General features: G+C 36.1%; 1 long non-coding RNA gene across 1 annotated transcript; it reads right to left on the minus strand.

The window, feature by feature from the left end:
- Window positions 1–220185: 220185 nt before the first annotated feature.
- LOC113620804 (uncharacterized) lies at window positions 220186–467467 on the minus strand. The gene is made up of 3 exons (XR_003432923.1): window positions 467405–467467; window positions 401158–401242; window positions 220186–220493 (listed from the first exon to the last, which is right to left on the minus strand). It is a non-coding gene; the product is annotated as an uncharacterized LOC113620804 (long non-coding RNA).
- Between the last annotated feature and the right edge of the window lie 2809 nt (window positions 467468–470276).

Here is a 470276-nt window from a genome sequence, read left to right on the forward strand (position 1 = left end):
TATTTTAAACTGGTGACCTTTGCTTGGTATTAAGCAGACCTCTGAGATAGAAGCTGGGAAAGCTGAAAAGTTAAAGACAGGAAGACACCAAGAAGATTGCCAGTGACAAAGTGGGCTGAGAAGAATTAATTCCAAGGGAGGAGAAAAAGAAAGAAATTCAAAGTAACTGATAAATGGGAGTTTGTTAGTTTCTGCGTTTGCAACCATTTAGCACAGAAATGCATTCTTTAAAAAGTAATCTTTCTGCAATTTTCCTTGTAACCTAAAGTAAACAGTATCATTTTCCTTAGTACTCACACGGTGCCTCAACTTCAAGAATTTTTTAGAGGGCAACTGGTGGAGTTAGTAAATTTTATTAGGATTTGATAGAAATATAATTGTGAACTATTATTTTGATCTGCATAATCACAGTAATCAAAAGTTTCAACCAGTTAATACAAGTATTTTCTATTTATAAAAGGTGAATTGAGTAATATCGTATGATTCAATTTTCACTTGAAATGTCTCCATCATCCACGTCCTGCCCCATGCAATCCATCTTCAACTCCAGTTGATATTGAAGTTCCCATACAAAGGTCCACATCTCTCTAACTTGATGCTCATTGCTCTTTGAATGGTATCCTATCACTTCCTGGGCTCAGTTTGGCAGATTGGTGTACTAATAAACTGAAAATCAGTATAATACAATCTATAAAATTCAGGAAAAATGAAAGATTTGCTTTTTTTCAATCAATTTCCATAGAAACCAAGTTGTTTAGTGCCTACAGCAGGCATGAAAAATTGTTGGGTAAACAAGTAGGCCATGCCTTATAAGGCAAGAAATTTACCAATGTCCACCTGTGCCAAGGAGGGCAGAGAGCCTTATGACATTTTTACCCTATGCTGAACATGCTGACACTAAATGAGTGAGATGTAAGTTCTTTCACTTGTTGATTTATGAATAAGTTTGAACATATAACTGAAGCATGGAATTTTTAATGCCTACTGAATGAAGACACAGCTCAAGGCCTGATTAACAATTTTAATATATACCTATGAAGTTTCACTAGGTAGACAGTTAGTACACATCTTAGGGGTACAAGTGATTTTTGATAGTAAAAATGATGGAGGCAAGTGTCTTAGTCAAAATTAACTTCCTACAACATTCCATGCCTACCACATGAAACTAAGTTATAGTTGGGGGTCGTACTATGTAATAATTGTCTTTCTCAGAAGGAAAAAGAAAGAAACAGATATACTCTCAAGAAGTCCTCCATGATTGAAGTGAGGTGGTGGTCAACATCTGTCTAATCCTGAAATATTGATATAATCAAAGGTTCTCTCTCTGGTCCTTATGTCTAATGAACAAGAGATTGTTGGCCTGCTGGGAAAGATCCCTGGTTCTGATTGAAGCATTAGTTATCAGGGAGTGAGAACTATCCTGGCCTGCATGGATGTGTTAAAATTTTAAAATGGGCAAATATCTGTCTATATTTCTCTTAATACTGAAAGTATTTAAGTTCTTCCTGTTTAACATTTTTTGATAGTTTAAGAAAATTATTTTAAAATTAATGATTACTAGTATCAAAAACATTTTTAATATATGATGCTTGTTTGCATGTAAAAGTTGTTTGGGTTGGCTTTATTTCAACTTTGTTAAAATTGTAAGCAAAATGTAAGCTCTGGGAGGTTTTTGGTTTGTTTGTTTGTTTTTCTATTTTCTTGTATGCAGTATCTATCTTATATCATACAAATTTAGAAACAAATTAGTTCATTGTGGGTGTTAAAGTTGGCAGACACTAGGGAAAACCTAACCAACAAGCATTCTGATGCAATCCCACTCCTTTCCCAAGAGGATTAAAACAAATTGCTCATCAATCTGTTTTTGCACTCAGAAAGAATAGGTGTTAATAAGTCCAACTTGAAATCACAACCCATGGACCCTTTAATCTTTGGGATTGATTTGGGCAAAGAAGATAAAAAATTTTCAGAGACACAGAGGGATACTGCAGCCTAGTCCTAAGTATTACCTTTAGATACAACCCAATTACTCATCAGCAGAAAAAGATGCAATCCTAGGGCTGGGCTACTATTTCAGATCCAATTTCTAGTTATCTCTTGAATATCTTTGCTGTCACAGAAAAATATGTTGGCAAATTCACAACACTGATCCAATGCTAGAAGAGGTTTTTCAGAATCTCCACTAACAAAAAGAATATAAAAACTCTGTGAATCTGCATAACACTATTCCCTACCTGATATAGTTTTAGATGTTGTAAACGTTATTGTTCACAGACAAGTTTCATTGTGATTTAATGCTACAATGCACAACTGCCTCTCTTTCATAAAAACATGTTTAAACTTTTGATAGCAATACAAAAATCTATCTTTTAAAATGCTTATGGTTAGGGAAGAAAGTTCTCAAACTCAACCTCTTTTTTTCTAACCTCCTGTTTGATTTTTCTGCCACTCATTTCTCACCATCACCATGCAAATTCACTCTTCAATACAACCAAGAGCTTTTTTGTTTAAAAACAGATCTCTTCCTAAACAACACAGGGTGTGTTCCATCACCAAAGGTATTTATTGAATGCGTGCCATGTATCAAGCACTGTGATAGGCACATGTAGATAAATATCAGTAAAGTATTAAAGCCTACAGTTTTGAGAGTTTTCTGTTGCTTTTTTGTTCTTTAGTTTGACGTATGTAACTCCAATATCAAACCCACACCTGCACCTTGATTTCTCTTGATTCACGCACTCAATCTTTCATTCACACTGAACTTCTTCCCTTACCTGAATATTCAAATGCCTTTTATTCCTGTGTAGTTTTGTCTATGATATACTCCTCTCTCATAACCTGAAATACCCCATTCTCAACCTGTCAAACACCCACCTACTTTAAGACCATGGTCAACTTATCTCCTAGTAATATTTCCTAAATCCCCTAGCAAGAGCCATTCACTTCCTCCTCTGAATTCAGAATAGCATTAAAATTATACCATGAAGTATACTTTCACAGAAAATGAGGGAATGAAAATTAAAAAGAGCATTTAAAAATTTAATGTTATAAAAGAATAATGTGAAAGAAATCTATTGCTGTTCATTAAATAAACAATATGTTAGCAGAAAGATATGACTGTTTTCTCAACAAAGAAGACTGGGAAGGTGGGGAAGGATAACAGTTTACTTTGTGATAATATTGAAAAATGTATGTACTAAATGTAAAAGTGAGAAATAAAACTGCTTTGTACATCCAAAATATATAAATATGTATTATTTTCAAATAGTTATTTTTCCAGGACATTGAAATTCCTAGTACTCAGAGAACTAATATTAGCATATCAAAGGGGGATACAGACTTGTTTTTTCAAATTACACTAGAGCATTTAGAAAATGAAGTCACTCTCACAAGAAAGGAATCCATTAAAATGAATAAGGAAAAAGTTAGAAAGCAGGTAAATTCAAAGACACACATGTTGAAACAAATACCTAGTGAGGGTTAATGCAAATGGACCATGAATGTATTTGATTATATTAAAACCTTTTCCTAATGTGCATAAAAGAAAACTAAAACTTATTAAAATTAAAGAATTCATAAAAGTTGCAGTATAAGAGAGAGTTGGGTGTGATACTCAGTTTGTGTGTCAGCTTGACTAAGCTCCAGCCTCTAGTTATTCAATCAAATACTAATCTAAGTATACCTGTGAAAGCCTTTTGTAGATGTGACTGAAGTCCAGGAACAGGTGATTTTAAGTAAAGGGATTATTTTAGTTAATCTGGGTAGGCCTGATTCAGTCAGTTGAAAGACTCTAAGAGCAGAACTGAGGCTTCCCCAAAGAGAAAAATTTCTGCCTGAGGATAAGAGCTTTGACTCATTCCCCAGAATTCCAGCCTACCCTTCCTGAAGGTCTGCCTTAGGGATTTCAGATTTTCATCCCTGCCTCCTAAAATCATGTAAGTCAATTCCTTCCAGTAAATCTCTTAATATACGTCTCCTCCAGGTATGTTTCTCTGGTTGAACCTTGACTGACACGTGGAGTTTAACGTCTTCATATGTCATATTTGCAATTCCTTTCAGTCAGTAGTCATTTAGCAAGCAGTTATTTCAAAGTTATAGGCAAGTAATTGAATTCAGCTAGTCTCTACTTAATATTTGACTGATTAGTCTATTCAGCCAAAATAGTTTTGCCTCCTGGATGAGTCACTGACCATGATCAAATTTAAACTTTTGATCTTGCCTCCAAGCATGTTTCTCTTCTAGTATTCCTAATCTCTGATATGGCACATCTAGGTTCATCCCAGAAATCTGAGAGTCATCTCTAACACAAGTTCTCTTTCTCAGTCTTCCACATCAAGAATACTCCTGTCTATCATAGCAGTTCCAGAAACCCAAATATAAAGGACTTAGGGGAGGGTGTGAGCACAATCAGCTGGAAGGTGAGAAACTAGGGTGAATAGCATTTAACACAGCATTGAGAGTTTCCAAATTCAGCATGTTAACCCCCTTCTCTCTTTCTGCACTGCACTATCTTAATCAATGGATAGTAGCTTTCTAAGTGTATCTCCTGCTTCTCTCTCCCTCTGTCACTTGACAAGTATTTTTGAGCACCTACTATGAGACAGACATCTCCAGGTACTACAGTTTAATAAAAGAAAGGAAAAAAAAAAAATCCTGCCATCATAGAACTTGCACTCTCCTGGCAGGAAAGAGAGAAACAATAAAAATAATTTAGGTAATTTACATGTTAGCAAGTGAGGAGTGCTATGAAAAAATAAGTCATGTAAGAGGAATAAGAGTGCCGGGAACAGGTAAAAAAAACTATTTTTAGAAGTGTGGTCAAGGTAGTCTTTAAAGATCAAAAGCTTTAACGTAGAGCAAAGGCTCTGGGTCATGTGTCAACAAAAATTTGTTGTTGTAGGTGTGACTGAGGAAGAGCAAGACTCCAGGTAGCTGCGAGGGTGTAAATGAAGGTAAGAGAGAAGGAGATCAGAGAGCTCAGGACACTAAGAAGCAGATTGTGCAAGCGCTTGAAGGCCACTGAATTGTACTCTGTATGAGAAGGAAGGGCATTAAAGAGTTTTGAACAAAGGTGACATCATCTGACTTACATTTTAAAGGATTCTTATTACTGCTGTGTTGAAAATGAACAGTAGAGGAGTAAATGTGGATGCAGGAAGTCAGTTAAGAAGCTACTAAAATAATCTGAGAGACAATGGCTGGATCAAGATGAAAGCAGTGGGAATGAGAAATGGTCAGATTCTAGATATATTTTCAAAGCAGACCCAACAGGATTTTCTAACTGAATAGATCCACTGTCCATATAGTAATCAATGAAATCTTTTTTCTTTAAATTCATTTAGCAATAAATATTTTGTTCGGTCCCATTATCTGCCAGGCACTGCTCTAGGATCTGGTGCTCACAGTGAACAATATGATCCCTAAAGTCTGATCATTTCAAGTCTTTATTTTAAATCATTCAGAGTCTTCCCATCTATTTAGAACAGAACTCCAGTTCTTTGAAGATGGGCAATCAGAACTGTTACGATCTTGTCCTTGCTTATTTTTCTCCAATGTGTCCCTTCTACCCTGTCTCCTCTCTCCAGCCTTACTCTATTTTCTATCCACACTCAACTGTTCGTTTTGCTTCTGAGGTTTGTCCATGTTCCTCCAATACTACTAAACAGGTTTTAAAAAGTGATTGTTGGAATTTGCACTCTCACTAAAGAGTTTCAGTTGCTCCAAATACTTAAGATTTCCTTGCAAACAGTGGAGATTTTCAGTCATTTTCATTGTACCTATTTTGGTGGGTATGCAGTAGTTGCCTTAATTTGAATTTCCTGATAATTAACATGTTTAAAGACCTTTTTATATGTTTATAGCCATTTACATACTCTTTTAAATAAATACTGATTTGCATGTTTTACATATTTTCATCTGGGTTATATGTCCTTTTTTAATTGATTGTAGAAATTCTTGTCATCTATACATATTGTGACTATTTTCTTCAGCCTTGTGGGATCCCTTTGTACTCTGTTAATGGAGTTTTTTGCTGTCCACTTGTTCTCAATCTTAATATAGTTCAATATGTCTCTCTATGTATATAGTGAGTGTTTATGAGTGTGTATGTCTTTTCTAAGAAACCTTTGTCTACTCTGAGGTCACAAAGATGTTCTTCTACTTTTTCTTGAAAAAGCTTTATTCATTTGTCTTCAATATGTAGACCGAAATCCATTTGGAATTGATTTTCATGTATTTTTTAAGATAGGCATTGCCTTTTTAAATCACAGGTATATTCTCAGCACCCAGCAACAGAACTGAATAAATAGTTCTTGAATGTCTGACAAAATAAATGAATGAGTGAAAACATAGATTTGGGTAAGCTCTAAAAGAGTAAGGTATGTAGGATAATGTGTATAAGCAGGTATTTTAGGTTAGCTGTTCAAAATTCCATTTCCAACTTCATTATCCCTTCTCTGATATAAATGTTAAATCTTGACATCTCAGCTTCTATTGCAGCCAGAGATAGCCATGTGGCCCTTTTCAGGCCAATAACATATAAGCAGAGGTCACTATTGATGTTAATTTCTTTTTCTCCTGCTGATGGCCTGTAATAGGCTTATAGTATGATGCCTGAAGGTAGAGTACCTATACTGTGGCCCTGAGGTTAAGAATGAGCACAAGAAACAAACAACATTTTTAAGAAAAATACTTTTAAGAAAAAACATATAACAAGAGCCCTGGTCCCCAATAGTATTATTGAATATCTATACCAGTCATATTCCTGAACTTTGTAGTATGCATTACAAATGGCCTCCACTTGTGTTCTTTGGTGATACAATATGTGGCATTGATTTTCTATTATTTGCAACCAAATGCATTCCTAAATGGAGAAATCTAAGGGATCAGTCTACATTTCCTGTTTGAGAATGCCATATGTTTTAAAGGATAACTTTCTCACACACCATAAATGAAAAACTAAGAAATGTCCTTCCTTTCAGCTTGTGCTGTGCTCATGGAAGTCAGAAAGTACTAGCCTGAACCCCTGAATACTGGCTCTGCAGTTTACTAGGTATTTCTCTCCTGAGAAATTTACTTAATAACAATTACAGGTCTTTAGTTTGCTCTCTATTAAAAAATAAAATAGGAATAAAAAATCTTATTTGGGGAGTTATTTTGGAGAAAGGCTTATAGCAATGTGTGAAAGGTACCTGGCACAAGGTAGGTATTTAATATATGTATAACCCTTCACTTTTAATTATAATACATTTATAGAACATACCTGAGAAAAGCATCAAGTAAACAATAAACCAGCAAACTAAAGACAATTTGTTTTCAATAAAGATATGCACTAGAAATGCCATTGTCCAAATGGAGCTCTCTTGGAAGCCATACTTGGCACACATATGTCACATGTGAAGTTCAGTTAAAACATCATTTACCTTGTAGAAAAAAGGGCAGGGATATTTTCAGACATTTACAATATTAAGTGTTATTTGTGATCAAAAATTTGAATTATAATTCTGTAACGGCAATTTAATAAATTATCATGGCCTAAGGAACTTTATGATGCTTCCAAAATATGCAAATTATTATCAGACAGTTCCATGAGTGCCAGGAAAACAATGCTAATTATCTGATATGAAGAAAATTTATTTGCCCAAATATTTAGAATTTTATGACAATTTTTTTAGAATACTTTTATATTGTTTCTCAAGAGGGTAACAAGCATAATTTTGAGATTTATAATCTCATATCTGTAATTTGTGCATGTGCTAATGCATTAATAACAGCAAATTTATCTTTCTTTAAAATAGCAAATTAAACCATAGCTTAAATTGGTTTCATCCAAATAGGATAGTACATTGATTCAAACATTTGATTTGTTTCGCAGGCGAGACAGACAAGTAACAAGGAAAAATAAGAGTGATTTTTTTTTAAAAGACTGAAATGCACTTGAAATTGATAAAGCACCAATTTTAGATGGCATACACAACATTAAGAAGATTAAGGGAAAAGAGCAAAGAAATCAGTAAACCATTAACTGACCTTTTAAAAATTGCTTAGGCTTAGAAAGGTTCCTAAGGAGAGAAAAATAACAGGTATTTTTGCTGTATGTTGTTGTTGTTTAGAAATAAATCAAGAAATTATATCCTAATCAACTGAAGACGTGCATTTCAGAAAATCATTCAGCTGTATGGGAGCAAATACTGGCAAAGCTTATTACTACACAATCCAGTTACTTCAACACTGAGAACAGAAAGCCATACCAAATTTTAGTAGCTCTTAGAAAATATTACAGCAATCATACACCAGGGATTTCAGAAGCTGTTAAAAACTGTCATTAATTTATACATAAAATTCTGTCACAAACTTTGAAAACTGAAAATAAAATATAATCAAAACCTCGGAATAGTCTAACAAATGGCACAATAAATTTATTTATTCTGTTTCAAAAAAGCAATCTGGGATATCTATAGGAAGAAGAAGGAAATTATAATAATACCTTATATTTAGTACTCACTACTGTTAAGGCACATTCACATTAGTCATCTCATTTGAATCATTCAATAACTTTGTGATGTATAGCTTTTATTATGTTGAGGTAAGTTCCCTCTATGCCCACTTTCTGGAGGGTTTTTATCGTAAATGGGTGTTGACTTTTCTCGAAAGCTTTTTCTGCATCTATTGCGATGATCACCTGGTTTCTCTACTTCAATTTGTTAATATGGTTTATCACATTGATTTGCATATACTGAAGAATCCTTGCATTCCTAGGATAAACCCCACTTGATCATGGTGTATGATTCTTTTAATGTGTTGTTGGATTCTGTTTGCTAGTATCTTGTTGAGGATTTTGCATCTGTGTTCATCAGTGATACTGGCCTGTAGTTTTCATTATTTGTGACATCTTTGTCTGGTTTTGGTATCAGGGTGATGGTAGCTGCATAGAATGAGTTTGGGAGTGTTCTCCCTTTGCTACATTTTGGAGGAGTTTGAGAAGGATAAGTGTTAGATCTTCTCTAAATATTTGATAGAATTCGCCTGTGAAGCCATCTGGTCCTGGGCTTGTGTTTGTAAGGTTTTTAATCACAGTCTCCAATTTCAGTGCTTGTGATTGGTCTGTTTATATTTTCTATTTCTTCCTCGTTCAGTCTAGGAAGGTTGTGCTTTTCTAAGAATTTATCCATTTCTTCCAGGTTGTCCATTTTATTGCCATATAGTTGCTTGTAGTAATCTCTCACGACCCTCTGTATTTCTACAGTGTCAGTAGAAATACAGTGTCTCCTTTTTCATTTCTAATTCTATTGATTTGAGTCTTTTCCCTTTTTTTCTTGATGAGTCTGACTAGTGTTTATCAATTTTGTTTATCTTCTCAAAGACCAAGCTTTTTTTTTTTTTTTGCAGTACGTGGGCTTCTCACTGTTGTGGCCTCTCCCGTTGCGGAGCACAGGCTCCAGACACGCAGGCTCAGCAGCCATGGCTCACAGGCCCAGCCGCTCCACGGTATGTGGGATGTTCCTGGACTGGGGCACGAACCCGTGTCCCCTGCATCGGCAGGCAGACTCTCAACCACTGCGTCACCAGGGAAGCCCAAGAACAAGCTTTTAATTTCATTGATCTTTGCTATTGTTTCCTTCATTTATTTTCATTTATTTCTGATCTGATCCTTATGATTTCTTTCCTTCTGCTAACTTTGGGTATTTTTGTTCTTCTTTCTCTAATTTCTTTAGGTGTAAGGTTAGGTTGTTTATTTGAGATGTCTCTTGTTACGTAAGGTAGGATTATATTGCTATAAACTTCCCTCTTAACGGTAAAAACCTGAAACCATTTCCACTAAGATCAGGAACAAGACAACGTTGCCCACTCTCACGACTATTATCCAACATACTTTTGGAAGTCTTAGCCACAGCAATCAGAGAAGAAAAAGAAATAAAAGGAATCCAAATCAGAAAAGAAGAAGTAAAACTGTCACTGTTTGCAGATGACATGATACTATACATAGGGAATCCTACAGATGCTACCAGAAAAATACTGGAGCTAATCAATGTATTTGGTAAAGTTGCAGGATACAAAATTAATGCACAGAAATCTCTTGCATTCCTATACACTAATGATTAAAAATCAGAAAAAGAAATTAAGGAAACACTCCCATTCACCACTGCAAAAAAAGAATAAAATACCTAAGAATAAACTTAACTAAGGATGTAAAAGACCTCAACTCAGAAAACTATAGGATACTGATGAAAGAAATCAAATATGACACAAACAGACAGAGAGATATACAATGTTTTGGATTGGAAGAATCAATATTTCTATCAAATCCTAATTAAAAAATTTACTAACTCCACCAGTTGCCCTCTAAAAAATTCTTCTTGAAGTTGAGGCACCATGTGAGTACTAAGGAAAATGATACTGTTTACTTTATGTTACAAGGAAAATTGCAGAAAGATTACTTTTTAAAGAATGCATTTCTGTGCTAAATGGTTGCAAACACAGAAACTAACAAACTCCCATTTATCAGTTACTTTGTATTTCTTTCTTTTTCTCCTTCCTTGGAATTAATTCTTCCCAGCCCACTTTGTCACTGGCAATCTTTTTGGTGTCTTCCTGTCTTTAACTTTTCAGCTTTCCCAGCTTCTGTCTCAGAGGTCTGCTTAATACCAAGCAAAGGTCACCAGTTTAAAATATCTGTTTAAACATATAAATAAAACTTTCATTGAAAATTAAGGAATTAGCTTGCAGACTGAGGATCCTGTCTGGTTTAATTTTGTATTTCTAAATTATAGGATAGCTTCTAGAAAATAGTAATTGCTCAACAAATGTATGTTTCATTAAAAAGAAAAAACAATTTTCCAGAGCTTCATTGCTGTTACATTAATTAACATTAATTAATAAACATTAATTATAATTGTGCTAAGAGAGTTTCAGTGCTTTAAGATGATAATAGACTACCCTGACGGAGCATGCTTCCTCCTTGCCAGATATTGTATATATTTATGAATGAATTAATTGCTCACTCATGAGCTTAGTTCCTTTCATTAGGCTATTTTATATCTGAGGAGATTAAGGAATAGACTAAGTAAGTAAACTGTCCAATGTCCCAGTGCCATTCCTGGGGTAGTAATATGAACACAATCTGACTACAAAGCACACTTTCTTCACCACTCTGCTATAAAGTAAAACTGAACATCCATCTTAGCCAAGATTAGTATTTCCCAAATATTTGGATTTCATGATAGGGTTGACAAATTTAATTTTGTCAGGAATGGTATGAACAAAATTACTATTGCCCAACCTTTGTACAATGAAATATATAAAATATATTTTAGCACAAAAACACAGAAATTATAATAATCATAATAAAGGACAGTTCTTTAATATTGACATTAAAAAAATTATGAACCAGTCAGTGTGCTCTCCTCATTTCACTGCCTCTTGATTACAATGCCATCGTAGAGGGCAATGGCAAATACACTGACATTGGGGAAACTCTTCAGTATATTATGCACTTTTGCCATGAACCTTTCTATTTCCATTTGTCTCTTTCTACCCAGGATAGATTTTTACATGCCTGGGAAGTCCATACACAGCAAAAGGGCATCATTTGCTCTTTGTGGAAATGAGAACATGACCATTTCACCAACTGACCTGCATTTCGGGGTATCTGGGCATGAAGCTAGCTGCTTTAGAGAATTAGACTAGGATGAAATCCTCCTGAGATCATATGCAAGAAGGTATTTTTCAGTGCCCTCAGGGATCAAAGGTGAGGATAAAGCTGATTCTTTGTAACTGGATAACACAAATTGACAGCATGAATAAATAGCAGTGTTTGAGGCTAAGTTAAAACATCAGTAGCTCTTCAAAGGTACACGTTCAATTTTAGCTTGCTCTTTGCCTGCACATTCAGTACTGATTCAGTTTCAGTACTTAATTATTTCTGATGGCAGATCAAAGCATACATCTTCCTTGTATTTCCTCACATGCTAAAAATGTTTACAAGGTGGAACATAGAAGATGGCACCCATGAGTAGTATACAGATCTTTGTCGACTTAAGATGGTGTTATGTCCCAATAAACCCGTCATAGGTTGAAAATATTGTATGTTGAAAATGCATTTAATATGATATACCTAGTCTACCAAACATCGTAGCTTAGCCTAGCCTATGTTAAATGTTCAGAACACTTACATTAGCCTACAGTTGGGCAAACTCATCTAACACAAAGCATATTTTATAATAAAGCAGTTTATTGAATAAAGTAGTTTATTGAGAGTGAAAAACAGAATGGTTGTAAGGGTACAGAATGCTTGTAAGCGTATCAGTTATTTCCCCTCGTGATTGCATGGCTGACTGGGAATTGCAGATGCTGCCACTGCCCAGCATCACGAGAGTGTCCTACTGAATATCACTAGCCTGGAAAACGATGAACATTCAAAGTCTGAGGCATGGTTTCTACTGAATGCTTATTGCTTTTGCACCATTGTAAAGTCAAAAAATCAAAAGTCAGGGACCATCTGTATTTGTATTCTCCCCAAGTAAAACAGACAGGTTCACAATATTTCCTATTTCATTAGAAGTAGGTTTAATTATGTCTATATAGTTCATCAGTTATATTTTATTACATTCAAGTCATTTCATATTGGTAATATACAGATTCATGAATACCCTTTTATGATCATCAGTAAAATTGCCAGCATACCTAAATATTCACCCCTCTTTCTCACCTTCTGTGAAGTGAGGGCTAAAGTATTGCCCCTCCAGTCAAAGATGGATTCCTCCTTCTAGGCTCCTCTGGATGCCATCCCAGCTTGCTTTCTTAAGAATTTCTCTTCTGCTTGTCCCTCTTCCACCTTCATTGTTATCTATTTCACCCTCTTCCTGGATTATTCACTTAAGCCTAGGATCTCCTCTCTCAAAGCAAAACAAACAAAAACTAAACAAGGCCTCCCTTATTCCCACTGCTCCACTTTCTGTTCACTTTCATACCAAAATTTCTTTAAAAGTTTTAAACAGAGGTTTACATGAAAAATCAAGGTTATGATGATGTCAATGAGATAAAGGAAATATGGAGCACGGGCAACGAGTTTATTTTTAGTTGAATGTACTTTTAGGTAAGAATAGCTTATGAGCATATGTACCACATTCTCTCTCTCTTCTTTTTTTAAATGAATTAGCTTTTGCTGCATATTATATTGTCAAAAAGCTAGGCTTAAAAGAGCATATAATTGTTATCTCACAGTTTGTACTGAATGGGAATGTGGGCCTGCAGCTTCAGAGACTCTCACAGACTGTAATCAAGGAATCCTCTGTCTTTAGTCATCTCGAAACCTGCCTGGGAAAGGATCCACTTCCAAGCTCCTGTGGTGTTTGGTAGTATTCATTTCTTCTTGGGTTGTTGGACTGAAAGCCTCAGTTCTCTGACACGTAGCCCTCTCCACGTGGAAGTTCTCTCCGTCGAAACCTATAAGCTGAAGAACTAGCACAGAGCATCTGCTAATAGGATGGAAATCACAATCTTTAGTAATTTAATCACAGAAGTGACATCTCTTTACCTTTGCAATATTTTACCAGTTAGAAGCAAGCCAGTAAACCCATAACAAGGTGAAAGATTACACAGAAGTATGAATATCAGGAGGTAAGGATCACTGGGGGCTATTTTAGAAGTCTACATTCATTTCCCAACTCCTAACCAGATAAATATTGAAATTTATTCTCCAGGAAGAAAAGTGTATAATGTAATAGCATTAATAATAATAATCTAAATGTGATATTGAAAAGTATATAAACACAAATGAAATTATTATTAAGTGCAGAAAAACCACTTATAAATGACCAAGTGCAATGTGATTCAAATTTTATTGAAACAAGCAACTGGAAAACATCAGAACTATTTAATGAGTAAGGTAATGGCACAATTTCAGTTTACAAGGAAAAACATGTGTATAGTCTCCCACACCTTTTTCTTTTTTTTTTTCCCAGTGTGCACAGTAGAAGAGACAAGGGTCAAGATATCATGAGCCAAAAATGTAATAGTATTGTGTCACGGAAAGTTCTAAGTATTTTATGCATGTTATTTTATATGTAATTTAAGTATTTTATGTATGTGATCTTATGAGGAAGCAACTGTTATTATAAACCACATTTTAAAGATGAGGAAACTAAGAGCCAAAGTATCGTGGCTAGTAAGTGATCGGGTTAGAATTTGAGCTTAGACTTTCTGACTCCAGAGTCCATGCTCTTAAATTCCAGACAAAACTGCCTGTCCAATTGTTACCTGCAATGAGTTGTAGTAGGTCTTTCTGGGATAATTAGGAGGCCAAGAACTATGGCTAGTTCAAAAGTAGTAGACTACCACTGATAAAGGGTTATATTTTTTAACTTCTTGTCCTGAACTAAGACACTTTTGAGAGTGAGAGGAATTTATTCTTAATAACCATGCAGGAGCAACAAGCATAAGCAAGTCAGTGTTCCAGGCAAATTGGGAAATTTGGTTACCTTATTTTTCTGGAGTGTACCAGGGTTGGCTTGTTGAGAAGGCTATCCAAGGGAATTTTCAGAGAGGAGATAACTTCCTGTCTATCTTTGATTCTTTATGAGTGTAAACTTTATTTATGGGCCAAATACCATTGCTTCATTCTCATTGGACATAAACCTCTTCTCACACACCTACCAAAAACCTCCTTATTTTAGTTGAGTAAGAACACTTGAGGAACTCATGGTACCAAGATGAAGTTACCAATATCTAAGGGCGTGAACAAGGCTAAGGCTATAATAAAACATGTCACTTGGTTAACTATTATATGCCATCCTTAGTTCTGCCAGTTAGCATAACCTATTATATAAGGCAAATTCTGATTATAATTATATCAGAGGTATTTAACTGTGGGTGATTTTGCCTTCGGGGAAATTTTGGCAATGGCAAGAAATATTTTTGGTTGTCATGAATGGAGAGGTTGCTGGCATTTAGTGGATAGAGGCCAGGGATACTGCTAAACATCCTGCAGTGTACAGGATACCCCTCTCCTTACCACTGTCCAACCTGTCCCTCTCCCGACCCACTGCCTTAACAACAAATAATTATGTAGAACAGTTGTCATTGGTGCTGAGCTTGGGAAACCACACTTCATATAAAGGAAAAAATGGAGAATTCTTCGGTTCTTTCACTTTTCTCCTCTTTACTGTGAAAAGAACTGGCTACTTATATGTTTCAATAAAACAAGTTTAAATAAATGATGAGGACAGTCACTAGGACTGTGGGTTAGTGAATCAATTTTCATATGGAGTAAAAGAAGCCTTCACTTCAGCTTTCTGAACCCAGACCAGTTTTTCATTTAGAAGCTCACAAGCATATCTTCAACAAATTCCAAAATATATGTCTTGGTCTCTTGACCCTCTATATCAGAAATAAGACATTAAATCATCTTCCCCTTCAAACAACTTGACATCATAATTGGTTATCAAAGACTGCTCAATGGAGGCTAAAAAATACACTTCTAAATAACTAACCTAGCACTGAAGAAATCAAAGAGGAAATTAAAAAATACCTAGAAAAATGACAATGACATAACAATGACCCAAAACCTATAGGATGCAGCAATAGCAGTTCTAAAAGAAAGTTTATAGCAATACAATCCTACCTCAAGAAAGAAGAAACATCTCAAATAAAAAACCTAACTTTACACCTAAAGCAATTAGAGATAGAAGAAAAAAAAAAAAAAAAACCCCAAAGTAAGCAGAAGGAAAGAAATAATAAAGATCAGATCAGAAATAAATGAAAAAGCAATGAAGGAAACAATAGCAAAGATCAATAAAAGTAAACGCTGGAACTATGAGAAGATAAACAAAATTGATAAACCATTAGCCAGAATCATCAAGAAAAAATGGGAGAAGACTCAAATCAAGAGAATTAGAAATGAAAAAGGAGAAGTAAAAACTAACACTGCAGAAATACCAAAGGATCATGAGAGATGACTAGAAGCAACTATATGCCAATAAAATGGACAACCTGGAAGAAATGGACAAATTCTTAGAAAAGTACAACATTCCTAGACTGAACCAGGAAGAAATAGAAAATATAAACAGACCAATCACGAGCACTTAAATTGAAACTGTGATTAAAAAATCTTCCAACAGGGGCTTCCATGGTGGCACAGAGGTAGAGTCCGCCTGCCGATGCAGGGGACATGGGTTCATGCCCCGGGTCTGGGAAGATTCCACATGCTGTGGAGCAGCTGGGCCTGTGAGCCATGGCCGCTGAGCCTGTGCATCCAGAGCCTGTGCTCTTGTGCAACGGGAGAGGCCACAAAAGTGAGAGGCTTGCGTACCGCAAAAAAAAAAAAAAAATCTTCCAACAAACAAAAGCCCCGGACCAGATGTCTTCACAGGGGAATTCTATCAAACATTTTGAGGAAAGCTAACAGCTATCATTCTCAAACTCTTCCAAAATACAGCAGAGGGAGGAACACTCCCAAACTCATTCTATGAGGTCACCATCACCCTGATACCAAAACCAGACAAAGATGTCACAAAGAAAGAAAACTACAGGCCAATATCACTGATGAACACAGATGCAAAAATCCACAACAAAATACTAGCAAACAGAATCCCACAGCACATTAAAAGGATCCTACACCATGATCAAGTGGGGTTTATCCCGGGAATGCAAGGATTCTTCAATATATGCAAATCAATCAATGTGAAAAACCATATTAACAAATTCAAGGAGAAAAACCATATGATCATCTCAATAAATGCAGAAAAAGCTTTTGTCAAAATTCAACACCCATTTATGACAAAACACTCCAGAAAGTAAAGATAGAGCGAACTTTCCTCAACATAATAAAGGCCATATATGACAAAGCCACAGCCAATGTCATTCTCAATGGTGAAAAACTAAAACCATTTCCACTAAGATCAGGAAGAAGACAAGGTTGCCCACTCGCACTACTATTATTCAACATAGTTTTGGAAGTTTTAGCCACAGGAAACAGAGAAGAAAATAAATAAAAGGAATCCAAATTGGAAAAGAATAAGTAAAACTGTCACTGTTTGGAGATGACATGATACTATACATAGGGAATCCTAAAGATGCTACCAGAAAACTACTAGAGCTAATCAATGAATTTGGTAAAGCAGCAGGATAAAAAATTAATACACAGATATCTCTTGCATTCTTATACACCAATGATGAAAAACCTGAAAGAGGAATTAAGGAAACATTCCCATTTACCATTCCAACAAAAAGAATAAAATACCTAGGAATAAACCTACCTAAGGAGACAAAAGACCTGTATGCAGAAAACTATAAGACACTGATGAAAAAAAATAAGATGATAGAAACGGAGAGATATATCATGTTCTTGGATTGGGAGAATCAACATTGTTAAAATAACTATACTACCCAAACAATCTACAGATTCAATGCAATCCCTATCAAACTACCACTGGGATTTTTCACAGAAGTAGAACAAAGAATTTCACTATTTGTATGGAAACAGAAAAGACCCTGAAGAGCCAAAGCAATCTTGAGAAAGAAAAATGGACCTGGAAGAATCAGGCTCTCAGACTTCAGACTATACTACAAAGCTACAGTAATCAAGACAGTATGGTACTGGCACAAAAACAGAAATATAGATCAGTGGAACAGGATAGAAAGCCCCGAGATAAACCCACGCACATATGGTCACCTTATCTTTTTTTTTGCGGTACGCGGGCCTCTCACTTTTGTGGCCTCTCCCGTTGCGGAGCACAGGCTCCAGACGCGCAGGCTCATTGGCCATGGCTCATGGGCCTAGCCGCTCCGCGGCATATGGGATCTTCCCGGACCGGGGCACGAACCCGTGTCCCCTGTATCAGCAGGCGGACTCTCAACCACTGCACCATCAGGGAAGCCCTGGTAACCTTATTTTTGACAACGTAGGCAAGAATATACAATGGAGAAAAGACAGCCTCTTCAATAAGTGGTGCTTGGAAAACTGGACAGCTACGTGTAAAAGAATGAAATTAGAACACTCCCTAACACCATATACGACAATAAACTCAAAATGGATTAAAGACCTAAATGGAAGGCCAGACACTATAAAACTCTTAGAGGAAAACATAGGCAGAACTTTCTATGTCATTAATCACAGCAAGATCCTTTTTGACCCACCTCCTACAGAAATGGAAATAAACACAAAAATAAACAAATGGGACCTAATGAAACTCAAAAGCTTTTGCACAGCAATGGAAAACATAAAGAAGATGAAAAGAAAACCCTCAGAATGGGAGAAAATATTTGCAAATGAAGCCACTGACAAAGGACTAATCCCCAAAATTTAGACGCAGCTCATGCAGCTCAATATCAAAAAAACAAACAACCCAATCCAAAAATGGGCAGAAGACCTAAATAGACCTTTCTCCAAAGAAGATATACAGATTGCCAACAAACACATGAATGGATGCTCAACATCACTAATCATTAGAGAAATGCAAATCAAAACTACAATGAGGTATCACCTCACACCAGTCAAAATGGCCATCATCAAAATATCTACTAACAATAAACGCTGGAGAGGGTGTGGAGAAAAGGGAACACTCTTGCACTGTTGGTGGTAATGTAAATTGATACAGCCACTATGGAGAACAGTATGTTATTTCCTTAAAAAACTAAAAATAGAACTACCATACAACCCAGCAATCCCACTACTGGGCATATACCCTGAGAAAACCATAATTTAAAAAGAGTCATGTACCACAGTGTTCACTGCAGCTCTATTTACAATAGCCAGGACATGGAAGCAACATAAGTGTCCATCGACAGATGAATGCATGGATAAAGAAGTGTGGTACATATATACAATGGAATATTAGTCTGCCATAAAAAGAAACGAAATTGAGTTATTTGTAGTGAGGTGGATGGACCTAGAGTCTGTCATTCAGACTGAAGTAAGTCAGAAAGAGAAAAACAAATACTGTATGCTAACACATATGTATGGAATCTACAAAAAAAAAAAAAAAAAGAATGGTTCTGAAGAACCTAGGGTGAGGACAGGAATAAAGACACAGATGTAGAGAATGGATTTGAGGACACAGGTATGGGAAAGGATAAGCTGGGACGAAATGAGAGAGTGGCATAGACATATATACACTACCAAATGTAAAACAGTTAGCTACTAGGAAGCAGCCACATAGCACAGGGAGATCAGCTTGGTGCTTTGTGACAACCTAGAGGGGTGGGATAGGGAGGATGGGAGGGAGACACAAGAGGGAAGAGATATGGGAATATATGTATATGTATAACCGATTCACTTTGTTATAAAGTAGAAATGAACACACCATTGTAAAGCAATTATACTTCAATAAAGATATTTAAAAATAAATAAATAAATAACTTTGTGAAATAAATAGGGGATTACCATGCCTCGCTTTACAAATGAAAAGACCTACTATATATCCAGGGAATTATGATTTTGAACTAGAATTCATTTCTCCTCACTATTTGTACAAAATCACCAGTGCTGTCTTAAATTATGGAAATGAATTACAATAGACTAGTCAGTTTTAAAAATCTGTTTAGTGTATTTCAGGTAAGCAGAAAATTTCAGAGATAATAGATGGAGAGAAAGGAAACAATTCATGGCCTGAAGCTATAATGATTGCTGTAAACTGCTCTTTGCCAATGCACTGTATACTTCTGAATTTTACAGCTGTGTCGCCAAATTCTAATCAATTTGTAAATAAAATTTACATATATTCTAACAGTTGTACTGCTTTAACTAGTCAATGGAAGGTTAAGGTAGGTAACTACTGTAAAACATGGAGCATAATACAATCTCTATAAAAATCTGGATATGAGGTCAGCATACACAATTATCCCATATGTATATGTCTTGGGACATATAAGATCTTTGCTTCCGGAAGATGTAAGAGCACATGAACAAGACAATAAACAGTTCTCTTCAAGGAGGATCACCGTACTAAGGAGTGAGCATGTGAAAACAACTGCAGGTATGAATGAGATGTGCAGAAATAAATAACATTTGTCATATTACATAAATTATTTAAAATCCAAATCTATCTAGCCTTTTCACTTTCCCAACACTCTTCCCCAGCTTCTCTGGCTAATGATAAAAGAAATATCAGTTATATGGGGTCTTCCAATCCTAGGTTCTCATGCATAAAAATCCAAGACACTTCTTTATGCCACTGCATCCCATTTGTGTTTAGGAATCCTCAACAAGTCTGTAAATCTCATTGCAAAGGAAACACGATTGTTAGGTGAACCTTTTGGCCCCTGAGATGCTTCCAAGGGATAGAGGTGCAATCTCCTGAGGAAGTTAACTACGCTGGTTTTCAGCTTAGTCTGGGGACACACTGCTCTCACTAGTTGCCTCAGGAGCACTGATTTCTTTATCTTTTCCTGCAAGAACAGTGAGCAGAGACTTTAAGAAGGTATAACTTTCAAAAAGTCAGAGGGAGAAGAAAGGCAGCCTTCAATCTGTTTCTGATTTTGACCTAGAAAACTCTCTGAGAATAGAAACGCAAATGTCCCAGTCATATCCTTAGATTGGTAGATGAAAGATAAGAGACAATAAAAATCCAAGAGTTAAGCTTGTAGTGTTTGCCTGGTAGCTTCAGGCTATGCATGCTGACCTAGAGATTGTAGATTAATTGGTCTTGTGCAGGAGACAGAGGACAAAGCCAAATAACTCAAGTGAAAGGGGAAAACAATGAAAACCCTGTGTAAATTAGAACCCCTGGAAGCCATTACCCTCAGTGGGTGAATTAGAAAAATATATCCCCGCCTGTAGAGGGAGATGAAGGGGATACCTCAGCTGTCTTATTTTGGCTAACCATGGAGAGAAACAGTGAGAGAAGAAAGGGAAAGAAAGAGGAAAGAAATGTCTCCTCTAAGAATATCTAACTACAAACTATACTCCCAGCATGGGCCCAAGGAATCCACACACAAAATTTAGTTTTAAATAGTTTTAGTTTGAAAGTATATGATGGCACTTGAGCAGAAATAAGGAATATCCCTTTGGAGAAAAAAGTATATTAAACCCAGAATTTAAATTATTCCTATATATACAGTTCAAAGGAACATAAAATTACAATGACAAACTACAAACATTTTTAAGTTAACAAATGATACAGAATAATAATAAATAGATTCCTTTGCTGCGAAAAGCTTTGAAGTTTCATTAGGTCCCATTGGTTTATTTTTGTTTTTATTTCCATTACTCTAGGAGATGGGTCAAAAAGTTCTTGCAGGGCTTCACTGGTGGCGCAGTGGTTGAGAGTCCGCCTGCCAATGCAGGGGACACGGGTTCGTGCCCCGGTCCGGGAGTATCCCACATGCCACGGAGCGGCTAGGCCCGTGAACCATGGCCGCTGAGCCTGCGCGTTCGGAGCCTGTGCTCCACAACAGGAGAGGCCCACGTACCGCAAAAAAAAAAAAAAAAAAAAAAAAGATCTTGCTGTGATTTATGTCAAAGAGTGTTCTTCCTATGTTTTCCTCTAAGAGTTGAGTTTTATAGTGTCTGGTCTTAGATTTAGGTCTTTAATCAATTTTTAGTTTATTTTTGTTTATGGTGTTAGGAAGTGTTCTAATTTCATTCTTTTACATGTAGCTGTCCAGTTTTCCCAGCACAACCTAGGAAAGAGACTGTCTTTTCTCCATTGCATATCCTTGCTTCCTTTGTCATAGATTAGTTGACCATAGGTATGTGGGTTTATCTCTGCACTTTCTGTACTGTTCCATTGATCTATATTTCTGTTTTATGGTATGTCAGTACCATATTGCCTTGATTACTGTAGCTATGTAGTATGGTCTGAAGTCAGGGATTCTGATTCCTCAAGCTCCGTTTTTTTCCCTCAAGATTGCTTTGGCTATTCGGAGTGTTTTGTGTCTCCATACAAATTTTAAGATTATTTGTTCTAGTTCTGTAAAAAATGCCATTGGTAAATGGATAGGGATTGCATTGAATCTGTAGATTACTTTGGGCACCATCGTCATTTTCATATTATTGATTCTTCCAATCCAAGAACATGGTATATCTCTTCATCTGTTTGTATCACCTTTGATTTCTTTCATCAGTGTCTTACAGTTTTCTGAGTACAGGTCTTTTACCTCCTTAGGTAGGTTTATTCCTAGGTATTTTATTCTTTTTGTTGCAATGGTGAATGGGATTGTTTCCTTCATTTCTCTTTCTGATCTTTCACTGTTAGTGTACAGGAATGCAAGAGATTTCTGTGCATTAATTTTGTATCCTGTAACTTTACCAAATACATTGATTAGCTATAGTAGTTTTCTGGTGGCATCTTTAAGATTATCTATGTATAGTATCATTTTATACTAATGAAACAAAAGCTTTTGCACAGCAAAGGAAACTATAAAAAATACAAACAGACAACATTAAGAATGGGAGAAAATATCTGCAAATGAATCAATGGACAAAGGAGTAATCTCCAAAATATATAAACAGCTCATGCAGCTCAATATTAAGAAAACAAACAACCTAATCAAAAACTGGGGAGAAGACCTAAATAGACATTTCTATCAAATCAACAAATCAAAACTACAATGAAGTATCACCTCACACCGGTCAGAATGGCCATCATCAAAAAATCTACAAACAACAAATGCTGGAGAGGGTGTGGAGAAAAGGGAAACCTCTTGCACTGTTGGTGGGAATGTAAATTGATACAGCCGCTATGGAGAACAGTATGCAGGTTCCTTAAAAACTAAAAAAAGAACTACCATATGACCCAGCAATCCCACTACTGGGTATATACCCTGAGAAAACCATAATTCAAAGAGAGTCATGTACCACAAAGTTCACTGCAGCTCTATTACAATAGCTAGGACATGGAAGCAACCTAAGTGTCCATCAACAGATGAATGGATAAAGAAGTGTGGCACATATATAAAATGGAATATTACTCAGCCTAAAAAAGAAATGAAACTGAGTTATTTGTAGTGAGGTGGATGGACCTAGAGTCTGTCATACAGAGTGAAGTAAGTCATAAAGAGAAAATAAAATGCCATACACTAACACATATATATATATAATCTAAAAAGAAAAACGGTTCTGAAGAACCTAGGGGCAGGACAGGAATAAAGACGCAGACATAGAGAATGGACTTGAGGACATGGGAAGGGGGAAGGGTAAGCTGGGATGAAGTGAGAGAGTGGCATGGACATATATACACTACCAAATGTAAAATAGATAGCTAGTGGGAAGCAGCTGCAAAGCACAGGGAGATCAGCTCGGTGCTTTGTGACCACTTGGATGGGTGCGGGATAGGGAGGGTGGAAGGGAGATGCAAGAGGGAGGTGATATGGGGATATATATATCCATATAGGTGATTCACTTTGTTATATAGCAGAAACTAACACACCACTGTAAAGCAATTTTACTCCAATAAAGATGTTAAAAAAATATAGTGATGAACGTTAACTAAAAAAAAAAAAAGATAATTAATAAGAACCTGCTGTATAAAATAAATAAATAAATAAATAACAAAATAGTAAATAGAAAACAAGTTTGGAATCAGACTCAAAGGTAATACAGATAGTAACATCTGTATATTTACATCATGATATAAATGATATAAAAATAAGAATGCTAAAAGTGTTTAAAATATAAAAAAGAGTATAGAATATATGATGTATAGGCAACATACTTGTCAAAATTGATTAGGAAGCTTGAGAAAGAGCTAAATAATTTTTACATAATTTAAAAAAATACATAGCAGTTTAAATTAGAACCCGAAATGATTTGAATAGACACAGATGGAGAGAGAAAATTAGAAACTCTTATAGGTCTGTGTGAAAATTATCTATAATGAAGCACAGAAAGAAAAAGACATGGAAAAGTACAAAAAAGAGTTAGAACACATAAAGGAAAGCAAAATGATCTTATGTATGTCAAAACTGAGTCGATATGAGATAATAGGGAGAAAAGGGGTATGGTAAAGAAGATAATGCTTGAGCATGTCCCAAATTCAGAAAATTTTCTCCACGTTATGCAAATACAAACATAATACACATATCCTTCTGTACTAATGCATTTATATCTTTCTCATATGTATCAAAATAATTTAAAGGTAATGTTCATTTTTTCTCTTGGCATAGGTATTGTCAGATTATCTTTCAGGTGTACTGTAGTAATTCACATCTTTGCTAGCACTGGGTTTTAACATGTTTGTGTTTGGGCCAACATGATAAACAAAAATTGATATGTCACTGTTGCTTTAATTTTTATTTTCCTGATGTTGTATGGTTGTTTATTTAAATTTTGCTCTTTTATAAATTTCCTCTTTTTATCTTTTGACCATTTTCATGTTGGAGCGGTTTTTTCCCCATCAATTTGCAAAAGCTCTCTGTATATTTTGGTCATTAATTCTTAGATGATCACATGTATTGCAAATATTTCCCTCTGTTTATTACTTTCTTATGATGTCTTTTGCCATAAATATATGTTTAATCTTTGTTCAGTTATATTTGTATCTTCTCTTTTATAGATACACATGTCATTTAAAAATGTTACTGTGTTAGCTGTTATAAGAATAATTATTGTAAAATACATACAACTACAGAGAAATATCACGACAAAATAATAATTACAAATAATCATGCCATCCCGCCCAAATTTTAATCTATCATGTCCCATATAAATATATGAAGATAAATATATGCATTTTACATGTATATCTATATTTTTCAATAAAAGTGGAATTAGCTTAATGTTTTGTAAGTGTACATTTTAGTCTTTTAATGTGTTATGAACTTTTATCTATGCCACTATTTACCAAAGCAATCCATCAACATGCTTTTTGACCTTATGAGTATTACATAATCAATTTAAAAGCACAAAACTAATGTGAAAGAAGAAGGTTTCTAATATTGTATCATTTTTAAAATGTGCAAATATTGTTCCTTTAGCAAAAAGTTTTGTTATGTTTATCTTTCAGGATTAAACCCTTTAAGATAACAGTTGTATTGAAGGTCAGGAGAGGTTTTTTTTTTTAATATATATACTATATTTTTAGAGAAGTTTTAGGTTTAGAACAAATATGAGAGGGATGTACAGAGATTTCCCATAAACCTCATACCTCCACACATGCATTGCCTTCCCTGTTACTAACATCACTCACCAGAATGGTGAGTTTTTATTTTTTCAGCAAGGATGAATCCACTTTAGTAAATCATAATCATGTAATGTCCATCCTTTACCTTAGAGTTCACGCTTAGTGTTGTACATTCTATGTGTTTAGGCAAATTCATAATAACATATATCCATCATTATAACATCATACAGAGTATTTTCACCAGCCTAAAAACAATCTGTGCTCTGCCTAGGTCAAGAAACATTTTAAGAGTTTGATGCTTAAATTTTAAGCTGATTAAAAATATTTTAATTCTTGAGGAAGGAGGGGTGAAGAGAAAAGGAAGGTGAAGGAAGGGAAGGCGGAGCCGGAAAGAGGAGAAAAGTGCATTCCATCTGCTCCTTCCCCCGCAAAAGAAAGAAATAGGGCAATAGACTTCCAGCTGCCCAGTGCCTGAGATTTAAAGGCAATGCACATAAAGTGGAGAGGCGATGAAGTGGTTTCCTAATGTATTTGATGACCGGATGACTGCTCAATTTTTTTTTTTCCTGAAAAGCACATGTGAGAGACCCATATCTCTCTGGGTCTCTTCCTAACACTCTTTTGGGTTGGTACAACTTCCTTCAAAGTCTGAGTTCCAAGAGACCTTGGTAAATCATGTTTTATAGGTCTGTAATTTCTTAACACTCATTCTCATTTTTTTTTTTTTTTATCTTTCTTAGGAGGCGGGGGAAAAGGATGGATGTAACAAATTGTGCCTATTACCTATTTTTCTCAAGAAAGCTATGCCAAGATATGTGTATACTTTTCTCACAAAGATAAATTTCATATAATTACCATAAATTAAGCATGCAGTGCTTGCAAAGTTCCAGTGGGAAACCTTGCTTCAAAAATCCTATCAGCTTGCTTTTACTGCTCAAACCGAAGCACAGGTAAGAACCTGACCATTAAACCTGTTTTAATTAGGTAGTGGAGTTATAATTGGATGCTCCCTGGGATAGGTTATAACACATCTAAAATATTTCTTCCCTTTGAGAAAGTAATCCACTTGTAGGCAAAACCCTCTGTCTGCTACCCCATAAAATGTGGAGGGCCCAGTTAGCAAACTGGACTTTTTTGAAAGAGTCCACTGCATAAGAAGAGCACTAAAACCAATGTTGTAAAATATGAAAATCATGGAATAGTGTTTTTAGAAGGAAATAAAGTGATAAGAATAAAATATTTTGTCTTACTTTTAGGTATATTTTATCCTAAAATTTCTGCCTCTGAAATTAGACCTGACCTAGAAAAAGAATCTACTTCTGACTTTGACATGTAACTAAAACATCAGATGAGGATATGGAATAAGGAGTTTTATAGATTGCGGACCTCATCAGACTTTATGGACTTGAGTTGCTCAGCTCATGTTCCTAAGATATGTGAAAGCTACATGGCAATACATTCAAAATGAAGAGAGAAAAAATTGAAGTGAAGAGACTCTAGGGCTTCCCTGGTGGCACAGTGGTTGAGAGTCTGCCTGCCGATGCAGGGGACACGGGTTCGTGCCCCGGTCCGGGAAGATCCCACACGCCGCGGAGCGGCTGGTCCCGTGAGCCATGGCCGCTGAGCCTGCGCGTCCGGAGCCTGTGCTCCGCAACGGGAGAGGCCACAACAGTGAGAGGCCCGTGTACCGAAAAAAAAAAAAAAAAAAAAAAGACTCTAGCAACTTCTTCCTCTATCACTTCCTTTATTAGCCCATTCTCCTCTTGTCTTGGGAAACAAAGGGATTGCCCATGGAGGGCTAATGGGACCCTAGATATATTTACATGACTGTCTGGGCAATTAAAGATCCCTGGTATTTTGTTATCTCTCCATTCTTTTGGCCTCACATCTCCTTTGATGCAAGAGATAGCACAATGGTGGGAAGATTAGCTTAGAATTTGTACCCTTTCCCCTCAGTTTTGTTACACAGACTTCACAAGAAATGAAAAGCCTCTAGAGCTTGCTTCTAGCATTTAGGGATCATCTAGGTGGCATGCAGAAGCAAATGAAAAAAGTCTGAGAGTAAGAGACAGCTTTTCTGCATTTGTAATAGAAAACAGAACTGGCATTGGGAAGGTAATGAGACATATACAATTAATAATTGTCAGTTGACTTGGTCATGAAGCATCAGTTAACAAGAGACACATCTACATATCCACTTTAAAATGATACAGAGTCCTGATTCAGGGGAAAAAAAGGATAAATTCCAATATTTTAGATGTAGGTTACATGGGAGGTGGGAGTACAAAAAGCTTAAAAAAAAAGAAGAGAGAAGAAGAAAAAAAAGTCCTGGCTATCCAGAATCCTCCTCTCCCTAAAGGAACAGCTAAAGTCTAAACATGATAAAAATTAAAATTCTAGGCTCATGCACATCTTATGTTATCACTTTCAACCATGAGTAACTCTGCTTAATATGTGTGAGTTAATCTTTCTCTTTTTACAGATAAGGATGTGTAATTTCTGAAATAGGGCAAGGGCCTTGAAACCGTGAGCTGAACAAATGTATAAACTAATTAAGTTACAATTAGTGCTCTGAGGTTCAGAGTCTCAAAAATTATTGTCTATGTGGAAAAGTCACCTTCTATATAGTCAATTAAAAATAATTAGTTCCAACATGAAACTTTCATTGATAAATGAGTGGGAGAAGTCTTTTTGAAACTTTATGTTGAAGGTTGAATGTGTGACTTGCCAGGAATAATTATGTCTGTAAAAGAAAAAGATTTTTATATTAACTGATTCCAAGATGGGTCCCAACCTAGTAAAACTGTAAAAATGCTGTTGAGAATTAGACTGAACGTTAATACAAAATTTGGTTTTGTTTTGTTTACCAAAAGAAACCTTAAAGTTTTTGAGCCTCCATCCAGAAATTGGTAGCATGCCAAAATTAGATGTTATAATTTCTGTCCAAAGCTCCCATTCTATGAATTGGAAAAAATATAACCTCCTCAACTGAGAATAAATTTAGTCAGTTCGGATTTGTCCCATACTTTCCTCTTATCCTCAAATTCCTAAGTCTCAATTTCTAGAAGTCTTGGAGTTAAATGACATAATATTAATAATTGGGGTGGAAAGCAAGATGAGATTGGTTCTTGTTCTGTATCTTTGTCTACACTGGTTATTATTATTCCATCCTGCCATCTGCTGTGAAACTGTCATTACCCCTCATGTCTAGTCTGAGGTCCAAGACTCCTCATAATTGTCTGCTCAGCCTGTCCAACCCCATGGCTCTAGTGCCATATATTTAGCCCTCTTGGTTATAACAATTATTATAGATTGCTTCACTTACCTATAAAAGATGTGCTATTAGAGTAACTTAAAAATCCTAATTTTATGTATATAGACCAAGGAATCACTGAGTGATAAGAATTTGTAAATTCTTTGTAAAATAACTTCTAAATTTAAACTGTCTGATATAATTTCCCAGATAACATTTTTTTTGCAATTTTTAAAAATATATTCAAAAACTTTCTTGGATAATTAGAAGGCTGTAATAGATACGTGAAATAGTAAATTTACAGTAATGAGAGGTACAATGACTCAGAAAATGAAACTACTAATTAAATCAGTGTGTTATTGATAGAAAAATTGATAGAGATCAATGAAGAAATTGCCAACCATGAATAAAAATAGTATATAGTTAATATTCTAACATAAAATAAAGTATTAAAATTAGTGAGGAAAGTAAAAATATTTAATAATATGTTAAAATACTTCATTGGCTTTTGAAAAAGAAATCTCATTTTACCTAAATCCCATATCAAGCACAACATACATTGCAAAATGAGTAAATTATTTAGATACAAAATGTCAAAATATGCATAAAATATCTGAATGAGTATATTCTAATGCTAAAAATACAACAACATATACCATAAAACATTAATGGGCTTAGCTTATACATTCAATTTATTGGGGAGGGTTGCATGTGAGGATGAGACTTGTGATGTAGGAATGCAACGGCTTCCAGCATACAAGCAGGTGTTAATGTAAGAGATGCACCAATTTGGCTCAAAAGATAAGGATTCTGGATGAGTGACAATTTAGTGAGGCATCTTGCTTTCTTACTGAGCTCCCCAAAACTCTGTTAGTCTGCAGTTAATTAGTCCTGAGTTAGATTAGTAAGGGACGTACAGGCTGAACATGTAGACAATTTCATGCCTCTTTCAAGAATAGATATATGGGTGCGAGGGAGACGTAAGAGGGAGGCGATATGGGGATATATGTATATGTATAGCTGATTCACTTTGTTGTACAGCAGAAACTAACACACCACTGTAAAGCAATTATACTCCAATAAAGACGTTAAAAAAAAAAAGAATAGATATGTGAAAGGTTAGAATGCTGAAAGCACTTACTAAGCTCTCATAACTAGTCATGGCAGAACCGTTGAAGTTTTTAAACCAGGTGCTGTAATTTGACAGCACTTTTTTTTCCCCATTTGTGAGATGCTACATACAAACAATGATGAAGACATTTCAGCACAACTAGAGACCTGGGAACTAATTAAAAAATATATATATTTTTTAACATCTTTATTGGAGTATAATTGCTTTACAATGGTGTGTTAGTTTCTGCTTTATAACAAAGTGAATCAGTTATACATATACATATGTTCCCATATCTCTTCCCTCTTGCATCTCGCTCCCTCCCACTCTCCCTATCCCGCCCCTCTAGGTGGTCACAAAGCACCGAGCTGATCTCCCTGTGCTATGCGGCTGCTTCCCACTAGCTATCTATTTCACATTTGGTAGTGTATATATGCCCCCATGCCATTCTCTCACTTTGTCACAGCTCACCCTTCCCCCTCCCCATATCCTCAAGTCCATGCTCTAGTAGGTCTGTGTCTTTATTCCCATCTTGCCCCTAAGTTCTTCATGACTTTTTTTTTTTCCTTAGATTCCATATATATGTGTTAGCATACGGTATTTGTTTTTCTCTTTCTGACTTACTTCACTCTGTATGACAGACTCTAGGTCCATCCACCTCACTACAAATAACTCCTTTATTCTCTACTCAAAGCAATTCTATACCACATTTAGATATCATACATTGCTGTTTGTTTGTTTGGGTTTTTTTAACCACATTGTTTTTAACTCTTTGTGTGAGTTCTCTCTCTTCTTTTGGGGGGAAACTGTTGAAAATTTTGGTCTGCCTAAACATATTTTTGTGGAGAGATGCACACAAAGGATTTTGTTACAATGAACTAAGTGGTCTTAATATTATACTAACTTCTGCAACACTTTAAAAAAGGATGTTTGGTAAGCATCTTTGAACAAGCTTTGAGATATAGATTTTTAAATTCATTGCATGTTTAAGCTAGGGAGAAAAATATCACCAAATGAAAGGACATGAGACAGGAGAATAATACGATTTACGTGGTATTTATCCAAATGTGGTTCGTGAAACGTCCACATTAAAATAATCTTGGTGCTTGTAAAAATGCTGCTCCTAGTGTGGGGGGCAATCTACTAAATCAGAATCTGTTAGGTCCAGGACACTACATTTTTAAACATTCTTCATTTGTTCTTCGTACACTAAAATATGAGAAGCACTCAGGTATAGGACTGATAAAGGAGGAAGAAAGAGCCTGAGATGAGGGACTTAAAAGAAGTGGTCAGAAGACTGGGAGAAAGACTAGAAGTAATTTAGAAGAGAATCACTTCGTTTGTTGAATCAAGAAATCAAAGATACTAGAAATAAAGAAAATAATACAATAATGGTCTTGTTTTGATATACTGAAATTTATAAAAAGTTAAACACTGTTGAAAGAATAGGAAATTGGGTTGAAAGCATATAATATCTATTCAGAGATAGAATGTCCAACTTCCAGTCATGTCCTAATGTGGAAAATTATGCATATATAGTGGGAATAAAAGGAAAATACTTTAAGCAATTCAGGGAAACTTAGTTAATAGTGGTGTTAAAACTGATTAAAGAAGACAATTTAAGTGCTAGTAACAAACTTTAACCCTTCATAATGGAAACAGTCTCCATTCAGAGAAGTGTAAAAGGAGGGCAGGAGGCTTTTATAGGACAAAGAATAAAGAACAAGGAAGAGAAAAATAGAAAATATATGATTGGCTGGGGCCATATAGTCAACCTGGACTGGAGTAAGAAAGCCCAGAGTTGGCCTGGCATTTGAGGATTAGCTGACTGGATATACCAAGTTTCTGGTCAAGTGGAACATTTACAAGAAAGTTATCCAAGTCTCAGTTTGTTGACATGACACCCCAGGCAAAAGTGGCTCCATCTTGGGCCTAGACAGTTATTTCAATAGTGCTCAACCTGTCTTGAATAATCATAGCACATTCTAGTAAACTATGAAACAACTGACCACAAACAAAGAGGTATAGATAAATTCAGTGGTGAACTGGAACCTTCTTCCATAGCCTCTCAAAAGCCAAATGTGTATCTCTTAGCTTGAAATAACCTTAGTATGGCTATATACACCATAGAAATAGGAAAATGCTAAAAGTCAGCTATCCCCTACCATCATCACACCTGAGATGTCAAACATCAGTACCAAAAGATGAAGAGAAATGAAAAGAAATTCAGAGGACAATCCTTGGAGCTCTGAACAAGCCAGAGAGATTTTCCTTGGGAGAAGAAACAAATATTAAAGAAATAAATATATATAAGTTTAGCCAAGTGAAGCTTAAGGGGAAATATAATAATCATCTGGAAGTATATGGAAAAGTTAAACATCATTGAATAAGAAGATCATAGCATGGTTCCAGGAGTAAAAAAAGGACTAAAGTAATTAATTATAGTGTAATTCCCCAAAACTTACTAAAAGGGTAATATTTTTGTAATGTAAAAAATTATTAAAAGCCTATGGTTGCAATAATTTCTATGGGTATTTAAAAATTTCAGAAATGTTTGCATGTTAAAAAATAATTTTTTTTAATCCAACAAAGAAACTAGAATTGACAAAACGTGTGTAGAAAAACTATTTTTTGATTCTTTTAGTATTGTGGCCATCATTATTGTTACTAATTGACAAAATCTAAGTTATTTTTCTGTAAGAAGATAGATATTTACACTCATGTTAATTAATACATATTTGAGATGATAATAAATTGAAACCTAAAATAACCTGAAATAAATCGATAATAAAGGGATGTAGACACTGTATATTCTGTTTAAATGTAGAATTTTCAACTATTTTTAACGCATGAGCTTTTCAGTATGAAAGTTGTAGTAAGATATTCAAAAATTACAAAGGAAAAAGAAAAAAGAAAGTACATTTCCACAGCTATAATTACAAAAGAAAGACTAATTACTGGAATACTTTCACCTTAAAGTTTCATGTGTCTAGTAGCTTTAATTGAATGATCCCCAAACATTCTCACTTCTTAGAAGGGGCATATAATTTTAAAACACAGAAAAAATCCCATTTCAGGTTTAGTAAGGCCTATTTTGTATTCATTCTCATGCTTGAATTGCTATGACTATGTCAAAGGAATAGATATATTCACAGCTGAACGAAATTTCTTTATAATGTTTTCCATGGACTGAGCTATTTCTTAGAACAATTGGGAGTCATTATGCAGCTATACACAGAGGTTTTATAGGTCTTTTGTTGAAACTTTTAAAATGTAATGTTATATAGGGGAGTATAATATGCCAATTTTTTTCTGATAAAATTTCTTTGCATTTTAATATTGTATAAGTATTATGCCTAACTTGGCTACCTCACACTCAAGGCCGTCATTTCTAAATAACTCAGACTTTAAATAAAAGGTCACAGAACCATGAATTTAAGAGTTTCTAATCAGTTCAGTCTGAGGAGTATATCTATTTTAGCACAAGTTCTAGTATTATTATATTTCATAAGATGGCCTTTATTTAAGACTTTGTTGTCCTTTCATTCTTTTCAGTAATAACTGGTTTCAGTGAAGAATGTATTATGGTGTATTATTAACCCATTTACTCTTGGACTTCCCTCCCACCTCTCTTTCATTCTGCCTTTTTAAGCTGTCAGTCCATTGTATTCAATGGAGCATCAGAAAATACCAGGTTCTTTCAGCAGCACAGCAGGTGTGTATTTATAAAGCATATCTGATATATTCAGCAATGGTCAACAGATTAATGTCACTGCTCAAAATCCTTGTTAGGAGAATAGGGGAAACAGTGATATAAAAATAAAAGTACTACTTCTTTCATGCATTTAAAGAAAATTTTAGACAACATGATGAAATAGTCTCTCCAGACTCCTTAATGACAGCAGATACTGGCTTTTTCATCCTAATTCCTAGATCCCTTTTGACTTTAAACAAATTAATCACTTGTTCATTTTCCTTAAATCAACTGGACTATGGATAATGGCAAAAATGAAGGGAAATAAAAGATTCAAAAGTTCATTGTGCCAGTCTATTTATATGACCTTTAGTTATTCTGAAATAAATTACAAAATTGACTATTTCCTTTTCCTTGCTTAATTCATTAAAATAATAATAATAATGTTCTGGAGAAGTAATATCCAGGTAATGTGTAGGATAAACTCTTAGCTTTTTTCCAATTTTTCTTCCCTTATTTTCTCATCTTTCATAGTAATAATTTTTTGTTTTAAATTTTTTGTTTTTCTGGTGTTTTTGGATTTTGGTTTTTTAAGCTTGGCATTCTGCTTCCCAGGATAAAGATTACATTTCCAAAACTCCCTTTCAGCTTTGTGTGGCCTTGTGACTAATTTTTTTCTAATGGAATTTCAGCAGAAGTTGCAGATTAGCTTCTAGAAACCCTTTCTCAAAGGAAGTTTCATATGTGCTCTTTACCTATAATTTTCTGTCTCTACCTCCAATAAACTACCTGCAATGTGCAGGCTCTTACCTTATACAATAAGATCAAAAAGGCATAGTGTGTACAGGTAAATAAATGGGTAGAAGATAGTGGAAGCCAATTTCTTACTCTCATAGAGGGAAGTTACAGAAAAGCAAGAAAGGAAGGTTAGAATAAACCATGTGGTACTGGATTGGAGTCAGAGACATGAGAATAAACTCATGTTTAGCTAATATATAAATGTGTGTGTGTGTGTACACACACAGATAGAACAGATAAAGAAATAATTATAAATATCTGTGTATATACATGGGCTAGTATATATTCAAATTACCTAGTTCTATCTATTGAGAGAGCCTAGAAACAGAAACACCTCAGAAGCAACAAGCACACCTAGCATTCAGATTTTGGTTTCTAATTATCATTTCCATTAAAGGAACTAGGGCTTATTGGAAAAATGACTTACTCTAGAATGGGGACAGGGAAAATATAAGGTGATTCTGGAGTGCCTTTAAGTACCATAATGTAAGGGTGTGCTCAGAAAAAACAGAAGGATGGTGACATGTCATAGAAAAATTGAAGTCAAACTTAAATAGCTCCCAGAGGTCAAAACTGGAATAATTTGAGCCACAAAATTAATAATATAGTATTGGATTATAATCCAAAGTATAAAATAAGTATCAGTAAGAGCCATAGTAATATAAATAAGCAATTAAATAAGTGATTAAATGGAAGAGATAAATCTTCCTTGCTTCTTACAAACTTCCATTTAATATATGTAGTGTCTCCCCATTCCAGGAGGTGGAGTTTAATCCCTTCCCTCTTAAAGGTACACTGGATCTAGTAATGTGATAACAAGGAATAGAGTATAGAAAGAAAAGCAAAGTAAATTTAGAGTAGAGAAACCTGGCAAACACTACTTTGACAAAGTGATGGTTAATATCACCAATAATGTCATCTGCCCACTCATATGATGTGATGAGAAAAGCACTCTGCCTCTAATATTCTTGCCAAAAAAACAACCCCAGTCTAACCATGAAAAAAATCAAATAAACACAGACTGGGAGACAGTCTACAGGATACCTGGCCAGTATGCCTCAAGACTATCAAGGTCATGGAAAAGTAGGAAAGATTGATAAAGTGTCACAGACCAGAGGAGACTTCACAGGTATGAGACATAAATGCCATTTGGTACCCTGAATTGGATCCTGGAACAGAAAAATATATCAATAGAAAAACAAGTAAATTCAAATGAAGTCAGAGTTTTAGTTAATAGTAATGCACCACTGTTGGTTTCTTACATTGTATTGTAATATGTTAACAGGGGGGGAAGTTGATGAGGGATATACATTAGCTTTTTGTATTATGTTTGTAACTTTTACCTAACATCTAAACTTATTCCAAAATTGAGTTTATTTTAAAAGTATGGTGGAACAAAAAGAAGCCTAGTTATAACACCATGGAATGCCTTATAGCTGTGACCCCTGACATTGAATTCTACATAAGAGAAATGAACTTATAATTTGTATAAACAGCTGCTACTGTGGGTTTTCTATTATTCAAGGCCAAACTCAAATGCATATGCATATAGTAAACAAGCATGAAAATTACAAAAGTAATTAAATGATTTATGCAAATATAATGTGTTCCAGTTTTTAACCACTTATTTTTAGTGTCCCATTGAACCCTACTTTCATTCTCTAACAGTCAAGAACTTTCTGTAATTAACTTTGTTAATTCTCATTCACATGTTAAAATAACAAATAAGCTATGACTACATATCAAATGCCTCTATATTTATAAAGGAAACTTGAAACATGAGAGCTTGGAAAGCTGAAGCTCTTATTCTCTTAGAATAATATTTACAAAATTAAATCTTAAATGATGCAGAATATTGTAGTAGATTGATTTAATTTATGGTCCCAGGTACTGGCCTTCCTGTCTCCATACCCTGTGCTCTGTGACTTCATAAGCTCCTCTTTTCAAGAGGTGGAGTTTTGGTTATTTTTTTTCCTACCACCCCTTGAATCTGAGCTGGGTTTACTACTTACTTCGGCTAACAGAAATCAGCAGAAGTGAAGGTGTGCCACTTCTGAGCACAGGCTTCAAAGACTTTGTGTCTCCACTGGATTTCTGTCTCATCCATGAAACTAAGTCTGTACTAGCCCACAGGAGGATGAGAGAATATAGGGAGGAAAGCTGAAGTCCCAACAGACAAACCCCAGAAGGAGAGCTTATACTAGCTGATAGAGAAGTGAGCCCAGCCAAGATCAGCAGAGCCTGGTCTACATCAGGAGAACTGCCTAGTCAACTAATAGGGTAGTGAGAAAAAATAAATTGTTTTAAGTCATTATGTTATGCAGTGGTTTATATAACCCAATGATAACTTACTGATGTAAGGGTCTATTTTTGAATGTTTCCTCCATGTAAATTTCTTCTCCAAATGGTCTACCCCCAAAGCAGCCTAAGTCTAAAAACCACATACAGAAATTAAAAGCAGCAATAATATCAAAGTAACTATAGTAATGTGAAGAGATCTATAGATCAGAACATTTAAAAAGTTCTACCTTGGGCTTTCCTGGTGGCGCAGTGGTTGAGAGTCCACCTGCTGATGCAGGGGACACGGGTTCGTGCCCCGGTCCGGGAAGATCCCACATGCTGCGGAGCGGCTGGGCCCGTGAGCCATGGCTGCTGAGCCTACGCATCCGGAGCCTGTGCTCCGCGACGAGAGAGGCCACAGCAGTGAGAGGCCCACATGTTGAAAAAAAAAAAAAAAATAGTTCTACCTTTGCCCCCTCTCCACCACACTCATGTACCACAAGGGACCACTCACTTCAAACTCCAACCCAGCTCCAGTCTACAAACTTATCCTCATCTTTTACTCCTACAAATTTTGCTTTACAAATTCCATAAAAAGTCTGTCAAACTAGGACTCTCCTCTGAGTTCAGGAAGGGGAAATTAAAAGAAAGAAAATAATTCTAAAAGTTCTTTTGCAAACAAAGAAAACAGAAAAGTTAGGGGCATTTATGTATTAAAAGTTTTCTTATTACAACCTAAATGCAGTTGAATGCAAAAATTATATTCCTTATTAAATGGCAAAATGAATTTCTACTGTAAAAGACAAATGTTTGCCTATCCATATCTCCAATACAGACACTTTGCCTTCTTGGGTCAATTTTGACTAAACTAAGCAACTAACTCATGTTTATTCCCCAAATTAACTAAGTATCATTTAGAATTAACAATCTATAAATTTGCCTTAATTAAGGTGACTATTTTAGGTACTAAAAAAAGGGAACATAATAGTACATTCAGGAAAAATAAAAATGCTAGGTTCTCTTCTTGGTAGATCTTATATTCTGTTTCTCTATTCTTTCCTTACAAAGACTTTCTGCTTAGTGTAGTAAAATCTTGTAGGTATATTTGTTATTACCCCAACACTCCAATACTCCCAAGTTTATTTTTTTCTTTTTTTTTTTAGACATGCTATCCACAGTATTCTCATATTTAATTGTAGTTTGGAATGTTTAAAAATTATTATTATTATTATTAAAATCTCAGGGAACTTTCTTTTAGAGCTGGTGTAACAATGACACGCTGTTTCTGTTTTTGACCATCCTTTTTAAAACTTCTTACTTCATTACTGTACAGTGAAAAGAAAATAATTTTTTTTTTAAAAATTTGTAAAACAGTGATACAGAAAAACACAAAACAGGGGCTTCCCTGGTGGTGCAGTGGTTGGGAGTCCGCCTGCTGATGCAGGGGACACGGGTTCGTGCCCCGGTCCGGGAGGATCCCACATGCCGCAGAGCGGCTGGGCCTGTGAGCCATGGCCGCTGGGCCTGCGATCCGGAGCCTGTGCTCCGCAACGGGAGAGGCCACAGCGGTGAGAGGCCCGCGTACCACACACACACAAAAAAACCCCCACAAAACAAATGTATAGTTTAATGAGATATTATGAGGCAAATGCACTTGTAATCATCACCCAAGTTAAGATATACAACTTGGCCATCTACCCCAGGAACTCTTCTACGTGCCTTGTTTCCATCTCAACTCTACTTCTCCACAAAGTAAACACTACTCTTGACTTCTGTAGGAATCAGTTTCTTGTGCTTCTTATGTTTTACAATACATGTGTGCATCCCTAGACACTGTGATTTAGTCTGGTCCACTTTTTAAAAATGTCTTTTAAGTAGCTTTTAGTTTATAAATTTCCCCTTTATCCCATTTTATTACTTATAAGTTAGCCTTTAAAGATCTTGTAGATTTTCCCACATTATAGGTTTTGCTGATCTCATAGTTGTGATACAATTCAACATGTATCTTTGTCCTCTATATTTTCTGCAAATTGGCTGCTGGACTCAGAATTTTGGTAAGAATCACATTCTGTCCAATAGGCTAGTCTACAGGTGGTGGTGTGTTTTTATATTAGGAAGCACAAAATGTCTGGTTGTTTTGTGTGTGTGTGTGTGTGTGTGTGTGTGTGTGTGTGTGTGTGTATGTGATGTTAATAACTGTTGATGTTAAGACCCAGAGCCATTAATTAATTACATACGGAAAATGGTGATAATTCTAATTCTATACAGAATACTGAATATATAATCATTCTACACAGAAGCTCCCATATTTCCAACTAAAGTCCAGGACTATATAATTTCTGTGTAATGTTTTCTACATTATATCTTTATTTCTTTTGTTCCACACCAAGAATCTTAGTTATCAAGGACCCAGAGGATAAGCATATTAGATTTTATCATAATTGACCATTTACTTTATCTCAAATTATACATAGAATAACAATAATAATACTACTACCACCAAAATATTTACTGAGAACAGTTAAAATTTTTCTTTTGCTTTTGTTGTTCCTAAACTCCCTCTACTTTATACTTGTACTGTGTCTACATTGTTTGAATATACAGCAATTGTACACTATGTATCTTTTTCTGTCTTTTTAGTCCCCATTTAATGTTAGTTGTACAAGTAATAATATGTTTTATGCTCACACAATCCCTTATGCTGTCTCTAGTCATTTGGTTGTTTAAAACTCATTCAGTAATGGAGTCTTAGAAAGGTCTCATGGTAACAATATTTCCTAAATTAAGATAAGAGTTTGTCTGTGACCTTTATACTTGAAAGTAATTTCTATTATATATTAACTCTTTGGTGAACATTTTTTTTCACTGAATATCTTAAATAAGGTACTCCATTTTGATCTGTAATGAAGCACTGCTGTCAGTCTAATGATAACCTAATTTTCTTTTGTTTATAATTCACTTGCTACTCTTGCCTAAATAACCAAAGACATTTTTTTTATTCTGTAAAGGCCAGGAATTTTATTAAAATAGGTATTGAAATAGATTTTTCTAGGTCAATATTCTTATATTAAGCATGTGGTATGCCCTTTTATTATGTAGCATGAAAAGTTTTTTTTTTTTTGTAACGTTTATTTCAGGAATGTTTCCTCCAGTTATATTTTAGTATTTGTTCTGTTTCCTTACTCTGGTTTTCTTCTTCAGGGAGTTTTTAGATCTGTAAAGTGGATCTTCTTTGTTTATTCAATATTTATTATTTCATTTCTGGTAGTTTTATAAATGTTCCTCCTTTTACAGTACTTCTTTTAAAGCAGTATTTGTTTTCTTAATTTGTTATTGTATTTTTTCTAGTTTATTCTTAACTTCTGAAAATGAATTTTTTCATTTATATCATTCTTTAATAAGTTTTATCATCTCAATTTTGGGTTTTTCTAATTCTGATGTGTATTGTTCTTTCACATCTTGTATCATTTTCTTTATAGATTTAAGTTCATTTTAAAATAGAAGTTCTGCTCCATGAGCATCTTATTCTAAGGCATCTAAGGCATCTGCTCCTCGAGCATCTTATTCCATTCATTGTCTGTAGGAAACGTATTCTACTCATTCCCCTTTTTCTTATACTAACTTTGAATGGGTTTTAAACTTGATAATTTTCTGGTGATAATGTTTAATATAAATTGGTTTTCCTGAACTTTTAGAAAAAGGCAAGGATCAGTGGCCTTGTCTGATTTCACAGAACTCCTTCTTTGTGTAGGGTACCTAAATAAGGCAAATGACTCTCTGAAATTTTTTTTTTTTTTGCTCAGAACACCTCCCCCACTCTTATGTGGATCTTCTCTTTTCTTTTCTCAGTTATCCCAATACTGCTCTATTTTTAATCCATTCAAGATACAAATAATTGTTAAAAGAAATTAAAGACCTAAATAACTGGAGAAACATTTTGTGTTCACATATCAGAAGACTTAACATTCTTAATATGGTGATGCTCCCCAACGTGTTCTACAGACTCAATGCAATCCCTATCAGAAGCTCAGCTGACTTTGTAGAAATTGACATGTTGATTCTAAAATTCATAGGGAATTGCAAGGGGCTGAGAATAGCAGAAACAATCTTGAAAAAGAAGAACAAAGTAGGAGGACTCACATATCCTGATTTCAAAAGCTAAGACAAAGCAACAAAATCAAGACAGTGGTGGTGCTGGCACAAGGATAGACATATAGATCAATGGAATAGAACTGATAGTCAAAAAATAAACTCATACATAAATGGTCAATTGATTTTTAACAAGGGTAGCAAGTGTTCAGACAACATGCAAAAGAATGAAGTTGGACTCTGAACTCACACCATATACAAAAATTAACTCAAAATGGTCATGACCTAAACATAAGAACTAAAACTATAAAACTGTTAGAAGAAAACATAGAGGTAAACCATCATGATCTGGGATTTGGAAAAGGATTCTTAGATAATGACACTAAAGGCATGAGTGATAAAGGAAAAAAAAAAAATGGACTTCACTAAAGTAAAAACCTTTTTGCTCTAAAGGACACCATTAAAAAAAGTGAAAATATGACCCACAGAATTAGAGAAAATATTTGCAATTTATACATCTGATAAGGGGCATGTATTCACAATATATATAGGACTCATATAACTCAATAATAAAAAGACAAGTGAACTAATTTAAAATGGGCAAACAATTCAAATACACATTTCTCCAAAAATATACAAATAACCAGTAAGCACATGAAAAGATGTTCAACATAATTAGTTATAAAAGAAATGTCAATCAAAACCACAATGAAATACACTTCACAGACATTAGATTGACTGGTATCAAAGTCAGATAATAACAAGCATTGGCTAGTAGAAATGTCAGCAATGCAGCCATCTTGGAAAATAGCCTGGCAATTCCTCACACAACTAAACACAGAGATACCTTATGACCCAGCCATCCCACTCCTCAGTATATACCCAAAAGAAATGAAAATATATGTCTACACAAAAATGTGTGCACAAATATATATAGCAGCATGATTTATAATACCCTAAAAATGAAAACAACCCAAATGGCAATCAACTGATGAATGGATAAACAAAATGTGGAATATCCATACAACAGAATATAATCTGAGCATAAAAATGGAATGAAGTAGTGATACATACCACAACATGAATGGAAACATTACACTAAGTAAAAAAAGACCAGTCACAAAAGACTGCATATTATAAAATATGAAATGTCCAGAATAGGGAAATCTATAGATAGAAATAAAATCAGTGTTTTCCTTGGGCTTGGTAGAAACTGATAGCTATAGGGTATGTGTTTGCATTTTTAGATGGTGAAAATGTTCTAAAACTGACTGTGGTAATGATTGCACATATCTTGAATATACTAAAATCCATTTAACTGTACACTTTAAATGGTCAAATAATAGTATATATGAACTATATCTCAACAGAACTACTAAAAAGTAAGTATTGATAAGTTTTTTTAAGTACATGCCTAAGAGAAGTGTTTGAAAGTTTTAGTTGATTCTACTTGGTATTTTTTGTACTTTTTTCTTTCTCATACATGCCTGGTGACTGTGCAGTATTATTATATTGTGGTCTTAATTTGCTTTTCTCTGATGGCAAATAAAATGAGCAGCTTTTATATGTTAAATGTAATTTTGATATCCTCCTTTGTGAAGTGCCTGTTTAAAATATTTTACCCATTATTTTATTATTTTTCTCTGCTTTTTTCTTATAGATTCATATAACTTCTTTATATATTCTGGAATCAAGTCCTTTGTTTTAAATATGTACTACCAATATCTGTTCCCATTCTGTTGCTTCTTTTTATATTGCTTTAGTAATATATTTTAATAAACAAAAATTATTAATTTTAATACAGTCCACTTTAACACTTAGTCTTTTATGGTTAACGCGGTTAGTATCTTATTTAAGAAAACTTTGCCAAGGGCCAAAATTGTGAAAATATTCTCTTATGTTTTCTCATTGAAACATTAATATTTTTGTCTTTCATATTTACATGCCAAGTATGTATGGTTTAAAATAATTTTCAACATTTTTTCTTTTTCCATATGGACAGCCAGTTAATCCAGCATTATTTATGGAAAAAAGTCTATTTTTCCTCATTACATTGCTTTGTCACCTTTATCACAAATCATATACGCACAAATCAATCTTCTGGCTTATGTATTTTGGACTTGCAAGAAATGTGTGTTTTCCAGTTGTTGGATGTAATACCATGCTACAAATATTAATTAGGACAAGGTTGATAGTATTGTTCAGATTATCTATGTCTATGGATTTTTAAAAAACTCTATGTTCTACCAATTTCTGAGAAAATAATATTAAAACCTTTAGCTGTGAACTTTGGAATTGTGTATTTTTTCCATTTATTTTTGACAATTTTTGCTTTGTGTAATTTGATGCTATTTATTTCTCAAATGTATGTGTAAAACAATGAATGAATTAATTGAGCCTGTTATTTTCTTCATAGGAAAGTAATTTCAATATAATTTTTTAAATGAATATAAGATTATTTCCATTTTCTATTTATTTCTTTTCTTCCTGAGTCATTTTTTGTAAGTTGTGTATTTGAAGATGATTGTCTGCTTTATATAAATAGGCAAATTAATTGGCATGAATTATTTTTAATTTCCTCTTATGGTTTTTTTATTATCTTTAAGATGTGTAGTGATATTCCTTTTTCCTTTATGACATTGGAAATTTCTTATTGATTGTCATCCTGTTTCCTTTACTTAAATATATATTAAAGCCTCAAAATTCTCTAGAGAATCCTTTGGCTTTGGCTGAATCTTACAAGTTTTAACAGTACACATTTAATTGTAGTTCATATTTTAACTACTTCCCAATTTTTATTTTGTTTTTTCTTTGATTTTTAGTTGTTTAGGAGTATACTGCATAACTTGGTAGCTCTGGGGACTATCTAGCTTATTTTGATGTGATAATATGCTTTGAATTACTTCAATCCATTGAAATTGGTTGAGGCTTATTTTATGAATCACCATGGTCAATCTTGATGACTTTCCAAGTGCATTCTCAGAAAGAATGAATTTTCTGTCATTGTTTTGTTCAGTGTTCTATATACTCCAATCAGAACGAGTTCATTGAATTACATCATCCCTTTGTCCTTTTGTATCCTTACTGATGTTTGTTTTAGTTGTTGTTCTGTTTCTTCTATCAGCTACTGAGAGGTACATTAAAATCTCAGACTGTGAATGCTGGTAACTAATCCATTTAGTTCTATAAAATTTTGATTTATGTATGTTGAAGCTCTGCTATAGGGTACATGCAGAATCAATTTATTAAATCAATTTATCTTCCTCATGGTTTGATCCCTTCATCTTTCTGAAATGTTCCTCCCTAGGTCTAGTGATGCTTTTTGTCTAAAAGTTTGGAGGTGAGCAATAACATTTGGGTTGGATTTTTAATGATGTAAAGGCAATTAAAAGGGTGCTCTCAAGAAGGGAGTGGGTTGCAAAACTAGGATCACTGTATGAAGCCAGGGACTGGTTTAAGATTCTACCATTTTGGAAGGAGGCCTGAAGCTATGGCCTATAAACAAATGTGAGCTTGGACAAGTAAGAAGTAACAGAGTCTCAGGACCAAGAAATGTGCCAAGCCATCTCCCATGCTCTGATTTGATTTGCTTAAAAACTGTGACTCTTGAACTAACAACTGTCACTATAACCTGGTTCTTGAATAGGAAGCTAGTCCAGTTATGTCAACTGCAAAACTGTTTAATAGAAAAACTGCACAGAAGTAGAAAGAGAAAGAGAGAGGAGAGAGAGAGAGAGGCAGAGAGTGAGAAACAGAGAAAGAGAATGAGAGAGAGAGAAAGAGAAGAATCACTTAAAAGAAGTATGAAATATAAAATTCAATAGCACATGAAGAGATACAATACCTCAAAAAACAGCTAACAACAGGGACTTCCCTGGTGGTCCAGTGGCTAAGACTCCACCCTCCCAATGCAGGGGGCCCACGTTCAATCCCTGGTCAGGGAGTTAGATCCCACATGCCACAACTAAAGACCCCACATGCTGCAACTAAAGATCCTGCATGCCACAACTAAAGATCCCACATGCTGCAAGGAAGATCCCGTGTGCCATAACTAAAATAAATAAATAAATACTAAAAAAATATAGCTAACAAAATCACAAACAAATTCTCTCCAGATCCACTTAATTTATAAAGCAGTTGAACAAATATTAATTTTAAATTAGTATGTTTTTTCTATATTCAAAAATTTAAATGAAGGTATAACTTACATTTAACAATATGAACTAAAAATAGAAGTAAAATGGGCTTCCCTGGTGGCACAGTGGTTGAGAGTCCGCCTGCTGATGCAGGGGACACGGGTTCGTGCCCCGGTCCAGGAAGATCCCACATGCCGCGGAGTGGCTGGGCCCGTGAGCCATGGCCACTGAGCCTGCGCGTCCGGAGCCTGTGCTCCGCAACGTGAGAGGCCACAACAGCGAGAGACCCGTGTACCGCAAAAAAAAAAAAAGTAAAACAAGCAAAACTTTGAGTGTGGTAAAGCCAATTAAAATGTTAAATATAGAGACTAATTATTTTTTAAGATGCAATATATTATATACACCCATAAGCAGACCTAGGCAGGGAGAGAATTAATGAATTGGAAGTTAATATTGAGATAGCATGTAAAATGTTGCAGAGAGGTACAAAAACAACAAATAAACAATACTAAACATGAAAGGCAGTTAAGGCATGTGGAGGTTGAGGGGATATTTTATGATAAAATTACTTTTTATATGTTTTTCCCAATTCTCTATTTTTGTGTGTGTTTCTTGTCACTTAGCTACCTTAGCTTCTAGGAAACTAAGATATCACGTGGATGAAAAGTCATCTTTCTGTGTTTCTGTAAGAATCAAATATCACCCAAATTCATGTTATTTGTGCTACAGAAACATCTCTGAAAAAAACTACAAATGTGGCCAAAATTGTTGAAAAGTAAGTAAAGCTTACTTACGTGCCTTTGACCACACCATTTCAGACTCTATCTTTCCACTACTAAACTATCTCAATCCTTAGGAATTTTAGTCAGACCTGTGTTCCACCAACGTGGAACCACAACAAAGCCATCATTTTCTTTGCAAAACTGTGAACATTTCCAAGCTGTATTCCTTCCCCATATGAAATGTACTCCATAACCTCAGTAGTGTGATTTGTATTAGATCATGATTAGTTTGACAACCTAGACTATTTTAAGGAGTTAGCAAAGAATAGTTGATAAGGTTTTACCTTTCCCTGTAGTTATTAGGTATCACTAATAAGCTCCTAAGTGGCTACATTTTTGTTTGTCTACATGCCATATAAGTAAGTCCTTTGAAAGTATGGTTCCTTCTTTATCTAGCATACTGCTTTTTTCTTTTAAATTATATATACACACACACACACATAAAATCAAGTACTTACCTTGCTCTGCTTCTTCCAAGGTTTTAATAAGTAAAGAATCTTGTCATACATTTCAAAATTTACTTCTTTAATCACTTAGTAGCATTAAGGGTCTCAGTTTAAAGCAATATTCCTGAGATAAGAGACTTAGTGAAATCTTACTACTTATTGAGAGAGTAAAGAAGGCAATTTCAGGCAAAGTCAAATATCTGATAGTAAATCTCATTAGTCCCATATCAACTCATCTCTGAAAACCGAAGTGCCATGCTGTTAGCAATAAACTGAGATTCTAATGCTTTTACAGACTCCAAATTGCGATATGTAAATCTAAGTATAGATAATTAAATGTACATATATTTAACACGAATTACTCCACAGACATGCTGTTCTACCTCCTGCCTCCCACCAAACCTTGTCAGTTGTTGGTGAAATACTAACATGGCCCTAGAGAAGAAGGAGAAACAAAGGCAGTTAGAACATTACAGCCCCTGCAGTGCTTAATCCATAAAGCAGGAAACACAAACTGGTGAATTGAATCGATGACATGGTTACACTAAACTACAGAAAAAGGCCCCTCAGGGGACCAGCAGGAAGTACACTGGGTTCTGTTTTGAGATGATGGTTCATTTACTTTATTGTAATTATTTAAATAATTAATTTCACAATGAAAGAAGCTTATAGAAGCCAAAGCCCCACTGAGCTGCAAATCCAAAATTCTCTCATGGTAAATCAAAGCTGTTTATTCCCCCCACCAGTATATCAGTAAATCTATTTAAGAAAAAAAGAAAAAATTAGGGGACAAGACTTAAATCACATATGACTTAGTTGGTACTTTATTATTAAAATGTTTTAGTCTTACAGTATTGTAGGGGCTGCGTTTGTAGAATTTTCTTCTAACCCAAAGCAAGTATATGAATTTCTTTTAGCCAGAAAAACATGGAATGTTCTTTCACATCATGCTTAGGCAACCAAGGGCCCTATGGGAAATGTCAGGAAGATATGCAAGGTCAGGACGCAGGAGACTAAAGAAGCAGGAGGTTGCTGGAATGCAGTGAATTGGGTCAGTAAGGCAGCTGATAGTCTACAATGACAGGGTAAAGATTAGGCTTGAGTCAGAGCATATTAAATAAAGCCTGTGGGTTAAACACCTCAAGGTCAGTTTAGACAGATAACTCTAGAGTCTCATAAGGTTCTCAAAAGCAGAAGGTCAACAAAGGCTGAGAATGTTGGAGAAGAATACTATATAATCAAACGCACAGAAGGAGGATCAATGTGACTTCTTTGGCAGTGCTCCATTTATTTTTTCTTGCACTGTCAGAATTAAAAAATCAGTAATACTGGGCTTGAGCAGTTAAATGAGAGTTATAAGGGAAAAGTCTGAAAATTAAATTAACACATCACATAATTATTTTCCTCATCTCTGTTATACCTACACTTCACGGATACATCCTTCCCTCCAATTCTTTGAAGACGTTAACACTGATATCAATATCTCTCTCCAAAAAACTCACCATCTGCCCTGCCCTCAGTTCTGTGCATGTGGTCTTTGTAACATAGACTCACAGTTCTTTTTCATTCTCTAGTCTATGGATCTTCATGTCTATTCCACTTCAGCCACTCACCCCCAATACCACACCCTGAATTTTCTTATTTCCTTAACAGCTCTATCTCTTAAGTCTTAAACATAAGGTATTATGCTTTCAAGCTGGAACTGCCTACCCTTCACCTAACTTCAAAGCCCCACCACTGTTCTTTAATCTCTTTAAGATTTGCAGATACTTATTTCTGTTTGCTCTAAATCTTTGCAGGTCCTGCTCTTCCTCACTCCCATCTGTGGTTATTCTTTGGAAGCAGGATACCTAGTGGTTAACAAGACAGCACATAGGTCAAGAATTCTTGAATTTAAACTCCAACTTCTTTACTTTTTAGATATGTGAAATTTGGGGAAGAGTCTTAATATTATTAAGACTCTACTTCCTTTCTAATAGATGGTTATAAAACATTACTGCATAAAGCTGAAATAATATTAAGGAGGTTTTACATATTAAGGACTCAGCATATGTCCTTAACACTGTAAACACATAGTATATTTCACCTGGTATTAGTATTTGTCTTTACCCATGTTTTTTCACTTCAGTTATTCTAATATATTATACAAGTTGGATGTTTAATTTTTATTAACATTTTGCCTTTTCATCTCTATTCACTAACCACGGACAAGTTTATTCAAATATATAATTTCATTATCACATGCTAATGACACCCTTGTCTATCTTTAGTCCAAATTGTCCTCTTTGGGATCCACAACATGTATCACACATTGTACTGGTATGATATGCATGTTACACCAAATTCCAGCCTCAACATATCTAAATATGAATGCATCATCACCTCCTCTTCATCCTGGTGTTCTCCAGTGGTTTCCCCAACCACGGTGAATGTGAAAAACAATGATCCAACCACCAAGAAAAAAATTGGGACCAAGTTTGAATATCCATTCTTCTTAAATATCTACCTGTAATTACTTATTTAGTTCTATGTATCTTCATTGTATATAACCTTTAAAATATTTCTTCTCTCAGTCATCATTGTCTTAGTGTAATCTCTTCTTTTTCTCATGTGGATTGCTGCAATAGCCTTTTAATGGTTCTTCTTGACTTCAGAATTTCTTCCCTCAAAACAAAACTAAATAAAACAAAAGCCATCTTTACTGCTTCCAGAATACTCTTCATAAAAGTGAAATCTGGAAACAGTACTCCTCTTCTAAAATTCTTTCAGTGGTTCACTGTAGTCTTCAAGAAAAGAAAATGTTCCCTAGCATATATATGCAGGTTTTCTTCTCTGTTTAGCATTGTCGAGTCAAACTGCCAGCACTTAAATTCATGCTCAAATCCACTTCTTAACTCTGTGGTCTCAGATGAGCTACTTTACCTATCTAATATGTAATAATCTAGTAATGTAACTCTCACTTTTCTATGTAACTCTATCTTTAATTGGGCTTTAAATTCTTGAATTCTAACACATATTTTCATATACATTTAATGCAATATCTAGTACTTTGGCGGCACACAAATGTTGAATGGGATGACTAATATGTGCTAATTGCTTTACAATTATCACTCATTAGATTCTCTCCCCAAGTCTTTTTGGTAGACACTGCAACTTCCTCTTAAACATGAGGGATACTCAAGATAGAAAGGTTAACATCTTTCTCAATGTCACATGTCCAGTTAGTAGAATAATCATGATTCAAATTCAGATCTATCAGTCTCCGTTTTTCTACCGTTTTTTCTACTTCTACTTTGGTATCTATTAGAGGAAAAGCAGCTGGCACCGTTATGGATGCCTCCATTCCTATTATTAATTAAAATCCTTACCTGTCATGTTGGATAAAAGAGTACAGCTGAATTTAATTTTCAACTGGGTAAGCACATGAGAATTTCATGCCACTAGATCAGTGTTCCTCTAAGTACCACTTATGAACAACTTTGATTAGACCCCCCCCCAAAGGGTGATTTAAAATACAAATCCCCAAACCACAACCTAGATCTCTACATTAAGGATTAGTAGGAATATTACTCAAGAGGATGCTAATGAACACAAAGAGAGCCACTGGCCAAAAATGATGACTAACTATGCAAGATGCAATCACTAATTGTCCAGTTACTAAATGTGATGGTCATAAGAGTAGAGAATATGGTCTTGCCATATACTTTTACTCAAACTTATGCCTAGAAAAAAGATCAAGAAAATAACTTCAATAGTCACTCTGTGGAATCCACCTAAACTGGGAAAGAGAAAGAAAGGAATCACATTTCTATTTATTATTGCTGGGACTATGTAACATATATGGCCAAAACTCACTGGTATCACATTTCTACTTCCAGGCAAATGACAGAATTGTACCTTCCCACCTGTGAAGAAAGACATGGCTACATGACTTGCTCTGAGCAATTAAATATGAGTAGAATTTATGTTTGACATGTTTGTGTGGAATAATTTGTTCAATTTCCATTTCCTCTTCCCTGATTCCATGTGTAGATGTATATATATACAATGAGCCATCACATGGATAACCACCCTTCTGCAGAGATGGTTAGGCTTATACTGAATATCAGAGAAGTAAGAATCAACCTCTGAGATTTGTTTTATGTTTTTGTTTTGTTGTTCCTATAATATAAACTGTGTCAGTATGCTACTGATATAGGATGTTTGTATTATGTTTATTAAGGGAATTTTCTAAAATAATAATAACTAACAATTAAAAATATTCAAATTAATTATAACTAAAGGAGACATAGTTTGTCAGCTGATTCACTTCAAGGAGGAGGTCCAGTTGCCTTGAGGGGAAAAATAAAGACATTTTTAACTTTATTTCAGATAGTAGAGTCCCCAAAGAGGCAAAGTGAAAACAATTAAGTGAAATAATCTTCAATACTGGAACTGGCATCAAATAATTAGATTAGCTTTAGGATGCATGCCACCATACTAGGTATCATGGGATTTTCGAAGCTTGAAGTTAATCTCCTGTGAATTTCATTTGACTCAAATCAACCTTAATTACAATAGCATTTCATAAGAATAAACCTCCTAATGCTATTCCAGACAGAGCTTAGTATGAAAAGATTTCTAAGATGTTTATTGATATGCATATCGGATGATCTTTAAAAATCGATTATGTTAAAGAATAAATGCAAAAAAGTAATATAATGCAAACTGCTAGGATGCATTCAATTGATTCTTCCTCTTCTTTTTGGGGGGTTAATGCTCTTGCTTTACGTTTGGAATATCTTTCATGTGCAGTACAGTATATGACTTCCATTTAAAATTTACAGTGCCCAGAAATACTGAGTGCCTGCCTTAAAATCACTTTTTGCATCATTTTGCTCTGGAATGAAATCTGGATTAATCTACGTGTTAATTATAAAAGTCAACAGAAAAGTCAATCTTCTAATACTTGCTCTAAGAATTGATGACATTAACTCTATGTGTGGGGGCAAGGGGGTGCATTTTATTTTTCTTTCTCAAGAAGCAATTAATGTCAGTTCGTTCTGGAAAAGAATGGACAGCAAAGTCTAAAGAAATACTCTTCCTTTTCTCACCTGTTTCATGTTTGTTTCAGCTTGATGAGGCAAGCTGACTTTTCATTCATATCACGACAATTGCTTATCTTGTATTTATTATGTGCCTTGCAGTGATGAGACACTAGGGGTATGTGATGTACAAAACAAGATAGAGTTACTACCTCAAAGATGTTTTCATAGTAGTGTGGGAGATGGACATTTAATCAATCACACAAAGCAACTGAAATGTAAAATTGTTAAATGATCCACAAAGGCAAGATACAGAGTACTATGAAAGTATATAATAGAAAAATGACTTAGAGACATCAGAAAAATCATTTTTGAGGATGTGACACACAGACTGATTAGAATTAAGCAAAAGTATGTGCATGTGTGTATGTGCTGTTGTGTGTTCACATATATGTGTGTTCACTTAGCATTCCAGGAAGAGGAGATTGTAAGTGGGAAGGCCTTATTTTAAGAGGGAATTCAGCAATTATGGGGTCCTGGAGTACAGCAATATGGCTTGCTGGAGTGGAGCACTGTAGAGAAGAATAAGTAGAGGCCAGACACCACAAAGTTTATTAAGATCTTGAGATGCTTTCACTCCTTCCTTGAGCTTTTCAAACTATACTCTCCATGCTTAAACTCAACTGCATCTATTCAGTTTCTCAAGAAAAAAAAAATCTCCTGTTAACACTATAAGTTTCAAATATTGTCCTAAACTTTATGTAATACTTTATGGAGGCATGCTCATCATATGACCAGGTAGATAGCACTATCGGTACCAATTTATCAATTTGCAAACTGAGGCACAGAGAGGGTACCTAAAGTCACAGAGTTAAATAATAAGAGCCAGGATTTAAATTCTGCTCTCTTAGAGTTCAAAATCCATGCGGACTCCCATTGTACAGAGTTAGCCTGTGTGTTGAAAGTGTCATTACTATGAGAGAGAATAAGAGCAAGGGGTCTCTGAAAGAAATATCAAGTGTTTTCATACGTACTTCCAATTTCTAAAATTTTACTCACATAAATATATCAAGAAGCTCCAAGACTAAATAGTAAAAAATAGCTTTCTACTTTACTGACTTCTTCCAAATAAGGAAGGCAAATTCCCCTCCAATTTCCAGAAGTGTTTATTCAACATCTTAATGATTATATATGCTAACAGTATGAATGAATACAATACAATTTCCTAAAATAGAGACAATATATTCCCCCAAAAGTGTTTATAATGGTAGCTGGATTACTTTGATATTATTTTATTTAGATCCATTTACAGCATTACCAGTGTTTGGAGTGGTATTAATAACATTAATGTGGGAAGCTTACTATTCAGTATAATGGTAAAAGCACAATTATGTATCACATACAATTCTTATCCCAGATTGAAAAGGGTTTTTCATTATTACTACACAAATTTGTCTGAACTACTGCTTATAATGAAATTATTTCAATAACAACTAAAATAGTTAAATGTCTTCCTAAAGTGACTTCCATTAGCAAAGTTCCCAAATTTCTGGAGCTGCAGCCTGCTTAGATGTTAAACACAATAGTGTCATTTATATCTTTTACAAAGATGAAGTAAGACATTATCCATCATAGGAAAACGTTTATAAGTAAGTTAGAAACCTTAAGTATTTGTATAAACTCTATCAGTACATTGAAATACAAATTAAGGATATTAAAATGGAAATTCTTAATATTATCCAACCTATCTTTATTAATATACTTTGTTTTTTAGAAAACTTTTAGATTTTCAGAAAAATTGACTATATGGTACAGAGAGCCCCCAAATTACACCCACAACCACACAAAGTTTCCCCTAGTAGTAGGATATACTTGTTAGAATTAATGAACTAATATTGATACCACTTTATTAACTAAAGTCATAGTTTATTCAAATGTCCTTATTTTTTAACTAAAGTCTTTCTTCTGTTCCAGGATCCCATGCAAGCTATTGTGATACATTTGATTGCCATGCGTTCTTAGGCTCCTCTTGGCTGTGACATTTGCTGAGACTTTCCTTATTTTTGTGACTTGATGGTTTCAAGGAGGCACTAGTCAGGTATACTGACTGTATGAGATGCCTCTCTATTGGAATTTGTTTGATTTTTTCATGATTAGAGGAAGGTTTTGAGAGGAAGATAACAGAGATAAAATGCCATTTTCATCACATCATATCAAAGGGGCATGCTATCAACATTATTTATGACTTTTAAGGTTGACCTTGATCACCTGACTAAAGTGGAGTTTGTCAGGTTCCTCCACTGTAAAGTTATGTATTTTCCTCCTTTGTCACACTCTATTCTTTGCAAGGAAATCACTATGCATAGCCTGCACCTAAGGAGTAGGAGTTATACCTTCTCTTTTTAGGATGGGGTATCTACAGCATTTATTTAAAATTCTTCTGTACAAAAGATTTTTCTCTTTTTCTACATGTATTTATTTATTTAGTAATTTATATCAGTATAAACACATGGATATTTATTTAATCTTCAGGTTTTAATACAATATTATTTATGTGTTTTTTTGCTCAAATTGCTTCATCTTTGACCACTGGAAGTTCTTTCATTTGGCTCCAGTTCTCCTTTAACATATTCCATCAATGGGTTTTTTGTTTTGTTTGCTTATATGGTTGGGTTTTTTAAACACTTTCGTACTTTCTGGCACTACAAGATGCTTTATGCTTATATGTTATATTCTGCCCTAGTCCTATGATTACAATTTCTATAAAAATACCTGATTTATTTTAATGGAGAATGGTACTAGAAAGCAAGTTCTGGGCACTAGGTGCACTCATTGATACTGGGGTGTCATTTCTTTTAGGCCATCTCAGCTGACAGACTAAAGTATATAGGTGTACCTACCGACATATATACACATATCTATAGATATTTCTATATGTAACCATCTTTATATTAAATGAAATATAAGTTCTTATTGATATCTCCAACTCTAATCCATTATCGCACTGACCACTCTAACCTCCTTCCCTGATTATCTATAAATTTCCACTATAAGAGTAAGAAACCTGGATCCCAGATGGGAGACAGGTGGGATGAGTCTGCCATCCATTTATGAAGTTTTTCAGTTCAAACATACATGTATAGCAGTATCAGAATAGTTAACCCATACCCTCATCAAAAACAACTTAATCAAAGAAAATACAGTGCTTACATACAATTTCTTGTTCCTTTAGTCAGTTCCAGAGTTACACAGATCAGCATTTTTCTCCCTTCCCCTTCAGGTTTTTTAATACATTTATAATCAGTAAGATTAGTTCGTCACAGTCTGCATTCTTTCCTGGGATCCTCCAACCTCCTAAAGAATTTCTTTTTAATTTATGTATATTAAGGTTCACTCTCTGTGTTGTAAAAAGATTTGTATTGTAAAAACGTTTTGAAAAATGCATAAAGTCATGAATACGCCCTACCGTTATAGAATCATACAGAACAGTTTCACCACAAAGTTATTTTTACTCAATGATAATATTCTTACCAGAAAAAGAAAAATTTTCTTAATGTTTGTCAGGGCCCTTGAAAATTACCATCATCTGACTGAATTTTTTATTCTTTATTTGATTATAATGGTTGGAAAACAATGCTATATTATTATTAATGTAATTTTTATTAAATTTATTATCATCATTATTAAGGCAAATTCTGTCTGAGTGAATTAAAGCACTAGGACTTTGCAGTGAACTTTTGGACAATGATATCACGAAACATACTGATTTTTGAATGTTCCAATAAAGTGTTGTAAATCAAATTTATCACAACACCAAGGAACAGCTTGTATGTGTCTTGTCCTGGAAATGTTCTCTCACATATTGCTTGAAATTACTGCACAATCAGTTTGTAGCTTGGGGATATTTTGAATACAATGTTTGTTTGAATAATATTTTTATTACTTTTGAGTAAGTCTTTGTGCCAACCATGAGTTCATAAGACTTGCGAACAGCATTATGCTTTGCGAGCAACTGAAAAAAAAAAACACTTCTTTTATTGGATCAATATAGTAAGTAATGAAATAACTGATTTGTAAACTAGTTTGGAGGAAAAGCAATCAAAAAGGTACCTCTAGGGCTTCCCTGGTGGCGCAGTGGTTGAGAGTCCGCCTGCCGATGCAGCAGACACGGGTTTGTGCCCCGGTCCGGGAAGAACCCACATGCCGCGGAGCGGCTACGCCCGTGAGCTATGGCCGCTGAGCCTGCGTGTCTGGAGCCTGTGCTCCGCAACGGGAGAGGCCACAACAGTGAGAGGCCCGCGTACTGCAAAAAAAAAAAAAAAAGGTACCTCTAAATTTTAACAGACTATTAAATAAGCACTATTAGTTCTATAACTCAAAATTCAGGGTGTCATAGTCTTGGGAATTCATGTTTGAAAAACAAACAAACAAACCAACCTATCTCCCTTTTAAAAATTTATTGTCACTCAGAGAAAGCCTATTCTACAACACCAAGATATTTCTGCATAAGTCAGTGTCTGCTTTCATTTTGTTGCACCCTAAACTTTTACCTTAAAAAGTATCTAAAGGCCTATGTCTCAAAGAAATGACATAACAATTTATTATTATTTATTAAATTATAAATAAAATGTAGGGGGCAGAGGGGAAGATGGTGGAAGAGTAAGACGCGGAGATCACCTTCCTCCGCACAGATACACCAGAAATACATCTACACGTGGAACAACGCCTACAGAACATGTACTGAATGCTGGCAGAAGACCTCAGACCTCCCAAAAGGCAAGAAACTCCCCACGTACCTGGGTAGGGCAAAAGAAAAAAGGAAAAACAGAGACAAAAGAATAGGGACGGGACCTGCACCAGTGGGAGGGAGCTGTGAAGGAGGAAAGGTTTCCACACACTAGGAAGCCCCTTTGCAGGTGGAGACTGCGGGAGGCAGAGGGGAGAGCTTCAGTGCCGTGGAGGAGAGCGCAGCCACAGGGGTGTGGAGGGCAAAGCGGAGAGATTCCCGCACAGAGGATCGGTGCCGACCGGCACTCACCAGCCCGAGAGGCTTGTCTGCTCACCCGCCGGGGCAGGCAGGGCTGCGAGCTGAGGCTCGGGCTTCAGAGGGAGCGCAGGGACAGGACTAGGGTTGGCTGCGTGAACACAGCCTGAAGGGGTTAGTGCACCACGGCTAGCCGGGAGCGAGTCCGGGAAAAGGTCTGGAGCTGCCAAAGAGGCAAGAGACTTTTTCTTCCCTCTTGGTTTCCTGGTGCACGAGGAGAGGGGTTTAAGAGTGCTGCTTAAAGGAACTCCAGGGATGGGCGCGAGTGGCGGCTAAAAGCGCGGACCCCAGAGACGGGCGGGAGACGCTAAGGCTGCTGCTGCCGCCACCAAGGGGCCTGTGTGCGAGCACAGGTCACTCACTATCCACACCCCTCTTCCGGGGAGCCTGTGTAGCCCACCACTGCCAGGTTCCTGGTATCCAGGGACAACTTCCCTGGAAGAACGCATGGCGGGCCTCAGGCTGGTGCAACATCACAGCGGCCTCTGCCGCCACAGGCTCACCCCGCACTCCGCACCCCTCCCTTCCCCCGCACTACGCGCCCCTCCCTCCCCCTGGCCTGAGTGAGCCAGAGCCCCTGAATCAGCTGCTCCTTTAACCTTGTCCTGTCTGAGCAAGAAACAGACGCCCTCCAGCGGCCTACATGCAGAGGCGGGGCCAAATCCAAAGCTGAGCCCTTGGGAGCTGTGAGAACAAAGAAGAGAAAGGGAAATCTCTCCCAGCAGCCTCAGAAGCAGCGGATTAAAGGTCCGCGATCAACTTGATGTATCCTGCATCTGCGGAATACCTGAATAGACAACGAATCATCCCAAATTGAGGAGGTGGACTTTGAGAGCAAGATTTATGATTTTTTCCCCTTTTCCTCTTTTTGTGAGTGTGTATGTGAGTGTGTATGCTTCTGCGTGAGATTTTGCCTGTATAGCTTTGCTTCCACCATTTGTCCTAGGGTTCTATCCATCCGTTTTTTTTTTTTTTTGGTTTTCTTTTTAAATTTTTTTCTTAATAATTAATTTTAATAACTTTATTTTACTTTACCTTCTCCCTTTCTTTCTTTCCTTCCTTCCTTCCTTCCCTCCCTCCCTCCCTCGTTCCTTTCTTTCTTCCTTCCTTCCTTACCTCCTTTAGACAACGAATCATCCCAAATTGAGGAGGTGGACTTTGAGAGCAAGATCTATGATTTTTTCCCCTTTTCCCCTTCTGCGTGAGATTTTTCGCTGTATAGCTTTGCTTCCACCATTTGTCCTAAGGCTCTATCAGTCCCTTTTTTTCTTTTTTTTTTCTAAATAATTATTTTTTAATTTAATAACTTTATTATATTTTACTTTATTTTATTTTACTGTATCTTCTTTCTTTCTCTTTTCCTTCCTTCCCTCCTTCCTTCCTTCCTCCCTCCCTCCTTTCTTTCCTTCTTTTCTTCTTTCTTTTTTCCTTCCTTCCCTCCCTCCTTCCTTCCTTCCTTCCTCCCTCCCTCTCTCCCTCCCTCCTTTCTTTCCTTCCTTCCTTCTTTTCTTTCTTCCTTCCTTCCTTTGCTCCTTTCTATCTCTCTCTCTCTTTCTTTCTTTCTTTCTTCCTACTTCTACTAATTCTTTCACTCTACCTTTTCTCCCTTTTATTCTGAGCCGTGTGGATGAAAGGCTCTTGGTGCTGCAGCCAGGAGTCAGTACTGTGCCTCTGAGGTGGGAGAGCCAACTTCAGGACACTGGTCAACAAGAGACCTCCCAGATCCACATAATATCAAATGGCAAAAATCTCCCAGAGATCTCCATCTCAACACCAGCACCCAGCTTCACTCAACGACCAGCAAGCTACAGTGCTGGACAACCTATGCCAAACAACTAGCAAAACAGGAACACAACCCCACCCATTAGCAGAAAGGCTGCCTAAAATCATAATAAGGCCACAGACACCCCAAAACACACCACCAGACGTGGACCTGCCCACTAGAGAGACAAGATCCAGGCTCATCCACCAGAACACAAGCACTAGTCCCCTCCACCAGGAAGCCTACACAACCCACTGAACCAACCTTAGCCACTGGGGACAGACATAAAAACAACGGGAACTATGAACATGGAGCCTGCAAAAAGGAGACCCCAAACACAGTAAGATAAGCAAAATGAGAAGACAGAAAAACACACAGCAGATGAAGGAGCAAGATAAAAACACACCAGACCTAACAAATGAAGAGGAAATAGGCAGTCTACCTGAAAAAGTATTCAGAATAATGATAGTAAAGATGATCCAAAATCTTGGAAATAGAATAGACAAAATGCAAGAAACATTTAACAAGGACCTAGAAGAACTAAAGATGAAACAAACAATGATGAACAACACAATAAATGAAATGAAAAAGACTCTAGATGGGATCAATAGCAGAATAACTGAGGCAGAAGAACGGATAAGTGACCTGGAAGATAAAATAGTGGAAATAACTACTGCAGAGCAGAATAAAGAAAGAAGAATGAAAAGAACTGAGGACAGTCTCAGAGACCGCTGGGACAACATTAAATGCACCAACATTCGAATTATAGGGGTTCCAGAAGAAGAAGAGAAAAACAAACGGACTGAGAAAATATTCGAAGAGATTATAGTTCAAAACTTCCCTAATATGGAAAAGGAAATAGTTAATCAAGTCCAGGAAGCACAGAGAGACCCATACAGGATAAATCCAAGGAGAAATATGCCAAGACACATATTAATAAAACTGTCAAAAATTAAATACAAAGAAAGCATATTAAAAGCAGCAAGGGAAAAACAACAAATAACACACAAGGGAATCCCCATAAGGTTAACAGCTGATCTCTCAGCAGAAACTCTGCAAGCCAGAAGGGAGTGGCAGTACATACTGAAAGTGATGAAGGAAAAAAACCTGCAACCAAGATTACTCTACCCAGCAAGGATTTCATTCAGATTTGATGGAGAAATTAAAACCTTTAAAGACAAGCAAAAGCTGAGAGAGTTCAGCACCACCAAACCAGCTTTACAACAAATGCTAAAGGAACTTCTCTAAGTGGGAAACATAAAAGGGGAAATCAACAGTAACACATTCACAGTAGGGGACTTTAACACCCCACTTTCACCAATGGACAGATCATCCAAAATGAAAATAAATAAGGAAACACAAGATTTAAATGATACATTAAACAAGATGGACTTAATTGATATTTATAGGACACTCCATCCAAAAACAACAGAATACACATTTTTCTCAAGTGCTCATGGAACATTCTCCAGGATAGATCATATCTTGGGTCACAAATCAAGCCTTGAAAAATATAAGAAAATTGAAATTGTATCAAGTATCTTTTTCAACCACAAAGCCATGATACTAGCTATCAATTAAGGGAAAAGATCTGTAAAAAATACAAACACATGGAGGCTAAACAACACACTACTTAATAACGAAGTGATCACTGAAGATATCAAACAGGAAATAAAAAAATACCTAGAAACAAATGACAATGGAGACACGATGACCCAAAACCTATGGGATGCAGCAAGAGCAGTCTAAGAGAGAAGTTTACAGCAATACAAGCCCACCTTAAGAAACAGGAAACATCTCGAATAAACAACCTAACCTTGCACCTAAAGCAATTAGAGAAAGAAGAACAAAAAAACCCCAAAGTTAGCAGAAGGAAAGAAATCATAAAAATCAGATCAGAAATAAATCAAAAAGAAATGAAGAAAACAATAGCAAAGATCAATAAAACTAAAAGCTGGTTCTTTGAGAAGATAAACAAAATAGATAAACCATTAGCCAGATTCATCAAGAAAAAAAGGCAGAAGACTCAAATCAACAGAATTAGAAATTAAAAAAGGAGAAGTAACAACTGACACTGCAGAAATTAAAAAGATCATGATAGATTACTACAAGCAACTCTATGGCAATAAAATAGACAACCTGGAAGAAATGGGCAAATTCTCAGAAATGCACAATCTGCCAAGACTGAATCAGGAAGAAATAGAAAATATGAACAGACCAATCACAAGCACTGAAATTGAAACTATGATTAAAAATCTTCCAACAAACAGAAGCCCAGGACCAGATGGCTTCACAGGGGAATTCTATCAAACATTTAGAGAAGAGCTAACACCTATCCTTCTCAAACTCTTCCAAAATATAGCAGAGGGAGGAACACTCCCAAATTCATTCTACGAGGCCACCATCACCTTGATACCAAAACCAGACAAGGATGTCACAAAGAAAGAAAACTACAGGCCAATATCACTGATGAACATAGATGCAAAAATCCTCAACAAAATACTAGCAAACAGAATCCAACAGCACACTGAAAGGATCATACACCATGATCAAGTGGGGTTTATTCCAGGAATGCAAGGATTCTTCAATATATGCAAATCTATCAATGTGATAAACCATATTAACAAATTGAAGGAGAAAAACCGTATGATCATCTCAATAGATGCAGAGAAAGCTTTCAACAAAATTCAACACCCATTTATGATAAAAACCCTGCAGAAAGTAGGCATAGAGGGAACTTCCCTCAACATAATAAAGGCCATATATGACAAATCCACAGCCAACATCATCCTCAATGGTGAAAAACTGAAAGCATTTCCACTAAGATCAGGAACAAGACAAGGTTGCCCACTCTCACCATTCTTATTCAATATAGTTTTGGAAGTTTCAGCCACAGCAATCAGAGAAGAAAAGGAAATAAAAGGAATCCAAATTGGAAAAGAAGAAATAAAGCTGTCACTGCTTGCAGATGACATGATACTATACATAGAGAATCCTAAAGATGCTACCAGAAAACTACTACAGCTAATCAATGAATTTGGTAAAGTTGCAGGATACAAAATTAATGCACAGAAATCTCTGGCATTCCTATACACTAAAGATGAAAAATCTGAAAGTGAAATCAAGAAAACACTCCCATTTACCATTGCAACAAAAAAAATAAAATATCTAGGAGACAAAATACGTAAGGAGACAAAAGACCTGTTTGCAGAAAATTATAAGACACTGATGAAAGAAATTAAAGATGATACAAATAGATGGAGAGATATACCGCGTTCTCAGACTGGAAGAATCAACATTGTGAAAATGGCTCTACTACCCAAAGCAATCTACAGATTCAATGCAATCCCTATGAAACTACCACTGGCATTTTTCACAGAAGTAGAACAAAAAATTTCACAATTTGTATGGAAACACAAAAGACCCCGAATAGCCAAAGCAATCTTGAGAATGAAAAACGGAGCTGGAGGAATCAGGCTCCCTGACTTCAGACTATACTACAAAGCTACACTAATCAAGACAGTATGGTACTGGCACAGAAACAGAAAGATAGATCAATGGAATAGGATAGAAAGCCCAGAGATAAACGCACACACATATGGTCACCTTATCTTTGATAAAGGAGACAGGAATGTACAGTGGAGAAATGACAGCCTCTTCAATAAGTGGTGCTGGGAAAACTGGACAGGTACATGTAAAAGTATGAGATTAGCTCACTCCCTAACACCATACACAAAAATAAGCTCAAAATGGATTAAAGACCTAAATGTAAGGCCAGAAACTATCAAACTCTCAGAGGAAAACATAGACAGAACACTGTATGACATAAATCACAGCAAGATCCTTTGTGACCCACCTCCTAGAGAAATGGAAATAAAAACAAAAATAAACAAATGGGACCTAATGAAACTTAAAAGCTTTTGCACAGCAAAGGAAACCATAAACAAGACCAAAAGACAACCCTCAGAATGGGAGAAAATATTTGCAAATGAAGCAACTGACAAAGGATTAATTTCCAAAATTTACAAACAGCTCATGTAGCTCAATAATAAAAAAACAAACAACCCAATCCAAAAATGGGCAGAAGACCTAAATAGACATTTCTCCAAAGAAGGTATACAGACTGCCAACAAACACATGTAAGAATGCTCTACATCATTAATCATTAGAGAAATGCAAATTAAAACTACAATGAGATATCATCTCACACCAGTCAGAATGGCCATCATCAAAAAATCTAGAAACAATAAATGCTGGAGAGGGTGTGGAGAAAAGGGAACACTTTTGCACTGCTGGTGGGAATGTGAATTGGTTCAGCCACTATGGAGAACAGTATGGAGCTTCCTTACAAAACTCCAAATAGAACTACCATATGACCCAGCAATCCCACTACTGGGCATATACCCTGAGAAAACCAAAATTCAAAAAAAGTCATGTACGAAAATGTTCATTGCAACTCTATTTACAATATCCTGGAGATGGAAACAATCTATGTGCCCATCATTGGATGAATGGATAAAGAAGATGTGGCACATATATACAATGGAATATTACTCAGCCACAAAAAGAAATGAAATTAAGCTATATGTAATGAAGTGGATAGACCTAGAGTCTGTCATACAGAGTGAAGTAAGTCAGAAAGAGAAAGACAAATAGTGTATGCTAACACATATATATGGAATTTAAGGGGAAAAAATGTCATGAAGAACCTATGGGTAAGACAGGAATAAAGACACAGACCTACTGGAGAACGGACTTGAGGATATGGGGAGGGGGAAGGGTGAGCTGTGACAAAGCGAGAGAGAGGCATGGACACATATACACTACCAAACGTAAGGTAGATAGCTAGTGGGAAGCAGCCGCATAGCACAGGGATATCAGCTCCGTGCTTTGTGACCGCCTGGAGGGGTGGGATAGGGAGGGTGGGAGGGAGGGAGACACAAGAGGGAAGAGATATGGGAACATATGTATATGTATAACTGATTCACTTTGTTATAAAGCAGAAACTAACACATCATTGTAAAGCAATTATACCCCAATAAAGATGTTAAAAAATAAAAAAAAAAATAAAGAACAACAACAACAAAATATGGTTCAGTGAGTTTTGTGCATTTCCACTATTCTCGTAAGAATAAAATATATATGATGTGCGTACAAAAAATAAATAAATAAAATTAAATGTAAATAAAGTAAAATAGGCACATTTTCTATCACCTTATCCTGCTTTGTTCCTCTCTGCAGCACATCTTACCACCATATACATGTTAATTATTTTCCTATTATCTATCTTCCCTGATTAGACTTAAAGCTACAGGAGATCAGTCATTGGTTCATTGCTATGTATGTACCTAGAATAGCACCTAAGAAGGAGTGGACATTCATTATATGCTTGTTGACTAAATGGACATAGTCCGTCCTACAATGAAAATAAAATGAAAGTAGAAAAATCTTCAGAGAACATTTTTATATAATTTATCATTGATAATTACATTCAGACTTGATAAAGAGGCAGGTAAAATATGTAGACTGAGAGATTAGATGTGAGTTGAGGAACCATATGTCCCAAAATAGATGAAGAAAGAAAAGAATAGTAGATCTAAGAATAGAAGATTGTGGTTAAAACAGAGAGAGATCTGAACATCTTAGCTCTTAGCAGTAGATAAGTGTTTTGTAAGGAAATGTTATTTAAAAGTCTATAGGTATGTAAAATATAGTCAAAGAAGAGACAATTCAAGTATATGAAGTAAAGGTACTAAGAAACCTAAATGTCATCAGTGTAGAGGTAGAAGATGAAAGACTGGGAAGCAGTTATTCATTTCATTGAAGGCTGGATAAATGTTTCTGCATCTTCACAAATAATGGAAAAGTGGATTGACACTGTTAGCAAATTTTTAAAAGGCAAGGTTTTTAATGATGGTGGCAGAAAAATGATAGACAAATGGCTATAGGAAATAAGATAAATTCTAATCCTCTTGTTTTAGAATGGAAGATGGAATACTTTCTCTTGCTGATTTCAAGGGAAGTTTTATGTTTAGAGTGAAGTAAAATTTCAGTAGGGATATAAGAAAATAAGAATGATTTTAAAAGAAATGATCAGACCCCGGAGATATTTCAACTATGTCTTAGTGATTGACTAGTTGGAAGTAGGATTGACATTAAACCAGAGGAAGGAGGCCATTAGTTTACTTAGGATTTAGCTTAGGTAGCTGCGCTGGTGGTGGAGACATTTACTAAGATCCAGAAAAGAGGAAACATTAGTAGATTAGGGGAAGTATGGGTGTTTGCGTCAGACTGCATTTCACGCTCTGTGCTTCACAGTGCATTTCAAGAAATAACAATAAGCAGTTGCATAAATAAGACAGGATCTTGGGAGAGAAAATCAGAGTAGAAATATATATTTGAATATCATTAATATAGAAGTGGTAACTGAAGCCACTGGAATTGGTATTCTCTGCCAAAGAAAATGGATAAAGAGAAAAGAGATCAGAAGACAATATTCATGAGAACACAGGCACCCAGGGGATGGGGAATGAATAAGAAGTCCACAAAAGAGACTGAGGAAAAAAGACTAGAAATCAAATAAGAGAGAATTTAAAGAACAAAAGAGTGGTCAGCAAATCAGCAGTGTCAAAAGATGCAGAAAGTGAAAGGAAGATAGGTATGAAAATGTTTTCATTCTTTTTAGTCACAAAGAGGCCACTGTGGTGAGTGAATAGTAGCAGAACACAGATTTCATGAAGTATAGCAATGTGAGGGGAAAAAGGTGAAAACCACATATTTAGGTAACTTAGTCATAAAGAGGAAGAGAAAGATAGGAAGTGATGTCAGGTGGAAGGAGGATATTTTGTGATGGGATATGTTCATGACTGTTAAAGACTGAAAGAAAACAACAGACAAGAAAATCTATCTAATATATGAAAGTAATGATATATTTAACAGACATTGGAACAGGGGTAACATCCAAGGCACCGGTGGAGCTGTTGGCCTTGCACTTGAGAAAAGAAATCTACTCATTGTGACAAAATGTTAGGAAGAAAGAATGGAGGGGCTGTAACCTGAGGAAATGTTTACTGAGGGCGCTCATTCCACTAAGTAGGTGAAATCTTCTGCTGAGTATGAGGGGAAAGATAAGTTGTTACCAGAATGGATAGAAAAAGTTTAAAACAGTTTCTGGTGAAAAAGAACTCACTAAAAAATTAAATAATATCACAGTAGACACTTAAGAAAACCACCGAGGGTAGAGAGAGGTAGAAACACGTAGAGACAGAGCATCAGTCTGGGTGAATACATAAATTCCTTCAAGATAACATGTAGATGTAGGAGCAGAGAAAATAGCTGACAGTTGTTAACCACCTTCACCACAAGTAGAAAACAAGGCAAAGAAATGGGGCCAAGAAAATGTAAGGTATCAGCAAGAGTGCAATTAAACATTGGGCTCTAAGCTGCAGAGCAAAGGACTTAAGTACAAGAAGGGGGTGATGAATGTGAAGAATGAAAGCTATCAAGGGAGTCAAAGTTTAAACAAGTTGACTGGACAGAACCTGAGAAATTATATAGTAAGACAGGAAATTTTTTTCAGCCTAAAATTTAATCAGCATTCTTGAACAAGATATAGTTGTGGGGTTGAGGATGGGGTAATAATTTGATGAGGTACTTGTCCCAGGCCCATAGACTTGACCCCTGTAGATAGTGGGACTTTTCTTTATCTCAACTTGATGTCAGAAGTATTGATTTTGTGGCAAACCTATTATATACCTGACACTAATAGCTGAAAATTACTGTAATTCTACTTAGCATTATACAGGCTCTCCTTATCAAGCTGCTTCCTGGGATTCAAAGTACTGATGACAACCTAAAATTCTTTAGGCACTGTCAAACTCATAGAAAAATATTTTATATTCTTACAGTATTTCCACGTTGGCAGTGTTCCCAATCCCTACATCTGCTTTTACTCTAGCAAACTCTATTTCCAACCGGGAGTGTCAGAGATCTGACACATGACGCTCTTGCTATGTCAGGAAAATAGAAAGGAATTGTCTTATTTAGTAAAGAAGTATGTTGCCATAGCTGTAGGTATAAGAAAAGCAAACTTCACTTATACTATGAATCACAGATTAGAATTAGTTGATGATCCTTAGTCCTCATACTGCACCCAGCCTAAATGAAACTTGGAAAGAAATGGGGAAAGAAGTAAAATATTTTATCTTAAAAAAAGATACATGAACTCTCTTTAGAAAGCTAGTGACTATTAGGAGGTGGCCAAGAAGGCAGAATAGGAAGACTCTGAGGTCGCCTCCTCCCACAGGGACAACAAAATCACAACTATTTACAGAGCAACTATTAATGAGAAAGACCTGAAGACTAGCAGAAAAGATCTTCTACAAACTAAAGATATAGAGAAGAAATCACAAGATGTTTAGGAAGGGTGGAGACACAATATAGTTAAGACTTGTAACCCCAGGTGGAAGTATGTGAGTGGGACCCACAAATGGGAAGATAATTACAATTGCAGAGGTTCTCCCCAAGGAGTGAGGGGTCCAAGCCCACATAAGTCTCCCCAGCCCAGGGGTCCTGCACTGGGAAGACGAGCCCCCAGAACATTTGGCTTTGAAGGTCAGTGGGGCTTACATTCGGGAGAGCCAAAAGGCTGTAGGAAATAGAGATTCCACTCTTAAAGGGTGCACACAAAATCTCACATGCTTTGAGACCCAGGACAGAAGGAGTAATTTGCAAGGAGCCTGGGTTAGAGCCACCTGCTGACTTTGGAGAGCCTCCAGAAGAGGTAACTGGAACTAACCCTGGGGATACAGATGCTGGTGGCAGCCATTTTTAGGAGCTTGTTCTACCACAGGACATCAGTGCTGGCAAGCACCATTTTGGAATCCTCCCTGCACCTTATTAGCACTGGGACTGGCCCTGATCACCAGTCTCTAGGCACCAGTACTGCGATGCCTCAGGCCAACCCACCTAGCTAGTTGGGGGGAAATAGCCCTACCCGCCAGTAGGCCAGCTGCCTTAGGACCCCTTGAGTCCCCAGCTGCCCAGGGACACAGTATCACTCACCAGAGAGCTCAAGGCCCGTCCCCACTAACTAGCAGACAAACACCAACTCCAGAATCCCCAGGGCCCTACAGCCAGAGACCCTCAGACCTGGCTCCACTAATCAGTGGGAAAGCACTGGTCCCAGGATGAGCCTCACTCACCAATGGGTGGGAACAAGCCCCTGGAACCCCTGGATACCGGCCCCACCCACCAGCAGGCTGACACCAACTCCAGGACTCCCAGGGCCAAGCAGTCAGAGAACCCAGGACCCAGCTCTACCCACCAGTTAGTCAGCACTAGCCCCAGAACCCCCTGGGCTCTGGCTTCATTCACTAGAGGACCATTTCCAGATCTGGGACACCCAAAATCCCACAGCTAGTCATGTTAGGAACCAGCCCTGCCCACCAACAGGCTAACACTAGATCTAGGAACACCAGCCCCAAAACGAGCCACTCTGGGACCCAGCTGCACCTACAGTAGCCAGCAGCCTCTACACAAGGCAGGGCCTGGCAACAAATCAGACTGGGGATGAGCCTAACAGACTGCCTAAAAACCACCCACAGTAATCAGCTGCCACGATAGAAGGGCTCACATAGCCCACATAGGGGGCACCCCAAGAGAATATAGCCTTGGTGACAAGAGGGGAGTGTACTCCTGGGATGGAAAGGATGTCTCCTACATAAAGCAACTTCTTCAAGATCAAGAAACATAACTAACCTATCAAATACATACAGATAAAAACAGTGAATTAGGCAAAATGAGGTTACAGAGGAATATGTTCCAAATGAAGGAACAACAAGAAAAAAAACCAGAAGAAAAACTAAGTGAAGTGGATATAAGCAATCTATCCAATAGATGGTTCATGGTAATGACCAGAAAGATGTTCAAAGAACTCAGGAGGAGAATGGAAAAAACACAGTGAGAAATTTAACAAAGAGTTAGAAAATATAAAGAAGAACTGAAGCTGAAGAATACAGTAACTGAAATAAAAACTACTCTAGAAGGAATCAATAGTAGATTAGATGACAGCTGAAGAAATACAGTACTGAAATAAAATGGAGCTGAAGAATACAGTAACTGAAATAAAAACTACACTAGAAGGAATCAACAGTAGATTAGATGACACAGAGGAAGGGATCAGAGAACTGAAAGACAGAGTAGCAGAAATCACTCAAGGTGAACAGAAAAAAGAATAAAAATAAATGAGTACAATTGAAGGGACCTCTGGGACAACATCATACATACTAATATTTGCATTACAGAGGTCCCAAAAAGAGAAGAGAGAGAAAGGGGCATATAACTTATCTGAAGACATAATAGCTAAAAACTTCTCTAATCTGGAAAAGGAAACAGATATCCACATCCAGGAAGCACAGAGAGTTTCAACAGGATCAACCCAAAGAGAATCATACAAAGACACACGCTATATATAAACTTCATGTTAACCACAAACTAAAAATCTACAATACATATAATAGATATGCAAAAAAGAAAGAGAAAGTAATCCAAACATAACACTAAAGATAGTCCTCAAATCACATGGAAAGAGAGCAAAAGAAGAAGAAAGGATCAAAAAAGAACTACAAAAACAACTCCCAAATTTTAAAAATGACAATAAGTACATACACATCATAATTACTTTAAATGTAAAGGGACTAAATATTCCAATCAAAGGACATAAAATGGCTCAATGGATTAAAAAAAACAAGATCCATATATATGCTGCCTATAAAAGTCTCATTTCACATCTAAAGACACACACAGACTGAAAGTAAGGGGATGGAAAAAGGTATTCCATGCAAATGGAATTTAAAAGAAAGCCATGGTAGCAGTATTTACATCGGCCAATATAGACTTTAAAACAAAGACTATAACAAGAAACAAAGAAGGACATAAAATAATGATCAATGGACCAAGAAGAAAATGTGATAACTGTAAATATATATGCACCTAATATAGGAGCACTTAAATACAAGCAAATAATAACAGGCATAAAGGGAGAAATTGACAGTAACACAATAATAGTAGAGGACTTTAACACCTCACTGACAATAGACAGGTCATCCAGACAGAAAATCAATAAGGAACCATTGGCCTTAAATTACTTAGATCAGATGAACTTAGTATATAGAGAATATTCCATCCCAAAGCAGCAGAATGCACACTTTCAAGTGCACAGGGAACATTGCCCAGGATAGATTACATGCTAGACTACAAAACAAATCTCAGTAAATTTAAGAGGACTGAAATGATATCAAGCATCCTTTCCTACCACAACACTACAATTAGAAATCAACTCTGAGGAAAAAATTGCAAAAAATACAAAAACATGGAGGCTAAACAACGTGCTATAAAACAACCAATGGATCACAGAAAAAATCAAAGAAAAAAAATTTTTTAAATACCTGGAGACATTAAAAACAAAGACACAATGATCTAAAATTTATGGGACACAGCAAAAGCACTTCTAAGAGGGAAGCTTATAGCAATACAAGCCTACCTCAGGAAATAACAAAAATCTCAAATAAACAACCTATTCTCACACCAAAATGAACTAGAAAAAGAGCAAATAAATCCAAGACTTACTAGAAGGAAGTAAAATCTAAAGATCAAAGAAGAAATAAATGAAATAGAGACTAAAAAAAATAGACAATATCAATGAAACTAAGACTGGGTTCTTTGAGAAGATAAATTAAGTTAATAAACATTTGGCCAGATCCAACAAGTAAAACAGGAGAGGGCCCAAATCAATAAAATCAGAAATGAAAAAGGAGAAGTTACAAATGACACCACAGAAATAAAAAGGATCATAAAATATTACTACAAATAATTATATGCCAATAAAACAGATAACTTAGAAGAAATGGACAAATTCCTAGAAATGTACAATCTCTCCTAAGATTGCAACAGGAAGAAATAGAAAATATAACAGACCAACTACCAGTAATGAAATTGTACCAGTAATAAAAAAAACAACAAAACAAAAAACCTCCCAACAAACACAAGTCCATGACCAGATGGCTTTACAAGTGAATCCTACCAACATTTAGAGAAAAGTTAACACCTATCCTTCTCAAACTATTCCAAAAAATTACAGAGGAGGAAATGTTTCCAGATTTATTCTACAAGGACAGAATCACCCTGATACTACAACCAGATAAAAGTATCACAAAAAAAAAGAAAATTGCAGGCCAATATCACTGATGAATATAGATGCAAAAATCTTCAATAAAATATTAGCAAACTGAATTCAACAATACATTAAAAGGATCATACACCATGATCAAGTGATATTTATCCCAGGGATGCAAGAATGTTTCAGTATTCTCAAATCACTAAATGTGATACAACAACTTGAAGAATAAAAATCACATGATCATCTCAATAGATGCAGAAAATCTTTTCATAAAATTCAACATCTATTTATGATAAAAGCTCTCAAAAAAGTAGGTATAGAGGAAACATATGTTCACATCATAATGGCCATATATGACAAGCCCACAGCTAACATCATATTCAGTGATGAAACGCTGAAAGCATTTCCTCTAAGATGAGGAACAATTCTGTAAGTCCAAAAATAATTCTACTTCTCTAAATGTTTTACAGATTTTAACTATCTGTGGTCCTAAAAATAGCCTAATAATAAAAAAGTAATAATTTTCTGTTACTCTCTATAGTCAAACTTCAATCATTTTCCATGAGATGGAAATGTAGAGTGGACTTTACTTATAGGCCTGACTTTGTTGCTTATACATCGTCCATCTTATATGTTTTATAAATTTATTTGCTTGAAAGTTTTTCTTACATGTAAATTGTAATTTATATATGCCTTCCAAGTTTTCCACAGAGGTATTACATGTATGAAATTAGAAAGTGTACATTAAGAAGTTTTCTAATAAAGTGTACTAATATTGTTTATATATTTGTATATATATTGCATATATATGCAAATATTTAGGCATAAGATGACATTTGACTTTATGCACATTTTTTCCCAGATCTCAATGAAATTGCTGGTGTAAAAGGCTATAATTCCAGTGTCAGAACTGTTGAGAAATTTTTGCTGGGTCTACTGCAGATAGGAAGGCCCTGAGGGGTTATCTGCAACCATACAACCTGAGAAAGTACAGAACCTATGATAGTACAATCCACTAATTCCTATAATTTTGGAGGAAAAAAAAAAGACTGCAGGCAAAGTGAAGGTGTTGGGCAGAGAGGGAACAACTAATTGACCAGTTTTATGGCTAAGGATTAGTAGAATTTGAAACAGTGGTAAAAGAGGGTTTAGGGATGATTTTGTGATTATATCCAGAACATCCATAGTGTAGAAGGGGCTTAATTCAGGAAGAGTGTAGGGCAGTGTCAGCTTACATCTCATGGTAAGACTGAGCAAAAAGGAAATGGTATCCAGAAAGCTGGCCCTTAATTAAAAGGCTTTATCAAACATATAGAAAACATGATGCAGAAATTAAGTTACTTGAGGGACTTCCTGGGCTGTCCAGTGGTTAAGACTTCGCCTTCCAATGCAGGGGTGCGGGTTCGATCCCTTGTTGGGGAGCTAAGATCCCACAGGCCTCACGGCCAAAAAAACAAACCAAAACATAAAACAGAAGCAATATTTTAACAAATTCAATAAAGACTTAAAAAAAAAGAAATTAAGTTACTTGATAAAGTATAACTCAACTTCATGGATCTAGTTCCAATCACTTTTTTCCCAAAGTTTTCTATTACTTAAATAATAAAGTGATTTTTTACACTAGCTTGCCATTTAATTAAAATCTGAGAAGAAGATAGTGAAGGAAATAATTTGAACAATAAATGAAACCACAGAAAGTCCGCCTTTCTTGTTTGTTTGCTAAAAGAGGTCACAGAGAAACTCTCTTCATTCAAGGCTGAATGAAATGTATTAAACTTGTTAGCTAAAATCCAAAACCAAGCAATAATGGTGACAATAACTACCATCACAACAAAAGCATGAGACATAAAATTAGGGCTAGTTTAGTTCTTAAGATTCAGTAATAGCATAATTTTGCAAAATATAAAAGATCTATAAATAAAAATTTAAATAATAGATATTAAATCAATAAGGATTTTTGTTTCTAGCCAAGACAAAATAATGTGTATTGGAATTACCTTCCCACTAGACAAAACTAAAATAATAGGAAAATATATATGAACACGTGATTTTCACATTGTTGGACATCAGGCAATAAAGGACAATAAAACCCGAGAAATGGGAAACAATAAGGTGAGTGCTATAATTGGCCTAGCTTACTGCCTTGAGTAAGTTTCCAGGCCCATATGGCTTCATTAATAAATTCCACCAAAATTTTAAGGAAGGAATAATACTAATTTTCATAAAGTCTTCCAGAAAACTGAAGAGGAATGAATACTCCCCAGTTAATTCTGAGACCACCATTCCTCTGATTCCAAAACCAAAGACAATGAAAGGGGGGAAATACGGAAAACTGTCCCTCAGGAACATGGATATAAAATTCTAAATAAAATTTTAGCAAATAGAACTCAACAGTATATAAAAAGGATAAAACATCATGATTAATTGGGGCATGTCCCATGAATGCAAGATTGTTTTCACATTTGAAAATTAATCTAATTCACCATATTAATAAGTCAAGAAAGGAAAACTATATTATCATACTAATGCAGAAGCATTTGGCAAAATCCAACATCCTCTACTGAAAAAAAAAACTATCTGGAAATTAAGAATAGAAGGAAATTTTCTCAACTTTATAAAAAGGTGTCAACAAAAAATCTACAGCTAGCATCACAGTTAATGGTGAAACACTGAATATTTTTTCTGTAATATCAGGGACAAGACAGGATACCTGCCTTAACCACTTCTGCTTAACAGTGTACTTGCAGTTCTACATAATTAAATAAGGCAAGAAAAAGAAATTAAAAGCATCCAGATTGAAAAGGAGAAAGTAAAACTATTTGTTTGTTTGTTTTGCAAATGTGATCAGGTCATCTATGTAGAAATTCAGAGGCAGTCTACAATAGAACTACCAGAACCAATCAGTGAGTTTAGTAAGGTCACAGGATACAAGTTAAATATACAAAATCAATTGTATTCAATAAATTACATAAACTGAAAACAATAAAAAAAATTATTATTTAATAGTATCAATAAATATGAAATGCTTAAGCATATATCTGACAGAAGGTTTAAAGATCTATATGCTAAAATTAGAAAAAGTGGTAATAGAAATTAAAGATGAGCTAAATAAGTGAGATGTTCTATGTTCATGTGTAGAAAGACTCAATATTGCTAAGATGTCAATCCTCTCCAAATTGATTTGTAAATTCAACACATTCTTTTTTTTTATTCAACACATTCTTGATTAAAATCCTAGCAGAATTATAGTAGAAACTGATGACTTTAAAATGTATATGCAATGCAAAGGATCTAGACTAGGCAAGCCAACTCTGAAAAAGAACTAAGTTGGTGATTTAACACTACCTGACTTCAACTTATTATAATGCTACTGTTATTAAGATGGTATAGGATTAGCATAAAGATAGAGAAATAGAACAATCGATCAAATTAGAGAATCCAGAAGCAGACCCACATATACATGAGCAACTGATTTTTTTATAGACGTACAGGGGTAATTCAGTGTTTTTTTGGCCAACAAATGATAAAAGAAAAATTGGATATATATATTCCTCCCCCAAAACGCAAATTTTAAAAAGGCTAACAGAAAATGGAACTTATACTTAAAAGTCAAAACTATAACTATGAAACTGTTAAAAGAAAACAAAAGAAAAAAATCTTTATAACTTGGGTTTGGCAAAAATTTCTTAGATAAGACAATACAAAGGAAAAAACTTGATATGTTGTAGTCTGTCAAAATTAAAAATGTCTGCTTAAAAGAATAGAGACTAACCACAAGCTGGGTGAAAAATATTTGTAAAATGTACTTGACAAAGCACTTGGACCCATATATAAAGAACTCTCAAAAATTAAAAAAGGAAAGACAAAAAACTTAATAAAAATGGACAAAAGAGGGCTTCCCTGGTGGCGCAGTGGTTGAGAGTCTGCCTGCTGATGCAGGGGACACGGGTTCATGCCCCGGTCTGGGAAGATCCCACATGCCGCAGAGAGGCTGGGCCTGTGAGCCATGGCCACTGAGCCTGTGCGTCCGGAGCCTGTGCTCCGCAAAGGGAGACGCCACAACAGTGAGAGGCCCGCATACCGCAAAAAAAAAAAAAAAAAAAAAAGGACAAAAGATTTCTTTTATAATTTTTTAAAAATTAATTTTCCTTATTTTTTTGGCTGCATCCGGTCTTAGTTGCAGCACATGGGATCTTCGTTGAGGCATGTGGGATCTTTAGTTATGGTGCACAGTCTCTTTGTTGTGGTGCTGGGGCTTCTCTCTAGTTGTGGCGTGTGGGTTTTCTCTAACTGTGGTGCGCAGGCTCCAGGGTACCTGGGGTCTGTAGTTGTGGTGCATGGGCTCCAGAGTGCACAGGCTCTGTAGTTTGCGGCATGTGGGCTCTCTCATTGAGGTGCATGAGCTCAATAGTTGTGGCACACGGGCTTAGTTGCCTGGTGGCATGTGGCATCTTTCTTAGTTCCCCAACCAGGTATTGAACCTGCATCCCCTGCATTGGAAGGTGGATTCTCTATCACTGGACGACCAGGGAAGTCCCTGGACAAAAGATTTGATAAGACACTTCATCAAAGAAGATAGATGGATGGCAAATTAGCATATGAAAATATACTTTACATCATTCATAGTCATTATTAATCTTACATCACTGTGTGAAATAACATGGTTAGATTATCCAGAACATCATTAAGTAGAACAAATTCAATGGAAAGAGAGGCTTAGAACCATAGGTGATTGGGAATTCCCAGAAATCATGAGGAGGATTCTGGATTTTCAGAAAGTAAAGAAAGATGGGATTTGAAACAATCTTATCCAATTTTTTCTACATCTTAAAGTCATGGAAATCCATCTTTGAACTAGATTACACATATATAGGCATAGGAAAAAAATGTGTAAGAATGATTAGTTGTAATAAAGTCTAGGAGATATGATTGATTTGTATTACCTTTTTGTTCTCCTCATATATTCTATATTTATCACCATAAACTCATACCATTTTTATAATTTAAAATGCTTTTAAAATATGCCTAAACATAGAAATATACTCCAAATGGAAAAACAAAAGGCATATCAAATTATCTGCTAATTATCATTAGCATTTTGGAGACTAAAGCTGGTGATTCTATACTCTTAAAATATGAATGAACACATATTAAAACGTGAGGGCAATTTTATTTTCTACCTTGTCAGGAGACATAAAGTAACATCATCCAAACAATTCCACAAATTACTTTTCATTTTATTAACAATAAGAGCCTTTGAGATTGGTAGAATGACAAAGCAAAGGTGAAGGGCACAGTCAGTCTCAGCAGACACTCATAAAGAGTACATTGCAAGCAGTTAACAGTACTGTTTAAATCAGTGTAGTTCATCTCCTTGGAATGAAAGGCCACATTGAGAATACAAGGGTAGGTGTTCTTAAAGCAAGTCAGTGGTAGTACACATGGAAGGAATGAACACTGAATGGGCAATCAGCTAGTAAGCAATAGTTGATGATGAAAGTCTGAGTAGAAAATAGTATTAGGTCTATTTTAAAAAATCAAATTTTGCATGAATTTTTTAAATGTGGTCTTTACAACACAAAGAACAAGTTCATTAAAAAACTTAATATGAGTTGTTCTTTGATTTGGTTACTCTGGTATCTTTAAAAGAGTTCACCAAGATAAATAATGTATAAATCTTGGTTATCAATCCACAATAAAGGTCATCAACACAAGCCTGCAGACTTCTTTTATACAGAGGATCATCCAAGACTTCTTTGATGAAACATTACAGCTCAGTCACAAAAGATGAGTAGGCAGGTCCAGCTTCATGGGTATGTGACCTGTGCACATTACACTGAATTCAGCAGGGCTCACACCTGCACACCTGGCTTCTCTGCTGTAGCTCTCTTGAAATTCTTGATATTTTTTTGCACAAGAAGGTATTTTTATAACTGAAAATTATCTAGTCCATCCTGAGAGTCACAGCAACTAAATAAAGCTGAGCAGGTAAAGAGGAATGGAATTCCAGGCAGAAAAGAAAATATGCAAAGATCACAAAGTGCTATATCATGTGGCTTCATAAAAAAAATGAAAATAACCTTGTATTCTTAGAGATCAAAAGGTAAAATTGTACTTGACAAGGCCAGTGTAATGAAGGAGAAGTCCAATTTATTAAGTGCCTTTTAGGTCAAGTTACAGATTTTGTTTCAGTTCAAGTCTTCTAAGAAGAAGATGCCAAGACAGAATTAGAGGTGCAAGAGATGTACTACAGAAAATGCCTGTAAAACTTTAGAGTAGTCAGGAAGAGCCTTCAGACCCTAATGCAGAACTGACTGTTGAAGAAAAGGAGTATTTTGTAGGAAGAGTGAAAGATTGCAGGGCAGCTCTAATAAAGTCTTAATCTAGGCTGAAGGAGCCCCAGGGCAGGGATTGCCCATTAGAGAAGTCCTGTATTGGGTAAGAATGGTCCAACTCTAGTACCCTCATTATGCGTAGTCATTAGTCAGCAGCAGCTTGGGGAGACAGTCACCTTGGTGGGATCCCTGGGGCAAATTCTGGCAGATGAATGCAGTCAGCTAATGCCAATCATCACAGCAGGTTCTCTTTTGAAAAGAGATCTGAATGCAGTTTCGGAGGTTTGCATTGGCCTTCCAGGTTTTGATAATTTCTACCCTATATGGGGGTTATTCTATAATAAAGTAAGTCTTTCTAGTTAAATACTCAGGTAATGGCAAATTGACCAATTGGTGGATAGAGTCTAAGCTGAATTTTAGCTAGAAATCCATTTATTTCCTGGCCACCATACGTTCTCAATCTAGCAGGAGGCTATGATGATGCTCTGTATCTCTATGTATCAACGTCAGCTAAGACCCTGGATCTAATTGTTTCTAAATGTTGGAATATTCCTCTTTCCCAGTGTTCAGTTAACTAAGTAAATTGCCATAGGTTCTAATGAGGGAATCTCTGTAGTATGTCCTTGCTTCTTATAAACCAAGACATCTCTTTTGTCAGTGGTATATGGACCTTAAAATTGGATCAGGTATGGAGACTGATGAGGGAATTGTGACTAGGTTGGGGCAATTGTCCTCAACCTATTGCTTCTACATTCTTGACTTTTTCTGACTGTAGATGTTAAACAGAACCCTGGGTGACTGCCCTTTTATTTGTCCCTAGAGATGCCATGTTCCATTGACCTTTCCATAATCACCTGTGGGTCAAGATCTCTTGGCAAGCCATTGCAAAAACTGTGTATCCCTACCTCCTGGTGGTTAAGCACTGCCACTTGACATCTACTGCTTTCAGGTCTCATTATCCCTGTTCTGCCATTTAATAAGTCAAGTTCTAGTTTTGAGACTGCTTCTCCTACTGACGTACTTAGCCTGCATATGAGAACAACCACTGAACTTAGTGATGCTAGTAACATATTTTTGGTGGCCTTGAGGTAAAGGCTGTGTCCTCTGGGTCTTCTTGTAGAACATAATCCCATGGTGTCTCTAGTAGCCTCATGTAATATAACTATTTCAACTTGCTCATATTCTTAAACCACTTTATGCTTTCCTCTATTGTACTGACCTTGAAATCCAGGCATCTTACCTTTACTCAGTGTTAGTCTCCACTTTCTCTATTCTTCTATGAGCTACCCTAGCCCCAAATTTTCTCTATCCTGTGGGGTACTTGCCAGGATATTATAGCCTACGTCCCAAATAAATGCCTCCCAAGTCAGTTAATTCTTGCTCATACAATCCTGTAATATTCCAGTTTACCTAAAAATTCAGTGAGATCTTTAATACCTTAGTTCTCTTTACTGATACCTGTTTTCTCCTTTGTTGGTTGTACTGGATAGAGTCTAAGTCTTTCTCTCTCCTTTCCTCTCTTTTCTCTCATCACTGTTTAGGAGGAAGAAATTTTCCTCTACCCATCTACCTTTTTCTGGATGGTCTAAGAATTAAATTGACATGAGACAGATTAACAGGAGAAAATCGAACAAAAGATTAACAACATACGTACACGAGAGAGACCCAGAAAAACTAAGTAACTTGCCAAAATGGCTGAAGCCCTCACCTTAAATTCCATCCTCAGCTAAAAACAGAAGAGGTTGTTGAGGGTGGGGAGTGACAGTTATGGAGATCACCAGGAAAATACAGGAAACAAGGTCATTATACAGATTTAAGTCATTACCTTCTCCATTGAAACAAATTTCTTGAGGTCTGATAATTCTCCTCTTCCTGGTACAGAAGGAAGACACACATACAAATGGAAATTTCCCTTACAAATGTAAATGTTTTTTACAAAAGGGTAATTCCTACTTGGTTTTCAGAGTTTTTTCCCCCATGTCTGCTGTTTCTTAAAAAAAAAAATCAGCCTTAAAAAAGAAGTATGCCAAAGAGACATATTTTGGGGTGGCAAATTCTGCTCCCCTACATTGCTCTTATTTACTCTGTCAGTGATTTATTAAAAACAATAAATCACAATCTTTAAGAGTACAGAAATTCTTGTGCTGATCTATCAGCTAAAAGCCATCCTCTGCCCCTTTAGATTTACTAGGTGGAAATCAGACCCATTCCAACCACTATGTGAAACCAAGCAGGAACCTTTGGGGCCCTCCCAGGTACAAACCCTTCTTGTGTTCCCATTTCTTGTTTTTAGAAAAAAGGCTTCAGCCTCCTAGACCTTCCCTGAGTACCAAAGGGCATATTCTAATAGTTGCTAATCAGGGAAGTAAGGGAATGCAGAAACAAAAGAGGAGCAATCAAGAAACAATAGTGCAGCTATTAAAGCAGGATCCTGGTTCCTCCTCAAGGGATATATATATATATATATATAACAATATCTTTGAGTTCTTCTGCAGGAACTAAGGAGGTACTAAGGCCCTACCAGGTGGGAGACAGTAACTTCAGGCTGAGCACAAGATTCCTGGAACAGGGCCCTGCTACCTCATCACCAACCAATCAGAAGAAAGTCACCCACCCTGCAGCCTTCACCCCAAATTTTGCCTATTAAAAACTTCTCCCTGAAAACCACTGGGGAGTTTGGGGGTTTTGAGCATGAGCCACCCATTCTCCTTGTTTGGCCCTGCAATAAAACTTTCTCTGCTCCAAACTCCAACATTTTAGTTTGTTTGGCCTCACTGTGCATTGGGCACAGGAACACATATTAGTAGCCTTTTTTGTTCTTATATATTGCTTTGAGATAAGGAAGCAAGGAATTTACCTTTCTCTTTTGGGTGGGGGCAGGGAGTAGAAATCACAGCAATGTGGCAACTCTCTTTAAATCTTCCTCTTCAAATCCTCTCTAATCTTCAACTCCAGACCCTTTCATAATATCTATGTGTTTGAGGGCTTTTAAGAGTCATCTAAGCTCTTCACTAACACTTGATTTTCAAATGTTACTACTTGGTTAGAACCTCACTTCAGGTTATCATATGGATTATATCTTTGTGTTTTGAGATACTTCAAATTTAACACCCAGTTACAATTACATAGAGTGATTTTAGCACTTTGAGTTAAGTGACAGACTACAGTGAACGTGAGGTGAAAAATGGAGAAAGTAAGAGTAACATATTCTGTCAAGAGTTCTATTTCTCAAAGGGGGTGGATAGAAGAGTATCTGGAGGTGTGGTGGAGTTATTCCAAGGAGATTGATTTATTTTGCTTTATTTTAAAAAGGTAAATAATTCAAGCATGTTAAAAGGTTTTGAAAAGGAGAAATTAAAAAAGGAAGAGATTGATGTTAAAAAGAGAGAAGATAATGGATAGTCCATAGTCTTTGCAAATGTAAAGGAACACTAATTGAGGGATGAGCTTTAGAAATAAAAATATAAGGAGAAAAAAAGGAAGAAGACAGATCTTGTATAGATAAAGCAAGTAGGCAGGATAGGTGATTGTTCCTCTTTGATTTCTTCACCCTTCTCTCTGTAAAGTAAAAGTTGAGAGCATCTCAAGTGAGTGAGAAATAATTTTGAGGAGAAGTTGAAATATGCCTACCCCCTAGAGTCTGGGAATACATATGAACTACTTGATGCATTCTTCTCTTGGGGAGGGCAATGAATACTGGAAGTTGCCTGGAGCCATCAGGTACTATAATGAGACAGGAAGGGGGGAAGGGCACAGCCTTTAAAAGAATGACATAGCCCAAGGACACGACATAAACTGATTAGAACCAACTAGGTCCAAGATGGCAGACCAGTCAACTTCCACTGGACCTTGAGCCTCAGTATATGCTCATTGTAACACATCAGCATGGTAAATGACACACCCACAGGCACCATGACAGTTCCAAGGCCAACCATAAAAGGTCAAAAAGTGGGTGGTGGCCCAATTCCTGGAAATCCCCACCCCTTCCCCAAAATAGTTGGAACAATCCTCCCACTCATTAGCCTATGAAATTAACCACCCCTATAAAAGATGACAACCCCATACCCTGGCACCTCTCTTGCCTTCCAAGATGGTCCACACTCTGTGGAGTGTTTCTCTCTAAATAAATCCACTTCGTACCTACCACTGTTTCTCTCACTGAATTCTTCCTGTGACAAGACATCAAGAACCTGAGCTTCATTAAGTCCTGAGACCAGGCGTGTGATCTCAATTAAAAGATTGTGGGTTCAAGTCCCAATCTGAGGTGCATGGTTTCAATACAAGCAAATATGAATCCCTGAAAATGTGTCAGGAGTCAAAGAAAGATTTTAGGGAAGGAAAGGAATACAGTGTATTGAATGAGCTTAGCAGAAATGACAGCCTATAATTTTCTGAACTGGGCAAATTCAGTGCCAAATTTAGGGCCTATGGGAGCCCAATCTGCTGTTTTCCGACCCTTACTGCATCAGCTGGGACATGGGCCAGCCCGAGAACCTGAAAAATTCCACAGCTGCATGACCCAACATCTACCAGAATCTTGCCCTGTTAATGAGCCAAGGAGGGAGAGGATAGGAGAACAATTTACCCCAGAGAGCATCTGCTGGATCAGAGGGAAAAACTGGTTTTGAAAATCCGGGATAAAAGATTAGCTGATATATTTGCACATAAATAGTTTTGAACATGTGCTGCCACCAGACCCTCACACCAAGGATTTTAAGGAGGTATTTATAATTATTAAACCAGAACCTAAAGAGAAGGTTCAAGTATGGATACATTTCCCATGAACACATTTAAACTCTTTGTACATGTTGTGGGTTAAATTGTGTCCCTTCAAAAAAATATGTTTAAGTCCTAACCCCTGGTACCTATGAATATAACCTTATTTGGAAATAGGGCCTTGTAGATGTGATCAAGTTAAAATGAGGTCATAATGAATTAGAGTGGGCTTCTAATACAATGACCGATGGGTATCCTTATGAGAATTAGGTTTCTACCCTCTCATAGGAACTGGGAGATAGAGGGCATGGTCTTCCTTGATCAGTACAGGGGTGGTCCTTGAGAAAGACACTCCTGGGTTGTAAAACTGACAAGAAGCTTTTACAAAGATTTGCATATCAAAGAAGCAGAAAAAGAAATTACAGTTACAAGTTCCCAAAAGTGAATGCTCTAAGAAAAAGGAAGTTATGAGCCTAAAGGTAGGTCAGCTTCCAGAAACAACTTCCCTTCCACACCTTGTTTTTAGACTTCTAGCCTCCCAAACTGCAAGCCAATACATTTCTGTTGTTTTAAGCCACCTATTTTGTGGTAACTTGTTACAGCAGCCCTAGTAATTTAATAGAGTAAATAATGCTCTGCAAATGAAGACACCTCTGGGATGGTGGTGATGGTGTATTGTCACTCTAAGTTCCAAGAAGAAACACAAAATCTGAGCAATAACAACATCCTCCCAAGAAAAAGCAGAGTTATGAAGGGGTAAAATGAGACATTATTTCAGGGATTAAAATCAGCTCTAAATTTAAATATGCTGAATAGTTACGTATGAATTCTGTTATAACTTTAAGCATCCCTCTTCCTTAGAATGCTCGTGTGTCAATTCTTCCCTACAAGGCATGAGGAAATTAAGTCTTACGTAGCTCTTTCCCAAGATATTACTTAACAAATATTTGCTGAATGAATGAAGCATTAAGACAGCCAATCACCAAAATCCAAGGCTACCCTTTCTTCATCTTCCAAAACTCAAAACATCTAATCAGTAGCTAAGGTTTGCTGCTTTTACTTTCTATGTATCAGTAAATTCCAATCTGCCTTCTCCATCTGCTTGTCCATAGTTTTAATTCAGAGACCATTCATCTTGCTTCCACACTATTTGTACAATGTTCTTGGCTCTAGTTTTTATTCCTCCAATTCATTCATTACAGTGCTTCCAGTTATTCATCCAAAATAAAAGTATAATTACTTTATTCTCTTGATTAATACATTTCATCCTTCTTCCCTATCAGCTATAGTGTGAATCCAGAAGCTCATCTCTTATACAGGAAAGTCTCAGCGCCTTTTCAATTCCATTCCCCTTACCTGGATTGCCCACCTTCACTTTCTCTACCCAATGAACACATATTTATTATCCAAAAGTCAAAGTTTAAACATCATTTTCTCTTTGAAGCTTGACTGACATAATCTCATTATGTCTTTTGCATGTAACTATCATATCCTTATCTTTCCATATTTTAATTATTTTGTCAAAAGACTGTCTCACCTACTTAGGTGATGTCTTACTTTTGTTTGTATAACTCCCACCTTCTCAGGCCCTAGCCTGAAGCAGCTGTTTAAATGGATGCTGGTATAATAATTAATTAACAAATTAACTTATTTAATTCATTAAAAATGCAAACAGATCTACTGAGATTAATAACAGATAATACAGTATTAAAAATGAAGAACTAGAGGTCTATGACAAAGTGATTCCAGATCATGGAGTTGTATGAAATATTTTAAGTAAATCTGATGTGCACTTACCAGGCTATAAAAGATCTTAGCGTTGTATTTATAGATAAAGATATAGCATAATTTTAAACAATAAATTATCTAGAGAGATATCATATAGTACTCAAAAACCAATTCTCATCAACTGTATTTTATTTTTATTTTTTGGCCACACCACACAGCATGTGGGATCTTCATCCCCCACCCAGGGATAGAGCCCACAACCCCTGCACTGGAAGCACAGAGTCCTACACACTGGGCTGATAGGGAAGTCCCTGCTCATTAACTTTAGACTCTAGCATCTCTCTCTCTCTGTTATTTTCAGCTACCTAGAAGTTAATGTATTCTTTGCATTCTTAAATACACAGCTACCTTTTATACTGTTTAAGAAGCCCCAAATGTTTCTAATGATAAATATGTTAATTTTCCATCAAAATTTTCCTGTTTAAGTTAAATATATAAAGAAAAAATAAAATAAAGATAAAATTTAATAAAATAAAGTTGGATATATTAAGAGTTTTTAACATGTTGACAATACAAAATCCCTGGAGAATAAAATTTAGCAAGAATTATTATTTTTTTAATCACTACGCAGGGATTTAAACACTGCCTAGAAGACGATGGCCACTTTGGGCTTCTCAAACAATGCAAGTATTTTTAGCCACACATGTAAAATACCACAAATTTCACTATGATATAAGGCTAAAGTTAAACCTCACTTGAAAAAACTCAAAGTGTAAAATAATTGCACTAGTATGATTTGACAGGTATAACATAAAATACTTAGGAAAATAATTTAAGTACCTGTGATAGTTATCATTCACTAACTACAACTAATTAGCTTGACAATTATAAACTATTTCCATTATTACATTAAAATTAGTCTTCTGAATAAGAATCACATGCATTCATCATTCTTTGGATTAGACTGAATTATCTTACCTTTCGTGTAGCATAATAGAGAGAGTGTTGACTACAGCATCAGACAAACCTGGATGACTCCTGCCTGCATCATGTAAAAGCAGTGTACCTTGAGGTCATGTTGCTTACATTTTTTGAGGTTCAGAGATTTTCTGATATGTATTATCAAAAGAAATTTTGTATCTGATTTTTAAAAATGCCATTATTTAACATGTAAACTCCATACCCTCCAAAATAATGCTAAATGTTGATTGTTTAAAGAACCACCATTGTGCACTAAAAGAACATATGTGGATAAATTACATAAAATTAAATATGTAATTCTAGTACACAAATATTGTGTACCATTATATATATATGGGATATGTGGGACCATGCTTGTGTGAATGTGGGTGTATATGAATATGCATGCATGTGTATATGTGTACCAAAATCCAGAGTGAGAAAATATACTTAGCATCAAAAATAATAACATTCCTCTAGTTGGGAAAAATATTTTAGTGTTGCTTAAATTTATTGTCACCTGAATGATGTTCTCCTAATGGATGATGTTTTTCTTTTATTTTTTATTCTTTAATTTACTTCAACTAAACCGCAAGTCTTATCCCATGGTAGCAGAACACTACTCTGATACATTTTCCTGTCCCTGTTCCACAGAGAAGGCCCTTCTTCCGGACTTTCTAAGATGTAGGGAGACAATACATAAAACAAAGGCCTTCATGGCTTCTCTTTGCATTTGACTAACTGAGATGCAATGGAAGGCAATTAAAATTATTGGTTGTGCAGAACGTTAACCTGTTTTTCACCACTGAGAACGATGTTGGCTGTGGGTTTCTTACATATGGCCTTTATCATGTTGAGGTAAGTTCCCTCTATGCCTACTTTCAGGAGGATTTTTATCATAAATAGCTGTTGTATTTTGTCAAAAGCTTTTTCTGCACCTACTGAGATGATCATATGGTTTTTATCCTTCAATTTGTTAATATGGTGTATCACATTGATTGATTTGCATATATTGAAGAATCCTTGCATTCCTGAGATAAACCACACTTGATCATGGTGTATGACCCTTTTAATGTGCTGTTGGATTCTGTTTGCTAGTATTTTGTTGAGGATTTTTGCACGTATATTCATCAGTGATATTGGCTTGTAGTTTTCTTTTTTTGTGACACCTTTGTCTGGTTTTGGTATCAGGGTGATGGTGGCCTCATAGAATGAGTTTGGGAGTGTTCCTCCCTCTGCTATATTTTGGAAGAGTTTGAGGAAGATAGGTGTCAGCTCTTCTCTAAATGTTTGATAGAATTCTCCTGTGAAGACATCTGGTCCCGGGCTTTTGTTTGTTGGAAGATTTTTCATCACACTCTCAATTTCAGTGCTTGTGATTCATCTGTTCATATTTTCTATTTCTTCCTGGTTCAGTTGCGGAAGGTTGTGCTTTTCTAAGAATTTGTCCATTTCTTCCAGGTTGTCCAATTTGTTGGCATATAGTTGCTTGCAGTAATCTTTCATAATCCTTTGCATTTCTGCAGGGTCAGTAGTTACTTCTCCTTTTTCATTTCTAATTCTGTTGATTTGAGTCGTCTCCCTTTTTTTCTTGATGAGTCTGGGTAATGGTTTATCAATTTTCTTTATCTTCTCAAAGTTCCAGCTTTTAGTTTTATTGATCTTTGCTATTGTTTCCTTCATGTCTTTTTCATTTATTGCTGATCTGATCTTTATGATTTCTTTCCTTCTGCTAACTTTGGGTTTTTGTTCTTCTTTCTCTAATTGCTTTAGGTGTAAGGTTAGGTTGTTTATTTGAGATTTTTCTTGTTTCTTGAGGTAGGATTGTATTGCTATAAACTTTCCTCTCAATGGTGAAAAGCTGAAACTATTTCCACTAAGGTCAGGAACAAGACAAGGTTTCCCACTCTCACCACTATTATTCAACATAGTTTTGGAAGTTTTAGCCACAGCAATCACAGAAGAAAAGAAATAAAAGGAATCCAAATCAGAAAAGAAGTAAAAATGTCACTGTTTGCAGATGACATGATACTATATGTAGAGAATCCTAAAGATGCTACCAGAAAACTACTAGAGCTAATCAGTGAATTTGGAAAAGTAGCAGGATTCAAAATTAATGCACAGAAATCTCTTGTATTCCTATACACTAGTGATGAAGAATCTGAAAGAGAAATTAAGGAAAGACTCCCATTTGCTATTGCAACAAAAAGAATAAAATCTCTTGGAATAAACCTACCTAAGGAGACAAAAGACCTTTATGCAGAAAACTATAAGACACTGATGAAAGAAATTAAAGATGATACAACAGATGGAGAGATATACCATGTTCTTGGATTGGAAGAATCAACATTGGGAAAATGAATATACTACCCAAAGCTATCTACAGATTCAATGCAATCCCTATCAAACTACCAATGGCCTTTTTCACAGAACTAAAACAATAAATTTCACAACTTGTATGGAAACATAAAAGACCCCGAATAGCCAAAGCAACCTTGAGAAAGAAAAACAGAGCTGGAGGAATCAGGCTCCCTGACTTCAAACTATACCACAAAACAACAGTAATCAAGAAAACATGGTACTGGCACAAAAACAGAAATATAGATCAATGGAACAGGACAGAGAGCCCAGAGATAAACCCATGCATATATGGTCACCTTATCTTTGATAAAGCAGGCAAGCATACACAATGGAGAAAAGACAGCCTCTTTCAATAAGTGGTGCTGGGAAAACTGGACAGCTACATGTAAAAGAATGAATTTAGAAAACTCCCTAACACCATAGGCAAAAATAAACTCAAAATAGATTAAAGACCTAAATATAAGGCCAGACACTATAAAACTCTTAGAGGAAAACATAGGCAGGACACTCTATGACATAAATCACAGCAAGATCCTTTGTGACCCATCTCCTAGAGTAATGGAAATAAAAACAAAAGTAAACAAATAGGACCTAATGAAACTTAAAAGCTTTTGTACAGTAAAGGAAACCATAAACAAGACAAAAAGACAACGCTCAGAATGGGAGAAAATATTTGCAAACGAAGCAACTGACAAAGGATTAATCTCCAAATTATGCAATCATCTCATGCAGCTCAATATCAAAAAAACAAACAACCCAATCCAAAAATGGGCAGAAGACTTAAATAGAAATTTCTCCAAGGAAGGTATACAGATTGCCAACAAACACATGAAAGGATGCTCAATATCAGTAATCATTAAAGAAATGCAAATTAAAACTATGATGAGGTATCACTTCACACTGGTCAGCATGGCCATCATCAAAAAATCTACAAACAACAAATGCTGGAGAGGGTGTGGAGAATAGGGAACCCTCTGGCACTGTTGGTGGAAATGTAAATTGATGCAGCCAGTATGGAGAACAGTATGCAGGTTCCTTAAAAAACTAAAAATAGAATTACCATATGACCAGCAATCCCACTACTGGGGATATACCCTGAGCAAACTATAATTCAAAAAGAGTCATACACAACAATGTTCACTGCAGCACTATTTACAATAGGCAGGACATGGAAGCAACCTAAGTGTCCATCAACAGATGAATGGAGAAAGAATATGTGGCACATATATACAATGGAATATTACTCTGCCATAAAAAGAAATGATATTGTTATTTATAGTGAGGTGGATGGACCTAGAGTCTGTCATACTGAGTGAAGTAAGTCAGAAAGAGAAAGTCAAAGACTGCATGCTAACAGATATATATGGAAATCTAAAATAAAAGAAAGGTTCTGAAGAACCTAGGGGGAGGACAGGAATAAAGACACAGACGTAGAGAATGGACTTAAGGACACGGGGATGAGGAAGGGTAGGCTGGGACGAAGTGAGAGAGTGGCACTGACATGTATACACTACCAAATGTAAAATAGATAGCTAGTGGGAAGCAGCCACATAGCACAGGGAGATCAGCTCAGCGCTTGTGACCACCTAGAGGGGTGGAATAGGTCGGGTGGGAGGGACACACAAGAGGGAGGGGATATGGGGATATATGTATACGTATAGCTGATTCATTTTGTTTTACAGCAGAAACACAATATTGTAAAGCAATTGTACTCCAATAAAGATGTTAAAAAATGATTAAAAAAAAAGAACGTTAACCTGCTTTCTCTATGAGTTTTGAAATTAAATTGGTTCTGAGTTATTTCTGAGGTTAAAGACGAAAAATATTGTCTTCACGATGTATAGGGTCCTTGTGAATAGATTTATGGATGACTGTGATATATTGAGGTCATATACTGTGTCTAATGTTGGCCATTATGCTTTGGGGAAATTTTTTGTTAAGTATAAACTAATTATCCTGTAATAGAGATACAGAGAAGTGAAAATAGGAGGATAATTGTTCAATAAACATGGTTGACATGAGCTAGCATTGCTGAATGCTTATTAAAATATATTCAACTTTAATAAAATCACAGCAGAGGAAAACTGCTTTACTCTTTCATGACTGCCACACTTTTTTTTTTTTTTTCGGTACGCGGGCCTCTCACTGTTGTGGCCTCTCCCGTTGCAGAGCACAGGCTTCGGACGCACAGGCTCAGTGGCCATGGCTCATGGGCCCAGCCGCTCCGCGGCATGTGGGATCTTCCTGGACTGGGGCACGAACCCGTGTTCCCTGCATCGGCAGGCGGACTCTCAACCACTGTGCCACCAGGGAAGCCCCTTGCCACACTTTTTTAAAAAAAGAGTTCAGATGTTAATTTCTCTTGGAGACTTTCTCTCAAGCCAAGTTAGTCTCTTTTTTCTTTCTGTGTTCCCATGCCATTTTGCATAGTACTTTCCTCCATTCTAGTCCCAACCTTCTCCTTGCATGCCTCCAAACTCCAGTCTTCAAAGTTAGGGATTCAATATAATTTTTCTTAGTATATTTAGCACCTCATAAAGGACCAGACATTTAATTCTCAGCTGGAGCTCAAAAATGTTGAATGAATAAATGAATGAAGCACTACATAAGCCCATAAAGTATGTGCGGTCCAAGAATGAGAAAGGGTCATAACTAAAAGTGACAGAAACTTATCTCACATTAGCCTAAGAAGAAAGAAATATATTGGTTCATATAACTGGGATGTTCAAGGACAAAGCAGAATTTACTTAAAGCACAGCAAGTAAATGAGAAATTACTTTCTTAAATCTCTGGATGAAAAATCCTGGTCAGAACTCCAATAATCAGCTTAGTTTTCCTCTGATTAACCTATTCTGGATTATTTACCTATTTCTATAGCCACCCAGGGTTGGGGTAGGCTAAACCTCATTTAAAATGTATGTAATGGGTTTCTCACAGGAGAAAAAGTGTCTCTAAAAAAAGAAGGAAGCAGTTGCTAAGCAGTCCAAAACATCAGATATCCACTTCGTGAAAATCATCTAGAAGAGTACATTATTGGGGGGCTTCCCTGGTGGCAAAATGGTTGAGAGTCTGCCTGCCGATGCAGGGGACACAGGTTCGTGCCCCGGTCTGGGAAGATCCCACATGCCGCAGAGCGGATGGGCCCGTGAGCCATGGCCACAGGGCCTGCACGTCTGGAGCCCGTGCTCTGCAATGGGAGAGGCCACAACAGTGAGAGGCCCACATACCGCAAAAAAAAAAACAAAAAACAAACAAAAAAAACAAACAAACAAACAAAAAAAAAAGAGTACATTATTGGAAGCACTTGGATAAGCAAAGAAATACCCAAACAAGAAATCACCTAAACCAGCTCTTCTTTGTCTCCAAAACATGAATCTCTCTAAGCTATCAAGGACAATTCTTTTATCCATTCATGCTTTCATTTGTTCATTCATTTAGCAACAATTTATTGAGACCGTATTATGTATCATACACTGTGCCTAAGTGCTAGTGTAGTTGGGGTGGGGGGTGGGGGAGAGGGAGACAAATAAATAATGATTTCCAGGAGATCATAAGTACCACTGACTTTTATGGACTATCCTATTAAACAATTAGCCTAAATTAATTGCATGACAAAGTAATGACTAATTCATTTAACTGATACATGATTATGTTAGGTCAATACTGATTTTTTTATGACTATACTTTAATGTCTAATCATACTAAGACACAGAGTAAACTGAGCACAAACCAATATGTTTGCTTGATTTACTCTATGAACATTCTAGAAAATATTTTATTAACATTTTGAGGATGTCTTTGTGATATTTCTGTTTCTTCTTTAGTTCATTATAATGGTAGAAGGCAACTTTTTAAATTATTTGGAGCTTTATCTAGCTTAAAATGGGTACCCAATGTAGATTTCTTATCGTCAGTTATTCTGTTCTTCCTTTATTCTCTAAATTAGAATTCAGTGTTAGATAACTGCATAGTGACTCATTATTGGTATTCAATTGAAATAGCATTGTGAATGATTTAAGAAAATGAAACTGAATAATCTACATATATTTAAAGAAGTAGAAAATTTCTACACTGTATAAGGCAATACAACAAACAAAATTGAAAAGAAAATTAGTTGCATACAAAAGAACCTAAATTTTCAAAGGGTACAAGAAATATAGCTTTACTTTTCTATACAAAGGATTTTTAAATAATTTAAGAGTATGTATTTACTTTATAAAATAATTAATTTTATAGCTTTTCCTCTCACTCTTATTATCTAGTCAAAGTTAATTGCTCTCACAAGACATGCCAGTGAAGCTGGTGATTGGTTCTATCTGTATTTTCATTTTCCTCTTTTTTATTGTCTCTGGACTAGCTCTGATATATGGTTCTAATTTGTTTCTCATAATTGAAGGACCACAGGGCCTTTGCATGCCTCAAATATATGTAGCTTTTCTCTTCTTCAACATTATGTTTACTTTCCTGTGTGTTATCATTAGAGCTATTATGAAAGCTTGTTTGTTTATATAAATTATTTTTTCCCATTTAAGAAAAAACATTTATGAAAAATACATAAACAAATTAAATTTGGAATGAGAAAGATAATGCTAAAATTTTATAAGAATGCATTTGTTCTTTAAAATTTGGCACTCCACAGATACTCAAAGAGCAATGACCAGAGCAGACCTACAGTGAAAATAATTACAGATAATCATAATTTAAAATTTCAGGGTTGTCCAAAGATCTAAGATTATCAGGATCACAAAAGCACTTTAAATTTGTTGAAGAAAAAATTGCTGACTCCCTGAATTGATTATTAAACCAATAAAAGCTGGTCATTGTCTGGAACATTGCTGTCCTATAGAAATATGATGTGAACCCATATTTAATTTCAAGTTTTCTAGTACCACATCAGAAAAGTAAAAGATATAGATAAAATTAAATGTAGTAACATATTTTATTTTATCCAAGATATCCCAAATAGTATTTGACCACTTAACCCATATTAAAAATATTTATAATATATTTTACTTTTTAAAAAACTGTCATTAAAATACTATATATATATTTACTCGTACAGCACATCTTAATTTAGAACAATCACATTTCAAGCGCTCAATAGCTATACGTGGCTAATACCTACAGTAATGGACAGCACAGTTGTAGAACATTATGTAACATGAGAAAAACTCAAGATCTCAAATGAAGATACAACTAAAGATGAAAAATCGAGAAATTACCATTCTCTAGCAAATAGATCTAGTTCAAATGCATTTTGCAAGCCATCAGGCATATGCTCACTGATTTACGTGTTTACAAAGTAAACGGTAAACTGTAGGAACACAATTAGTTGGCTGAATAAAAAAGTATATTTTAGACATATTCTATATGTGCTAATCAAGTTGTATTTGAGGATCACCTGCATCAGAATCACTAGGATATTTCCTTATAAATGCTGAATTCTTTTTTTTTTAATTTATTTTTTGGTCACATTATGTAGCTTATGGGATCTTAGTTCCCTGACTAGGGATCGAATCTGTGCCCCCTGCAGTGGAAGCATGGAGCCCTAACCACTGGACCACCAGGGAATTCCCATAAATGCTGAATTCTTGGCTAACACCTGAGAATTTTTTTTTATTTTCAGAATCTCTGGAGTTGGAGCCTAAAAACCTGCATACATAACTGTTTTTAATATAATCTTTATGTATGTTAATATTTGAAATATATGACTATATGTTATATGCGATAGAACTTAGTAATATCCTAAAAACCAATAAGCAAGATTGCTTCACCTATCCAAACAAATCATATATCATATGTGACACAATTATGTACATAAAGCATTGCCATGTTTCAAATATCCTATGAAATTCTAAGGGAGGAAGACCCAGATTCATTTATTTGGCAGACTTCAGTTAGTTATTCATTCTGGAACAAATCTAAGAAAAATTAATAAATTATTAATCTAAGAAATAAAAATAAGAATTAAAAAATAGAAAATAAGCATTACAGAATAAGAATAAATAAAAAGCAGAAATAAAGAATATTAATAAATTTAAGAAAGATTTAATATGCAAGTCCAATGAGTTATGATCTTCAGGTTTGGGGGATATATAGGCCTTTTTTTCTTCCTTTTTTTAGTAAAATAAAATAGATATTAAACAAGTAATTACATAAATATTTACTATAATGCAAAAATAATGCAGGCGAGAGAGAAAAATGAGGGAGGCAAAGTGCATTGTAGATAAGGTGATCAAAGAAGTTCTTCCTGAAAAGAAAGATCTGAATGAGATGAATGAGAAAAATCAAATAAAATCTGGAGTATGAGCATACCAGGCAGAGGAAATAGGATGTTCAAAGGCTTTGGGCTGGGAAAAGCTTGTCATATTCAAGGAAAGGAATAATGTCAGTGGGCCTCTAGTAGATGGAGTAAGTAGGAGAATGGTAGGAGCTAATATAGAAGAAATAGCCAAGAGCCAGATCACTTTGAGTGTCACAGTCATGTAAGAATTTGGGATTTTATTCTCTATGTGATAAAAAGCACATATAAAATTTAGCATAGGAATGAGACATAATATAATTTATGTTGTTAAAAACTACTCAGACTACTCTGAGGATAACAATAAGAGGGCCAAAGCAGAAGCAAAGAGGTTGGTTAGAAGAGTATTACAGGTGTTCAGGCAACATATTGTAAGACTTGGACTAGGTCATAGGGAGATCATAGGCAAGGGAGGTTATAAAAAGTGGCCTAATTTTGATTACATTTTGAGAACTCATAAGACTAGTTGATAAAATCATATGTAGACTGTGAGAGAAAAAAGAAGCAAGTTTGACTCCAAGCTGTCTGCCTAGGTTTTGGAGAATTGGATGTTTGATTTTTATACTAAGTAATTGTTATTAGCAGCTTAAAACAACACCCATTTATTATCTTACAGATTCTGTAGATAAGGAGTCTGAGTACTGCTTAGCCTGATCCTTTGCTCAGAGCCTCACGAGGCTGATATTAAGATGTCTTCCAGGGCAGCAGTACCATCTGAGGTTTGGAGTCCCATTCTAAGCTCATTAGTTCTTGGCTGAATTCAGTTTCTTGTGGTTGTGTGAGAATCTTGACAGTCATCTTAGAATTCTGCCTACTACAGTAGATAACTTTGGGCAAAGCATTTTTATAAGAATAAGTTTGAGTTCTTTTTAGGTTCATTGACTTTCATACACATATTAGATATCTAAGTGTAAAATAAGCAGTTGAATAAAGCATATGTATTTGGAGCGCAGGGAGAGATTGTAGCTAGAGATGCAGTATCAGTAATCCTATGGATATAAACAGACTGGGTGAGATCATCTAGAGAGTGCGTGTTGATAGTGAACAAAAGACTGAGGGCTGAGCCCTGAGTTAACCAAATGTTTAGAAGTTGGACTGAAAGGAGGGACCAATAAATAAGACTAAAAGATAATAGCCAATGGAAAAAAAAGGAAAACAAGGAGACTCCGGTGTCCGGAAGGAAATTTAAAAAAATAGTTCTAACAAATAGTTCATTATATGCAATGTAGCTAAGAAATTAAGATGTGGACCGATAATTGATTATTACATTTAGCAATGTAAATATCAGTGTTGCACCTGACCTGAAAAGATTCAGTGGTGTGATGAGGATGAAAGTACAAAAGATACAAGTTTGGGGAGAATGAGAATTGAGGAATACCAATGAAGATTGGGATTACAGTCAACTTTTTAAAAAGGGTTTTACCATAAGGGGTAAAAGGAAATGTGCTCATAGCTAGAGAGAAATATGGGGGTAAAAAGGGTTTTATTTTTAAGATGGGAATTGATTGATGCTAATAAAATGATACAGAAGAGAAGGGAAATTGCATGATGCTGTAGAGAGGAAAACAACTCTGGAAGCAAAGTTCTTGTGCTGACAAGGAAAACAACAACAATTACCACCACCACAACAAAACAAAATGATAGATTCCAGTGCATAAGTAAAAGGCTTGCCCTTAGAAGTCCACATAGCTTATCTGTAGTGAGGAAAAAATCAAAGGCTATGGATAGAGATGCAGGTAGGTTAGTAGATTTGATGATGGGAATAGGAATTAGCTCCCTTGATTGTTTCTATTTCTCAGGGAAATAAGAACATGAGGTTGGTTAGGAGAAGGCATATAAAAGGTTCAAGTAAAGAAAATGTAAACTATTTCTTTGTGAGTGGGAGAGTGAATTGATCAGCTAAACCACAAAGAACCCAATTGAGACTTGTGACACCGATAAGAATGTTTGTATTTTCCTTTTCCTAACCAAGTCCATCTATTCATGTAATATCTTATTAGACTCTTTGTGAAAAAATAAAATTCTGTTTTGTTAACACAAGGAAATGTTATAACAATTAGTGTTACTTTATCTAAGACAGAGTGGATACAGATAAGGGAAGATGTTAAAGTGAAGTATTTTGGGGGGGGGGTGCGCATACCAATATAAATTTCAGGATTTTCAGAGTGCAGGATATGCAAGTGAAATTCTTAATAATTTGAAATTTAAAAAAATTCTTTGAATTCTCATCCAAATAAGGAATAGAAAAAGGAGTCAGTATAGGGAAGGAAGAAAGATTTTAGAAATGAGATTTTTTTTCAGAAGAATGCCTTTGGATAAAGTTGTTGTCTCACCACTTCCATCATCTCCATGGTAAAAATATGGAGTACCTGCCTTTTCACCTCAGGCATAGTAGGATTGGGCTTCAAGTGGTCTATTCTGATCTTAATCTGTTCTCCTTTCAACTCAGGAAAAACAGTAGACTGGAATCTCAGCTCTGGCTAAAGACTCTGGAAGGCAGCAGAGATGGGATTGCAAGTTACTTTGGAAATACACTAAAGGTAAGTTACTGTTACTCTGGAGTCAGCATTCACTTCCAGAGATTCTTGGGGCAAGGAATGCATGACTATTCTCACGGACAAGATGGGAGATGGCAAGATGGTCATCTTAGACCACGCTCAATAGGACCAAACTAGCAAAAAAGGAATCTGGAGGTTTACCTCTGCTCTGGTAGTTCTTGTAGAGGGAAATGAAACTGATTGACAATGTTGAGGGTTTATGAGAAGCCAATAAAAGTGCTCCTAAAGAGATAGTGTCAATTTTAAACATCTGCCAGACCCAGGGAGGGTAAGCACAATTTATGAAAGTGCTAATTCAATTAAGAAAATTCTCAGATCTCTTACTCCTGTTCCTTCCTAAGGCCCAACCAAGGAGAGCACAAAAGAATGAATTAACCAGTTCGTTAAGTAAATAATAGGAAATGAGAGAAGGACCAAGCCCATATCCTCCTCTCTGAATTGACCTATCAGTACTGCAGAAGTGACATATTGTTCAACTGAGCTTGGAAATTTTATTATTATTGGGGGTGGTTTATTGTGATTCCTGAAGTGAGCTGATACTGTGAACTAAAGCAAACACAGTTCTGTATAGACATTCTAACTCCTTAAACTGAACTGAAAATTCATGGAGCCAGCCCACATCTGTATTCAAGATCTAAGAAGAATCTTGAAGGGACAGTGCAAGACAAAGCCAAAGTTGTCTTTTGATTATATCCCATAAATTGATCTAACACTTAAAAAGGAAGTAATTTTAATAAAAGCAATTTTGGTAAAATTAATCTACTTACGGGTAGAAGTAAAAATTGAAGGAGAATGAAGATGAGTGAGAAACTGATAGAGCCAGTATAGTTTAAAAAAAAGAAAGAGTAGCGATAGTAGCAGAAGTGAGATGAAAAGATAGGAAGTGAAGTAATGATCATAGAGTGGGCTAACTTGAAATCAAGATTTTGGAGATGGTACATTACTGGCAGTGATAAAGTCTAGGACATGACACTGGTGGGACAGCTAAGATGGAGCAGAAGAAATGATCATGGGAGTGAGCATGCTGAGAAACCAGGAGACCAGGCTGCTGAATCGATCATCTATATAAGTTAACAAAGACTGATGATGTGAGTAGTGTTGCAGAGAGAGAACTTGATCCAGGTGTCAAAATCCTCAATGAATGAGGGACAGTGAGCAGAGTTAGAAGGATGACAGTAACAAAGAAAGGTAGATGGTAATATCATATGATCATTTGTTTTTGAAAAGTTAATTCTAAATTGAATTCTTTAATTCTAATTTTATTTTAGAATCAATCCAATAAATCCTATATTCATTTCATAGGACTGCCATAACAAAATACCAGAAACTGGGTTACTTAAAACAACAGAAATTTATTTTCCCACAGTTCTGGAGGCTAGAAATCTAAAATCAAGATGTTCTGGCAAGATCATCCTCCTTCTGAAGCCTCCAGGGGAGGATCCTTCCTTACTTCTCCCACCTTTTGGTAGATCTAGGAATTCCTTCTCTTTTGGCAGCATAACGTCAGTCTATGCCTCCATCTTCACATGGCCATCTTTTCTGTGTGGCTCTGCTCAAATTTCCATCTTTTTGTAAGAACATCAGTCATATTGGATTAAGGGCCCATCCACTGACCTCATCTTAACTTGATTACCTCTGCAAAGACCCTATTTCCAAATAAGGTCACATTCACAGGTACAGAGATTAGGGCTTATAAATATCTTTGGATGGAACACGATCCAACCCATAACAAACACCAAACCCTCATATATATATATATTTTTAAAAATCAGCACCCAAGGTAAACCATATGCATGGTGGGTTATACCTTCAAGTATGCTGAATGTAATGGCAGAGACTGTGTCTGTTTTGTTTCCCAGATCATTTCATTAGAAAAGAGTAATAGGAGTTTATTTGTTCAGTTTTGTTTTCTTTGCTTTGAGTTGTGAGAAATCTCTACATCCTCAAGTCAGAATACTATGAAAGCCCATTGTTCTTTATGAGAAAATATGAATTACTTTCCAATATATAGGAGATAGTGTTTCATAAAAAATGCCTAGTTTCATTTTTCCTCCTCTTTTTGTATAAATATATTAAATTTAATACAATAGTATTTAAAAAAAAGAAAAAATACAATAAAAGGAAGAAGCCAGTGTTTGTCACTTCGAAAGAAAATTACAAACACAACACCTTGGTAATGTTTTAGAAAATATTTGGATGTTACAATTTAATAAAAGAGCTATAAATATGTCAAACTATAAGTATCCCATATGATAATATTTCATAAGAAAATGAAACCAAACCTGTCTTCGTTTCATCATACTAAATATGCAATTAAATTCTGCTTAAGTAGTAGGTGTAACACCTGCTTAGTTTCTTGTATGTGGCATATTATACCTTTGCAGTAGCAATAATTGGATTTTAAATGGAGAATCAAAGTTATTAGCATATAAATAGAGATAAGTATGCTGTCATAAAGTCTAAACTCATACCAGTAGTAGATAAGCAGGGCTAAAACTATGCATTCTATTTACAAATATAATTTGAACTTAGAAACCTGAAAATCACCCTATCTTCTGGCTTTTGGTGATATGTTCCAAGATTTGATACTCTGTCATTTTGTACTGACATTTAGACCACTGGATTCCAATACTTGCAATGACAAAGCTATTTTGCCTTGTTCTTTCAATTTGAGATATGATCATTCTGCTGAACTTTACATTTGTGATTCAAGTTAAAACCTTTCATCTACTCTTATTATATAAAAAAAGCTTGATGGCTTAATGGATAGAAGTTCTGACCTTTTCAAGTCCACATTCTAAGCACTAATCTCTAGTGAAGAATAATCCACACCTCAAATACAAATACACAGTTCTGTTCAGTCAGCTTGGTAGTTAGAGAAACTCCAGGGAATAGACTGGACCTAAGTTTTCCAGATCTCCTCCTGTGCACTTTTATTCCTCAGACTGAAAGGGGATCAACTAAAATATTAAAACCATACAAACTTTCGTTAAGTAGAAAAACTCCACTGTTGGAAAAGAACTGTTCCTCATAGCAATGCACTCTTTATTTACAACTATTCAAAATAATAACTCCCACTGCAATTTTAATAATAAGATAAAATAAATTTTAAGTAACTTACTACATAAACTAGCATTTTTAGTTGTAATGATATATCAATATTACAGTTAAGAGTTAAACCATTTAAACCAACACTATTAAGAATTCCCTTTTCCTCACCCACTTTGGCCTCTTCCTACGGCCAATTCTGCTATATTAAAATATCCAAAACTCTAAAATCAAAACCTATATATTTGAGACAATCTTAAACCAAAGCTACTCAAATATCTCACTTCTTAGTTGTAGAAATAGCACCTGGATAGCACACAGACTGCTGAACTCATTACATCTAAACAAAACCCACTATTTCTCTGACTCTCCTATTCCCTCTATTTCATATGCCAATTTTTTCAGAAATACAAGCCAGGAATTTGATATTTATTTTCATCTCATCCCTTTATATGTTCATCTGACAGGGGAGCAAACCCTTTCAATTTTTCTTTAATTAAAACAATTTTATAGAGCAGTTTTAGGCTCATGGCAAAATTGAGGGGAAGATAAAGATTCCCCATGTATTCTCTGCCCCTAAACTATGTTATCTTGTAGGAGTTTTATAGTTTTGCATTTTACATTTAGATCTCTGATCCATTTTGAATTATATTTTGTGCACGGTGTTTAAGGTCTGTATCTAGATTTTTTGTTTTTGTAGATGTGTATTTGTTCTAGCACTATTTATTAAGAAGACTACCTTTGCATCATTGTATTGTTTTTGCTCCTTTATCAAAGATCAGTTGACTACATTTATGGGGATCTGTTTCTGCCCTCTCTATTCTGTTCCATCGATCTGTTTGTCTCTTATTTTACCAATACCATACTGTCTTGATATATGGTAGTTTATAGTAAGTCTTGAAGTTGGGTACTGTCAGCCTTGCAACTTTGTCTCCTTCAACATTTTGTTGGCTATTCTGGGTCTTTTGCTTCTTTATATAAACTTTAGAATCAGCTTGTCGATATCTACAAGCTAACTCACCGGGAATTTGATGGCTCTTCTCTGTGTGTCACTAGTTCATCTTCTGGCTGGGAAGGGAGGATATCAGCGTCACTCTCAGGACACTGCCACATCTCACACCACCCTTACTGCCTTCTTCTTTGGACAAATGACCCTCGTATCTACTGTAGTGCAAGAACGAGGATGAGAATAGGATAAGACCTAGTCACCACTTCCAGTGCAATTTCTCAACCAATCACCCACATGCTGGCACCTACCTGCTTCTAGTTTCCATTCCTCTGATTCTGGGTCACCACAAAATCACTCTAGTCTTTGGTGGCAATTCCTCTTCTATGATCTTCTCTTCCTTATGTTAATCTTTCTTTCATGGAAGGGTTCCCCCAGATATTTTGCTCCTGATGTCACTTTTTGGAAGCAAAGTTTCAGTGTATTATTCTTTTCTCCTTGTTTTCTTCCTTCTTTCTCCTTCTTTATTTTTATTGTCTTTTCTATCATTTCTAGTTATTTAGGAAATTAAGAGAAATCCATTCATGTGCATAGTTTGCCAAATTGAGTCAAACTTTCCAACACTCTCTTTTGTTATTAAACAAAAACAAAATTTTCTTGTGGCTAAATTCCAGATGCACAAATTTGTGTTGAAAGAAAAATTAGACTACAAATTGTGTAACAAACTGTTACCAGGACCTTCAAGTTTCACTCTCTAATAACCTAACGTAGTAACTCATGCACAGAGTTGGAAATACAATTTTTCGTTCCCAAACTATCGATATTCTCACTATTCATTTTTTCATCTAACATTCTACTGCTGGCAATTCTCAGTCTCATTCAAACCTCCTTTCCTTTCTGTTGCTGGTCTTGTTTCTGTGCCTCTTATTACCCAGTTAAGGAAAACAGCTTCCTTTCACTCCCCTTCATTATTTCCCAAACAATACAATCACAAGGCAATTTTGTGTAAAAGATCATTACTGAAAATATGGAAATAATAGAGGGTATTATGCCATATCTAGCAGAGCTAAAAACCAAATACTAAATGTTATAACTCTGTTTTTACAAATCATCTCTCTCTGCATAGAGCACTGCTTACCGGTTCGATTACTTCTGTGTGCCTTTCTCACTCCATGACCCCACCCTCCCAACTTGCCTGACAGCCTACTACTAAGGTCCCTTTCTTAAATTAACTACTCACTTTTAACATTTAAAAGCAAATCCCTACTGTAAGTCATTTGTGGACAAAGGTAGTGAGCTTTCATTACTGGAGATAATTTAAATATTTCAGTGGCTAATAATTTCTGGTTTTTCATGGTGCTGGCTCAGCTGCATTTTTTACCTTGTTCCTTAAGATTTATTAAGTATAACAGGGCACCTCTATGAAAAAACTGCTGTTTCTTCTTGACTTCTGGCTCTGACCCTGTTTTTTGTTTTTATTTTTTTTTAAGACTTGATGCATTTGTTACAATATTGCTTCTGTTTTTATGTTTTGATTTTTAGGCCCCAGACATGTGGGATCTTTGTTCCCTGACCAGGGATTGAACCTTCACTCCCTGCATTGGAAGAGGAAGTCTTAACCACTGGACCACCAGTGAAGTCCCTGACCCTGCTTTTTTGGAAGAGTGTTGTTGACTTGATATAAGGCATAGAGGTCAGTCATGGGGAAAAGAGCTGTGAATGAGTAATCTTGAGGTAAAAGCAAAATCTAAGAGAGAAACTGAGCCTCCTAAAAGTAAACACCTTACTCTGAAAGAGGATACAAAAACAGAATCTCAAGAAATAGCAAGAGGTATCACAGAGGGGCAAAAATACACCAACAAGGTTGAAAGTTATCTCTGTAAGAAAGAAAAGTTTGAAAACAAAAGGTCAAAGATGCACAGAAGCCTGAGTCAGGTCTATTTTCAGATGTTTGTTTCATGTCAAAGGCTAAAGGAAAAAACTAAATTCTCATACCCATGAATACATTTATATTTGTATGTCCATATACAACCATATACAAAATGTATATTCAAGAAGTCAGGGGAGATCCTCAAAAGATGGTGGAGAAGTGAGACATGGAGATGGTCTCCCTCCCCACAAATACATCAGAAATACATCTACATGTGGAACAACTCCTACAGAACATATGCTGAACGCTGGCAGAAGACCTCAGACCTCCCCAAAGGCAAGAAAGTCCCCACATACCTGGGTAGGGCAAAAGAAAAAAGAAAAAACAGAGACAAAAGAATAGGGACGGGACCTGCACCAGTGGGAGGGAGCTGTGAAGGAGGAAAGGTTTCCACACACGAGGAAGCCCCTTCACTGGAGGAGATGGGGGTGTGGGGTAGGGGGAGCTTTGGAGCCACGGAGGAGAGCGCAGCAACAGAAGTGCAGACGGCAAAGTGAAGAGACTCCTGCACAAGGGATCGGTGCGACCAGCACTCACCAGCCCGAGAGGCTTGTCTGCTCACCCGCCGGGGCGGGCGGGGGCTGGGCGCTGTGGCTCGGGCTTCGGTCGGATCTCAGCGAGAGGACTGGGGTTGGCTGCGTGAACACAGCCCGCAGGGGGTTAGTGCACCATGGCTAGCCAGGAGGGAGTCCGGGAAAAAGTCTGCAACTGCCTAAGAGGCCAGAGACCATTGTTTCGGGGTGCGCAAGGAGAGGAGATTCAGAGCACCGCCTAAATGAGCTCCAGAGAAGGTGTGAGCCATGGCTATCAGCATGGACACCAAAGATGGGCATGAGATGCTAAGGCTGCTATTGCAGCCAACAAGAAGCCTGTGTGCAAGCACAGGTCACTCTCCACACCTCCCCTCCCGGGAGCCTGTGCAGCCCGCCACTGCCAGGGCCCCATGATCCAGGGACAACTACCGTGGGAGAACGCACGGTGCGCCTCAGGCTGGTGCAACGTCACACCAGCGTCTGCCGCTGCAGGCTCGCCCCGTACTCCACGCCCCTCCCTCCCCCCGGCCTGAGTGAGCCAGAGCCCCTGAATCAGCTGCTCCTTTAACCCCACCCTGTCTGAGCGAAGACAGACGACCTCAGGTGACCTACACGCGGGATGGGGGTGGGGAGCAAATCCAAAGCTGAACCCCAGGAGTTGTGAGAAAAAAGAAGGGAAAGGAAAATTTCTCCCAGCAGCCTCAGGAGCAGTGGATTAAATCTCCACAATCAACTTGATGTACCCTGCACCTGTGGAATACCTGAATATACAATGAATCATCCGAAAATTGAGGCGGTGGACTTTGGGAGCAACGATATATATATATTTTTCCTTTTTCTCTTTTTGTGAGTGTGTACGGGTATGTTTCTTTGTGTGATTTTATCTGTATAGCTTTGCTTTTAGCATTTCTTCTAGGATTCTGTCTGTCCGTATTTTTCTTTCTTTTACTATAGTTTTTAGTGCTTGTTATCATTCATGGATTTGTTTTTTGTTTGGTTGCTCTCTTCTTTCTTTATTTTTATTTTTAATAATTATTTTTTATTTAATAACTTTATTTTATTTTATTTTTCTCTTTCTTTGTCACTTTTCTTCTGAGTTGTGTGGCTGACAGGATCTTGGTGCTTGGGCCAGATGTCAGGCCTGTACCTCTGAGGTGGGAGAGCCAAGATCAGGACATTGGTCCACCAGAGACCTCCCAGATCCATGTAATATTAAATGGCAAAAGCTCTCCCAGAGATCTCCATCTCAATGCTAAGACCCAGCTCCACTCAACAACCAGAAAGCCACAGTCATGGACACCCCATGCCAAACAACTGGCAAGACATGAACACAACCACACCCATTAGCAGAAAGCCTGCCTAAAATCATAATAAGGTCACAGACACCCCCAAACACACCACCGAACGCAGTCCTGCCCACCAGAAAGACAAGATCCAGCCTCATCCTCCAGAACACAGGCACCAGTCCCCTCCACCAGGAAGACTACACAATTCAAGGAACCAACATTAGCCACTGGGGGCAGACACCAAAAACACTGGGAACTAAACCTGCAGCCTGTGAAAAGGAGACAACACAGTAAGTTAAGCAAAATGAGAAGACAGAGAACCACACAGCAGATGAAGGAGCAAGGCAAAAACCCGCCAGACCTAACAAATGAAGAGTAAATAGGCAGTCTACCTGAAAAAGAACTCAGAGTAATGATAGTAAAGATGATACAAAATCATGGAAACAGAATGGACAAAACAGAAGAAACGCTTAACAAGGACCTAGAAGAACTAAACAGCAAACAAACAATGATGAACAACACAATAAGTGAAATTAAAAATTCTCTATAAGGATCAATAGCAGAATAACTGAGGCAGAAAAACGGGTAAGTGAGCTGGAAGATGAAATAGTGGAAATAACTAGCACAGAGCAGAATAAAGAAAAAGAATGAAAAGAATTGAGGACAGTCTCAGGGATCTCTGGGACAACATTAAATGCACCAACATTTGAATTATACGGGTCCCAGAAGAAGAAGAGAAAAAGAAAGGGACTTAGAATATATTTGAAGAGATTATAGTTGAAAACATTCCTAATATGTGAAACGAAACAGTTAAGCAAGTCCAGGAAGCACACAGAGTCCGATACAGGATAAATACAAAGAGAAACAAGCCAAGACACATATTAATCAAACTATCAAAAATTAAATACAAAGAAAACATATTAAAAGCAGCAAGGAAAAAACAACAAATAACATACAAAGGAATCCACATAAGGCTAAGAGCTGATCTTTCAGAAGAAACTCTGCAAGCAAGAAGGGAGTGGCAGGACATATATAAAGGAATGAAAGGGAAAAACCAACAAGCAAGATTACTCTACCCAGCAAGGATCTCATTCAGATTTGATGGAGAAATTAAAACCTTTATAGATAGGCAAAAGCTAAGAGAATTGAGCACCACCAAACCAGCTTTACATCAAATGCTAAAGGAACTTCTCTAGGCAGGAAACACAAGAGAAGGAAATGACCTACAATAACAAACCCAAAACAATTAAAAAACTGGTAATAGGAACATACATATTGATAACTACCTTAAATGTAAATGGATTAAATGCTCCAACCAAAAGACATAGACTGGCTGAAAGCATACAAAAACAAGACACGTATATATGCTGTCTACAAGAAACCCACTTCAGACCTACGGACACATACAGGCTGAAAGTGAGGGGACGGAAAAAGTTATTCCATGCAAATGGAAATCAAAAGAAAGCTGCAGTAGCAATTCTCATATCAGACAAAATGGACTTTAAAGACTGTTACAAGAAACAAAGAAGGACACTACATAGTGATAAAGGGATCAATCCAAGGAGAAAATAAAACAACTGTAAATATTTATGCACACAACATAGGAGCACCTTAATACATAAGGCAAATGCTAACAGCCATAAAAGGGGAAATCGACAGTAACAAAATAATAGTAGGGGAATTTAACACTCAACTTCCACCAAAGGACAGATCATCCAAAATGAAAATAAATAAGGAAACACAAGCTTTAAATGACACATTCAACAGACATATTCAACAAGATGAACTTAATTAATATTTAAAGCACATTCCATCGAAAACCAACAGAATAAACTTTCTTCTCTAGAGCTCAAGGAACATTCTCCAGGATAGATCATATCTTGGGTCACAAATCAAGCCTTGGTAAATTTAAGAAAACTGAAATGGTATCAAGTATCTTTTCCAACTACAACGCTACGAGATGAGATATCAATTACAGGAAAAAATCTGAACGAAATAAAAATACATGGAGGCTAAACAATACACTACTTAGTAACCAAGATCACTGAAGAAATCAAAGAGGAAATCAAAAAATACCTAGAAACAAATGACAATGAAAACACGATAAACAAAACCAATGGGATGCAGCAAAAGCAGTTCTAAGAGGGAAATTTATAGCAATACAATCCTACCTCCAGAAACAAGAAACATCTCAAATACAACCTAACCTTACACCTAAAGTGATTAGAGAGAGAAGAACAGAAAAACCCCAAAGTTAGCAGAAGGAAAGAAATCAGAAAGATCAGATCAGAAATAAATCAAAAAGACATGAAGGAAACAATAGCAGAGATCAATAAAACTTAAAGCTGTTTCTTTGAGAAAATAAACAAAATCGATAAACCATTAGCCAGATTCATCAAGAAAAAAAGGGAGAAGACTCAAATCAATAGAATTAGAAATGAAAAAGGAGAAATAACAACTGACAGTGCAGAAATGCAAAGGATCATGAGAGATTACTACAAGCAACTATATGCCAATAAAATGGACAACCTGGAAGAAATGGACAAAGTCTTCGAAAAGCACAACCTTCCAAGACTGGACAAGGAAGAAATAGAAAATATAAACAGATCAATCACAAGCATGGAAACTGAGACCTTGATTAAAAATCTTCCAACAAACAAAAGCCCAGGACCAGATGGCTACACAGGCGGATTCTAACAAACATTTAGAGAAGAGTTAAAACGTATCCTTCTCAAACTCTTCCAAAATATAGCAGAGGCAAAAACACTCCCAAACTCACTCTATGAGGCCACTATCACCCTGATACCAAATCCAGACAAAGATGTCACAACAAAAGAAGACTACAGAGCAATATCACTGATGAACATAAATGCAAAAATTCTCAACAAAATACTAGCAAACAGAATCCAACAGCACATTAAAAGGATCATACACCATGATCAAGTGGGGTTTATCCCAGGAATGCAAGGATTCTTCAATATATGCAAATCAATCAATGAGATAAACCTTTTTTACCAAATTGAAGGATAAAAACCATATTATAATCTCAATAGATGCAGAAAAAGCTTTTGACAAAATTCAATACCCATTTATGACAAAACCCCACAGATAGTAGGCATAGAGGGAATTTACCTCAACATAATAAAGGTCATATGTGACAAACCTACAGCCAACATCATTCTCAATGGTGAAAAACTGAAAGCATTTCCACTAAGATCAGGAACAAGACAAGTATGCCCACTCACACTGCTATTATTCAACATAGTTTGGGAGTTTCAGCCACAGCAATCGGAGAAGAAAAAGAAATAAAAGGAATCCAAATCAGAAAAGAAAAAGTAAAGCTGTCACTGTTTGCAGATGACATGATACTATACATAGAGAATCCTAAAGAGGCTACCAGAGAATTACTAGAACTAATCAATGAATTTGGTAAAGTAGCAGGATACAAAATTAATGCACAGAAATCTCTGGCATTCTTATACACTAATGATGAAAAATCTGAAAGAGAAATTAAGGAAACACTCCCATTTACCATTGCAACAAAAAGAAGAAATATCTAGGAATAAACCTACCTTAGGAGACAAAACCCCTGCATGCAGAAACTATAAGACTCTGATGAAAGAAATTAAAGATGATACAAACAGATGGAGAGATATACCATTTTCTTGGATTGGAAGAATCAACAATGTGAAAATGACCATACTACCCAAAGCAATCTACAAATTCAATGCAATCCCTATCTAACTACCAATCGCATTTTTCATGGAAGTAGAAGAAAAAATTTCACAATTTGTCTGGAAATACAAAAGACCCCAAATAGCCAAAGCAATCTTGAGAAAGAAAACTGAGCTGGAAGAATCAGGCTCACTGACTTCAGACTATACTATAAAGCTACAGTAATCAAGACAGTATGGTAATGGCACAAAGAAAGAAATATAAATCAACGGAACAGGATAGAAATCCCAGAGATATACCCACACACATATGGTCACCTTATTTTTGATAAAGGAGGCAAGAATATATAATAGAGAAAAGACAGCCTCTTCAATAAGTGGTGCTGGGAAAACTGGACAGCAGCATGTAAAAGAATGAAATTAGAACACTTCCTAACACAACGCACAAAGATAGACCTAGGAATAAACCTACCTAAGGAGACAAAAGACCTGTATGCAGAAAACTATAAGACACTGATGAAAGAAATTAAAGATGATACAAACACATGGAGAGATATACCATCTGTTCTTGGATTGGAAGAATCAACATTGTGAAAATGACTATACAACCCAAAGCAATCTAAAGATTCAATGCAATCTCTATCAAATTACCAATGGCATTTTTCACAGAACTAGAGAAAAGAATTTCACAATTTGTAATGGAAACACAAAAGACCCCGAATAACCAAAGCAATCTTGAGAAAGAAAAACGGAGCTGGGGGAAACAGGTTACCTGACTTCAGACTATATTACAAAACTATAGTAAACAAGACAGTATGGTACTGGCACAAAAACAGAAATATAGATCAATGGAACAGGATAGAAAGCCGAGAGATAAATCCACATACATGTGGTCACCTTATTTTTGATAAAGAAGGCAAGAATATACAATGGAGAAAAGACAGTCTCTTCAATAAGTGGTGCTGGGAAAACTGGACAGCTACATGTAAAAGAATGAAATTAGAACACTCCCTAACACCATACACAAAAATAATCTCAAAATCAATTATAGACCTAAATGTGAGGCCAGAAACTATCAAACTCTTAGAGGAAAACATAGGAAGAATGCTCTATGACATAAATCACAGCTCTATGACCCACCTCCTAGAGAAATGGAAATAAAAGCAAAAATAAACAAATGGGACCTAATGAAACTTAAAAGCTTTTGCATAGCAAAGGAAACCATAAACAAAACCAAAAGACAATCCTCAGAATGGGAGAAAATATTTGCAATTGAAACAACTGACAAAGGATTAATCTCCAAAATTTACAAGCAGCTCATGCAGCTCCATAACAAAAAAACAAACAACCCAATCCAAAAATGGGCAGAAGATCTAAATAGATATTTCTCCAAAGAAGATATACAGATTGCCAACAAACACATGAAAGAATGCTAAACATCAATAATCATTAGAGAAATGCAAATCAAAACTACAATGAGATATCATCTCACACCGGTCAGAATGGCCATTATCAGAAATTCTACAAATAATAAATGCTGGAGAGGGTGTAGAGAAAAGGGAACCCTCTTGCACTGTTGGTGGGAATGTAAACTGATACAGCCACTATGGAGGTTCCTTAAAAAAGTAAAAATAGAGCTACCATACTACCCAGCAACCCCACTACTGGGCATATACCATGAGAAAACCATAATTCAAAAAGAGTCCTGTACCACAATGTTCATTGTATCTCTATTTACACTAGCCAAGACATGGAAGCCACCTAAGTGTCCATCGACTGATAAATGTATAAAGATTTGGCACATATATACAATTGAGTATTACTCTGCCATAAAAAGAAATGAAATGGAGTTATTTATAGTGAGGTGATGGACCTAGAGTCTGTCTACAGAGCAAAGTAAGTCAGAAAGAGAAAAACAAATACCGTATGCTAACACATATATATGGAATCTAAAAAATGGTTATGAAGAACGTAAGGGCAGGATATGAATAATGACGCAGATGTAGAGAATGGACTTGAGGTCACAGGGTGGGGGAAGGGTAGGCTGGGACAAAGTGAGAGTGGCATGGACTAATATATATTACCAAACAGAAAATAGCTAGTGGGAAGCAGCCACATAGCACAGGGAGATCAGCTCGGTGCTTTTTGACCAACTAGAGGGCTGGGATAGGGAGGACGGGAGGGAGATGCAAGAGGGAGGAGATACGGGGATATATGTATATGTATAGCTGATTCACTTTGTTATAAAGCAAAAACTAACACATCATTGTAAAGCAGTTATACACCAATAAAGATGTTTAAAAAAAACCCCAGAAATAACATAATTTTTAATATAGGGAATATATGTATGGAATTGCCAGCTTCCCCTTAGAAAGGTCATTAAGAGTAAATCATAACAAGGAAATAAATAAGTAGAATGCATGTACAAAAACAAACAAACAAAAAAAAGGATGTCAGAAATGGGTAAAAATGACAAACTATAATCTTCCAGTTTCGTAGATTTCTTTGTGCTGAGAGATTCTCTTCAGGTATCTGTGTATTAATAATGCGCTCATTTCTCATATTTGTCTAGTATTAAAAACTTATAATTAATGATACTAATGCTTATAAAATCTAATGTTTTTGAAACTATGTTAATATTAATGTATAACTGCTATTTTCAAAAAGGCACAGAATAAATTCATGTCTTTAGGTTATATACTGCACTCTGTTCTGAGAGGAAGTGGTTATTTTCACTTTTAATACATAGTTTTCTAAGATGTTATTGGTCACTCCTTTCCCTAGCCATAAAAAATTCACTAAATTTTCATCTCATGTTACTACTTTAAAATTAATATTTCCACTTAAGTTAGAGTGTATTTACCAAGAAATTTGTGTCCAAACACTTCACAACTCTACTGTTTAGAGCTTTAACATGTTTTTAAAATTGTATGTATTTAAGGTGTACAACATGATGATTTGATATACATATACATAGTGAAATGATTCCTATATTTAAGCTAATTACCATATCTCTTCACACAGTTACCATTTTTTTGTGATGAAACCACCTGAAATCTACTCTTTTAGGAAAGTTCCAGTACTGAATACATAGTAATTAACTATTGTCATCATGCTGTACATTAGCTCTCTAGACTTATTCCTCCAACATAATGGCAACTTTCTACCTTTTGATCAAAATCTCCCCATACATTGTTTAGAACTTTTAAGAAAAGTTTTACATTCAGAGGGTCAATTCTGTGCTTTGGTTTCCCACTTAGATTTGTATATTAATGCCAAAGAGCTTATATGTTTGAAGATTTAGAAAGGCAGAACAAAATCAGAAATGAGTTCTTATTCTATTTTACCCCAGGAATGAAGAGGAAGTAGGGAATTAGTTGAGATATGTTTCTCAAGAAAGCAGTAGGAATGGCTTATTTCAGGGGAGAGGGAATTTTTGCTCTGCCTCTCTGAAACATACAACTGTTCTGAGGAATCACTGGCGGATAGAAACTAGTATCTAGTCAAATCTCCTAAAAGTAAGATATCAGCAACCTAAAAATAATTTTGAAGTACAGCTCTGTGACAGAAACCATGCCATTAAATTATACAGAATTATTTCTAAAGATGAATTGCAGAAAGTGAGACTTTCCATTAGGTTACCATTTCAACATAAGACCCAGTGCCTCCCATTTGGGAGAGGCAGATTAGAAAGCCCAGTACTGTGCATAGCTCGTGGTCTATGGAATACAGGGTTGGGGGCCGGGGGCTTGGCAGGGTCTCTATTTTCCAGACAATCAGTGGCCAAACAGCCTCTGCCTGTTGAGAATTCTGACTTATTCACACCGTAGTCCTGGATCTGTTTCTATTCATCAACTTGGTCGTTGAGATAGAAAGCTCTTTTGTCATCACACTTGGATGGCTCTGGCCAGTCCCTCCATTTCCACATCTATTGTTCAAATCAGTCTTCTTCCTCTTACCTTTGTTGTTTCTGTTGTTATTGTCATTTGGATATCAGTGGGATATTGGGATTTTTATGAACCATTGACTAAATGTAGATACTTTAAACTCATTCAAATATATAGGTAAATAAAAACTAACACAAGGTGTTTTCCAAATTTACAGAAATCATTAAAAATTGAAAAAATATAAGGTTGCACAACTTGAGCAATTCTTCAGTTTTACTTTTCTACTCTAAGATTATTGGTTCTGAGTAGACCGACTATGGAAGTATCCATTTCATCACTGCATATGTGATATATCTGTGTAATTCCTCATTCACCTCTATTCTCTCTGCTTTTGAGTAACAAACCAAGTCTAAAATAAAACCCCTGGTTCCACTACAGGCAGCCATTTCAGTTATAACAGACAAGGTATAAGGTTTTACAACTCAGAATGAGCTCCGTACACATTTGAAATGGGCTTTGCGTCTCTCTCTTATATCTGCAGCCATAGTATTTTTCCTCTCACTCTCTCTGGTGTACTATGACTCAGTCTATAGTGCTCAAAGTGGGTCTTATATTAATTTTGGATGGGGAAGAATAGTGGGGAAGAATTTAGTTCTTGTTTAGTTTCACTGAAATTGGCACTGGATTTCTGTTTCTCCCTTCCCTGTGGATTATTTATAATCATCAAGCGAGGAGTCTGATTTCATTATTTTAAAAATACCCCTTTTATATAAGTTTGAAGTGAAAGTGACTTCACTCGGGATGAAGAACTTTATTTCACTTTATGGGACAACTGTATTTTCTACTTTTCTGAATGTCTATTATTGAGATATGGAAGAAACTGTAATTCTTTCTTGTTTTGTGTGAGCCCCAAAGCCCATCCAGGATCCCTACTAAGCTATTATTCACCCTTTTAAAAAAGATCTTATGACTATGGACAAAATATTACTTTCGATGACACTTGATATAAGCAGAGGAATGGGAGGTTTCAACTAACCCCAAACTCCTAAAGTATTCATTCTTCATTCATAAAAAGAACTTATTGGTTTGGGTCAGGTTCTATATCAGAGGATCAGGATATAGCAGTAAATATAAAAATAAATTAAGTGTAACAATCTCTGCCTTCAGAAATTGTAAATTCTAGTGAGAAGACACAGAACTAAACAAGACAAATAAAATAAATACCTAGTATGTCTAATGGTGGTAAATATTAAGGAAATAAACAGGGCAAGGGGACAGGGAGAGTTGGGGGAGAGTGCTGAAGTTACAAAGTAGTTAAGAAAGGCCTTACAGAGAAGGAAACCTTTAAGGAAATAATTGAAGGAAGTGAGGAAAGAAACCATGTGGCTTCCTGAGGGGAAAGCATCCCAGACAGGGAAAGAAATTTCATGGCACAGGCTTAAACGGGGAGCGTTATGGGGTGTTTCAGGTAACAGTAAGGAGGCTGTGTGGATGCAATGGAGTGACGCAGGGGGAAAGAAGTAGGAAATATGGTTAGAGGGGGAGTGGAAGGTAAGATCAATACGGCCTGGTTGGCCACCGGGAGGATGTTGGTTTCACTCTGAGTCAGATACAAAGTGACTGGGAGACTTCAAGCAGACAAGGGACACAGTGTACAGATGTATCTCATTCTATTGCACATTGCAGATATTGCATTTTTTACAAGTTGAAGGTTTGTGGCAACCCTGCATCAAGCAAGTCTATCAGCGCCATTTTTCCAACAGCATTTGCATACTTGGTGTCTCTGTGTTGCATTTTTGGTAATTCTCACAATACTGCAAACTTTTTCACTATTATTATCTTTGTTACGGTGATCTGTGGTCAGTGCTCTTTGATGTTACTACTATGAGTCTCTGAAGGCTCAGATAATGGCTAGCATTTTTTAGCAATGAATTATTTTTAAATTAATGTTTGTACATTATTTAGACATAATGCTCTTCCATACTAATAGATTACAGTATAGTGTAAACATAACTTTTATATGCACTGGGAAATCAAAAAACTGTGTGATTCGATTTATTACAATATTGGTTTTATTGTGGTGGTCTGGAACCAAACCTGCAATATCTGTGAGGTATGTCTGAGTACTAACTGATTGTAACTTGGACATAATTGGCAGCTAGAGCTACAGGTTCCACTGAGAGATCAGATACGTAGTAAGTGATGACTCCAGATTATCAAGGTTCTAATAGCCCCGAAGATTGCACAATGGTCCCTTCCTGTAGTTGATGATTCTGAGTTCAGAGTTCCTTTAGGACCTCACTGAGGAAAGCCACTACCACCTCTGCAATAGCTTTCTCCTGAATGTTTGGGGGTTGCCATTTCACTTGTCCAATTTCGCAGTCAGTTATATTTATTCTACTTGCTTTCTTCCTGAAATTCCATACAAATGTCTGCTGCACTCATAACTCTCTTTCTTGTTTCCAGTATATGTGTGTGTGTGTATATATATATATATATTTTTTTTTTTTTCCTTAATTTTAACTTAATTTTCTGTAATTTCAATAAGAATTAAGGGGAGAGGAGATAAACAGATGTGCTCAGTAAGTCATGTTTCCTTTTTCCCTTTATTAAAAAAAAAAGATCAATGTTGAAAACGAAGGGTAAAAAGTCATCTATGTGTAGTATCTGTATCAGGACTTGGATTCATCTGCCAGTAGCAGAGCCTGACAATAGCAATAGTTTAAATAAGAAGGTGGTTTATTTTTCTCTCATGTAAACAAAGTGTAGGGTTTTTTGGGTTTTTTTTTTTGCGGAACATGGGCCTCTCACTGTTGTGGCCTCTCCCGTTGCGGAGCACAGGCTCCGGACGCGCAGGCTCAGCGGCCATGGCTCATGGGCCCAGCCGCTCTGCGGCATGTGGGATCCTCCCGTACCGAAGCACAAACCCGTGTCTGCTGCATCGGCAGGTGGACTCTCAACCACTGCGCCACCAGGGAAGCCCAGTGTAGGGGTTTTAATCCAGGGCTGGTATAGCTAACCCATGATCAGCAGGGTCTAGGCTTTTTTTTGAACTTTGTCATTTTTAGTAAGTGATGTTCATTGTAATTGTTACCTCATTGTCCAGATAGAAAGCTGACATTCCAGGCAGAAGATAGGAGCAAGGGGTACAGGCACTAAGGCTTATGCTAGCTGACTGCCCCTCTTTTAAGAGCCACTGACATTAAATTCATATTCTTTTGTTAAATAATAATGGGATGGTAGATATTAGTTAGGCAGCTATCTCTGCAAGCATCAGTCCATAGGCTCTAGTCTTCATTGATAGGGAATTCCTACCACATACTTTACAAGAAGCACTGAGATCTCCTGAAGTGTCACATTAAAAAAAAAGGGATAATTCCTTATGGTCCAGTGGTTAGGACTCAGCTGCACTAGGCCAGGTTCAATCCCTGGTCAGGGAACTAAGATCTTGCAAGACATGGGGCATGGCCAAAAAATAAAAAATTGCCCATAAATCAGACAAAATTTGGCACAGAAAATATATCATGGTGATTAGGAATAAGAGCTCTGGGACCAGATACCTGAATTTGAATTCAAGTTCTAACTTCTACCATAGTTCAGTGAGACTGCGGTGGAGTTATTTAACTTCAATGTGCCTCTGTTTTCTAATATATCCAATAGGTATAATACTAATGTCATCTATTTCATATATGAGAATTACAAAATAAATCATATAAAGCTCTCAGAATGGTTCCTGGAACTCACAATCACTTAATAAGTGCTACATAATAATAATTATTATTATTTAAATGTATATGTTTGCTTCTGATTTTTATAGTTTTGAGGAAAATTTAAGAGCTCTTTTGAAATGCATGCAATCAGAGCTGATGTGAAACTGAACTTGAAAACATGTTTACTTCTCTTCAAAGAACTAAAATAAATTATTCAAAACCTAGATACAAACACCACACAAAAATGAAAAATAGAATCTTCTTATCTCTGAACAGCAAAGAACCTTGATGGTTAAGGCATGACAATATTTCCTATATAAATTAGAGTTCAGAAGAACACACCACACCTCTGTGAAAATCCTCTCTACAAGGCAAAGTCTGACATGAAAGGTATGGTTTTAGAGTTTCACTATTCCTCCAGTAAAATCATTTAATAACATTTTTGCTCACAGCTATCCAGTGAAGAAAGCACTATTTATCTAGATAAAATATTCTTCATCCTCTATCAGAAAAATGAGTTTACGTGGAAATGGGTGAAGACATTTATTTTCCCCAGGGAATTAATCATATACATATATAAAACTGTGTAGCATCTTGTTTGTTATGCATTTTCCACTTTTTCTATTTCTGACATTTATATTTGCATCTCCATGTTGTTTCACTCTGCTTTCCTTAGTTTTTATTCCCACTCTCTCTCTCTTCCTCATTCTCACTCTCTCTCTTTGTGTGTAATTATTAAGATTTTAAATTTAGTGTTTCTTGGCTAATGTACTATTGGCCTTCTGTTGCTGATAACTATTTGGTATGCAGGTTGTCTTGTGCATTTTAGGGTATTTAGGAACATCCCAAACATCTACTCACTAGATTCCAGTAACATCCCTACTCCTCAAATTGTGACAATCAAGAAATGGCCTCCAGGAATCACCAACTATCCCCTGGGGGCAAAATCATCCCCAGTTAAGAACAATTGACTTACCATAGTTTTCATTTGTCTTCTTATGTGTTTCCTGATTTATTTGGCTTTTGTCCTATTTCACTTTGTGCTGTTTTCTGAACTTCAGCTCTCCAACTTTCCACACAATGCAGGGCTGTGGGTGTGGTGCACGGGGGAGAACAGGGAACTGGCCTTCAGGACATCTAGATTTGGGTTTCCATACCTGACTCAGGCAATCTGCCTTTGGACAACACATGCACCCAGTTTATTCTTGCATTATGTTATGTAGTGATTTGATATGATTTCAAATCCACTTGTTTATGACAGAAATGAAGTTGTTTTTATAGGTAAAGTTGTTTTGATATAAGTGAAATTGTTGTGCCAGCATGTCGACGACATTGACATCTATGGTTGCTGATAAGCATTCAGTAACTCAGTGGCTGAGGGGTGCCACTGGGGGCTTAACAATAAGAACACATGGAGAAGCAACTATGGGGAGGGGACATTTAGACTATAAATACCAAGTTTGTGAGGACTGCCTGGGAGTGTTCAGTCTGAGCAAGGTGACTCTTTGCTGATGTAACTATCTCTACAAAGACCTTGGGGCAATAGCTCCTGCCATGCAGTGAAGAAAACCATGCAGTGGCCCCAAGAAGATTATCTTGCTGGTCAACACCAGTGTCTTTGTTTCCTAGCAACGGATCTAGCAACAAGGGACTTTCTCCGGTGCTCCAGCAACTGGACTGTCAGCTCTTAGTTGGCTAAGCTGACTCTCCCGAGAACCAACTGGTAAAAAGGTACACCTCAACTAAATTTGGACTTTATTCCTTTTATCTGCCCTTTCCTGGAACAACAGTGTAATTGATCTATCAATGATTTGGAGTATGTTTTTTCTTTATTGGCTTATTAAGAGACATTATCCTGTATGCTATTGTGAAATTATTATAATTCCTGCAATGAACCTATGTTAAATAAAATATTGGCAAAGACAATCTCAATCTCTGAGCATAATTTTTCCCCAAAGAAAGCAAGTTTCCTCAACCATAAAATAGAAAAGTTGGATTAGATGATGACTCAGGCTTTAAAAAACTTAAATGGACACAAATGATTTCTAAGGGAAGAATGTAATGCTATTGTATAATAATCGTATCTTTTTCTTTTCCTCTTGTCTCTTTAGTTTAACTACAGCTCGGTTTTGTTCCGTTTCCTTTCATTCTATTTTGACATTTTATTTATTGGTCTGTCACACTTTTTTTCTAAAATTAACATGGCTTATACTATACTCTTTTGTAGATTTCTCCACTCTAATTCTTCTAGTTTATTATCAGAATGCACTTTTCAAAATAAACTTACAAACCATAAAAGGTAGTACCAATCAGAGAATTATTTTCTGTAGTTTAGGGAAGAATTAATTGGTCAAGTTGAAATCAATTTTGTTATGTAAATATAGGATTATTCTTTTGCTACATTTTATTCCTTTTAAATAAGAAGATATAGTCGCTGTTTTGGAAACTTTGCAAACTTAAAAATGAAATAAAGAAATTATTAAAAAACTATTCTGCAAGGTTTGAAAATGACAAAATATTCAAAATTATCTATGACTATTTGAAATACTGATTATGTCAACTATGCTTAACATTAACTTCACTCAAAGAATATATTGTGAGCAAAATTCTTAACTAATGATAGCAGTACATATGCACAATTAATAAATAGAAATGTACTCATATTGGAGAGAGAAGGGCTATTTTTTTCTTTTGCTAAGAGTGCCTAATAAGCATTTTAAAGACTAATAGTCTAAAATATTTGTTAAATGATGTAAATCAATCAAGTTAGAACACACTCTCACACCACACACAAAAATAAACTCAAAATGGCTTACAGACTTAAATATAAGACATGACACCATAAAACTCTTAGAAGAAACCATAGGCCAAACGTTCTCTGACATAAATTGTACCAATGTCTCATTAGGTCAGGCAATAGAAATAAAAACAAAAAGAGGGACTTCCCTGGGGGCGCAGTGGTTAAGAATCTGCCTGCCAATGCAGGGGAAACAGGTTTGAGCCCTGATCCAGGAAGATCCCACATGCCGTAGAGCAACAAAGCCCGTGCACCACAACAACTGAGCCTGGACTCTAGAGCTTGCGAGCCACAACTACTGAGGCCATAAGCCACAACTTCTGAAGCCTGCATGCCTAGAGCCCATGCTCTGCAACGAGAAGCCACTGCAGTGAGAAGCCTGTGCACCGCAACAAAGAGCAGCCCCCGCTCGCTGCAACTAGAGAAAGCCTACACAGCAACGAAGACCCAACACAGCCAAAAAAATTAATAAATAAATAAACTTAAAAAAAAAAAGGAAAAAGAAACAAATGGGACCTAATCAAACTTACAAGCTTTTGTACAGCAAAGGAAACCATAAACAAAATGACCAACAAGGGCTTAATTTCCAGAATATACAAACAGCTCATACAACTCAATAACAAGAAAACAAACAATCCAACTGAAAAATGATCCAATGTCTATTTAGGGCAGAAGACCTAAGTAGACATTTCTCCAAAAAGGGAACCCTCCTACTCTGTTGGAATATAACTTGGTACAGCCACTATGGAAAACAGTATGGAGGTTCCTCAAAAAACTAAAAATAGAGTTAACATATGATCCTGCAATCCCACTCCTGGGAATATATTTGGAGAAAACTCTAATTCAAAAACATATGCGCACCCCAATGTTCATAGCAACATTATTTACAATAGCCAAGACACTGAAACAACCTAAATGTCCATCAACAGATGAATGGATAAAGAAGATGTGTGTGTGTGTGTATACACACACACACACACACACACACACACACACACACACATATATACATATGACGGAATATTACTCAGCCATGAAAAAGAATGAAATAATGCCATTTGCAGCAACATGGATGGACCTAGAGATTATCATATTAAGTGAAGTGATAAAGAGAAAAACAAATACCATATGATATCACTTATATGTGAAATCTAAAATATGACACAAATGAACTTACCTACGAAACAGAAACAGACTCACAGACATAGAGAAGAGACTTGTGGTTGCCAAGGTGGGGAGGAATGGATTAGGAGTTTGGGTTGAATAGATGCAAACTGTCTTACATAGAATGGATAAACAACAAGGTCCTACTGTACAGCACAGGGGAACTATACTCAATGTCCTGTGATAAACCATAATGGGAAAGAATATGAAAAAGTATGTATATACATGTATAACTGAGTCACTTTGCTGTACAGTAGAAAATAGCACAATATTGTAAATCAACTATGCTTCAATGAAATAAATTTAAATAAATAATTTATAAAGTATTTTTTAAACAGATGAGTGAAGCAGAAAAAAATAAGTAGAGTTCAAGCATAGAACAGTAAGAAATATTGAGCCAGTAAAGCTTTTTTGGAGCAGGAACATGACACACTTAGAAAAAGAATTTGGGAGTCATATTCAGTATGAATTTGTCCAGGAAAAGGCTGAGTGGTGAGCAGTACATTTATCTTGGCTGAATTTTTATACCTAGTTTATGGTGCCAAATACCTTTGCTTTGTATTATGGTGTTGTGTCTGCTTGTCATTATTACATTAAATGTATCCTTGAAGTCTTCCTCTCTGTACTCTCCTCAATACTTGAGGAAATGAAAGATGTGAAGTATTTGCTGCATGAGCGAAGGGTCAAATGATGGCAATGATCTAGGGATTCTAATGGTAATCAACTTGATACTGTGATGTGCCAGGATTTAGTCTAGCAAAATTTGTTTCAACCCCTTTTAACATTGGACTTTTTCTTCCTCATCTAAAACAATTAGGATAACAAAAACAATAATAATTGCTTAATCATACAGATGTCATTTATCCAATGCTATCATATATATAACACAAATAGAAGAGCTATTAGAAATAATGGGGATAACAGAAAATAATTGCTTAATCATAGAGGCATCTTATTGATTCAATGCTATCACATATAGAAAACAACTAAAATAGCTATCTATCATAATGCATCCTCCATTTATGCTATTTCCCTCTCTGAACACAGACCTCTAGAAACCATCTCTTGGTCTAATTACTTAACCTAACGTGTAAACATCTTTGTGAACTTTCCTTATGTACACAGGTATGGGAGAAACATAGAAGCAGGTAAAGTGTAATTTATTTGCCAAAAATGTTCAGTGTGATTAGGAAGAATATTATACCTGATTTGTGTACCAGTCAAATTCAGGAATAGTGATCAAAGCTCCAGAGAAATATTCTAAACTGTAATCTCTGTTTTGGGGTGAAGAGAAACTATCCATAGGAAAAGCAGGTTTCACTGCTTCTCAAGATATCAAACTCCTTTAGGGCACCCAAAACCTGAGAGCTTGTAATGGTGGCTCCAAACCACAGGCCACAAAATCACTTAGTTACTACTGCATATAAAATTGAAGAGAAAAAAAGTCAACATATAATATATAAATAGTAAAAGAGCTTTACAGTTTGAATAGAGAAATGTTTAATCTTTTGGATAAGCTGCTACTTAATCTACTTGAGTTTAAAATTAAGGAGAAACTAAAGTGAGACATAATGTATCTATATTAAGATAGAGTGTTTTGGCAAATATACACAGCTCCTAAATTATTTTCTTCTGAAACGTTTGTACATCCAATCCATTTTGTCTTTCCTAGGCATAATAGGTAAGGTAGATTCTAAGTTAAAAGAAGAAAGTGGAGGAAGGGGAGGAAGAAGGGAAGCATGAGGAAGAGGGTAAGGAAGAAAAGAGGAAAATCCAGATTATAAGATTTTCATAATTTAGTTTCCTTAGTTTCTTTCCTCAGGCAAGATGACTCTGTATATAATGGCATGTATAAATGTCACTTTTTTTCTTTTTTCTGTCACTTTTTTCCTTAAGTACCATTATTTTATTTTGCTTAGTCTCTGATTTACAGAGAAATCAGTCGACTCTGGCCTGCTATATTACATAAAGAATTTGGGAGAGTTTTATACTGCATTATTTGAAAAAGATATGCTAGAATTTCTCCACAAGTGATTAGGCTTTTTGATTCTCAAAGTCTTCCAAAACACTGCAGAGGCAGGAACACTCCCAAATTCATTCTACAAGGCCACCATCAACCTGATACCAAAAACAGACAAAGATATCACACAAAAAGAAAATTACAGACCAATATCACTGATGAATATAGATGCAAAAATCCTCAACAAAGTACTAGCAAACAGAATCCAACAGCACATTAAAAGGATCATACACCGTGATCAAGTCAGGTTTAATCCAGGAATGCAAGGATACTTCAATATACACAAATCAATCAATGTGATACACCATATTCACAAACTGAAGGAGAAAAACCATACGATCACCTCAATAGGTGAAGAAAAAGCTTTCAAAAAACTTCAACACCCTTTTACGATAAAAACTCTCCAGAAAGTAGACATGGAGGGAATTTACCTCAACATAATAGAGGCCATATATGACAAACGCACAGCCAACATCATTCTCAATGGTGAAAAACTGAAGCCATTTCCAATAAAATCAGGAAAAAGACAAGGATGCCCAATCTCACCACTATTATTCAACATAGTTTTGGAAGTTTCAGCCACAGCAATCAGAGAAGAAAAAGAAATAAAAGGAATCCAAATCAGAAAAGAAGAAGTAAAACTGTCACTGTTTGCAGATGACATGATACTATACATAGACAATCCTAAAGATGCTACCAGAAAACTACTAGAGCTAATCAATGAATTTAGTAAAGAAGCAGGATACAAAATTAATGCATAGAAATCTCTTGCATTCCTATACACTAATGATGAAAAATCTGAAATAGAAATTAAGGAAACACTCCCATTTACCATTGCAACAAAAAGAAGAAATACCTAGGAATAAACCTACCTAAGGAAAAAACCCTGCATGCAGAAAACTATAAGACACCGATGAAAGAAATTAAAGATGATACAAACAGAGGAAGAGATATACCATGTTGTTGGATTGGAAGAATCAACATTGTGAAAATGACCACACTACCCAAAGCAATCTACATATTCAATGCAATCCCTATCTAACTACCAATGGCATTTATCACAGAACTAGAACAAAAAAATTCACAATTTGTATGCAAACACAAAAGACCCCGAATAGCCAAAAAAATCTTGAGAAAGAAAAACAGAGCTGGAGTAATCAGGTGCCCTGATTTCAGACTATATTACAAAGCTACAGTAATCAACACAGTATGGTACTGGCACAAAAACAGAAATATTGATCAATGGAACAGGATAGAAAGGCCAGAGATAAACCCATGCACATATGGTCACCTTATTTTTGATAAAGGAGGCAAGAATATACAATGGAGAAAAGACAGCCTCTTCAATAAGTGGTGCTGGGAAAACTGGACAGCTACATGTAAAAGAATGAAATTAGAACACTCCCTAACACCATACACAAAAATAAACTCAAAATGGATTAAAGACCTAAATATAAGGCCAGACACTAAAAAACTCTTAGAGGAAAACATAGGAAGAACACTATAAGACATAAATCACAGCAAGATTCCTTTTGACCCCCCTCTAGAGAAATGGAAATAAAAACAAAAATAAACAAATGGGAGCTAATGAAACTTAAAAGCTTTTGCACAGCAAAGGAAACCATAAACAAGATGAAAAGACAGAGAAGATATTTGCACACAAAGCAACTGACAAAGAATTAATCTCCAGAATTTACAAGCAGCTCATGCAGCCCAATATCAAAACAACAAACAACCCAATCCAAAAAATGGGCAGAAGACCTAAATAGACATTTCTCCAAAGAAGATATACAGTTTGCCAATAAACACATGAAAGGATGCTCAACATCACTAATCATTAGAGAAGTGCAAACCAAAACTACAATGAGGTATCACCTTACACAAGTCAGAATGGCCATCATCAAAAAATCTAGAAACAATAAATGCTGGAGAGGGTGTGGAAAAAAGGGAACCCTCTTGCACTGTTGGTGAGAATGTAAATTGATACAGCCACTATGGAGAACAGTATGGAGGTTCCTTAAAAATCTAAAAATAGAACTACCATATGTCCCAGTAATCCCACTACTGGGCATATACCCTGAGAAAACCATAATTCAAAAAGAGTCATGTACCAAAATGTTCACTGCAGTTCTATTTACAACAGCCAGGACATGGAAGCAACCTAAGTGCCCATCGACAGATGAATGGATAAAGAAGATGTGGCATATATATACAATGGAATATTACTCAACCACAAAAAGAAACGAAATTGAGTTATTTGTAGTTAAGTGGATGGACAAAGAGTCTGTCATACAGAGTGAAGTAAGTCAGAAAGACAAAAACAAATACCATACCCTAACAAATATATATATGGAATCTAGGAAAAAAAAAAAAAGCTTTCTCCATAAACATCTAAAAAAAAACAACATAGGGGCAGGACAGGAATAAAGACTCAGATGTAGAGAATGGACTTGAGGACACAGGGAGGGGGAATGGTAAGCTGGGACAAAGTGAGAGAGTGGCATGGACATATATACACTACCAAATGTAAAATAGATAGCTAGTGGGAAGCAGCTGCATTGCCCGGGGAGATCAGCTTGGTGCTCTGTGACCACCTAGAGGGGTGGGATAGGGAGGGTGGGAGTGAGATGCAAGAGGGAGGGGATATGGGGATATATGTATACATATAGCTGAATCACTTTGTTAGCAGAAACTAACACAACATTGTAAAGCAATTATACTCCAATAAAGACGTTAAAATAAAAAAACTGTAAAGATCAGAGGTTCTCACGAAGTAGATTTAAATTCACTGTGAGAAAGATGTGGAAATAATTGCTTGTAACTTTTAATATCTATTTCCATGAAATATGAAAAAGAAATAGTTCACATTTAATTATTCTTAGATCTAAAGAGACACAAAAGAATTTAGTCTGATTGCCACAAAAGGTGAGTATTGCATTTGGATAGTAAGGCTGTAGATTTCATACAATAATACTAGAGGTTTACAAATCTCAAAGAGGACATGTAATTAATTCAACTTTATATCAGTCACAAAAGTCACAAGAGTTCTCCATGATGCCTATAAGGTTATTTTTTCAATCATTCAATGTTTTTGGTAGAGCAAATTATAACAATGTCTCTGAGGGACAGCTACTTTTCCTCAAACATACACACAGGTTAAATTCTTATCCTAAACTTTTCTTCTGAATAAAATGGGGCAATGAGAATATTAATATACTCTAAATGACAATATTTTAGGATAGATTTTCATATATATTTATTTTAAATGATGGGATATAATCATAGGATTTAGATGTAATTTATAAAATATAGGCATATATGCTGTGGTGCAGTGAGACAAACTGTAGTTTCAGATTGACACTACTTGCATGATTTTTATTAAGTCCTATACTGAAAAATGAGAAGGCAGGTAGTTAAATTAATTGATTTGGTAGATCCCTACTGGTTCTAAAATTGTATTATTTTAAGTAATTTTGTTTTATATGAACCTTAAAGAGTACTGAAGGTCAATAAATCATTCACTTCTGAGGACTGATAAATGTATATTTTCTGAATAACTTCCTTCATTTATTTTCCTAAAATTAGTCTAAACCTCAGTGAATGATTCATTAATTCCACGCAGCATAGTTTTTCAGAAATTTCCGTCAAAATGAAAACAGATACATTCTCTCTTGATTCCAGCAGAAAATTACAGCTCTCTTCTTCCATGAACATCTACCAATCCCAGTAGGTCTGAGACAACCCATTTTGTAAAGTAAAAATAGAAAATAAGTGACCTGCAAGGATGAATATTTTTAGAGCAAACATAATATTTTCCTAGGCCATTATTATACTTTATAATATTGTGAAAACTATCATTACTACATGTAAATTACCATGAATTGAGCTTCATCATGTGCAGTGGCCAAAAGTACATCATTACATTTAATATTATCAAGTGCCCTATGTGAGTAGGTACCATTATTACCCAAATATTAGAGATGAAAAACACACAGTAGTTAGGTTGCAAAGGTGGGATTTAAGTTTACTTCTGTCTGATTCCAAAGCCAGAACTCTAAGCCATTACATCTTTTTTTTAAACTATTTATTTTTAAATAATTTTAGATTCTTACAAGAGTTTCATGGGGTACCGAGTATTCCTGTACACCCTTCACCCAGATTCATAATCATAATTGTATCATAATCATGATACAATTTTTAAGATAAGAAATTAACATTGATATAGTACTATTAACTAAACCAGAGGTAAGTAAACATTTTCTGTAAATAGATACTTAGTCATTATTTTAGGCTTGTGGACCGTATGGTCTTTTCCCCAAGTCATCAACTCTGCCCTTATACTGTGAAAGCAGCCTTTATGGAAACATTACATAAAGAAATGGGTATGGTTGTACTCCACTAAAACTTGAAAAACAAGCAACTCGACTGATCAGGCCCATGGGCTGTAGATATCAGAGTCCTAAACTAAACTACAGATTTTACTCAGGTTTTACCAGCTTTGCTACCAATGTCCTTTTTCTGTTCCAGGATCCAATCCAGGATGGCACATTGCATTTAGAGGTCATATATCTTTAGTTTTTTTTCCATTTGTAACATTTTTGCACTCCCCTTTTCTTTCATAACCTTGACACTTCTGAAAATTAATGGCCAGGATTTTGAAAATGTCCCTCAATTTTGTTGTCTGGTGTTTTCTCATGATTAGATTGGGGCTGTGGATTTGGGGAAAGAATATCACAAGTGTGATTTTGCCCTTCTCCTTGCATCATATTATATCTTTTTTAAAGAAATTTAAGCCATTAGTTTTTAGAATTCCCTAAATCCTGGCATTTCTGATTTCCAATTACGCTAATTCAACTTCTAGCATTATGGAGATCATGAAAAACCTTGGGGATTGTGATGCAAATATTACTATTTATGCTTTATTGTCAACTGTAAAATAATATTCAAGAGCTACCAATATTATTAGCACTTAGACTGGGAACATAGTGAATTATTAGAGCTGTAGTATACTATTAATATAATTTAATATACTATTGATACATCTGTCAAAATTTAACAATAGCCACCAAAAATATACTCATGGAAAAATAACAGTTCTCAGTCATTTGTTAATTATAAGTCAATTAGTTTAAATATGTAAGAAAAAAAACCAAGATATCTAAACTTATAGATAGAACAAGATATCTAAACCATATGATTTACCAAAATTTTTTTCTCATTAGTCTAAAGAGTTTGATATCTCCAGTGAGTCAATCCAAAATTTTTGTTCATCTAGCAAGATCATCTCCATCTTAATTAGACATGTGAAAGTAGAAATGTATGTTCTAAGTGAATCCCAAAATTAACTTTAAAAATACATTTCTTCAATAATATTTTATGTAATGATGTTAGCTTATTTTTTCATTCTGGGTACCTACTGAGTGACAAGACATTCAAAACTTTTATAATTTACATCTAAAACCTTCTCATCTGAAAATTACAAATATTTAATGTTTTTTATGAGCGTCTTCTCATACTTTATAATCAGATATGGTAGTTTTTGCATTAGTGTCATCAAAAATATAAGTAAAATTTTATGGCCTAAATTTTTCACTCATTATTTCAGATACACGTTAACATCTGTTAACTTGCTGATCATATTTTTGTTGACCCATATGTTTTTATTCTTTCTGGACAAAGTTATCTGAAGTCCAACAAGTCTAAAACTAATCACATTACATTGAACCTTATATGAGTGTGGTCTTTTGTGTTCCATAAGTAAATGGGGTCCATTTGCCCATCCTCATAAACTAAAAATTTTCTGAATAAACTTGACTATTTCATTTAACATAATATCCATTTTCCTTCCAAGTCCAGTCAATTCTGCAACAGAAATTTCTCATAAATATGACTTCAACTCTTAGTCCTCATAGCAATATCTGAGTCCTATACTTTATTATTTTCTTTTTGACCTTAACCCATTATCCTGACAACACCTTCTTCTACTTAGAGTCTGTTCTCCACAGTGTTAGCATACTTCTCTTTCTGAGAGATATATCTGATCATGTCACTCTGCAGATTAAAAAACTCTTGTACTCTTTACCTAAGATGAAGGATAAATCCCAAACTTCTAGGCATGGCATATAAACCCAACATGCTTGCAATCTTACCCCTTATATTCAGAACCCATCATGAACCACCCTCACCTCCTGAACTTGCTCCAGAGTAAATCTGAATTTCATATGATATTCTCGTTGTTGCTCTTCTCTCTTCTATGTCTAGTTCATTCTTTAGATATATTGTCCTAGTATACATTTCCTAATATTAAGATGTTTTCTAATATTTCAATGCAATTTTTCTATATTTTAAATAGTAGTGTATGTTATTTAAACTTTTAGTTCATATGGAAAATATATACATGTATGATAGTATCTTTAATAATGGAAATATATAATATGTGTGATTGATTTTAAGAGAGTTTATTGCCTCTTTCATATATGCCTCAGGAAATGGATCGAGAAGAATACCATTTTTCTTTATAGATGGTCAATATACCAAAGATGGAAAGTTTTTACAAGCTTTAAAACTTAATCTAAAATCAGTTCATTCTATACTTGGTAAGAATAACACTTTGGCAACATGTTCAATTTCTTCTACAGTTACTGGTCTAGTCTGTTCATGTTTTCCATATGATATTGTTTTACATATTTTTGAAGAAAATCTTTCAACTTCATTAAAATTCCAAATTATTATTATTTAACAGCATAGCATTTTCTAATATTGTGAATTTTTTTTTTTTTTTTTTTGCGGTATGGGAGCCTCTCACTGTTGTGGCCTCTCCCGTTGTGGAGCACAGGCTCTGGACGCGCTCCGGACGCGCAGGCTTAGCGGCCATGGTTCACGGGCCCAGCCGCTCCGCGGCATGTGGGATCTTCCCAGACCGGGGCACGAACCCGTGTGCCCTGCATCGGCAGGTGGACTCTCAACCACTGGGCCACCAGGGAAGCCCTGAAAGTTTTGTTTTATATATTTTCTTTTATCATTTTTGTATTAACTTGTATATGTACTGTAGTCATTTTGTATTTATTTTCTATTGCTATGCATCAAAATGCCACAAATTTTGCAGCATAAAGCCATATTGATTTGTTAACTCAGTTTCTGTAGGTCAGAAGTTTAGCATGGTATAACTAGGTTCTCTGCTAAGAATATCACAAGGCTGTTTTCAAGATGTTGGATAGGCTGAGTTCTCGGAAGTCTCTGGGGAAAAATTCGTTTCCAAGATCATTTCTTGTTGTTAGGAAATTTCAGTTCCTTGCACCTATAGTGACTGAATTCCCCTTTCTCTTGCTGGTTATAACCCAGGGGTCACTCTCAGCTTCTAAAGGCTGCCTAGACCCTTGTCACGTGGCCTCTCCATCTTCAAGCCAACAGTGGCTCATTGAATCCTTCTCACACATTGAATCTCTGACTTCCTCCATTGTGACCAGCCAGAAAAAGCTCTCTGCTTTTAAAGGACTCATGTAATTAGGTCAAACCGACCTGGATAATTTCCCTATGTCGACGTCAACTGTGACATATATTATAACCTAGTTACAGGAATAAACTTTGTCGTATTCACTGTGCCTTGGACTATGCCTGGTGTGTGCAACAGGGGTGGGAAATCTTGGAAGCCATCTTAGAATTCTGCCTACCACAGTATCCATAATTCCTTCTAAAATAAACATATTCTTATGTATTCCAGGTAAATGAAGTTCCAATTCATCCATATATCCACACTGGATACTTTAGATTTGCCCAATACATACACCACACCTATCCTTACATACAAGAAGAATATTTTAGCAAATAACTGAAATGAAATTCTTTCTCACAAGCATCTCTGGAGAATAATCTTTACTGTTTATCCCCACTGACAGAGTGCTAGTTCAGACCTTATCAACTCTGGTCAGACTGCACCTGCCTCTCCCTATTTATACCACCAGCCACTTCTTATTTTAAACCATTTTCAGTCTGTAAATAAATTCAGCTTATTAAAAACCAAATCTGATACCTTTATTTCTGTAATTTAGAATATATTTCGATTCTCTTCCTGCTTTATGATAAATTTCAAACTCCTTGACATATCAGTATAAATCTGTGAGGGCAAAAGGCAGTGTGAAAGAACTGTCTGGTTTATAACATGTATTTGATAAATATTTGTTTACTGAATTATAGGAAAAATGTTAAGCTCAAAAATCATCTTATTTCATTTCCTCAGCTTCAACTTCTGCCACTTTACCTCACTCTGTGTTCCAGTGACATTAAATATCTCACCTTTCACAGAACAAACAGCCATTTCACACATTTTTTTTTTTTGGCTTGACACATGCTCTTAGCTATCACAGTAAAACCTTTTCTCACATTCTCTGCCTCCTCATTTTGCAAGATCCATCCCAAATGTTTCCTCCAGTATGAACTCTTTTATAATACCCCCAATATTGAAATTGCAGCCCAGTATATGCATAGAGGAGTACTACTGCAGAAGAGTAGGATCAGCACCAACAGTGGTCTACACGGGGGAGGAGTGGGGACTGGAAGTGAGAAAGGGCCGGTAAGAGTAAGTGGGCTCTGCAGTAGCTGGTGTGTTTTAACTTCCAAATCAAGGTCAGTTAGCAGTAACAGCAGAATCAACTTCCCTGCAAGAATAGTGAAGTTGGGATATACGAGGAATTGCTGACATCTGGGAATATCAAGGGGCACAAATTCAAGAAAAAAAGAACAAAAAACACTTAATCAAATTCCAACAAACAGAATTCATTTCTTAGGAGTGTCAGATTAATCAGTATGAATTGTTATTCACAGTCCCAGATTTTCTCATGTAAATGAAATAACACTTCGAAAATCCACTCATCTTTCAAAATTTTCTTTCATTTATTTGAGATATTAAAATTATAGAAAAATATTTTAAATGAACAAAAACAAACAAAATACAGGTATGGGACAAAAAATAGATACATATATATTGACATACTAGACACAGTCTGGTAAGCTAAACAAAATGACCTCCCAAAGATATCCATATCTTAATGGCTGGAACCTGTGGATATTACCTTATATGTCAAAAAAAAAAAAAAAAAAAAAAAAGGACCTTGAAGATGTAATTAAAGATTTTTGAGAAGAGGAGATTACTCTAGACTTTCTGGTTGGGCCCTAAATGGACTTACATATATACTTATGAGACACAGAGGAATATTTAATACATGCACAGAAGAAGGTTATATGAAGAAGCAGAGAGAGACTTGAAGATGCTGTCTTTGATGATTGGAGTAATGTGGCCAGAATTCAAGGAAAACTGGCAGCCACTAGAATTTGGAAGAGGTGAGGCTGGATTCTTCCCTAGAGCCTTTGGAGAGAATGTGTCCCTGCTGACTTATTGGTCCCAGCCCAGCGATAAAAATTTTGGACGTCTGGCCTCCAGAACTTTGAGTGAATTAATCAAATACACTTTGAGTGTATCTTGTTTTAAGATAGCAAGTCTGTAATTAGTTACAGCAGCTACAGGACACTGATACACACAGAATGATGAAATAGACAAATTCGGTAAATCAGGAAAAAAAATAGCTTTATATCTTTTAAAATACCTAAATGAGATTGGTAGTGGTGCTGAAGAAATTTCAGTTTTCTAACAATCTAGTCTAAACACAATTAAGGCTTTCCAATTATGATTACTTCATTTTTCACTTTAGCTAATTCTCAAATAACCAGAATAACTGAGTCAGGGGGAATAAAGAGATGCACAGGCGAAGGCAGAGAGTTTTGAAAGATAAAAACAAGCAATTCAAAAATTAGAATGAAAAACAAAATTGTATGAAGTAAATATTGAAGTGTAATATAAAATTGCATCCAGTATTTACGAATATATTTCCATTCTAAAGGCATCATCCAAAAGTATTAATATGTATGAAATAATAATTTTATTACTCAAAAATTACTTAAATAAATCTGGCTAAAATATGACAATCCCCACATAGTAGCTCAGGAAACCATTTTTAAAAACACATCATGCCACTCACTTGTTTAAAATCTTCAAATGGACCTTAACATAAAGCAAACCTTCTTCCTATGACCAGCAAGGAAGCAAGGCCTTAGATAGGCCACATCTAGCTTATCTATTCAATCTCCTCTCCGTTACTCTCTTCTCACTTTTACTCCTCCAGTATCCCGTGATCCAACTCTGTCAGTCTGCACTTTGTTCTTGTACACACCAAGGTCTTTCTGCTCTCAATGCCTTTGCATATCTTGTTCCCTCTGCCTGGCAATCATTCCCCCAGATCTTTTCATTGTTGTTTATTTCTAGCATTCAGGAATCTATCCAATCTATCCCATCAAAGTCTAGTTACTAACTTTTATTTTCTTCATATCACCATCTAAAATGATTTTTTTCATTTATTAAATAGTTTATTTTTCTGTTTCAACTAGAACTTTGAGCAAGAATTTTGGCTTATTCAAAACTGCATAACACTTAGAGTTGTGCCTGACAGGAGACAAGCTTTGAAATATTATTTGAGTGAATAAACATCTCTAGAGAGGATAGTATGCTTTCCCCTTTGACTTTTTAATTAAACCTGTTTATTGTCTTTAGGTCTTCTTGATCGTGCACTGGAGCCAGTCCTTTCTTCACAAAACAATATTCTTAATTCTTTTTTCTTTCAATATACCATGAAATACAATCACTGTTCATTTTCCAAACCCAGGTTATTACTAATCTAGGCTAAATTATTGTCAGTTAAGAATTTAAAGACACAAATTCTTGACATCAATTTACTCAAATTCATTTCTCTTTCTACTGAGAGTAACTTGCCTGGCTCAGCAAGGTAAGGTATTGAAAAAAAAAAATTCAAAATTGAAAGATTTTAGGGAAACGTCTTTGAATATAGATCCTTAGATCTTAGTCACAGAGTTCAAGATTTTGATATCCAGTACCTCTTCTGGAGAGGAGACTTTCCATCATTCAAACTAGTCATTTATTCAGTTATTTATTGGTGTCAACTACATGCTTGGATCTTAGAACATAGAAGTGGATAAAAACAAAGTGCTTGCCTTCTAGAGCTTACATTCTATGGGTGAAGACAGCCAACTACCAAATAAATGAGTAAATATGTATTGATTAGATGGCGATGAGTATAGTAGAGGGAAAAAAATCTAAGTGGCAAGGGGAGTAATAAATTCAGTGGTTGTGAGTATGCTATTCAGTATCAGATATTGAGAGAAATACCCGCCCTCATGGTGAGCAGAGTCCTGGAAGAACTAAGGATGTAATCCATCCTTATATGTGAAGAAAGAACATTCTAGACAGAAGGAATAGACAGTGAAAAATCCCTGACTGAAGTGAGAGGGTGTCTGGTATGTTCAAGAAATAGCAAGGTCAACGTGGAAGAGCAATGTGAGTAAAAGAGAGAGTGGTAGCAGATGAAGTCTGAAAGGCCAAAGAGTGCAGGGGGTAGGTCATGAAGGGCCTTCTAGACCATTTAAAAAATTTAAACTTTAAATCTGAATCAAATGGCCAGCTAAGGGAGGGTTTGAACAGAGCAGTAATACGATCTGAAATAGTTCAAATGAGTCATCCTGGCTGTCACGTTGAGAATGTATTTCTCCCACATTTCAACTAAGAAAAATTCTAAAGATTAAGAATTTTCTAATTGCAGCCAAAAAACCATAAGTGGCTAGATAAATATTTGATTGCTAAAGAGGAGAACATCTCCTGATAAAATAAACTGGGGTACCTAATTCTTAACTTGAACCACTGGAAATGTCCAATATTCAAGAGTTTTTGATTTGCAAAAAGAAGAAATTTCATATGTTTAATCTAGTAATTATTCCATAATACTGAAAAAGAAGATGTTTTTAGGTATGTATTTTTTGGTAATTTTATGCTTTTTCCAAATATTCTGCCAATTATTCTTCTTCACCATGGTTAACCTCCAAACCCAGGTATCTGTGCCTATATAAGTATGTTGAGTTACACAGTTAACTCTGTTAATAACTTTTCTGAATTTAAGTGATTGTTCTTATTTTGCTTACTCTTTGGGAGTATGATGGTTACATTACTAAATTTTGGTGAGAAATATAAGAATTTAAGTGTAGAATGCAACTTACAATTGGGTAGTTGCCTTCTAGAGCTTACATTCTATGGGTGAATTTTGTGGGGTAATATTCTCCCCACAAAAAAAGATGAAATGAACAGAAATAATTTCATGAAAACTTCTATTTCTAGGATCTGCTTAGTTTACCCTGAACTTTTAGATGTATGCCTTCATTAGCACTTGTAAAATGTGGTAAATACATCTTTCTCTCATATTTCAATGGTTAGTCAGAAAAAAAAATAAATAATTGGGTAAAAATTAACTAAAATAACTTGGGGGATATCAAAATCATGGTCATGCAACTTGACCCTTTCAGAAGAAAATGGCATGTGAGGAAATTTTTCATAAATTCAAAAGTGTATTCATATGTCTTTTCTCTAATTTTTATTTTCCCATGATTAAAATCTATTGTGAAATAAATTATGAGGAACAGTGACACATTAGCACAAAATAAGTAATATGGACAGAATTACAGAAAAGAATTATAACCTAGCTTCAACTTAGTAGGAGAAATACACTCCAAAATTATATGTTCCCTCAAGAGAGCTTGGTTAAAGTGTAGTTTATGCTCTTAAATTATCAACTGTACTTGAAAGAACTATTTCCAAAGGAGAATTTTACTCTCCTTTGTGTTAAAATTGCATAGCATGTAGTAAGATAGCTGCACACAAGAAAGACAAAGAGATCCTGCAATATTAACTATGGGTTAGCAATATATAATCCTAAAATATAATATTCTAGGTCACACATATCAACAAAATGACTATTAATGGCAAAATGCCACTGGGATTTTTCTTGCCTCTGATCTAAGCTTTATTTATTTATTTATTTTTAATCAAGTTAATTTAGTTCCCTGACAAGTTGTTTCACAGGTTGTGCACACAAACTAATTAAGCCTGTTTTCTTAGGGACTTATGACTTACGGTTGATTGACTTTGTAACTGAATTACATACTAATGCTCTTGCTTTATAACCCCTGATATTTTTGTCCTTACAATATTCCTTTTACCAGATAATATCTTTAGGAATATGTTCACAGAAACTATTGTTACTCTAGAATACAGATTTAAAATAGCCTCAGTGTTGCAATGGTGCTCATATTATAGCAATGGAAATGCTTCACATGTAAGAGAAGTCCTATCAGAGCAATGGTACAATACATACCAGCCACAGCCATCATTAGATGTTCAGTTATACAAAAGCAGGTAACATAGGTGCATATAACCGAATCACAGAGTAATAAGTACAGTGAAATGAATGTGTAAGTGGTAATACAAACTTTTCTGGACCCGAAACTGTGGTTTGAAAGTAGTTGTAATAATTGAGAAGGGCAAAATACCTAGTGTTTCCAGCTATAGAAAATACTGTAAATGTTTTATGCAATATCATTTTGAACCTCCATATGCAAAAGCTATCGAAAGCTGTTATCCTATGCCAAGAATTTAATAATGAAAATGACCTGATTTTAAAAACATATGATTAGGCTTTTCCTTTCCATTTACACTGTAAAAGGGAAGTAAATCTAAGATCTTCTGAAATATTACATTTTAAATTATATCATGCATATTAGTTCACTCTAGAAGCCCTTTGCTTATTAAAATTTGTTTGTGTCCTCTCCTGTGGAATCTCAACACTTTCTTATTTGCACCACCAATTATAAGCTCTATAGAGCAGCAGTCCCCAACCTTTCTGGCACCAGGGACTGGTTTCATGGAAGACAGTTTTTCCACGGATCAGGGAGGGGGATGCTTCAGGCAGTAATGTGAGCGATGGTTCAGGCAGTAATATGAGCAATGGGGAGCTATGCGGGGTGGCAGATGAAGCTTCACTTGCTCGCCCGCCACTCAGCTCCTGCTGTGCGGCCCGGTTCCTAACAGTCCAGTCTGTGGCCCAGGGGTTGGGGGCCCCAGCTATGGAGAGTAGGTAGGTTGTAGTTATGTAGTTCTTCTATGTACACTATTTATTTGATCTAGCTAATTGAATTAAGTTTTTGTTTCAAGCCTAGCTCTCTATTGTCTAGGCCCTCTCTCTCCTTTATTTTCAGCACTGAAGAATTCTTATTTCCACATTTCACCATCACTCCTGTTCCCAGTATCCATCTAAAATATTACTATCATTCTCACCTAAGTGAAAGAAAAATAAGGTCTGTTATCTATCTACACACATTAGTCCAAGGAAAAGTTCCCTGCTCTCAGTTACAAAAACCCTAACCTGGTAATCAAGTTTCCGAGTTCAGCTCAAAGATGTGTAGCCTAACATGTGTTTTCAAATCTTTAAACTCTGTGGGACAGAGAAAAAGAATAATTTAGCCGTCTGGAAAGTATATGCCCAAGGTCTTTCAGACAAGCAGGAGACAAACTCTTGACTGAAAAAAAATTTTGCAAAATGCAAAATTGCTTTCATTTTTTTAATTGCAATTTAAAGATTTGATAGATATTTGTGTACCTGTTAAGAAACAGAATAGGAGAGTGTGTAAGCTTACTTCCAGTGAAGGGTAAACAGATTGAAGGCTCTTGTCTGTTTAGCTTCTAGATAAAAAACAAGACAGTATCCATCAGGAAGCCTAGCCTTACCGCCATCAACAGTCCTGTAGTATGAACACACATCCATTCAGTAAGAGGCCACATGAGTGCACACACAACACACTCAGCTAATCAGAACTATCAGCTATTCCACTAACTATTTGCTTTTTTTTTAAATTGTGGTAAAATATTCGTAACATAAAATTTACCATTTTAACCAGTTTTAAGTGTAACCATTTACTTTTATAGGCTTTTTTCCTATATGAACCAGATCATTGGGGGCTTATAATTTTCAAACTTTATGTCTCACAAATAGCAAAGTAATCATATAAGTTCTCTGAACTGAATGACAGGCTTGTTCTCCTCTCTGACTTATGCCACGAAGTTGCATGCAGAAATGCACTGAATGGTCAAAGCAAACTCACACAATCATGATCTTAACCAGCACAAAAATTAATTAATGATTAGAAGAGGATATAAGAAAACAGCAGGCACAGATGAAGCATCAAAGCATTGGTTTCCTGAAGGGATCTAAACCATCAAACACAGCTTAAAACACAAAAGTTCCCTTTTCTGCCTTGAGACATGTCTGTCATCTCAAAGTAACAGATGAGATCTAATGATGTGTCCAGTATGACTTAAGAGACAAGAAAGCTTCTCAGATTTGGGTTTCTTGTTTATACTTCATTATTCATTCAGATTGAGAGCCTACAGGACTAACTTTTGTTCTTCAACCAACTGTATTCCACAGGTCCATAACTCCACGTGTGTTTATAATAAGCAGTCAAGACAGACCAGCTATATCCTGTTAAAAACATTCTCAGATAATGGCTTCCTTGGTTAACCCTATGTCAGAAAATGGCAACACAGTGTTGATGAGGTCTATCAAAAAGTTGCCTCTCACATCCCTGAGGAGTAGAGAGCAGGTCACAGTGATAAAAGGTATTTTCATATGTTTAAGAATTGATCTGATACCACTCACCCCCTAAATTGGAGATTACTGTAAAATATAAAAGTGCTAGCCTAACTAAGAAAGCTACAAAGCATTTCTTAAAACTATCATTTAGCTATTTGCTTCACATAGCTCTATGTAGATAAGACAAAAAATCCTATTGATTGAAAATGTCACAATTATTCAAAAGTTGAAATGAGAAATGACAAAGAGACCCAAGTAATTATGATTCACATGAAAAACTGAAATAAACTCATCCCAATTTCAGTGAATCCTAAGTGTGAAAATCACCTCGGCTGCTGGTAAAAATTTCAGTCTCTGATACATACTGGAAATTATATTTTACCAGCCATCTTAGATAACTCCAGTGCAGGTGGTATCCAAGCACATTTTGAGAAACACATTAAATGATACAGATGCATCAGTTCATGGATATTGATGGCCACATAAGAGCATGGCTCTTCACTACAGAAATTACGAAGTGTAGTTTCCTAGTACTTAAATTACTACATTAAAAGTACTTGGGAAAATCTTAATGATGAACATGATGGTTGCAGCAAATATTACATTTATGTTTAATGTATTCTGTATGAATTATACAAAGGCTCAGTTTTTTTAAATTGGCAATCCAGCTGTAGATGCTCTTTTTAACCATCATACTCAATTAAGCCTAACACTTCAATGCTCAAACACTTTGAAACAATAGAAGATAATTACTGTGAAAAAAATATGACTGTGAGGAAAATCAGGCAGATGTTTTAACTACCTGAAGAGTGTTTGTGTGTGTGTGTTTGCAGTAATTATCTTTGCTTTATTAAAACTGTTCAAATTATGTCAGTTGCTACTATTAAGCAGCACATTTGTATACTTATGCTTGCAATGTGTAGAGATCAAACATGGGAATCACTCTTAAGTCCTAAGGAAGAAAGAATGATGCTATATCATGATCCAGCTTTTTCTCCTCATTTTGAAGACATGGCATCCATGTCAGGCAACTAAATAATAATTCTACTCTAGGCTATTGTTTTCTGTGTGGACCAGAATCATGTATCATACCATTAACATGTATCATACCTTATATATATATATACATATATATATATAAATGTAATTATATATCATAATATATCATATATATAAAAATATATATGTATACACACACACACACACACACACACACACACACACACACACACAGAGGTCCCTGACTTATTATGGTTTAAGATTTTCTGACTTTCAGATGGTGCAAAAGCAGTATGCATTTAGTAGGAACAATACTTTGAATTTTGATCTTGTGAGACAATTACCAATACGCAGAACAATACTCTCTCCTGATTCTGGGCAGCAGCAGCAAGCTACATCTCCCAGTCAGCCATGTGATCATGAGGGTAAATAACCAATATACTTATTATCATCCTGTACCCATATAAACATTCTGTTTTTCACTTTCAGTAAGATAGTCAATGAATTAAATGAGATATTTAACACTTTATTATAAAATAGGCTTTCTGTTAGATGACTTTGTCCAACTATAGGCTAAGTGTTCTGAGCATCTTTAGGGTGAGCTGCTGTTCAGTTAGATTAGGTGTATTAAATGCATTTTCGACTTACAATATTTTCAATTTATGATGGGCTTATTGGGATATAAACCTATAAGTTGATGAAGATCTATCTATCTATCTATTGAGAGAGAATATAGATCCCAATAGGCAGCAGTGTCATAGGAGATGGGAGGTGATTTATTTCTTATCTTTTGATTTGCAGTTACCTTCCTTTAATCACTTTATTAGAGGATGGAGGACATAAGAATCCTGGGAACAATCTGTTTGCAGGAGTGTATTTTTTTCTTGAGCAGCTCTTGGTCAAAGATGTTTTACACACTGTGCTATATTATTGACACATAAAATTATCTACAGAGAAACTATGTAGCACAGGAGAAGATCCATTTAATTCCTTCAGAGCTATGCTATACTAGCTGAAGACTTGCTGGATATAAGAAAAAAAAGGAGCCAGTTCTCAGTTATCTCCTCTCCAGTTTTAAATTGAGAGCACGACTCTACATCCACCAAGGGAATGGGGAAGAGGGAAATGTTTTCCAGATATCCCATATGCTGGTCATATAAAGAGGAATAAAATAACTTTCCATTTAAAATCATGTCTAACTAATGGTCTATAAATCAACCTCTTTTAAAAAATATAGATGAAGATTTCAAAAGAAAACACACACACACACACACATATAAGACAGACACCCAGACAACTGTCACATCCCAGGAGTAAATTCCACTAATTGCAACATCCATGAAACTGAAATCAGAATATCAGTTACCTCACACTCCTTGTAACATAAAAGAGAAACTGAGAGCTCCTAGTAGATGTCTTTCCCCTTTACAATATTTTGTTCCTGGATAGAGTTCTAGGGTCTGTGCCAAAGAAAAAACTGGGCAGCTAACCTTCTGTGGTACAGATACAGCTTTTCAGGTGGCCAAAATATGCATATAAGAGTACAAGTCATTCTGTCTTTTATTCTGAGAATTTAATCCATGAAAAACAGCATATTAGAAGGCAAATAGAATTGGTGGTATCACATTGCAATATTAGTTGAACTGTTTCAACAAGTAAATGCATTTATTGTAAAAAACCACACTATCTTCACTCTCATCTCCTCCTTCCCAGAAAAACGTGTTCATGTGAAGACAGAGAGGAGGAATATGAGGCCTGGAAAAGAAAATGATGTAGTATCCCCCAAAGCAGAAAATATGAAGTAAATATTGATAAAATTGACTAAATAAAAATAAAAACACCAGTATATCAAAATTCTACCACGTAAGAAGGTTTGAAGACAAACAGCAAACTTGGGAAAGCATATGCTACATTAATGGAAGGCAAATGTCAGTGTCCTCATTGCCTACAGAGTCATTACAGTGGAAACAAACAAAGGATGAACATTGCATAAGTTAAACAAAGAACCTGAACCTAAAATTTACAACAGAAATAAATGTGGCTGATAGACCTAGAGAATATCATACTAAGTGAAGTCAGACAGAGAAAGACAAATATTATATCATATCACTTGTATGTGGAACCTACAAAATAATACAAATGAATTTGTTGACAAACCAGAAACAGACTTACAGACATAGAAAACAAACTTATGGTTACCAAAGGGGAAAGGGGGAGGGGTAGAAAAATTAGGAGTATGGGCTAACAGATACATAGCACTATATATAAAATAGGTAAACAACAAGGATTTGTGTATAGCACAAGGAACTATATTCAATATCTTGTAATAACCTATAATGGAAAAGAAGCTGAAGAAAGTATACATACATATATATATATATATATATATATATATAAAACTGAATCATTTTGCTGTACACCTGAAACTAACACAATACTGTAAATCAAGTATACTTTAATTTAAAAAAAGAAGAAATAAAGGTAGTTAAAAGCTAACAATAATGCAATTTCATCAAACAAATTAAATACCTTCAAGTAAAAACAAGATTCCATAGTTCATCTAATAAATCAGTTTTTAAAAAAGGAAGGAAGAGGAAGAGAGATAGAGAGAGAGAAATATTTTGTAAGTGTAATGCTAAATGTCATCAAGAATTCTGTATAATCTATTCTTTATATGCTGCATATAAAGGTATAAATTTATATGACCTAGCTGGTTAACAATTTAGAAATCAAGAGTTCTATAAATATTTATAGTTTTTGACTAAGTAATCCTACTTATTAGAATCTGTACTAGAAAGTAGTATCAAATAAGGAAAAAAACAGGCATACACTAACTTATTGAAACATTATTTATAAAAAGATAACTTAAAAACTACTTTAATATTGAAGGATGGGAGAGTCATTCAGTAAATTATAATACATTAATATAATGCATTATTATGCATCTGATTTTTAAATAAAATAATAAAACACTTAGGTTATAGGACAATGTATAACAATATGTTACTAACTATGCAGAAAGAAATCCCAGAGGAAACAAAATGAGAATGAAATAAGAATGAAATACACAAAAAGGTCAACAGTGGTCATCTCTGCATCTCCATAACTACCACAGAAGTTCTGAACTATAGTTCTGTGGTGAATACTAGACATTTGCTTCCCAAGGGATTCTGATGCAGGCAGTCCATATTTTGGAACCCTGGCCTAAAGAATAAAATCCATATCCCAATAAAATCCAAACTTGTGTTATATAAAAGGCACTTCATGACTTAGTTTCTTCCCACTTCCAGTTTCATCCACCCCTTTCTACCTACTCCCAAATCATGGGAAGTGTCATTCTTTAGATAATTATTTATTTAAGGGTGGACAAAGGTGAATACGGGAACTGAATCTCTGGGGGAGGGACCTAAAACTACATTTTTTAACATGCCTCATGATTTTGATGCATCAAGATGGACTTAATATTCCCCTTGACTACACATTAGACAGATTTATTCTTTACTATAGGTCAATGACCTCCCTTTACTTAGAAAATTTACTTTAGAAAGCTTGCAATTAAAAATTCTTTCTCTGCCCCTTTGAAATGTATGTAAATCTTCCAGCCTCTTGCCAGTATTACAACCCAGGACATAGCTTTCTCAAAAATTCAGAAACCACCTCTGAAATGGAAACATCAAAAGGGAAAGCAACCCTACCTCCCAGTCTCTGAGGGAAGGAAGGAAGCTTCACTGGGTGACAATTAGCAAACCCAGATGGCCGTATCACAGAGACAAATATTTGTAAACTCAGGAATAACTCCATGTGCTAGACACATGTCATTTATCAACCTTACCCTTAATGTTTTCCAGTACTTTTTCACTAGCTCACTTCAGCACTTACGTATCCTTCCGCTTTTTGTTTCAGTGCAGTTGGAGTTCAATCTCTCCCCTATTGCAATAATCTGAATAAAGACTTTCTTGCCTGCTTAACTTTGCCCAGTGCAATTTCTACTTTAACAGTACTAAAACTGGAGGCTTCCATGATGGTCCTCATACTCTTCCCTCTGTCTAGAGGGTTTTCTTCTCCAGCATACTGCTCACCTTGATAAGCTGGCCAATACCTAAAGACTTAGCTTAACTCCCAACTCCACAGAAAGTTTTCTTTAACCATCCCTAATCCTTTCCATTCTTCTCTCTCCAATCCCTGACAAATGATATTGCCTATAATTTATTGTGTTATAACAAAAAAAACATGAGTTTTGGAATCCTAAGTGATCATACCAATTGTACTGCATGCCAGCTTTGTGATCTTAAGCACTGAACTTAACATTGCAGAACATGGGTTTTCTCAGGCTTAACACAGAAATGACAATATCTTTTTCTCAGGGTATATTCATTGGATTAAAAATATATATTTTTAAGTGCCTGTAGCATAAACCCATGTTTTGTTTTGTTTTTGAGTTGTTGTGTTTTTATTAAGACTTTATGGTTTTAAAGCTCTTCTTGGTCCACAATAAAATTAAGGGGAAGGTGCAGAAATTTCCCATATACTCCTGCCCCTACACATGCAGAGTTTCCTCACCATCAATAGCCAGAACCAGAGTGGTACATTTGTTACAACTGATGAACCTACATGGACACATCATAATTACCCAAAGTTCATAGTTTACCTTGGGTTTTACTCTTGGTGTTGTACATTCTACGGGTGTGCACAAACATATAACGACATGTATCTACTATCATATTATCATACTGGTATTTTCACCACCCTAAAAATCCTCTGTGCTCTACATATTCATCGGCCCCCACCCCACCCACTCCCCACCCAGCCCATGGCAACCAGTGATTTTTTTTTACCGTAGCTTTGCCTTTTCCAGAATGTTCTATAATTGAAATCATATGGTATTTAGCCTTTTCAGATTGGCTTCTTTTACTTAGTAATAAACATTTCAGTTTCCTCCACCTCTTTTCATGGCTATTTGACAGCATTTTTGTTTGTTGGATATATGCATAGTTTATTTGAGAGGTGGTGTCTGTTCTGAATAGCTTTCCTCTTCTTCTGATGCAGTATCTCCCTTTCCTTTTTGGAGCTGCTTTTTCTCCCCCAATTAGGGCTGTCAATCACTAGATCCTGCCTATCTTAATTAATAGTAGGCATGTGACATACACAAAGAGACAAGAGCTTGCTCCAGAATGTAAATCAACAGCTTAAAGAAATTCTTTCTTTGAAAAAGAAAATGACAGCTGATCTAAAGAATATGCTCAGTGACATAGGTGATGTCCTTCCTGGCAGAAGCCGTGTAACTGCTTGTAGGCTAGTAACAACAGTTGATGGACCTCAGCTGGTTCATGGACAGACTGCGTAACACTAACTTTCCCCAGTTTAGGGACTGGCGGGTACATGACCCAAGTTGTTCCAAAAGTACTCATTTCACAGCAGATATCACCACATAAAATATGAGAGAGAGTTTACAGAGGATTTCTTTCTCCGTTTGAGATTGTGTAGAGTATAAATAATGAGTCAGAAGCTGCAAAGGTAACATTAAAATGAGGAAAGGTCCCTGACTCTAAGAGAAAGTCAGGAATATAGGTTTCTTAAAAATGGTGTATTAGGCAGTGTTCTCTTCAGAAACAGAATCAATAGGATGTGTGTATATAGATTTATAAGAAGAGATTTATTATAATTGGCTCATGTGATTATGGAGGCTGAGAAGTCCCAAGACCTGTATTTGGCAAGCTGGCGACCTGGGGGAGTTGGAGACAGTTCCAGTCAGAGGCTGAAGGCCTGAGAACCAGGAGAGCCAGAGGTGTAAGTTCTAGTCTAAAAATCAACAAGCTTGAGAACCGAGAAGAGATGATGTTTCAGGTAGAGTTGGAAGTCAGGAAGAGATATTCAGGTAGGAGTGAGTCCCCCCTCACTCAGTCCTTTTGCTCCTGTCAGGCCTTCTACTGATTGGATGAGGACCACTTTATTAGGGAGGGTGATCTGCTTTACTCAGTCTACTGATTCAAATGTTAATCTCATCCAGAAATACCCTCATGGACACACCCTGAATAATGTTTGACCAAATATCTGAACACCCTGTGGTCCATTTCAAGTTGACACATACAATTACTATTACGAACAGTAAGAAAAATAAGTAAAAAGATTTGAAATAAATATTGCTGAAGTTGATATCAGATAGTCTCATTTTTCATACCTTTCAAATTGGAATGATATACAACCTAAAACATCTTTTTAGTAAGAGTAATTTCCTTTTTTTTTTTTTTTTTTTTGACGGTAAGCGGGCCTCTCACTGTTGTGGCCTCTCCCATTGCAGAGCACAGACTCCGGACGCGCAGGCTCAGCGGCCATGGCTCACGGGCCCAGCCGCTCCGCGGCATGTGGGATCTTCCCAGACCGGGGCACGAACCCGTGTCCCCTGCATCGGCAGGCGGACTCTCAACCACTGCACCACCAGGGAAGCCCAAGAGTAATTTTTTTTTAAACAATATTCCTATGACAGATCACTTAGAAAACCAAATTTAAAAAAGAAACAGATATAAGGATAACAGACAAGTTATCCTGACCAATGTGGCGGAGGTAGTTACAGAGCCACAATTACTGTGCTCCTCCTGGTCACCCTCACCCACACATATATCCCTACAATGGCTGCCATCCTGGAATAACTTTAATATCATTGGAGAAGATAATTTAAAAGTTGGTTCTAGCTTCAAAAATCCATAATTCATACTGGTAAGGATAGTTAACTTCACTAATTTGTCAGAAAAATTTCACAAAGCCAAAGAACTAAAATAGACAAATAAAATTTATTAGGAAAACATATCCCGAAATTCATGTTTTCTTTCACTTAAGAATAAATTGGGGGGACCTTCAAGATGGTGGAGGAGTAAGACATGGAGATCACCTTTCTCCCCACAAATACATCAAAAACACATCTACATGTGGAACAACTCCTACAGAACACCTACTGAACCCTGGCAGAAGACCTCAGACTTCCCAAAGGGCAAGAAAATCCCCATAACACCTGGGTGGGGCAAAAGAAAAACAGAGACAAAACAATAGGGATGGGACCTGCACCTCTGGGAGGGAGCTGTGAAGGAGGAAAAGTTTCCACACACTAGGAAGCCCCTTCACTGACGGAGACGGGGGGACGGCGGGGGGATGCTTCAGAGCCATGGAGGAAAGCGCAGAAACAGGGGTGCAGAGGGCAAAGCAGAGAGATTCTTGCACAGAGGATCAGTGCCGACCAGTACTCACCAGCCTGAGAGACTTGTCTGCTCACCTGCCAGGGGGGTGGGGTCTGGGAACTGAGGTTTGGGCTTTGGAGGTCAGATCCCCGGGAGAGGACTGGGGTTGGCTGTGTGAAGACAGCCTGAGGGGGCTAGTGTGCCACAGCTAGCTGGGAGGGAGTCCGGAAAACAGTCTGGACTTCTCTAAGAGGCAAGAGACAATTGTCTTGGGGTGCACGAGGGATGGGGAATCCTTTCTGATCTGTCCACAGAAGGCAGAGCACCGCCTAAATAAGCTCCAGAGATGCGCGTTAGCCGCGGCTATCAGCTCGGACCCCAGAGACGGGCACGTAACGCTAACGCTGCTGCTGCAGCCACCAAGAATTCTGTGCGCAAACACAGGTCACTATCCACACCACCCCGGGAGCATGTGAGGCCTGCCACTGCCAGGGTCCCGTTATCCAGTGACAAGTTCCCCGGGAGAACATACAGCACACCTCAGGCTGTTGCAATGTCACGCCAGCCTCTGCTGCCACAGGCTTGCCCCGCATTCCAATTATAACTACCGTACCCCTCACTCCTCCCAGCATGAGTGAGCCAGAGGCCCCAAATCAGCCACTGCTTTAACCTCCTCCTATCTGGGCAGGGAATAGATGCCTGAGGGCAACCTAAACCCACAGGTGGGGCCCAAACCAAAGCTGAACCTCAGGGGCTGTGCAAAAAAAGAAGAGAAAAGGAAATTTCTCTCTGTAGCCTCAGCAGCAGGAGAATAAATTCCCACAATCAACTTGACGTACCCTGCATCTGTGGAATACCTGAATAGACAACGAATCATCCTAAAACTGAGGTAGCTGACTCTGGGAGCACGAGTACACTTGGGGTTTGCTGTCTGCGACTGATTGTTTCTGATTTTCACATTTATCTTAGTATAGTTTTACCTCTTGTTATCATTGCTGGATTTGTTTATTGGTTTGGTTGCTCTCTTCTTTTTTTATTATTATTACATTTTTAATTTTTTTTTTTAATAATTGAAATTTCTTTTTATTTTAATATTTTTAATTATTATTTTTTTATTTCTTTTTTTCTCCCTTTTCTTCTGAGCCATGTGGCTGACAGAGTCTTGGTGCTCCAGCCTGGTGTCAGGCCTGAGCCTCTGAGATGGGAAAGCTGAGTTCAGGACATTGGATGACAAGAGATTTCCCAGCCCCACATAATACCAGTTGGTGACAGCTCTCCCAGACATCTCCACCTCAGTGCTAAGACCCAGTTCCACTCAACAGCCAGCAAGCTTCAGTGCTGGACGCCCCATGCCAAACAACTAGCATGACAGGATCAAAACCCCACCTATTAGCAGAGAGGCTGCCTAAAATCATACTAACTTCACAGACACCACAAAACACACCACCTGCCATGGACCTGACCACAAGAAAGACAAGATCCACCCCACCCACGAGAACACAGGCAACAGTCCCTTACAACAGGAAGCCTACACAACCCACCGAACCAACCTGACCCACTGGGGGCAGACACCAAAAACAACGGGAATGATGAGCTTACAGCCTGTGAAAAGGAGACCCCAAACAAAATGAGAAGACAGAGAAATACGCAGCAGATGAAGGAGCAAGGTAAAAACCCACCAGACCAAAAAATGAAGAGGAAATAGGCAGTCTACCTGAAAAACAATTCAGAGTAATGACAGTAAAGATGATCCAAAATCTTGGAAATAGAATGGAGAAAATACAAGAAACGTTTAACAAGGACCTAGAACTAAAGAGCAAACAAACAATGATGAACAACACAATAAATGAAATTAAAAATATTCTAGAATAAATCAATAGCAGAATAACTGAGGCAGAAGAACAGATAGGTGACCTGGAAAATAAAATAGTGGAAATAACTACCACAGAGCAGAAAAAAGAAAAAAGAACATAAAGAATTGAGGACAGTCTCAGACTTCTGGGACAACATTAAACACACCAACATTGGAATTATAGGGGACCCAAAAGAAGAAGAGAAAAAGAAAGGGACTGAGAAAATATTTCAAGAGATTATAGTTGAAAACTGCCCTAATTTAGGAAAGGAAAAGAGTCAATCAAGTCCAGGAAGTGCAGAGTCCCATACAGGATAAATCCAAAGAGAAACACACCAAGACACATATTAATCAAACTATCAAAATTAAATACAAAGAAAAAATATTAAAAGCAACAATGGAAAAACAACAAATAACATACAAGGGATTCCCCATAAGGTTAACACCTGACCTTTCAGAAGAAACTATGCAAGCCAGAAGGGAGTGGCAGGACATATTTAAAGTGACGAAAGGGAAAAACCAACAACCAAGATACTCTACAAAGCAAGAATCTCATTCAGATTCGATGGAGAAATTAAAACGTTTACAGACAAGCAAAAGTTAAGAGAACTCAGCACCACCAAACCAGCTTTACAACATATGCTAAAGGAACTTCTCTCGGCAGAAACACAAGAGAAGGAAAACACCTACAAAAACAAACCCAAAACAATTAAGAAAATGGTAATAGGAGCATACATATTGATAACTACCTTAAATGTAAATGGATTAAATACTCCAACCAAAAAACACAGAATGGCTGAATGGATATAACAACAATACCCATATATATGCTGTGTACAAGAGACCCATTTCAGACCTAGGGACACATACAGACTGAAAGTGAGGGGATGGAAAAAGATATTCCATGCAAATGGAAATCAAAAGAAAGCTGGAATAGCAATTCTCATATCAGACAAAACAGACTTTGAAATAAAGACTATTACAAGAGACAAAGAAGGATACTACATAATGATCAAGGGATCAATCCAAGAAGAAGATATAAAAATTGTAAATATTTATGCACCCAACATAGGAGTACCTCAATGCATAAGGCAAATGCTAACAGCCATAGAAGGGTAAATCAACAGTAACACAATAATAGTAGGGATCCTTAACACCCCACGTCCACCAATGGACAGATCACCCAAAATGAAAATAAATAAGGAAACACAAGCTTCAAATGACACATGAAACAACAAGGACTTAACTGCTATTCACAGGACGATCCATCCAAAAACAACAGAATACACTTTCTTCTCAAGTGCTCATGGAACATTCTCCAGGATAGATCACGTATCAAGCATGGTAAATTTCACAAAATTGAAATCATATCAAGTATCTTTTCTGACCATAATGCCATGAGACTAGATATCAATTAAAGGAAAAATCTGTAAAAAACTACAAACACATGGACGCTAAACAATACACTATTAAATAATCAAGAGATCACTGAAGACGTCAAAGAGGAAATCAAAAAATACCTAGAAACAAATGACAATGAAAACACAATGACCCAAAACCTATGGGATGCAGCAAAAGCAGTTCTAAGCGGCAAGTTTATAGCAATACAATCCTACTTCAAGAAACAAGAAACACCTCAAATAAACGACCTAATCTTACACCTAAAGCAATTAGAGAAAGAAGAACAAAAAAACCACCAAAGTTAGCACAAGGAAAGAATTCATAAAAATCAGATCAGAAATAAATGAAAAAGACATGAAGAAAACAATAGCAAAGCTCAATAAACTTAAAAGCTGGCTCTTTGAGAAGACAAACAAAACGATAAACCATTAGCCAGACTCATCAGGAAAAAAAGGGTTAGGCTCAAATCAATAGAATTAGAAATGAAAAAGGAGAAGTAACTACTGACCCTGCAGAAATTAAAGGATCATGAGAGATTACTACAAGCAACTATATGCCAATAAAATGGACAACCTGGAAGTAATTGACAAGTTCTTAGAGATTACTACAAGCAACTATATGCCAATAAAATGGACAACCTGGAAGTAATTGACAAGTTCTTAGAAAGTACAAACTTTCAAGAGTGAACCAGGAAGAAATAGAAAATATAAACAGAACAATCACAAGCACTGAAATGGAAAGTCGGATTAAAAATCTTCCAAAAAACAAAAGCCCAGGACAAGATGGCTTCACAAGCAAATTCTATGAAACATTTAGAGAAGAGCTAACACCTATCCTTCTCAAACTCTTCCAAAATATAGCAGAGGGAGGAACACTCCCAAACTCATTCTACATGACCACTATCACCCTGATACCAAAATGAGACAAAGCTGCCACAAAAAAAGAAAACTACAGGACAATATCACTGATGAACATAGATGCAAAAATCCTCAACAAAATCCTAGCAAACAATCCCACAGCACATTAAAAGAATCATACACCATAATAAAGTGTGATTTACCCCAGAAATGCAGGATTCTTCAATATATGCAAATCAATCAATGTGATACACCGTATTAACAAATTCAAGGATAAAAACCATATGATAATCTCAATAGATGCAGAAAAACTTTCAACAAAATTCAACACCTATTCATGATAAAAACTCTCCAGAAAGTAGGCATAGAGGGAACATACCTCAACATAATAAAGGCCATATATGACAAACCAATAGCCAACATCATTCTCAATGGTGAACAACTGAAACCATTTCCTCGAAGATCAGGAACAAGACAAGGCTGCCCACTCTCACACTATTATTCAACATAGTTTTGGAAGTTTTAGCCACAGCAATCAGAGAAGAAAAAGATAAAAGGAATCCAAATTGGAAAAGAAGAAGTAAACTGTCACTGTTTGCAGATGACATGATACTATACATGGAGAATCCTGAAGATGCTACCGGAAAACTACTAGAGCTAATCAATGAATTTGGTAAAGCAACTGGGTACAAAATAAATGCAGAGAAATCTCTTGCATTCCTATACACTAATTATGAAAATTCGGAAAGAGAAATTAAGGAAACACTCCATTTATCATTGCAACAAAAAGAATAAAATACCTAGGAATAAACCTACCTAAGGAGACAAAAAACCTGTATGCAGAAAACTGTAAGACACTGATGAAAGAAGTTAAAGATGATACAAGTAGATGGAGAGATATACCATGGTCTGGGATTGAAAGAATCAATATTGTGAAAATGACTATACTACCCAAAGCAACCTACAGATTCACTGCAATCCTTATGGCATTTTTCACAGGACTATAACAAAAAATTTCACAATTTGTATGGAAACACAAAACACCCCAAATAGCCAAAGCAATCTTGAGAAAGAAAATAGAGCTGGAAGAATCAGGCTCCCTGACTTCAGACTATATCACAAAGCTTCAGTAATCAAGACAGCATGTTACTGACACAAAAAAAGAAATACAGATCAATGTAACATGATAGAAAGCCCTGAGATAAACCCACGCACATATGGTCACCTTATCTTTGAACAACGAGGCAAGAATATACAATGGAGAAAAGACAGCCTCTTCAATAAGTGGTGCTGGGAAAACTGGACAGCTACATGTAAAAGAATGAAGTTAGAAGACTTTACACAAATAAACTCAAAATCGATTAAAGACCTAAATGTAAGGCCAGACACTATCAAACTCTTAGAGGAAAATATAGGCAGAAAACTCTATAACATAAATCAAAGCAAGATCCTTTTTGACCTACCTCCTAGAGAAATGGAAATAAAAAAAAAATAAACAAATGGGACCTAATGAAACTTCAAAGCTTTTGCACAGCAAAGGAAACCATAAACAAGACCAAAAGACAACCCTCAGAATGGGAGAAAATATTTGCAAATGAAGCAACTGACTCATATCCAAATTATACAAGCAGCTCATGCAGCTCAATATCAAAAAAACAAACCCATTCCAAAAATGGGCACAAGACCTAAATAGACATTTCTCCAAGGAAGATATACAGATTGTCAAAAAACACATGAAAGGATGCTCAACATCACTAATCATTAGAGAAATGCAAATCAAAACTACAACATGGTATCACCTCACACCAGTCAGAATGGCCATCATCAAAAAGTCTACAAAGAATAAATGTTGGAGAGGGTGTGGAGAAAAGGGAACCCTCTTGTACTGTTGGTGGGAAAGTAAATTGATACAGCCACTATGGAGAACAGTATGGAGGTTCCTTAAAAAACTAAAAACAGAACTACCATATGACCCAGTAATCCCACCACTGGGCACATACCCTGAGTAATCCATAATTCTAAGAGTCATGCAGCACTATTTACAATAGGCAGGTCATGGAAGCAATGTAAGTGTCCATCGACAGATGAATGGATAAAAAAGATGTGGCACATATATACAATGGAATATTACTCAGCCATAAAAAGAAACGAAATTGGCTCTTTGTAGTTAAGTGGATGGATCTGTCATACAGAGTGAAGTAAGTCAGATGGAGAAAAACAAATACCGTATGCTAACACATATATATGGAATCTGAAAAAAAAAATGATTCTGATGAACCTAGGGGCAGGACAAGAATAAAGATGCAGACGTAGAGAATAGACTTGACGACATGGGGAGGGGGAAGAGTAAGCTGGGATGAAGTGACAGAGTAGCACTGACATATACACACTACCAAATGTAAAATAGATCGCTAGTGGGAAGCAGCTGTATAGCACAGGGAAATCAGCTTGCTGGTTTGTGGCTACCTGGATGGGTGGGATAGGGAGGGTGGAGGGAGACGCAAGAGGGAGGGGATATGGGTATATATGTATACATACAGCTGATTGACTCTGTTATACAGCAGAAACTAACACAATATTGTAAAGCAATTATACAAATATGGCAAAAAACAAAAGAATGAATAGGAAATACAAAATACAGAAAATGTGTTTATTCCCACTGGAATAAAAACCAGATAAAAGAAAGTAATAAAACTCATCCAGGTAAGCATGGAATAAAAAATATTTTCCCCTTATCTCATCTGCTTAATTCCAATGGAATGGCAATAAATCCATCTCATTAAGTCCCAACATGAAATTGGCCTGATGAGAGAATATTTAGTCAGTTCATTACCCTGACTTTGTACATTTTCTCTATAAAAGCAGATTTCAAGATTCCAAATGACTTTCAGATTACTGATTCTACCACCAGCTGTTGCAATACAACACAAGTTTTTGGCTATGAAACATATTTTTGTGTGCTCCGATATTTATACTTTTGCACATCTTTTTAACAGGTGCTAGGCTGCAAAGATAGGCTAAGCATTAGGAGCCTAGAGAAAAGATTTCTGAGATAAACTAACTTCTTTCTTGGAAATATACTTGCCTCTTGGCTCCTATGACTTTTTAGCTATAGCTTGATAAATCTACACTTGAATCTTTGGTTGCTATAGCAGTTGGTCTTGAGAGGCTGCCTGGTTTCAGTTTTCCTACAATGGAATGGAGCATGAAGACTATCCTCAAGTTATTTATGCAAAACAGCATTGGTTCTACCAATTCTAATCCTAAAGCTAACTGAAAGCTTTATTTAAAAAATCACATAAAATAATTTATGGGCTATTTGTTCTAAATAAAATAGTTTCAAAAGAATTTATGATAGAATGTTGAAAATAATAATTTGGGTGAATTAACTATTTTTTGTGAAATGAGAAAAATTTTGCAAGAATGTGTTGAGGCAGAAACTTACTGCATAGATTTTTCTACTGCCTCTCATGCAAATGTTGGCTTTGTAGACTTTTTTTTGAAGTTTTGAGTTTTCATAGCTCAAGGTCACTCTCCATTTAAAAACTCCAGAAAGAGCTAAAGGAAGCCTCACAAAGACACCTGGCTTATTCAGAGACCTGAGTTATTTCAAAGTGTATTTCTAAATGGAATCACTGTATTCATATATAAGGGTCAGTCATATTTGGCCATAAAAGCTAGATTTTATACTATAAAAATTTTTCTTCTTAAAATAATATTTATAACATGTTTTGAAGCACAGTTGAATCAAGAACAATATATATTTCATTTATAGTTTTCTTTTAAAAATGATTCATTAAATGCTAATAAAGGTAAATATTTTATTGAGAAAAAAATGACTACTGAATCATTACCTTGCTTCAAGATTATCAATACTTTTTTATTAACTTTACTATAAATAAAATTTCTGCAAATAGAAAACACAATTTTCATGACAGCCCCTTACCTAGCCCTTCACCCCCTTCTCTGGCCAAGCCTTCCCTTATATCCTACACTCAAGCATTTTCTCCACAAATTTGTTCATTCTGCTTTCTATGCCTGAAATCATCTAAACGCCATTCCTCCACCTTAATGATTTCAGCTCATTCTTTATGTATCACCTAGATATACTTTTTTTCTGGGTAGTCTCCTTGAAGATACGCTCTGCCCACTCTACCCTCACCTCACCATGTTAGTTATAATTACCTCTTTACTCTTTGTTTTCTCATAATAATTCCTGAATTCCTTGGAGACAGAAGCTATATCTAGCTCTACTTTGAATTCCTAGCACCTGTCTTTGTGACTGAACAAGGATCAATTTATGAACTGTTTGCTGAATAAATGTATAAATGAAGTGTATACACTGCTCCCGACCCCTGTTGTATCAGGGTTGACTGTGTGAGAGGCAATAAATCCTTATATTGTCTATGTTCTGCTCATACAAACTGCTCTCTAAGGTGCTCTTGAAAAAATATAATTTGGAAGCTTCTGACATAATAATAAGGTTATCAATAAATGCATGGATGGCTTCTGCATTTAGGTCTATGTTTAAAGAAGAAGTGAATCGATCTGAATAAAGTGCTTTTTTTTTTTTTTTTTTTTTTTTTTTTGCGGTACGCGGGCCTCTCACTGTTGTGGCCTCTCCTACTGCGGAGCACAGGCTCCGGACGCGCAGGCTCATGGGCCCAGCTGCTCTGCGGCATGTGGGATCTTCCCGGACCGGGGCACAAACCCATGTCCCTTGCATTGGCAGGCAGACTCTCAACCACTGCGCCACCTGGGAAGCCCCAAAGTGCATATTTTTTATGGCATGAAAAATAATTAAGAACTTAGGAGTTGGGGGCAAGTGGGGAATACAGATAAAAGAGAAGATGGGAGGGATGAGAGAAGAGAAAGACCAGGCCAGCTTGCATCAGGTTAGAGCTTATGGGTAAAAGTGTCTCAAAATTCATGTTGATGGATTAACCAAATGTTGTTTAAGGATGGCAATGTCTGCTTTTAATTCTAACATGTTAGCATTACTGTGAAGTAAACCCCTTCCTTAATCTGAAATCTTAGGTTAAGACCATCATGAAATACAAATGTCTTCTGAAGGTTTTTGTTTTATGTTGCTTTTGTGTACACAAGGGAAACAGGGCTGAGTTTCAAGTTAAGGCAGAGAAAAGAGACAGAAACAGCCTCAAGAGATGAGACACAAGGGATTTTCAGCAGCATCAGAAACTTGGAAGCCAAATGTGCCATGAAATTTTAAGCCCCAGAGAATTCACTTAAACCTGGGGAAGGTCATTGGACAGGGATGTGGTTTAGGATGCTACAATTTAATTGTGTGCATGTGCATGTGCGTGTGCGTGTGCATGTGTGTGTGTGTCTGTGTCTGTGTGCCTGTGTGTCTGCATCTGTGTGAAAGAAAAAGGCAACTTTAGCTGACTTTCAAGATTCACATAACTTAGCTTCATGCAACTATATTAAATCATTAAATTAACGTCAAGAACTGTATATAATTTACTCTGTCATATTATATCCTCAAAGATATCAAAATATTAGTAATATTAGTACCAAAGATACTTACCTATAAAATAGTAATTAGAAAAATACCCCAAACTTTTGTTAAATATTATAAATATGAAGTTTTGGCTTAAGAAATAATTGGAAAATCTAAGAGCAGACTGATTTTTTTTCTTTTTTTTTTTTAAGAGAAAAAAAATTTATCCTAGTACAAGTTTAAAAGAGTAATAAAGAATATTAATTCTTACTTGTACCATCATTTTTATAGTAAATTGCATATTATTCCTTCTCCAACATTATCTAACAACCTTTAAAATGTGTTAATGGGGCTTCCCTGGTGGCTCAGTGGTTGAGAGTCCGCCTGCCGATGCAGGGGACATGGGTTCGTGCCCCGGTCCGGGAAAATCCCAGATGCCGCGGAGCGGCTGGTCCTGTGAGCCATGGCCGCTGAGCCTGCGCGTCCAGAGCCTGTGCTCCGCAACAGGAGAAGCCACAACAGTGAGAGGCCCTCTTACCGCAAAAACCACAACAGTGAGAGGCCCTCTTACCTCAAAAAAAAAGTGTTAATGGAGTTTTAATATATGATATACTATATTTTATTTATAAATACTTTAAAATAAACAGCTATGCCTTGTGGCAGATGAAGTTTATTAAAACACATTATACCTTAAGTTAATCTATGAAATGAGTGTGGTGTACTTTTCATATGGTTTTATAACAGATCAGTAAACTCATATAAAAAGAACAATATTTTGAAATCAATTTAATAAAGTAGATAATTCACAGGTAAAAGAACCACAGTGGTTCTTACATAGTACAAAAGATCCTCTTCATATTAAATGATGGGATAAATGCCCACTACAATATGGACTATGTTGTACATTGCTTTTCTTGTAACTGTTTCTGTTTGGTACTTTTAATTTGACCAGTTCATGATGTGTCAAGATAAATTATGTTATAGTATTACTCTTGTGAGAATGCATAAATTCTAGGGTGTTTATGTCATTTAATGTCAGTTCAAAACTTAAGAATTTTCATATTATATTTTATGGGACCTGGACCTTCTCCAGATCTCTTGAATGCCCTCATCGTAATGAGATCCCATTTTGCCAAGTAACCTTGATTCATATAAAACCATAGGCCATTAGCAAGCTGGCATATATATGTATACATACACACATGTATCTACATATGTATATATATATGTAAAACACCAAGTGCTACCTTCAAACAATTTATACACCCGCTTCTTCAGTAGTAGCCTATCCCATTTCTTCCCTTTAATCAATGGCACAGCAGTGCAGTTAGCAGTTCATTGACATTCTAATCACTGTGAGGTCTTGCAGCTATTGTTGATATACATAATTATGTAATTAGTTTTAAGAATCTTTGTATCACTCTCAACAAGAATTGAATTTTAACTTATGTTCAGAGAAAACAGACTTACAGTAATCTCTATCTCTGATATCATGACAATTCCCATTAAATACACATATACTAAGATAGTTCAATTAAGCATTTAATTAATAAGGAATTTAATGATTTTCCTTATCTCCCCCCCCAACATCTTCTAGTCCAGTTGTTAGGGCTATATAACAACCACATTAAACCTAGAGTCATAAAACAACCCTTTTATAGACAGATTATCTAGGCTGATTGTATACCACCTGATTAACATATTCAAGATTGTTAGAGTGAGACTGGGCAGAGAATTTGGCAGAAAATTGTGTACATCAGATAATGTGCTACTACACACAGTGCCCAAGGTGGGCTGGACTCTGTGCTAAGAACTGCTGGAGGCTCTAGGTAGGAATCAACACGGATGCTGGTTTGGGAGCTGGCTGGTGATTGCGAGATGAGATGATCCGTAATGCCAACTGTTACAAGACACATCTGAGAGCAGGCTGGGAAGAACCAGTGCAGTTCAGAGAAGATAGGAGACAGCATCAACCTGGCAGGACCTGATAAGGAGAGCATGAATAACTCCAGTCTATCAAATGTTGTCTCACATGGAAGGGTTTTAAAGTTTCAAAGATGAAAATCATTACCATTTCCTTCTTATAATTATACTCATTTAGGTAGTTGCAAGTTTTAAGGTGTACTAACAAAGGTCGGACTTTGCTATAATACATATATATTATTTTTATCATTTATGTATTTTGTTTTAAAAATCCTATTTGCTTGATGTTTTTTAAAAATTCAGAGCTAAAAACACTTTTTAAAGTTTCTGAAAAACATGATTTTATAAAACTTCATGACTATTTGGGCATTTTCATCATTTTGACATGCTCTGGTATACCAGGAAATGTGCCAGTTTGTGCTGTCCCTGGTTTTGTACTTTGTACATCATTTTGGTAAGTAAACTGCTATCATTTCTGCCAAACACCTGTGAGCAGTTCACCAAGCTGCATATTTTAATTCTGATATGCTTATAAAGGTAAAAATATTATAGCCACCTGGACCTTCTTTTTTATAAAAAACAAGTTAAGCCAGAATATAATTTTTTCTTATTGTGCAAATTGGTAAAACTGTTTCAGCATCGCTAAACTACTTGAACATAAAGTACTAAAAATTTGAAACAATAGCCCAGTAATTAGATACAAGGAAATTGTGTCAAATGTAAAAGGAAGTTTTTGTAAACTGTGTTTTGTTTTAGGTTTGGATTGTAATCATACAAATTGAGTCTCTAGATAACATCTAACATATCTACAGGGCCCTAGATTGCAACATTTTTTTAACTAGAATGTAATATTATGTCTTAAAAATTTTTGTTTTGTGATCTTGTTTTGAAGAAATCAGTCTTACTCCAAAAAGCACAAGTAATGGGGAGGGTTATTGTAAAGATTTAAGTAAGATAATAAGGAGATAGCACTGTCATGGAAATGCAATAACAGAACTGGAGGTCATAGAGAGTTGAGCTGGAGGTTAATTTTGGTTTCAAAATGTCTTAGCTTGGGCTGCCAAAACAAAATACATATGGTACACTGAGAGGCTTAAACAACAAAAATTTATTTCTCACAGTTCTGGTGCCTGTAAGTCCAAGATAAAGGTGCTAGTAGATAAGGTTCAGGGTGAGAAACCTCTGCCTGGCCTGCAAACTACCAACTTCTCACTGTGCTCTCCTATGGAGGAAAGAGAATGGGCTCTGGTGTCTCCCTCTTCTTGTAGGGACACTAATGCCATCATTAGAGCCTGACCCTCATGACTTTATCCAAATCTAATTATCTCCCAAAGCCCTTACCTCTAAATACCACCACATTAGAGGTTAGAACTTCAACACATCAATTCTGGAGGAATACAAACATTCAGTCCCTAACACAAGGCATATCCTGGGACATGAGGAACAGGGCCTTGAAAACACTGATTACAGAACTTGGCCATTACTGTGACTAAACAACATTTCCCATTAGCCTCTTTTTAGCCCAATACCAAATGCCTAATATCCAATAATCAATGCATTGGTTTTCTCTAGTTTTTCAGAAACTACTCAAGAATGGATCTGATAATCCTTTGTTAGCGTTATTTGGAGCAAATATACAGTTAGTTTTATTTTCTCTGCATGACTGTATCTTGCCTCTCTGAAAGTTTTTAAATCTGTATTAGGAAATCTTATTCATATCCCAGAAATTTTTTTAAAAAGACTAAGTGAAAAACTTGAAAATAACATATACAGATGATTGCAAATGAAGGTGGAAATATGGCATAGGGAAAGCATGTTCATCTCTAATTTCATGAAGAAAAAATAAAATTGAAATAGTCTGCATTTATTATGAATCTATAACCTTTAGGCCTACTTGTTTAAGGCTAAAGTTGCATGTTGAAAGGTATTTTAAAAGTTTTTCATCAAAATCAGAAGTAAACACCTACCACCATATCCCAGAAATCTATATTCTCCTGAATTACATATTGCATCTTTGAAAGAAAATGTTGATCACATTACATGTTTGAAAGCAAAATTTATGTGTGGGTGAAGGAATGTATATATAAAATCACTTGTGTTTCTTTCACTGTTAATCTTCTTCTAAAGGGCCTCAACGATGTTTCCAAACTCAAGTACAGAAATTCCATACGAATATACAGTACTTTTTAATATATTATATAAACAAACTTTCCCTTTGTAATATTTAGGACACATGCTCCATCAATAAAAGCTCAAGAGGGGACCTCCTTGGTGGTCCAGTGGTTAAGATTTCGCCTTCCAATGCAGGGGGTGCAGGTTCGATCCCTGGTTGGGGAGCTAAGATCCCACATACCTCACGGCCAATAAAAACACCAAAACAAAAAACAAGCAATATTGTAACAAATTCAATAAAGACTTTAAAAATGGTCCACATCAAAAAAATCTTTAATAAAAAAGGTTCAGGGAAGTCTTCTTAAAACATTTATTATTTCTTATTTTATAATGAAAAAAATGCACACCCATTATAAAAACTTGGAAAACAAAGAAAAGCATAAAGAAGAAACAGAAATAACTCACAATTTCACTACCACCAAATATACAGTTACTGAAGCTAAACAGTCCTTAACTAGTTTATAGTTTTTCTTTGAAAACTTGGGACATTTTCTCACTATAGTACTTCTTTGAATGTCACATATTAGATTCCAAGATAACTCTACGTACGCACTCTCAGAGATTCTTTATTAGAGGAAACTAAACTTAAGTTCCTTCCTATATCAGCTTCCTCTCCAGATTTCCATTTTTCATTAATGTCCCACTGATTCCATTTCCTTAGGCTCAGTGTCAGAATCATGTTTGGTTCATTTCTATCTTCAAATGTCTTGTTGATTTTTCTCTATATCTGTCCTGAGACAGACAGATGTTCTTTAACATCATGTGTTATGTTCTTTAACATCATGTGTTATGTTCTTTAACATGGGACTGTAGCCAACCTGGGAGTTAAAATTAACTATCTCTCAAGAACACAAAATAAAGCATATAAAATCTTCCTCTGAGAGTTAAAAGCAACAAGTCAAATGTTAAAGAAAGTATATCTATTCAACTACAAGTGACCAAATCACCTGCTTAACTCCAAGGCAATTAAGAGTTAACCATGACCATTGCTTGAAAGTATTAACATACCCTATAAAGGAATGAGTCCATCAGAAGGGAAGATAGCAAGACTGGAATGCCATGGAAAAGGAAAGTTACAGAACAAACATGTTGGGATGAAAAGTATTCATACATTTTTGAATTAATACATTTTGATAGTGTGAATTTTTAATAATGTCATGCTGGATCACTGACTAACAAGCCTGCTTCAGAATGATCTGATACCAGATAACAGCACTTTGATTTACTGGTTATACCTCCAATCCTTTGCCATGATTAGGAAAATGGATAAGATTAAATGACTTTTATCTGCCCATAGAAGATAACCCCAAAGATTATGGCTTTACTGTCTTATGTTAATTATTTTCTAATTCAGGATTTAAAAAAAATAACTACATTAAATACCAGTTATTATATCTTCCTTTAAACTAGACTTTTAATCTTGCAAATTCTATCACTAGTGAGTTAAATAAACTTTGGCAATAATATCTAAAGTATGGAAATGGATACATCAGATTATCAGTAATTGACATCAGTAAACATATAAATCATCCAATTTCTCTTACTCTGATTCTAGTTGTTCCAATTATCATTTGACTTCCCAGTGGCAGGCTTTCTGGAACAGAATGTGCTGGCCAGATACATCAAGCATCTGGCCTCCTGATTTAGTGTAAGTCCATCTTTAAGAGACAGACGTATTTTTTGGTGTGTATACAAAATCTGGTCTCTAAGAGAAATGAAGGACAGGTTCTAGATCATGACCAAGTTGTTAAATTTATGCTAGGCAACCAGTTAGCCTTCCTCTGTCTAAACATGTCTTAGTGAGCACCTGGCTGTCCTTTACTTCTGTCAAGGAAAAGTTGCCCCTGACCTGATCTGGGAAAGAGTCGTTGTGTGTCATAGGATTCATAACCTCCTTCTGGGAAGAAATCTGTTTTCCTAACAAAATGTGTTAGTAAGGTTTTGATAAATGCATATGAGATTACAAATTTCTGGGGAGTTTGCCCACAACTGAATTTCAGTTTAGAGTATTAATCTTTAACTAAATATTCTTTCCTTTTAATCTCTGCTCTACTCTCATAATGGTTATTTAACCTCTTTTTCCAGAACATGTCTCTACAAAGAGAGCAATCTTAGAATTGGTTTGCTTGAGGCCTTTCTCTTGCAGCAAGATTATAATGCAGTTTTGATTGTCTGTTTACTTCTTTCAGTTTCTTTAAGGCCAACAGTCTTTCCTGTCCATTAGTCCTCTAGTTTTATCCCATTCTACTTACAGCAACCAGATTATTTTTTATAACGTCCCTTATATGTCACTACTTTGACTAAAATATCAATGGTTCATTACTGACTACCAACCAGTACAAACCAGTAGCACATAATTCATACCTCAAGTCATTTTCTTAATCTGAGGCTTCACTGAAGGCTTTCTATGCCAGACAAAAAGAATCATTTACTCAACAAAACTCTGTTCTTTTTTCCCTGTTGGTCTTTCTTTATGCTTTTATCTAAACTCTCCTCTCTTACTCCACTTTCATCTGTTAATATTTATATGTAAATGAGAACTGAAATACCACCTATAATGTATACCTTATCTGTTCAACCAGAATTAATCTCTTCTGCTTCTAAAAATGCATTAATTCACCAAGATATTTTTTCTTCCAGTTTTAGTGAGATATAATTGACATACAGCACTGTACAAGTTTAAGGTTTACAGCATAATGATTTGACTTACATACATCATGAAATTATCATACTAAGTCTTGTAAACATTCATCATCTCATATAGATACAAAATAAGAACACTTACGATGTACCCTCTTAGCTTTCACATACAACATACAGCAGTGTTAATTATATTTTTTATGTTGTACTTTATATCCTTATTTATTTTATAGCTGGAAGTTTGTACCTTTTGACTGCCTTCATCTTCTTCCTCCTCCCCCCAGTCCCTGCCTCTGGTAACCACAAATCTGATCCCTTTTTCTATGAGTTTGTTTGTTTGTTTGTTTTTGAAGTATAATTGACCTACAACACTATGTTAGTTCCTGTTAAACAACATAGTGATTTAATATTTCTATACATTCAAAATGGTCATTATGATAAGTCTAGTTACTACCTGTCACCATACAAAGATATTATATAATTATTGATTACATTCCCTACCCTGCACATTCATACCTGTGACTCATTTCTTGTGCAACTAGAAGGTTGTACCTCTTAATCTCCCTCACCTATTTCTTTCCTCGAACCACCTCTCTCCCCTCTGGCAACCACCTATTTGTTCTCTGTATCTATAACTCTTTCCGTTTTGTTATGTTTATTTGTTTTGTTTTTATAGATTCCCCATATAAGTGAAATCATACAGTATGCATCTTTCTCTGTCTGACTTACTTCACCTAGCATGATAGGACTTCTGGTGGAAATGAGCTTGGCAGGTTCCAGGTAATTCAGCTTTCCCTACTTACTATACACTACCCTTGATAAAGAAACCAGCCACTATAACAACAAAAGGTCACAAATCCTTCAGTAGAAAAAATATATTTATATCTTCAAGAAACTAAAAAATACTTAATGCTTTACTGGACAGATACTGTGACAGCTTTGAAATATATGTAAATAGTACTCTTTAGGGAAAACATTTTGAAGCTTACATTTTTATCTTATGTCTGGAATATCAGCCTTTTCTGAATCTAACCAGTCTTCCCCCCAGCCATCCCCAAATATCACAAGACAATTTTTAAACAGAGTCCTGAGGTGCGTATTTTTACAAGTTTTCTATTTTTATATTTTTAAACTTGTAATTAAAACATAATTAAGAGATAGGTGTGTGAGTGCTCCCTTCATTTCCTTCTTAAATGCAGATTTTAATAAATTTTAAAATATATACTATTTAAAATTTTAAGTCTATAACCTTATGTTCCATACCACCTTGTATCATAGTAATGGGAATAGATCTCTCTCAAGGTCATAAACTTCCTGAGAGCAGGAAACATGCTTCATTTACCTTAGTACCTGCTTACTGATTACACATTTTCTTGCATGATAGTTATTCTTAATACCTATTTGTTGAATAAAGAAAATACATATATATGTAATTTCCATAAGGAAAGGCTTTGCAACATTACAGATTCTAAATTTATCTCATTTTTTTAAAATAAGATAATAATAGTAAGTAGTGTTATGACAACTGTATTGTTTATTACCATTGACTCAGAATCTAGCAGTCTTGGTCTGTAGTAGGGTAGCAAGTACATTTTGAATATTGAACTAAAACTTCTCTGACTGTATTCAACCAAATGAATATTGGTCTTCAAAGCAATCAACTCAGGAGTCCACCTGCTCTCTCCAAAGATTCAACCCTTGCTCAAATGTTACTGAAAAAGAAAAAAGCTAATTGACTTCTGAATAAGATTTCAGGCTTCACAACAAAGTCAGATTGGCTTCCTTACACATCTGGTCATTGACCAGTCACAGCCACTAACTCACTCTAAATTGCAAAAAATATTTTCTGTTTCAGCAGACTTTCTATAATAAAGTAATAGTTGAGGAAGTACTCAGACTTAAATAAAAAATGTGTTCATTTGATGTAAAAATTCAGGTTTTAGAAAAAAATTACCAATACGTTAATGAGGAAATCAGCTCCTCTGTAATACATGGATGCTGTCAGTAGAAAGAAAAAGTCCCAACATAATAATTGAGCTTAAACATTTGATTAAACAATGTAACTGTTTTCAAGTGTGTATTATTAGCTTAAGTTCCTAACTCAAGACTCATTTCCCTTTATCTGAGGAGTATCACAAGCTGTCTCCTCTCCCTGAGAATCACAAAGCCTTGTGTGGTGATTACCGGGTAGTGCTTGGGAAAGCCCTCAGACTGTACTCACGTATAAGTTTTAAAAGCTTATAATCTTGATGAATCACATAACTAGGATGTGGTGGTGGCTACTGCATATGTATCTCCTTCCTGAAATGCAGTTATTAATCATGGCAAAGTGTTGGGAGTCTTTGCATTCTGCACCTATGGCCTTTATTTCCACCATAAAAACCTAAGCTCTAATAGTCATGGTATCAACATGTAGTATATTCTAAAGTATACGTGAGATCCCACTGTCTATAGTATCTTAAGGGTCGTTATCAATTCTCAATCATCAAATTTATGTGCAACAACCAAGCATGCCCAAAAATGTTGCCTTTTCCCTCTACCAGACATTTTTTAATCAGATAACAAATCAGGGTGAGTTTAGTCAAGGGACTCATTTTCCTCTGGCAGTGATTGCATTAGCTGTCACAACTGGAGCTAAAGTCATGTACTTGGGGTCACATTTTCCTTGATCCAGTTCTGTTCCTACCTTTGGCAATATCAACAGCTGTGATTATTATAACTACCCACAGGTGACAGAACTCAGCATTTCATTGTTGGGGGGAAAAAGGCAGTGAAAACGGATGGAAGGTGTAGCATCTATATAATGTTTATGACATTCTCAGGTACCATACAGCTAAAAGAACAAACACCATTTAATCATGCCTGCCTGGGCTAGAGCAGAGGGCACCATATATGGGCAATCGCTCAGGCCATAATGCATTAACAATTTCTGCCCCAGTAATTTGAGTCACATTGAAAAAAAATGTTGCAGTTATTTCAAATCTCTTTCTAACCTCAGTCCTACTGGATGCTACATTGGTGTTCTTTCCTGATTCTCTTTGTTCCTTATTTCTTTCCAGATCAAGGAGAAATCAATGTTTAAAAACAATCTTTCTAAAGATTGATATTTGTTCTGTAATCCAAAATAAAATTATTTTAAAAATCTGATAAATCAGATTTATCAGAAGATAAATGCTAATTTCTCTGAAAACTAAATTGGTTAGTGGGCAACCCAACGTAAGTTCATATACATGCACCACAACAGTTTCCAAATAATATAAATGAAGAGTTTCCCAGTTTAAAGTCAAGCAAGTGGTCTCACATGTGAAATATGCTGCATCTTCAGCATACAGACATTTCTGCCATTACATTTTGTGCTGAGTTTTAACAGTAAAAAGAAACTCTACTGGGGACCAGGGCTCAATTGTGAAAGTTTGCTTTTCATTTTCTTGTTATTTTAGCTGCATCCTTCCCTCCTTACGCAAAATCCACCAAGGTCTTTTCCTGGCTGGTATTTTTGGAAGCAGTTGACCTCCTTTAAAAGCTTTAAATGATTGAAGTATTCTATTAGATGTGTCAGGAAGAAGAGTTTTTGTGAAGCAGGTAAATAAACACCTATACAGAGGTGTGCCCCAGCCCTTAAGTCCTAAAGACACATGAAAAACTCTAACTTAGTTCATAATTCTAAACCAGTTTAATGTGGAAGCTCTTGATTTGCAATGACAGAAATGATTTTAGAAAATGTTTTTATTTGTTTGAAATTCACCCATCCATCTCACAAGCCCTGCAGATGCTATATCCCTTTCCATTTACATGTGTGTGCATGCATTCTCAATTTGACTCTCTGAAAATAAGCTATTAAGTGTCCCCGAGCTCTGACTGATACACTGGAGATGGCTTAGTGAAAATAAGAACTTGATATCTTAATCACAGTTCATCTTGAGAGCAAGAGCCAAGGGGTGAAAGCGTTAAGTCCTACTTTCATCTTTTGATACTTCTTTCTGGTTCTATGCTGAGTACCCTTGAGGTCAAAGGTAAGCTAGGATGCAGCAGCCCTGTCACCACCATGGTGGCATTTAGGGATGGTGGGGAAAATTCCTCTTGCCACTAAACCATTCAGGGGCTTTACACAAATCAAGAATCCAAAAATATGCCCCATTTCCTCAGCATCCTTTAATTCTGCAGTACATTCCACTCTTTGCAGCCAGAGTTATAGTTGTTATAAACACATTAATGGCTTCTTACATGAAAGCTGTGTCTTTTTAAAGCCTAGATCATATTCACAAGCTGAGTTGTCTTTACCTTGTGAGTATAAGCAACATTGGTGTCTAGCATAAACTAATGAGTTAAAGTGTCTTAGATACTCAACTGTTCCATCTTGTAAGAGAATTAAATTGGAAATATTTGGAAGCTAAAAGACTTTTAATTCCTGAAAAAAAATGCTGGTTTGCTCTTTGACTACAGTATGTGTATATAACCAGGTTACAGAATAGGTTGAATTATGGAAAGGAGGGAGTGAGGGGTACAAACACAAAACATTTTATATGTTTCCCAATCACAGCTTTCAACCATGCTATGATAATGTCATTATTCTGCTCAAAACCCTATAATAGATTAAATGCCAATACTCCCCTCCTTGCCCTGGTTCCTTGTCTGCTCTCTTCTCCCACTGCTGTCTTCCTGACCTCCTTGTTCTCTGATAAGCATGACAGTCATGCTCCTTTCATAGCTATTTCCTCTTCCTGGAATGTTGCTTGACTAACTCCCTTCAAGTCTTCATTTAAACTCCATCCTCTCATTGAGATCCACCTTGATTAGTCTATTTAAAAATGAAACTGTTCTCCCTATCAAATACCTGATTTCCCTCACTTTGCAATATTTTTTTTTTGCCATAGCACTTTTCACCTTCTAACATAGAATGCAACTTACTTACTTTTCTGTTTATTATTTATTATCTGCCTTCTCCCATCACTATGTAATATCCATGATTACAAGGACCTTTGTTTTGTTCTGTGATCCACCTAAATCACTGAGAAGAGTTCATCCTATAGTGTGTGCTCAATAAATCTTTAAATGATGTAGCTTGTCATTTAAGGCTGTTTGGCGGATGCCTTAATATCCAAATCACTTTTAGGTAAAAGAAAAGATCAAGCCAATTTAATACAGTTTAACATTTTAATGTTATATTCTCCTTTATGTCCAACACTTACTATGCGTCAGTCTGAGGGACTTTGAGAGCATAATAATTTACTTTTCACTCCTCCTGTGAAGGCCCGTTTCTTGTTTGTTTGTTGTTGTTTTATTCCTAGGTATTTTATTCTTCTTGATGCAATTATGACCAGTTTTATGTGTCAACTTTGTTGCGCTAGAGTCATCAGTTATTTAATTAAACACTAATCTGTGTGTTGTTAAGGTATTTTACAGATGTGATTGAAGTCCATAATCAGTTTAAGTAAGCAAAATTAACCTTGATAATATGGATGGGTCTGATTCAATCAATTTAAAGGCCTTATAAGAAGAACTGGGGCTTCTTTTAAGAAGAAATTTAACTTGTGGATAGCACCTTCAACTTGTGCCGAAGAGTTTCAGTCTACCCTTCCCAAAAGTCTGACCTCCAGATTTCAGAACTGCCCAGCCATACCTCACAATTACGTAGGTTAATTCCTTTTTTTTTTTTTTGCGGTACGTGGGCCTCTCACTGTTGTGGCCTCTCCCGTTGCGGAGCACAGGCTCCGGACGCGCAGGCTCAGAGACCATGGCTCACGGGCCCAGCCGCTCCGCGGCATGTGGGATCCTCCCGGACCGGGGCACGAACCCGTGTCCCCTGCATCGGCAGGCAGACTCTCAACCACTGCACCACCAGGGAAGCCCCCATTACATTTCTTAATGCATACCTCCTACTGGTTCTGTTTCTCTTGTATAACCCAGACAGATACACCTCCTATATAGCCAACCCCCTTAAATGTGTGTTGAGGCCACTGCTGAATCAGGGAAAAGAAAAACTTTTTTTTTTTTAATCGACTAGGTGTTGTGGTTTTATTTTACTCACACTCACAGGTTACTGATGTCTTTTGTGAGATAGACTGGATAGTCAGGTGCTGCATGGAGCACACAAGAGAGCTTTTAGGTATGTGGCAGAGATCTCCCTTCTGCATATTCCCCAGGAAGGAATATGTGATCTGATCTGTCATTTCTGGACCACTTCAACTACCCTCAACAAAAATCTGCCCCATAGCCTCTTGATTCTGTTTTCCTCACCTGGAAGCCTTCCCTCTTAGGTCAGGTCTTGCAAGACGTTTCAAACCTTGGTATTTTTGTGACACACACCTTAAGTTTATACATCCTTGACTCATCATATAATGGGAGTGACAATGCTCCATACTGTATCCTCTCTCACCCTTGCATCTTTCTGCAGTCCTCTTCTGCTCCAATATACACAGAGCAAATCACAAGCTTGCTATCAAAATCCAACTTGAGAATACGTTGTTCTATCCATCTCACAGCCATTATTGATATTCTCAAGGGATTTTCTTGGCAACCTACTTACTTGTCATCAAGTGGGGCTGCAGAGGGCAAGCACACAGAAGAGAGAGAAAAGCCACAACAATTCCCTTATAAAGCAATGATTCCTAACTCTCACTATTACTAAACATATAGAACTCTGAATATGCAAATACAGATCAGGATGGAAAGTCATGGTAAGGATGAGATAATAATATCAGGGCCAATTTTATAGTCTCTTAGTAAATCCTAAAGGGATGTGTCAGCTGGTGTGATTTTGGTGCTCTTTTTAGCATATGAGCTATTTTGTGCCATTTGTGTTCAGGTATGAGCCTTTAGCCAAATTTCCAGGAAACAGAGAAAGTCTCATTCAGCATCTTGTTACAAGATTCATCAATAATTAAAGAGGAAGGAAATTCTGATAAACGCTATAACACAGATAAACCTTGAAAACATTATGCTATGTGAAGAAAACCAGACACAAAAGGACAAATATTGTATAATTCCATTTATATAAAGTACTAGAATCATTAAATTCATGGAGATAGGAAGTAAAATGGTGATTTCCAGGGGCTGGAGGAAGAGGAAAATAGGGAGTTATTGTTTAATAGATACAGAGTTTCAGTTTGAGATGATGAAAAAGTTCTGAAAATGGACAACAGGGATGATTACACAACAATATGAAAGCACTTAGTGTCACAAAACTGTAAACTTAAAATGGTTAAAATTTTATGTAATGTATATCTTACCATGAGAGAGACAGATTCATTACAAGGACTTAACTCCTCTGAAGTTTAAGACCTTATTTGGTGTGTTAAGAACCATAACATAATCTAAACAAATTTCATAGGAATTTGGCTATTTTCTGTGCATTCAACAGAAATAATCATTACTAATTGGGGACATTTGAAGTGTTAAAGACATTATGTACTACATATATAAATATACAGCATTTCTTAGAATTAAAAAAATATTTACTCATTACGAACTGAATTTCAGATGCTCTATTACTTTTCTGTGGCTGCCATAATAAATTACCAAAAATTGGGTAGCTTGAAACAATAGAAGTTTATTCTTTTACAGTCCTTAATTCCAGAAGTATGAAATCAAAGCACTGGCAGAGGCACCATTCCTACAGAGGCTCTAGGGGAGAATCTGTTTCCTGCCTCTTCCAGCTTCCACTAGTGACGGTCAGTATTCCTAGGCTTGTGGCTCCATCACCTTCTACTATATGTATTAATCCTCTCTGTGCATCTCTCTTGTAAGGATACTTGCCATTGAACTTGGGGCCTGCCTGGATAATACAAGATTATCTTCTCATCCTCAATTTATTTAACTCTATAAAGACCCTCTTTCCAAAGAAAGCAACAAGCACAAGTTCCAGGGAGTAGGATGTGGATGTATCTTTTGGGGGCTACAACGCAGATAATGTAGCCCACTACAGATAATTATGTATGGATCATAATTGTTTTTCTTAATCCCAAATAATTTATTTATAAGTAACATGTGGGAAAATGTTTTCATTGAAATTGTCTTTGAACTGGACTCTTGGCTTCCTCCATAGCCCTCTTATCTCTTGTCAATACAGCAGAGAACATGATTCTTCTAAAACATAAGTGAAAACACATCACTTATTTGCTGAAAACCCTCCAGTGATGTCTATACTATCCAACTCTGATCTCACACAGCATAAAAGCTTAGGTGTTGGTGTGCCCACTAGGCCTACAACATCTTCTGTTTCCTGCACTTTATCTTTTCTGGCCTCAGTTTGTAATACTCTCACCCTCATGTCATCTGCTACAGTCACAGCATTCAGTATTTCATTAGCTGTTCTCTGAGCTTGTCAGGAAGGTTCCCACCTTTGTATCTGCTCTCCTTTCTGCCTAAAATGCTTTTTCCTAAGGTATTTATGAGGCTTGCCAATTTCCTTCCTAAATCCTGGCCCAAACATCAAGTTTTTAGTGAGGCTTGTGGTTGCCAGCTGTCCCTATCCACTAACTTTATTTTTCTCCAAAATGTTAATCATCTTTTAATATAGTATATAGTTTGCTTATTAAATTTTTCTATATTATATGTTTCATCCCATAAATTTGGAAGTCCAGGAAGATAGAGATTTTTAACAGTTTTGTTCACTAGTATATCTCTGGAGACAAAACAACGCTCAACATATATGAGGTTCTCAATAAATATCAGTTGAATGAATGAAACTGTAAAGAACTCATCCATGTGTGGTTCTTAATTCTCTACAAATGTTGAAGAAAAACATATAAACTAACCCAAATATCTCCATGTAATTGTACTTTTGACTAAGTTTAATATAAGCCAGCATTCTGATTAACATTAAAATATGATCCATAGATTTCTAAATATGGCAATAATAAGTATTGCTTAATATAATAAAGTATGCAATATTTGGAAGTAGAGGAGAACCTCTTAAAGAAAATTCAGGTAGAAGGCATAAAATAGGAATTAGAATCATGAAGATAATTTTGTTTTAATGCTTTGACATTAACTTATAGAAAGAAGTCATTTTCCATATGTGTGTGTGTGTGTGTGTGTGTATAATTTCCTTAATTCTGAGCCAGAAGGGGCAGATGCACTTGGCAATAATGATAATCAGTGCCTTTCGTACCCTGCCCAGCAGTGTCCTGGAACATCATGTTCAAACTACATATGGGATTAAAAGCTCTTCTCCATGTGGAAATGAGACTTAGTCTATAGCAACTGCTTCTTTCTGGGATTGTGTGATTGTGTTTAGATAGCACAAATACCTTTGAGATTCAAAACTGAACTCATGCCACCAACATACAAAGAAATTAACTGGAACATTTATTTTTCTGTGGGCAAATAGCAATGGCATAAAAACTAGCTTTCTCTGCTTTTCAAAAGCTCCTTATCAGTGATACAGATCTTCAGTATCTGATTTAGGTAGGCAGTAACAGTGCACAGTGAGAAAGGATGCTGCGTTATACCTATCGTTGAAATTCAAATAAGGATGTGATGAAGGTGTCTTTCAAAGCCCCTTAACCACATAGTAATTGTTTTTTTTGTATGTGTGATTTTCCACTTAGTATAAAGAGTTCTGATATCTGTCACTTACTGTTTCTTTGTGGCCCTGTAAGTTCTGAAGTCTTGTAGACCTCTGAAAAACCTGAAGGGGTTAGCAGAGGGTGAAGGTAAAAATTGGGAAATCAGCCTATTATTTTAAAAAAAATACTTTTTCTGTGGGAGAAATAACAAAACCATCAGAAAACCAAATATGTCCCAATCTCTAAGCTGCCTCTTCAAGCACTGCAAGTTGATTTGAGGTCAATGAAATAGTTCTGAAATACTTTTGTTGGCAACAGAAAAAAATATACTGAGGAAAGAGACATCCATTCAAACTTCTTCTGATACCTTTCCAAAAGAAAAACTAAATAATTTCCCAAAGCAAAAAATAAATCATTCATCCAGTTAATTCCCCAATCCTTCTAAATTCAACTACAAATAACATCAATTTCAATATTAAATTACCAAAGCTCAGAATGAGTATTTACTATTTTAAAGTCAAAATCATAATGTAGTCAAAATGAAACTGTTACACCTGATTTCTGTCTATTAGGCTATCACTAGCATAACACTCCTTCTTCATCTGTTAATCCCCTCTGAAGGTAGAACAAGTTATCTGCTCCAAGTGTTTGAGATTATGATCTTGGCACGCTATGGCTCAATGCTTCCTCTTCCTTAATTTTGGGACCCAAAAAACAGTCCACAGGAAATGTACATTGTCTTTTGCTCCTCCCTGCTGTAAACATTCCAGGGGCAGAGAACAAAACATAGAGAAGTGTACAATGTGTAAATCTTTATAAATTTGAGATTAAGTATTAGGTATCTCATTACTCTCACATGCCTACATTCCCCTGTATCAACATCTTCCGTAATAAAAAGAGATATTTTATCTGGCTTCTTTATCTTATATTTCAAATGGTTCAGAACATGGGAGGGGAAGGAAAAGAAGATCATTGTTTTTTGGTCTCTCTTCAAACTTCAGTGATCAAACTGCATTTTTATTTGCTAAAAGTTTAATTTATAAAGCATTGGAATTTCACATATAAACAATACGTGCAATGATCTCTTTTTAATAGCTTTTATTATTTCTAACATTTAAATAAATATTGAAGGTCTTAATGGCCATATATTTCCTCCTATGAAGTATTTAACTATACTAATTTGTATATTTATTTAATTTATATTTATTAAATACCAAACAGGGCATCAAGAAACTTATGTTAAATTAATAACCTACCATAGGCAGGTATTTTGAAACACTTCAAAATCTCTTTTAGACTTATGAATAAATGAGTTAAGGTATTCCATCCTCAAAACAAACCCTATTTGAATTTTCTTCCCACAGTTGCTGAGACTATTTGTACACACATTTTTAAAAATAACCAACTCTAAATGTAGTCAGTACCTCTAACTTTTTCCAAAGGAGGGAAATAAAGAACTTAGCGCTTCAACTCTCCACTGTACAGGTCTCATCAATAAAAACCTTATTATTGTTTTCTAGAATTTCAGGTCTACCTCTTATTATAGCACCAAACAATTGCTATGATTTTTTCTGCTATCTACTTAAAGCACTTCTTTCTTCCAAATCCACAGTATTATCTTGTTTTTTCAAATTGTAATTGTATCAGAGTTCATTCAAATACACAGAAGGTTTTAATACAGGTAATTAGAGGCCTGCACAAACCCTGCAAGGGCCCAGTGAGGGAAAGTCAAGGAATCCTCTATAAATAAATCAACCTGAAGCACCAAAGCAGGCACTTCTTAGGAGCTTACTGAGTAGCTACTGAGATCTCAAGAATCTGGGTGGGGGGGAGGGAGCGGCAATTGGTGGTAGTGGCTGCTTAATGCTTGAATATCTCCAAATCCCCACATTAAACCAGGCAGATAAACAGCAAAGCCAAAAACTCATGGGCAATAATTATAACAAAACTAAGTAGCAGGATATAACCAGAAACACCAAATTACACGTAGGTGAAAACAAACTGCTGTTACCCATAAGACCTGTAGAGTATTAGAGCAAGAGGAGGCAGAGGAAAGCAGCAGAGCCTCTGAAACACCTGCAAACAGGAGAACATGAAAACAGTCAATGTGAATTCATAGTGGCTTGAGCTGGGAGAGGGCCTGCCCAATTCAATAGGTCACAAAGTCCCTCAGCAAAGTCTGAAGATGCTAAAGCAGATTACAACCTCTGAAATCTCAAAAATGACCAAACAGGGATCCCTTTCATGAAAGCCTCCTCACTAAGAGAAATCTCCTGGGATTAGAATCAAAATTGAATAGAAAAGGGATAATAGAGATGGAGGAGAGAGAAGGCACCCATAAAAGTGGGAAAAATAATAAGACTGGTGAATTTCATAATATAATTTGCCATATTTCTGAAGACATGTGTAAACAATAGAAAAGGAGACTCTCTGAAATTAATAAAGATTATTGTGTATCTAATTCCTTCTAAAATTTAGAGAATTTAATTTAGCATTGAAAATGAGCATAAGAAAATATTGTAGTAACAACCTAGACAAAGAAAAAAGAGAATATGAAGCAAAATAGCAAAATGGCAGTGCTCTGAATAATAACATTATAAGAAGAAGATATAACCACAAAGTAAGTTAAAATAAAACTATAACTGATGCAACATTTTCCATCTTAAAAAATAACTCTGGAAAAGAAACAGAAATTAAATAAAACAATCTTTTCAGAAATGAAGACTAAAATAGAAGAAATGCAAGAGCAAATAAAAACAACAATCAGGCAACTAGAGGATGAAAATAAGTCTTTATTTTCTTAAAAGTGAAAAGAAGAAAAAGATAAGAATGATTTGTCAGAAAATAATGTTTACATTAGGCAAAGAAATCCAACATATTTATAAATGCAGTCCATGAAGAAGAAAACCAAATATGAGAACAAATACTAAATATTATTCAAGAAACTTTCCTGAAATTAAAAAAAAATTATATATTGAGACAGCACCCTACATAACTGAGAATATCAACTTGGAATAACCAAAAGCAAGTCATATTCTTATAAAATCATTCAACATTAACAATAAAAATTCCTTTGGAGATCTAGGGAAAGGAGCAAGTGACTTATAAAGGAAAGGGTAGTTTATTATCATCAGACTTCATAAAAGCAATGCAATATGCCATAAAATAAATGGAGTAACATATTTAAGATACCTAAGGGAAAAAAATATGAGCCACAGACATATAGCCAGAAAAACTGGCTTTTAAGTACAAAGAGTAGGGCTAAACATTTATCACCAAAAATTTATGGATTCTTATTTTCAAAGGCCTTTCCTGAAGAATTTACTAGAAAATAAGGTGCAGACAGCCAACATAACTGAATAGATATTAAGACCAGCAATGAGCATTAAATATGTATAGTTACTCATTGAACTAAGAACAAATGAAAGTTAAAAGGGAGAAATAGTGAGTAATGGCTTTATGTTGTGATAAGATATAGTCAACTGTGAACCATGGGTGGAAAATGGGGAGAGCTTACACAAAAATTGTTAACTGATTTCCAAGTCATACAAGTAGTGGTACTATTAGTATTGTTAATTTGAGATGTTTGTAATTGTCTTAGCTAGGGCTGCCATAACAAAATACCACAGATTTGGTAGCTTAAAGGACAGAAATTTATTTTCTCACAGTCTGGAGGCTACAAGTTCAAGATCAAGATGCCATCAGGAATGGTTTCTGGTGACTCTCTTTCTGGCTTTAAAATGAGCATCTTCTTGCTGTATCCCCCCATGACTTCTTTGTGTGTGCGACAGAAAGAGAACTCTCTGGTGTGTCTCCCTCTTCTTGTTTAGGACAACAGTCCTATCAAACTAAGACCCCATGCTTATAACCTCATTTAACACTTATAACCTCCTTATATGCCCTATCTCCAAATATAGGGAGGTAAGGGCTTCAACATGTGAATTTTGAGAGGATACAGTTCAGTCCATAACAGTGACTGTGATGTGGTAAAAGTAAATGAATAATCACGAAACTTTCTAATTGCATCCTCTCCTGTGCACAAGTGAATGAGTATTCTCTGGGTGCAACAAAAGAGATACAGATATAATACAAAGGAGGTTAAGTGTAAACCCTGTAACCCTGAATTTAATTGGGTAGGGTCATTGTTTACTTATGTAGTATTTTATTACCATACATACACATACACACACTAGCTTTGTCTATTCAAAAGGCCTAGATGAAATTAGCGACTCAATAGCAAAGAGTATCTCTAACATCCACATTGTAAACGACATTCCCTTTGGAACGAAATCAGGGTCCTTTAGAGAAATGGCTGCTTCCAGGAATTGAGCAGTAAATGTATAGAATTATCATGAAATACCTTGTCATATTTCTTTTTTTTTTTTTTTATGTGGTACGCGGGCCTCTCACTGTTGTGGCCTTTCCCGTTGCGGAGCACAGGCTCCGGACGCGCAGGCTCAGCGGCCATGGCTCACTGGGCCCAGCCGCTCCGCGGCATGTGGGATCCTCCCAGACCGGGGCACGAACCCGCGTCCCCTGCATTGGCAGGCGGACTCTCAACCACTGTGCCACCAGGGAAGCCCCTGTCATATTTCTTGATAGCAAGAAAGCAACTAAAGATTGTTAGAGTCATATCAAAAAAATTTCAGGGGTAACATTAAAAGATACATGCCGGTCAAAGAAGAGAAAATTTGAGCATCAATAAGGAAAATCATTGCAATGGATTGAAACTCATCAAAAACTTTTAAATTAATGAGTTTTTACTTTGGAGAATAATAAGGGAGCTCATTCATTATCTTGACAATTGGAAATAAAAGAGAGATAAACAAGCATGAATGTCCTACCTTTTTAAAAATTAATTAGTTTATTTATTTTTTGGCCACATGACACAGCATGTGGGATCTTAGTTCCCAAATAAGGAATCGAACCTGTGCCTGGCATTGGAAGTGTGGAGTCTTAACCACTGGACTGCCAGGAAAGTCCCTGTCCTAAATTTTTTATATAAGCTGTACCACTGGAAAACCAAATAATACTTTAAAGAAAGTGCCACTTTACAGAAGTATTTCTAGTTGATAATTTTTTAATTACTAAAGTACAATACCATCACTTTGAAGTCCCAATGAATGAACGGATCTAAGCATTGACCATCTACAGTTGTAGTTGCTACAAGAATAGAGAGAAGCAGACATTGCATCCCTCCTGAAGAAAGAACACACCACTAACTTAAGTTTTGTCAAAGGAATGGAATCTGAGTCTGAACAAGCCTCTGAACCCACCTGCCAATATACAGAAAAAGAACAATGGACAGAAGTACTTCTTTAACTGCACAATGAGTTTAAAATCAGCAACATTTAGACTGTGGGGAAGTCTACAGGTTAAACAGTTCAGGTTCTTTAACATCTTGAACTGCACCGTTAGTATGAAATCAGCAACATGCAAACAGTAGATCAAAGAACAAGATGAAGGGTGAGCCTGTAGACTATTACATACTAAAAAGATAACACATTTTTTAAGGGGAGGGGGCAAGATAATATTATAGTGTCTACTGTAAAGTAATCAAAATTAGCTCCTTAGAGAGCAGTAGTATACCCTTGTCAGTTTATACCTCCAAGGATTAACATCATGCTCGGCATATGATGAGTTTGAAATGGGTTTTGTTTGTTTATTTTTTGTGGGGAAATGTGTGTATATTATTTTATTATTGGTAATGATCAGTGGCTGTTTTTCCCTGAATAAATGTTGATCATATTTGCAAAAATACAATGCAGAGGAAAATATGTATCTTGTTTTAGTATGAAGAAGAATTCACTGTTGCTAGATGTAAATTTCTCCCTAGATATTTCCCATGTATATTACAACACTAAGGCACTCGGACCCTGAAGAGAAATTAGGTTCCTATTGGTTATCTGAAGACGTAGAGTTATGCCACAGTGCAGGTGCAAGGCTATGGCATGATAAGAAACATTGTATTAATATAATAAGAATGCAGTGCTCCTAACTCAGAGTGAATTATCAATAGGAAAATCCCCAAAGAGGCTTTCAGTTATATTGCCCTATTCATCCTCTGCTTGAGACTCTAGGAAGGGGGAAATTTATTGAGATCTTAGAAAATGGCTAATTTATTTCTTGGAAGATAGGAAAACAGTTCTACACGGAACTAGTTACACTGAAATTTCTGGTTCTCTTCAATTTACTTGCATCATTTTCTACCAAATAAACCACATTTCACAGAGATCTTAGAAAAAATTTTAATGACTTTGGGATTACTCCCGGGCCCTAACTCATTAAATAGTCCTGTCAACTTCCACCAAATAACTATCTCTAGTCCCTGCCCAATGAATGTTGGAAAGTTCTAGAATTACTATCCTTTTGTGAGAATACAAATGAAATACGCCTGTCTTCATCCCTAGAGCCTCACCAACTGGGAATTTCCAACATTATGCCAAACCCAGTGGCATACAGACAAAAACCAAACCAAAACAAAAAAAAAACCTCAAGCAAATTTTCCTAAACAACACTGGTCAACCATTACCTATCATATTTTGAAATGTCCTAAAAGCATCCATGTGAGCATAGATGCAGATTGTAATGTTAGCCATGATAATATTTTTAAAAGATATAATTCACATTTATAAAACACAGTTTTACTTTAACAAATATATATTTTATTTCTTCTATATATTTATTTTTATGCTGTTAAATATTAATATTTCTGCATTAAATATCACAAAGAAGTGTTTTAGTTCTTTGATAGTCTATAAAGCTTAAGGACCTATCTCAAATCAGAAAAATCGTGTAAATAAATAAAATATATAAAATTATAAAAAGTAATTATATTCAAATAGCTATTAAAATATTTTAATTGTAATATAGTAAAATAACGTCTGCACTTCTTGATTAATGCATTAAATATTAATATCTTGCAGTGAGTCTAATAACTACCATAATTTTAAAGTAGTGATATTTCAAGATTACCTGTAACGACTGCAATGAGATATGAAGATATCTGATTGATACTGCTAATACTACTATGGGGTAATCAAAATTTATGATTGAAGAAAAGCTAAATTTCAGTGAGAGGTTCATGAAAATAAAGATGTAATTTTTTTTTTCCATCCAGCTGTCAGATTATCTAAATTCTGCCCGATTCTAGGGATATTCAGCATTTAAATTAAAGACCTCTGAATTAAGCCAATATAATGAGGACTCTATTTCAAGAGGAAAGAAGTTGCCTTAAGTTGATTCTTAATCAGTTTATGTATCACACTGCATATATATTTCATATAACATTAGAAGTATTATATTTAAATATTTTAGGTATGCTCAATGGCTTAGATAGCAAGTGCAATTAAGAATATTAATAATTAACATGTATATATTATAATCTTAATATTTCTTCTACATATGACAGGAAAAACTTTACCTTTATGGTATAATTCTAATATCCGTAACAAAAGAAAAACTCAACTGACTTCACATTATATTGAAGAACTTATAAAAGCTATTTTCCAATTTAGGCTTTATTACATTTCAAAGTATATATATTTTTTCCAAAGCTGAAATTAGCCCTTTGGGTCTAACAAGTCATGGAGGCTCAAAGGACTTTCCACAATCACATGACCAATCAATTTACAACCCTTTGCTGCTCCTCTCCTCTAACAGCCTAAAGAAGAACAGAACACGATTTTCAGGGACAAGCAAAGGGCCAGAGGATAAAGTTAGAAACCTACTACATTCACATTCACAAGAAAATTATTCTTCCCTTAAATCTAAAAAAATTAGTACTAATTTGGTATATATCAGAAGAATACCAGAACAATATATTTAACTCAATTCAATTCAAGATCATTTTCTGTGAAAGTGATACTGTCAGACACTATGCTGTTAGGCACACTTAGATGAATCACAAATATTAAGAGCAAGAAAATAATATAATGAACTATTATATTATGAATTTAAAAACTTAAGCAATGAATATATGAAGGTATGAGATAAAGAAAAGTAGTATAAATGCCTACGTGATTCAAGAATGACAAAAAGTAAAGGTAAATTTTAACAAAGACTTTAAAAGCACATTAAATTATAAAAATAATATTACAGATATCAATATTCCCAAGACCTAGCATTAGTAATGATTAATATTTTTCTATATTTGTTATATATTTATGTTTAATTTGGACCTCAGGTACTATTCATTACACACTATCTCGATCACTCTGTGCAAAGCCTCTCCCTTATATTACTTAAATTAAAAATATTTAAAATATATTTTGCTATAAATACAATTTCTTACTTTTAATGTAAAAGTGTATTTTAAGAACTATCCTGTTTGCAGTTTAAAAACCTAAATCATTATGAATTCTTGTTATATTGTATTCAAACCTAGGTATATCCCACAATTTATTCATTGTATTAAGTCAGGTTATTCTGCAATAATGCTGCAGAATAAATTCTCAATTTAAATCTCAGGAACATTTGGCTCATTAAAATATGCTTTTTAATACTTGTTCCAGTTTTAACTGTTTATATATTTCTAGAATTCATCCACTTCATTGAAATTTTCAAATCTATTGGCTTACAAGTTTGGAAAATATATTTTATCAATCAAAATTATATTTTATCTATATAGTTGGTTCTCATCTTTATTCCATATTTTAATCATTTTTGGTATAACATGTACTACAAAATGCACACATTTAAAGTATGTAGTACATTCCTACATTGATATAATTTAACTTGTTTCTAATTTATAAACATTATTCTATGATTATCTTTGTTGATGTCTCTTTTCTAAAGCCCATGAGTGAGAGATTCTTTGTTGTAGTGTTTTTAAATCTGTGAGTTGTGAGTCAGTAGTAGGTTCTAAAATTAATTTAGTTCACACCCATCATTAAAAAATTAGAAGAAAATAAAATGAAGGATATAAGACTATAACACATAACAGGTGTAAATCATGTTTCATGAATCATAAGTCAATTTAAGGTTTAGGTGTTTTTGCTACTGGATCCTAATGTAAAATGTAATGTTTACTGTGGGTTGTAGTCAAAGAAATTGAAAAAGAGCACTCTAAAATATATTTCCTGAAACAGAGTCCTGTATTCTTAAGATGAAGACTTTATAGTTTAACTTTTCTTTCTTTTAACAAATGTCCCTCTTATAGCACAGTTTGGCTGCATTTCCTCAAGTTGCTATAGTTCCCAGGAGAGTCTACCTTCTCCTTTTTCTCCTCTGTTGCTAGACTATAGCCTTTGAGGATCTAAAAGAGAAAGTACATATCTCTGAAATTTGTTTTGGAACCTGGACTCTGAATTTTGTCCTTCTAGCCTAAGAAGTTGCTAAATGTACCCTTCAGTTTCTTAGCTTTTGGTTGCTTATTCCTGGAATCAGCAAATGCCTCCACAAAAGAAATATAGGACTCAACACTCTGGATTTCTGTCTTCCTTTTCCAGTGATTCTTTACTATACTGCTAATTTTCTCATGCTGTCAAAGAGTCTTTTAATTTTTTGTTGTTGCTTTAACCTTTTTTTTTTTTTTTTTTTAGTTATACTCATTGCTAGGATAATGAGTTATTTGCCATTACTGGAAAAGTTTATTAAATTTTTTAACAGCAATATTTAATTCAAACTTGAAAAGTCTAAAAATGTCTATTTTCCCTCTCAATAAAACAAGGAAAATAGTACACTTTAATTTCTCTTCAGTCTCCTTCAACTTATAACTTTCTCATGATTATCTATTACCTACGTTTAGCATTTTAAAATACACATATCCACAGTGACAGACATGTTTTTTCATTATTCTGTTTCTGGGACTATTATTTTTGATCCATTACTTATTTTGTATCACCATTATCTACCAATATTTTGGTTCACTATTGCTTTATTAGTGCAGCTTCTTTTCTCTAGGTTAATACTGAGGATATAGAAGATCTTTTTGTAATTCTTCAAGGAAAATTTTGAGTAGGAAATATTTAGGTCTTTGTATGCCTGAAAAAATATTTATTTTGGCCTTATTTTTAAAGAATGGCTCGGCTAGTTTGGAATTTTAGGTTTATGATTATTTTCCTTTTGCACTTTGTCTTCTGGCATCTATTTTTATCTGTGAGTGATATCCTGCCTAGCTGATTGCCATTTCTTTGAAATTTGTTTTTTTACCCAGCATGTTTCAGGAATTTCTGAATAATATTTGATGTTCTACAATTTGAATTAACTGTAGAACTCAATTTTTTTATGAATTTGAAATAATTATCTAACTCATCACTCAGCAGGACCAACCTAGGATTTTATATCTTCTTTTTTCAGTAGTATCATTGAGGTATAATTCACATACCATACAACTCATCCATTTAAAATTGGTTTTAGTATATTCAGAGTTGTGTAACCATCACGACAATCTAATTGTAGGACATTTTCATCAATCCTAAAAGAAACTCCATATCCATTAGCAGCCACTTTCCCCTACCCCACCCAAATCACCCATTTTAAGGCAACCACTAATTTAATTCTGGTCTCTATAGGCTAGCCTAATATGGACATTTCATACAAATGGAATCATACAATATATGAATATTTGTGACTGGGTTTCTTCATCTAATATTTTAAGGTCCATCCATCTTGTATCAGTAGTTTATTACTTTTATTGCTTAATAATATTCCATTTATGGGCATATTATATTTTGTTTATGCATTCATTAGTAGGTGAATATTTGGGTGGTTTCTACTTCTTAGGACACTATAAATAAAATGCTATATCTACTAATATAGTCACGTGATCTTTCTTTTTCAGCCAGTTGATATGATGGGTCACAGTAATTGATTCCATATGCCAAAATGGCCTTGCATACCTGGAATAAATCCTACTTATTCATGGTATATAAATCTTTTTATACACTGCTGAATTTGATTTGCTAAAATTTTGTTGCAGACTTTTACATCTATATTCATTAGAGATCTTGGTCTGTGGAATTCTCTTCTTGAAATGTCTTTGGTTTTCGTATTAGGGTAATACTGGCCTCAAAGAATGAGTTAGGACATATTCCCTCTATTTCTATACTCTGAAAGAGATTGTAGAGAATTGATATAATTTCTTCCTTAAATGTTTGATAGAATTCACCAGGGAACCCATCTGGGCCTTGTACTTTCTGTCTTGGAAGGTTATTAATTATGGATTCAATTTATTTTCCAGACATAGGCCTATTTGGATTGTCTATTTCTTCTTGTGTGAGTTTTGACAAACTATATCTTTCAAGGAGTTGATCCATTTCATTCAGGTTATCAAATTTGTGGGAGTAAAAGTGTTCATACTATTCATTTACTATCCTTTTAATGTCCATGGGATCTATAGTGATGTCCCCTCTTTCATTTCTGATATTAGCAATTTGTCTCCTCTTTTTTTTTTTTTTTTAGTTAGCATTGATCTTTTCAAAGAGATCCCTTTTGGTTTCAGTGATTTTTTTTTTTAACATCTTCATTGGAGTATAATTGCTTTACAATGGTGTGTTAGTTTCTGCTTTATAACAAAGTGAATCAGTTATACATACACATATGTTCCCATATCTCTTCCCTCTTGCGTCTCCCTCCCTCCCATCCTCCCTATCCCACCCCTCTAGGTGGTCACAAACCACCCAGTGATTTTTTATACTGATTTCCTGTTTTCATTTTCATTGACTTATGTTCTAATTCTTATTATTTATTTCTTCTGTTTATTTTATATTAAATTTATCTTTCTTATTCTAGTTTTGTAAGGAGAAAACTTAGATTGACTTTGTATCTTTCTCCTTTTTTGATATATGCATTCAATGCTATAAATTTCCTTTTAAGCACTGATTTCACTGCATCCCACATATTTTGATAAAGTGTGCTTTCATTTTCATTTAGCTCATAATATTTTGATATTTCTCTTGAGATTTCTTCTTTGGTCCATGTGTTATTTAGAAGTTTATTGTTTAATCTCGATGTAGAGGCATATTTATTTTATTGCACTTCACTTTATTTTGCTTCACAGATATTGTACTTTTATCAAACTAAAGGTTTTTGGCAACCTTGAGTCCCCAAGTCTATTGGCACCATTTTCCTAACAGCATCTGCTCACTTCCTGTCTCTGTGTCACATTTTGGTAATTCTTGCAATATTTCAAACTCTTTTTCATTATTATTATTATATTTTTGGTGATCTGTGATCAGTGATTTTTGATGTTATTACTGTCATTGTTTTGAAGTGCCACGATCCATACTCATATAAGACAGCAAACAATCTATAAATGTGTGTGTTCTCACTGTTCCACTGACCAGTCATTTCCCCATTTCTCTCCATTGTCCTAAGCCTCTCTATTTCTTAAAACACAAAAATATTGAAATTATGCCAACTAATACCCTACAATGACCTCGAAGTGTTCAACTGAAAGGAAGAGTCACATGTCTCTCACTTTAAATCAAAAGCTAGAAATTATTAAGCTTAGTGAGGAAGGTATGGCAGAAGCTAAGATAGGCTGAAAACTAGGCCTCTTGTGCCAAAGAGCCAAGTTGTGAATGCAAAGGAAAAGTTCTTGAAAGAAATTAAAAGTGCTACTCCAGTAAACACATGAATTATAAGAAAGTAAAACAATCTTATAGTATACAAAGAGAAAGCTTAAGTGCTCTGGATAGAAGACAAAACCAGCCTCAACATTTCCTAAGCGAAAACCTAATCCAGAGCAAAGCTCTAGCGCTCTTCAGCTCTGTGAAGGCTAAGCACAATGAGGAAGGTTCAGAAGAAAAGTCTGAAACTAGCAGAGGTTGGTTCATGAAGTTTAAGGAAAGAAGTCCTCTTCATAACATAAAAGTTCAAGGTGAAGCAGTAAGTGCTGATATAGAAGCTGCAGCAAATTATCCAGAAGATCTAGCTAAGATAAGTAATGAAGGTGGCTACCCTGAATAACAGGTTTTCAGTGTAGATGAAACAGCCTTATATTGGAAGAAGATGCCATCTAGGACTTTCATAGCTAGAAAGGAAAAGTCAATGCCTGCTTCAAAGCTTCAAAGGACAGGTTGACCCTCTTTTTTAGGGCCAATATAGATGATAACTTTAAGTGGAAACCAATGCTCATTTACCATTCTAAAAATCCTAGGGCCTTTCAGAATTATGCTAAATTGACTCTGCCTTGCTCTATAAATGGAACAGCAAAGTCTGGATAACAGTATACATGTTTAAAAAATGGTTTACTGTATATTTTAGGCCCTCTGTTGAGAACTACTGCTAAGAAGAAAAGGTTTCTTTCAAAATATTAGTTCTCATCTACAATGCACCCGGTCACTCAAGAGCTCTGATGGACATGTACAATAAGATTCATGTTGTTTTCACACCTGCTAACACCACATCCATTCTACAGCCATGGATCAAGGAATAATTTTGACTTTCAAGTCTCATCACTTAAGAAATACATTTTTTAAGGCTATAATTGTCATAGAAGTGATTCATCTGATGAATCTGGGCAAAGTAAATTGAAAACCTTCCGGAAATGATTCACTATTCTAAATGTCATTAAGAACATTTGTAATTCATGGGAAGAAGTCCAAATATCAACATTAACAGGAGTTTGGAAGAAGTTGATTTCAACCCCCATGAATGACTTTGAGGGGCTCAAGACTTCAGTGTGGAAGTAACTGCAGAGGTGGTGGAAATAGCAAGAAAACTAGAATTAGAAGTACAACCTGAAGATTGAATTGCTACAATGTGGTGATAAAAGTTGAATGGATCAGGAGTTGCTTCTTACGGATGAGCAAAGAAAATGGTGTCTTGAAGTAGAATCTACTCCTGGTGAAGATGCTGTGAATATTGTTAAAATGACAACAAGGGATTTAGAATATTACACAAACTTAGGTGATAAAGCAGCAGCAGGGTTTAAGAAGAGTGGCACTGATTCTGTAAGAAGCTCTACTGTGTATATAATGCTATCAAACAGCATTGCATGCTACTACAGAGAAATCGTTCATTAAAAGAGGAGTCAATAGAGCAAACTTCACTGTTGTCTTATTTTAAAATCGCCACAGCCACCTTCAGCACCCACCACCCTGATCAGTCAGCAGCCATCAACATCAAGGCAAGAACCTCTGCCCACAAGAACATTACAACTTGCAGAAGACTCAGATAATGGTTAGCATTTTTTAGCAAGAGTACTTTTTAATTAAGGTACTTTTTAGACATAATGCTGTTGCACACTTACTAGACTATAGCATAGTGTAAACATAACTTTTCTATGCACTGGGAAACAAAAAGTTTTGTGTGACTCACTTAATTGCAGTATTTTGCTTAATTACAGGTATCTGGAACTGAACCCAAAATATCTCCGAGTTATGCCTGTATTGGGGGATTTTCTATTTGTATTTACGTTATAGATTTCTAATTCAATTCCATTGTGGTCTGAGAGCAGATATTATATGATTTCTATTTTTTTTTAATTTGTTAAGATTTGTTTTATGGTTCATAATGTAGCCTAGCTTGGTGAATGTCCCATGTGAGCTTGAGAAGAATGTGTATTCTGCTATTGTTGGATGATGTAATTTATAGATGTCAGATATATCCAGTTGATTGATGATGTTCTTGCGTTCAACTATTTCCACTCAGATTCTCTGCCTGCTGGATATGTCCATTTCTGATAGAGGGGTGTTAAATTCTCCAACTATCATATGGATTAATATATTATGGATTACATAATATATTACATCATGGATTAATATATTTCCCCTTGCAATTCTATCAGTTTTTGCCTCACATTGTTTGATGCTCTTTTTTGGGGGCACATGTCTGCTTGGAGAATTGACTCCTTTACCATTATGTTATACCATTCTTAATCCCTAATAAATTTTGTTTTGAAGTTTGCTCTGTCTCAAATTAAGACAGTTATTTCTACTTTTTTTCATTAGCATTAGTATAGTATATTTTTCTCTTTCCATTTATTTTTAATCTGTGTGTGTCTTTATACTTAAAGTGGGTTTTTAATAGAGAACATATAGCTGCTTCTTGTGGGGGCCTCTTGATGACTAGGTTCCCTAAGAGTTTTTAACTCTCTGAGCTGTCCACACTGAGCCTCCAGCAATTTTCCAATTACAGTTCAGATTTTTCTACCCAGACGTTGCCTCCCATTCTGCTTGCAATTCTCTGCTCCAGTAAGCTATGCCTCCCTGTATTAACTTGTTTGAATGTCCAAATTGGGGGGTAGTAGTTTGCCCTGTGTCCTTTCCTTTCTTATGAATCCAAGAAAAGTTACTGATTCTTCAGTCTGTTGAGCTTTTTACTTGTTGTTAGGACAGAGTGGCGACTTCCAAACTCCTTATTTGCAGAACCAGAAGCCAGGACTTAGCAATATTACTATTATACAATATACAATTAGTAATTTAATAAGTCCATTTATGCTACTATTCTTTATTCTGTAGTATTTAATAGGTTGGGTCTAATGTTATTGTGATTAATATAACAGTATCTTTCCTCAGAGTTTACTACAATCTAGGAATTATGACATGTATAAGGTTACCATGAGCTCTCTAGTGTTTCACTTTTCTACAGTTCAAATTAATATCAATTTACTATTTGCTAATTAATTTTATCACCTGCTAGTATTCATTAGTAGAGAAGAGGTTTCTGGTTCTAAAGGATTAAGAAAAATTTTATGAGAGAAAGTTTTACATTAAGAAAAATATCCCAATTTAACTTTTACCACTCACTTCCTGTAAAATGGAAAAAGATTTCTACCATTTGATTTTAGGAACAGAAAATTTGTTTATGTCACAGGCCAACAGTTCCATATAGGAGTAGAGTGTGAATATCAGTGTACTAATTCTTTTTAACCTCCGACTTCCATCCCACACTTTATGGACAAGGAAGCAAGAAAAAGCAAGGCCAAGACAGGAAAATGAGTTAAGAGCAAAGTATGTGTTAAGAATGCAGATCTCTTAAATCTGATCCTTATTTTAATTGTCTAGCCAGAATGGACAATAAGAAATAAAATTTTTCTCTCTGTGAAACTCATCAATATTGACTATCCTTTGACATGAGTTTTAAGCAACTACACTAATACATGAAGTATTTAATTGTTATTATTCTTTTTATAGGAAAAAATTCATGAAGCTATCTCGATTATAGGTAAGGAACAATAGTGCACATAGCTCTGCATAAATAACACTTTGACAAAGGAATAATACAATTATTCATATTCAATATTCGGTATTCAAATTGACTTATCACTAAGTTTGCAATCTATATAGCCTGCAGTCATCTGCCGTTTTCCCAAAGACGTGCATCAGATATCAGCAGATGGAAACAACATGTATCTTTTTGTAGTGACATTCTAAGACCTCAAAAAATCTTGACAAAATTAATTTGCTCAAGTTTCAAGAAATGACTAAACTGTAAAATGTTATACTCTTAAAAATTGGCTGAGTTTTTAAGACTCAATAATAGAAATATATATGCATATTGTGATCAAATTATATCTTATCTGTGCAATGAGTATTTGGTTCAATTATTCTCAAATACCAAGGAAGAATCTTCTCTGGGAAGATAAAAATATAAATGGAGTTGTTTACTGTGTAGACTTGAACAAGTTATTTAAGTTCTCTGGACACAGATATCATCATATCTGCCTTGCAGTAAGGTAAGGAAAGGGAATAATCATAACCAGTGTCCTCAAGTGAAATAATTTAAGTAGAGAGTAAGTCAACAATGAAAAATGGAAGCTTATTAGATGGTGACTATCAAGGGCAATTGTATTTGTTGACATTTAACTAAGGCTCTAAAGTAGAGTCTGTAAGATCTTATTTACATTTGTTAGAGTGACCGACATTTACATAAACATAGAATAGTCAGTTCTGTTCCTTTCATTTTCAATTCCTCCTTGGTCAGTAGGGCATTTCAAGACAGAGACAATGGAAGTGAAACAATTGTATCTGTCACACAGAATCAATGAGGCAGAAGTTAGGTTTAAAATAAGATCAGGCTGGGAGTCCCTTATGCATCCTCTTCCAACTTCCACAAATATACACATAAAAGGCAGAAATTTTTGAAAATTCCCAATGCAGAAAACTATGACTGACAGTCAGCCAATTGCCAGATATCGGAAGGATTTCCTCCAGGTAAAGCCTGAGAGAACTGCATTGAAATATAGCAGAAAGCCTTCCTGTGCTAGGCTACAGTCTGATTTCTGGAAAGTAGGTAAGGAGAGATTTATTTTCTTCTCCATTGTTTGCCATTTTCATTAAAAACAAAACAAAACAAACGGAAGACTGCAGAGTATTGGGAATCTACCTCTTTTTAGTATGTGTGCTGTTTTTTAGATATCCATAAGGCTGATTGATCCTTAATTCTCCTTCCACTGGAACCCTTTCTCCATCCAAAGGAACAGGGCAACTCCCAGAAAGTTTGGCAGAGCCGGAGCATTGGTGATTAAAGGTAAACTATTTCAATCTGGGAGACAGACTCCTATCAGTTCCCAGCAAAATTACCTGGGAAACCTGATTCCTCAGCAGGATTATCTCTGGAAACCCTGGAAATACAGATTCCTTTTTTCCATTTGCAGAGATTCTGATTTCAGTCAATCTGAAGAGGAGCCTGAGGACCTATCTTTCAACATATCTTCCAAGTGATTAGAGAAACAGTCTTGCATGGGAGTCAGTGATTTAAGGCTCATGACTGATATGTGCAGTACACTTTTCTTTGGTTATGGACTCTGAAATCACAGTATCACTTTCTATCATGTTTTTCCATCTATCACAAATCAGTTTTCTCTTGATGATGAAAAGTAGGTCCAGTGTAGCAATTCCCCTGAGTGCTTTGTTCACCTTATCATGAAACATTCAGCAGGGCAAATGAGAAATTATCAATAATGTTTAAACCAGGATGGGATTTCTGATTTTTCTGGGTTGTAAAAAGTTCACCACCATAGCCTCATTTAATACCTTAACTTTGTGATGTCTCTTTGCCGTTGCATTTACATCCTCTGTATAATGTTAGCCCAACTTTCACCTTCAAATTTGTTATTTTCTATAGCATAGTATACTCTGTAGACATCTATTGTTACTTCCCTTTATTCTATTAAATATATTTTTAATAGTAAGAACTAAAATATGGCTTGCCATGACAGTAAATAAAGGATGTTGCATCACACTGCTGCAGCCCGGATGGTGAGCATTTAGGGAACTCAGGATGGAGACAAATGGGCTACCCACTGCCAAGCTCATCTAGTAATCAGCTGCTGCTGCCACGTGCCCCAACCAGTGAGCCCTGAGGGAACTCAGGAAGGAAAAAAAAGAATGTCAGTCATCTAGCAGTCATCATACTGCAGCTACTCCTGAAGGTGCAGCATGAGGAAACTCAGGATGAGAAAACACAGGATAGTGGCCCAAGATAGCGGAGGTGCATATCAAAGGAAGGATTTCAGTGAGCCCAGACTATTGTATCTTTGCATACATAGGAAAGCACTAAATTCCTTAACTAGAGGTGTCTGGTCTCTTTAATTAACAATAATCTTTTGATGTCCCAACTACCTGCCCTTTGTTGCAAAGCTCCTATATATCCTAGCTCCCCCCTCGTCTCCTCAGAGCAGTCTATCAGGGTTATTTGAGATGCTGCCTCCCGGGCTTGAAGTCCTAAGAATGTCTGCCAAATAAAACATAACTCTCAACTTTTAGGTTGTGCATTTTTTTCAGTCAGTAATAAGATAGGTCCTTTCGTTGTATATTCCAATTATGTGTCACACTTTAGCAAATATTAATGACACGTATGAGATTTTCTTTACATTCTTGTGATAAAATTTCCTCTTGACTTTGTTTATTATCATACTCTCCATCTGATTAGACATATCTATGGCTTTTCTAAGAGTCTTTTGATATGCTTGCTTTGAGAGAAGAATATCAAAGATGTATATTCTTTTCAATAACAGAAGTGAGTGAATTCTGAAACTTAATATTTATTTACCAAGAAACAATTGAAATGATCATAAGTCAACCTGTCATAGGAAGACTGTATCTTTTGGCTTTTATCAATGGAAATGATCTTCACGATACAATCAAATTAAACTCATAGTAGAACTGTAAGTTATTTGATTTTTTATATTGCATCAGAACTGTAATTCTATCATTGTAGCAATGTGAAGAAACTGACATTATAACAACTGACTTGCCAAGCATAACTTAATTACTGAAAATAATTATCACTAATATGGAAGCTACTATCATGGTCCCAGAGAGATTAAATAGTTTGACTGAATACCACTCAGTAATATGCTGATTGTCAGCTGTAAGGACTTCAAAATCTAGAATGAATAGGTCTCTTATACTCTTAAATTTAATATTTTATTAACTAGTAAGTATTATAAAAATCAAGCGAAAATTTTAACACATTATGACTTAGCTTTTTATAGTAAAGCAACCTCATAACAGATATTTATTTTCAATTTAGGCAAAATGTTTGAAAGAAATGTTACTGAATAGAAATGTCTCCTGATTACATACAGAGTATGACTCCAAAGAAATGTGATTTATTTTAATAAGCATGTCAGTACTTGGACATTATGTGAGTAATGTTTTTGAAGTATTAATTTAAGGAGGCTACTTATTTATTGTGACATAGATGTTATTACTCAAAATATATAGGTAACTTCTTGGGAATTGCTATCTGTGCCGATAGAACATGTATTTAAACATCCATAATGGTGAAAAACATCTGTCCCTTCAGAACTGATTTAATTACGAAAACATCTCAGAATCATCTTGAAGCAAGCGTTAGGAATAAATTTGATGATCAGGCTGAATATTAGAGTGTGGGTCAGGTATAAATCTAAAGTAATGAAAACTAATTTGTTTGCACAGCATATAACCTACTTTTATGGTAATTATCTCTCCCCAAAAAAACCAAAATACATTTGGAAATGGCAACATTTTTTAGTACGTATATAGATTACCAAAGATAAACCTCACTAGATAGAAAGTTTGAATATAATAATTAAAATCAATCTCTGCAGAGGGCAAAGTGGAGAGGTTCCCGCACAGAGGATCAGTGCCAACCAGCAGTCACCAGCCCAAGAGGCTTGTCTGCTCACCGCCCCCGGGGTGGGTGGGGGCTGGGAGCTGAGGCTCTGGCTTTGGAGGTCAGATCCCAGGGAGAGGACTGGGGTTGGCTGCGTGAACACAGCCTGAAGGGGGCTACCTACCAGGGAGGAATCCGGGAAAAAGTCTGGAACTGCCTAAGAGGCAAGAGACCATTGTTTCGGGATGTGCGAGGAGAGGGGATTCAGAGCACTACCTAAACAAGCTCCAGAGACACCGTGAGCCACAGCTTTCAATGCGGACCCCAGGGACGGGCATGAAACACTGAGGCTGCTGCTGCAGTCACCAAGAAGCCTGTGTGCGAGCACAGGTCACTCTCCACACCTCCCCTCCCGGGAGCCTGTGCAGCCCACCACTGCCAGGGTCCTGTGATCCAGGGACAACTTCCCCAGAAGAACACACAGCGCGCCTCAGGCTGTTGCAACGTCACTCCGGCCTCTGCCAACACAGGCTAACCCCGCATTCTGTATCCCGCCCTACCCCCGGCCTGAGTGAGCCAGAGCCCCCTAACCAGATGCTACTTGAACCTCATCCTGTCTGAGCAAAGAAAAGACGCCCTCGGGTGACCTAAACACAGAGGTGAGGCCAAATCCAAACCTGAAACCCAGGAGCTGTGCAAACAAAGAAGAGAAAGGGAAATCTCTCCCAGCAGCCTCAGGAGCAGCGGATTGAATCTCCACAATCAACTGGATGTACCCTGCGTATGTGGAATACCTGAATAGACAACAAATCATACCAGAATTGAGGTGGTGGACTTTGGGAGCAACTGTAGAATTAGGGTTTGCTTTCTGCATCTAATTTGTTTCTGGTATTATGTTTATCTTAGTTCAGCATTTAGAGTTTCTTATTATTGGTAGATTTCTTTATTTATTTGGTTGCTATCTTCCATTTTTTTTAAAATATAGATACATAATTACTTTTCCTTTTTCTCTTTTTGTGAGTGTGTATATCTATGCTTCTTTGTGTGATTTTGTCTGTATAGCTTTGCTTTTACATTTGTCCTATGGTTTTGTCTGTACATTTTTTTTTCTTTAGTATAGTTTTTAGCACTTGTTATCATTGGTGGACTTGTTTATTGGTTTGGTTGCTCACTTCTTCATTTCTTTTTTTATGACTTTTTAACATATTTATTTTTAATTATATATATATTTTTTATTTTAATAACTTTATTTTATTTTTTCCTTCTCTTTTTACTTCCTTTTCCTCTGAGCCGTGTGGCTGACAGGGTCTTGGTGCTCCGGCCAGGGGTCAGGCCTGTGCCTCTGAAGTGGGAGAGCCGAGTTCAGGACATTGGTACACCAGAGACCTCCCAGTTCCTAATAATATCAAACGGCGAAAGCTCTCTCAGAGATCTCCATTCCTACGCTAAGACCCAGCTCCACTCAATGACCAGAGAGCTACAGTGCTGGACACCTTATGCCAAACAACTAGCAAGACAGGAACACAACCCCACCCATTAGCAGAGAGGCTGCATAAAATCATAATAACGTCACCGACACCCCAAAACACAACACCGGATGCAGTCCTGCCCACCAGAAAGGCAAGATATAGACTCATCCACCAGAACACAGGCGCAAGTCCCTTCAACCAGGAAGCCTACACAACCCATCAACCTTAGCTACTGGGGGCAGACACAAAAAAATAATGGGAACTAAGAATCTGCAGGCTGCAAAAAGGAGACCCCAAACACAGTAAGTTAAGAAAAATGAGAAGACAGAGAAACACATAGCACATGAAGGAGCAAGGTAACACCCACAAGACCAAACAAATGAAGAGGAAAGAGGCAGTCTACCTGAAAAAGAATTCAGAATAATGATAGTAAAGATGATCCAAATACATGGAAATAGAATGGAGAAAATACACGAAACGTTTAACAAGGACCTGGAAGAACGAAAGAGCAAACAAACAATGATGAACAACACAATAGATGAAATTAAAAATTCTCTAGAAGGAATCAACAGCAGAATAACTGAGGCAGAAGAACGGATAAGTGACCTGGAAAATAAAATAGTGGAAATAACGACCAAAGGGCAGGATAAGGGAAAAAGAATGAAAAGAATTGAGGACAGTCTCAGAGACCTCTGGGACAACATTAAATGCAACAACATTCGAATTATAAGGGTCCCAGAAGAAGAAGAGAAAAAGAAAGGGACTCAGAAAATATTTGAAGAGATTTTGGACGAAAACTTCCCTAATATGGAAAAGGAAATACTCAATCAAGTCCAAGAAGCACAGAGAGTCCCATACAGGATAAAACCAAGGAGAAACAAACCAAGACAAACATTAATCAAACTATCAAAAATTAACTGCAAATAAAAAATATTAACAACAGCAATGGAAAAACAACAAATAACATACAAGCAAATCCCCATAAGGTTAACAGCTGATCTTTCAGCAGAAACACTGCAAACCAGAGGGAGTGGCAGGACATATTTAAAGTGGTGAAAGGGAATAACCTACAACCAAGATTATTCTACCCAGCAAGGATCCCATTCATATTCAATGGAGAAATTAACACCTTTACAGATAAGCCAAACCTAAGAGAATTCAAACAACAAACCAGCTTCACAACAAATGCTAAAGGAACTTCTCTAGGCAGGAAACACAAGAGAAGGAGAAGACCTACCATAACAAACCCAAAACAATTAAGAAAATGGTAATAGGAACATACATATCGATAACTACCTTAAATGTAAATGGATTAAATGCTCCAACCAAAAGATATAGACTGGCAGAATGGATACAAAAACAAGACCCATATATATGCTATCCAGGAGACACCCACTTCACACCTAGGGACACATACAGACTGAAAGTGAGGGGATGGAAAAAGATATTCCATGAAAATGGAAATCAAAAGAAAGCTGGGGTAGCAATTCTCATATCAGACAAAATAGACTTTAAAATAAAGACTATTACAAGAGACAAAGAAGGACACTACATAATGATCAAGGGATCGATCGAAGAAGAAGATATAACAATTGTAAATATTTATGCACCCAATGTAGAAGTACCTCAATACATAAGGCAAGTGCTAACAGCCATAAAAGGGGAAACTGAAAGTAACAGAGTCATAGTAAGGGACTTTTAACACACCACTTTCAGCAATGGACAGATCATCCAAAATGAAAATAAAAAACAAAAAACAAGCTTTAAATGTCACATTAAATGAGATGGACTTAACTGATAATTATAGTACATTCAATCCAAAAACCACAGAATACACTTTCTCATCAAGTGCTTATGGACCATCGCCAGGATTGACCATATCTTGGGTAACAAATCAAGCCTTGTTAAATTTAAGAAAACTGAAATCATATCAAATATCTTTTCTGACCAAAAAACTATGAGACTAGATATCAATTACAGGAAAAAAATCTGTAGAAAATACAAACACATGGAAGCTAAACAATACACTACTAAATAACGAAGAGATCACTGAAGAAATCAAAGAGGAAATCAAAAAATACCTAGAAACAAATGACAATGAAAACATGACGACCCAAAACCTATGGAATGCAGCAAAAGCAGTTTTAAGAGGGAAGTTTATAGCAATACAATCCTACCTCAAGAAACAAGAACTACCTCAAATAAACAACCTAACATTACACCTAAAGCAATTAGAGAAAGGAGAACCAAAAACCCTAAATTAGCCAAAGGAAAGAAATCATAAGGATCAGATCAGAAATCAATGAAAAACACATGAAGCAAACAACAGCAAAGGTCAATGAAACTAAAAGCTGGTTCTTTGAGAAGACAAACAAAATTGATAAACCATTAGCCAGACCCATCACAAAAAAAAGGGAGAAGACTCAAATCAACAGAATTTGAAATGAAAAAGGAGAAGTAACAAGTGACACTGCAGAAATACATAAAATCATGAGGGATTACTACAAGCAAATACATACCAATAAAATGGAAAAACTGGAAGAAATGGACAAATTCTTAGAAAAGTACAATCTGCTGAGACTGAACCATGAAGAAATAGAAAATATAAACAGACCAATCACAAGCACTGAAATTGAAACTGTGATTAAAAATCCTCCAACAGGCCTTCCCTGGTGGCGCAGTGGTTGGGAGTCCGCCTGCTGATGCAGGGGACGCGGGTTCGTGCCCCGGTCTGGGAGGATCCCGCATGCCGCAGAGCAGCTGGGCCCATGGGCCGTGGCCGCTGAGCCTGCGCGTCCGGAGCCTGTGCTCTGCAACGGGAGAGGCCACAACAGTGAGAGGCCCACGTAAAAAAAAAAAAAAAATCCTCCAACAAACAAAAGCCCAGGACCAGATGGCTTCACAGGAGACTTCTATCAAACATTTAGAGAAGAGCTAACACCTATCCTTCTCACACTCTTCCAAAATATAGCAGAGGGAGGAACATTCCCAAACTCATTCTATGAGGCCACCATCACCCGGATACCCAAACCAGACAAAGATGTCACAAAGAAAGAAAACTACAGGCCAATACCACTGATGAAAATAGATGTAAAAATCCTCAACAAACTACAAGCAAACAGAATCCAACAGCACATTAAAAGGATCATATACCAAGATCAAATGGAGTTTATCCCAGGAATGCAAGGATTTTTCAATATACGCAAATCAATCAATGTGATAAACCATATTAACAAATTCAAGGAGAAAAACCATCCATATGATCATCTCAATAGATGCAGAAAAGCTTTTGACAAAATTCAACACCCATTTATGATAAAAACTCTCCAGAAATAGGCATAGAGGGAAACTACCTCAACATAATAAAGGTCATAAATGACAAACCCACAGCAAACATCACTCTCAATGGTGAAAAACTGCAACCATTTCCTCTAAGATCAGGAACAAGACAAGGTTGCCCACTCTCTCCACTATTATTCAATATAGTTTTGGAAGTTTTAGCCACAGCAATCAGAGAAGAAAAAGAAATAACAGGAATCCAAATCAGAAAAGAAGTAAAACTGTCACTGTTTGCAGATGAGAAAATACTATACATAGAGAATTCTACATATGCTACCAGAAAACTACTACAGCTAATCAATGAACTTGCAAAAGTAGCAGGATACAAAATTAATGCACAGAAATCTCTTGCATTCCTATACACTAACGACAAAAAATCTGAAACAGAAATTAAGGAAACACCCCATTTACCATTGAAACAAAAAGAATAAAATACCTACGGTTAAACCTACCTAAGGAGACAAAAGACCTGTATGCAGAAACCTATAAGACGCTGATGAAAGAAATTAAAGATGATACAAACAGAAGGAGAGAAATACCATGTTCTTGGATTAGAAGCATCAACATTGTGAAAATAACTATACTACCCAAAACAATCTACATATTCAGTGCAAGCCCTATCAAACCACTAATGCAATTTTTCAGAGAACTCAAACAAAATATTTCACAATTTGTATGGAAACACAAAAGACCCCGAATAGCCCAAGCAATCTTGAGAAAGAAATCAAAGCTGGAAGAATCAGGCTCCCAGACTTCAGACAATATTACAAAGCTACAGTAATCAATACAGTATGGTACTGGCACAATAACAGAAATATATTCAATGGAAGAGTATAGAAGGCCCAGAGATAAACCCACACATAGATGGTCACCTTACCTTTGATAAATGAGGCAAGAATATACAATGGAGAAGAGACAGACTCTTCAATATGTGGTGCAGGGAAAACTGGACAGCTACATGTAAAAGAATGAAATTAGAACACTCCCTAACACCATATACAGAAATAAACCCAGGGGCTTCCCTGGTGTTGCAGTGGTTGAGATTCCACCTGCCAATGCAGGGGACACGGGTTCATGCCCTGGTCCAGGAAGATCCCACAGGCCGCGGAGCAGCTGGGCCCATAAGCCATGGCCGCTGAGTCTGCGTGTCCGGAGCCTGTGCTCCACAACGGGAGAGGCTACAACAGTGAGAGGCCTGTGTACCACAAAAAAAAAACCAAAACACAAAAAACTCAAAATGGATTAAAGATGTAAGGTCAAATGTAGACATCAGACACTATAAAACTCTTAGAAGAAAAGATAGGCAGAACACTCTATGACATAAATCACACCAAGATCCTTTTTGACCCAACTCCTAAAGAAACAGAAGTAAAAACAAAAATAAACCAATGGGACCTAATGAAACTTAAATGCTTTTGCACAGCAATGGAAACCATAAACAAGACGAAAAGACAACCCTCAGAATTGGAGAAAATATTTGGCAACGAAGCAACTGACAAAGGATTAATCTCCAAAATTTACCAGGAGCTCATGCAGCTCAAAATCCAAAAAACAACCCATTCCAATAATGGGCAGAAGACCTAAATAGATATTTCTCCAAACAAGATATACAGATTGCCAACAAACACATGAAAGGATGCTCAACATCACTAATCATTAGAGAAATACAAACCAAAACTACAATGAGGTATCACCTCCCAGTTGTCAGAATGGCCATCATCAAAAAATCTACAAACAATAAATGCTGGAGAGGGTGTGGAGAAAAGGGATCCCTCCTGCACTGTTGGTGGGAATGTAAATTGATACCACCACTGTAGAGAACAGTATGGAGGTTCCTTAAAAAACTAAAAATAGAGCTACCATATGACCCAGCAATCCCTTTTCTGGGTATATACCCTGAGAAAACCATAATTTGAAAAGGGTCATGTACCACAATGTTCACTGCAGCTCTATTTACAATAGCCAGAACATGGAAGTAACCTAAGTGTCCATCAACAGATGAATGGATAAAGAAGATGTGGCACATGTATTCAATGGAATATTACTCAGCCATAAAAAGAAATGAAATTGAGTTTTTTGTAGTGAGGAGGATGGACCTAAGAGTCTGTCATACAGAGTGAAGTAAGTCAGAAAGGGAAAAACAAATACCATATGGTAACACATATATATGGAATCTAAAAAAAAAAGGTTCTGATGAACCTAGGAGCCGGACAGGAATAAAGACACAGAAGTAGAGAATGGATTTGAGGACACAGGAAAGGGGAAGGGTATGCTGGGACTAAGTGAGAGAGTAGCACTGGCATATACACACTACCAAATGTATTATAGATAGCTAGTGGGAAGCAACCATATAGCACAGGGAGATCAGCTCAGTGCTTTGTGACCACCTAGAGGGGTGGGATAGGGAGGGTGGGAGGAAGACACAGAGGGAGGAGATATGGGGATATATGTATATGTATACTGATTCACTTTGTTATAAAGCAGAAACACACCACTGTAAAGCAATTATATTGCAATAAAGATGTTAATAATAAATAAATAATAAAATAAAATCAATCTTATTACTGCAGAGTGAATTCATATCTTCTGATATGCCTGGAGTGTAGTGAAAAAAAATGCTAGTAGAATTAAGAAAAGTACACATACATTAATCAAAGAATATCTATTGTAAGAAAAACACTTAGAAAAACCCACAGTGCTTTTAAGGGTATTTTCTAAAATAATCCATACTACATATACTTCATTTATAAAACTGATGTGTATAGTACCTATACTTACTTTTACTTTTATTCATAGTACCTATACTTATATTTTGATAATATATATATTTTTCTACTTAAGACAGAATGTTGAAGAAGACAGAGGTAATTTTACAAACTGTTATAGATCATGTGAATACCTGCTCTTTAACAAATATACATCCGTGCCTAACTTATTAGATTCTCTAGCTACATAAGGGAAACCACCTTAAAATTATTTAATCACAATCTTTAGTATTTAAATATTTTCTGTAATTCATGGCCCCCACCCACCTCTGCAATTTCACATCTCTCATTCAAGACATGGCCATTTTGAACTACTTGCCTTTTCTTGTCCTTTGAGTGTGATTTCACCTTGCCACTGGACAACTTCTACCTATCTTTCAAGCCTTGAACTCAATATTACTTCCTCTGTGCAATTATAACAAAATCAATCAAATAGACTCAGTATCGCCTTCTCTAAAACTATATAACTTCATGTGCATACTTCTATTATTGCACTTATCACTACAAACTGTTTACATGTGTGCCTGCTCTCTTCACCTGTGGTTCTTGCAAACTGAGTCCTTATCTTTCCAACATTGTATCCCAACTATCAACATAGTGTCTGGCACTAGTAGGCATTTCATAAATATCTGTAGAATAAATAACTGAAACACACTTTCTCTAACAACTCTCAATAATATTCTCAAACCTGAAATTCTTAAGAACCTTTCATTTTTATCCTTCTACTTAGCATCATTATATGCTGTAAAAATCAATTTGAATAATCTATCTGCAGTGAAATCTTTCTAAATATATATATATTTTAGACCATAATCTAGCTTATTATTATTATATACACGATTCTTAAAATAATTCACAATTTTTAAAGTATATCACTGAACAACTTGTTCCTTAATAAATGAGGACAATTTCATTATTCACTGACTCATTAAATAAGTACTGATTCAGAACATGAATACACAGAAACTCATTTAGCCTGTGAAATGTTTTTTTTTTAAATCTCTTGTATCTCAAAGTAATTCACTTTCTTTGTCCATTTTATACTCTATTATACTCTAAACTTAAAAACATAAGGGAAAAAAGTGAATCTGTGCCATGTTTAATTTTAAGTAGGGACTTTCCTAAAGCAATTTGATCAGGAATATGAAAATGATCCTCCCAACTTTCAGTTGTATAAAAATATGATTTTTAATGCAGTCCCTAGGTTAGTGTTCCTTTAATTTCTATGTTTTCTTTTAGAATTTAGGGCTACCTTAGTTTTCTAAAATAGAAGTCAAAACATTCTCTGCTTTACTGAAACAGGTCTTTTTCAGTTTCTATTTGATGGTTTTGTCTGAGAAAACTTGCTATCCATCATCTACTTTGGTTGACAGCAATATTTTCAAAATCATTTCTTTCAAAATTGCCTCTTTGGACTTACATTCTATATCCAAAATTTCAGAGACACTAAATATTACATCTTTTTCCATATTGACTAATTGCCATTATACATATATATCCTTATTATATTATGTATATATGTAGTGGCAAATAGCATATATACATATGCTTTATTTTAAGAAGCTAAATATATCATCATCTAAATTTATAGAACAGATACCTGAGGGAAACGATGTTTCACTTGAAAACATTTCTTAAGGAGAAATTTTCTTTGAATAGTACTGTGTAATATGATTTATTTTTCCATATTTGACTATAAATACCTAGTAAATTGAATCATCCAGATGAATACTAACATCTTTGCCATAGCTCAGTCTTCATGTATTTCGAATAGTCATCCCAGGAAAAGGAAGGCAATAAAAGGAAAGAAAAAAGTCAACATTGTCATACAGGAGAAAAGAAAGAAGAGATAATGCTACAGTAGTAAAGCAGAAAGAATAAACAGAAAGTTCCAGGAGGTGATAGGGAAAAGCAAACAGCAGATATTCCATGAAATGGAAAGAAACAGAATGGTCTAGATGAGATCAACAATGGAATTGTTCTGTACTCTATTTCAGTAACTTAAAATTTTTGAAACAGGACTGCGCTATTGTGCATGTGGTAGGGAAGAGAAAAGGAAGAGTAGTCAATGGAGATTAATTTCAGTATTTTATGAGGCTTTAAAAGTGAGCTTGGGACACTGAAATTATTGAATACATATTAAGTGCCAGAAATTTCATAAAATGCTTCTTATAGTTAGCCCTTCACAAAATTCACCTCTGAATTACTTTTAAAATGAGAAAACGGTGAAATTTGCTCCAAGAGAGGAATTGAAACACAATTAAAATAGCTTTCTAGAGTATAAAATGTCCAGTACTTTAAAAAAAAGGTCAATTTTCATTTTTATTTTATAGTATATATATGACTACTTTAAGATAAAAAATGATGCTTAGGAGAGGAACCAAGGTGGTGGAGTAGAAGGACGTACTTTCACTCCCTCTTGCGAGAACACCAGAATCACAACTAGCTGCTGGAAAATCATCAAAAGGAAGACACTGGAACTCACCAAAAAGGATACCCCACATCCAAAGACAAAGAAGAAGCCACAATGAGACGGTAGAAGGGGCATGATCACAGTAAAATCAAATCCCATAACTGGTGGGTGGGTGACTCACAGACTGAAAAACACTTATACCACAGAAGTCCACCCACTGGAGTGAAGGATCTGAGCCCCACGTCAGGCTTCCCAACCTGGGGGCCCGGCAATGGGAGGAGGAATTCCTAGAGAATCAGACTTTGAAGCCTAGTTGGAATTGATTGCAGAACTTCGACAGGACAGGGGGAAACAGAGACTCCACTCTTAGAGGGCACACACAAAGTAGTGTGCCCATCAGGACCCAGGGGAAGGAGCAGTGATGCCAGGGAAGACTGAACCAGACCTGCCTGCTAATGTTGAAGGGTCCCCTGCAGAGGTGGGGGGTGGCTGTGGCTTGTGGGGAAAAGGACACTGGCAGCAGAAGCTCTGGGAAGTATTCCTCGTCCTGAGCGCTCCCAGAGCCTGTAATTAGCCCCACCAAAGAGCCCAGGTAGGCTCCAGTGTTGGGTTGCCTCAGGCCAAACAACCAACAGGGAGGGAACCCAGCCCCACCCATCAACAGTCAAGTGGATTAAAGCTTTACTGAGCTCTGCCCACCAGATCAACAGTCAGCTCTATCCACCACGTGTCCCTCCCATCAAGCCTCTCAGATAGCCTCATCCACCAGAGGGCAGACAGCAGAAGCAAGAACTACAATCCCACAGCCTGTGGAACAAAAACCACATTCACAGAAAGACAGACAAGATGAAAAGGCAGAGGGCTATGTACCAGATGAAGAAACAAGATAAAACCCCAGAAAAACAACTAAATGAAATGGACATAGGCAACCTTCCAGAAAAAGAATTCAGAATAATGATAGTGAAGATGATCCAGGACCTCGGAAAAAGAATGGAGGCAAAGAACGAGAAGATGCAAGAAATGTTTAACAAAGATCTGGAAGAATTAAAGAACAAACAAACAGAGATGAACAATACAATGACTGAAATGAAAACTACACTAGAAGGAATCAACAGGCGAATAACTGAGGCAGAAAAACGGATAAGTGACCAGGAAGACAGAATGGTGGAATTCACTGCTGCAGAACAGAATAAAGAAAAAAGAATGAAAAGAAATGAAGACAGCCTAAGAGACCTCTGGGACAACATTAAATGCAACAACATTCACATTATACGGGTCCCAGAGGGAGAAGAGAGAAAGAGCCAGAGAAAATATTTGAAGACATTATAGTCAAAAACGTCCCTAACATGGGAAAGGAAATAGCCACCCAGCCGAGGAAGCACAGCGAGTTCCATACAGGATAAACCCAAGCAGAAACACGCCAAGACACATAGTAATCAAATTGGAAAATATTAAAGACAAAGAAAAATTATTGAAAGCAGCAAGGGAAAACAGACAAATACCATACAAGGGAACTCCCATAATGTTAACAGCTGATTTCTCAGCAGAAACTTTACAAGCAAGAAGGGATTGGAATGATATACTTAAAGTGATGAAAGGGAAGAACCTACAACCAGGATTACTCTACCCACCAAGGATCTCATTCAGATTTGATGGAGAAATCAGAAGCTTTACAGAAAAGCAAAAGCTAAGAGAATTCAGCACCACCAAACCCACTACTGGGCATATACCCTGAGAAAACCATAATTCAAAAAGAGTCATGTACCAAAATGTTCATTGCAGCTCTATTTACAATAGCCCAGAGATGGAAACAACCTAAGTGTCCATCATCGGATGAATGGATAAAGAAGATGTGGCACATATATACAATGGAATATTACTCAGCCATAAAAAGAGACGAAATTGAGCTATTTGTAATGAGGTGGATAGACCTAGAGTCTGTCATACAGAGTGAAGTAAGTCAGAAAGAGAGAGACAAATACCGTATGCTAACACATATATATGGAATTTAAAAAAAAAAATGTCATGAAAAACCTAGGGGTGAAACAGGAATAAAGACACAGACTTACTAGAGAATGGACTTGAGGCTATGGGGAGGGGGAAGTGTAAACGGTGACAAAGCGATAAAGAGGCATGGACATATATACACTACCAAACGTAAGGTAGATAGCTAGTGGGAAGCAGCCGCATAGCACAGGGAGATCAGCTCGGTGCTTTGTGACCGCCTGGAGGGGTGGGATAGGGAGGGTGGGAGGGAGGGAGACGCAAGCAGGAAGAGATATGGGAATATATGTATATATATAACTGATTCATTTTGTTGTGAAGCTGAAACTAACATACCATTGTAAAGCAATTATACTCCAATAAAGATGTTAAAAAAAAAAAAAAAAAAAGAACCTGCAGTATAAAAAAACAAACAAACAAAGAAAACAACTAATACTAAACTTTCTTTGGGCTATTTGTATAGAAATATGTTAATATAAATGTTTCAGACATTACATGAAATTTCTAAAAATCTTATATGTTCTGGTATAATGTTATAAGTCATAATTCTAGTTATTACTTTAAAATGTATATCTCAGAAATAACTAAATTTCCTTGTCAATTTCATTATTATGAACTTTCATCAAATCTTTAACCATGGTCATTTTTAAGTCTTTTGTCCTTTGCAGACAGTTCTGGGTGTACTCTGATGCTTTTGCAAAAATGTTCCTGTTAAAGGTTTTCATCTTCAAAGAATTCATGGAAAAGACTCTGACAAGTATAGGTTTCTGGTAACTGACTATACTGCTGATCTGAATGAATAAGAATTTTCTGAACTCTAATGGAAAACTGATGAATTCATAAAAGTGCTAACAAAAATCAAGATAAAAAACTGAATTACATGGGACTGAGTGAACTGATGAGGATGATTATAATTTTTGTGACTTTCTTTTCGAATAAAATAAAATAAAATAAAAGCATCATAATTAAAGAAAATTTTCCTGTTTATGAATTATAGGTTTATGAATTATCTAGGTATTTCTAAGTTTTTTTTCAAAGAATAAATTGTGCTGCTATGTAGTTCCAAAAAAAAAGATGCTTAAAATTCTTCAGCACTGAGTGAAAACAATGATCAAAACTATGGACATATTTCCCACACTCTCAAGTGCAGGAAATTTGAGTTTAGCAGAATGGCATACACAATCTTACTTAATTCTTAATCTTGTTAGCAGTGCTAGAAGGTTTGCAATATTATCCCTGATTTACAGTTGAGAAAACTGGAATTAATAAGTGAAAAATTGACATTTTTATTGATGCCAAATCCGTGTAATTTCCACCACATCATACTCCCCTTTTAACAAGAAACGGTCTTTGTCTTCAGTCTACGTTTTCATACTAAACATAAAATGAAAATTGTGACAGTTATAAACTCCAGTATGTTGAACTTGAATGTAGGGGCTAGAGGGAAAGGGAGGGAACTAACATTGCAGTAATGTCTACATAGATCATAGAGTTGAATCCTTAAAGCCACTTAATCAATAGCTATCATTGTTCATGTTTTATAAATATTAACAGCTTCCCTTTTGAACATCTACTCTATTTCAAGTATGTTTTAAATCATTTACATTATTAAATAACTTAATCTTCAAAATAGTTATTCTGAAGTTGAAACAGCTTCCCACAGTAAAAGTTTCTCTTATTCCATCCTAAAAGTATTATATTATATAAAATATTGTATCTATTATATCCATATTATATCTGTTTTAGATTTTGTACCATATATAATGATTAATTTTCTATTAAAATTGTTTACAAGATAAAATAATAAATTTAAATATATATGTATGTATATGTACATATGTATATATATACATCGACATACACACATATATACACGGAAAGAGAGAGTTTAGGTGCACAGGCTCAGAAGTCAGTATACTGCCTGTGTTCAAATACAGCTCCACTTATACAGTGAAATACTGGGAAAATTCATTTATTAATTCAATTGTTAACTTAACAATTCATTATTGATCATAGCTATGTGTCAGGGTGTCTGGCACTGTTCTATGTACTTGACATTCATCAATGAACAAAAAGCTCTGCCCTCATGGAGCTGATCTTATAGCTGATGGCAGGTAAGCAATAAAACACTAAACATAATAAGTGAATTATATAGCATGATAGAAAAGTTAAATACTATGAGAGGAAAAAGAAAAAGAAAAGACAGTGGTTTAAGGAAGATGAGGAGTATGGGGTGGTAGAGAAGGCAAGTTGCAATATTAAATACACTAGTCAGGATAAGCCTCATGATAAGGTTGAGATTTGAGGAAAAAACAGGAGTGAATGTTAACCCAGGGGGTGCTATGAAGAAGTACAGGGAACAGGAAGACAAAAGGCCTAAGAGTGTGTGAGCGTTTGAGAAACAGGAAGGAATTCTCTGTGGCTAGAACAGAGCCACCCAGAGGGAAAAGAGTGGAACAAGTCCAAGTGGTAAGGGTGGGAGAGAGGTAAATATCAATAACATGGATCCTTGTAGACCATTGCAGGGACTTTGGCTTTCACTGCAGGGTTTTGAGCAGAGAAGGGACATGAGAAAAGACTGGTATAAAGAGGTGAGGGGGTTAAAACAGCAAGACCTATTGGAAAGTTAACTGCAGTATAATCCAATGAGAAATAATGGCAGCTCATACCAGGGCAGAAGCAGTGGAAGTGCTGAAAAGTGGTCAGATTCTGGATGTATGAACAATGACTTCTTAATGTGACTAACCCACCTCTGAAAGTCAGACTTTCTACCTCCAAATACTCTTTCTCTTTATTTTAAATTATTTAAACCGTAATGTATTATCAAAGCACAGTAACAAAAACATAATAAAAAGACTATACACAAGTAATAAATTACTATGTTAGAGAGCAAAATGCTTGTGATCACCAAACAGTAAATATGAATATTGACAATGATTTGTTTTGTCAGTAATTTCACTGGTTAGTACTAGAAAAATCCAAGGGGTCATTTGTTTTGTTGAAACTTTTTTTAAATTGAAGTATAGCTGATTTATAATATTGTGTTAGTTTCAGGTGTATAGCATAGTGATTCAGTATTTTTGCAGATTATATTCCATCATAGGTTATTACAAGATAATTGATATAAATCCCTGTGTTATACAGTAAATCCTTGTTGTTTATCTATTTTGTATTTAGAAGTTTGTATCTGTTAATCCTGTACCCCTAATTTGTCTCTTCTCCCTTATCTCTCCCCTATGGTAACTAAAAGTTTGTTTTCTGTCTATGAATCTGTTTTTGTTTTGTATATACATTCATTTGTATTATTTCTTAGATTTCACATATAAGTGATATCATATAGTATTTGTCCTTATCTGACTTATTTTACGAAGCATGATATTCTCTAGGTCCAACCACATTGGTGCAGTCAGTATTTAAATCTTTTTGATGGTTGAGTAATAACACACACATCTTCTTAATCCAAATGCCTATTGATGGGCACTTGGGTTGCTTCCATGTCTTGGCTATTGTAAGCAGTGCTTCTATGAACACTGAGATGCATGTACCTTTTTGAATTAGTGTTTTCATATTGAAAATCCTTTTTTAAACGTCTCCACATGATTCTGACATTTTGTAAATTGTATTTGGAATGTATTCAAGATTTTTCCCACACATCAATTTGTTAAAATCTTAATTTTAAATATTGTGTTAAAGTATTTGTTGATATATCTTGTTAAAATGTAAAACATTTTATTGAATTGAGTTTTGGGAATGTGGGTATAATTTTTTCCTATGTAAAATTCATCTGAAAAGTGTTTTTTTGAGAGAGATATACATCCTCCCAAGTTTGACTTAAAAATCAAGAGGTGCTTGTTTTACTGAAAATGTCGAGTCTATTTTGAAGACATAAACAACAGGATTTTAATGGACAATGGACTAGAGATAGTGTGTAAGAGAAAGACGAGAGTCAGGGATAATTCTAGGATAACTGACTTAAGCAAACAGGAAAAATGGAATTACCATCACATGAAATGAGGAAGGTTATGGGGTGAAGTGAATCTGGGGGAGGTATGGTAAGGTGTACATCAAGATTTCCATTTAGAATACACTGAGTTAGAAATATCTACTAATATCTAATACAGATGTCAAGTACATGAATATTCTAGTCTTGAGGGTTAAAAAAAACTGGGGCTAGAGATGTAAATTTGAGACTCCAATGTATAATTGACATTTCAGGTTTTTAAAGATGAGAGTACCAAAAGCATGAAAGAAGATAGGAGAGAGAAGACAACTAAGCCTTGAGCACAACTATATTAAGATGCCTGGAGAAGAGAAAAACCATCAGAGACAGTGCCAGGCAGAATAACGTCTCCACAAAAATGTCTACATCCTAACGCCAAGAATCTATGAATGTATTATGTCACAATAAAGGGGGGAATTAAGGTTGCTAACCAGCTGACTTTAAAACAAGAAGATTCTAATGGACTAGCTGAGGAATTCTTGAAAGTGAGAGTGAGAGGCATTAAGAGTCAGCGTCAAAGTGATGCAATGTGGGAAAAATTTGACCAATCACTCCTGGATTTGAAGATGGAAGGGGGCCACAAGCCAAGGAATGTGCTCAGCCTCTAAAAATGGGATATAACAGTATTTACTTCTATTTTCATGTTTCTCAACTTGAGCTGCATGTTAGAATAATCTTGGAAACAAAAAGTATCTCATGCCACCACCCCGCAGCCCCATCCTGAGAATCTTGTTTTTCTTATTTCATGAGAATCACCTCATGATTCTGATGTGTATCTAGGATTGAGACCCCTGCTCTGTAGGGTTTGTCCTGAGAATTATCTTAGATAATCAATGTAAAGTGCTTAGAACACACTTCCCAAGTGCTCGATTAATTCTGATCTATTTTAATGATCATTATTTTACAGTTTAAAAAATTAAACTTAAAGAGATAAGGAAACTTGCCTAAGATCACAGCTGATAGGAGGTAATGTCAGGTTTAACTTCAAACACGGGGTCATTCTAGTAAATGAATCTGACCACAGAAACAAAAGAAAGATAGCAAATGAAAGTCCTTCTGATTTCAAATACATTTTTTTTTATCAATAGTTGTCTATCCTGGGATTATTAAACAGCTAAAATGTTACATACTGATGTTATTCCAAAACATTTGTTTACTTATTTTTAATATTTTACAAGTAATGTGTTAAAATAATGTAAAATATGTTGAAGATAGCTGCTCCACAGTCCATCTTATTGTGTCCTTCTGAAAGTTTTGCATCATCAGATAGTACATTTCAAAAAAATTGTAGTTTCCACCGAAAGGAAGTTATGGTGGAAATGAACCCACTCAAACACCAATACTACCATTTACTATCTGGTTAACCTATGTCCTTAATAATGAACATAAAGATACAACAATAGCTAAGATTTATTGAGTTCTTGTAGAGTACTTTATATGTATTAAGTAATCAAATTTTCTCAACAGTTCCATGAGTTAGATAATTTATTGCTCCATTTTTTTTCCGATGAGAACCTCACTGAACCAGTTACCTTATCTGTAAAATAAAGAGAATAATATTATAATGCCACAGAAAAACTGAAAATAGAAAGATAATGTGGGTTTTCTAATAAGACATACTAGAAGAAACAGAATCTGGATTTTTGGAGGAACAAAAGTTGCAAGAAAGATGCTTGAAATGATTCTTGCTAGTAGTGAAGCTGGAAAGCTAACTTGTGTGGGAAAGAAACAAGTGCCAGTAAAAGGAAATACTTTCCAAAAAATGAACTAATTTCCACAATCTCTACTCACTGTTTTGTGTCTGAACATTCAGAGAGGCTTTGTGCTTAAAGTGGAAGCATGCTAAGGTAACAACTATTGATACTAAAAGTTGTGGCCTATAGTTTCCAGGAAAGCAGGATCAAGGGCAGAAGAGCCTGAGCTACTGGGAAAGGGGTGAAGGATGGTAGCAATGCAGAAAAGGAAAGATCGCAGTTGAGTCAGATAAAAGTCTGAAGGGAAATTCATGGTTACCTTCAAAAAATTAAGCACCATTTTTTTTCTAGTCTTGAACTTTGATGAGGCAAAAAGAACTCCTTCTTCCCTAGACCACAAAGCCCATTCTATTTCTGAATATAAACTACACTCCTTTCCCTAGTGATGGGTCCAGCATAGTTTGGGAGAGTACTGAAATACTGTACTGAATCCCTAGAAGATCTGTCAACGTTTCAGCCTGAACACAGAAGCGAGTACCTCTCAAGGACTCATAGGCTTACATGCAAATGGAGAAAAGGGCAATGATATCTGCTGACACGAAAAAGATTTTACAGTCTGAGTTATCTGAGAGTTCTCATCACATTGTTTAGTCTATATATTTACTAGTTGTTATAGGCATTGTTTATTATTTTTGCTAAGTTCAACTCCTAAATACAATTTTCTTCATAAGAGTACTTGTACATTATTTCAAATAAGAAAACAGGAATGTGCCACCTGACATTATGTCATAGACCAATTACATGAGAAATAGTCATGTAAAATAGTACCGAGATGGGTGTTAAATAATATCCATATTAAAGAGTTTTTTATTAGGATTAGAGATAATGCAGATAAAGCATCACACAGTTGTTTACATGTTTATAGCACCTGACACAGATATTAGTATTATTAGAGGGAGAGTATCATTTCAAGTAGAACAGAATTTGTAATTGCAAAGGTTTGCCTTGTAACTATAATAAAATCATAGAATCCAATTCCCCAGGTAAAATAAATAAGCATTAAATAACAAAAAACCCTTCCTCAGGAAGAATCATATCTGGAAATAAACTGAACAAGAAATTCTATGCCAAAATATTATGGGAGTACCTGTCTATCTGCTAGGCACCTCCTACCTGGTAGACATATTTCTAACGGGTCCTTCAACCACAGTCTCATATTTTTCTCATTATCTTTTTCTTGGAGGTCTTGACTGAAAATACTAACCAGATGCAAGTCTGTTTGTGCTCCATCAGAGTAAATCCAATATTCAAAGTACCAAATTCCTTACCTGATATAAACTCTTCCTTGTTTCCAAGTGTAAAATTATTGAAATATACTCTCTAGCATGCATGTAAACATTCCTCCAAAATTTGTATAAAAGCAGCTGACAATTTAAAATTTTCATGTCCCTTCTTTACTTTAGACACCAAATTCACAGTGTCATTTCAGTTCACATGTAAATTGTGAATAAAGTACAGTAAGTCCCCTACATATGAACAAGTTCCATTCTGAGAGCAAGTTTGTAAGTCCAATTTGTTCGTAAATCCACCAAACTTAGGCTAGGTACCCAACTAACACAATAGGCTATATAGTACTGTACTGTAATAGGTTTATAATACTTTTCACGCAAATAATACATAAAAAATAAACACAAAAAATAAAACATTTTTAATCTTATATAGTACAGTACCTTGAAAAGTACAATACAGTACCATACCTTGAAAAGTACAATACAGTACCAGCTACATCACCACTGCTTTTACGCTTGCTTCTGGACATCCTGGGCTGGAAATAAAGATACTGTACTACTGTACTCTATACAGTATTGTACAATAAAGTACACAAAAGCACAACCACTTTTAGAAGATGCATGCATGTGACAGTGTACGCCAAACACGTGAACTAACTTACATGATTGGACATGGGAAGGCGTGTTTGCATCTTTGAAAGTTCGCAACTTGAAGTTTCACGTGTAGGAGACTTACTGTACAAAGATTCACTCTCTACACATTTATAAAACCATATCACCTCTTCCCTTTTCCTAAATGCATAGTGTTTCCATTCACAGCAGTGTCACTGCTCATGCAAAAATCTGCACCTGTGACCATTTACAAAAATCGTAAGTTAGTATGTACTAGAAATCAGAATATTCATGAGTTGTGCATGATATTTTTTCGAAACTAATGCAAACTAAGAGACTGTAGAAAAAGCCCATTATTTGAATATAATATTCTGTAAAAAAAAAAAACAAAAAACATACACACACACAGTTTGGCCTTTTCTTATCAATTGTAGGTACCATTTTCAGGATGTGATGTTTTTGTCAAAGTTAAGATAGGAAAATAAAAGCCATGCCTCCCAAGTCTATTTTCATACTATCTTCTCTCATCAGTATTCTGAAGGGTTTTTTTTTTCTCCCTGAAGAATCGCTGTCACTTTTCACATTTTAACACCCAGCCATCAACTCTTCCACAAATGCAATCACACCAGGAATTTCTTTATCTGCATGTGTCAAAAGGAAAATGTAAAAGATGTGTACTTCATGACATAATAACTTTCTACAAATTCATAATGGAATTCTGCAACCTTTGGAGATATTTCTTTTCTCAGACTGAGCCAATAGTTGAGTCGTTCATATATGCAAGTTTGCAACGTTGTGTTTCATTTTGAGCTTTCCTTTATTTTTCAGATCATCTCTATTTCTATGATGTCTATCCAGAAGCTACCTTAGGAGATGTCTTTATTCTCTATTTGTGCTACAGAAAAATGCAATTTGTTCAGAACTTTAATTTCTTAGGCTGAACATTAGAATATAAAGGTGACTTCAAAGTGGTTTAACATATCACCTATCTAGCCTAAAATAAAATTCCAGTTTGAATAAACAAGTGCTTTATTTTTAGATGAAGAATATGGCCTCTAAAAATCTGCTGCTGGACCTAGAATCCAATCATCAGGACTACTGTGTACAACTGTGTAGAGTGTGCACTTCATAAACACTAAGGGCTGGGTACACCTGGTATACAAACTGGATGCCCTTCTTCTAAGCCAGGATATCACAGGATTGTTGTGAGTGTTGAGATTATGCATGCCAAGTCCAAAGCTTGGCACATAGAAAATGGTTTTATACATTTCCTACTAGTACTGTATTGAATTACCACAAAATTGGTGTCTTAAAACAACATAGATTGGGCTTCCCTGGTGGTGCAGTGGTTGAGAGTCCGCCTGCCAATGCAGGGGACACGGGTTTGTGCCCCGGTCCGGGAAGATCCCACATGCCGCGGAGCGGCTGGGCCCGTGAGCCATGGCCGCTGAGGCTGCGTGTCCAGAGCCTGTGCTCCGCAACGGGAGAGGCCACGACAGTGAGAGGCCCGCATACCGCAAAAAAAACCCCCAAAACAACATAGATTTATTCTCATACAGTTCTAAAGGTCAGAAATCCAAAATCAGTTTGACTGGGCTAGACTCAAGGTGTCAGCAGGGCTGGTTCCTTCTGGAAGCTCTGAGAGGAAAATCCTTTTCCTTGCCTTCTCTGGCTCCTAGAGCTACATGCCTTCCTTTCATTGACTCCTGGTGCCTTGCTCCATCTGCAAAGCCAGTAATGTAGGATCTTTCCCCCATATCCTCTGCTTTAATTCCTCTCTGAAGTACCTAGATAACTGTATTTGATGCACATTTCCTGAGTTGTTTTATAGATGCGAAAACTCCCTACCAAATGGAAGATGTTAACTACTTGATGACCATGAGCACATAGCCCCAAGCCTCCTGGAGCCTAAGGATAGATAATGTTAACCCCTATGACACCATCCTGTGACCTCACCATCAGCCAATCAGAGAACTGTGTACAAGCTGATCACTTACCCTGTGGCCTACACCCCCCACCCCCCCACCCACCCCCCACCCCCACCCTTACCTGGCTTTTAAAAATGCTTTGCCAAAATCCTTCCGGGAGCTCAGGGCTTTTTAGGGCATGAGGCACCCATCTCCTTGCATGGCCCTGCAATGAAACTCTCTGCTCCAAACGTCAATGTTTCAGTTTGTTTGGCCTCGCTGTGCATTCGGCACACGAACTTGCACTAACAATATCACTTTCTGTTGCTCTGGTCTTCTGCCTCTCTCTTTATATAAGGCCCCCTGTGATCACATTAGACCCAGCTGGATAATCCAGGATAATATCCCCGATTCAAGATTCTTAATCACATCTGCAAATCCTTTTGCCACGTGAGGTAACATATGCATAGCACATTCCAGGAGTAGGACAAGGACATAATAAATTACAGCATTTATTATTTTTTTCAGTAGCAGAATACAAATGGAATGGTGGGGTGGTGGTGGTGGCATTAGTAATAGTAATAGTAGCACAGTAGCAGCAGTAGTAGTAAACAAGTTATGGTTAACAACCATGTATAAGATAACATATTAAAAGATACTGCCTCTCTATATCTTTCTGACCAGCCTACAATTGGACCAAAAGTATCTAAGTTTAATTTCAACCCTTTAATTTTAGCACTTCTTAGACAGCTAGCATGTTAATCCATCAAGTTCCTACATGACTTAATAAAGAGGTAATAAGAGGAGTGATACACGCTTTCTCTTTAAATCACTGGAGTCCAGTAAATCCTTGAAGTGATACACAAAATGAGTGAATTTTAATGGGAAAGAGGAAGAGATTAGAAGAAAAAAAAAAGGAAAGGTAAAGATTATAATGTGTTACCATAAGAGGTAGGATAAAAGGATACATAGAAGGAAAAAGAGCAGACAGATAAGGAGGATATTCACTGAGTTCTTAAAAATCTCCAGATACTGTTTTTAGCACTCAACTTACATTTATTCTGTTAATAATCACAGCATTATTAGGTAGTTACTATTATTATCCCATTTTACAGATGAAGAAACTGAAACATTGAGCTAAACAGTGGTGGGCCTTGTGTTCCAGGTACAGCTCTTGGCTCCAGAGCCCACATTCTTAACGATTAAATCAAATAGAGATCTGTGGCTTGTCAAGGGGCAGCATGCTCCTCTAGACTCCAGGCTGTAGGCTACATCCAAAGAGAAGTTATTACTGCCTGAGGTAGAAGGTGAGGAAAGATACAGACCATCAATTTGCCAGTGTTGTCACCTCATTTAAGTTTGAGAATTTCATAAAATCCCATTCATGTGAGATGGGAAGGGATAGAGCAGAGGAAGGTGTATAAAAATTGAAATATACTAGTGAATATTGGATTGTGTATTTAGTTAAAATAATGTCTATTTCTTTTTTTTTTTAAATGAAGCCTTCTGGAAGTCTAGGCTTTATTCTTTTTTTTTTTTTTTTTTTTTTTTTTTGCGGTATGCGGGCCTCTCACTGTTGTGGCCTCTCCCGTTGCGGAGCACAGGCTCCGGACGCGCAGGCTCAGCGGCCATGGCTCACGGGCCCAGCCCCTCCGCGGCATGTGGGATCTTCCCGGACCGGGGCACGAACCCGTGTCCCCTGCATCGGCAGGCGGACTCTCAACCACTGCGCCACCAGGGAAGCCCTAAGGTTTACTTTTGATTACTTTGACAATTTGTTTAAAATGTGGTGTTTTCTTATTTTACTGTGATTGATTCTCATTGCAGAATATAAGAAAAAATGTAGAAAAGTGCAAAGAAGGAAAAAATTATAATATTCCACAAATTAATAATAAACTTTATGGTAGATTATTTTGATTTCTTTTTTTATACATAAATAATTGAGATTATATTGTATAAGAAAAGATAATAGAGAATGCTTATGTGAAAGACACCATTCTGAACATTTTACATGTAACTCATTTTATTCTCCTGACATATCAGTCAGCTTCATTGCACAGAATAAGAAGCAGAGATTTTAAGTAACTTCCTTAGGGTCATACAGCTAGTAATGTGGACTAAGATTTGAAGGCTATTTAGTTCAAGAATCTGCTCTCTCAAACCACTAAGTCATGTTGCTTTTTAAAAGCAGGAGAAGGTGGAGGAGAGCGCAATGCCATAGAAATCACAGCAGACCTTTCAGAAAGTAGTGGATAGCAAATTAACTCATAAGGCAGACAAGTCGAGAGGCAAAAAGATTGAAACAATACCCTATAAGGTTGGGAATCTCTGAAAAAATTTCATTTCAGTGTTTGATGCAGATGCTAAAGAAGGGATGAAAAGTGAGAGTTTTGTGAGTTAGCACCCATGTGGAAATGGCTTTGAATGTAGAAAACTCTTTCAAGATGTTATGCACAAAAAATGGAGGAAAATACAATGGTAGCTTTAGATATAGCAGAAATAGCACAGAGAAGAGAATTCTGAAAGCAATTTAAATACATGTGTTAAATGAATGAATAAAATAATTTAATGGGTACTTAGTTTATTTAATACAACAAATCCTTAAGATCAGTGTTATTTTTATCTACATTTTTATCACATGTGGATTAAAAGAAGTTACTAGATTTACTCTATTCTCTCATATAGTTAGAGGTCGAGCAAGGATTCAAATCCAGCTGCTAACCAAAGTCCAAGCCTCTAAGTACTAAAATTTTACTTAATAAGAAGCTTAAAACTATTTACATCAAATTATTAAGAAATAAATTCAGCAGACTCATTAATAAAATTAGAAATTTGACTGTAATCATATCCCTCACAATGACTCCTAGTTCTCACCTATGAATCTAGGAATAAAAACCAAACTTGGGGGCTTCCCTGGTGGTGCAGTGGTTGAGAGTCCGCCTGCCGAAGCAGGGGACACGGTTTCGTGCCCCGGTCCAGGAAGATCCCACATGCCGCGGAGCGGCTGGTCCCGTGAGCCATGGCCTCTGAGCCTGCGCGTCCGGAGCCTTTGCTCCGCAACCGGAGAGGCCACAACAGTGAGAGGCCCGGATACCGCAAAAACAAACAAAAAAAAACCCAAACTTGGTTCTTGGTCACTAAAATTCAATGTTTCCACAAGGAAAGACATTTAAATATTTTACAGTTTGGTTAATATGATCTTTTAAAATAAATTTATTGAAATAATGGAATCAAGAAAACAGTAGAATATTGGCTGTCACTGCTGGATATTCTTACCAGGAACCTAACATCACTGGATTTAGCTTAAGGAGTTTAATGAAGGTCATTCTTGACTGTGGAACAATTTAATAAATTATAAGATCCTGAGGTTCCTTACAAATACAGAGAGCCTTTAGATTATTTTAGTCACTAACTCTAAGCCGTCATTTACTTTTGGCATTGACTATAAAGACTATTTTTATTTATTTTTTTAGGATGTGTATAATATTTGGAATCACATATATTTGTAAGCAATAATGAGTTTTTATTTTTTTGCTGAGTTTTTTAATTATAAGAAAAAGATATTTAAATATGGGCTACTGCTGCTGTAATTTGTCACTTCAAATGAAGACATATATTGTTCTACCTATTATTATATCCTATTATTTTTTTATAGTTTAGTTTATGTAGTAAACTTTATACTGTATTTTCATTCAATATTCTTCATCAAAAGCTATTCTAATATTCAGTAAAGCTTGAAGGCAATGTTTATTTGTATTAACTCTTTGTCTATTTATGTAGAGAAATGCAATGTAATTAATAAATTATAAATGAAACTACTAATTTCATTATGGGGGAAATGCTTCTGCCTTCAAAACCCAACTTAAGCTTTCTGAGGGATTTGAAATTTTATTTGTTCACTATATCAGCCATTTGGATTTGGAAAGGATTTTCAGTTTCTAATAGGGTCAAATGCAAACATTTGTACTCATTTTATTTATCCAATTAATCACTGATAATGGTAAGGACTTCTGGCATAAAAAGATACTGGGGACATTAAACATTAAAGTGTTAGTGTATATTTTCATTTCTGTATTAACTTCAACTTCTAGCAATTATTCCTTAGGCAGATTCCCCCAAGTCTTTCGTATAGGTCTTATTTTTTTAGTTTGTTGTTTGTTTTAGAAAATAAGAATAGTTCATTTCTACTCAGTTACTTGAGCAAAAATAACCAGGAAGCTCTTCAGAGCTAGACACTGACTTGTTGCCAGGACACCTGATAACTGGTCCTGATGCTATCATGTCAGCCATTTGCTCCCGAGTCTCTGTTTCCTCATCTAGAAAATGAGGAAGGTATCTGCATGGCCTACCACTAGAAAATCATGTCTGCGAAGACCACAATGCAAAGTATAAAGCCCCTGGAAGTATAAGTGAGTGATAGCATTTCCACTGACCTTGAGTCCTAAATCACAGGACCTTCCTAAAATAAAAAATTTCTCCACATATTTCTAAGAAATACCATATTCAGGTGCAGAGTGATTCACCATGCATAAGAAACCATAAGACGGGTTTGCCAAGCTAAAAGGGGCTGGGGGGGGCGGTTTGAAGACATATATTATTTGATAAGTTTGTCCAGAAGGGCAATGAATGATAATGTATATGTGCAAGATCATGTTCTCAGCCTATACAGTGCTATCACCTAATAAATGTACCCTTTTCTTAAACAGAGTACACAAAGGTACATGTCTAAGACAATATTTTTACAAAGTACACACAGACTAGTAATTCATACAACTTACATTTTCACTTTTTGTCCACTTGACAAGCCTCTAAAAGAATAAGATTTGATTTCAGTATTTTCAACTTGTGTGCAAATGCAAGCATGTATGTGTGTATTCACACACACACACACACACACACACACACACACACACACACACTCACACAATGTACTGAGCAACAGTCAATTAGCAAACCTTCCAAGTTCCTAAGGTGTGCACAGGAACAAACGAGCTGCAATGGCAGCAGCAGAAATGAGAGACCGATCTCAAACATCCAGCCTCCCTCACACAGTAGCTAACACAACTAAAACACAACTACCTTGATTAAAGTAAATAAAGATCACAACTCTAAGTCCTGAAAAAGAAAATGTTTTGGCTTTTTACTGACTCACTGATTTAAATAAAATCTTAAAAAAAAAAAATTTCTGCTAGAGCCATTATTTGACTCTTCAAAAACAAGAAAGGAGATATACTTCCCTTTGCAGGTTAGAGACTGCAAAGCTCACAGAAAGATGAGGTTAGAATGAGGTCAGTGTCAGAGATCAATAAATACTACTCCATGCCTTTCACTTTGAAGGCCTCCAAAGTACACAGGGCTCATTCAGGTGCCTCAAACCCCTCGCCCAGATCAGTCCTGAAATACCCCTAATGCCATTTCTGAACAGCATATCGCATAACCTTTTTTTCTTTCTGCTCAGACATTCATTCTCTGTGGTAATGCTCACTACAGGATAGCTACACTTTTATACACATATTCTTTTTCCAATTAGAGTCAAGTCACAGCTATGATAACTAAAATCTTAAAAACAGTGGAATAAAAAGAAACATTAACTCTTTAAAATGAGTTTGAAGAAGAAAATACTCAAAAAGAGTCTTCTGTGGCTGTTTTTAAAGAAAGGACAAAAGAAAAGCTGTAAAATGCAAAATATCAGAAATTTGTTCAATAGGCCAAAAGTATTTATTCAGGGATACATTACTGTAAAAAAAAGTTGAAGGTGACATTCCACCAAATCATTTAGCCAGCATCTTTCATGTGTCTGTTCCAAAATTTCCAGGACCAAATTTACGAAAGAGCACAACAGAGTTCCAGATAAGAACCTCCAGTGTGCTATGATTCACACTGCAAAGCATTTCAAACGAGTCCTGTGAAATAACTGAGCTCTTCCCTCAGCAAAGAATAGATGATCAGAAAAACCTTAATTACATCATTCTCTCCATCCTGTTTTTAGATATATTTCCTATTTCAGTTCACACTGGAGAAGGCAACACCTACAAGGAAGAAGGGTATGCAAACCTTTGGGCAACTTGACAGCTTGTCAGAAATCTAGCTTGTGTTGCAAGACAGAACGAGAACAACAAGGTTTGTCTGACATTCTCCATCTCAGCAACTAAAGGACGATGTAACTTTTTCTACTGGGGTTGTTATTTCCCAGGGGACAGAAAACCTTTTCTAATGTACTACATCTAAAATGCTTCCTAGAGATCACGCACAGAACATCACTACAAAATGAAAAATCTGTTTTTAAAGGAAATTTTTCATTGATTTCAGTTTTGCTCTACTGAGTAAACTAGACCTTCCCTAGCTCTGGGAACTTTCTTTTGTTCAGCCTGCCTTTAACTGATAGAAATCCAAAGTCCAAGGTTTTATAAATCATTTTCTTATTCCTTCCCTCCCCTCTCTTCACAACCCTGATACCTTAAATACCTTCACAGCAAACATAATTAATCAATTGCAAGGCAAAGAGAAAGGATCATTTATAGGTAAAGTGTCAGGTATTTACTGGACAACCATTGAAAAATACCTTCCTATAGTAAAATCAGTTGTTTATAATGGGGTAAATAGGAAGGTAGAGAGAGACCATAACCTACCCATATTTGGAGTAATCAATTTGAAACAGGACTCACATTCTACACACTGCTGCTATTTATACAAGCCATGAAAAGTAGTCTAAAACTGCAGAGCTGGAAAGAAATTATGTTTGGCTAAGGAACAAATAAAATGAAAGTATATAAAAATTATGACTAGAAATGTAAAATGAGCTTGATATTGTATCATGTTTTATTTTTATACATACTACTAGCAGATGTGCTATCACTAATACATTGGTCTAATACACTGGTCACAATGTGAACAGCTGATTTAAAGTCTTGTCGTTTATTCTATCTATAAGATTGATTTTATTCTTTTATTTAAACTGGACACTAACTTGATAGGTATAAAATCAAGATTCAATATCTAATCGATAAAAATCTTCCATGAAAATAGAAACAGTTACCATTTCATTTCTTTTCTGCCCAATTGTAATCCTCCCTTCTCCTAAATAAGTGGGTTACCATAAATTTTTTGTTTTTTTTTCCTAAAGATAGGAAAACTTGTCCTAATGTTTCTAATTCCTACGAATATGGATGAGAAATCCAGGCTTAACCTGTGGGTATAAACTCAAAGAATATATTTTGACAACTTTCCTGTTTTAGTGAATATTTATACATGGGAATCTCTTTCCAGAGGAGATCTTAAGCTGCACAGATGCCCACCCACATGGTATTCTCTGATCATCTATGGAAATGACAAATGCATTTTACTAAATGAAAGTCAATTGCCTCACCCATAAAGGTGAAAAGGAGACAATTAATAGGAGAGGCTTAGTGACTATGACTTAGTTAATGATTGGGAAGCTCTCTCAAACACATAAAAGAGAAGGAAAAGACTTCTTCAGAATGTCTGTGGTGTGTTTTGCTAGTCATCTTAATTGATTTCTCACATCAAAAAGCAAATGTGCAAAGAAGACAAAAGCAGAGGGCTACACCTCCAACATTATGCACCATTAGCTGAGCACTTCTCCATTTTAATGTTCCTATAATTGATTGGGCGGCCCCAGACAAGTACAAAGAGCAAATGATTCCAAGTACAGGGTAGCTCTGACTCCTTGAAAAACTGCATGCACCTTATGAATACTTTCTTTAGAAAAAAGCTTCCCCTGGGCACTTCATTTCAGCTGTTAGTGCAAGTAAACCCCTCGCTGATGTCAATGGGCACTTTGCTTCTCTGGGTATCAGAGCTAAATGAATGGTTAAGAAGTCAGAGTATATAAATATCCTCAAAGACTTTGGAAACTGCAGAAAAGGGCAGAGCAACATCATAATTGACAGCTAGATCGCTCTCTCAATGTTGAAGCTATTTTTACAAGACATAACACTACATAAAAATCTCCATCTCTCACAATTATTTCCCTAAAGTTTACATGGATTTATGTATGTTTACATGTGTTGGTATAACCCGTTTTACAGAGAAAAACAAAAAACACAACAAAAACCCTTGCTGTTTGAGATTAGTCCTGAGATATATGATGTAAGAAACGCTAGTATAATCATAGCATTTAGTAGTTAAAGCTCTTATGGCTGTTTCTCAAATAAAATTTGTATTCGGGTTGCCAACATAAAAATGTCCTATTTTTGCTCACGGGATTGACGATGGAAGAAAGTAGAGCTTGCCACTTTCAAAGAAAGTTCAATATACCAGTTTAAATCAGAACTTAATACCAACTTTAGTATTCCAGGTCTGCTGTTTAAAGGAATATGGGGCATGCACTTTTGTATTCCATCATTGTATTTCTCACATGGATTTTTCCCCATCTTTGTTTTTGACAACTTGCCTTTTCTTTTCGTGTTTGCCTAGTCAGACTAACAGTTTTTGTAAACTGATGATTTCAGCTCCCTTATTATTCCACATTACACTGCTGCACACTGCCAGTCAAACATTATCATTTTTTTCACTCCAGCTGTGCTGAACCACAAATAGATATGAAGCAATTGACCTTGTTAATCACTGACTTGTATGATGCTTTACTACCCACTGTTTTGTGCCACTAACTTCACTTCACGCATCTTCTAAAGTCATGACCTTTGTAGGAGGTATTACTGTCCAAGCAAGTTTTAGAACAGTATAACATTAAATACAATATGGCCAGTGTTATGAAAATATCAAAGATAAACAGATTTTTCTTGTCTAAGAGCAAAGGAACTAAGACTGCTTGCTTTCTAAAAGAAAAACATAGAAATAACTTTGGGCCATTTCGAAAAGACTATTGTGCATAGTTATTTCTAACATTTTTAAAGTACTGATTTAACTTGCTTGTTTGTTTGCTTATGTGTTTATTGCAAACACAGCTAATGCTTTCTGTTTTAGTGACTCTTCCAGTGAATAGTCAGATGGTGATGGTACAATGGATTTCAAACATTCGAAATAATTAGGAACGGAGGTCATAAATAAATAAAATCTATCATTGAATTCTGTCATAATCTATAATTTTGGAAGCAGGCATTTTACCTTCAAACTGACATACCCTTTACATAATTATGAAAAATATGTGAAACCATAGTATTTGTAAGAGTAGTAAAAGGCTTATTAGTGGAGTTACAAATATCAATCAAATATTAATGACGTAGTCAATATTTGCAAGATGTCACTGAGAAAATCATAGTCAAGCTATACAAATGTAGATATAATATGTGTTAATAATATATTTCCTCTTTTAGTTAGTGACCACTTTTAGGGCAGAGTTTTATTATCCACTGCATTTCATGAGTATGTGATAATGATGGTCCATAGAGAGACTACTTCATTGCATAGCAGTATAAATAAGAAATCTGGTATCATTAAATATTATTAAAATACTAATTGTATCAATCAGTCAATGTTAAGCCAGGAAAAGAGAGAGTTAAAACTATAGTGGGGAAAATAGAAATTACTGCTGGAAAAATTGAGGTGTGGAAGACAGGAGTTGGAGAAATAAAGAAAGTTACTCACCATCACAGCCTCTACACTGACTTGATTGGGCAACTCGGAGCTTGCAGGAAAATTCCTCCAGCCATACTCTTCTGGCTGCTGAAGTGGACCCACAAGAGGAGAGCTCATGGAGAGGTCTTTGGAAGCTGTCATTTCTATTGAAAGTGTACTCTAGTGCTTGAGGCCACTGTTGTTTAACTAGACTAGTAGTGGGGAGGATGATCTGGAAGCTGGAGACTGCCAGGCATCTATACATCAACCTTCTGAGAGCAATGGCTTCTGCTATACTTCCATCTTCCAATCTCATGCAAATTCCTCCCTCAGTCAGTGCCAACCTGAAACCAATAAGGAAAAGGAATTGTGGTAAATATTTTTCTAGCTTTAGACTGGGACAGTAACTACAAGTTGACAAAACACAATCCAGCACAGTCCAACCTCCTGTCAACTTGATATCCACACATACATATTTTAATCATATCTAATTCTAAGTAAAACAGTAGCAAAATTATGATTCCACTAAAAGAGTACAACTATATTCATAAAACCAAAAATACAGTGGCTATCTTTTTAAAGGAAGATGCAAAACATCCTGTATGTCTTTTTTCCACCTGTATGTCTGTTTTTCCACTCCAAGTAGGACTCATCCTTCTTACCAGGATTTTCCCCATTCTTTCCTTTTTAAAATTTTTTTTTATTTTATTGGAGTGTAGTTGATTTACAGTGTTGTGTTACTTTCAGGTGTACAGCATAGTGATTCAGTTATACATATATTCATTCTTTTTTCAGATTCTTTTCCATATATGTTATTACAGAATATTGAGTAGAGTTCTCTGTGCTATACAGTAGGTCCTTATTGGTTATCTCTCCATTCTTTCCTTTTGATAATCAACTTGAGTAATAGTTCTTCACTAAGTTGGCTCATACCTCTCCTTCAGTATCCTGTACTTACATATTGAGATTTAAGGTTAATCATTATCAATTAATATTTTATTAGGTGAGAGGGTGATACAAGAAAGAAAAAGATTTTCAAGTGACTCTCAACTTCTTTACAAGTTCAAGTTTGGGTATTGGTTAAAGATCCTTAACTCTATTTTGTGCTAATTCAAGTTAACTTTTTTTTACCAGACTTAGAATTTGTCTATTTATACTAATCAAATAAAAGGCTATATGGTAGTGTACCCATCTATTTCAGTAGTAGAGACACCTGAATCAATTAGTCAAAGGTTCCTGAAGGTCAAACCATTCTGACTAACTGTATCAACCCTGCTATCCATGCAGTAATCATGCCTACCATTTCACTGCAGGTTAATTGTTGCCACTTGGTCCCTGCCACTATGGGATCCCATTATGCCACTGAATTCAGAGTGCCCATTTTAGTGGCAACTTCTCCCACTGTCATTGCTGATCTTCAGGAAACAGTCACCTCAGAGCTCTTCAAGGATGCTTATGCTCCTCTTAATAATATATTTGTCAAAGATTCTGTGTCCACCTGGAGGACATAGGAGAGGATTGAAGAGCAGAGCAGGCCATACGTAGTAAATACATCCTAGCATCCAATCTCTCTAAACCTTAGTGTGTCTTTCTCTACCATATATCCAGGAAATTCTGACACGTCAACTTAATTTACCTTTGTGTCCAGAGTCCAGTGAACCAATCCAAGAAACTGCTAGATCCACTCCAAGTTTCTCAAGTTAATTAATTACCTCCACAATTTCTAGTTAAGTGTGGTTATATTAATGAATTCAATCCACTCCAACATCACATCCTTCTATCCTCTCCTTCTACTTTTAGGATATGTTCTCATACATATGCCTCTTCAACTGTAAAAGTCTTGCAATTAGTTTGGTGCATAAGATAACTCTTACTAATGACATTGTGTACCCAACATCCTAAAGCCTAGGAAAATCTGAGTCTGCTTATAGATCTAGAAGCCACAGAGGTGCTGGAGTATATCTTGAGGCACTGCAGAATTTTCTATTCTATTAGTTTCCTAAGGCTGCTATTAAAAAAAAAAAAAAAAAGGACTGCAAACTTGGTAGATTAAAACAACAGAAATGTACTTCTCAACAGTTCTGGAGGCCAGAGGTCCAAAATCAGTTTCCATCACCAAAATTAAGGTGTCTTCTCCTTCTGGAGGTTCTCAAAAAGAATCCATTTCTTGCTTCTCCTAGTTTCTAGTGAATGACAGCATTCCTTGCCTTGTGGCTGCACCACTTCAATCTCTGCCTCTATCTTCACATCACCATCCCCTCTTCTTTCTATGTGGTGGGGTATCTCACTGTACCTCTCTCTTATAAGGCCATTTGTCATGTTATACCATTTAGGGTCCACCCAGATTATCCTGGATTATCTCCTCATTTAACATTCTTAACTTAATCATATCTGCAAAGACCTTTCCTCCAAATAAGTAACATTTAAAGGTACCAGGGATTAAGACCTGATATCACTGGAGGACATTTCTCAGCCTATTATACCTACCAAATATTTATTTATTTACTTATAAGTGGTCATTACAGTTTATTTAGGCAGGAGTTGGCTACCCTCTTCCTGCTAGGGTATACTAACAGAAAAGATTTTTCAGAATTTAGAGTGTTAAATTTTACTGTGATCTTATGTCTGCAATCCCATATTCCGCATGTTACTATTCCCCGATCAATATTCTAAGTTTAACATGAGACCCTGCAAGGCTGTAATTTTAATTTACAGAAGAATTTAACCACAAAAGGAACAAATGTAGGTTTGGTTTCATAAATATTAAACCTGTGATTAACAGGGGATAAGGGTATATTTCAGAACAAACAGAAATTTGCTAGTACTCTGGTCTTTAGATGGAAATGTAAAGCTGTGAGTTCATCATTTTTCCTCCTTCAAATTTTCCAGTGCTCTTATAGGAAACCAACCCCAAGCACCTTATGCTCTTTATTTCCACTATAATTTTGAATGGCAGCAGCTATGTGGTCATATAAAGCCTAGACATCTACAAACCTTTGACTCCAGATAATTAAAAGTAATGATTTCAGTAACTATTTTGTCACTAACTGTCATGGACTCCCAGTGTTTCACTTACCACTGGCAAAGGGGCTATTAATGTCTTTAAATCCATCAGATCAAAAAACAAATTCCAAAATCACAGCCTTAAGGTTCTACCCCCAAGGAACTGATACATAAAATCTCTGTTAGGGCTCATTCAGGAAACCACAGCCACAGAAGATACTGTGCAAACAGGTAGTTTGCTATAGGAATTACAATGTACACATATATAAGAGGACACGAGGAAGTTAGAATTCTGGAAAAGGGGATGTCAAAGGACCAGAGAGTCACTATCCATGATACTTGCAGCAGCAGTCTGTGTGAATAAGTCACAGCTTACAGGAAAATCCCAGAAACAGTGCACATCTGGCTATCAAAGTGGTAGCACTAAGAAGATGGAGGAGAAAAGACATGCAAAGATCCTGGAAGTTTTCTCTCTACAGAGTACAATCAAGCCCTTGGTAATTAGCTTAAGACCTCTGTTCATTATCAAGGCCAACAGTCGGGAAGACAAGCTAGAAGCTAGAGCCTGCTGACACCATCTCTGATAAATATAACTTGCTGAGAGTAGTGGTTTCCACTTCAGTTTCACTTTTCAAATCATGCACAAGTTATATTCTTGGCTAACTGCAACCTAGAAACATAAGGGAAGAGGATTCTGAGAAATATAACTCCTAGCCATACACAAAAGCGGTAATATTAAGTTCACAAAACAGACTCCAGAACACTAACCATATTGTAAATACAGTTTCAATTATAAAAACAAAAAGAGGGGAGACCTTCAAGATGGCGGAAAAGTTAAGATGTGGAGAACAGCTTCCTCCCCACAAATACATCAGAAATACATCTTCATGTGGAACAACTAGTACAGAACACCTACTGAACGCTGGCAGAAGACCTCAGACCTGCCAAAAGGCAAGAAACTCCCCACGTACCTGGGTAGGACAAAAGAAAAAAGAAAAAACAAAAACAAAAGAATAGGGACAGTAACTGCACCTCTGGGAGGGAGCTGTGAAGGAGGAAAAGTTTCCACGAGGAAGCTCCTTCACTGGTGGAGACGGCGGGGCGGCAGGGCGGGGAGCTTCGGATCCATGGAGGAGAACACAGCAACAGGGATGCAGAAGGCAAAAGCAGAGAGATTCCCGCACAGAGGATCGGTGCCGACCAGCACTCACCAGCCCGGGAGGCTTGTCTGCTCACCCGCCGGGGCAGGCGGGGGCTGGGAGCTGAGGTTCAGGCTTCAGGATCTGAGGTCAGATCCCAGGGAGAGGACTGGTGTTGGCTGCGTGAACATAGCCTGAAGGGGGCTAGTGCACCACAGCTGGCCCGGAGGGAGTCCAGGAAAAAGTCTGGAGCTGCCAAGGCGGCAAGAGACTCTTTCTTGCCTCTTCGTTTCGCGGTGCATGAGGAGAGGGGATTCAGAGCACCGTCTAAACAAGCTCCAGACACGGGCGGGAGTCGTGGCTATCAGCGCAGACCCCACAGACTGGCATGAGACGCTAAGGCTGCTGCTGCGGCCACCAAGAAGCCTGTGTACAAGCACAGTTCACTACGCACACCTCCCCTCCTGGGAGCCTGTGCAGCCAGCCACTGCCAGGGTCCTGTGATCCAGGGACAACTTCCCTGGGAGAAGTCATGGAGTGCCTCAGGCTAGTGCAACGTCACGCTGGCCTCTGCTGCCACAGGCTCGCCCCACATCCGTACCCCTCCCCCCCACCCCCAGCCTGAGTGAGCCAGAGTCCTCTAGTCAGCTGCTCCTTTAACCCCATCCAGTCTGAGCAGAAAAAACAGACACCCTCAGGCGACCTACACTCAGGGGCGGGGCCAAATCCAAAGCTGAACCAAAGGAGCTGTGCAAACAAAGAAGAGAAAGGGAAATTTCTCCCAGCAGCCTCAGGAGCAGCGGATTATATCTCCACAATGAACTTGATGTACCCTGCACCTGTGGAATACCTGAATAGACAACGAATCATCCCAAATTGAGGCAGTGAAGTTTGGGAGTAACAATATATATATATATTTTTCCTGTTTCTCTTTTTGTGAGTGTGTATGTGTATATTTCTGTGTAATTTTGTGTGTATAGCTTTGCTTTTACCATTTGTCCTAGGTTTCTGACTGCCCATTTTGTTTTTTTCTTTAGTACAGTTTTTAGCGCTTCTAATCATTGGTGGATTTGTTTTTTGGATTGGTTGCTCTCTTCTTTCTTTTTCTCTTTTTTTAAAATTACTTTATAATTGTTTTATTTTTAATAATTATATTTTACTTTTATTTTAATAAATTTATTTTATGTTATTATTTTTCATTTATTTCTTTCTTTTTTTCTCCCTTCTATTCTGAGCCGTGCAGATGACAGGATCTTGTAGCTCTGGCCAGGAGTCAGGCCTGTGCCTCTGAGGTGGGAGAGCCGAGTTCAAGACATTGGTCCACAAGAGACCTCAATCTCCACACCAAGACCCAGATCCACTCAATGACCAGCAAGCTACAGTGCTGGACACCCTATGCCAAACAACTAGCAAGACAGGAACAAAACCCCACCCATTAGCATGGAGGCTGCCTAAAATCATAATAAGGCCACAGACACCCCAAAACACACCACTGGATGGAGACCTGCCCACCAGAAAGACAAGATCCAGCCTCATCCACCAGAACACAGGCACTAGTCCCCTCAACCAGGAAGCATACACAACCCACTGAACCAACCTTAGACACTGAGGGCAGACACCAAAAACAATGGGAACTAAGAACCTGCAGCCTGTGAAAAGGAGACCCCAAACACAGTAAGTTAAGGAACATGAGAAGGCAGAGAAACACACAGCAGATGAAGGAGCAGGTAAAAACCCATCAGACCAAACAAATGAAGAGTAAAAAGGCAGTCTACCTGAAAAATAATTCAGAGCAATGACACTATACATGATCCAAAATCTTGGAAATAGAATGGAGAAAATACAAGAAATGATTGACAAGGACCTAGAAGAACTAAAGAGTAAACTTTAGAACAATGATGAACAACACAATAAATGAAATTAAAAATTCTCTAGAAGGACTCAATAGCAGAATAACTGAGGTAGAAGAATGGATAAGTGATCTGGAAGATAAAATAGTGGAAATAATTACCGCAGAGCAGAATAAAGAAAAAAGAATGAAAAGAATTGAGGACAGTCTCAGAGACCGGTGAGACAACATTGAACGCAGCAACATTCGAATTATAGGGGTCCCAGAAAAGAAGAGAAAAAGAAAGGAACTGAGAAAATATTTAAAGATACTATACTTGAAATTTCCCTAGTATGGGAAAGGAAATACTTAAGTCCAGGAAGCGCAGAGTCCCATACAGGATAAATCCAAGGAGAAACACGCAAAGACATGTATTAATCAAACTATCAAAAGTTAATTTAAATACAAAGAAAAAATAGTAAAAGCAGCAAGGGAAAAACAACAAATGATATACAAGGGAATCCCCATAAGGTTAACAGCTGATCTTTCAGCAGAAACTCTGCAAGCCAGAAGGGAGAGGCAGGACATATTTAAAGTGATGAAAGGGAAAAACCCACAACCAAGATTACTCTATCCAGCAAGGATCTCTTTCAGATTCGACAGAAAAATTAAAACCTTTACAGACAAGCAAAAGGTAAGGGAATTCAGCACCACCAACCAGCTTTACAACAAATGCTAAAGGAACTTTTCTAGGCAGGAAACACAAGAGAAGGAAAAGACCTACAATAACAAACCGCAGACGACTAAGAAAATGGTATTAGGAACATACATATCGATAATTACCTTAAATGTAAATGGATTAAATGCTCCAACAAAAAGACATAGACTGGCTAAATGGATACAAAAATAAGACCCGTACATATACTGTCTACAGGAGACCCACTTCAGACCTAGGGACACATACAGACTGAAAGTGAGGGGATGGAAAAAGATATTCTATGCAAATGGGAATCAAAAGATAGTTGGAGTACCAATCCTCATATCAGACAAAACAGACTTTAAAATAAAGACTATTAGAAGAGACAAAGAAGGAGACTACATAATGATAAAAGGATCAATCCAAGAAGAAGATATAACAATTGTAAATATTTCTGCATCCAACAGAAGAGCACCTCAATACATAAGGCAAATGGTAACAGCTATAAAAGGGAAATCAACAGAAACAGAATAATAGTAGGGGACTTTAACACTCCACTTTCACGAATGGGCAGATCATCCAAAACGAAATAAATAAGGAACCACAAGCTCTAAATGATACATTAAACAAAATGATTTACTTGATATTTATCAGACATTCCATCCAAACACAACAGAATACAATTTCTTCTCAAGTGCTCATGGAACATTCTCCTGGATTGCTCATATCTTGGGTAACAAATCAAGCCTTGTTAAATTTAAGATAATTGAAATTGTATCAAGTATCTTTTCTGACCACAACACTATGACACTAGAAATCAATTACAGGAAAAAAGCTGTAAAAAATACAAATACATGGAGGCTAAACAGTACACTACTTAATAACCAAGAGATCACTGAAGAAATCAAAGAGGAAATCAAAAAATACCTACAAACAAATGACAATGACAACACGACGACCCAAAACCTATGGCATGCAGCAAGAGCAATTCTAGAAGGGAAGTTTATACCCAAAGCAATCGACAGATTCAATGCAATCCCCATCAAAGTACCACTGGTATTTTGCACAGAAATAGAACAAAAAATTTCACAACATGTATGGAAACACAAAAGACCCCGAATAGCAAAAGCAATCTTCAGAAAGAAATATGGAGCTGGAGGAATCAGGCGCCTGGACTTCAGACTATACTACAAAGCTACACTAATCAAGACACTATAGTACTGGCACAAAAACAGAAATATAGATCAATGGAACAGGATAGAAAGCCTAGAGGTAAACCCATGAACATGTGGTCACTATATCTTTGATAAAGGAGTCAAGAATATACAATAGAGAAAAGACAGCTTCTTCAATAAGTGGTGCAGGGAAAACTGGACAGATACATGTAAAAGAATGAATGTAGAACACTCCTTAACACCATACACAAAAATAAACTCAAAATGGATTAAAACCTAAATGTAAGGCCAGACACTATCAAACTCTTAGAGGAAAGCATAGGCAGAACACTCTATGACATACAACAAAGCAAGATCCTTTTTGACCCACCTCCTAGAGAAATGGAAATAAAAACAAAAATAAACAAATGGGACCTAATGAAACTTAAAAGCTTTTGCACATCAAAGGAAACCATAAACAAGACAAAAAAGATAACCCTCAAAGCGGGAGAAAATATTTGCAAATGAAGGAACTGACAAAGGATTAATCTCTAAAATTTACAAGCAGCTCATGCAGCTCAATATCAAAAAAACAAACCCAATCCAAACATGGGCAGAAGACCTATATAGACATTTCTCCAAAGAAGACATAGATTGCCAACAAACACATGAAAGAATGCTAAACATCATTAATCATTAGAGAAATGCAAATAAAAACTACAATGAGATATCATCTCACACCAGTCAGAATGGCCATAATCAAAAAATCTACAAACAATAAATGCTGGAGAGGGTTTGGAGAAAAGGGAACCCTCTTGAACTGTTGGTGGGAATGTAAATTGATACAGCCACTATGGAGACCAGTATAGAGGTTCCTTCAAAAACTAAAAATAAAACTACCATGCGACCCAGCAACCCCACTACTGGGCATATACCCTGAGAAAACCTAAAAATAGAACTACCATATGATGCAGCAACCCCACTACTGGGCATATACCCTGAGAAACCACAAAAATAGAACTAGCACATGACCCAGCAATCCCACTACTGGGCATATACCTTGAGAAAACCATAATTCAAAGAGAGACATATACCACAATGTTAACTGCAGCTCTATTTACAATAGCCAGCACATGGAAGCAACGTAAGTGTCCATCGACAGATGAATGGATAAAGAAGATGTGGCACATATATACAATGGAATATTACTCAGCTATAAAAGGAAACGAAATTGAGTTATTTGTAGTGAGGTGGATGGACCCAGAGTCTGTCATACAGACTGAACGAAGTCAGAAAGAGAAAAACAAATACTGTAAGCTAACACATATATATGGATTCTACAAAAAAAAAAAAAAAAAAAAAGGTCATGTAGAACCTAGGGGCAAGACAGGAATAAAGAGGCAGACCTACTAGAGAATGGACTTGAGGACACAGGGAGCTTACTTAATGTAAGCTGGGACAAAGTGAGAGACTGGCATAGACATATATACACTACCAAACATAAAACAAATAGCTAGTGGGAAACAGCCACATAGCATAGAGAGATCACCTCGGTGCTTTGTGACTACCTAGATGGGTGGGAAAGGGAGGGTGGGAGGGAGGGAGATGCAAGAGTGAAGAGATATGTGAACATATGTATATGTATAACTGATTCACTTTGTCATAAAGCAGAAACTAACACACCATTGTAAAGCAATTATACTCCAACAAAGATGTTAAAAAAGAAAATGAACAAACGTAAAAAAAAAAAGTCAAGTTTATAGCAATATAATCTTACCTCAAGAAACAATAAACTTCTCAAATAAACAATGTAACCTTACACCTAAAGCAATTAGAGAAAGAAGAACAAAACAACCCCAAGCTTAGCAGAAGGAAAGAAATGAAAAAGATCTCATCAGAAATAAATGAAAAAGAAAGGAAGGAAACAATAGCAAAGATCAATAAAACTAAAAGCTGGTTCTTTGAGAAGATAAACAAAATTGATAAACCATTAGCCAGAATCATCAACAAAAAAAGGGAGTAGACTCAAATCAATAGAATTAGAAATGAAAAAGGAGAAGAAACAACTGACACTGCAGAAATACAAGGGAACATGCGAGATTACTACAAGCAACTCTATGCCAATAACATGGACAACCTGAAAGAAACGGACACATGCTTAGAAAAGCATAACCTTCTGAGACTGAACCAGGAAGAAATAGAAAATATAAACAGACAATCACAAGCACTGAAATTGAAACTGTGATTAAAAATCTTCCAACAAACAAAAGCCCAGGATCAGATGGCTTCACAGGTGAATTCTATCAAACATTTAGAGAAGAGCTAATGACTATATTTCTCAAAATCTTCCAAAATATAGCAGAGGGAAGAACACTCCCAAATTCATTCTACGAGACCACCCTCACCCTGATACCAAGACCAGACAAAGATGTCAAAACAGAAAGAAAACTACAGGCCAATATCACTGATGAACATAGATGCAAAAATCCTCAACAAAATACTAGGGAACAGAATCCAACAGCAAATTAAAGGCATCATACATCATGATCAACTGGGGTTTATACCAGGAACGCAAGAATTCTTCAATATACAAAAATCAATCACTGTGATACACCATTATTACAAAATGAGGGATAAAAACCATATGATCATCTCAATAGATGCAGAAAAAGCTTTTGATAAAATTCAACACCTATTTATAATAAAAACCCTCCAGAAAGTAGGCATAGAGGGAACTTATCTCAACATAATAAAGGCCATGCATGACCAACCCACAGCAAACATCATCCTCAATGGTGAAAACACCAAAACCATTTCCACTTACATCAGGAACAATACAAGGTTGCCTACTCTTCCTACTATTATTGAACATTGTTTTGGAAGCTTTAGCCACAGCAATCAGAGAAGAAAAAGAAATAAAAGGAATCCAAATTGGAAAAGAAGAACTAAAACTGTCACTGTTTGCAGATGACATGATACTGTACATAGAGAATCCTAAAGATGCTAACAGAAAACGACTAGAGGTAATCAATGAATTTCGGAAAGTAGCAGGATACAAAATTAATGCACAGAAATCTCTTCAATTCCTATACACTAATGATGAAAAATATGAAAGAGAAATTAAGGAAACACTCCCATTAACCACTGTAACAAAAAGAATAAAATACCTAGGAATAAACCTAACTAAGGAGAAAAAAGACCTGTATGCAGAAAACTATAAGACACTGATGAAAGAAATTAAGGATGATACAAAAGATGGAGAGATAAACCATGTTCTTGGATTGGAAGAATCAACATTGTGATAAGAAGTATACTACCCAAAGCAATCTACAGATTCAGTGCAATCCCTATCAATTTACCAATGGCATTTTTTTTAGAACTTGAACCGAAAATTTCACAATCTGTATAGAAACACAAAGACCCCGAACAGCCAAAGCAATCTTGAGAAAGAAAAACAGAATTGCAGGAATCAGACTCCCTGACTTCAGACTATACTAGAAAGCTACAGTAATCAAGACAATATGGTACTGGCACAAAAACAGAAACATAGATCAACGGAACAGATTAGAAAGCACAGACAAAAACCCATGCTCATCTGGTCACCTTACTTTTGATAAAGGAGGCAAGAATATACAATTGAGAAAATAAAGCCTCGTCAATAAGTGGTGCTGCCATTAAAAGGATCATACACCATGACGAAGTTGGATTTATCCCAGGGATGCAAGGATTCTTCAATATACGTAAATCAATCAATGTGATAAACCACATTAACAAATTGAAGAAAAAAAACCATATGACCATCTCAATAGATACAGAAAAACCTTTTGACAAAATTCAACACCCATTTATGATAAAAACTCTCCAGATAGCAGGCACAGAGGGAACCTACCTCAACGTAATAAAGGCCATATATGACAAACCCACAGCAAACATCATTCTCAATGGTGAAAAACTGAAACCATTTCCTCTAAGAGCAGGAACGAGACAAGGTTGTCCACTCTCACCACTATTATTCAACATAGTTGTGGAAGTCCTAGCCATGGCAATCAAAGGAGAAAAAGAAATAACAGGAATACCAATTGGAAAAGAAGAAGTAAAACTGTCACTGTTTGCAGCTGACATGATACTATACATAGAGAATCCTAAAGATGCCACCGGAAAACTACTAGAGCTAATCAATGAATTTGGTAAAGTTGCATGATACAAAATCAATGCACAGAAATCTCTTGCGTTCCTATACATGAATGATGAAAAATCTGAAAGAGAAATTAGGGAAACACTCCCATTTACCACTGCAACAAGAAGAATAAAATACCTAGGAATAAACCTACCTAGGGAGACAAAAGACCTGAATGCAGAAAACTATTAGACACTGATGAAAAATTAAAGATGATACCAACAGATGGAGAGATATATACCATGTTCTTGGATTGGAAGAATCAATATTGTGAAAATGACTATACTACCCAAAGCAATCTACAGATTCAGTACAATCCCTATCAAATTACCAATGGCATTTTTTTTTACAGAACAAGAACAAAAAAATCTTAAAATTTGTATGGAGACACAAAAGACCCCAAATAGCCAAAGCAGTCTTGAGGGAAAAAAAACAGAGCTGGAGGAATCAGACTCCCTGACTTCAGACTATACTACAAAGATACAGTAATCAAGACAATATGGTACTGGCACAAAAACAGAAACATAGATCAATGGAACAAGATAGAAAGCCCAGAGATAAACCCACGCACCTATGGTCAACTAATCTATGACAAAGGAGGCAAGGATATATAATGGAGAAAAGACAGCCTCTTCAATAAGTGGTGCTGGGAAAACTGGACAGCTACATGTAAAAGAATGAAATTAAAACACTCCCTAACACCATACAGGAAAATAAACTCAAAATGGACTGGAGACCTAAATGTAAGAATGGACAATATACAACTCTTAGAGGAAAACATAGGAGGAAGAGTCTTTGACATAAATCACAGAAACATCTTTTTTGATCCACCTCTTAGAGTAATGGAAATAAAAACAAAAATAAACAAATGGGACCTATGAAACTTCAAAGCTTTTACACAGCAAAGGAAACCATAAACAAGACACAAAGACAACCCTCAGAATGGGAAAAATATTTGCAAACGAATCAATGGACAAAGGATTAATCTCCAAAATATATAAACAGCTCATGCAGGTCAATATTAAGAAAACAAACAACCCAATCCAAAAATGGGCAAAAGAGACCTAAATAGACCTTTCTCCAAAGAAGACATACAGATGGCCAAGAAGCACATGAAAAGCTGCTCAACATCACAGTTATTAGAGAAATGCAAATCAAAACTACAATGAGTTATCACCTCACATCAGCTAGAATGGGCATCATCAGAAAATGAACAAACAACAAATGCTGGAGAGGGTGTGGAGAAAAGGGAACCTTCTTGCACTATTGGTGGGAATGTAAATTGATACAGCCACTACGGAGAACAGCATGGAGGTTCCTTAAATAGCTAAAAATAGAATAACCATATGATCCAGCAATCCCACTACTGGGCATATACTCAGAGAAAACCATAATTCAAAAAGACACATGTGCCCCCAATGTTCACTGCAGCACCATTTAGAACAGCCATGTCATGGAAGCAACCTAAATGCCCATCAACAGATGTATGGATAAAGAAGATGTGGTACATATATACAACGGGACATTACTCAGCTATAAAAAGTAACGAAATTTGGTCATTTGTAGAAACGTCGATGGATCTAAAGACTGTCATACAGAGTGAAGTAAGTCAGAAAGAGAAAAACAAATATCGTATATTAACGCAGATATGGGGAACCTAGAAAAACAGTACAGGTGAACCGGTCTGCAGGGCAGAAACTGAGACACAGATGTAGAGAACAAACATATGGACACCAAGGGGGGAAAGCAGCGGGGGTTCGGGGTGGTGGTGTAATGAATTGGGAGATTGGGATTGACATGTATACACCGATGTGTATAAAATTGATGACTAGTGAGGACCTGCTGTATAAAAAAAAATAATTAAATAAAACTCAAAAATTAAAATTTAAAAGAAAAGTGGTGCTGGGAAAACTGGTCAGCTACATGTAAAAGAATGAATTTAGAACATTCCCTGAAATCATACACAAAAATAAACTCAAAATGGACTGCAGACCTAAATGTAAGGCCAGACACTATAAAACTTTTAGAGGAAAACATAGGCAGAACACTCTATGACATAAATCACAGAAAGATCCTTTTTGACCCACCTCTTAGAAAAATGGAAATGAAAACAAAAATAAACAAATGGGACCTAATGAAACTTAAAAGCCTTTGCACAGCAAAGGAAACCATAAACAAGATGTAAAGACAGCTCTCAGAATGGGAGAAAATATTTGCAAATGAAGCAACTGACAAAGGATTAATGGCCAAAATTTACAAGCAGCTCATGCAGATCAATATCAAAAAAACAAACAACCCAATCCAAAAATGGGCAGAAGACCTAAACAGACATTTCTCCAAAGAAGATATACAGATTGCCAACAAACACATGAAAGATGCTCAACATCACTAATCATTAGAGAAATGCAAATGAGAAGTACAATGAGGTATCACCTCACAGTAGTCAGAATGGCTATCATCAAAAAATCTACAAACAATAAATGCTGGAGAGGGTGTGGAGAAAAGCGAACCCTCTTGCACTTTTGCTGGGAATGTAAATTGATACAGTCCCTATGGAGAACAGTATGGACGTTTCCTAAAATACCAAAAACAGAACTACCGTACGACCCAGCAATCCCACTACTGGGCATATACCCTGAGAAAACCATAATTCAAAAAGAGTCACGTGCCACAATGTTCATTGCAGCTCTATTTACACTAGCTAGGATATGGAAGCAACCTAAATGTCCATCGACAAATGAATGGATAAAGAAGATGTGGCACATATATACAATGGAATATTACTCAACCATAAAAGAAATGAAATTGAGTTATTTGTAGTGAAGTGGATGGACCTAGAGTCTGTCATACAGAGTGAAGTAAGTCAGAAAGAGAAACACAAATACTGTATGCTAACACATATATATGGAATCTAAAAAAAAAAAAAAGTTATGAAGAACCTAGGGGCAGGACGGCAATAAAGATGCAGACCTACTAGAGAATGGACTTGAGGATACAGGGAGGGGGCAGGGTAAGCTGAGACAAAGTGAGAGAGTGGCATGGGCATATATACACTACCAAATGTAAAACAGATTAGCTAGTGGGAAGCAGCCCCATAGCACAGGGAGATCAGCTTGTTGCTTTGTGACCACCTAGAGGGATGGGATAGGGAGGATGGGAGGGAGGGAGATGCAAGAGGGAGGAGAGATGGGGATATATGTATATGTGTAGCTGATTCACTTTGTCATAAAGCAGAAACTTACACACCATTGTAAAGCAATTATACTTCAATAAAGATGTTAAAAATAAATTTAAAAAAAAAACAATGAAAACCCTAACAATGAAATCTTTTCCACTACAAAGAGAAGGATATATATTATTAAGTATACGATCAAGTAGTTGTTAATTAAATGGTGCTTTTGTTTACTATCCATTCACCTAACGCTCAGTAGAATGCACAGGAAAACAAAGCAATCTCCCAATTTGGAGACAAAAGGGTTAGCACAACAGCTATGAGAATATATAAGCTACAGAAAGCTACAGAAGTGAGAGTGGGGTGATCTGAAGTGAATGTCCAACCTATTTAAATTGGGATCCTAAACCTCCTAAGCATCTTGCTACTTCCCACGATGGTAATGTTTTCTGAACAATCTCAGATAAAAGATACCCTAGTTGGGGCTTCCCTGGTGGCGCAGTGGTTGAGAGTCCACCTGCCGATGCAGGGGACACGGGTTCGTGCCCCAGTCCGGGAAGATCCCATATGCCGCGGAGTGGCTGGGCCCGTGAGCCGTGGCCGCTGAGCCTGCGCATCCGGAGCCTGTGCTCCGCAATGGGAGAGGCTACAACAGAGAGAGGCCTGCGTACCACAAACAAAACAAAACAAACAAACAAAAAAAGCCCTAGTTGACCCACATTGTAGTGGGAGGCAGAACTATCTGGTCTTCTATCTGCTGAACTGGGCCAGCATACTACAATAATATAAATATGCCAAGCATTCCCTTAATTATTTTCTTAAATTATTTCACATGTTTCCTGTATGATCCTCAAAGGTAGTAACTCTGAGAAAAAGATAACTCAGTCCTCATAATTCTCCATGAAACCTTGCAAAAGAGAGCTATCTTAACCAGTTCTATTTAAAATCAACACTATTCCTTAATGCTCAGTTTTTTTTTCTACTTACAAGCCTGAGGCAGGGATTGCAGAGAGATTTACCTTGTAGTGGCCTAACTGTAGCATTTTGCCTAACAGTTATTCTTGATTTATGCCACAAGTTATCTTATTAGCAAGGAGGGTGAACGAATGTGAACAGGTGGAAAAATTCAAATGGCAAAGACTGGCTATCTTGGGATGTAGTAGTAGCCAGAAATGACACTAATTTTATGCTTTCCCCTCCAATATTAGCTGAATATTATCATTTTGATGATATAAACTGGGTGAGTCTCTTTCCTAGTCTTCACTTTCTAAGGCTGAGACATATTATGAACTCTGCACATGCAAGGGACACTTGCCTAGGAGTAATCTTTTCACCCCACCATCTTTCTTCTTTGCTACTATATACCTTCACTCTTGTCCTGGGATTTTTCTTATCCACCAGAGGAGCTTAGCAAATGGAAAGTGTCAAGTATTGGAAAGTGATGCGGAAGTCATGGTTTTCTCTAAATTTTTTTCAATTTCTTAAGTGCTAAGAAAATTATAGCAGCTATACTGTTTGTGATCTTAGCGCCCTCCATGATCCTGAAAATGCAGGGCTGTTAGCAGTAAAATCAAAGGATGGAAGGCAGGGTTTTATAAGCAACAAAAATTTTGAGATTCTTTGAATGTCAATCCTTTCTTCTTTCTCTCTTGTAGACCATGATGAAAGAAACACTTTTGAAATCTTGAGGCATTAGTCCCTAAGCCCTCTGTAATTTTTTTCCCCTTTCTTCAGCATGTCTGAGGCCTTGATCTCTGCCATCTGCTTATTCTCATACTGTGGTGCTCCACCTTTCATTTGTACTGGGTCATCTTCTTTTCAGGTGTGCTGCCTCTCCATCTTACCTCTGAACTAAACTTCTTTTGAAAAGCCATAAATCTACCAAGTGCTACAGGGAGGAAAAGTGAAGGGAAGTTCACTTAAAATAAACTATAGTATTTTTCAGATAAAGTTTAAGAGAAGTCTTTTGGATATTTTTTAGCCTATCTTTTAGAATACTTTATACAAACTGTATAGTTTTCACTTTCCTCCTTTCTTTTTTTTTTTTTTTTTTTAAGATGCTGGGGTAGGAGTTTATTTTTGCTGTGTTGGGTCTTCATTTCTGTGCAAGGGCTCTCTCTAGTTGTGGCAAGCGGGGGCCACTCTTCATCGCGGTGCATGAGCCTCTCACCATTGTGGCCTCTCCTGTTGTGGAGCACAGGCTCCAGACTCGCAGGCTCAGTAGTTGTGGCTCACAGGCCCAGTTGCTTCACGGCATGTGGGATCCTCCCAGACCAGGGCTCGAACCCGTGTCCCCTGCATTAGCAGGCAGACTCTCAACCACTGCACCACCAGGGAAGCCCAACTTTCCTCCTTTCTAGTTTGGTGATTGGCATGGTCAAATACTAATTGTTGTGATTAAACAGAATACAGGGAATTACAGCCAAATAGCTAAGATAATGATTTTAAATGATTTAAGAATAATAGTTAGTAGCATTGAAATGTCTTAGATTTTCTTTTTTTAAAGTCTTTTTCATATCTGACTAAAGTAGATGTTTTATGTAGCAAACACAAGTATACTCTATAATATCATTATTTCCATTCTAAAGATGAGAAAACAGTCTATGTAAAGACCTCACAGATAGCAAGTTACATAGCACTTTTATAACCAGTTTAGATCTCTACACGTTGTCAAGAAATGTATATTTAACTGAGATCTACTAAATTTAGGCATATTTCCCAAACTATCACTTATTTCTTACAGAATGAAGACATATATGCTCTCAATTGAGCAGTTGTATATTCATTCATTTTTTGCAAAAATATTAACTGAGAAACTAGTGCTAATAGTTATTTTGCTTGGTGATGGGAATACAAGGTTGAATAAGACAATAAATAAGAGAGTGAAGATCATAAGTATTTTAGATGAAATAGTTAAGATACCAAGATAATGCATGGGAAGGTAGTAGCTCCTTCCACATGGTGACTGATCAGTGAAGACTTAGAAGATATTTAAATTAAGTCCTGGCAGATTAGAAAAAGTGAGTTATAAAAAAAAAGGGGCATGTATTTTAGGTAAAGGAAACCGTAATCAAGAAGGCCATTAGGCAAGCAACAGCTTGTTATGTTCTATTGACTTTTAGAGGATCAGTGTGGCTCTAAAACAGTGGGTGAGAAGGAAAATCATTCAGTGAATTGGGAAAGGTGGTCAGGAATCCTGCAGGCATCTATGCTCCATCTCAGTGAATAACACAGGGTGTCATTGGTGACTTTTTTTCAACAGGAATTTTACTGATGTGGTAGGGCAGATAAGCCAGAAAGATGTACTTCAATGTAAATTAGAAGTGAGAAAGTGGAGACAGCATCTGTGTGTAGACAACCCTTCCTTTCAGGACGTTTTGCTATAAAGAGCCCCAGATGGGGAAAAATTTAGCATATATATATGCATTGATGATCAGAGTTTTGTAGAAACATATAGATGAACAATAAAATGTAAAATATATTAAGTTAATTTATGTGTTGTAGAGTAGAATACACCTAAAGAAAATTATTTTCTATATTCAACTTTCAAGCATTAATATGTAGTTCATGAGTTTAAAACAAATTCAGCAAATAATCTATTGGCTTGGTATTAAAATTTAAAATATATAAAACTGAAGTATCTGATACCCATATTTTCTTAGAATTTCATGTCAAATTAATTGCCTACGAATATAAATGCTAAACAAGAAATAAATATGGTCTCAATTCTGACATAAAATCTATTGCATTGAACAGGTTGCTGTAGGACTCAATTCTATAGTTGTTATGTACCCATAAAGTGTTAGAATAAAGTTAAATTTTCTTTGTATACCCTGAAATCTATGATTTTATCAGATCATATAATAAATTTTTTTTTCATTTGCTTTTTTTGATTGCAGTAAGAGAGACACAACAAGTTGACTCAAGCTGTATATCATCCTTGATATTTGAACAAATGGAACGCTAGGCTAAGTGCTTGAATAGGAAAGTTCACCATCATAAAGTTATTAATTATTTCTAAGACAAGTTACAAACTTACAGTCTAATAAACATAGGGACAATTTTTGACTTGTTTTGCTTCTTTGTAACTAAACTGATTACAGATTTCATATACATAAGCATACAATTATGTTATGAACTGGGTAGGAATTTGCAGGAAAATAAATTCACACTTCACTCTTGACATCAAGAAAACTTCCAAAGGTATCAGAGAAGGGGGAAATTGTGGCATTGCATGGAGCATGAATCTTGCCATGAATCCTTGTCCACTCCCACTCCATGAGATTCTGCCCTGCTTACCGCTTACTCTCTGCCATCTCTGAAGTTTCTATCTCCGGAATCTCTCTGACCTTCTGCTCTGCCAGTTGCATCCCTCTCCACTTCTGAATTCATTATTCAGCAACCCTCTCAATCTACTTCCTGTCATTCAGAAATAAAATGAAATAACATAGTTTCACATGCACATGCACACATATATGAAGGCTTTATTGCTATTTGTTTTTACCTTTTTCTTCCTTTACTATACTTTAAAAGGAACCAGGGAATAAAATGCATAAAGCTTATGTGTTTAGTCCGTACTTAATTAAATACAGTTTCATTTGGCAAAATGACAGCTCAACCTAACAGTAAGTCTGGTCTAAAACTAAAAAACACTTAAATCAGAGCAATGTCTAAGTGATACTATCTCTTGTCTTTATAAGGGACATAGAGTCTCAAGTATTCCATTAAGATCATTTATATATTGTGTTTTAGCTTATGTCATGTGTTTTCACTTATGTCATCTTATAACTCTCAACTTTTAGAAACATGTTCCCCTCTATACTTTGCTGTTCTTATTAATAATAGTTTAAGTTCCTTTGCTACTTAGATTTATATTTAGTATCTTGTAAAGTCATCCTATATGCCTATCTCACATTTCAGGTGATAACAAACATTTAAAAAGTCTGAGTTTTAAATAACCTTTGCTTTCATCTCTTTCCATTTCCCTAACCACACCTTTTTCTAGCATGGGCCCAGACTCTTCTTCTGGGTTAATGATGTAGGTATGAGCTTCTCAAGCAGAAATAGTTACCTCTTCAGTTATATAATCATGTTCCAGGAAAAGGATTCTAAAAATCTGTGTCCCATACAGGTGTACAGTGGCTAACTGGAGGGGGTGAACAATTCAGGGACTTTGATTTTGAAACTGAGTTGCTATTCTTTTGTTTGAATGAAGAAAAATTCTGACAAAAGTTATACCAAGGTAAGTTAATTCAGTACATTGCTTACCTAAGTGATAAATGGCTCTTCATGGAGTCAGTTTATTTAGCAGAAATTGTTTTTTAAGGCACAGTACTCTCAATCAGCACCTGCATGGAAAACTGTAACATTTTTTTTCCCAATGTGATGTTTTTATTTTGAATGCAAGAGAACCAAGTCCATAACTCAAAACAAGAGGGAGAATTTGTACAGATAGTAAATAATTTAAATCAGATTTTATTAAAACAAGGATATGTTACAGAATTTTTTAATTTTAAAATATTTAAGGACAAGACATGAGACTCTAAAAAAAAAACCTTTAAAAATAGTTCAGTTATGTTAGACTAATGCTCTTCAAACTTTCCCAACTAGTAAGAAAGAGGAGAATATTAATATCCATGGATATTTGAGAGTAGATCCCCAAGAAGCTAACCATAAGTGTGAAATATCTTTAGAGTCTAGTCTAACATAACTGAACTATTTTTAAAGGTTTTTTTTTTAAATTAAATATTCAGAGAATTTAGATTCATAGAGCTTTAAGCATGTGAACAATTTAAAAAGTTTGACTAGATTGCCCAGAGGATATAAGGACATAGTAGCACATATATTTAGAAGTAAAATTGTTCAGTCATGGGCTTCCCTGGTGGCGCAGTGGTTGAGAGTCCGCCTGCTGATGCAGGGGACACGGGTTCGTGCCCCGGTCTGGGAAGATCCCACATGCCACGGAGCGGCTGTGCCCAGGAGCCATGGCCGCTGAGCCTGCGCGTCCGGAGCCTGTGCTCCGCAATGGGAGAGGCCACAGCAGTGAGAGGCCCGTGTACTGCAAAAAAAAAAAAAAAAAAAAAAAAAAAAAAAATGCATCTAAGAAGTTTTTGTTTTGTTTTGTTTTTGTTTGGCTTCTCACCAGCAAGAGAAGAAGGTATGCCAAGCTCCACAGACTACTTAGATTGCATGCCCTTGAATGCTCTATGATGCTCCTCAGCGCTCCATGAAAATATGGTGCGTCTTTCACCTGAATTATAATACAGGCAAAACAAATAAACAAAAACACCTAAGTATTTTAAAAATTATTTTACTACCTTCTGGTATTGCTTATATTCAATTGATCTCCCAATTTAATATCCCCGGGTTTTGATTCCATGAGTTTGCTCTGCCTGAATACACTTTTGCCTTCCTACACTCTGTCATTTACACCGCTAACCTTAGGTTCCATCCAGAATTACACCATTTTCTTAGGGAGTGAAAAGGGCTAAAGAAGAAAGAACAAACACATGGTAGGGAAATGAATGCATGTACAATGCTGGGCTTAAGTGATAAGCTGTGGGTATGGTGATGCAAATGCTGTACATGTGTACCCTACTTAAAAGATAAGCAGTGCCTTGTTGTAGTATTCAGAGTTTAAAAGATAAGTCATGCAAGGGTTTGAACTAGAAGTAGGAAATCTGTACACAGACTAGCTAAACTTTGGTTAAATGGAACATTTAAATGTAAACAACTAAAATCAATACTGATTTCTTATTTTGGCTAGTCAATGGAGGTAACACCTACTGTCATATCATGAGTTAAAGATATGGGACTACGTTGACATTGTAAGGTTTTCTAATAAACATATTCATTGACTTGAATTTGGATTTTTCCTGTATATTTTTAATGTTACTTGGAGACTTAGACCACTTATCGAAGGGACATCAGATGTGACACTTCCTAAAATGGAAATCTTAGGACACTATTTAACTGATTGCAATCTTTCAATCTCTACACAAACCTTTCACAACAAATTCAGACTTCTTGAGATGACATATCATGCCCTTCAGGACCTCTGCAAACCCCTCTATTTCACACACCTACACACACACACACACACACACACACACACTCTACCAGTAACATCAATATACATGCAGTTCTTGCAAAAGGATAACTTTTTAGACCTATAACCTTCACAGCTTTACACAGGCACTTTCTTGTGCTCTTACCCACTTTTTCAATATTTAGACTCAGCTCAAATATTTTTCTGGCCCCTACAATTTGGGGAGAGTGAAACTGCTTAGCACTACAACACCAATCTATGCATACCTCTACCCACTGCATCCAAGTCATTCTACTGTAAATTGTAGGTACATGTTTCTACCTCGCCCTTAAAGATAAGAACTGTGGTTTGTTTATAATATTTGGTATATGGAATATAAAATATTCAAATACAATTTATAAAATGAATTATGGGTTAATTAATGGAATTTTTATTGATATACATAGAAATTGATATTTCTCTTGTGATTTGGGGGTGCAACTATTTTTAAAACATTTAAAAAATGTATTAAACACAAACACAAGTTAAAATCATCTGCTATCCTACTATCCAGAAAACAAATAATTGTTTATATTTTGCTTTATTTCCTAAACTCTTTCACAGTTCTAGAATGTTGTTATTTTAAATTGTAAATACATGTGGATGTGTGAATGAGTTTTTAACATGTATCTTTCAAAGGAAAACAATGGCTATTTTTAACAGGCTGGCTACAGCCACTAAAATTCCAGTATAGTAGCAGGCTATTTTCAAAAAGAAGAGCAACTTTTTTGTTTGGAAGAAATTTTAATGAGCCTTTTAGTTATTCTAAGAAGAGGCTAGAGTAGATTGGAAAGACTGAGACAAATTGGAGTTAACTTGCTCAGTGAAACAATGTAAAAGAGACTCCCTTTCTCACATTATAATAGAATTTCTGGTTTTTAGCTGGACACATGGCGGCCTAAAATGAAAACATTTCCCAGTGTTTTACGCAAAGTGACTAAGAGCTGCACAGTTAGATGTCACATAAAGCCTCCTGCAACTGTCCATAACAGAGAGCGGTTGCATATTTCTTGCCCTTCCTCTTCATTCATTCCTTCATTCTGCTGCTTAGAATGTGGTGTGATGGCTGGAACTCTGCTCACCTATAAATATTCTATAACGACCTTTTTTGAACATGAATCTCTTAAATGTCTCTGATTGGTTTGTGTGGGAATCTTCCTAGAAATGGAATGCGTGCTTAATGCATTTGACTGACATTGTCAAATTGCACTCTAGAATAACTGCAGCAAAATAGTCACACAATGAATGAATGTTCCAATTCAAAATATTCTAAATATCACTGGACACTCTTGTGTTTGAATCTTCATTAATTTTTAAACAAAAGCATCTCATTGATGCTTTAACATGTATTTTTTGTATTTACTGATTAGGTTAAATTTTATTCATAATTACGCCTTTTACAATTTTTTGTTCCTAGTCTTTGTCAACTTTTTCCTCTATTAGTTCACATTTTCATCATAACTGAAGGAGTTGTGTATCTAAATTTTATTAATTTTTTAATTGAGGTAACATTCGTTTATAACCTTATATAAGTTTCATGTATACAACATTATATTTCTACCTCTGCATACCCTACAGCATGCTCACCACCAAATATTTAGTTTTCATCCATTACCACACAGTTAATCCCCTTTAACCATTTCTCCCTCCTGTCCTCTGTTCCTTCCCTTCTGATAACCACTACTCTGTTCTCTGTATCTATATGTTTTTATTGTTGTTGTTGTTGTTTGGTTTGCTCATTTATTTTGTTTGTTTGTTATATGCTAAACACAAGTGAATCATACAGTATTTGTCTTTCTCCATATGACTTATTTCACTTAGTATAATACCCTCAAGGTCCATTCATGTCCAAAGGGCAAGATTTCTCCTTTTCTTATGGTTCCATAGTATATATACACCACATCTTCTTTATCCATTTAACTGTTGATGGGCACTTAGGTTGTTTCCATAACTTGGCTATTGTAAATAATGCTGTGATGAACATAGGGGTGCAATTCTCCTTGCCATTAAAGATGAAAATTTTTTTTTCTAATTTGAAATATGTCTTTAATTCTCATTATGGTATGATTCAAGATACAAAATTTTAAATTATATATTAAAATATAATTCTATGAGAAACATTATTAGAAGGAAGAACTTGGATTATTTATTGTTTTATAAAAAAACCTTATATCTCTACACATCCACACATTCAGAGAGAATAGAGAAGAATGTCCAACACTGGCCTTTAGATTTGTGTAGATCTTCTAATTTACTTTGAAAAAACCTTGCTGCATCCACACAGATTAATAGAATCAAGAACTATTTCAGCAGTTGGCATTAAAAAGGCCTCACTACTAAAAACAATCCCAGACCAAACAGATAAATTTGTAACTATACTGTTTATTTCAGGAACTTTCTAAAAAAACACTTCTCAGAACAACATACTGCTCAAATAGCCCTCTGTCAGGACAATCAATTTCCCCTTAAGGTAAACAGCCCCCTTTTTAGGGTAATAAGTCACTCAACTGGGCAAACTTTTTACTTATCAAAATACTTTTCTCATCAAGTCCTTGCCTCACTGTGTCCACCAACCCTAAACAATTCTGTCATAAACTTAACCCAGTACTAATAAAATATCTACATCAGCGAGCTTAGACCTTCCTAATACCAGATCCTAAAACCTTATGAATATATGGCCTTGATAACCGCACCCCACACACACACTTCAGAAGTACTACCAAAAAACATACCAAGGTAGCAAGATGAAGTCTCCCTTACTGCAACAAGTGATAGTTTGACTTACACTGAATGATAGGTCATTGACAGTTTATTTGGTGGAATTTTTGAAGAGTTGGAGGTAGATAATATGGACTCTCCAGGAAACTGAGAATTTTTTGTGGCTCCTCTTGCCTAATGTAACTCCCCTTCCCTCATGCCTTTCTTTATCCTGTCTTTTGGTATCAGCTAAAGGACATTTTCAATTCTAGTCTCTAGGAAATCCACACATTCCTTAAGGATAGTCTCTATTTTTGTTGTTTGGTTTTCACTTCTTTTGCCTCCTTTTCATCTTTGATTCTAGCACAGGTTCTCAGTCATTCAGCTCCTTTAAGACCTGTTTTTGTGCGGAGGTGGAATGGTGGAGGAGTCGTAAGAAGAGTGGAAGACCCAAAGCTGGACAAAATAAGCTTTTAATAAAATTATATTTCCAGTTAGTTATTGTGTAAAACTGGATGCTTTTCTTCCTCTGTCTTGGTTCACTTTATCAAATTCCCCCATTTTAATCCTAGTGGATGAATTTGAAGAAAGTATGAAAGCTACATCCCATTATACGTGGCACTGTCCAGGAGATATTGTAGATTCTGCATCTCTAAGTAATTGGGTGTGCACTGAGGGAGGCACAAATCACTTCCTTTAAATTCCACAAACTGCAATGTTTCTTTCTTTCATGCAGTAAAGTATGTGTCAGAGTCAACCTTCAACTTTGACTACTTTTTAGTGTTACAGCAAAGAAAATCATCTGGATTTTATCAACAGGTACATTGCAAACTTGGCTTGTCAGAAGCATTGAGTTCCGAAATAAATGTTTGCCATAAGTGTATACAAACCTTTCTGAAATGTTCTTCAATTTTACTTTACATGTAAATACAACGTTTTGGAAGTTTCATTTATACAAAATCAATTGACTGCTTTCAGCATTTTCAAAAGGAATATAATTCTTATTTTATCTTGTCTCATCATTGAGGTATTAAACTACAATGTTCGTATTGTATACATATAATTTTTTTTATATATAGATGTATTTTCAGAGTATTCACTGCATTTCCCAGAGGGAAACTTACTTATCCTTTATTATGTTATAACTAAAATTTTTCAAATATTTTGCCAATTAACTATAAATTCTAAATAAAATATGTAAGTGATTCATAATATTTACATAGGTATAAATACTTTGTTTTTTCAATTAAGTGTTTATAAATATATTCAGGTATTCTCTTCTTGTCCTTAATCAGAAAACACCCTAAATTTTACATTAAGCCATTATATTGCAGCTGCCATATTTAATATTATGGCTGCTGTTTTATTAAAAAAATTTTTTTAACATCTTTATTGGAGTATAAATACTTTACAATATTGTGTTACATTTTGCTGTATAACAACGTCAATCAGCTTTAGGTATACATATATCCACATATTCCCTCCCTTATGCGTGTTCCTCCCACCCTCCCTATCCCACTCCTCTAGGTGCTCACAAAGCACCGAGCTGATCTCGCTATGCTATGCGGCTGCTTCCCACTAGCTGTCTATTTTACATTTGATAGTGCATATATGTCACTTCATCCCAGCTTATCCTTCCATCTCCCTGTGGCCTCAAGTCCACTCGCTATGTCTGTGTCTTTATTCCTGTCCTGACTCTAGGTTCATGAGAACCTTTTTTTTTTTTCAGATTCCATATATATGTGTTAGCATACAGTATTTGTTTTTCTCTTTCTAACTTACTTCACTCTGTATGACAGACTCTAGGTCCACCCCACTCACTACCAACAGCTCAGTTTTCTTTCTTTTTCTGGCTGAGTAATATTCAATTGTATATATGTGCCACATCTTCTTTATCCATTCATCTGTAAATGGACACATGGTGTGCTTCTATGTCCTGGCTATTGTAAATAGTGCCGCAGTGAACATTGTGGTACTTGACAATTTTTGAATTATGGGTTTCTCAGGGTATATGCCCAGGAGCGGGATTGCCGGGTCATATGGTAGTTCTATTTGTAGCTTTTTAAGGAACCTCCATACTGTTCTCAACAGTGGCTGTATCAATTTACATTCCCACCAACAGTGCAAGAGGGTTCCATTTTCCCACACCCTCTCCAGCATTTATTATTTGTAGATTTTTTTGATGACGGCCATTCTGACTGGTGTGAGTAATACCTCATTGTAGTTTTGATTTGCATTTCTCCAATGATTAGTGATGTTGAGCATCCTTTCATCTGTTTGTCGGCAATCTGTATTTCTGCTTTGGAGAACTGTCTCCTTAGTCTCTTTAGGTCTTCTGCCCATTTTTGGATTGGGTTGTTTGTTTTTTTGATATTGAGCTTCTTGAGATGCTTGTATATTTTGCAGATTAATCCTGTGTCAGTTGCTTTGTTTGCAAATATCTTCTCCCATTCTGAGGGCTGTCTTTTCGTGTTGGTTATGGTTTCCATTGCTGTGCAAAAGTTTTAAGTTTCATTAGGTCCCATTTCTTTATTTTTGTTTTTATTTCTGTTTCTCTAGGAGGTGGGTCAAAAAGGATCTTGCTGTGATTTAACTCAGAGAGTGTTCTGCCTATGTTTTCCTCTAAGAGTTTTATAGTATCTGACCTTATATTTAGGTCTTTAACCCGTTTTGAGTTTATTTTGGTGTATGGTGTTCGGGAGTGTTCTAATTTCATTGTTTTACATGTAGCTGTCCAGTTTTCCCAGCACCACTTACTGAAGAGGCTGCCTTTTCTCCACTGTATATTCTTGCCTCCTTTATCAAAGATAAGGTGACCATATATGAGTGGGTTTATCTCTGGGCTTTCTATCCTGTTCCATTGATTTATATTTCTGTTTTTGTGCCAGTATCATACTGTCTTAATTACTGTAGCTTTGTAATATAGTCTGAAGTCAGGGAGCCTGATTCCTCCAGCTCTGTTTTTCTTTCTCAAGATTGCTTTTGCTATCTGGGGTCTTTTGTGTTTCCACACAAATTGTAAAATTTTGTTCTACTTCTGTGAAGAATGCCATTGGTAGTTTGATAGGGATTGTTCTGAATCTGTAGATTGCTTTGGGTAGTATAGTCAATTTCACAATGTTGATTCTTCCAATCCAAGAACACAGTATATCTCTCCACCTGTTTGTATCATCTTTAATTTCTTTCATCAGTGTCTTATAGTTTTCTGCACACAGGTCTTTTGTCTCTTTAGGTAGGTTTCTTCCCAGGTATTTTATTCTTTTTGTTGCAGTGGTAAATGGGAGTGTTTCCTTAATTTCTTGCTCAGATATTTCATCATTAGTATATAGGAATGCAAGAGATTTCTGTGCATTAATCTTCTATCCTGCTATGCTACCAAATTCGTTACTTAGCTCTAGTAGTTTTCTGGTAGCAACTTTAGGATTCTCTATGTATAGTAAGTATGTCATATGCAAACAGTGACAACTTTACTTCTTCTTTTCTGATTTAGATTCCTTTTATTTGTTTTTCTTCCTAAACTTCCAAAAGTATGTTGAATAATAGTGGTGAAAATGGGCAACCTTGTCTTGTTCTTGATCTTACAGGGAATGGTTTCAGTGCTTCAACCTTGAGAATGATGTTTCACCCTTGAGAACAATGTGGGTGTGTCATATATGGCCTTTATTATGTTGAGGTCAGTCCCCTCTCTGCCTCCTTTCTGGAGAGTTTTTATCCAGAATAGGTTTTGAATTTTTTCAAAAGCTTTTTCTGAATCTACTGAGATTATTGTATGGTTTTTATCCTTCAATTTGTTAATATGGTGTATCTCATTGATTGATTTGCATATATTGAAGAATCCTTGCTTCCTGGGATAAACCCCACTGGATCATGGTGTATGATCCTTTTAATGCGCTGTGGGATTCTGTTTGCTAGAATTTTGTTGAGGATTTTTGCATCTATATTCATCAGTGATATTGGCCTGTAGCTTTGTTTTCTTTGTGACAACATTCTCTGGTTTTGGTATCAGGGTGATGGTGGCCTCATAGAATGAGTTTTGGAATGTATCTCCCTCTGCTATATTGTGGAAGAGCTTGTAAAGGATAGATGTTAGCTCTTCTCTAAATGTTTGATAGAATTTGCCTGTGAAGCCATCTGGTCCTGGGCTTTTGTTTGTTGGAAGATTTTTCATCACAGTTTCCATTTCAGTGCTTGTGATTGGTCTGTTTATATTTTCTATTTCTTCCTGGTTCAGTCTGGGAAGGTTGTGCTTTTCTCAGAATTTGTCCATTTCTTCCAGGTTGTCCATTTTATTGGCATATAGTTGCTTCTAGTCATCTCTCATGATCCTTTGTATTTCTGCAGTGTCAGTTGTTACTTCTCCTTTTTCATTTGTAATTCTGTTGATTTGAGTCTTCTCCCTTTTTTCTTGATGAGTCTGGCTAATGGTTCATCAATTTTGTTTATCTTCTCAAAGAAGCAGCTTTTAGTTTTAAAGATCTGTGTTATTAGTTGCTTCATTTCTTTTCCATTTATTTCTGATCTGATCTTTATGATTTCTTTCCTTCTGGTAACTTTGGGTTTTTTTAGGTCTTCTTTCTCTAATTGCTTTAGGTGTAAGGTTAGGTTGTTTGAGATTTTTCTTACTTCTTGAGGTATGATTGTACTTCTATAAACTTCCCTCTTAGAACTGCTTTTGCTGCATCCCATAGGTTTTGGGTCATCATGTTTTCATTGTCATTTGTTTCTAGGTATTTGTTGATTTTCTCGTTGACTTCTTCAGTGATCTCTTGGTTACTTAGTAGCATATTGCTTAGCCTCGACATGGTTTTATTTTTTACAGTTTTTTTCCCCTGTAATTGATATCTAGTCTCATAGAGTTGTGGTCGGAAGACATACTTGATACAATTTCAAACTTCTTAAATTTACCCAAGGTTGGTTTTGTAATGATCTATCCTGGAAATTGTTCCATGAGCACTTGAGTAGAAAGAGTATTCTATTGTTTTTGGACAGAATGTCCTATAAATATCAATTAAGTCCATCTTGTTTCATGTGTCATTTAAAGCTTGTGTTTCCTTATTTATTTTCATTTTGGTTGATCTGTCCATTGGTGAAAGTGGAATGTTAAAGTCCAATAATATTATTGTGTTACTGTTGATTTCCCATTTTATGGCTGCTAGCATTTGCCTTATGTATTAAGATTCTCCTATGTTGGGTGCATAAATATTTACAATTGTTATATCTTCTTCTTGGATTGATCCTGTGATCATCAGGTAGAGTTCTTCTTTTCTCTTGTAATCATCTTTATTTTAAAGTCTATTTTGTCCGATAAGAGGATTGCCACTCCTGCTTCTGATTTCCATTTGGATGGGATAGCTTTTTCCATCCCCTCACTTTCAGTCTGTATGTGTCCCTAGGTCTGAAGTGGGTCTCTTGTCGAGAACATATACATGGGTCTTGTTTTTGTATCCATTCAGCAGTCTATGTCTTTTGGTTGGAGCATTTAATCCATTTACATTTAAGGTAATTATCAATATGTATGTTCCTATTACCATTTTCTTAATTGTTCTGAGGTTTTCTTTGTAAGTCTTTACCTTGTCTTGTGTTTCCTGCCTAGAGAAGTTCCTTTAGCATTTGTTGTAAAGCTGGTTTGGTGGTGCTGAACTCTCTCAGCTTTGGCTTGTCTGTAAAGATTTTAATTTCTCCATCGAATCTGAATGAGATCCTTGCTGGGTAGAGTAATCTTGGTTGTAGGTTTTTCCCTTTCATCACTTTAAATATGTTCTGCCAGTCCCTTCTGGCTTGCAGAGTTTCTGCTGAAAGTTCAGCTGTTAACCTTATGGGGATTCCCCTGTATGTTATTTGTTGCTTTTCCCTTGCTGCTGTTAATATTTTTTCTTTGTATTTAACTTTTGAGAGTTTGATTTATTATGTGTCTTGGCATGTTTCTCCTTTGATCTATCCTGTATGGGACTGTCTGTGCTTCCTGGACTTGACTATTTCCTTTCTCATGTTAGGGAAGTTTTCAACTATAATCTCTTCAAATATTTTCTCAGTCCCTTTCTTTTTCTCTTCGTCTTCTGTGACCACTATAAATCGAATGTTGTTGTGTTTAATGTTGTCCCAGAGGTGTCTGAGACTGTCCTCAATTCTTTTCATTCTTTTTTCTTTATTCTTCTCTGCAGTAGTTATTTCCACTATTTTATCTTCCAGGTCACTTATCCATTCTTCTGCCTCAGTTATTCTGCTACTGATTCCTTCTAGAGAATTTTTAATTTCATTTATTGTCCTGTTCATAGTTTGTTTGCTCTTTAGTTCTTCTAGATCCTTGTTAAACGTTTCTTGTATTTTCTCCATTCTATTTCCAAGATTTTGGATCATCTTTACTATCATTACTCTGAATTGTTTTTCAGGTAGACTGTCTATTTCATCTTCATTTGTTTTGTCTTGTGGGTTTTTACTTTGCTCCTTCATCTGCGGCATATTTCTCTGTCTTCTCATTTTGTTTAACTTACTGTGTTTGGGTCTCCTTTTCACAGCCTGCAGGTTCATAGTTCCCATTGATTTCAGTGTCTGCCCGCAGTGGGTCAGGTTGGTTCAGTGGGTTGTGTAGGAGTCCTGGTGGAAGGCACTGGTGCCTGAGTTCTGGTGGATGGAGCTGGATCTTGTCTTTCTGGTGGGCAGGGCCACATCTGGTGGTGTGTTTTGCAGTGTCTGTGTAGTTAGTATGATATTAGGCAACTTCTCTGCTAATGGGTGGGGCTGTGTACTTTTCTTGCTAGTTGATTGGCATGGTGTATCCAGCACTGGAGCTTGCTGTCCATTGGGTGGATTTGGGTCTTAGCATTGAGATGGAGATCTCTGGGAGCTCTGTTGGTGACTGATATTATGTGGGATCAGGAGTTCAGGTGGTCCAATGTCCTGAACTCGACTCTCCTACCTCAGAGGCTCAGGCCTGATCCCAGGCCAGAGCACCAAGACCCTGTCAGCCACACAGTTCAGAAGAAAAGGGAGAAAAAAGGAAAGAAAAAAAAAATAATAATAAATAAATATTTTTAAATGAAAAATAATAAAAGAAAAGAAGATAGCAATCAAACCAATAAATAAATCCACCAATGATAACAAGCACTATAAACTATACTAAGATAAACATAAAAGTCAGATACTAATCAGTCACAGACAGGAAATCCCATGTCTACAGTTGCTCCCAAAGTCCACCACCTCAATTTTGGGATGATTCTTTGTCTATTCAGGTATTCCACAGATGCAGGGTATATCAAGTTGACTGTGGGGATTTAATCCACTGCTCCTGAGGCTGCTGGGAGAAATTTCCCTTTCTCTTCTTTGTTCGCACAGCTCCAGGTGTTCAGCTTTGGTTTTCTCCCTGCTTCTGCGTGTAGGTCACCCTCAGGCATCTGTTCCCACCCAGAAAGGACGGGGTTAAAGGGGCCGCTGATTAGGGGGCTCTGGCTCACTCATGCCAGTGGGAGGGAGGGGTATGGTAGTTATAATTGGAATGCAGGGTGAGCCTGCAGTGGCAGAGGCCAGTGTGACACTGCAACAGTCCGAGGCGCACCATGTTTTCTCCCGGGGAACTTGTCCCTGGATCATGGGATCCTGGCAGTGGCTGGCTGCACAGGCTCCCGGGAGCGGAGGTGTGGATAGTGACCTGTGCTTGCACACAGGCTTCTTGGTGGCTGCAGCAACAGCATTAACGATTCTGGGGTCCAAGCTGATAGTCACAGCTCACAGCCGTCTCTGGAGCTTGTTTAGGTGGTGCTCTGCCTTCTGTGTACAGACAGGAAGGAATCCCCTCTCCTCACACACCCCGAAACAATGGTCTCTTGCCTCTTAGGCAGTTCCAGACTTTGTCCTGGACTCCCTCCCGGCTAGCTGTGGCGCACTAGCCCCCTTCAGGCTGTGTTCATGCAGCCAACCCCAGTCCTCTCCCTGGGATTTGACCTCTGAAGCCTGAACCTCGGCTCCCAGCCCCCACCCGCCCCAGCGGGTGAGCAGACAAGCCTCTCAGGCTGATGAGTACTGGTCGGCACTGATACTCTGTGCGGGAATCTCTCCGCTTTGCCCTCTGCAACCCTGTTGCTGCATTCTCCTCCGTGGCTCCGAAGCTTCTCCCCTGCCCACCTCCCCGTCTCCACCAGTGAAGGGGCTTCTTAGTGTGTGGAAACTTTTCCTCCTCACAGCTCCCTCCCAGAGGTGCAGGTCCTGTCCCTATTCTTTTGTTTCTGTTTTTTCCTTTGCCCTACCCAGGTGTTGTGTGGATTTTTTTGCATTTTGGGAAGTCTGAGGTCTTCTGCTAGCATTCAGTAGCTGTTCTGTAGGAGGTGTTCCACATGTAGATGTATTTTTGATGTATTTGTGGGGAGGAAGGTGATCTCTATGTCTTACTCCTCTGCCATCTTTAAGGTCCTCTATCTTTTTTAAAAAAGTGAAAAAGTTGTTTTACAGCAGCATATTCATAAATCCTAATCCAAATGATATATATCTGGAGGTTTATCCTTTAATATTTTACTTTATAAAAGTCTTAGTAAGAAAATACCCATTTTGTTTTCCTTTTATCTTAATAAAATATAATTTACTAGATATAGTTATAAACCGGTATTAACATTCAACTCAATAAATATTTATTGAAAATCTACTATGTGCAAGATGCCCTACAATAAATATAAATTAGAATCAAATTAGCTCTTGATTTAAGGAGCTATATTGTCATGTATGAAATAGGGCTGCTAGCCCAGAAAGCATTTATAGATAAAATGTTGCATAAGATGATAAGGTCATTTAGAAATCTCAAATTCATGGTGAAGATTGAGAAATTAGATTTCAACCTTACCTTATAGATTATACTGGACCTAGATGAGTGGGGTTAAAAGGATACAGGTTATAGTTGATGGGCTGTGAAATGAGAATATTAAGTGCCACAGTACCTTCTGAGAATGGACAACGTTAGTCCCATCTCGTCTTCCAAAAAACACTGTTTTTGTTAACTTGAAATACATTTTATAAACTGGTATCTGATAGCGAGATTGTCCTTTCCATCTTAAATGGTCTATAAAGCACTCAGGGAACATTGCATAGGCAAAGAGAGAGAAGTCAAGGCACATAACTGAGCAAGGCTGGAATGCAGTGCATGTGTAAAGAAATTAAGGACAATAAATGTAAAAAATGATTAGGTTATATTATGGAAAATCTTATATGAGTCTTAGGGTTGTATCAGATTAGATATCTCAGTTCTCAAGATAATTGTTGGGATAATAATGCATTGCAATTGGCTTTATTATCAGATATATTTCTTTTCAAAAGGTTAGAGAGTTGTCATTACAAGTTGCCTTTCCCTTCATCTGGTCATATACCCGAAGTTCTAAGGAGCTCACCTGGGATGAGTGAGGTTATTTGACAGAAAAAAATTTTGATATCACTCTTACTAAGAGGATGTTTGTTTTAGCTGTTAGCTAATTCAAGAATTCTTTATTTACTCCTTATCTATTTTGTGATTATTCTCAGGGTAATATCACATGTTCTGCCCAAGCATCCCAGCCATCTACATGACAGCTTCACTTCAGAGTTGTAGGCAATCAGTCATTGCTACTCTGATTTGTTTATTTAGTGTTAGCCAATTGTAGCCTTATTATCTACAGAGCATAGATCTATGCAAACATTATCCAGACATAACTTTGAATAACGAGAAAACAAGGTAACTTGTGGTACATAGGCATTCCCTCTCTGAAACGTCTACAAAAGACTATTTCTGAGGAAAGCAGAAACAGTTCTAAGGGTTTGTGCCTGACCTGGTCCCCTTAGGAGGCAATGAGAAGGAATTAACATTTTTCAAGCAGGAGAATGATATGATCAGAACTGAACATTGCTGAACACAATTTGTCAGTAATGTCAAATTTGAATCAGAAGGAATATATAAATTATTTAAAGAGACCAAGTATAAAGTAAAAAAAGCCAGCAAGAAGCATCAAAAGGCATTTAAGAGGCAGGGTTACAATGCACAGAACACTGCAATTAATTGGAGGGAGAGGTGGTAAGAAAGGGAGAAATAACTAAGTTTTCAGGTCTTGGTGGTTGGGAAATTTTGAGTTTACATACAGAGAATTCAGGAAAAAGAAGTCATTTTGAGGTGGAAACAGTCAAAATTGGGTTGTGCCCAACAGGGAATACAGATAAATATGTCCCAAAGACAAATGAAAATTAGATCTGATTTATGAAGGCAAGATGAGAATCAGAGACTTAGAGGTACAGATCTGGCTCACATGCACAAGATGATGACACCCTGCTACAAAATATATGGTGACTCCACTATTAAATAAAAAGTTTATATTTGGAAAACAGACAGCAGATGGTTGTTGCTGATCTTTAAAATGCCACATTAACCTTCAAATAACTTTTTTTTCCTTATTAAAAGTAAAAAGATAATGCTAAATTCTTCGTAGTAATATTAGAATAAAAAAAAAAGAAAAAATATAAATGGGACTAACAAGCAAGTTTAATGTGAGGAAGTTCTCTTTGGTTACTCATAGTTTAGAACAACTTCGAAAGCAAAGTCAGAATATATTACCCCCGAGTTTCAAGTACTGATGCCCATCAATGCTTACTTATGTCAGCAAATCACTTCAAAGCTCTGAACCAGAGTTGGCTGAATCAAAGTGGGCAGATTAATGAGGAAAACCTCTATAGAATTTTATTTTATTTTAAATCAAGCACACATAAAAAATTGCATAATATGTATTCTAGCATTTTGAACCAAAAGTTCAATGTTTATAGGCCTCAGGCAAATGCTGTGCCTTCCAAAGTATTAGGCACACAGTCAAGAAGAATATTCACTCTCCATTGGAGCCTACTAAATCAACACCTGTCATATTAACTCCCTCATCTATTTCTACTGCTTAGAAAATTCAGGGACTAATCTTAAAGTGAAAGTTCAATATAAAAACTACATATTATGTATGAAGCTGGAATTGTGGTTAACACAGCAAGTCAAAGAATAGTTATCAGCCATGGTTTGTTTATTTTTGAAATCTAGGCTTTTTTAAACATGAAAATTTAGAGTCAATGTATTGCAAAGGAGGGTCCTAAGAGATTATTTACACCAAAAGATATGTCACAGAACTCTTGAGAACCATGGAAGGAGCTTGAATCATTACACAAAGTTTTATTCAAACTTACTTTGAAAACCTATGGTAACATACTATATGCACACTGAAATATCACACACTAAATATTAACACACGATTTATCATTCGTTTTGACTTCATGATTTGGGGATTATTCAACTTGGAGAGGAACTTGAGATAAAACATCTGCTGTGCTTGTTTAGTTGAAGAGTATGAAGAGATTACGAATTAAGTTTAAAAATGTAGTACCACATTGCAGAAGTAGCAGGCTGAATATGGGATTCCCTACAAATTTCAGACATGAATAAATGTAAGTTGTTTAACACTTTGAAGGAAACACAGAAGAATAAATACTACAAAGGGTAAGTAAACAAAGTAGAAGTAACAAAAATGATAAAGCTAACATAAAGTGATAGCTTATCTTTAACTCCCATTTTTAAATATGGTCAGTATAATTGAACTATTATTCTCATTGACTGTAGAAGTATTAAATGCTATAAACTGTATATATAAAATTTAAAACTGGAAATCATGGTTTCAATTTTGAATATGGGGTCACCTTGCCTCCTATTTGTATTTATCTTATTCACTTCTGCTGTAGAAAAATGCCATAGACTGGGTGACTTATAAACAGCAAAATTTATTTCTCACAGTTCTGGAGGCTAGAATTCTAAGATCAGGTGACAGCATGGTTGGGTATTAGCAAGGACCTTCTTCTGAACTGCAGACTGCTAACCTCTCGTATTCTTATAATGGCAGTAATCCCATTCATGAGAGCTTCACCCTCTTAGTTATCTCCCAAAGGCTCCAACTCCAAATGACCTAATTACCTCCTAAAGTCCCTACCAACAAATACCATCACATTAAGAATTAGGTTTTAATATATGAACTTTAGGGAGATTCAATCCACAACAGTATTTGATTAGTAGTATCCAATGATGATATTTCACTTATCTCTATTACCATATCATACTATAGATTACGAGTGCCATCTTTAACACTGGGAATAGAGTTATTAGTGCCTTTAATATACTCATATTAGAAAACCAATTTTTTAAAACCTAGAACCAATTTAGAAAACTCAGAACCAATTCAAAGAACTCCTCTAGAAACACTCTTGGAAACAAAATCTGTACCGGTTAGTGTTCTACCAAAGAAACATAATTATATATATATATATTTTGTAATGTATGTACTATACGTATATATATATATGGTACGTATGCATGAATGTGTGTATATGTATATGTGCACGTGTTTATACACGTGTGTGTAAACATACATATAGAGAGAAGGAAATTCATTTCAAGGAATTGGTTTATGCAATTGTAGAGTATGGGTAGGTAAGTCTAAATTCTGTAGGGCAGGATGGTATGCTGGAAATTCTCAAGTAGGAGCAGACACTGTAGTCCACAGGAAAAGTTTATTTTTCTTCAGGGAAACCTCAGTTTTCTTCTTAAGGTCTTTCAACCGATTGTATGAGGCCTACCCAGATTATCAAGGATAATAAACCTTACCTAAATTCAACTGATTGTAGATGTTAATCACATCTACAAAATATCCACACAGTAACACCTAGAATAGTGTTTGATAGAATAACTGAGAAGTACAGTCTCACGAAGGTGATATATAAAACCAACCATCACAGGCACTAAAGAAGGAAAAAGTAATTAAGAATAGACTGGACAAATAGAAAATAAATAAGAAGGGATACTGAAATCTCACCTAGTAGTAACTGCATCCAAAAATGCCTAAACACACTAATTAAGAGGTAGATATTTTCACACTGGATATAAATAAGACTAAATTGTAAGTTTTCTATAAGGGACAGCTGTTAATGAAAAGTCAGATATAAGTTAAATGTGAAAAGAGAGAAAATGTTTACAATGCAAACACAAATAACAAGAAAGCTATATCAATTTAAGAGAGACTGTATTAGTTTAAATGAAACAGGCTGCAGGAGAAAAAATATTACCAGAAATATAAAGGAAATTTCATACTAATAATAGTGTAAATTTATCAAGAAAACGTATCAGAGGAGACCGTCAAGGTGGCAGAGGAGTAAGAGGTGGAGATCACCTTCCACCCCACAGATACATCAGAAATACATCTACATGTGGAACAACTCCTACAGAACACCTACTGAACGCTGCAGAAGACCTCAGACTTCCCAAAAGGCAAGAAAATTCCCATGTACCTGGGTAGGGCAAAAGAAAAAAGAAAAAGCAGAGACAAAAGAATCGGGACAGGACCTGCACCTCTGGGAGGGAGCAGTGAAGAAGGAAAAGTTTCCACACACTAGGAAGCCCCTTCACTGGCGGAGAAGGGGGATGGGCGGGGTGGGGGGGAGCTTCGGAGCCACGAAGGAGAGCACAGCAATAGTGGTGTAGAGGGCAAAGCGGAGATTCCCGCACAGAGGACCAGTGCCGACCAGTACTCACCAGCCCGAGAGGCTTGTCTGCTCACCGGCCAGGGCGGGTGGGGATGGAAGCTGAGGCTCAGGCTTCAGAAGCCAGATCCCAGGGAGAGGACTGGGGTTGGCTGCATGAACACAACCTGAAGGGGGTTAGTGCAACACAGCTAGCTGGGAGGGAGTCTGGGAAAAAGTCTGGAACTGCCAAAGAGGCAAGAGACCATTGTTTCGGGGTGCATGAGGGAAGGGGATACAGAGCACCGCCTAAATGAGCTCCACAGACAGGCATGAGACGCTAACGCTGCTGCTACAGCCACCAAGAAGCCTGTGTGCAAGGACAGGTCACTATCCACACCACCCCTCCCGGGGACCTATGCAGCCCACCACTGCCAGGGTCCTGTGACCCAGAGACAACCTCAGTAGGAGAACACATGGCCCGCCTCAGTCTGTTACAATGTCATGCCAGCCTCTGCCACCACAGGCTCGCCTACATTCCGTACCCCTCTCTCCCGCAGGCCTGAGTGAGCCAGAGCCCCTAATCAGCTGCTCCTTTAACCCTGTCTTCTCTGGGCAGGGAACAGACGCCCTCAGGCGACCTACATGCAGAGGCAGGGCCAAATCCAAAGCTGAACCCCAGGAGTGGTGCAAAGAAGAGAAAGGGAAATCTCTCCCAGCAGCCTCAGGAGCAGCGGATTAAATCTCCACAATCAACTTGATGTACCCTGCATATCTGGAATACCTGAATATACAATGAATCATCCCCAAATTGAGGCAGTGGACTTTGGGAGCAACTGTAGACTTGGGGTTTGCTTTCTGCATCTAATTGGTTTCTGGTTTTATGTTTATATTAGTTTAATATTTAGAGTATATAATCTTTAGTAGATTTCTTTATTAATTTGGTTGCTCTCTTCCTTTTTTTTTTAAAATATATATATATTTTTTTTCTTTTTCTCTTTTTGTGAGCGTGTATGTGTATGCTTCTTTGTGTGATTTTGTCTGTATAGCTTTGCTTTTACCATCTGTCCTAGGGTTCTGTCTGCCCATTTTATTATTTTTTTCTTTAGTATAGTTTTTAGCGCTTGTTATCATTAGTGGATTTGTTTTATGTTTGGTTGCTCTCTTCTTTCTTTTTTTTTTCCTTTTTTTAATACTTAATTTTTTATTTTTAATAATTTTTTATTTTAATAAATTTTATTTTATTTTTCATTTCTTCTTTCTTTCTTATTTTCTCCCTTTAATTCTGAGCAATGTGGCTCACAGGGTCTTGGTGCTCCAGGCGGGTGTCAGAACTGTGCCTGAGGTGGGAGAGCGGAGTGAAGGACACTGGTACACCAGAGACTTCCCAGCTCCACGTAATATCAAATGGTGAAAGTTCTCCCACAGATCTCCATCTCAATGGTAAGACCCAGCACTACTGAACGACCAGCAAGCTACAGTGTTGGACAGCCCATGCCAAACAACTAACAAGACAGGAACACAACCATTAGCAAAGAGGCTGCCGACATCATAATAAGGTCACAGACACCAAAAAACCACACCACCAGACGCAGTCGTACCAACCAGAAAGACAAGATACAGCCTCATCCACCAGAACACAGGCACTAGTCCCCTCCACCAGGAAGCCAACAGAACCCACAAAACCAACCACAGCCACTGGGGGCAGACACAAGAAACAACAGGAACTACGAACCTTCAGCCTGAAAAAAGGAGACCGCAAACACAGTAGGTTAAGCAAAATGAGAAGACAGAGAAACACACAGCAGATGCAGGAGCAAGTTAAAACACACCAGACCAAACAAGTTAAGAGGAAACAGGCAGTATACCTGAAAACGAATTCAGAGTAATGACAGTAAAGATGATCCAAAATCTTGGAAATAGAATGGAGAAAATGCAAGAAACATTTAACAAGGACCTAGAAGAACTAAAGAGCAAAAGCAAACAATGATGAACACCACATTAAATGAAAATAAAAAGTCTCTAGAAGGAATCAGTAGCAGAATAACTGAGGTAGAAGAACGGATAAGTGACCTGGAAGATAAAATAGTGGAAATTACTAAAGCAGAGCAGAATAAAAAGAATGAAAAGAATTGAGGACAGACTCAGAGACCTCTGGGACAACATTAAATGCACCAACATTCAAAATACGGGGGTCCCAGAAGAAGAGAAAAAGAAAGGGACCGAGAAAACATTTCAACAGATTATAGTTGAAAACTTCCCTAATTTGGGCAAAGAAAAGAGTTAATCAAGTCCAGGAAGTACAGAGAGTCCCATGCAGGATAAATCCAAAGAGAAACATGCCAAGACACATATTAATCAAACTATCAAAAATTAAATACAAAGAAAAAATATTAAAAGCAGCAAGGGAAAACCAACAAATAACACACAAAGGAAACCCCATAAGGTTAAGAGCTAATCTTTGATCAGAAACTCTAGAAGCCAGAAGGGAGTGGCAGGACATATTTAAAGTGATGAAAGGAAAAAACCTACAACCAAGATTATTCTACCCAGCAAGGATCTCATTCATATTTGATGGAGAAATAAAAAACTTTACAGACAAGCAAAAGCTAAGAGAATTCAGCACCACCAAACCAGCTTTACAACAAATGCTAAAGGAATTTCTCTAGGCAGGAAACACAAGAGAAGTAAAAGACCTACAATAACAAACCCAAAACAATTAAGAAAATGGGAATAGGAACATACATATCGATAACTACTTTAAATGTAAATGGATTAAATGCTCCAACCCAAAGACATAGACTGGCTGAATGGATACAAAAACAAGACCCATATATAAGCTGTCTACAACAGACCCACTTCAGACCTAGGGACCCATACAGACAGAAAGTGAAGGATAGAAAAAAATATTCCATGCAAGTGGAAATCAAAAGAAAGCTGGAGTAGCAATTCTCATATCAGACAAAATAGACTTCAAAATAAAGACGTTTATGAGAGAAAAAAAGGACACTACATAATGATCAAGGGATCAATCCAAGAAAATATAACAATTGTAAATATTTATACAACCAACATAGGAGCACCTCAATACATAAGGCAAATGCTAAGAGCCATAAAAGCGGAAATTGACAGTAACACAATCATAGTAGGGGACTTTAACACCCCACTTTCACCAATGGATAGATCAACCAAAATGAAAAAAAATAAGGAAAGAGAAGCTCTAAATGATATATTAAACAAGATGACTTAATTGTTATTTATAGGACATTCCATCCAATAAAACCAGAATACACTTTCCTCTCAAGTGCTCATGGAACATTCTCCAGGATAGATCATATCTTGGGTAACAAAGAAATCGTTGCTAAACTTAAGAAAACTGAAATTGTATCAAGTATCTCTTCTGACCACAACGCTGTGAGATGAGCTATCAATTACAGGAAAAACTCTGTAAAATATACAAACACATGGAGGCTAAACAATACACTACAAAATAACCAAGAGATCACTGAAGAAATCAGAGAGGAAACCAAAAAATACCTAGAAACAAATGACAATAAAAAGAGGACGACTCAAAACTTATGGAATGCAGCAAAAGCAGTTCTAAGATGGAAGTTTAGTAATACAATCCTACCTCAAGAAACAAGAAATATCTCAAATAAACAACCTAACCTTACACCTAAAGCAATTTGAGAAAGAAGAACAAAAAAAACCCAAGTTAGCAGAAGGAAAAAAATCATAAAGATCAGATCAGAAATAAATGAAAAAGTAATAAAGGAAACAATACCAAAGATCAATAAAACTAAAAGCTGGTTCTTTGAGAATATAAATAAAATTGCTAAACCATTAGCCAGACTCATCAAGAAAAAAAGGGAGAAAACTCAAAGCAATAGAATTAGAAATAAAAAAGGAGAAGTAACAACTGACACTGAAGAAATACAAAGGATCATGAGAGACTACTACAAGCAACTATATGCCAATAAAATGGACAACATGGAAGAAATGGACAAATTCTTAGAAAAGCAAAACCTTGCAAGACTGAACCAGGAAGAAATAGAAAATATGAACAGACCAATCACAAGCACTGAAATTGAAACTATGATTAAAAATCTTCCAAAAAACAAAAGCCCAGGACCAGATGGCTTCACAGGAGAATTCTATCAAACATTTAGACAAGAGCTAACACCTAACCTTCTCAAACTGTTGCAAAGTATAGCAGAGGAAGGAACACTCCCAACTCATTCTACGAGGCCAGCATCACCCTGATACCAAAACGAGACAATGATGTCACAAAAAAAGAAAACTACAGGCCAATATCACTGATGAACATAGGTGCAGAAATCCTCAACAAAATACTAGCAAACAGAATCCAACAGCACATTAAAAGGATCATACACCATGATCAAGTGGTGTTTGTCCCAGGAAGGCAAGGATTCTTCAATATATGCAAATAAATCAATGTGATAAACCATATTAACAGATTCAAGGACAAAAAGCATATGATCATCTCAATAGATGCAGAAAAAGCATTTGACAAAATTCAACACACATTTATGATAAAAACCTTCCAGAAGGAGGCATATAGCAAAATTACCTCAACATAATAAAGGCCATATATGACAAAGCCACAGGCAACATTGTTCTCAGGGGTGAAACACTGAAACCATTTCCTCTAAGATCAGGAGCAAGACAAGGTTGTCCACTCTCTCCACTATTATTCAACATAGTTTTGGAAGTTTTAGCCACAACAATCAGAAAAGAAAACGAAATAAAAAATCTAAATTGGAAAATAAGTAAAGCTGTCACTGTTTGCAGATGACATGATACTATATAGAGAGAAACCTAACGATGATAGCAGAAAATTACCAGAACTGATCCATGAATTTGATAAAGTAGCAGGATACAAAATTAATGCACAGAAATCTCTTGCATTCCTATACACTAAGGATGAAAAATCTGAAAGAGAAATTAAGGAAACACTCCCATTTACCACTGTAACACAAAGTGTAAGATACCTAGGAATAAACCTACCTAAGGAGACAAAAGACCTGTATGCAGGAAACTATGACACTGATGAAAGAATTTAAATATGATACAAACAGATGGAGAGATGTACCACCTGTTCTTGGATTGCAAGAATCAACATTGTAAAAATGACTATACAACCCAAAGCAATCTACACATTCAATGCAATCCCTATCAAACTACCAATGACATTTTTTACAGCATTAGAACAAAAAGCTTCACAATTTGTATGGAAACACAAAAGACTCTGAATAGCCAAATCAATCTTGAGAAAGGAAAATGGAGCTGGAGGAATCAGTCTCCTGGACTTTAGACTATATTACAAAGCTACAGTAATCAAGACAGTATGGTACTGGCACAAAAACAGAAATAAAGATCAATGGAACAGGATAGAAAGCCCAGAGATAAACCCATGCACATATGGTCACCTTATTTTTGATAAAGGAGGCAAGAATATACAATGGAGAAAAGACACCCTCTTCAATAATTGATGCTAGGAAAACTGGACAGCCACATGTAAAAGAATGAAATTAGAACACTCCCTAACACCATACATAGAAATAAACTCAAAATGCATTAAAGACCTAAATGTAAGGCCAGACACTATAAAACTATTAGAGGAAAACTTAGGCAGAAAACTCTATGACATAAATCACAGTAAGTTCCTTTTTTACCCAACTCCTAGAGAAATGGAAGTAAAAACAAAAATAAAGAAATGGGACCTAATGAAACTTCAAAGCTTTTGCACAGCAAAGGAAACCAAAAGCAAGATGAAGAGACAACTCTCAGAATCGGAGAAAATATTTGCAAATGAAGAAACCAACAAAGGATTAGTCTGCAAAATATACAAGCAGCTCTTGCAGCTCAATATCTAAAAAACAAACATCCCAATCCAAAAATGGGCAGAAGACCTAAACAGACATTTCTCCAAAGAAGATATACAGATTGCCATAAACACATGAAAGGATGCTCAACATCACTAATCACTGGAGAAATATTAATCAAAACTACAATGAGGTATCATCTCACACCAGTCAGCATGGCCACCAGCAAAAAATCTACAAACAATAAACACTGGAGAGGGTGTGGGGAAAAGGGAACCCTCTTGCACTGTTGGTGGGAATGTAACTTGATACAGCCACTGTGGAGAACAGTATGGAGGTTCCTTAAAAAACTAAAAATAGAACTACCATACGACCCAGCAATCCCACTACTGGGCATATACTCTGAGAAAACCATAATTCAAAAAGAGTCATGTACCACAATGTTCATTGCATCACTATTTACAATAGCTAGGACATGGAAGCAACTTAAGTGTCCATCAACAGAGGAATGGATAAAAAAGATGTGGTACCTATATACAATGGAATATTACTCAGCCATAAAAAGAAACGAAATTGAGTTATTTGTAGTGAGGTGGATGGACCTAGAGTCTGTCATACAGAGTGAAGTAAGTTAGAAAGAGAAAAACAAATACGTATGCTAACACATATATATGGAATCTAAAAAAGGAAAAAAAGAAAAAAAACTGATTCTGAAGAACCTAGGGGCAGGTCAGGAATAAAGACGCAGACGTGGGGAATGGACCTGAGGACACAGGGAGGGGGAAGGGTAAGCTGGGACAAAGTGAGAGAGTGGCAAGGACGTATGTACACTACCAAATGTAAAATAGCTAGTGGGGAGCAGCCACATAACACAGGGAGATTAGCTCGGTGCTTTATGACCACCTAGAGGGGTGTGACAGGGAGGGTGGGAGCAAGACACAAGAGGGAGGGGATACGGGTATATATGTATACATATAGCTGATTCACTTTGTTATACAGTAGAAACTAACACAACGTTGTAAAGCAATTATACTCCAATAAAGATGTTAAAAAATATCAATTATAATATGTATGCAAATCATAATATAACTTAAAAATAAAGAAAAATAAAACTGAAGAGAAAAATATATATCCAAAATTACAGTTAATTACTCCAAACTCCTCTTGTAAAACTAATAAAACAGACAGACAGCTAATAAGTAAGACTATAGAATACTTAAAGAACACTAACAACAAATATAATCTGTTTGACAGCTATAGGATACTACACCAAAAACTGCACAAATGCATATTTTTACATAGACAAAACACTCCATAATAAATTTCCAAGAAAAGAATGGTCCAAGGATATATTCTCAGACTAAGACACAATTAAATTAAAAATCAGTAACTGTAAACTACTAGGTAGGTCCCTAAGACAGTATATTAAACATCATAGTTCTATCTCATGTATCAAAGAAGAATTCACTCAGGAAACTAGAAAACAATTTTGCTAAATCAAAATGAAAAGGCAAAAAATAATATCTGTGGAATGCAGCAAAAGCAGTGATAAGAAGAAAATTTATAGCTTCATGAATCGAGTAAAAACAAAGGTTCAAAGTCAATAAACTCAGCTCTCAGTTTATGAAACTAAAAAAAAAAATAGGTAGTGAAAATAAAAAGAATATTTGTAAATAATCACAGAAATCAGTGAAAGAGTAAATAACAGAAAAAAGACAGCAAAGTCAAGAGTTTATTCCTGAAAATTTTTAATAAAAATGGATAAACTTATAATACAACTCATGAATATCTAGAATCAAAGAATTTCTATAGATCCTATAGATCTTCAGAAGAATATAAAATAATATTATGAACAATCTTATGCCAATATTCAATGAACAACATGAAATGTAAAAATATCCTAAAAAAATAAATTACTAAGACCATCACAAGAATAAATTAAAAATCTTAAAGTATTATATTAATTAAAGAAATAAAATTTGCAATTGAAAACATCCCCAGAAAAACCTCCATGACCAGATGTTTTCTACTGGAGACAGAGATCAAATATTTAAGGAAGAATAGTACAAAGCCTACAGCAACTCATCCAGAAAATATAGAAAGAAAGGATAATCCCCAGTTCATTTTATAAGGCCAGAAATACACTGATAGCAAAATCAAAAACATTACAAAGGAAAAAAGAAAAAGAAATGCTATAGACCAAAATTCCCTATAAATATAAATGCAGAAAATCTTTTAAATATATATGCAAATTGAATACAGCAAATATAGAAAGGAAAAAACAAATGTCCAAGACTGTTTTGAGGATCTGAGGTTGATTTACTATAAATAAATCAATGTTTTATCACAATATTAACAGAATAAAGAGAAAAGTCATGTGATCATCTCAACAGTTAAAGAAATCGTATTTGAAATAATTCAAAACACATTCAGGATAAAAGATTCCAGCATGCAAAGAACATAAGGGAAAGTCTTCACCTATAAAAAAGCATCTATGCCCACAGTTAACATCATACTCAATAGTGAAAAACTGAAAACTTTTCCTCTAAAATCAGGAAAAAGCCATGGATGCCCACTCTCACCACTTTTATTCAATATAGAACTGTAAGGTCTAACCAGAGTTATTAGGCAAGAAAAATAAATAAAATGCATCTAAATAGGAAAGGAAGAAGCAAAATTGTTACTATTTGCAGATGATATGATGTCATATGCAGAAAACGCTAAAGAGTCCACCAAAAATCTGTTAAAACTAGTCAATTAATTCAGCAAATTTGCAGGATACAAAAGCAATATACAAAAATCAGTTATATTTCTGTACACTAACAACAAACTATCAGAAAGAGAAACTAAGAAAACAATCACATTTACAATAGCATTAAAAAAGAGAAAAACTAGGAATAAATTTAACAAGGAGGTGAAAGACCTGTACACTGAAATCTATAAGACACTGATGAGAAAAACTGAAGAAGACAGAAATAAATGGAAAGATATTATCTGCTCATACATTGGAAAGAACCAATACTGTTAAAATATCCATAGTACCCAAAGCCATCTATGGATTCAATGCAATCTCTACACAGGGAAAGGACAGTCTCATCAATAAATGGTGATGAGGAAAAATTGGAAGGCCACGTGCAAATGAAAGTGGATCCCTATCTTACACCATACACAAAAATCAATTCAAATTGGATAAAGACCTGAATGTAAGCCCTGAACCATAAAACTCCTAGAATAAAACATAGGGGGGTAAGCTCCCTGACATTGGTTTTGGCAATGATTTTTTTAGGTTTGACATCAAAAGCAAAGGCAATAAAAGCAAAAACAGACAACTGGAACTACCTGAAACTAAAATGCTTCAGCACAGCAACGGAAACCAACAACAAAATCAAAAGGCAACCTATGGAATGGGAGAAAATGTTTGCATATCACCTAACTGATAAGAAGTTAATATCCCAAACATGTAAAGAAGTCATAGTAATCAAAAAAAAAAATCTGATTGAAAATTGGGCAGAGGTAATCAACAGACATTTTTCCAAATATTTTCAAATGGTCAACAGGTACCTGAAAATGTTCCCAACATCACTTAATTAACAGGGAAATGCAAGTCAAAGCCACAATGATGTATCACCTCATGTCTGTTAAATGGTATCATGAGGAAGACAAGAGACAACAGGCACTGGCAAGGATGTGGTAAAAAAAAGGAACACTGATACACTGTTGGTGGGAATGTAAATTGGTCTAACCACAGTGGAAAACAAAATGGAGATTCCTCAAATAATTAAAAATAGATCTGCCATACGATCCAGCAATTCCACTTCTGAGTATATACCCCCAAAAATGAAAACAGAATTTCTATACTGTTTGAATTTTTTAATCATGTAAATGTACTGTGTTTTAAAAAATGGTGTTATCTGGTTGGGGTATCATGAGTTGCTTTTGCTTTTATGCTATATTTTCCTGTCTTTCAAAGCTAATAAACATTATCAAAATATAAATCATAGGTGAATCACAGAATCATTTCAGCAAAACAAGTGTTCATTTCTAAATCAAAAATGTATATAGCAGAAATTTTCAAACTAATTTAAAAAATTCCACTGCCAATTGCTAATCAGTCAAATATAAGACATTTGAAAAGAATTGAAATCACTGGAAAATATCATTAAATTGGAAAAAAATCAATTAGTTTTCAAGATCTCAAACTACATAACGTCAAGTACAACTGCCTATCTGGCTGTCAGATATAGTTACCTTGTTGCCTATTCTGTTTCACTGTAATCTTTCTTCTAACTGCAAATTCCCTTTACGGTTTTGTATGACTTTATTATAAAGATGGTTTTGGTGTTTTGCTATCAGTTAGCTTCTTCAAAGATTCATTTCATGGAGTTAATTTTTATGTCTTCTAAAAGGAAGGAGCATCTGACCACTAAGCAGGAGCTCTAGGACTGTTGCAACTAATTGTGGGACCCAGACCACATCATTTAGTATTCCTGAGCATTGCTCTGCAAATCTGAATACCTACTCTGTGTCAAGCACTGTGATCACCTCACAAATAAATAAATTACTTCCTAATTCTAAAATTGTACAATTTCATAAATTTTCATACATTTTCCAATTCAAGATAGAATTAAGCCATAGATAATTCCAATTTTTTAATCAGAAGGACCCAATAAGAGTGGGATTAATTTTTAGTTCTTTTCCCAGCACAGAAACACACTTAGTTCTATCCATGCAACAAATATAACTTATTTTTATAACTTTCCAATTTAATGCATGTTTCCTTCACATTAACAATTAGAAATAACACGAACAGTATATTAGACCTGGATTCAATTTTTTGGCGTTTTTTTCTGTCATTTTTTTGTGTTCCAGGTATTTGCAATAGAAGTACAGAGAACTTGCTCCTTTCCTCATTGAGATTCTGGGAGGATTCTGAAGATCCTGTGCACAAACCATTTTGCCTCATTCAGAAGAAGGGGGCTTTATATAAAGGGACTGTTGTTATTAATTACCATATAGTGCAAACATGTTTCATGATAAAGTCTGCTTCCCAAAGGAATCAGTCATTCCCACTTTCTATTCAAAGGGTGAATGAATTATGGTTGAACAGGGCACAAAAAAGTTCTATCAGTAAATACTGCTTTGAAATACTGCTCTTAGTGATTATATAATTTTGCTGCTTTTTCTCATTTAAAGCTAACACTACAAAATTTCATACAAACTGACAATCACTCTTTTGCCAGTAGGCAAATTCAAGTAATACAATACAGTGAAATTATAGTTGGAAAATAGTTTTGCTGCATAACTAATTTACTTTACTTTCAGTGTGGCTGGTAGACACACAATGTTTTCTGTTTTCCTCTGCAAGGTTAAGAAATGTAGCTTTTAACATTAGGTCTGACAAGAGTGTGAGAGATTAGAAATAACAACACTGGACTCTTTCCCTCCCCTCTCTCTTACTGCACACTGAACTAATTTCCTCAGCATAAACAAAACACACATCAAAGCAAGGGACTTTAGACATAAAAATATAAAGAGAGATTTTTGCGCAGAATATGTAATTTCTACATGATACCCAAAAGCTCAAAGTATTAACTAACGAAAAGTAATGACATCTCAACGTAAGTAGGAATCAACTTGAAGGACAACACTCAAGCCCCTCATAGCAACAGTCACAAATGTCCAGCATATTAATATATAACATGTGAAATTAATGCATCACTAAGCTTTCCCTAATTTTGTTCATATGCCTTTTGGTTTAAAAGATCATAGTACTAACACTATAATATTTTGAGAAAGGAGATTCTACTTTTATGATTCTCAGCTTATATTTTATATTTGGATTAGAAAAGTAAGTGGCATTTTTGTTGTCAAGTGGTGAATGGTATTCCTCCATAAACAGGAGATGTTGAAGAGGAAGGGATAAGGAGGGGAAAGAAAAGTAAAAACACCAAGGACTTTAGTTAAACATGTTTCTGAGAGAGTAAAGAAATCTGCTCTTGGGACATTTTATTTCAACCACATAACATAAAATCACATGTATCTTGATATTTACCTGTCCTCTTGCAAAATCCAGGAACAGAGAAGAGTTATTTAACTAAACTTGCATTGGCTTTCTATTAGAAATCTAATAGATTTTGAGGTTTCTGCATAGCAGACCACTTGGGTAAAAATCTAGTAGACATTGGTAACTACCACGTCTGAGAGGCTCTAAGGCAGTGTTTCTTATGTTGGCATGCCTAAGAATCACCAGGAGAGCTTGTTATAACAGACTTCTGGGGACCAGGTTTGGGATTGGACATGAGAATTTGCATTTCTGTAAAGCTCCTGGGTGATGGTGATGCTGCTAGTTTGTAGGTGACACTGAGTAGCACTGCTCTTGTCATCATTTGGCAATATTTATGTCCATATACATTAAATGAATACCTGCGTTAAGTACTATTTAAAAAAAAATCCAAATAGATTCAGTCCATAAATTTTTAGCAAAACTATCTTTCCTTATACAGATATTAAAGACAACTAGGAAAGCTGAAATCTATTTATTTTCCAGGTTCATGATTCTAAACAAGGGTCTCAGCTTTATAACATGCTTAGATGGTAGATAAATGAGCTTCATCATAAACATGACCTTTATAAAAAGTGAGAAAAATAAGTCAGTATTACATAAAATGTTAATCCCAGAATCATAAAATAACATCTCGTATCCTACATTTTAGCATGTCAATGTCTAAACCTTTTAAACTAAATGACATATAAACAAAATCAGCAAAAGCTTAGTGATGTATAAATTTCACATGCATATAATTAATAGATATTTGTGACTATCAATTTGAGGAGGCTTGAGTGTTGCCATTCAAGTTGATTGCTCCTTATTACATTGATTTTCTCCATCTTCCATAGTTTTCTATGTCTTTTATTCCTACTCTTACCTTTATTGCTTCTTTCCTTCCATCTTTTTGGTTTAAATTTAGTTTTTTGAGTTTTAAAGTTGCAAGCTTAGAAGCCTAGATCACTGGTCTCAAACTTTTCTTCTGATATAAGTATCTAAAGCACAAATTTTCCTTGACGTACTGCTTTTGCTGCAACCCACAAATTTTAATAGGTTTTGTTTTTATTTTCATTTATTTTCTAATTTCCCTTGTAATTTCTTCTTTGAACCATGAGTTGTTTTCCAGATATATTTTTGTTTATTTCTAAATTAGCTTTATAGTTTCAGAAAATATACTTTGAGTGATTTCAATTCTTTTAAATTTATTGACTTTTATGGCCAAGCATATGTTCTATGGTTAATGTTCCATGTGCAATAGAAAGTACTGTGTATTCTGCAGTTGCCTGGTGTAGTGTTCTATAAATGTTAATTAGGTTTAATTGGTTGAGAGTGTTGTTCAAGTATTCTACCTACTTCCTGACCTTCTTTCTGCTTGATCTATTACTGACAGAGGAATACTCAAATTACCAATTTTAATTGTGGATTTATCTATTTCTCCTTTCAGGTTTGTCAGTGTTTGCCTCATGTGTTTTAAAGCTTTTATTTTTGGGGCATACACATTTAGGCTTGTTATAGTTCTTGATTAATTTACTTTTTTTTTTTTACATCTTTATTGAAGTATAATTGCTTTACAATGGTGTGCTAGTTTCTGCTTTATAACAAAGTGAATCAGTTATACATATACACATGTTCTCATTTCTCTTCCCTCCTGCGACTCCTTCCCTCCCACCCTCCCTATCCCACCCCTTTAGGTGGTCACAAACCACCCAGCTCATCTCCCTGTGCTACGCGGCTGCTTCCTACTAGCTATCCACTTTACGCTTGGTAGTGTATATATGTCCATGCCACTCTCTCACCTCGTCACAGCCTACCCCTCCCCCTCCCCATATCCTCAAATCCATGCTCTAGTAGGTCTGTGTCTTTATTCCCGTCTTACCCCTAGGTTCTTCATGACCTTTTTTTTTCTCTTAGATTTCATATATATGTGTTAGCATACGGTAAATTTACTCTTTTATCATTGGGAAATGTTACCTTTATCATTGATATTTCTTATACTAAAGTCAACTTTGTCTGATATTAACATAGGTACTTCAGCTTTTTTATTATTATAGTTTGAACATAAATATAACATATTCCTTGAAGAAAATACACAGAAAGAATACGCACAAAGAAAATACAAAGTCTGAAGAATTTGATAGGCAAATTTGACCAATTTTTAATAAACTCATGAATCCAACATTTGAAGTCTCTTCCAGAGAAGAGAGAAAAAAGATAGTATGCCCCAAATCATTCCATGAGGCCAGAATGACACAAAACTTGGCAAAGACATTATAAAAAATAAAAATTATAGATTCACCTCACTTGTGTATATATATGCAAAAATGCTAAACAAAATCCTACTGCACAGGCACTGATAAACAAAATAACACCATGACCATACGGGGTTTACCTCAATATCCAATGTTGGATTAATATTATAAAATTCTCAAATGTTATCTACCATATTAACAGATTTATGTAGAACAATAAGTTTTTTCATCTCACTGGATACAGAGATAGCATTTGATAAAAATCCCTTTTATTTTCCACTCAATATAAAATATGTAAAGTCAGATATTACATCATTTCTTTAGCCTTCTGCCAGTGAGGCCCTTGTCCTTGAAATATTTCCTACTTTTTAAGCAGCAGAGATTCTCCCTGTATTAGAGGAGGAAAGAGCAAATTTATCCATGTTCAAATTTTGACATGACTTGGTTTCTCCCATTAGTGAACTTCTCCTTTTTTATGACTATTTTTTCCAGTTTTATTAAGATATAATTGACATATAATTTTCTATTAGTTTAAGGTGTACAACATAATGATTTGATACATGTATGTATTACCAAATGATTACCACAAGTTTAGTTAACATCCATCAATCACCTCATATAGTTACAAATTTTCTTCCTTGTGATGAGAATTGTTAATATCTACTCTCAGCAAATTTAAAATATACAATACAGTATTGTTAATATAGTCACTATGCTGTATATTATAGCCTCAGAACTTATTTATCTTTCTTTTTAACTCAAAATGATGAACTATGAGGACCTCCAATTACAACTTTTTCTTAATGGGATTCCTGGAAAGCAGGCTTTCTCCAATCTCTTACAGAAATAATTCAAAGTAACAAGCACTTATGAGAAGTAAAAAATTTCACGACAAAAGTGAAAAAAAAATGCTTTCGTTGAATCCTTTTGTTGTAAATGATACAAATCATCTTCTGGAAGAGGAATGTTCAGACACTGCTATACCATGCTTCTCTAGTGAGAACTAATCAATTCTATCTGTTACCACATGAGGCGAAATTTGTCCCATAGCAACAGCAAAGGAAGCTACTAAGTGAGATAACATTGACCAATGATCTCTGGCCTAGTAATTTTAGCAGTAGAGATAAGATAGAACACGTCTCTTATTATTTCATTGGAATACCTTTATAACTAATTTTAAGCTGTGTTCATACTAATCATAAACATACTTACAAATACTCAGCCCCAACTGCAGAAATCCTATGTTTGTTTAGTTGATGAGCCTAGTTCAATATACTGTTTTCTTTTTGGTTCATCCCTCCCATATTTTTCTAAAATCAATTTACTGTTTTTCATCTGATGCCACCATGCTGTAGGACTAACCAGGGTTTGATTTAGAACATACCATTTATTAAGTTCTCATCTTATTGTTTATAAAGCAAATTCAGTTCATAGAATTTCTGAATTTGTTTTTATAATACATAATAAATTACTGAAGAGATTTTTTTATTGGTAAATTCATGTATTCAAGAGGCTTGTTGAACAAAATGAACTTATCAGAGATCAACAAATAGTTATGTAAAGGACAGCATAGTAAATATTCTAAGCTTTGTGGGCTATATGCTCTGTGTCACAACTACACAACTCTGTCATTGTAGTGCTAAAGGAGCCATAGACAATACAAAAATAAAAGTGCATGGCTGTGTTCCAATAAAACTTTATTTATAAAAAACAGGCAGTAGACAGATTTGGCCTAGGGGTCATAGCTTGTCCTATTTCTATTCCAGACAGAGGCTCTTAATTAACTGCTTTATTTTGGCTCCAGTCTCCTATTCCTACATACAATAAAGTTAAAAGCAAGTAAGGGAGATGGGAAAGAAATGAAGGACAGTATGCATTTGTCTCTCTCATGTAGTGTAATCATAGCTGTTCACATATCGACACTTTCTAACTAATAGAGATGCCATTAGTATAGACAAATATTGAAAAATAAACCAAACCTACATACTAATATGTAGCTCTATGGCAGTAGCTTTGGTGTTCTAGTTTCAGAAAATGGCAGTTATTAACTGGCAGTTAGATGAATATGTAAAGAAATGCACTGAGGGAAAACTGTGCCCAGGTGGTAAGTGGATGAGGTCTGGATATCACAGCAAGCCTCATGCTGCTCAAGTGAATACACTGAACCCAGCAAGGATCAGACGACAGTGTAGCTGAGCAAATCCTCCTCTTTTACTACTGGAAGAACAATTCATATCATAGGACTTACAACTCTGTCTCATTAACATTCTCTTACAATTCGACATGTATTGGATTTCACAGATTTGTCGGGAATGTGTTATAAGAATCTAGAGGTGAGTAAGGCATATAATATTGCCCTGCAATATTACAAAACTCCATCCAGAGATGGGAAATACACTTCATCTTAAGTGCCACATTTAAATTGATAACTTGCAGGTTTGGCCTATAAATCACAAATTCCTCTGCTTTAGGAGTTGGCAGACTTCTTCTATAAACAGCTAGACGGTAAACATTTTAGGCTTTGAGAACCATATGGTCTCTGTCATACCTACTCAACTCTGTCATTATAACACAAATGTAACCATACTCATTGTGTAAACAAATGGGTATGGCCATGTTCCAATAAAATTTTATATAAAAACAAGGAAGTGGGGGGGCACAGATTAAGCCCCTGGCCTTAGTTTGCCAAATTCACCTCTACTCTTTCTACTTTTCCATCTGCAACTTAGATGCAAAAGACATAATCAAGGAATTAAAGGTCTTAATGAGTGGAAAAGATTCTGGACCTTCAGTCACTACCCAGAAGACTGCCTATTGAACAGTGTATCGAAATTGTAAATGAGACAGAAATAAACAAACCTTGGTTTTAAGTTGCAGAATTTAGCTTACTCAATATAGAAGGTTTTTTACAAAAGGTGGAACATATATTTCAGTAAGAACATAAGTTTTCATTGCACTTGGCTAAATACCTAACAGTAGGATTACTGTATGGTGTGTAAATGATTAAATTTTTATAAGAAACTGCCAAACTGTTTTCCGAAGCGGCTATATCATTTGCATTTTCATCACCAGTTCATCTGCATCCATGCCAGGACTTGGTATATGTATATATATGCCAGGATGTGCCAATCTGTGATTTGGGCACTTAAGCCCTTTTCAGAGAAGCCATGAAACTAAACCGATTTGTACCACAGTTACAAAAACGTTGTTCATACGAAATTGCACAAACAACCATAATTCCTTATTCCTTTCTGCATCCACTCCCCTATACATAGTAACTTTGCCACTATTTCTCCACCCCTTAAATCTGAGCTGGCTTTATGACTTGCTTTGATCAATAAAATGTAGCAGAAGTAACAGGCCAGTTTTGAGCCTGGTCCTCAAAAGATTTTGCATGCTTCCACTCTTGTTCTTGGAATCCTGTGACTACTATATGAACAAGCCTAGGAGGATATGCAAATACATGAAGCACATTCAGGTTATCCTAGCTGAGGCCATTTTAGACCAGCCAGCCTCCATCCAGTTTGGCAGCTGATCACAGATGTGTGAATGACCCCAGTCAAAACCAAAAGAACTACCTAGCCTAGGCTGGACAAAAATGCCAAACCATAGAATCATGATTAAATAAGTGGGTGTTGTTTGAAGTCACTGAGTTTTGAGATGGTTCATTATGTAGCAATAGCTAATTGATATGCTGTTTCATCCCTAATCAATTTATATAATCCAAAATAAATTGTTTGCTGCTATGATTAAACAAAATTAATGTTATTACTGGCTCTTATTTCTGTAACTATTCAAATTTGTAACATAACAGGGTTTTCATTAAAAATAAAATGGTACTCATAAAAGCATGCAGATTGGCTTCTGTAAATAAGTTACACTCTTACTTCTGCCAGTAATAAGCTTTGTGATTTTAGAATCATTTACCTTTCATTTGCCTCAGAATCTTCATATATAAAATGAGAATACTGGAGAAATCACAATTTAGGGAATGAAATGTATAATATTCATATATATGAATACACATTATATTTATGATATATATTATACACACATACATATGCACTTGTATATGTTTTCATGTGTGTTTTTATTTCTACATATATGTATTTTTAAAGACCTTAAAAGAACAAACTCTAAATGGAGATGAGTCAGAAAAGCCGTTAGTTCCCCCCAAATACGTAAAGTAGGTGCTTCATATTTCTAAACCATCTAGGAAAGCCCAAATATATGTGAGTCTATAATTAGTAGAGAAAGATAAAGAAATGAGGGTGGTAAAAATTTATACCAAATGTTCCTATATAACCAACTCTCTGAGTGATAAGGAAAGTCAACTGACCAGTCAGTGGTTAATACACAAGTGAAAGATGCAAGTAGAACTTTGCAGATAGTACAGTGAAAGCAAACCACAAGTATTGCTTGAATGAATCATAGAACTTTAGAGGTAGTAGGAACTGTAAAACTCAAATCCAATTTTCAAAGTTTCTTGATTTGACTCAGTTCATTTCAACAAAAATTACTGAAAATCTCTACTGTGAAGCATACTATGCATAGATTATGAAAATTCTATTCTGGAAAGATCAAATGACTTACACAAAGTCAACGAATTAGTAGTTGAGAATAGAAAACAAGTTTCCTGATTTCCATTTCAATACTGTTTCTATCATATGAGATAACTACACCAAATGGTGACAAAATATCTAATTATCTGTGACAGGTTATAACTATATATTAGTTATATATTAAAAAATGAATTTTAGCATATTGCAAGAGAACCAGCTATGCAATGTAATCTTATTTTGAAAAGATATTTTTTAGAGGAAATAAGGTGAAGAAAGTCTCCCAATTTAACCAGAAGACTAATGTAATCAAACTCCTACATCTAGGCTGGATTTCTGCGATCCTATCTATGTAGAATCTAAATTGTCCTGCCAATCACAGTTAGGAACTGGGTTATAAGCTGCTGAAATCAATTCATGCCTCATCCACTTTGCTCCCTATCTTAAAAAGGATGCCTTCATCACTACAACAGGAGGAAGTTTTTCTCTTCTCTGATATCTGCTCTCTTCGTGTTACAAAACTCTCTATCATCCTGTGCCACAAATGTCTCTTAAAATTAACTATTCTGAGTCGTAATGGTCTCCCCTTTCCTCTTCTCTTTCTCAAGTATACTATACCATGTTATCCAGACCTCCTTTAAGAGATTATATTCCTATCTGGGGGAGGAGGAAGATGTTCAAGATGTCTTGGTTTTAGAAAATAATGGTGATAAAGAGATGGCAGTTGCTTTTTAATGTTTCTACTTGGGGAAAAAAAAAACTTGTAAGTCTAAGGGTATATGCCCTTAAACTATTTTCCTCACTGGTTCAGGAAATTCACAAGTGCAGGAATCAAACAATAGAGTTTCAGATTGACAAATATTCCAGATTGATAAAGCAGATATACAGTTATCCCTGGGTATGGGGGGAGTGGGAAGGGATTGGTTCCAGGACCCCTGTGGATACCAAAATCTATGAATGCTCAAGTCCCTTACATAAAATTGACATAGTATTTTCATCTTCACATAAACTTTAAATCATCTCTAGATTACTTATGATACCTAATACAATGTAAATGCTATGTAAATGGTTGCTGGCAAGTGGCAAAGTCAAGTTTTGCTTTACAGAACTTTCTAGAATCTTTTTCCTAATATTTTCGATCTGCAGTTGGCAGAACCTGCAAATACAGAGGGCCAATGATATTTACAAATTCTCAGCAGAGTTAGAAAGCTTTATTATTTATTGATTTTTATTCCAACAATTAAGCTGTATATATAATACCAGAGGAATGTTTTATTTAATCAACTCAGGAAAAGGTGAAATAAAAAAATTTAGGGAAATTAACTGCTGACAATGAATTATTGATAAATAATATTTCTAAAATGTTTTACAGTTTCTTAAAACCTTTCACAAATATTATCTCCTTTGATAAGGCCAGGTTGTGTTTCTGATCTCATTTTACATGAAGAAACCGGGGTTATCATAGATTTACTAAGGATTTAATAATTGGAGGATCCAATAAGGATCTAATAAGAAATTTAGACATAAATATTTTGACTTTAATTCTAGGGTTGTTTCCATTGCCTCAGACTGCCTCATGTCAAGAAGCTCAAATGGCATATTTCAATTGGCCCCAAATCACATAAGACTAGGCAAAGAACAGCATTCACATATGTAATTACATAGTAAAACTAGATTTCATGAATGTGGCAAAATTGGGCGTTTGCTCGCCTAAAATGTATGGAGGGTAGCAGAATCTCTTTGCAAGAGATGGTCAAATTCAGCTCAATGACAGACATACTTTAAGTTGTAGTATATATATATAGTAAATTGAAAATCAATTTGCAGCTTATTAGCCACTCTAAATCTAGCTATCCTAGGGTAGATTGTGCTTTAACTCAAAGCATTTTTTTTTTCAATTAGTTACCTCTTTCCTTTTCATTCATAGAAAAGTGCTCCTTGAAATCAGAGATGTATCTCTACCAAGTCTCTTTACCAATTACTACACCCTTTCCCTAAGGAACCCCTTTGAATTGTGAACATTCTTGGGTGGAATTTATGTCCACAAGTATTACATACTGCATATTTTCAAATTATATTACATTGACTTAAAAAAAACACTCTTTCTAAAATGTGTAAGTCAATTTTTCATCTGAAAGTATTCTAGAAACACACTGTCTAGATGTAGCTTCAAAATGATATAGCTTTTAAAGAGATGTTCCTTGGAACACAAAATCTAGAGCCTTTTTTTGCTTCCATTTCTTAAATTTCTTTAAATATTTTGATAAGAATTATACCTGGACTTAAAAAATTAGGGTGCAGTTCTTTGGGGGGAAAACTCTTCTACACACTGTATAGGCATATAGATTTTACTTCTTCCTCCAAGGGGAGGAAAACTATTATATCAGAAAGATTTCAAAAATAAATCAATAATTAAGATTTATACAGAAAGTTAGTTACAAAAGGCTACTGTATGGGTGTGTGTGTGTGTTTCTGAAAAGACATATTAATGAGCATTGTGCTACTCATTTGAAATATTTTATTCCTAAATGAGATTTCCACAGGTCCAGAAAGAAATTTACAAGGAATAATTGGATTTTGTCCTAGCTTACCAAATAAGGAAGGAAACTGAGATTTGAATCAGTACAAATCAAAAGACACTTTGAAGCTTGCTATATGCCTATACTCACCCAATCATTATTTATTCATTCAACAAATATTTATTGGAAACCGATTACATGTTCAGCAATAAGATAGGTCTTGAGGATAGATTGATGAATGAAGAAAGAAAATCACAAGATTTTTTCTTCAAAGAGCTTACATGTCTAATGTAATGGTGGATTCAGGAAGCTATATAACAAGATAAGAGGTTTATGGAAACCACATTAGAAGAGTTAAAGAAACCTGCTGAATGAGGAGAATTACTAAGGAGTAAGTAGGATTTCGGCATGCAAAAGAGTGAAAACAGCCAACAATAATAAAAACATGGAGGTTGAAATATGACATTTAGGACAGGGCAGGTCATTGGACAGAAGTTACTACGTAGCTCTAGTTAGAGGAGACAGAATTTGAGGGTATTGTCAGGAGTGTTGGGTGATGGAAATTAATATAAAGGGGAAGTGAGAGAAGGTAAGAAATTAAAGAGCTTCCCCTTACTAAGGAAGAATAAAACATAGGAGGAACTGAGCTTAAAAAGTGGGATATTTTAACTGAAAATTTCAGCATATAGTTTCAGAGTTAGAAAAAAAAGAAAGAACTTCATTCTCTATTTGTAAGCATTTTACAAAGAAAAATAATTAGAACTATGAAAAAAATGACATTCAAAATAGTGGGTTATTCTTTAAAATCAAAGAAAGAGCCTCACCTATAAAAAATATTTCTGGAAATGAATAAAATGTTAGAAGATTTTTAGTTAGTATGTTCAATTGGATTAAAGAAGATATTTTATCTAAAAATATGGAGAAGATAATCATCAATAGAAAATCAACTGAAATCCCCCCAAAATTGTTTAAATTTTAAAAAGTTAATTGCCAAATTATAAATCATGATGAAAGTGGCAGGGTAAATATTGAGAAAATCATATCAGTAAAATTAGAAGAGAAAAATAAAGAAGTGCTCCTAGAAATCAGAGTAAATTAAAATTTTTTAAAACCCTTTTAAATTGAAGAACTCCACACTAAAAGTTAATCTGAAGAAGATGTACAAAACCAATACACAGTGTAAGCTTTCAAATCAATAAGAAAATGAGGACAAAATAAAAGAAATGGCAATTTATAGAAGAGCAAGCAAACAGCTAACGAGGACATATAGAGATGATAAACTTTTGCACAGAAATGCAAAATAAAATGTAAATGATAACTTGCTTTACATACATCTCAGTAGTAAATATTTGAAAAGTAGATAATGTCAGTTTTTAGCAAACGTGAAAATGAAACTTTCATGAAATACTGGTAGATGTGTCAAATGGGACAATCATAATGATGAGAATTCTGGCAATGTTTTAGTAAAATGTAACACATGTAAACCAAGAACATTCTTGAGTATGTACAGCCAAGTAATTCTTCCACTCGTTTATAAAAGACACATAAGAATATGTCTTAGCAAGGTGTTCATGGTAGTGAGTAGGTGGTGTCCATCATTAAGGGAATGGATATATAATAGATATTGTGTAATATTATGCAGCAGGTATAAGAAATTAACAATATGAACTCCAGAAATTAAATATTTAAATAAAGAGTGTTAAGCAAAAATTTAAGAAATTATGAATTAAAAGATGACAGAAATCCAGAAGAAGGAATCTAAGTATACTAGAAATCAAAAACATAATTTTATTCCCTACCTAGATTGTAAAACAAAATAGATAAAACAAAAATAATTATCAAAGAAAGAACATCAAGGAAAATATTTCTAAGCTGAAGAAAGACCTAAGTTGGTTAATCAGAAGAGCTTTATGAAAATAGATTAGACAAGATTGACTAGGTTATATTGCAAACAACTTCCAAAATTCAATATCTTAACCCAACTAAAGTGACACTCTGGGGTGAAACTTCAGGGCAACTGGCCTGAGTAAAGTGGCTGAGTGATGCAGGCTGTTTCTATATTTAAGCTCTCTATCGCAACATGTATATCTACTATTTCTGTGCTAGGGAAATAAAGCCCAGAAAAAAATCACAGACTAGCTCTTAAATGCACACATCTCTTCTGCTCTTGGCCCATTACCTAGACCTAGCCACATGGCCAATTATCAAGAATGCTCGGAAATAAAAGTTTCCATATGCTCAGGAAATGAGGAGAAACAGATAAATGGGTGAACACACAGACAAAATATTTTATATGGTATGTAAATCTCTTTCATGTATATGCTATGCTATATTCAGGAGCATAGTTCAGACAAATCTGTAGTTTGAAAATTAGTGAATAAATGTTTGTACTAATTTATCCAAAATGCAGGTAATTATGTAGAAGAAAGAATACTTAAATTAGAAGTCTAGAGATTCTGAGCCTACTCTAGGTGAATATACTTATTCATTATATGATCTTTAGTAAATTTATTTATTTGGGTCACAATTTCATCATTCTGAATATGACAGCTGACAATAGTTAAAATGTTCTTAGTTTTTCCCTGTGTCATTCTTCTGAATATTTTGCATATATAGCTCACTTAATAATTACAACAACTTCTTGGGTTCTAGTAAATATCTTCATTTTACAGTTGAAGACAGAGAAGTTAAGTAATTTGTCTGAAGTTACAGAGCTAGAAGAACAAGGATTAGAACCCTGTCAATCCAACACCAAATCTCATGTTTTTAATCCTAGCTAGCATGAACCCTCTTTCTATCTGTGTCCTTCCTGTCCTATTTCATGTGCTCAATTGGAATATCAAATGAGTTTATAAAAATTCTTCATAAATTGCAAAGCCCTGTGCAAAAATACATGGCTCAAAATAATCAGCAAATAGTGTTTTCCAAATTCCTTAGCAGTCATTTCTCTGAGTCATAAAGAACAGTGAAGGCATGTTATCTTCTGCCACAACCTTCACATTTCATAGTTTTCCCATTATAGGTATAGATTACTCTCACCACAATCCTTTTAAACAATATAAGTTGATAAATCAAAGCATGAAAGGAACTGAGAGAATTATAAAAATATAATTTTATATGAGTTCCATATTTTTAAAATCTGTTCTACAATGTATAAAATGTTTATTTTTTAAAACCTGCAATATTAAGCTTGCAATTTAATGATATGAAAATATAAATGTTCCACACATAATTATATAATTTTTCTGTGTTTGAAAATGAACCAATTCTTTCCTGAGCTCATATATTTCTTATAATAGTTTGCTAAAGACAACCAATAATAGCCAACACAGGTTATGACATTCTGGATCTTCACAACAATTTCTCCTCAGTCTTTAGGTTCATTAAGTCACATGGCTGCTTCAAAGTTATTGCAGGCAACATTTTCCCCACAGCATGTCTAGGCTCTCCTGACTTCCACCATGCTTTCTCTCTTTTTTTTAATTGACAGCCACCCAACCGCTAAGCCATGGCTACAAATTTTATATTTGTTATGCAACACTCTAATATTAAAATTTTTCTATGTCAGAATAATGTTATTTACTGTAATAAATGCATATGAAATGTCACTGGCTTGATACAATATAACTACACTTGTGCCCTTAACAATCTAGTGCAAGTGTTCCAAGTTGGTGGGTGGTCTGTTATAGTGTCAACTTGACTCAGACAATGCCACATTTAATACGTGAGCTAAGGTTACTCTGCACATTGATCTCTGGCCAAGAAAGGAAAGAAGAAAGTGTTTGGAGAAGATGCATCCTTCTTCTTGGCTACCCTGGCCTAAGAGTGGCACACATCAGTTTTGGTAGCATTCCCTTATCGAGAACAAAGCAGGCCCTAAATGCAAAGACTGTTGGGAAATATAATCATTTTCTAGGTAGACAATACCAAGTAATAACAGTCTATGATAGAAGGAAAAAAATATTATCATTGGACAACCAGCCATTTCTGCTACACAGAGACTATCACACGTTTAGCTCTCAATGACTGTCAACTATTTTTGATTGGTTATTATTATGTTGCTTTTATTTAGTCTAACATTCACTTACACTTGCATCCCTGTTTCCCGGGGTCAACTTCCTTAACTCAGTAATGATTCCTTTACTTGTCATCGTGTTTGAATCACTTGGGAAACCTTAATGAATACCAATCTCTGGATCTAATCAGAGTCTCTGGGTTAAGAACCTAGAAACAGCATTTAGTAAAATCTTCCTTGATGGTTCTACTTGGCTCCCAGAGTTAACGACAGCTGCCTAACATGTTGTGGGAAATCAGAACTTTTGCATTTATATATCTCCTGTGTGGATCTTTCAATCAATACTGTTGCCTCTAGTTCCTTCCTAGGCTGACATTCACTTTGCCAAGTTTGTTGAAGCTTGCTTTGCTTCTTTGTTGGCACCAGCAGAAAAGTGGATGTGTGGTCCGCTAAAAAGAATTACAACGCTGGTAGTGTTATTATAAGGGTGCAGGTTTAATATGACACATGTTGGAATTGGTTCGGAACCCTGTAAGTTGTTTTGTACGATGTAAAGATTTTTTGATGGCAGGACACAACACAGTGACACTCAGATAGACAAAAGGCCAAACTCTGTTCCTTACAGATCCAAATAAGAGAAGGCTGCTAGGTAGGGACAAACAGGAGGTTGTACTGAGGGACGAGGTAACAGAAAGCTAGAGCTGTATAAATGGCAGTTTATATACAGCCATCAAGGTAGGGTTAGCTAGGTTTTTCAGGTTCCCTGTAGATTGGCTAATTTGAATAATTCTGCAGGCTCCAAGGCTCAGAGGCTGTCCCCAGTTGTCTGGTACCCCATCGTAGGGGCAATTAGGACAGGGGCATAGTGTGCCCAGAGTGTGAGAGTCCCATAAAGGAAGTGGTTGGGGTGTGGATTTACAGCTGCTCAGGAAGAAGAACTGACTGGCCTCTAGCCAGAACCTCAAAACTAGGTCAAGACAGCTTTTCAAAAAAAAAAAATCTGTATTAAAAATTGACCCCTTGATGTCTTAATATAAGTACTGAGCTCAATCATTTCAAGTATTTGAGTGGCCTGAAAAATAGAGGAGGCTTCCAGAGAGTATAAGATGTCCTCAGTTTAGGAAACATTTTCTTATGAGAGAAAAAAGAGAAAAACCAATGGAAGGACAAGGAGTCGCTTATACACCAGCCCATAAGCAAGTTCACCATTTATATGGCATTAACCAAGAACACAAATCTGAAATTTCTAGAGTCTCTAACAGTGTCTTTAACTGGCAACATTTTTATGAAAATAATAACTTGTATTCCTTGATCAAGTTGGAGTTACAATGTTGGAGGGTATGAACTGATAGTTCAGTAAGGGGTAGTTAGAGGTTAGTGGTATTTTTTTTTTCTGTAACCAAGGGGAAGGGGTAGCTGTAACAGTCATGGTCAGAGACACAGTGGGAGGTCACGGTAGAGGGCTGAGGGGCAGAATATGAGAGGATTCTGGAGAGTGAGAGTTACTTTTCCCAGAAGGTTAAGGGGTGAACCTGTGTGAGGCAGTTGCTCCTGGGGAAAGCAATAATCTCCAGTATTTTTTAGAGTGGCATAGACAACGGTACTCACTACAAGATCTTTCTTTAGGTATCGAAATGTAGGGGTGAACGTTTTGGAAGAGAACAAGATACATATGACATCATGGGCTAAGCAAACAATGAGCTCAAGAAATGTAATAGAATCGCTTATATTGAAGCAAGAAAAGTAATAAATGTCCCATGTATAATTTGTGAGCTCTTAGGAGAGGCAGCCCATGGGTATTGCTGGGGAAGTGGTACAAGTGTCTAGGATGAAGTCATCTCCAGTGCAAGGGGTAAAAGTCATCTCTGATGGTGATGCCTGGGCTAGGGCAATGCCATCTGAGACAATGTTATCTCTAGTGGTAAGTTCCAGGGTCAGGGTGATATGGGACATGGGTACTCGTCCCAAGTGGATACCCACTCAGATTGATATGGGTCATGTTTTTGTGGCTATACGGTATTATAACAAGGCTGAGCTACATTGGAATTTGAAGGCAACATTGGGCCTGGGAGCTTGATTTACAAATATCTTCTAATTCAAGGGGTTTTGTGATTGCTTAGCCAGCAAAGGTGATGTATCACTGCCATAATCTCTGACTCTGCCATCTGTGTCACTGCCATAACTGAACTAAACTACTGGAACCTGAGCAGCCCAATTAAAACTCTCGTTAAGTGTGGCTGAACCTAAAAACTGTCAACAACCCAGCATTTTGCCCAGAAAAGAGATGATGACGATTTTGCTGAAAATAGGTTTTGAGTCATATGGACTGATTTGAGTATATGTTGTTCATAGGGTATCAGGTTGTTTATTAAGTAAAATATCTGTGGCTAAGATTGGACCTCTAGCGTTAGCTTGTAGTCAGGCCCTCTAATTTAGCTAATTATTACAGGGCCTTTGTCTCTGTTGTCAGTTCAATTGGTGACAGGCAAGTTAGCAAGGTCTTTGGGCTGCAGAGGTTGCGTCAGCCACAATCGATGACATGTGGGCCTCAGCATTTACCATGCTTAGTTGAAACAAGAGTTTATTTGGAAGGTTTGGGCCTCCAGATCACAAACAAATGAAAGCGCCCAGACCAAGAGTAACAAGTCCAACCAGCTCACAGAATATTGGGCAGCTGCATTTGACAGTCTTTTGTTGTCTGATGTTGATTTTCCTTACCAGGGAGGAGTTGCCTGATTTCATCATTATGGGATATGGTATTGATTCCATTATGACTTCCAAATGTGATTTTAATTTACTAGGTAGAGTTTCCTATTTTTCTTCTTGGTAGTGCCTACTGTCTTTTGGAAAGGCCCTGGGCCACTAATTTTAGTTTCTTATAGGGTATCAGAGGGAGAGTCTGAATTATCTACCTCTTATAACCTGAATATTGAAGAAGTTTTTTGGGGGGTGTTGGAGGTTCAGGATTCCCAGTTAAAACACTTAATGTAAGTTAAACTTGACCTTCAAGGATTCAAACTGGCTATATTATAAGGCCTAATTAATGAGTAGCTCTCCCACTGCTTTTCCATTTGACAGCAATTTTGCCTGGTCTTAAACCTGGAAAGAATGAAGGTGCCTCACACTGGGTTACTACAACTTTAATTCTGTGATTTCCATTAAGACCTCCATACCCAAGATAATATTAATGAATTTATGATCTCCATCAAATCAGCAATGGATCTTGCTATTACACATTTGGCTAATATGTTCTATTCAGTTTCTATTTCCACAGGCCATAGACCCCTTTGGGGATCTATGGTTATATAGATGAATGATTATAAACTTCTGGCAATGTACCATGGTCCTTCCTCAAGGGGATAAAGCCTTCCATTCATTCAGAGTCCTGGGTCTGTAAGGTGGCTCAAGTCTGGGAATTAATTAAGGGGCCACTATTCTTTGCTTTTATGATTCAGGTTAGACTTTTGTTCACTTGACCTAGAACTTTTCTGCTTATACAGATTAAGTAAAAATTTAGTAAGATTCCTATCTCCCTTCAAAGAACATCATGATTAACTAGCCAACACTACAGGTCTGCACAGGTCAGACTGTTCTGATTGCTGCTTAGACACTGCTCTTCATTATGGTAAATATTCCCATCTTGCCTTTGGTGGTTAAGTGTACCACTGGGCCCCTGCCACCCTGGGGTCCAATTATTACTACTGAATTTAGGTTTCCCAATTCAGTAATTGCAGTTCCCACTGTAAGGTTGGGCCCACAGAGAAGAACAATCACAGAGCTCTTCACAGATGCTGGGGCTACTCTCACAGATTTATTTGTCACAGTATTGGTGAAAGGTATGTCTTCTGGACATTCCCAGTGTGGGTAAGTGGATCTTAAATAATAAATTCACTCTAACATTTCAATCTCCCTAAGCTTTTGAATTCCTTCATCTACATTAAACCAAAGCAGCTCTAGCATTTCCAGCACTCACTCTGAGCCACCTTTTGGTCTGTGTCTCAGTTAACCAACCAAACAAACTCCTAGAGCTCTTTCTAACTCCATGAGCCATAACATTAAATGCAGAACCTCTGCTTTGTGAACCCATATCAATAAATTTAGCCTGATCTAACTTTATGGCTCTTCCACCATTATCCTTCATTTTTAGTATTCACTCCTACATACGTGTGATACTATGGACTAAGTATTTGTATATTCTTCCCTAAGTCGTATGCTGAAGTTCTAACTCCCAAAGTGATAGTATTCGAAGATGGGGCCTTTGAGAAGTAATCAGTGTTAGATTAGGTCATGAGGGTAGGTCTTTCATGACGGAATTAGTGGTCTTCTAAGAAGACAAAGCTTTCTCTCTCTCCCTCTCTCTCTCTCTCAATGCCCACCACCCCCTTCCATGTGACCACACTGAGTAAAGACCATCTGAAGACATAGCCAGAAGGGGGGCCATCTGCAAGCTAGGAAGAGAGGCTTTACCAGAACGTAAGCTAGCACCTTGATCCCCACTTTCTAGCCTCCAGAAATATGAGAACATAAATTTCAGTTATTAAGCCATCCTGTCTGTGGTATTTTGTTATGGCAGCCCAAGCTAAGATATGCATAAACATGGTTAGTATAAATACATATATATTTTCCTCTCTCAGATGAGAAACAATTCAGCAGCAATGAGTACACCTAGTCTCTAGATTTCAGTTTCTAATATTATTCTCCAATAAAAGTAACCAGGGATCCTTGGAGATATGGCCGATTCTAAGACTAGGGAAGAATATAATAAAAAATGAGTCTGGAGCAACTTGTATTGCCAGAAAGTATTAATAAGCACTTATTGATAAGCACTCAAAAAACAAAGACACACACACAAAAAAACAAAATAAGGAAGTATTCAAAAACAAACAAACAAATAACTGTTGTATCCTGGAACCAAAAAAAAGACATTAGGTGAAAACTAAGAAAATCTAAATAAACTATGGATGTTAATTAATAATAATGTGTCAGTATTGGTTTATTGATTGTAATCATATATAATGTTAATAAAAAATGTTAATAAACCTTGGTATGTGGTATATGGCATCTGTGTACTATATTCTTAATAGTTCTGTAAACCTAAAATGGTTCTAAAAAACAAAGTGTATTAAAATATATATATATTAAGTCAAGTGCTTTTTATTTGCATGTGGGTTTTTTCACTTATTTCAAAAGTAAAGTTCTTTTCTTCATATTATACATTCTTTGATATTTCCATCAATAACAAAAGTTTGCAAAGTATTATCCTTAATCCAGGAGCAGCAGAATCATTGAGAATTTATTAGAAATGTAAATTCCTGAATCCCATTTCAGATATACTGGATCACAAACTCTGAAGTTGAAACAATTTGTATTTTAACAGGCTATTCAAATACATACTAAAATTTGAGAACCATTAACCTTTAATGCTAGATATATACTCTTAAGGATAAAAATAACCTGAAAAAGTACCATAATTAAAAAGGGATTCAAACATTTTAGAAATAAACATTCAAAGATAAAACAAATACTCATTAGGAGACCAATATGTTAATCATCGACAAACATTAAATTAATTAATCTGGGACAACATTAAACACACCAACTTGCGAATTATAGGGGTCCCAGAAGAAGAAGAGAAAAAGAAAGGGTCAGAGAAAATATTTAAAGAGATCATAGTTGAAAACTTCCCTAACATGGGAAAGGAAATAGTCAACCAAGTCCAGGAGGCACAGAGAGTACCATACAGGATAAACCCAAAGAGAAACATGCTGAGACACATATTAATCAAACCATCAAAAATTAAATGCAAAGTAAAAATATTAAAAGCAGCAAGGGAAAAGCAACAAATAACATACACGGGAATCCCCATAAGGTTAACAGCTGATCGTTAAGCAGAAACTCTGCAGGCCAGAAGAGAGTGGCAGAACATATTTAAAGTGATGAAAAGGAAAAACGTACAACCAAGATTACTCTACCCAGCAAGGATCTCATTCAGATCCAACTGAGAAATTAAAATCTTTACAGACAAGCAAAAGCTAAGAGAATTCAGCACCACCATACCAGCTTTACGACAAATTCTAAAGGAACTCCTCTAGGCAGGAAACACAAGAGAAGGAAAAGACCTACAAAAACAAACCCAAAACAATTAAGAAAATGGTCAAAGTAACATACATATAATCACCTTAAATGTAAATGGATTAAATGCTCCAACCAAAAGACATAGACTGGATGAATGGATACAAAAACAAGACCCATATATATGCGGTCTACAAGAGACCTACTTCAGAACCAGGGACACATACAGACTGAAACTGAGGGGATGGAAAGAGATATTCCATGCAAATGGAAATCAAAGAAAGCTGGAGTAGCAATTATCATATCAGACAAAACAGACTTTAAAATAAAAACTATTACAAGAGACAAAGAAGGATGCTACAAAATGATCAAGGGATCAATCCAAGAAGAAGATACAACAAGTGTAAAGATTTACACACCCTTGGACTTCCCTGGTGGCGCGGTGGTTGAGAGTCCGCCTGCCAATGTAGGGGACACGGGTTCGTGCCCCAATCTGGGATGATCCCAACGGCTGGGCCCGTGAGCCATCGCCGCTAAGCCTGCGTGTCCACAACGGGAGAGGCCACAGCAGTGAGAGGCCCGCGTACAGCAAAAAAAAAAAAAAAAAAACAGACTTACACACCCAACATAGGAGCACCTCAATACATAGGGCAAATGCTAACAGCCATAAAAAGGGAAATCGACAGTAACACAATCACAGTAGGGGACTTTAACACCCTACTTTCACCAATGGATAGATCAACCGAAATGAAAATAAATAAGGAAATACAAGCTTTAAAAGATACATGAAACAACATGGACTTAATTGATATCTATAGGACATTCCATACAAAAACAAAAGAATACACTTTCTTCTCAAGTTCTCAAGGAACATTCCCCATGATAGAACACAAATCAAGCCTTGGTAAATTTAAGAAAATTGAAATCATATCAAGTATCTTTTCCAACCACAATGCTATGAGTCTAGATATCAATTACAGGAAAAAACCCTGCAAAAAATACAAACACATGGATGCTAAACAATACACTACAATATAACTAAGAAATCACTGAAGAAATCAAAGAAAAAATCAAAAAATACGTAGAAACAAATGACAATGAAAACATCATGACCCAAAACCTATGGGATTCAGCAAAAGCAGTTCTAAGAGGGAATTTTACAGCAATACAATCCTACCTCAAGAAAAGAGAAAAATCTCACATAAACCACCTAACCTTACACCTAAAGCAATTAGAGAAATAAGAACAAAAAACCACAAAGTTAGCAGAAGGAAAGAAATCATAAAGATCAGACCAGAAATAAATGAAAAAGAAATGAAGGAAACAATAGCAAAGATCAATAAAACTAAAAGCTGGTTCTTTGAGAAGATAAACAAAATTGATAAACCATTAGCCAGACTCATCAAGAAAAAAAGGGAGATGACTCATATCAACAGAATTAGAAATTAAAAAGGAGAAGTAATAACTGACACTGCAGAAATCAAAGGATCATGACAGATGACTACAAGCAACTATATGCCAATAAAATGGACAACCTGGAAGAAATGAACAAATTCTGAAAAAAGCACAACCTTCCAAGACTGAACCAGGAAGAAAGAGAAAATATAAACAGACCAATCACAAGCACCAAAATGGAAACTGTTATTAAAATCTTCCAACAAACAAAAGCCCAGGACCAGGTGGCTTCACAGCTGAATTCTATCAAACACTAAGAGAAGAGCTAACACATATCCTTTTCAAACTCTTCCAAAATTAAGCACAGAGAGGGACACTCCCAAACTCTGTCTACCAGGCCACCATCACGCTGATACCAAAACAAAGATGTCACAAAAAAAGAAAACTACAGGCCAATGTCACTGATGAACATACATGCAAAAATACTCAACAAAATACTAGCAAACAGGAACCAACAGCACATTAAAAGGATCATACACCATGACCAGTGGGGTTTATCCCAGGAATGCAAGGATTCTTCAGTACATGCAAATCAATCAATGGGATATACCATATTAACAAACTGAAGGATAAAAAGCCATATGATAATCTCAATAGATGCAGAAAAAGCTTTCAACAAAATTCAACACCCATTTATGATAAAAACTCTCCAGAAAGTAGGCATAGAGGGAACCTACCTCAACATAATAAAGGCCATACATGACAAACTCACTGCCAACATCATTCTCAGTGGTGAAAAACTGATACCATTTCCTCTAAGATCAGGAACAAAACAAGGTTGCCCACTCTCACCACTATTATTCAACATAGTTTTGGAAGTTTTAGCCACAGCAATCAGAGAAGAAAAAGAAATAAAAGGAATCCAAATCAGAAAAGAAGAAGTAAAGCTGTCACTGTTTGCAGATGACATGATACTATACATAGAGAATCCTAAAGATGCTACCAGAAAATTACTACAGCTAATCGATGCATTTGGTAAAGTAGCAGGATACAAAAGTAATGCACAGAAATCTTTTGCATTCCTATACACTAATGCTGAAAAATCTGAAAGAGAAATTAAGGAAACACTCCCATTTACAATTGCAGCAAAATGAATAAAATACCTAGAATAAACCTACCTAAGGAGACAAAAGACCTGTCTATAAACTATAGGACACTGATGAAAGAAATTAAAGATGATACAAACAGATGGAGAGATATACTATGTGCTTGGATTGGTAGAATCAACATTATGAAAATGACTATACTACTCAAGGCAATCTACAGATTCAATGCAATCCCTGTCAAACTACCACTGGCATTTTTCACAGAACTAGAACAAAAAATTTCACAATTTGTATGGAAACACAAAAGACCCTGAATAGCCAAAGCAATCTTGAGAAAGAAAAATGAAGCTGGAGGAATCAGGCTCCCTGACTTCAGACTATACTACAAAGCTACAGTAATCAAGACAGTATGGTACTGGCACAAAAACAGAAACATAGATCAATGGAACAGGACAGAAAGCCCAGAGATAAACCCACACACATATGGTCACCTTAGCTTTTATAAAGGAGGCAAGCATATACAATGGAGAAAAGACAGCCTCTTCAATAAATGGTGCTGGGAAAACTGGACAGCTACATGTAAAACAATGAAGTAAGAACACTTCATAACACCATACACAAAAATAAACCCAATATGGGTTAAAGACCTAAATGTAAGGTCAGACACTATAAAACTCTTAGAGGAAAACATAGGCAAACACTCTATGACATAAATCACAGCAAGATCCTTTTGGACCCACCTCCAAGAGAAATGGAAATGAAAACAAAAATAAACAAATGGGACCTAATGAAATTTAAAAGCTTTTGCACAGCAAAGGAAACCATAAACAAGACCAAAAGACAACCCCCAGAATGGGAGAAAATATTTGCAAATGAAGCAACTGACAACGGATTAATCAAAATACACAAGCAGCTTATGCAGCTCAATATCAAAAAGTAAGTCAGAAAGAGAAAAACAAATACTGTATGCTAACACATATATATGGAATCCAAAAAAAGAAAAAAAAATGGTTCTGATGAACCTAGGAGTGGGACAGGAATAAAGATACAGACGTAGAGAATGGACTTGAGGACACGGGGAGCAAGAAGTGTTAGCTGGGACGAAGTAAGAGAGTAGCATTGGCATATATACACTACCAAATGTAAAGCAGCTAGTGGGAAGCAGTGGCACAGCACAGGGAGATCAGCTCAGTGCTTTGCAACCACGTAGAGGGGTCGGATAGGGAGGGTGGGAGGGAATGCAAGAGGGAGGTGATATGGGGATATACGTATCCATATAGCTGATTCACTTCATTATACAGCAGAAATTAACACAACACTGTAAAGCAATTATACTCCAATAAAGGTGTTTAAAAAAAAAATGACGAACCAGATTTCAAATCTTGGCTCAGTCACATTTTTGCTCTGTGATTTTGTTATTTAAATCACTGAGTCTCAATTTCCTCACCTTTGAAATAAGGCTGATAATATTTGCTTATTCCACACTTTTCTTATGAGTATTAAGTTTATGCATGGAGAAGCATTTTAAACATTAAAGAGGACCCAAAAAGGATGTTATGTTTTGACTCCCTTAGCAGTTCGTATTATTATCAGGTTAATGGGTCTCTGCTGTCAAGGATACATGTCTCAGTTTCTTTACAAATATGAAGACTCATGAAATGTAAACAAAGGGTAAAAAAAAATAGGGGAAAGATGAGCACATATTAGATTCATTTCAGTTCTATTTCTTATTTCTTTTTAGGTAGTAGGAGAATGCAATTAGATACACAGCTTGACATTACAGAGGTCCAGGTACATGGATAATCCAAAAATTTGAAATGAGACAACAAATTAAGCTGCTTCTGTGGAATCTAGAAAAAGAAGACATATTGATCTGTCACATAGGTTTTAAATATTTTAAAGTCAATTTAGATATAGATTTAATTCATTTCTCACAGTATTAAAGCCAGGGTAATTGTTAGTAATGCAGAAACCGAGGAGGGGTGTAAGTAAATCGAGTAATCACAAGCCAATCACCTTAATTAACACAAAACACTCAACAGCAGAGATTAGAATTGATCCTATGCAAATTAATTTGGATGACTTACAGGAGATTCATGGTCAAGGGCCAGTGCATAATACAAGCTAGTATTCTTGCCTCATGAATGTAAATTTAAGCATGTAAATCCTACTGTGACTCTAATATGTTTGATGCAGTTGTTCAATAAAATGAGCTTTAGAGCTATTATCTTAGTTTTTGAAATCATTCATTTTTAAGAAAAAAATGACTTTAACTTGTAATTTAACAGAGATAGGTCATAGTTTACTTCAAAGATAAACTGTCAGAATGTTGTAGAAATAATCTGTCTACCATGACCACTACAAAACATACATGATAGGTGCAGCAGACAGGGTTCTGTCAGGGAGGTAGGACCAGTAGATGTGATGTAGAGTAAGTAATTTATTATAAAGATTAAACCTCACCCAGTTTGTGGGAGCTGGTGGAGAACTCTACAGTCATGGGGCACATGAATTTTATCCAGAACTTTAGCTTCACCTTTAAGCTATGCAAAACTTGGCACTCACCGAAAGAGGTAATTGAGCTATAAAAAACAAAGTAATCTTTATAATACTATATAATCAATGAAGAATTGACAACATGCTCCTCTCTATTAAAGAGAAAGCTATCAGAGGAATAAACTGCTATTTACTTTACAGCTAAAATTAAGGACATAAAGGGGTTAAATATTCCCTAAGAAAAATAACTTTTTATAAAATCATCATCTTTAATCATGCCTAAGAATTACAATTAGAAAAAAGATTATCATTTTCTGGCATGTCTGATGATGGTTTAGTCATTAATTATCCCCAACTTCCTTTGTGTAAAGCATAATGGGATAAAATATTTCAAGATTTCTATTTATACCATTATCATTAACCTTTGTCTTCAGGGTATACTCTTCCTAACTTTGAATACAACAGTGAAAACATTAATGAATATTCATATGAGCCCTTGTCTTTTACAATTGTTATTTTAACACTTGTCTTTTCCTTATGGACTTACACTTGTTTCTGTGTTTCAAAACTTCTGTTGTACTTTTCAATCATTCCAGAGAGAAAAGTTACAATATTTTTTGATCACTATTAGGTACTACAACTGTGCTAGGAATTTTATTCAATTTCATTTAATCCTACAAGAAAAATGAAATACAAAAATATATTCACACTCATGACTCCCTAGTTCATTATGCTGTCTATGATCAAGAAGTCTACAGTTTTGCCCATAATCTGTAATTGCATCAGCAATTCCACAGCATAAAAACCAAAGAAAGAACAAAATTATGCAATCAGGAACTCTGTAATAGAACTGGGAAGATTATAGAAATCAAAGTGCTGGACCATGTCTGCTGAATGTTCTTTATATAGTGCAGCATAGTACTTTGCATATTTTGTATTTAATGAGAACAATTTTATGACAATAATGACAAACAAGAAAGAGTACTTGCAAAAAAAAAAAAAAAAAATCCTACCACACAAATAGAAAGAGGCAGCTTTCCACAGATCCTAATACCTGAGAGGGAAGGGAGCCTACTATATATTCTGGGAAATCTAACATCATCTCAAGTTACTTTGAACTGGATAAGATATAAAAAAAGCCCAGAAATTGTGTGTTGGCTGACTATTCATCTAGCTTTGTTAATAATATAATTGACTGATTTTGCCAATACAAGAATCCCATGTCTTTGTAAACAGTGTTAAGTTCCTTTGAATTTTTATGTCCTCTTTCAATCTGCCTTTCCAGAACCATAAAATCAATAACCTAGTATTGCATAATGTAATATTAAAACATTGTGCAAAAAGTTTTTTTGAATAATAACACTCTGATGTTAAATCACATTAATCCATACATTCACACAACAATTGCCTTCTCCAATATCACATTCCACAAAGTTATGGAGGGCTATGGAGTTAAACAACTTTTGCTGAATAGAAATTTATTCAAAGATGAGAATATTACCTTTCTGTAACTCATTTACACAGAGGATATACTGTCACTGGACCATTGGGCAAGATATTTCTTTAAATTTTTCTTTATTTTGAGGTAACTTTTGAATATTTTTGGGTTATCAGCCCAAATTAAAGTGCCAACCCATATCTCATTGTGAAAAAAAATTTTTTTTATTTCCTATTTTAAAAGTAGGGGCTTACAGATAAATTTTTTCTTGTGGTTTCAGTTATGGCATATTTTTTATTTATATGTTAGCAAGATACAAAAATCAATTGTAAACTATTGTTTATGCTAAACTTTAAGGAGGACAATTTGTATAGAGGATGGTACATTTTTGATGTTGAAAAACTGTACAAAATGGTCCGTGTATTCTTGAAATATTCAAAACTGCTTGCAGTTCATGCGAATGTTTAAATAGGGGTTTAAGAAGATTTGTCCAATGGGTTTTTATTAAAGTTGAGCACCTCTAAAAATGGTGTCATCATTTGTGAGGTATTCAATAACATTTTATGTATCAGAGTAAGAATGTGAGTTTTACATGGGCAGGAACTAAAACATAAAAATACATAATCAATAAACTTTTGAAACCCTTACTTTAACTCGAGAAATGTGAAAGAGCTAAACTTTAAGGTTGTTGCTAATTTTAAACTTGCATGATTCTATGAAAAACTTGATGATTTTGTAAATACTAATTTATTGAAAAATTCTGTAATGAGCACTTATACAATGTTGGAAACTATGGTTATATACATGAAAGTTAAATAATATCTATGACTCTGTGGTAGGCAGAAAATAGCCTCCCAAAGAGATCCAAGTCCAATCTTCAGAATTTATGAATATATTATGTGATATTACAAAGGGAAATTAAGGTGACAGATGTAATTAAAGTTGCTAATGAGCTTATTTTAAAATAGGGAGACCTTCCTGGATTATCCAGGTGGGTTAAGTATAGCCACAAGAGTCCTTAAATCTGGAAGACAGAGGCAGAAAAATCAGTGTCAGAGTGATATGATGTGAGAAAAACTAACCAGCCCTTGATGGCTTTGAAGATGAATGACGCCCATGAATCAAAGATATGGGCAGCCTCTAGAAGCTGCAAAAAGCCAGGAAACAGATTCTCCCCTAGAGCCTCAAGAAAGGAATACAGCCTCACCAACACCTTAATTTTAGCCCATTGTGACCCATTTCAAACTTCTGACCTCTAAACTCTAAGAATAAATTCATATTATTTTAAGCCACTAAATTTATGGTAATTTGTTACAGCAGCAATAGAAAACAAATACAGACTCTATGACATAAATATGCATTAATAAGGGTAATCAGAGCCTACAATGGGATTACAAAGCAGAAAGCTGAATTCAATACATGGTAGTGACGGGAGAGGTCAAGAAAACGTTTCCCTAAAGAGTGATAGATACTATAGCTGAGTTTTAAGGAATGAGTAGAATTTGGTGAAAAGTAAACATGGGAGAAATTTATTCTAAGCAGAGAGACCACCATATGCAAAAGTTCACAGAAACAAGAAAACATGGGCTGTTTGTACGTCACTAAAGCAGATGGGGAAATACAGAAATGAATGCATGGTTTGCCTTGTGTGTTAAACTGCGATGGTTGCATTTTATCCTGCAGGCAGAGTAGAACCAGGAAGAATGGAGAGAAGAGGATGAGTTCAGAAAGTTTGTAAGAGGTATGATGAATAATTGATTCTAATTTCAAGGTTCTAATTAAGTTTAAGTTTCCATAACTTTTGCAGTAGTGTTCTGGTAATCCAGCTCTAAAAAACAAACAAAAAAGGGCTTCCCTGGTGGTGCAGTGGTTGAGAGTCCACCTGCTGATGCAGTGGACACGGGTTCGTGCCCCGGTCCGGGAAGATCCCACATGCCGCGGAGTGGCTAGGCCCGTGAGCCATGGCCGCTAAGCCTGTGCGTCCAGAGCCTGTGCTCCGCAACAGGAGAGGCCACAACAGTGAGAGGCCCACATACCAAAAAAAAAACAAAAAAAAACAAAAAACTCTGAGGATGTGTAGCATCTGTAATTTTTGCTTCTTTCTTCTATTGCAGATTTTTTTTCTTGTATACTATAATTGTCCCCAACATAGATATCTCATCTAAATAATTTAAGCTAACTCTTTTCACTGATATCACCTTAGGTGGTTTTCATTCTTTACAATTTTCCAATCGTTGAATATTTCCCCACACAGTGGGGCTTCCAATGATTAGGCTTTTTTTTTCCTCTGTAAATACCCTCTCTATCACAACCAGCATACAAATGTATTTGTTTTAAAGAGAAATAATGTTTAAAATCTCATATAACCATAATATCCTGGCATTAGTGTAGCCTGGGCACAATAAAAAATATTATCCTTAATTTATTCTAGAGGAGAAATTTTTAAAATATAACAAGCAATAAAATAGTTCATGTTTTTTAGAAAACAAAGCTTGGAGTGAAGAGGTCAATAAGGAAATATCAAAATAATTACTTCACTCAGTGAACATTAGACATTTACTATTTATCAGGAATTGTATAAATGCTGGGAATTCAGAGATGGAAAAGACACAATAATCCCTATTCTCAAGAGACTCACAACCAAGAAAAGGAAAAACATATTTTAAACATATAATTGCCCAAGGATTTATTTCAGCCCATAAATTCTTCAATTTATACTTTGCAGAAGAAATTAAAATTGTAGAAAGCCTAAAGACAACTTCAGTTAAATGTGGAATATTCAAAATTTGCGATGTTTACACAGTTTAAAAAAAAATCCTATTTTGTATTCATATTACCCTTTTCTTCCATCTCCTTTGTAATGTTGTTAGTTGTTTGTATCGCACTGACAACATATATTTCTTCTGTGGGAAACAGAATATTCCTGCAATGTCAACAGTGTATTTGTGAGCTCTGAAAAGTGCATCAGTGCTTCATCCAAATGAGCCACTGGCCACAAAAATGATAGCTAATTAGATGCATTTTAATTCCTTTTTCAATATTCCTAAGCATTACCAGCAACTTTTGTCATGGCACTTTAGGATATCTTTGAAAGGAATAAACAAATATATTCTGCTTCTGTCTCATAACTATTAATTATTAGACTAGTTCTCTGTAATTCAGTTAAGAATTTTATCCCATATAAACAAATTTCTCATTTATTTAGAAATAAGATACATATCAAAATGATATTTTCAAAATGTGTTTTCTCCTTTACTGAAGTGTAATTGATTTACAATATTATATTAGTTTCAGGTGTATCACATAGTGAGTCAATATTTTCATAATGAAATGATCACCGTAAGTCTAGTTACCATCTGTCACCATACAAAGTTATAACAATATTACTGACTATATTCCTTATGCTGTGCATACTATCCTCATGACACTTATTTTATAACTAGAAGTTTGTACCTGTTAACCTCCTTCACCTTAATCACTTATCCCCCTACCCCATTCCCCTCTGGCAATCACCAAATTGTTCCCTGTATCTATAAGTCTGTTTCTGTTTTGTCACATTTGTTTGTTTTGTTTTTTAGATTCCACATATAAGTGGAATCATACAGTGCTTGTCTTTATCTGTCTGACTTATTTCACTTACTATAATATCCACTGGGTCCATCCATGTTGTTGCAAATGGCAAAATTTCATCCTTTTTTATGGTTGAGTAATGTTACATATATATTCATTCTTCTTTATCCACTCCTGTACTGATGAATACTTAGGTTGCTTCCATGTCTTAGATGTCATAAATAATTCTGAAATGGAACACTGGGGTGTATGTATCCTTTCAAATTAGTGTTTTTGTTTTCTTTAGATAAATATCCAGAAGTGAATTTCTGGGTCATATGGTAGCCCTATTTTAAATTTTTTGAGGAACCTCCAAACTGTTTCCATAGTGGTTGTACCAATTTACATTTCCACCAACAGTACAATGTGTTTTTTTTTTAATTAGGGAAAATACACAAAAACAAAAGACACCTACTGTGTCAATTTTCCATTCTGACCATTAAGGACATATTGAGGGAAGCTATGCCAAGGAGGTTGAGAAAATAAAAATATTCTCTTTTGCTAGCTTTTTGCCAACATTTATTGAGCACCTACTGTATGTGTGTTCTGTATTACGTTAAGTGCTAGGAGAAGGAGAATAAGAACATAGGAGGTAATATTTGCTGAGTAAACAAACGAAATTATAGATCCTACTCTCAAGAACAGGACCACAGGACATAGGATATGCACAAAAAACAATAATATGGAACCTCATAAAAATTGAGTCAAAAAAGGTACAAAAAGTAATATGGACCATCAAAAGAATAAAATGACTTTTCCCTGAGAGGGGCCAACATTTCAGCATACTCTTGTGTAGAACCAGTCACACTAGAATCCTCAAATTTGAGAATGAACTCAAATAGCAATATAAAGAAATCCTTAAGTTTCACTAACTAGAATTTTTTTTTAAATTCCTAAAATTTCGCTTGATGGCAGGAGTATTATAATAATATCAGTTACAACCCCCAACTACATGCTGAAAGCAAACTTAAAATGAATCCTAGAACCAGACTTTCTAAGCAAAGATAAGAAGAAGATAGGGGAAGTTAAGAAGCATCAAACAGAAAAAAGGACAAAATGTGTGAGCAGAAACCCAAGTATTTGTAGATTTAATGTGTCATGACAGCAACTCAGCTGATGAAGAATTAGAAAATATAAATGGAATTGTGATGCCAGAGTAAAAGGTAGGTCCTTAATCAGAAGACAATGATAGATGGAACAGGATCCTGGTTACAGGCAGCTCAGCTATTATGGCCAGAGACGGATTAACCACAAATTTGGTGTGATGCTTTGTTATCCAAAGATTTGATTGGTGTCAGATCCATACATGAAGCTTAACCCATGGGCAGAGATTCCACAACAGGGCAAGAATCCAGGAAGATTAAGAAGCTAATATATCTTCTAATGTTTATACTCTGATTTAGAAGTCAAAATTCTCTACCTATTTTCAACAGCTGCATCAACATATTCCAAGTATAAATTTTCCTATATATTAGGTTTAATAAGTGCTATTAAAACGCATATTCTAAATCATATTCTTTCATTAAAATAGGCTCTTATTAGATTTAGAATTATTATTTAGGTCATGACATTAGTTTCTATACTTCCTTGTTCTAGGAGTACTATAAATGCAATTTTCTGGGATATATCAAGCTGTGTAACTCAGGCAGAATGTTTCACTATAGCCCAGGATAGAAATGTGAGTTCTTTCATAGCAGTCACCTAATTATCTTTTTTTTTTTTCTTCCCATCAAGAGGGCACATTCATACCTTTAAAAAGAGCTTATTAAACTAGACTTCTTACATTTACATATTTCAGTAATACTGTACATACGGTGAAAAAACCAACAATATTACTGTAGCTCCTGTTACAATTATTAACTTTTTTACAAGCAAAACTGTCAAAAAATACTTCATTTAGGGTGAACAGCTTTGACCCTGTTGTTTCTTAGTAGGCAACTTTATTTTGTGGCAGCTAACATTTGTGCTGCAGTCAGTCAACAAGTACTTACTGTCCACTCTTGGGTCAAATTCACCTGTATAATGGGGCAGCAAAGAGAGCATAAATAAATGGAATTGAAGAGAACCTTCAAACCTCACTAAATCATGAGCATCAGAATATTTTCCCAATCAAATATTGGACAGATTTGATTATTTGAGTATCTCTATTTTCCCACAAGATTCTAAAAATAGGTGGCCCAATACAGACAATGGCATATGGAGTAGGGTACAAATATATTATCATCTTGGAAATTGGTCTATTTTCAGTATTTAGAATAAGATAATATATTGGCAAATAAAGCAATAAAATTATGTACTTACTTTTCTAACATAATAGCGCACATAATAAATCAGATCAGAGACAAGGAAATGTTCTCCTCACAAAATCAGCTCCCAGCATTTGTCATCAATCTGACTATCTAAATTTAACTAAGGAAAGAATATGTCAATCAGAGGAACAGGGCAGTAGGCATCTGGTCAGCACTGGAAGTTTAGAAAAAAAAGTCACTGTGGAAATACCATCTTTGCCCTTTCAAATAGCATCTAGAGAAATTAGACAACAGACTAAATATTCTGATCCCAGTAGCCAGCCAACAATTCTGTGAAACTAGCTAAATTGAATGTTATTAAATACGAACATCATTTCTGACTCCCTTTTTTGCTGATGTGTGATATTTGTGGTAGCTCTGCATGTTTTGAATACTCATCCTGTGTTTGTTTATTCCTGTAATTTCCCACATTTTTATATTCTTATAATGTTGGAATCCAGTGTTCTGAGTCATGGTTCCTTATTGTAAAAGTCAAAATTCAGATTCCCAGACTCCTGGATTCAACTCTGATTTGTAAAGAATTCAGAAGTCATTATTTCATTCCTTACAACAAGACAAAGCTGAACAAACTGAAAATCAATGACTCTTTTTAGACTACTAGAGTATATGTGCTGCAGGGTAAACCGTCACACCAAAATCTGGAGTGGAGACAGGTGAAATCGGTGAGACAGGACCAAGATCAGTTAAACTGGAACAAAATCCACTGGAGCCATAAACTGGTAGGAATATTTAACAGTAATTTTGATGAATTGTCGGAAACTGGATATAGGCTAGAGTAACAATGAAAATCTCCTGGAGATTAGACTTAGTGGAGGTATCCCATTCATAGGACTTACCTCCAGAAAGTCCACTTCTCAATGTGAAGATCTAAGTAAGATCCCGTTACAGATCTCTGTGAAATATGCCTGGAGTTTTCTACATAACAAAGGCCAACTATCCAGGGAAAAGACTTTACTTGACTCTTCGCAGCTCAGGGAAGCGCATTTCTCCTACTCCAGCCACCTATTTTTAATAGGGGGAAAAAATCTAAAAAAACACTTGTGAAAGCCACAGTCTAGGGACAGAGACAACTAAAAGACTGAGATTAAGCTATAAAATTAGAGAATGCTACTCTTCTTCCATATCTTACTATCACACAAAGAGCACTCCAGTATAATAGCTAGTTTTACATATAACTATATAAACTATATATGTATATAGTTTCCTCATTCTTTTTTTTAAACTTAATATTCTCCTTTTATTCCTTATTTTAGAATGGTAAGGTGAGAACTCACCACAAAGTGACCTTATTCATTACATATTGAGCAGTGTGGATGGGAGGAAGAAAAAACAAAACAAAATGAATCAAAACATAAACCAGGAAATTTTTGGTTTACTTATTCAATTTTCTTTTAAAATATATACTTTTAGATTTTTCTTATTGAATGAAGGATTCTTTAAATTCTATAGTGCTTTACAATTTTCAAGTTTCACACACATGATTTCATATAATCCCATAATAACCCTTTTTGCTCCTACCCCTATAGTCCCTTTCCCCCCTCCCCCACTCCCCACTGGTAACCACTAGTTTGTTCTCTGTATCTGTGAGTCTGCTTCCTTTTTAGTTTATTGTATTTTTTAGATTTCACATATAAGTGATTTATCATACAGTATTTGTCTTTCTCTGTTTTGACTTATTTGACTTAGCATAATGCTCTCCAAGTCCATCCAAGTTGTTGCAAGTGGCAAAATTTTGTTCTTTTTCATGGTTGAGAAGTATTCCATTGTATACATTTATATATACCACATCTTCTTTATCCATTCATCTGTTGATGGACACTTAGGTTGCTTTCATAGCTTAGCAATTATAAATAATGCTGCCATGAATATTGGGGTACATGTGTCTTTTTGATTTAGTGTTTTTGTTTCTTTCAGATATATATCCAGGAGTGAAACTGCTGGGTCATATGGTATTTCTATTTTTACTATTTTGAGAAACCTCTGTACTGTTTTCCACAGTGGCTGCACCAATTTACATTCCCATCAACGGTGTACAAAGGTTCCCTTTTCTCCACGTCCTTGCCAACATTTGTTATTTGTGTTCTTTTTGACAATAGTCATTCTGACAGGTATGAGGTGGTATCTCACTGTGGTTTTGATTTGCATTTCCCTGGTGATTAGCAACGTTGAGCATATTTTCATGTCCCTGTTGGCCATCTGCATTTCCTCTTTGGAAAAAATGTCTATTCAGTTCTTCTGCCCATTTTATAATCAGGTTGTTTGTTTTTTTGATGTTGAGTTATATGAGCTGTTTATATATGTTGGATATTAACCTCTTATCAGTCATATCATTTGCAAATGTCTTCTCCCATTCAGTAGGTTATCTTTTCCTTTTGTCGATAGTTTCCTTTGCTGTGAAAAAGCTTTTACATTTAATTAGGTCTCACTTGCTTACTTTTGTTTTTGTTTTCTTTGCTTTAGGAGACAGATCCAAAAAATATTGCTGCAATTTATGTCAAAGAGTGTTCTGCCTATGTTTTCCTCCAGACATTTTATGGTATCCGGTCTTACATTTTGGTCTTTAATATGTTTTGAGTTTATATTGTATATGGTGTTAGAGAATGTTCTAATTTCATTCTTTTACATGTAGCTGTGCAGTTTTCCCAGCACCACTTATTGAAGACCTTTCTTCCTTTGTCATAGATTAATTGACCATAAGTATGTGAGTTTATTTCTGGGCTCTCTATTCCATTCCATTGATTAATGCATCTGTTTTTGTGTCCATACCATACTGTTTTGATTACTATAGTTTTGTAGTATACTCTGAATTCAGAGAATGTGATTCCTCCAGCTCTGTTCTTCTTTCTCAGGATTGTTTTGGCTATTCAGGGTCTTTTGTGTATCCATACAAATTTTTAAATTATTTGTCCTAGTTCTGTGAAAAATGCCATTGATATTTTGATAGAGATTTCATTGAATCTACAGATTACCCAAGGCAATCTATAGTTTGCTCATTCTTAGTCTAAAAGATAACAGTTTGTTTAAAGTAATTATCATGACAAATTATTGGGTGATTATAGCATTTGGATAAATGAAATGAATGACATAAATGAATTGAGGATTCTTTAATACAGGGTAGCTGTAATGTATGTAAGGTATATAATGTTATTTGAATACAAACTTAGATTAGTTATAAAAGTATATGACAGGGCTTCCCTGGTGGCGCAGTGGTTGAGAGTCCGCCTGCCGATGCAGGGGACACGGGTTCGTGCCCCAGTCTGGGAAGATCCCACATGCCGCGGAGCGGCTGAGCCCATGAGCCATGGCCGCTGAGCCTGCACGTCCGGAGCCTGTGCTCCGCAACGGGAGAGGCCACAGCAGTGAGAGGCCTGTGTACTGCAAAAAAAAAAAAAAAAAAAAAAAAAGTATATGACAAACTCTAAGGCAACCACTAAAAAATATGTTAATGAAGTATAGTCAATATGCTAAAAGAAGAGGAAATAGGAATATATAAAGTACTCAATTAATATCAGACAAAGCTGAAGAAGAGGAAAGGGGAGGAAAAAGAACAAAAAGAACAAATAATTACAAAATTACAAAAGTTATAATGATAATTACAAGTTATTTTTTAAATGTAGATATTAATCCAACTATGTCAATAATCCTTTAAATATGAATGGTCTGAATATATTTACTAAAGGATAAAGATATACCGTGCTAGTATTAACAAAAGAAAGGTGGATTTTTAATTTCAGAAAAGCAAATATCAGAACCAGGAAAGTTATCAAGGGTAAGTGGGACATTACAGAATGACTAACATTTATCCACCTAACAAAGTGTCAAAATATATGAGGCAAAACTGAAAGAAGAAACAGACAAATCTACTACTATACTTGGAAACTTCAAAACCCCTCTTTCTTTATTTGATATATAAATCAGGCTAAAAATCACTCAGGGTACAGTTGACCTGAACAGCACCACTAATCAAATCTATCTAATTGACATTTACAGAAAGCTCCATCCAATAAAAATCAAGTACACATTCTTCTCAAGCTCTCAAGGAACATTCTCCAGAACAGATCGCATTCTGGGATATAAAGCATGCTTAACAAATTTAACAGCATGGAAACTAGGCAAAGTGTGTTTCATTAATTAAACTAGAAATCAGTAACAGATAGTTGAAAAATCCGCAATTATTTGGAAACTACACAAATTAAAGAACAAAGAGTCAGAAAATAAGTCTCAAGGGAAACAAAAAGATTTTGAACTAAATGAAAATATAACATCAAAATTTGTGAGATGTAGTGAAAATAATGCATAGGGGGGACTTTCTATCATAAAATACCTATTTTAGAAAAGAACAAAGAACTAAAATCAATAATAACCTTAGCATCCACTGTAGGAGACCAGAGAAAGGAGAGCAATTTAAGTCTAAAATAGAAGAAAAAAAAAATAATAAATTTGGAGGAGAAATGAATGAAACTGAAGAGAAGAATATAGTTTAAAAAAAAAAAACAGAAGTTCGTTTTTTGAAAAAAATCAACAAATCTGATAAACATCTAGCTAGGCTAACCAAGAGAAAAAGAGAGAAGATGCAAATTACCAATATTAGAAACAAAAGAGGGGTCATCACTACTAATTACATGAATATTACAGGCATGTGTCCTTGCCTCTGCAAAGAAGACACACCTTTAGGAGGATATAAACAGACAAAATAAAGTTGAGAAAGCCACATCCCGTGACAGCTGTCAAAGAGAGCAGTGGTAAATATCCTTGTGGAGACGTCCAGCAATCACCTATTTCTTAAACTCAGGGACAAAAGGATTATGCCTGCCAGCAGGCTATTGGAATAACCTCAATAATGTTCCTGACTGTGTAGCCTCCAGGGATTCTGTGATCTATCATATTTTTTAAATTAAATTCTTTTTTAAAAAATTTCATTTATTTTTGGCTGCGTTGGGTCTTCGTTGCTGCACGCGGGCTTTCTCTAGTTGCGGCTAGCAGTGGCTATCTTTGTTGCGGTGCGCAGGCTTCTCATTGCGGTGGCTTCTCTTGTTGCAGAGCACGGGCTCTAGGTGTGCAGGCTTCAGTAGTTGTGGCACGCAGGCTCAGTAGCTGCGGCTTGTGGGCTCTAGAGTGCAGGCTCAGTAGTTGTGGTGCACAGCTTAGTTGCTCTGCAGCATGTGGGATCTTCCTGGACCAAGGATCGAACCCGTGTCCACTGCATTGGCAGACGGATTCTTAATGACTGCACCACCAGGGAAGTCCCCTATTAAATTCTATTTCTGATTAAACCAGCTAAAGCAAGTTCTGTGGTTTGTAACTAGACCACTGTGAGAGATTCTGCTTACCCACAAATCTCCAGCCAATATTTGGCTTTATACATGAACTCTGTTTAAAGAGAGAAGATGTGCTTGTCTTGTCAGAAGGCATTAAACAGTTCACGTAACAGTTTTAAGTTAATAGCATTTCCCGTCTGGACAAAGGTGTCCCTACCACAATCCCCACAGCAATGTGTCATAGTTATGGAAGGGCCAGTCTGGTTTAGCAAAAATGAAGCATGATTTTGTAACCAGACAGACCTGGGGGTTCAATCCTTTCTCTGCCCTTTCTAGCTGTATTATGTTAGGAGAGTTGCAAACCTCTATTCATCTATTAATACATATAATAAAGTCTACTGTCTCTGAAAGACACCATCACTTGCATACTCACAGGCCATTTCTCCTTATTCTTGATTAACATAACTAATTTTATTCAGATATCAGGTATCAGTGTCCTTTTCCAGATGACATCTCTCGATTGACAGAATACTATTCCCACTCACCAGTTAGTAACTGGTTTACTGTGGGAGATGTGATATGACTATTTTGTTCAAAGGAACCTCATGGGGCACATGTTAGACATTTCTGGAAAAGATTTCACTCCCTGATAAAGACAGAGTAAGAGGGTGAGAAGGAGAGGAAGTTCAAAAGCGAGAAGCTTTTCTTTCTTGCTGCCTTATGTGACAATGCGACTCTTAAGAGTTACAACCACCACCTAAACACCATGTATGGTGTGAAGACCAGGAGAATAACAAGTACACAATGATACTCACAGAATTAAGCATGATTAATTCACTAAACCATCACTAAACCACACCTTCCTCCAGGCCCACTGTTCCAGGAAAAAGCCAAACCCTTACTGTGAAATCCAATTTCAGCTGGTTTCCTTGCATCTAAAATAATTCTTACTGAAACACTGCTTTATAGAAATTTTATAAGGACTGAATAAGATAATCCTTTTTAAACAAATGACAAACTACTCCTCTACTGTAACCCCTACCATGGCTTTCCATCGCACTCAGAGTGAAAGCCAAATATATGATGTTCATGATTTGTTCTCCATTCCTTATATCCCACCACTAAATCTGACCTAATCTCTTGCTGCTTTTCTCCTTGCTCCCTCTGCTCCAGCCTTTCTGGTTTCCTTGCTGTGCCTTCCAAACCCCAGGAAAGCTCCCTTCTAGGGATCTTTGCTTTAACTGTTTCCACTGCATAGATTTATCTTCCTCCAAACATATACTTAACTAATTCCAATCCATCCCTCTTTATTCAGACCGCACCTTCTAAATGATGCCTTCCTGGTCACTCTATTAATACACTTGATCCCCCTTATCCTGTTCTACAATTTTATTTTTCCCCATAGTATTTTTCACCTTCCCCCTTAGTATATAACTTCTTTATATGATTATTATATACTATTTAAATATATGCTAAATGGAGCTATATGAGGGCAAAAGTCTTTCTCTTTTTTATTTAGTGATGGATTTCCAGGACCCAAAGCAGTGGCTGGTATACAGTTGGTGCCTAATAAATATGTATTAAATTAATGACGAATTTTCAAAATGTCCAGCACATTCTAGCTACTCAATAAATCTTTCCTTAATTGCTGTACACTGTCTTGCTTATTCTTGCCTTCTTTATGGTCCAAGCATGTCGTGGGAGCCCCCACCCCCTACTGTTTTCTATGGTTCTACTCTTATTGCTCCCTTTAATTTCTTTTCCCTCATGTTTTTTTTTTTTCTATATGTAGTACTATTGCACGTCCTGTGGTGGCTTTCCTGATTTTTCTCTTTGCATGCACAATAAGCATTATTCTTATTCATTAAGCAAATATTTGTTGTGTGCCTACCATGTGCCAGATAATTTGCTAGGTTTTAGACTTTCAAAGAACAATAAAACAGAGTCTAATCTAACAGGTACTCTCCTATGTATTCTCTCACATGTTGATGTGGTTCAAATAGTGCATTTGTGCTCTAATGTGACAAATGAATAAAGGTGTTTGCACAACATGCCCAGGTCTAGGGGGAAATGTGTGTGATGGTCATTGGTCAAGAAAACAAGAGATTAAGCATGCTGAACGAACTGCAGAAGGAAAGGTCAGGAGAACTGTACCATGAATTACTGCACAAATATAAGTTCAAGATTATGCCACTAAGAAGACAGAAGGACAGGGGTCTTTTCAGAGCGTAAAGGAAGTTGATCTAGGAGTAAAAAAGAGTACAGACACTACAAATTAATAGAAAATAATATTTTGGTCAAGGATATGATAACTTTTTAATGGACCCACTCTCCCAGAGAAGATATAAAATGTGGTATATATTTTATATACTTGATCAAAAACACTTAAAAACTACTCTTAAAAAAGTTATTCTATTTGATTCTCTCCTTTGGTAAAGATATTTTCAGACAGTATCTTTTTAACGCAGAAATTACCAATTCTCAAAAGCTGTCATAATGCCAAGTGAAGAAGTTATTCATCCATGAAAGCTTCCTTTGTTAAAATACAGATCGCATTATTTATACAATCTGAATGTTTAATGAATGCCTACAAATTCAAATGTCAATGTAGATAAACTAAAATTACATTTCTATCAAGGAAGAGAGGCATTTCAACAAAGAACAAGACTTGTTTTAAGGTGAAAAAGTTAAAGAATGAATATTAAATTGTTTTTTTCTTTTAAAAAGTAAATGACAGAGAAGTATATGAGTGTTTCCTTAAAGTTTATCTTAAATACAAATGTGAAACCATACCTTTAAACAATGAATGGTGTAGTTATTTCATATTATAGCTTAGAGAATAAATAAATATAACACATTTTTGTCCCATATCATGAAAAGAAACATGGTAAAATCATTATTATAAGGATAATAAATGCAATTTAAGAATTTTTCTGTGCATCCAAACTGAAGTGTCATGAGCTTTAATAACCTAGGCTCTTATCAATAAAATACTTCAGCAAAATTGCCATTCACAGAAGAATTTGACCATAACAAAAGATTCTGTTTCAACTATGCATAAGACTTTTCTCAAACAAAATACCCAGGTTATTTATTTTACCCAGGTTTGTTATTCCAACATATTCACTTTTTTACAGGTCACACAGGAGCTACGGTAAAAGGAAATGATCAGATTCTATCAATTCTTTCCTATATTAGCTGTAAAAAGAAGGCCTTTTGGAGGAACCCTTTTTATAAGATTTCCCAGATAACATAGTAGTCACACGGAAGAAGAAAATTTAGTTTCACTGTGTTCATAGATGCTTCTCAGCAAGTTTACTCTTTTTGTATAAAAAGCAAATTGATAAAATGTGTGATTTCTGCCTTACTGAGAATCTAACTGATGAAACTTCTTCCTTTTCCCCTTCAGGCCTACTGTAGCTGTTCCTCTCTAACTAAAATGTCCACCAGTAAGGTATTTTCAGTGGAACAGTCAATGAAGATTTCAGCAATATCTGCAAACTGAGCTTTATTGGTATAAAGGGGTGGTAAGAGAAGAAGGGTTTGAGAGAAAAGGAGTCAGAAACTCTCCCCTACCATTTTTCTTATATACAAATGATATGCCCATTGTTGTATGGAAAAATTGCTAATCAACACTGAGTAAATAAATGCCATCTTAGGGGAAGAAACTACTTCGCTGTCCATGTGAGAAGCTACACAAGTACAAATCAACACATACAGTTTAGAATATCTGCACTTGTGAATGATTCAGATGCAAGAAATAGCAACCTAAATTAAAATGGACATAAAAAATAAAAGGTAATTTATTGCCTCCTATAAACAAAAACTGTAACGACAGTCTGGGTTTTGGGACTTAAACAATGTTACAAGATGCAGTAGATGTCCAGCACTTCATGATTTTTTGACTTATATTGGTTTCATTCAGAACAGTGGTCTGACATGTCACCACAACAAGGTCACGACCTCTCATTCAGTTCCAAGACCTGCTTTAGTTTACAAACTCAGAATCTCAATAAGAAAAAGGTAGGATCTCCTTAAGAAAATTATATACTGTAAAACTTTCTCCTATTTTTCTCCAAAAGAACCTGCAGCTACTTACCAGAAAAGTCTAACTGGAGGAAGGAATATAGGGCATTACTCGATACTGGCTCAAAATGATGAAATCCCTGAAGGACCAAAATTCCACTTTGGTCCTTCAGGAATGTTCCCTGTTAAATAGCCAATAAGGAATAATATCACATTCTTTGAGGAACCGAAGATATCAGAGCCACATTAAAGATGTAGAGATGACAGTATGGTGTCTCCTATCACATCATTATTCAATTCTCTGATTTCAGATGTGCAGAAGGGTTATGGAACATGGACTATGACAATGGATTTGTATAAACCTTTAAATTCTAATTTATATTTATAGAATACTCCATCCAACAATGGTAAAATACATTTTATTTAAGATCATACGGAACAAAGACAGAAGACAACATGAGCCATGAAAAAAATAAAAGTATCAAATTTAAAAGAAGGGCTTCCCTGGTGGCGCAGTGGTTGAGAGTCTGCCTGCCAATGCAGGGGACACAGGTTTGAGCCCTGGTCTGGGAGGATCCCTCATGCCGCGGAGCGGCTGGGCCCGTGAGCCACAACTACTGAGCCTGCGTGTCTGGAGCCTGTGCTCCGCAACGAGAGACCGCGATAGTGAGAGTCCCACACACTGCAATGAAGAGTGGCCCCCGCTCGTCGCAACTAGAGAAAGCCCTAGCACAGAAATGAAGACCCAACACAGCTGTAAATAAATAAATTTATAAAAAAAAAAATTTAAAGAATATAAATGATACAAAATATGTTCTAAGACCACAGTGGGATTAAACTAAATATCAATAACAGAAAATAGCTGGAAAAATCCCACATATTTTGACATTTAAAAACACACTACAAAATAACACATTGCTTAAAGAAAAAGTCTCATATATATTGGAAATTTTTTTGAAGTAAATGAAAATACAACTTACCAAAATCCATGGGCTGCAATGAAAGCACTGCTTAGAAAGATATATATACATATATATATATATATATATAAATAAAAAAAATATTAAATGTATGTATTAAAAGACAGGAATATCTAAACTCCATATTCTGTTTCCATCTTAAAGAAAAAGGAGCAATTCAAGCCTTAAACAAGCAGAAGAAATGAAAATAAAACAGAAATTAATGAAATAAAAAACAAGAATTCCATATAAAAAATCAACAATATTAAAAGTTTATTTTTTAAAAGACCAGTAAAGTTGATAAATGTCTAGCCAGACTAATCTTGGAAAAAAAAGAAAGACAGACACAGATTACCAATATCAGAAATGAAAAAGGGGTCATCCTTACTGATCACATGAACATAAAAAGGGTAAAAAAAAAAAAATACTGCATAAAACTCTATAGCCACAGACTTGACCATGTAGGAGAAATGGATCAATTTCTTAAAACACACAAACTACCAGAACTCATACAAGGAGAAATAAGATAATCTGAATAGGAATATATCTATTAAAGAAATTCCATCAATAATTAATCATCTTCCAAAAGAGAAAGCATGAACCCAGAGGATTTCACTCATGAATTCTATCAAACATTTAAGGAAGAAATGATACCAATTCTCTAGAAACTTTTTCAGAAAATAAAAGTAGAGGGAATACATCTTAACTCACTCATTAAGGACATCATTGCAGTAATACCAAAACTAGAGAAGACTTTACAAGAGAGGAAAACTACACCTTCAAGATGGCAGAGGAGTAAGACGTGGAGATCACCTTCCTCCCCACAAATACATCAAAAAAACATCTACATATAGAACAACTCCTACAGAACACCTACTGAACACTGGCAGAAAACCTCAGACTTCCCAAAAGGCAAGAAACTCCCCACGTACCTGGGTATGGCAAAAGAAAAAAGAAAAAACAGAGACAAAAGAATAAGGACTGGACCTGCACCTCTGGGAGGGAGCTGTGATGGAGGAAAAGATTCCACACACTAGGAGCCCCTCCACTGGAGGAGATGCGGGTGGGCAGGGGGTTAAGCTTTGGAACCATGGAAGAGAGCGCAGCAACTGGGGTGCAGAGGGCAAAGTGGAGAGATTTGCGCACAGAGGATCGGTGCCAACCAGCACTCACCAGCCTGAGAGGCTTGTGTGCTCACCCACTGGGGCAGGTGGGGACTGGAAACTGAGGCTCAGGTGTTGGAGGTCAGATCCCAAGGAGAGGACTGGGGCTGGCTGCGTGAACACAGCCTGAAGGGAGCTAATGTGCCACGGCTAACCAGAAGGGAATCGGGAAAAAAGTCTGGAAATGCCTAAAAGTCAAGAGACCGCTGTTTCAGGGTGCAAGAAGAGAGGGGGGCTTCCCTGGTGGCGCAGTGGTTGAGAGTCCACCTGCCGATGCAGGGGACATGGGTTCGTGTCCCGGTCTGGGAAGATCTCACATGCCGCGGAGCGGCTGGGCCCGTGAGCCATGGCCACTGAGCCTGCGTGTCCAGAGCCTGTGCCCTGCAGCAGGAGAGGCCACAACAGTGAGAGGCCCATGTCCCGCTAAAAAAAAAGAAAAAAAAAAAAGGAGAGGGGATTCAGAGCACCCCCTAAACAAGCTTCAGCAACAAGCATAAGCCATTGCTATTGGCATGGATAGCAGAGACAGGCATGAAATGCTAACGCTGCTGCTGCAGCCGCCAAGAATCCTGTGTACAAGCACAGATCACTATCCAAACCTCCCCTGCCAGAAGCCTGTACAGCCCAGAACCACCAGGGTCCCATGATGCAGGGACAACTTCCTGGGAAGAACAAATGGCTCGCCTCAGGCTGTTGCAACACCATGCTGCCGCAGACACGCCCCGCATTCCATACCCCTCCCTACCCCCGCCTGAGTGAGCCAGAGCCCCCTAATCAGCTGCTCCTTTAATCCCCTCCTGTCTGGGGGAAGAACACATGCAAAGGGTGACCTACAAGCAGAGGCAGGGCCAAATCCAAAGCTTAACCACAGCAGTTGTGCAAACAAAGAAGAGAAAGGGAAATTTCTCCATGAAGCCTCAGAAGTAGCAGATGAAATCTCCACAATATCAACTTGATGTACCCCGTATCTGTGGAATACCTGAATAGACAACAAATCATCTCAAAATTGAGGCAGTGGACTTTGGGAGCAACTGTAGACTTGGGGTTTGCTGTATGCGACTAACTAGTTTCTGATTTATACAGTTACCTTAGTTTAGTTTTTAGTGCTTGTTATCACTGGAGGATTTGTTTATTGGTTTCGTTGCTCTCTTCTTTTTTTTATTACTTTTAAATTTTAATAATATATTTTTTAGGTTTTTATTTTATTAACTTTACTTATTTTATGTACCTTTTTCTTTCTTTCTTTTTTTCTCCCTTTTCTTCTGAGCTGTGTGGCTGACAGTGTCTTGGTGCTCCAGCCAGGTGTGAGGCCTGAGCCTCTGAGGTGGGAGAGCCAAGTTCAGGACACTGGACCACCAGAGATGTACGGGCCCCACGTAATATCAATTGGCGAGAGCTCTCCCAGAGACCTCCGTCTCAATGCTAAGACCCAGTTCCACTCAATGACCAGAAAACTCCAAAGATGGACACCCCATGACAAACAACTAGCAAGACAGAAACACATCCCCACCCACTAGGAGGGAGGGTGCTTAAAATCACAGTAAGTTCACAGACACCTCAAAACACACCACTGGATGCGATCCTCCCACCAGAAAGACAAGACACAGCCTCATCCACTAGAACACAGGCACCAGTCCCCTAAACCAGGAATCCTACACAACCCAATGAACCAACCTTACCCACTGCAGGCAGACACCAAAAACAACGGGTACTATGAACTTAAACCCTGTGAAAAGGAGACCCCAAACACAGTAAGTTAAGAAAAATGAGAAGACAGAGAAATACACTGCAGATTAAAGAGAAAAGTAAAAACCAACCAGACCAAACAAATGAATGGGAAACAGGCAATCTACCTGAAAAAGAATTCAGAGTAATGATAATAAAGATAATCCAAAATATTGGAAACAGAATGGAGAAAATACAAGAAATGGTTACCAAGGATACAGAAGAACTAAAGAGCAAACAAACAATGAGGAACAACACAATAAATGAACTTAAAAATTTTCTAGAAGGAATCAATAGCAGAATAACTGTGGCAGAAGAACAGATAACTGACCTGGAAGATAAAAGAGTGAAAATAACTACCACAGGGCAAAATAAAGAAAAAAGAAGGAAAAGAATTGAGGACAGTCTTAGAGACCTCTGGGACAACATTAAATGTACCAACATTCAAATTATAGGGGTCCCAGAGGAAGAAGAGAAAAGGAAAGGGACTGAGAAATTATTTGAAGAGATTGTAGTTGACAGTTCCCTAACATGGGACAGGAAATAGTCAATCAAATCTAGGAAGTGCAGAGAGTCCCATACAGGATAAATCCAAGGAGAAACATGCCAAGACATATTAATCAAACTATCAAAAAATAAATACAAAGAAAAAATATTAAAAGCAGCAAGGAAAAAACAACAAATAATATACAAGGGAATCCCCATAAGGTTAACAACTGATCTTTCAGCAGAAACTCTGCAAGCCAGAAGGGAGTGGCAAGACATATTTAAAGTGATGAAAAGGAAAAACCTACAACCAAGATTACTCTACCCAGCAAGGATCTCATTCAGATTCGACAGAGAAATTAAAACTTTTACAGACAAGCAAAAGCTAAGAGAATTCAGCACCACCAAACCAGCTTTACAACAAATGTTAAAGGAACTTCTCTAGTCAGGAAACACAAGAGAAGGAAAATACCTAAAAAAAAACCACGAAAGAATTAAGAAAATGGTAATAGGAACATACATATTGATAATTACCTTAAATGTAAATGGATTAAATGCTCCAACCAAAAGACATAAACTGGCTGAATGGATAGAAAAACAAGACCTGTATATATGCTGTCTACAAGAGACCCACTTCAGACGTAGGACACATACAGACTGAAAGTGAGGGGATGGAAAAAGATATTCCATGCAAATGGATATCAAAAGAAAGCTGGAGTAGCAATTCTCATTATCAGACAAAACAGTCTTTATAATAAACACTATTACAAGAGATAAAAAAGGATACTACATAATGATCAAGGTACCAATACAAGAAGAAGACATAACAATTGTGAATATTTATGCACCCAACATAGGAGCACCTCAACACATAAGGCAAATGTTAACAGCCATAAAAGGGGAAACCAACAGTAACAAAATAATAGTAGGAGACCTTAACACCAGAGTAGGGGACCTTAAAACCCCACTTTCACCAACAGACACATCATGCAAAATGAAAATAAATAATGAAACAGAAGCTTTAAATGACAATTAGACAAGATGGACTTCATTGATATTTATAGGACGTTCCATCCAGAAACAACAGAATACACTTTCTTCTCAAGTGCTCACAGAACATTCTCCAGGATAAATCATACCTTGGGTCACAAATCAAGCCTCAGTAAATGTAATAAAATTGAAACTGTACCAAGTATCTTTTCTGACAACAATATGAGACTAGATATCAATTACAGGAAAAAATCTGTAAAAAATAAAAACAGATGGAGACTAAACAATACACTACTAAATAACCAAGAGATCACTGAAGAAATCAAAGAGGAAACCAACGAATACCTAGAAACAAATGACAATGAAAACAGGACGATTCAAAACCTATGGGATGCAGCAAAAGCAGTTCTAAGACGGAAGTTTATAGCAATACAATCCTACCTCAAGAAACAAGAAATATCTCAAATAAACAACCTAAACTTACACCTAAAGCAACTAGAGAAAGAAGAAGAACAACAACAAAAAATACGTTAGTAGAAAGACAGAAATCATAAAGATCAGATCAGAAATAAATGAAAAAGAAATGAAGGAAACAACAGCAAAGATCAATAAAACTAAAAGCTGGTTCTTTGAGAAGATAAAGAAAATTGATAAACCATTAGCCAGACTCATCAAGAAAAAAACAGACAAGACTCACATCAACAGAATTAGAAATGAAAAACGAGAAGTAACAATTGACACTGCAGAAATACAAAGGATAATAAGAGATAACTACAAGCAACTATATGCCAATAAAACGGACAACCTGGAGGAAACAAAGTTAGAGAAAAGCACAACCTTCCAAGACTGAACCAGGAAGAAACAGAAAATATAAACAGACAAATCACAAGCACTGAAATGGAAACTGATTAAAAATCTTCCAACAAACAAAACCCCAGGACCAGATGGCTTTACAGGTGAATTCTATCAAAGATTTAGAAAAGAGCTAATGTCTATCCTTTGCAAACTCTTCCAAAATACAGCAGAAGGAGGAACACTCCCAAACTCATTCTACAAGGCCACCATCACACTTATACCAAAACCAGACAAAGATGTCACAAAAAAAACTACAGGCCAATTTCACTGATGAACATAGATGCAAAAATCCTCAACAAAATACTAGCAAACAGAATCCAATAGCACACTAAAAGGATCATACACCATGATCAAGTGGGGTTTATTCCAGGAATGCAAGGATTCATCAATATATGCAAATCAATCAATGTGATACACCATATTAACAAACTGAAGTACAAAAACCATATGATCATCTCAATAGATGCACAAAAAGCTTTTGACAAAATTCCACACCGATTTATGATAAAAACTCTCCAGAAAGTAGGCATAGAGGGAACTTACCTCAACATAACAAAGGCCATATATGACAAACCCAGAGCCAACATCATTCTCAATGGTGAAAAACTGAAACCATTTCCACAAAGATCAGGGACAAGACAAGGCTGCCCACTCTAACCACTATTATTCAACATAGTTTTGGAAGTTTTAGCCACAGCATTCAGAGAAGAAAAAGAAATAAAAGGAATACAAATCAGAAAAGAAAAAGTAAAACTGTCACTGTTTGCAGATGACATGACACCATACACAAAGAACCCTAAAGATGATACCAGAACACTACTAGACCTAATCAATGAATTTGGTAAAGTAGCAGGATACAAAATTAATGCACAGACATCTCTTGCATTCCTATACACTAACAATGAAAGATCAGAAAGAAAAACTAAGGAAACAATCCCATGCACCACTGCAATGCAATGAATAAAATACCTAGGAATAAACCTACCTAAGGAGGTAAAAGGCCTGTACTCACAAAACTATAAGACACTGATGAAAGACATCAAACATGACACAAACAGATGGAGAGGTATACCATGTTCTTGGATTGGAAGAATCAACATTGTGAAAATGACTATACTAACCAAAGCAATCTACAGATTCAATGCAATCCCTATCAAACTATCAATGACATTTTTCACAGAAACAGAACAAAAAATTTCACAATTTGTATGGAAACACAAAAGACCCCAAACAGCCAAAGCAATCTTGAGAAAGAGAAACGGAGCTGGAGCAATCAGGCTCCCTGACTTTAGACTATACTACAAAGCTACAGTAATCAAGACAGTATGGTACTGGCACAAAAACAAACATATAGATCAATGGAACAGGACAGAAAGCCCAGAGATAAACCCACACATATATGGTCACCTTATCTTTGATAAAGGAGGCAAGCATATACAATGGAGAAAAGACAGCCTCTTCAATAAGTGGTGCTGGGAAAACTGGACAGCTACATATAAAGGAATGAAAGTAGAACACTTCGTAACATCATACACAAAAGTAAACTCAAAATGGATGACAGACCTAAATGTAAAGCCAGACACTATCAAACTCTTTGAAGAAAACATAGGCAGAACACTGTATGAAATAAATCACAGCAAGATTCTTTTTGACACACGTCCTAGAGAAATGGAAATAAAAAGATAAATAAAGAAATGGGACCTAATGAAACTTAAAAGCTTTTGCACAGCACAGGAAACCATAAAGAAGACGAAAAGACAACTCTCAGAATGGGAGAAAATATTTGCAAATGAAGCAACTGACACAGGATTAATTTCCAAAATTCACAAGCAGCTCATGCAGCTCAATATCAAAAAAACAAGCACCCAATCCAAAAATGGGCAGAAGAGCTAAACAGATATTTCTCCAAAGAAGATATGCAGTTTGCCAACAAACATATGAAAGGATGCTCAAGTCACTAATCATTAGAGAAATGCAAATCAAAACTACAATGAGGTATCACCTCACACTGGTCAGAATGACCATCATCAAAAAATCTACAAACAATGAATGCTGGAGAGGGTGTGGAGAAAGGGAAACCCTCTTGCACTGTTGGTGGGAATGTAAATTGATACAACCACTATGGAGAACAGTATGGAGGTTCCTTAAAAAGCTAAAAATAGAACTACATTACGACCCAGCAATCCCAATATTGGGCATATACCCTGAGAAAACCATAATTCAAAAAGAGTCACGTACCACAATGTTCACTGCACCAATATTTACAATAGCCAGGATATGGAAGCAACCTAAGTGTCTATTGACAAATGAATGGATAAAGAAGATGTGGCACATATATACATTGGAATGCTACTGAGTCATAAGAAGAAATGAAACTGAGTTATTTGCAGTCAGGTGGATGGACGTAGAGTCTGTCATACAGAGTAAAGTAAGTCAGAAAGAGAAAAACAAATACCATGCTAACACATATATATGGAATCAAAAAAAAATTTTTTTTCTGAAGAACTTAGGGGCAGGACAGGAATAAAGATGCAGACGTAGAAAATGGACTTGAGGACACGGGGAGGGGGAAGGGTAAGCTGGGACGAAGTGAGAAAGTTGCAGTGATATACATACACTACCGTATGTAAAACAGATAGTTAGCGGGAAGCAGCTACATAGCACAGGGAGATCAGCTCAGTGCTTTGTGACCACATAGAGGGGTGGGATAAGTAGGGTGGGAGGGACACACAAAAGGGAGGGAATACGAGGATATATGTATACATATAGCTGATTCACTTTGTTATACAGCAGCAACTAACAAAACAACGTAAAGCATTTATACTACAATAAAGATGTTACCAAAAAACAAGGAAAAGTAGACACCAATATTTCTCATGAACAGAGATGCAAAGTCCTCAACAAAATATTAATAAATTTCTTTTTTGTACAAAAGAAATATGTTTAAATGGTCACAACAGCTAAACCCACTATTATGTTTAGTAACATACCCTAGTGAATTTAGATATTTGACTCATTTAGGATCCTGTATTGTATAAATTTTATTTTATTTTTTCACATCTTTATTGGAGTATAATTGCTTTACAATGGTGTGTTAGTTTCTGCTTTATAACAGAGTGAGTCAGTTATACATATACATATGTTCCCATATCTCTTCCCTCTTGCGTCTCCCTCCCTCCCACCCTCCCTATCCCACCACTCCAGGGGGTCACAAAGCAACAAGCTGATACCCCTGTGCTATGCGGCTGCTTCCCACTAGCTATCTACCTTACGTTTGGTAGTGTATATATGTCCGTGCCTCTCTCTCACTTTGTCACAGCTCACCCTTCCCCCTCCCCATATCCTCAAGTCCATTCTCCAGTAGGTCTGTGCCTTTATTCCTGTCTTAACCCTAGGTTCTTCATGACATTTTTTGTCTTAAATTCCATATATATGTGTTAGCATATGGTATTTGTCTTTCTCTTTCTGACTTACTTCACTCTGTATGACAGACTCTAGGTCTATCCACCTCATTACAAATAACTCAATTTCATTTCTTTTTATGGCTGAGTAATATTCCATTGTATATATGTGCCACATCTTCTTTATCCATTCATCCGATGATGGGCACTTAGGTTGTTTCCATCTCCGGGCTATTGTAAATAGAGCTGCAATGAACATTTTGGTACATGACTCTTTCTGAATTATGGTTTTCTCAGGGTATATGCCCAGTAGTGGGATTGCTGGGTCATATGGCAGTTCTATTTGTAGTTTTTTAAGGAAATTCCATACTGTTCTCCATAGTGGCTGTACAAATTCACATTCCCACCAGCAGTGCAGGAGTGTTCCCTTTTCTCCACACCCTCTCCCCAGCATTTATTGTTTCTAGATTTTTTGATGATGGCTATTCTGACTGGTGTGAGATGATATCTCATTGCAGTTTTGATTTGCATTTCTCTAATGATTAATGATGTTGAGCATTCTTTCATGTGTTTGTTGGCAGTCTGTATATCTTCTTTGGAGAAATGTCTATTTAGGTCTTTTCCCATGTTTGGATTGGGTTGTTTGTTTTTTTGTTATTGAGCTGCATGAGCTGCTTTTAAATTTTGGAAATTAATCCTTTGTCAGTTGCTTCATTTGCAAATATTTTCTCCCATTGTGAGTTGTCTTTTGGTCTTGTTTATGGTTTCCTTTGCTGTGCAAAAGCTTTAAAGTTTCATTAGGTCCCATTTGTTTATTTTTGTTTTTATTTCCATTTCTCTAGGAGGTGGGTCAAAAAGGATCTTGCTGTGATTTACGTCATAGAGTGTTCTGCCTATGTTTTCTTCTAAGAGTTTGATAGTGTCTGGCCTTACATTTAGGTCTTTAATCCATTTTGAGTTTATTTTTGTGTATGGTGTCAGGGAGTGCTCTAATTTCATACTTTTACATGTACCTCTCCAGTTCACCAATATTTCTCATGAACAGAGATGCAAATGTCCTCAACGAAATGTTAATAAATTGATTCTAACAATGTATAAAGAATTATATACCACAACTTAATGGGATTTATTACAAGTATGAAAGGCTGGTTTGACTTTGAACAGTAATTAATGTAATCTATCATATCAACAGATTAAGAAAAAATATATCATTTGAGATTAAAAAAATATTTTCATGAATACCCTTTCATGAAAAACTATCTGCAAACTAGGAAGAGAAACAAAATTCCTCAACTTGATAAAGAACATCTGCAAAGAATGGAGTTTCTCATCTGGAGAGAAACTGGACACTTTTCCCCTAAAATCAGAAACAAGGCAAATATGTCCTCTCTCAACACTCCTACTCAACATTACCTAGCTATTTCAATAAGGGAAAAAATGGAAATAAAAGTTATATAGACTGGGAGGGAAGAAATAATACTGTCTTTTTTGGCAGGTAACATAATTGTCTAAATAGAATATTCCAAAGAATCTGCAATTACTGGTACCGATAAGCAATTACAGAAAGGTTGTGCGATGCAAGGTTAACATACCAAAATCAGTTATTTTCACATATACTATTAATGAACAATTGGATCTTGAAATTTAAAAACATATATAATTTAAATAGCGCCAAAAAATAATTAGGTATAATACTAACAAAATACAGAGTTTCTGTAATATGTACACAGAAAACTACAGAACTCTGATAGAATGGATCAAAGATCTAAATAAATGAAGAGATATACTGTGTTCCTGGATTAAGATTCAATATTGTTAATATCAATATGAATTCTTCTCATCATGATCTATAGATTGATTGCAACCCAAATCAAAATCCCAGTGAGCTATTTTATAGGTAACAAACTGATTCTAAAGTTTACATGGAAAGATTAAAGACCTAGATTAGCCAACAAAATCAGTAAATGAACAAAGTTGGTAATAAGAACAATATAGTATTTGCAAAAGAATGGACACATAGATCAATGCAACAGAATGGAGACCCCAGCAAGAGACCCTCACACAAATACAGTAAACTGATCTTTGAAAAAGAAGCAAACGTGATTCAAAGGAAGAATAGTGTGTGCAACAATTGGTTCTCAACTATTATACAGTATATGCACAAAAATGAACCTAGAGACAAATATCACACCCTATACAAAAATTAACTCAAAAAGGATCAAAGACCTAAATGTAAAATGTAAATCTATAAAATATCTAGGAGAAAATCTATATGATCTTTCATTCAATAGTGAGTTTTTATATGAAACATTAAAATTAAGACCTATGAAACAAAAAACTGATAAGTTGGATTTTATTAAAATTAAAAAATTCTGTTCTGTGAAAGACATTGTTAAGAGAATGAAAAGACAAGCCACAGATTGGGAGAAAATATTTGCAAAATATATATCTGATAAAGTACTTATCTCCAAATTATACAAGAACTCTTAAAACTCAACAATGTGGATACAAACAATCCAATTTTTAAATGCACAAAATATCTGAAAAGAAAAATAACCAATGATAAAGAGATGGTAAATGTATAAAACGATATTTAAGATCATTTGTAATTACAGAATTGCAAATACTAAAACCACAATGATATACCAATACACAGCTATTAGAATGGTTAAAATACAAAAAACTAACAATACCAAATGCTAGCAAGGATGTGGAGCAATAAGAACTCTCATTCATTTCTGGTGGAAATGAAAAATGATATAGCCACTTTGCAAGATAGTTTTCAGTTTCTTACAAACCTAAACATAATCTTATCATGAAATCCAGTTAATTGCAATTGCTCTCCTAGTCACTGACCCAACTGACTTCAAAACAGGCTTACACAGAAACTTCCATGTAAATGTTTATAACAGATTTATTCAGTTTCCAAACACTGGAAGCAGTGAAAGTGTTAATAGGTGAATAGATAAACAAACTGTGATCATCCATACAATGAAATATTTAGCAATAAAAAGAAATGAGCTATCAAGCCACTCAACAATTTGAATGGATTTAAATTGATAAATTTTAAAAGGTTACTTACTTTATGATTCTGAATAAGTGATATTCTGAAAAAGATAAAACTATAGCAACAATAAAAAGTACTAGGAGTTTCCCAGGAGGTTATAGGGAAGTAGGGAGGTCTGAAACAGTGCAGCCCAGGAAAATTTTTAGCGTAGTGAAACTATTCTGTATAATACTGAATATAGATACATGATAATATGTATTTATCAAAACAGATGGAACATATAAAAATTTTAAAAACATAATTTAAGAGGTTAGAGGAGCCAAAGATGAAATGCAGAATGTAACAAAACAATCTGTTATTACAAACGTATGAAACCATGAAGGGAGTGGGAGAAAAGGGTGTTGAAATAGTGATGTACGTATGATTAAAGACAAAAGAAACAGTATATAAGTACTAAACTATATTAAATAAAGTCATTCCCCAAGGTGACAGAGTTTAACAATTCTGACACTGCTCTACATGTATACTGGAATTGACTAATTAAGCAAATGGATTGCAAATGGTAGGAACCACATTTCTCACTGTTAGATTAAGAGTCTACAGATAAGCAAGGGAAAGAGGCTAGAATGATCTATGTGGTAATAGATTATTGTTGGAGACATCAGTATGAACTCATGTTTATCTTAATATAGATACGAATGGTTACATACAGAAATATTCAGAGATACATATAAACAAGTATTAGTACACACACCTGTATTTACAAGCTCTTTCAGTGGAAAGGCATAGAAGCAACTACAACCAGTAGCAATGAGCACACCTAGCACCTAGATCTTGTTCTCTAAAATTATTCTTCAATTAAAGGAACCAGGCCTCCTTGGACAGCTGGCTGAATATATGCCTAAAGCAGGGAATACACAAGGTGGGTCTGGAGCAACTAATAAGGCCAGAAAGAAAGTGTTCAATAACACACACACACACACACACACACACACACACACAATGACTGGTTTATGTAAAAGATACACAGGAGCCAACTCAAAAAGCATTCAATGGCCAAAGCTGTAATCATCTGAGGCAACAAATTAAATAAAATGGTATTAAATTATAACCAAAATATATAAAATAATATGCATGATTCCATACTGATAGAAATAATTGATTAAATCAACAAATAAATGGGGGGAAATCTCCAGTGTAGAATTCCAAATAATGTACATACCTATTCTGCTCTCAAGGAGGTGGAGTATAAATTCCCACTCCTTAAGCGTGTGCTGCACAGAGTGACTTCTTCCCAGAGAGCATTAATATGGAAAGGTGAAGTAGGTGGGATGGTAACCTTAGAGTAGAGAAACTTGGCACACACTGCTTCAGCCAGTGAACAAGGTTAAGATCAACAGTGATAAGTCATGTGGATAATATGTACCCTTGATATACTGTGATGATAATGTAACTTTAGCTCTAGGGTCTTCCTCCCAAGAACACCTAAACCCCAGTATAATCATGAGAAAAACAGATAAACTCAAATTGAAGGACATTCTACAGAGTACCCAGCCACTACTCATCTAAACTCTCAAGGTCATTAAATAAAGGGAAAAAAGGGGAGAATCAAAGAAAGTATAAGAAACTGTAACAGTCAAGAAGAGGCTAAAGAGACATGATAACTAAATGCAATGTAGTATCTTGGATAAGACACTGGAAAAGCAAGAGGACATTAGGTAAAAAGGAAGGAAATCTGAATAAGACATGAATTAAATAATGATGTATTGCTATTTTTTCATTAATTGTAACATGTGTACCATATGAAAGTAATGTTAACAATAGGAAAGCTGGGTGCGTAATATAATGCAACTCTCTTTACTATCCTCACAATTTTTCTGTAAATATAAGTATTTTCTAAAAATTAAAATTCATTAAGAAATCAAATTAAAAAAAATAAGCAGTACACTGAAAATCTCTTCCACGAGGAGCTGCAACTTAAACAATATAAAATTGTCAACCCAAGTGTCCATCAACAACAGATGAATAGGTAAAGTAGATGTGGTTGTGGGTGTTCACACACACACACACACACACACACACACACACACACACAATGGAACAGTACTCAGCAATAAAAAAGTAAAATTTGGGCTTCTCTGGTGGCGCAGTGGTTGAGAGTCCACCTGCCGATGCAGGGGACACAAGTTCGTGCCCCAGTCCAGGAAGATCCCACATGCCGCGGAGCGGCTGGGCCCGTGAGCCATGGCCGCTTAGCCTGCGCATCCGGAGCCTGTGCTCCGCAACGGGAGAGGCCACAACAGTAAGCGGCCTGTGTACCGCAAAAAAAAAAAAACAAAAAACAAAAAAAACCTAAAATTTAACCATTTGCAACAACATGGATGGACCTGGAGGATAGTATGCTTAGTGAAATAAGTCACAGAAAACCAAATACTGTATGTTATCACTTATATGTGGAACCTAAAAAATAATACAAATGAATAATACAAAATAACTCAAAAAAATATAGCAAAACAGACTCACAGATACAGAGAATACACTAGTGGTTACCAGTGGGGAGAGGGAAAGGGGGGAGGGGCAAGACAGCGGTAGGAGATTAAGAGGTACAAACTGCTCTGTATATTGATAAAATAAACAAGGTACAAACTGCTCTGTATATTGATAAAATAAACAAGGATATATTGTACAGCAAAGGGAATATAGCCAATATTTTATAATAACTTTAAATGGTATATAATCTACAAAAATACTGAATTGCTGTGTTGTACACCTGAAACTAAAATAATATTGTAAATCAACTATACTTCAATAAAAAAAAAACTAAGAAAATTGTCAGTAACTTTTATGAATTGGTCACAGAAGAGGGAATTCTTTGACTGTGGTCATATCAAAGGCTTCTTGACAAGAAAATAAAATTTAATAACATATTAAAAAAACCTCATACCCTTTCTACAGAGAGTGCCTTCATGGAGGTATTAATGAAACAAAGAAACAAGAGTTGAGCCTTAATTTCTTCATGTTTCTGTATTAAACTTTCAATATCTTTTCTCTTGTCATTATTATTTATGATTGTCCTCATCAGGTACTCTTTAAAATTACATAACATTTTAAGTTAATGACTTGTTATCATTAACTTTCGGCAGTAGTCAAAAAAGATTTGTCTCAGATTCTCCAGGAATGTTAGGTCCAGATTTGCTTACAATCTTTTAAAGTAAAAACACTGGAAAAATACTGTCGGTTTGCAAACTCAGGAGCTTCTCTGGGTGAAATCTGAAACTGGCCCTCATACACAGAGGGCAAGGAGGGACTGGAGAAAGAGGCAGACCCTTCCAGATTGCAGGTGGCAGCTTTAATAAGCAAGGGAACTTACATGTGCTTGTCTTGGGCAGCCACAAGATGAATAGATCTCCACATCCACCCACCAGAATCTTAAAAGTTTATATAAAGGCCTTAACAGGGTTCAGTCATGTATAGAGTCCAGATAGTCTCAAAGTTGCATCTTTGAAATGGCTCTAGCTATGGGAATGGTGGGCAGAATGGGGGTAAGCAGTCTCCAATTACCCGGGTCCTGCTCCGGTGTTAACCAGCAGTCATGTCCTCTCAAGGACCTCCTCCAACAAATACTGTCTCAACAGCGTACCAGCCATCCCAGACTTACAGAGGAGCATACAAAGAGAAGGAAGTTCAGTAAAAAGAAAGCTCATGGTCCTACTGCACAGAGAAATGTATCCAAATAGCATACTGACCCCTGAGGTCACTAAACTTTGCTGAAGCAGTGGCAGCCAAAAAAAGGAATATGATGAGACCTGGAAGAAGTATCAACGTTTTCTGAAGAAACAAATGAAGTTATGTAATATAAGTGTAGTGTTGTGTGTACATAGCATATAAGTTTTGTTCATTAAAAAACAGAAGCCTATGCCATACCCTGAAGAGAAACTTTGAAACCAATCTAACTACATTCTACCAAATTAGTATTATCCATATCTTACTACTAACAAGAGATAAATTAAAATTAATTAGGAAATTTTATATATTAAAAATGTTTGTTTAATTTAGGTTCAGAAATTCATTTAGCCTACAGAAAATACCCTTAGGCATTTTGATTTTAGTGACTCATCAACTAATTTCTCCTAGAATGTTTGAGAAAGGCCCATAAGTGAATTGATACAAGCTAAATCATTAGAATAAAATTCAGGGTTTTTTTTTTTCTTTTCTTTCTTTTTTTTTTTAAATCAGACAACTACCTTTTCTTATAATATAAAGAATCCAAAGGAATTATGTTAAATCCAAGTGACTTTTATGAAGAAATAAAAGCTTTACTACACCAATGTTACATAAAATTTCAGTGTTTCAAATGAAAGAAACCCAGAGATGAGTTTGATGAGTCTTTTTGTTCAAATTCAGGACTAATCATGTGTTTCATAAAGGAAGACTTATCAGCAAGATGTTCAAAGGAAAGTATTGACTTGCTGACATAAAGCTTTAAATCTCCTACCCAGAAATCTGAAAAGACTAAATAAGGATTCTGTCTTTTGGTGAGATGAGGGAATAAAAACAACTTAGGAAACTGAATACTTTCATTATGGATTACTGAAAAGACTTGTAAGTAAAGATCCTTGTTCATCTTGTTCATGTGAAGCATATCTAAAACTACACTTATTTTATCTGGAGGCCACAAGTAAAAATAATATTACCAAAAATATGTGAGATATAACTGTGTATTTAAAGAAAACTAAACTTCCTGCCCATACACATTTTCTGAGCATCACAATGAGTTATTTCCAAGAGCTGTTGAATTTCCATTCTCTTTCTCTCCTTTCTCTCTTTTTACCGTTGTTTCACTTCTCCTTCCAAACCTCACATTTATTAGGAAACTGATGTTATATTCTTCATGATTTAGCCTGCTTGTAAAGAAATGTTGTCACAATTTATTTAACTTTGAGGAAAAATATTTCTACTGGTTTAAATTCTAAGTTATTGACAGAATAAAGCAATGGCAGATAATTTGAGGGCCACCAGCCCAGAGTTCTCTTTCACAGTCTAAAATCCCTACTCTTAGTAGTTTGCTTATGGAACCAGTTTCTAGAAGGCTGCTGTTAAGTTATGAATATGCCACCTTACTATCAGTTTTTTCTATAACTATTTATTGAGTGATTCCTTTGGAAACTTTACTGGGATCACTGAAGTGTGTTCTCTGCTAAGAAGTAAAACATTCAGATTATGGGTCTCTTTCTGAAATTTAGGCTTGGATATAGCAACACCATGAGGAATCCCAGCAGTTCAGAAGATACAAAAGGGAACCAAAGAGCAAGGAAATTCTTTTGAGTTCCTGGTCCTAATTCCAACATGAGTGAGGTGAGGGGGTTCCCACCACACGAACAAATAATTATCAGAAGCCCTGGTTTCAGGTAATTCAACCCAGTTCTGGCACTATCTACCTGGAGATAGCATCAGATCCCACAGATTAAGGGTTCATTCCTACAAAACTAGTCCTCCTTCCCCCACTTCAGATGCCAGTCCCAAGCCCAGGTTGTTATCTGTACTTCTCAACAACTGGCTATATATAAACAGAAGTTCCCAAGACCTTCTCCTTGGGTTTGGTTAATTTGCTAGAGCAACTCACAGAACCCAGGAAACCTATTTACTCACTAGATTACCAGTTTATGGTAAAAGGCAATAATTTAGAAACAGTCAGATGAAAGAGATGCATGAGGCAAGGTATGGGGAAAGGGCTCAAAGCTTCTGTGTTCTCTTCCCAAATCTCCATGTGCTCACCTACCTGGAAGTTCTCCAAACCCTGTGCTTTTGGGTTTTTAGGAGGTTTCAATACTCTGCTAGATTGATTAAATCCCTGGCCACTGTCAACTGAATTCAATCTCTAGCCCCACTCCCACAGGAGGTGGGGGAGGTGGGGTGAGAAACTGAATATCTAACCCTCTAATCACAAGGCTGGTTCTCCTAGCAACCAGCCCCCTGAACCTTTTGATTACCTAAGGGCTTTTCAAAAATCACCTTATTAACATAACAAAAGATACCTTTATTGCTCTTATCACAGGAAATTCCAAGAGTTTAGGAGCCAAGAGCCAGGAACAAAAAACAAATATATATGAGAAACATATTTTGGTCATTTGAATGACCAGATACAGATTTCTTATAAATCACAATATCACAGAGGTACTGGATAAATGAAAAGCAGCTAAATTTTAAGAAACTTCAGTGGGCACAGGAAACTTCAGAATTTCAGGAGTTCCAAAGCTTCTAGTTAAATTGTTTATTAAGGAAAACACACACACACACACACACACACACACACACGAAACTATTTTGTTAGGGATGACCAAGTTTGGAGCTAAAACTAATGCCAAACGAAGTCATATATACAATAAATAAAATGCTCTTGTCTATCTGTCCTGACATCACAGAATAAAGAATAAACGAATTTTCACTAAATTTGAAGGGTAGGTGGAAAATATGAAATTTACCTGTTGGATCTAAAAAAATTAATAAACAGAAACCTCAATTAAATAGAGTTGAGAGACCAGAAGGGGGAGCTCTCATGCCCTGCAATGATAGCAGAGCCCAACAGGAAGAAAGACTCCTCTTCTTACCTGACAAGGACTCAGCCAATGAAAAGCCATGGACTCCTTATTTACTATAGGCCAGCCAACTTCATCTTCCCCTCTATGAAAATGTTCTCCTTCCCTTGCTGTGCCAGAATGTGCACATGGCTTGCCGTGGTTGCAGACCCCAAATTGCAATTCTCTGCTGATCCTGAATAAACCCATCTTTGCTGTAGAAATATCTGGCAGCCTATTTTTTTCAGGTCAACAGATCCCTACAGGACATCTCAAAGAATTAGACAGTTACCATTCGAAGAGCCCAAAACTGAGCTATATCAGATGCCCATGTGTCCACCAATTGTGAAGGTGTTGTAAATGTGTACTCAGGTGCTATGGTTGAAGAATGCATTGAGATCAACAAAATAGTCTATATCGAAGCTGAATTTATTAACCTGTCAGTCAAGAAAGAGCTCACCATGCCAGAACAAATTCTGGTGAATAGTGATACATGCTCTAAGCACAGACTGTTTTCAACAAAGTCTGAAAAAAGGTACATATTTTTTTTTCTCTGTCTTCTATGAATACAGAAAAAGCAAATACACCATACTAAAATGGCAAAAGAAGAATCTTCAAAATATGGGTGTGGATTGTAGTTTAGCTCCTTATCTTATTGGACTACTATACAGAGTCTGTTCTGTAGTTAATTTTTAACATAAATATGGTAGAGCTAATGATTAAAAAATAAGTGATAGGTTCTCCAATTTTAACCAGATTTACAATTCACAGTAGCCTTATGGTATCTGAGATATTATGTAATTTTACCAGTAAAGAGACCAAGTCTCATAGAACTTAAGATATTCCTATCATCATCTCCCTAAAAATGTCCTTCCTGGGTCCCTGGAAATTGGGAGAATGCAGGTTTGTGTAACAATAAAACTCATCCTCTTTCCTCCACAGCATACTAATAAAGTAATTATTCTTACCTCATGCTTTCTGTTAGACCTTAGAAGTGTTTCTCTTTCCTTGGTGAGAGACACTTGAGGTGAAAAAAGACATATCATTAAAAAATTGTTTATTTTGTTGTCAAAAGTGGTTTAAAGTGTTGTTTTTGCTTTCTTTACTCAACTACTAGCTCCAATCTGAATATTTCACCACCATTTTCACAGCTGCCTTCTGACAAACTTGCCAGGCTATGAATTCTTTTCCTCACCTAAGGATTGCAGAACTGCAATTGCTCATAAGTTCAGAAAGATTCTTTTTAGTATTTATATCTTACTTTTACCTTGTCTTAATATGATGCATTTTTAGTTATCATAGACTTGCTTTCCCTCCTTACTAAAACTTCTTTACTCTACATTTGGCTCAGGCAAGAGCCGCTCATTTTTAAAGTATTACACGTTGTTTAGGAGAGTTGTGAAAAATGGAACTCAACCCCTCACTTCTAGTTACTCTGAAACCTGAGTATACATATTTTGTTATTGTTTTTACCAAGCATTATTCCAAGCCTCAAGTAGTATCCAGCCAATAACTCACCAATATTATATACCATCATCTCTTTTTCCTATAATAGGCTCCTCTCAAGTTTCCAAAACAAGCACACTGTAAGAACCCTGCAGAAATCTCTCCAGTCAACATTTCCTTAGCAAAACATCTCTTGGTTTTTTTATACTCAAGTTTTAAAAATATGTATGTTGGATATGGCATGATAAAGTCGGTGCAGCCACAGCAAGAGATGAGAATGAGACTTGGTAAAGTTTACGTTACTCACAGGGCTAGAAAAGGGGTTTCTGCATGCCACACAAGGTCACAGGGAAGTCACTAGGGTGGTCAGAGGCAGAAGAATGGAGCAAGAGGGGAGCTTAGGCCACAGTCTTTATTGAGGTGTCCACAGGAAAGGCAAAACAAGGCACAATAAACAGTTTCAGACTGGGTAGTTTAAATAACTCCAGCAGGCTTTGGGGTATAGGAGTGGTCTCTAGTTGCTGGGTACTTGGCCCAAGGATAATTTAGGGCTAAGGAAATACTGGCTTGGTGTATGAGAACCAAATAAGGAGGTACTTGGGGGTACAAGCAGGATTGGTTGGTGTGTACAGTTGACCCTTGAACAACATGGGTTTGAATCACCTTGTCAAACTTATTGTCAGTGTTTGACAACTAATTGTCCACTTATATGTGGGTTTTTTTCCAATAAATATAGTACATGTATTTTCATTTTACAGATCTTTAAATTAACTAAGCTTGGGGAAAAGTTTGTGTTTGATTAGAGATCACAATATGTGGAATAAAAAGAAACCTAGGGTTTGAGTCCTGATTCTATCCAAACCTTTTCAGCTTCTTGCCCTGGGGTGAGTCATTAATCAGTCTCTTTGGTTTTGAGGCAGAGATAGCAGTACACACATTTTTGATTGTGAGGGAGGTCAGTGCCCCTAACCCCTCTGTTGTTCAAGGGTCAACTTTATATGAAAGGAATTTTTAGAGGCAAGTTGCTATTGTCATTGGGAATTAGCTAATCCTGGAAGGGGCAATCTCTCTCCAGCCAGAAATGTATTTTTTAAATATCAAAACGTCATAATATACAGAAAATTATACACACACACACACACATATATACACACAAAATACAAGCCAAATTTCATAGACAGTATATACCTCTGAAAACATTTTTAACCAGTGTTTATAATGGGAAAATAATGTAAATTTTTATTCCCCAAACTCAATATAATATTTTTAATTTAAAAAAATGTGGGAAAATCTTGAACTGCATTCCATATCGAATTATTAGACTGTCATAATCAGGTGAATAGATTTTGCAAAATTACCAGTGAAGGGGATAAGCATCATATATGTCATGTACAAAGTACCTTTAATTATAAACTATTGTTTGGTGGTCAGAAAATCATATTTTCAGCTTCTTACATTCTAATATGATAATGTGTTACAGACATTTCTGACTTTAGTTACATTTTAGAATATTGTTGAGGCCTGGGTTTTTGTGAAATGCACTATTTTTTTTCCCACTTAAGAATAATGAGAACTAGGCTCTTGGTTAGTGTTTCCATGTAGAACAACTGATTTTCAGGAAGAGATTACTGGCATTCAGTGGAGATAACTATATTTGTTGAAAACTATTTTAGGTCCCAAGAGTATCAGTGTCATGAGTTAAACTTCAATGGGGACAGTTACCGTCACACTCTCTTTATAACTACGAGTTCTAAACTTGCAAATCATACTACTGTCATTATTACTTAAACTTGAGTTCAAGCAAAAAAAGGTCTCTAATTTCTTCCTCTCAGTATCTATAGTTGTCATCTGCAGTTTCTGGCTGCTTATTATTCATTCGCCCTAATTCTGGAAGAACTTCTTGATTTCCCTCTGAAAAACTACCCTCTAACCTCTCAGTTTGGGGTATGTGGGGATATAGATTGATCTCATCTCTGATTCACATGATTCATACATATGCAGTCATACTACTTAATTGTCCTAATCACTGTGATCAGTTCACAGGTAGACAGGTGATCCAAGCAAGAATAAGAACTTTAGAAAGTACTTTTGCTTTACTCATTGGGAAAATTGCTGGATGTTCTTTCCTTTTGATTGTTAAGGTAACAGGCTATAAGCTCAACCCTTTTGAAGCCATCTTGCCACCACATGGAAGAGCTTTCATAAAAACACAAGAGAAAGAGTGGATTGAGCCCTAATGACATCATCACAGTCTGTGGATCCAGGCATGTCCAGGATCCAGGATCATGAAGCCCAGACATCCTTCTGGGTGGTAAATACGAGTTTAAGATTTTCCTTCATAGTTCAACACACTTGCAATAAAAGTACTGGCTCTTTCAGACTATCTTTTTGGTTAAATAAAAATGTCTTCCAATTCTTCCTTGCCCACTGGATAGTTTTAACAGAACATAGAATTTTTAAACATCAGACACTAAAATATAATTATCGAGAGTGCCATTTTATTGGATCTAATAAACGCAAAAAAAGACCCAACTTCAGAGAGGTCCTTCAGAGACCCAACTTCAGAGAGATCCTGTCTGGACCCAAGCCCCATTGCCTCGAGGACCCAAGAAAGAAACTGGAAAGCAAACCACGTGTTCCAAAGTCTTCCAAGGCATCATGCACCTCTTGTGTCAGCACACTCCTTTTATGTCATCACAGCACCTCTTTGTGTCTCTAGGAGACTTTGAGGGTCACCACAGTGTCACTCTGCATCATCTGGGCATATCTATCCATCACCATCATCACTGTGCCTCTCTGAGTTATCCTGCATCATCTTACATGCCTCTCACTTCAACACAGCAATTCTGAAAAGCAATGCTACATCTTTCTGGACTCCTCTGAGAATTTAATAAAAAGCCTTGGGCTTGCTTTCCCAGAAAAGCACTCCATGTGTTTTATCAAATTCTGGATGACTGTACAGGCTGAGACTGAGAACAGGTACACTGAATCAGCTGAAATGGGTCCCAAAGACCATCCAGGAGGTGGAAGTTTGAACACTGACTTGCGCCCCACATGCCCCACCCAAGACTGGAACGCAGGGCCACATGGTAACTTTTGTAGGACCTAATAAGCACTTTTCACTCTGTGGACTCTATCCTCCATATAAATTGGCATAAAGATAAATATATTATATATTAAAACATTGTCTTCAATGAAAAAAAAGCAAAAGGCATGGATAATGCATATTGGAAGGGCAAGAAACTGGGCAAAAAATTTGATCCACTAAAGGGCCCATTATCTAGGCTCCCATGTTAGTGCCTTCTAATGCAAGGCTACAAACGCAGCCTTTTAATTATACTGCCATTCATTAAAAATCCCTAAAATGTCTCCAATATTCACAGATACATTTTGAGGGATTAATTATGGAGCAATCACCATACAATGCGCTACACTGGTCCACCACCATGGACGTGGTTAATTGGACCAGTGGTGGATCTTATCCCAAAGGCACCATACAGAGGAAGTGCAGAGATCTTAGAGGCTGAGAGGCAGCCTCTAACTGCTGCATTCTATACTGGATAATGACTAATGAATCCAACCAAATTCATTCTCTGATGACAGTTTGAATTTGAGATGGAAAGAAGGCCTGGGTCATGATCAGAGCAGACTATCAGAATTGTCTTCAGACCCACTCTCAGCAAAAAGTAACTACTGTTGCAATCTGAGCTGCAGTGAATGATATTTCAGTTCTTCCTGTGGCCTGGCCATGTTGTTAACGAGAATCTTTCCTATCCATAGACACATTTCTTAACCTGCCTCCTTGTCTCCAGTACCACACATCTCCAATCTACTTTCTAATTTTTCAACAATTTATCTTCATTCAAATGTTTCATTACCCACAAAACAAAATATATGCTTAGTAAATAATTTCTAAATTTTTAAATATTAGTAACCTCAGATTATAATGAAAGTTTAAAAATTTCCTAAAATATATATGCAGAAAATAATGACTTTTAATTTATGAAATGTCTATGGTTTCTAAACTTTTGAAAATCAAGACAAAAATTCTATCAAGCTCAAGAATCGATTACAGACTTCAGTATCAAATAGAAACTTAAGCAGTGACAATCTTAAAGCTAATTAAATCTTCCAATTCTATTTGTATATGAATAGCAAACTATATGGAAGAATATCCCCCAAACCTAACAATGATTACACTTAGAGATGAGAGAGATTTAGGAAAGCATTTCATTTTCCCCATGTTTGTCAATTTCTCATGATTTTAAGACATCATTCATTACTTTTTATGGTAAAATTAATTAAAACCTCTCTCTACTCATCCACGTGTTCAGTATTCTGCCTGATACACAAGAAGTAACAGGGAAATATTGTCCCAAAGCTTGTCCTTACAGTGAACTTACCTTGGAAGTCAGAAAGCAGAGTAAAAGAAGACAACAAAGGAGAACGGTATTAATAAACCTGGGAAATATAAAGATATTAAGAAGAATCATTTCTCACTACTGTTTTTGAGATGTTTTCTCTAATGAAGGTGCAAGTTAACTTCCGCATTGAGTAGGATCACACACTTAAGTAATACATCATTTTAAGAGGTCATGAGTTAGTTCCACTTCAATCTGAGTTCACAATGTATTCATCTTTAACATATATTAAAAAACAAACTTTAAGAATTTGAAATTAAAATGTATTATAGAAGACTAATTTGTGCTGGAACAATCAAAACTAAAATATTATGCTACTGACAGAAGCATTAAAGAAAAGTAAATTGTTCTGTGATTATAAAGTTACCATACCTATAAAAAGTCAACCCTTTTCTACTATAATTAAATGATGTTCCTTTCTGAAGTATCTATAATATATTAAGCTGGCATGAAAAATCTTATGTAGCAATGTATCCGTGCAGAAACTTTAAAGATATACTAGCCCTTATAAGGTTAACATTCTCTTAAAGTTTCATAGGATTTCATGAATAATTCATTGGCTTTGTATTCATATGTTTTTCATCATGCATATAACCTGCTTATTTAATTATTTTATTTATTTTACCTATCACTTTGACAATCATAATAAAATAGGCCTGATTAGAGAAATATCCTTGTGAAAATTTGAAATGGTCAAGGGATTCTTACTTTTAATGGTGTCATTTAACTTCCATGACACGTTCCAATCTTTGCCATGAAAAAGACAGTAGCCCTGACTCTCATATTGCAAGTCAAAGCAGTTATCAGTTACACTGTCTTAACTCTATTTTACTTGTTAGTTGTGCTAAATGGAATGTTTTGCTAACTCAAGTATCCTTCACATCATTCCCTAATTTTTCTTCAAAAGTAATCCAAGCCTCCTTTGTTTAGACCAAACTTCTTATCAGGGCATTCCAGGCTTTTCATAATCGGGCAAAAGACTTTCTTTCCAGACACAATTCATATCACTCCCAACTATGAATCTTTTATTCTAGCTCTATCAAATTTCTTGCCACTATACAAAATGTGAAAATACCATGTGTCCAACTTTTTTCCTTCTTCCTGAGATTGTCTATCTCTTCAGTAGTTGTCAAAAACCACATCCTAACTCTCATGTTTAATATTCAAATATCCCATCGTGTGGGGTGTCTTCCCAAAATACTCTCTAGCATAACTGCCTGCCTAGGGTTTCCACTGTGAGAATCATTAACTGTGGAGCTATCATGTATAGTTGTGCAGTCTGTGCACTGCCCAAAAGTACCCAGAGGAGAGAATGACAACATAAATCCAACGAGTACTCCATTTGCTATGCCTGTGTCCTAGCATAAGGAGGTATCCTGCTGGGGAAAAATAAAAAAAAGTGTGGGGTGGGGGATGGGAGGGTGCCTTTTTTGTACTTCAAAATGTCATTAGTTTTCTGAACCGTCTGGTAATGGGACTATCTTTACCTAGAGGGGGAGCTTGTTCTAATTTAGAACAAGGCAGGGGTTTTTCTAATTCACACAAATTTGCTATATAGTCTAGCTGCCAACCCTGCGGGCCATAGTACCGCTTAGTTAGCTATAGGTACATTTTTCTCAGGTAAATATGACCTGAGAACAAACTAGGTACCTATTGAACTTTGAATAAGTAGTAACCCAGTAACTACAATAAATGCTATATATTCAATGAATTATTCCTTTGGAAGACAAAACTGGGGAGAGAATTGCATCAAATTTAAGATCCAGGAATAAAATCCTGCTACTAGCATTATTCCCAGCATATTTAATTTATCTGGTTGTGATTTGAAATAAGTCACCATTTTTTCCAAAGCATCATATCAACTCATAGTAGTGGTTAGGATTCCTTTGCATTCAGAAAATATCTACTCCAAAATAGAATTGATATGTTTTCATTCCATCTACATAATTCATTGGGATAAAACTTCCTTATTAGTTTCTTCACAGGGAGGACAAATGCCTCTTTAATTTTAAACATATCAACCTGAAAATGCTATATATATCAAATAGAATAATGACTGACATTATAAGGAACACAATATCAAATTGCCCATTATTCTCTCAGAACAAATATACACCTTCATTTGTACTTTATAAGTTTCATGAGGAGAAATCCAATTAGATATCTAAACCACAGTGGGGGCTGGAGGATATTATGTGATGGAGAGACTACCATTCTATCCTTAGCAATAATATCCTGTATAATGTGTACTGCATAAGTAAAGATCTGCCATGTGAAAATACTCCTTTATATTTAGAAATCACTTAACTAAGATGTAGCTTTCCATCTAACTCCCAGCTTGAGTCAACACCATCAATTATCATAGAGATAAAAAATGTTATTTAGTTCAGTTTCATATGCTGCTCTTTTACTCAGTTATTTAAAAAATATCATTAATGTATTAAATCAATAAAATTCACACTTGCATGTGTTTGTTAAATGAATTTAAAAGTTTGATAACTTTTTGAGTGCAGAAAGGAGCTATGGGAAAGGCTTCTCTGGAATGGTGGCAAAGGTCTATTTCTTAGCCTGTGTGGACCATTACAAACTTCTTTTAATGGTATATTCTACACAAATGCAAAAGTCATGGTTTACAATGTTGTTCTTTTTCTCAAAACCTTTCTATGACTTACCTGTCTCACATGGAATAAAACCTGAAGTTCTTACTACGATCTACAAGGCCCTCAACACATGGCCCCTTCTACCTTCTTGTTCACCAGCAACACAAGACACATGAAGCAGGCTCCTGCTGCAGGTCCCACCCTGCACACTGTGTCCTCAGCCTTGAGAGCTCTGCTCCCAGCTGTCATCATGACTCACTCCCACACTTCACTCAGGTGTCTGTGTAAAAGTCTGCCTTTCAGAGATGCCTGCCCATCACTGCTATCTGCTTACCCTTTTATTTTCCTTTAGCCCACTTATCACAATCTGACAAATGTTTTATTAATTTATCATATGATTCCATCCGCTAGAATATAACCCTAAGGGCAGAGACTTTATTTGTTCACGGCTGTATCACCATCATTATAACAATGTTACTAGTAGGAGCTCAACATTATTTTATTAAGTAAATGAAATAATACCACTGGACTATTAGTCACATAGATCTAGTCTACTTGAAGTTTTACAGAGAAATTTAGCATTATTAAAGATATTCTAGTATTGTTAAAGAGATGAGATAGAAAACTGACCAAAAACCCAGCATGTTTTGGCCCATCAAATCATGTATGAACCCAGTCTAATCTTTTAGCCATACTAATACAGGTACCATAATTGAAGGATTGTTTTCCTCTTTAGTATATTACTAATACTTTTGAAATGTAAATTTATGTAGAAGGCTTTACATACTTCCAATTGGACATTTTTGTAATACTTTTAAACTTTTGTCCTTGTTCTTCATTTTTGATGTATGTCAGCTAATGAAATAATTGTGTAACATAGCTGCTGTGAAAATGCTTTCTCCAGAGAAAATAAGTCATTTATATAAGAACACATACTGTTCCAAATTTGAACAGTACAACCTTTTTCAAAGATCTGTTTTAGTTGTCTGTGGTGTGCCATTGAATAGAAGAGCAAATGTAAAATGCAGTTTGTACACCAGAGATGGATTCTACCTTACCTGCAGCTTTGCAACTATTTTCCCACCACTGACTCCTGTGATTACGTATGTCTGTGTTAAGCGTATTTTAACCCTGAGTGCAATTACCTATTAGTTTCAATACTAAGGATTCTTGAGCACCAAGGGAAATGTTTAAGACATTAATAAACAGAATTCATGAGGAATTTTCACGTATAAGCAAATCCATATTGAATATATTTAAATCTGTGGGTTACAGATTTGTTTATGAGGGGAAAAATTAAAGAAACTAATGATGCTAATGTACATTTCACTTCTATACTTTTTCAAATAAAACCCATAGAAATCACTATGTTTATTATGGTTCAATCCATACTGAAATATAAATATAATATCCATTATAAAATAAATAAATTCCTCCAAAATTACTGTAAATTTTTGTATTTGAATAAGGGAATGTCTTTTTTGGTTTATGGCCATTTGCTATTAAGCAAAATTATTAGGCATCCATTATGTGCTGATACTGTGTTGGGTGCAAGAGCACAAAGATTATTAAGACACAATTTCTTTCCTTCAAGAGACACAAAGCTGAGTAAAAATCAGTCCCTGACTCTAAAGAGCGTACAGTCCAATGAGGAAGACAGGCATATGAAAACAAATATCACAAATATAACTGGAGCAACAATGGAACGCTATTACAGGATCCAAGAGCCTGGGAGCTTTAGGAAGATTTTTCTAAGGATGTTTGAGATGTTTCACAAAATGCGCAGGAGTTATACAAGTGAATGAGTGATGGGGGAGGTGGTGCTGGAGGCCATTTCAGAGTCATGGGGTGAGGAACCATGAGGCTAGAGAGAAGACAGGGCTCATATCAGGAAGGGCCCCGTAAGCCCACAAGGGCTCAGACAATTAGCAAGCGATTAGTGTGATCAGTGTGTGGGTGTGTGGAGCACAGATGTGAAAGAACACAGGACTGACAGCAAAGAGAGCATTAGGGAGTTGTGAGTAATTGTCCAAGAGAGACAGTAACAACCTGACCAGGTTGGAGCAGTAAATATAAAGAAGAGGACACACATATGAAGATATTTCAGAAGGTAAATCAGGAGGACTTTTGGGTTTATTGGAATGAGAAGACAGGAAAGGAATAGATGGTCATTGAAATATTGGTGGTACAAGAGAAAGTGTACAGTTTGCAACGAAGCAACCAACAAGGGATTAATCTCCAAAATATACAAACAGCTCATGAAGCTCAATATTAAAAAAACAAACAACCCAATCAAAAAATGGGTGGAAGATCTAAATAGACATTTCTCCAAAGACGACATGCAGATGGCCAAAAAGCACATGAAAATATGCTCAACATCACTAATTATTAGAGAAACGAAAATCAAAACTAAAATGAGGTATTATCACTTCACACTGGTCAGAATGGCCATCATCAATAAATCTACAAACAATAAATGCTGGAGAGGGTGTGGAGAAAAGGGAACCCTCCTACACTGTTGGTGGGACGGTAAATTGGTACAACCACTACGGAGAAAAGTATGGAGGTTCCTTAAAAAACTAAAACTATAACTACCATATGACCCAGCAATCCCACTCCTGGGCATATATCTGGAGAAAACCATAATTTGAAAAGATACATGCACCCCAGTGTTCACTGCAGCACAATTTACAATGGCCAAGACATGGAAGTAACCTAAATGTCCATCGACAGAGGAGTGGATAAAGAAGATGCAGTACATATATACAATGGAATGCTACTCAGCCATAAAAAAGAATGAAATAATGCCATTTGCAACAACATGGATGGACCTAGCAATTGTCATACTGAGTGAAGTAAGTCAGAAAGAGAAAGAGAAATATCATATGATATCACTTATATGTGGAATCTAAAAATTGGTACAAATGAACTTATTTACAAAACAGAAATAGAGTCACAGATGTAGAAAACAAACCTATGGTTATCAGGAAGGAGAGTGAGGGGGAGGGATAAATTGGGAGATTGTGAATGACATATACACACTACTACATATAAAATAGATAACTAATAAGGACCTACTGCATAGCACAGGGAACTCTACTCAATACTCTGTAATGACCTATATGGGAAAAGAATCTAAAAAAGAGTGGATAGATGTATATGTATAACTGATTCACTTTGCTATACACCTGAAACTAACACAACATGGTAAATCAACTATACTCCAATAAAATTTTTAAAAAATAAAATAAAGTGACATTCATGAGGAAAAAAAAGGGAAATTGAACAGAAATGGCTACAGTATTGTTAATATAGAATACAGGATTGAGTTATTCAAAATATTTGCTGCTTGCTCCCTCTGGGTGAATTATCCATTACCAGCTGTCGACACCAAGTTTTTTCCCGTGACTTGCGTAGGCTGTTGAAATGGGAACAGAAGTGATATGCTGAATTTCCAAGAAGAAATTTTAAGATCATTTGCAAGGTTCTATTACGTTCTATTTTTCCTCAAACATGAGGTCAACATCTCAGATCAAGGTTATTCCTTTAGTTCTGGTCCAGAATGGAAGACAACGCGTGGAGCACGGCCTTGGAGCAATGCTGCTGATCCAGAATGCACACTCAGCATGAGAGAGAAATAAACCTTGGTTGTTGTAAGCTACAGCCATTTCTGGGCTGTGTATTTCTGCGATATATCTGAGCCTCATTAATTCAATAGCTATCCTAATATTAGTCTAAGAATAAGTAATTGTCTAAACGACTTATTGAAGCGTAAATGGAGTGAGCTTGATAGAAGCTGAGAGTACATGAATGCTCATGTCAAGGGCAGAACTGTAAATTATCATGAGGCAGGTACAGAAAATAGTGGCTGAGGTTTAAATCAAGTAACTTCAAGGAAAAATGTTTGCCCTAAAGCCAAAGAGTGAGCTTAGCATCTAAAGAGTCCTTACTCTCTATGATAGCACTGGAGTTTACAAGGCAGCAGCAAACTGGTCTAGATTAAGGCAAAGGGCGTATAGTAGGTCTTTGTGGAAGTACTGATCTGTCTTAAAGGAAGTACTGACAAGTTAAATCCAAGTAGAACACAATGCCCAGAATGGATACCAATTAATGGCAAAATTATACTTAGCCTATTTCACCTCATGAGACTACAACTGGTATCAACTGAACATATAGTTTATATCCTTTTCTGCCCCACCAGTACAACAAAAGGCATTTTTTAAACTGCTAGATGGCATATGCTTTATTGTAGTAAATGGAAAGAAACATTGCTATAGAGAATGAATGGATGTAAAATACAAGAATATAGGCTTTTTAGGAAAGTCCCAGCTTCTTTCTACTACATTCTTCTGTGCAGTAGCTGCAAACAGTTATCCAAAATAGAATAGAGACATATTTTGATATTTGAAAATTCAGAAAAGGTGTGTTACATATACCTTTGCTTAGGAGGCTACCTGAAGATGGTGTTTTAGAAAGAAATAGGAACTGGGCAAGAAATGACGAAGAGGTGCCTGAGAGGATTAGGCTGAAGAAAGAACATGGAGTGAAAGAGTATCAGGTAAAATACTGTACTATATTCCTCTCTAACTAGCAGGCTCTGGCTGTATCAGTACACTTTGAATCAGCCACTGTCAGATGGTAGCACAAAATATTGACATGTTGAGGAAAAATCACTTATGAATTGCTGCAACATCTGCATTATTTTTTTAGTCACCAGTCATATATGTGTTAATTGGCATGACAAGAAACATATGAGTTGTAGCTGAACAGACTGCATAAAGAATTCTTGTCTGTGTGTGTGTTGGTTGCATAATGTCAGCACATTGTAAAATAACTACACTTGCTTCTTCCTCCCTCAACAATATGTTTTTGAGATCTATCGACAGTCAAAAGTAGAGATGTAATTCATTTCTTTCAACCACTGAACAGAATCTAATCATACGAGTTGCTTTGAAGGTCTCTCTAAGATGTGTTTGTAAGATGTGAGTTTTACATTCACTGTGATTATAAATAGGTATCAAATTATTTCTGATAATTTGTGCTAACTATTATACTTTTTCTTCTTTTTTCTCCTTTCTTAAATTTTCATGTTTATCTTCTAATAGTTTAAATAATGTACATATGTAATTTCTTTCATGTTAGCTCCTACTTTATAACATACTTCTCTTCATACTCTTTGTAAACAATACCTAAAATTAATCATTATCTCTGCTCCCTACCCAAACAAGACAAAGAACAAGTTAAAAGTTAACACAATTTAACTTTTCCCTGAACTCTCCTGCACACTTATTCCATTTTATTGTTAAGTAGAATTTTCTATTCTGATCTCAATTTGTTCATGCATTACTGCCTTTACTCTTACAGTAAATATTTAGGCTTGACATTTATTTTATTACTTTATTTGTACACTGTTGCTCCATGCATTTTACCCCCACCTTCATTTTTCTTGGTTCGTTTCCTTTATACTGCAGTAAATCTTTTAGCAGTTTTTCATTGATAGTCTATTAGAAATAAACTCTTAGTTTTTGCATATTTTTATTTTACTGTCACTCCTGAATGATGGCTTAATTGGGGATTGAATTTTAGGTTGACAGTCATTTTCCTTCAGCTTTTGTTTTCATGCATACATTTCTGTGGATGAGAAGACGTCTGTCAATGGAATCTTTCTTCCTTTACAAGTAATCTTAATATTCTTTCTTTTAAGATTTTCTCATTATCAGAGATGTTATACAGATCATTATTTTTTTCTCTCAATGTGCATCTTTTTAATTTATCCTGCTTAGCTTTCACTGAACATTTTTAATCTGAAGAGTTATGCTTCTTTGCTTCTGGAAATAATAAATTATCTATTTCTTATTTATTCTAAAAATTACCTTTTACATATATTATGTATTAATTATTAAATATATATTGGAGTTTATCAGTCTATATTCTATTTTTTACCTTCTCTTTCATATTTTGCATTTCTCTATGTTGTTTCTGTGTCATTTGCTTTGTTGTATCTTTTTTTTTTTTTTTTTTTTTGCTGTACGCGGGCCTCTCACTGTTGTGGCCTCTCCCATTGCGGAGCACAGATTCCGCAGGCTCAGCGGCCATGGCTTATGGGCCTAGCCGCTCCGCGGCATGTGGGATCTTCCTGGACCGGGGCACGAACCCGTGTCCCCTGCATCGGCAGGCAGACTCTCAACCACTGCGCCACCAGGGAAAGCCCTGTTGTATCTTTAAATATACCACATCAACTGAGGAGAGTTTACCATTAATTTTGCCTATTGACCTCACCTCACCAAAGAGTGCTTTTTTTTTTTTTTCATTTTTAAGAAATATAATTCATTCTTTCACACATCTGTCTGTCCTTGTTTTGTGACTTCTGTTATTTTTGCAGGACATTTTATCTCTTTAAGAGTTAAGGCCTTTTTCATATAGTGTCACTGTTTGTATTTCTGCAAGCTTTAATTATCCTTTTTAGTTTCTCTGTAGACCTTCACAAAATGGCTTGTTTTTTGGTATGTTTTTCATTTATGTCAAAATGCTCATCAGATGTAGGCTTTACCATGCAAATCTTTCCCGCCTTGTGGTTCACATTTGCCTGGGTCCATCTCTCCAGGTGGAACTGGTAATGATATATTGGGTGGTAATTCTTTGCAAGCATAGGCCAAGCTCCCAGTTCTTGATAGCCACCTCTATTTCCTCCCCAAATCCCAGAATGTAATGCAAACTGCCAGCTTTATCCTTATTTCTGACCAAGCTTTAAGGTTCTTTCAATTCTTGAGTCAAATCTTTATTTCCTATGGGCTGTATAACCACTATGTATTTGAAACTATGGATTTTCTCTCTTTTTCTGTCCTACAGACATGTTTCTCTTGTTTTTGAGCACATCTGTGTATTTTTAGCTGACATATACTTGTGTATGTATAAGTCTGGGTAAATATAAACCTTTCAATGCGTTCAGAACAGAGAGAGAGAAAAATAAGTTTTTATTCACTCTGCTATACCAAATGGAATTTATATTTATTGATTTTTAACATTTAGATTTAATTTGCCAACTTCATCTCACCTCCTGGCACTCCCTACCAACTTCGCTACTCTTTATCTTTCCCCCCAGCACTTATCACCATCTGACATGTAAGCCCTTCGAAATATTTACTTTTTACTATGTGCATATTTTATTTTGATAAAAAATAAAGCAATGTTGTTAGATATAAGCAACATGAAGAGTACTAAATAACAGAAAAAGAAAAAGTGAAATGGAAAATAAGAGAAAGAAAGAAATAGTTTGGAACATTTTGTTTTGGTTTTTTGTTCTGATTTTTTTTTGACATTTCATTTTAGAAATGTCAAAATTTTCAGATTTCATTTAAGAATCTGAAAATTTTTATTTGTAATATGCAAGGTTGGCCCAAATATGATGAGGAACTCATTATTCAAGCAATCAAAGAAGTAAGTATTGTTTGCTCTTACAAGAAGGAAAGAAAATTCATGGAAGTGGGAGTGATTAAACATTTACAAAGCCCTGAGAACACTGCTATATTTTGTACCTCAGTAGGCCAAAAACAAAACATTATTACTGATTCTTTCCCTAACAGAAACCAAGGAACAATTTCTTGCCCTAGAATAAATAGATTCATTCCTAACAGAAATCAAGGATCAATTTTTGTGTACATTTTCTTGAGGGGGCAACTGTTCTTCGTTTTCCTCAAGTGTCATGATCTTAGAGCAATGGCCATGAAATTGCTGAACAGAAAGGCAGAGGGAGTTAGCTAAGAGAACCTTTGGAGACACAGAGAGATAATGTGCTTGTGAAGTCTGCTCCTCTGATTCCTACAAATCATCTTAGAGATAGGAGTGATGTGGTGACAACAGACAGTTAGAAGATCAATACTAAAGTCATACTCAGCCATAAAAAGGAAGTCATTTGTAGAGACGTGGATGGACCTAGAAACTGTCATACAGAGTGAAGTCAGAAAGAGAAAAGCAAATATCGTATATTAATGCATATTTGTGGAATCTAGAAAAATGGTACAGATGAACCAGTTTGCAAGGCAGAAATAGAGACACAGATGCATAGAACAAACGTGGGGACACCAAGGGGGGAAAATGGAGGGTGGGATGAATTGGGAGATTGGGATTAACATATATACACTAATATGTATAAAATAGATATCTAATGAGAACCTGCTGTATAGCACAGAGAACTCCACTGTACAGTAGAAACTAACACAACACTGTAAAACAACAATACCCCAATAAAAAGAAAAAAATAAATAAAGTCTTGATCATCATGATCAATCCGTTGGAAAGGTCTGTTCTTGAACATTCTGAGTATACTTTCTCTGATTTATCTAAATACTGAGGTGGTAGGCATTCACTGTAATCATCATTATAATTTATTTCATTATTGAAAGTTTTAGTGGAATCATGAATATTTAATGACACTAGAGGAAAAAAAATAGGCTTTAAAATATACCTCAAAATTGCCAATGAAAATGCTTAGATGGCAAACAGTGCAGTTTCCAAGGTGAAAAGTTTTATTGAATACATGCAGACAGCTGTTTTCAGAAAATCACATTTTCCCCAGTCCAGAGTGAGACATGTTTTTACACATCACAACATTAATAGTCACAATGTGTTACTTGATTTAGTGCAACATACTGCAGTGTGACTAATATAACCGGATGGTACAGATTCATGTAACAGAAAAATCCATCACCTAGGAAATGTAAAACAAAGATGCACTTTTCTGAAAACAAAGGTTAAATAAATCAAAGTTTTCTGAAGAAAGAAAAATCGTGCAAAAGAGAGTTTTGTTCTGAAACACACTTCAATCCACCTTTGTGATGATCCCTGGGTACATTAGGGAGGGGAACAGGAATCAAACATGAAAAGCCCTTAAACTGTTTGAACTTAGCAGTACTTAGTAATTCTGCAATTTTTTTCCTCTGTAGTACCTATCTTCTGAAGCAATAGCCTATTCATCAATCTTCTCATGCACTGCCCAGATGACTATTACATGAGCCCAGCTGACGACCTAGTGTCCTTTCTCCTTCAGCATCTCTAAAAATGTACTTGGGATACTGAAGAGATAATATAAAATTACTTTTTTTAAGTCCATCTTTCATACACTATTAAGGAGGTAAAAATAATTGAGGAAAGACAAGTTACCACAGGCCTGTGGATGTTTTTTGGTTGTGCTTACACATCTGTATTCTTTTCTTGTCAGGAACATGTATGGACCTTCATCTATCTGACAATAAATATATCAGACAGATAACAGAAAACAAAGATTGGACTTCTCTGTCAGTATTTTGAAATAGGAAGAATTTTCATTCCATGTCTCAAAAAATTAAGAAATTTAAGGGAAGAAAAGTCCTACAAGGGTATTTGGACTATACTACCAATACCAAAGTCATTATATTCAAGTAAAATGAGATGATAGATGATTTTAATATTATTATTTCAGGTATTTCCCAATCAATGTCTATTCTCCCTCTTGACCCCACAACGTGGCAATTTAATTTAGAGAATATTTTAAAACCTAAATGTTAAAAAACTATTTGAAGCTCTTTTTATCTTCTTGATTAGACTGGATGCTCCTTGAGTCTTCTTCTCACAATTACTGAGCATCTACCTGTTTCTAGTTACTTTATATACATTATGCTGTTTGACATGGCAACACTGAAAGGTGTGTGTTGTTATTTCCACTTCCCAGAAAAAAAAAGTTAAGGCAAAGAGAGGTCAAGTGACTTGGCCTCTTAATATATCTAGTAAATGGTATGGTTTTTATTTTCATACAAGTTTGTCTGGCTTCAAACATATACTTTTGCCTCATCTATGGAATAGAGTGCTTGTAACATTAGAAGTGTTCAATAAACACTCAGAGTTATAAACTCTAAAAGCTGAAGATCAAAGTCCCCATTATCTTCAATGTCCAAACAAGCTACTCAGCATCTATGTAACATTTCAACAACTGGTTATCCAGTCACAGTGGAGAACTTCATTGCTAGGATCTCATTTATTTAACGTTCTCTGAATAGACATTGGACAAAGCCTATTGGTGGACATTGTTCTAACCACTAAAAAGTTATTAAAACTGACCAGAACTAAGCCTCCTCAGAAAAGCTCAATGACATTTTGTGTATTCAGTTCAATGCAGTCACTGAGAGTAAAATGATTTAAACAAGCACTTCCTGTAGTAGACTGTTATAGTGGTACCTTCTGATGAACATGCTTCCCAGTATTCATGTTCTTGTATAGTCTATTTCCACATAAAATCTGGGCTTGGTCAAGTGACACACTTTGGCCAAAGGGTTAGTGACAAGGATGATGTAAGCAAAGGCTTGGTTAAACCCATGCACACTGGGCCTTATTCTCTTGGAAACCAGTGTCCATGGTGTGAAGAAATTGGGCTCACTGCTGAATGATGAGAGGTCACACAGAAAGAGACTGAATGATAAGAGGCTGTCTTGGACACTACAGTCTTAGTCAAACTCCCAGCTGAATACAGTCACAAAAGTGATCAGTGCTGCACCACATAGAGCCACCCAGATGAGCTCCATTAACACATAAAATCATAAGAAATAACTTATTATTTTATGCTACTAAATTTGGAAAATGTTCTTTATACAACAGTGTAACTGATACATTACCCTTCAAGCCTTTCACATCTATTGAAGGAGAGACATCTACATGTAATTTAAAAACAACAACAACAAAAAAACCAAAATATATATACTATGACAATGAAATTGGCTTTGCTTCACCAAGGTATCCATGCAAAATTCCATTATATAAGAAGACTTTTACATCTTCGGACTTTCTCAAATGTCTCCCTTGGAGTATGTCATTAAATAGATTACAGGTACAAGTGGTTCTTTTAATAAAATGATCCTGTTAAAGAGAATGTTAATGATAATATCTCCCACTTACTGAATGCATATTGCTACTATATTCCAGGAACTGCAGAAATTTAATTTCTTTTATGACACCTTAAAATATGTCCTATTATTTTTCCTATTTTATAGCTATGAAAACTGCGACACAGAGGCATTTTGTGAATTTGCACAAGATTTGACAGTTACATTTGGTAATAACAAATTCAAACCTAGCTACATCTGGATCCAAAATTTGTATTCTTATTCATTATACCTCTACAGAACCTTCTCAAGGATAACCAGTGAAGGAACCTCAATAACATATACATAGGTAAAGAGAATTGTCCTTTGAGAGTTAAACTATAAGATTAGTACATAACAGCAATCCTATCACTGAGCATATACCCAGAGAAAACCAAAATTCAAAAAGACACATGCACCCTAGTGTTCACTGCAGCACTATTTACAATAGCCAGGACATGGAAACAACCTAAATGTCTATCAACAGAGGAATGGATAAAGAAGATGTGGTACATATATACAATGGAATATTACTCAGCCATAAGAAGGAATAAAATTGGGTCATTTGTAGACACCTGGATGGACCTGGAGTCTGTCATACAGAGTGAAGTCAGAAAGAGAAAAACAAATATCGTATATTAATGCATATATGTGGAATCAAGAAGAATGGTATAAATGTTGCAAAGCAGAAGTAGATACACAGACGTAGAGAACAAATGCATGGATACTAAGGGGGAAAAGGGGGGGTGGGAGGAATTGGGAGATTGGGATTGACATATATATACACTATTGATACTATGTATAAAATAGATAACTAGGGCTTCCCTGGTGGCGCAGTGGTTGAGAGTCCGCCTGCCGATGCAGGGGACACGGGTTCGTGCCAAGGTCTGGGAAGATCCCACATGCCGCAGAGCGGCTAGGCCCGTGAGCCACGTCCGCTGAGCCTGCGTGTCCAGAGCCTGTGCTCCGCAGCGGGAGAGGCCACAGCAGCGAGAGGCCCGCGTACCGCAAAAAAAAAAAAAAAGATAACTAATCAGAACCTACTGTATAGCACAGGGAACTCTACTCGATGCTCTGTGGTGACCTAAATGGGAAGGAAATCCAAAGAAGAAGGGATATGTGTATACATATAGCTGATTCACTCTGCTGCACAGTAGAAACTAACACAACATTGTAAAGCAACTATACTCCAATAAAAATTCATTTAAAAAAAGAAAAGAAATAAGCAAAGTCATCCTAAAGAGACAAAGTAAGTCTCAGGCTTGAGCAAACTGTGATTGTGAGATAATTTATGTCATTAAATACACCTAAGGACAGAGTGTGAGCAATCTGTAAAAGAAACAAACTACATTAGAACTTGAATAAAAAAAGTGTCAAAGAAAAACAGCAGCAGTGCTGATTTGGAAACTATTCTGGGGGAGGGCATCTGGACAACTATATATATGTTCAGTTGATGTGGCAGATATTTTTCCATGAAAAGACTGATTCATAAAGCTAAATAGACTGATCTAATACTTAGTTTATCTACACAGCTAATTCTCCTTGTTCTTCAGACACCCTTCTGAATATTATTTGACTCTCCATAACCCACTGTAAATCTGTAAGTTGGTGCTCCAGTTTCTATACTTCAGTCCAGTTGACTCTGAAGCACTCAGAAGGTCTAAGCCCTCGCTGACTCCATCAAGGAAATGCTATCCTGAGGTCTCTAGGTATTCAGCCAGTCTTGCTATAGAAACATGACCTATTTTAATACATTAAGAGATGCTAGTCTGGTCATTACTTGTCTCATTTGCACCACACTTGAGGAAATCCCTGGCCACTACCCAAAATGAGTGATCAGAGAATGACGTAACCCAGCCCTACCTTTTCTGAATAAACTAGGGATATACAACTGACCTACATAATAGTATGGTATGGTATAGAGGACACATCCATGGGCTCTGAAGTCTGCCTCTGGGATTCAGATTTGGGCTCTGCACAGAGTAGCTGTAAGCTTAACCAAGTTACTTCACTATGACTTAGTTTTTATGTCTACAAAACAGAAATGATATTGAATAGTATAATGCCTACCTCAAAGAAATATAAATATTAAATGAGATAATACATGTAAAACACATGTAATAGTACACAGCATATAGTAAGCACTCAATAAATGTTAGTAGTGATAATGATGAGGATGATAATGAACATGATGGTATTTGGTTCAAAAAAGGAGGAATTCAGCTGTTCAGAATATCTCTTATGTAACTTACAAAAAAGACATAGAAGAGAATCATCAACTTCAGTCTGAATTAGGTCATATCAAGTGTACTGGTTCATGAGTAGAATGAACCAGTAAAAAGCAGAAAAAAGTAGTCAAGAATAAGAGTAAAACAAAACATACAAATAGAGATAAGCAAAGATGAGAGAAGCCATGAAACTCCTGAGCTGTGGGGAAAGTATTCTTTGTTCCAGATTTTTCAGTTTTCTAGTTGGTTCTAATTCTCTTGAGGTAAGATTTTGTTCCTTGATATTGGACGAGTATGGGGTGGTCAGTTGTATCCTGACAATACACAATGCCCTTTCTCCCCACCCCCGCATCCATAAGCCACTTAGTTGGCTTTCTGACCTTTGCACCAATAAAACTGTACATTTTGTTCAAAATTTGTATAGCTTAATTCTTTTGAATGATTCTAGTCTTTTCCACCTTGTTCTGCCTCTTGTCATTCATTATTTGAATTTGCCATATCAATAATGTGAACAGGATCATAACTGAAAATAAATGATCTGAAATCACAAGACATTAGATTGAAGTGAATACAGGAGATACATTCACCTGCCTGACAGAGAACAGATTTTTATGAACTCTGTGCTAAGAAAGATATTAACACCTCCCCAAACACACACCCCACCAGGACCTTAACCAGCAGTATTCATTTACTTGGGGTCATCATTTCACTAACACAAATTCCTGACATTCACACCCACCATCCCACCATCTTTCCTCACCTTTCTGTTTATCTGTCTCTCTTTTACTTGGTTCCTCTCTGCTGTCTCTGTCTCGTTTTCTCTCTTTTGCTCTTTTCCCTTAGCTTGTATGTGAGCTATCTTTTCTAAAACCTTGAATTTTAAGCTCCCTCTTCAAATCTCTGAGGAGTTTGTGCATACTTTCTGAAAAAAATTAACCTGTATATCATAGAGCTTAGATTTTGGTTAAAAATTCACTAATGGGAGATTAATGGTATACTGCTACTTTAATTAAAGAAGTTTATGGATTGGCATTTTAAATAGCAATCATTTTCTAAATTGACATAGCTCCATTATAAGGAAAAATACTTAAATTGAATCAGCAGTTGAACAGTTTCTCTTCCAGTAATATAGGACATTTCAGTTTAAACATTTAATCTAACAAAATACTCACTACCAAAGAAAAGGATTTTTCCCATTTTCTCATTTTTGTCTGAAACCTAAAAAGGCTCCAAGATTATTTCCAGATATGTCAAAAAGCAAATCCTAGTGTTACATGACTAGAGGGAAGTGGGAATAAATTTCTGGACAAATCTAGTGAAATAGCTACAAACTAGATTTTTACAAAAATAGTTGTTTTTATTTCTTTTGACAGGTACATCATATCCTTCCTCTGATCTCTCTTGCATCTTAGAAAAAAAGCCTCAGGTCACCGGATCTAAGCACTACAGAGAATTGTTCGGAGAGTTATCTAGTGTCATACAGCTTGGTCTGGTAAAACCAGAGACACAATTCTAGCCTTTAGTAGCCTATCTAGGGCATTTTCCAACTATACTGTGCATTTTTTCAAAATCGATTCCTATATTTTATACCACTCTTACAAATTTTGGGGCTTAAGCTCTTAGTATACAGAAGTTTAATTATGATTTTGGCAAGGACATTATGCTATTTTTAAGGCACTGAAAAATCTCCTTTATCATTTTTAAGTTTGATGTTCTAGGACAAGAAATCAAGAACCTCTTTTTTTTTTTTTTTTTTTTTTTTGTGATACGCGGGCCTCTCACTGTTGTGGCCTCTCCCGTTGCCGGGCACAGGCTCCGGACGCGCAGGCTCAGCGGCCATGGTTCACGGGCCCAGCCGCTCCACGGAATGTGGGGTTTTCCCGGTCCGGGGCACGAACCCGTGTCTCCTGCCTCAGCAGGTGGACTCTCAACCACTGCGCCACCAGGGAAGGCCAAGAACCTCATTTTTTTAAAGAAATCTTTTGAGGTTGGGTTTTAAAGAGAGGATGAGTTTTGTTTTTAAATCATGAAACAATTCACATATGCATACAAATGTAGAGAATAACATAAGTATATATTTACTAAACACCAGGTTTTTATAAAATTTTACCATGTGCACTTCAGCTTATTTTTAAGATATAAAACATAAACAGTGGTGAACGGCATCTGTATTATTTTCTGATACCTTCTTTTCTCAGAAGTAGCCACTTGACAGTTGCTATTTCTGGCATTTATTATTCACACAAATATTTCCTTTGTTTACTTAATATTTATTCATAGGTAATATATGTATTTTATGGAAATACAGGTAATAACATAAATAACAGTATCTTGAACCTTTTTTGCCACTTTTTTTTCCCTCTGTTGATAAGTGTACCTCTAGGTCTTTTGTTTGAATGGCTGTAGAGTTTTCCATTTCAGAAATAAATTGCTGTGTATTTTTTCTACTATTGATGAATATTCTGGTTGTTTCCAAATTTTCTTACAAATAACTCTGCAATGAACATTCTTATCATACTTCCTTCTGCACCATGTGTAAGTTTCTCTGTGGTATATTCCTAGCAGAAAGATATCTAGGTCACTGGTATTTTCCCTCCAAACTGTCTATACCATTTTAGACTCTACCTTTACCCATCAGAATGTGCAAGAATTCTCATCTCTCTACATCCTCAAACATGATATTGTCAAATCTGTAAATAATTATTTGCCTAAGTGTAAAATAATATTTTGTTATTTTTAAATATGAATTTTCTTGATTACAAGAGAGGAAGAAGTGCTGTGTTCATTTCCTGTTGCTATTGTAACTAATCACCACAAACAGCATTTTGAAACAACACAAATTTGTTCTCTCATACTTCTGGAGGTCAGAAGTCTAAAATGAATTGGCAGGGCTGCACTCCTTCTGGAGACTTCAAGGGGGGAATTGTTTTCTTGCCTTTTTCATTCAGCTTCTAATGTCTGCCTACATTCCTTGCTGGTAACCCGTTCTACTAAATCCCTCCAACCACTTGCTTCTGTCATCATATCTCCTACTATTCTCCAACCCTCCGGCCTTTCTCTTATAAAAAGCCTTGAGATTACATTGGGTCCACCCAGATAATCAAAAAAATCTCCCCATCTCATGATCCTTAGTTTATTCGCATATACAAAGCCTCTTTTACTATGTAAGGTAACACAGTCACAGGTTTTAGGACGTGGCCATCTGTGTGTGGCACGGTAGGGGGGTGCATTATCTAGCCTACCACAAATAGACATTGACAATTTGGAATTCCTTCTAAGGAAACTACGTATTTATATCAATGTGTTTATCCTTTTACTTGGTTGTCTTTATTTCATTTGTTGAAGTTTCTTTTTTTTCTTCAAGAGAAGATTTTATGAGTATTAGGAGTTTGTTAATCACAGTCATCAAAAACTTCTTCTAGTCTGTGGTTTTTCTCTTCACTTTGTTTCACCTCTAAGTATGATGTTTGCTGTTGGTTTTGTCTGGTGTTATTCATCAGGATAAAGAAGTTCTCTTTTTCTAATTTCAAGTGCTAAAGGTTTTTTATCCTGAATGTTGAACTTCATCAAATGCTTTGTATGCATTTATTGAGATGTTCACTTGCTTTTCTTCTTTAATCTATTAGTATAACATCTTTGCAAACACTCATCCATAAATTTTTTGGATAAACTCTACTTGGTTAAATTATATTTTCTTTGAAATCTCCTGAATTCAATTTGTCAATATTTTATATAGAAATTGTAAGCGAATTTGATCTACCTAATTTGATCTAATTTACTCTAAGGTGGATGTACATATGAGTAAGTCCAAGATCCCTATAAAATGACTTTTTAAAATCTCCCAATCAAACCAGCGTTTCCTCCAAAATCATTCTGATTATATTAAACTATTTTAAGATGAATGCTCAACCTGTCAGCCACTAATACATGCAACTACTTTCCCATCCATGGAACTGGGGTCCTGGACCTAGATAGCACTGTTTAACTCCACTACCTTAGCCTCAGCTATTTGTACTTATGGTGAACATTTGACACAAGCAAGGCAAGTTACATTCTTTACCCCATAATCTGGATTAGGGTCCCAAACACTGGCCATTCACTGCTGTCACCTTGAATTATAAACTTAATACCTATGGCAGAGGTCACATTTCCCCTCTGTACAGAAAAACAGAGGGAACTTGGCCAATCAATGCACAAAGAATTAAAAGAGTTACTGGAGCCTGGTTACTCTTGGGTTTCCAGTTCCCTACCCCAGTCATCAGACCAACAAAACATCTTGCCTTTCAGTTTGTGATAGAGTTCTTTAAGATATTATGAAATATTCTTGTATCTCACTTAATCTAATTTAAGTGGGTTTCTGCTATTATCACTCTAAAAATTCATGGTGAAGTAAAATGCACTTATTTATCAAACATAATTTTTCATGGCCATACTACCCAAAGTGATCTACAGATTTAATGTAATCCCTATCAAATTACCCATGACATTTTTCACAGAACTACAACAAATAAGCCTAAAATTTATATGGAACATAAAAGACCCAGGATTGCCACAGCAATCTTGAAGAAAAAGAAATAAGCAAGAGGCATAATCCTCCCAGACGTCAGACAATACTACAAAGCTACAGTAATCAAAACAGCATCTTATTAGCACAAAAACAGATATATGAATCAATGGAACAGAATAGAGAGCCCAATGAGATCACAGGCCAGCAGATGAGCTGGGGGACTTAGGGAACAGGCTGGGGGCTGTGTCCTGCAGGGTTCCAGAGCCCTCACTAAGGCCGCCCACTGGCTGGGCCCAGGCCTTGAGGCGGTGGTGAACCTCTCCCCCATCCCCACCTCTGCAACTTAATGGCAGTGGCTGTCTGCATGTGATGCAGTCTGCGGGGCCTGGCCCCCACCATTTGGGCAGCTTGAGGAGCCTGAGGGCCAGTTGGGTCCTGGGTGCCTGGCTCCCTCAAGGATCTGACACCAAGAAATTTTCAACAACTAATCACATCCCTCCCTCATCTTTCCTACAAAAGGGCTTTGCTGAAAGCTTTCAGGGAGTTCAGGGTTTTTAAAGCATGAGCCACCCATCTCCCTGCATGGCCCTGCAATAAACCTTTCTCTGTTCCAAAAAAAAGAATAGAGAGTCCAGAAATAAACCCACACACCTACAGTCAGTTAATCTTCAACAAAGGAGGCAAGACTATACAATGGGGAAAACACAGTCTCTTCAGCAAGCGGTGTTGGGAAAGTTGGACAGCTGCATGTAAATCAATGCAGTTAGAACACACCCTCACAGCATTTACAAAAATAAAGTCAAAATGGCTTAAAAACTTAAACGTAAGACATGATACCACAAAACTCCTAGAGGAAAGCACAGGCAAAACATTCTCTGACATAAATCATACCAATGTTTTCTTAGGTCAGTCTCCCAAGGCAGTAGAAATAAAAACAAAAATAAACAAATGGACCTAGTTATTGCACAGCAAAGGAAACCATAAAAAAAAAAAAGACAACCTATGGAATGGGAGAAAATATTTGCAAATGATGCGACCAATAAAGGCTTAATCTCTTAAAATATACAAACAGCTCATACAACTCAAAAACAAAACAAAAGAAAAAAACAACCCAATCAAAAAATAGGCAGACCTTAATAGACATTTATCCAAAGAAGACATACAAACGGCTAGTAGGCACATGAAAAAATGCTCAACATCACTAATTATTAGAGAAATGTAAATCAAAACTACAACAAGTTACCACTTCACACCAGTCAGAATGGCCATCATTAAAAAGTCTACAAACAATAAATGCTGTTAAGGGTGTGGAGAAAAGGAACACTGTTGGTGGGAATGTAAACTGTGCAGCCAGTATGGAAAGCAGTATGGAGGTTCCTTAAAAAAACTAAAAATAGAGTTGCCATATGATCCAGCAATCCCACTCCTGGGTACATATCTGGAAAAAACTATAATTAAAAAAAAAAATCCCCGCCCCCACATTCATAGCAGCACTATTTACAATAGCCAAGATATGGAAACAATATAATGTCCATAAACACCTGAATGGATAAAGAAGATGTGGTATATATATATATATATATATATATATATATATATATATACACACAATAGAATATTACTCAGCCATAAAAAGAATGAAATAATGCCATTTGTAACAACATGATGGATCTAGACATTATCATACTAAGTAAAGCTATGTCAGAAAGAGAAAGACAAATACCATATAATATCACTTATATGTGGAATCTAAAATAAGATACAAGTGAACATATCTGTGAAACAACAACAGACTCACAGATATAGAGAACAGACCTGTGGTTGCCAAAGTGGAGGGAGGGATGGGGGAAAGATGGATTGGGAGTTTGGGATTAGCAGATGCAAACTATTATATATAGAATGGGTAAAAAACAAGGTCCTACTGTACAGCATGGGGACTATATTTAAAATCCTGTGATAAACCATATATATATATATATATATATAACTGAATCACTCTGCTGTACAACAGAAACTAACGCAACATTGTAAATCAACTATACTTTGATAAAATAAATTTTTTTTAAAAATTTTCATAACAAAATTTGTTCGTATTAGTGATTTCTTAATGGCACTACCATGCCTTGTGTTTGTGATATAGTTCTATTCAATGCTATAAAAATTCCCCCAAATGCTATATAAAGACAAATCACTTTAAGAAATATCTCTACTTTCAAGGAAATTGCAGTCTAATAAGGGATTAAGAAAATATACTTATGCAGGAAAATGAAATATTTTAAGAATGTTTCTCTTTAAGGAACAGCATTACTATTGTCCTTATTTTCCTAAAAAATTTCTTTGCCCAAATTTAAACAGAGAAATTAATCAAACTAATACATTTTCTGTGAGATTTTTTTTGACCAAGAAGACAAGAAAATGACAAAATTTTATTAATTCAAAATAATATCCCTTTTACTCTGAAATTTATATTTTCCTCAGGGTGTTTATTTATAAGAGCCCTCTTATTTAATTCTAAAAATAATCCCAAAAGTAAATTACTTCACAGATAAAGCCTTTGGGACCCAGTACAATTAAGTGAGTTGCTTGGGTTCATATGGCTTTGCAGTCATAGACTTAGGTTTAGTATCTATGTCTTCCACATCCAAGTGCAATTGTCTTAATTTTATGAACAATCAGTCTAACAATCAGTTTATGCAGAATTTGTAAGTGGTTTCACCTATAAAACCTTCCTGCTTCTTTACCTTTTAAGAATCATATTCTTCCAAAGGGGACAATTATTAAGAAAAAAAAAGAAGATATTAAAATGGCAATATATATCTAAGTTGGTTTTCAAGTTTATAATCTGATCTGATCATATTATTGATTCATAATATGATCACACTATTCATTGATTATTGAACCAATATTTATTTGAAAGTTTTTGAAATATTTACTTGTTTCAGATGAGTTTATTATAAATTAATCAAAAAGTAATATGTGAAGAAAAAATTAATCTTCCATGAAGGGATAAGTAGTAAAATTATCTTAATAACTGCCACATGGAAAAAATAAAGTTAAAGTTATATTCACCACTTTCTGAATATACAGAGTGAACAGAAAAGGAAACAAATTTAATTCCCTAGATTTGAACCACACTTTTAGAACAGCATCATCATACCTTTTCCTGGTTCTTAGGGGTGAGTTCAATTGTTCGGTGTATTTCCTCCGACTTACTTGAGGATATTTGGTATAAACTCAAAATCTAAAACAATAAAAGCTTAGTTTTATTTTTGGTGTCAGAATACTAAAGTATTTGGACTTATCAATAAAAGAAATTAATCAGCCTACTATAGTTTCAAAAAGAAACCCCTTTTGAAATAGATCTAGACTCCGTAAAGTTTTATGAAAAAAGAAAATTGCAGTGTGCTCTGGCTTGAATTTCAAGGTATGATTCTGCCAAAATATGAATTTTCCAGAAATAATGTAGGGTCAAAATACTTCTCTTGAAGGTGGAGATAATTTTTATGGGGCAATTTATTTAAAACATAAAATGACACCTGTTTCCAATGGTAAAACACTCTCCAAGTAACCAATTAAACAAAAATGATAGAGAAAAAAATCAATAAGGAAAATTACAACTGGCCTTTAGTTTAGTATGCAAAATTAGTAATTATTGGAGACTTGTCTACACAGGCACCTCTGTGGCAAACCCCCAGCAGTTCAATACCTGAGGGTTATCACTATTCTGATGACCAATTTCACCCATTAAAATTCTCATAACTATTTCTTCTAACAGATCTATTTTTTTTCCCAGAAAATCCCGTTTCCTTATAATTGTCAAGCATTTAGCTTGTAATCTGTCACTTGGTAATTGATCAAGAGCAAATATCTCTTTACTGCTCTTCTTTTCATTAGTAACATTTCTTTTCCGTGCATTCTCTATCTTTAACAATCATGTGATGGTAAATTTTAACTAAATAAGAAATGCTGACACAAATCAGATTATAAGTGTACCTTTGAGAATCTATCTGTTAATTCTCACTTTCTCTCTCTACCACAGCTGCCTGACCCTGAAACCCACATGTCCCCAAATCATTTTCAAACTCACTGGATGGCTACACTAACTGACACATCATGAATTACCACTGCCTAAGAATCTGAGGACAACTACTCTCAATTATTATCTTCTCTCTGGGTGGTGATACCATGCAATCTCTGCCACCCTTGGGCACCAGTTTTGGGGTTAGAGAGTGGCAGAGGTAGTCACAAATGTATACTTACAAAAAAATAAATGAATTGCTCTTGTTTGCATATTCCTTGTGTTATCATTGACATCTTCAAAGATTTAACTGGTTTAAGAAACTACGTTTAATTCTGGTGAACTTAAAACTGTCAGTATAATCCCACTACAGCCAAATATGTGCTGTTGTTGACTCTGTATAACTAAATAACCTCTGCAAATCCTCTATTTTTTCATTTTCCATAAACCTTTTTGTTTTGATTACCATTTGCTTCTTAGAGTCTTGTCCTTCTGTTTCATTCATTTTTGTAATACCTTTTCACTTTTGCTCTAGAGTCCATTTTCAACCCTTTTACAGAATTGTCAGAAATCATTTTAACTTCTGAACATCTCCAAAAATGTATAGAGGAAGCCCTAAAATATTCTGAAGAAGTCCTTGAGGAATTTTGTTTCCTCTATAGCTAAATAACAAAGTGAATTACAGTACAGAATATATAACTATATGTACATATATAAATTTTCTCATTTAAAAAATATGTATATATTACTAAAACGTCAGGATTTATGACTTTGTGTAGAATTATTATAAGTATTACACCTACTAAGGAGGTTTCTAGAATTTATGTAGAAGAGTTGCCAAAGCTTAACATTCATTTTCAGCTTTGCGTCATTTTAAATTTTAAACAATTTTGAAAACTGAAATTAAAAAGAAAACATAAATTATGGATGAATGGATAAAGAAAATGTGGAATATGCATACAACAAAATATTATTCAGCTATAAAAAGAATGAAATATTGCCATTTGCAAAAACATGGATGGACGAGGGCATTATGCTAAGTGAAATAAGTCAGACAGAGAAAGACAAGTACCATATGATCTCACTTATATGTGGAATCTAAAAAAAAAAGGAAGCTCATGGATTCAGAGAATAGGTCAGTGGTTGCCAGAGCTGGTGGGTAGGGGATGGGTAAAGGGGGTCAAAAGCACAAATTTTCAGTTATAAAATAAGTCAAAAGTCATTGGGATGTAATGTATAGCATAGTGACTATAGTTAATAATACTGTGCTTAAAAGTTGCTAAGAGAATAGATCTTAAAAGTTCTCATCACAAGAAAAAAAAATATGTGTAACTGCGTATGGTGCTGGATGTTAACTAGAATTATTGTGATGATCATTTCACAATATTTACAAATATTGAGTCATTATTTTGTACACCTGAAACTATGTTCTATGTCAATTATACTTCTATAAAAAAGAAAACAAACTTTTTTTTAAATCATAGATAGCATCCTTCAAATGATGGAATAATATCAAGCCACGGGCTGTAACTAGAGACAAAGAAAGGGATATGCCAAGAAATGAGTAAGGCAAACAGTTAAGGTCAAAACATTTTATGAATCAATATCCATAGTCTGCACTAATGAAGTAATACAGGTAAAGCAATACAGAAGATCCGGAAGCTTAGGAAAAATGGGATAGGAACAAGCAGGTCAGCCTATAGGGAGGTCATGAACACCAGAAAATGTTCCAGCGAAGAAAGAGAGTCAAACAAAACACAAGAGCCAGTGGAATGAAAATAAGGCAACAGCAGGAAAAAAAAGGGGTTTAGATATGAAGCAAACTCTGTTTACTCATCAAAATCTTTAGGAGAAAAGAGCCCAGGGTTTTCAAGTAAAGAAAAATAAGTCAGAAGACATTTCTTCTCTTCTTTTTAAGATATACTCTCACTCTTTCCTTTCAAGGTCTAGCATCTTTGCAATCTAAAGACTCAAACTATGAACTATGCAAAGATGTCCAGACAACAACCTTATTAAGGATGAAATTATTCCATGTCAGAAGAACTTCAATATGGATTCTGAAAATAATGTGAAGGCCAAGTGGGAAAACTGTATACCTAGTTGCTCTCCTTTTTGTCCCCTATACTTGCGTGGGGAAACTTTTCCCAAACCTACTTCCAGCTGTGTGCTAGCAGCTAATGTTTGGTTTATGATACAGTGGAAAATATCAATTTATAAATATTACTTTCTAACTACATGAAACATGATAGAATTTCTTCTGCTTAGAAATATCATTATGTCAGCTTTCTGAAGCTGTAAATTCCCTTGACTTCTGCAGAGATAATGGTGCTGTTTATTCTTCCTTAAAAGGGAGGGAAAGGGGCAAGAACACAAGATCGCCCCTGAGAGTCTCCAGCACTGTGTCTGCAAACAACAAGCCAGTTTGCTCAGTTGCCTTCCTCAGGTTCACTTCCATTAGGTCAGTTTTACCTGACTCCTAGCATTTTCTCTCCGTACCACATTTATCAAAGTCATGGGGTTAGAACGTAGAGATCTCATGAGAACTGCTTCCTCAAACTATGGATACTAATATTGACATTAAACAACATATTCAATCTTTTGAGAAGAGGGAAATTTTTATATTTCTATTACCATCTGAAGAACTATGCATACTCTTGTGCTTGCAAAATGTGTTCACAGTGCCAGATAGAGAATATGTGAAGGCAAACACTTGCCTTTGTGAATATATGACTGTCCTCAACTGGATTCCATGAGAAAATTAAGCCCTAAGGAAGATAATGATTGACTATTTTCTTAATTTTCCAATTTTACATACTACCATTCCACGTGAATAGGAGAAAAGACAGTTCATTGCATATAAAAGATTGAGGCATTAAGGTTTAATTCTCCCACAGAAACCCTTTGGAGAAGAACTGCACAAAGCCTCAAAACTCACATGCTTTTCAAGAACTGTGAAGAGTATGAGATTTTAACCTATTGCATGTTAACAAATAAGCCTGCCACAGTTACACAGAAGCTGGTAGAAGACATGAGACTTCTGGATCAGAAGCACAGAACTTCATTACTCACAGCAAAGCAGGCCGTGTTAGCTTTGTGTTTGTATTGTGTTCCTTTGCCCCCCAAATCCCATGGGGGTGATGAGAAGCAGTCCAGGTGGATGTTACACACACACTAGACTTGTGTAACAGCTAAGGAACCCTGAGTTTCAGAAGCTCTAAGCTTTGAAAGGGACGTCTAGCAAATCTGCCTAATCTTTGCCCCAGAGAAAGACATTATATATATTATCTTGGCTAGGAAAAGGAATTCAGCCCTTTACTCCAGAGAGAGACACAATCTCTGTCTTCCAAGGTTGTCTGTCATACAATAAAAACTCCATGAAAAAAAACAGTCCAGAACAAAAGTCATTAATGTCTCTTCCCAAGACATGCAGAAACTCAAGAGGGTCAAGAATTGTCACCTAACAATGGCCAAACTCATAATATCTGAGACATTTCATTCCTACAGGTATGCTTCCACCATTCTCTGATTGAAAAGCTACAGAAAGAGGCATAACAATGGGTGAATATCAGAGTCACGCCAAAGAGACACCGTGCAAGAACTGCCTCTTATTTGGACAGACTGAGAGATAAACTTAGCAAACTGCATAACAGACAAGCTCAAGCTCGAGTTGTACTTACAAAGCCTGCACTCTAAACCAGGTATATTTTTTTTAGTTTCCCACCATGAACAGTCACCATAGTATATGAATAAAACAAACAGTAGAGATAACCTATATTACAAGGCTACTGTATTTACTTGGTTTGGGGAGCTATAACACAGAATTGCAGCTAAGCCAGTCAGCCGCGTCTCTGAGGATGGTCAGTGGTAGCCTCTTAGATCAGCAGTGAAAGAAATCAAGTAAAATCTCTAATTACTAAAAGATCCTTCGCACAAATTTTGCCAATTACTCTGGGTGAAAATATTATTATAATTTCAGTCTCTGTAGTAAAATTATCTTTGTGTATCTTTCCTTTTTTTCAAATGATTGAGAAGGGTGATGAGTTCTGAAGCCTGGGTCACATGTTCCATTGTACCAACGGGAAACACAGGAATTGACCCTCATTTATAAAAAATAAACAAAACAAAACATAAAATTAACAAAAAAACTAATATAGGAACATAGTCCTTGTATTGTACCCAAGAGGAAAAATTTAAAAGACAAATTATATAAATCAAATATGATAAGAATTTTAATTGTATGATTATAATTTTGTTAAAATATCCATTTAAACAGCAAAAATCAAATCTCAGATACGTGCAGATTAAAAAAATATATTTGCTGCTAACAGCCTGAATTATCTCACATATTCTCTGTAAAAAATGACAGCATAGAGTTTCCCTGGTGGCACAGTGGTTAGTTAAGAATCCGCCTGCCAATGCAGGGGATACGTGTTCAAGCCCTGGTCTGGGAAGATCCCACATTCCGTGGAGCAACTAAGCCCATGTGCTACAACTACTGAGCCTGCACTCTAGACCCCGTGAGCCAAAACTACTGAGCCTGCATGCCACAATTACTGAAGCCCACGCGCCTAGAGCCCGTGGTCCTCAACAAGTGAAGCCACCGCAATGAGAAGCCCGTGCACCGCAACAAAGAGTAGCCTGTGCTCACCACAACTAGAGAAAGTCCGCATGCAGCAGTGAAGACCAAACGCAGCCATAAATAAATAAATAAATTTATTTTTTAAAAAAAAAGAAAATGACAGCATAGAGTCATTAGAAACATCCTTACTTAAAAAAAAGTACCTCCCCCCAGTTCCAGATATTGGTTATAATTAAATATAATATAGTAAAGCAGCAGCTCCTGCCCTCATGAATCCATTAGTTTGAATCATTTTTTTCATTCAATATGTAGTTTTGTTGTCAAAATCAAGTTCAAATAACCAAAAGGTAGTATTGAGTTGATTTAGCCAAGTCTTTTAAAAAAAGTAATTCTATTCCCCTAATGTTTAGAATCATCTTCATCAATATAAAATCACTTCCAGCTTATATGTATGTTTTTAATTAGAAAACTGCATATTTAAGTAGAGATAAGCTGTTTTATGTTTACATAAACAGACTGCCAATAAATTCAGCAAATCTATAATTAAGCCATACTAGTCAAATGACAACATGACATCTCAATATCCATAAATCTGTCTGGAAACAATTAAGAACTGGAAAGTAAGCAAAAACAGTATCTGGGAAGGTTATACATATTGGACAAAATCTATGCAATAAATCCATATAAACATACATATGAGCACACACTCATTTTGGTTTACATATACATCTAACAAATTTAAAAACATGGTTTCCAGGATTACAAAGAATAGAAGTATCAAAATAGTAATAGAGAAAAGCACATTGCTTTGCAGAAGAATTAGCATTGAAATAAAAATAGGTCAATATGCACATGAAAAGATGCTCAACGTCATTACCATCAGATAGATTTACCACGTGACCTAGGAATTCTACTCCTTGGTATATAACTAAATTTAAAAATAAGAAAGAAAACATGTCCATACAAAAACTTGTATATGAATGTTCATAGCAGCATATTCATAATAGCTAAAAATAGAAACAATTCAAATGTCCATCAACTCTTGAACAGATAAAATGTACATCCATACAATGGAATAGTATTTGTCAATGAAAAGGAACAAAGTACTGGTTCATGCTACAACATGGATGAACCATGAAAACAATGCATTAAGTGAAAGAATCGAGTCACAAAAGACCACGTTGCAAGATTCCATTTACATGGAATTCCCTGGCAATCCAGTGGTTAGGACTCTGCGCTTTCACTGCTAAGGGCACAGGTTCACTCCCTGGCTGAGAAACTAAGATCCCACAAGCCATGCAGAGCAGCCAAAAAAGAAAAGAAAGAAAAAAGATTTCATTTACATGAAGTGTCCAGAATAGGCAGCTATAGAGACAGAAAGTAGATCAGTGGTTGCAAAGGAAGGATGGGGGTGGCTGGTGTACCTAGAAGGTGACTGCTAAAGGGTTTGTAATAAATGGTTTCTGTGGAGAGGGATTAAAATGTTTCAAAACTGTTCATGGCTGCACAACTCCATGGATATATTAAAAATCATAAATATACACTTTAAATGGGTACATTGTATGGTATATATGAGCTGTATCTCAAGAAAGCTGTTGCAAAATAAATAAAGATTCCATGAAAACAAAAGAGGTTACAATTAAGCTTTCTTTATTCTTTATCTAATATAGTCTCCACAAAGCAGAGCACTATTTTTCGTAATTTTATACTTTTTGTTCAAGTGAGTTATATTTATTCTTTTTTGTGAAATATTTCTGACATATTTTGCACAGTCAATGATATTTTTTAAAAACAAATCCTTAATCTCTTTAAGTTGGTTGAAAAGGAAAATATCCACAAATTTCAAAGAGGATATTAATATAAATAACTCCTAAACATAAATATTTGGAGCACTTTTAGAGAAGAACTAATTCAAATTGAGATTTATTTTTAAAAGGTTACCCTGGCTACTGTGTGGAGAACAGATTTCAGGAAACAAGAGTGGGTAAATGAAGATCAGTTAGATGAAGATATGGGCAAAATACGAGGGTAACGTGGACTAGGATTTAGAGGGAGAATTGGCAAGAAAGGTCAGGCTTTGTGTGTATTTTGAAGGCTGACTCAGCATGACCTGCTGATGAACTGGAAGTGGGTAGGTTGGGTAAATCAAAAACAGTACCTTTTTTTTCCATGGACACTTGCATAAAGGGTGGTGTTATTTACTGAAATAGGAAAAGAAAGGAATAGAAGATTCAAAGAACAGGGTTCATCAATAGTTCTGACAACTGATGCTGAGAAGGCAATTGAATATATCCAAGTAACAATGTTGAGTAGGCAATTGAATATATATGCCTGGGGTTCAGGAAATGAACAAGGAGGAAATGGCAAGGCTGAAGATATAGTTTTAGAAGGCTTCCATTTAGAGTTGATACATTTGTTAGGGTACATTCTAAGGTGCTGAAACAAAAGGATCCAAAAACATAGTGACTTAAATAAGATAGAAATTTATTTCTCTTTCATATAAAAGTCTAGTGGCAAGAGGCTAATCAACTACTCTTGGAATTAGTGTATTTCTAACCAGGCTTCTTGGTTTGACTCACCAACCGTAGGCCAAGCTATTGCTAATTTAGAGAAGGTCTTTTCCTGATTTGACCCATAGAACATCTCTTTGTCTTCAAACCAAATGCACTTTTTACATAGCCAACCCCATAATCTAATTCGCTATCCTACTGTCACAGTCCTCAGGTATCCAGACTATGTGTCTGTGGAGTGTCAGGCACTGGACTAGACTCTGAATATACAACAATAAATAAAAGAGATTTGGTCACTCCTTTAGGGAGAATGAAATCTACAGAATAGACAGAATAAACAAGAAATTAACATATAAAGTGATGCAGGTCTACAGGGGAAGTACATTGTCCAAAAAAAGTACCTAGGAGGGACATACTCTTAGGCTCAACTCCCAGGTTTCAGTGTATAGACCCCTACCTGCTGAATTACAAAATCCTTTGTTCTCTAACTTAAAACCTTCCTATATATTCTGTATCTGGCATTTTCAACAAGCTCTACTTCCCATCATAGAATACCACCCCACTTGACCCAAGTGAGTTCCTTTCTTTTTCTTAGAATATGCCAAAAATTACCATTTGGTATTGCAGACTTGAGCGTTCGACAAGGCAAGGGATTATATTACAAGGGGTCTCCAAATCTACTTGTATACTAAGTAATGTCTGTAGACTGAAGAAATACTGTATCTTATCTACTTGTTGAGCTAAAATGCAGCTTCCATACTGATTGGTTGGAACCTCTGTAATACTGCTCCCTAAATATTTTGGATATCACCCCTGCTTACAAAATTTATATGAATGCAATTGTAATTATCACATGCAGATTCATGTAAAAGCATTCATGAAGTCACAATAGCTTCCTGAAAGCACGTGGTAGCTCAATAAAAGGATGTCAAAAGGGCAAGTATTCATTCTGCAGTTTACATCCTTGCTCTCCACAGTCTAGTCTCCTCCATGGCAGGTAAAGTGAATATTTTAGAACTAAATCCAGATCTTGCATTCTGTTCAGAAATCTCCCATATCTTCCCATCTCACTCAATGGCCTACAAGTTCCTACATGACCTGCTTTCACCCCTGTCTTTCTCATCACCTTCCATTCTTCCTTGTTCACACGATTCTTGTCATACTGGACATGGTGATATTTCCTCAAGCCAAGCAAGGTCCAGTCTCACGGTCTTTGGCAAAATTTCACCCTAGGGTCTCTGCAGTCACTGTTCTCTCTCGCTGGAATATTCTTCTCCAAGATAGGTAGCTACTTTTCTCCCTTATGTTCTCATCATCTTTTCAGATATGTGAGTGGACACTGTTAGAACCCCAGCAAGATCCCTTTTACAGGCTGGTGCATCCATCCCCCACTGCTTCTGTTTGTTTGATGAGACCTCACAGCTGTCTCTCCTTTATTTAGATAATTGACTTGAGCTAAACAGAGGTGCTTTTCCCCCAGGCCATGCCATACAACTTCAGCCAGCAATCAAGTGACACAGCTACAAACCCTACCTCAAGGTGAGACAAACTCTGCTGTGCAATGTGTGCTCCAGAGCCTCCTGTACCTGAAAGTCTCCAGCTGAGACCACTTTCTTGCTGAGCTTTTCACCCAGCTCTATCCTACTCACCAACTTTCCTACTCCTGAGAACACCTCTCTCTCCCTCAGGTAACTTTTCTGAGCAAGAATCCCCATCCCAGGCTGTTCTTCTAGGTAACCAACCTAAGAAAGATGACTTCCCTGACCACCATACATCCAGACACTCACTATCTCCCTTACCTTGCTTTACTTTTTTACATAGCACCTATAACCCTATTGAATAATATATTTTTAAATTTCCTTTTGTTTATTCACTTTTTCTCCCCGTGACGTAAAGTCTATGAGGGCGGGAATTGTTTTGTTCACTACTATATTCTGAAGCTTCCAAAACTACCAAGTTCGTTGTAGTTACTCAATAAAATGCATTGCTAAATGCATGAGTAAATGGAATAGGACAGTGAATTTTATTTATTTGTGTTATTATTTTTTAAATGCTGCCCTATTCTTAAAAACATTGGGAACCAACAACCTGGATTAATCATTAAGAATGATTCTACTGGGGACTATGTCTTCTATGTCCTTTCAAACTCTCAACACTGGAATACTGATCGTTGATATAATATTGGCTTATCAACTGAATGTTAGTTCATTAACACATCCTTCCCAAGCCTTGCAGTCTTTAAACTTGAAGTCCTTAATTTTATATTCTGGTAGCCATTTAAATTTCCCTCTAGATTTCTTAATTAGCCTTTTTTTCTTAAATAAGAATTTATTTTCCAATCATCAATATTTTTAACTCAGACCTTACAAGCCCCTACTGAAAACATCTAAATAAAAACACATATTTTAACAATGAAAATTATTAAATAAAGAAGAGTATATTGTAACTATAGAATGGTCAAAGTGAGCATCACTTATATTCAGTCAGAGACAATCCCTAAAATGATTCTAGAGGAGTTTCTTAAAAATTTATTGTAAAATAAGGTCATAGCTGTTTTAGTACACAGACCCTATTTGGCTGTAAAGTCAGCAAAGGAACTGAGTTTACATCTGAACTCCTTCATTAAGTAAACACTGCAGCCATATTTGACACATCAATAATATTCAAATATCCAACTACGGAGACTCTGGCTGACTTTCAGCCCCTTCAGTTCACTCAGCCTTGATGAGTGTTTGCAGAAAATTGTCTACACTGTCAACCACACTCCACAAAAATGACTTGGATATAATTTGACTTTTACAGATTTTTAAAGTCAGAAAGGATATGAGGTTGCATGCCAACTCCACAGAAGACTTTTCATTAACAATAAATAAGGTTTGATTTAATTTTTTCATAAAGAGACCTTTGTGGTCATGAAAGCCTGCTGTCTGCTCCACTAAAGAAATTTTCTAGGGAGAATCTCAAACATATTCACATAAAGGCCTTGCAAAGATGTGTCATTCTAATTTGGGAGTACATAATGAATGTACTTCTTTGCAACCAGCATTTAATGCCAGTGCTTTTATGGTTTATGATATAACGTTTGTTTCTTTTTATTCAACAGAAAAGGTCAATGTGACTAATAATTAGAACTATGACTCTGAGAAAAGAAGACTGTAATTAGATTATTTTTCAACAAATAATGAAGTGTCAGAAAAAAAGAAAGTGAATCCTTGGTGTCAGCAAAACTAGTTTACATATAGACCAGAAAAGTAAATCTTTCTTGCAGATGCACACTTGGGTGACCTTCTTCCAGTAATTAACTCAAATAATAAATATGCATAAAAAGCACTATCTTCATATTCAAAGTAAACAATGCTTTTCATCCAAGGGTAATTTTGCCTACAAGGTGATATTTGGCAATTTTTTGAAACATTTTTAGTTGCTACAACTGGAGGAGTGCCACCGACATCAGAGGGTAAAGGCCAGGGATGCTGCTACACATCTTACATACACAGGACAGTACTCCACAACAAACAATTATCCAGACCCAAATAACAGTTTTAAGAAACTTTGAACAACTGTCAAAAAACTTTCTAATTCTGAAATTAATGAGTAAGCTGTAAAGTAGCCCACAATAATTAGAGCCCTATAATGGCGTGGTTGTCTACTGACACTCCACAGTTAGAGACATTTTGTAGCCACTGTAGATTAAAAGAGTAAGGGGTATTAGACTTCGTAGAATTCAGAACTCTGAGAGATAATACTGGGATGCAGGACACTTAGATGTCATATCAATATCCATTAGGGCTGTATTAGGTTCTTAATTCTGCCATAACAAAGTGCCACAGACCAGGTGGTTTAAACAACAGAAATTTACTTTCTCACAGTTTTGGAGGCTTAAAGACCAAGATCAGGGTGTATGCCGGGTTACCTCTTCTGAGACCTTTCTCCTTTGCTTGTAGATGGCTGTCTTTTCCCTATGGCTTCACATGGTCTTCCCTCTGTGCCTGTGTCTATGTTCTATCTCCTGTTCTTGTAAGGATATGAGTCATACTGAATTAAGGTCCATGCCAATGACCTTCTTTAAATTCAATTGCCTATTTAAAGACCCTATCTCCAAATACAGTCCATTCTGAGGTACTGCAGGTTAGGACTTCAATATATGAATTTTGAGTGGGACACAATTCAGCCCATAACAGCCCATAACAATCTGTCCTGTCTTTGATTCAAAATTCTCTAGAGACAGAAAATACCTGGCAGCATGAAAACTTTCCAGCATTTCTACTGCCCTGGAGAGCAGGAAAGTGTATACAAGGGAAAAGTGAGTCTTCTTTATAATCAGTCCTTAATTTTCGTAAAATGACTGAATTTGTCCCAAATATTTGCAGGAAACAGTTAAGGAACTCCAAAGAAACAAAGGCAATAACTTTGAATCAGAGTTAATTTTTATATATAAAAAGTTTCCCTAAAGAAAACCAGAACTAAAAGAATGAGTTCTATGCAAGGATCATGTTGACTACGTCAGCCAAAACACGACAAGCAAGTGCCCAGCACAGAATAAGACATCAGTATATTTGCTCACTGACTATGTAACTGGGTCAGTGAAGACTATTCCTCTGAAACTCCGCTATCTATTGGATGGTAGTGTGCTTCTAACCTGCCTCCTACCCAATCTCCAACTTATCTCTTACCATTTGTTACAATGCATTTATGATACAGCAGCAACAAATTATCGGTGGTCACATGCTCAGTTTTTGCTGTTTTCCTTCTTGCTACAATGCTCTATTTTCTTGTTGGGGAGGAAGAAACTTTCCTCTACCTTCTAGGTGCTTCTGGCTGGTCTAAAAATTAAATTGGCCTGAGACACACTAACAGGAGAAAATCAAACAAAATTTAATAGCATGTATACACGGCAGTGACCATGGAAAACAGAGTAACCTGCCAAAATGGCCAAAGCTCACAACTTAAATACCATCTTCAGCTAAACACAAAAGAGGATGTTGGGGGTAGTGGTTTGGAAGGAAGGCTATTTACATGGAGACGGAAAAGCAGATCTTTGGTAAACAAATGCTTGCTAGACCATGCAGAGACAATATAAGAAATTAATAATTTGTCAATTATTAATTTGCCAGTATAAGAAATTAACAATTTCTAAAGTAAGTTATAAAAGTATATGGACTTTGCTAGATCATATGCTAAGATTGTAACAACTTCTGAAAATGTTCTATGACCAATGAAAGAGTTAAAGTTTCATATTGTTTTTGTCTACCAGGTAGATTGACATAACTGGATTAAAACATGGGAGAAATTTTCAGGTTTACTCTTTCTCTGTGTTTTTTTTGTTTAACTGTATTTCAAACTATATACTATTTATATAGAGTAGAAATAATTAGAAGAATAACAGCTGATAAGCTTTCCTCAGCATGGCTTGACCAACTCATTAAATAAACTTGTTAAATAAAGCGAATTCATAAAAGTAATAGGATAAACAAAGGGAAGACTGTAATAGTGGTAAAAACTAATGGTACTTGAATTATTAGAGAACAAGAATAAACAAGAGAGTATGTGAAGAAAGTAACTGAGGAAAATAGGTATACTTTAAAATTACCTTGCCCACAACTAATAGCAAACATTCTGGTCATTAGCTTTAAATATGCAGAAAATAAAAGATGTACCTGCATAATACTTTATATTTTAGTCATGAAATTAAAATGAGTGTCATATTTTGGACTTTGATTGTATCCAGGGGTGGGGAAACAATATGAAAAAAAAAAATCATTGGCCCAAAAAGCAAAACTATCTGGTGAAGTCATGAATGACTGAGTTAACAGCAGGGGAGCCTACTGTTAATCATTTTTGCAGTCAATTGAGAATTCTGCAGAGAAGATATTAAAGAGTAGTATAAAAAGTGCAGTGACCCAAATAAATTGTTAAAGAAAAATAGTCAAATTCAGTTAACAGATACCGTATTCCTATAAAATTTAACATTTTTAAGAATTAGCAGAAAAAAAGTGTTTGCTTATTGCTGCGATGGAGCTATTTCCTCCAAATTTTAGGAATTCTCCATTTGATCGTGTTTTTGATGATATTCCAAGAAGATGCAAAGATTTCCCATGTCCTACTTTTAGTAACTACCAAGAGATATTTGTTACTAATGCTTCAATTCTGCAACACAGGACAAAATCAATCCTCAGTAAGAGATAACAAATGTCTCTGAAATTGAGTACAATGAAATTTTCCTCATAAATTAATATTGTATGTTGCTAAATGTCTTCAATAATTCATTTTTTTTCCTTCTTTGCTTCTTTCTTCCTTTTTTAAGATAATAGAACCCTGTTAGTTTAGCTTACATGGAGTTGAGACACGTTACTACAGATCTGATTTCCCATCCTTCATAGCAGCTATGTATGGCCATGGGATTAAGTTTGGGTCAAATGGGATGTGAGTACAAGACATATGTGCAACTTCAGAGGCACTGCCTTGAAGACTGAGTCATTTACTCCGAACGTTCTCTTTTCTCTGTCTCCAATCCATTCAGAAAAGGACAATATGTCCCATCATCCACTAGCATATTATCCTATGAGCAACTTATATCTATGAAAGATTTTCTGTAGTAGACCTATTCTAGCAAACTTGACCTCTCTCCTCCTGTAGAATATAAGAAAATAAACATCAATCTCATTTAAAATAACAATAGTTTTGGGTCATTTGTTATAGAGATTTATCTTGTACCTCATCTCAAGTAAAAATTTGGTATGAGATGTGAGAGACTATAATAATAAATACTCAAAATATTTTTTATTGGTTTAACAATTAGGTGGATGGTGATGAGGAAACAGATATTGAATCTTGAAAAGCTAGTGACCTATTTTATTCCCAAGAAAACCAGTAGAAAACAATGCAATCTGCTATGGATTGAATATCTGTGTCCTCTGAAAATTAATAGGTTGAAGCCCTGATTCCCAATGTGATGGTATCTGGAGGCAAGGCCTTTGGGATGTAATTAAATCACAAAGATAGAGCCCTCATGAATTGAATTAGTGCCCTTACAAGAGGAGACACAAGTAAGATGACCTCTCTCTGCCACATGAAGATACAACAAGACAGCCATCTGTAGACCAGGAAGAGGGCTCTCACTAAAACCCAACCACAGTAGCACCCTGATCTCAGATTTCCAGACTGTAGAACTGTGAGAAATATAAGTTTATTGTTTAAACTACCCAGTTTATGTTATCTTACTATAGCAGCCCAAACTAAGACACAACTTGTTAAAAACTGAAAGGCAGACAACATATTTGCTGAGCCTACTACTCTGGAAAACTGATTGGAAAACTCAGAATATTGGTGAGTGATGGAGGCTCCTTGTTTCTTTTAGAAAATCCTGTAAGACAAAAAGGAGCTCACGTATGAACAAGCCAGGTTGAAAGTCAAGATTAAAGAGAACAGACCTCTTAACGGGGACACTTTCTACTTGTGGCATCCATCTATTCTGACTCACTGGGCTTGAAAATTCAACTGCTTTTGTGCTCTAAACAGCAGAAGCTATGTCTGTCCTTCGGAGACTTTCTTTAAATTCTCTCTTAAATACAACTTTTTAGTTAAAAACTGAGAGAAGCTCAGGGACAAAGATCAGATTAACTCCCTACTTGAAGCCTATATTTTTAGAAGAACATAAACTAGCTAGTATTAAATTTAAAGGGAGGAGAGTTCAAGCACAGATGCAGTAGATAATAAAATATCTCAGAGGCTTAAGAACTATTAATAAAAGTATTCTGAGTGTGGTGCCTTTCACATGAATTTTATTGGAAGCAAGTAGACTTAGAAGATTACAGGGTTTCTGAGGGACCTCTATTGCCAAAGAAGCTGTAAGCCTCACCAGCAAACACCCATAATTGTCCCTAAGACAGTGCTCATGAAGAGTTTATTCTCAAAGCCCATTTCAGTTGTGGCCAAAAAAAAAAAAAAAAAAAAAAAAAAAAGGTAATGGACAGAATAATGCCCAATCACAGAGAAGAACTAGGGGATTTAAGTTCCCCTCAGAGATCAGGAAAAAAGTCTAGCAGAACAGTTTACCCCAGTACTAGAATAAGTATCTTAAAACTATTCAGAAATTCTTACTTCTGTCATTTCTATGGAGCAGTGACTGCTCCTATTCTTCCTACTTTATTAACAGGAGATTATCATGGTGGTTATTCTGTTCCAGCTCCATCATTGTATACTGGGTGTCAGAGACATATATCACTTTTGTATTAATTTATGAGTTACCAGATTGCAAAGGGCTAAGTTCAAACTTGCCAAAAAAGAAAATGCAACACTTAGTTTAGCCTCAATTTTTATGCAGAGGGAATAACTTAAAGAAATTTGACTACCTCATGTGGAAAGAGTATGGTCTGCATGTGGGAAGCAGGCACCCATGGAGGGTGGCCAGAGGAGCACACTGAGTGTGTCCACCAATATCTGTTCACTACATTTTCTTTTTAATAATAGAATCCTTGGGGTTTTAGCTGGTCACCTGTTCACCCAGATTACAGATTAACACTTAGGTTTTTTGCAGCTAAGCATAGCACTGTATCTAAGTTTGGCCAATAGAATGGGAAAGGAATTTATGTGAGTAACTTCTGCCACCTTAAAAGCAAAGACGTGGGAGTTGCAAGATGGCGGACGAGTAAGACGCAGAGATCACCTTCCTCTCCACAAATATATCAGAAATACATCTACATGTGGAAGAACTCCTATAGAACACCTAATCAATGCTGGCAGAAGACCTCAGGCCTCCCAAAAGGCAAGAAAATCCCCACGTACCTGGGTAGGGCAAAAAAAAAAAGAAAAAACAGAGACAAAAGAATAAGGACTGGACCTGCACCAGTGGGAGGGAGCTGTGAAAGAGGAAAGGTTTCCACACACTAGGAAGCCCCTTCACGGGCACAGACTGCAGGTGGTGGAGGGGGGAGCTTCGGTGCCACGGAGGAGAGCACAGCCACAGGGGTGCGGAGGGCAAAGCGGAGAGATTCCCGGACAGAGGATCTGTGCCGACCAGCACTCACCAGCCTGAGAGGCTCGTCTGCTCACCCGCCGGAGCGGGCAGGGACTGGGAAATGAGGCTGCGGCTTCAGAGGTCGGATCCCAGGGAGAGGAATGGGGTTGGCTGCGTGAACACAGCCTGAAGGGGGCTAGTGCACCACGACTAGCTGGGAGTGAGTCCAGGAAAAAGTCTGGAGCTGCTGAAGAGGCAAGAGACTTTTTCTTCCCTCTGTTTCCTGGTGCAAGAGGAGAGGGGATTAAGAGCGCCGCTTAAAGGAGCTCCAGACACAGGTGCGAGCCGCAGCTATCAGCATGGACCCCAGAGACGGGCATGGGACGCTAAGGCTGCTGCTGCAGCCAACAAGAAGCCTGTGTGCAAGCACAGGTCACTATCCACACATCCCCTCCCAGGAGTGTGTGCAGCCCGCCACTGCTAGGGTCCTGTGATCCAGGGACAACTTCCCCGGGAGAATGCACAGTGTGCCTCAGGCTGGTGCAAAGTCACGCTGGCGTCTGTGATTGCAAGCTCGCACTGCATCCGTACCCCTCCCTCCCCCCGGCCTGAGTGAGCCAGAGCCCCCGAATCAGCTGCTCCTTTAACCCCATCCTGTCTGAACGAAGAACAGACGCCCTCAGGCGGCCTACACTGAGAGGTGGGTCCAAAGCCAAAGCTGAACCCTGGGAGCTGTGAGGACAAAGAAGAGAAAGGGAAATTTCTCCCAGCAGCCTCAGGAGCAGTGGATTAAATTTCCACAATCAACTTGATGTACCCTGCATCGGTGGAATACCTGAATAGACAACGAATCATCCCAAATTGAGGAGGTGGCCTTTGGGAGCAAAGATATATATTTTTTTTTCCCTTTTTCCCTTTTTGTGAGTGTGGATGTGTATGCTTCTTTTATGATTTTGTCTGTATAGCTTTGCTTTTACCATTTGTCCAAGGGTTCTGTCTGTCCGTTTTGGGGTTTTTTCCCCCTACTTATAAAAAATTTTTCTTCCTACTTATTTTTTATTTTAATAATTTTATTTTATTTTACTTTATCTTCATTCTTTCTTTCCTATTTTTCTCTCTTTTATTCTGAGCCGTGTGGATGAAAGGCTCTTGGTGCTCCAGCCAGGCATCAGGGCTGTGCCTCTGAGGTGGGAGAGCCAAGTTCAGGACACTGGTCCACAAGAGACCATTCAACTCCATGTAATATCAAACGGTAAAAATCTCCCCAAAATCTCCATCTCAACGCCAAGACTCAGCTTCACTCAACGACCAGCAAGCTACAGTGCTGGACACCCTATGCCAAACAACTAGCAAGACAGGAACACAACCCCATCCATTAGCAGAGAGGCTGCCTAAAATCATAATGAGGCCACAGACACCCCAAAACAAACCACCAGACGTAGACCTGCCCACCAGAAAGACAATATCCAGCCTCATCCACCAGAACACAGGCACTAGTCCCCTACACCAGGAAGCCTACAAAACCCGCTGAACCAACGTAAGCCACTGTGGACAGACACCAAAAACAACAGAAACTACGAACCTGCAGCCTGCAAAAAGGAGACCCCAAACACAGTAAGTTAAGTAAAATAAGAAGACAGAAAAACACACAGCAGATGAAGGAGCAAGGCAAAAACCCACCAGACTTAACAAATGAAAAGAAAATAGGCAGTCTACCTGAAAAAGAATTCAGAATAATGATAGTAAAGATGATCCAAAATCTTGGAAATAGAATGGAGAAAATACAGGAAACGTTTAACAACGACCTAGAAAAACTGAAGAGGAAACAAACAGTGATGGACAACGCAATAAATGAATTAAAAATTCTCTAGAAGGTATCAATAGCAGAATAACTGAGGCAGAGGAACGGATAAGTGACCTGGAAGATAAAATAGTGGAAATAACTACTGGAGGCGCAAAATAAACAAAAACGATTAAAAAGAATTGAGGACAGTCTCAGAGACCTCTGGGACATTAAACGCACCAACATTAGAATTATATCGGTCCTAGAAGAAGAAGAGAAAAAGAAAGGGACTGAGAAAATATTTGAAGAGATTATAGTTGAAAACTTCCCTAATATGGGAAAGGAAATAGTTAATCAAGTCCAGGAAGTGCAGAGAGTCCCATACAGGATAAATGCAAGGAGAAACATGCCAAGACACATATTAATCAAACTCTCAAAAATTAAATACAAAGAAAAAATATTAAAAGCAGCAAGGGAAAAACAACAAATAACACACAAGGGAATCCCCATAAGGTTAACTGCTGATCTTTCAGCAGAAACTCTGCAAGCCAGAAGGGAGTGGCAAGACATATTTAAAGTGATGAAGGAGAAAAAGCTACAACCAAGATTACTCTACCCAGCAAGGATCTCATTCAGATTTGATGGAGAAATTAAAACCTTTGCAGACAAGCAAAAGCTAAGAGAATTCAGCACCACCAAACCAGCTTTACAACAAATGCTAAAGGAACTTCTCTAGGCAGGAAACACAAGAGAAGGAAAAGAACTACAATAACAAACCCAAAACAATTAAGAAAATGGGAATAGGAACATACATATCGATAATTACCTTAAATGTAAATGGATTAAATGCTCCAACCAAAAGACATAGACAGGCTGAATGGATACAAAAACAAGACCCATATATATGCTGTCTACAAGAGACCCACTTCAGACCTAGGGACACATACAGACTGAAAGTGAGGGGATGGAAAAAGATATTCTATGCAAATGAAAATAAAAAGAAAGCTGGAGTAGCAATTCTCATATCAGACAAAATAGACTTTAAAATAAAGACTATTACAAGAGACAAAGAAAGAAGCTACATAACAATCAAGGGATCGATCCAGGAAGAACATATAAGAATTGTAAATATTTATGCACCCACCATAGGAGCACTTCAATACATAAGGCAAATACTAACAGCCATAAAAGGGGAAATCGACAGAACACAATCATAGTCGGGGACTTTAACACCCCACTTTCACCAATGAACAGATCATCCAAAATGTAAATAAGGAAACAAAAGCTTTAAATGATACATTAAACAAGATAAACTTAATTGATATTTATAGGACATTCCATCCAAAAACAACACAACACACATTCTTCTCAAGTGCTCATAGAACATTAACCAAGAGAGATCATATCTTGGGTCACAAATCAAGCCTTGGTAAATTTAAGAAAACTGAAACCGAATCAAGTATCTATTCTGACCACAACGCTATGAGACTAGATATCAATTACAGGAAGAAATCTGTAAAAAATACAAACAGATGGAGCTTGAACAATACACTACTTAATAACCAAGAGATCACTGAAGAAATCAAAGAGGATATCAAAAAATACCTAGAAACAAATCACAACGACCCAAAACCTATGGGATGCAGCAAAAGCAGTTCTAAGAGAGAAGCTTATAGCAATACAATCCTATCTTAAAAAACAAGAAACAACTCAAATAAACAACCTAACCTTACATCTAAAACAATTAGAGAAAGAACAAAAACACCCCAAAGTTAGCAGAAGCAAAGAAATCATAAAGATTAGATCAGAAATAAATGAAAAAGAAAGGAAGGAAACAATAGCAAAGATCAATAAAACTAAAAGCTGATTCTTTGAGAAGATAAACAAAATTGATAAACCATTATCCAGACTCATCAAGAGAAAAAGGGAGAAGACTCAAAGCAACAGAATTAGAAATGAAAAAGGACAAGTAACAACTGACACTGCAGAAATACAAAGGATCATGAGAGATTACTACAAGCAACTCTATGCCAATAAAATGGACAACCTGGAAGAAATGGACAAATTCTTAGAAATGCACAACCTTCCGAGACTGAACCAGGAAGAAAGAGAAAATATAAACAGAAAAATCACAAGCACTGAAACTGAAACTGTGATTAAAATCTTCCAACAAACAAAAGCCCAGGACCAGATGGCTTCACAGGCGAATTCTATCAAACATTTAGAGCAGAGCTAACACCTATCCTTCTCAAACTCTTCCAAAATATAGCAGAGGGAGGAACACTCCCAAACTCATTCTATGAGGTCACCATCACCCTGATACCAAAACCAGACAAAGAAAGAAAACTACAGGCCAATATCACTGATGAACACAGATGCAAAAATCCTCAACAAAATACTAGCAAACAGAACCAACAGCACATTAAAAGGATCATACACCATGATCAAGTGGGGTTAATTCTAGGAATGCAAGGATTCTTCAATATACGCAAATCAATCAATGTGATACACCATATTAACAAACTGAAGGAGAAAAACCATATGATCGTCTCAACAGATGCAGAGAAAGCGTTCGACAAAATTCAACACCCATTTATGATTAAAACCCTCCAGAAAGTAGGCATAGAGGGAACTTTCCTCAACATAATAAAGGTCATATAGACAAACCCACAGCCAACATCGTCTTCCACTAAGATCAGGAAGAAGACAAGGTTGCCCACTCTCACCACTATTATTCAACATAGTTTTGGAAGTTTTAGCCACAGCAATCAGAGAAGAAAAAGAAATAAAAGGAATCCAAATCGGAAAAGAAGAAGTAAAGCTGTATCTGTTTGCAGATGACATGATACTATACATAGAAATCCTAAAGATGCTACCAGAAAACTACTACAGCTAATCAATGAATTTGGTAAAGTAGCAGGATACAAAATTAATGCACAGAAATCTCGAGCATTCCTATACACTAATGATGAAAAATCTGAAAGTGAAATTAAGAAAGCACTCCCATTTACCACTGCAACAAAAAGAATAAAATATCTAAGAATAAACCTACCTAAGGAGACAAAAGACCTGTATGCAGAAAATTATAAGACACTGATGAAAGAAATTAAAGTTGATACAAATAGATGGAGAGATATACCATGTTCTTGGATTGGAAGAATCAACATTGTGAAAATGACTCTACTACCCAAAGCAATCTACAGATTCAATGCAATCCCTATCAAACCACCACTGGCATTTTTCACAGAAATAGAACAAAAAATTTCACAACTTGTGTGGAAACACAAAAGACCCCAAATAGCCAAAGCAATCTTGAGAAAGAAAAATGGAGCTGGAGGATCAGGCTCCCTGACTTTACACTATACTACAAAGCTACAGTAATCAAGACAGTATGGTTCTGGCACAAAAACAGAAATATAGATCAATGGAACAGGATAGAAAGCCCAGAGATAAACCCATGCACATATGGTCACCTTATCTTTGATAAAGGAGGCAAGAACATACAGTGGAGAAAAAACAGCCTCTTCAATAAGTGGTGCTGGGAAAACTGGACAGGTACATGTAATAGTAGGAAACTAGAACACTCCCTAAAACCATTCACAAAAATAAACTCAAAATGGATTAAAGACCTAAATATAAGGCCAGACACTATCAAACTCTTAGAGGAAAGCATAGGCAGAACACTCTATGACATACAACACAGCAAGATCCTTTTTGACCCACCTCCTAGAGAAACGGAAATAAAAACAAAAATAAACAAATGGGACCTAATGAAACTTCAAAGCTTTTGCACAGCAAAGGAAACCATAAACAAGAAGAAAAGACAACCCTCAGCATGGGAGAAAATATTTGCAAATGAAGCAACTGACAAAGGATTAATCTTCAAAATTTACAAGCAGCTCATGCAGCTCAATATCAAAAAAACAAGCAACCCAATCTAAAAATGGGCAGAAGACCTAAATAGACATTTCTCCAATGAAGATATATAGATTGCCAACAAACACATGAAAGAATGCTCAACATCATTAATCATTAGAGAAATGCAAATCAAAACTACAATGAGATATCATCTCACACAGGTCAGAATGGCTATCATCAAAAAATCTACAAACAATAAAACCTGGAGAGGGTGTAGAGAAAAGGGAACCCTCTTGCACTGTTGGTGGGAATGTAAATTGATACAGCCACTATGGAGAACAGTATGGAGGTTCCTTAAAAAACCACAAATAGAACTACCATATGACCCAGCAATCCCACTACTGGGCATATACCCTGAGAAAACCATAATTCAAAAAGAGTCATGTACCAAAATGTTCATTGCAGCTCTATTTACAATAGCCAGGACATGGAAGCAACCTAAGTGTCCCTCAACAGATGAATGGATAAAGAAGATGTGGCACATATATACAATGGAATATTTATTACTCAGCCATAAAAAGAAACGAACTTGAGTTATTTGTAGTGAGGTGGATGGGCCTAGAGTCTGTCATGCAGAGTGAAGTAGGTCAGAGAAAAACAAATACTGTATGCTAACACATATATATGGAATCTAAAAAAATAATAATAATAAAAGGTCATGAAGAACCTAGGGGCAAGACTGGAATAAAGACACAGGCCTACTAGAGAATGGACTTGAGGATATGGGGAGGGGGAAGGGTAAGCTGGGACGAAGTAAGAGAGTGGCATGGACATATATACACTACCAAATGTAAAATAGATAGCTAGCGGGAAGCAGCCGCATAGCACAGGGAGATCAGCTCGGTGTTTTGTGACCACCTAGAGGGGTGGGATAGGGAGGGTGCAAGGGAGGAGACACAAGAGGGAAGAGATATGGGAACATATGTATAACTGATTCACTTTGTTATAAAGCAGAAACTAACACACCATTGTAAACAATTATACTCCAATACAAATGCTAAAAAAACAAAAAGCAAAGACGTTTGCTTTCGACTTTTCTCAATTATTTCAGTTAGACTGTGGACAATGGTGATCTAGTTTTGACAAAGAGGACAAGTACAACACACTAGGGAGTGACCCATAGGAAGAGTGAAACTGGGTCCCTGAATGACCTAGGGAAGCAGAGCCTCTCCAACCAGCTTGGACTCCTCACTTCTCGACAGTTACATATCAATACAAGAAAAGTAAACTTAGAATTTAAGCCCTTGTGTGTTGGAGTATTTTATTGTAGCAGCTTAGTCTGTATCCTAACACAATATATAATTTAACCCATGGCTGTAAAGGGCACTTACAATTGTGAAATAAAACAAAATCTATAAAGTTATGTCTCTCAAAGAAAATAATAAACTTTTATAGAACAGGCATGTTGAAAGACTTTTTCTAGTGGAAGCAAGGAGAGTATAAAATAGTTTCTGGGAGACCTGCTGTGATGATGCCTTCAATACAGATGTTAGACTCAGGCACTTTTCATTGAATTTCGAAAGGTGCACCATATGTATATGTGTCAATAAACGATCATATTTTATAATTACAAGACTCTTTAAATCGTATGTCAGACAAATCCAGATGCCAAATAAGTCAAAAACTTCAGTGCTCAAAACACTACTCAAATATAATTTATACACCTGGGAAATCAGAATTAATGATTTGGAAAGTAATTCTGAATGTGCCATTATATGCCCAAAATGGTACAAAGCCTTGAGGACATAGAAAAAGACATTGCACCTATCATCAAGGATATTTCACCCTTGTTAAAATACAAAACTCACCTACTTTAAACAATTAAAGAAACATTTGTTATTAAAAATGAATGCTTCTTGTTATAATCCAATTAAAAATATTAGTGTTAATATGTGATATTCTGGTGAGTTAAAAATAAATGACTAATGTATAACACAACTGGAAAGCCCTGCTAGCACAGTCACAGGACTAAAACAGACATGATAGAGCGTCTAGTTTCCTCCTGGCCTTTAATCCTTGTCTATTTCCCCACTTTGAGAATCTTGACTAACTGACCAACCGTAAAGCTTGCAAAAATAGTTCTCAGAAAGTACTATTCTGACAGTTATCAAGATAAGATTGCACCAACGATCCCAAGCAGGTGGCACAAAAATGAGCACAACATTCAACTGCAAGTTTTGTAGCATTTAAATAAAAAAACTGTTAACCAGAGTCAGACCATAAGGACACATGATTTTCTTTTCTCCTCTCTCAATAACATTCTGATCGTTTTTCAACTCAGTAGTTACCTGGTCCTTTGATGCTCCCAATCTGCATCAGCTAAATAAAGCCTATATCCTCTCTTTGAGTCACTTAAATTATATTCTTTTGATAGCACAGAAATATACTGATAAGCTTCACCCTCAAAAACATAACATTGAACAAGTGCTCAGTGGCTGACAGAGAAAGATAGAAAACCTCCTCTTCTCCATATCTACGAGAGCAGATGATTCACCTTGTGAGTAAGTCATTCACTTGAAATGTCTGAAGATGAGGAAAACTGTACCCATTAAGCCAACCTGCTGCTTAATGTCTGAACTGTAATCTGTCAGGCCTACCTTTCTGGTGCTAGTATATGCTGAAGGTCCATCCACATTCCAGACTTTATAGGCTTATAGCAAATATCAGTTGCATTCAAATTGCTATGCCTATTCTCAAATCCCTAGCACCACAATCAGGGCCTTTTCCAGAGTCACAACAGAGATCTTCAGAACTTACTTGCATTATTCTTCTATGCTGTTGGTAGTTTTTCATTCTTTTCCTGTGAACCTTTCTCCATTATATCCAGAGCATAATCTCTAGTGCCTCTTGGGTCATTATTTTCACTCATCATCAGAGGTGAACCTTATACCATTATCACATTGTATATTTAATTTAACAAATATTTCCAAACATCTATCATATGCATCATAGAAGATCAGTTACTGTGAGGTTTAGAGTGAATTTACACATGAGAAATTTAAGAAGAAGAAAATGGTAAGGCAGAAATGATGACATCCCAGGCGCGCGCGCGCGCACACACACACACACGTGTGCACCATTCCACTAAATATTTGTAGACATAAAGGGAGGATAAGACAGTAAAAGCTGTAGTGATTTTTGGCAAGAGTCCTTACGTAAGACTGAGAAGTTTTCATGTAATTTAGTAGGTAATGATAAACTACTGAATGTTTTTGAGAAGTGGATAATAGAATCAGAGTCTTTATTTAAGAAAGTTATTCTAGAAATTATACAGAGAAAGGACTGGAAGAGAGAGACAGTCATGGCAAAGAGACCAAGTAGGAAGCTACTGAAGCAGAGAAAGGGGGAGAAACCGAAGGAATATTAGAAATCTAAGACCTGCAAAAGTTCACAACTTAGACATTGAAGGAAAAGGAGAAACAGATTTAAAGATGATTCTGGATTCTGAGCCTTGAATGACAGAGAGAACAACAATGCTATTGGCAGGAAAAGAAGAAAAGTCAATCATGATAAAATCGTGAGTTCTGTTTCAGATATGTGTAGTCATGTTGCCAAATACTCATACTAGAAGTTAGGTCTATACTGAAAAAATGATTTCTGTATATTTTTTCTGTAATCTGGCCTTTCTCCAGAGACTTATCCATTTCTGATTAGTAAAGGGGGAAAATAGATAACTAAATGTACGATCTAGTTTAAGATTAGTTTGAATACAGTGTCTGTTCGATAAAATATGCTCAGATGATTGATCACTTGCTTCTGGGGGAGGAGTATGGCTTATTATTCTTATGATATGGGAGAGGAAACATAAATTCCTCTGATGTTCATATTGTCTCACTCTTACTCCTCCAATGGTTCAGCAATACCCTTTGCCCTCCTGGATTCTGGCTGATCTGCTCTCTTCTGATGCTGAAGTCTATGGCTAACATACCTCAGAGGCTAATGACTTTGGCACAGAGACTGCTGCTTGTGGTATAACCACTAATCTGACTACCTTCACCTCAGATCTTGCTGTAAAAAACTGAGGTTTGCCTGAAACTCTTATTTGGTCCTGATTAGGGTGGTCCTCTGACAAGCCTCACTTCATCCCAGCAATGGTGACCCCCTTCCGGCAAGATCCATATGGGAATCAAGGGTGCCTTAGAAAAGCCCATCCTCAGAACCATTTTTTACCCTAACAGGCTACACTGGCCAGTTCACTTTGAAGTGGTTTTGCACCAACTGTTTACCCAAGCTCCTGCAAGTATCCTCTCCCTGAAGTCTCAGTAGGAAACAGTAGCTTCCTTCTAACTCTGCTATTTTCCCTTTTCCAATTCGCTTTGGGCCAAAGCCCATAGAAGAGAAAATGTGGAACCACTTCTGGTTGCTTTAATTTCCTCTCTCTTTCTTCTTTCCAAAATCCACTGGGCCAAGACTTTATGGAGGGTAGGGTCATGTTCTATACGTATGGGAGAGCTCTAAAATGACTACTCCAGAATGCACTGTTTATTTGAAAATATAAACAAAATATAAAAATAACAGAACCCTTCTCTTCTAGAATAACTAATAGTTTGATTTATCATTATGGAAGGAAATTGCCAGCCCTAATCTCAGCTCCAAGAAGCCTGTCTTACAACATACTTCTTTATTACTTTCTCATTTTTATTTTTTGGGCACTTTCTCTTAGTAGGCATACTGTCACCTCAGGCAAACCAAGACAATGGTCTTGTACTCTGAAAGGCAAAGTAAAAAAGCACATCAATAATCGTCAAAGTATTACCCCACTGCACATGTTTAGTTCAAACTACATACAGAACACTTAGGAAAGTAAATCCCCCTTGGTAATCCAAAGAGATTTGTTTCCCCATTTTAACTTAAAGTCTAAGCAATGTTCTAGTTTTCATTTGGCCTCTTATCATGATTAATCATCACTAATGGAGTTTGGCTATAAACAAGGAAAAATTTTTATAACTTTAAACCGTATAGTTTAAAGAACACACTTTGTTTCCTGGAAAATATAATAAGAATTTGATATGTCCAACCACAATTTTTAGGAACCAGTGTCCCAGAACCCACCTTTATTTAAACAATGCTAATTATCTTGTTATGCCAAATATAACATCAAACCTGGAAAGTCAAGGGAGGGACCACAGGAGAGAAATAAGATAATCAGATCACAGTTAAGAGTCAACTATCTCATAGATAACCAAGGTCAAGGCAAACAGACCTAGGACCAGATACAACAAAGTCAGAGCCAAAGGCAGCAGAAGAGAGGACAGACTGTTCACTAAAGCCAGCTGGGAAATGTCCAGATTGACAAAGAGACAAAAGCAGACAAAGGCCACCAGGCATCAGGGTAAATGAGTTTTAGGAAGCCATAGGGATGAGATAAGGATTTAGCATTGAGAGTCTAATCCTTTTTTTCTCACAGGAACTGGTGTTAGATGGGCCAGTGGATCACTGAGAGACAATCATTATTTTTCCTGTGGCTGAGGTTACTGCTGACATTTGGCACACACAGCAACTGGAGATTCTGACACCTACCCGAGTGTGTACAGCTGGGAGTGAGAAAAGAAAAATCGATATCCATATATCAGAGGGTTCAAAGTGACTTCAGGTGGGGATGACTGTTGGGGTGGCAGTACTTTAAGTTGAGGGGCAAATAGAGAAGAGATCAGAATTCAGCAAAGCATGAGGGGATCTTGGGTGATTGTCTGGAACATTAAATGGTATCTTTGAGTTTCCTGGTGGATCAAAAGATTCAAGATATATGAGTAGGTCAAACAAGATGTAAACTTGTAACTGTTTACAGTAACAGTGTTCAAGCTGAAGCAGTGGGAATCAGGAATCCAGAGCAACAAATGTGAAATCACTAGGTGGCCTCAGTATAAGGAGATTTCTATTATTAAGCAGGTTATTTTTCATTTAGAGAAATGAAAAGTATCATATATTAAAAAATGGTACAAGTCCAAGTTCAATATGATATGATATGATATGATATGAGGACAGGACAGTTTTCATCTGCCTAGTCATTTTCCAATTTGTAATCTCAACAAATAGTAACTCATTAAATTCTTTTACAGTAATGAATGAATGAATTCTTATACACTATGAATTCAAACGTCATCAGAGCACTTGAAATTCCTCAAGTTAGCAGGAAATGGGTTCTTAATAAACACATTTTAAGTATTCTAAAGTATTTTAACATTTACATAAATGCCACTTTTTTCTGAGTTATTGTCAAGGATATGAAGTCATATCCTTTCCTCTAAATACTTGTTACTTTTTCTTTCCTTAAGCCATCATTTCATATAGAATACAGTATTTAACGCACCTCCTCATTCAAGCAACACCTACCAGTACCCTCCTTTTGGTAAGCATTTAGCTCCGTGCTGTGAATACAACATGAAGTAGGCTCAAACGAGCTCTCCAAATTCACAGTAGCTGGGATTCTGTTAAGGGCAATGCAATATCTCACTGAGCTCAAGGTCATCTTCATTTTGAGAGATGTCAAGAGACCAGATTGGTTTCAAGGCCTCTAGAAGACCTTGATCCTTTCCAGGTCACTTATGCCAATAAGCACACAGATGGTTTTTGAGGGACCTTTGAAATAAAGAATGCTTTTGAGAGCAGAGGGTCACCCTTGACATTCTGCCTCATGACACAGTAACAAAGCCATTTAACCAGCCAGCTTTGTAGAGGGTCCAGACTATTTTCTGTGCTGTGTTAGGTTTAGCAATTCCATAAATCAGCATATTCAAGTCAATGAACACTGTCCTTTCACCTTTGAAGTATTTTCTAGTCCAATCCTATTGGGGAATACATGTAATTCTTTCCATTTCAAATTAGTTTTCACATTGTCTTTTAGCGCTGAGTTTTTATGTAACATTCTAGAATAAACTCCAGACATCTCAGCAGGGGTTGTAATACACATAAAATCATTGCTTAACTGACATCAGTTTTGGACCCCTGCCATTTGTGTATAACTTCTTGTTTCTGCCCTTCAAATGAGCTGTATACAAATAGACTCAAAATAAACTCATTGTGGAGTTGGAAGTTGAACATATGTCTGAAATGTCACACCATTCTTTGCAGTCAATGTAAGATTGCTTATAGATCACCATTTTTATTTTCAGTAATAAAATCTTTTCCTTTGAAGCCGAGTTCTAGGGTTTAAAACACAGCCCAACAATTTTTTTTTATATAGAAACAACATTTTTTAAAATCTTATTTCCTGCCAATGCGGTACCACTGGGAATTTTATAATAGTTAAATGACAAAAATATATGTCATAACTCTCTTAGCACAAAGAGCTTTTTTACAAGTTAGCACCAACCTTTGGCTTTATTTGCCCATACTGCAGAGTGACAAAGGTAACATAAATCAAATCTTTTCTAAATATGTACATGTAGGTAGTCCTCAACATAAATGTACTCAGCAAATAATTGTGAATGGAATTTAACTTATCAGGAAAGAAGAAGAAATTTAAATGTCAAACAAAAACTTTGGGTTAAAACTATGTATGTTTCAAGTTCAGACTACTGATTAATTTGTGATGTATATATTTATATTCAAAGATGCTTTGGAAGTTGAGGAAACATATTAATCAGAATTGCCTATATTCTGCTTCAGTGACAAATACCATCAAAATTATAGTGGTATAATATAACAAAAGTTTATTTCTTGCTCAGATAAGGTCCACTATCCAGGCATCCTTGATGTTGTTGCATTTCCTTCTCAGCTACAGTTTTCAGGCTTCACCAGAATCTAGATGAACACAGAAACTACCACACTAGCTTTTAAGTAGTTAAGGCCCAAAGTAATTCCTATCATTCCCAGTCACAGGCTATTGGGAGAGACTAGTCACATAGTCCCACCCGGCACAAATGTTGTTTTTCATAAGTGCAAAAAGGTGAGGAGAACTGGTGATACTGGTGAACACTAATAATGTCGACCTCAAAACTCCATCATAGTAAGAAGACAGATTTATCTTAAAAGCTAACCCCCTCTGTACTGGGTTGACTAATGTCCCCCAAAATTAATATCCACCAAGAACCTCAGAATAAGATCTCATTAAGAGAAAGGGTCTTTGCAGATGTAATTAGTTAAGATGAGATCATGCTGGATTAGAATGAGCCCTAAATTCAATGACTGGTGTCCTCATAAGAAGGTCATTTGAAGACACAGAGAGTCACAGAGAGAGAACACCATTTGAAAACAGAGACAAAGATTAGAGTGATGATTGGAATGATGCATTTACAAGCCAAGGAATGCCTGGATTGCCAGCAACCACCAGAAACTAGGCATGGAGCAGATTCTTCCTCAGGACTTCTAGAATGAGGAAGTCTTGCTAACACCTTGATTTCAGACTTCTAACCTCCAGAACTGTGTGAGAATAAATTTGTTATTTTAAGCCACCTTGTTTGTAGTAATCTGTTATGCCAGCCCTAGGAAATGAATATACAACCTCCAAAACAAGGTGGTAAGTAGATAGTTCCATCACTTCTCCTTTGTTTCTGACCTACAGACACACGCAACGACACTGTCACACCAACCCCTCTGAGAGGCTTGACCTTATTTTAACCACTTAGGATATTCATCTTCAGGAAAGTCATAAAATATATGACACTGCATTACGTAAACTCAAGAGGACACCATTTAATCAGCAGCCAAAGGATCAATCTGCTCTCCTTATGTTAATATTCTATTGTATTTGCTCTGGAACTCTTGAAATTCATGTAGAATTTGAAGTCTCCTGGGAAGCCAAGAACAATTAGAATAGCACTAAAGGTCTGTACATTTTCTTATACTTTTACTAGTGATACACTTATACACTTCACTAGTGATGAAGAGGTTAGGCATATTGAGCTGGGGGTTAGAATTATGATTATACACTTATAAGAACGTCGGAATTTCTGTTCCAAGGTCACTATTTAGCGATTTCACAAATAGGTAAATGCGATGTCAAAAGTTTGTTGTAATAAAAATCGGGTCAATGGGAAGACAGACGTGAAGTGCTTAAACTATTTCTTCTTTTAAAGATATGTTAAACACCCTATAAGACACCATCTGTCTTCTTAACGAAGAATATTTTATTCTTTACCAAAGCTGCAATCTTCCAGCCACAGATTAAATCATGTCATTTCCAGAATGTTTTCAGAATATTTTACTTTTCTAGGAATACTTTTTCCCTTAGTGTTTGCAATGAAGCAGACAGAAACCACAAAACACTGCAACTTCTATTGCATCCATTTATTGACATTAATATTTAGCTTCACTTTGCCAATGCAACCCCTTTAAAGCACACTTACTGTTCTTTGCTGCATCTTATTTCAACTCATTTCTTTCAATGTTAGCATCTGAGTCTTTGCAGCATATCTAGTTATGTGGAAGAAAAATCACTGAAATGGTCTACTGCAATACTGAAATATACCCAGGCATTATTATCTCTGAAGTACTGCCATGCCAGCCATTTACATAGTAACTCTAAGCGTCTAATCCACTTCAACAATGTCCTGTGATGGACAAGGGCCGATGTATAAGCTCTGTATTAAGAATTACTATCAAATATATCATTTTAATGTACCCAAATGGATGCATGTGTAATTCTGAAATCCGTAATAACTAGTGTCATTATAGCTAGAATTTTCATACGATGAAAATGATACCATGACAGCTAGAATTTTCATACTTATATTCACACCAAGCCCACATGGTTTCCCTAATAGCGTAGTTGGTTTTAACATTACAATATCTAGACTGAAATTGACTGAAATTATTCTTTGCCATGATTGCTATTAAGTGAAACCAGAGCATTAAAATGACTAGCCATGAGAGAGGCATACAAGACTTCTGATCTCTCTATAGAATACAGTATTTTCTTGTTTTAAAATATGGAGACAAGAATCAGTCCCAATTTTCTTTACATAATTCATGTAACTAGGTGACTCTTGTTTTCTCCAATCTGCCCAAAAATCAACTGTTCATTTTTTCCAATATTTCACTCAAGTACATGTTGGGTATCTTTTTACCATTTAATAGAGTTTACATTTTTTATAACACCTGTTTAAATATTTTCCAGGAAGTCTTGTGTTTTCTTAAAAAAGTTTCTTTCTACATTATGCATAAAATATACTTTTTTCTTTTTTTTAATTGAAGTATAGATGAACAAAATATATTCTTATATTTGGTTTATACTGTGATCTTTTATCTCTGATTTTCGTGTAATGGGTCTGTATATTGTCTACTTGATTATATCTCTGTCTCGTGTTCCCACTAAAAAGGAAAATCCTAAGGTCAAGAAAGAATAATGAGATAGACTCTATGCCTCAGAATTGTAGACCTATTTTTTTTTTTTTTTGATCTCATGATCCTAATGGCAGAGGTTGGGATGATACTGTTAAAAAATGCAACTTTTCTGGCTCCTAGTTTGCAATTTTACAGGATTAAATGACAGGAGCAAATGCAAATATGTTTGAGTGACTTCTGTACATTCTTACTGAAGATAAACCATGGAGAAGGCACACATAGAACATTCCCTCCTAGAGCTTATAGTATAGGAAAAATTTTTTAAACAAAAGATTATTTTTTTATTTTTTGGAGCTAGCACACTAAACTGTCCTATCTGTGCAACTTGTAGGTTAACCAAAGATAACACTTAATAGGATGTTTATTTCTTCCCATTCCTTATCCAATCATGTCACTGAATTTTTTTCCAACTGTTTTATCATGTCAAAGAAGTGCTCTTTGGAATTAAATAAGCAATACCTGACAGTAAATAAAATATATACTATACTATTTAATGTCTAACCTATCTATACGGTTTGATTTTTAGTTCCTCTAAGGCACTCTTAGGCAAATAATAGACCACCTACAATTTAAATTATATTACAACTTCCAAATGTAATTAAGAGGAAATCAAGAACAAGAGTTGATTTTCCCAGGGCTCTGAGCACAATCAGCAATGTTAACATTAACCAATGTTAAATATGATGTGAAATTGTTAGCATTTACAACTTCATACTATGTGGCTAACCTATGTACCCAATCTATTATGCTGCTATTATCGATCCAAAACACTTCTGCACAGCCTTTTTGAATCATTAAAATTCAAATCCAAACCATCAAACATATTCCATAGTGTTTACCTGCTCTTAATCTGCAGAATGACAATTAAAAACCATAAAATAGTGATGTAAAATCTATAATGAAAAGGGTTATTTCCCTCTTAGATTTGACTAATATTATGGTAATCTGTTTTCTTTTCACCATACGTTTTAAATGGTAAGTGATGTAACTTGTGCCAGTATTTAAAAACCATCTTTTGAATTCTTACCAAAAATAGTAATTCTGGCTAAACCTCAAAGACAAAAACATTTAGTAGGTTTGTTGAAACAGATTTTAATATTCATATTAGTTGAGGGTTCTTTTTTGATAGGTGATGCAATTCTCATATATCCTCATTAGAAATCTGCAGTAAGAGTACACCATCTGAGAATGCCCTGAAAGTTTTTATGGAATATCAGACCTTTAGAAATATTTTTGAAGACAATAAAAAACCTAATTTTAGCGTTGCCTGAGGAGCAGAAAAGAAACTAATAACATTCTTAAGCAATGAAATCCAGGAATATACTATTTTTTTCCATCTCTGCATTAAGAAAAATTAAAGGAAAGGTTGAGAAAGACATTCTAAAAGTCTTAAAAAATCAATTTTGGGGCTTCCCTGGTGGCACAGTGGTTGAGAGTCTGCCTGCCGATGCAGGGGACACGGGTTCGTGCCCCGGTCTGGGAAGATCCCACATGCCGTGGAGCGGCTGGGCCTGTGAGCCATGGCCGCTGAGCCTGCGTGTCCGGAGCCTGTGCTCTGCAACGGGAGAGGCCACAACAGTGAGAGGCCCGAATACCACCAAAAAAAAAAAAAAAAAATCAATTTTATTATGTGATTATTAAATTCAATTCTTATTTGTCTGTAATATCAAGCATATATGTCACCTTTAAAATTATATGAGTTCTAATTACTGAAGTTATTGCCCTAAATATTTTTTGTAAGAAAATCAGTAGTTTTCCATTTGGGTGGATAAAAAGCACAGAGAGAAACACTGTACTGACCAGAAGTTCACAAGAATATAAGCTTTCAGGATGTTAGGACCATTGCAGACACACTGGACAAATCTTACCCATTCCCATGAAGACACAGAAAATGAGAAATTTATATAGTTGCTCATATCACCAGCCAGATAATTGAAGTTAGAGCCTGAGGACAAGAACCCAGAAATCATGAGCATTCACAGCAAGCAACAGTCTTCTAGAATATCAGCATTAAAAATTTTTAGAGTTCACACTTATTATCCTTCTCTTAGGAAGTTAGGCTCACTACTTGATAGATAATAGAAATTTGGGAGAAAACACCCCTTTCACTAGGCATATGTATAACTCACAACTAGATCACAAATGTTAAAAGTCTGCTACGAAATGGGTTGCCATATCGAATTTTGTCTTATAAACACAACTGAAGCATTTCTGTGTAAAAATTAGAGCATGTCTCCGAAGGCTGCCCAGCACACTAATCATGCAAACTTAAATGTGTGTTTCCTTGCTAAATTTTACCATTTTGGTTACAAAGATGATGCAAGTTCTGTTCACAGTGAGTGAACTGTATTTTTTTAAAAAATGTAAACAGATGCCCTCCAATATTTAACAAAGATCATTAATCTATATTGCAAAAAGACAGGATCGTATTTTCACCTCTGAAACAGAGATTCTGGTCGTATCTATATAGCATCCAACTAAATTAAAATAAACAAATAAAAACTTTAAAATAGCCAAATAAATGAAATTCTTGACATACCAAAAACAAATAATCAGAATATTTTCCTAAACACATAGCTATAGTGAGAATAAAGAACTCAGCTAATAACTGAATTTCTGACGTGGATAGAAAAGGGCATCATGATATATAAACATATTTAAACTATTATTGTAAAATATCAGCTTTCCCAAGTCCAGCCCACCAAGCTTAGCGTGTTCTTCAGTCTGACCCATCCTAACCCATTTTTAAAAATCTGGCTAGCCCAACCTACAGAAGTACAAGATAACCACTCACAAGCATAGCCATGTCAGCCTCTTTGAAATCTTTCCCTTCTGCTTCTCCTATTCTGGCTCATTTTCATTACCCCGGGTTTTTCAGTTGCTCCAAGATTCACTCTGACTCCCTATTTATCTCTTGACAATACAAACTGGTCAAGAATTATGCTCAACCTCAGATCTCTCTCAAGGATGATCCTGCATCTCTCCTCATTACCACACACCACAACTGCACATAACGTCTACCCAGAAATTCTATGAAACTAACTTCCTGGAAATCCTCACCTAAAACAAAAACAAAGAAAGAAAAAGAAAAAAAGGACAGATAGAATGCTATTTCTGCAGATCAAGCTGACCCCAAGAGTTTCACCACTCTGGGAGCAAAGACTGACAATGTAGTGCCTGTCCATTCCTTGGGGCTGGTTCACACCATCCCCTGAGGTGCAAACAAGAAGTTTTATTTTGTCTTTTTGTATTCTGTCTAGAAGTTTGGCTCAAAAGACAGAGCATGAATTAACTGACAAGAAGTAGCATCTAGGCAATTGTACTAAAATTTCTCTTGTGAGAAATAAGCAGAAGAAACATTAGCTTGTTACTTTCAAAAGGAAAATGGACAATTGTCATAAATGGGAAAAGGTAAAATAAGCAAATAGATCTCTTTCACACTGATTTATGTGTTTTGCAGTTGTGACCTTCAAAAATTAATGGGCAGTGTTATACTAGCTCTTAACATAATTTAAATCACCTAGATTATGTTTTATACTTGTGATGCACTTAGCCCATTATCTCTAAATATTTATACATACACTTGAGCACTTCACAATAACTAATATCATAAATGATAACTACCAATTACTAAAAAAATTTTAAAGGTCTTATTTACATTATTTCACTATGAAAATTAAAATTTAAAGTAACTATCCTTTCAGCTATATGGTATAATTAATTATCTAAACTCATTCCTATAGGTTCTGAATAACTGTTTTAACATGAGTCTCCAAATATTTGAAAACACACATGACTGGATCATGTAAGGGAACACTGAAACTGGGGGAGAAAAGATCAATTCTAGTGCTGTACCTACCACATTAAAAGTATGTGAACTTGGGCAAATCTCCTAAATTCTCTGGGACTCAGATTTCTTAATTATAAAAATGAGATAACACCTCAAGCTTAGTTTCACAGGATTGTTTTGAGAATCTGATGTAAACATTGATATGAAGATGTTTATAAAACATTAAAGAATAATATAATTACTGTTTTTTATGGCTCCTCTTTAGTTTCCAATCTTTATTTGAATGATTATCTTTTTTCAAATGGGCAATTCCACCCCTCTCTTCATCTTTATTCTTCTGGATTTCATATCTTGACCCCTTGCTAATGCACAAATTAGTAATCATTATTTTTGTTTCCATTTTTCTATTGAGACTCTCTAGCAATCTGTATCTAACAATCCTCCTCCTGACACAGAATAAACCAAAAGCATTTAAAATGTTGCTATTCTTTGTATTCCTTATCATCCTACTCAGGTAATCACTAGCATACTCTCAAAAATATCATCTAAAAAATTGTATTTTCAATGACTCTCTTTCAAGTAATCACATATGAAAAAAAACATGGCAAGTATTTAGAGTCTTAGAGATTTCCTTTCACACTTCCCTTGGTTGCATTCTGTTTCAGCAAAATGATTAACCTCTAAATCATTAGGGAAATAAAAGATCTGGGAATCATTTCAATGGTAGAACTCAAAGAAAGACCCACGGAATAAATGTAAATCGGTTTATAGTCCTAAAGTAATTCTTGGTTGCATGAATGGAACTCTCCTAAACTTTGAATTAGCAAATATAAACTCAGTGAAGACATACAGACTTAACATCTTTGTTTCGTATTTTTTTAGTACAGCCATGAAAATTAAAATTGCTTGCAGCAAGTAGAAATGGATTTTTTATCAGGCCAACAATAAGAAGCTCCCATGAGAATCTCAGAAAACAGAATGTTAACAGTAAGAAAAATTAAAATACTAAAACCAATTCCAAAGCATATTTGTGGAAGTGATTGTGAGACAGAACCATGAGCCTGTGGTACTTCTAAATATAAAATTGTGTGGGTGAACTAATATGAGTGATTATGAATGAACATCTACATCTCTACCTGTCCAGGCCAATTTATTTGTAAGATAGAAAAAATATCTGATAATCATCACATTGTCTCATGTACCTAATGCCTAACAGATTGACTGAGTATTTAATATGCAAGATGGTGTTAAGGAAGCCTGTCAAACCCATAGTAATTATCAATTAATAAAAAGTAATAAAATGGAATTTCTAATCACATATGCTATAAGTATGGTGATAGTCAAGACTGGAATAGCTTGTGATACCTCATTTTCTTCATAATAAGATTTATTTCAACTTTTCCCCAGTAGTATATCTAATTAAAACAAAGTTCTTTAAAATAGGTTTTTCTTTAATTTGGAAGAAAAGGCTTTTCCCAACTTAGAATAATAAAACTTAGAATAATGAATAAAAAGAACATTAGGATTATTTAGCATGTCTTTTCATTTACAGATAATAAAGAAAAAACTGACCCAAACTGATTTAATGACCCATCAGACCCCAACAGGCCAGATCTAAGAATCACATCACTTCTTGAGTCCAGTGCTGTTTCCATTACAATTTGCTGCTTCAAATATTTTTCCTTTTTGTTTTATTGTTTAAGGTAATGATATTTAATTATAAATATATTAAATTATATGTTAAATATATTTAATGAAAAATTCTCCTACAGACTAAGATAGTATTTCCATTTCTTCATCTGAAATACATTCTTATTTCTAAATTGGCTAATCTATTTTTTACAAGCATTCTATTTCTTTTTTTCTTTTCTTTACACCTCAGGATTAAAAATTGTTAAAAGCCCATTGAAATATTTTCTTTCCCAGAATGCTTTGACCTTCCAATTTGATTTCCCTACCAGTACTACACATCTTCAATGAATTTCACTATTTCAGTAACAAATCAATTCTAAGATTAATGATTGTAATAAGTGAATTAAATATCTTTAAGACAGCTTGTTGTCTTTAATATGCACAAATAGAATATAAGCTAAAAATGATGTCACTTTCCAACCCCTTTTAGAGCAGTCATTTCATATTACCAGTTCAACCTCTTTTTTTCCTGATATGCATGACAGATAACGAGAGCCATATCTCCACAGATATATGGAAGATTACCCAAAATTCACAAAGTTGTAGATTTATCCTTCTCTCATCAACTTAAGGAAGCACATAAGAATACAAGTGAGAGCAATGTCATTAACCATCAACCTTAAATTCCTTTTAATTTACTAAAAAAAATTATTCATTAATATCCATACTAAGTATTTTTAGTTACAAAAAACTGTCAACACACCACACACCAATTATGATATCCCAGGATATTTTGGTATGTATATATAGATAATTGTCATCTAGAATGACAGTAATTTGATAGGAGAAATAGGAAAGATGACAATAAAATTAGATTAGTGTTGAATACTTAAGTATTTACCTTAGATGAGGTAGCTAATAAGTAACAAAGGAGGGACTCTTGCTTCTGGCCATTACGTAGCAACTGGTACCTGACTTCCCCTCACACTGTAAATAACTTGAAAGTGGACAATATGCATGATGAAACTATTTTTAGGCATTGGAAATCAACCAGTGCTGAACTGTGACCATTGTGAGTAAGGAAGCACAAGAGATGAGCCCTATGTTCAACCCAGTTTTTGTCCAGGGGAACTTTCTGGACCGTAGTGTAGAAAGATAGAGTCCAAGCAGAGTTATGACAGTTTAGCTGAGATGAGAAGGCGAAGACTGAATAAGTTCTGGGCAAGAACCCACAAGGTCTAGTAGAGAGTATCTGTTACAGGCTTGTTAACTGAAGAGAGATATTAGAGGTCACACACTATTGGGAGATATTCTAACTCCAGGCAAGCAAGAGTAAAGAAATCTCACAAAGTACTCTGGGTATTCAACTGAGAACTCTGGAATGCTATGTTTTAGAAGAAAGGCTCAAAACCTAGTGTAAGGACCACACACTAGAACAAAGTACAAAACTGAAGTAGATCAGCTCTAATAAAGAATAACCCAAACCTATCTGGATCAAAAATTTTCCATATTTCCTGAGTGAAAATACCTCTTCACTCACTAGAAGAGCTAAATGTAAAATGACTGTCAAAATCAAATGCTGGCAAGGATGTAGAGCAACTGAAACTCTCATACATTGCCAGTGGGAGGATGTAATGGAACAACTACTTTGCAAAACCATTTGGCATTTTCTAGACAAATGAAAACATGTGTCCCCAAAAGCCTTCTATTATGGTAAGTGAAATAAGTCAGATAGAGAAGGACAGACACCATATAATTTCACTCATTTGTGGAATATAAAAAACAAATAAACAAACTAAAACAAAATAAATGAACAAACCAAACCAAACAAAAACATAGATACTGAGAACAGAGTAGTGGTTACCAAAGGGGAAGGGACAAGGACAGGTCGGGGAGGGTGAAATGGGTAAAGGGAATAAACTGTAAGGTAAGGAATAGAAAATAAATTTTTAGTAGTGAGCACGTTGTAGGATATATAGAAGTAGAAATATAATGCTGTACACATGAAACTCATATAATGTAATAACTCAATATTACCTGAATTAAAGATAAATAATGTTTTAATTTAAAAATAAATTAATTTAATTAAATAATCCAGTAAGGGTGTGTGTGGGAAATAGGAGGTATAAATGAAATAAAATGGTACATTTGTTAATAATTATTTTAAAAAATAAAAATTTTAAAAATGTAAAAAGAAAAGAACTACTGATACATGAAACAACATAAAATAATCTTAAAACCTTACACTGAGCAAAAGAAACTAGAAATAAGTGAGTACATACTGTATGATTCCATATTTATGAAGTTCAAAAGTAGACAAAATTTATCTGATATAGAAATCATAACCTTTGGAAAGTTAACACAAGGGAACTTTCTGAGATAGCAGAAATGTTCTATACCTTGATGCAATATTCATGGTTTAATCATTTGTTACAACTCACCAATATGCACATGTAAGATCTGTTCAGCTCAATGTATATACATTTTACCATAATTTTAATTATTAGGGAGAATTTAAGAGGATTATAGAGAAAATTCTCACTAGTCCAAAAAGTCCCAAAGAAACCTAATTATCTTCTTAAATATGCTTCTATGTTACTACTGGAACAAAATTAGAATGAAAGAAAATTAATGGGATACAAGTTAATTGAGATGGAGAAAGACTTCCTTAAGAGAAATGTTGAGATCTCAGAAGACAGGTTATATATATATGAAAGGAAAAATAAGACCTTGGAGGCCAGGAGAAAAAGAGAAATACAGCCAATCCTTTTTTATAAAGGAGAAAAACAGGGAAATGAAATGCTAGAGGTGTATCTCATTGGATAGACACAGAGGAAAAAGGAATTCTTCTCACAGCCTAAAAATTCATAAGCTGAGGTGATATGACTTTGAAGGTAACTGGCTTACAGTTCTTACTCAGGTCTTGGTGTGCAGTTTACAAAAACATCAACGGCAGCTTCAGCTCAGAAATCTGCTGAGGATGATTCTCCAGCTGAAAAATAAAATAGAGGAATGAGTGAAAAGCCTTTTTTAGGAAATAAGTTTATATACATAAGCAACTATAGAGCAAGATGCAATGATAACAGCCATTGTACATGACAAATGCTGACTTGCACTGGCTGTGAAAGCTAGTCACTAGACAAAAGGCCACACCTGTTGGCGCCTTTGGGGTATCAATAATACAAAGTTCAAAGAGGCAGTGAGAACAAAATGTTCTGAATATGCTATTTAAGAAAGAAAAGCCTTCAATAAGACCTAATGCTGGAGGCTTACATTATTACAAATACATAAATGCCTCAAATGCCCCTATCTGAGAGAAGTGGTATTTTTTCCCTTACATGTGGTAAATGCATAGTGCCTTTGAGTTCTCCAGACACCTAGTGAACCTAAAACCAAGAAGATATTCTCTACTTTCTTTCCTTTGGACACAATTAAATCCCTCCTATGATCTTTGGTCAACAGAAATGCACCAGCTTCTTTCTTGCTTTCTTCTCACAGACCATTGGCAAGATTGGTCCAATGGCCTATACTAATTTTAAGAGTGGTTATATAATTCTCCCAGGAGCCCCAATGGTCAAGCCACAAAATTAATGCTAGCCAATGGAACATTTTTGCAATGCCTAGGAAGACAGAATGTGGGAACCATTTGTGGTTAACAGATCAGCATCTATGGTCAGAGTGCCTGGGTTAGAATCCTGGCTCCATCATTCAACAACCATGCAACTTTGGGACAAATTACTTAATTTTCACATGCCTCCATTTCTCTTCTATAAAACATGGATAATAATACCTATTATGTATAATTGTCAAAAGGATTCAAAGAAATAATACCTGTAAGCATTTATCATGGATCCAGGCCCAGAGGAAGCATTCATTATGGATGTTGGATACAACAACTTAGTGTCCTCTGGCTGGACAAGTCTCTACCTAGAGTTGGGATGAATGATAAGCACTGTGCTAACTTGTTCTGAGCTTTCAGCCTTGACTGCACTTCTCAAAGTGAGAAATACTGACCCATTTAAAAAAAAAATCAAGAACAGGAAGATCTTTCTGATCTTCAGGGAGTCATCTTCTATGACTTTAAAGAAAGTTCAGCTAATAAAACAGAATGACTTGACAGAACAGATTTTTCTCAAATTCAATTTAAATCCATTTTAATGAAAAAATAATAGCAGCCATGGGCTTCCCTGGTGGCGCAGTGGCTGAGAGTCCACCTGCCGATGCAGGGGACACAGGTTCGTGCCCCAGTCCGGGAAGATCCCACATGCCGCGGAGCGGCTGGGCCCGTGAGCCATGGCCGCTGAGCCTGCGCTCCGCAACGGGAGAGGCCACAACAGTGAGAGGCCCGCGTACTGCAAAAAAAAAAAAAATAATAATAATAATAATAGCAGCCAACATTTGTGTAGCTGCCATTTGTTATGAACTTGACAAATTATCTCACTCAATCTTCACGAAAACTCTAGGAGACAAGTACTCTCAGTAACTGCATTTTACAGATGAAGACATATTTGGCTGAAAGGGATTACAAAACAAATCTCTAAGACATTGACATATATACACTAATATGTATAAAATGGATAACTAATGGAACCTGCTGTATTAAAAAATAAATAAAATAAAATTCAAAACAAAAAAAATCTCTAGGACACAGAGTTGGCAAGTAGCTGAACAGGGTATAAATTGAATCCATCTGACTCCATGAAAAGTTGAGTAAACTACTTAATTGTTCTATGTCTCGAGTCTTCCCATCTGTAAAACAGGGATAATTACAATTCCTTACTTATAGAATTTTTCTTAAGGAGTAAGCCAGTTAGTACATGCAAACTACTAGAACAGTGCCTGACACTGTTATAATTGTGGTAATTCTGGCCAAGTTGAGAACATCTGTGACCAAGAGTATCCACAGCTCTTTATTTCTACTAAAGAAATGACCTACCAGAAATGGTAGTGATTGTACGGGAAGATTCCCATCTTACCTAATTTTATTAGTGGTTACACTACAAGTCAGCAGAATAGAGTTTACACTCATCATAAGCCAATCACTGTGGAGAAATGAAAATCAGAACTCATTTGTCAGTACATGTAAAAGACCCCACTGGGACTCCTCAAAAACCTAGTAGTGGCTAAGAAAGATGGAGGAATAGGTGCATTTTCAATAGACTGGAATTTGAACCAAAGAAATTTAGGTTTGAGTGTGATGTGGCCTGAGAACATCTGGGTCATAGCTATTTTATGACAATTTAATCAGTCCTACTAATGAAAAATCCATCCATCTACTGCATGTAAGCTTATTGCCAGAGTATGCCAGCCATCCAAGATGAAGAACTAAGAAACACAGTCCCAAATAACAGCAGAACATTACTCAACTTGGTGTATGTAGCCCAAAAAGCCTGCAGCTTTAATAGGATTATGTTTAATCTGAAAGGACACCACTAGAGATAATGTAAAACATTGAATGGCCTGAAGTGGCAGTGAAATTATTCAAATCCTGGACTGGAGGAGCTCTTAATCAGGGCCCCTGGAATGCTGCAGTAATTTAATAAGTTTAAATTGGTTTCACTTGGATAGATCCAGATTTGTGTTACAGATGTTATCCCACCCAAATCTCCTGTACAGGTTCATCAAAAAGGGGATCATGCCTAAGCAATCTGTGGAAATTTAAAGAGAATTAAATTCCAGAGCTTGAATCTGAAAAGAGAAATGTGTCAGATAGAAAGGCTTACCAAAGTAAAAGCCTGTGAATGTGTTAATTTTAGACAAAATAAAAACATCACTGATGCTAAAGGATATTGAATTTTTTTCCTTTTAATGAATTATAACATTTTAAGATAAAGATGTTAAGTATATACATTTAAGACACAACTATAAAAATTAATACATACAAAATTAGTAAATTCAACTGGATCAAAAAGAGATGCACACACAATAAGAAACACAGTATATAGAGTATCAATGAAAATGCAAAAAGTTAGTCTTCATGCAAAAGAGAGAATAGGTGATTTTTAGGGGGTCAGAAGTTCTGCACAAGCAGTCTCTGCTCTTAAGCTGTAGAACAAAAACAATTCACATCTATACTGCTGAACTGAAATAGGATTTTAAATGCCTATCACCAGGTATAAAGGAACTCATCTCACTTCCAAATGGAGAACACTGAACAGGACAAAAATTAGTTGATTAATTATTCATCAGCATTACCAACACTCTTATAATACATATTTCAACTCTCAGTATGAAATACGCTGAGCTATTGCCCACATTTTCTCACTTTCACAAGGGCATTTGCTAAGTGCCTATTAAATGAATGTAACTAATCATGGTAGATGTGTGTAAATTGTGCATAAATGTATCAAAATTCAAATCACCACTCCATTCAACTCATAACATCCAGCAGGTGGTCTGAAGAACATTTTAGAACAACAAATCTGCTAAGCAACCTCTATCACCAGCTGAATAACTTTCAGCAAGAATCTTAATTATATGCAGGTGCAGATGACTACCCATAATACAGTTAAATGGCCACATCTCAGGTATCAAGTATGGGTAATTTTGGAGCCAGGGATGGAAGGAAAGGAAACTAACCTTTATTGAACAAAGTTCCTGAGATAAAATGACTTACTCTACATCATAAATGACCATGATAGCTGGAGTTTTAACCTAGTTCAGTGGACATCAAAGTCCACACTTTTCTCTGCTTCCTCACAATGTCTTTCTATTGTACATAACCCATTGAATCTACTTTGAAATATGCCTCTTTTTGAATCTCAACTCATTTCTCCCTCTGGCTGCCCTGTTCAAATCTTCTACATTCTAGTTACTCCCAGTAACTATAGCTATCTTTTCAAAGTACAGCTATGGGGTTTCCAGATTCATCATGGTATAATACAAAAATATATAGCCCCTCTTCTCTCAAAAATCACCAAAATATCAAAGATCTAGGACAGAAATGCAAATCCATCTTTGAAAAAATCCCAGGTGGCATCTGTGATCCCAAACCACAAAGTATGAAGATGGAAGAAATATGGGGAAGAGGTAAAATTATTTGTCACAAAGGACGAAGAGCAATCCTACATCCCTGGACAGCGGGTATTTCAGTGGGTTCAACTCCACAAGTTTCAACGTTTCCTCATCTATAAAATGGAAATGATAATAGTACCTAACATAGCATTGTAATAAGAATGAAATGAGAAAAGAATGTGGTGTGGGATATAGAAATACCTATAGAAAACCTCACTGGAAGTTCATTAGATACATCAAGGCAGATGGAAATGCAGACCTGAAGTTCAAAAGGAATGCCAGGGCTGCTGGTATATAGACTTGGGAGCCATTGACACATAAGTGAGAGTTGAAGCTGTGTGAATGAAATATGTGGGAGAGAGAAGAGGTACAGTAGATGGGACAAATAAGCACTCAAGAAATCAAAATTATTACAATAACATTTATAACTACAATAGTTTAAAAATAAGAACTATTGCAAGGCACTGGGCTAACCACCTCACATCATTTCTCCTTATTTCTGTCAAAAGCTACTTTTGGTAGATACTACTGTTCTGATTTTATTGATGAGAAAAATGAAAATTACACAATAACTTTTTATAGCTATTATTATCTTTCTAAGCTATAACTGGAATGTAAGATTATGTGCCACTTAGTATGTGTTGGGCTACATTGTGCTGCCAGAGATAGAAAGCATTAGCCAGTCAATTAGCCAAGCAAATGCAAGGGATGAATACAGTAAAGTGCAGATGGACAGCAGCTCAGTAGTACCTGAAAAATGAAAGAAGGGAGAATCCTCGGGTGAGAAAGATTTGAGCATGTCCAGATTCCTTCTAGTGTATGGTGATGACCTCTTCTTTAGGAATATGACTTTAATAAATGGCTGTACATGTACATCAAGGAGCTGGACAAAGAGAGTGGCATAAAAACAAAAAAAAACAAAACTGTGTAGATCAAGGTGGGCTAGATAGAGACTGGGTGGGTGGAATATGCCAGAACTAAAACTAGGAAAAGCTATTATTTGTTTAGAAGAGATAGAATCCTCTATCAAGTCAATGCCAAATGAAATCTGTCTTAAGAATAAGTCCTAAAATAAACCTACTTATATGGTGCTAAGTTTGAATCATTCTATGTATTTCTGGAGTGCTCAGAGATAAAGATGAATGTTGTTTACGATCTTAGCATGTCATAAGAGATTGTCAAATAATACGCCTACATCAAAACAACAGACTATAATCCCCTCTCCAGATGTGAATTGTATAAAATGCATTGATCATAAGAAGGACAAATTTGGAGGGGTGTACTTTTATCACAAATGTGGGGAAATAATTCATTATCAGCCACAATGAGAAACCAATCCAGAAGCCTTTATTTAAAAGCTTTTCCTTCTTTTCCTTGCTCTTTCTGCTTCCCATTCTATATTCAATAGATATATCCATTTATTTCCTCCACTATTCATCAAGCCTGCTTTCAGGGAAGGATCAATTATCCACAAATTGTTCTCAAAAGATCCAGCCGTTGGGTCAAATACAAAAGATTCCTTAAAAAAATAATTAATTCAGACATAGCCAAAGTGCCATAATCATGAATTACCCTGTCTCTTGAAATGTAGAAGAACCACTGATTCAAACACTTCGTGTAAGTGGAAGCTGTGTCCATCAAAAATTGGAGCTTCCCCTGTCACTGGGAAGCAGAACCTAAATACAGACTATATTATCAACATCCTTTGCACTGAGATATAGTCACATGAGTAGAATTCACAAACAATGAGCAACAGTGATGTATGTACCTTTGGGACCAAGGTTTTTAAGAAAATGGTAGTGAATTCTAAGAAGGTGCCCACCAACTAGAAAACTCTATTTACATTTAACAGATATATAAGTGAGAAATAACGTTTGATTGTGCTAAGCCACAGAAATTTTGTTTTTGATGTTTTTGTTGTTTCAGCAGTATCATGAATATGTTTTTCTGAAGTCATAATGTTATTTGGCTTTGGTTTTTCTTTTTTTATTTTTTTTTAGATGTTGGGGTAGGAGTTTATTAATTCATTCATTTATTTTTGCTGTGTTGGGTCTTCGTTTCTGTGCAAGGGCTTTCTCTAGTTGTGGCAAGCGGGGGCCACTCTTCATCGCGGTGCGCGGGCCTCTCACTGTCGCGGCCTCTGTTGTTGCGGAGCACAGGCTCCAGACACGCAGGCTCAGTAGTTGTGGCTCACGGGCCTAGTTGCTCCGCGGCATATGGGATCTTCCCAGACCGGGGCTCGAACACGTGTCCCCTGCATTAGCAGGCAGATTTTCAACCACTGCGCCACCAGGGAAGCCCTGGTTTTTCTTTTTAAGAAAAAGGTTTCAACTGCTATGAGCAGAATTTCTACAAGTATCTCAAGGCAGGAAATTTCTAGATATTATAAACATTTAAATATTCTTGTAGATAAATAAATATTTACCGATTATTATTCATTGCTAAGCCCTGTTCTAAGCCTTTTCCATGTATTATCTCATATCTTCACAGTAATCTATACAGAAGTGCTATTATTATCACCTTCACCAAAAAATGGGCAAACTGTGACAAAAGACACTAAACAATTTACTGATGATCACCCAACACTTACCATCAAACTTTAATACCCCTGTATAGAAAAGTTCTAAGACTGTCTACAAAATACTTCCATTCAGTATTGGGCAGCAGCAATAAATTTTTAGACTATTCAATGAAGCAAGCATTTACAATATGAGAATCAGCTCATAGTTGACTTTCAATGAGTACTTCAATTTCTTAGGTGAAAAGTATTTTAAAATGGGAAATATGAAGCATTTTTATTCTCTCTCTTGAGAATTTTTCTAGACCTCAATCTCTGAGAAATAAATAGCCTCTGACAGCATTAATGTGGTTTCCTTTCCCATAGACATTACAGATTAAAGAAACTTTACTTTGAATAAGGCCCTTACATAGTAATATAGCAACAAAGGTCTTTCAGGCTAAGTAGATCAGCAGCCCAAAAAAGTCTCTCTGCAAAGCAATTTAGATGTCTCTTCTGGGAAGTCTGATCTTCATAAGAAGGAGGTTTGAGAATATACCCTAGGAAAATACCACCTTTTTGAGTAGAACTCAGCAAGAAAACACCACATTGCTCCTACTTCTTTGCTTTTTTAATTCTTGCTCCTATTTTATTTCCTGGCTTATTTTTTTTCTTATATGATGCTATTATTTCAATAAATCTGTTTTTTTTTTTAAGGGAACTTTATTACTTTTATTTTTTTGGCTGCATTGGGTCTTCGTTGCTGTGTGGGCTTTCTCTAGTTGCGGCGAGCAGGGGCTACTCTTCGTTGAGGTGCACGGGCTCCTCACTGCAGTGGCTTCCCTTGTTGCAGAGCACGGGCTCTAGGCACGCGGGCTTCAGTAGTTGTGGCACATGGGCTCAGTAGTTATGGCTCACGGGCTCTAGAGCACAGGCTCAGTAGTTATGGCACACGGGCTTAGTTGCTCCACGGCATGTGGGATCTTCCCAGACCAGGGCTCCAATCCATGTCCACTGCACTGGCAGGTGGATTCTTAACCACTGTACCACCAGGGAAGCCCTGTTTCTTTTGATAAAAGTCTCCTTTGAGTCCCTGAAGAGTCTTAAATCCCTTGCCCTATGTTTTGTATACCTGTAATCTTATTGCATTTTCAGAGTTATAAACATAAATTACATCTAGGGCGCTGATTCTTTAACATGCATAAAAAATCATCTAAGTTTATTAAAATGTATATTGATAGGTTTCATCTGAAATATTCTGATTTTAATTAACAAATTAAGTTAATTTCAATGTAGGTAGTCCAACTCTGAGAAAAGGAGCTTTGTACACTATTCTACCCTAATTTAGTTGCACTAAAGACCACAATTTGAAAGGTACTGTAAATTCTCACACCTAAAAACACTCTATAAATACTTATAGGTAAATCTTTCTTTTTCCTTCAACATTTTCCTATTTTCATTTATAAGTAAAGAAAATTGATTAAATCCCTCCATAATACTTTTGTGCATTCTTGATGAGGTTTGATACAGAAAATGTAATCACTGAAATTGCTGGTTGTCAGTATGATAAAATATTGATGTAAGCTTACCACCTGTTTCTATGGATACAGCCACATATTTTTACATTTCCATCACAGGTCACGTGAACAGCCAACAGAAATATATGGATTTAATTCTGTACGGAACAAGAGAATTATAAATAAGTAAATATTTCTTGTATTAAGAGGGGTTTAAAGCTGAAATGTTTATTAGGGATATAATTCAATACAATCCTGGTCTGGTAGCAAATGTAATTTATACAAAATTACTTTTATAAGCTCATAGTAAACTAGAAAACTATGAGTTTAAAATTATTAACTTGGTGTAGGGAAGCTTAGGCAGACATACAGCCTGAATTCCATTAAACTAGTTTGCAAAGATAGATAGATAGACAGATGTGTGTATCTGTGTGTATATTTTAGTGAAAAATTTACTTTCCATAAAACTAGATTATTTTTTTCATGTTCATAGTTCTCCAAAAAGTTAATTCATTTCCAAAGAGTTCTGTCTAGTCAAGATGATTCATTTTATTTCTGATTCAATAATTTAGAATCTATTACTCAGTCTTTGGGGAATGACAGAGCAAGCATAACTGAAGGTTAAAGCATAATAAGTTTTGTATGGGCTGGAATGAAGCATGTTAGCACCTAAAAAAGGCTTCAGACAGCTTTTTAAAATATGTTTTAAATCTGCGTTCATAAGAAAAGCTGATTGCCACGCTGGGAAAAAGAAGAATTAAGAGAATAACTATTGTTTATTGTTTCAAGAAATCATTTTAAGCTCAGGCCCCAAACGTGCATCCCCAACTAAGGAAAAAAAAATGTCTGCAGTTCATTGGATTGATTCTCCTTTTCAGAATGGCCATCATTTAGTTCACTCAAGCAAAAACACACAAACTCAAAGGGCTTATCAAATATTCCTTCAACCACATACAATATGCTCCCTGAGAGAATTTCTGTTAACTATAACTTTATTTCCATCACCTGACATTTCCAATGGTACCTTGGCATTCCAATGATACATTAATGATACTTACAGATTGACATCTTAGGTAACTTCACCCCTGGGCTAACCATTAATATAGCATTAAGTGTGTTTGCTAGAATATTATTGAAATATGTGGGTTCTAATTTGTGAGGCAAGTGAGAAGGTAATGTACTAGGAAAATAGGAAATATAAACTGCTCAGTGGTATTGTAAGTTAAAAAGGCAAGGTAAGGAAGGTAAGTAAGAGTGAAGACATGATGGTATGCCTTCTCTAATAGCTACAGTTAATCTCTTGAGTTCTTCATTTTTACGTCAATTATGACTGGCATAAGTTATGCCTAGTAATGCTGTTATTTGCATACTTATCTCTTCTTTCTGGTTATAAATTATTTACAAAAAATGGATAACCTCTTATTTATCTTTGCTCTCTACTCGGTTTTTAAAAAATATATATATTGTAAAGAGCAGTGTTGACTGAGTTTAATTAAACGAACGTAAGACTGAAGGTAGAGAGGGATTTCTGCAGTTCAAGATCTTAAAAGTGTAGACATACCACAAAGTGATCAAAAGGAAAAGACGGTGATGAAAGTGAGTGGCTGATTTTTGAAAATAAGTGTGATTGGGAAGTTTGAGAAATTCTGAGAACAAGGTATTAAAAGATGATTAATATTAAGGATTCTTAATTACTACAATAATGTCCAAGGTTGGAGTAATGTGGAAATATAGAATATCTTACAGAAATGAGTGTTTAATTTTTCTGAAATAAGGATAAAATATAGATGCTGATAGACAACAGTCATAAGGAAATGGAAAAGTGGCATGATCATATGGCATAAACCATAAAGAGAGAGGGACTAGTCAGTGATGGTGTCATATCAATGGTCTGGAAGCAACAACAGAGAGCATGGAATTTACTGACTGCACCTTTTTCATAAGGTTTGAAGGTTCTTTAATGGCAGGACACAACACACTGATACTCAAACAGATGAAATGCAGAACTCTTTGTTACTTATACTCCAGAGAGAAGTCTGCCAATCAGAGCCACAGAGAACATTGCATCTTGGAAGAGGGCAAGGGCCCTCTAGAGCTGGAGGAGGCAGTTTATATAGGACTCCAAGTTATCTAGATTTCTAGGGCTCCCTGTGGATTGGCTAATTTGCATAATGTCAGTTTCCCAACTCAGGGGTATAGGGGCTATCACCAGGTGTTGGTACCTGGACCTGGGGAAATTAGGATGTGGGTATAGTGGGCCTGGAGTATGAAAGCCCAGTAAGAGAAGTGGTTAGGGTGTGGACTTAATCAGCTAATCAAGAAGACTGGATCAGCCTCTAGCCAGGACTTCAAAATTAGGTCAAAACAGCATTATTTAAAACAAAACAAAACAAAACAAAAAAACTGTTTTACAGTCTTGACTGCTGAGTTCACGGCAATGGAGAAGCAGCTTCCTTCCTTTCCAAGATTAAAATTCATAATCAGTTGCTCTTTAGAGATCTTGTCAGAAGATCTGATCTCTTTAGAATTGAGCACCTACCTTAAGGGAGCATCTGGAAGTATTTGATCAAAGTCTATATCATCATGTATAAACCTTTAACAAACACTAGAAACAAAGAATTCAGTTTACCCCTTGAAGCTTTAGAGAAATATTTTTAGAAGATAATAAAGCAATACTATAAAACATGACTATCAAGTATGGGATTCCTAAATCTGGGTCCTCAATTTATCAGTTGCATAACTACTGTCAACAGGTCCCCGCTTAATTTCAAGCATATTGACTGTGAGAGGTATATATCCTTAAGATGTTACATGGTACTCTGAAGAAATGCTCCTCTAATTCTTATTGACCTCTCAGAATGCTTTCTTTGCCCCTATCACATACATCCATACACATACAAACACAGACACACACACACCCCAGACCTCTGTTAACATTTTTACTGGAGAAATTAAATTATCTATTACAATAATTTTGATGATCTCTCTACAAAAGAAGATTAAACATTAATAATTATAGAAATGGTTACAGTATATTCTAAACATATGAGGTTGATAACACCCCTGATGCTATTAGATTTAACGCTGGTCCAAATGACCACCAGTGTGACCTAGTATAGCATATTTTATGTTCCAATATCTATATGATTCTTAAAAATGAAACTAGGGTCAAAGAAGATAGCACTGAACAAGTTAAACAGCAAGGAAGATTTAATTCAAGACTATCGCCATAGGGTAGAGAAATTGAACTCGACTCCACTGAAACAAACGCAAGAAAGTGTTTAAATACTAGTGTGAGCTAGTGGAAAAGTACTGGAGGAAGGACTTTTCAGGGGAGAGTGGTCAGTGTGATCAGGCCACCAGTGTTTGCTAATTGGCACTTATCTAACTTATCTACCCTCCCACAGAGACTGGGAGATAGAGGTACTACCTTCCTCAAAGACTATATTTCAAAGCAATGGCTCCCAGGTCCTAGAGAAAGACCCTGGGTTATAACACTGGCTAGAGGCTGAGAGAAGACTTAGGGAAAGAATTAATAACTGCAAGTTTTTTAAAGTAAATGCTCTAAGAAAAAAAGGCAGGGGCCTACTGTCAGAAAGTAACCTGTGAAAAGTTTAGTAAAGCTGAGGGGAATATTAAGGTCATTTTGGTCATTTGGAAGAGAAATTTTTATCCTTTCAACTACATTATAAATTTCAATCACATGTTTTCTTAGCTGTGTAAACTAATGTCTCTTCATACAATATTTATTCATCAATTTATTTACACATTTATCAGATATCTACTACATGGAACACATCAGATTTAGCCAAGGAGACGTAAACTTTAATAAGGAATTTAAAATATTAACAAAACAAAGAGGGAGTAATAAATAAATTACTTCAGGAGGGTAAGAAAAGTATAGATGCCAATGAATGTGTTCTTGTAAATTAGGTGTATATTTAATTTTAATAGATAATCATATTCCATATGACTTCATATAACTCACTAAAAAACAAAGTGTAATTAATCATTTTACAAAGCACTTATTTTCTTCCTAAATCATCTACATTTTAATTCTGCATGGTAAAATTAGATGTTTATTCAAGATACATTCATATTCTGATTTTTTTTTAATTTTATGGAATTTACCAATGTAGATGAAAGTAACATTTTTCAGGTATTAATTTTATAAAACAAAATGTACATAGTTTGACTTTTTATTTCCTATTTTGTTCTGCTCTTAATTTGGATTGTTGTTGCTGTTGAAAACCAACCCTAAATATTGGCCTCTTTGCTATTGGCTATATGTCTTTTATTTCTGAAAAAGGAATCACTTTTGCAACGCATACTTTTCAATCTTTTTTTTTTTCCCTCACAGCTCAACTAAGCTAAACCACGGATGAATTTAATTTTGGTTTCTGGCGTTCTTAGTCATTCTAGAAATGGAAATGTCAGTTTGCAGTCTAATTTTAAAAGCTTCCTGTTGTTGATTAATATATACACATGTCAATAATCCATTGTTTATCAGTGAGAGCCAGGCTCCTGCAAGACCAAGCAGGTGGAAGGAGGCCTATTACCCATCTTTGGAGATGAGATCTTTGAAAGAGATTTTTATAGAAAGTGTTGTCAAACCCATTTATTTCCATTAAATATGCCCATAGTTATAAGCAACATATACACTGAGATGTAGTAATGGAGATGCAAAAAAGCCATTTTTCTGGCTTACTTCACAGCAATAGCATTTCCCTTCACACCTCCCTTACATTTTTAAAACACTTTAAAACTTTTTACATCACCAATCATATTGTAAAGTTTAAAAAGTGTACAATTAACTTACAAAAGCCAAACTGAACCAACTAAACATAAACTAATATTTCACACCGCCCATGTATTTATTGAATTTTGCTTCTTGTTATATGATGTATAAAAAGGCCTTATAAATTATTGAATACCCAACAAAATAACTGAACTTGACAATTTTCTAAAACTACTTATAAAAAATTCAAGTGTCCTGACAGCTAGACTTTTCATTTGAGTGGTAAGAGAAAAACTATTTTAAACAGAAAGTGAAATTTTTCATAAATCAAGTAAATATTATTGATTTTTAACTGGGTAGTTCTCATATAATTAGAGTGCCACCTAGTGGGGAAGTACATTAGACCAGGTGTGTTTCAGCAGTTCTAACAAAACAGTTTCCTGATTTTCCATCTTTATAGTAACTAAGTTGCAAGAATTAAAGCTTAGATATGAGAAGATAGTTGTAGTTCTGACGAAGGAGCTTCTGTGCAAAATGGAGTGAAAATATAGTCACTCTGAAAGCTAATAGTGTAATTTTACAGTGTGTTTTCTGAGAACTGCAGACTTTCTTGGCATAAAGATTCTCAACACAGATGGACTGTGTCCACTCCCCTTCCACACACACTAAGACACTTGACCAAACGCTAGCATGGCTTCTATCAGCAGTGTCCAAGGTCAAACATTTTTACTTATCGGTTGAAACAGTGGCATCTTGGCTTCTGTTAGAAATATTTCCCAATACTGAGTCCTTCTCACTTCCAGGAAATGTATCTGCATTTCTCACTATAACCCCACGTTATAATCTAAATTCCTTTTCTTTTGTTCTTCCCTCAGTGGAACTAGAGAAAGAATCTATGGACCACTGAGTTAAAGCTGAAAGCACTCTTATAGATAAAGTAGGCCATTTTACAGATGACAAAACTGAAGCTCATTTTTTTTTCTTAATAAATTTATGTGTTTATTTATTTTTGGCTGTGCTGGGTCTTTGTTGCTGCACGCAAGCTTTCTCTAGTTGCAGCGAGCAGGGGCTACTCTTCGTTGCAGTGCACGGACTTCCCACTGCGGTGGCTTCTCTTGCTGTGGAGCACCAGTTCTAGGCGCGCGGGCTTCAGTAGTTGTGGCTTGTGGACTCTAGACCGCAGGCGCAGTTGTTGTGGTGCACGGGCTTAGTTGCTCTGCAGCATGTGGGATCTTCCCGGACCAGGGCTTGAACCCGTGTTCCCTGCATTGGCAGGTGGGTTCTTAACCACTGCGTCAAGGGGAAACCCTGAAGCTTATTTTTTAAAAGTCAATTGCTTAAATCAAAAGAGCAAATTAGGAACTTCCCTGGTGGTCCAGTGGTTAAGAATCTGCCTTCCAATGCAGGGGACGCGGGCTCGATCCCTGGCCGGGGAACTAAGATCCCACATGCTGCGGGGCAACTAAGCCCGCGCACCACAACTACTGAGCCTGCATGCCACAACTAGAGAGCCCAAGTGCCACAACTACACAGCCCACGAGCTCTGGAGCCCATACCACAAGGAAGAGTCTGTGTGCCACAACTAAGATCTGATGCAGCCAAAAATAAATAATAAATGAATAAATATCAACAACAAAAAAAGGAGCAAATTAATGCCAGAACAGGATTAGTTTCTAGGCCCTGATTTAAAACCTGGCAGTCTCTACTCCAGAACACAACTTATCTCCCTCCTTTGGGTATGATCATCTTGATAAATGTAATCAAATGCCACAAAATGTGTGATTTGCCCTCAGTCTTCTCTTCCTAAAGTTTCAATATGACTAATCTCCCCTCTGACACTCTTCAAAATTCCCACCTAGTTCTTCTTTCCCAGTACATAGTACCTAGTACAACATGAACACATTACGGTCCCTCAGTACTTACTGAGGGGCCTCACCCTTCCTAGCTACATCTCTAAACTTCTTTTCTACCTTGGTGTGGATCTGAGATATGCTCACCACAAGAAAATAGCCTTTGTATGTTCATGGCTTACAATGATTATTGCTCCATTTAAAATATATTGAGTAAATCATCATTTTTATAGTCCATCAAGTTGGATTTTAGCAAACTATAGCAGTAAATGTGACAAGTAATGGCTGACCCTGTGTAAAAAGTATGAACTTCCTATTCTCTGACGGTTCATATAGATGAAGATAAAACCCTTAGTGACAGAAATTATAAAATCTATTTTGTGGTTTCTCCTACAGAATACTAGCCGTGCTTATACCTGTATCCTATTCCTCACTGACTTCCAATATATATGCCTGTCAAGCAGCAAAATGACTTGGCATCCCACTTTTATTATTGCTATAGTCAATTTATCACGCACAAAGTAAAAAATTATTATTATAGAATCATGGGTTCTGGTTTTTGTTGTTGTTGTTCTTAGGCTCAAATTCCTACTTGTACATAAAAATATTAATTTATTCAGTGGAGAGTTTTCTAAAGATATTGGCTGCTCTCAAATGTTACATAAAAGTCTTCCAAAGAATCAAACTACTGTTGGTTTTTCTGCCCTTGATTCCACTTAGAAACACTGATCTGTAGGATACTTATGTCTGGGGCCAACTGTTCACTTTATGCCACTCAAACACACATGAGATGGCAGGCAAACACCCTGGCATCAACCAGGGACAACAACAAAGAATAAATCACTGTGCTTCCAAGAGATATGTGAAAGAAAGCTTGTGAAATTGAGAGACGTGCAGTGAACACTTGGAATACGATGACATAAGACAAAAAATATGAATTCAGCCAAAGGAATCCTTATTGATATCCAACAGCATATTCTATTATGATTGCCTTTATTTCTCTTTGACTTAAGAAATACATTTAGTGCCCAATTCACATTATTCCTTAATATTTATAAATCATTTTTAAAGTCTAAAGTTATGTGTAACGTAAACCAAAAAAATGTATATATTCTTGCTCAAACAAAATAAATACAAAAACTAAAAATCTAGAAATCAGAGGTACTTTTCCTTAACAATCAAATAATTCCTTATTGGTTTGAAGAATAACTGCAGCTGTAAGGAAATATCAATATTGGTGAGAACATACTTCTAACAGTACATGCAGAAGGCTGCATTTTAATTATCTACCAATCTGTCTCTCCCACTACTCTAGGTCCCTTGAGGGACTATATCTTATTTATCTTCATGACTCTATAATTGAACATACTTTCTATCACATAGGAGTTCAATAAATGTTCAAATAAGCTACACTCCAGTGCTTATTGAATTGGTGATTAGAGTCAGAAAAACATTAGGATTTTTTTTTCCTCTTATAAATTCAGTAACCTACAGAAGTTTGTATTCAAGTTTTGTTTCTGATATTATCACATTTTACATATGCCCTAGAATATAGGCAAAAGCATAGTCAAGATTTTTTGTTTAATTTTGCCATGTTGAACTGAATCTGACATTAATAAAGGAGGACAAGAATTCCATTTTATTCCTCTAACATGTCCCCCAAGTTCCTACCTTTCAGCCTTTGATGACATTCTATCTTGGTTCTGTGTACATTTCTTCCCATCTCACTGCCCACCTTTGCCTACAACTATTACCCAACACTCACGCCCCAACTCAAATCACACCTCACCAATGAAATATAACATCATGCCCATAAGCACTGAAATCAGATGGAATTGGTATGTCAACTGGTATGATTTTCTGTTATGCTTCTTTCATTCAAAAAACATACAACATCATCATAAGGAAAATATTTTCAACACTGAACACTGCACCTGATAACACATATTCCTAGCACTTTTTGTCTTGGGGTCCACCACATCATAACTGACACCTACATAAGTCAGCAAACTAGTATGAATCTCTAGGTATTTACCCCAGGCTCTACTCTATTAACTTTCGATCTTCTGTTCTCATGATTACCTACCTAGTTTCTATGTTTATATCACTATACTCTTGTTTTAATACCTGCTTTGTTATTGTCACTGTTTTTATCTCTCAGCTTTGGTTAGGTTTCTTGAACTCTGTTCCTACATTCTCCTCAGCCCTGTTAATGTGCAGCCATTCTCAGCTTTAGATGAAAAACTCCTCCTCCATTTCTAACACACTGTATTATTCCCTTCAGATCCCATACCATCTGGGAAGGGGGACTTAGGCAGAAAGCACTGATCTTTGGGCAATTACTGGAAGTGAATCTGAGAACTCTCTCCAGCCAAAGACTAGACTCCTCTTATATAAAGGGAAGTGGAATTAGTATCCACTTTGGAATACAACAGAATTCCAAGTGGAAATTACAGAGAGCTAAGACTTCTAACAAGAAGATGGGCCCTGAACTGGAGAAGCAGTATGAAAACACAGAGAGTAAAGAGGTATGTTACTTCAGATAGAGTAACCATAAAAGGCCCCACAGAGGAGATGATATTTGAGCAGAGACTAGAAGAAAGTCAGGATGCAAAACATGTGATTATCTGGGAGACAAGTATTTTACAACAATGGAAGAAAAATGTACAATTTCCTGATGTTGACTCTTTCTTACAATGTTTAAGGAGCAAGGATTAGACCAGTTGCCTGGAGCAGAGTGAGTCAGGATGAAAGAGATCAGAAATAAGGTAAGAAAAGCCAACTGATATAAGACCTTATGGGTGATGGTAAAGACTCTGGATTTAATAGTAAGCATGATGGGAAACTATTAAAATAATGTTGAAAAGAGGAAAATGACATAACCTGATTTACACTTTAAAAAATAACTCTGACTTAAATGTATGTATAGCATTCAAAATCTTACATGTAAAGAAAGCATTCAGGGAGACAGACATGGCAGCCTATAAAAATCAATAACAGGTTGATAAATGTTATACCAAATATACACAAAACAGCTTCTTTTTCTCTAGTATTTTTCTACGATTAACTATTGATATTTCAACTTATGACTCACGAAAGCATAAACTATAAATATATGCATCTATATAAATAGAAGTATAAATGCACATAAATATTGTTGATGGCTATTTTACTTTTCTTCAACTTACCCTGAATATTCAATAAGTAAAATTGATATGTATAAATTGAAGAAAAACATTTTATCAATCCTATTTTGAGGAAACATTTTTAAATTTTTTTTAACCAACTCGTTTAATTAAATATGTTGAATATTTTGAAAAAGTAAGCTTGAGGTATGGAACTCTGAATGCTCTTTCACACTTAAAGAAAAAGCAAAAGTACAAAAATAGCTGATAAAAATGGATTAGCTAGTACCAAGCAGGTATGTGAAGAGCAGTAGAAAATGAGCGATGTTAAACATCATTTTTATCAAACACCATATAAATACTCAGCAAGAGATACTAATGTGTAATATGCAAGGTGATAGCAGGAGCTAGTACTTAGGACCAAATCTTTAATTTTCTATCAGCAGTGCTGTTTTCATTATAAGATCACAGGAAAGATATTCCACAGGTGACTTGCTGATTTTATCTCTTCCTACTAGCAAAAAGCAGTAGAACTGAGTGATTAACATCTGACTGCTGGGTGGAATAAACCATGTTAGGACCCTATCTTCACCAACTGCTGGTCATGTCACCTTGAGTAAGTCATGTAACTGTTCTAAGTCTTAATTCTCTTGCCCATAAAATGGCCATAATATTAGTTCCTACATCAAAAGTTTTCTTGTAAAAGAGATTGTTCCTATAAAGCATTTAGACCAGCCTCTGAAATGCAGTAAGCATCTCTTAAATGTTACCTGTGATTATTATATCCAGGCCACCTTGTGCTATTTCTATCAAGATACAGTAATAATCTCAATGAGTCTAAACAAAACACAACTAGGAAGGAGGAAATGTTGATCAAAAAGTGAATTTTTCATATCAGGCAAAAATTATATTTTGTCAGGAAATATATAAAACAGATAGTACATATCTCATAATAAAATTTTGACTATAAAATATTTAAAAAGAAAAGAAAAGCACACAAGCTAAGGATCAGCTTTCCTGGGGATCTTATAAGGTAAAGTAAACTATCTTTATAAATCTAAATGTTAAAGCATATGGATTAGGGTCCTCCTATTACCATTCCTATCAAGCCAAATCCTGTTTATCTTTCAGGGCCAGCTCAAGTGTCACACATCAAGGTCTTTCCCGCCCATCAGCACTCTGCCACAATAATTCTGTTAACACTTTCTTATGTTCATAACAGCTCACTAAAAACTGAGAGCAAGGCAGGATAGTTCACAGAGATCCTCCACAAAGCACTCAGCCTTCACTGTAGAGTGTACTGCAGCAGCCATCTAAAGGCTAAGGGCTGGGCATGAGATCTGAGAGAAATGAGCTTTCAGAGGCTCCCCAAAGGTTGACAGCTGATCAATAAGGCAGCAAGGGAACTCCATGGTGCCAAAAGTTGCCTAGTTAGCAATAAAGCATAAAGTGATCTCTTGATTCAGGTGATTAGATTCCAAGCCCTGCTAAAAAGGAAAATATAGGTAGATGATCAATAAAGACATAGAGTGAAAAATGGAGTTGGATACAGTTTTCAATGTAGGAATAGGTATATTAATAAATATTGACATAGACATAAGATATCTCATCACAAAAACAATAAAAAATTCATTCTGTATAAAATTATTTCACAGATACTGTTCATAAATACAAAACTGTCAATATGCTCCCTCAAAAATAAAGTTTAAAGGAAAGAAATAAACACTATTGAACATCGTAAACAAGCTATGTTCTTTTCATATGCTACCTCGTGTAATCCCCAACCAACTATGAGGTGGATATATTATTAATCCCACTTTACAGTTGAGAATACAAAAAAAGATTAAAGAAGGAAGTCACTTGTTTAAGGCCATGAAGCTTCCAGCAACAAAGCCAACATGCAAACCAGGTCTGTTTGGGTTTGCTCTGTGAAGTTGACTCCCCAAGAGAAAGATTTTAGGAAATTTAAAGAACTCTTTTTTCAGGACTCTGAGATATAGATTCCCTTAGAATATCATGGTACAATATCAGGAATTAGCTGACTCAATATATATTTATTTCCTAGACAATATTATTTTTTAGACCTTTATTGGAATATAATTGCTTCACAATGTTTTGTTAGTTTCTGCTGTACAACAAAGTGAATCAGCTATATGTATACATATATCCATAACCCCTCCATCTTGAGCCTCCCTCCCACCCTCCCTATCCCACCCGTCTAGGTCGTCACAAAGCATCAAGCTGATCTCCCTGTGCTATATGGCTGCTTCCAACTAACCATCCATTTTACATTTGGTAGTGTATATATGTCAGTGCTACTCTCTCATTTCATCCTAGGCAATATTACTGCAAACTTTTAGGGATTTACAATTCCTGTGCTCCTTACTACAGATTCATAACCATTGTAGTGTAATTTCTATATAATGGAGAAAAAATTAAACATTCCAAACAAAGGAACAAAGTTTTAAGTTGCTAAACATTGTAATTTGACTACATTCAGCAGGTAGACACAAGTATTAATATTATATCAAAGTTAAATATTGTATCTTAGGTGCTAGATCAACAGTCACAACTGAAAAAAATCTTACCGTTCCAACAGAAGTTTAAATACCATGAGGAACTAAAGATAACCATCCTCTCTAAAAGACACTGACTTTACAATATTCTGGAGTAAGACAATTCTGAAACTGTGGTGGATTCTCTTCTGAAAAAGATATGCGAACACTCCAGATGAATGAGATAAAAGGAGAAAGACCAGACACTCTCTCCATGCTGACCTATGAACACATAGGACAGTATGTTCACAAGTAGTGCTGCTTTATATTCTATTTTCTTCTGAGATGACTGAAGGAGGGAGGAATATTTTAAATCATTAAATAACACAATGTGTTATTTTTCTTATGAAATGATAGAAAAAATACTGATGTAACCTATGCCTTACTTTATACTCAGAGTCAACGACCAGGTGTCTAATGACACACACTAACAGAGAAACTAGAAGGAATATAAATTCAATTGAACAAAGAAGTAAATAGCGGGAGTTGAGGAAGATGGCGGAAGAGTAAGACGCGGAGATCACCTTCCTCCCCACAGATACATCAGAAATACATCTACACGTGGAACTGCTCCTATAGACCACACACTGAACGCTGGCAGAAGACCTCAGACTTCCCAAAAGGCAAGAAACTCCCCACATACCTGGGTACGGCAAAAGAAAAAACAGAGACAAAAGAATAGGGACGGAACCTGCACCAGTGGGAGGGAGCTGTGAAGGAGGAAAGGTTTCCCCACACTAGAAGCCCCTTCGCGGGCAGAGACTGCGGGTGGCAGAGGGGGGAGCTTCGGGGCCGCGGAGGAGAGCACAGCAACAGGGGTGCGGAGGGCAAAGCGGTGAGATTCCCGCAGAGAGAATCGGTGCTGATCAGCACTGACAAGCCCAAGAGGCTTGTCTGCTCACCCCCCGGGGCGGGCGGGGCCTGGGAGCTGACTCGGCTTCGGTTGGATCGCAGGGAGAGGACTGGGGTTGGCTGCGTGAACAAGCCTGAAGGGGTTAGTGCACCACAGCTAGCCGGGAGGGAGTCCAGGGAAAAGTCTGGAGCTGCCGAAGAGGCAAGAGACTTTTTCTTCCCTCTTTGTTTCCTGGTGCGTGAGGAGAGGAGATTAAGAGCGCTTCTTAAAAGAGCTCCAGAGACAAGCGCGAGCCACAGCTAACAGCTTAGACCCCAGATACGGGCATGAGATGCTAAGGCTGCTGCTGCCGCCACCAAGAAGCCTGTGTGCGAGCACAGGTCACTATCCACACCTCCCCTCCCGGGAGCCTGTGCAACCCGCCACTGCCAGGGTCCCGTGATCCAGAAACAACTTCCCCGGGAGAACGCATGGCGCACCTCAGCTGGTGCAGCATCATGCGGCCTCTGCCGCCACAGGCTCGCCCCGCATACATACCCCTCCCTCCCCCGGCCTGAGCGAGCCAGAGCCCCCTAATCAGCTGCTCCTTTAACCCCGTCCTATCTGAAGGAAGAACAGACGTCCTCAGGCGACCTACACGCAGAAGCGGGGCCACATCCAAAGCTGAACCCTGGGAGCTGTGCGAACAAAGAAGAGAAAGGGAAATTTCTCCCAGCAGCCTCAGGAGCAGCTGATTAAATCTCCACAATCAACTTGATGTACCAGCATATGCGGAATACATGAACAGACAACGAATCATCCCAAAATTGAGGAGGTGGACTTTCGGAGCAAGATATATTATTTTTTCCCCTTTTCCTCTTTCTGTGAGGGTGTATGTGTATGCGTCTGTGTGAGATTTTGTCTGTAAAGTTTTGTTTTCACCATTTGTCCTAGGGTTCTATCCGTCCGTTTTTGTTTTTTTTACTTAAAAAAATTTATTTTTCTTAATAATTATTTTTTATTTTAATAACTTTATTTTATCTTACTTTATTTTATTTTGTTTTATCCCCTTCCTCCTTTCCTCCCTTCCTCCCTTCCTTTCTACTTTTTCTCCCTTTTATACTGAGCTGTGTGGATGAAAGGCTCTTGGTGCTCCAGCCAGGAGTCAATGCTGTGCCTCTGAGGTGGGAGAGCCAACTTCAGGACACTGGTCCACAAGGGACCTCCCAGCTCCACGTAATATCAAATGGCAAAAATCTCCCAGAGATCTCCATCTCAACACCAAGACCCAGCTTCACCCAACGACCAGCAAGCTACAGTGCTGGACACCCTATGGCAAACAATTAGCAAGACAGGAACACAACCCCATCCATTAGCAGAGAGGCTGCCTAAAATCGTAATAAGGACACAGACACCCCAAAACACACCACCAGACGTGGAAGCCCACCAGAAAGACAAGATCCAGCCTCAACACCAGACCACAGGCACTAGTCTCCTCTACCAGGAAGCCTACACAACCCACTGAACCAACTTTAGCCACTGTCGACAGACACCAAAAACAATGGCAACTACGAACCTGTAGACTGCAAAAAGGAGACCCGAAACACAGTAAGATAAGCAAAATAAGAAGACAAAAAAACACAAGGCAGATGAAGAAGCAAGGTAAAAACCCATCAGACCTAAAAAATGAAGAGGAAATAGGCAGTCTACCTGAAAAAGAATTCAGAATAATGATAGTAAAGATGATCCAAAATCTTGGATATAGAATAGAGAAAATGCAAGAAACATTTAACAAGGACCTAGAAAAACTAAAGAGGAAACAAGCAACAATGAACAACACAATAAATGAAATTAAAAGGTATCAATAGCAGAAGGTATCAATAGCAGAATAACTGAGGCAGAAGAACAGAGAAGTGACCTGGAAGATAAAATAGTGGAAATAACTACTGCAGAGCAGAATAAAGAAAAAAGAATGAAAAGAACTGAGGACAGTCTCAGAGACCTCTGGGACAACATAAAACGCACCAATATTCGAATTAAAGGGGTCCCAGAAGAAGAAGAGAAAAAGAAAGGGACTGAGAAAATATTTGAAGCAATTATAGTTGAAAACTTCCCTGATACGGGAAAGGAAATAATCAAGTCCAGGAAGCACACAGAGTCCCATACAGGATAAATCCAAGGAGAAACATGCCAAGACACATATTAATCAAACTATCAAAAATTAAATACAAAGAAAACATATTAAAAGCAGCAAGGAAAAAATAACACACAAGGGAATCCCCATAAGGATAACAGCTGATCCTTCAGCAGAAACTCTGCAAGCCAGAAGGGAGTGGCAGGACATATTTAAAGTAATCAAGGAGAAAAACCTACAATGAAGATTACTCTACCCAGCAAGGATCTCATTCAGATTTGATGGAGAAATTAAAACCTTTACAGACAAGCAAAAGCTCAGAGAGTACAGAACCACGAACCAGCTTTACAACAAATGCTAAAGGAACCTCTCTAGGCAAGAAACACAAGAGAAGGAAAAGACCTACAATAACAAACACAAAACAATTAAGAAAATGGGAATAGGAACATACAAAGTGATAATTACCTTAAATGTAAATGGATTAAATGCTCCAACCAAAAGACACAGACTGCCTGAATGGATACAAAAACAAAACCCATGTATATGCTGTCTACAAGAGACCCACTTCAGACCTAGGGACACATACAGACTGAAAGTGAGGGGATGGAAAAAGATATTCCATGCAAATGGAAATCAAAAGAAAGCTGGAGTAGCAATTCTCATATCAGACAAAATAGACTTTAAAATAAAGACTATTACAAGAGACAAAGAAAGAAGCTACATAACAATCAAGGGATCGATCCAGGAAGAACATATAAGAATTGTAAATATTTATGCACCCACCATAGGAGCACCTCAATACATAAGGCAAATACAGCTATAAAAGGGGAAATCGACAGTAACACAGTACTAGTAGGGGACTTTAACACCCCACTTTCACCAACGGACACATCATCCAAAATGAAAATAAATAAGGAAACACAAAAGCTTTAAATGATACATTAAACAAGATGGACTTATTTGATATTTATACGACATTCCATCCAAAAACAACAGAATACACATTTTCTCAAGTGCTCATAGAACATTCTCCAGGATAGATCATACCTTGCATCACAAATCAAGCCTTGGTAAATTTAAGAAAACTGATATCATATCAAGTGTCTTTGCCGACCACAACACTATGAGACTAGTTATCAATTACAGGAAATATCTGTATAAAATACAAACACATGGATGCTAAACAATACATTACTTAATAATGCAGTGATCACTGAAGAAATCAAAGAGGAAATCAAAAAATACCTAGAAACAAGTGACATTGGAGACACGAGGACCCAAAACCTATGGGATGCAGCAAAAGCAGTTCTAAGAAGGAAGTCTATAGCAATACAATCTTACCTTAAGAAACAGGAAACATCTCAAATAAACAACCTAAACTTGCACCTAAAGCAATTAGAGAAAGAAGAACAAAAAAAACTCAAAGTTAGCAGAAGGAAAGAAATCATAAAGATCAGATCAGAAATAAATGAAAAAGAAAGGAAGGAAACAATAGCAAAGATCAATAAAACTAAAAGCTGATTCTTTAAGATAAACAAAATTGATAAACCATTAGCCAGACTCATCAAGAAAAAAAGGGAGAAGACTCAAAGCAACAGAATTAGAAATGAAAAAGGAGAAGTAACAACTGACACTAAAGAAATACAAAGGATCATGAGAGATTACTACAAGCAACTCTATGCCTAGAAAAATGGACAACCTGAAAGAAATGGACAAATTCTTAGATATGCACAACCTGCCGAGACTGAACCAGGAAGAAATAGAAAATATGAACAGACCATCACAAGCACTGAAATTGAAACTGTGATTAAAAATCTTCCAACAAACAAAAGCCCAGGACCAGATGGCTTCACAGGCGAATTCTATCAAACATTTAGAGAAGAGCTAACCCCTATCCTTCTCAAACTCTTCCAAAATATAGCAGAGGGAGGAACACTCCCAAACTCATTCTATGACGCCACCATCACCCTGATACCAAAACCAGACAAAGATGTCACAAAGAAAGAAAACTGCAGGCCAATATCACTGATGAACATAGATGCAAATATCCGCAACAAAATACTAGCAAACAGAATCCAACAGCACATTAAAAGGATCATACACCATGATCAAGTGGGGTTTATCCAGGAATGGAAGGATCCCTCAATATACGCAAATCTATCAATGTGATACACCATATTAACAAATTGAAGGAGAAAAACCGTATGATTACCTCAACAGATGCAGAGAATGCTTTCGACAAAATTCAACACCCATTTATGATAAAAACCCTCCAGAAAGTAGGCATAGAGGGAACTTTCCTCAACATAATAAAGGCCATATATGACAAATCCACAGCCAACATCATCCTCAATGGTGAAAAACTGAAACCATTTCCACTAAGATCAGGAACAAGACAAGGTTGCCCACACTCACCACTCTTACTCAACATACTTCTGGAAGTTTTAGCCACAGCAATCAGAGAAGAAAAAGAAATAAAAGGAATCCAAATCGGAAAAGAAGAAGTAAAGCTGTCACTGTTTGCAGTTGACATAATCCTATACATAGAGAATCCTAAAGATGCTACCAGAAAACTACTAGAGCTAATCAATGAATTTGGTAAAGTAGCAGGATACAAAAGTAATGCACAGAAATCTCTGGCATTCTTGTACACTAATGATGAAAAATCTGAAAGTGAAATTAAGAAAACACTCCCATTTACCACTGCAACAAAAAGAATAAAATATCTAGGAATAAACCTACCTAAGGAGACAAAAGACCTGTAGGCAGAAAATTATAAAACACTGATGAAAGAAATTAAAGACGATACAAATAGATGGAGAGATATACCATGTTATTGGATTGGAAGAATCAACATTGTGAAAATGACTCTACTACCCAAAGCAATCTACAGATTCAATGCAATTGCTATCAAACTACCACTGGCATTTTTCACAGAACCAGAACAAAAAATTTCACAATTTGTATGGAAACACAGAAGACCCCGAATAGCCAAAGCAATCTTGTAAACGATAAATGGAGCTGGAGGAATCAGGCTCCCTGACTTCAGACTATACTACAAAGCTACAGTAATCAAGACAATATGGTACTGGCACAAAAACAGAAATATAGATCAATGGAACAGGATAGAAAGCCCAGAGATAATCCCACACACATATGGTCACCTTATCTTTGATAAAGTAGGCAAGAATATACAGTGGAGAAAAAACAGCCTCTTCATTAATGGTGCTGGGACTGGATAACTACATGTAAAAATATGAAATTAGAATACTCCCTAACACCATACACAAAAATAAACTCAAAATGGATTAAAGATCTAAATGTAAGGCCAGACACTATCAAACTCTTACAGGAAAACATAGGCAGAACGCTCTATGACATAAATCACAGCAAGATCCTTTTTGATCCACCTCCTAGAGAAATGGAAATAAAAGCAAAAATGAACAAATGGGACCTAATGAAACTTAAATGGTTTTGCATAGCAAAGGAAACCATAAATAAGAACAAAAGACAACCCTCAGAATGGGAGAAAATATTAGCAAATGTAGCAACTGACAAAGGATTAATCTTCAAAATTTACAAGCAGTTCATGAAGCTCAATAACAAAAAAACAAACAACCCAATCCAAAAATGGGCAGAAGACCTAAACAGACATTTCTCCAAAGAAGATATACAGATTGCCAACAAACACATATAAGAATGTTCAACATCATTAATCTTTAGAGAAATGCAAATCAAAACTACAATGAGATATCATCTCACACCAGTCAGAATGGCCATCAGCAAAAACTCTAGAAACAAATGCTGGAGAGGGTGTGGAGAAAAGGGAACCCTCTTGCACTGTTGGTGGGAATGTAAATTGATACAGCCACTATGGAGAACAGTATGGAGGTTCCTTAAAAAACTACAAACAGAACTACCATACGACTCAGCAATCCCACTACTGGGCATATACCCTGAGAAAACCATAATTCAAAAAGAGTCATGTACCATAATGTTCATTGCAGCTCTATTTACAATAGCCAGGACATGGAAGCAACCTAAGTGTCCATCAACAGATGAATGGATAAGGAAGATGTGGTACATATATACAATGGAATATTATTCAGCCATAAAAAGAAACAAATTTATTTGTAGTGAGGTGGATGGACCTAGAGTCTGTCATACAGAGTGAAGTAAGTCAGAAAGAGAAAAACAAATACCGTATGCTAACACATATATATGGAATCTAAGAAAAACAAAAGGTCATGAAGAACCTAGGGTTAAGACGGGAATAAAGACACAGACCTACTAGAGCATGGACTTGAGGATATGGGGAGGGGAAAGGGTAAGCTGTGACAAAGTGAAAGAGTGGCATGGACATATATACACTACCAAACGTAAAATAGATAGCTAGTGGGAAGCAGCCGCGTAGCACAGGGAGATCAGCTAGATGGTTTGTGACCACCTAGAGGGGTGGGATAGGGAGGGTGGGAGGGAGGGAGACGCAAGAGGGAAGAGATATGGGAACACATGTAAATGTATAACTGATTCACTTTGGTATAAAGCAGAAACTAACACACCATTGTAAAGCAATTATACTCCAATAAAGGTGTTAAAAAAAAAAAGTAAATAGAAATCCTTTTAGAAAAAATAAAAATACTTTTCTCTAAATAATTGGGGACAAGACAAAAGGATCAATTCACTTTGCTTATTAAAGCAAAAGTCATATCGTAAGACCCATCTGTAAGATTTTAAAATCTGTAAGTGGCAGAATTAAGTTCTATTTTCAGTTTTCTTATTGGGTCTTTAGTTCTTTCCTCCTTTCCTCCCTTCCTCCCTTCTTCCCTTCTTTCTTTCCTTCTAACCCAAATCCATGTTTTAAATGCAAATAGCTATATTTTTAATTTTAAAAAACTACCATTGTCATTTCCATTGAGTGGACAAGTGCATATAAAAATTTCCTGAATGTCATTGTGGTTTACAGCAATGCAACTCAAAGTGTGGTTGGTAGATCAATTCTGGCTTTTGAAATGCTACTGATCTGCAATGAAATAAAATGGAAATTGGAAGTAAGTGTTTTGAAACTCCTAGAGTAACTTATTGTAATTTCCTATCTGTTGAATAAAAAGAAACATACAAGCTTCCATTTCATTTTTCTACTAATTTGTTTATATTATGCTTTATAAAATCTGCAATGGTCTGGAGAGAGAAGAATGAGTATTTTCCCTCAAGTAAGTCTTAGAACCATTGGTTAATGATGAGCTCTGGCAAAAAACAGAAATCATTTTGAGTCCCAGCTCTGCCAAACTCTTAATTGTATTAATGTTGGGCAAATTACTTCATCTCTTTTATTTCAACTTCCTCATCTGAAAAATGTGTACTGACTTTATATGATTATTGTGTGGTCCTTGGACCAGCAACATCAATATCACCCAGGTGCTTGTTTGAAATGCAGGTTCTCAGACCTGCCCCAGACTTACCAGACCAGAATCTGCATTTTAACAAGATCCCTCAGGTTATGCATGTGCACAAATACAGTGCTTGGCATTAATCAGGAACTATTAGCAGTTGTTGACTTTATTCATAATAATAATAATATGTAAATATCATTGCTTGAAGTAGAGAGTGATATTTGAGACTCATGTAAATACAGAGACATAAAAATCAAACAATTTCCTTTCTGCTGTTTTACAAGTACCTGAAAAGTACAGAATATAAAGCAGATTCTGTGGATATTAATAACCAAGAACACATGCTTCTCATCCTTAAAGATCCCATCTGATAAAATATAAGCCAAGTACATCTAATAGAAATAACGAAGTGTTCTGACTTATTGGTATAACCATAAAGAAATTATTTCCAGAGGAAAATGGATAAATTGAGGCAGTGCTACTTTAAGATAGTACTTTTGAACAAAGAGTAAATTTTATTTGACCTGAAAAAAAGACAAAGGGAGAAAACAATCACTCTGTGCTCAGCCAATAACACTTGTGTATACTTGATCTTATGTCAAAAGTAACCTGAACGTACAAGGGCTTAATGTTAACTCCAGCCAAATGTCCTTTAAATTTACCCTGCTGTGACTAGTCGATACAGAGGTCACATACCATTTCAGCTGTAATAGCAAAGCTCAGTGGGAAGTAAAGATGAAATTGCTTGCTACTTATCTCTAGATCCTCTGTTTAGGTTTCTGAAAAACCATACTCAGGTAGCAAATATAGCTCAGTAATGATTCTGCAGAATCAACACATGAAGGTTAAGACAGGAAACAAAAGTAGCACATTGACATTTGCTACTTTACAGAATAAAGGTGCGTCCCAACAACTTACACAAGGAGTGTGCCTCGGCCTAATATTGCCAGTGATGCCCCAGAGGACAGTTTAATATCTAATACACAACTGATTGTTCCCTTCTGTTAAAGCCACATACAAAGATTGCCCAAGGCAAAGAGACAAACACTGGTAATTCACAATTTCACTTACAATATCTTTATCTTCTTTTCAACTCCATGTAGCTGCCGTTTGTAAAAGCTGAATTTTTACAAACTGGCAACTTCAAATTAGCCATAGAAAAGTATTCTTCTACAATGCCAAATACCAAGATATTTTCCAGATACAAATAGTTACCAGTGTTTTCTCTGTACTGTACACTGTACTAGATATTAAAAGATGGATGTAAAAGAAATAAGAGGAATTTTCTCTAACTGTGATATTTACTAGAAGTGTATAAGGAACACACAAAGAAATACATAATATTTTACAGTGAGTCCAGATACCTGGTTTCCACTCTCAGTTTCCATCCACCCTTCATTTTATGTCATGTTTCAGTACAGCATAAATATAAATGATGTCTACAAAGTCTGGGCTCCATCAAATGTATCCACAGTTTGAAGACTCATATGACATTGAAACAATCGATTTGTAAGTTTAAAAATTTTTTGAAACTAAAATTCACTCACTGTGTTTGTTAAATGTGCAGGAACAAGACAGATGTTTTCATAACTTAAAATTTGTGTATATTCCAAGGGATAAAATCATTTTAAAATACCACAAGACTTTATGAACCAGACCTCAAATCTATTATCCTTATTATTAAGAATGTGAAATAGCATCACATGGATGCACTTAAACATTCAAATAATTAGTTTCATATGCCATTCTTATACTAATACAGAGTGTCATTTTAAAAATGGTTTCAAAGTTCAAAATTATATGATTAGTGTCTAAGACTGTATTACCATTTTGTTTTAGCCCCAAAAAGTTGCAGAAACTTTATTTTATTTTTGATTTATTTTTTATACAGCAGGTCCTTATTAGTTATCTATTTTATACATATTAGTGTATACATGTCAATCCCAATCTCCCAGTTCATCCCACCACAACCCCCCAACCCCACTTTCCCCGCTTGGTGTCCATATGACAGAAACTTTATTTTAAATGTCATGGTATTGTCTAATTTTCTTTGTAAGAATCTTCCTAAAGTACATGTGAATAATTGTGTTAAATTACTCATCATGAAAGTTAATTTGACAGTTAATTATAATAAAGGAGAGGGTTTTCTGAACATAAACCAGGGCTTTAATGCCTAAAGGATAAGCTGCAGTGACAGAATTTGTCCTTATTGTGGCCTTACTGCTATATACTAACCCCCAAATTAACATTTTGTACTTTTAAGAGCTAAAAAAGAAGGCCGATGTGTATGCTTATCTTTCTCTTGGAGAGGAGCATGAAATAGTGAATTGAACACGCTTTGGTCTGAATTCTAATTTCACCTTTCCTCAGCTGTGTGATTGGAGCAAATTATTTGACTCTCTGAGACTCATAATTTTTTTCCAGCTATAAAAAGTTGATTAAAATATGCAATTTTTTGGCTTTGTTGGGATAATTAAAAGAAATGAAGAGCAGCTACAACTGCCCCTGAGATACAGAAGGCACTCAGTAATTGTTAGTGTTCCTCCTGTCTTCCTCTTTCTTTGTGTTGGAAGGAGGGAAATATTTGCAATTCCCTCAAGGTCCTCAATAGAATTTTTTTAAATTACATTTTATGACATTTATCAGTTAATAAATTTTTTCACATGCATTAGCTCTTTCAGTGTTTCCATTAACCTTGTGCTGGGGCAAAACAGATAATTATTCCTTTTTTACAGGTAAAGAAACAGCTTCGGGGAAGTTAATTAAATTAACCAAGTTCACACAACTAGAAAATGACAAAATGGGATATAAACCCACGTCTATCTGATTTCAAAACCTATTCCCGACCTCCTGCGTCACTGTCTACCAAGCCAGAGGTTTTGTACTCAGTGGTACACAACTCTTCTTGACTAAACTGTAGAAAAATTAGGAAAATTGGTATAATCAGGGAGTTTTCCTAAAAGTAGAATATATTCATATTTTTTAATTTAGAGATTATCCTTTATTAGGATGAAATATATTTTTATTTTAAAGCAGTAGTAAGAGTAGATGGGAGAGGTTTCTCATGGTTTTAGCTAAAATTAGACATTGTCAAGCCTACATGTTTCCATTATTTTTTAAAATTTTACTAGACTGTGAAATGCAGAAGTCTAGAAATCATATACTATGGCATGGTACTTTATTACTCTCACTAATAATTTTAAAATGAAATTGCACTGAAACAGCATGAGATTTCCAAATGAAGCTAGCCCCAGAGAATGTAATATAATGATGTGGGTAAATCTTACCCCTATCAAACACAAACTAAAAACTCTAAAAAGGAAATTTAGACTGTTTAATAGATTGCAAAGGTGGTAGTTTCAGAAGAATTATGAAGTTTTCAGTTGTCAAATTATTCACTAGTAACAAGCTATTTGTTGATAGGACAGAAGAGACTCCAGGGACCGTGGCTGACTATTAACAGGTGAAGCAGCCCCCAGTGGAAGCACACCTACCAAGGGGCAGCAGCGTTCATGATGACTTTCTGCAATGAAGAGCCACAGGGCCTTCAGAGTAATCAGACCATATTAGGGTTAGCAGGACACTAACACTGCACTGTGCTGATTTCCCAGGTTTTTTTCTGTATGTCTATTTTCCATAGCATGAAATTCTCCCTCTTGATTTATTCCTGGACACACTCTTGAAGTGTCTGGCTAGGCAAATGATGTTTAAATGGCCTGAGATTTATTAACCTGGTATTAACAATTTCGTATATGCCCTGTCCTCCCTTTTTCCCCAGAAACAAGGCTGGGTTGCCCTGACACAATGATCCCTGAATACCCTGTGCATACCACTTTCACTGCACTTCCATACTACAGTACAATTCCCTCTTTATCTGATGATATACATCAGTGTATATATGGTACTTGGCACATGACTGGCACTCAGGAAGTGGATAGATGGATGGATGGATGGAGTCTCTAACACAGGTACATCTAGAATAACTTTAGTGGCTTCTTTCTATAGAGATGAGATCTAGTAATGCACTCCCTGACAGTGGGTGCAGAAGGCAACACCAAGACGTTTCAACAGAACTTCAGCGTCACTGAAACACCATCAGCATTTGAAGACCCATATTACAAATCTGGCCTACATTTATGAAATTCAAGAAAACTTATACTGATATATGATGTCACTGGTTTAATAATGACATAATCTTGCAATGAAAAAAAGGAAGAAAAATAAAGAAATGTCTCAATTGACATACCTTTGCCAATAGGTCCTTCAGTAGGTTCCCTTGATGATGTAAAGAAGCATGTGTGGTCAATATTTTGACAAAACGGCACTAAACACATTCACAATGCAAGATAAAATGCATGCTATTATTCTGGACAACTTTAAAATCAAACCTAGAGATAGCAAAGTGGTTGAAAGCTCATACAGATATAGTATCTACTTTCAACAGACTGGTTTTTTTTTCCCAGAGGGAATTATAAACAGCAAACCTAGAAATGGTTTCGGGGTTCTCTGAAATAAAGGGGAAATTAAAATGACATATAAAAATCCAGGGTATAGGTTAAGACAAAGGGAGTTAAATCATGTAACCTATGCTTTAATGAGTGGATTTAGCAGAAGCCCTTAGGATAATGAAATAAGCTTCAATATACCAAAAGACAGAATTTTAAACTTTGATAACACAAATATTTTGAAAGTGTGAAAAAATTTTTGACATCAATATTTAGAACACTGCAGCTTTCCCCAACTGAAAAAGATATACTAGAAATATTTCCTCAACTAAGCAATGAGTGGAATATGCTTTATTAAATATATGTTCTTGAGAACCATAATTCTACTAAGTAAAATATACAAATGCCTCAGAGCCTCAGGCCCTTTTAAAATCAATAATTTAAAGTCATTTAAAAGATTGCAAAGAAAAAGTCATTTAAGGGATTATAGTTTACAGGGATTGATTATCTGTAAACTATAAAATTCATTTAATGTCTGATGAACTTTCATACAATAAGAAAATTCAATATTCAGTAGACTTCCTAAGAAGACAGAGAAGGAAGTATACAACCCTGGCTGCAAGACTGCAAAGAAACTGGTGTGATGCCACGGCATGGACATAGAAATGCACAGAAAACTTAACACCTAAACTAACTATAAAAGAACTATTGACAATTTTCCATGTGGGCAATGAGAACAAGAACATTCTAGGCAGAAAGAATAGCAGAAGCAATAGTATGATATATTATTTAATATTCTTTTGGCCATAGGAGACAGGAAAACACAACCCAAATTGGCTAATGAAAAAAAAAAAAGATGTTGGCTCATAGACCAGTCAAGGTCCAGACATAAAAACAGAAACAGTGTTACAGATTTCAAACTGAAAGCATTTACCACAGGGAACTGGTTACTCTGATGTTGGAAGCAAAAGGGGATGCTGAGTTGACCCAGATATTAGTAAATTCAGGACAAATTTACCATCCCTGAAGTTGATAGAACAAAAACACACCTAGGATCTTGAAGGAGGGGTTCCAGCATATCTTATGTTCAAACCTCCAGGAGCCTTAGCATATCTGGCCTTAGAAACAAACTGGCCAGGCTAACAATTCTGATACTGCTTTACATCTATACTGGCAAGACGCAGGTTTCTCACTGTAGGGGTGGGAATTTACAGATAAGCAAGGGAAGAAAGCTCGACTGATCAACCGTATGATAATGGATTAGAGTTGGAGACATCAGTAAGAACACATGATTAATATAGACACAGATACACAGAAATCACTAAAGATATGTGCACATGCACAGGTTAGCATACACATATACGTTTCTGTGTTCTGTCATCTGAGAGAGCTTAGAAGCAAGGACACGCCAGTAGCAACAATCCCATCTAGTACTCAGAATTGGTCTTGATCACCATTCTGCAAAAAAAGGAACCAAGTTTCCTTGGAGAAATGGCTGATTCTAGAACTAAGGCAAGAAATATACAAGAAGATGAGCCTGAAGCATCTTGTTATGTCAGAAAGTATGGAAATGTTCAACAAAAAAAAAACCCAAAAAACCTAACTGATGAGAGTATGTCAAAAGGACACAGGAGTCAACTGAAAAGGCCCCCAGTGGCCAAAGCCAGAACAATCTGAACAACAAATAGAGTAGTATTAGATTATAAACCACAGTATAAGACAAATATCCATGCATCCATAGATGCATGATCTATGAGAAGAAGAGACAGATCTCCCTTTAGAAGATTTCAAATAATTTATGTAGATAATCTCAAGGAGTGAGCAAAAATTCCCACTCCTTATATGTGGCTGCACATAATAACTTCCTTCCAAAGAGGGCAATAAAAAGGGAGGATGGGAAGAAAAGTAACTTTACAGGAGAGAAACCTGACAAAGACTACCTCAGCCAGGTCATCAAAATTAACATTAAGAGTGATAAGTCATATGGATGGTACATACCCTTGATATGAGGGGATGAAAATGGCACTTTACCTCTGTGGTGTTCCTACTAAAAATCTGTAACTCTGGTCTAATCATGTGAAAAATATCAGAGAAATTCCAATAGAGGGGCATCCTACAAAATAATTTCTCAGTACTCCTCAAAACTATCAAGGGCGTCAAAAACAAGGAAAATATGAGAAAATGTCACAAACAGAAGCCTCAGGAAACAACATGCCAAGTAAATGTAATGTGGTATCCTGGACAGAATCTTGCAACAGAAAAAGACATTGGTAAAAACTAAAGAAATCAGTAAACTGAATGAACTATGGACTTTAATTACTAATGTGTCAGTATTAGTTCATTAATTGTAACAAATGTAATGTAAGTATGTAATATGTTAATAATAGTGACACCTAGGTGAAGAGTATATACAATCCCTTTGGTACTATCTTCTCCATTTTTCTATAAATCTAAAACCATAGTTTTTTTAAACCTAATGAACAATACAATTAAAAATGGTTAAAATGGTAAATTTTATGTTAAGTATATTTTATAACAATAAAGAGTCCATTATAAAAATAAATGAATAAATAAATTGGAGGCTAGAGCTAGAACTGTCTTCAGTTGCTGGAACAACAGTTGCTGTGTACGGAAGTCCCTCTGCCCTCTTTCCTCCTTCCACTTTTACTCTAACACCTCCAGTGGCAGAACCTAATGAAAAGTTGGCTGTCAAATGAGTCTACGAATGTATTTCCAAAGTCCCTAAACCTAGAGGTATCGGTGTGTAGCTAAGAGATGATAGGTAAACCACAAGCAGCATAGTTGCCAAGGATTGATACAGGAACTTAAAGGATGTCATCAGGGACCATCTTCTGACTTCTCTCTCCCTCCATGTTGCTTTCATTCTTAGGTAGAAAGCTCACAGAGGCTCAAGGCCCACACTCCAGGCTCAAGAGAATGCCTCTTTTTTTGGTCCATGCTGGCAGTATCCTGGGATTGGCTTTTGGTTAGACCAGAATGATTTGGATCATGTGACATGCCTTTCCAATCATGTTGCCTTGAGAAAGTTATGATTTGTTTGGTTATGCTTAGATCTCAGGGTAGAGCTAATTCCACCCAATTTCCCCCAAAGCACATAGATTGATAGTTGTATCCAGCTGTATATGAGAAAGTATAAGGGTATTGTAATGATTGCAGATGAGAAACTAGCTCCAAAATAGGTTTATATACCATGCAAAAAAAATTTTTTTTAACTTTAATATAGAAGATAGGGAACCATTGTCCTGGGCAAAACCAGATGGTTGATCACCCAAAATTTAGAAAAGTGTGTTTAGCTGAGCAAGAACTCCTTGTGGGAAGTAAATACAGATATCTAATAGGCAATTATAAACTTAGAAACTAAGGAAAGAAATATGAGCTGGAAATTCCCATTAAGAAGTCACTATTATACAGGTAGGAATTGAAGTCATATAGGTGATACCAGTCAGGATAAATTGCATAAAACAACAGTAAGGATAAAGAGGAAAAGAAGAGGAACAGTAAGAGGACTAAATATAGAAATTTTAATGAATGTCATTATTTAAGAGAATGTAGAAGAAAAGGAGTCTGCAAAAAAGAGTAAGAAGATACTTTCAAAGACGAAGACACAGAGTAGAATGCCTGAGACATCAGTGCAAGGGATCACGCCTGCAAAAAGGAGTGATCTGGAATATCAAGTGCTGCAGAGAGGTAGCCATTGATTTTGGTATTTAGGAAATCATAAGTGAGCTTAGTAGGAGCAGTATTACTTGCATGATGGTTTATTTACAGTTTAATCTATGTACAGCTGTACTGTAATGGTTTGAAGAATTAGCAAGAAGAGAGGAAAGTGAGGACAATAAGAATATTCCAGGGCTTCCCTGATGGCGCAGTGGTTGACAGTCCGCCTGCCGATGCAGGGGACACGGGTTCATGCCCCGGTCCGGGAAGATCCCACATGCCGCGGAGCGGCTGGGCCTGTGAGCCATGGCCGCTGAGCCTGCGCGTCTGGAGCCTGTGCTCCGCAACGGGAGAGGCCACAACAGTGAGAGGCCCGTGTACCACAAAAAAAAAATATATATATATATATTCCAAAGACTGCAAACTAGCAAGTGATAAGCTGAATTCAGCCCATAGATATCTTTTAGCAGACCTGCAAAATGTTCTGTTTTAGTTTTGGCTTGGTTTTATTAGTCAGTAGCATTTAGTGTTTAAGGCATTTTAGTTTAAATCCAGATTTCCAGACTCTCTTGGAAAATGAGAAGCTCTGGCATCTGAATCTGCATTTTTGCATGGCAGGAATCAGCCCTGACAGGGACTGATGAGTACCAGCTCTGCAATTTCCCATCGTCTCCCCAGGCTTCACATCTCTCATTTCCATCAACAGCTTGGTCCCTGCAGACATTTGAGTGTAAGACCCAGGTATAACATATAGAACTCTGAAAAGAGGAAAAATATCTATAAAGGATGATTGGGTCCCGTGAAAGTTTTGGCTTTATTTTTCTCTTTAAAGATGGGATTAGCTTGAGCCTATTAATATGCTAATATGCTAATAATCAAGGGGATGATTATTGAAACAAAGTCAAAATGTGAGAAGGAATGTGATGTAGAACAATGATGGTCAAATCAAACTTGGAACAGTGGAAGGATTCCTCCAGAGAATATAGCTGTATATATAATGAAGCTATGATTTAAGAATATGACACTGCATATAAGGTAACTAAACTCACTTGAGATGGATAGTCACTAAACCTTCATGGTAACCCTAATAAGACCACAAGTGGGCAATTAAAAAGAAAATAAAAGCTCCAACATTTTGTTATACCAAGCAACTAGTATTCAGTTTTCTATGAGACCCAAAGCATAGCTCATGTATTTGTGTTTCTGATGAATTATACCCAACAGTCCTTTGCTGCTATAGTGTGCTCCCATCAGAAGGACTGGAGAAAACATGTTTATATAAATCCAGAGAATTTGTACGTCAAGACAGCTACAGCATAAAATGATCCATTTCCCAGCCTTGCCAAGGAGTATTTTTTTACACATACATATCCTTCTTATGAAGTTAAAATTCATTTTTGTTCTGGTTGATGTACTAGGGCTGAGTGAAACCACAAAGTATATTACCTGAGTTGCAGTTTCACGTGAATTAGTTTAAAAAAGTTGTTGACGGTGGCATCATTCCAAAGACTGGGCTAGAAACTGCAAAGGCCATAAACTAGATCTCTGATTGGTTTGGTATATCACCCAGACTCCTCCAAATAAAAGTACACATACTAGATGGTTTGTTACTGCTAGAAAGTTAAGATGAAACTTGTCAATCTAACATCAAGATCATCTACAACATGGCTTGATTTATATAAATGAAATAAGTGAAAGTCCAAGACAATCTATTATGGTATTATCTATTTGGCAGGTCAAATTGTTTTCTGGCCCATTCTGCTTGGTTTGGGGTAGTTGTTCTTTTTCCTCAATAATGATGGGTTAAGTCTTTCATTTGCCTTAATGTCTCTGTTGGATCCACACTATGGCAACACCACATCATTATAGATTCAATCATTGCTATAATTAGGGTTTAGAAGTCTAAAAGCTTTCCCAAAGAAAATAATGTCTAAATATAGGCATGACTAAAATACTATAATTCTTCCAACTTTAGAGAAACTAACCCTTCATATATACTTCCACAAGTACATTTGAAAATGGAAATGCATTATAACCATTTTAATATGGCAATATTAAAAATGACTATATCCACACTGTCAATGTTATGTAGACCTATAGCCCCTTAACTGAAAGATTTTACAGTAGAGAATAAAAATATATATGCTGAAGTATGTGACATGAAAGTGAAAAGGGAGATTTTGAATCAATTATCTACTCATTTAAGTGATTCTCCTCAGTCATACTGAAACCATGCAGTTCAGCCTAATGTAGTCTTATCCAACAATCTGCAAACGACTTAAAATTTCTCCATTTCTCTTGTACATATGCCTCTGAAGTTTCCCTAAAAAGATTTAGTGAAATCTGGGGCACAGCATGCATTTGTTCTTACTCTCTTTCAAACTGATTTACAAAAGAGAATGCCAAACAGTCTTCTATGACCCACTAGGCACAGCAGGTCAGAGGGGCTGAGAAAAAATGTGAGAGTAGACAAAGCCCCTTGCCCTGCTATACACCTTTTAAAAATTTCTCTCGTTTTAATTTAAACAGAATTTTGTTCTTGTGTTCCTTTCTCAACACAATAACATTTCAAAGGCTTTGATTCTTCTCCAAAGATGAGAGAGCAAATGAGAAAGTTACTGAAACTGAGGAAGAGTTATGATTCACTTACACCTTCCGAGCTTAGGTATGTTTTATAATCCCCCAGTCTGATGTCCTAACTTGTAACCTCAAACATGTTATAACTTTCTAGCCTTCTCAGAATTGATGGTATCAGTACATCTAACCATTTCCATCTCATGAGGACTGACTCAAAAAGAACCCACTACTATTTATCTACTTCCTCTTTCTGTTCAAATCTTTTTTGTCTGTATTAGTTTTCTATTGCTTCTGTAAGAAATTACTACAATGGAGTAAGTAAAAACACCATCAATGTATTATCTTACAATCCTGGAGTTTGAAACCTAATGCAGGATTTCCCTAGCTAAAGTCAAGGTGTTAGGAAGGATCCTTCTGAGAGCTCTAGAGGACATTCTGTTTCCTTGTCATATCTAGCTTCTAGAGAACTGTATTCCTTGACTCATTCCTCCCTTCAAACTCTTTAAAGCCAGCAAGTTCTTCTCAACTTGGCCTCACTCTGACCTTGCTTCTATCATCCTATATCTGTCTTTGACTCTGCCTCTTATGTCTCCCATTTCCACTTTTAAGGACCCTTGTTATTTCTTTGAGCCCATCAGGAAAATTCAGGATAATCTCCCTATTTTGGTATCAGTTGATTAGCAATCTTAATCCTGTCTTTAACTTTGATTGCCCTTTGCCATGCAACCTAACATATTCATAAATTCTGGAGATGAGGATGCGATCATCTTTGGGGGCCATTATTCTACCTACTATAGTCTCTAAAAGTTCCTCCAGCATTTCCTTCTGAAAACTCATATAAATGCGATCTTTATTCATCAAAACAAGATTTCACTTCACTCTTTCAAAACTTTCCCAAGATAGTAGCTTCTTGGCAGCATGCTACTGTGAAAAAGCACTGAGTAGGATTCAAAAAGCTTAAATCCAAGTTCTAGATATACCACTAATTAAATCAATATATTTAACATTTGTGAACCTCAACTTCTTTTGCTTGTAAAACAAAGGTAATAAATAGTTGACAACTTGACCAGCTCACAGAATGTTGTGATGACCCAATGAGTGACTTGGAAAGTCCTTTAAAACGATTAAGTTGGACAAATGGCAGGTCAAAGAACAGTAATGTAAACTTTAGAGATACATTGACCTGTACTGAAATCCTGGCTCTTCATATGACTTTGGGCTAGCTTCTTAAATTCTCCAAATAGATTCTGCTATCTATAAAATAAAGCTAACCCCTCAGGGGCATTAGACTTAAATAAGACAAAACATGTAAAAGTGCTTAGAACAGTGCTGAAACTGCATTCTAAGCTCTCATTTCGATAATTAACAAATGATCATACTAATTTGCTTACTGAGTTTTTCAAAATTTTAATTTTAAGGGAAGTAAGATATCTTATTGTTCAACTCTGGTTAGAATGTGGTTAGCAAAATTTATTTATAAAATATCTTAAAATCTTTTTTGACCCCTTTTTAACCAGTAAAAGTACCTGGGGTTTTTAAATCATTTTCCACAATACATTAATGTCATTATTTTTGATATTCTAATTGTCCGAAATTTGACCATGTAACGTCCTTCAAGCCTGCTCCTATTTTAAACAGAATTTTGTTTCCATGTTCTTTTCTCAGCACAATAGTATTGACTTCTAGCTTTCTGGTACATCAAAATGTTCCAGGTTCCCACTACCATTTTCTTGCCACAAACCTAAAATCACCCATTTCTCCATAGAACCTTGGTTTCTTTTAAAGTGAAATATTATTTAGAGACCAAGATCCAGGGCCTAGATGTTCTCATTGTTAATGAGTTATCATTGATTCTGGCCCAGTTCTATGAACACAGCTAGGAAATACACATACAGCTATAGTCCACAACGGACTTTTTTACCTGTGGATTTCATCGCCATTTTTTACACAGTGAGAACCCTAATTCTCAACAACATCAATATATTTACATATTTGTTCTATCCTTTAGAACACACAAAGTAATTTCAGAACCGTTAAACCAATATCACTATTAACAACAAATCTATTAAGTGAAACATGGTTTTTGTTTGTTTGTTTGTTTGTTTCTACTTTTTTTAACCTAAGTCTGTTACTCTCTAAGGGTGTTCAGAGAACTATGTTCAAAATTCCTTGAATAACTTCTTTTCCTGTGTGACTATGTTACCTGTTTGGTATACATGTAGGTTTGTTTCAGCTATAATTAATTATAGAATTTTTATCTTATTTCATTTCATTTACATATTTCAAATCATTTACATATTTCAAATCATTTACATATTTCATTTACATATTTCAAAAGGCGTAAATCATTTACATATTTCAAAAGGCGAGTCAATCATTTACATATTTCAAAAGGCGAGTCAAAATACATAATTACATATTACATATAAAACATATATAAACTACTTAATTACATAAATATATGTTATAAGTAAATATAAAGGTAACTTTCATTTCTACCTACTATACCTTCCAATCAATTCCCACATATTTGCCACAGATAGTTTCTTTATCCTTTCTGTTCTCAGTTGTCTTTTCTAAAAATAAGCGTGCGCGTGCACACACACACACACACACACACCTTATTTCCCCTATTGTTTTACAAAACAGGCAAAGCTTATTTGCTACTTTGCACCCTGTTTTTTTACTTTATGTCATTATATATTATAAAAATATATAATAAAAATCATTCCATATCTTTTTTAAAAGCAAATGCTGTATTATTTGCTATGTATTCACTACTGCTGTATCTTCACTGTGAATTTTGGCCCTCAACATTATTAAACAACCTTCTTTATTGGTGTTTTAATCACCAACATGACTGTATTTGGAGATAGGGGTTTTAGGAGCTTATTAAGGTTAAATGAGGTCATAAGGGTAGGGTCCTAATTCAATAGGGATGCTGGTGGCCTTATAAAAAACAAGGAAGAAAGATCTCTCTCTCTTTCTCCATAAACACACAACGAGGAAAGGCCATGTGAGCACACAGTAAGAAGGTGGATGCCTTCAAGCCAGGAAGAGGGCTTTCACCAGAACTCAATTACACTGACACCTTCATCCAAGACTTCCAGCCTCCAGAACTGTGAGAGAAAAATTTCTAAGTCACCAGTCTATAGTATTTTATTATGGCAACCTGACCTAATACACCATTTTTATTTTATTCTTTTATTTTTTTATAGTAGCTTTGTATGGATATTGTATCCAGTTTTCTGTTCCGTTCATCTAATATTTCCCTGCACAAAAGTATTAGGTTTATCTAGCCAATGTTGGAAATTTGGGTTGCTTACCAGGATTTTTAGTTCAAGATTATCTTGCTCTGCTTTTTTATTTCTATAGGATCTTTAACTTCCACTGCTTGCTTCTTTTTCTCTCATCAATGAGACTCAAAGGATGCTCCCTACTCTAAGTCTCCCCGTTCCACCCCTGAAGCGGTGCTTCTTCAATACTTCCACCACTGGTTCCATGCACTTCCACACCTCCTCCTTTTTTATGCTCCAGTAACCAGAGCTGTGACCAACAAGATCTCTGACCTGTTCTCAGCACTTTTTCACTTAGTGTGTTGATTCTTTCTTACTGTGCATGATTTTATCAGTATTTATCACTGTTAGGTCCCTATCCACTTTTCCTATTTTCTCTTCAGTCACTGACAGACTCCATATACAGTCATGTGTTCTGAGAATGAACCTGCTGAATTTGCATGTTTATTTTGCTACCTACACATAATTTGAAATTGGTAATAATTCTGGTGTTCTAATTATTCCATAGATATCAGCTATAGGTAATTTTATTTGCTCTTCTCATTGACCTGCTTATACAAGTTTTGGGGGAAATGTTCAGACATTTTGATTTAATCAGCTGACATTACCTTTAGGGAGCTGGAAGTCATAATAATAATTTCTTATTTCTTGTAACTACTTGGTATGACAAAAGTGATAATATTAAGGAAAATAACTGATTCAGAGTCTAGGGATCCAGTTCTTCCTCAAGAAAGTATCTGTAGCTATGGTTCTCATCTGGTGTGCATTGGTGCAAAGTTCATCCATTACTGATTTCTTGGTCCACTTCTTCAGGCCGTTAATTCCAAGTGTTCCTTTGGTATTCTCTCTTGAATGTATCTTTCCCATCATAATCTTCATTAGGGTGGAGTAATTTCATTTGTTCTTGAAGCTCTGTCACTCAGTTTACCCATCTTATTACCTGGGAGAATCTACATGCTCCTACAACACATTTAACCCTTCTGTACTGCTTGGAAGCTTAAAAATGTGAGTTGACATTATATAAGGGCTATTAAGACAAAGTAAAGGAAAGAGACTAATATTTTTATTATTAACCCCACTTTACCTTAGAAGAAGTATATTTAGGTGTTAATTGGTTAGTTCGAGGTGATACAGCAAATTTATATCAATTTCTAGTCCTTGGTTACTAACTCTTTTCCTTCTATGCTTTACACATAGATATGTCCTTCATCTCAGGTACCTTTAAGCTTCAGCTGAAACAGTGGTTTCAAACTCTAAGACCACCAACTCTCAAATACGTTTTCTCAATTTTTATGTCTAAAAATTTTGAGTATATTTTCAACTTTCCCCACTGGGACTCATCATCACTCCATCTATTCCACTCTCATTTATATTCAATTATTCTTACATCTACTTGTGTCTATTTTAATATCTGGGTTTTTTTTCCACAATTTTAGACAAGGATTTTCTTCTCAGGTTTTCCTACCTCACTGATTTTAACTGCCAACCTCAATTAGATATTTATCATATGCTGGAGAGGTTCCTGGAAGCACATTTATAACTGGGGAAATTTCCTTCTCATCCTTGTCTTCCCTGTTCCTACATACTCCCCACACCCCTCATGTCCCTCTTTTTAATTTAACCATAAAGTTTTTCAAGCCTTCAATATTCCAATGCTCATTTTTAAACAAAGATTGTAGAAAGAAAAATAACATGAGTAAATAAAGGGGAATAGAAAGTTCTTAGACCAATAAAATTCTGTTCTCTAGTCCCTTCTATGCTCTGAGAATGTATTCAACAGCAAGAAAAAAAATATGGTTCCAACTTTTGGGGGTTTGGGATGAATCCTAACACCAGACTAATTTGCTATAAATAAGTCATTTACGCTAATAGTGAGAAAGATGAGGGTTCCAAGGCTAGCTAATTAGAGAAGACATTAGAAGTACAATTCTACTTGGCACTTCTGATGTTATTAAAAACTGGGGAATGATTATTTGGGGAAATGAAGAAGCATGTCTAGTTGCTGTGATTACATTATTTTACTTAAGCATGTGGTGCCTTAGAGATTCTGGGAAGAGAATGAGAAAAAGCATGAGGAGTTTTCTAGTAGGTATTGGTATGTGGGGACAACTTGTTTCCACTTGACTCAAGCCCAGAATAATTGTGGCCCTGCATAAAAAAGATGATAAATTAACATTCTTCCAGCCTCTAATGGGTAGCTAAAGCATTTAATATTCCCGTATTTCCCAATATAATGCACTTTTGGCAGAGTTGCTTAACTATAAAACTAACAGTCATTGTATACTTTCTGCTGTGTTCACCAATTGTACTAAGAGCTGGAGACACATTAGCTCACTTCAGTTTCAATTATTCTGTCTTCTCTTTAGAGAAAGGATTGATAACTACAGCTTCTTGTGATCTAGATTTAATTCAGGCCAGCACAGTGTGAGCTACTATACAGTGCATGAAATAAGACAACCTAATTTTTTCATTTCATGCAGTTGGCTACAAAGAGGCTGAGCCATGAGCCACTTGCCATTTCCTTAATATGTAAATCTTAATTCACTCTCATTTATCAGTTTTGAAAATCAAAATCTGCCTGTTTAGAGAGTCAAGTGTTCAAGTTAGAGGAGAAAATTTTTAATAAATATTTAGTTCAAATATTTTAACTAATGGAGGGCTTCCCTGGTGGTGCAGTGGTTGAGAGTCCGCCTGCCGATGCAGGGGACACGGGTTCATGCCCCGGTCCGGGAGAATCCCACATGCCGCAGAGCAGCTGGGTCCGCAAGCCATGGCCGCTGAGCCTGTGCGTCCGGAGCCTGTGCTCCACAACAGGAGAGGCCACAACAGTGAGAGGCCCGTATAGCGCAAAAAAAAATATTTTTTTTTTTTTAACTAATGGGATAAGCATAATTTCGAGTTTCATGTCTTTTTATTTATATCAAGTTTTTCTGTAAGTATTTCATTTAAATTGTGTGACTATACTCCACTACATTGCATGTAAGACGGTCTTTTCCAAAAGGTATTCCAAGGAACACTTGTTCCATAACAGGTATGTGTATGATGAAGTATTATCTTTTACATATGAACTATGATGGGCCTTCAAATTGATTCAAAACGGATATCTAGAAATGAGCCAATATGTGTTATGTGTAAGAAACAAGCAATGCAAAAGGAGGGAGGTTGACACACTATTTAGAAAGGGTAACATATTACTTAGCTAATGTTCTAAGTGGAATTCATTTTTTTGATGAGCACATTATAATCCAGCATTGCCTAATGGAAAGCAAGATTATGAGAGATATGAAACGTGGGTATGTATCACTGGGAATGGGATGATAGCAAATGAACTGAAAAATAAGGGAGAGATGCAAAGCATGGACCACTGTGTTAAGACGCTGAACCTATCATAACAGGCTCAAGGCAAGAACCCCTCTCAAGCCTCGGTTGCAGGGGTATAGCAAGGAACAGCAACCAACAGAAGAAAATCCAAAGCAATCTGTGAACTTCATAGTTTTGCTTATGAGTAGTCTTAAGAAACAGAAACACAGAATTGGTTTTTTCTTTATAAGTGCTTTTAAAAAGCTAGGGGCTTATTCAACATAGTCTCCGAAGTCCTAACTATGGCAATCAGAGAATAAAAAAAATAAAAGGAATACAAATTGGAAAAGAAGAAGTAAAACTGTCACTGTTTGCAGGTGATGTGATACTATACATAGAAAATCCTAAAGATGCTACCAGAAAACTACTAGAGCTCATCAATGAATCTGGTAAAGTTGCAGGATACAAAATTAATACACAGAAATCTCCTTCATTGTTATATACTAACAATGAACGATCAAAGAGAGAAATTAAGGAAATAATCCCATTACCACTACACCAAAAAGAATAAAATGACTAGGAATAAACCTACCTAAGGAAGGAAAAGACCTGTACTCAGAAAACTATAAGATACTGATGAAAGAAATCAATGATGACACAAAAAGATGAAGGGATATACCATGTTCTTGGATTGGAAGAACCAGTATTATCAAAACGACTATACCACCCAAAGCAATCTACAGATTCAGTGCAATCCTATCAAACTACCAAGGGCATTTTTCACAGAATTAGAGAAAAAAATTTTTACAATTTGTATGGAAACATAAAAGACCCCAAATAGCCAAAGCAATCTTGAGAAGGAAAAACAGAGCTGGAGGAATCAGGCTCCCTGACTTCCAACTATATTACAAAGCTACAGTAATCAAAACAGTATGGTACTTTGGCACAAAAATATAGTTTAATGGAACAGGATAGAAAGTCCAGAGATAAACCCATGTGCCTATGGACACCTAATCTGTGACAGTGGAGGCAAGAACATTCAATGGAGAAAGGACAGTCTCTTCAATAAGTGGTGCTGGGAAAGTTGGACAGCTATTCAACACATGTAAAAGAAAGAAATTAGAACACTCCCTAATACCATACACAAAAATAAACTCAAAATGGATTAAAGACCTAAATGTAAGTCCAGATACTATAAAACTCTAAGAGGAAAACATAGGCGAACACTCTGACATAAATCAGAGCAAGATCTTTTTTGATCCACCTCCTAGAGTAATGGAAATAAAAATAAAAATAAACAAATGGGACTTAATTAAACTTAAAAACTTTTGCACAGCAAAGGAAACCATAAACAAAACAAGAAGACAACCCAATAGGAGAAAATAACAGGAGAATAGGAGAAAATATTTGCAAACGAAGCGACCAACAAAGGCTTAATCTCCAAAATATACAAACAGCTCATGCAGCTCAATAACAAAAAACCCCAAACAACCCAATCAAAAAACGGGCAGATCTAGACATTTCTCCAAAAAAGACATACAGATGGCCAAAAAGCACATGAAAAGATGCTCAACATCACTAATTATTAGAGAAATGCAAATCAAAACTACAATGAGGTATCACCTTACACTGGTCAGAATGGACATCATCAAAAAATCTACAAATGCTGGAGAGGGTGTGGAGAAAAGGGAAACCTTCTACACTGTTGGTGGGAATGTAAATTGGTACAGCCACTATGGAGAATGGTATGGAGGTTCCTTAAAAAACTACAAATAGAGTTACCATATGATCCATCTATCACACTTCTGGGCATATACCCACAGAAAACCATAATTCGAAAAGATACATGCACCCCAATGTTCACTGCAGCACTGTTTACAATAGCCAGGACATGGAAGCAACCTAAATGTCCATCAACAGAGGAATGGATATGAAGATGTAGTACATATATACAGTGGAATATTACTCAGCCATAAAAAAAGAATGAAATAATGCCATTTGCAGAAAGGTGGATGGACCTAGATATTGTCCTACTGAGTGAAGTAAATCAGAAGGACAAATATCATACATCACTTATATGTGGAATCTAAAAAAATGGTACAAATGAACTTATCTACAAAAAAGAAATAGAGTTACAGATGTAGAAAACAATCTTATGGTTACTGGGGGGAAAGGAGGGGAGGGATAAATTGGGAGATTGGGATTGACATATACACACTATTATACATAAAATACATAATGATCTATGTGGGAAAAGAACCTAAAAAAGAGGTGATATATGTATAACTGACTCACTTTGCTGTACAGCAGAAAGTAGCACACTGTAAATCAACTACACTCCAATAAAAGTTAAATAAATAAATAAAGTAAAAAGCTAGGGGCACCCACTGTTGCTCACTCTCCATTCCATCTCAACTCTCTGGATATACACAATTGTATATCATAGCTCTAGAAATTCAGAAAGAGATTTATAGAATATGATAATAATAGAGTATGGCTAATGAAACAGATGGCTGTATAGTAGCAGGGGTTACAGGTTACAAGAAACACCTAGGAAGGGAACAATAAACAAAACAAATAATAATATAATAATAATTATCATATTAGAGCTAGCACAAATAAAATTTATTACATGGCATGAACTACTGTTCTAAAATATATATTAACTAATTTAACTCTTAAGACAACTGTATGAGGTAAGTACTTCCATTATTCTCATTAAAGACAGAGAAACTGAGGCCCAGATAGGTGAAGTATATTGTCCAAAGTTGGATATAGTATATGTATATATAGAATTCAAGGACAACTGTCTAATTCCAGATCCTGTGCTCTTAACAACAATAATCATCTCAAATTTTTCTGAAATTTGAGTTTTAATTGCCAGTAGTTGATATATATAATAAAAGTAATTAATTTTCAAACTCTTAAATGAATTAGCATGCATCTTTTTCATACAGTCAGTGCATTATTTTCCCATTTTTGAAAAACTATTCCAAATCAAAAGGCAATGCCCAAATGCTGTATGGGGATATTTGCAAATCTCTCTTAGAGAGCGAAGAAGCATATATATATATATATAGTTTTTTTTCCTGTCAAGATGAACCTTAAATGGAAAGACAGGGAGAAGGAAGTTTGATTTGGTTTTTGTTTATCTCAGGAACTCTCTGACAATCTGCTGAGCTGCTGTTTTATGCAGTGAGACTTTGCAGACCGTGTCAAGACAGCTTGCAGACAACTCATTTTTTATTTAGGAAATGTGTGCTTAATGGCTTCAGTGTCTGAGGTTTCCTTTAAATCAAATTTTTTGGCATACTAGCTTTGGTTTCATTTCATTTGGAATTTGGCAGAAGAGGAGGTGTGAATGAAAACTCCTCTGTTTATGTACTTTTCTCTGTACACAGAAGAGACGGAACATGAATTAATTATGACTCCATGGGAAACCAATACTTTGAAGACCAAAATCTTGATATACTTTAATATATTTTATTATGATACTATATATTTTGACTGTATTTCCCTGCCTTTCTCCATTTATAGAGCTACTAAATATAATTTATAGTGGTGTAGTTTAATATTTGTACAGATGGTGATATAAGTTCCTTATGCCAATGGTATGTTTTTTTAATATTAGCACTGAAAATACATAGTTTACAAACCCAGTATGTTTCATATTCTTAAGATTAGGCTCTTCTTTGATTCTTATCACTATATATGTGCAGTATTCATTAAATGAATAATCATGAATTATCGATATTATCTATTCAGTGTCGGCAAATTAAATACATACACATAATGCAAATTCTATATGATTATATTTACGTATAAATTACGTATAAATGTCCTGGAGATAAAATGCCCTGGAGATATAAGTAAGTCTATCTCTTGTTTCTTCCCAAGACCCTCAAATCTGCTTTTGAAGTGAGTGAATTCTGAACTGCAAATCGGTTTTCAGGAATATAGCATGAGAATCAAATTTCTAATAAGTCTAATATAGGGAAAGTGTAAACATGAAATTAAGAATGAAAAAATATAAAACTGATAATGAGAAAGGAAGAAACATTAAATAAGATCCATTCTGACACATGACAGTTGAAGTACAGATCTTCCTCAGCTTCCTATGGAGGTACATCCCAATAAACACATCCAAAAATGAAAGTATCATGTTGAAAATGTATATTTAATACACTAACCTACGAAACATCATAGCTTAGCCTAGCCTAACTTAAACACACTCAGGATGCTTACATTAGTCTACAGTTGGGCAAAATCATCTAACACAAAGCCTATTTTATAATAAAGTGTTGAATATCTCATGGAATTTTTTGAATACTGTACTGAAAAGGAAAAACAGAATGGCTGCTGGGGTACAGAATGGTTTTAAGTGTATCGGTTGTTTACCCTCATGATCGTATGGCTGACCGAGAGCTGCAGCTTACTGCCGCTGCTCAGCCTCATGGGAATATTGAGAGAGTGTCTACCACATAACACTAGCCCAGAAAAAGATCAAGATTCAAGTAGGGTTTCTACCTTATCACTTCCGCATCATAGTAAAGTCAAAAAATTGTAAAGTTGAACCATCATAAGAATCTGTCTGTATTAAAAAAAAAGATTCCAAAACAAGAAAAAAGCATATTAGAAAAGTTCTAAAATTATTTTCATAAAATGAAATCAACCTACAATGTCATAATTAACAATAAAACGTTAGAGAAATGCCTATTAAAATCAGAAATAGTAGAAGTTTAGCCAGTATCATCACTATTATATGACATTATTCTGGAACGCTTGCCCAATGAATAGTATTAAAAAAAATGAAAATCCAATTCAATTATTTCTTGATAATAGTTATCTTCCCAGTAAATGCAAAAAAATTCTAGAAAAAAATTATAAAAATAGTTAATAAACAATATACACTAAATAAGCAAACATCATTAGTACTATATAACTCAGGAAGAACAAAATATAAATTTTAATTAGGAAAAATATATATCTAATTCACAACTGCTAACAAAATATATAAAATTCATAAAAAATAAAAATACATGAGACATAAATGAAAAAAATCTACTAAATTTCACTGAGAATCCTAAAACAAGACTGCAATCATTGGAAAACTACACTAAGCACCCAGCTGAGAAGAAAAGATGTTGAATGTCTTCTCTAATTATTATGTAGGCTTAATGTGATTTAACTAATATCCCATAAAGAAGATGTGGTACATGTATACAATGGAATATTACTCAGCCATTAAAAAGAACGAAATAATGCCATTTGCAGCAACATGGATGGACCTGGAGATTATCATACTAAGTGAAGTAAGTCACACAGAGAAAGACAAATATCATTGTGATATTGCTCATATGCAGAATCTTAAAAAAAAAAGATGCAAATGAACTTATTTACAAAACAGAAACAGACTCACAGACTCAGAGGACGAACTTATGATTAACAGGGGGACAAGTCAGGGTGGGGAGATAGATTGGGAGTTTAGGACTGACATGTACATACTGCTATATTTAAAATAAAATGCCATTCCATGAAAAAAAAAAAGGATGTAAACTGTTTATCATACTGTGAAAAATAGGAGTAAATAATAGTATTTAAAAATTGTGCTTTCAACATATACCTTCATAAATATTATATCATTATATGCTAAATTTTATACTAAATAGTATTCCTAAGTGAAAATAAATAAATAATATCTCAGCGATTGTTTTTAGAAACTGAGAATGGTCCCAAAGTTTATCAAGAAGAGTGACGATTAAAAGATACAAGAAAACTTTTAAAAAGAAAAATAATGACAGAGATTTGCCATGACCAATACTAAAATTAATTAAAAGCACAAAAGCTGTAAATAGATTATTATATGAGAATTGACAAACAGATAATTTGTCCAGAAATAGACTTGCACAGTGATGTTAGACAATCATGAAGTCTGTCTGGGGAGGGAGGACAGAGAGAGAGGAAAGTTTGTTCAATCAATAGTGCTGAGATAATTGATTACCTCTTTGAAGGGGGAAATATCATATGCTCACCAAACATGATACAAAAAATTCTAAATTAATGAAAGAAATAACTGAAAGTGAAATCATAAAAAGAAAAAATATTTCGTAAATGTTTGTCAGACCTGAAACTAAAGAAATATCTTTTTCTTCTTAATGCCCTTAATCTTTTTAATTTTGAAAATTTATACACATACAAAAAGCAGTGATAATAGCATGAATTCCTATGTTTTTGTTACCCAGCTTCAACAATTACTCACATTCTGCAACCTTCTATGATAATCCTGAACCAAGTTACAAAGAAAAATTCTACATATTTGACTATGTAAATTTATGTAAAAAAAATTAAAATCCAAATGTTTTTCAAAACGTCTTTAAAAAGCTAATGAAGACTTCCTGTGATAATTAGGTAGGTAAAAGTAATTATTCTGTGTGAAACTTAAAAACAACAAAAATACAGCATCTTCATTACTTAAGAAAAACAGCTACAAACTTAAGACACAGGGCTTCCCTGGTGGCGCAGCGGTTGAGAGTCCGCCTGCCAATGCAGGGGACGCGGGTTCGTGCCCCAGTCCGGGAAGATCCCACGTGCCGCAGAGCGGCTGGGCCCGTGAGCCATGGCCGCTGAGCCTGAGCGACTGGAGCCTGTGCTCCACAATGGGAGAGGCCACAACAGTGAGAGGCCCGCATACCGTTAAAAAAAAAGAAAAAAAAAAGAAAAAAAACAAATTTAAGACACAAATTAAGAAAAAGATTTGCCAAACACTGTGTGCTGTGGAGCAAATGGGGGAGGATATAACCTTCCACACTTTGGGGAAGAATATTCAATAAGTATATGGTGCAGCTCTGTAAGGCCCCAGCATCACTTCCTTAGACTGGTAAGAGTTGCAGCCATGGGCCAGCAACAGGAGGAATATATAAGATCCCCACGGGGACCCAGTTCCACACTGCACAACAGCAGAGTGCCATTCTCAGAGACAGCGCACTTGGAAAGAGAAACCAGAAATAGAAATTGTGAGAAGTAAAAGACAAAATAATTACTGTTTGCAGTAGATATGACTACATATTTAGAAAACACAAGAGAACAAACTGAAAACAACATTATCAGAAGATTTTTAAAAAGTGAATCAGGAGACCTTTAAGATGGCAGAGGAGAAAGACATGGAGATCAACTTCCACCCCACAAATATATCAGAAATACATCTACATGTGGAACAACACCTAGAGAACACCTACTGAACGCTGGCAGACCTCAGACTTCCCAAAAGGCAAGAAACTCCCCACGTACCTGGGTAGGGCAAAAGAAAAAAGAAAAAACAGAGACAAAAGAATAGGGACCAGACCTGCACCAGTGGGACGGAGCTGTAAAGGAGGAAAGGTTTCCACACACTAGGAAGTCCCTTCACTGGCAGAGACGGGGGGTCGTGGGGTGAGGGGGAAGCTTCAGAGCCACAAAGGAGAACGCAGCAACAGGGGTGAAGAAAGCAAAGCGGAGAGATTCCCACATAGAGGATCACTGCAGACCAACACTCAGCAGCCTGAGAGGCTTGTCTGCTCACCCGCCAGGGCGGGTGGGGGCTGGGAGCTGAGGCTCTGGCTTCGGAGGTCAGATCCCAGAGAGAGGACTGGGGTTGGCTGCGTAAACACAGCCTGAAGGGGGCTAGTGCACCACGGCTAGAAGGGAGGAAGTCTGGGAAAATGTCTGGAACTGCCCAAAAGGCAAGAGACCATGGTTTTGGGGTGCGCAAGGAGACGGGATTCAGAGCAAACCTAAACGAGCTCCATAGATGGGTGCGAGCTGTGGCTATCAGCGCAGACACCAGAGAGAGGCAAGAGACACTAAGGCTGCCACTGCAGCCACCAAGAAGCCTGTGTGCTAGCACAGGTCACTACCCACACCTCCCCTCCCACAGGCCTGTGCAGCCTGCCACTGCCAGGGTCCCTCGATACAGGGACAAGTTCCCCAAGAGATCTCATGGTGCGCCTCACGCTGTTGCACCTCTGCCACCAAAGGCTTGCCCCGCGTTCCATACCCCTCCCTCCACCCAGCCTGAGTGAGCCAGAGTACCCTAATCAGCTGCTCCTTTAACCTCATCCAATCTGGGAGGGAACAGATGCCCTCATGCGATCTACATGCAGAGGCAGGGCCAAATCCAAAGCTGAACTTCAGGAGCTGTGCAGACAAAGAAGAGAAAGGGAAATTTCTCCCAGCAGCCTCAGAAGCAGAGGATTAAATCTCCACAAACAACTTGATGTACCCTGCATCTGTGGAACACCTGAATAGACAACAAATCATCCCAAAATTGAGGCGGTTGACTTTGGGAGCAACTGTAGACTTGGGGTTTGCTTTCTGCATCTAACTTGTTTCTGGTTTCATGTTTATCTTAGTTTAGTACTTAGAGTTTATTATCACTGGTAGATTTGCTTACTGATTTGGCTGCTCTCTTTTTTTTATATATATACAGAAAATATATTTTTTTCCTTTTTCTCCTTTTGTGCATGTATATGTGTATGCTTCTTTGTGTGATTTTGTCTGTATAGATTTACTTTTACCATTTGTCCTAGGGTTCTGTCTGTCTGGTTTTTTTTTTCTTTTTTTTAGTATAGTTTTCTCGAAGAAAAGATCTATAAAACAAAAAGCTGGATCTTTGAGAAGATAAACAAAATTGATAAACCATTTGCCAGACTCATCAAGAAAAACAGAGGGAAGACTCAAATCAATAGAATTAGAAATGAAAAGGGAGAAGTAACAACTAACACTGCAGAAATATAAAGGATCATGAGAGATTATGACAAGCAACTCAATGCCAATAAAATGGACAACCTGGAAGAAATGGACAAATTCTTAGAAAAGCACAACCTTCTGAGATGGAACCAGGAAGAAACAGAAAATATAACTAGACCAATCACAAGCACTGAAATGGAAACTGTGATTAAATATCTTCCAACAAACAAAAGCCCAGGACCAGATGCCTTCACAGGCGAATTCTATTAAACACTTAGAGAATAGCTAACATCTATCCTTCTCAAACTCTTCCAAAATGTAGCAGAGGGAGGAACACCCCCAAACTCATTCTATGAGGCCACCATCCCCCCTACCAAAACCAGACAAAGATGTCACAAAGAAACAAAACTGCAGGCCAATATCACTGATGAACATAGATGCAAAAATCCTTAACAAAATACTAGCAAACAGAATCCAACAGCACATTAAAAGGATCATACACCATGATCAAGTGGGGTTTATCCCAGGAATAGAAGGATTCTTCAATATATGCAAATCAATCAATGTGATGAACCATATTAACAAACTGAAGGAGAAAAAACAGATGACGATCTCAATAGGTGCAGAGAAAGCTTTCAACAAAATTCAACACCCATTTATGATAAAAATCCTCCAGAAAGTAGGCATAGAGGGAGCTTATGTCAACATAATAAAGGCCATATGTGACAAACCCACAGCCAACATCGTTTTCAATGGTGAAAAACTGAAACCATTTCCTCTAAGATCAGGAGCAAGACAAGGTAGTCCATGTTCACGACTATTATTCAACACAGCGTTGGAAATTTTAGCAACAGCAATTAGAGAAGAAAAAGAAATAAAAGGAATCCAAATCATTAAAGAAGTAAAGCTGTCACTGTTTGCAGTTTACATGATACTATACATAGAGAATCCTAAAGATGCTACCAGAAAACTACTAGAGCTAAGCAATGAATTTGGTAAAGTAACAGGATACAAAATAATGCACAGAAATCTCTTGTATTCCTATACACTAATGATGAAAAATCTGAAACAGAAATTAAGGAAACACTCCCATTTATCACTGCAACAAAAAGAATAAAATACCTAGTAATAAACCTACCTAAGGAGACAAAATACCTGTATGCAGAAAACTATAAAACACTGATGAAAGAAATTAAAGATGCTACAAACAAATGGAGAGATATACCATGTTTTGGATTAGAAGAATCAACACTGTTGAAAATGACTATACTACCCAAAGTAATCTACAGATTCAATACAATCCCTATCAAACTACCAATGGCATTTTTCACAGAACTAGAACAAAAAATTTCACAATTTGTATGGAAACACAAAAGACTCCAAATAGCCAAAGCAAGCCTGAGAAAGAAAAATGGAGATGGAGGAATCAGGCTCCCAGACTACAGACTATACTACAAAGCTACAGTAATCAAGACAGTATGGTACAGGTACAATAACAGAAATATAGATCAATGAACAGGATAGAAAGCCCAGAGATAAACCCACACACATATGGTCACCTAATCTTTGATAAAGGAGACAAGAATATACAGTGGAGAAAAGACAGCATCTTCAATAAGTGGTGCTGGGAAAACTGGACAGCTACATGGAAAAGATGAAATTAGAACATTCCCTAACACCATACACACAAAAATACTCAAAATGGATTACAGACCTAAATGTAAGACTGGACACTATAAAATTCTTTGAGGAAAACATAGGCAGAACACTCTATGACATACATCACAGCCAGATCCTTTTTGACCCACCTCCTAGAGTAATGGAAATAAAAACAAAAATAAACAAATGGTACCTAATGAAACTTAAAAGCATTTGCACAGCAAAGGAAACCATAAACGACAACGAAAAGACAACCCTCAGAATGGGAGAAAATATTTGCAAATGACGCAACTGACAAAGGTTTAATCTTCAAAATTTACAAGCAGTTCATACAGCTCAATATCACAAAAACAAACAACCCAAACCAAAGATGGGCAGAAGACCTAAACAGACGTTTCTCCAAAGAAGACATACAAATTGCCAACAAACACATGAAAGGATGCTCAACATCACTAACCATTAGAGAAATGCAAATCAAAACCACAGTGAGGTTTCACCTCATACCAGTTAGAATGACCATCATCAAAAAAATCTACAAACAATAAATGCTGGAGAGAGTGTGGAGAAAAGGGAACTCTCTTGCACTGTTGGTGGGAATGTAAACTGATACAGCCACTATGGAGAACAGTATGGAGGTTCCTTAAAAAACTACAAATAGAACTACCATACGACCCAGCAATCCCACTACTGGGCATATACCCTGAGAAAACCATAATTCAAATAGAGACATATACCACAATGTTCATTGCAGCTCTATTTACAATAGCCAGGACATGGAAACAACCTAGGTGTCCATCGACAGATGAATGGATAAGGAAGATGTGGCACATATATACAATTGAGTATTACTCTGCCACAAAAAGAAACAAAATGGAGTTATTTGTAGTGAGGTGATGGACCTAGAGACTGTCATACAGAGTGAAGTAAGTCAGAAAGAGAAAAACAAATACCGTATGCTAACACATATATATGGAATCTAAAAAAGAAATAAAAAGGTTCTGAAGAACCTAGGGGCAGGACAGGAATAAAGACGCAGACGTAGAGAATGGGCTTGAGGACACAGGGAGGGGGAACGGTAAGATGGGACGAAGTGAGAGAGTGGCATGGACATATATACACTACCAAATGTAAAATAGATAGCTAGTGGGAAGCAGCCGCATAGCAAAGGGAGATCAGCTCAGTGCTTTGTGACCACCTAGAGGGGTGTGACAGGGAGGGTGGGAGGGAGATGCAGGAGGGAGGAGATATGGGGTTATATGTATATGTATATATAGCTGATTCACTTTGTTATAAAGCAGAAAGTAACACACCATTTTAAAGCAATTATACTCCAATAAATATGTTTAAAAAAAGAGTGAATCAGTAGACTTTACAAAATCAAAATATAAAAGCAATAGCTTTTCAGTATATAAACCAAAGTGAGTTAGAACAGTTAAAGTTCAATCGACCTTTTTTTCTATAGGAATAACAAAAGAAGTTAAAACATTTAGGAAGAAATTTAACAAGAATTGTGTAGGGCTTACACAAAGAAAACCTTAAAACCCTAGTGAGGCAGGTTAAAAAGCCTTGAATAAATGGAAACACATAACTTGCTTGTGGAAATCAAAATGTCACACTGTAAAGATGTTAATTCTCTCTAAATTAATCTATTGAATCAATATAACCTGAAATGAAATAATCTGAAAATAAAACTTTAACTTTGATCTGTTAAAATATACATGCAGAACTAGCCAAGAAAAATAAGAAGACTGAGGGCGAAGCCCTACAGAATACTAAAATATAATAGAGTGACATAAATTAGGGTAGCTTGATAAGTGAAGTTATGTACCCATGGCTCTCAAATAATGCAGAAGAATTACCTAGGATACATGTTAACTCTGAAATTTCCCTGTGGGTCAAACATTAAAAATTCTGACTTTCTATGTCAGGGCTAGAGTGTGAAAATATGCATTTCTTAAAATGAGATTCCCAGATGATAATAACACAAGTGAAGTATAACTATCCTTCCCTTAACTAATCTACCAATTTAACTAATGAACTCTATTTTCACTATGAAACATATCATCTGATGCTCTCTGCATACTGAAAACCCAGCCAGTGGACCACACTGTTGAATTCACACTCTGTTCCCACAGGTGAGTCCATTGTTTTCTTTCTTAGAAGCAAAATAAAAACTCAGAACTGTTTATGCCTATTTACACCAAATAATTACCTAATTTAATTAAATATTGTGGAGCCCTACATCAAGGGCACAGGACAAAACTTCCGGAATTAACCAAGCCCCCATAGCAACTGTTGCCATGGGCTCTCCTAATCTAAACCGGACAGCCCCCCACCCCTGGACTCCATATTAGGCAAAATAATCACCATGTAGTAACCTTGTAGCATCCTGACCAGTCACCTAATGCCATCCTGCCAGCAGGAATTTTCTTTGTCTTGGGGCTGTAAAAGTTGGCTAGTAGCCCACAAAGGGGGTTGGCTCTCCCTGGTCTGTCAGGAAGTAGGCCCGCTGTATTGGCAGCACCCCTCACTAACTCTGCTCTGCTCTTTGCTCTCAATAAATTCACTCTTTTCTAAAATACTTCGTGTCTGGAAACTCTTCTTCCAACCCGCACTCGGACCACGACATTTTGGTGGCCTGTACGGGGACATCTCTTGGAGGGATCTCCTCCCCGGCCTCCTCTCATTTCTTGGGACCCTCTGTGAACAGGCAAGCTGCCATGGAAGCAACAGAGGAACTATGGCCAGGGCCACACCCTGGTGTGTTCCAAAGGCTGCATGGCTCACTTCGCCCCTGTAACTGCCACCCAGAACGGGTGAGGGTCCCTCTGTCTTCCTTCTGACTGAGGACTAGGCCAACTGATATTGTGCGGGCACGGGTCAGGCATTTAAAAGCCATTAGGGCGCCTGGCGCTTGAAGCTCCCGTCAAAGTATAAGGGGGTCACAGAACAGACCAGGCTGTTAGAGCATCTGCCCTCAGCAAGACAATTTCCATGCACCGTGAGGCACATATTGGTTCAAGCAAAACACTGAGCCCTCTCCCCTTGGCCGCCGCCTTCCCAGCAGGACTGTGAGGGTGATTCCTCAGCCCGTCTTCTCTGTTACTTTCACCTTTTTCTCAGTTGGTACTGACTTACAGGAGCCTAGGGTTGCCTCTGAGCCATCCCAGGAGTGCTTTTTCACGTTTCAGGGAATCGCCAAACGGTGAGTCACCCGGGGGGTCCCAGGAATCTCTCTCTCTTTTCTTTCATTCCCTTCCCGAGTCTTATGGTGCTTAGTTGCACAGTTTGTGCCTCAGTCGCATGCTCAGGGATCACTTCTCACAGTCGGACATGACTGTTGGGACGGTTGGCCCATTTTGTGCCTTTGTCTCATGGAGAGATCACTGGGACAAAGGGGACACCTTTCTGTCAGCCGGTGACTCTCAGGACCCCCATTTTATGGCACACAGGCTAAGAATGGGTTCTGGAACGTCTCGGGAGCCTCCCTCAGACTCACCCCTTGGCTGTATCCTCAGGAACTGGAAAAATTTGACCCTGAAAATCTCAAAAAGAAGAGGCTCATTTTCTTTTGTAACACGGCTTGGCCGCAGTATAAACTGGGGAACCAAGAACAATGGCCTCTTAACGGCACACTAAATTATAACACGATCCTCCAACTTGATCTCTTTTGCCGGAAACAAGGAAATGATTCAGAGGTTCCTTAGGTCCAGACCTTCATGGCCCTTAGTCAGAATCCAGATCTGAGGGACTCATGTTACATGCGTCTTTCTGTTGCCGCCTTATCCCCCAGTCCCCCTCTGTCTCCCTCTCCGTCAGATCTCCTAGACGACCCTCTACTCGACCTTTCCTGTCCCCCACCTCATCAACCCCCTTCACTTCAGCCCCCGCCCCCTCCTCAATCCACCGGTCCCCAACAGCCAACCCCTTATCAGGGCGAAAGCCCTCTCTCTCCTCCCCACACAAGATCGAGGACTGCCCAACGCCAGGAAACAGATTCTAACATGCTTCCCTTAAGAGAAGTAGCTAATGGAGACATGGGCACTATTAGAGTCCATTATCCCTTTCCCATGTCTGACATTTCCCAAATTCAAAAGTTAGGTTCCTTCAGTCAGGATGCCCACAATATTCTTTAGACTCTGGAGAAAACTGGTTAAAATAAAACTTTTTTTGAAATTGCAAAAGGGGTTCTTTTTGCATGTGCAATTAGAAGAGCTAGCCTGTTGAAATATTTTTTTCAGAATCCTGACCCAGAGAGAACAAAAAGATGCCTAGGAAAAACTTTGAAGTTTATTCTTATCCTGTCTTTGAGCTACAAACACAGTCCACTTTGCCTGAGACTTCAGCCTTGGGTTAATTAGTAGAACTTCAAGCCAAGAAAAAAAAAAAAGAGGCAAAGAGACATTTTAAATCTCAAGTGGAAACTATGAGATCTCTGACTGTCTGGATATACGTGTATGTCTCAGTATGTGTCTTTGTCTTTGGATAATATTGCTGAGGTTAATTTGTAAATGAGCTCTATTTAATTGGCTTAAAAGAAAAGTAAGTGATCACAAATCAAACAATTCTAAATACAAGAAAAAATAAGCTAAATAAATTTCAGATTCATGTGAACTGAGAAATATTAAATTAATACCTGGTGTTAATGGTTACATTTGTTGATCTAATTAATATAGACATGTCTTTTGAGCCATCAACATTAAGTATAATACTTTTATTGTGCCTAGATATAATATAAACTAAATATGCTCTTATTATATCTGTTGCAAATTTGTCAGCAATGAAAATAACTCAATGTGAAGAAACTTTTAAGGAAAGAAAATACAAATGAGATAAGAGCTTTGGGTGAACTTTTTAGGAATAATTATGTTTTAGGAATGTCTACTTAAGAATAATCTCTCCAGATATTCAACAACTTAAAACATTTAGAGTTATGCTAAATTAAGTTAAAGGATGGAAGCTTATTAAATAACTAGTCCATTTCCAAATAAAATAAGATACTGAAACATTAATTACTGAACACTGGCTTCCTTTTAGATAGAAACAAAAGGTTTGGAATTATTTTAAAAATGTGTTTGGTGCCACACTGAGATATTTTCTATAAGAAAGCACATTCTTCAAAAATTATTATTTGGATGTATGTTTACTAATCTACAGAGAGCTGATATAAAGGACAGTTCATGGTTGCTTAAGGAAAGTAGGATGTATGTTTTCAGTAAAAAAGGTATGAGGAATGGAATTACATTTTATTAAGGAAAAAGGAAGTAGGACTGACTTACAGGTGACTGTTTCTGAATGGGAAAATAAAGTGATGGATACAGAAAGTGATAAAAAATGTTTGTGGAAAATGGACCCTGAGAAAAGAGTTTTATACATGGTACAAGTTTTCTTAAGATGTTGAACTGCCTTTGCAAAAATACTACCTCTTCAAGATTTATAGAAAGGACTTTCTAAGATTGAATTAAAATTAATTAGGTAAATAAATTTTGTGATTAACATAAGCTGGTACCAGACTGGAATTTGGTTCTCTCTCTCTGTTAAGAGAACAAAGTTTTCTTGGAATGCTGCTTTTGGTAACAGACTGTGTGAATTACCTTGCATTTTGAAGATTATGTCGCATGTAAAGTTCATTCTGCTTCTACAAAAATTAACCCCTCATTGCCAGACTTTTGCCATCCTGATATCCTTAAAATATGGCAGCAGTCTACTCCTAAATCAGGGAATTTAAGATGGGTAAACAATAGCTGTCAATCAAACAGTCAGGGCTATGGGAAATCCAAGACCGCCGCCTGGCTTTTTCTGCCTCCCTGACAATCCTCATTTTTTTATTTGACGGGATAAGTCTTCCCTGGCTGCAGGGTTAATGCCCTCACAATGGAAAAAAAAAAAAAATTACGTTTCACTGAATATTAAATTCTAGTTTTTTTCATTAAGGTCTGTGTTACCAAGACTCACTTCCCAGACAGTACCTTGCTGTTATATTATATTGCTAAAAAGTTTAACTGAATTATTAAAGGACACTCTAAGTTTGTTTCTGAAGCTTATCTCAGTAATCTATTTTTGGATGAAAATCAGATGCCCCATGACCCACAATCAGGGGATTATACACACTGGAAAAGACATAATTTAAAGGACTATTTCCAACCTGGATGGATGGGGACACATTTGGAGCTGGCTAAATGACTCTCTTTGTAACTACACCCTCAATTTTAATCAGACAAGCCTGGAGTGGGATCTCTGGTCAGAGGAGGATGAATATGATGTACATGAACATAATTTCACTTTGTGTTGGGGAAATTCAAGGAAAAATGCAACTAAGAAATATACTAATGAAGACCATAATCCCCCAAAAAAGTTCGGCCCTGGGAACTAAATATGTAGGGATTGGTGTGACCACCAGACACTTACTTAGTTAAACCTCCCGACAAGACTCTCCTCCAAAATATAACATAATTCAGCTAATATTCAGAAATTTGTTTGCCAATCTCCCCGTCACACTCATAATCAGTCAGAGCCCGGATTCTCTCCTTTATGTGTAGATGATTATTTCCTTGGAGTTTGGCCTTCCCAATATAAGCCTAGGCCATGGGACCTCAGTCTATTTCCAGAGGAAAACTCCCAAAAGGTCAGGGCCTGGCTCTGGGGACCCACAATGGGGGAATCCTTGAGGGACACCAGATTTTCATTTCTATCCGGTAATGGGGTCTATCTGGATCTTCCCACACTTTGGAGGGGCTTCTGTACTATTACTGCTGCAGTCCCAGAGGTGACCATTATGACTATAAAGGATTTAGCTTCCTCAGGAGGCATTCCCAACCTTGGGTCCTTCCTCGAGGAGGCCTTAAGACCTGTCCGGGAGAGACAAAAATGAACCACTGATTGGCGGGGACATGCTTATGATAACCCAATTCTTGATCGGCCCGAAATAATACACAGTGTCTTTAGAGGGCTCTCTTGGTTTGCAGGCATACCCCTCTTAGAGAGGAGCGTCCTCAATCTCACCATCATAATCCAGGAATCTTGGAAGGCTACGGTAGCAGCCACTGAGGAACAGCAGTCAGCCCTAGGCTCTCTGACCAAGGTAGTTTTACAAAATAGGAGGGCCCTTAATGTTATAACAGATGAGGCAGGGGGTGTCTGTGCCCTACTATGCAGCTTCTATACTAATACCTCTGGCCAGGTTGAAGAAGACCTTCAGATTCTAAAGAAAAACATCAAATTAATAGAATATTTAAAAGAGAGAACAGGACAGGGCCCCAGCTTGCTTTCCAACCTCCTCTCCTCTATGGGGATCTGGTTATGGACATGGCTATTGCCCCTGCTGGCACCATTAATCTTGATAGCCTTTGTTTTGTTGTTTAGTCCCTACATTATTAACACATTATTTAAGTTCATCTCCCGACAGGTTCAAAAGATTCAATTCCAGATGGTGCTACAACAAGGATACCAGCCAGTTGGCACACGGACTACATCGGAACAAGCCACCTTATCATTCCACAGGTTCTTATCTCCCTCTGTAAATACACCCTGAGAGAGAGCAGGCATTGGGACTCAGGGCCCCGCAACGCCCCTGTCCAGCAGGAAGAAGCTAGGAATGGTCATCACCCCTTTCACCAGTAACCTGGGTTCCTATGGCCTGAGACGGGGATAGGCAGATAGTTAGTCATGAGCGGTGTGTTAAGGGGCCAAAGATTTGGCCCATAAATAAAAAGAGGGGGAAACATGGAGCCCTACATCAAGGACACTCTGCATCAAGGACACAGGACAAAACTTCCGAAATTAACCAAGCCCCCATAGCAACTGTTGCCATGGGTCTCCTAATCTAAATCGGACAGCCCCCCAACTCCATATTAGGCAAAATAATCACCATGTAGTAACCTTGTAGCATCCTGACCAATCACCTAATGCCATCCTGCCAGCAGAAATTTTCTTTGTCTTGAGGCTATAAAAGTTGACTACTAGGGGCTTCCCTGGTCGCGCAGTGGTTGAGAGTCCGCCTGCCGATGCAGGGGACACGGGTTCGGGTTCGTGCCCCGGTCCAGGAGGATCCCACGTGCCGCGGAGCGGCTGGGCCCGTGGGCCATGGCCGCTGAGCCTGCGCGTCGGGAGCCTGTGCTCCACAACGGGAGAGGCCACAGCAGTGAGAGGCCCGCGTACCGCAAAAAAAAAAAAAAAGTTGACTACTAGCCCACAAAGGGGGTCAGCTCTCCCTGGTCTATCAGGAGGTCGGCCCAGTGTATTTGCAGAGCCCCTCACTAACTCTGCTCTTTGTTCTCAATAAACTCACTCTTTTCTAAAATACTTAGTGTCTGGAAATTCTTCTTCCATCCCGCGCTTGGACCATGACAAATATTATGTAAACCCATAAAATGTAAGTTCCAAAAGAAGACTGTTTCTATGAAATCTAAATTAAATGTTTTAGAAAAATACAATAAAAGTAAATTGCCGAAAAAATATTTTGAACTAGTGTGGATGAGAAAACTCCAACAGATTAGAATAAAATCATAAAAAGCTAGAGGGATTCTCACTTGGATTACTCCTAAAGGTCTTCCTCTAAGACTTGTCCACTTTAAAGAAAGGTATAAGAGCATCATTAACGCAAAATTGATGACACAAAAATTAACAGTAGAACCACAGTCAAAGAAAATGCCTAAGACTAATTCAACAGACTGGCAAATGTGCATTCATATGTTTTAAATTAAAATATTTAGGGTGTTATGTATTTTTTAATGATTTTCTGCTTTAACCAGTTTTTTTTATTATTAAATGAGGAAATAGTAATTCCAATCATATTGGCTAAGGGGACATCTTCTCTAATGAAAAAATACACAATTTGAGAAACACTATAATAGACAAATAGATCACTGAAATAGTCTTCAGAGATGGATTAAACAGGAAATTTGGAAAATATATATTCCAAATAGAAGATAGATAGATCAACTAACGATGCTGAGAATATCAACTAGTCATTTGGGAAAAAATACTATACAGCTGGATCTTTTTTGTATTCTTACCAAAAAAATTAGAAAAGAAAAATATATGATATATTAAGGTCAAAATATTCAAGAAAGCACTAATTATTTAATTAAGTTACAATTATGAGGAAGACCTTTTAAGCATAACATTACATATAAGCCATAAAGTATTAAAAACAAGACAACCAGCCCAAAATGGAGTTGTTTATTTTAAGTCCCACATCACCAAACTGAGACAATCACAGTTTCGGCTCTCCTAGAAGGAAAACTAAACTAATCAATCAGAAACCACCTGATCAGCACTAGTGGGGTCACCTGCCTGACAGACCCCTGCTATCCCCTAAAGGAAGGTAACTATGCATTAACCCACCGCTTCTCTCCCTACTTTATTTTTCCTCGTTCCTGCTCCCTTCTGCCTACGAAAGTCTTTCATTTTGAACAACTGCCCGAAGCTCCTTTCTATCTGCTAGACGAGATGCTGCCCGATTCAAATTGATTTTTGCTCAAACTCTTAAAATGTTTTCTAGGGGGCTTCCCTGGTGGTGCAGTGGTTGAGAGTCCGCCTGCCGATGCAGGGGACACGGGTTCGTGACCCGGTCTGGGAAGATCCCACATGCCGCGGAGCGGCTGGGCCCGTGGGCCATGGCCGCTGGGCCTGCGCGTCCGGAGCCTGTGCTCCGCAGAGGGAGAGGCCACAGCGGTGAGAAGCCCGCGTACCGCAAAAAAAAAAAAAAGTTTTCTATGCCTCAGTTTATCTTTTAACAGTTCTGTTAGTAACAGTAAGAAGCGGGGAGCGAAGGAGACCCCCGACGGCCCCAGGAGCAACGAGCAACCAGACGTGGTACCTGCTGAGCCCTGAGCTCGCTGCCTCTTCCGCCTCAGGAGGTGCTGGGTCCGCCCCTCTTGGAGTCCCGAAGTCTTTTGTCTCAGAAGCTTTTAGACTTCATTTAAACATTTCTTTCTCTAGACTCGGTCTGGAAACCAGTCGGAGGCGAACTGGGTCCGACTTAGAAACGCGACCGGGTAGGGAGGTGGGACCACGGAACTAGTTCCGGGTCAGACTTGGTCTGACTTAAGCAGGATTGGGCCCAGCGAGAGGAGTGACGTGAATAAAATTTTAAGTCCAAACAAGCAGGTTATCCTTACCCAGGGTAATCTTGCATTATAGTGGCCACAGCTGAGGATAATCTTGCACTATAGTGGCCACAGCTGAGAACTTTTAACCTGATAAGCTTATCCATTTACAAGTTGCCTTAGAGAAAAAGGGATCTCAGGCTAGCACTCACTATAAGGCGTAGAGGGAAAACTATTCTTCCTCCTCTTCAGTTTTTCGTGACCAGGATGAGGCTTGCTGGGACACCCCACTTACTCCAGAGCCTACAGAATCCTGGGGAAACTGGCAGAAGCAAAAAAAGGGTAAGAATTCTTAACAAAGTCAGCTCTCCTAGGTCTCTATCTGTGGTGCCTCGTCGAGAGAGCAAGGGAAAACTTCTCGTTGTTCCTTTCTTTCCAGATTCAGATTGGCAGGCAAAAACATTTGTAAGATTTATTCTGAATCGAATCGTGACTTGTGAATTTGCTTTCGGGCACCCACTGGTTGTCGACATATTCCTAGGGCCAGCTATTGCCTTCTTGTTTGTCTCGTTTTGTGTCCTGAGAACTTATCTTGGCTTTCTGCCTGACTGGGGCATGTGGGTTATTGTGTGTTCAGGAAGCTCCACTGTTAGTTTGGGGGCCCCAAAATATGGCTGGACATAAATGTGGATTGCAGTCCTTTGGCGGCCACAGTCATACTGGTGCCATCTCAAAGATCCCAGCATGATGCATACAAGTAGACAGTTCTCTAGTGCCAATTCATGGGCCCAGAATCAAAGCAAAACCACGTCTTTCTTTTTTTGATCTCCCTGTATCCAGTTGTCTTTTGGAATTAAGGGTTCCTGATTGATGTTCTATCCATTAATCTTAGACAACAATATGGGTTCATATATCTATTAATGTTTACAAAACAACATCACCACGGACACGACTGACCTAAAAGCCTGAGTTTCAGAGTCACCTATAGATAAATTAAGGATTATAACAAGCAGCAAAAATCAGTTGCCTTTTGGAAAAGATGACTTGATGAGAAGTCAGAAGGATATCTAATGATTCTGGGGTGGCCACTGCATAATTGAACAGCTTAAGTGAATATTGTGCATCCTTATTAAGTATGAACTCAATAACCAAGACTTTATTGATTAAAAATTATTCTCAAGTGTTTTGAAAAAGTATTATTACATTTTCATTTTTATTTTATATTTTCTACTTTAATTTTTGCAGTAACATGAGAAAATTGAAACATTTTTTAGTGATATTTAACTCATAAATATTAATATTTAACAACTTAGAAGCAATTTAACAGGTTATTAATGAAAAACTATATATTATAAACATGAATTATATCTTTTACTTAATATTATCATGGCTAACAGTAAAATCTGCATCTATGCTTACATAGTGGCTTTTAGGAAATTTCAAAATATGGTAGATAATAAGTTGACCAGTGTCTGCTATTTAAAGAAAATTGCTTGCATTTTCTAAAAATGATCGGCAGCTGAGTTTGGCACTCAAACTCAACCATTGGAAATCCCTGGTTGGTGAGGCTCTGGGGATGAAGACAGGCATATTTCATTTGTACACCCAAAAAGGATGGTAGTTCTAGAACTTTGCAACACATTGGGCAGGGACTAGAAACAGTTACTTGGTGGAAGTTGACAGGACTATTTAATGACTTGGGCCCCAGGGGTATATCCCAAAACCATGGAAAGAATTTCCAAGATCACTGTGAAATATGATTTACTGGACAGAAAATGGTGAAAGTCAACTGAAGAGAATCAGAAGTTTCCGTGAGAACTGGGAGTTTTCCTAAGAGTTGTTTTTCTATCTTCCATGAAATTAGCCATTTTCTATGTTTTCAACAGATTTTTTTCCTTTCCTAAAGTCTCGAAAAGAGGATGAATGGGGCAACATCACTGAAAGCCTCTTTGGGGATTTTTCTAATGATAATTCACTCTGAGAAGGAGCTCTGCATTCCTTTTATGTAAAATTTCCTATGACATAGCTTTGCACCTGAACTGTAGTATAGTTTTATGCTTTCAGAAAACCAGTGGGAAACTGGTTTCTCCCGTGATATGAGGGCTTCAGTGTCTTAATATATATGAGAAATACCTGGGGTAAAATTTAGTGCTATATTTAGCAAAAATGAATGCTTCTTCATACTAAAACAAAAGGTATACTTCTTTCTGCATTTTTTTGCAAATATAATCACCATTTATTCAGGAAACAATGGCTACATCTCATCACATACATATACATAAATGCTACACCTACCCTACACACACACACACACACACACACACACACACACACACATTTTCAGGGCTTATCCTATGACAAACATGATATTCTGTACCCTGAAGGCACAGAACTGACAAGGGGTAATATACTACTGCACCAGAGAGTCATAAGTGTGGCCAAATCATGAAGTTTTAGTGGTGTGAGAGGAGAGGACTTTCTCAATACACAGTGACAGTTGTCACTTAGATGCGTCTCCAGCCCTACCCCCTCATTTCATGGAGGGATGAAGTTGCAAACATAAGTAAACAATAAAAAGAAAGAAAACCTTTTTACCAAAAAAAAAAAAATCTGCAATATATTGGAGCCCAAACCTCACAGCTT

Source organism: Aethalodelphis obliquidens, unplaced genomic scaffold, assembly GCF_003676395.1.
Source record: "Aethalodelphis obliquidens isolate GAN/ISIS:26980383/991018 unplaced genomic scaffold, ASM367639v1 scaffold8, whole genome shotgun sequence".
In the NCBI taxonomy this organism is placed as follows: Eukaryota; Metazoa; Chordata; class Mammalia; order Artiodactyla; family Delphinidae; genus Aethalodelphis; species Aethalodelphis obliquidens.